At 38.7% G+C, this 510783-nt stretch overlaps 1 protein-coding gene across 6 annotated transcripts; it reads right to left on the bottom strand.

The window, feature by feature from the left end:
- Window positions 1-255994: 255994 nt before the first annotated feature.
- GALNT18 (polypeptide N-acetylgalactosaminyltransferase 18) lies at window positions 255995-497244 on the bottom strand. 6 transcript variants are annotated; one of them, XM_071808894.1, is made up of 13 exons: window positions 496917-497244; window positions 496507-496772; window positions 379427-379619; window positions 366929-367095; window positions 331853-332036; window positions 330810-331007; window positions 328248-328362; window positions 311927-312112; window positions 306409-306546; window positions 302160-302255; window positions 272890-273054; window positions 272125-272254; window positions 255995-256476 (listed from the first exon to the last, which is right to left on the bottom strand). In XM_071808894.1, the coding sequence occupies exons 2-13, from the start codon at window positions 496739-496741 to the stop codon at window positions 256418-256420; spliced, it is 1866 nt and encodes a 621-aa protein (XP_071664995.1). In that variant the 5' UTR covers window positions 496742-496772; window positions 496917-497244; the 3' UTR covers window positions 255995-256417. The 6 variants fall into 6 exon arrangements, with proteins under 6 accessions (XP_071664995.1, XP_071664996.1, XP_065694868.1 ...); XM_071808895.1 differs by having other exon boundaries at window positions 496507-497244; XM_065838796.2 differs by lacking the exon at window positions 272125-272254 and having other exon boundaries at window positions 496917-497239.
- Window positions 497245-510783: the final 13539 nt, after the last annotated feature.

The raw sequence follows: 510783 nt of genomic DNA, 5'->3' as shown, positions 1-510783 counted from the left end.
AGCTGTGTACAGGATCTAAAACTGCCCCTAACTTAAAGTAGGGAATGTTTGATAAGCAGGATGTATATGACTAGATAGAAGACAGGCAGCTTCTGATACTGAAAGTTGTTCCATTTGGTTTTGTAAAGCACTGTGTTGTGGAATGTGATTACACCTTTGGATTTGACTAGGAGAGTCTGTTCAAAGTAGTTTATTCTGTATTTAGAGTGGGAAAAGCTTTCTTTGCTTTTTTTGTGGTAAGAATGTTTATACTGGGAGTTAGTTCGGAGCGGTGCTGTGCTCTGACTTGAGGCTAGTTTTGCTTTATGTTTACTTCCTTGTGTAGACAAACCCTGAGTAAGTGCGTCACAGAGGACATCTGTGGAGTTCCTTTTGATTGATGCTGGTGTAACAGGACACGTGAGAGAAATTTTATGACTGCTTCTGTCCCAAGCGGACAGAATACTGTTAAGTGACAGCTCAAACAGGAGCAGATCTTTGGAAGTGCTGTTTTAAAGGCTTTGTGAAAGAAGAATGTTTTAAAGAAAGGTTGGAAATATTAAAAGAGGACTCGAATATCTTTGTTCAAGTTTAAATAATGGATAGATAGTTCATCACAAGTCCACACAGCTTATAATGCTGCAATACCCAGTGGCCTCTGTTTTCCCAGTTTAAATGTAAGCTAATCTATTTAAATTTAGATTATAAGGGAAAAAGATTAATGTTACTACTGCTCCATGAAGTAAGTACTTCCAATCTGTGCTGGACTTGTAGTATGCTACCTATCCTTGGCTTGTGACCTTCCTGTTCTACCTCTGGCATACTGCGAGCAAAACATTTGTGCTATTGAAAAAGCTGAGAGAAGAGACATTATAAATGTGCTAAAAGGCATCAGTTTTAACGTTCTTCATAACAAACAAAACACAAGTGTGGACTTTTACCTCTCCACTAGTGTAGTAAATGTCATCGAACTTTCTATTAGTATCATACTGTGTTTTCTGAGAAGAGAAATGCCATCATGTTCATCCAGTTTAAGCTCTTTCCAGCTCCCAAACACTGTTGAAGGGGCTGGACAAAGTTAAACAGAGCAATTCAAAAGCTGGATCCATTAGCCAAGATGGAATTAGACTTTCTGCTACAAGAAGAATTATGAAAAATATTGACAGAGTGAACAGACAGAGGCTTTCTTTAATGTAGATATTGTGGTTTTGTCGTATTACAAATTTCCTGAATAGATTTCACTGGATAGAATTTTTTTTGCGGGCTAGCATTTCCCTTTCTTCAGTAGCCTTACATTCGTTTTTGTGTGATACATTAGATACATTAAATAATTCTATTCCATTCTCTAATCAGCATTTGTTAGCTTCCAGGAGTCAGATCTTATTGCTAGGCAACTAAACAAGAAATCTCCATCTTTGTATTAAGCAGTTTGCTGTATCCATACCTGACCCTATGCTTATCTATACATGCGTCTATAAAATTAACTAAGTCAGGTGTTAACACTGAATGTAAATGTGCTGCATATATTACGCATATTGAATTTATCTTGAAACTGAGTTGTTAGTAGTCAGAACAGCTTGGAAAAAGACACAGATTTTTCCCTCCCTCTTTTTAGAAGTATTTCCCTCACATGCAACTGGCTTTAAGGGCAGCCTTGCTGCTGAAAATCGCTTATGTCTTTTGGACTATTAAAAGAAGAGCTATTTATATATCCACTAAAACCTGTATATTTTTAAATCAGGATACCTCTGAATTTTTATTGGTGTCTTTGTAGGATATTGATTACTGTAATTCTCTCTTTGCAAGTTTTCAAAAGGAATCACGAGATAGATGCAGTAGTTTGAAAAACCAGCAGCAGGGCTTCAGCAGATTGTACAGACAGCAGCCTTCCTGCAGTTTTAATAAAGCTTATACATTTAGTATTTTAATGAGTTCATATCTGCCATCTTGGTGCTTGATTGCATTTCCAGTGCCATCCAGCTTATTTTGTTGATCTTCTAATAATAGATGTCCTCAATAAGATCATAGTCTTATTACCAAGGATTTATTCCTTTCTTTAGTGTCATTTTTGTAACTGGAGTATCACGACTCTGCCACCCAGAAAAAGGCTTCTGATGCCACACATTGGCATGACTTTTTTTTTTTTTTTAAACGATTTTGTATTGATTTGTAACCAGTTCACGTCATGCTTTTAACATGTATAGTGATATGTGTGATGTGTAAGTCTCAGTTTCAGAATTGTAGAATTAAGGTCAGACGGGAGGTGTGGAGTCCATCCAGTTGACAGTCCTGCTCAAGGCATGGTTCGTATCAGAGCTTCAGGGCCTTGGCCTGTTCGGGTTTGTAAATCTCCACAGATGGATTTCATGCAGCCTCTTCAGGGCCTGGCTGGTTCAGCCACTCTCGTGGTGAAGTTTTCTTTCCTTGTGCACAGTCAGAATTGCCTTTTGTTCTTGCCCTGCGCATCTCTGGAATGACTCTGCTTTTGTCTTTACTGTACCTGCCCTCTAGGTGGTAGAAAACCACATTCAGGACCCTTGCAGCCTTTTTTTTGTTTACTTGCTAAACAAACCCATTTCTTTTAGTCTCAGCTCCTGTAATGTGCTGCAGTCCCCTGGCCATTGGGGAAGGCTGCCTCTGGACTCCTTCCAGTTTGTCTTTTTCTCTCCTATACTGAGTGCCAAAACTGGGTACAGTCTTCCAGTAAAGGGTGTTCTGGATATGGCCTCACAAGTGCTGAGCAAAGGGGAATAAGGGGAATAATAGCTTTCCCCACCACGCCAACTCTGCAGGTGCTAATGCAGTCGAGTGTGTGGTTTGCCTTCATCACCGCAGAAGTGTGTTGCTGGCTCCCATTCCGCCTGCTGCCCTGTTCTGTACCCGTGCTGAGCAGCTCCTGTCTCTGCCAGGGCCTCAGTGTGCTGGGATTCGCAGAAACACCACAACGAAACCCAAGTGACTGAGAGGTGAACCTTACAGGCACTGCTTAGGCATTCGACTGTCACCACCCCTTAGTAACCACTTCATTAGCTGGCTGAATTACTTAGCCAGTTTTCTAAGTAAAATCTCCAGAGAGAGCTGGTCCTTTCCAATTCCCAAGTCTGTGTTTTGAATTACATTTTAAACCAGCTTCTGATCCTCTCCATCTGCAGAGGAAGCTTATGGATACTCTTTTTTTTATTTTTTTTTTTTATTCTGACTAGTTCGTATAGGTACACCTAAAGTTGGTTAGTATAAATAAAGGAACTGAACTGATCCATTTTCTGTTCTAATTTTGGTTCAGCTGTGATTAAAGTTGTCCTTCCTGTTCAGATCAGAAATAGATTGGTAACTGACTCATGTTAGAAAATATAACATTTAAAAATAGAAATGATTGCATGCTGTGAGTGATGCCATGGAATGGGGCTTCAGGTGGAGGTAGGGTTTAAAACCTTTTTTCTGCTTTGCTGTCATAGCCCTGCTATTATTTGCGTTTCCCACACATCACCGCTGCTTTTCTCACCTCTTCAGCCTCATTTGCCGTATTCAGAAACCGAGGCAATCTGGCAAGTAACAGTGGAGGAGATAGAGAAAAGCCATAGGACTGCACTATTCGTAGTACGTTAGTGGTGCTGTCAGCTGTGCCAGGGATGTGGGAGCCTGGAAGGATGATGCCAGAGCCCTCTCAGTCTCACCCTCCTGGAATTACGCGCAGACAGGTGTTGGTGCTGTGACAGGTGTGATTATTTTTCTGGAGCGGAGGGAAAGACGGTGGTGGGCGAGCGGGCACTCACTGTGCTGGGGGCAGTGGTGGCCAGGATTGCTCAGATTCGCCCACAAGCCGGCTCGTGGTCCTGAGCTGTCAGTTGTCTGCGTGCGCAGGGAAGGCAGACTGCGCAGCAGAGAACACAGAACACGTGGTCATAGCACAGCCCTCCATTTCTGCCAATTTAAATTGAAGAGAGCACTTTTAAAGAGGAAATATAATAATATCTCCCTGTTACGTGCTTAGGCAGCAATTAGCCGCTCCTTGAGCTACAACAATAGGTAACAGATAGTGCTGGTTGTGGTGATGTACATCTCTGATGTAAACCAAACTAACAACACAGGTATATTCCATATAAGCCACCAAATAGCTTTCAGATTGAAGAGAAGCTTGCACACTCACTTTAGGAATCCGTTAAGCTGTCCAATAGCCACAAAATGGTAGTATTACATTTCATATTGTTTGTTCAGTTATACATTTCAGTTTAAATCCCAAGTTGCTACATCTGACCAAGCTGTATTTACTATAAAAATTATGCTTAATATAATATTATAGTGTACTTATCCACTGGCTATTTTTTCTTATTGATTCTAGCCAGTCTTTTTTTCTCTTTTAATATGACATTTCAGTTGCAGAGTAGCTAATTCTAAGATGTTACAGATGAAAGCATGGAAAATGTAAGTTATTACATAATTACAAATATCACCAGCGATGCTAGTGATATTTTTTGTATTTTATGCCATTAAAAAATCCTATATTTTTATGAATTTAGCTTGGTTTCATGAAAAAAACCCACCCTGTTGGTTTTGGTTTCTTATAGGACAATTTTCTTGACTTACATCACCCAATCTCTAGATTATAAAAATTTGTATCTATGGACTAAGATTATGTGAAGATACAGTTGAAACAGGCTTCCTAGAGAGGTGATCAATGCCCCAGGTATTTAAGAGATGTTTAGACAGTTCCCTTAAGAACATGCTTTACATTGGTCAGCACTGAAGTGGTCAGACTAGATGATCATTGTAGATCCCTCACAAGTGAAATTATTGTATTGTATTGTATTGTATTGTATTGTATTGTATTGTATTCTATTCTATTCTATTCTATTCTATTCTATTCTATTCTATTCTATTCTATTCTAAGTTTATCTTTTGTTTGACAGAAATATTTGGGTTATTTTTAAAAACAGTTTAATCCTCTAGTTCATCCATCCTCTTAAGCCTTTCCATGATGGTGCTTCAAAACCAGCAAAACTCATCTCAGTGGTGAGTTCATATCCGGACTAAATAAGTGCGTTTTATTCATCTATCCCATTTCTTAGTTCTCTCTCACTTATTTAGCTGTGATTTCTAAAGTTGCATTTTTCTACAGTGCTTCAATGGAGACATAAAAATGTTTGCCACAAAATATTCTGAAATAAGTACACATGATTTTAAACTTCAGGCAGAGTGTGTTGGAGTCACAGGATAGGCATGACAGCAGATTTTAAACATGATAAAAATAACTATGTAAAGCACACGTTCAGTATATTCATCTCTGTCCATGTAGATAACATGCACATACATGCATGTAACATGCCAGACTGTGATTGCTAGAACTTGGGGTTTTCATCTTGACCTTCTCGACATATATGAACCTTTTATCCATTCCTCCTATACAAACAAAAAGATCTATTTTAAAAATATAAGGTGTTTCAAAAAGATAGGTGCAATTTGAAATCACTGTGCTTTGAAATTGGGTCTGTCTTTTTGAAACACCCTGTAATTTAATCAAATAAAGTTGTAGTACGAGGACAGCCGAGATGGAAGAAGGAAATACAACCTCCTAGGCAAAATTTGACTACAGCCCCCACCTCATCCCAAGCTACTGTTGTCCATGTCTCCATTAGCAAGTAGGGTCATGCAGTAAGAACCGGTCTATAGTTGGTGCGGATAACACAACGTCCACATTATATGTGGGTGAGGGGAAAGGTGGGAATCTGCTTTGAACTAGCTCCAGTTTGCTCTTGTGAACTGAAAGTCCATGAATAGTTTGAGCAGATCAGATGCTCTGTAGAGTGCATCTTTCAGCTTTGTTTCATTTGAGGAACATCTAGCTGTGCACTCTGATGTGTGCTGTGTGAAAAAATGAACCATTTCAAACCATTGATTGCATGGTTTGAAAACAGATTCAGCCAGACCTTAGGGAATTAGTACCTTCTCCCCTTTGAAAAGAAATTAGATTAACTGATGCTTAAAGAAATTATACCAGTGTATATTCTCTATGCTAGGGTGAGAGAGAGGGAAATGTGATAGATTGTGGGGGTGTTCACAATGGAAGGTACTTGTTAGGTTAATAACAAAGGACTAACCTGGGAAGTGATGACATTCTGTTTCAGAACTAAAATGGAGAGTACATGGACAGAAATGTATCTTATATGTATTTGATTTTACTATTTGAAATCCTTCAATGTTTACCTTTTTATAAAGCTACAACTAAGAGAACTTTCCCTGATTTCAAATTTTTTGTTCTCCATAATCTGAAACCTGATAAATTTAAGACCTTGCATGAAATCCAGTTCACCACTTAATTCTATAGCATTAGTTGCAGACAATACAGTGAGACTATTGCTACCTTTATTCTTCCGAGTCATTACTGTAGGATACTACAGCAGTGAATACAGAGAAGTATGCTAATTCTATAATAATGATGGAACTGAAGAAGGTTATATAATTCAGACGCTTGTGAAATTAGTAGAATTATGGATTTCTTGCCAAGGCTTGTCTTCTGAGACTGCGGTTGTTTACAGGAGCTCTAGCGCAGAAGCCCATGAGGAAAGATGATATGAGGAGGCTGATTCTGCAGTCTTACTCAGATGAAGCAGGACTTGCTCTGAGCAATAAATGCATTCATTTTCGTGAGGTAGCCTAATATTGGAATATTAAAGCACGATGGAATAGAAACCTACATCTTAGTGTTCAAACTCTGTTTAAATAACTGCATGCACAATGCTTTATTGCACTTCTGTTTGGTATGGTTTGCAATGGAAACCAGTAACCTAGTAAGTATCACATAGATAAAAACAAAAAGAGGCCATTTCATTTTTTTACCTAGACTTTGCTAAAAATAGATAATTGATCAAGTGAACAGAGGTAATGACCAGAGCTTTTACGAGCCTCAGCACAATAGCTGCAGCATTTCAATAGCTTTAAACATGAGTGCTATTGGCTTTCTATAAAGGAAATCAATCCATAACTAAAAAATTGTATATTGAAAAATATGTGTAAAATGAGCATTTTTTAAACTCAAACTTTCTCTCTCCTTTTCTGAACCGCTATATCTTGGTATTCCACATGTGGTGCTTCCTTCACCAGTATGTCAGCATTTCTGCTGCTCAGTGGCAGTTTCACCAGAGTGCAGCCTACAGCAGGTTTTGGTGGCCCCTGATTACAGATTATGAAAGGCTGGCAGCTGAGTTAGCGTGGGCTTAGGAGCCACAGCATACTGAGGGAGCTGGCTAAGAGAACCAATATCTCCTTCAGAACCCAGCAGAAATCCCAGAGCTGGGAAGTCCTTCTTGAGATTTTAGGACCAGCTGGTGAGCAGCATTTCCTTTGTCTGAGTTTGTTTAAATTCTGCTAGGTTTCTGTGAGCATCCTCAGCCTCTCATTTGGGAAAGAAGAGTATAGTTTAGCACAACACATTTGAAAAGTCTCTGACCCCTGAGCATTTGAGCTTTGATATCTTACTGGTAACATCTACTTTTAAATCATATTTAGGATCTGAGTAATTCTAACAATGTCTTGATTTTTAAGTGCTACTTGGTTCTGCAGGGTTGGTTTTTTTTTGAAAAAAGGCTGTGACATATATAAGCATTAATTAATTCCCTGAAGGTCTTTGTGTTCTCTTTAACTCCCAGTCTGATTTTCTGGATCTTTCTTCATGTTCATCTGTATTCAGCAGCTAAGCAACTATGGTCAAGAAAAAAAAAAAAACACAAACAAACAACAAACCAAAAAGGCCACTGTAAAATACCAAAATAGCATTTCTCTCCTCCAGCCTTTCATAGGATAACTGCAACAGAGAGGGTCAGGAGTTTTACTGCCAGCTGATTTGAGACCTAGGAGAACAAATCACTTTGGAACATTTTTTTCCCCTGTAATCTTTGTTTGTTATTATTGATTGAAATGAAGCTTAGAAGTATATTTCTTATGAAGCCTTTTGAGAAATGGTGGCTCTCAATACACATTTCAGGCTGCAACCTCTATCAGCAGCACTGTGAAGATGGTGAATTAGTTCTGCTGAAGTACGTGTGACACCTGTGAGAGCTCCTCAGTTTGTCTGATGGTGAAATTAGAGGTTACTTTAACATTTCGGATACAGATGGAGGAGAAAAAAAATTTCTGTCTGATGTGGCAGTTTATGAGCAATGAGTAAGTGCAATATGCAGGTTAAAAGCACCTTATTTAAGAAAGCAGCAAAGAAGAAAGTGTAACATTATGTTGTAAGGTTTGACCCCACAAATACTCCCCTTTATGGAAATTACTCACTGAGCACTCCTGTAGAACTCAGAGAGACTTTCCTGGGAAGAATTATTTGGACTTGAGTATAACTTCACTGGTTCCACAGGGTTGTGATCTGATTATTTAGTTCCATGAATCTTATTCCGCTTTAAATACAACTGAAGTTAAGTTCCAATTGTAATTGGATAATTACAAGTAAAAGCAGAAATAATCAGAAAAGGTATATTTATATGTAAGAAAAAATGATCATATTAAGTCTGCAAACTAAAACATTTAAAGAATAGGAAATGACCTCAGAATTTAAATTGCCTGGGCTGAATTGTTTGATCTGAAAAGTAGGCAATATCAGTAAGTGAGATCCAGAAAAAAATTTCAATGCAAAAGATTTCTGTTTATTGAAATGTGTGTGCGTGTGAAAGCACATCAGTGGCTGCATCCTGGACAAGTGAAGTCTCATGACAGATGTGACGAATGTATCCAAGCAAAGGCAGAGTACAATTTTTGCAAACCGGAACACATTTGCTAATTGTTCTACTGTGTACTTTTGAACAAGTAAAAAAAAAAACCCACAAGCTTTTGAAAGTAATTACTAATTTGAGGGAGGTCTAAGGCAAATGTCATTGAAGTTTTCAGAAATACTGAACAGACAAGATCACTGAAACTGAGGATTTTGAATACTTAAGGAAACTGACTCGATATTTTTGAAAACCAGTTTTTCATATGAGCCTAGTACACTTAAAAATCCTAATTTCACTCCCCTCCGATTTTTGTTGACCCAAGCCTAAACAAAAACTGGCCATGGCCTATAGTCTCAAAAGAATATATTCTGATGATTGAAGAACTCATGTAGAAATTATTTTTTCTCAGTAGTAGAAGACAATATATTTTGTGCCTTTTTTTCTTCAAGGTGATATTTGACATCTGTCAAGTTGAAGGCCCTGTACAAGAGTGCAAGTTATTGTACCAAAAATTAAGTGTTACAGAAATAATTTGTTTCCAACTTCACAATCATATTTATGAAGTCTTGAGAAGAACATTTTCCTAAATTTCTATGCCAGAGGGCAACAGTACATAATTACATTTTAAAAAGAAGTGTGAAGAATAAAGTCAGGTATGTTCTGGTAATGTATACAGATTATACTTATTGATTGGGTTAATATATTATGTACAGGTAATCTGTTAACTCCCTTGAAGCAGAACATAAGCTTTAAAGATACTCTCTCAATCTAATTTATTATATCTATAAATGTTATCACTGAGGAAGTAGAGAGCAATTTTTCCTGAACTTTACCTCCATAAATAACTGTTAACAGAAGGCTTTTCAGGATGAAATGTCACACCTTTCTTTTTCCTGTGGCTTATGATAAGTCATACAATCAAAATGTTAGGGTGACTAATTTTTTGTTAGGAAACAGTTTATTATGTCTACGTGCCCAAAAGGTTTTTCAGTTCTCTGCGACTCTGAGGCCACAATACGTGATGGAAGTAAAGGAATTCGAGGTATTATAGTATTTGTACCTGCAAACACAGCTGTACCACCTCTTACTAGTTAGTTAAAAATTCTGTCTGCAAAGTTCAGATCTGGAACTAAATATCGAAGATAACCAATGTTAAATTTGTCTTTTAGTTTAGGTCCAGTGTTTGGTTGCTTTCCTACTATAGTTTTATGTGCTTACATTGGCTGTCCTCACTTGCATAAAAACAACTTAAACAGGTAACTTTTTGCCTCTCCAGCTTAATAAAATAAAGTCAATAGCAGTTTTCTCGGATACAGTTATGTCTTTATGGAGTGCATTGCTGCATACAAGTACTGACTAAAGTTGTGATTTTTTTTTGGTCATCACTTTAGCCAACCTCACTAGGGTGGCAAAAGCTTCTAATTGTAGATCAGGCCTTATTGAGGATTTTTGCGAAGATTGGATTAGTTTCTTACACTATGTAAAGCAAACTCAATTTTGACTCAATAGCTGTTGTAAGGTATTAGATTTTTCTCAATTACTCAGGTTACTTATATGTTTCTTAAGTGATAAACACTTTTTTTTTGCTTCTGATAAAGGACAAGGATGATTGATTCTGACATTTTCTTGGTTGTGTGCAATGACACTTTTGAAATAATAGCAGTCTACTGCCAACTATGGATGTTGACTCAGGCATGAGATTCTCAAAAGGCGTGCTTACTTTACAGACTACTTTATCATGTTTCCATCTGTTGGATAAATATTTTTTTTGACTAAACGTAAAACCCCGAATACATATCATCCCAGATACTCAGGAAATTTTTCATCTGCCTGCTGAAAGGCAACAAGATGAGATGGAAAATCCTGTCAAAACACCTGCCAAGCAAGACTGTACAATCCTCTCTCGAGCAACTAGAATCGCCTTCAGATTACATTTGGGAAGAGGGTAGTCACCTGAGATTTTGGACTTCAGTAATCCAGAGATTAAAAACAGCAGTCTATGCGACAGTGTGAACAAATCTTACTGATAAATAGCATATGATTACCCAGCAGGTGGGAGATGTAAATCAGTAGCCTGGAGAGAATCGGGAGATCCGAGAATGGCAGAGGGGTGTACGCTCAAGTGCCTGGCCTCTGCAGCAGAGTTCCAGGAAACCTGACCTTAGGTTATTTTGGATGCTGGCAGACAGAAGCCTTTTCTCTGCTGGCTGAGCACTGTGGCTGAAGAAATTTGCATTCCTACTTTTTGCATTTTATCCTACTGGCTTTATTAGACAGGATTGATGAGAGCAGGTGAGACTGAAATCCCATTGTGTAAGCTCCCTTGCTGGCATGCAGAGATTTCTCTGTCCCTCACAAGAAGTATTTGGTAGGTAGACCTTGGGAAGTGTTCCTTCAGGGTTCTAAAAACAGTTTGTTCTTTTGTAAATACACCTCTTTTCCCTTTCCCCCTTCACTGAGATAAAATAATGCTCTGGTTGTACATTCTCTCTAATCCTTCTGTGACTTCACTTGTATAGATATGGAGGGATCTGTAGCTTGAATCGAAGCATCCTCTGCAACACCAAAGTGCTTTTGTTGATACTGATTTTTTTTTTTTTCCTTTGCCTAGGAAAAAGCAAAAGCGCATAAAGTAGAAGAGATTAAGTGAGCACGACAGAAGAACAACTTTATGCTGTTGACTACTTAACAGAAGGTTTGATGAGAGCAGGTAAGGACGATTTTTTTTTTGAGTCAGTTATGAGTTTTACTTACTGTAGCCACTAGAAGACTTGATGACTCTATGACCCTTTTTATATGGTGTGATTTTAGCCATGCAGTTCTCCTTTCTTCTGTGAGGGTAACCTGAAAAGCAGGTTTCTTTTCTTTTGTCTTTAAGTTTGATTCTGACCAAGGCAGTGAACAACTGTGGTCTTGGTGTAATTTCCTGCTGTCACTTTCCCAATACTATCTTCATCTCAGCCTGCAGAATAGGAATGTGAGACTGGAAGTGACTCTTTGGATCATAGAATCCCCCTCTGTGCTGTAGCAGGTGTTACATCTCATAAGTCCCATGAAACCCAACCATACTCAGTCTTGGAACAACTTCTTCATCCACCTCACCTGCACTGAGATATGCTATTTTTAAAATGCTGTTCATGAACTTCAAAGGCCTCAGCTCTGCTCTCAGCCAGCAGAGAAGGCCTCTCTTTCCCTTCTCTAACAGTGCTACTGCTAAGTAACTTCTTTTTTTTTTAACTGATAAAATGCGTGATATACACATGAAAGTGTAGTATGTAGGTATTTGTTTCTTTCCAGTTACTCCTGCTAGAATGCTGTTCTGGGGACCCACAGATCAGAAACCCAGATTATTTGTCCAGCCTTCCTGGCTAGTCAGCCTGTGCTTGCAAAGTAGTTATCCAGTTCGCACACTTGATCATGCAGTTTCTTGAGTTGGCAAAACTCTTCTGGGGAGATTTGTTTAAAGCTTTTTTTAAGCTATGTCTAAGATTGCTCTCTTAGCTGAGTTATGGGAATGTAGAGACGATTATTTTGTCAATATGTATTCCATAAACAATGTAGGAATACGGTGGAAGTTCCCAATTGCTGAATGATACTATAGTAGGTGAAGAAATGCTTGTCTTTCCTGAGTATTACAGGCTGAGACTGATAACAAAAGCTTTGTAAAGAGAGATATTTAGGACATCTCAGTTGTGTGTTTAAAGTCAGCATTACAGAATTCTCCTCATCCATAGGGAGGATTTAGAATGCATTGAAAAGTAGTGTTAATGTCTCTGTGATAGCTTTTCTAATTTAGTGGGAAAATAAACCAAAACCAAAACCAAATTTCGAGAATGATTCTCTGATTTTGTTAAAGGAAACAACATGAGCCAAACCTATGTTTTCTGGCCAGAAACAGGAAAGAGAAAAATCTCCCTAGAATTCCTGTTTTCCAGCTTTTTTCTGTTTCAGATAGTCTTCAGTGTTTATCTGAAATGAAATTCTAAACATGTGGAGGTTTGTCCATCCTTAGCCATGCTATTACATTGTTGTCAGTTCTGTCTGATTTCCTGGAATGATATAACAATCTGAATTGATTCCATAATTTGTGACTAATATTATAACCAGAGTGGATTGCTTTCTTTTTAATTTTTAAAATTAATGTTTAAATAGATTCCATCTTCATCTGATATTCTAAGGATTTATTACGGGCCTCTGACAAGGGAAACGATGTGGATTTTTTAGAGAAATGCAACATAAACCACATATTTTCAGAAATACCTGTCTAGGACTATATTGTTTTGATTCATATGCTCATAATGATGGAGTTGCTCAGGGGAGATGTTACTGATGAGGTAGGATGGAGCCCTTTCATATGTTTCTTGGAGTTGCTTGTTGGTGCTTTCAGGTCACAGATGCACAAATTACTCCTTTTGGTAGGGCTCTGGCAAAGACAGTTTGGTCTAAGTGCATAGAAGGGTGATATTTAATCCTGTAAATGGGACTGTGTGCTTTGAAAATTATAAAATGGCTGCTTAGGGCTTGGGGACTGAGGAAACCTCCTCTGAGTCCAACCGTTCATCCACACCTTTGTAACAGAATTGCAGATCATCTTAATAATCCTCTCTTTTATCCTAATATCAAATATTGGACATTGCTTCTACTTTCAGTAGAAGCTTCTACATACAGTATTTAATATTTTTGGCTGCAAGGGGTAGCAGCTGTAGACGGGGTTTTCTGAGTGGGAGTTACAGAGTCTGTGCATGCGTTATTCCACCACATGATGTCCTCCTAACCTAGGTTAGAATCATCAAATGCATTCACTCCAATTTCAACGATAAAATTATGTAACATTCAAACATGTATTTTTATAAAATGTATCAACCTTGTAACAGACTGTTACTCTAATCAGAAGGATCTATGCTTTTTTTTTTTTTTTTTTGGTTGCTTTATATGAATTGTGAACAGTTCTGAGTCTGAGCATTATAAATACAGTCTTACAAATACCTGAAGCATTTTCATTTTCTTCTACTGTACTGAACATAGTCCAGTTTATTGTTATTGGTACTGCTCACTACTTTGTACAAATATTTCGTGCTAGTTGTGTATTTTTTGCACCAAGGCACGATTTGAATTTTGCACGCATTATGTGAGAGTTGTAATTAATCTTTTCATTAATAAATGGCTTTGAATAAAATTTCTAGTACTTGTATTTGAGGTACGGCACAAATACAGACTTCAAATTTAGATACAGCATACTACTTGTCCTTTAATTTGTGCCATGTTATTTTTTTTGCTGTAAGGAATTTTTTTGTCAAAACTGAGTCTGCTTTGTAATGCTAATGTAGCTTATTTTTTTGCACATAGGACTTCATGAATGCTAGCTTTCTGCTGGTTCATAAAAGTAGAGGGATAACCACCTCTGGTTCCAAATAAAGGAAAATATTTGAACTAAAGAAGAATCTCAGCAGCCTTAGGAATTCTGGTGATGGTGCGGACACCTGCACGCAGTGGGGGTCTGTGGTGCACAGCTGAGCGTTGACTCCCCAGCTGTGTCACAGGGGTCCAGTGCTTCAGAATATTAACCAAAAAGGGGTTTTCTAAAAAAACCAACAACCTGCTTTGTTTGCAGCAGTCTTAGCAGATCTGTTTTTTCTCCATACTTTATCAATGTGTACCTGTGTGTATGTGTCGGTTTGATTGAAAATGAGTTAATTTTCTTCATACCGTTAGAAATCTTTCTTTTTCGTAGCTAGCACCATCAGTGTTTGAATTTAGTTTGAGAACAAGAAGATAACAGCCCGGACAGAGTTAATATTTTTTAATTGTTGTTGTCTGCCAAGGACTTTTTCTGAGCGCTCTGCCCACAGGTGTGAGGCAGCTGTGAAGGGGAGCAGGGATGGAGCAGAGCTTGCCTGACATCCAGACTGATTGATAGGAATATTCCATCCCATTAGCATCATGCTTGGTATTTAAGGAGAGTCAGGATCTTCCGGTTAGCTCTTGGAGCCAGGATGGAGACCTGTTTGGAACAATTCTGTTCGGGACTTTCTTTAGTTTGGCCTTTTTTGCCATCCTGCTGTTTTGCAGAGGCCTCTGGTCCTTCCAGGCCTTTTTTTTTTTGCCTCTTTCTCTCCCTGGGATCGGCTGTTTGGGACCAGGAGCTGCTTCCTGGGGCTGGGTGCTCGGTGTGGACAGAGTTTGTGAGGAATTACATTGAGTATCTTTTATTTTATATTCTATTTCTATTCTATATATATTTATTCTTAGTAGTATATTAGTGTTATTTTTTATTTTATTAAACTGTGTTTATCTCAATCCACAAGTTTCTCCCTTCCCTTTCGAATCTCTCACCTATTTGGGGGTGTGAGTGAACAGCTCTCATGGTTTTATTGCTAGCTCGGGTTAAACCACGACAGTATATTAATGTATGTGCATAGATACCTATTTCTCACCATATAGAAACCAACAGAGATACAAGGAAAAGTTTACTTCTTCTTGCTTATCTGATCTTTTACTATGGTATGGATTTGCACTGAGCATAAACAATTTATTATAACACATGTTTTATAAGGTGGCTGGCTAGTAGCAAAAGGAACATTTTCAATACAAATATCTAAATTTTTGTAACTTTGCTATGTCCACTAAATAAGACACTGAGACATATGTGACATTGGAGGGCTTTCTTGAGATATGGAACTTAAGGCTGACCCGAACTTCAATTTAGGATTTTTAAATGAACCCATTCTTGAGTTGAAAAAGGAGGAAAATGGTTATACAGAATATTATTAGGGAAAAAAAAGGAACTATCTTCCATGGAATACTCAGTAATTGTTCCATCCCACTCTCCTAGATGCACCCAGTACTCTTTAAAGTAATTATACTAATCACCACAGTATTTAGGCACAGATTACATTAATGAAGTAAAATGAAAATGCTGTTTTAGCATGCTAGTGAAATCTGCTTTGACAAGTTAATCCAGTATTTATTTAATTAAACAATGGCGATAAAATATTTAATTGCACTTTAAGGTTTCTATTTCTTTTATCCAACTAGTCAAAAAATTCACAACTCCATGTATGTCAAGCAATGGAAATGCCTCAAGCACATCCAATATCACTGTGTTTCATTAATTGATGAAAGAAACGGAGCCACAATGTGCACAGGTATAAATAGTTAATTATTTAATTCCCTTTCTGCCATATGAGGCTGAAGCAAAAGGAAAATACCCTCTCCTTCTCTAACGTGGCCATGTTTGTTTCTGAGGAATGTTAATCAGCTTCCTAGTGCCAGTAGGCTACAATCACCAGCTACTAATTAGTTTTAGATAATGATATTGGTAATGAGCCTCCAGTTCCTCAGAGGCAGTAAACCGAGCTTGACTCAGATTTATTCAGTTATGTATTGAGAATGTTACTGTGACAAGCAACCTGAACAGTTTGAGCATGTTTAACACCAAATATTTTCCTTAAATTGAATGGTATCAGCATAGCATTTTTTAGAGGTTATGCTGAAATAACAGCTGGTTTTAAATTAGTTTTCCATTAAAAATGATAGTATTTATCTCCTTGTTAGTCCAGTTGTTTAATTATTCTCTTGGACATCATTACTACTCAGGCAGTTATCCCCTGAGGTAAGAACACTTAATTGGGGAAGATTTTAAAATGAGCTTCCTGTTGCTTTCGATGAGACACATACCTCCTAGAGAGATAATGTCAAAAAAATGATCTTACACTGTTATTTTTACAGGACATAAAATTATCTGGTTTGTAATCAGGTAGGTACTCCACAAGCAAGGTTGGAATGTGTTAGAGTTGCCAGCTGTGAGGTGTAGAGAGAGTAATTTGGTGTTCACTCCATGTAGAGCTGTCATTACAGTTGTTAGATGTGGGGTTATTTTGTATGTTCCAAAAACTTATCCTCAAAATACTTTTCATTGTTATGGCATAGAGAGAATATCATTATCCAGCAGGTGATAACAGGTGTTGTAGAATGATTTGAAGACTGGAGCTGCAGTAGTGAAGCAGAAGTGAGACATTTTTGCACTGGAGGATGTCAGTTTGGTGCCACCTTTCTCCCTGGTAAGTTTACCTTGGAGGAGAATTGTTTGATATGCTTAATTTAAATTGAAATTTTTAAAAAAATGGACGATTAATTTTGAATTTCTAACCTTTTGATGAGGAGGAGATTTAAATGAAGATTTCATAAATTAAGCATGAAATTGGAAGTGGTATTAACAGCACTCGGTACTGCTATTCGCTATATGGGAATTCTGTGGTAAGTGGCAGTGACATAGCTCTGCAAATGTTGGTACAGAAGAAATACAGCTTTTTCTGAGTATATGAAGTATCCAGCTTTTAAATTTCAGATTATACTATATCCTCTGTTTGGAAGAATTGCAAATGGAAAAAGCTTAGATATTTTTCTGTCCCTTTACTGAAAAGGAAAGTAGATGACCTAGTCAGCTGTCTGTATTGTTATTAATATCAGGCTACATACTACTGTACTCTCTGGCATGCTGGCAAATACACGTTTGTCTAAAGAACAGCTCTACTTCCAGATTAAAAAATATACATTATGAATGCTGCAGCATCATAATTGGCCCTGCTGAAGACTAAGGCTATCAGGGTATATCAGTTACAAAGAAAACACAGGTTCTATGCAAATGTCAGCCCAGGTTCTCATAGCACTTAGGTTCGCTATGTCCTTCTCTGCTCACAAGCTGTACACTGCTTGAAATTTGTTTTAAAATATGCATTCCTTCTATTAGGATTGTAGGAGGACAAATCTATTCAAATGACTATATTTTATAAAACCAAAGCTGTCTACAGTATAGGTGAAATTGTATTTGAGGAATAACCTTCTCCATAATTCTACCAGGCACTGAAGTGAGACTGACAGAGTGGTAATTACCAGCGTCTTCTTACCCTTCTTGAAAATCTGGACAACATTTGCCAGTTCCCAGTTGACCGGGACCTCTCCAGAGTCCCAAGACCATTGAAAAACAATGGAGAGAGGTCCTGCAGTAATCAGCCAGCTCTTTTGGTACCCTGGGATGAATCCAATTGGGCCCAGTAGACTTAGGTGCATCCAGCTGAAGCAGCAAGTCTCAAACAAGTTCCCAGTTGGCTGGGAGTTTATCATCCCTCCAGTCACAGTCTTCCAACACAAGGCTTCAGAGGTCCCAGGGCCCATCATCAGTGTTAAAGAGAAAGGCAAAAAAGGCTTTACATGTCTCTGCTTTGTCTACATCTCTATTTGTGAGGGGACTGACCTCAACAAGGAACAGACTAATGTTATCTCTGATCCTTCTTTTGAGGAAAGAAAAAATACTTAATATTGGGAAATCCAAGTATGGGGGTAAAATGAGAAGACAAAAGGAGATGACATCAAAATAAAGCAGTTTGATTCTACTCCCAAGGGTCCGCTAACTCTCCCTTTTTGGCTTATAAGCACATAATGCACATGGACATTTTTTCTCTTTACGCCACACCAATTTTCTGCTTCTTTTTATCATAGAAATGTGAAGTGATTGCAGCTTACCAAGGTCGCAATAAGTGTGTACTTGTTTGGTGAAAAGCTGATGTTTTATCATTCAGGCATGCTGTATCGTTGTGTGTCACACAACATCACCCACAAGGAGGTGATGATGTGCTTAAATGACAAATGCATCACTCTTTGCCAAACCCCTCACAACTTGTATTTCTATATTTGTTTGGCAAAACCCCTTAATGATAGTTATTTATATTTCAAGTCTTCTGTCATATTCAGTTCTTTTCAGCCTGTCTGGTGTATGACAAATATAGATCACAAACTTATCAATCAGGCAAAGAAAAGAGTGTTTTACAGCTCTTTAATTATTTGGAAAGAAGAAAAATGTTACTTTGCACACATTTGTCAGTGAACTTCTCAAGATAAAGTTGTCTTTGAAGTCTGAGAAGTATGACAGACCAATGTAGTAGCAAGTACTGCTACTTGGAGGAATTCTGCTGACATTTCTTGTAAAGAACCTATTTGACTCATAAACTTGCTTTGCTTTTTTATTAGCTACCTAGAGGTATGAGTCATTGCTTTTTTAAACCTTCTTGTTCTAGAGAACTGAATGAACCAGATTTACAAAGCTTGCAATAATTTGTCTTGTTCTTTTGTTATTTCAGTCAATGCATGAATTTTAGTAGAACTACTTAAGTCAGAGCTCTGCTTATGACATTTGTGTTTGTTTCAGTGGGAAATTTAAAAAAGTTAGTGTAGCCAGGAGCACATTTTATAAATATGAAAAGACAAAGGAATTAATAGATAGCTTGTCACATGAACAAACCATTCATCTTTGTATCCAAAGAACATTATGTAACATACGGAAAAGTAAGATTTCCATTAGAAGATTTTCTAATGATAAGAAATGAAACTATTATTGAGATTTTGAAACTGTTCATATGAATATAAAAAAAAAAAGGGAGGAAAGAATTTGAATTCCTTTAACAAAAAGTTGAGTAGTGCAGCAATTAGGTGAAACTTACACTCTTGCTGAAATTGCTGAAATGTCTTCAGTGACTTTAGTAAGACAAAAGGGAACACTTTGGTTTTGGAAACTGAAGGCTGGGATTTTAACAACAATTTTTTTCTAAAGATTTTCAATTTAACTATTGTTGGGATGAGCAGATCTTCAGTTACCACTGAATTGAACTCTGAATTTTATTTGAAAAATTTCCATGCGGATCTAAGTTTTGATACATCAATTGAAGCAACTGTTTTGCCAGAAAACTTGTTGTTTAGCCCTAGATTCCCAAATTTGATACCTATTTTCTGCAATCCTGTAACATAACCTTTTTATTTTGTTATTTTAGTTTGTTGAGTCTTATCTTCCTGATAAAGAAGTAACTTAGCTATTTACTACTGTTCCAAAATGTGGCTTAAAAACTTCTTTTATTTTATTTTGGTGTCCAAGAACCTTTATTTTATCTTATAGGAAACGAATGGAAAAAAAAAAGTCACTTCCTCATACATATTTTAAGTAAATTTCAGGTCTATTAGTCTTTTTATGTGAACATCCTGAATGGCAGATGTCATACAACATGAGATATTACACTTGTTTATATTAGAAAGGCACAATAAAAATGAATGAATTAATCCAAATTAAGGCCAAGATAGTAGAACTCAATGATTATCTGTAACTTTTTTGTAATATGTCCCGAAGTGCTGTGATAGCTAGGTGACATACTCTCAGTTAAGGGCAGTTTTCTGCAACGTTATTTAGAACATTTTGAAATAAAGTTTTAGAGTAGCTGAGATGTAGATGGGTAAATTTCATTTGACAGTTCAGTCTGGAAGATATATAAATGTTCAAGCTCAAACTCAAATGTACTTGTACTTTTGTCCAAGTTTATGCCATAGCACATATCCGAGTTTTTTATGGACCTGTGAAGGAAACTAATTTGTCAAAGCATCCGCTGTTCTTCAGCTCCTTCCCAGGCTTGTGAGGCAACTTTTCTTCTTTCTTCCCTCTGTCTTTTGTAGATTTTATTAGTAGTATTCTCTTGCCTCAATCTTTATACCCTAGGAGTTGCAGAGATTGGAATTAAGAGTTGTAAAAATAGCATTGCTTGACTACCCCTTAAAAAAGCAAAGCAAAACAAAAAAACCAACAAAACCACATTAAAAGAAAAGAAAAAATATGTATTTTCACCCTAGCAGTTAACTGAGTGGCTAACTAAATTGGGACTTTGGAAAGAATGGCTTGCTTGCCTCCTTTCTCAAGAAGATAAAATTAGGTTTTTTTGGAGTACAGCACTTGTACAAATTTACACTTCATACACCCATTACCCTTTATTTCAGGAACTCCTGATATTTCAAGTTGTTTTTCATGCCAGAAATGTTCTGAAATCTTCTGACCATTTTCCTGAAATTAGTTTGTCCAAGTCAGAATTTGAGCTTTTGGATTTTGGGAAGTATGTGGGTGTCTGTCACCAATATGCATATCATGCATAGAGCACTAGCATGAAATGTGGGAGATCTAGATTTAAATCTCTGTTCTTCTTGGTTCAGAGCAGTTTATCCTGCATTACCTGGAGTCAGGCAGAGCATGGACTTGAATTTGAATCATCTGTTTCAAACCATGCCATTAGACAGGTTTAGCAAGCTGGAGCACAAGCGTATGTGAATATAGGCATATGTATGCGTCTCCTATAGGATATCTCTGTGCAAAGAATGCAGTTTAAAACAACATCTTGGGCTAAAATTTAATTTAATCAAAAATACTCTGTCCATGTCTATGCATATAAATAGCAAATAATCAGTTATATTTAGAATAACTCATTAAAATTCCATTTGAAGCTATTAAGGGTAATCTGGGCATTTAAAAGGTCATTATCAAGCAATTAGTTTGCTTTCTATTGAATATGTATTTTTTTTTAAAATGCATCTAGAAGGGAAAGTGTCAGTGGAAAAAACTTTCAGACCAAGCAACAAAAATAAATACATAGACTTGGTGTCTAGTGAAAGAACCCTCCAGACAAGCAGATACTAATTTCTAAAAGTAGGCTTTCTTGCTAATAGTCTCTTCTTCCCCCACCCCCCACCCCTTAGCTCTGCGTAAAAGTTCTATTTCTGTCACTTTTACCACTTACACTGTGGTTGCATCACAGAAGAACAAATTATTTCCTGAGTGATGAAATGGGGAGGAAATTACTAATTACTTAAAAGATAAACTATTCAAATGCCAATTACCAATTCCAGCATTCTTTGCTGAAATGAAGGATTATGTCTGGAACTCCCTATTTCTCACCATCATAATCCTGTAGAGTAGTGTGTGCTTTGCAATGTCTGCACAGTAAAAGCCTCTCAAACAGTGGCTGATTTCCTTAACTTGATTTTTTTTTTTTTTTAGTAAAATAATTAGCAGGAAATATATTGATATTTTAATTGTATGAACCTTCAGAATTATGGCAATCAAAAGTCAGGGAGAGTACAATGTCAGAGGGATCAGCCATTTCAATGTCTCTGGAGTCTCAGTCCATGTATCCCTTTTCAGGAGTTACTTTTTCATGCTTGGGGATAATAGAAAAAATAAACCAATGCTTTAATTCAGGAACACATTTTGATGATAATTTGAGTAACAATAAGATGGTATTTAGCAAACATTATAATGTGGCTTGGGTACTAAATGTGGTAAGAAAAGAAATAGAAATTAAACAGTTAAATACTGATAGTGCTTTCATCTAGCCTTACTATTTTAAAGATGAGTTTGATCTTGTGCTAAAATCCTGGTCTCATTCTTCTCCAAATTTTGCTAATTAAAACACTTAAATTCTCTAAATGTTACTGCCTTGTAGTCTTCAGTTATATATGAATATTTTCACAGAACAGCACAGCATTCTATTCCATTGGAATTTCTAAGAGTTTTGGTCTGTAGAAATTGCTGGAAGTCCTTGTTGTGAGATAAAGAACACTCTACCTGACACTTGGACTGAATTTAACTAATCATTTGGATTTTCGGTCTTATTGTTTGTCATGAAATCGTTAAAGCATCAACATATTTCCCAGGTATTTTACTCTTCTTTAATTAGCCTTGTGCTGCCATGATGGCTGTGAGTGAAGGCCAGTGCTCCCTCTTGATGACATCTCATCATTGCCATGGCCAGCAGACACACTACAGTTTTCATCCTTGAGAACCGTCTGTCTGGCTCAGTGTTGTCTCTGGCAGCCCTCGGTCACTGATGGCGTTGTTTGCTTTTATTCCAGTTATTTCCAACTTGTCTTTAATGTTTAATCCTCATGGAGGATGAGAGAAGGAGCTGACAAGTTAGTTGGAAGGGGGAGGCAGACGTTTACATTTTTAATTCTGGGGGAAGGGAATTGCTGTATCTGTGAAGTAGGGAATCCTGTTAATAGCTTTTACTTGACATCTTGGCCACTGAGGTCAAATAGATGAGTAGTATACTACTTTTCCCTCTTCAGCCTTCCCAAGGAGGCAAGCTATGTTTCAGTGAACCTGTATCTGGGAGCAGGGAAGTGTGGGCTGTCCCACGAAGGAGGATGAGCCAGGAGCCAAGAGCAACCACGGCACAGCAGGACAGTGTCCTCAGTAACCACAGCACAGCACAGTCCCATGGCAAGGTCCCTGAGTACCTTGGGCAGCGGGTGTGGGGGTGCAGGTCCCAGGTCAGCCTCGTCAGGGCACCGAAGGGCTGTTGGTGCACTTGGGGCCCTGATGGGAGGTTTGTAAAGAACAGATGTCATTTTTATAACAGCTGACAATTTTATAAAAGTTTTTGTGCAGCTGGCCTCTGGCACAATTCAGAAAAAGCTAAATGGTTTAAAATCTCTCTAAGATAGGAGAACTATTACACACAGATTAATGGAATACACTTTTACCGTTTTCTGATACAACATAATGTGTATTCTCTCCAATAGGCAATGGCTGAGTTAATAGACTGAATATAAAGAATTTAATCTCACTATCAATATTCTTTAATATTATGTAAGTTGGTTCTATTCCCCTGAGCACTATGTTAATACAGTCAGATGAAAAAAATAGGCATACTATTTAGTCTTTGGAACTTTTGACCTGAGATTTTTTTGAATCACAAAACTTTCAATTGCAGTCTGGACCTTCCTTTTAAAAAAATTAGAATATTTTTATGCACTCATTTCAATGGTCAAATACAATAGAGTATTTCAATTCCTTACTATATAGGTTTCTCAAAATCTTGTAAGAAAAGTGTAATTAACATTTAGACTTCTAGTTGCATTCTCTAAAATCTTCAGGTCTGAATAAAGTTTTGGATCTAGATCTGATGTTCAGCCTCTGTTTTAGTAATGTGTGTCCTGTTGTACAAATCCACAATTATTAGTATGTTTGATTAGCTTGAGTAAAAGATTGAAGAATTGGGTTTCAAGTTAGAAATACACAGTCTTTGAGAGACTGTAAACTGGCAGTTTAAGGGAAACCTAAGCTGTAACGAGGTACAGATAGAAATATAAATGCCCCAAAAGATGATTAAATACCAACTTAATTGGTGCTTTCAATGGTTATGCTGTCAATTTCTGTGTGCCTCCCTAGTGTTTGTTCCATTTGCTAATTATATCTTGTGTTAAATGAGAGTGAATTTTTTGAGTAGTAATTAAGTGTAGACCTTAAAAAAAGAGAAGTATTTTCAGCATAATTAAAATGTTTTGCAGAAGTCTGTTCTGTCGTGTTTAGGCCAAAAATGGAACCTCTGATTTTTAAATGAAGATCTGAAATCTTTTGAAGACAAATTGTGAATATTTTTTGGGAACAGCTTTTATGACATTTTTCACAGGAGTTATCTCCACCCCTCCATTTAAATCAGCTCTGCATGGAACTATTTCTTTTAGAATGCTTTGCTCTGACAGCCTAATGGAGCTATAAGCTCTAATGATGCTTTGTTGTCATAGGAGAGTTGAAACAGATCATCCTGAGTACCATCATGTGGCACATACAAGACAACCAAGCGATCAGGCCGAGTCAGCATGGGTTTATGAAAGGCAGGTCCTGCTTGACCAACCTCATCTACTTCTGTGACAACTTAGTGGATGCAGGAAAGGCTGTGGATGTTGAGTACCTAGACTTTGGTGAAGCCTTTGACACCATTTCCCACAGCATTCTGCTGGAGAAGCTGGCAGCTTGTGACTTGGATGGTTGTGCTCTTTGGTGGGTAAAGAACTGTCTGGATGGCTGGGCCCAAAGAGTTGTGGTGAACAGAGCCAAATCCAGTTGGTGACTGGTCATGAGTGGTGTTCTCCAGGGCTCAGTATTGGGGCCAGTTCTGTTTTATCTCTTTTATCAGTGATCTGGATGAGGGGATTGAGTGCACTCTTAGTAAGTTTGTGTGGGAGTGTTGATCTGCTGGAGGGCAGGAAGCCTCTACAGGGGGATCTGAACCAGCTGCATCAATGGGCTGAGGCCAGTTGTATGAGGTTCAACAAGGCCAAGTGCTGGATCCTGCATTTGGGTCACAACAACCCCAGGCAGCACTACAGGCTTGGGGAGGAGTGACTGGAAAACTGCTCAGCAGAAAAAGACCTGGGGATGTTAGTCAATAGGTGACTGAACATGAGCCAGCAGTGTGCCCACTTTTTTGTTTGTAAGGCAAACACGGCAGATCAAGGCTGTTATTGCTGTTTGAAATAATTCAGGGTTTTTTCAGCACAAGCAATCTGCAATGACTGTTCCTGTAATGGTATTTTCCAGAGTGGCTCGGAGATGCTCACTTCGATTGGCACTGCCGTAGTACTGGGCACTTCTGGAGAATTTATGCCCACTATAGCAACCGCTCAGTGCGGTTACTTAATGTGCAGTATTCTATCAGGGCTATAATTTCCAGCAAATTGAACACATTTCCCACTCCATTTAAAGAGTCTTCCATTGTTAGAAGGCTCGTGTCCTCTTTTATGTTTTGTTATTATTTTTGTAATGTTTTTTGAGCTTTTCCTGGTCCCAGTAGCAGATTTATCTTGCGTCTTCTGTTTTTAATTATAGTTCCAGTGGAATTCTTGCTATAAAAGAAGATGTCTGATTTGCATTCCCTCTGAAGCTATTTTGACAAGTAAAACACAATGGCTTTCTCCATAGTGCTATTCACAGTGTTTCAGGCCACATTCCCGACACAGAGGAAATAATGAAGAGAAAGAATGGATACTTTAAAAGTTTTCCTTCCTCCTGTGTTTGTGGTATTTATAGGATCCCTGTACAGATTTGTGTGTCATACTGTGTGAGGTGCTGTGAAAACCTAGAGCTCTGAAGACTTCTTGTCCCTCAAAGCTTCAAAAGCTTGAGTAAGAATCCACAGATCATACTTAGAATTTGTTTTAGCAATAACATAAACCTGCCTTGAGAGTTGCATCATATTTTGTGACTTTTTCTGTGCGGGCAATGAATCTTTGTACCCATTTTTCCTTCTCATATTGTCAGTGTGGGCTGGTAACTTCACAGAATTGCCTTCAGGGAGCCTCATTTGTTCTTTTTACCAACTCTGCAGTACAGTTGTCTTATTTAATATATAGTTCCTTCTTTTGTTTTGTTGCTAGCTAGTGTACTTTACACTGTGAAATTAAATCACCTTTGTCTTCTAACATGACATTCTTTACATCTGGTTACGTAGCTCTTTACTTTTACCTTGCTGCCTTCTGCTTGTGTAGTTACTCTCTCAAATTTTTGTCAGCTTTTATTGACAAACTACTAGATACATAAAAGCTCAACCCAGGCTGATGAAGTTTGGTGCAGACACAGCGACCTTCCCTCCTTTTTGCTCATTGCAGAATTTGGACCAGAGGGAATCTTTTTATTCTTCTGTTGTAAAGAGAGAAATTCAAGGACCAGAAACATCCTTTTCTACCCCTTCACCTCTCTGATCTTATTCTTCAGTTAGAAGCAGAATCTAGTCCCTTGCTCTATGCTGCCTATGCAAGTCATTCCTAATGTCTTGTTGCTCTGGTCCTCCATTTCATTCACAACGTTGTGTTCATAGGGATGGCTGCTGACTCAGCATTGTAAATTCAAGAACTGTTTATTGTTGTTTATAGTGTGAAGCCTATTTAATGTGATATGGCTGCTCAGGTGGCATCAGCACCCCGTGTAATTTTTGTCAGTGTGGTAAGATAACACGTGCAAGCAGTAGTTTTGTAACCAACTGATGCACTATTCACAGCTTTACTAATTGAAACAGAACTATACTGCTTTAAACCAATGAAAGAACTATCTTGTGTTTTTAATATGTTTTTGTGATTCTTAAACTGTACTTGCTATGTTGTAGCGACTGAAGTAGCCACTCAAGAATGACTGGGGCTTTAGGTAGTGCCTGCAATTTAACATGTGCTCAATGTTTTCAGTGGTAGGTTCATGATCTCTTTTTACTTTTTTTGTAACAATTGTTTGTGAGAAGTAGGACTATCTTTTCACTTTGCAGACTGCTTTTAATGACAGTGAGAAAACAATAGGCTTTTGAAAAAGTCTATCAAAAAAGCAGCCTTATGCTTCTATCAACGAGAATATTTCTCGAGCTGTTGTTTAAATGTGCTAGATATTAAGGTTGATATATTTTCTACTGAAATGAAATCTCCCACTAAAATAAAGGTGTAATGCAAAAAGAATAAGTGGCTCTTCATGCGGCTCCAGCTACAGGACTGAGGTATAAATGGATGGAGGAAAAAAGTGACAATTTGCTTTCAAAGGATTCAGTAATCGACAATTGTTATTTTCTCTACTGAGGAAAATTCCACCCATAATTACAGCACACCCAGTGCATCAAGGCATGCCATTCTATTTTTGTCTAAGTTGTCATCCATGTTTCCCATCCAAAATGTCCTCGTAAGACTTATAAAAATTCTTGATTATTATCACTACTATTTCTGTCTCTGAAGAAAGATCTTTCTGATATTTCACATTTCCAGTCATGTTTCTGGTTTAACCGGTTCCATCTTCTCCGATGCAATAATTACAAGATGCACATGCTTTCTATTTGTTTCAGGTGGTATTTCAGTGTTTAGTTGATTTCTCGTGTATTTTTAAATACGTTCTATTGTGCAATATTACTCAACAAATATGGTGTCTGCACTGCTCATTTTTATCCTTGCTTATCACAAAACTTAGGTGTGCTGTGGTAATTTTCCATTTTTAACAGCCAATTACTTAGCTGCCTGCTTTAGGGAAATACACCGTTCTTCCTACTCTACACTGTTATGATGATGTAGAACTTTCCAAGCTGGTTCACTATTCATCTGCTATTGCTATTTTACTAAACGATGTGAAAGATTTCAGTAAAGTGTTTGACACAGTCTCCCACAGCATCCTTGCAACTAAACTGAGGAAATGTGGACCGGATGATCAGGTAGTGAGGTGGACTGTGAACCGTCTGAAGAAAAGAAGCCAGAGAGTCATGGTCAATGGGGTGGAGTCCAGTTGGAGGCCTGTATCTAGTGGAGTGCCTCCAGGGCCAGTACTGGGGCCTATATTGTTCAATATATTCATCAGTTATTTGGATGAGGGAATAGAGTGCACTGTCAGCAAGTTTGCTGATGACATGAAGCTGGGAGGAGTGGCTGACACGCCAGAAGGCTGTGCTGCCATCCAGAGAGACCTGGACGGGCTGGAGAGTTGGGCAGGGAAAAACTTAGTGAAATATAACAAGGGCAAGTGTAAAGTCTTGTATCTGGGCAGGAAGAACCCCACGTTCCAGTATAAGTTGGGGAATGACCTGTTGGAGAACAGTGTGGGGGAAAGGAACCTGGGGGTCCTGGTGGACAACAGGATGACCATGAGCCAGCACTGTGCCCTTGTGGCCAGGAAGGCCAATGGCATCCTGGGGTGTGGTTAGTAGGTCAGAGAGGTTCTCCTTCCCCTCTACTCTGCCCTGGTGAGACCACACCTGGAATATTGTGTCCAGTTCTGGGCCCCTCCTTTCAAGAAGGACAGGGAACTGCTGGAGAGAGTCCAGAACAGAGCCACAATGATGATTAAGGGAGTGGAGCCTCTCCCTTATGAGGAAAGGCTGAAGGAGCTGGGTCTCTGTAGCTTGGAGAAGAGGAGACTGAGGGGTGACCTCGTTAATGTTTACAGATATATAAAGGGTGAGTGTCACGAGGATGGAGCCAGGCTCTTCTCGGTGACAACTGACGGTAAGACAAGGGGTAATGGGTTCAAACTGGAACACAGGAGGTTCCACTTAAACTTGAGAAGAAAATTCACAACGAGGGTGACAGACACTGGACCAGGCTGCCCAAAGGGGTTGTGGAGTCTCCTACTGTGGAGACATTCAAAACCTGCCTGGACACCTTCCTGTGTAACCTCATCTGGGTGTTCCTGCTCCGGCGGGGTGATTGGACTGGATGATCTTTCGAGGTCCCTTCCAATCCCTAACGTTCTGTAATTCTGTGTGTGAAAGGCCCTGTTATTCTTCACCAAGAGCCTGGATCATGTGTTGTGATGGGTGTGCTTGACCTTCTTGACCAGACTGGCAGTGGTTTGGTACAGGCTCCAAACGAGGCAAAGGCCTAAGCTGGGCCGTGAACTCCTCTAGTTCACCCACAAAGGAGCAGAGTGATACAGTGAGCATCGGTGCTTACAAGCTTGGAACATCCATCTTTTCCAAAACTCATTTGTCAAAGAACAAAGAAAGTTGGGGGTACAAGGAATCTCATGCATACCTTTCCTGCCACGTATGATATGACTGCGAGTCCACCACTTTATTCCATAAATCTGAGAGCCTAGGTGAGCCTTCTTTGAGCTCTTCCTGCTGGGCAGTGTGGCTGCATGGCGGTGATCTCCCCTTGAGCTCAGATACTCCTCAAGGTTGCTTCTCAAGGCAGAGAGACCTTTTACCAACAGCAGATACTGCACACAGCCTTGTAGTGTGGTAACTTTGATTTTTGCCTTGATAACTTTAATTGCATGCTGAATGGGTACTAGTGAAATGTTACCAATCCACGTGGGTATTCAATATTAATCATTATAGCCTCTGTGTTCCTTACCCTTGCTCTGTGTATTTCTTCTCTACCTTTAGATGTAAACTATTGACCAAATCTGGGACTAAGGTTGGACCTAGCCACACTTTGGCTCTGTAAGGAGTTTAGAAAGCAAGGGGGTCCATTCTGAATCTTGTGACTCAACAGGAGGGTTTTCCTTAACCTTGGCATCTCTGATCTCTAGGTGAAACATTCTAACTAGAGGTTAACTCAATTTTCCTCTATATGTTTCCTCCATGCAGCAATTAATAAGGTGAACCTTGCCATGAGACCCGATGTGATAAGAACCAGTAGCTGAAGGGATATGGTGTAAAGGAAAATCACTATTTCCTCCCAGCCCTTTCTCTCAAGCCATATTGAATTTAAGATGAAGCAACAGGAGGCAGAGAGAGTGAAAATGGAGCCAGAGTAGCAGGAAGCTTTCTTCCCTGTCTGGTCAGACAATAGTGGAATGAGAACCAGTGTGTTGGAACCATTGGGAACTCCAGAGAGAAAGGGGGAGAATGGAAGAACAGGCATCATGAATGCCTATTCTTCCTTCAATGTGTATAGGAAACAAAGTAGGGAAAAGGATGCTGGTGACATGGAGACATGGAGCACATCTCCCTTTGCTTAAGTAGTCACATCTCCCTCAGCTCATAGGTGCAGGGAAATGCACCTGGGATTCTCTGGAGTGTAATTAGGTAATCAGGGAAATGGTCTTTTTCACATGAAAGGGATTTGCTTCCATCTTGTGCTTAAAAATTTCATCTCATCAGCCTTTGCCTAGCTTTTTCACAGTTCAGCTCTGTTAGATCAAAACATAACGGCTTCCATGTTTGTGTCTTTTTCCTCATAAAATTAATTGCTATTAGGAAGTTGGATAGAGTATTACCAAAGATAACTTAGTTATTTATGACAATAAATACCTGTGCAAATGTATTATCAAAAGCATGTTACTTTTTAATGCAGATAATTTGTTGCAGTGAAATGATAGGAAATTTGTCTCTTAGGCCATATGAATCAAGGTGTGGTACATCTTTCAGCTCTGTGGAAATCCAGTGTTATTTCCTATTCTCACACACCTCTGCTTTCCCAGTGACATGTATAATACAAGACAGACATGTCTTTCTGAATATTCATAACATAAATGTGTTATGATAGGTTTTATCTGAAGTAAAGCAGCCTCCGCAATAGCATGAAGAAAGAAGAGGATATGGACCATCTTTCCACTGGATGGCACTCTTAGATTAGATCTATGGTAGTTTAAGACATGGTCTACATAAACCTGATACCTGTTTGTTTTTTTATTTTAAGATGAAATTTTAAAGAGGTTTATTTAACCTCATGGCTTTAATTTTTTTCTTCTTTTTTTTTTTTTAAAGGAAAAGTACTTAAAATGTTAATGATGATATGTGGCGTTAGTTTTTACTTGTGTTATTCTAGCATATTTCTGAATAGTGGATGCATTTGTGAAACTCAGTTATAGAGAAGCACTTGGATAAGATTCTCAGGTAGTAAGAGAATGTATTAATGTCTGTTGGTTGCAATTTGCCTGTGCTTGGTAGACGTGATACTCCATAACAAATTTTCTCTTTCATCCGATATTTAACCTCTCCTTATGTAGTCTCTTTGCTTAAAATTGGATTTTTTCAATAGAGCTAGTGAATAAAGGATTCTGCTAAAAAAGATGTATGCTAAAACATCATAATTTAGGTATACAAATGTGGCTATCAATGGAAAACTTCATGTTGTCTTAAAGCTTTACAACACTCATTTCTGTTCTCATGAATTCCGTGTCCTTTAAGCCTCTAAATGTAGATTATGTGCTGCATTCATTAGTATTCATTCCTCTTTGTTTTTAGCAGTGGATAAAATAATGTATGAGAGAGAAAAATGTTACTTGCCAGACATGCCTTTCAGATGAAAAATCCAAATCCACTGAAGTTAAAGAAATTAAAGAATTACTTACCCCTGCTCCTCGCCCCCAAAAATTGAGGCAAGAAGTCCAGGAGTGAACTGGGTATCTACTTCTTGCTGCCCTTGGACCAGTAGGACCTCTGTGGATCATGGTGGGATGCTGTGGGACTGAGAGCATGCAAATGCAGTATTTGCATCTCCTAATCCTCAACAGAGCCTCTGCGCACACAAGTATGTGTTTGTCTGTTTCATTTGGAGCACCTGCAAATCAGCCTTTCCTTTCTCCAGTGTTGAAGTGACTTGTGGGAAATGGAGCTTTTCTACAGTCCTGAGACAGAAGTGACTGCAATGGAGAGGACAAAATTGCATTCCTTTCCATCATTTGCTGGCCATTGCATACATTCAGATTGCGAGGGAGATTTGACCCTAGACAATATGATCCTGAAAGTCATTTTAGGTTATGCCAATGAGCAAAACCGCTCATTAATTGATATTCTGTAACACTTGGTTAGAAGCAGGAGTTTAAAACACATCACGCATAGGTTTTGTTTGCCTGTGTTCCATTAAGTTGTCACAGGATGCTTCTGCTTTTGTGTTGTTTTATTTTGCAGTGCTCCTCAGGGTCAGGCAAAACCGCATGCAGCTGTCCCTCTATAATTACATTTCAGTGGCACAACTCAGATGTCTGGCTCTTTGGCTCGACACTAACGATGTCAGCATATATTGGCCACAAATTAAATTAGAAATTAACATTCCTTTAAGGTGATTTGTGAAGTTTATGTCTTTGATACTTGTCTCACATTATTTCCTTTCAAAGTCAGAGCAGAGGGGACAAAATTTATATGGCTGCAAGAACCTGCACTTACGTGGGCCGAAGGTGGAGCACCAAGGCTGAGTTTGGCATTTCAGGGCTTTTGCTCCCACAGCTGGTTTAATCAGCTGATCCAAGTGTGAACAGCTAGGAACAATCCAGGGATTAGGTATGCCAATCTGTTTTAACTTACAAAGTTTTTCAGTTGTTGGCAACATTTACTCCATGTGTGTCCCATAAATGCCAAATCAGGGTGTTTATATTCCAGTCTCATCTGTGAGTTATTGTCTGAACACAAGCAGGTCTAAACTATTGCAGTTTGTACATGGCCCTTGGCTGCCTTCCTTGCCGTGGTCTCTCAGGCACTGACAAGGCTGATTTCTTCACTGTCTGCTGGAGAGATGGACGACAGCTTGTGCATGGTGACCTGACCCACGCACAGCCTCTGCAGTGGGGACAAATGAAAGGATCATTGAAGAGCAAATGGGATATAGAACCTGTGCTTGTAGAGAATCTGCATGAACACCAAGAAACATCCCACACAGAGAGCAGCAACTTGGGTTGTTTGTTGCAGTATCTGCTCTAGTAAATGCAGTGAGCAATCTAGTATCTTTTTGTTCATGCCCAGTGAAGTGATTTGGTACTATGGTACTTTGGTTTCATGCTACTCGTACACAGGCTTTTTGTTCCTGCTTGGAAGAATATACTTTGAATTGCGTTTTGTTGTTTGTTTGTTTGTTTTTTACATTTCTGTTGAAGATATTGACAATGATAATGACATGTTAATTAGTATTTGAGTATTCAAGATTTACAAATAGGCTTCATGCCCAACAGTCAGATTGATTTTTGAGGGGCTAGTGGTAAAGGTTGCAGCAATGTTTTCATGCCTGGTCTCCTGCTAAAAAGGAGTTGTCCAATTTAGAGGTCAAAGACAGTACAAGGCAGCTTAAACATACAATTTCTCATGTCCTTGCATTCAAAAAATCGTTACATTATATTTTGTAAAAAGCATAGTCTTATGCATTCATTTGGTAAAAGTGATGTTTCCTAGAAGTTGCAGGATGAGTGACCTCCCAAATCCAGCTCTGCTCTCTCTTTCTTGGAAGAACTTTCAGCAAAACATTGGCTACCAGTAGCTGAGTCTTGCACTCGTTTGAATTCTTGGCATATCATATGAGCTGACTACAGATTATTTAGGAAGCAAGTTTAACTCTCTCATTCCTGCTTGTATTTTGAAATACAAAATAAAAGAAGTTATCTTGAAATAGTTATATTCTGAGCAGCTTAAGCCTTCAGAGTTGTGCTCAGAATGTACATTTGGGTCATTCACTAAAAATGAGAAGCCTACAAATGACCTCATCAAACAGGCATTTGCTGATGAGAAGAGGCATTTTTAATATTTAGGCCTTTATGTGGCCTAAATTTGGTAAACTTACTCTTTTTTTTTTTTTTTTTCCATCAGACATTTAATATGTATAACAGTAAACCCCTTCTCTCTATCCATCCATAATTGCTTAATTTTCAGGATGTATGGTTATTTCATCTTATCCCAAACATATGTTTGCATTAAGCATTGAAATGCAAATTGTTAATGGGCCTGATTGTATGATTGTCTCATAGTATCAGTTGTCGTGGTTTTCCTGTTGAAAGGCAGAAGTTTGTAAGCACGATCTTCCCTCCTCTTCTCACCTTCCCTCCGGCAAAATAGAGAGACATGAACTGAACAGCACATTATAGCTACACAGAACAGTTTTTGTATCAGATTTTGTAATGAGAAGCTCTTGAGGGGCTATTTCTGTATTCACAGCCTTTGCTACATTAATTTATATGTTTATTCAGACTTAAAAAAATATTGTCAATTTATTTCTTTGCATTTCTAATATTGAAGACAGAACTGCACACAAGTGAGGGTAGAGAAAAATGGCATGATTTGAGGATAATACCACATATTGTGCTTGGTACCTTACTTTTGTGCTGAAATAGCATCCCCTAATGTGCGAATATTGTCTGAACTTTGCCTGAGGGAAGCCTGAGGAGCTGATGGAGCCATGTGGGCCTGGAGCTCAGCTGGAGATACAGTGATGCTTTCCAGTGCCATCATGTAGATCACTTGTTCCATAAAATACTGCTCGTTTGTCTAGTCTGATTATTCTTCAGTAACAAAGTATTTAATATAAATGTGGGTATTCTTCAGTAACAAAGTACTGAGTATTATTATTTTAAACTGAAAGAAGTTGCACTCTGCATTCTTACATTAGGGAATATGTCTTGCAGTATTTTTGAGAGTGTGAATTCAGATGTAGTAGTAGCAACAGTGGACTGTGTCTAGGTATTGGAAAAAAGATATCCTTATTAATATTTATCTGATAGAGGTTCTGGAGAGTAGCTGCTTCATCTGAAACAAACAGATAAACTAAGACCTGGAAGGGAGAGAGGGCTTAAATACAGGCTTTAAAAGGTTTACAAATAGATACTTTAAGGAAGGGAAAACAATATCTGTGAAGGACTATGTCTTACCTCTCACTCCTATCAAAATTGATGGCAAGAATCTCCCTGAGCAGCAGTGAAAACTAGATATTTCCTTGAATCACATAACAATTCATAATCCGATACTGGAATGGCATTTAGATATTTTTACGCACTGGCAACATGTAAATTTTCCTTCCACAGGTAGTGATCCAAACACACGAATCAGTAGCACAATGAATCTCTCTGCTACTGCAGGAGTTTGCTTGGAGTCGGATTGAAGGAACTGGCCAGCATTCTGTCCCAATTCACTGTGGGAATCATTTTTTAGAATGAAATATACCAGTCTATGAGAAATTATTTACTTGATCTCAGAAGAAAATATTCATATGAGAAAATGCAGCCCAATGTTGATAACCACATCTGTACTTTCTAGATCATAAAAAGAAAGAAGACTGCTGCAGTAGTAACTGAAATATCAGATGATTTCCTGGACTGTAGGTAGGAAGAGATTAATAGTTAAACTATGTTCATGGTGCCGTTAATGGGAGCTCTAGGAAATGTGAAAGGTGCAAGAAGTGTGTGCATTTGACACCACATTTAGGGTATTTAGACACTGAATTTATTTGCAGGCACCTGTAATCCTCTTCTGATTAGCACTTAATGACTTCAAAACATAAGCTATTAAAATTAAACTGGGTATAGATGTCAACTTGGAAACGGTCTCCCTGGGCCAGGATTAAGATACATGGATTAGATTAAATTGCTGCTATTTAGCAGGTGCTTATTGTATGAAGAAAAGAAGAATTTTCATCTCCACGTTGGCAAATCTAGTATGATTCACAGGAATCAACTTTGCATTGTTTAGAATTGAAACAGAAAATATAGCAACAGAAATCAATGTGTTTCTGGTTTCATTGGAATGATCTGTGATATTAAATATAGGTAAGAGTCCAGGTATATATTACTTCTAAATAATGCAAGCCATTAGACACTTAAAGGAGGAAAAGATGGCAAAAACAAAAGAAAAAGAATGACTCCCAGTTCTGTTTGGGGGTTCCTGAAGAGGTGGAAGGATAGGACATGTTGCATTAAAAATGGCATCCTCAGCACCTTGATGTGTTTCCCTCCTGTGTGTAAAATCAGAGTCCATTCCATCTTAAGCACCTTAGAAAGAGTCTCTTCCTATTCCAACTTACCTGGGTTCTCCTTTGGCTGTTTTATCATATCAGGATTGTTACTAATCACGGACTCCATCTTTTTACTTGTTCTTGCATTGATAGCTGACATTTGGGTTGCTTTTGCATGCATTCTTGTAGAACTAGTCCCTCTTACTTGATATTTCGGTAGCAACAGGTTTGGTGTGTGTGGTGTTACCATTATTTGTGTGAGAGTTACAGCTACAATTTTGGGTTATGATTTCTGTCTTGGAAATGCCCTAGATATAGTACTGACTTATTTTTGCATTTTTTGCTTCATTAATTCACCTCTTAAGGTACTTTCAACGTCTTCTTGAGAGTCTTGAAAGTTTTCTTTTATAAGGTGTCATGATGAAAATAGTTGACAACCTTCTAATCATTTCATGCTCTGGGGATGTTGGCAGTGGAAAGAAGATGAAACAGGTTCTCTGTTTTCAAGTGGACTACAGAAAAAAACCAATGACCCTACTGTACCCACATTATTATTTTTCTGAAGATACGGACTTTTTTCCCCTTAGGCCTCCAATGGGTGTGGAATTAAGAATTAGTGGAATTAGTAAGAAAATGGCTGAAGGAATGCTACTGAATCAAGCTTTGTAAAATCAGTTTGCTTAATTTTCTGTCTATGTTGCGTTTCTATTGTTTTCTTCCCAAGGAGCTGTTAGCACTTTTGTTACTTTATTAAGTCATCTGTGTTGTTACTTTGTATTATATGGTCTGCAGCAAGTACCTCTGAACTTCTCTCTGTGGTTTTTCTCATTATCACAGTATCACAGTATGTTTGGGATTGGAAGGGACCTCAAAAGATCATCTAGTCCAATCCCCCTTAAACAGTGATCATCAAAGCAAGGCTGAGGAATTAGGGTGTAACTTCAGAGTTTTCTCTGTTTGGTCTTTTAGAAATGCAGAAATACTAACTGACATAAATTCAGAAGTTTCAGAATCCGTTTTGGGAAAGCTATCAACTTTCGACATTTCTAGTCACTTTTTTACAGCTCAAAAAGAGATTGAACTGCTCTTTTTGCAGCTCTCCTGTCAGGGTTCTTACAATATTCCCTTCATAGAGTTCTAGGGAATGACAATTTTGATTTGTTTGCTTTTACTTTTTTTTTTTTTGTTGTTTGTTTACATAAAATAATAGGCATATTCTCTTTCTAACTGACTTTGTGTGTAAAAAGAGATTGCCACTGTTCCTAGGCAAATGAGTCAAAGTCTGTACCACCCATCCAGTCTTCCTGGTAGAAGGATCTGTCAGCTCTCAAAGCACTTACATGGGACCTATAATTTATTTTTTGCTAGTCAGGCACAGGTGAAAACCTAGGTTCCTGTCTTGTGACTTTTTTTAAAGAATATTTGTTTCCTTATTCATGTACAGTTTGTCAACAGCTATTGTCATGTCCCTCCATCTTCCTCCCCTGAGTTTTTACAAATCAAACTGGAAATTCCCTGGAAAAAATCAATCACTGGTTGATATATGATGCACAGTGGGAGAGAGTGTTTGAGCATAAATCCTGTTTGGCATTTCTCTACATTTTGGGGAGGTGATTTAACCACTGAGCTCTTCTTTTCATACCTTCAGATCACGTATTTCGATTGCCTGGTTTGTAAAGTGACTTCCCACTTAATGACATCAACAGAGTGGAGGCTGGAGCGGGTGTGAATCAAAGGTTGATGCAGAGAGATAGGGTGAAATTTTTAAATGGTGGAGAGGAGAAGCCACAACCCATGTCCTCACATATATATGGGACCAAAATCCTTATACACAAGAAAGTTCTTTTTTGACAGAAGCTATATTAAAAGTATGGAAAAATATGTGTGTTTCCTGTTCACACTGCCTTCTCTATTTGATAGTGTGTGGGGAAAAAATGCAGGATATATTGCCTAATTTCCACTGACGGCAGCAGGAACACCAAGTTTCTATGATGCTGTGGTCCTAATCTGTAACTCTGGTTATAGAGTAGCATTTGTCAACAAGGTGTTTACAAAATGGACAGAACCTAATAGGATGTATAAGACTCCCTATGTATAGAGAGGAGGATATATACTAGCCTCCCTCTAGAAAAAGTGAGAAAGGGCCTCCATTCACTTGGCAAAGCTCACACTTGCTTCAGTGAACATGTGAAACTGGAATGATTGAAAAAATAGACTGTAAAAAGCTGGACCTTGATGCTGAAGTTGTGTTGGTTTTTGCACAGATAGGGAAGTTGAATAATCCAAAAGGTTTGCAAGGAGCTTCAAGAGAAATTTGCTATCATGAAAGTTTTGTGGATCTTCTTGTGCGCAGTGATGTGTGTCTGGATTACTGCTAATGCTGTAAGAAGTGCAATTGAGTCAACTTAAATTTTCCTAGCACGTTGAACCAAGGGATGTTAGCCAAGCTTGCCTGCTGACAATAGGATTACAAGCTCGTTTTTCTAGTTAAGATTTAACAGTATTTGTGTTTTTCGTGGCACTATATTAGTTAGACAACTGTGATGCTGCTCAAGCTGTAGATCAAGTCCAGCAAACGGGAAAGTAAGTGAAACATAACTAGGCTATTAACCGAAATGAGAGTAATAAGACATTTTAAGCCTATTTCCAATTTGAGTTCTGAGCTTTGAAATTCTTCTTGAATCAGAACAAGACTGAACTGTAATCACTGGTCTGTTTCAGTTAATTCTGATTCCAGTATAGAAGGTCCTAAATCAATCAATGTTAACACAGGTAGCTAAAACAGCCAGCTTGGATTATATTCTCCTTACATTTTCAGACATCGCTGAAGCTGTATTTAGAAACTGAAGAATTGCTTGGGCTATAGTAACTCAGAAATTGCAGGTGCTCAAGAAGCTGCTCATGACGTTTTAATCAGGTTGGAAGAGTGAGCACACAGCCAGGGAATTGTGAAAACCTTCCTTAAACTTGTGAGGTTCATTAACTTCAACGCTGTTCCGAGTGGTGCCGCTGACAGCAATGACACTGCTCAGATCACTTAATTTACCTTTATAAGAAATACTTTGCTGTACAGTTGCAAAGAGTTGTTAAAAGATCTTGGTCTCCTACTGGTTTGTAGTGTACATAGGTATAAAAAAAGGTAAGCTAAACTCTTATTTTTATAGTGCTTTATATGGGAGACCCTTGTGCTACTTTAATGGATGTGTACATGAACGTAAATCCTAGAGTGATCTGTTTCCACACATTTAGACCTGAAATACTTAAAGAAAAAAAATGTGGTAGTTGGTGTCATCTAAGGCACTAGGTATATTTGAAATAATTAACCCCAAATTCAGTTATTTTTTGATACTTTTATACACATACATTTAATTGCCATTTTTCGTTCTGCTGTTGAACAGTGTCTCTAGTCCTGTTGTCTTCACGATGCCCTTACTGGAGAATGAAGTCTGTGTGGGGATTGTGTAGTAGCTCATTTTGCATTCAGTCAGGTGTTCTTGATGTGACCAAGAAATGAAGGAAACACTGTGGAATGAGAGAATGGGCCCTGACACATTCAAGTATATATATTTGAGATAAAGGTTTGGGTTTTTAAATGTGGTAATTAAAACTAAATAACCTTTAGACCATACTTGAATCCAGTGAGATTTTATTTCAAAGTTACTTTAAAGGAAGTTCTGTAACTTCAAATATGTGTTCTGTTAATTTAATGGTTTAATACATTTCAATTAACTGAGTAATTTGAAAGAAAATTACTTTACAATCTCTTTGAAACTTGTTTCCATTGGTTTCTAATGGGACTTGAATTCTTTTCTAGATATAATCTGTTTCAAGAGGGAGGCTTCATGTTGCAATAATCCTTCTCATTACATTTCAAGGACTTAACTCCTTTTTTCCTTAATAACACAGTGTTGGCAGGCAGTACATAGCAGTTTCCTATTTCAATAGTACGCTGCTTTTAAAGATAAGACTGAAGCTCTGAAGTTTGCCTAAGGGCATCTCTTGATGACTAAACTGAGGATTATCGAATATCTGCAATGCTTCCAGCATGTAAAAGGGATCTCAAAATCTCTGGGTTTATTTGCATTTCCTGGACTGAAGAAAAATGTCTAGGGGGTGGAGATCAAGGATGAGAAAACAGATTATTATTATTTTTTTTTTTTTTTTACAGCAGTTGTTGCACAAAGCATTTAAGAAAAGGCTGAGTGAGGCTGCAGCACTGCTCACTTTGTCAAGAAGTCTGTATGCAGTGTTTCCACACCGATGGTTAAAAACCCTGCTCTACACCCGGAGAGAAATCCTGATGGTTTCTTGCTATGTGAAAAGATTGTTTCCAGTGCCTGATGCTGGTGCATAAATGTCTGGTTTATGGTGTATTTAGAATGACTCCTGCTCCTCAAACAGAGTGGAGATGGTATACCTTAGTGCTTTTCTATTTCAGTGCTATTTTAAAAATTGCATTTAAGTAGATGTAACTGATTCTGCAGTGTCTGAAAGGATTAAGCCTGCAGGGTGTCTCATTACACTGCTTATGTGGTTTTTTGTTTGGCTTGGAAAAGAAGTACAGGGAGGGGGAATGTGACAAACTTGCTGCCTTTCGTATAATAACTGGAAAGGCTGCCAATAAAATGACCATTCCACTTCAACTAAGCACTGTCAGAAAACAGTCTTGTCACATCAACCTTGAAATATTAATATTATTATGTTGCTTTTATTGATTTGGTCTGTGTTTTTATATATTGATTCATTTAAAGAACAAAGAATGACAGCCGTGTATGACAGGAAAAATGACTGCACAAGTTCTGAAGACAGTTACCATTCTTAGATGAACGTAAAGAGAAATATTTTTTCAGTATACAACTTTTTGATGAGTTACTCTGTATATTCCTCCATTAATTTAGGAATTTGCTTTACCTATGTTTTTTTCCTTCCCAGGTTTTCTCATATTTCCTCCATCCCCACCTCCCTGCCCCCCAACATGGGCTGGGCTGCCAGCCTTGAAGCTAAAGCATGATTCAGTCTTTTAATGTCTCCCTGTTTAGCTCAGGTCCAGCTGCTCAGCCAGGGCTGGATCCTCGGTGGAGGCTGTGATTGCTTTGATAACTGTGTGCACTGATTAGAGGAGAAGCAGCTGCATTTTGTGTGCTCTCTTCTGGTGGTGCTTTACAGATTGGCCCCGTGTCAGAGCCTGTTTGCATGTCATTGTTTAGGTAGCCTAAAATAGTTAGCTCCTGGCTCACTCAGTGGTTTACATTCTCCTTTATGTGTTCATATATAAAAAAATCTCTTCTTCCATTAACCCTATGTGCCTGCATGACAGATGTCTGTTGCTTATATTGCTGCATTGCATATGGTGTGAAAAGAGGCTATTGGACAATAACAGTCTGCATTATGGAAAGTGATCCTTTCTGAGCAGAGTGTGTAAATGTATCTTCCAAGTTGAAAGATATTTTCCCTGTTAGAATATAATACTTCTACAGTTACATGGCCTCTGATACTGATGCTCACCCAGGTATTTATACAAGCTCCATAAACCAGGATGCTTAGAAATGTAGAGGAAGGTGTGAAAGAACTATGAATATGCACAGACAGCCACTGACAGTTCTTCCTGCTTCTGAGAGTGAGAAGCAAAAGATGTTCTTACTACAAGTCCAAGTCAAGGAGTGTTAAAATTGGCATATATATACAGCCAACAACCATATGACAGGTAGAACTGGATGGCAGAACTCTAAAGTGAGCCGGTAGTTAAGCTCAGCGCTGTGATGAATAGAACATATTGAGTTAGTCATGTGCTTTGTCCATTGAAGCAAAATGCTAATCTTTAATCTGAATTGGTTCTAAGTGTCTCAAACGTAGCTTTAGGCTGCTTTGCAAATCATGCTGTAAGGACCTGGAGAGGTCCTCATCCTGGTTACAAGTGGGTCTTTATATGAATGGCATGCTCTTGACAGTAAGTGATGGTGGAACTCTCTAGTTGCAGTGCAGGAAATTCCAAACTCTGGATTGCATCTATGGTGAAATTTGTACAAACAAAGACTTTTTAATAAAATATGGGTATATGCTTGCACATCTTAGCTGGCATTTCAGACGTACTGGTCCAAAACCAAAACAAAACCAAACCCCAACATTAGTTGTTCTGGAAAGAGTTTTGAGTTCTAAATCTGGTAAATGCATTTTGCTGTCCTCTGTGGTTTTGGTCATTTTGTTTTGGGTAATAAGCTTTCACAGACTTCTGTTCATCTGGATAAAAGCATATTTTAGCTAGTTTCTGTACTGTAGCTGGATTTGGCAACATTAGAATAATTACCACTGTAGTGTTTAGTTAACTGGGAGTGTCAGGACTCAAGACGCTCAGTGGTGTCTGGGAGAAATGACACAATGAGGAGGCGGTGGGCAGAACGGTTGCTGAACAGGGGCTGTCACAGCGGTCCTGGCACACCTGATCTGCCCACACCTGTTCCCTTGCTTGCCAGGGCAACTGCTCCTTTCTTCCTGTGCCTCCAACCCCGGGAGTCGATTTGGGCTGTGTGGCATAGCCAGAACAACAGGTTTAGTTCTACTGTCTTGGTTTAGGCTGAGAAGATCAAACACAATGCTTCCCAGGAAGCACTCCAAAGCAGTGTCATTTTCATACCTAATTATTCCTTTTCCCATTTCCTAGCCCTTCTTTTTGCTGCCCACGTACCTTCCTTTCTCCACCCCAGTTTTTTTCCTTCCTTACACCCTCTTACTTTTCCCTTGTTGGTCCCAGTTTTGCTGCATATATACCCAGATTTGGCATTTCTGCTACCATTACTTAGATAATCTCAGCCTTTTGTGATGTTACTGATAGCTAAATGCTGCTGACTTAGCACAACTCTGCCATCCAGAAAGTCCCCAGAACTCTCCTTCACTTATCGATGGAATTAATTTGTTTTTGCTCTAATTTCCACATTACCAACTGTGAAGCCCAGTCATCACGGTACTGTCTGTAACTCTGTCACCTTCTCACCTTTGGCATTTCTGCGAGCCACATTCAGCAGCTTTCCACATCCTCTGCAGTTGGCTTAAGCTCAAACCAGGGCCTAGTCAGTGGCCTAGTCCTGTGCCTGCAGCCCTAGTGGGTATATAGGACAAACTCTGTGCTTGTGCCATGCCTTCTGCCAGCTCTAAGGGCTTCTCTGGGAAAAAGCTTATTTTTTGATCATGCAAGAGTCTACAAAAGGCTTTCTGTTTGCCCAACAACCTGAAAAAGTGAAATGAAACTGTCATGGCATGCCACTGAGCACAGAAACTCAGTGCAAACATCCAGTTTGATCTGTTCTACAGCAACTTCGAGTAGAAATATCAGTCCATTCTTTTGAACCTGCTGGGCATTTTATGGGAAAATCAGAATGAGTATTGGTCTAATACTGCTTCACATTTCTATTCTTGCTTCTCCTAAAAAAAAGTTGTAGGATCTCTGAGCACCTTTGTAAATCAGTTCTTTTAAGAATATAAGGGGTTTACATTACCAAACATGAACAGCTAACATTTGAAAAAATTACAATTTATATGCCTTTTCTTAAGGTCAGTGTGTCAGCAGTGACCTCTATTTGAGAGCAGTAAATAGGAAATCTGATTATTTAATGGGAATAAATGTTCCATAGATGGCTAAAACTGGCTGAAAACTATGCTCGTACTTTATCACTGCAGTTTATTTGTTTTTAAAGAAAAGCTTAAACATTCTGTGGCTCATGGGCTTCCTGTTGTTTGAAAAGTCATGCTATCATTTCTACAGAGACAGCAGTGCTTGTTGAAAGATAACATCAGTGTTCCAAAGGTTTGACAGGCTAACAACGATTCTGTTGGGTATTCATGAAGATCAAGAGAGGTCTTTCAGAACAATAGGCAAGAGCTGGATCAGTTATATTACTGATAAGATGATTTGGGTAGAATAAAGATACATTAATATTCATAAGAGAAGAAAATAAGTATTTGAAATAATTGTAATAGTTTTACTCAGACGGAACAGTGGGAAAAGACATTGTACAGTAGTATTTAGAAGATTTAAACATTCCAAAGTCCCTACACATTGGTGATGGTATATGGCCTTCTGCTTAGACAGTAAAACCACTAGAAGATCCTTTGAGAATAGAGCATACATTTTCACATGGTTTTATTATGTTTTGCTGCCTTTCCTGTGTCAAAGGACATGATGAAGAAGGAACCTTCTTAGAAAATCTATTTGCTTTAAATGGCTTAGCTTGCATATCAGCAAGCAGAATGCATGCTTTTTGGCATTTATTTCCTAATTATTTTTTAATCATTAGGAGGAGCTCTAGAAGTTTACTGCCTAGATACATAAAGAATACATGACTTGTAATGCATTCTGGTAACACTCAGCAAGCCCTGTAAGAGCCAGGGCCTGCTCTGTGTGGCTTTGTACATCTGGACTGATGGTGAGACTGTACCTGAAAGAGCATAAAGTCTAACTAGTCAGAATGGCTGAAAGAAAAAGATTGTTCTTGCACAGATGGAGAGAACAGAGTCACGGGGGAGACTTGGTGGCAAAGCTGGATTTGGATTAATATTTTTATAGTGTTAATTTTAGTACCTTTTCTGTCAGAACACTTTTCTACTGAAATTCATTTTAGCCAACTGTACGTCTTAACTGACTGTAGAAGTCAAAATGGAGTTCTGTGACTATCATTCTCTGATTTATTTTTTTTTAAATGTGTAAAATGTACTTTTAGAAATGGCTATAATTACTGAATGCATTGCAGTTACTAAGAATTAGAATTGGTTTGCGGCAAAAGAGCCAATTAGAGTTGGTTGCGTTGATGTATGTTTTCATTTGTAAAAATTCTTCATTTCAAGCTGAATAATCAGCTTTCCCAAGATTTTTATTCTTATGTGATGTCTTTCTTCTCTTAGAATTTACTACAGTCAATAAAGTTTGGGTTTTTTTTAATGGGCTGTGTACTCAACTTGTAAGGCTAGATACATAAAATTACTTAAGCCACAAATGGTTTCACAGTCATTAATAAGGGTTTTGTGCACTGCTAGATCACTTAACCACAAATTTGATCAGGATCAGGCATGAGGAGAGCATCTCATTTATGTTTAATTATTCAGAGCAGAAGACAGGTTATCTGCATCCACAGAAGTCTTTGTTTGGCACGTTGTCTCCTGTAAAGCATATGTGTCCTGTTTGCTTTTCTCTTCCCTGTATTATGCTTTCCCTCTTTTCCTAGAAGAATATTTTGAGGTTAGTCTTGGGGGAAAGACCCAGCTGGAGTTGCTAAACTATTTCATGCTGGGGCTAAAATTCAGGAATTGGAGTTGGTTAGGCAAAAAATGTAAAACCCAAACAAGCTGCCTACTTAGTCCATGACAGATTACAAGGTGAAAGAGAACTGTGTCAGGAGAGGGAAGTAGAATTGATAGATTCTGTAACAGGCATAGAAAGGACCAGAAGATGTATATTCCATTCATCCTGAAATACAATGGAAAAGCCCCTGTCTTCGTGCCTGCCAGTCTTCTGTGTGTGAAGCCTAATTTTTTCTTTTTTTCGTTAACCTCAAGCCTTGATGAATTTCAGATATGTTTCTCAAACTTCCAGAAAAGTCTCCTTACCAGGTAGTATGCCCTCCATGGGTGGGATTGGTATTTAGAGGGGTGGTAAGACTCGCTGATCCTGTTAAAGCTGTGTCTCTGTGCAAAATAAAGGGCAGAATTGTGTGGGCTGGAGACGAAGGATACCTGAGCCCATGTCCCAGGGATGAAAGCTCTTACCTGGAAGAGAACAGGCCTGGTTTCTAGTCCTTTCCCCAGAACTTGTTTACATATTTTACATTGAATATTCACTGGGTAAAATGCTTAGATATAGATATCAGTTTGTGATTCTGATGGAGTACCAGAGATCAAACAGAGTGCAGCTGAAAAGTTCAGAGCCTGAGGAGGAGGCTGCTCTTCCTTGGTACATCTGTAGAAGATCAGACAGTTTGGGTACTCTACTTGAAAAAAATCTACCAAAAACCCCACATTTTCAATAGCCATGAAGGGTTTTAAAAGGCTTGTAATTGTGCTTCCAGTGAGGATTATTAAGGATGTTTTATTTTAGATGGGTTCTTACATTGTAGTAATGATTTACATTTTGCAATAGGGACAATTAACTACCTATACATAATGACTTTGAGGGAGATTTTCCAAGACATATAGATGCCCTTCTCGTAATAGCTAAACAGTCTTACTAGGACATAACATTAGCCTCTCTTACAGTAAACAGAATCTTGTAACCGCAGAGCTTAAGGCTGCTTGAAGTGCAAAGCAGCTGCTATAGTACGGGATGTCATGTGCAACTCTACTGGGCACAGATGAGCAGCAGTGAGAACTGCACTTCTTTTGTAAGGGTATTCCTAGGAAGGCACTTCTCTTTTTCTCTCAGGCTACGAGGTTTTTATACAGACATTTCAACACAGTAAGTAATTTTCAAAATAAGATCTGAGAGAGTTATGAGAGGGCACCCAAATCTCTCTCTCTCTCAAGATGCTGCAAGAATTCCAGTCATGCTAAACACAAGAAAGATCGGGTCGTAGTTCTGCCGTTGATGTATTAGATTGCTGCATGCCAGAGTGTACAGGGTACCTGACTGTGTGTAACCAAATCGTGGCAGAAAAAAAGACAAAGTTCAGTGCACTTGGGGGATGAGGAGAATCTTCCTGACGAAGGACCATTACGCTTTATTTCTTAAATTATTCTAAGTTAGTTCAGTTTGTTTAACACTAATGCACAAGGCATACTTGAGATAATCATACCTCTTTTTTCAGGGCAAGGGAAGTTTGCTCAGGTTTTCCAGTCAATTTCAGATCACTTCAAGTCTGTCATCAAACTGGATTCATTACTGAAAGAGTTATTCAGCAGGGGATAGTAGAAATCGAATAGAATATCAATAGACGAGTTCATATAATAGCACAGAGAAAGCTGGTGTTCTCTAAGCTTTCAGGGGCTGCGGGAAAAGTTGAGAATATGGTTATTTTCTGGAAATTAGTTTGGCGAACAACTTATGAGTGTGTTCCTGTGCAATTCTTCTCACTGTGGTGGATAGCCTGTTGCCATGCTTTAGGTTGAGTTTTATAACCTGCTTGTAAACATTGACTTGGGTGTAATTCTACATGCAAGTTCTTGGGCTGCCAAAATGCTTCTTGCCCTTTAAAACTGCAGTTCTGTCAGGTGGCTACTTTTCCAGAGTTCCTTTTTGGAAAGGAGAATTTGGGGGTTTAGGATTCCACTTGGAATCATCTTTGTACCTATTACACTATTCTTGTAGAAGAAAACAGAAAACAGAACATGAAAGGCCCTGACCTTCTCACTGACCTCCTTTAGAACTGACAGAAAAGATAATGCCTATGCCCAGATTGTTCCTACACTGGCTGATGTTTTGTACCATTGAAGACATCAGATCATGGAGAAAAGTATGTACAACAGGTCTGTACTTGCATTCCTTTTTCAAAGCCTTTGTAATGGTTTCCTTGGGGACAAATTCTACAGTGTCTTGGCCTTAGGAGTTTTGGTGCAGGTGGCTTACTTGGAGTGTTCTTGGGTGTTCCTGGAGGCTGTCTGAACACCCTGGCCTCAGATTCACTCTTTGAGAGTTATTGTAGTTTATCAGGAAAGGTGATGTGGACTATGCTTCTGTGACCTTGCATGCCATAATCCAATGGTCTCAAGTACATCCTAATTGCTAAAAAATTCTGTGGTGCAGGCAGGGCTTCCAGCCTTCTCTGACAGACTGATCTGGCTGCTGCATCATCACCAGACTGCTGGGATAGTTATCGTTAATAGAGCTGGGAAATGTCAGATGAAACTTTTGGGGTCTTTTATGTACTGAGATCTGCCTCAATAATGGACCACCGGTACAGCTTAGTCCCCACCACTGTGTTCTCCCTGCTAACATAAGCAGTTCATACAGAGCCATTTCCCACTTGTATCAGCTGCTGAGTGGTGTCTTCTGTGGAGCTGCTGCATTGCTGAGGATGTGCCTTTTCCTTTTTGTAATCATACCTAAATGCTGTTCTGCTGAGGCCCAGCCGAGCCTTTCTATTTATGCCCGGATGCACAGTTCAGGGGCAGTGATGTAATGCAAACAGGTTGTACCTTGCCAGTTTTTCCACTTCTGTGCATTGTTTTCTGCAAAATGCTCTTACAGCACCTTCTCTGGACTAGCTCTGATCTTCTGGGGAAGGATGAAATTTTGCAGAGCCTTTGGAGCACGCTTGGTCTTTCCAGTACTGAGTTAGCATAGGGAATGTAGAAAATGCAGCATCAGTGTTGATGCTCTTTGCCACTCTTTGCATTAGCCTATCAAGGTATGTCTCTGATAATACTGGAAAGTAAAATAAAGGGAAGAAAGTTTCTCACAGAGCCAGTATTTTTCTAGCAGAAAACTTGGCCTTTGTAGAGTTTCCATCATCTTTTCTTCTGCTATTCTAAAGGTAGCAGTTTCCATGCCCAAACCTGTTTGCCATGGGACTTTTAAGAGTCTGTCATTCCTGTGCTCCGGTAAAGGAAAGAGATTGTTCTTGTCGAGACCTTACTAATAACGGCTTTTAGTGATCAGTTCATGGCCCTTCAGATAGAAGATGGATCTGTGATTTCCCTTTTCCTGAAAGCAGGATGTGAAGGATCTGGAGATAGAAAGTTATAACTTGTTTCTGTGGAGTATGAATGCAAAGAGTCACTGCAGTTCTGAGGCTCCGTTACTGGTACAGATTGTCAGAGCCGTTCTAACAAAGACATGGAATTGTACTTTTCTACCTGTGAGCCTAGAATGTTTTCTAACACAAAAAACCTGTCAGATTATGGTTCTGTCTGGACTTTGATAGAGCTTTGACACTAAGATAACTTTTAACGCAGATAAATTGTACATACAAAGAAAGTATTTGAACACTGCCTTTTAATGGAATGTATGTCTAATGGGCTGAGCTTTTATTCCAAAATTCCAACTTTAACTACAGATACTCTTCCTTGCAAGACACTACAGTGCAGTGGTGCATACTTGCAAAGAGATACATGAAGCAAAATGTTTTATATGGATTAACCCTGGCTTCACACTAAGTACCATCAATGCCTTATGACTAAACTGGCTGAGAGAAAACATACTTGATTTGCTTTATACTTCTTAAATGATTTTTAGAAAGTATGTTTTGCTTTATCAAAAGTTGCATTGTGTAGACAGGTAATACTTTCAAAGGTAATTGTTCAGGAACTTGAGTTTTCAGAGACATATTGGCAAGAAGGTGTTTACGCTGTGAAGAAGGAGACATTAACCAGCCAGTTTGCCCCGAGAGTGACACAAAGAAGCTTGGAGTCACCTTTCCTTGGGCTGCTGAGATATTCACCTAATTGAAGCCTGACTCTGTTTTGGCTCCCTTCTCCCTTGTGTTTAGCTTACACTTTCATTTTGTAGTGCTGGTTAGACATTGTGCTTTTGACCTTGTTTGCTTTTTTTCAGTGTAAACTAAAGTCATCATAAGAACAAAGTGCTGCAGCAGTTACAACACTAATTAGCTAGACAGGGTGGGAAAAGACTTGCTGTGTTGAGATCTAGAGTTGTTTAACTGTGAATGACTTCTGGATTCCTTTTTAAGTGAACTATCTCATAGATATTAATATGTGTTACTATCATACAACAGAGACACATGAGTATTCAGTATAGTTTTCATCTTCAGTCCCTTGTTGCTGAAAACTATATTTGCCTACTCCTCCAGAATTCAGACTTACGTTATATAACATCCTTGATGAGTGTTTTGGATACCCGTATGTTTTGGGATATATAAACTGATATTGGGACTTCAGTTTTTCCATCTTTGTAATGACACATTGTTAGTCTTGAAAAGTCATTGACATTGGAGTTTTGGATTGGAAGCGCTAGCAGTAAAGCTGTGAGCTACGTGAAAATCTTTATTTGGATGCTCTTATTAACTAGGAGCATATTTCTTGAAAGGTGTTGCTGCTGGGAGTTGCAATGGTTTACGGCAGAGCTTTGCACTGAAATAGTGGAGAAAAAAGAAAAAGAGAAGCCAACCAACCAAAAAAAGCCCTGGTTGAATGATTTTAGCAGTGTAAGATATGTGGTGAAACTGGTCTGTATGAAAGGGAACATCCTATTCCCAGCAAATGCACATGGGAGAAATCCAAAATATAACAGTGAATGTATTGTAGGTGGTATGACCTAATAAAATACAGCTGAATACTATAGAGCAGCCTGATGTCGCGCTGTTGCTAACAGTAGTGGAGTGAGGGCAGAGGGTCATAGGCTGTGACTGACAGAAAAGGTGGCCTGGAGATTCAGACAGCAGAGTCAAGGGAGCAGAGCGAAAAATAACCAAAAAGTCCATTTAGCAGCTGTTCTTCATTACACCCGTTGTGGCTTATTTTGGAAGAGGAGATGGGATGATGTGTCTCCCCTTGTATCTCTTTTTGGAATGGCTGTCACCTGCCACAGCTCTGGATGTTTTTTACCTTAAAGGTTAGAAAGTGCAAAAATGGGAGTGTCACTTCCTCTGTCTTGGTACAGATTTTATCTTAAATTGCCCATTTTTCTAGAAATCTCCATGCATCAGGATCTATGAAAAATTATATACTCTGTGTTGTAACAGTTTCAGATATATGCTCTGATACATGTAAATAGTAAATAGCATAACTCCTTTGTGTGCTGTAACGTTAGATCTACTGCCTACCAGTTTGTAGTCAGTAGAATCCAACTATTTGAACAAAGCAACTGATGGGAACTGCCCTGAAGAATGAAAATGTTTGCATACAGCGTATTCCAAAATATGAAATACACTGTAATTCCTTCTTTTAAGACTTCATCTTATATTGGATTTTTAATCTGGCTGTACTTTCTTTTTACATATACATGTGATGATCGAATAAGTGGATTTATCTTTTGGATAGTATACTAGGAGCACAATTGAAAATGTGATACAATGTCATTCATCACAAATGCTTTTACACATTGATGTGTGGCTGGGCCTGAGTAAAAATTTTCTTCTGTTGATAAGCAATAAGTGAAGTCACATGTGTTTATGTGCTGGTTTTGGCTAGGATAGAGTTTATTTCCTTCATAGTAGCTAATATGGGGCTATATTTTGGATTTGTGCTGAAAATAGTGTTGATATCACAGAGATGTTTTGGTTATCACTGAGCAGTGCTCACACAGAGTCAAGGTCTTTTCTGCTTCTCACACCTCCCCATCAGCCAGTGGCTGGGGATACTCAAGAATTTGGGAGAGGACAGAGCCAGAACATCTGACTCCAGCTGACCAAAGGGATATTCCACACCACATGATGTCATGCTCAGCATATAAAGCTGGGAGAAGAAAGGAGGGAGGGATGTTTGGAGTGATGGTGTTTGTCTTCCCAAGTCACCATTACACGTGATGGAGCCTGGTTTTCCTGGAGATGGCTGAACACCTGCCCGACAATGGGAGCTGGTGAATGAATCCCTTGCTTTGCTTTGCTTGGATGTGCTGCTTTTGCTTCACCTGTTGAACTGTCTTTATCTCAACTCATGAATTTTCTCAGTCTTACCCTCTGATTCTCTCCCTATCCCCCTGTGTGAGGATTAGCTGCTCACTGGGATTAGACACTGACATTTTATTGTCCTCATCTAGGAAAAAAATATCTTAACCCATAAATTCATGTAATTTCCTTTTTTTTTTTTTTTTTTTTTTTAAATATACTGGGAATTGCTTTTTGTTGCAAGTATTTCCTATATAATTTTGAACTAACCAAAATGTCATAATTGGGAAATCTGTCTTTTATTTCTGTCTTGCAAGATCAATATGAGTCTGTACTCACTCTTTAAACTGTTGGATGTAGTAGGAGGCCATTCGTTTGTGACTTTCGACATGTAGAAAGATAACACTAGGGTCTGTATGAGACTGTATGATAAGCTGTTATATTAATCAAAGAACAGATTTGCTTTTAGAAGATGTTTCTCAGGACATTGCCATAAGCAGGGAGTAAAACTTCTGTTCTCACCTTGTGTACCACGGTGGCTATTACAGGGCTTGCCATCTTATTCCTTAAATTTAAACTAGTATAGAAAACCAACTTAAAAACTGATTGATAAAACAGCAAGTTGAAGGGGAACGTATCTGTTCTCCTAATGTTTTCGTCTTCTGATTTGATTTCTGTAAGAACACTCTCCACTAGTTGCAGGTATATCCCCAAACTAATTTACTTACTTTGTCTTCAGCTGCTTCACTTAAAACTAATCTTGTTTGGGTTTCTATTTTTTGTTTGTTTTTCCCCCCTGAAGGAACTTGCACACACATAAACGTGACACTGGCGGTTTCAATCCTGACCCTTTGTAATAGGATGCAAGAAAACAGTTTCTTAACAAAAAAAAGTATTCCTTATGGCAATTCTACAGGCAAAATGCCTCATTTTACACATTGACAATTCAGTTGTTAGAAAAGAAAAAAGATATTTGTATTAATTGTGCTTTGGCTTTTTAACTAAACCAATCTGTAGTGTCTGATTGCAGAGTACTGCTGAAGGGAAAAGATACAAAAACATTTTGTGAAAGAGTGTAACTTCTGAATTTATTAAACTCTAGAGAAGGAGATAGCAATCAATTCTGAATATTTTAGGAAGTTTGCTTAACCGATAGGTGTGTTTTGAAAGTGAAGATGATTCTTTCCCTTTTATTTCTGTGCAGCTTCTCTTCCACAAAGGAAGAATTTAACTCAGGTTCAGCATGTTTTTGTGGTGAGTGTTTGGCTATTTTAGACAAAGAGACATTGGATAAAATTTGTCTCAGCATCTGAACTTGTAGCTGCTTTATTTGAACCTAGCTTAAGACTTTTTGAAAATCACCTACTAGTTCACAAATGCTTCTCTCTGAAGTCCTGGCTGTCAAATTCCTACCCATATTCTTATCTGTATTTATAAACTAGAACTAGTTGTGCATAAACAGTCCATTGGCATGAGATGTCTATGATCATATGATTACACTGACATATGATATGTGTACCTATTTCATGTTAAATACATTGATACTGAGGACTAGTAGAAGAACAGAACATTTCCTTCAAGTCCCATCTCTATGTATAGGCCTCTTTAGTATTCTAAAAGATCCTTTGAAGAAATTTAAAAATTTCTCCTTGAGTAGATTTTAAAATTAGCTTTTATTTTATAGGCTACAGATGCATAAATAAAAGGACATGCTGGGTGCAGAGGCAAAGCACTGATGGCATTTTAGGACTGTTATCAATTTGAGAACAACTATTAATTCTGCCCTCTTTTGTCTGCTAAAGTTATTCCATGCATGTATTATACAGAGCTTGCAATGTATTCATGCATTTATATCTGTCTCTGGACATGATAAGAGTTACTTAAACCCTGGAATTTTAATTAGTTGTGGGAAAAGAAAAAAACCACTTGTGTATCAGTTATCTCAGTTTCAGCAATGCAATCTCATTGAGATGCATCATTTGCATCAGTGTCATCTGTGTCAGAATTCAGAAAGGGTGGTAATGTGTCACAATGTTGTACATAAAGAAACAGGATAAGGGGGAAAAGGCACTAACCATGTGTATGGGAACATTAATAAAATTAGATAATCACTTATCTATGAAGCAGTTTTTGAATGAAAAATATCTCCCTCTGCTCTGGCTTCTGTTATCCTGGAAGGCCCTAAGTGATTTGACTTGCCTTTGGAGCACGGTGTGTGTGATGCTAGCTCATCTCTTGGCATTAGCATCCAGCTGTTTCTTGGGAAAACAGGTGACCTAAGCAGCAAGGAGACTGGAAGCCTCTGGCAGCAGTTCAGATAGCCTGCAGCTGAGCCATGAGACCTAGGATCAATATCAGATATTAAAGGGGAAATTATTCTGTACTCAAGGCACATCTTTCAGTATACAGGTCTGTACATTTTGAACTATTGTATCTTAAAATGCAAAGGTAAACTTTGGACTGAGGTGAATTACTTAAAACCATATATTTAAGATAGAGGCTGGAAGGACAAGACTGAACAGGCATAAATAGAAATAAGAGCAGTTCTGCCTGCTCATGAGGTTCACCAGGAGGAAAGCATTGGAGCAGGCTACCTAGTGTGGTCTCCACCATTAGAGTTTCTCAAGGCCTGACTGGACGAAGCCCTGAACAAGCTGGTCTGATCTCACTGCTGACCCTTCTGTGAGCTGTAGGCTGGGCTGTGAGAGCTCCCGAGATCCCTTCCACCCAAGTTGTTCTGTAATTATGTCAGAGCACCCCAAAGTTGACATAGCCTGACTCAATGCATCAGTGCAAAGTCTTCACTTCAAAAGGTGGGGACAGACTTTTTAACAGGGCCTGTTATGGTAGGACATGGGATGATGGTTTTAAACTAAAGGAGGGGAGATTCAGGCTGGACATGAGGAAGAAATTTTGTACAATGAGGGTGGCAAAACACTGGCCCAGGTTGCCCGAGAGGTGGTGGATGCCCCATCCCTGGAGACATCCCAGGCCAGGCTGGATGGGGCTCTGAGCAACCTGATCTGGGTGAATGTCCCTGCTCATTGCAGGGGTTGGACTGGATGACCTTTGAGGGTCCATTCCAATCCAATCTATTGTATGATTCTGTGAAATTCTGCAATGTTTTTGACATGTGTCTAATTCCGCTTGGGATGTATTAGTATCTTTAATACTTCATTGCTGTAACTGTCTGTGCATATGCTTATGGGAAATCAACCCAGTCTCTGAGGAACATACGGAGTTCCAAGCTGAACATGTGAATTTTAGATGGTTGATAATTGAGTCTTTCTGGGTTTTCAGCTTGGCTGTGAATGTGACATCAAAGGCTACAAAAACACCAGAACAGACTTATTTCTAGGTTTCTCAGTCCACAACCATTGATCTGACAAAATCTATAGGCAGGTTGCTGGAAGTCCTCAAGTGTGTGTTAGTCTCTTGCAGGAGATGTTTTTCTAGAGACAACTTTCCCATAAAAGACTTGCTTCATTGATCTTCCAACCTATACTCCGGATTTTGAATTTAAACCATTGGAGATTGTAAAAATGCATTACTTTTTTTACTTTTTTTTTTTTTTTTTTCCCCCATTTTGTGTCAATAAAAGCTTTTTACCTTTCGAGAAGATCCTCAGTCTTTTTGGAGGCAGTATATGCTTATCTCAAATTATTTTATTATTTTCTTCTTCAATACTGTTTTCATTACATGATATGACTTTTACTTGTCAGTATTATTTTATTAGTACTAAGTGTCTGTACTACTGTGTTTCAGATGAATCTATTACAGCCCATAACTGTGCATCAAAGAACTCACAGAATATGTCAAGGACAGATAGGAGGAAACTTTCAAATACCATATTAGCTCAGTTTGATCTTTCAAAGTATTCATGAGCATATTTGTATTTCTGTATGCAGGTATACTTGAAACAATGAGGCATGAAAATACAATTAAAAACAGTGAGAATGACAAGTTCAAGTAAAAATACTTAACAGGTGGTAACTTTTTCTTAAGAGTGTCCACTGAGTGGTAGATCTAGAGAACTAAAACATCTTAGAAACCTGGAAACCTTCATTTCTGTACTCCCAGTCCTTTCTAAAACAGTCCAGTTTAAGAATGTTATGTGAAGAAAGTGCTTCTGTATTAGAAACTAGTATCAATTTACCATGTATAGAGGAACTCTAATGCATTAGAAGGTCTCTTATAACTTAAATACCTTATCTCTTACAGACGGCTTTGATCACTTCCATGTGTGTTTTTGAAGGTGCTGCTTATAAAGTCAATATGTCTTCCATGAATAAAAGGTTGGGCAGTGTTGTTTTGCTAGATTTTTAATATATTTTTTTAACAGTACCTCTTTTCATTGCATTTCATACAAGAAAGATCTCGCTCCTGCTTACTGCTATCACACTATCACACATTTATAATCCACTAACAATGCACTTAACTCCTGAACTCTCTTTAGTACTTGTAGATGATGGAATTATTTTGTTTGCCTTTGTTAATCTGGAAACCTTATATGTGCACAGCTAGCAGAGGGATTACCTTCCTGCTCTTTTTGGTCCTCCATCTTCTCTGGTGGGATTGGTTTCACTGGATGTAATGCAAATAGACTGTGCATCACTGCACAGACCCTGACTACATAGATTTTCCCCAACTAGCTGTCAAACTTCACCTTAATTGTAGCATAGGCATTACTGCTGCAGGTTGCTTTGAGTTTCATTGTGTCTGTAGCTCATGTACTTGCTACTCATAATCATTACAGTGAAAACAATATGGAAAGTGACTAAAATAAAAAGCTCACCAAGCTGAAAGGGAGGAGGAACAAAAGAGACATAATGAAAAAATAGATATGTACCAGATAGATACATGTATATATCTGCCTTGTTTATTCAGGACTATTAATAAAATAATAGGACTTTAAGCTGTCTCTTGCTAAAAGGCTTGGTAGTTTGAGGTTTTTTTGTTGTTCTGTTTTTTAAATCAAAGTCGTCTTGTGGAAAAAATCCCTCTGTAGGGATGTGGTCAATTTAATGGTACAAGCAGCTGGTAAGAATTATTCACAAAAGATATTGTAGGTGAGTTACATTGGGTTTTAATTAGTTTCAAGTTAGCAAGAGAAGAACTGTGCCTGTATGCACAAGTCTGGAATATTAGCAGTGGTTATGGTACTAATAAAGCTTTACAAACTTGGAATCCTTCTGTACTACTCCCCAAAACTATACAACTGCAGAGCTATAAAAACCTGTTGAGGCAGATAGGAAATTGTGCATCATGTGTGCTACTTTGAAATAAAAGAAAAATCCTTTATATTTTGGCATAATTGCACTTTTATCAGATTTTCTCATTGGAGAGGGCAGGGAATGAGCAGAACCCTGATAACACTGTGCTGCCTGCCTGCTTCACCCTGTTTTTGCAGCAGCAGGTCAGACACCACACACCTGGGGAAGGGCTGCGACAGACGGGTTTGGTTTTTCACTGAGGAGAAAGAAGGTAATCTCAGATCATAATCTCCTCCCTCGTTGCTCCATGGGCAACAATAAAATGATTTTTGCTTCGGACCAGGTTATATACAGGCTTTTTAGCCCTTACGAAGTGATGTTAATTTATGTGATGGCTTTGTAGTTTTTGTAAATAAATGCTGCATTTTATTGTAGTTTTTTGTGCAACTCTTGGTGCATTAAAGTGCTTTCAAATCCCCTCTAAGTTAGGCAGTTATCAAACAAACAGAGCAGAAGTGTGTAGGTTCTCCCTGTGGCATATCAGGAGCTTATAGAACAGTTACATATTAAAGAGCTTTCATTTCTGTTTTCCATAAGTGTTTTCACACTGGAGAAAGGTATCCTAGAGCCTGTGTGCCGCTTTTAAGATGGAATTTTGGACAAGTTATATGCTGGAATAAGTTATTCTAGATCTTCCACATCAAAGGTCATTATAACTCTTCTCTCATTTCACTTGTACTTGCCATCTGGAGAGAGCAATACCATTTTCTTGTCTATTACATGTGAAAAGCAGAATTTCTGCTGCATAACATGCAGTACAATGCACAGCAAATATGCAGTCAGGGAGCTGGAAACCTCAGCTATTGCTGTTCCTCATAAACTGTTTCATCTTTATTTCACTGCACTAATTATTTTCTTATGATGATAGGATACCATTGTCAAATGAATCTGTGTCATAGAATATATTATATGTCAGATATCCTTTGGAAAACCAACTTTGCTCATACAACAGGATGCTCCATTTTGATGTGAAAAATAGACACTACCTTTTCCTCCGCTGTTATGGATCAGCAGAGGTCTCTAGCAGGTGAATTTTCTGGGAACTGATGAAGCGCAATGGAAAAATGTCTTGAGTGTGGTCGTATTTCTGTAGCCTTTCCCAGCCATGGCTAGAGAAGAAAGCTCTTAATTTCCTTCCTCACTGAAGTTCCTTGAGAGAGGAAAGTGGCCCTAAGTCTGGCTGTGTGGCTTTGAGGCTGGTATTTTAGAAATAAGTCAGGACAGGCCTGGGGTGGCGTGACATGTTTTTCTCAGAATACAGATGACTGTGTCCAAAACTTGAACAAGATTTCAGAAAATCTGTGTCTGTTTATTTTCAAACTCTGTTAAAGGTGACAGAGTGAGTGTAATGGGAGGAAGCTGAGGAGGAGAGATTATATTAAATGTCAGAAATAAACCGCTCTACTATTTTGGAGTAGTTTCCCAAGGGAAGTGTGGGATGCTTCATGTCTTTGAAGTAGTGTTTAAAATGAGACAGGGCTAGAAAACATAGTACAGTACAGTAAATGAGTAATGCATCCCACCCTAGGTGAGAAAAGGAAAATGCGCCTGCTTGGTGCTTTCCAAACCTGATTTCTCAGGCTTTATAAAATGAATTAAATAATTTGAGGGGGGAGGGGGAATAAAAATACTTTATCTGAAAACATATTCTGCATCCATTCACAGAATATATTTCAAAGTTCTCTTCTATGTACTTGTAATTAGTTAATCAGCCATTCTGTAAAAGCCAAATGTCATTAAATGTTGTTATAATGTCACTTGGGAGACTATCTGGCAAACAAGACTGTGTCTGTGACAAATCTGATCTTCAGTTTTCAGAAGAAATGGAACAAAATTTCATCAGATGTTCCTTTTCTTGATACTCCCAGATGAGTCAACAGGTTTTGGCAGTCGCTGCTGCCGGGATGTTGGCTCACGTGGATAAACAGGCTGGGCACTTACAGCAAATCTGCTCTGCCTGTTTGAAAGCCCTGGGCCCCCACTTTGCATTGTCCGTGGTTGTGTTTCTGCACTTACACTAACCCTTAACCATTTCAGCATAGCTTTGTGACTACCCACCTTCATCTTACAGCTTCGGGTAGGATTAGAGCTTTCGGAATTGCTGCATTGCTTAAAAACCCTTCAAACCACAGTCTTACTAGTATAAACTTTGCTTTCTACATTAGGCGGGGCAGGTTAGACTTTATTTATGGGAATCCTTTCTATTCTGTCCAGGCATTGAAAATACCATGCTACTTCACAGCGCTTTATAGAATCTTTGTTTTTTATGCCCTAAGATGTGTACTGGTTTCCTGCTAATTCACTGTCCTTTACCTCAAGAACAGGTATATTTTCAAGTATATTGAGTTTGTAAAGGTCATTCACATGTCTACATGCAAACATAAAATGTTATTTGCACTTCATGCTCCTATTAGACTTCCTAATTACATAAGGCAATCAAAACGAGTGGAAGCAGATATCCTGGCAATAAAAATGTATTGCATCAAACCTATTGAAAATAAATAGTAAAGGATAGCTGGTTGAATTTGGTATTGATAATATTAACTTAATCTAAACCAAGACTGCCATCACTAGATGAATAACTCTTCACAAAAATTGAGATGGGAATGGGCAATAGAATTAAGACCAAGTATAATTTGGCACCTGACTGAGTGTCACGTCCCACCCGGAGGGATGAGTGGGGGGAGAGGTGACTCAGGTTCCTGGGTCACCTTGATTGGAAAACAGTCCAAACAATACTTAGGGTGCGTAAACAAGAAAAGCAACACCTTCTGTTTTGCAGTGTGGCCCAATTAGCTGATGATTCAGCAGTAGAAAGATTTATGTTACTTAAGTGTAACTGGTGAACAGTTTAAGAGCATCAAGTCTCCTGCCACTAGGCCACAATGTTTGAGGCTGATTCTTTTCAGTCTCTGACATGGACCTGGATTCCTGTTATGCTCCTGGCTTTTACTTTAGCCTTATTTTCATAGTTTCTATCCAGAACTTTTGTTGTTTGTTTTGCTGGGTGAATGTGAATGCAGTTGTGGCTCAGTGAGTCTTCTCAAAGATTCCATGAAATCAACCTTTCCAGCTTTTGTCTGCTTTCCAAACATCCAAAATAGAACAGTTTTGTGAATACACCATGACTTTGTGGTGATATGTATTGGAAGCTTTACAATGAATGCCTTGCATTTCTTTTTTTTTTTTTTTTGGCACTTCTCACTGACATGGAACAACAGATGCCTTCAAGGTTGATAGAACTTGTATAGCAAACACCCCAGCACAGGGTGTTTCTGGAGTAATGGAAAGCCTAGTTCGTTTAGGGGAAAAAATGGTTGTAGATGTTCCACCTTACATTTGATTAAAAAAAAAAAAAAAAAAAATATATATATATATATATATATATATATATATATATATATAAATCCATCTTCTTTTTCTTACACCCTCTCTCTTGGAGACTCAGGCTTTTGACTCTCACACCCTAACATGTCCCACCCTAGCAGGTCCCACCACAGAGTGCTTGATGGTGACAATGGTGCAGAGAACAGCTGGAATGAATGGAGAGCAGAGGTGTCAGACTGGCAAATGTGCATTTTGCTGTAGTAAGTTACTTTATTTATAGCTGTGATAGCCTGTCATAAAAAGCAGTAAGGTTTCTGAGGGGAAGTTTGTTTTGTTTGCAAGGTAATATCAAATGACACACATTAAAATGTTCACATTTCACAAAGCAGTAGTTAATGTTAGTGCCAAGGACTGAGAGTATACAAATATATTGGCCTTTGTTATATGTTATATTATACAAATATACTTTGTGTTATGTGCTAACAATATCTGTTTGTGTATCACTGAATATAAAAGAAAGATGTCTTAATATAATTAATGTGCAAAATCTCTGTTTCATAGATCACTGTACATATTATGACTGTTGCTTAGAGGGCAAATTTATATACACTGTACAAAATCTAGCAATTAATAAACATTTTAAGGTTTTAGTCAGAATTAATTCAAGATTCAGAGACATCTGTAGCTTCCATTGACACAGGTAGTAGCTGAAGATGCTGTGAATTTTTTGAATCAAAAAGCTATTTTCTTAATTGCTAAAGTTAAAATATCCAAGAGGGAGAACTTGTGAACCCTCTGTAGTCAATATAAAGTCTTGGAATTAGCTTTCATAGCTTTAGTATGCTAAATGTTACAATGCTATATACCATTCGTCACAAAATCACAGTCACTTTAGTTTTGTATCTTTGCCTTGGGTCATAGATGTTTGGAACATATTATTTTCAGAATAAAAAAATTATCTTCTTTATTATGTTATGAAAGTTCCCCTGTGTATCTGAAAATATGATTAAACATCTTCAAAAGAGGAATTTAATCTTCTGAGCCACTGACATCATAAATTCTTGATGTTCTTTGAGTCACTCTAACTGTTCTTTTCCTTGACTGAGGACCGTACTATCAGGCAATATTCAGGCAAAACCCTCTGAACTTAATAGTATTAGAATTAGATACATCAATGGGATACTGTCTTTGCTGTTTTTTGAAGGCTCACAATTCGTTTTTCTGAACTCTGTCCTGTTTCTTTATGAACCCATGCTGTGATACCAAATAGATGGAAGACTCATTAATTTGTTTCATTAAAGACAGTAATTAAAGAAATTAAAATTCATAAAAGAAGTTAAAATTGAAGAAATTAGTGAAAATTCTGTAGTATGTTTCACTAAAGAAGACACTGTGTAGAATCTGTTTATATATAGAATGGAAGGAGAGGGAGTTAGTTTTGCAAACCCATAGCTTAATGTGGAATTTACTATTAAATTGTATTTAATGTTCTATTTTAAGACAGTTTCCTGTGACCTTCCAGGAAAAATTTCTTCCTGGCAGTAATATTTGGCCAAAACTTGAGCTGTTCCAATATTAACCTGCTTATCCAACACTGCTTTCTTGTTCAGCAACTAATTGAAGAGCTCTTGTGGAAAGATTTTGGTCAGCTAAACAGCAAATATAAACAATGCAGTTTATCATGAGGGACAGAGGGCTTGAATATTGCTTTATAATTATTGAATGCACTGAAGTATGTATGGTGTTTCAGATTAAAATAGATTCTATAGAGATTTATGTTAAATCTACCACTGGCCTAGCAGGGGCAGTTCAGGAACTAATCTATTATTCTGCATGAATACTTTTACCAAATGATGATACTTTTGAATACTGGCTCTTTGTTACAGCATAAATCTTATGAGAAAATGCCAAAATCAAAAATCAAAGATGATCTGATATTTTTCTTATGATTGACGTGGGGCTGATACAAGGGCTTGTTATGAGCTATAAAGATCTTTTTTGGTCCAGGATTAGGATTTGGGACAGCTTGGTCGTGAACTTTCAGTAATATCTGTGAAATGAATTTATTTCCTCAGTTGAAATTCTACTGAGCCAATAATTATGCTATTTGCAATATGACTGTGATGGGAACTGGAGATCTGCATAGCTATCAATTATGGTGGAAATATCTTTAGAAATACAGCTGATAATATTCTAGGAAAGACTTTTGATATCTTTTTGATATCTTAAAAAAATATTCCTAATATTTTATTTGCTTACTTATCAAATATCAGAAATGGGTTCTTTATCCTGCTTAAATTCTGTCACGAAATTAGTGCTTTCAGAAAACAACCTGAATAAAGTTATTCTTTTTGAGATCATTGTGGCTCAGTATAGAACATGGATGAGTAAAGTTGGTTGGAACATTAGTGATGCACAAGGGTTAAAGGTAAACACCCATTGCTACTGGATATTTTTTGATAGAAAAAGTGTTGCATAAATGCTGAACGCTTTTCTCTTAAACTGGAGATGCTTACCAACTGTGCTAACGTTGGTTCTTAACCATCGCGGTTATCGGTTGTGTTTGAAGATGGAAAGCTATTATGGAACATTGGACTTTGATAGGGTTAGCATGTGTCTGTTCACTGTGCTGTTTTTTCTTAAGGGTAACAATAATTGTCAGGTTAAAACACAGAATAGCCTCAGGGCTGTTACAAAATATAGTCAGGAGCTGTATAGATAGAATCAAGACTGGGAAAAGATCATAGGAACTAGATGAAGACAGAAGCAACTATATTTTTTTTAATTAACATGCTTTTACTTTACACTGAATATTTTGTGAGTATCAAGTGAGACAAAATATCTCATTTCTGAAGGTAGTTTGGCAATCAAGAAAAAAATGCTCAGTTGAAGTTGTCTTTATACCAAAAGGAACCATTTATGGTAACATTTTATGAAATGCTGAACTGACACAGTGGCCAATCCTGAGATGAAGAACTTATCCCTGTATTTGAGGTCGTTCTGAGCTGTGGGAGCTCATCAAGTGTTTTGAGCCAGTCTGGACTGGGTGTTTGAAAAGCAATGCCTATGTAAGGCCTTAATGGACTATTCTATAGTCTGTTTGTATGGCAGGTATGTCAGAAGGGGACAGAATTTTATTACATTCATGTACTAGCAAGTCATTCCCTTTGAGAGTCACATAATTTGATTGCAGAGCACATAAACATTAGGAATATTTCTTAGAATTGTTTGAAGGCAAAAAGTCCCTCTATTGTTACTCTAGAACAGTTACACCTACAGATTTTACCTAATATAATTCATATTTATTGCATACCATTTAACTTGATCATTGACCAACTGATTGAAATTGTAGGGGAAAGTTTGTGATCTATATCTAATGTAACTGTCAGCTGTTCTCATGTCTTTATATGGCTAAACCATTTTTTAAATGGTTTGTGCTTCTTGTACATTGGGGTGTGTTGGTTCATTAATAAGTCCTCTTGAGTTTTATCACTTATTTTAGTTACAGTCCTGGCTGTCCAGGCAGAGCTCTGACTTCAGAGAGCTCAACGTGGCTGTGCAAATTTTTGTGTCTCAAATCTTTTAAATCATTGTCCTTGGTACTGTGAACAGATCCATCCAGAAATGGTTTGAGATGTGTGCTGTTCTACTGCGGTTCTCAGCACACTGAGAAAAAGGAAAGTAGCACAGGGCTGGCTGGGGGACGCTGCTCCTCCTGTCCAACAAAACACAATAAATACAGGTAGTGAATATGTGAAACCGGTGAGCCTTGTAAGGGATGGGATTATTTGGTAGCTTGATATTGGATTTAGAGGATGAGAAGGTATTTGTATATTTGCATAAATACAAGCACTAGATGATCGGGGAAAAGTCACCCTAACACAAAACTACAGGAGAAGAGCACAGTGTTAGACAGCTCAGTTGCAGGAATGTAACAGATCAGAAGCATTAAGAGTGACAAAAATCAGAATGTCTTTCTGTACATTAGTGTGCCAAGTACTTGATGTTTGAATTCAGGCCATTTTTGACAAAAAGTACCTACATGTGGGATTTAATTAGAAGCAAATACAAAGTCAGCAAGTGACAATTGGGTTTGGTTACCAAAGTGATGTAGTTGCTGGGGGAGGGGAGGGAACTGCATCAACCCACTTTGATCAACCTGAGGACCGTGAAAGACATCAGCAGTGACTTTTCTTCCCCTACCCCCACCCTAGCTGAAAGGATTGTTTTGTCCTAATGGAGCAGTTCATTCCTACAGGTAAAAAGCATTCCTACCATCCTGTGTGCAGTATTGCAATTGAACTGTAAACTTCTAATTCCTGTCCAGGATGCTTATCTATCACCTCAAATAATATGGTATTTGTACATCCCAACAAGTGTTAGATCTACCAGTGCACAAGTCTTGTTATACTCAAATGAAGAAGCATATTGTTTTACAGACAATTGTTTACAGCAGTTGTGACTCAAAATATTGGAAACTCAGCATTTGTTACATTATCAGAATGTGTGTCTGATAAACAATAACTTCTGCTTCCTTTTGAATGGGAAATAATTGCCACGCTCTTGCACAATTTAAGGAATGCATCTCTGTATTAAACATGCATGGGATGGGAATGGGGCAAATGTACGTTATCGTAAGCTTCTTGTCCTGCTAACTTTACCCTGTGATCTAAAGCTTTTGCTAGGCTGGTTGTTTCCTCATGATCAGCATGGCTATGTCTTTTCCTAAAAGCAGTCACTCACAAAGAAAGCTCCAAGCTTTGACAGTCCCATTTGTGCCTGAATTCTGTAAATTTTCCAAGTTTAAGGAAATTATGGTTTCATTTTTTCAATTTAACTTGAACAAAAATAGTATGTTGATTTTTAAAATAATTATCTAATCTCTAGCCTACATACCTGATCCAAAATAAGAAATAATTGTTCAACAGAATAATATTTGCTCTCATATTACAATGAGTCTTGGCAGAGTTAATTATCTCAAGTGATGGTTACTAATGCTGTGAAACAGCCAAAAACACTGTATGATTCCTCTTTAGGTTTATAGTTATGATAAAAAATGTATAGTAAATTTCACAGCCACATAGGTTGCTGAATTTGAGTAGGCTTCGAACACAGAAAGAGCAAGCATTTGTAGTTTCCTTGTAAAGTAAAACTCATGTAAGTAGAACTGACAAAGTAATGAAAATTCTTTTTTTCACCTGTATGCATTACGGGATGATATTTTGTGCTCAAGTATAAGAAATACATTGATTAAAACCAGCCTGGGCATTTCAGTTCTAGTCCCTCTAGGTAGTTATTATTGCATTTTTTCATACTCACATCTTTAGTTACTGGAGTTTAAAATGCAGCACAAGTTTTTGGAAGAAAAGAAAGTACTGAGGGCTTACCCTTGCAAGAGATTAATTTATCCGTTTTTAATTCAGGGAGCTATTTCCCAATGTAGCTAAATAATGTTAGCCAACCTGGAAAAATGGTTATTTGTGGATATACAAATAGGTAAAGTACAAGGGGACAACTATTTTAAATCAGAGTATCTAAAGCGAAGAGGGGAATAATTTTTTTTTTAATTTAAAACTTGGCTTTTAAGTGATGAGATGTGAGTTTATCTGTAGTGCAAACTACACTGGGTCTGGAACAGGCCACGTAGCATCTCACGGAACCACTTATGGACCAGTTTTCCTATTCCCTTCCCTATAGTGTTCAGTTGTTCTTTGTGTCCTCTTCAGAGCTGCAGGCCACATGGAGGATGTCTGCCCTTTGGATGGGCAAATTTGCTGTCCTGTGGTTGGTGAGAGAATGGAGGGGCCTCAAAAAAGCTGAAAAGAGGCTGGACATGAGATTTAGTATTCCAAGGGACTGTGACTGGCTGAAAAGAGGCTGGATACGAGATTTAGTATTCCAAGGGACTGTGACTGGCTGAAAAGAGGCCGGATATGAGATTTAGTATTTCAAGGGACTGTGACTGGCCCATAGTGCACAGGTTTGACACCTTTTGTAAAAAGCAAGCAATCTCAAAAGCTGTGGATTCCACTGATAAATGAGATTCAACTACAAGGAACTAGAGGATAAATAGAGGGAAATCTACATAAGCATAATGACAATAATATCCATACCAAGTTTAGCTCAGATATAAAAGCAGAAATTGGGTATGTAGTTTGTCATGAGAACAAAGACTAGTTAACCAAGTCTGACATCCTATTTATAAAATAATATATTGTCAGAAGAAGACACAAAACCATTGTAAACTTGTGAGTTATGTATTTCCAGACTGTGAAAGACTTCTATCTGTTTGGAACCTATTCCCTGCTCCCTGGCAGGTTTCTAAGCCTGTACTGAAAAAACCCTGTGAAGCTAAAGATATCTAGAATATTGCAAACTGCTTTTAATTCAATGAAAACTCTGGAGTCTAAAATCTGGATTATAGACCTAGGTAGATGAGCTGCTGTACTCAATTAGGGGGCCATACTTCTTGGAATTTGAAAAAATAGTTTCCCCCTAGGACAATGAAATTGGATATTAAGAAGAATTTACAGGATCCAGTGCAATGCATAGTTACAGTTTTAAGAAAGGTAATTCTGATGGCTGTGTTAAGCCTGATGAACTTTAATGGTCCACTGTAGTGACAAGATAGAGCATATGTAAAGGAATAAAATCTGTAATTTTTTTTGTTAAGCAGTATTCAGTCTACCCCGAGTTGGTTGCTTAGCCTGCTTGTATTCTTCATTGCAAGAGGGACATTTGAACTCCTACAACTTTAGAGATTTATTTTTTTCCCTGCAGATCTGTATACTCAGATGCTGAATGTATTCCACAGAAAAAAATTATTTTTAAAAAGATATTTAATTAGTAAAGAGTACTCATTACAAAAGGAAGACTTCAGAATTTGGGCTGTTTTATTTTGGCCTGGACAGTGACCAGGGGAAACTGAAGGAGCAATATCTGCACTAAAATAAGTCAATTAAAACCATTATTAAGTGATCCGCTAGGTACCTATACCTCTTGTCTGCTTAAAATGTACATTGATGACTGACTATCGTTTTTCTTTCTCTTGATACCCTGAGATATTTACATTTGAAGAAGAAGTTAAGTGATTGATTATGGAGGCAGGACAATGAAACCAAGTGCAGGTTAAGTGTACAAAACAAAGTGCAAGAATGTGTATTGTAGGGAGAGAGAAAAAGCAGGGAGCATATATTTCATTGATTTTAGTGATGATGTTGCTAAGACATACCTGTTGTTCAAGTGCTGATAGTATTTTGTAATGCAGATATAACCTTCTGTTGATAGTGCTACATTTGGCTCTGAGTTTTTATATCCACTCCACACAAACACTATAAACACCAAGACATCTCATTTATTTTAAATGGGTTGTTGGAAAATGAACCTGAACTGCCCTCCATTTGAAGTGTCAGGTGGCTTTGGTAGCATCCATCTCAGAGTGACACTTCATTCAGTCTCGAACAAGTTGATCTGTCTGTGTAGAATTTTAGTGCAATGTTGTCTTTTGTCTAGTTTGACTAATGCTTTGAGAGAGGCACAAAAGTATTGAGCAGAAGGAGCCCTCCAAGGAGGAAGATAGAGATAAGGTGATGAAATCCAATGGGCATTGATATGCAAGGAGGAGGAGAGATAGTGGAGTCAAACAAAAAAGAAGAAATACCTGAACTCGAGGGGAATTCTGAAAATTCTTCAGCATATGCACCAAAAAGCATTTATCTTCTTAACTGGCATGAATGTGCAACAGATCTTTCCCAAGAGAGGAAGGCAGCATCATTTCCTTCTGTAGCATTCAGAATAGTCATAGTTAAATTCTTATAAAGCAAGTTCAACATGGGATGATATTGATATTAGGGAATCCCTGTCACCTGCTCATCATGCTGAAGGTGGACTTGAACTACTTTAAGCTGCTGAAGACTAAGCTAAGGGCAAGACACAAGTTCACCGTTGGATTCTGTCACATTTAATCATCATGGCATCATTGGCTTGGCAAAATTTAAATAATTCTGAAACTTTTATACGGAGAAGAGTAGCAGTCTGAACCACAGAAGTTACAGAGAAGTGAAAGAATGAGGAAATAGAATAACTGATATTACAAAGTAGATGGTGGAGTCAAGTGCCCATCTCTTACTGGCACCTGCACTGATAGGGCAAAACCAGTAACCTATGGACCGAACAAAGGAAACTCTGATCTGACTGTACATGCACGGAATGGATAGTTGAGTGAATCCATCCTGATTAGAAGGGGTATTTCTGAGATCTGATTTCTATTATATTACAAAATTAATTACAAAATTACAAATCTTCCTCTTACTTTAAAGAGGAAGAGGAAATATAATGTATCATGGAGAGTAACTAAAACCCATTACTTTAGAATAGTTCGAAACGTTAGTTTAATTCCGTTAGCATCTCTTATCTCTGAAATAGTATCTACTCATAATAATTAATGCAGTTCCTATCCAGCTTTTGGCCTGGGGAGTTCACAAGAAAAAAACTAAATTGAAATTCTTTTAGCAGTTCTGAGAAAACTGGATTCAGAATTTTACACATGATGTGGGAAACTTTAGTAATATGTACACTGAAAGACATCACGCTGTACCTGGTTTAGCGTTCAAGGTAAGCAGTATGAGGGAAATGTTCTTCACAACCCAAATCACAGTGATTAAATAGTATCATGTTTTCCGGTAGTTAAATAGACTTGACCTCGCCTGGTGATAATTAGCCATTTACATCTTATCTATATAATGGTGTAAATTGGCAAGATATGGTGATCAGAGGAGCCAAAATGCTGTAGAAATGCCAAAATATTGTAATGGTAATGCTTCATAGTGTCCTTGTTAGAACCATTTAGAATGTTACTTTTTGTTTTAATTAACTAATTAATTTTAAAATTTTTATGTCTGGTTTTCAATCTGTTTATAAATGTTTTCCACTTCTTTAATTACAGAAAAGCTTTGGTGGATAATAGAGTATTTGTAATACATTCTGAAGTTCTAGGTTAAATTTATCTTACTACCAAGTATACTTTTATGTAAGAAATATTAAATTTTCACATCAGGACTCATGATAATGAAGAGTGAATTAGGCACTGTTTACATACAGGAGAGGAAGGGGTGAAGAAATACATGAAACTCTCTAATTCCACCATTTCCATGTGAAGGGCTCATCCATCAGATGAAATACTCTGCATGATCATTTTGCAGCTGATGGGACTATATGCCAGATGCCAAACAAAAAAATTGAGTATATTGTATAAAGGCACCTATTGCTTTCCAGGCAAGTCATTTTATCTGGGAATCAGAACAGTGGTTACTAATTTCCATGGAGAATACTGTGAAGCTATAAATACGGCTACAAGAGACACAGCTGTGTGTCCCATTTTTGCTGTGTTATGCCACAGTGTGGTGAACAACAGTAGCTGAGGCTGCTTTGGGTTTGGTTCATCAAGTAGTTTAATTTCCATCTTCTCCCTAACCCTTTTTCAGCATAAACAGCATGTGTGAACCTATTAGGTCACTTATGTCCAGATTTGATTTTGGTGAGCTGGGGTTCGAGGTGTTTAGGAAACACTCACAAGACTCTAATTTTATTTCAGGTACCAGAATACTTAGTAAATACAATCCTTTATATTACTGCCTTCTCATTCTCCATTTCAGTGGGTCAGAGATGTAGTGAGGGTGTATAAATTTCAGGCTTGTGAGACACGTAGGTACTATGGTAAGAAAAAATTCGAACAAAAAACCCAAAGAAACAAAATCCAACGCCACTACTATCCCCAACAAACAGAAACTCACCCCCAGCCCCCAACAACACTTGGCTTGAAAACTTTTGGATGCTGGACTTGAATACGCTGTCCCACTCAGCAAACACTTGCATGTGGGTGAAACACTGCAGTACATTGTAGGATCTTAGACTAATTCAGGTTTGAAGGGACATCAGGAGGTCTCTAGTCCAACTTGCTGCTGGTCAGACATGGTCAGACCAGGTTGCTTAAATTTTTATCCAGATGGATTTAAAAACCTCTAAGGAGAGAGACTGTTAGGCAAACTGTTCCAATACTTGACTGCTCTTGTGATGAGCCTTTTTCATTTATCTAGTCAGAGTCTCGCTTGCTTTAGGTAATGCCTGTTGACTTGTACTGCTGCTATGCATCCCTTTGAAGAGCTTGGCTCCCTTCTTCTTGATGACCTCTTCATAGGTATGACTGATGTTGAGATGGTATGAACCATTTAACTTAATCAACAAGGGTAAAATTATAATTTTAGGAGATTCAATCTGGAGAGCATAGTGCTTGAGGGAGCAGAGGAAGGAAATAGTTCAAGTACCTGCTTTTGAACAGTTCTGCTACTGTCTTTGTCTTTCTAGTGGAAGGAGAAAGATCACACATCGAAAGAAATAAGTGGAAGCACGAGCTGGGAGAACACCGATCTTCTTTTACTACTTAAACTGAAAACAAACAAGCAAGAGAACAGCCAACACCAGTATTGCTGCTTACAGTTTTTCAGAAGTGGCTTGAGACCATTGCAGACTCACAGCAGGTGAGCATTAAAGAGCTGACAAATAAGCTTTTCTAGTGCCATTTTTTGCTTGTTGTTTCAATGTTCTCATTGTGGTGCAGTGTTTTACTGACTGCACGTTGCTCCCTGGGGTCCTGCCCACTGCTTTGGCCATGGTTTGTGTTCCTCCAAACAGGTCATGAGAAATTCAACTCTCAACTATAAAGGCATAAGATCAATGCTTTAGCACTAGTTTACTTAAGTTCTGACAATTTAATAGTGTACAGTCATTTGTACACTGAGTTAAATGGGTATAAATATACGAATATACTAATATATATGCTAATATATATATACACTATATATATACTAAGATGTGTACTTAATCCAGGGTTCAGTTGACTTCTGGCTGCAGTTGATAGGGACTCAACTTTTTTTCAGAAAAAATTGTTCAGATTCTAATTTGATGTTGGATCCAATAAATGAAACTGAGAGTTTATGGCTATAATCTCTAAGCATTAGTGGGCTGTTTTGTCTACTGAGTCCTGTGATTAGTATCTCTAGATTTCTGGCTTTCACGAACACACAGAGTATATGATCTGATAACAACCTTTGTTCTCCAAAGACAAAACTTGAGTTTTATTTATGGGCTATAATGTTTGGTACCTCTGCGTTTTGTTACCTAATAGAAGTACTTGTTATCCCGCCATTGAGGGTAGCATGAAAATTATCTACTTGTCATTGGATAAAAATAATTGTATGTTTTTATAACTGCAAACTACAGTGTTTTTTGTTTTGTTTTGGTTTAAATCCTCAATACTCCTTAAAATCTATAGTTTCCCTATTGGTGATGCATTCCAAAAACTTTTATCTAGTTAAATAAGGAAGTGTCATACGTGACATAAGAAAATTTTGTTGAGAAGGCTATTTTCTCTACAAATAATGCTTATTTCTAGTGGCTGAACTTGTCTTGGATGGGAATAAAATTTAACAGTCTATAACATGATCACATTGATTTCATAGAAACTCTGTTAGCTTTCAAAATAGAAAAACCTGTAGATTTCTATGTGCTGTTTCCTGAAAAACCCGTCTTTAATTCTGGAAAACTACATTACCATTTGAAACGTCTGGTGAAGGGGAGCTCATGGTGAATCCATTGCGCTGTGCTAGTGAGTTTACTGATGCCTGTATAATACGATGAGCAAAGTATTCAGAGAAAATAGGAGGTTGTTATGATTTAAGAGCTGGGCTCTGAGACGAGCCTTCCTTAATTGTTAAACACAGTCATGTTTCTCCCTCAGCCTCTGTGCTTTATGAAATTTCCTGCCACCTCCATATTGACAGTGTTGTTGAAGTGATCTCTACAATGAAGCCTTTTGCATGTGCGCTGCTCCGTACCCGACCAGACACCCTAATGATGCATGATCTATGCTCTTCAATGAGAAAAGCCGTTCATCATTCCTGAAAAGTCGTTCTCTTCTTCTTTGATTAATTCTCCTACTGAGCTTCATACTTTAGCTTACTTCAGTGTGTCATATATTCCAAAAATAGTGTAGGCATTGAAACAACTCTCATAATAAAGCATTTGCAAGTCCCTAAGAAAAGGTGGAGAGAAGAAATGCACTGCACTAAACCTATGGTGAGTGCACCATTGAGGCTGGAAAAAACAACAGTGTTAGGGCAGCAGCTGAACTTACAGGGCAAGGTCATTAGTATACAATCAGTATACAAGTTAATTAGTATACAATTAACTGTATGAAGATGCAAGAGGCAGTGGAACTAATTCAAAGAAATACATTCGAAGAAACTTTTTTAAAGCCTTCCATGCTCATTATGTAAAGTTGGTATAGATGGTTCCCTCTTTGATCAATGACATTTGCCAAAGTGGGAATGGAGTATGGGGGCAGTAAAAGGGACAGATACTGGTCTTGAGATTAAAAGATAATTATTAATTAGTTAGAAATCTTAAGGATTTTTAAAGAGGTATGAAGACTATTAGAAATATTAAATGGATTTTCAAGTGATGTGGTGAGCGATAAGTCAATCAAAGCCTAATGACAGATGTGACAGACTGACCAAAAAAAAAATCCTTAAAGTTTTATTTCATTTTTTTTTTCATTTTGTCTGGAAACTAAAAATTAATGATTAGAAAAGTGAGAAGCTGGTAAAACAATAGAAGGAAATCTATTGCAATACACTGTGACATACTACAGACATAGGGATTGCCTCAGGCTAATCTCTCTGTCAGACTAAATGCAAAAACACCTTCCACAAACCACCAAAACCACAAACATCATTCCCCTCCACACACCCTTCCCTGCCCCACTCTGCATTCCTAAAACACGTTTATGTTTGTTCTCTGGTGTTCTTCACATAACAGTTTTGGGGATACATGTAGCCTTGAGACATGGTGGGACTATGGAGGCTTGAGTACCCAGATCTGTAATGATCATTGACATTCAAAATTATTAGTATCCATTGTAGGACTATAAGGCTGTGGAATTCTGAATCTTTTCAGACAATGGTCCCAGTAGGTCCTAAAGACAGGAAAATATTTTGATCTGAAGCAATATTTAGTTATTCAGTGGAGAGGTTTGCTTGACCTGTAATGAAAGTATTATTTTTATTTAATAAGTGACAACCTAGATTCACTCTATGCAGAACCTTCCTAAAATTTGGTTGCTACATTTAGTACTGGTGATTTAAAACTATACTCACCATATTTCACAAATATGTCTTGACCATTGAAAAGACTGTAATCAGAACAATGGTATTTCATTCATATTTTGCAGACAAGTAAACAAAGTGGTCCTGATTTAATTTGCATAGAAAAGTAATGCAAAGTATAAATGAGATTGTACTAATGAAACACTAGCAATAGCCTTGGAAGACTGGTCTGGACTTTAACTGGACATTTGATCCCATGGATAAATCTTTGCTGCATGTTAGGGTTGGATACAAGTGGAGTGAATGAAAAATCGTATGATATGACTTCTAATTTGCACAAATGGGTTGTTGTTTCATCTTCTGAAGACAAATGTAGTGGTTATAAAAGAAGCTACTAGGGCAAGCAGCCAGCACTGAAGTATATTGATATGTATCTTATAAACTTTTGTGTCCTGTTTTACATGTGTGTTTTTTGTCACTGAGGCACAGCCAATATAATGAACTTGTGCTATTGAGGGAGCTTAAGCTCAGGGTCTAGAAGTTTGATCTTTGGTACTTGAAAATCTTGGTGAGCCTGCTCAATGGGCTTTCTCAGCTGCTTGTAAAACATGTGTTGAAAAAGCAAACAGTAACAAATAGGAGAATCTTTCTTGACAGCAACCAGGGATTACTAGGTCATCTTTGGAGAAAACATTGGAAAAAAGGTTTCTGGTTTGAGCGGTATACACTTCATTAGGCTGTTTTCAGGCTCACGAAGCAAGACTTGTTATAATTTACATAATCAGTGTACTTCTCTGCAGTTTCTTAGACTGCTGTGCTTGCTGCTTCGTAAGAAGTATATTCCTGATATGAATAGTTTCATACTTTCTGTGACAAGAAAGAAGCCAAATGAGTAAGCATTGATTTTCTTCCCCAGTGACTGAAAAAAGGCAGGTAGACTCTGTTAGTATCTTGTACTCACATCTTGGTTTCTGTGCTTGATCTCTTTCCTTTTTTTGTTAAATTCTTCATAGCCATGTGTAGAGCTTACAGGTTTACATGTGTGTATCTGTGTGTCCTGCTGTACCACTTCACCTTTTGTGAGGAGGAAGACCAAATCCTTTCTTTACCAAATTTCTTTTTTTACGCATCAAATCATATAAATATGGCCGACCTGCAAACACCTTGTGGGAATTTCAGGGTAGATTCTAGACTGATTTGTTGCTGCTGTTACGGTTTAACGCAAGGCAGCAATAAACCGTGGCAGATGCTCTCTGTTATCCCCTTTCCCTCCCGCCACCCCTTCCTTTAGTCAACCTGGTGTCCCCCAGCTCCCCGGGGGACATTCAGCATATGTGCTGAAACTATGTCATTATGTATTCCCTTCAAAAAGATCTTGCTTGCAGAGTGGGGTTTTTGTTTATTTTCTATGGGAAAAATCCTGACCTTTCTTATAGGAAGGATTTTAAATGCTTTAGGAAAACATTGAAATGTTCCAGAGAGGTATGAAACAGGCTTGAAAATGTTCTATATGTTCTATTCTTCTAAGGAGTGAACTGTCTAAAGAAAGAGATTTATGTATGTATAATTTTTTTTTTGTATAAGCCTAAAAAGAAATTTCTGGTGTTCCCTTAGGATGCAGAAGATGGTTGCCCAATGTGAATACTATTTATACCAAAATTAATCAAAACTGTAAATTTTCTAATTTTCCTAAGAGATGAAACCTTAATGTCTGTTAAGAGTGAAAGAAACTGAGAAGATTCTACACTTGCCTAAGAAAATATGTTTAGATTTTTCCCCTGTGGTAACCTAATACCATTGTTTTGCACCACTTGGAAGTGCTGTTTTGGCAACAATCATTGCCTTTGATCAATAATACATTGTTTTATACAACTAAGGAATCTGATAGGAACTTTTTGACATATAGGAGCAGTCTAATCATTGTTGCAGAGGACAACAGAAGCTTGATGAGGACCAGATGCCACTGGCCAGTGTTATTAGAATTTAATGTAAAGATCCCATAAAGCTTTCATGTTGTTCTAGAGTTCCCTGTGTCACCCAGTTCCTACTCAGGAGACTGTTCCATTTGCATTACAGAAACCGTAATGTTGTCATAGAAACCGAGGTCTCAGTCATCACCTGAAAAGGTGTGAGTAGTTTTATTTTACGTTAGCATTAAAAAACGAGGAAGTAAATTATCTGACTCTTCCATTAATTTCTTGCAAATGGTGTTTGCATTTATTTTAATGACACCAAAATACATTAAGTTTACTCTCAGGTTGACTAGTAACCATTATTCAATATTGTGTATTTCCCACTTAAGGAAGGAGGAAATGAGGAAAAGGTGTTGCACAACAGAAGAAATTTTAAATAAATTAAGCTAGAACTACAGTGAACCAATTTGCCGTGAGTCTCGTTTCTATCATACAAGAGGACTGGCAGTTTGCTGGTGCACTTGCTGGTATCACTTAAGTGTGAGCAGTTTAAGGTGATGATCAGTTTAAAGTTCAGACTATTTTGTGTGTGTTCTGGACCTCTAAAACCTGTCTGCAGTATCTGTGTGGACAGTGGCATAGAACTGAGGCTCGCACAGCTGGGCTGGGTATTATCTCACAATAAGGAACTTAATCTGGACCTACTCTGTCATTTATGGTGTTTTGCAGTTTGGATTTTGCACACCCAGTCTTTATCTCACATAGACAGCACAGAACCTCTGCGAACCTTGATGCGTCATCATTTTGGATCCACCTAGGACATCTAACGTTTTGTCTTAGAGTTCGTGATCTTAATTTGACTAATATGCTAGTAAATGCTCATGCAGTTTCCACAAACTTTTGTTTGAGGACTCGAGTATTTATACTTTGCCATAAAGTTCCAGGACAATGCTTGGAAACGGTTCAGCTCACTCTGAAAATCATTTAGCTGAGTTAGTTACTAAATAAATTAAAATGGGACCTAACTAAAATACTAAAATAAATGTTCACTGTGAGGATCAATAAATCATTTCAAGTACCTGCACTTTAGTTATTCAGGTAAAAAAAAAAATTGTTTGCTTGCTTTAAGGAGTCAAATCTTGAAATGTTTGTCTAAGACAAAACATTATGTGCTGATGGCACAGTTGAGACAAAGCCAAATTTCTGAAATTGTTGTAAATGTTTATTGAACAGTTTTAGCCCATCATATACTTTTACTATGGAAGGACTTCTAAATATACTAGTGTAAATAAATCTTCATTTTCTGTACCTCAGAGTGATTGCTGTGCCTTGTGTTCTAGCAGAAGGAATTTTGGAGACTTGCATCCTTTTATCAAAGAGAAACTGTGCTGTCCTGCCAGCCTTAGAACAGGAATACTGTCAGTGTTGTTCCCGAGTTCCTCTAGGACTGATGACCATATGCTTATTAAGATACCAGTGCTGTTTGTACTACCATTGTCAATCACACAGGTCATTTTTCTTATGACAGTCTGTTATAAGTCAATCTTTTAAACATATTAACCGGTGGAGGCAATATAGGATCATTAATTTTCTGGATAGATTTAGCTTAGTTCCCCAGCCGGACCCTGTGTTTCAACATCAAAAATGCGTGGCAAATTTTATCAAAAAGATGCATTTCCTCTAAGCTGTTTCTCTGTTTACAGATATTTTTAATATAATTAACACAGATTCATAATGCCTGTCAAAAATGACAAAAATAATTAATTCTGATATTTGGACTATGGGGCTTTATGTGGAATACTTACCTTCAGGAGATTATATCTCAAAACCATTTTGGGTCATCATTTATTGTGTCTGAGTCTAATAGTATGCCAGGTTTTGTAAGGTTTCAGTTATGATGTTGAATAATAGAGAAAGCAAAGAAAAAGTAACAGCTCCATGTTTATTGTATTAATTTCAGTCAACAGAGAAGGAACACTTTGCACTGGGGGCCACAAACATGTTCCCTGCAATATTCCATGAAGTCTGCAAATAAAAGTAGGTTACATTTTCAAAACTGGGTGAAAGTTGCTCATGCAAACAGGCATTAAGGGAAACCAATATGACTGGCATGCTGAAATACAATAAATGCGCCACCTACAAGTTCGGGTTTTTTCCCTCTAATTCTTACAGAATGTCTCCAAGACCATTTGTGTATCCAGTATGTGGATAATGCTTGAAATACATGGCCAAAAAGATGAACCCCTTCACAAGCAAAAATGTGAAGCTCTAATTTAAATTGCTCGCTTCAGAGCCTGCTCTCTGCCCTGAGCACATCTCAGGATGAAACAGAAAGCCTGTGCTGGTGTTCAGTAATTTTCCCTCTTGCACTCGAGGTTCCCAATTTTAGAAGTGGAACTGATGTTTTCTCCCTGTTTATGCTGGTGTTCAAATTACCTTGTTCAGTGATAGTGGTTTAGGACACTTCATTCTTTCCATTGGGAACACAAGTGTTGTTTGGGTGGGCTGCAAAGCAGCTGCAGCGCTCGTCTACCGTGGAGAGAGCGGCAGATGCTCCAGTCTGCTCTCACAAGCCTGGCTTAACAAGCAGCTTGATATTTAATCTTTTCTAAACAAATTTTCTTAGAGGGAACTGATGTATTTTTTTCAATCACCAAAGTGGTAAACTATACATGTATATGTGTGTGTCTGTGTGTGTTTCTTCGTGTTGCTGAAGAGGTGGAATAAAGTATGTTTGTATTTTCTGTCTGTGTTATGATGTATAATGTTGGAGATGTGGATGTTAGTCATCTTGGGAGGTTCTTGTAACTCTGCTTAAGAGTTTTGCTACTAGAATGGCAGGGAACTTTTCAAAAGCCTGGGGGTAGTATCTCCTCACTTAATAGCTAGTGGAAAAGATTTTATATTATAAGTTAGGAAGGCTTAGTCTAATATGACCAATTCATAGTCTGACTATTTGTGAGTTTGAATAATTCAGTGTTATGTGCTTTTCTTATGCCTTTTCCTTCCTTTTTATTCTAGACCTTCTGCATATTACCAATTTCTGTGCTTTTTATTTATTAATAACAGTTGGTTTTAAATTCTGATGGATTATAAAACCCGATTTATCATCTTCATGCAACAATAATTTAACATATATGCTCCTAAAAGTTACACCAAGTCATTAGATTGCAGAAATGGCTGCTTAAGGATAGAAACTTTGAGCTATGTTCTACTGCCTTAATAGACGACTTTAACCTGCTAATGACACCTTTTCTATTTTTACCACTTCTTGTACCAGTATTAGTAATAGTTGCCATCAGTACACTTGGTTAATTGCTGGCTGTAGGTGACTAAGAAACCATAGTTTTCAGTTTATGAACCGGTGATCACTTGTGAAGTAAACTACCAGTGTGCAGCTTCTAAATCTTTCAGAACAACCACGTGTGGAAATGTCTGGCTTTGGGTACTGCCTTTAGACTCTTAAATCTTGCTTGTCTGCAACATGTGGTGTTTAGGAAAACACTTTCAAATGAAGATGACAGAAAAACTCCACATTCATATTTTGAAAATGGTTATTCAAAAATAAATAAGTAACTGTGGGGTGAATTTGTTCGGTAATATGCTTGAACAAGTAAGAATGGGATTGCTTGTCCTTCTCAAAAGAACACACCAAAGTACCGTTTATTGTATCAAACTGCAGCCTGGTTCATGAGCTCCAGATCACAAATACTCTCATGTGAGAACATGCAAGTGACTTGGTGCAGCTTCCACTGTAGTATTGAAGTCAAAATATACTTTACAATCAGAAACGAAAGGAACTTTATTTAAATGGTTATAAAGATAACATAGTAAATGAAGGACAAGTTTACAGACACTAAGAAATGGTTTCTAGCTCTGCGGTAAATTAAGTGGACAAAGAGGAATTTATCATGGGTGGTTTGATGAGATGCTTTCTCTCAGGAGAGGAAAAAAAAATCAATGAAAAGACATTAGAGAGCATGCAACAACCACCCTATTGTTTGAGGATATAAGCTGTATGACCCAGAGGGCCCTTTCTTTTCCTGAAATGTATGATTCTGTCTTTCAGTGACTAAACCTATTTTCCTTATGTTTCTCTAACTCTATCCTGATGTTTTCTTTCCTGACACAGGAGCTTTGCAACTATTTCAGTTAAAAGCAAGCAGAGTTAGTGAGAGAAAATGTAATGACTTTTTTATTTATTTTAGATGGACAGATGATACTTTTTTTTGTTGTGAGTTTCATAGTAAATGTTTAGTTTAATTTAAAAAAAATGAAATGAACAGCAAGCCCTAGCTGTGGAACTTAAGTGTTAAATCCTGACAGCTTCATGTGAGGGATCCCACAGAATAATTGTATGCTGCTGATCATGGGGGGAATTTGCATTGTTAAGTGCTTTCTTAGGATCAAAAACTGACTCCACGCAAACCTACCTGAAGTTCCTTTTTTCTGAACAAGGTTATGCCCAGGATACGTACCTTAAGATAAGTAACTTTGGTCTGGGATGAGCAAGTGAGGGGCTAAGACAAAAAAAGCCTGACAATGGCAGCGTATTGAACTCAACGGGCTGACACCATAACTGTAGCCTCTGCGAGGAATTGTCCACATGCTACTTCTAAATCTTTCTGCACAGGGTAAATAAAAACACAATGCTAGCAAATATCTTGAACCTGTATCACTGTTTTCCTTTCAGTTAACAACTGAGCTAATGCAAGGCCTTGAACCACAGTGAAGGTGCAACTGCACCAGCTACCACCATCCTCAGCACTTTGTGAAGCTGAAACACCTTCTACAAAGATTAAAGAGAATCATGAGCTTATGCCTGAAGGCAAGTAGCAACTCACACTTTGGAGTATGTAAAAACATACCTGAGTATAAATTAGGTATTTTACCTTCCTTGGGGGTGTATGAATTGATTGTGGCTCTGTAAATTGGGTTTTCTTTTTTTGCTTTGGATGAGGTGGTGTGCCTATGTTAACTGCCTCACGTTTTTTAGGAACTCTCATGCTATCCTAACAGGTGGCCGTTTGAATGGAGGGATGCTTTCTAATGGAGTCACAGGAAAAGCAACATTTGCCACGCCATTCCCTTGCCTACTACATATACATATACATATATATATATATATATATATATATATATATATGTACTTAGCCTTGCTGAGCTAAGCACAGTCTATACCATGGAATCATGCGGTAAACTGAAAAATGACAGGAAGAAATCATTACTATGACAACCCCACAGTGAGCGTAGGGAACATATGACTCACTGCAGCTTTTTGAGTTCAGTGAGTGAAATCCATAAGCGACTGGCCTTTTTGTTTAGCTCTATGGGTGAAATGCAGTAACTGTCCATTTATGCTCTGGAGACTGCCTGGTGTTTTTATAGGAAAAAATATCCGGCATGTGTGCCTCTACATGACTTTTTCTTCTTTTAAGCATGTACAAGGAAAAGTGACAGAAACAAGTAATAGAATTTGTATATATTTTTTCCTTTTCTCCCCCCAAATGGTCCTTTTCTGTATTTTAGGACATCCAAAACTCTTTCTTTCTGTTGATGTGCCTATAATTTTTGTTTGTCCTATTTTATCCATAGCTCAAATGATGAAGGCCATTAACATTTGACAGTGAGTTGCAGATGATGCACACGAGGGCATCTGCAGACAGTTTACAATGGGAAGCTTTCCTCAGCCATCACCATTTCTTTGTTGTCTGTATGGCAGAATTTTGAAGCAGTCCATGATGCAGATGGAATACCAACTGCGAATGGGGTTGTGTACTGCCTGCCTTCTCCTGCCTGAAGAAGGTACCACTTGATACACAAGTGCTGGAAGCCTCCGTCAGTCTTTCCTGCCTACAACACTTTTGCATGGAAGAACATTAAGGGGATGAGAACCCTTAATCTTCATTCATTAAAGTGTTCTTTTTCTTTCAAGTGCCCTTATCCTCAGCCACAAGTCAGATTTTCTTCTGTTTGATTTTAAAACACGAATAGAAATGTTAAAAGTGCTGTTGATTACAATTAGGGACTTACCGTTCACCTGACTTAACCATTTGTCATAATGATCATTGTGGTCAATTTGCAACTAGCAAAATACTGACTTTGAGACAGTACCTGCAGATTTACATTCCCGAGTAGAATGGCTTTGTTCTGAATAAGGAAGCCCATGAATAGATTTTAGGTTTTGTTCCTTCTCAGCTGGAGGCCTGTGTTAAAAATACATTGATGAGATGCTTTCTCAGATGCACTCCTGTGAATTAAGTTTGTATATGACTTTTGTCTCCAGATGGGGATGATAACATTTATATCAAGCAGTCCTATAATTGGAAACTATTTCAGCTGTTTAATGACTCTGTATGTTCACATGAGCACAGATATTTGCAAAACAGATTAAAATCGTGATTGTGAAAACTTGAGTCTTGTCCAAAATCCAGATATTTTTAAATGCTGTAAAGAAAGAATTAAGCTGCAGTGACTGCAACCAAAGCAAGTAAGAATATGACTAAACTAATGCCTCACACCGCTGCTAAAATATATGCTATCTTGGATCCTGTGTGCATCCCAATGATACAGCAACAGGCATGAGGTTGTATGATGATTGGTAGGATGGTAAGAAAAGTTTAGGTTTCAGAGTTTTTAAGACTGATTCAGACTATTTGCAAACAGGATCATACTCATGAATACACTTGGAATTCACAGAAGTGACAAGACTCATCCTTTTGGAAGGAAGACTCTTTTTAGGGACAGAAATAAGGGCTGTTGGGCATGGCTAGAATCACCCGGTGTTGTAGACACGGAGAAGGTAAATCTCTGTTGTGACTAAGAGAAGGATGTGGGCTTAATCCTGAAGAAAACCTGAAAGGCTTTCTGTGGTGAGATCAGGATTAACTCCTTGAGACCACACCGATGGCACGTAGTGTTCTGCAGCCTCCTGTACTGATAGTTGCATCCACCTTTGCATAGCAGTTTGAGAGTTAAGGCTCATCACAGGATGCCTGTTTTCAATGTAAAATCCTGCAGAGATGTGAACTGAAGAATTCATCAGTGAAAATCCTGTATCCTGACTGGGCAGGCACCTGTGCTTGCCTCTGATGTCCCTGGCCAGACCTGCTGTCAGAGACAGGGTGTAGAGTAGGTCATTCTCAAACCTGGTCCAGTTTGGTCACTGCTGTAAAAGGGCACTAGGATGTGGTAGCAAGTTCTATGCTGCTTTCCTTGGTGTATGCTGTAAAGCTCTATTTCAGGACAATTTTAGAACTATGGTAATCATGTAGGATGCTCTTCCATTTTACTTTTTAGTAGCTGTTTGACAGTGAGTAAATGATTTAATAGAATTAGATTCAGGGAAAAAGGCATCAAAGACCTCATCACTCTATTCCTTTCTTCTCACTGGAGTTATATAAAGTGGTATTCAAATGTGATCTAATTATCCTGGTTTATCGTTTAATTTGTTCTGCTGTCTAATTTTTTACAGTCTTGTCTATGCAAGTACACTTACTTGATATAAAAAGCAAAATCAGAGATGAAGAAGGTGCTTAGTGATGTTCACACCTTCGGGGTCAGGGGCTGAGATGTTTATGTCAGTTAATCCTTCACTGAATGTTCAACAGGATGCAAAATAGGCGCATGGTGCGGTAGTCTAAAGGAAATGATTTTCTCCATTTACTATTCTGAAAGTAGATGAGTTGATTTTTCAGTGAATGTGGGATTCATCTGCAATTTACATGCAGAGCCCTTTTTTATAGAAAGCAAGTATAAACCTGAATTATTAATGGTTTTCTCATTTCTGTCAGTGGTTGCTTATCCTGGAAGGAAGAAAACCAGAGTTTATTCTACAGACACTCTCTCTTTATTGCTGTAATGGGAACATTGCACTGGTAATTATAGTTTTTCTAATTATACTTACTCATTTGTTTAATCCTCATAAGAAGAATATTATTTAAGTCTGGTTTGCTATTTGGCATTGTAACTAAATTATGAATTGTAAGCAGAAAAGAGGTCAAATCTGTTTGTGTGATCTTGTCCCCAATTCTCTATTAGGCTCTTGGGGCATTCCTTCTGAAAGAAGGCTCAGTCAATTTTGAATAATTCAAGCAGTCTACAGACCTTACACTTGTACAGTGCAGATACATATGCTACAGGAAAAAAATGCGGAAGGATTTCTAGCCCTATTACTGGTTGGATCTTGCTATCGCTGTTGTTTTGTTTTATTGGTTTGTTAATAAAATCGTTAATGTCTTTCTGTTGGGTTCATTTTTACTGGTACGTGTAGAGGACTGCTCTATTTTGTTCTGCTCTATCTTGTTCTGCTAAGAGACAGTGTTTTCTTTTTTAAAGTAAGAAATGGGCTTGTTCTTTCTTCACAGAGAATATAGAGCCACAACCAAAATGCTTCTAAAGGAAGAAGGCATTCTCTTCCTTGGCTAAGCTGACCTTGGATCAGGCTTGTTACTAACAAACCTCAGAATCTGAACACATCAGCAAAGTACTAATCCTAGTTCCAGATTGTTATCTGCCTCCTGTGGTTTTCCTAGGTGAGCTAACTTGTTTTACTCACAAAGTATCGAAGGTCAAACAAAATCCCTTTTGTTTTATGTATACACTTGCAATTTATTTGGATGTTTTAATGTGTGCAAATTCAGAATGGCTGACAAAGGGCAAATAATTAAACAATATCAGGACTAATTGTGTAAAGTTCATTGAATTCTAATAATTCTTAAACATGCAGACCTAGGTGTATCCAACAAAGAATCTGTTTCATAAAAATCACCATTTAGCACATACGTAAATGCAGGAAGGGTTCCATTCCTTTAACACTGTCCATTGAACTCAGATAACTGTTACTACATATGGCTGATGTTATTGTGTCTTTCATTAGTTGTGACAGAAATTGATGCTGAGGCTGCAAATAATTAACTTCTGAATATCTGCTGAGCATAATTTTCAAAGATGGTAACTACACATCATTTTTTGTGCTAACTTTATAACCTCAAAAGCTTCATTTTGGGCTTCATTAGGATGAGACTTCTATGATGCTGTCATTACTCTGTTTACTCCCTGTGGAAAAATAATGCTTTATTGGTAAGGGAAATTCTGACAAGAAAAATAACAACCCATGTCTCTTGATTGCTATGACTGGACAGTGTCAGTGGATGAACATCAATTTACTCATTTGATGGAAGAAGACAAGTGCACGGTTTGTTATTTAATAAAGCACAGTACTCTTTGTCAACAAGTTTTGAGGCCGTTTTCTCAAGGAGCTTAAATTCATGCACTGAGGTGTACCATGTTAGATACGTAGACTCCTGTTTTATCACTGATAAATTTGCCTTGAATGACCACTGGATTGCTTGCTTTCTGCCAGTCATAGTTTACATCTTCCCACTGTAGTGCGTGCTTGGCTATGGCAGTTATCTAATTGTCTGTTTTAAAACAGAGTGTGTTTATTCAGCTTTGTACCTTAGTGGAAATGCTTCTTGCACTGGCATTTGGGAATGTTCTCCCTTTACTTTTTTTCATAAATTATTTATCAACTCTGTTATTGCTTGCATGGTCTTTATTATGCCTCCCACAGGATTTTTCCAGAACCCTCTTTTGTGTAAGGACCAAAGGAAGAAGACAAATGAAGCTTAATATTAGACCAGGAATTAACTTTAAGTCTTTTAAGCAGCATTTTGTAGCCAGAGACATATCCTTAATAGTCCCAGAGGGAAAACAAAGAAGGCAGCTGATCCAAGTTGGATATGCATTTAGTATTTTGTAATATGCACTAAGAAGTAGAGACTCAGGAAACCAGCCAAATACTTTTCCTAGGTAATCTTCAGAATAGGTGACAGCAGAGCTAAGACTTGACAGTACTTTGCTCAACTTTGAGATTCACATGACCCTCAGAAGCTTCTAACTCTCACTGGCTTCTGTGTCTTTGGGTCCTAATTTGTTACAACTTCCATTTTTTATCTCACTTTAATGCCTTCATGGTTGCTGTACATGTGTTTTTGCCACTATAAGAAAACACTATAAGCAGTGATGCCCCTGGGTTCTTCTGCATACAGAGAGACTTCTGAATGTGTGAAGTATTATAAAAGTGCTCAGAAGAGAGTCAGTCACCATTTTCTCAAGATCAATCAAGTAACACAATTACTCCTGCATGCACTTCCTACTGCATGGACTCTCCTACTGGAGAACGCTGGAGCAGTTTTTTGTGAAACCTCATGGAAGGGTTTGGTGTCAGAGCAATGCTTAAAATTTTGGAAGGCTTGTCACTCAGATGGACAGGTGCCACCTCCTCACAGAAATCAGACTGGAAGTTTTGCTGAGCGTGCTGTCAAAATGGCACAGCCTCTATCTTTGATGGCACTGTCTGGGATGATGAAAGCTGGGATGAGACCTGCAGGTCTCTAGGGATGAGTGATGTGAGCTAGAGGGGTTCTTTTGGGTGCGAATTCGTGTTATGTCTGTACAGGACTTGCTGTATGCACTGTAATGCATCATGCTTTCCCTTCTGCTGGAACCAAGTCTCAATACTCTAAATGCACCCAGTATCCTGGAATTGCTAGAAGGTGCTAATTTCAGATTATGCATACGTGAACAAAAGTGTATTTGAAAATGAATTCTAACTTTTTGAAAAGTTCTTTCATTAAAATTACGTAGATACTTTGTTCTGTATTTCATGTTGCAACTAAATTACTTGAAGACTTTGAATGCTGTAAGTTTATGCAATTTTTTCAAGAACCTGAAGTGGAAGTAACTGAGACTGAGTTTTGAAATAGCTCTGATCAATATGCACAGTAATGTTCTTCAGAACAAATTAGGAAAAGAATCTCTTAGCTTTTCAACACTGTGGTAACAGTACTAATCAATACAACATGTATTGAGACACTTCACAGGACAAGCTTTGCTCTCCTAGATTAATGTACAGAGCTTTATTCCTCAGGTATGCTGATGTATATGCATCTAGTCCCAGACCACAGGACACAGATATGCATCTTTCCTCCATTCATTTTGATTTAAATACCCTTACTCTGTATTTTGATCTGTTCCATGCAATATTTAATAGACAAAAGAAAATTTTAAAAACATCTGTGGCAGGACAAACAGATATTTGCTTGCAGGCTTTGTAGCTTTTCTTACATCAGATCCATCTAAGAGTGACCTGTTATCTCTTGTTCAGTTTGTGCCTCTGCGTGACCATCACAAAGTGAAATAGTACTGCTCAGTATCAGGCACGTTTGTCTAAATTGCCATGTGGTGATTTGCCAGAGCATTTTCTTGTTCCAGGGCACTCAGCATAGTTTTCAGAATCACGGAATCACAGAATGTCAGGGATTGGTAGGGACCTCAAAAGATCATCCAGTCCAATCCCCTGCCGGAGCAGGAACACCCAGATGAGGCTACACAGGAACTATGAGAAAGGGAAGTGGCTTCAGAGAACTGAGATGTGATGTGGTGTGGGGAGGGTAACAGAATCTAATGGGAACTTTCCACTGTACAGTAGATGTGATTTCTGAAGGACAAGTGAGGAATGCCCCGAACTCCATCTTGTTTACAGAGTATCAATCAATCAATCAATCAGTCAGTCAAAAACTCACTACTTGCAACCAGTCAGCAATGTGAGGAAATATTGTTTAGCACTGTCTTGTGTTTCCACACTCCAATTTTTTCCTGATTTTTTTTTTGTCTTCAATGTCTTCCACAATCCTGCTGCGTTACATTACATTTTATTCTCATCATCTGTTCTCAGCTGATCTCCATTCAACTTGCTATTAAATCTCGTATGCTCCCTCCTCCTTGGTACTCTGCCTCTGATTTCTTCTGTTATCATTCTTTCTTAGTCTTCTACTTCTGGTTTTTTTATGCTTTAAGAAGAGATAAACTTGCACTTCCTGGATGTGGCTCAGTATGAATTTTAAGTTGATAGCATCCTTTTGAACACCGTTTTAGATCTAGATGTGCCGGCTTTTTTTCTTGTGGTAGGGATTGTGAGAGCTGCAGAAGCCTTAGAAGAAATTTCACACCCGAGCATTTGATGGCAGCAGCATTATTAAAAGTAACTCACCCAATGGATCACCTCTTAGGAGCGATGAGACTAAAAGTAATGCAGGAAGTAGTCCGTGCAAGAAAGGTAAAGGATCCAAGAGAATGAAATTAATAGCATCATTTAAAAAGAATCTGCTTCAGTGCCTTTAGAATTAATTTGTAAACAAAGCAGGTTAATGATTATGTAGACAAAGAATGAGATGATATTGGTTTCTCTAATTAAAATCCTTGCAGTGTGTACAAAGCCATAGAAGTATCCCAGATCAGAAAACCTCAGAATCTTCATTCTTTTTTTTACTCACAGAGCAAGAGCATCATGATAGAGCAGAAAACTGCTTCTTATCTCCTTGGTATTCCTTGACACAAGGCGCCAGCTTGTTTCCCATGTTTGCCCATGAACAAATTCTATCTATGAAAGAAGAGGGTGGAGAGGAGTAGTATTTCCAACCTATCTGCTTAGACCGCTAACAAGGCTGCTGATTTAGTTCTGGAGGGCAGGAATTACAATTCTCTCCTGGCCCCCGAACCTATGGGCTGTGGTGTAGTGGGCCAGGATTATTGAGAGATTGGAGACTTTGGGGTATCAAATATCTTGAGCATCATTTCTGAGAGCCCTGTAGAGGTCTAATTCTTAGAAAATACTGGATTGCTGCCTTTTCATGGCATCCTGTTCTGTGTACTTCAGCACATTTCTGGTGGCTTCACTGCTGGTAAATTCACCTTACACCTGGCTATCAGGCAGAGCTGGTTAGCAAAAGTAACGACAGGAGGACCTAGTGATGGTTCATCTTTAAGTCTCTTCATACAAATCTACACAATTTGAGATTTGCTGTGTTAAAGGATGATTTAAAAAAATAAAATAAACTCTACTTTGAATTTTTATAATACCCTCAAATAACAGCACATACTTTGACATATCAGAGATTTGGGATCTATTCAAAATAGCAACTTGATAAGTTTACACTCTTAAAAGAAAAAAAAATGTAAAGTGTTTGTGTTCTAGGAGACAGAACTTGTGTTTTAGTAGCATTTTAGAGCTCTCATGGCCTTGCTTATCTGCTGAGGTACATCCAGGAAAGAGAAGCAAACAGTACCTAGTCTAGAAAGCCTGCTGTATGAACAAATAGAGGAAGAAGAGATTAAATCTGCTTCTAATCTTTTACGTTGATTATGCTCTCTATCAAAGCTGTTGTAAGAGGCAATTCCTGATGATACTGATTTGGTTATCAGATATATAACTAGGATTAAATATGGTTCTCTGAGAGTCATCTGCGGCTACAGCAAGCTCAGCAGATGACTTGGCCTTTATAAAACATAAATGTTTGTGCCTGTGTGCATGCACATGGGTGGATGTATCAGAAAAAATACTCTTTCAAGTAAACACATTTCAAGTCTCCTCTGGTAATGCTGTCTTACCAAATATGTTTTTAATCCACAAGACTGAAACCAATACATTTTAATAATTAATTCTCCTGTAAATCTCTCATTTTAGGAATGGACATTGAGACTGTCAAGAAGGTTAAACATGTACAGTGAAACCCTATTGCAGCATGTGCTGTGCTTCCCTAAAAAAAAAGCTATTCTAAAATTGAATAACATTCTAAAAATTTTGTTTCACTTGACTACATGTAAAAATTGTTGCAGAAGGATTCATATTATTGTTTTCAGGATTTCGGAGAGGCTTTTAGGCATTTAGGTGTGTATCTGTCTTCTGCTTTTAGTTATATTTAGGGACTGACGGATATGAATGTGTATTTGTTTGTAAAGTTTGCTGTGGTACCAATGAACCGGGATTTTGGGTTTGAGTACTTTGCTGAAACAAGTCTTTTAAAATAGTTTATATTTTCTAAAATATTAGCCAATGCTAGCTTTATGCTAATGAAAGCTAGACGTGTGATTAACAGGTTTTCAATAAAGTGTTTCCAGGGCTTTATTCAGATATAAAGTCAGATCTAACATATTACAACTGCAGCATAAGATCAGAAAAAAGATTTTTAGCTGCATTATTTTTTTAGGTATTCTGATGATGATCTCTCTCTATCCAATAAAACTGGCTAGTATTGAGGAAGAAAAATAAATATCTGTAAGTATTTGGGCATATATGAGTGAGATTAATTATAGATTTTAGATACAGAACAACTGGTCTGAGTCCTCTTGTACTTTACTTGTCTTTAAAATGGCTTTTCCCACACTGACAGAGCATCAGGATCTCCGATATCCAGTTAGTGTTCTCCATCTTCTCTGCTTCTTCTTCTAGGCACTTGGCTACCTTTAAATATGATTTGGTTAAATGCAATTTTTAATGAGACTGCTAGGAGGCAGACCTGAGAAGTGGAACTGTTATACAGATGTCTATTTCAGAAACTCTCAGGAACTGAGTCTATTCTAAAAGCTTTTGTTATTGACATGGTTTAGTGTTGCATTTGAATATTTTAAGAAGTATTCTCTGCATTAGAGGTGTACTAGAGTAACACTGAAAAGATTTTATAGTAGCAATCATCTATAGAACATGTTCTAATTCTTAGTAAATACTCAGATTTTATTGCAGAATAAAAATGTCTTAATGGTGTAGATTGTCTGTACCTACTGTATCTGTGACAAAATCTGAAAAACCTTAAAAGGTTGTTTAGATCAGCATATTCTCCTAGCTTATAAAGGAACTGCCTGTACTGAAAGCTAAGCAGATTCCTATTGTTTGAAATATCTTTTTTTTCCTACTCTGCAGAACTTCAAAGGTTGTTTATGCAGACAGAGCCGTCATTTTGGGATGAGCCTGTCTCCTGAAATTTTTGGTATCTTTCCCTGTCCTACCAAAAAGGAAGTTTTCTCCTCTTTCACGTTACATCTACCAGCCTGCAGGCTGACGTGTTTCTTGAGCAGTGTAGTCAATGTTGCCTGTCCCGAAGGGCCTGTGAGGAGAGAGCGCTGAGGGCAGCTTAAAACTGGTGGAGAGACAGGAAAAAGAGGGCAACAATTTTTGTAGATCTCTTCCTCTCCATCCCTCCTTCCCCTGCCTCCACAGAGCACACAGGGACACTTCATTAAGAAATGTTGACAGCTGAAAGCTGTATTTCCTAGTACGCCAGGGCTATTTTATTTTCCCCAGAACACACAGTGATTTTAGGACCTTGCTGTGGTTTTCAGGTAGGCAGTTAGGAACTGAGGTCTCAGTGGCATTCAGGCTTTTTATTGCCCTGTCCTGAAAAGGCACCAGAGTTAGCTCAGCGCTGCCTTTTGTGCTGGTACCCATCAGCGCTTGAGCTGATGACTCCAAAGAGGAGATTTGGACTAGTGTTTTGGAGACATACCAGGTAATTTGGGGACTTCGACAGATGGACTTGGGTGATTTAGTGGGAAGCAGTTAGGAATTCTGCTGTCGCCCTTCTGCATTCCATTCCTTGCCAGAAGTTCCCGCCTCAGAAGAGTGAGCTGTGTGCCAGCGCTTTGGCCACTCTTGCTCCCAGCTTAGCATTTCAGTTCATGCTTGTCCTGGTTTTGTTAAAAACAAGTTTCTCTTTTAGCGAATTTTTGCCTGTCAGCTAAAGCCTTCATATTAGCTGCATTTTCCTGGAGAACCCGACACATGTTTTGGTTAAACCTAGTAATGGAATGCAAACTTATTGATAAGCACGGATGGACATCTCGCGAGAGGGGCAACGAGAAACTGGTGATCGAGAGACTGACCAACGGTGTATAACATTCCATTCACGTGAATACTTCATATAAAAGTGGGAGATCACGAGGATCTCGTCCCTTTTTCCCCTTTGCCTTTTCCCTTTTTTCCTCATGGCTGACATTAGGAGAGGACCTTGCTGGTCGTCCCTGCGAACTGAGGCCTAGTGAAGACTGAATCCAGCTCCGGTTGGCTACAGAGTCTAATCCAGGACTTTGGGTGCTGGCTCTGCAGTTGCTGAGACTTACAAGATTGGTTTTGTATATTTTGTATTATTTTCTCTATTCTTATTAGTAGCATTAGTAAAACATCTTTAACTTTTCCAACTCTCTTCTCTCTGTCCTTCTTTCCCTCCCGATCGCCTGTCCTGAGTGGGAAGGGGGGAGAGGGAGGGGCAAAAGGGGGAAGTGGGGGGGAGAGGAGGTTAACAATACATCTGCCAGGGTTTGATTGTCACCCCGCAATCTTAACCCTCGACAATGCTACTGAAATGCCAGTTTCCTCCAAAGGGGTGAACTTAATGTCTCCTGAGAACCTAATGTCTTTGAAAGTCGTACTTACTTCAGTTGCATAGCTGGAAAGCTCTTTGCAAAGTGTTTATCCAAGTGACAATATATCATAATGTTTCTTATGTGTTCACTATTGCTGGTTTGCAGGTTAATATGGAATAAGAGACAGAAAGTAGGGGCAGGGGGAAAGGATTGAGAAGGACAGAAAATGGAATGCTGATAAGGACAAAAGCTGATGTTGGCAAAGAGATGGTGTAGTTGCACTTTGATAAGTGACATTTATGGGTTATGAAATATCTGCAGAAAATCTCAGAGAAATAATTGAACCAGACATCTTTGAGTTCTGGTGATCTGTGAGCAAAAGATCCAATACTCTGTGGTTTATACAAAAATAAGTTTGTGCTTCATTGCATAATACAGATCTAATGATGAGCTTACTTTCAAATTATACAACATGCACTTTTGATGTATAGCTATACAGTCTGAGAGATTTTTATTCTGAATTTCAAATTTCTAGTAGCTTTAGATTTCTTCCTCTCCTTGTCTGTGTCTGATTCAATGTTGTTTCTTTCCCCCATGGAGACTTATTCGTTATTAAAGAAGATACAAGACCCAGAAAGATTCACATGTACCTACCTCCTTGGAGAGGATGAAATAAGAACAAGATAAGTGGAAAGACTTTTTTTTTTTTTTAATCAAACTAAGTAACAGCCAGACTCAAGTTAAGAATTGGATATTATTTTCTAGAAACTTGCCTCTGTGAGCTGTTGACAGTCTGGACCCACCAGCTCCCTGCTCATGGCCGGTAATGACAGCAGAAATTTTAAAATAATTGGCATGAATGAAATTAAGAAAGTTCTCAACCAATTACTGGAGAAAAATGTAAAAGCACACCTGCCTTTTCTATTTGCTTGATTTCAGACTTATTTCTTGGTATAACATTTCCATTTCATTTAATGGTAACATGAATTCTCCTTTCCTTCTCTCCTTACAATTTATAGTTAATCTCAAAGTTATAATTACACTTCTTTTAAATGCCTCTGGACAAATCTTCTAGATTTGGATGAGAATCAGATACAATTATTGTTGAATTCAGTCTGTGGCACAGATAAGATAAGGTTTTATAACACATACTTTACTGATGGCACAAACTTGAGTTTTTTCAGTACTTATTGTAGTTGACCACAGCTAGCTGGTTAAAAGGAGCACTATTTCTCACCATTTTCAACAATTGGAATCTATTCCTTATTTGTGAAAGGATAAATATTACAACAGAGTGATAAGTGTGGGATACTGTCCTATGTGCAGTAAATTTGTACCAGGGAACTATAGAGCTATGGAAAAGCTTTTATGAAAGCCCTGAATTTAGTTTCTGTGTTCTCGGCCACTCCAGGTGTAGCAGATGCACACCTCCCCTCTCTCCCCCTCCCTTCCTTCGATATGGAAGGTGCAGACACATCTCCCCCCCATCTCCTGCAATGGGGTTAACAGCTTCTTTTGTCTTAACCCCGGAACCCAACCGGTTGATCAGGGTCGTTAAGAGAGAGAAGGGGTGGGGGTGTAGAGGCGCCATGGAACCGCTGGGTGCACACAGCCAGAGTGGGGGTGCTTAGAAGTTTCAGTACACCCCGCAGCCAGAGTGGGGGTGCAGAGAAGCTTCTGGAATGCCTACAGTCATATCTGATCAGGGTATATAAAACGGCATTCTTATCAAGGCTCCACCCCTTGCGTGGACCTCTTGGAGCACGAGCCAGATGCTGCGGCCAAGAGCCCTCCGCCTTAGGCAGGATGGCCGCCTAAGGTGATCTCCTGGAACCGTGGTTCCCCTCCACTGAGCCATGTGGGTGAGTGTTAACATTTTCTTTAATTCCTCGCGGGATCGCGAGTGCTTACTCTGTGCTTCAATACAAGCACGTGTATTGTCTTTAATAATTCCTTGCCAGATTCAGGCATGTGTATACTTTTCCCGGAATCAGGGACGGCTCTGGCATTGTTCTTGGTGAGCCACGGGGATGCACACCGTGGATCCCCATTGTTATTATTTGCCGCACCTTTAATAATTACCTCGACTGATACTCAAACCTATATTTAAGTCACTATTGGAGAGCTAAAACCCTGTCTTCGACTGGTTAATCTGCTGCACTTTCTTTACCGAATAAAAGTTTGTTTTGGACCCTGTTGTCTGTCTAAACTAACTTTGGGGTGCCTCCGTGACACCAGGTTTCTGGGATACACGTAAAAACAGTGTATACCTTCACCCTTCTATTGGCTTAAGAAATCTGTCCTAAGGCCTGTATATAACATGGAAAGCATGCCTTTCCTTCACAACTCTAACAGCAGGAAGTAATTTACGTGGTTGTTCCTTCTGGGGTGCTCAGCATTGTCTTGGAAAAGTAAAGGAGTCATCTAGTTATGTGTGATTTTGTTGATACTGGTGCGACATGCCCTTGTCTGAGACAGATTATCCCTCCTTCCTTGTACACCTGTGAATGGCCCCTCAGCCTTCCCTTGGTGTAGTTTCGCTGTATTATGCTGATAAGGAGCCTTTCATTTTGCCCCTGGCAGTGCTGAGAAATGCAAATATTCAAATTTGATGTGATAGCTTACTTACCTGCATGTTGCTATTATAACATGTTAGGATCTAGCCCGAAGGCCTGCCTGAACACGGAGAAAAACTAGGGGTGTGGAGTGCACAACTGGAGAATTCTGGAAGTGTAAGTACTATTTTTTGGCACTGCTTGCTGTAACTCAGTGTATCATTCAAAGAAATATTATTTATGTTTAAACCTTGCTGAAGCCAGAAATGGGTTTGCTGTTTTACCCAAGAAAGAAGTTCAGCCATATACTGTTCTGACACTTTTCTTTTTCACAAACTGAAATTCCTAATAATTCTAGGATTTTTTTATGCTTTTCCCTAAGCTCTTTAGAATTGATTATATGATCAGTTCTATGATCTATAGATTCTATGATCTATGATCTGTGATCAGATCCATAGAATGGCATATAGCTGAAACTGAACTGGCTGTTCAGAACTGAACCATTTAATACATTTTTCAAAAGATGTATATATTTTCCACCTTCTTTTGACTTGTGATTCATTGGTCCTGACGCACTTCCGAGAAGCTGAACATCAGCTTCTTATTTCATACATATATCACTCTAGATCAATCTATATATGCTTATTTGTAGACAAAACCATGGGGTTTTAATTTAGTTCTGTGTTCAGTTTTCTTCAGTTACAATTTTAGAGGTATGTGGGACTGAGCAAACAAGCTCTGTTTCCAAATATGTTAGAAATTTACCAACGTGGGCAAAAATAAAGGATGAAGAACATAAGCTTTGTAACAATGGAAAGTATAATTTATTTGAATGTCACCAGATAGTAAGATACAAAACAAAGTGAATGCAAGGAGTTGTAATTCATTATATAACGATTGCACCAAGGTCACAATGGTAGAGGAACAATAAGGATTGAGGTAAATCATATCATTCATTTATTTATGTTCCTAGCGCATGTTCCAAAATACACCACCTTTGCTGTCCCATTGATGTGGCTGATCTGCAGTGGAAAGCTGTGCTCCTGTTGAGCAGAATGTCAGCTCATGTGGATGTTGCAGGGCAGTGGTACAGCAAAACAGGTTAGATAGTGTTCCTGCTGTTGATTTGCTTCAAAATAATATTCTGTATTTTGAGTGGCTGTTTTGAATTTCTTTGGCTCACATGCCCGTGCACTGATTACCAGTACTGTAAATGGGAAAACCAGGAAATGACCAGCAATTCAAGTTAAGGAACATACAAAAGGTTAAGTAATAAAGTTTGCTACCATCTTTCAGAGGCAAATGAGGCACTAAAATGCTGGCTCCTCTTTCTTGTGGCAAAGACAGAAACGAATGTAGGATGTGTCCTTTCTTGTTCTCATTTGTTTGATGTCAACAACACAAGCTGATTTCATTCTCACCTTCTAAACATGCGCTTATTGGTGGCTATTTTTAAAATTAAAAGAGTAGTTTTAAAATATTCAGCTGTCTGTCCTTCAAACTACTAAACTACTCAGTATAGACAAGAAGGACAAGGGAAATCTGCTTAGAATTAAATATATTCATGAAGGAAAAGCTAAGGAAGTCTGGGACTAGGAAGCTGACTAAAGGAGAATAGCACTTAGTTAAATACTCATATGGTTCCTACAGATTATTAAAAAGCACAGGGCTTTGTGAGCCAACAGGCTGAGTCCTGTGGGTTTGTGCTATTAAGCAAAAGTATCCTGGGAAAGAGAAGGGAAAATGAAGACTCTCTTCCCCAGAGTGCAACTGCCTGCCACTGAGCCAAGCTTGATTTTATTCAATCTGAGTATTGGCGTGGATTTCTGAATAGGAAATTCTGGAAGCCTCCCTCAGTCATCAAAAATAATTTAAGGTGCCACCACAGAGGCAAGAGGGCTTGTCATTATTGTTTCCTGTATTTTATGATGTTGGCACTCTTCCTGAAATAATTTGAGAATTGCAGATATAATAATGTTTTGGATTGTAGAAAAACAGATCTCGACAATCAAATTCATATTTACTGTTATCTAGGTTTTGGTAATGTGCCTCTTCCTCAGTAAATACAACTTTTTCTGGAAATAAAGTTCTTACTCTGAGCAAGAGCATCATCACGCCAAGCACTTCTACACAATAGTGAAGTATAGCAAATAACATGAAAAAAACAACATGAAAGCTCTTATAAACTTCTGTGAACTATCAGCAGAGGACTTTAAAAGCATAGACTATTAAACTGCGGAGTCTTAAAATAAGCAACTTGAACGTTTCTGTTTGACAAAAACCATTTTCTGTTCCCTGCAGACATTTTCCAATTGATCTTACGAGTAAGAACTAAAGGAAATATTTAGGAGATGGGCAGATGTACAATTGTAGAACCAATGAATCATTTTGTTTGGAGAAGACCTTTAAGATCACCGTAAACCTAATGCTGCCAAGCCCACCGCCAAATCATGTCCCTAAGTGCGACATCCACAGGTCTTTTAAACCCCTCCAAGAATGGTGACTCCACCATTTCCCTGGACGACCTGTTCCAGTGCCTGACAACCCTTTCTGTGCAGTCTTTGCAAGTGTTTCCTTTTCTGATTCTACAAATGTGACTCATGCTAAGAAACTTAATTAGAAATAAAGAATAAATCTTACTGCATACTTCGCACCTGCCAGTAGTCTGAGGGTAAAGCTATTTAATTTAATCAGAACAGGCCTGAATATTTTCATTACAAGCAGTCACCAGCTGAAAATAAAACATGGAAAAGATCAAGAAGGCCAGCTTTAAATACTTTAAGCTTAACTGGTAAAATTGTTTAGAATTTCTTTTCTCCTGTCTGAGACTGTCAACATTTTAAAAATTGAACTGAAACCAGAATTCTGGGAGATCTGGGAGTAAGACACTGAAGATCACTGGATCAGAGATTCAGTGAGGACTCCTGGAGTGGTAAAAAGGAACAGTGTTTTCGTTCCTACATTTTAATTCCTTCTCCTGTCATTTAAGAAAACAGGAATGACTCTGTTGTGCCAGACTGAAAGTTTGAAGGTTCACATACATGAGCATCTGTGACCAAAAGTGAAGACTGAAAGAAAAACCAAAAGCTGTAGTAAAACCTTCTCTGATTCCTTTCCCTGCCTTCAGCAATTTGCCTGATTTATGTAATTTCAGTAACTTTCAGTGGCTTTAAATTTCATTAATTTGTCCAATCTCACGCAGACCTGGTTTTGAACCTGTAATATGCAGTATGATTGCTAAAATTAACAACTTGCTAATTAGGTGGCCATTGAGACTGGTGGTGAAAATGAAGAAGATTCAATTGACATTTGGTTCTGTGCCCACTTACATAAAGAGAGAGATTTCCTTGGTGTTCTTAAAAAAGGCTAGGTAGAAACAGAGAGCATTCAAAATGCTTCTTTTGAGATGAGGACACCACTTCTGGTGTGTGAATCGTATGATCTTTCTATCAATTACACAACCTGGACCTGGTATGTTGCCAAGTATGATGGAACTCCTTTAATGATTAATAGTAGAAAATATAAAACAAAGTAAACTTCAGAAATTCCTCTGAGAGTAAAAATAATTGTCAAGGAATTGTGACAAACATCTGGTTTAGATCCATGAAGTTCTACTCTATTTTTAAGCACCACTTTTATTGAGAATGCAAATATGTTTTAAGTAACCCCCTGTAAGTCCTCAGTTAATGCATCACTGACAGTGGTCCCAGTTTCCTTTTTGGGTGAGGCAATTTGCTGTTCTGCCACCTGTAACAGAGCCAGAGACAAGGTGGTTTTCAAGAAGTGTTCATCTCTCTTGTACTCAGTGCTAAACTTCCTAAGGGGATAAGCTGGAATTTCTTGACTATAGTGTTACAAGAGAATCCCTTCTCTTGCTTTTTACTGCAGGTCTATTATTTACCACCTTATATGTTACAGGGCCTTTGGAACATCAAACTATTTCTTATCTGAATCAGTCTGACAAAGTTCAAACATCATTGTCATCTAGGATCCAAAGTGCTCCACAGCAGAAGCTGAATTCAAGGAAATACTAAGAAATGCCTGTAGAAGATGAGTAGTGGCTCAGCACTGAACAACAACAAGGAATATTTAAAATAACAGAGATTCAGGATCTCTTATTCCTTTGCTCAGTTTATCCAGCTTATTACACTCTATCAATATATAAATTAATGAAACAGAAATGGCTTTCGATGTTAAACCTACCTGATTATGCCTAGTTACATGTGGTCCACATGAGGAAAATTCTCTGGGAGCCCAGAAAATGCAAATTACTGAGTTCTTGTTGCATTTCTTGCAGATGAACCATAGGATTTTGGACAAAACCAGAAAGAAAACTCATGCACATTCTCAATTTAGGAAGAGCAGTGCATTTTTAAATATGCTTATTCGTGACAGAAGAAGACAGAAGACATTTAATTTGGTCCCATCTTCATTCTTATGGTTAGAAGATGTTGATTTGTGAAGTGTTTTGCGATTTGGAATAAGAAAAGTAGAAAAGACACATTCAGGACCAGTAATATAATCATAGTGTGAAATGGAAATGAAATTGAAAGCTAGCATTTTAACCCAAGTCGTATTTTGTTTTCTGTTTTCCTACCTGCAGTTTTCATCTTTATCATCAAAGGATCAAACGTGCTGTACTTCAGTCGCTCTGTAACTGTGACAGCTGAGGGAGGGTGTCTTTTAAACCGAAAATAGCAAACAGATTGATTTGTGTATCACTGGAGCTAAAATAGTTCATTAAAGAGTGAACCTGTTGGCCTCAAACAGTAAGTAATATGTGTGATTTGGTGACCATTCTATTCCATACCTCATGACGGTCAATAATACTGAATCATTCGCCTCCGAAAGCTATATATATGAAGGACACAGAGTTCAGTGTATAGACAATAGTACAAGCAGCAAGCATAATCTTAGCGTTAAAATGAACAGCATTAAAAGCTTGTAAGAGATTGTAACATAGCTGCTGAAACATCAACAATGACTTGCAAGAGACCTCCTTGTGCCTAGGTGTACTCAGTATGCAGAATTTAGGAGATTGCAGAAATCAGGTCAGATGTAGTAGCTGTAAAGTCTTGTGATTTTTAGATTTTGAAAGAGCCACCATCTTGTGTGTCCTAAATGGACTAACAATAACTATTCTCCAATGAAGTTGGGTAAATTCATGGATTCTCCCACCCAGTAATTCAGACCAGCATAACCCCACCACCATCCATCATTCATTGGTTACTTTTGCACACTGAACTATTCAGGCACAGTAGATGACAGCCTCTCTGTACTGATGAAATGCACTGTCATGTGGGAATGGGCCCTGTCAATACATCCTGTCGATTTCTGAATTTGCAGCACAAGATTAGAATACGTATTTTGGGTTTTCAAGGCCTTTCTGCTCTCTGTGCTACTTTATCCTGGGAGTTCCCTTAACCAGACATTCCTTTGCTCGTTTTCAAAGCAATATTTCAGCAGGACTAGATAAGCTGGATGGATTTGTCTGGAGCCATATTTGACGATGACACTCTAGGTAATATTATTTTTGTCCAATTTTTCTTTGCTAAGACATTTTTAAGTGAGTGTATTAAAACAGGCTTTCTCTGTGAGAAAAGAATAATAAAATTAGAAGGCTGTAATTCTGAGGATGCTTTGTGATTTCCTCTCTATCCCTTACATCCCATGACCTTGTATCCCATTATCCTTCACTGAGACTCAGAACTCATCTGTAGCTGTGTACATGGTGACAGAATAGCTAATTTACAAAGCTGTATGTGGTACAGTGTCTGCTTTTCATAAAATCTACAACAGTCACACTGCGGTATGGGGCTCTGTTAAATCCCCTTGTTGGTGCCTCTGTCAGAGAAGTGGGCCAAGAGGTGACAGAAGGAAGAATCCTGCATAATTGCAGGGTGCCAAGGTCTTGGGGTGCAATTGTTTCTGGTACCCACCTCACAGCCTATTGCAGGAAAAGTTGCATAATGCACATGTTTCCGCAGCAGTAGGAGTAGGGAGCACAGGATATTCACCCATGCTGCTGAGCTTTAGGTGAAGTTCTGCCATGTGGAAACAAAGATTCATGGGAAACACCTAATGCTCTTGAAATATATTTGGAATGATGTTTGCGACAAGTGAAGTAATCTGCCGCTTTGAGTCCACACTGAGCAGAATTGTTTAACCTAACATAAATCATTTCACTGATTAATTTCACAGCTGCTTTTACTGTTTCTTTCTTTACATTTTGTTTCTTTACCTCTCCTGGACAATCACAAGTTTCCCTGCCTATGAAATTCCAATATTAACTTTTTTTTTAGTGAAATGGGGAGAATTCTAAGGTTTTTGAGAGCAAAGCTTAACATGACCTTAAATAGATGCATCTCAAAAGCAAATTACATGGTTATTTTAAACTGTAATTAATGACATGTGCTTTTCACTTTAGCTTATTATTTAAATTTCTAAGTTTTATTTTTTAACTCCTGAGGGAGGCACTTTGCTGTGTAGCAACTTTTAATAGCTGTTACACAAACAAACCGCATGACATGCTTACAATATGCCATTATTGTCTGATAAGTTCTTGTAGTTCATATCTGTCAAGATTCCCACCTTCCTTTTCAGTTGGCAGCTTGTGGTACCATTGCAACGCTTAATGAAGTCTCTTCCATTTCTAGCCTAGAGCCATAATTACATGTAGGCCTTGAGCCAGAGAGATGCCTGAGCTAGCAAAACGCTTGCGTGTATCTTGGAAACATAATTATATCAGAAAGGTGTTAAGTGGGTTAATGTATTACATGTGATACAGACAAACCCAGCAGCCTCATTCTTCCCCAGGCCAAGCGGTTATCTTCATCTGATTCATTCTCCAAAGAATTGCCAGATTAAAGAGCTGTTTGATGACCAGGGACAGGGATATTGATGACAAAAGTAAGTTACAAGTCCAAGTTTCCAATCCAACAAAAGATGTTTAGCATATGCAACTATAAAATAAATGGATGATCCCTGTGTTGTAAACATGTGTTTGCGGCTCTGAGGCTCAAAAGCTTAAGCTAAATATTTTGAAAAGTGTGGATTTTACTCTGATTTGTATGAATTATATGAGGAAAAAGATTAATATTAAAGTTTTCATGACCATGTTAACTTGGTCATCGTGTGTGGCTATTAAACTTACATATTTTGATTGCAGTTGATAGCAGCATAACAATGTATTGCTACTTAATCTGTAAAAAAAGGGAAATTTTATTGCTTAAACTTTTCTTTCTGTTTCTTGTTAAAAAAATACTTCTATGTTTGTAGAGGTTGTGGTGAACTACACTGTGGTTACAAATGTCAATTTTAGAGTATTTTCTGAGGACTTACAGAAGTGGTAAGGTTGTATATGGACAATTCTTACCAAATATTGCCTTTCCATCTTAGTTGGAATAAGTCTGATGAATGGACGTAATAAAGTGAACACTGATTTCTCCCATGCACTCTCAAATTTTCTGTCCATCAGAGCAGACAGAGAAAAAAAGAGTTGAGGTGATCTTATCTCATCATCCCCCAAGTGCAAGGTGGCAAATGAGAGAAAAAAATGGACCACATTCATAAATCCTGCTTAGGTTTCTGGATACTAAATGATGGGAGATGAGAGAGGTAGAAGAATAGAAGGCACAGGAATTTATTTTTATCCTATGAAAAATAGATCAAATTTAGGCTGCTTGGTCTGTACTGTTTTCCATTAATACAGATGGAAGGCATAGGACTGGATGGGTATCACAGCATTCAGCTAGGAATTACATGAAGTATCTTATAGCATGTTAAATAAATTTTGTAGGCTAAGAGTAGCCTAGTGATCTAACTTAAACATACATATAAGTGCTTGTAAAAAATGTGGGGTTCCCCTCTCTTTTTTTCCTAACCAATGTGATGATTGTAATCTGTTCTTAAAATTTAGTAAATCTTTTTCTTTGCTTTTAGTGTTCCTGCTCCTGTGGTGTTTTCAGAACAACTGACTGAACCTGAAGTGTTCCGTTCTGTTGAGCAGTGAGTCTTACTGTGGTACGACTGTATTTTCCTGAGATGATTTGCCTTCATGTTTCTCTTCCTTAGGACAGCCAAAAGGTAAGAAAGACCATCTCCACACATCTACCCAATGGATGCATGACATTGATAGTTTAGGGGTTGATAAAGAATAAAATATCTTTCACTGTTAGCCAGGAAAGCTACGGAAAGTCTTAAGATATATATGGAAGTACATGGTCAGACTCTGAAGGCTACAGAATGATGTTTAATGTAGGGTGTTCACTGGAAGAAATGAAAACTTGGGAACATTCCTCCACTGTACCCTGGAAGATGTGTTCTGTATTTCCTGTTCCCTCCAAAGGGCTTTTTAAAGAAAAGCAGTAATTTGACACAAAGAAAAATGAGGATGAGACAATTACTATAGGAGAAAAGGATGGATTCACCGATGTTTTAATTTAAATCTCAAAATTAAATCCTAACTTATTTTCCAGTACTTAATTTTAAATCCAGTCATGATTTTTCTGGCAGAACAGCAGCGCCTTGAAAAATGTTGATTTAACAGACACGTATTTTATGTCAATTCATCAATATTTGAAGGCAAACTGGACAAGTGAGCCAGCTGGCATGAAACAAGGATGTCAGGCTAGTTGGCTGGGAAGCAAAGTGGTTTTCCATAACCCAGAGTTCCCTCCCTAGCAGCTGTGTGGGCTGTTCAGTGCTGCAAGTTGCCTGTTCTGGCTGGTCGGGGCTGTGTGGCTGCCCAGTTGCACAGCACTGAGGCTGATCAAAGGGGTAACTTTTTGTATCTAAAATTTTATTTGTCTGAGGGATTCTTTTGAGTATGAAACCAGTAGGTGCATGCTTAAAGTGCAGTAAAATTAGATGTATTTTTAAAAGCTGATAGATTAAAGCCAAGTAAAGATATAGGAGTAGCATAAACCCCCGCCCTGGTTTCTTCAACTAGAAATACCTTCAGTAGGTATGATGAATTTTGCTTATTCTGGCACTGTGCTTTTTTGCTGTCATTAGACTTCTTGTGGCTAAAACTATAAGGTATTTAAAGGTAATGGAGTTACCAAAAAAGACATTACACAAATATATGACTAATACAGAATCATGGAATCACAGAATGTCAGGGATTGGAAGGGACCTCAAAAGATCATCCAGTCCAATATCCCTGCTGGAGCAGGAACACCCAGATGAGGTTACACAGGAAGGCGTCCAGGCAGGTTTGAATGTCTCCAGAGTAGGAGACTCCACAACCTCCCTGGGCAGCCTGTTCCAGTGTCTGTCACCCTCGCTGAGAAGAAGTTTCTTCTCAAATTTAAGTGGAACCTTTTGTGTTCCAGTTTGAACCATCAATATCAAGTAATAATCTCAAAATATCTGCATATGTATTAGTGCTTCTGTGTGTTACATTCAGGGAACTCAAACTAAATAACAGGTGTGAGTGATACAAGAAAAAATAATCCAAAGCCTTGTAAACTGAAAGCATATAGGATACACTGGAGAGCCTTTGTGAAAGAAACACTGTATTTATGCTGTTCTTTTTATTGTATTATTTTGTCCCACTAAAAAAATTCACATGGCCTGTAGTGAACCTTTGTAAAAGGTGAAAGTATTATTCTTGCAATATTGGCTAAAATTTCTTAATATTACGTAAATAATATGTAGTTAAAATTGATTGTGCATTTCTGCTTTGATAAGTCTGAAATTTAATATATATGCCTGTGTTTTTGCATTAGAAAGGAGATATATATGTATATATATATATACACTCTTTGTGCTGGAATAGCTTTCAAAGAAAATTGTGCATGTTCTTGTTTAAATATACAAATTGGATTCTATTTCCTTTCAATTTGGAAAAAATTAGTGCTGCTCCAGTAGTCATAGAAACTGCAAATAGGAACAGGCTGTTGAATACAACCATCAGCAGAAATTCTGAATATTGAATACAGTTTTCTTAATTCCTTCCTACATAGGAAGCTAAAAGAACATTTCCGAAGAAAACTTTGTTAACAATCTATCAAATATAGCAGCAGCAACTTGATTGTTACTTAAGTCTTGATGATAGCAATGGTTAGGACTTCAGTAAAAGACTGTTCTGCATTTGCTGTCCACCCTCTCTCAAACAAATATTGAAATCTGACCTTAACAAAAATCCATCTGGTTTGTAGCACACTACCATTTATCCCTTACAAACCGAAGAAAGATAGAGGTAGCAAGTAGGTCTCTATAGTTAGATGAAAACTTTTGTTATGAGTGTATGACCTTATCCTAATATCTTATATTTATCACTATAGTGTAGAAAAATGGGGTATTACAACTCTATAGTACGTATCTACATAGACTCTTAAAATGATTTAACTGTCTGTAAAATGTGTAAACAAGAATATATTAAATTTGTACTTCTAAATACTGCAGCTACTGATACTGATGAAGTAATTGCATATGAAATTAGTAATCATATGATTACATGGAATTATCTGATCTGATTAGCATGCTTGAATGTGAAAATTTATGCACATGAATCAAGCTTAGTAAATAATTCATACCTTATCCTATAGCTAACTAATTTAACATAAGTTTTCTTTTTTGCAGTTTGTGTAGGAGTGCAGTATTCTCTTTAAATTAGCAGTCTTTCAATAATAATTACCAATATCTCGAAATAAGTTCTGGTTTGCAAACTTTTCAGTGCATATTGACTATTACTCATTCAATATTTGAATGGTGTTGTTTAGTTCTAATTGGTCACACCAACCTCCTCTTTCTGGTGTGGTTTTTTCCTCACCTGATTAAAATGCTTGAGTATAGAATACTGGTGTGAGTACACAATTTGAAAACAGGTTTTTGGCATATATTTGATATGCTTCCCTTGTATCTAAACTATACCCTTTGATGTCCTATAGAGTCAAAATAATTGTTAGTGGGGAGGGGAACTAAAGATCAGCAGCTGGGTTATTTGCCATAGCAAATACCTACAGTGAAAATTAGTACTGGAAAAGTGTTTTCATGGGTTTAACTGTAAATTTTGGCTTCAGGTAAATAATTAGATAGCAGTAATATTCACAGTATTTTAGGGTACCTACTGCTATAAATTGGGCAATTATTGGCATCTGATATTGCAGAAACTGCAGTGCATTTATTAATAGGGTAAAGGGTTGACTCCTGGGGCTTGTCAATACGAGACAAATCTCAATGAGACACTTCACTGGCAAAGTGAAGCAAAGTGTGTGAAAGTCACTTTCATGTCTACATGGTGAAACTAAAAGAATACTGATTCTTGGGCAGGATTACATTTCTGTTCCAGAAGGGCTTGAAATGTAAAACTTGGCCTTTGGAGAAACTCCTCACAACATAGTACTGAGTCCTTCAACTTTTGAAAGCAGATGCAGGTATTTGAATTTCTATCTGGATTATTTGCAACATTTGCATCACCAGGAAATAAGTCAAAATAGAATTCGGTGTTAGGGAATTAAGTAGCAGGATGTTAATTTCTCCCTTACTTTGAAATCCCATGAAATTAGAACTGTATAAACTTTTCATCTTGGAATTCTAGATGTATTTATTTCAGAACTTATCTAGCTAGAAGAAATGCATTCCTGGCAAACTTCTAAAACTCGTTCTGAACACAATCATCTTTTCATGGACTCAGACTCTCCTCATGGAATAAAGCTCTCAGTATCCCAAACCAGGGCTAATCCTGTGCTTACAAGATAATGTGTCATGCATACTTGAATTTCCCAGTGTAAATGCAGCCAGGATTCAGCTTCGTATGGTGGTGTGCAATTTGTCAGCGTTGTTCATTTTGGGTTTGACTCCTGTTTATGCAGGTTTGGGAGCAGAGTTCAGTCTGTACAGCTGGAAGGATAAAAAATGCTAAATGTTTATTGACAAAAACAGTCTTTAGTACTGAGGTATCTGTTTTCCTGGCTGGCAAAAAGGGATGCATAGACCTCTGTGACCTTAAGAGGGCTTGGATGGGATGACTTTCTAGTACTTTGAGTCCAGAATGTGTTGGGATATGCCAGAAAGGATAAGTATCTCTACAAGCTATAGATTTTTTTTTTTTTAATAAAACAGTTGATATAATTGCAGTAATTTCCCTAATTAATAATGAAAAAACAAACAAACCCCCAAAACAATGCAAACAAAAGACAATGGATCAACCAAAACCAACAAAAAACCCCACAAAACCATAAAATGTTCTTAGTATAGAATGACAGGAGAATACTGGGAGAGTTATTTCAAGTTGAATCAAAATTAACATTCTCTTAATGAAATGTATGTTAGCTTTGTGGAGGAATAAGGATTTTTGAAAAAAATATAAACAAGTTTAGAAATATCTTTCTAATCTCAAGAAAGAGGTGAGGAATAATCCCATCAAAATCTTCTATTTTGCTGTTGCAGTTCAAATAGTGAAGAGACTGAAGAGCTTTGTATTGTGTATCAAAGGATTGACAGCTTTGTGTTCAGAGCTCTAAATTCTAATCTAAAATTAATAAACATGCAAATGCTCAATCTTAAATAGAAAACTTATAAGAATCCCATCCTTAGCTCATGTATTATAATTGAATGTTTATTTGAAATGACTGGTCTATTCCAGCTGAAGTTGTCAAGTTGTAAAAGATATCAAATTGGGATCACTTATAGGCTGTTGCAATTGAAAGGTATTTCAGCAAACTACAAGTTACATAACCATGCTGTTTTTGAGACAAAGAGCCATTCTGAATATCAGGTGAAATACACAAGGTCATAAGGATGCTAAGTGCCGCTAATTTATGGCATACAATAGTTTTGAAACAGTGAGTGTCCACAGCTATGGCCTCCCAAATTTCTCTGCTCAAGTACTGCAGATCACTACATCATGGTGTGTACAAGAAAAGAATGAAACTGCATTCACTAGCGCTCTAGAACTACAAATGGCTTTCCAAATGCTACATTAAGTCAGACCAGTTCTCTGTGATGTTAAGTATTTATTTATTATAATCTTATTTTTGCAAGTAGGAAGGGTCAGTCACTCTTTGAGTGTGGAAAAAGCAAGGATGACTTGTCCAAAATCCGAGTGAGAACTAGGTCAGTGGACAGTCACACAGAGTGCCAGTTTTCAGTGCACTTTGTCTAGGGTGATGCTTAGAGCTTAGATGCTTAGAGAATATTGTGTCCAGTTCTGGGCTCCTCAGTTCAAGAAGGACAAGGAACTGCTGGAGAGAGTCCAGTGCAGAGCAACAAAGATGATGGAGTGGAGCATCTCCCATGTGAGGAAAGGCTAGGGAGCTGGATCTCTTTAGCTTGGAGGAGACTGAGGGGTGACTTTATTAATGTTTACAAATATACAGAAGGTGAGTGTCACAAGGATGGAGCCAGGCTCTTCTCGGTGACAACCAATGGTAGGACAAGGGGTAATGGGGTTAAGCTGGAACATAAGAGGTTCCACTTAAACTTCTTCACAGTGAGGGTGACCGACGCTGGAACAGGCTGCCCAGAGGGGTTGTGGAGTCTCCTTCTCTGGAGACATTCAAACCCGCCTGGACGCCTTCCTGTGTAACCTCATCTGGGTGTTCCTGCTCCGGCAGGGGGATTGGACTGGATGATCTTTCAAGGTCCCTTCCCATCCCTAACATTCTATGATTCTGTGATAAAATTGGGATGTCTGTTAACATCTTATGCATAATAACATAGATAATTAATTTGAATTTTAAATTTTCTTTAAAATACAGTATCTGATGCAAAGTCATCCGGTACTAGATTTTTTTTTTTTTTTTACTTTTGAGTATGAATAGATCTATTTGTGAAGAAAGATGTCATGTATATCGAAAGTATCCCCAAGCATTTTGTTGTCATGGCTGTTTAGCTTGAAAACAGGCATTTCGTTAACAGATTGTATCAACTCTCCAGGCTGCAGTCAGGAAGTTCAGGAGAACGCAACCGACAGTTATAGGTACTTCTTCTTGAGGGGATGTATTCTACCTGTGGGCTTCATTTCAAGATGTCATTTAAGAAATTTCTTTAAATGTATGGAATGTTTCAGTAGTTTTGAGTCCTGGTATCCTCTGAGATGGCACTCTTCCCTATGGTATAGTGACAGGATCAAATGTTTTAATTACGGAACATACATAGCACAAGCAGTTTTGTAAATATATTGCAATGTTAAGAATACCATAGCGAAATGTTTTGTTGTTTCGGATTCCCACACAACAAGAGAACTTCTTCCTTTAGTTTAAGAAGGATGAAATAAGTTTGATCTTCTCAGGTTTCCCAGTTTAGTAAAGTGTGTTGGTTTTTATTTTTTTAGGGTTTTTCTTTGAAATGTTATGAAACCCCCACCCACTGCTTCTGTGAGCTCTTCGAGTAGACTTTAATATTAATGCAAGGCTAATATGCTATTTATGTTGCCTTGTTATGAAACCACTTGAGGAAAAAGATGTGCATAAACTCAGTGACAGGCTGGCTTGGTTTTTTTAAATTTGTATCTTGAAAGGGAGGGTGAAGGGTGAAAAATCAATTTACAGACCTTTTCACTTAGAAAATACTGCAGATAAATTATTCCTCTGCAATCTACTGCTCATGAAGGGAAACAGTTTAGGGAAATCTTTACAACCAAGGGAACCTTAAACCCAATGAAGCAGAAGGCTATGAAATCATCCTTGGGTTAGAAAAGGAGGCTTATAAGACTGGAATTTCACTTAAGTTTGCTGTAAGTTAGCAGTTGAATGCTTTTTCTGACTCTATGCATTTTGAATGAAGAATGTAAAAAATTCTCCCTTCTCAGTCACATAACTGCTAATATTGTAGATTCAGGGTTTTTTCTGTGTTCCCACTTGGCATTTTTAGAAGTCTGCTGGGACCTGCTCTTCTTGCTGATCAGCACCCAGAACTTCTGACTAATATCAGTTCTGCCTGAAGATATCTGCAGAACTGATTGTTGGCCTAAAATAGAGATATCTCTCTAGCATATTTTATGTTTAAAAGGTGTGACATTACTGTAGCCCTTAGTCAGAGGTATGAAAATGATATTGCTATCAGAAAGAATACTAAAAATAGGATTGACTAGATTGACACTTGTCTAAGGATTTCCATTGTAGCTGTGTCAGAGCAGGTTTGGCTGTTCAGAATACAGAAGCGATCATCAGCTGAGTTAGTTTTCCTCCCTCTGTTTCATAGAAAGCTTTAGAGCTGGAGGGGAACTGTTAATACAACTGTGAGATTCAGAAATATTCTGACTGTGAGTTGTCCAGTTATCGTGTAGATTGGTAAAATTTCCAGCCAGACCTTGATGTTCCTTCTCCTACTTTTTCTTCCCCTTCCATTGCCATTAAAACTCGAAGGGCCTTTCAGACCTTTTCCAAACACAAATGAGGTTATATTCAGTCTGGATCATTTCAATCAACTGATTTACAGTGCAGCTTCAGAAATGGCTGCGTCACTGCAGCTCAGATAACTGAAATGCCACGGGAGGAACAAGTGCTCAGGTGCAGGAGTATCAGGGGCTTCTTAACCCAAACTCCAGACACTGGAATCAGTGTCTCAGGACACTGCAGCTGTCACATTTTGTTAAGTCACTTGATTTCACGTTACATCTGTTTTCCTTAATATATGGAAGTGAGGCAGGGTGATGATCCTGGCCCGTATCCTGCCCTCTCTCCTGCAGACAGTGGTGTCCTTACAGAAGGACTTTCTTTCACGGTGTGCCTGGAAGAAATTCGGAACCTAATCTTCTCTGGAGCCTCTATGAATTTTAGCAGATCAAGGAGAAAATTTATTTAAGATGATAGTTATTTGGGAAATGCTTACCATAATTTTAATAAACCTGCTTACATAAATATGTCGTGGTAGCTTTATCAGTTTTGTCTGTTTTGCTGTTTCTTTTTTTCCCTTGAAGGAAAACCCTTTATTTAAATTCTAATTTTATGGGAAAATCTCTCATAACTGCCTGATCATACTTCCTGGTTGATTTCTGCTACCATTTTCAACTTCTATTATTTTGCATGGTGTTTTGTTACCTCTATTCTTAGAAAATGACACAACGATTGAATATAAGCTTGTTTTAACAAATAGCGTTTCTGTTGATATCTCTACACCATTTTTCTTTTGGCTTTGCAAAAACACGCAGCAACGTTTTAGGAAATGGTAGGCTCCTTGTTACAAAATCTTCTGTCCATTGCAATCCAGAAGTGTTTATAAGGGTACCTAGCTATGTGCTCTGTAGAGAGATCATTTGAGTTCTGTTGGTTTGGGCATAATTTGTTAGCAACAAGGCTGGTTTTCTGCCTGTCTTTTCTTGATCTCTGAGGAGAAAATGATGTATGCAGAGAAGCATTTCCAATGATAAATTATTCCATGTTTTCAGCTGGCTGGTTTGAGGCTTGATATTCTGTCATGATTCAAATAGGAGAGGATTAGGTTAAACAAACCTTCTTTTAGCAGCAGGTAAGCAGATAAGCAGTACAGTACAGTAAAGGAAGACAGAGACTGCAAGTGGGATTTTGCATATGGTGAAATAATTTTTGACAGTTGCCTTGAATTTGAGGAGCAGGCAAGAGAAATAGTAGAAAAAATACTAAGCTTTTTAAAATGTACTTTTTTTACCTGTGCAGAAGCTGTTTCTTACAGTTCGGAAAAAAAATTCTCCACAAACTTACGCATTTGAAATCAAACATGAGTTTTTGATTAATAAACATGCAAATGCTTAATCTTAAATGGAAGATTTGTGAGAATACAATCTGTATGTAATTGAATGTTTGTTTGAAAAGACTAGTGTATTCCAACCTGTAAGATGAGTTTTGCTGTATTAAACAAGCAATGAAATAAGTGAGATGAAGTAATGCAGGACCACTGGTAAATGAAAAGCAGACAAATATTTTTCATATGCCTTGAATATTTTTAAGATGTTACAATATTTCTGACACTACATCAGGCTGAAATTTTCAGCAGCAGACAGGGGATAGCCAGAATATGGCGCAGTGAGGATTTGAGCACCACCGTTGGAGAAGGATTGCTCTAAGGTAGCCCAAGGCTTTTTAAGTACTTTTTTTCCTGGCTGTCCTGAGGGAAGCAGAGGACAAAGGGAAAGAGAGGGCCTGATGTATTCATGCAAGCACTGACGCATGGGAGGGCAATTTTTACTGGTGGAAGAACTCTTGTCTTTCAATCCCAACTCCTTGATGAGTTCCTATTTCACCCATTGGGGCTTTTCCCTCCCCAGTGGCAAGGGCAGGAGCAAGGAGGGAGCCAGCTTGGGCTGAACTGAAGCACTTAGGCCGTGAGCCCTGGGTGCTGTGTTGCTCCCATCACTCTGTAGCACCAGGGAAGTGCCTGTTCTTTCCCACCCTAGAACCAGCCTTGGTTGTACCAAGGAGGTGCTTTTCTCTTCTCCCCACTCCTGTGAATAGGTATCTTTCTATATGACCATACGCAGTTCATTCAGCACTTTGGCCTTTAGTAAACTGAATAAAAATCCCTTAAAGATCTTGATAATCAATTCTTTTCTAACAAATCAACCATCTCATTAAATGGTTCCTGAGTGATGCAGACATAATGTTATGTGAAAAGTGGGACCATATGAAACCAAAGCTATGGGGAGAAAAGGAGCTGCTTGTAAGAGCTCAGATGAATGGTATTTGGCCCGGATCTTATATGACTGTATTTTTAAATCGGCAGGACAGATTATGTATGCTAGTTTTGAAGCCTTAAATATATGCCTAGCTATCTTCATGATATCAGTGTAGCCTTCTTTCTGTTTGCTGATGAATACATGAATAATCAACGTAGCACCTATTTCTAAAACCATGCTCAAGTTTTATTTCATAAACTTGCCATTGGCTGTAGACCGTTTGTGAGCAGAAGAGAGTTCAGTGTTTTAACAGGATCTCATCAAAACTTAAGTTTAAATCTACATATTTGTGGTGTGGAGTTGCATATTAGTTTTTGTGAAAACTACATAAAATTGGTGTAACAGAGTGATTAGTCAGGTCTATTAACATCAGCCAGACATTTAATCTTTTCTTTTACAGAGATTTTCGTATGGAGATACAGGTTTTCACACTGCTCTCTAAATTTTGAGACAAATGACAGAAAGAAATGTAGTAATTCTTTTCAGTCAAAAGGATTTAGTAAGAGATCCACAGGAGTCATTTTCTGAATCCAGCTATTTCGTACTAACACCTAACCATGTAAAAAAATGTAACATTGCCCTGAAATTACAGCTATTAGTATGTAAATGAGAAAGAGGAAAAAGGACTGTATGTCTTCTTGCCACATAGCCTCGTTTGCACCCTGCTGTCTTGAGGTACCACACCTAGTTTATAATGTACATAGCTATGAACTAAATCTACAGCCAGGAGCAACTTACGTAGTCATTAGCAGTGATTTGCAGAATTGCCTGGAAATGGAATTTCTTAGGAGCTTTCTTTAATTTACTGATTCACATCAAGCAATTTCAACAACTGTTGCATTAAGGAAGTGGGATTTACCCCCCATCCTCTTCGGGCCGGATTATTGTGCAGTTTGACTAATCTTGTAATTCATGCCTCTCACACCCATCTTGTCTGGAGATCAGCAAATATTCTTTAGGAAGAACTCAGATGTGCTAAGAGCCAAAAAAGCTGAAAAGGATGGACTGTGAAATAGCTGTGTGATAAGTATCCTTAGTTTTCAACAGTTACTTATTATCCTATGGCTTTCCATAAATACTAATAGAGCTGATTATGAGTTTGTCACTTACTGGTTTGGATTCTAATTAATGTAAGCTAGTATATTCAGTGTGCTGACCTAAAGGATAATATAAGCAAGAACTGAAATAGTCACTAGAGCTGCAGGGTAGAGAGATTTCCCCCCCCATAGCCTTCTAGTAGTTTGCCCAGTTTCCAGAGGCTGTAGGATAAAGCCAAACCTCTTTAGGTCTTCTTCACAGAGGCTGTCTGTGAAGAGACTAAACCAATTACACTGGACTCTTTCCAATATGGTGAAAGAAATGAGAGATTAAGGAGGACTCAAATGGTGGAAGTGACACTATGACCATGAAAAAAATAAGAAAACAAAACCAGACTGAATGCATGGCAATTCACACCCCTCAAAAAGTTATTTGTGTAGAACAAGGTGCATTTCGGACTGAAAATGAATAACATGGACCTGAGTTGTAAAGAGAGTGAATCCTTGATTTGTTGTAGAGGTGATCACAGTCTTTCCTGTGAACATTCTTCTTATTTGCCAGTGGCCTTTTCATGAAAAATGTTAATATTTAACATTTTAATAATTTTCTTTCTTCATGTAATGTTGGTTGAAAATTCATAGTCATTACCCCAACAGTCAGGGACATTCTGTGATTCAATGACAGTCAAGGCTTTTCTTTTAATGTAATTTCTGACTTTAAAGTAATAATTTGGGACATAGCTATGATATGAATTTTCATTTAAACAGAAAATAATTTGATTACGGTGGCAATGTTTCAAAACATGTTTTCAAAATATCTCATTTAAAAAAAATTGTTTCTTTTGAAAAGAAACATCTTTTGTTCATTCGCTTGAAGCAATTTCAACAATACTTTCATTAAGGATGATTCCACTCCATTAAGGAAGACTCCCCTTCATTTTAATAAACATTTATTTTGAAAAGACAGTGGAAGACTGAGAACTGGCACAGGTTTCCCCAGGAGACTGTGGAGTCTCCATCTCTGGAAATATGAAACAAGCTGTCTGGATGTGGTCCTGGGCAACCTTTTCTAGGGGACCCTGGTCGAGCAAGTGAGTGCCAGGATGGCTTCCAGAGCTCACTCTCTACCTCAGCCATTCAGGGATTCTGTGCAAAGTCAATTAACTGCTCAGCATTGTTTCAGAGCAACGGTGTCTGAGTACATGCCAATGCTGGACGATAGTTCTTCCCTCTGCTTTTCACAGGCCACTTAAGGTTTTGCTTTTTTCTTTTTTAATATTTGTCCATCCCTTTTTGTCTCAATTTTTTCCTGTGTGCCCATCGTTTTCCTTTCTGTTTTCTGTTTTTCTTTTTTTTTCTTTGCTTTTATTGAAATGTATCTTCTGTTTTGTTCTGAATGTAGTAGGGCTTGCGGCACTCTGATCAAGAATTCAAAAGCTTCCTGCTGTGAAAGACCAGTCCCATCCTTGCAAATTTCATTCTTGACTGTGAAGAGCTTCAGGGTTTGTTGCTTTGGAAATTAAGGTTCTATCCCAAGCTCATTGTAAACTAGTGACAAGATTTAATGACTTTAAATGCAGGATCAATTCATCACAAAAGGCAGAAAGAGACTGATACAGTGTAAGTATCTCACCCCAAAAAGCAAAATTTGATTTACTGGAAATCCTTTTTTTTTTTTTTTATTCGAGGACATTCTTAAAATTAAAAAACAAGAGCCACACAGGGGTCAACATTCCAGAAAGCCTGATGGAGCTTACTACGGAATAATTAATGAAAATGACTGGTATCAAAGCATGTCAAAATTACAGCCCCCATTCCAGGCTTCTTATACCTTCAGATAATTTAAAACAATATCAGATTTTGCAACTATAATTTAATTATGATATTAATATTACCATAGCTATACTGCTTTATCAGTATAGACCTGTTGGTCTTAGAAGTAAAATTAATGTGTTTATACATTCCTTTTGTTTCTATTTGTTTGAAAAAAAATGCAAACTGTGAGCCTAATCAACCATCAGGCATTCAACTCAACTGCATTTAATTTCTTCAGTAGAGCAAGCACCCCATGATATCTGATGGGCCAAAATAGTCATCTTATTAGTTTACATTCTGAATGCACACAGGGTAAATATTATGATTAGAAACTCAGTACAGTGTGAAACATCTAATAAAAAGTGTTGTTTCCTAAGGAACATTGGAAGAGGCTAAGATTAGGGTTTTATTTAATTCTGGTTTGCATGTACTTGCTCTATGATACTTTTTTAGCTTACTGTTTCACTTAGCTACACGTGCTACTTGGTATTCTTAGCTAAGTATTACAAGAGTTCAGTGGGAAAAGAATTTTCAGTCTTATGAAGTCAAAACAATTTTTTTCTGAATGTTTGAAGGAACTCTTCTGATAAAGTAGTTTTCAGGCCAGATTTCTGCTTTACAGTTCTCTATCATTTTAGCTTCAGAGTCATCTGAAGTCATGGCCATAATGGATTTGTTTAAAAAACTATATAGTCGTATACACTCAAATTTTCTAAATCAATTAATTGTTGAAAATGTGCATGACTTTGTTCCTTACTTCTAGGAAATATGCTCAAGAATGTTTTAAGCAACATGTGGCAAAGGGTTAAGATTAAAAACGCATACTTAAATTTCCAATCGTACCGTAATAGCTGCTACATTCTGTGTATACTAATAGAAGCGTATGCTGTCCTGCAAGTCATTATGCACATATACAACTTAATACACGTAAGTAATTGTATTTACTACAGTGGGACCATTACGTGAGTCAGACTACTTGGCTTCTGTAAAAGTCTTTGGAGGACTTTGATCTCAATGAAGACTTTAAAATGTGGTTCTCATTGAAATTAGTAGACATCTTACTTTCAGCACAGATTAAAAGAAGAAAAAGAGATGAAATTTATTGGGATCCCAGGACATTATAATGGTCTGGAATCTGTTCTGCAGAAGAGTTATATTATCTACTAATTATCTACTCTGCCATAGACTACTGAGTAGAAGTATACATGCATAGAATTGCAGTGAGGAGGATGCAAAAACCTGAATTGCATCTAGAATAATGGAGGAGGTGGAGGGGAAGGGCAGATAAGGTGGTGGATTCAATAGTACTGATTCTGAACATGAACATCCATTAAACCAACCTTTAATCTCTCCAGGGTTCTCAGCTTTTTAGCTGCCACATTAATGGCTTATGTTGCCAGGCGCTGCAGTATAGTGACTTGTATTCCCCCTTCATTGCTGATACATTGCACTTGACCTGAATTAAATGATCCTGAATTTAACTGCATCAAAAATGTCAGTACACATGCCATAATAAAACCTGGTTTAACTAAGCTAGCTCAAATTTTTTATATTCTCAATGAAACAGCAGTATTGTTCTCTCTGTGTGTGACGTTTGTTGTGCACAAATGTTCATGCATTTTTAGGTAGATGAAATGAATTCCAAAGCCACAACAAAGACTGGGTTAACAACAAGCTTGAATCCCACTACTGTACACTGTGCTACTGAAGAAAGGTTTGTATAGGACCAGAGAGGAAGGACAGAATGAGCAGGATTAGGAAATTTCTTCTGACTGGATTGATAAGTAAGATCCTGTTCTGATGGGAAAACTAATATTCTAATGACAGACTCAAGAAACAAAGATTTATCAGTGGGATGTTTACCATGTGTTAGGAAGTCACTAGTCATAGTTTAGACACTTTTTTGCCCTAATAAAGGGTGATACTGGTGGGCACGGGAGATGGAGCTCGTACATTTGGTGCCATCTTAAGTGCATAAAACACGGGGCTACACTGAACTCCTAAACTCGCTCTATAAAGAAACCACTTTACAAAATTAACATAATGTAGAACAACTGGAAGTGTTCGTATTTTCTTAAGGATCTAAGGAGAGACTAGATTTTAGTCTGGCTGTTTTCTTGTTTTACAATTGCCTGAATCAAAAGGAAATAGTAAATATTTACTGCATGGGGGCATTGCCTTGACAGCACATGTTGTATTTTTGATGTTCCAAGAATGTTGTAGCCTAATCTATGCTTCAGAGGTTAACAGGAGGATTTTAGTGATCGTGTTCCTTACAGGGGGACTGGAAGTGGGGAGTTAAGTAATTTTGGATAGTTTAATATAAGCTTAATGCCAATCCCATCTCAGGGCCTATGCTGGCAGAATCTGTAAAACCCTGGCTTGTGACAGTTATGCAAAAGAGTAATAAAAGATGGTGAGATTCCCTGCATTGTACGGTCTTCGATGAAATATGTCTAAGAAAGACATCAAGAAATGAAACAGCATGTTCCTTTTCTCTGGAGCAACATGAACTATTCTTACAGCCTTTGTGACAGAAATCTGTGTAGTCTGCTCTGTAAAAACCTGTGGCTATGGAGAATCACAAGCTTGCTGGGCAGTATTGCCTTGTACTTTGCTGTTCTTTCTGTCACAAAGTTTTCTATATGGCCTGATTTTAAACACACCCCCTCCCCTTCTTGCATTTGAAACACATTCTTTCCTGTCTATCAAAGCAGGACGTGGAGATTTTTAAATTTCTTTTCATAAATTTGAAGACTCTTGTCTCATTCTTTCCTGTCTAGACTATAGAAAGCCCAGTGTATTCAGTCTTTCCATGTGTCACACGTTGTCCTCTTAGGATTCCAGTGCTCACATACTTTTTTTTTAAGTCTGGTTCTCCTAATGGGGTACGTTAACACCAAGAGCTGGCTGGAATTTGCTGGCTGTGTTTAGTGTTCCAATAAAGATCAACTTAAAACTACATTTAGTGGGGTATGATTATTGAAGAAAAATGTCTCTGAAGTGGCTGTATCCTTTACTGGATTCTTTTCCACAGTTTTAGACTATTTTGTTGTCTATTGTTTTGAAATGACCATTAAAAAAATTGAAGTGTGAATATTTTACTTTAGATATTTAAATTCACAGTGTTTTTAACAAAACATTTTGCTTTTATTTCTGTGTAAAAGTTCCTGTTGATGTAATACGCTAAATATTATGAACTTGTTGTTCTTTGTATTAAAAAACAAATCCCTTTTTAGTCCCTTTTAATCTCTCATAATCTCATCTCTTTTTTCCCAAATAGATGGAAGCATTTTTACTGTGTAAGGTCTCCTCAGACAGAATATTTGATATTAAAGATTGATTTGACAGGTCTTCCCAATGCTTCAGAGCCAATATGCCTTCACTTAGCTTGTGTACGTGTTTCATAAAATCTTCTTGTTGGAATATATTTGCCTTTTCACAGATTTGAGTTTAACAAGCCAGTATATGAGGTCACCCGGGGAAACAAAATACAAATGCGCTGAAGCGTTTGACAAATAATCACACATCAAAGAAGGTGAACCCTTTCCTTCTCCCCCAAATCTTTAAGATAGCTTGCAGATTGATATCACTGCAAAAATTCACATTTCTGTGAAGTTCGCAGTTGTGGATAGTGCTGACAACAGGCAGAAGCAATGAAACTGAGAGTGAATGTCCAGACGTCTGGTAACTTCAGATTTTAATTAAATGTGAAACTATTTTCTGAAGTGTCATAATCTGGGGTATATCTGTACCCTTCATCTTCATGGCAGTGCTATAACAGAGGCTTTTAAATTAATTCATAATAGAATCTATAAACCACATTCAGCCAGAACAAGAGCCAACAGTGCTGTTTGACCAGGAATGAATGCAGCCTGTTGCATCCATGGACCTGTTGGCATTACACTCTGCAGAGTGTTCAAAGGAGAGGTTTTCCCAAAGCCTCACTACAGTCCAGCTCTTTACTCTTTTCTTAAAACAAAACACTGAGAAAGAAATAAAACGTCCTTCACATTCAGAGCCCAGCAGGTCAGTATGTTTTGTTTTGGCGTTGTTTTTAACTGTTTCAAAGTAAGCCAAGCAGTCTGTGCTGATGCTTTCACCTCTGCATACTTTGCTTCTTCCAAAGGAAACTTTTACAAGTTAATAGTTCATGAAAAACAAACTTTGGGTGGAGGGGACAGTTGTTTTTGTGATGAACATCATTTCAGAAATTGCAAGTTTTTGGAAGGCAGAAATTACATTTTCTTCCCTCCTTGATTTTTAATCTTTGTTTCAGTCAACTGGAATTAAAGGAAAATTGGAAACGTTAACAGGCTGGAACAGGACTGATGAGAGCAGTGTACATTTCACTCCTTGTCTGTGTTATTTTACTCTTCAGTTTCCTTTGATTCTTCAGCAGATACTGATGGAAGTGTCAACTCCTTCTGGAATTTATGCGGATGACAGACTAACACAAGGGGCACCCAGTAGATAATACTCAAGAAATTCCTTCTCTTCTTCACACTAAAATAGTCTTATTTATCCTAATTGGTAGCATATTGTGAAGAGATATTTAATATTACTAAGTGATGTATTATATAATCAAAGTGACTTTGTGATTTAAAGCAAAAAAAAAATCATAGCAATAATTAACCATTTTATCATCAGACACTATAAGTTATGCTATGCTTGATGTTGGATCTATTTGATTTTGGTTTGTTGTTTTTACAATAGTTAATTCCATAAAACAGAGGTACTTCTGGACATGTGCTGATATAGTTGTTTATCCCTTTTGTTGATTTCCAAGAGTCAGGACTCTATTGATCAACAGAAAGAGTAGACTTTAAATTATAGTCAATTTTTTCCACCCAAGGCTTAATAAAATGCATTTTTTTTTTTGTTAACCCACAGCTCTGGGTAATTGAAAGTAACTTCCATTTAGAAGTGTGTATGTGTTCAGAGACTAAAACAACAGCCCAGTTTTTGCAAAGGTGATATATATTCTCTGGCCTACTTTAGAAAAGCATAATATGAGTCAACTCCTGATATCTTTCAGATGAGGAAGGGACACTGGTAATTTAATATTACGAGAAACACTGTAGAAATGGAGTCTATTTGATCTGATGGAGTGAAATTTGTCCATTGGATTTAGTAGCACTGATAGAAGCAGTCTGTCGCTAAATCTAAAATCTTCTTAGATAAACCAGATGACCATACATTTTCTTTTCCACATCTATGTTGACTTGTTTTTTGTAGCGTTTTGAATTTCTATGGCCATTGTGATAAGTATCATATTGAATGTTCCTGACAAATGCTATTGGCTTTCTAGTTACACAGCTTTTTACTTTTGCTGTATCTGCTGAACTTATTGGCTGCTTTGATCCGAAGTTTAAGAACTTCTTGATTCAAGATATTTGCAGCTCAAATTATTTTAATTTCTAAAAAGGTTAAAGCTTTAATAGGAATACTTTTAGAACTGAGAGAAGACAGTTGTTTTGAAAGGAGGCTGTGCGCTGGAGGGAAGGAGTGAAGAGTTGCACGTGCCAGTTGGTTTGAAGACTGAAGAGAGGCTGGAAGAAGGGGAGGCCACTTTAACCCTTTAACTGGTATTTTAACTTTATTAGCTGGATATCTTAGAACTCCATCCAGGTCAGGGGCCTGCATAGTTACACATTACACATAAATAGAGATTTCATTCTTCAACAGATACAATCTAAACTAGACAAAGCAGACAAATTGAAACCAACAGATGGAAGGAAGTGTAGGAAGAGAACAAGTAGCAGAAATAGCTGCATATTTTAACATAAACCAACTGGATTCACTGTTCGTGACATATCACTGTCTACGACTACAACACAGTGCTGTTGTAGTCGTAGACAGTGATATGTTCAACGCAGGTGATAAATTAGCATCTCTTCAGTCACTGAAACAAAGTTCACATGGCATCTTTCGCTGAATAGAATGGTTTAGTTTTACATTTTGAAATGCTGCTTTGGCCTCAGTGCCAACACAAGTTGCTGACTTTTGAATGTAAAAAGTAATGATTCTGGAAATCTTTAGCACTTGCTTTTGATTTACCTGAAAAATGTCAGCTTGTGTTCAGGAAGGGAGACTGACTCTCTGTTTCCAGCTGAATTTGCAGTTCTGCTTTAGTGTAGTAAGATATTGTCACAGGGTACTGGATTAATGCCAAAGTTTAAGGTAAGAAATAGCCTTGCCTATGAAGTCAATAGGACCATATGCATTTTCTAGGCTTAGTCCATCATATATTTTTAGCCATGTCCTCTTGGAACTTCTCTTCAACCTATTAGCCTTGCACCCTGTTTATAAAAGTTCTTACATTTCTTCCCATTTTAGTTAAGTATCCATGTTTGCATCCTGTATATAGAGCAAACTAATTGCCCATCTTGGTCTGAACCTTTGTGTTAGTTTCCTTTCCAAGCTGTTATGTTCCTTCTTGGTGTTTCCCAGAGTCTGTATAGAATTTCAGACTCCTGAAGCAGGCTGTTCATCAGCAAGTATTGGCTCAATCTACTTGAATTCACCCTGTTCTGAAAATGACATAGTTGAAAGCATTACTTTTTCCATGGTCATGTTAAAGAGTATCCAGGATAGGCAGTCTCTCCTCATTATTTTCATACTGGTAGTAAATGAAACAAATTTTTACTTTCTCACATACCAATTTTTATAAACAAGCAGTTGTGCTGTCTTAATATATAATAATGATTCTTTAATGCCCTGCTGTGATATAAGGACTATTTCACAACATAATTGGGCTTTTTCCTCCTGAAAAAAAGTGTATTCTGACACGTTCCTTTCCTTCCTTGAATCATCATGAATTTAAAACATTTTTTTTCCATAGAATTCCATAGATTAATATGTCTATAGTCCAGACAGAGGTTCTCTCTGTCTTTACTGCATACCCTATTTATTCAGTTAAGATTTTAAAAGCTTCTGTAAGGAGCAGATGCCTCTGTAGTTTTACATTAATTAGGCCTGATTTCTGAAGTTTAGGGAGCCAGAATTAATTTGTAAATATTTTTACCTCTTGCTACTCATTATTACTGCAATTATTTCTCCTTATTGTTGCTTTTAATAGTTCAGTGGAAACACTGTCAACAACGGATGCTTTTGTTATTTCTGATCACTCTGGAATCTCTTTGAAGCTGCATTTCCTGTAGATAATTAATTGATAAACAGCCATTTGTTCTTGTCCTGTGGCAATTTCAGCATTGAAGACCTCATTAAAGCACTAGATTGAACTTTCTAGGGATATCTTTTTTTGAAACGGCATTTTTCCTGCCATTCTCTACAAGTTGTCCTTTCAGTCAGTGTAATTTCTTCATGTTATTAGTACGTTATATGATGCTTTGCAGTATTTTTCCTTCTGTTATACTTCATTTTTTCAATGAGCCATGAAAATTCTGTATTTTCTGTGTTACTCTGCACTGTTGTCTCACGTAGCTTGATGCCTGCAACAGATGCGGCTCATTCTGTTTTGAGGGTGCCATGGCAGCCTGTGCGCTTACACTCAGTTCTCGTGTCAGTCTTAAAACGTACCCACTCTTTTTTTTTTCCTTGAAATTCTTGCAGTAGTCTCTTCTGTGGTCCTTCTGACTATCTCACTGATTATATTCCTGTAATTTCATTCTATTTTCCATGTTACCATGTTTCTTATCTTCAGAGCTGTGCTTTACTACTACCTGGAATTCCTATCTGTACATTGGCTTCCTCAGAAATTCACATCGTCTGTTTTTTTCCATTGTTCTTACAAGAGATGGCAGGAATCAAAGCTGCCTTTCTGTTCTTTTTCAAGATTCTGGGCAGTTCATTTGTATCCTGAATCAATAATTAATTACTGTGGGATTTTCTGGATACCTGTGCATGCTTGTGAAAGTTTGAATCAGGAATTATGATATTTTTCACGAGGGTAACTTCAGATACAGTAAAACTAATCTTTTTGTGTATTCCTTAAGTGCATTCTGAAGAACCTTATTTCCTAAAATTCATTTTCCCAAACAAACCTTTCTTTATTCATTTGCAATGTAGCCACTTGGAGTAATTCTTACAATGTTTCCTGGGCGCGTTCACTGCAGTCATTCAAGCTTTCCACAAACCATAATAATGTATGGAGAATATGTCATCTCATGTTTCTTCCCCTTAAACATACTGATGTCATCCCACATTAATGGGTAGCAAAATATCATTCACTATAGAGTTTTTGCACCCTAGTGCGCCCCAGTCTTTCCTCCCTAATAAAAGAGTCTGAATTTGCTAATTTTAAGAGGCTCACTTCTCCTTTCCTGCACCGAGATTCATGGAAGTCATTGAGACTCTGTGTGTATTGAACAGCAACAGTGTTGAGCTCTAGAGACTTCTTTGATTCTGAAGTTTAAAGAAAAATTATGTGTCTGTGCATTTCTTGTTCACTTGAGTTGGAAAACAACATAAAACCAATTCTTTCTAATTCTGATTCAAGTCAAGCGAAGCAAACTCACTTGAATTTTCCATATAACTGGCTTTATCTGTAAGTCTATAGTATAACACTACTCTTTGTTATACTTAACACTAAATTGTATCTACTTAATACACAGGAGTAGTTATGTGGTTTCAAAAAGAATAGAGATAACCTAATTTTACACAAGTCATGCTGTATTAGTTCTGTTTTGTGCAAGGTGGCAAACGGTAATGTTAATTAAAATGCATCTATGTCAAATAGTATTTCTGTTAAATTTTATGGAAATAATTTCTTCAAATACATTTGTAACTGAAATGTATGCAAGCTAACAACTATGATTTCCAAACTCTCCACTTTTCTGAAAGTGTCATAAACCTTACTGACAGGTTCTAAGCTTTATTAAAGTCATTGATGCTAAGCCATGAATTGCACTCAGCACAAGCATCTTTGAGCAATCCAGGCTTTTAACATTATTTGTATGTAGAAAACATAATGACTGACTGGAAGAGCCATTTTCTCTCAGGTTATAGTAGATGCTTGTGTTGCTGAGTGATGATTGTTGACTTCAGTGGGACACTCCGCGTGCTTCAGGTGGGACGTGGACTGGGACACAAACTCTAGTGTATCACTGGAAAATAAGAGGTGAATGACTATTCAAAGGTTAAAGGCTAATATAACGACTAAGCATACATCTCTGGATTGCTCTTTTTTAGGTGGGAGAAATATCTATATCTATATCTATATCTATATCTATATCTATATCTATATCTATATCTATATCTATATCTATATATCTATATCTATATCTATATCTATACCTGTATCTATATATCTATATCTATATCTATATCTATATCTATATTTATATCTATATACCTATATGTATATGTATATGTATATCTATATCTATATCTATATCTATCTATTTATGAAACATATTGTTCCTCTTAAACCTCACCAGTGACTTCATACCACTAGTAAATTATTTCAGAGGCTCAAATTTTTCACATTTACTTTAGGCCCAAATGTGCTATACAAAAAACTATTCTGTCTGTCCTGTATCCTTTCTTGCTGCATGAGTATTGAGACTAATGGACCCAACCCCTCGATCTGTTTGGCTTTCCTAGAAGCTTCCTCTGTTTTTCCAGATGCAATTTTTTTCCCAGATGTTGTATTTTTTTTTATATTCTTGTTGTTACTTTGTTGGAATTTATTTTCTATGCCAGCTTGCTATATGAATTTCTTCAGCAGGACACCTGGTTTGAGTCAAATTATACATAATCATGCAGTAGGCTTCTGATTTCCTGGAATAGCTCAAGGATGATTGCGCTAAACAATAAAATCTTTAGGTTGTGAATAATCTGAATTTTCTGCATTGGTTAGAGACAGCGATTATTTTAATCAGTGAATTGTAAGAAGCATTTGACTGAATTGATCTAAAAATACATTTAAGTATGTTCTGCAAGCATATCGGGACATATCTCAAGATTCCTTTTGATAGATTTATGTTTTTTGGAAGATGCAAGTAATAAGTGGTCATGGTTTTCATCAACATTTCAGTTATTTTTCTAGACATGAAAATAAAAATATGTAGATTAATAAAATTATCAGAGTGTAAAATAGTGAGGAAATGATAAAATATGGACAATTACACAAGTGTATACACTACATAAGGGGAGTGGGTAGCTTAAAGTGAATGAAGTATTCAGCATAAGGGCACTAAGCATTTGCTTCTGTGTAGTGGTAAATGTAGTTACAATATTGTTTGTGTAGCAGTGAAAGAATTTAACCTCAGGAGTCGTAAATGTATTCTATAAAAATAGAGTATCTCCTGTGTGTGCCGTCAAATTCTACAGCAAAAAGTAAGAGTCAAAATATGCCAAAAATAAATACCAGTCCTGAAGCACTTCGCTGCTGGATTTTGAGCTTTGCCTGCTCATGTATAGCAAAAGAATGGTGTGGTGATTAAACACCAAACTTAGGACTCAAGATATTTGAGGTTAAATTCTCAACCAGAGTAGAAATTTCTTACATGACCATGGGTGAGTCTTTTAGTCTCTGTGTCTCTCAATGTCTTTCCATGAAAGGGATACAGTGATTCTTTTACAATTTGACTGTTCTACATGTGTGCTTTATAATCTTTTCAGTGTAGGGTCTGCCTCCTTCAAATGTTCAGCATTTGGCAGAACAATACTCTGTTTTGGGGAACAGAAGGCCCCCGCGTGCACTCAAAGCCCAAAGACCATTCTCTAACGATGTTGTAGATGGAAAATCTTAATTGAACATAGTGATAATACTTCACAGAGTCTTACTAAGGATTGGTCTTCCATGCAGTTTTCCCTCTTCTCTGTTTTTCACATTCTTTTCATTGATCACAGCCTGGTTTGCTCACCAGGCTCTGGGCAAATAGGACACCGTATATCAGGCTTGTTGTTTTTGATGATAGCTGGGAGTCAAAAGTGCTTTTCTAAATGTCATGATGAAATGACAGATAGTGAGGAAGCAAATCTGAGAGAGGGTGTGTATCTGAAAATGTGATTGCTTTTTCCAAGGAGTCATCGATTGGTATAAGAAAAGATATTGCCTCTTCTAATGACTCTTGCCTAGCTATACAGGTGTTCTAATAAAAAAAAAAAAGGAACACCATGTTTTTGGCAAAGTTGTCACAAAAGCAGAAATATTGGTAGGCCAAAGATAGTTTGCAATGCCAGCAACGTGAATCATGTTAAGAAGAGAATGATAGGTCAGCAAAATATCTCTTTCCACTGAGATGATGTCATGCTGCCTCACTGACAGTATTGTTACCATTGACTCACCCGTTATTGGAGCCCATTACGAGTTACAAGGCGGATCAGAAATGGAGAACATCGACAACCTTGTTTCTCTGCTGTAATGGGAAGGAATAGCTTCTTTCATTATATTGTTCCGTTGTAGGTCAAATGTTCATGGAGTAGATGTTCGACAACCTGCAAAATTACAAGAAAAGTATTCTCAGGTACATTTCTTGTGGCAAAACTGAAGCATCACTTTAACAATGTAGAAGCCTTTTTTGACATGGGTCCCACTTTCTTTTTGTGATGTAGGTCCCATTCAGGTGATCATATTTCACAGCATCACAAGTTTGAAGCCAGATTTTGACTCCATATTTTGTTAGTTTACCCAGGATATTTCATCTACAAGGATATTGACTTTTAAAAGGCATCAACTGTTCCTCAATAGTAAAACCTTCCCAAAGGTATAAAATGTCCGAAATAGCAGCATAAAACTATGGCATGTGTTTTGAAAGGCAGATGACTACACTGGCACCGTGTGCCATCGGTTCTTAGGGGCTGGACAGCCTGAGTCACTCCTGAGTCATCATTGCCAGGGAGAAGGAATGTCCTGACAGAGAACTTGCAGTTCCTCTGATACATACTGCAAGAATTTAATCTAAATTTGGTGAAGTAAATTCCATTACTTAGTTTTGCTTATATATTAGTTATTCCATTCTCTGGGTATGCAATCTGCACTTACCTCCATTATCAGAACATGGAGAATGTCTACTAAAAGACTTGCTGTTTCTGCCTTTATAAGTTCTATTGTTCATTCCTAACTGTGAACACGTAACATCCTCACATAATATGTAACTAATTGTGCAAAAAAGACATGCACCATATTCTATTATTTTGTTTTAGCGATTAGTATATGTAAACTACATTATTCATAGGAATAAAAGACTTCTCTAGTGAGGCAAACATATTTATTACTCTTACAATAAAAATGTTATCACTAAAAATAAATATGTATATATGGAAGTAATAAAAATACAGCACAACGTAACATTTGTTGAGTACATTTGTACTTGTGTCCCTTTTTTGATACAGAAAACTTGTTTTTCATGCTAAGATTTGTCTTGTGTTATGGCAGTGTCCTAAACAGCATTGAAGGCCACTGGTTTGTAAGTTAGTGTAACAGGTTTGCTTCTGGCACACAAAACTATTCCACACAGTGGTGTAATCATCACTACCTGCTCATATAAATTGCTGTTGTCAGTCTAGCAGTGCAAACCAGCTGCACAGAGCAAAGACACTGCTACCAAGGCTGGCAGCATCGGGCCCTTTGCCCAAGAACCTGTTGCTCAGGTACACTGAAAGCAGAATGGTACTTCTTGCACTATGCTTAAACTAAAACCTCTGTTATTCAGAACTGTCATACCTTGTGATCACTAAATGATCTCTGAAAAAAAGAGATGAATATTACTTTGAAATATGCTCACCGAATTAACATTATAATTATACAATTTTACATTTACTGTTACATTAATAGTGCAGTGAAAATTACAAAATCATAAAGAACAAAAGTTTATAAACTGAGAGCCAGACAAATCCATGTGCTCTGAGTTAATTATTTTGGTTTTTGTAGAGACCAAATGGTGGCGTTTTTTTCTGATCTGAAAAAAAAAGTCACAGACAAAAATCAAACTCTGCTTACAAAGAACCTAAAAAATGTCATATATCTTATAGAACAGTAATGTGCAGTAGTATTTCCATTACTTTTCACTTTTTTTTGATGCAGCTGTTAAGGCTTATAGAACAGATCAGAGATTGTGTGAGTTCATTTTTCATGCTTTTTGTTTGACAGACTGATGTGCAGAATGAGAACATGTTGGGAAACCCGTGCTGTACGGTACACATACTAGTGGATTTGCCATTGCATTTTTAAATGGAGATATAACCCAAGCTGCAGGAATATGGCCTGGTCTTTAATAGCCAACATGTATCCTGAATAATCCTACTGGGGTTAATTTTGACTAAAATCACACTTTGGCCCACAAATCTGGCATGATGTTTTTAGTAGAGGTATTTGATTTCACTTTCAGTAATTGTTTATTTTGAAACTGAAAGGCAACTTGGTAAATATTTATGGTAAACATTAAGGTCTATATTCTTAATAGCTGGCGATGGATGTCAGCTGAAGTGCTTAAACCAGTAGCATTCAATACTGGTGTTCTAGTATGTCAGAAATGGCTTCTGCATCGCTCACCTTGCCTTTAGGCAACGTGATGGTCTAGATGACTTCTTGAAATTGGCTCCAGACCGTTTTTTTCATGATCCATTGCCTTCTTGTCTTCCCTCCAATGGCAGAAATGCGTATTTACTGCTACTTCCTACTAGGAGAACAGATGAACTATCATAGCAATTAAAAAAGCAGAGAGAGATATCTGAAAGACAAATAATAATTATCCTGATTCTTGCATCTTTGCTTCTAGATTTGAGGTGGCCTCAAGTAATACAAGCTTCCCATCACTGGATTTCAAAACTGATGTATTATGTTTTGAGTAATGTGATTGAACTCGGTATTAATACCATGAGCTGAAAACGAAGCCCTTTTCAAGTACCACAGGTGGGACACTCAGAAAACTTTTGAATAATTTTTCATAGGTGGTAAATGCATGCATTTGAAGTGCATACTATTTTTGAAAAATTATTTAGAGCTAGACTGAGGGAAAAATGAGTTTGTGCTTTGATGAACTTGGAAGCAGTTGTTGCTCTGATGTGTACTGTGAATGAGGATGTGGATTGACTGTGGCATGTCTGAAATTTTTTGTTTGTATTAGGTAGAAGACTATTACATTAAGCATTCTGTTGAGCGTGTTACAAGTTAAAATCCAGTGTGTTTTGAATTATTTACTAGTGAGCTTTCTAAGAACATATTTTGTATTTTGTCAGGGTTCTAACAGAACCCTGTCTGTGCTCCAACAGAAGTTCCTTGATGTATGACTGGGAAGAATGACAAACAGGAGTAAGAAAAGGTATGTGAGCTTTTACCATTTGCTTTTGAGATCCTGGTTTTCAGCTTTGCCTCATCTACTGAGCAGCCCCAGGAGAAAGCAGTTAGATGATGTTGCATGTAGCTCCCATATAGTTAGTGGCATATATGGAACACTTTGGAAAGCCCTGCACTACAGCAAACAGTGTTATGGCCGAAGGGTCAGCTTTTCAAAGGCTAAATATTAATCAGTCCATCTTTCACCATTTGCTGTTCTTATAAGGTACTCAGACTCTTGAGAGTGAATTTATGTGGCAATCTGCCTGCTTTTGCTTTGTTTCTTCGAGGGGAGCTTAGCTCTGCTGAAATTCTGCACCATGGATGTAAACATCTTTCTGAAGATCCTAGTTTAAGCCTTTTGACAAAGGATATCTCTTACTGTTCCAGGGTTTAAAAAAACAAAGGCAGAGGAAATAATTGAAGAGAACAGCAAATTAATTTGTACATCCAAATGGAAATATATATGGCACTTAAAGAAATTGCTAGTAGTAGATTAACTTTTTGTAACACTGTACACAAAACCTGATTTGTTTGTTTATGTGTTTATGTTTGGTTTTTTTGTTCTTTTTTTTTTTTTTTCCTGGTAGAGGGTAAAGAAAATATGATAGGTGCTCATGTGTGCATACACATATATATGCAAAATGCATCCTTTCTATTTTCTGAAAGTGAGTCAGAATGTCAGGTGAGTCAGCACAGACTGAAAGATTATGATTAATATACATCAGTGATATGTACCTTATAGATAAGGTAATGTTCCTAATGTACTAGACTCTTCCAGAATTCCTTACTGAATCCCAAATTGTGTATGTGTTGGTCCCAACGCTAGTCAGAAGGAAGGAAAAGCCAGTGCCCCACCTTCCCTCCTTAAGAAGCCTGTGATAATTTATTTACATTTTGGTCACATCACTGAAACATGTTTGTGTTCTGTTTTGAAGAAGTCAGGCAATCATGCAGAATTTTTGAGAGAGAATTTGTGAATAACCTCATTTAGTACCTCTTTTTTGCGATGTGGAACTAACAAATAATGCAATGATTCTATGTAGTCCACAGTTTTTAGAAGAAGGTTTTACACAGACCAAGCATACACCTGGGAGTACATGTGGTGTACATGTATTATACATCTACATTAGCAACTTGGGGTGAAGTAGGGATATTTTTTGGTACAGCTCTGCACTGTGTCAGTACTGGGATAAGCACCCAGCTGTGTCAGTGGTGTGATCTCAATGCTTGCCTTCCTGGTAGAACTAAGATGGAAATTGTGTATCTGGTTGCCACCTGGAGCACCCATTGAAATGTGGATATGGGGTTCTCCAGCAATTAGCTCTCACCATGGTGTGCGCGCAGGCAGCAGCATCCAGGTTAAACTCATCACTGGTAAAGGTGCTACGTGGATACTTTGTCCTGGAATCACCACAGATTGCAGCAAAATAAACTCTGATCCTTCCCTCTTCAGATACCTCACTCAGTTATGTGGATGCACCTTACATGATACTTAAGTCCCTCAATGGCCATTCCTGGCCATGCTAAAGCACTCTGCGGCTGATCAGAGGTGTTCATGTAGCAGCGTCCGAGATCAGGGAAGGATTAACAGCATAAACAAGTAGCCATTTTCTAAACATTATTCTGGTAAGCTTTTGAATTTAGTCCAATAAGCTTGTTAATGAAGACAGTAGCTTACAGCACTTTAGAATTAAGTAATAGGAAAAATCAAATTGAATCGATTAGAAGACTGCAGTAAACACAATAAGCTACTGTAGAGTTAATATACTTTTGAGGAAATTGCGAGGGAAGTTTCAGCTCTAATGTTCTTTTCAAATTTTCACGTATGGTCAGAGCTACTTGTTTGGGTACTTAGTAGGAGATAGTAGAGGTCTGTCCTCTCTTATTTTGAGTGGTGTTTTGGGTAATGGATTTGTCAAAAGTAAAGATGAAATGGTAATTACAGGATGAGAGATGGGAAAAGAGAGAAGGAGCAGGACAGCTAGGTGCCAATAGCACAAAGAAACACACAAAACCTGGTAACTGCGTAGTGTGGCTATTGTGACTGTAGCCCCTGCTAAATATTTTTAGCCCAGGGCTAAAAATATGTTGGGAACTAGTATTGTTTGTTTAAAAGAGGAAAATGCACAGTAAAGCTCACATTTAGTGAAAATACTTCTACTGATTTGTTTTCACTTCTGGAAAATGGGCAGTTAGATACCCTTTTGAGGGAAGGAAGATTCCTTAGCTCTAATAGTATGAGATAAATGACCTGCAAAGTCTTGTACCACCCTCAAAGGCTTTACTTCCCATCACCCTCACTGCACATGGTATAAAGGTTCTTTTTCCCAGCAGGTTTACTTCCATCCAGTCATTCAGGAAAGTGAACAAACCACTTTTCCTTTTTTTCCTTAAATCAGTGGAGCTACCTAAACATAGGGAGTTTACCTCTCCAACCCTGCTAATAACGGCTGTGTATGGCTACAGAAACCCTCCTTCTGGAATATGCTCCATCTGCAGACCAGCCCTGAAACCTCTGTTGGCTTCTACCTCTTTCTCCTTTTATCTGTCATAACCTCCTTCTTTCTTTTTTCTGTATTTGGCTTTTTATCTTTTTCTTGTAATTCCAAGACTTATTCCAACTGCCATTTTCTCTACGTTTTTGTTAGAAATCTTCCTCTCACATTTTTTTTCCTTCTTATATATGGATTTGCTTATAGGGATTTTTCACTAGCTTTATCACCATAAAAACCTGCTGCGATTGCAGCTGGTACACAGTAGTATCTCTCTCTCCATGTTATCTCAGATACTGCTGTGTGATAATTGAGGGTAGATGTTGAGATTTCAGAGATCATTGTACCTCATGACAGGCTACTAAACTGGTGTTTCAGAAAGGACTGATAGATGCTTTGCAACACATGGTTGTCAAAGCTGCACGACACTTGCTGGTATTCAAATGAGAATGAGTGCAGGAATCAAGCCCTTCCCTTTAAGTATATTGGGATGGTTTCAGAGGAATCCTACCAATTTTAAGGAAGGAAAACATATATCAAAGTTTGGTGGGGGTTTTTTTTGTTTGTTTTTTTGGTTTCTTTTTAAAATTTCTTCACTCTTATGATAACTGTAGCAGTTTATCTATTCAGGGAGGTTCAAAGAGAGGATCCGTGAAGTGTGTTCTTAGGATTCCATTAGCATTCAGAGTGATTACGTGTTAAAACTTCTGGCATCTCTACATTGTGGCATCATGGGACAGGTCCGCAAACTTCACTGTGTATTTATCCATTAATTACATTGTGATCTATCACTCTTATCAAAAGAAACAGGATGAGGACATGTCTGTTAACCAAACAAAAGCACAATATCAAACAGAACAGTTCCCTGAGAAGAAACGCGTTTGGCAATCCAAAGGACAGCGTGGAATTCATAGTAAACAGAGCACATATTTCTCAGCAATAAATTAGCCTAAATGTACACCGGCAATTCACATTTCACTTTGTAAGTGTTATTATAGCTGTGCAAACTATTACACAGAAAAAAAGCACCACAATCTTGCTGCGGATTGAACTAAATAAAGCATTTACTTTGGCTGCTTGTAAAGACATGTTGCTAGATTTCCCCAATGCATTTTCAGAGTTTATTTCTAGAAGGTTGTTGGATTTGTTTTTTTGCCATTTTTCTTTTCTTCACTGATTAGTGTTAGTACTGGGATGGGAAATGGTGGTTTGTTGTCACAGAAAAACACCTTGAGCACCTTGTAGTCTGGGGGCCACACTGATGAATTAGAGTGCAGAAGTCTTGGGATCTTTTTAATGAGTAAGTCACTTCTGTTTCCTACATTGTGCCTGCTTTTGCTAATTAAGGAGAGTGAGGACTGTCTGTTGCTAGGTGTTAGTGTACTACATGTCTTTTGTAGGGCATTGCTCATCTTGATTGTGACCTTAGTGCAATGAAATAAACAACAATCAATTAATCAGTCCATTTACTAATTAACTGAAGTAGAGGATTGCCAAATAATGCTGTTTTTTCTCATCATTATCATGCTGTAAAAATCGGTAGACCATGGTTGTTCTGACTAGCTAGATGCTGAAGGTATAGCAAGGCTGATAAGCACTGAAGTCTCAGTTATAACTTCATCTTGCAGATGTTGGACCATCCTGCCTTCTGCTGTTTAAAAGTTTATCATTCTAATGGCTTATGACATATATAATATAGATACTTGAATGTATCTTTACCTTAAAATAAACATGCAGGGAAGGAAAACGTGGAGACCAGGCGGGAGAATGTTATTTTACAAGTTGTGACTTGAGACAGAAAGCCCAGAGACCTTAGCTACTGCAGTAATTGAGTAAAAACGTTGAGGAATAGTCTAATATTGTGTCTTTTCATGCTGCATCTCTGTAAAAATATCATCATTATTATAGTAATCATGAAAATAAATGCAGTGTTGCTGCTGTTTAGTAGACTCTACTATCTGCAAGAACCAGGCAATACCACAAATTCAATCTGAGGTAGAATTCTTTGTACTGTGAATACAAGCATTTCCATTAAGGCTGAAGATGAGCTACTGTGAACTCCATTTTAAGGTATAGATAACAGTTTATGCTAAATTCTTCTGGTTTTTCAATGTATTGTTTTCCATTTCTCAGAATCTGACAGATGTGTGTCAGGGCAGAATGCCCTATGAAACTTCCTGCCTCAAGAATTCTAGATGGAATTGTTCCAGTTCTGCATGGGCAGTTTCAAATACATTTATTTTCTAGCTGATTTTAAGATCAGAGCACAAAGAGCTAAGCCACAAGGAGTAGAAAGCAGACTTAGAACCATATCCTACCTGGCTGGTGACTGGGTATCTAGCTGTACAAGAAAGTGAGAAATACTTTCTTAAAGCCTTAGGTTGCTGTTCTAATGTATTGATCAGTATGTATAATTTCTATATTGGGTAGACTCTGCAAGAATGTATTAGGATGTAAGGATGCCTTTGGAACACGCACAGCAGCTGGCCAGGAGAGTAGTGTGATACAAGTGGACTCAGTTTGAATCTGCTGAGGAGCAGCTCCGTGAAGAGATGTAAATGACCAACATGGAGCTCAAGGTACGCGTATCGCAAAATGCCGAAGGCAGAGAATATAAGAAACCTGTGATAGACACCCCCACAGTGTCCACAGTCTTCCATTCTCATTTGGAAGAAAGATTGAATAATCACTCTCTCGGGCCAGCATTGGATTACCAAGATGATGCTAGAGGCTCAAAAACAATACTGAAAATGCAGGCATGCCAAAGCAATTTTTAAGTGGTAGAGATCTACTTCATGCTTGAGTTTTAACTAACCAGTGCTGTGTATTCTGTGCAGTCTGTGCTGGTTGGTATGTGATGCAAAGCTCCTTTAGAAGGTACTGCCTCCCACTATTAAATAAAATACCATTCTTGTCAACTTAGGACACTTTCAAGATATTTTCCAACTCAGCTGTATGGTCAAGTAAGTGTTGGACCTTCCAGCTGTTCCTCTGATTCCATTATAGTATCATGTATTTAATTTTTCAGTGATCTATGGAATTGTATATGATATGTGGATATGCCATGCACTCTGAATGCATTGGGGTGGTAAAATACAGCAGGGAAAACAAGCAAACAAGAAAAATTTCAGTAACCTAACTTGGTATGAAAATAGTAAGACCTGATATATCTTAAAGATAGTGATTTGTACATCTAATGACATTATTTGACAAAAAGCTACCCTAACACAATAATTTCAGACTTTTTCAGTGTACATACCTCTAAACATTTTTCAGTGATAGTTTGGGTTCTAATTAGTTAAATGTTACTGGCATAAGCTTGTTTACTTTGGTGTTATGTCTTGTATACATGAAAAGTGGTCCATGGATCCACAAATATCTTTGGAATATAGGCTGAAAATCACTTTTCAACCTATTGGTGTTTTAAAAAAGCATTTGGAAATACATTTGTAATTGGATTAAGGACAAGGTTTACTGTGTGTTTCCCTTCAGTGACTGTTACTATTATCTCTGATCATCATAGGTGGAAGCAAGCCTGGACCTAACCTTCATGCTCGTGAAGGATCTTGCCTTCATGAGTGGGAAAAGAGTTTTTCTGTCTATAGTTAGATAACTAGAATGATTATTTCTTGTTAAAGTGAAAACCATGTAAGAGTGATCACACATTCATCTGTTTGGGGCAATATGATAAACTTCAATCGGTTTGATAAGCCCCCCAGGTGCCTGTCACAACCTGCTACTGAATGGGTGAGTGCCTGTGATGGAAGTTCTGACTGAGCATCTATACGCCCAAGGAAGGTAAATCTCAGCTCTTACTCATTTTTCCTGCTCTAAAGCAGAAGTTGTAGTTTAGGCAGGCAAAACTGGCTTTCACTCGGAACTTTTTTCCATCTATGCAAAGACTGTGGTCTAGGATAGAATAGTGAAAAATTATTCCCTTCTCCCTGTTCCCCTCCTTCCCTTACTACTGGCAGGCAAGATTTCACATGTGTGTGGTCATGATTGCTTTTTTCTGAATGGGAGATTAACATGATGGATTCTCAGAACTGTGAATTGCATACAGTTGTCTTCATTTTTTTATCTTTCAAAGTATTGCAGAAAGGAAGTATTTAAGGATTCTCAAAACTGATGCACTGTGAATTATTACAATGCATTTTGAATCTCTGTGAAAGGTGAGAAGGACTAGGACAAAGTACTTTATTGCAGGAAGCAGTATGTTGGGGCATCTTTATGGATATAATTTTCGGAGGTGAGCATGCCTCATTTCTTCTTTTACTTTTTGTTCTTGAGCTGCGATGGATTCCCTGTGTTCCTAGAGAAGGCACAGCTGAGTTTCTCTTTGATGTTCAGCCAGGCAACCTTTTTAAAAGATGCCAAAACAGAGCTGATGCTCCAAATGCTGCTCAGAGCCTCTTGTTTTATCTACCTACCTATTTATTACCATCAAGTGCACTGGGAAGAGAGAAAGAGTACGAACCCCATCTTTATACCAGTTGTACTGGCTCTTGGCAAAGTGAAGGAAAAAAGCAGAACTTTGAATGAAGCCAAATGTTCTCTAGCTCAAGAATGTGGGGGCAGCCTTAAAACATCTGAACTGTGCTCTTACATCTTCTCTGTGCTTCTGTTTCTGAAATGGTTTTAATTGGCAGATACTAATACTTTTCTGCCCACAGGAGGAATATGAAGATTATTCAATGTTTCTAAATTGCTTTGAAGAAGAACAAAGTTGCCCCTGAAGAGCTGTCTGTGATTTCATTAGGAAGGTGCAGCAGAGCTGAAAAACTTACTGGTTTATTTTGCTGCCAGTTAGAATAATTTTTGCTGCTCACTGGAGAAAAAGTTGTTTTTCCTCACTATTTGATGGGCTGATTGTCCTGTGAGGCTTGAACCAAAGCAGGAGGTATGTGATGCGTGAGCTGTGCCATACAGCATGTCTGCCAGACAAACTGCGTGTTCTCCGAAGAACCATTCCTGGCTCCCTATGTGACCTTTTCATTCCTGGCCTGTACCAGCAGCAAATTAGGACATTTCTGTGCAACGGGAAGATGAAGTTAAGGCCCTAGTCTTTTCCCTTTCCTGACCATTGATCATTTCTTGGGGGAGAGGTAAAGAGCAGTTCACATCTAAGGAATCTGTAGTCATGCACAAACTCCATGTGTTTGTCAAAAACGAACAAACAAAATCCCAAACCAAACAAAAATGCCCCAAACAAACAAAAAACAACCCACACCAAAGAAAAAAGCATTTTCTGCTTTTGTCCATCAAAAGATAGATCAGGTTATAATCAGAAACAAAGTGATTTGCAAATATCTGTCACTTCTTAGTGATGGAGAAAATTACCACCCAAGTGAAATATTGTGTCCCTAGAATTCCTGCTGTTTGCTGTGCTAGACAAGCTTGTAGTTATTCATTCTTTCATTTACAAAGCTCTTGTATGATCTTTGTGTGATGTTCCACATCATCACTAAGCCAGACTCAGATCTATATTACCTCAGCCAAATTAGCCACGCTAGCTGGAGTGGTGGACACTCAGAAGTACTTCTCATAATTACTCTGAGAGACACAAGTGTTGCTTGTTTTATATTTCAGGTAGTTGAAATGTATTACTTAGGTTTATGAAAGTGAAAAGTATGAAGTATTGGTGCAGATGAATATAGTGGAAAAAAATCATACTAGCACATCAAGCTGCAAGCAGCTCTTGGCTTATGGATATCGAAAAGAGACAGCATAATTACCAAAAAGAGTACTTCAAGGATAACACTGGAGGCAATTCTGATTTATAGAATCATATAGAATTTATAGAATCACATTGAATTTATAGAATCATTTAGGCTGGAAAAGACCTCTAAAATCACCAGCTCAAACCATAAACCTAGCACAGCCAAGCCCACCCCTAAAACATGTCCCAGAGTGCCACATCTACATGTCTTATATAAAGGGACAGTGATTCAACCATTTTCCTGTGAAACCTGTTCCAGTACTTGATAATCCGTTCGGTGAAGAATTTTTTCTTAATGTCCAATCTAAACCTCCCGTGGTGCAACTTGAGGCCATTTCCTCTTGTTCTCTCATTTGTTACTTGGGAGAAGATACCAACACCCTCCATGCTCCAACCTCCTTTCAGGTAGTTGCAGACAGCGATAAGGTCTCCCCTCAGCCTCCTGTTCTTCAGGCTGAACAGCCCCAGTTCCCTCAGCCGCTCCTCATCAGACTTGTGCTCCAGGCCCTTCACCAGCTCTGTTCCCTTCTCTGAACTCTCTCCAGCGCCTCAAGGTCTTTCCTGCAGTGAGGAGCCCAAAACTGAACACAGGATTTGAGGTGCAGCCTCAGCAGTGCTGAGTACAGGGGGACAATCACTGCCCTGGTCCTGCTGGTCCACACTGTTCCTGATACAAGCCAGGATGCTGCCGGCCTTTTTGGCCACCTGGGCACACTGCTGGCTCCTGTTCAGCTGGCTATCGACCAACACCCCCAGGCTGTTTTCTGCTGGGCAGCTTTCCAGCCACTCTTCCCTGAGCCCGTAGCGCTACCTGGGGTTGTCGTGACCCAAGTGCAGAACCCAGCACTTGGCCTTGTTGAACCTCCTACAACTGGCCTCAGCCCAACAATCCAGCTGGTCCAGATCCCTCTGTAGAGCTTTCCTGCCCTCCGGCAGATCAACACTCCCACCCAACTGGGTGTTGTCTGCAGACTTACTGAGGATACACTCAATCCCCTTGTCCAGATCACTGATTGAGATGTAAAGAGAACTGGCCCCAATGCCTGAGCCCTGTGGAACACCATTGGTGACCAGCCCCCAGCTGGGTTTCACTCTGTTCATCACAACTCTTTGGGCCCGGCCATCCAGTCAGTTTTTTACCCAGTGAAGAGACTGAGCACAAATATCTGGTTAACATTCTGTGCTCATAGCTACCAATAGGCAGCAGTGAAGTGCCAGTGTTAGAGGCAGCATAATAAACCTTTATCAATGGCAGTGGCGCAGCTTGTCCAAGAAAGAGGCTGCGGTGAAAAACAAAGTCACAGACCTGCTCAAGAGGTATCACTGTGCATCACTCATACCTATATGGACAATCTTGTATTCCTTGGTTAGGCTCTGCCTTGATTAGTGTAATGCCTTCACTATGGGCTACTGTACTTGGTGCTAAAGGACTTACTGTGACAATGGTGATTATTCCATCTCTTTTGAGCCTTTTTGTGTGGAAAACAGAACAAATAAACTATTGTTGCATGTTTTCTCATGTTTCTGCATTCAGTTACAGTATATATCTTAATTTAGAAATTCAGTATCCAAGAGATGCCAGCTTTTAACACAGCTATCTGCAGAACTGCAATGTTGCAATAGAATCATGTGTAGCGTTCATTCTACACTATAGTGTTTTTATTCAGCAAACTATCAGAACCTCCTTGTGAAGAGTAATGTAATATTTTGGAGTTTGAGTTGTGCTACCACATAAGAACATGCATTAACAATCAGCTTACAAGTGGTGAATAAAGTAGAGATCTATTAGTATATTAACTCATTGGCAGTAATAACAAATTATTGTTCATTATTGCAATCTCTTCTTGACATTTCTGCTGCTGAAATTTTTAGTGGAAGTACAAAATGTTCTCAGATATATTAGAAATCTATTGATGGATGTTCAGTTGGTATCAAGCTCTTAAGAGCAAGCTGCTCTTCTGGATTGCTGCCTAGTTAATCAGTGATTAATGAAAGCTTCCATTTTGTATATAAATTTGGAAGCCTGTGTTCTTGGCATTGTTGAAGTATGTAAATGTCTTCCTCAGATAAAACATGACAGACAACACCTAAAACACAAGTACTTTGTTCTGCTACCTGTCAGATCAAGGAAAAGGTCTGGATTCTTAAAGCTATGAATTTAATTGGGAGAGGAGATGAACTGGCAAACACTCTGCACTCAGTTCTTTTTGTGACATCCTCTTCAGTCATTTTGCATAATGAAGGGCAAATCCAGGAGATGAGCTATATTGATGTCATTGTCCAAAACTATAGGGCATTTGTAAATAAAGAACTGCAGGCTGTTTATAGTAAATATTTTTAAAAAGCAAATACACCTAAAAAAAAAAAAAAAGAGGGGAGGGGAGGAAGAAAAAAAGGCAAATGACTTTATCAGGTGCCCTGCCACAGGTATGGCTGGGTATTTGAAACTTCAGAAGAAAGTCTGAGTTTAAAAAGATCTAATTACTATTACTAGGTGAAATCCTAGGTAGTGATGAGTGCTGGCAAGGTCCTCTGAAACTAATTGGAATTGTGGGTACTTCACATTTCCTAGAATTTGACCCAGAGTCCATAGGAATAGCCTTTTTTAACTGTTGGTAATTAAATGGTTATGCTTGCACTGGAACTGCAAGCTGTGCAAACCGTAGTGCTGCAGTTGTTACCTTGCAATTAATTCTTCTTCAGGGCTTTCAGAAGTAGCTCTTGAAGCCGACAGCTGCAGCCTGCACATATCAAGTGCTTTATATAGCTACTTTAATGAAAACTCAGATGAGTGTAAGGTCAGTCTCTCCACAGTATGTTCTAATTAGATTTGTACTTTCCTTTAAAAAGCAGATCACATCTGGCCCAAAGACAGAAGCCCGTTGTGCCAGACATGTAATAGAATAGGTGTTGCTTTGTACTTCTCATCTCTGAAAGATAATGACATGGAAAATTCATTCTCTTCTACTCTTAGTAATCTTCCATCTGTTATTGTATTTGTCTGTGCAACTGGATACAAAAGCTGATCACAAACCTCTGCTTTAAAAGAGTTTTTTGTTAGCTCCCATGTCAACATCAGCTTTCGCAGATGAGGTTGTTGAAGCAGAAGTGTTGCAAAGCAGTGTGGAAGATTACTGAACTGTATATGCAAGACTGGATTATTGATGTCACCACATCCATGTAAAGTAGTTGCTTCAAATTTCCAGGACATTTTAATAGCTTATTGTCCACTTTGTTATGTTCTTAGTCCTTTAGTTCCTTGGAAAGGTGTCTTTCCACTTGGAACTCAGGGGGCTGAGACTGCTGTGCTGCTCTTTGAGGCCAACCAATTGCAGCAAAATATTAGTTTAATGACTTTTGTGAATAACTGATGCTCTGAAAGGCAGTGATTGCTTTGTGTAAACATAGTCTTATTCAGGAAGCCTAACTGAAACGTGAATCATTCAGTTGAAAGTAATAAGATTAATCATGCTGGAAACAAACCACATGGTTAAGTATCTTCTTAAACAGTGATTCCAGAATCTAGAACAACATTGACTCATGCTGCATTGGGGCCCTTTGGTTTTGCCATAGTACCTCCAGTGGAAAAACTAGGCACAGTTAATTATTAATCTGATAGATCTTGTTGAATCCGATGAATGCCATCGGTAAATCACCCTAAGCATCAAAACTTTGTTAGCCTTTTTGATTTTATTCCTCAGTACAGTAATCTCCTCCATTATTTTATCCATATTTTAAATTTATTGAGTTGGGAAGCTAAGTAAACCTTTTACTCATTTGATACTAAGTTTTATTTTCCATATCTTTTGTCCTAGAACGTATGTGAATATAACTTCAGGTGTCAGTGTGGATGGTTAGTATCCTTTGATAGAAGTCTCTTGTTATCCTTTTTAATCCATTAGCTACCTGCAGGACTGAGGAGATTGTTTGCTCTGTAAAGAGCAACTTCTTTGCAGAAACACCACAGAACCACTTGTGTTGAGGTGTTCCAGATGCAGGTAACAGGAAGAGTCATCAGGCTTAATGGGAGCTGGATACTTTGACTGTAGCCATCCCCCTTCAAATCTTAGTTTTGTTTTGTGAGTATATTCAGTGCATCTTTATTTTAACTTTGTGCCACGTACCTTGATCTGTTTCCTAATCTCAGATTCATTTCATTTGTGCAGTACTAATCATTTAATCAAGAGAACATTGTATTTGCACGTAAAGAATTCAGTTTTTTGCACGTAAAGTTTTCAGCACAGGCCTAAACACTTCTAACCACTGAACTCCTTGGGGTACGTGGTCTCCTTCATATGAACACCTTCCTATTAGTCATGGTAGCACTGGTGTTCGTGAATACTGTACATGCATTATACTTTAAGCAGATATAGCACATCTTTCAGCCCTTGCATATCCATTAGATTTTCAAAAGAAAATGTATACTTGCTAAAATCCAAGTCCCAGGTTTTAAAGGACCAGTGAGGTGCATCAGCTTCATTCTGTCTTTGAAGCCAATGAGGTGTGAGGATTTCTAGGCAGCATTTCTGGCCTGAGAGCTCCTAAGTCCCAAACTAGGGGTAGGGAAAGGGCATAAGGTATTGAAAAATGATACCCCGTGAAAAGATACCCCGCTGTTTCTGGCAGCTTTTATACATAAATATTTTCTGTCACAAAAATAACAGATTATTAAAAAGTTTGGCTTCTAAACAAGTAGTCAATCTGAAAACTGCAAACCAAGCCTAGCTGTACAATGCATGTGCTTTTTGGGTGTTTGGTTTTAAGCAAAAGGAAAACTGGGAGCCAATTTGGGATTTGGATGTTTGGCAGCTTCACACAAGAGTTGCAGTTCGTGGTCTGGGCTGAGCTCTGCAGAGGAGACAGACTGAAGACAGGGCCACAGTTTGTGATTTGTTTCATTTCATGGTGTTCTTTTAGCAACATGAAAAATTTACAGATGGTTGTTGTGCTTTCAGTGTTTCTGAATCTCAACAGTGAGATACATACAAGAACCTACTGCCCATATTAAGCACAGGATCTAGGTGACTCACAAGCAATGAATGAGCAATTCATTTTGAGTCAGAAGTAGTTATGGTGCAGGAGACAAAGAATGTAATTTGCAGTAAAGGTTTTAATGTAATCCTGAGAATATTAAGTATAAATTTTGTTTTATTTGGCGCTTTCAGCTGTCTCCCAGTGGAAGACTAATGTTCACAATTCAGCGAGGTTGTTGATCACCAGTGAGAAGAGCCAATGGAATAATTAAAGCACAGGAAAAAATGTATTAAAGAGGAAGAATTCCAGGAGCTCAATCTACTTAATCTATCGAATTTAAAGTTAAAGGGTGGTTGTAGTAGTCATTACATGAGAAATATAATTTATATGTTCTCATAATACATGAAAAATATAATTTTCCTACAGAGGGCTTTCTGAAATATATCAGATGAAAATAAAGCAAGTTCTGATGTTTGAAATTGACGAATTGAGAATCAGGAGATTAATTTTTTTTAGAAACAATTGGACTCCCATTTGTCAGGGAAGTCATGGATTAGGCTTTCCTGGACACATCTTAAATCAAGAATAGATATTGCTTTATAAAACATTAATTGTTGGATGAGTTTTATCTTTAACTCTCAAGTCTGTACCCCTGCTTTTTCAGTTTTGTTTTATTCTTTATGAGAAAGTAAGTGTTACAGGTTAGTCACTAATGATCTTCAACGCATGCTCATTTTTCCCTTAGGACCTACTAGAATTTTAAAGGTCTATTTATAGAAAAAAATAGCTAAAACATTTTCTTTTCCTACTTAGGTGCCAAAACACAATTGCACGGAGTTATCTGTATTCACCGAAGGTTATGCTAGATGTTTGACAATTTTAATTTGAAGTGGGTTAAACCTTTGCATATTGTTTACAAATCAGGTTCTCTAAAACATCCTGAATGCATGGAAATGACAGTGATTGATGTGAAGTAACACACACACAATTAATACTGACTGAATTGCTAATTACAGGACTGACATCTCATTTGCAATGAGATGCCACAGGTCTCTTACAATAAGAACTGGCAGTGTTGTCATGTTATTTCTCCATTTCCTTCAGCTTGTACTTTAATGCCCTGTAGTTAAAGTTCAAACTAAAGATTCATTCTCATCTTGTAAAAATCTCTTGCAATGTACGAAAAGCCTTAGGATGAAAAGCAAAATGGTCACCACTCCCCAAGAATTAAATATCTCCTGACACTTCCTCCTATCAAAGGAGATAAATTGTGCTACACTATTGATCCTTGTTTTATTAGTTATACCAGCTTTCCTACCCTTTCGGCTTTATTTCCCTGGCATGTAGAAAAAGTAAATAGTGCTGTTACAGAGGTAAGTTATCTGGTTTGAAAGTGAAGTGCCTTTGAAATGGTACATTTTATTAAGGAAAACCTTGTATCTGAAAAATGTAAAATACTGTATTTCAGAAGCTATGTTATGGAGTGCCCCTTAAAATGGTAATTACGCGTGACAAATGCTAGGGTTGGCAGAAATGGATTGAGCAGATACAGTCTCACAGCTTCAGCACAGCTGAGCATCTGCTGATTGAGGCAATCCAGTCACTTTGGCCACCTGTATACAAAGAACAGTGTAGCTGTTCAATGACCAGAGCGGGATTGTTACAAGGTGAGTAAGGTTTGAAAGGATTTTAAAATAAATGTTGTCCTCTGGCATGTGCTGATTAGTGGTGTCAGTAGAGAAGAGGGAACAGTAAGGATGCAGGAACACAGAACGACAGCGCTCACCCTGACAATGGAACCAGAAGCCGCAGGGTGAAAAAAAAAATGACTGTATGGGTTGTTCCCAATGCTACAGAGCTGCTGCTATTTCTTGACTGACTTAATGAATAAGGAAGCCAATGGGATGTATCCCCAGCAGTCTTGCAGGTTTTGCCTGAGGCTTTCTCAGAACCAGAGACCCTGTTTGTGTAAGGAAAGAGTCTTTTGGCTTAGGCCATTTCAGAGAGGTACATGCACACTTTTTGAAATGATTCCACCCTTCATCTGTTAACGTAATTAATTTACAAGACTGATGTATGAACTACGCTCCCTGTGGCCTGTAGTGAAGATCAAAAAGGGGCTCAGTCAAACCAAGCAGAGTCCAGAAATGCATAGGAATCTGAAATATGAGGAGATTGAAGCAGAAGCACAGAGAAGGCTGAGCTATGCATGGATATCCTAAGGCAGAAACATTTCTTTTACCTCCAGGAATAACAGTGTGCAGAGAAAACCTCTGCATTCCCCCAAGCTTTTTGCACATCTGCCCCGCCTGCAATGAAGAAAATTCAAGCATGTCTTTTCATCACAAGACCTGCAAAATAAAAATAGTCTTTTTTTTTGTTTTTTTTTCTTTTCAGGGGATGGAAAGAGGCAGCTGCATTATAATCTGCATGGCTTATCTGAGACATTTAGTTTCAATGAGAGCTGTACGTTTTCATGACCCAGTGGAACAGACTTGAAGATATGCTTTCTTTTGGCATTTTCAGTGCTTGTAGCATTGTAAACACATCTTGCATAAGATAGTCTAGCTTGGACTGCATGCTCAGCATGGGTTCGTAGTTAAATGATTAAAGTTAGTTGGGTGGCACAGATGAGTGGCCTCACAAGTAGGTAAAAAACCCCAACTCTTTACAAGATTTTGAGTGAGGTTTTTATAATTGAGGGAATAGAGTCAATAGGTGTTCAAGTTACTCCATGTCTTACTGAAGACTGGTGGGAACCATGGGGGACAGAAATGTTGTCTTCTAAGTAATTATTCGAGCAGTGGGTGATGTGGTAACAGCTTATCACCCTGATTGTGCTATTTGCATACAAAATTGATGGAAAATGGAACTGTTTTATGCAGGAATCATATCTGGTGTCAGCCTCCCATGTCCTGTAACCTTCTACCTTCCAGTTTCACTGGCAACAGGAATGCAAAAAACCAACTTCGGCTTCTCAGAAGCTGTTTCATTATTCTCTCTGACAGTATCTTAGTAACTCCAAAGTCTTTTGAGATAGGAAAGTAACTTTAAAATATTTTTAACAGCATAAGGTTTGAAATAAGAAGAGTGTCTAACAATTGTTATCCTTTACTGGTCTTCCTAATATGATATGACAAGTGCTAAGTGCCTTCAGCTTAGCAAATGGACCTGTAATTCCTTCTTCAAAAAGTATCTGATTTACTCATTCTAGCAGTTAAATGTGAAAATAGCTAGCAGGACATATACACATATAATTAAAAAATGTCTTTTCCTAATAGCCAGTATCTGCCAGAAGAATGTGCCATGTATACATCAATTCTTTTACTGTCCTTATTAATAGCATAAGTAATAGAAATACCATGGTGTTCAGTGAATTTTCTAGATGAAAATGTGCTTACATAGCTGACACAGTCAAGAGGGATTTATTAATGGTGGTGGAAAAAATATGACACACAGAGACTCAGAAGAGTTTTTGAGTACTTTTTTGCTTACTCAACTTTCTGTCCAGTCTTTCCCCAGATGAAGTCCAGTGGAATATGGCTTTAAGATCAGAAGCAGGAGCATAAGATGCTTATGTTTGCTGACTGAAGTCATGGATATTTTTAACATGATAGACTGACATGTTCTAGGCAAAGCAGAGCACAGAAGCTCTGTTTTCCACACGTTAATATTGCCGAACTCACAGAAGTCATCCAGGCTTGGCAGGGAAATCACCACTTTTCTTCTTCGTACTTTCACACCACCAGCGTGACATTCTTTTAATCCCTGCAGGGGGATAAGTATTTTATGGCAGATTAACTAACATGACATACCTAATAAATTACTGGAAAACTAGGTCTGTTGTTGGTGATATTTATGCTAAGCATACTAGGGGTTTATGATAATGAAAGTGCTCACTGGGTTTGGCCCACTGTGAGGAAAGTTACTCTAAGGCGAGCAGTGATGGATGGAGGTGGGAGAGATGATGTTTAAGGAGTAGAACTGATTGCTTGACCTGAAAATAAACATATCTGCATCCCACAGAAGTGAAATGTTTTTCTTCTAGGACCAGCAAACATAGTATGATAAAATTTTCTTGATAGCTGCAGTTTATTACGGTGAATAAAAGGGTCATAAGAATAACAGCAATAAGAACTTCACATGGGAAAATATAGGTGACTTGCAAATAACGGACATGTGTGATCATTCTTCTTGTTACTTCTGCAAAGTACTTGTATGCATTACAGGTAAGCATTAGATTACGAATGTATGCATTACGCATTACTTTTATCGGCTTGATTTTCCAAAGAGTCATGTGAAAATACCTACAATTTTAACTGGAGTAAACTGAATGGAGCTGAATGTGTTAGGAAGATGAGATAAAACAGTGAAGCAAGAGAACTAGTAGTTTTCTCTGTTTTGTTTGGAGAGGGCAAGAACCTGTTTTCTGCTACGTAGCTCATATTTGAAGAGAACGGAGGACACAAGTAGTTTTTACCTGAAGCTGTGCTTTGTTTGTGTGTGAGTATGTGTCTGTGTGCAGATACAGAGAGGAAAACCCTGTTTTAATTCAGTCCAGCTTAATAAATCACTGCCAGTGATGTCATTGGAGTAGTGATAGTCATGAGCTTGTCACAAAATTAGGTTGATAACTCCGGAGAACTTGGTGATGTTTTTGAACGCTAATACTTGCAAATATGTAGTATGATGAATTTATATGCGTAATTTTTAGCTAGTGATGGGTAAAGATGGTATCCCAACAATATATAAACTGGAGTCTTAATCATTAATTAGTTAATAATTCAACTCTGTCTTCAATCCTGACTCATTTGAGGAAGCAGGCATTCCAAGTCATCCAGTTTAAGTGGGGATATAGTGGAATTAGAGGGTTCAGATCTTGCAGTGCTACCCTGTCTCTAAGTCGCCTCCTAATAATTTATCTTGTGAATTTAGAAGATTCAATTTGTAGCTGTCTGTGTACCTAATTACTGGCAATATGCTCTTCTGGATGCAGAACCATAAAAGGCAATGAGGCCACCTTGTGCACACATTTAATAGAACACATCCTACATACAGCAAAGCAGCGTATGTACAGCGGGTGTAATGTATGGGGGAACCAGGATGTGACAGAACTTAGCTGTTTGGCATTGTGTTGAATCATAAAACTGCTTCAAACACACACTACACTTTACTAATTTAGTAAAAATAATTGCCTTTGAGGATCACACTTGTCCTTTCTTCCCTCATTCAAATTTAAGATGTAATTGTGAAGAGAGACTATGACCAAATCTATTCACATCCAAGAAGGAACCAACATATTTTCTGGAAATTAAAAATATATGAATACAATTTAAATTATTAAATTATTTAAAATTACTGGTATTAACATATCATTATTTATTTTTCATAATATTAAAATATAATTATAAAGTTATTACAGCTGTTTTATAGCATTTAGGTAATGACCTTATGGTCACATATAGCCTCTAACAAGATATTTCTGATTAGACTCTGGAAAAGGGCATTTCTAATAGCAGATTTTCGTGGGCAGCATAAGCTTGAAAAGTTACTGAACAAAAAGGTGGTAGGATGACGAAGAGGGCTGCCCTCTACCATCACTGGTACATTCTTCTCTGGGAACCAGATTAGGGACCAGGATGCAAGAATGATGGGGAAACTGCTTCTATGATAATGCGGGGTAAATAAAGCATTAGGTTCCAGTTCCAAACTTCTGTGAATAAAACAAGCTTCCTTCATACCAGAAGGATAGAGTGTTGAGATATATATATGCCAATGAAAAATGAACACACTGGTGAACGGATTTATTCCTGAAAATAATTTATTTATACATACTATGTAATGGAAGAAAAATGAGAGACAGCACACTTCGTCAAGCAGTATTAAAATATGTATTCATCTAGCTGAGAGTTTTAGGAATGCATTTTTTTAATAGTTTTTCCAGTACTTTATCATTTAACCACTGGCTGGTTTGATTTGCCTAACAGGTTTATTCTTTATCTGGTTCTCTTTTAACAGGTTTTCACTGTATAGCTTTGATCTGGAATAACTGGGACAGAGGAAAATTTTCAGTAGCTCTTTTCTTACATGGTAAATGGCATTTCTTCACACACATTACATTCATAGATCTATTAAGACACCATTTTTATTAGGTCTAGTCACATAACAAAACTGGAAGTGCAAGTACTCCAACTCTATAAATTATGTAGATACAAGGACCAACTTCTCTTTCAGTTTCCTGAGAATGGCTGTTTTGGATAGGAATGGCAAATGAGCCTGTGCAGCTTACAGGAAAATGTACTTAGCTACGTGCTATGAGTGGTTAAGTATTTCCATACCTATAATACTTCAGGTCTATGCTTGATTCCCATTGCTCTCAGTGAGCCCAAAATCCATTATTCAGTGTTTTGCTGAGCTAGGCCCAGCTTCATCGAAGGGCTGTGGCTCCAGGTTTCTGTGTTGGTTATAACTTAGTGTTGGTATCAAAAGGAGTAGAAGGCTAAATATTTTGTTGAATCTGAACTATAATGCATTTGATTATGAAAGTATTTCAGGGTCCTTTTCTTAGTAAAGCTACAGTGGAAAAGAACACAAGATATTCCCAGAAAAATGAAAGTAGGTCTTAAAGAACCAAGTACAATTTCTTGTTTATAAAGACTGACAACGTTTCAAAGTTTAAAAACTAATTCTATGGGCAGAAAATAAGTGTTTCCTAAAGTGGCAGTTCAGATATAGAGCAAAATTGCTGTGGGAGTAGAAAGAAACACTGCCTGCATAAAAAAGCAAATACCTTTGCAACCCTATAAACGGATTTTTGAGAAATGGCAAAACAGTCAGAGCATACGTTCTCTAACAATTCTCAGTTTGATGCTTAGCTGGGCCATTTAACTTCTTTAAAGAGCAATGATTACAATAATAACTGGAAAGGACTGAAAAGCAGAATCTTTCCTGAGGGAAATGCTATTTCAACATTGTTTTCAGCTTGATCTAATGAAAAAGTCCAAGTATCAAAACTTTTTGTTGAATGAAAGGCTCAGAAAAATCTCAAATTGACAGCATAACAACCTATAAATTGAAATGTTTTTATCTGTAAGTTGGTGTCTGCCCATGGCTGCATGGGACTTAGTTTTGGGCTTTAAGCCTGATTGCTTCAAGCGTCTAATGTTGACTGGTGGGTTGATTCTGACGGAGCCGGCGTGAGAGGTGAGCTGGGACAGGGGCTGAAGTGCTGGGGACAGGCTCAGTGCCAGGACGTCCTCAGCTGGCCCAGGAGGGCAGGCATGCACCCCATGGCTGAGCAGGTAATCCTTGCTAGGCCATGGTGAAATCAAATAGTTCCTGGGGTCAGGAAATGTTTTGGCCAGTTCATGCCCAAGAGGTGTCTGAAAGCCCTCAGGCAGGCAGGAGGTACTGCTCTGAATCCGAATATCCTCCTGTGCGGGGATCAAGAACGGTTCTCAAGAACATCAGAACTGTAGAGCCAACTAACAAAAGTTTTGCTCTACAGTGACTTTTTGCAAAGGGATTATTAACAGATTTAAATGTCTTTGCAAATAAGACTTCTTAGCTGTTATTCTGAATAAAACCGTGGAATTCATGAGGTGATAAATAATATTAAACAAAAACAGTGCTAACTGCTTAAACTCTTACCAAGGATCACTGGTAGTGGCACTGACTTTATAGAAAATATTTAATAAATGGGCACTGTTCGGACATAAAGGTTACCTAGATGTGCTTATTTTTGTCATGGTGGTTGGAGTTTAAACAAAAGATGGGGATTTAAAGCGGGATGCAGTGTCCATGTGTCCAGGGAAGGAGCTGCTGCCAGCACCCATCTTTGCTGATTTTGGGAGGAGACACAGGCCCAGAAAGGCAGCCCCAGCTCGCTGTGTCCTCCCTGCCAGGCCTGGTGTCCATAGCAGTGAGGAGCAGGCGGCTGCGCACTGAGCAGCTCTGGCAACACCGAGTGCCGCTGGTTCGTTTGCTGCTGGGCCCAGACGTGTTATTGTGAGCAATTTCGGTGTGTGCAGAGATAGGCTGCAGCTTTGTGTCGTTAGGCCTGTGGGGCTGATGGTCCCCTGTGCTGGAGAGCCCTGCGGAGCTGCTGCTGTTTGCGGGCTGGTTCCGAGAGCTGACGTTCCCTCAGGTGGCACCAGCCCGTCCTGTGCTGCTCAGCCTGGCGGCCTGAGCTGAGTGCTCAGTGTCCTGTGGCTCTTCAGCCTTTCCAAAGGCTGAGAGCAACCCAGGAAAGTGGGTTCAGGCCTGATGTTTTTAATCTGAGAGGCAAGCAAGCGTGCAGCCCAAGCTGGGATGTGAAGTAGGGGTTCGTACTAAGAGCACTTGGGAAATCGCTGTAGGATCCATTCCTTCATCAGTGTATTCAGCAAGGCAGCCTTCAGCGTGCCGTGAGGTGTGGTGAGTGTGTGATTACTGAGAGCACTTCAGGTGTGGGTACAAAGGGTTTCGTGGTAATAAATCTTCCATATAAAACGGGCACAGCGGGCCACCTCCTATGGTACTGCTACCTACCCTTGGTTACTGGAAGCTGGAGGTAGAGTGTAGTTCAAAATACATTTGTTGCAAATAGCCATTATCCTAAAAACTTTGGTGTTTGGTGTGACTGGAAGAGGTGACAGAAGTGTCCCCAGGGGCAATGGCAGCATTCCCACACAGAGCCCTTGGGGGTTTGGTCACAAACGTGATGCTGTACACGCTCCAAGTCCCACCGTGTGTTTTTCTTTGAAAAGGCCAATTCCTTTGGTAAGCGCAACCCTTTTTTTTTAATACTTCTTTAGATAGCAAAGGCTATTAGCCTGCATTCCTCTTTAGCCGCATATAGTGTAGTTATAGTTGCATGTATGTAGTAGATAGGTTACTTTACATGACATTAGATTTTATTGTAAGGAATGCCATTGGAGTTAAAGATATGAAATACAGAAGCGCTGCTTTGTTATTTGTGTGGAGCTATGTAGATGTCTTTGTGGAGTGACATAGTGGTGTCCTGGATGTAACCTGCTGCCATGCTGGGATTCCAGTTGAAGTTGTGGGAAAACAGAATCATCTGCAGTTGAATAGTATCTGAAGAGCAGGGGTGGTGTGAAGCCAAGCTGTCTCTAGAGATGTCTGTGGTAGTGAGAGAAGGACTTTTTTTTTTAACAAAGAACTAGAGCAATAACTAGCTTCCCAGTAACTATTGTAGAATTGTTCTCTATAGAGTTAGTGAAAACATTATTTCTATTCTGGAATAAATATTTCATTTTACCCTCAAATCCGAGATACAGTTTGAATGTATTTTTATTCACGGGAGCTGCTTCAGTTCTATCTGCAGCATTAAAGCAGAATAAAGATAGCAGCATCATGTTTTACTATAGCTGTGCAGAGAGACAGTCTCCCTGTAGACAGAGGTCTTCCTCTCTAACAATGGTGGTTCCTCTGACCTGCTTACCCAAACATGATGAAAAGCTGCAGAAAAAAATTGTATTTACTGCTTCTTGGATACATAGTGATTTGTTGCTAAGTAGGGATTTTATGGACACTGGGAAAAAGGTTCATGATGAAAATAGGGTATGCTGCAGGGCTGTGCTTTTCTCTCCACGTTTACAAAGAAATGTGTATTTTTTGTAGCATTTTGTGTCATTCCTTGTTTCTCTAGTCCATTTGTTTTTGTAGAAGTGCAAAGTGTTCAATTGTTACTCACATAGTTGTAGAATGAGTTATTTCAAATGGTTCTGCTGAATAAAGGAAACTGTAAGGTTTATCGGCACAGCCTCTAACAATTTGCTCTCTCCTGTAGTCGAAATAAAACTATAGTTTAATGTATTACGTCCCTTCTCCCAGTTTTTCCACTGAGGATGGGTTAGTGCTGGCATTCTGCAGCACTTTGTTGTGTCAGGACATCAGAAATGGAGCAGTGACTTCTCACAGAGAGGCTGGAAGCTCTTGTGGCTTCAGGAGCTGGGCAGGAGTACATTGCAGTAAGGCATTCTGATCGCAAATTAGGCTGCTGCTTTTGCTGTGGCTTTAGCTTGCAAGTGTTTATAAGCTGTAGATGGAAGTGATGAAGACTTGAGGCAAAGGCAGAAGTGAAGATGAAGCCCTGTTAAACTCAGCTGGAGTTTTGTCACAGGTTTTGTGGAAGGCCCTTTCAGAGTTAGGCTGAGCCTTGCTTTGTCAGGGTTATTTCTTCTTCAGCAATGACACTGCTTTTGGAGGAAGATACTAGATTTTTATGGGGACTTTTAGTAAAAGGCAAATAATCGGTTGCTTTATGTATATTTATGTTTCAGGGCCTTGGGTTGATTTTTCTTTAATGTGCATCAAACAACATTTTGATGCAATCACATATAGCCATTTCTGCACAAAATCACTCTGTATCCACTTTTTTTCTGATTCTCAAGTTACCTTAATGTTTGCTGCAGACAAATGTGTGTTCATATGACTTTAAAGATACTGGGACTTTGCTGATGTCAGCCTATATCCACATGTGCAAACCAGATACCTGCCTGTTTATGTGAACTCGTCTATGTCTATGTTGAGGCATTTAGTTTAGTCACTAGGATTCAGTCTGTTTTTCTTCTCTTTATGTTGCTGTAAAATCTGTTCTAAAATGTTTGGTATGTTCCCTTAAGCATTTTGCTGCAGAAATGTGTAAAATGATCACTGTGGCGTTTACACATTTTGCTAGTACAGCACAGGAAGGAACATGCCTTGGCTTTTGTCACTCTCTATTCTGTTGTTTGTACACCTCTTCCCTCAGAGGAGACAGAGGTTCATTATGGTAATATGTTCATGTGTCCAGAGCTACAACTATGTTTGAGAAGAAATTGGCTTTAATTAGAAGCTTTTGTTTCCAAAATGCATAGCAAGTTATTAGCACATAAAACAGACCTCAGGAGTAAAGTGAAGTATGGATTTTCTAGCATACTAATACTCTCTGGTAACTACCTCCATGCTTGGCTTCACCTCACGACTAGTGTGACATTTGTCACCATGTCTGTGAATAACTGGCTGAGGTGCTGTACATTCATACCTTTGCTTAGCTCGTGATAACTTTTTCAGGTGACCATATCCTCACTGAATCGTACAATTGTTATCGTACCAAACCTAAACCATTATTTAAATTATTTCATTTTCATTCTAGTTGTTCTTGGTTTGTGCCTTGTACTCCTGAATGCATTTAAGAAAACAGGCATTTATTTTGATAGATTGGGAGCTGACATTTTCTGTCCTAAAGACTATTCTATAATTCCCCAAGGCAATGAGCCATACTAGTTCTGGGTAATCTGTTTAGTTCTGTGCAGATTTTCTTCTACATTGCAGCACTTTCTGCAGATTCTGCACAAACATTGTTTGATTCATATGACCGGTTTCAACAAAAATGTTTGTGATGGACAGTGACTGTACATTTTTCAGCTCAAATAACTAATGAAAAAGCAAAACCCAAACAAAAAAAACCAACACCAAACAGATTTTAGGCTTGGGTGTTTAATAGACTCAGCATAAGAAATTATCACACTCACTGTTACATGTTTGAAACCAATATCTCATTTGAATTTGTCTTCAGTTATTGATATATTTTTCTTTATTTGATTTTTTTTTTTTTTAACTAAGGCAGGGTAACAAATGAATTCAGAGCAGGTTGCTCAGGGCTTTCTCTAGTCTGAATCTGAAAACCTCAAAGGACAGATATTCTATGAGCTCCTTGGGCAATGTGTTCCAGTGTTTCACTGTCCTCTGGCTGAATTTTTTTCCATGTGTCAAGTTATGACCATTGCCTTTCAGCTTCATGCCATGCACCTCGGTAAATCCTGCTTCTGTCTTCTTGATCACCTCCTCTTAGGTGTTGGAATATGGCAAAACTACTTGAACAGGAAATACAGTCATAAGTAACAAGTTCAGTAGTGACAAAAATCCCATTTTCTTTTTCCTGTTTTCTTGTCCCCTGTGCAGCTACAGCAGGAACATTTTGACAGAAAATGTGATTTAAAAAAAAAAAAAAAGGAGGTTACAGGTTTTTGAATATTGATGGATCAAGAATACTAGCATTTATCTGGTGTTACATTGACAGTGAACTATACTACAGACACAGACAAGAACCCCAGGCGAAGCCCATGTACACTGAAGTAGTCTAGAGACATGTAAGAAGGTTTTAAACTAACTAGTTCAGTTACCATTAATGATCATTCTATAGCAGTGTGGTCCTGCTGGCTACATTGCTCTGCTCAGAGCTCTACTATGTTACAGTTAATAGTGGGTTTTTGGAATGCTGTCTATCTAGGCAGATATTTTTGTACAGATGTCAGTTGTAAAAAACCCTCAGATGTTCTATCTATATGATGCTTGTGTATCACAAGATCCCAGTGAATTTCTAACACAGAATGTAAAGCATTTTATTGTGGTGCAACTGGTATAGATGAAATCTACTATGAAAAATGTAAAAGACCTGAAGGCTAATAGTGTAAAGTGTCATTTTCCCTAGACTAGTTCTGCCACAAAGGCAAACGTCCAAAAAGGGATTAAAAGTAAGACTGCTTGGTTTTAATTTTGAGATGAGTATGTCATAAATTCATTTGTTTGTTAGATTAATGATACTCATAGTTTCTTGTACATTCTTCAATAGATATTTTACACGATTGTTTGAAGGTCTTGTAAAAAAATCTGCATATATAAAGATATACTACAGCTGAGATTTCTGAGAGAAGTTCCAGACATTCTGAATGGAACTCTTTCTGGATGAATATGTATCTTTAAGGTATCACTTGTATTTTGAAAAAGTGTGTCATAAGGATAAGAATATAAACAGTGTAAGCATAAATGAATATTTATTATACAATCATAAAAAATTACAGTGTCTAAGACAAGAGCAAATAACAAGAAGACATTATAAATAGGTTACCATGTGGGTTTTTTTAATACTTAATAAAAGCTGTTTATGATAATGTTGAAATGGAAGTCTTGATAATTCAAGAAGGATTACAATGGTTTTGAATGGAAAAAAGTGTTCTGGGAGCACTTTGAAAAGTGATAAATGCCTTTAAAAAAAAAAAAAAAAGAAAAAATTCTCACTCCCAAAATATCTTTGGCAAGGTCCTGTCAAGTGTTCTTAAAGGGGTACTTGAGTACTGTTCTGCAGAAGTGGAAGCTCCTTTATGGACAACACTCAACTTTTTATCTGAAAGACACACACCAAAACTCTGGCTCTTAAGCTGAAGAATATAATAGCTCACATAGATTTTATGAGGATAGACAGCTGCTCTGTCAGCAGAGGAAAAAAGTTCCTCAAACCACTCAGTTTGCACTTGGCAGATATCCAGTTTGTGCTGTGTGGCACGAATGTAAGACTGTATTAGGGGTATTTGTTTTAAAAAATCTAGGTTGCTGCCAGGTAGAATAATGAATGGATCTGCAGTAAAATAAGCACAACATGCCTTTCATCTGATGATGTATGATGGGAAGACTGCTGTATCTGTAATGTTAGAAAATTTCTTTGTCTGGTTTTATCTCAACTGTGCAGAAGGAAATACTTAATAAAATGGAAGATGTAGCTTCATGGTTAGTCACCCATAAGTCTTATCTTAAGCTTGTGAATTTCACACATTCTGGATTTTTTTTTCTCCATCTTTTACAGGATGTTTTTGTTTCCACAAAAAGCATTACTCTTTGCAAAGTAGGCACTTTGGTGTTTTATTTTAATATAGCAGTACTTCTTGACTCTGATTCCGTGACTATTTTTGGAAGGCACAATCAATGGGGTATTGTGGATGATAATTAAGCAGTGAAAATTGAACTATTTTGCTCTGACTCCTTTGTTTTTAGTTTAGTTGCCTTCCATTTTGACTGTAAAGGAGGCAGAAGCTGAAGGGTGCTGGTGCTGTTGCATCAGACATCTGGTTCTTCATTTCAGCAGGGACCTGGACAGGCGATGCTGCACAGTCCTGTCTCTGCACTGCATCTCAGAACCTTGTAGGAGAGGTAGGGCAGAGTAGGTACCGATACTGTTCGGTACAAACATGTAAGTGATATGTACACCTTGTCATTATCCTTTGTCAGAGCCCAGAAAGTTGATTCATGGATGTTTCAAGTGCTGCCACAATTGGCGCCTTGAATGAAAGCCATCCTAGAGCAGGGAGGTTGTGTTAGTTGAAAACGTAATCGTGCATTGTGTCGGATTAGTATGTACCTGTCCTGCTAACGTGTTTAGCAATGTGTTAAAAAACATGTTTGTTAAATGACATCACAAAATACATCTGAAAATGTAGTTTTCTTAAAACCTCTATGCACTAGAAAATTTTACTGTACAAGAAGATTTTACAGTAATACTAACCACCCCGTTTTTGTCCTCTCCAACCAACCAGATACATTGGTGCACACACACTCATCCATGCTGCAAGTTAGTGTGGTTGTCATGAAAGTGCTCTATAGCAGTCAGACTTTGCTTGGGGAAGGAAATGTGTGGTACAAAGCATATTTTATACCTGCATAATTGTGGCCATTTTTTGATTTTTGAGTAGCATATCAGTGAAACATCAGTTTAATGACTAGAGAAGTCATACAAGTCCCAATCTGTACCTGTAGACTGATGTGTTTCCTAAAGAACTGCCCCTACCACTCCCGTTGCAATTTTCATTTAACGTTTCTCAGATAAAAAGTGCTTAATATGAGGATCTCAATTTTGTTGTCCCTGGTGCATGTCTTATTTATGTGTTGAAAATATGAGATTAGAGTTTGTCTTCTGAGAATTACAGTTCATTTCTTCAGCTGAGGAAATGAGTTATACTGCTCTGCTCCCTTGCATTATGTATTTATTTGTAGCTTCAGGTAGGTTAGGCAGTATTACTGTATTGTTATAACAGCTTTTAACACTTAAAAAAAAAATCTTTGGGTTCAATATTTCATTATTCAGAAAAAAAAAGGAAATATCTTCCTCTTTAGAGGGAGAGCCTAGGCAGATATAAAACATGACATTTGCATTTTGTAGTGTTGTGATATTAATGCTCTGAATGCCTTAATGTGTGTATTGTTGCTAGGGTGCTAGCTTTACTGCTTCTGTCACCCATTACCTTACAACTGAGAATCATTGTTTTATTTTTTTTGGCAAACGTATTATGAGCTTATATAATACTATGTTTTTAATCAGCAGTGCCTCAAATGATTCCCAAAGCATATATTAATGCATCTACTTAGTCAAAGTTGCTGTCGCACTAAGAAGCATAATTACATACTGCATGGAGACTCTTGATAAGAAAATGGGAAAAAATATATCAGCAAGATCAAAGAAGCACCTGAAGTTAATTATAAATTAGCACTGAAGTGTAGCCATCAAAATGCTTTAATTATTACTGGAGGTTAAAAGGAAAGAAGCAACAGTATGATCTTGCACGTTGGTTACCTTTAATTGTATTCATTTACACCTAAAATAACTGAAAGATCAATGACTTCCACCCTAGAAGTAATACTAGAGATGTCATTTGTCAAAGTTTTCTACTGTATCAGACAGTTATACATCTTTAGATTTTATTAATATCATTGGTGCCTCTGACAATGAGGGTGATTAGAGAAGCCCCATTGAAGTAGGATTTGTGGTCAGTGAGTAAAACTGAATTACACTTTTGAACTATTTTTGTCAACGTCGAGATCAGGAAGGTACATAAAACCTTATCAGGAGGTTTGTTTGGAAGCTGAAACCTACCAGAGAACAAGCGTCCGTGCTGGTCGTTCACGGTGTCTCATTACAGCCAAAGGTACGCGGTGATCACCAGACTCTGGAGAAGGTCCGAGACCTCCTCATGGGACACGCCTTAGCTCAAGGGTTACCATCTGCTGTCTGATGCCATGGGCACTTTGCTGGTGTAATTTGGACAGCTCAGAGATTAATAAGGATTGATGGCAATGGGGGAGAAAGCTAATATTTACAGTTTTGTTTTGTTTTTAAAGAGATTAATTCCTTGTCCATAAGTGATGCTGCTATCCACAAAGGTCCAGTAGAACGTTGAATAAATCCAAGTGTTCTGCTTTAGAATCTAACTTGTCAAGAAATATGGGTATTTATTTGATAACTTTTCATCACATACCTACTCTGAAACATGTTTTCTTTACATTTAAAAAGTAGGGTTTTATGCTCATGCTAAATTAATTATTCCCAGGGAATAGTTTAGTTGATGAATATGGACTTTTTTCTTGCTTATGAATCTGCAAACAGGGCATAATTAGAGCCAGTTGAAAAATGTTGAAGGAATCCAAAGGTCATTTACTCTGTTCTCTACCACTGGTTGTCCATAAGATTTAAGTGTAACTATCACATTTTTTTTTTAAAGCACAATTTTACACATTCATTGCACGTGGAAAAAAAAAGTTACTAAAATGTGTAAAAACATCTGGAGCCTGAACTTCATTTTGAAGAAAGTTATTGTGTCTGTCTTGTCAAAAATAGGTTGCAGATTACCATCCAGAGATGTTGATTTAGAAAAGCTCAAAACCATTGACTTAATCCAACAGCATTGGTGTCATTCCATACAGAAATTTATTGTTTTTCCAAGACATATTAGACACCTCATAGTTTCTGCAGGAAATACAGAGCACTGCTTCTTTGGCCTTACCATTAGAATTTTTTCCCCGATGTCCAATATCAATCTTTTATATAGATATTTTAGCTCATTGGTTTTTGTTATATCCTCTGTATCGCTGGAAACAATTTTTTGGGCAGTAATTTTTGATATATTTGAAGTTGTTTTCTTATATTCTCCAGGTCTCTTTTCTGTAGGCTAAATGATGATAGTTCTTTCAGGTGTTCCTCACAGAACCTTGTGTGTAGATGTCCATTCTTTGTGCTGCCAACTATTTTCTCTCTGATAGACCTACCTGAAAAGTGTTATTAATAAAGAGCAAATAATGGACTTAATACCTGCAAAATGAAAGAAATTGACAAGTTGACAATTTTCACGACTTTTTGTCTCACAATAATTTTTAAAATATGTTTTTTTATATTTTAAACTTAAAAAAATATATGTCTCTTGAAAAAAAATGTTGGTGTGAAAGGGGAAATAAACTCTTCATCAATGATTTGGACGAGGGAATAGAGTGCACCATCAGCAAGTTTGCTGATGACACCAAGCTGGGAGGAGTGGCTGACACACCAGAAGGCTGTGCTGCCATCCAGAGACCTGGACAGGCTGGAGAGTTGGGCAGGGAAAAATTTAATGAAATATAACAAGGGCAAGTGTAAAGTCTTACATCTGGGTAGGAACAACCCCAGGTTCCATTATAAGTTGGGGAATGACCTATTAGGGAGCAGTGTAGGGGAAAGGGACGTGGGGATCCTGGTGGACAGCAGGATGACCATGAGCCAGCACTGTGCCCTTGTGGCCAGGAAGGCCAATGGCATCCTGGGGTGTATTAGAAGGGGGTGGTTAGTAGGTCGAGAGAGGTTCTCCTGCCCCTCTACTCTGCCCTGGTGAGACCACATCTGGAATACTGTGTTCAGTTCTGGGCTCCCCAGTTCCAGAAGGACAGGGAACTGCTGGAGAGAGTCCAGCGCAGGGCAACAAAGATGATGAAGGGAGTGGAGCATCTCCCTTATGAGGAAAGGCTGAGGGAGCTGGGGCTCTTTAGCTTGGAGGAGACTGAGGGGTGACCCCATTAATGTTTACAGATATATAAAGGGTGAGTGTCATGAGGATGGAGCCAGGCTCTTCTCAGTGACAACCAATGATAGGACAAGGGGCAATGGGTACAAACTGGAACACAGGAGGTTCCACTTAAATATGAGAGGAAACTTCTTCAGAGTGAGGGTGACAGACACTGGACCAGGCTGCCCAGGGAGGTTGTGGAGTCTCCTTCTCTGGAGGCATTCAAGACCTGCCTGGACACCTTCCTGTGTAACCTCATCTGGGTGTTCCTGCTCCAACAGGGGGATTGGACTGGATGATCTTTTGAGGTCCCTTCCAGTCCCTGACATTCTGTGATTCTGTGTAATGTGTAATGGGCTCTTATAGTAATAATATAGGATCACTGTAAATAGATGTAGACTATTCAATGGATTAGAAACGTGAATATATATAAATAGATGTACTAGAATGTGATTATTTTTATGTATCTTTGATCTCTCATGGGCTGTCTTTGTATCAGCCCTATACTATCTGAATGCAGTAAAACTTGTTTGCTACTGTGGAAAAATGAGCTGTGGAAGCACTAGAATGTCACCCAGTATATCCTGATAAAAGGGAGAAGCTTGGCCAGTCTGACAGCTCATTGATCTTCAGTTGCAAGATGTGTTACTGCTGGAGCGTGTGTAGGAGTTTTCTAAGTGTCTATGGAAACACTGCATTTAAACTGGTCTATAATAAACAACGTTCCCATGTATCATTGATAATGAGCTACTTGCAAATGCATGTGTGCAGAGTACAACTGGCACCATAGCCTGCTGTAGGAGATAGCCAGACAGTCTAAAACACATTCTTTTTGGGGCTAATACTCCTGAGCTCCAACTTATTGCTGTCTCTTCAAGTTCTGATTTTATATTTACAACTCAAGCAGTTCCACATAGTGGTGTACAATGTTATTACATTGTGCCATAGTATTCACAGCAACCAACTGACACGGGATCGTGCATGAGATTGATCCAGACTGTTATAAAAATTGAGCAATATACAAAAATATTTCTAATAGCTGAGCTCAGTTTTTGTTTCATTTGGCCAATATTGATAATAGAGGAGAACATATTTTTATTTCTGTGGAACCAGATATACACATTTTTTAGAGTGTGATATCTCTGTTCCTTGCTAGTTGCTTTGATTTTTGTTTCTGGCCAGTGCTTGCAACAGCAGTGAGTATAAATCAGCCAAGTGCCCACCTGCTGGTTTCGTGGGTCATTTTCAGAGTTGTCACTAGCAGATATCAAACTAGTCAGCTGCAAAACTGCTACAAATAGGAAAGAGCTACCTCCTGCAAAAGAAGCTGGTTTGATTACACTAGATGTGAAAGCTGATATCTCCTAACGTATATGAACCTGAGTTATCTCTCATTTACACTAGCACAAAATAGAACTACTCCAGCAAAGTCAGTGGCAGTAGTCCAGTGTGAAATCAAAATGAATGCAATGGGAATCCCTCAACAATACTTTTTTTCCCTTTTTAAATCCCTGGTGGCCATCTGGAATAAAACTTTCAGTGGAAGCTGAGTTCATTAGTATATCAAGTAGAAAATGGACTGGCGTGTGCCTGATTTTCTAACCCAAACTAGGGTAGAAGGATGGAAAGTAATTGAATATGGCTGCATGTCAATTGATTCACAATAAATGCTCAAATTTATGGATTCTTGTATTTGAAAACTAAGCAAAAAAAACCCCCTAAGGAATGTTTTTAATCTTCTCAATGTGCCTCTTTAAATTCTCACCAAGTTTGATATTCTCTGGCTGTATTTGAGTCAGTGCTTGCTTTCTGCAGTTTTCGTCTGCATTGGTGTCTTATGATTATCTCAGCAATACAGGTGTGATCCTCAAATATTTCTAAAAAGATTTTGAAGTGTGTTTCTGAGGCACAAGATGGGCTGCTGATGGTATAAACAAGGCTACTGTATTGAGCTCATGGTAGCTACTGTTTCTGTCCTATTTGTAAATGCTGTGAATTTTCCATCTCTGAGTAGTGCTAACTGGAGGGATTATTTTAGTCAGATCCTTATGGAAGTTTCCCTGCCTACCCAGTGGCAAGATTTGTGTGCCAGATGCGTTGGCTTCATTCTCAACATGTTCCAAGTCTTTTTGTCTACTTTTCAGGATGATTTGCTGCATGAAGATTGCGTGCCTCTGTGATTAATACTGGAATTTGTTAGTGTTTTGTTTTTTTCTTTAAGTTATATTTAATTATTTATATGGCTATTTTTTCTTTAGCTTTTTGAAACCTGTCTGTAAACATGGTAGGGGTAGCAAATTTTAATGCAACTGGATTAAGAGACTTGGATATGGCTTCAAGTACATCACATATGAAATAAGAAATCTATTTTTTCATTTCCTTCCAAATATCAGTGACAAATGCACAGAGAAAGTAATTGTTTAGAATTTTAATGACTATCCCATTTATTTTTCAGTTTGGATAGAAGTTTTTTCAATTCAGAAATAATTTACCTTTTTATTAAAAAAACCCTTAATCATAGTATTCCAGGTTTGAAATAAATATGATTGAGTTTTAAGTAACATACCATATTTAATTATGCTTCTCTTAGGCAGTTATGTGCCCTAGTTTTTAGCTTTTAGCAGTAGCATAATGTACATTGTATGACATGTAAAAAGCATGTTGCAACTGTCTGAAAAACTTAAGGACCCGTATTGATAGTCATCCCATTTGAACATAAGCTGCCAAGTGCCATGTATGTGCAATATCTGCTCTGAAAATGAGCTGCTGCATTGTTTTCTGGTAATTCAGTCCATCCCTTATAATTAGACAGCTAAATTTAATTCTCCTTTTGTTGTACTGTACACGTGCTGAAAACTGATGAGCAACAATCAATAGCACTTTGTTTAGCATAAATGCTTTTAAGGTAATTGCTCTGGAATCTTAAAGGGTAGGGGTTGTGTTTTTTTAAAGCATAGTCTTTCATAGGAGGATGGTTTAAAAGAAACTGTGTATGTTCTAATAGACAGGTTTGATGACATTTGAGGCATGGTCAGGAGGTAGTGAGCTCTTCTCAGAAACAATTGACTTGTGTGAATCATCAAGACAAATGCGTTCATTCCCACTAGGCAACTTTTCTTTTTCTGTCCCAGCCCCATTAATTGCAGTGACCAGGGCATCCAGCTTTCATTACAACAATGCATCTTTGCCAGCTGGGAGAGAGGGACAAAAGAGCATCAGAAGCATCCATTCTTCTAGTGAAAAACAGAGGAAAACTTCCCTGTCCTTTGCATGGTATGGTGGATGGAGAAATTTCCTTTCCTTTTGCTCCCTCTTCAGTCCAGCAGACCTCCTCCTTCCTAGTCCAGGGCTACTGTGATAAAAAGCACCACGGAATTTTCAGACACTAACAATGAGAATGAGTGATTAGCAGTTTACACTAGAGAATCGTGCACAATGGAAGAGAAATAGTTTTAATGAGCCCCAGAAAATCCAGGAACTAGGAGAAACTGAGAAACCCCAAGATGATAATTTTGCAAGCTATTTATACATTTACTAGCATACAGCATCTGGAAAAAAGAATGCCATTAGATTTAGCCAGATTATAATTTCATCAGAAACTAAACCCCTGTCAGAGTTCCGTTATCAGAACATTAGCTTGTCACAGTTTCACAGATGTGAAACTGTGGTTCTTTGTTAGGATGCCCTTCCACTAGAACAGTTTGGCAGCCAAAGTGTTTGTCTACATGGAGAAAGTCCAGGGCTGGAGTATAACTGCAGAAATGAACAGTATTTATTACTTATACGTGGCTTTAGCATTGTACATAGAGGCTCTCAGATAGCGTGTAGGCCCAGATTCAGATCACTTTTTTGAGTATCTTACGGTGCTATGAGTCTTGGGGGATGGTGACATTGGCGGTAGTCCCTGGCTGAAGAAGGCTGCAATCTGAAAATTGATTTTATTTATTTGTTTTGAAAGGAAGCAGAGTCAAAGAATTAAAATGACTTGTGTGTGGCTGACTAAGAGATAAGTAGACTGACTCCTTGACCAGACTGTTTCAAAGCAGATTTGTCAGATAGGTATCAACCAGGTTTGTGAGCAGGCAGTTGTATGAATGGTACACGGTAAACTGCCAGCAGGACTCCAGATCAGACCTTTCTGTTTGCAGGAATTGATTCAGGCAACTTTTGATTGGAAAGCAAAGAGAAAAACCTGCAACTGTTCTTCCCCACTTCTATGCCAATTTAACAGACTCCCTCCTTTCCACTTCTTCATTTTCCATCCTACCACTCTGGCAGGTGCGAGTTAACTGGACAGAAGATGAAATGGCCCCATGACGCTGACCCGCTTTGGAGCACCCGAGTGAAGGGTGATGTGCGTGCTGTCCTCTGGTGCAAAGTGTGCGAACATTGTACTGCATGTGGGTCTCTGACTACTGGGCAAACTGATGAGGATCGGTGCAGATTTTAATTCTCAACAAGTTTCACGTATAAAAAAGAAAATATCTAGTTCGTTTTCTTAAAAATTGATGATACTGGATTTTTTTTCCTGTGAGGGATAAAATATGCCATGGTTTCTGGGGCCTTTTTTTTTTTTTTTTTAGCAGAGGGGAGTTTGCCATAAAAATGAAATTCAAACACAGCCCATTCTTTTGTTGTTGTTGTTTTGTTTGTCAGCATGTTTTCTACCCAGGTATTCAGCTGCACTAAGGGCTGTTCAATGTGACAGCCAATTATTAGACTGTACTAGGAACCAATTTACTGCTTGTACAGGACTCTTACACTCCTCTGTTCCAAGGATCAGAATTATTTGTTTATAAATACTTCCCTTAGAGGTTCAATTCAGAGTACAGGTGTGCTTCTACAGATAATCTCTTATTCTACAAGTAAGGGATGCTGAGTTTCGATCACAGCTCTGATGATGAAGAACTCTAATCCAGAGACTTTGCAAAATCCTACAGTAGGAAATACAGGCAATGGGAAAAGCCTGCAATAATGCTTGGTCTCTCTGTTCTTGCCTTGAAAAGCTGCATGTCAGATGTTGGGTGTGGCAGTGGAGTGAGCACTCTACATCAGTTTTACGTCCCCTGGAGAAGATTTTAAGCCATAGTTGGAGGCAGCCCGAAGAACTATGAATCAGTAATGAGAAACATCAAACCAGAATCCATTTAGACTAATCCACCTCCCAAATGAAAGTGAGAAGCTCTTTGCCAGAGCACTGGTGGGGGCACCTGCTGCCCCCTTTGTGGCTGCTGGTGCCTTTTTTGCAAAATTCATGGTCAGCAGAGCGGGAAACAAGAATACTGTTGGAACTCAAGCTCCAATTCTCTCATCACTCTGAGAACTAAATTATTTTGTTAATGTCCCTAATGTTTTATTTGTCTCACCCTGGATAAAATTTGACCCAGTGTAACAGAGGTTTATGCTTTTCCTAATGCTCTCTCACTATCCTGGAATCCAAATTCTAGTATAAACATTAGTGTAAGTATTTGATTGATGCCCATTTTTTAATAGAGGCATGAGAATCCCGGCTTGTCTGTTAGATTTTGGGTGTTCTGCAGCTGCAGTGAACTTTATCCGTGACAATTTTTTAACTCTATCATAGTCTATGATTTTAGGAACACCACTCATACATGGACATACTCCAGTTGAAAGCAATCTCTTTTAACACAGTAAGGCATGTTTTCACCCTGAAATCCTTAGAGCCTACTGTTTTTAAATACTTCAAAGTTCTTGTACTGTGGGTTTTGTTAATTTACTTTACAATTTCCTGTAGAAATCATAGGCAGTGATATCCACGTCAGTAGAATCCCAAAGACTTTCAAGACCTTTAAGACCTTTGCTATGACTTTCCTCAAATTGGTGAACACCGAGAAGCGTAGATTCATATTGCACTACACACTGGACTGCTACCTAAGGAATATTTATCAAATTCATTCCAAACTGTATGAACAAATATCACTGTTGAAATAATTTACAAGTTTGTATGCTTTATCTGCTTCTTCCTTGGATGTGGAAAACTGTTAGCTTTCCATAGTCTGGGTAGTTCATATAGCATTTGTAATATCAGACAATTAACCTTGTCTGGTATTACAGTTGTTCAGTCAACCTTTAATGCTAAGTACAGTTACATAGAAATTAGCCTTTGAATAATAATGTTCACAGCTGCTAGTGAGATATGTTAATGATTTCCAAAGCTAGCTGAAATTATTTAAATCTATCTATAACTGCTATAAATGAGATTCAGTTGACATATAAAATGAGAAATTTTTTTTGATTTTGAATTTCAAGTGATGGTATGGCTGAGATTGGTTCATAAACTGTGACTCCTCTGCTCCAATTATAACATCAAATAGGTAGGCTCTGCTTCTGCTCTGAATACACAGATGTTACTCCCATTAATGAGAATAAATCCCTGAATTGCTTTTAAACACTCCAGAAAGCAAAAACTACTTACTGCACAATTAGTGCATCCTCATCCTAAGCTAATGACACTTATCTGCCAGTACAAAGTCAATTAGCCAGCTTTCAAGATATCACAAGATGGCAGTAATTTCTGTCGCCATAGGAATATTAGTGTACTTCAAAACTGGAAGGGATCGGAATGAATGTGGTTATTAGTAAATAAATTTTTATGCATTCAAAACCAGTTTTACCTGAGTTTGTGCCACTGCAATGTTGTAGCGTTACATTAATAGTGAGTAGTGTGCACTGTTTTGTGACGGTGGAGCAAATCCAGGAAGACTGCAGTAAGGTGGTAAAAGAATCCACTGTTGACTGAAGTTTACTGGGACTTGGTTTTGAAGCATTTAAATGAAGAGGAGGTACTAGGGTCACAGCCTTCAGACAACTGGAAGATATATTAATGTTAACATAGTGGGATTACCAAATGCCAAGAGTGAAGCAACAGGATAATCGTGGTGCAGGGGGCTGGAGACAGGACTCAGCTTCTGCATTTCCCCAGCACACAAAGAAATTGGTAACTTGTTACAGGAGGTCCAGGTAAAATTATTGAGAAGGAAGAATATTAGAGGCTGGTGGAGAGTCAGTAGAAGTAGGCTAGGAGTTGAGACTCTCAAGGTCAGGTAAAGACATTGCTGATAATCATGATGTCTAGTTTGGGAGAAGTGGTACCTGACTGAAGTAAGTGCTAAATACGCTTTAATCCGGATAAAGACTGTGAAGTTCAAAGTCCTGTGAATGGCTCTGCTTTCAGCTGACTAAGTAATAGAGCTCACAGGCCTGTGCCTCTTTTGAGCAAGCAACTTGCTTGAGGCAGAAATGGGTGCTTCAAAAGACATATGCAAAAGTGAGGAACAAGAGTGGAAATTTCTTTAGGAACTACTGTGAGATCTTAGTCTTCTTACATGTGAATTTTAACTCTCTCATGAGACGACTGAAAGCAGCAGGATGCTAAATTGAAAAAACAGAATTTCCGATGTCATGAGGATTAATTGTGAGGAAACTTGACAGCCCAGTAGTCTCCTTTTCTCTTTTTCCCTCCAAACATGAGGTGTCCTTTCAGACATTATGAGAAGGGAGCATTGCGTTCTCCTGGTGCTTTCCGTTCAGACAGAATCGTATTAAGAGGTTTCTGACCAAGATGCAGCTGGTTGTATATATGTAGTCTCAGTCTGATAAAGCACATTTTCAGATTATATAGCTTATTGTATATGTGTGTGTGTGTCAACAGAAAGAAACGTAGGATATAACAATTTTTGCTTGCTTCAAATGGCATCTGTGTTTGCATTAATTTAAAAAAAAAAAACACTGACCCTTTTATTTTTCTCAGGTGCCATCTTTGCTTTCATTGCTAATGACACAACAAATCAATCCTAATTAGAAGCCTAATTGAACAGTCAAAAGAATAATCAATATTAAACCAAATGCTCTTAATGGTTATCTGTCAGTTTTCTTTTTAGGAAGCTGCTAAAGTAATATCTTTAAATGTTTATTTTAAATTGAGTTTTGCAAAGATCTTTCAGCTGAATTTAAATCAGCACCTACTGGAGTATCTGTGTCCTTCATCAGAAATTAGCAGCCTTATTAGTAATCTGAAACCCAAAATGACTAGGGTGACATCTAGCAAATAAATGAAAACTGCAAGGTTGAAAAATATTATTTAAATATTTTTAAAAACCCAACTCTCTCATCTCAGATAAATCCCAGACTCTATGGGAAAAGGTTTCAGCAGGTATATATCACCTGATTCATGACACCTAAGGATCTCATGCTCGCAGGAGGAGGCAAATTATGATTTTTCTTTTCTGATCTAGATAGTTCACACTAACATGTGAAGGAAAGAAAACATGATGAACACTGTAGTAATCAAGAACTGGGAGAATGATGCTGGAAAATCTCAACAGTCGTGTCAGCTAGCAATCAGTATAAAAAATCAAATGTATTGAAAGGCATGTATTGCCAGGATAAATCCTTTCATTTTGAAGGAAATAAAATGGAAAATTCCATAGGACTCTTAAATTGCCCTATGACAATTTAAATTCAAAACAGTTTTTTAAAAATGAGCATTCAGCTGAGTTTTTTTTTCTTAATTTCTTTGAAGCGAAATTTGTGGAAGATCCTAATATCCCTATTATAGATGGAAACAACGAACCAATGTGTTGCGAAGCAAAGAAACACCACCACCAGTCCCTCCACCCCAACCCAGAGAACAAGTTCTAAACTTTGGAAACATTCATATTTGTATCCAGTAACAGAATTGCGATCAATATCTACATAGTATTTTTGTTACAGCCATTTTATTTAAATATTTGTGTTATTAAAAATGCCTTTAAAAGCTTAAAAAAAGAACTATTCAATGGGAAATCATAATATAATATTTAAATTATAAAATAAAAGATGATAAAATAATTTGTTATTTTCTTATGTTGAACATTTTAAGAAGTGATTGAGTGGCAAATGAGGTTGAAATGTGAACAAGCATCATATACTGTTCTTTCATGGAATTACATTGTGTTCTTTCAAAGCTGCTGTTTTGAACTTCTTGTTAGAGCTGTGAGCCTTTCCTTGTTGCAGTCATAGTTCAAGTCATTTGAAAGTGGTTCTAGTTAGTCAGGTCTGATTTCTGTGTGTGTGTGCATCATAAATCTTTGCAGTTTTAAATGTTGTAAGAGAAGATTTTTATTGTTATACTGCCAAGATCTTGTTCCTGTCCTCTATTAAATGAATTAAATCAAGCCATCACATAAATCAAGTAAATATTCAATCAAGTAAATCAAGGTAATATTTGAAAGACCAGGTGTTTCTTTCGTTAAAATATGTCAAAGTATTAATCTTACTTAATTATGCAGGACCCTGAAGGTTAGTAATTGTAACTTCTGCCAACATTAAATCTGCAATATAAGCCAGTTTCCTTCATTCACTTATATTCTCATGAGGGCATGGAATAGGTTGTTCATAGCTGTTTGTATTATTTCCAAAGCGTCCTAACTCTGATTTTGAGATGATCCATAACATGCTGCTACTCTCCAAAACAGGCTTGAGAGAACGGTGACTCTCTCACTGAGATTTGTGTGCTATAGCGTGGTGTTTTATTCATGTGATACTTCTGTTCTTCAGTTAAAACCATGAAAAGAGACCTATTTATTGCTGGCTTTCTTTGTAGTATGATCTTAACCTAGAGGATTGTCAGTGAAGAGTGTGTTCTTTGGGACCTTAACTGATTAAATTGTTAAACTTTGCAAAAAATACAGTGTGTTTTATAAGGAGGATGTGAGGATGACAGCCTGTAAGATCTTTCAATATGCTTAGAGAAATTGGAAAAGAAAGATGATTTAATTCACATATGCTTCAAGTAATGGAGATGTGATAAACATCTGGAAAGAAAGAATAGCAAATACTCAAAATGCTGCTGCTACATCAAGCAAAACCTCTGTGCAGGGAAATTAGAAGGCGAATTGGTCTCCAAATGAAAAATATAAGTTGTGTTGTAGAAGTAATTTTGGAAAATGCCTTTGAATTCAGTTAATAACCCTGTAGATCATGCACGTAAACTGTGTACAGCAGTAATATCCAGGGAAACTATAATTATTCACCTGTCTACCTTAAGTGAGTCGCGCAATACTAGTAAAGGCCAGAGCAACAGCAAAAGTGAAATGGTGGTGAAGGAGGAGAAAACAGGTCATTCAAATTGACACTGAAATCCAGCCAGTCAGTTGCAGAGGAAAGATGTGTACAGCAGGTTAGGGTGGGATTCTGAGGCACCATGAAGGGAACACTTTGCTTTATTTTTCATCATAATCTGACAAACTTTCATCTGAGCAGACTGTGACATCTGGCAGAAGGTTGTATGTGGTGTGATACCTCACTCCAGTGCTACTGTCTTAATCACAATGAACAAAGGGATGGGGTAGGGGAGAACAAAACCTCTTGCTTTTGCTACTTCAGAGAAAAAAAAATGTGTAATTTATGAATTTAGTTGGGTAATTTTCTCAAATACAGGTAAAAATCAGAAGATGTAGGTTTTCAAGGAGGCTACATACTTCCTACTACCTCACACCTCATATGAAAGAGACAGCCTCGTCAGGTGGCATAATAGTGAACTGCGATGTCTGTCCAGCTGACTGTGTTTGGGGATGTAACTGAATTCTGAAGTTCCTGACTTCTGAAAGATTCCTCCTCTTGGGCCTAGAAGACTGATATTTTAAGCCATTCTAAGTAGAGGTTACGGAATATGGAAGATTGCATTAAAATGTAAAAATTTTGTTAAAAAAAAGTGTGTTGAAAGAAAGATTTTTTTTTAAGACAGTCTTGAACCTGTTGCTCAGGATTTGAGCATTTTAGTAACCTGACTGAAGTAGAACAAATGCATTACGAATCAAGGTTCTGGCCAGCACATCTGTAATCTGCCAGAATGTGACCACATAACATGAGGAACAGAAGCTACAGGTGCCAGTCTTTGTCTCGTCTTCCTCTCGTCACTGTATGTTTTTTCTTAAGAATATCATGTTACAAAATATCAGAATCTGACCTTGTTTTCCATCTTTGAAACTTGATGCCTGTCAGACTTTTTGTCAAGTGAAGAAAGAGGCAAGACAAGGATACCGGTCTGAGAAATAGGTGGTGTTCTTTCATAGGTTTAACTGTTTTCCCCACCGCCTTCTCTATACATTTCTGAACATGGCAAAGAATTTTAAAGCACAAGGGTGCTAACTCAGCTGCTCGGTGTCAATACAGCAGAAGGTGATGTTAACTGTTCCACTTCTTATCAAGGCATGCAAGAACATTCTTTCACTTCAATGTTAACATTTTCCAATGGGTATGTATCAGGAGACAGGAGGAAAGGACTGAAAGACATGCAGGTCTTTAAAAATGCATAGCATTAGGATGTTGAATGTCTCTGGGAATCTGAGGAAGAACAGGAGGCATAGCCCTGGTTCAGGAAGGTTGCTCTGGTGGCAGATGCAGACTGCTCTGATGTGGTGCTACAGACAACTGCCTGGTCTGTCTGCACTCCCCAGCACTGGGGCCATGGTTCAGCTGGCTCGCTAATTCCCTCACAAATCTTGGCTGAGGCAGGTGTGCATGTGCACCTTATCCTATGGTATAGATAAAGGTCTTCACTGTTTCTGTTGCCTCTTTGAGGGACAGGTGGCATAAGAAGCTCATGGGGATAGTAACTGATGGAATCTCAATTAACACTGGTTTTTGATGTTCTGGGCAGCTGATTTTGCACCAAATGGAGCAGAGCAGAAAGCCGTACTGAGCACCGTTCCCAAAGATAGCAAGCTATGTGCACTGAAATCTTGCCTGCAGGAGTAATTTATTTTCTGAGAGGCACACATATTCAATAAACTTATGCCTTTGGTTATGTCTTACAGCTGAAAACCTTTAAATCATTTGATATCAGCTAACTGTTCACTTTCAGTCAAACTCTACATATGCCTCATATTCTTACGATTTGTTTATTGCTTAGTCTGATGTGTTGCCTAACTGCAAATATACCTCTTGATTTGTCAAGTGTCTTGGCAGTTAATATGCTGCTATACCTATGAGAGACATTTTCATAAACAAATATTTACAGCAAATCTTATATTCTGCAATATCACGATGTACAAATATTTACTTTATTTGTTTAAATTCTGTTCAGAATACATTCACTGGGGCAGCAGTTGGAGATTGAAGAAAGGCATCTGGGGAAATAAAGAGCTAAAATCTACAAAGCTGTCAGTGGTACACACCTAATAGCTATTGCAGGTTTGACAATGGACAACAAAGTCACTAAGCAAGAGAAATTGTGTGTCTTTTGCTCTCCATTTATCCATTTGTTCTACTACTGTGTGTTCAGCTATGAAAATAAGGGATCTTTGTTTTCACTTGGGCTTTTAAGAGCCCTTCTGATACGTTAAAGCAAACTGTATTTAAGGTAAGAGTTATTGTATCATGTTATAATCCAGAACTCTTATAAAGTAGTCTGTCTTTATTATTGTATTTGTGAAGCCAGTTGTTTTAGCATGTGTTTGTTCTTCATGTATGGAAAAAGAGAAGGGTCTTGTAGTGAAACAGAATCAGGTAACATTATCAGTTTATGCCTGATCACCAACACAGGACTTGTTGGACTTTCTTCAAGACACAGACCCAAGCTTATCCATAGAATTTCAAAACCTTTACAGACCACACGCCTACCCATTGATCCTTGCTGAGTGTCTCCTCACCTTTATTCTCTCTTCTAAGCCGAGCAATCCCAGTCATGTGCTTGGTGTATCTTTAATGCCACTGTTGTACTGCCTTACCGAAGATGCAAAGAATTATCAGGAAACATAGTTGAAGGAGATATGAAAGCACCTGACTTATTTCCCTGCCCCTTCTTCCTGCCTAGTTTTTCCAGTGGGAGGTCAGTATCAAGGTTTTTGCATTTTGTGTTGCTGTGTCATTCAAGCTGACTCAGCACTGTAGTCGTATTAGTATCGTCTCAGGGGTAGTCACTTACCAAGGCGGCTAAGGAGCTGTTAATGCAGTCACAGTGGGAATAATAGTGTGGAGTGGGTCCGTGCCGCAGTTAGCAGTACGGTGTGCTTGTTGTGAATTGATTTCCCTTCAAATTATTGCAGTTAATTTTGTGACTAAAAAGCTATCTCAAGCAATATTCCTTAGTCATCTTTAGAGCAACTCTGAGATACATACAACAGATATCTACTCCTTCCACATGACCTTTAAAAGGATGAATTTTATGCTAATGAACCATCTTGGGAACAGGTTCCTAGAGGAGATCTTTTCACTGTGGAATTTGGGGCTGCAAAATGGTGTGAGGCATTAAGTGCCAAGAGCAGCTGCTGAACTGAGGCCAGAGCACAGTCTCTCCTCCACACATTCCTGCCTAAAGCCATGAAGTCCCAGGGGCAGCTGGAACTGCCTTTTCTTTCTATCCGGTAGGAGAGGGGCCAAAGGAACTGCAGTACTGACTTTTTCTCCTTGTCATGCATGCTGCAGACACCTTTAATTTTAAGGTATTTTTTGTGTTTATTCTCTGCATTAACAACAAAGTGAGGTGCGTGGCCGTCTGTCGCTGTCTTATTTTTTAATATATTTCTTACACACATCTATGCCAGCTTCAAGGAGATAATTTTGAAAAAGCTTTGTCTTCTAAGGCAAGTTTTTTCAAGCATAAATTGATGCCGGTTACACCCAGGTGAAACAGTCACAGATATTCATGAGGTAGCACTTTTTTGAAGGGATCAAGGCAGCTTTTAACCATCAGTGGAGGGGGTAGAGGTGGGGTTTTTTTAATAATCTTGAGCAGTGAAAGCTAATTTATCTTTTGAAAACTAAGTGACTGAAATAGATTGTGCTTCTGTGAGATGATTTATGATTTTTCAGGACTTCTATATTTAAAAAAACAAACCAAAACAAACAAAACAAACAAAAGCAAATAAACAAACAAGCCCACAACCAAACAACAAAACAAACAAAACCCCACCTTCTCTGTAATACTTGTTAATCAATAGTATTGAAGCATTGCTTGAACGAAATTTAAATGAGATCTGACCACCAACTAAATATATTAGATGTGTTAATTATTGATCTTCATCCTTTTTTATTCTATGGTGCTTTTATTTACTTATGTTGAAATTGATTATTTTTTAGCGTGAAGAATTTGTGTACCTGAAATATTTTTTTTCCAGCTGTATTGGTTGGTTTAATGAAAGATACTCTGTTCTTCCACATCCGTCAATTCTCTCTCTGAAGTTATTCGTCAAGTTTTGTTAGCTGAGAGGTGCCTAGAGAGAGTAATCTGTCCTAGCCTAAGAAAAGTCTGAATCTTTGGGGTGGATTCCTCTCTTAATTTACCGATCACTCCTCACTGACCGTAGAGGAAGTAATTATGGGTGACTGTGATTCCTGGAGTTAGGGCATGAGGATCCCCCCACAACTGTTATGTGGAAAAAGAGGCTGAGGAGAGACCTTCTTGCTGTCTACAACTACCTGAGAGGAGGTTGTAGCATGGAGGGTGTTGGTCTCTTCTCCCAAGTAGCAAGTGAGAGGATGAGGGGAACTGGCCTAAAGTTGCACCTTGTTTAGATTGGATATTAGGAAAAAATTCTTCACAGAAGGGGTTGTAGGCATTGGAACAGGCTGCCCAGGGAAGTGGTGGAGTCACCATCCCTGGAGGTGTTTGAAATCTGCTTAGATGAGGTTCCTGTGGACTTGGTTTAGTGGTAGACTTGCTAGTGCTAGATTAATGTTTGAACTTGATGATCTTAAAGGTCTTTTCCAACCAAAACTATTCTATGATTCTATAAATGAAGCCTCTCTACAAAGTGGTCATTTTCTAGAAAGAACAGCAGCACATTTTAAACAGTATGTTTCTGAAGCCTTTACAGTTTGTTCAAGACTTCCATTTTCAATAATTACTGTAATTACTGTTTTTTCCAGTATGTGATTCTTCATATTAAAAAATATGACAGAGACATGATTCTTATTAGAAAGTGTTAAGCACCTACTTTTGGAAATCAAGTCCCCTTAAGGGTATTTCAAATTAGTCATCCAAAATCATGAATTGTTGCTGACAAGGACACACTGCGTCACTATGTTTCATTTCATTTATTCAGTACTTTCAGATTTAAATCCCAGATATCCCAGAATGTACCCAGGAGTTGTTCTTGGTAGCTTCTATTTCTACATAATAGAAACAGAGAACAGAGGTCCTATTTTAAACTAGAAACACCTGAAAGTCATATAAATAAGGATGATGTTGTGAATACTAGGTTGGAGTAAAAGGTATTTAATGAACTCTGTCTTTCCAGAGCAGGCATCCAGTCACTTGCCACATAGTTCAAGAGCTTCTGTGTTGCCAGCAGTTTCTGTCTGGGCACATTTCTTTCAATATCATGTCACTGTCTTCATGTGCTACAGCATTTCAAACTTTGATTTGCTGGCCCTAAGTATAGAATTGTATTAAACTGCAATGTTTGAAGTACAGCTGACATCAAATGGTAACAGTCATCAAGAGTTCTCTCTGCCACTTGTCATATTTCAATGGTCACATCTAACTTCAAGCAATATTTAGGTAGATGTTACAGGAACTGAAGAAAATTAAAATATTGATTCATTCTTAGTATTTTCCCAATCTCTAGGTTTCCCCTAAATCAATATGACTCTTGAAGGAACTGTATTTAATATCTGAGAAGTATCTTGGCAATTGCTCATAGGTTTATATCACTGCGGGAACAGGCTTACTTTTCATAATTTGAGGAACCTCAGTGGGATATGATATCATATAGAATCTCATTCTGTATTCAAAGTATCTAAAGTTCTAAATACATCCATGCGCAGAGCAAAGGGCAATATGTACCACATGGAAGACTTCTTCAGGCAATTCTGCGTCAGCATTATACAAATCTTTCAAACATATTCACAAGGTCTGAATGCCTCAGTATTCTTATCTTATGATACTGCTTTCATAACAGTATTCTCTTTAAAAGTTAATTCTACTTTAAGGGTTTTTTTCAAATTAAATAAAGTTTGTCTCAAATCAGCCTGCAGGAATAATAGTGTACATGTATTTCTTGCATATTGTATTTGCATAGTAATAAAAGATGAGATAGAATTAACTGCTAGTTGCATATCTTCAGTATGATGGTTCATGCTACAGTTAAAGAGAAGAAATTGCTCTTCTGTTTTATTGCTACATGATTTATTCCTTCTAAGAGTGTTGGTTTTCTTTCTTGAAATCTATCCAAAGAGATAGGAAAAGGAGCTAGATGGGTAAAATCTGGAATGTAGTTACACAGATAATCAGTAAAGGGTAGACAGCTCTATCAGGGAGAACATATTTCACATATTTCAAATCTCAAACCTCCCATTTCTCAAATCTAAACCTCAGTCTTCAAGGGAGATCTACAAACTGCTTTTAAATTCTAGGAAGTAAAATCTGTAACTACTGCTTACTAAAAAAACAGGGCAACTACAGAAGCCTTTATGTTATGGCCCATTATAATCTCTCTCTGTTGCAAAAATGCTATTAATTCTTCTTTTGTTTCATGGGCCTATCAGATCTTCCCTTATCTAAGTACTGCTTTGAGCCCTGCCTATATTATTGCTTTCCTGGTCTTTTTGATTAACCCTAAGGTATCAGCATAATTCCACCCATTAGGCACACCAGTTCCACCAGTGTAACAGCTCATTCGCCTGAATAGCTTTTTCGTCCCTGCTATATTTTCCCTCCTTTCTTCCGTAATTCCTCACTTCAAACACACCTAATGTGCACTTTGTGTCAGCTCTGGAGTTCAGATACCCCTTCCTGGACAGATATAACTCACAACTGGTGATGTAGCTTTATTCCCTACAGAAGGAGAAAAGTAGCAGAGGAAAAAAGGAACAATTTCCTGCCATTTTAGTGAATTTAGTTGGTGCAGAGAAGGATGCTGGAAGCACAAGAGCCAAGTCAATGAGGGGAAATGGTATAGCAGTGAGGCAGATGAGTCGAAATGTGGGAGGAGAAAGAGGAATGAGCGAAAGCCTTGCTCATTTTATTGCAGCCATCCATCAGACCTGACATTCTATGACACCAGTTGCAGGGTTCTTTTACATCCAATAACTTCAGTCTGGTTCTAGTGGCTGAGTGCCCATTTACTACTATAAAAACTTTGATGACCTTCTCAAGCATATCTTCCAGTTTATTTTAATCTGAAAAAATCAACTTTATTAGCTCCAAAGACTGTTCTATGATTCAAATTAAAGCACCATAGGTGGCAACAATTGGGATATTTACTTCAAGAGTATGCTACTGATCCGTAGTAAAACGTTAATGTAGGTGCCCTGTTGTGGGCACATATACACCAAAATCCAGAGATCTTCCTGCTACTTGTAAAGATGTGTCTAATACTGCAAATTTCACTAGAGCACTAATAGTGCAGGTTTTGATCATTTCAGTTTGCAACGCCTACATAAAGGTTTTCTTTATTCCCTGTGGAAGACTGTGCTGCCACAGGGGTTCTTTTACCGTCACTTAATTGAGGTAGTTCGAAGAGATAACGGATACGTTTGCAAGAACTCCTGTTTCGCCTCTAAGTTGCAATGTAGACGAATCTGGAGTTAAACAGCCTCAAAGCTGGCTCATGCACCAGCCTTTGTTCAGGAGCTCAGAGCAGAGGTGCCTTAGAGGAACCATCAGGGAATGAATACCTGCAGTGCTGCTGCTCCTGCTGTGTCTGTTCAGTGGAGGATGGATTCAGGCTTCAGTGCTGCCCATCAGGAATCTCCTCAGAGCTCCGCTGACACTTTTTAGCCCTCTGGCCATACAGTAGCTAACCTTTCCTGCGACTGTCATTATACAGCAGATGTGCTGGCTCCCTATTCACACTCAGAATGTGTGTGTGTTGGACTCATTTATGGGATCAAGACCAGAGTTTTTAGCCCCCTTATGAGTGTTTGACAACAGCCCAGCATGGTGTACCCAGAAACATATTTTTTCAACCCAGCTGTAGCACATCCATCAGCCTCCTGCTTCTCTCCTGTCCTTCACCTCTCATTAGCCGCTTTAGGTCATGTAACTTGCTGCCTCCAGCTATAACTGGTTACATACCCAAAATTATCATTTCACTCCATTGCTGCAATTTCTAAATAACATGTCTGAACATTTGAAATGCTGTTTCTGCTTGCCATTTCTATGTAAAGGCGCCTATTCGGTTAATGTGCAGAGTATATATACAGAACCAAGCATATTAGGAGCTGATTCTAGTGAGGAAAGATTGAAGAGATTTGACACAGGATCACCAGCAGAAGTAGAAATTTTATGAGGGTCTTCATGTTTTGATGTAGGAGATACAGCTCCTGCCAGGCACACTGTGAGGATACATTTTTAAACTGAGTGTATTTTCCTGGAGGTATGTTTTTAAGGTTCTTCTTGTGGCAGAGAAAAATACAAAACTATTAGAAAACAGTAACCTGAGTTGGATTTCCAGTTAAAATATAAATAGCATCACAAAGTCATGACAGTATCATTAACTGGATTACTCTTTTTTTTCATAGGAGGGGAGACTTCAGGCTCACTGCCCTCGTAAGGATCCCCTAAAGAAATTATCCTTGTTGCATTTCTGCAGGCAATCAGCCTTACAGTATCCTTACAGTTTTTACTCACTGAAGATGTGTTCCGTAGGTAAGTATACTGGACAAAAGACCTTAATAATATGTTCATTCATAGGCACTGGATGAGTGATATCATACTCAATTCAGAGTGGCACTCAAGTGTGTGAATGATGCCGGGGACAAATCTAGAACTCAGTTGATGTGAAGGCTTCCTTATGGGTGTTGGGATGGGTGGCTTTTTGTCTGGATTGTGATTTCATAGATAGACAGACATCCTTAATTCTGCACAGTTATTCCTGAGGAGTCTCCATTATAGCAGCATTTAGAGGGCTTTCTCCAGAGGAAAACTATTTCTGCAAAGCAGCTCCGAGCTCCAGGGAGGGTTTTTTTAAATTCTAGAGTTTGCTCTTACTTGTTTATGGAGAGACGAGGGACGTTAGCAGGGCTGTGATGTAGCAGCAAGCTGATGAAAAAGGGGACAGATGTGATGTGCTAATGAACTACAACATTGAATAAGATGGGCTATCTAACATATAAACTGTGGAAATGAATTGTGGTTTGCATACAAGATCATTTTTTGAATAAAATCCTCATATTTCCCAATGCTAATTGCTAGGCATTCATTCATTTCTCAGACATTAATCAAAATAATAATCTGATTTGTAGCAGTCTTTCACTTTGAAATCTCAACTAATCTGAACAGTCTGCAGAGAAGGCCAGAAAAGAGGTGGAAGCTTCCAGAGAAATAAGAAATATAGGAAAATGGGGAAAAATAAAACTAAAACATTTCCTGTTCCACTCTATGACTTTATGAGCATTTCTATATCTTTCCTAGTCACATGTCTATTTACAAAGTGTATTAATGCTTAGGAGAAAAGGCAATACTTCACTAAAGCTGGTTATATATTAAAACACTTTAGATTACAACTTCTTTTATCCCCACATGAAAGAAACACAAAACCCCTGAGCAAAGAGATAGTAATTTCAAGTGCTAGCAAAATGCCAAAACTACAGGGAAAGCTATGGAAGTTGGTGGCCAGTGGAGCTGCAGTCACAAATTCTTTCTGATCCCCCCTCCCCCCCACCCCAACAAACAAACAAAACCAAACCCACAACAAACCCAAACAATACCTATACCAAAAAGCCCTTTTTCTCCCAATATAAATCCTTTGTCTCCCAGAGTAATATTTTTGTATATTCAGTGGCTTTAGGATGCATAAAGTGTTTGCATTTCTTTAAATAATTTTAATGATGACAAAAAGAATAATGAAAAAAATTGAGTCAATCTACTCTTCTGGCTGAACAATTAAGGAAAACCAGGGTGAGAACTGCACAAAGTACCATCAGTACATCAGGAGCTGAGCTTGGGATCTGAGCTCACAGTTTCATCTCAGGATACAATTCAGTGCTACACCACTCCTCAAATCATTGTTGCATTGTTTATGTGATTTTTAACATGCAGGAAGGGGATTGCTCAGACATGAAATTATGATTGAGTTTGCTTCTGCCCAGAGATACCATGCAGGCAGCAGAAAGATAGCTATGCTGTCTTCCATGGGCACAAGAGGACATAATCTTTAAGTAGTCTTTTAGAAAAATATCCTTTCAGCTCTGCACAGTTCTCCCTCCAGCTGTGAGCTAAATGTTTTATTATTGTCTACACATCCTGAATCTACAGCTCAAAAAACCCAGGGTACTACTGTCTTCTGTTAAGTGCGCGAGAATGAGGTTGGCATTGTCCTTTGAAATATTCTTGTTTTCTTGTTTTTAATCATTGTATTGCCATTAACCTTAATTGCTGGGCTTGAGGTGTAAGTTGACAGGTAAGATTTTTTGGGGAACTATCACAGTGAACAAAGTGTCTAGGGAAATATGTTGTTAAAGGTCAAAGATGGACGAGAGGGAAGAAACACAAAGGACACAAGAACAGAGAAAACTGGGAGAAGGTCAGAGCAGAATCTTATGGAATAGTGCAAGTCTATATGCTTGCTGCTCATAAAGTTCCAATATTTAAACTTCTAAAAAAGAGTTGAGTGCAAGCCATAGCTGCAGACCATCAAATCAAATTCTTGGCAAGTTCAGATCCATATTTGAGTTTGTATATATTTATCTCTATAAATTTCTCTATCTCTATCTATCTATCTATCTATATATCTATATATTTATATATTTATTGAGTCAGATATATTTATCTCTATAAAAAGCTTAAAAAGAAGCCTAGAATTTAATGTCCAAACTGGTTGTAAGTTTTCAGCCAGATCAAATTGTCAGGTTCTTTTCTCCTCCTGTGATTTTCAAGGTTCCTGAACCATTTATTGTACCTAAAATTTCCCCAACAGAAAGAGATTTTAAAATTTCTATTTGACAAATAAGTTTATACTTTAAATATTTTATCAGTAGAATGTAAGCAAAATTTAAGTGCATTCTAAAGCACATGAAATTAAGCCTGTAGTTATGTATAATGACTAGAAATGCTTTTCTAATCAAGGAATAAATACATAATGAAGGCATGAATAGTGCTCTGGGATTGGGCTTTGTTGTGTGAAGAACACCGCTACTACTATTAAAAATAGTAATAACACTAGTATTTGTTGAATAATATGGTATTCTGGATGGCATGAGTGCTATACTTCCAACATTTAGATTTTTCTAGGGAGACATAATTAGTTGTTCTGTCCCTATTCCTTTTCTTAGGGTGACATACTTTTACCTGCTAAATGACTACGAGAAATACGTAACTCCTATTTGTGATTATATTTTGCTAGTGTTTTGGTAAAATACAGAACACAGAGCAGAACTTTATTCATACAGACTTGAAGAAGCTTTCCAATGCCATTTCTTTTTTTTTTAGCATTTTAATATTTAGTATTTTACTTTCATTATTAAAATCTAGTAGCAAAGCAAGATTCACAAAGAAAGGCAATATGCTTTAAAACATAACTGTGAAGCAGGAATACAAGGTTCTGTAGTAGCTACTATGGAGTTTGATTTTATTTGATATGGCCTGATTATTTAATATATCAATGGAAATCTTCCACATGAATCTTTCTGGCTCTAAGTTTGAAGAAGTCAGCTGTCTACAGAAACTTGTATAGGCTCTTAAAAAGCCACAGCAAGAAGATATTTGTTTGGGACAAATGTACTTTCTCTTCACAAATATTGTACAGACTGTGACAGAAGTTGAATCTAATTACTGCAGCATACCACTGTCGAGCTATTTTGTCTGTATTTGTGGCTCTTTGTACTGTTCTGGTGATGATGAGAGTCCTTCAAAATACAACAGATGTACATTTTGTATAGTTTATAAGTTCACAGTAGCTGTTGAGACCAATTTGATTATTACAACATCAAATTATGATCTTTACAATATAGAAACAGGAAAATGGAGGCTAGTTATGGAAATTATACTATTACCTCTGTCAGCTAACTACTGACAGTTTTGAGTTGTATCTAATCTGTATGTGATAGTGTGGCAGAATGCAAACCCCCCTCTTTCCCCCTCCCTTCCTTCGATATGGAAGGTGTAGACACATCTCCCTCTCTCTCTGCTGCTTGAGGCTGACAGCTTCTTTTGTTTGACCTCAGAGCCCGCTGGCCAGGGTCGTTAAGAGAGAGAAGTGAGCGCAGAGGCGCCAAGGAGTTGCTGGGCACCCACGGCCAGTGTGGGGGTGCAGAGAAGCTTCTGGAAGGCCTACAGTCAGATCTGATCAGCCAATAGAAAACGGGATTCTGGTCGAGGCTCCGCCCCTTGCATTGACCTCTTGGAGCACGGGGCGGATGCTGCCGCCCAGAGCCCTGCGGGGACAGGGACAGGGACAGGGACAGGGACAGGGACAGGGACAGGGACAGGGACAGGGACAGGGACAGGGACGCTGTTTGCCTCGTCTCTACGTGTAGGTGAGTGTTTGTGTTTACTCCGTGCTCCAATATAACCACGTGTATTGTCGTTAATAATTCCTTGCCAGATTGAGGCCAGTGTATACTTTTCTCGTACTCAGGGACGGCTCTGGCATTGTTTTTGGTGAAGCCACGTGTATGCACACTGTGGATCTCTAGTGGTATTAGTTGCTGCACCTTTAATAATTACCTCAGCTGATATTTGAACCTGTATTTAAGTCACTATTGGAGAGCTAAAACCCCATCTTCCACCGGTCAATCTGCTGTACTATTTTTAACTGAATAAAAGTTTGTTTTGGACCCTGTTGTCCCCTAGCTAACGTCGGGGTGCCTCCGTGACAGATAGTTCAGTGAAATATTGTACTGTGATAAGCATCCAGGCAAGACAGACTTAAGACTCTGAATGCAGCTTTAGAATAATAGTGTCTTTTTGTTTCAGAGTTCAAGCATATGGCTTTAACATTCTCTGAAGATGTTTATGTATGGTACTGCTCTTGTGTAATACTGCATACAATAGAGTAGGACCTTCTAGTGTGTTCCAAGTTAGATTTTAGCATTTGTTTCCTTTTGATAGCTCATTATCTGTCATTATATTTAATTCAAAAGTGATGGAAATCTTTATATTTCAGTTTATTATATTTTGTTATGTTAAATACGTTATTATACTATTTTATTCTTGTTGTAGTAAGTTTCCTAGGTACGTTTCTTAGTGTGATAATAAATTACAGCATTGGGAAGATCTCTGGTGCTGTTAGTTTTGCCATGTCAAGGTTCTATACTACAGCATTGTTTTTGTGGAAATGGACTGTGCTAAAAGCCAGAAGACATTTTTGTTGAAATATCATTATGACAAATTCTAAGAGGTGTTTCTTGAGACTAGGTTTTGCAGGCAAAAGATATTTTAGAAAGGAGTCATGTTAGCATGAAGTCTTTCAGTCTGTAAAGTTTAGATATTTGAACATGAAAAATTCATAGATCTTATTAATTTCCTCAGTTGTACACATTAAAAATAATATTATGAATCCTTTAGACAATCTTGCATGGATTCTGTCTATCTGGGTATAAAACTGCTGTAGCGGTGCACTACATGGCAAGGATTGGTGCTTGTGTTTATTTTGTTACTATAGAAATTACATGAGGAGTTATTACAATTCCTTTACTACATCTACTGATGTTCCTGGTATTCTCCGCTTTACCTCTAGGGAATTGTCTGAATCTTTAGTTTTTATTTTTGGTTTTTAAACTGGAATTATCTTCCACTTCTTCACGTAAAAAAGTCTCTTTCTTCTTGTATTAGAAATAGAGAACTCTTCCTAAAAGATACAGCAAGCATATACACTTTAAAAAATAATTACAAACTAGCCTCTTTGTTAAAAGCTGTTCGTGAGTTCAGAAGCAGATTGGAAAAAAAAATTAAGTAAATGAGGTATAGGGAAGGTTGCTAAAATTAAACGTAGTTTTAAGATTGACACCTAAATTGCTTGAATATTCCTTTATTCATATTTGATATTAACATGATAATAATTTCCTTAGCAGAGTTGTAATGCAGTGCAATGTGCTTGTGAATTGCTGAAATAAATGACATTTACAGTCTCAGGGGCCTATCGGAAGTCATTAGATCTTTGATTTTTCAATAACCAAGAACATTGTTTTGTCAGATTATTTCACCTGAAAAAATGGTGAAGAAACCTAAAAGCCTCCAAATGGCTCTTCAAACTATTTTTGAACTATTCCAAAGTGACTTTTAAATTAAATTTTTTCAGTAGAATTGATAGTCAGCTGGAAATACCCTTGGAATCAGAATGCATTGTAAAATGGAGGGGCCATGAGTCTGTTTGCCACTACCCAGAAGAGCAGGGTATCAAACCTTGCTCACTGGCATTACCAATTCAACAGTGAGTTTCAACAGACACTCAGCAGTTTCTTTTTCCGAGTGACTAGTACACCTTGGTCTGTACGACTAAAGAAGTCGCATTTGGAACTGTTCATAACAGATAATTGTGCCTTCTGTAAATTGTATGTCAGGACAGAGCATTCTGACCATGTTTGATCAATATCTTACCTGGAATTTAACGGTAAATCTCCAGTCATTTTGAAGTTGGAAAAACGTAATAAAAGCAATGCATCTTTTCAGTAACTGAAGTTATTGAGGTCAGTATTCCCACCAGTGGTTCTGAGTGTCTCAGTGGCTGGACACAGAAGTTGGCATATCTTTGTTCTGATGTTCTTAGAATGACACCCATTACTGGGGTAGTTGGCAGCTGCAGTATTGGCCAGTTCACTTCTGAGATGGGTAAACAAGTGAACAGTTAACAAATGAGCATGAGGATCAGTTTAGACCACAAAGAACACACAAAAAAACCCGTGAAGGCTGAAAAGTCACGGTATTAACAGCATTATAAACTAAACACTAAATCTACAGAAAGTGTTTGTATTGAAAGAACTCAATAGCAGGCATTCATTATAACTGAAACTTTCTGCAATATCTGAACAGATATTTGAAATGTTTCAATGTTTTTATATTTTGTGACAATACTTGTAGTTCCCTTTTTATTCTGTATTTGCTTTAGTCATACTTGAAAACAGTAGGATCAAAGCCAATTTATATCAATGACTGCACACACATTTGATACACACATAGTCTTTACACAGAAGAGGTAATCATACAGGACAAATTAAGTTGAGAAAAAGGGAGAATTATTATTTCCATTTTAGAAAAGAAACAGAAATGGAAAAATAATCAGCACTTTAGTTACATGGAACTATGGAACTATCTCAGTGAGTTGCTTGTGATGAATATTAAGGGTTAACTGCCTTGCCCTGTAGATTTTTCAGTCACCCTGGACACCCATGACAGACTGGAGTGTAACTGAGATCTGTTACCTACTGGAGTGCTTCTCTGACAGTGAAATCAGCTGTGAGCGTACCTGCTATCTGTAAAGCCAGGCACAGCGTGGCATTGTTCGGGGCTCCACTGGCATGAAAACCCAACAAAGAATTACTGTGAGGGAGGGAAGAGCTGATCAGTTTCAGGAGGTAAATGTCTAGTTTCTGTGACTTCACAATACCTTTCTAAGAAAGGTGAAGATGGAGTCTAAGTCTGTTGTTTCAGAAGGAGAAAAGAAACTTCGGACCATGTGATTTTTTTCTTTTTTTCCCCCAGAGAAACATTCAAATTGGTGTTTTAACTTGGAGGAAATTAAAAGAAAAATGTAATGAAGGGATGTAGTTTTATACTTACTTTTTTTTGAGAGCTTTTTGCTTTTGATGTTTTTAATCAGTTTTCCAAGTAACAATAAACTGAGGTAAATTAAAAGATACATGGAACAAATTGTTAATTTGATTAACCAAGCTAACTGTGTGATTAACTTTTGTCCCTTTTTGTCATGCTCAACATTGATGTCCCTTAGGTACTTTGTGTTGCATAGTACATTCTCTAGTATTGCAAAATATGTTGTCTGCTTCAAAGGTACCTTAATATGTGGGGCCCATTATTTTTGACTCGCTGCTAACACAATAGAAATACTAGTATTTCCAGTGATCTGTCATTTGATCTTATTTATTGCTCCATATTTAAGTTATAAGCTCACATGGGAATGCAGAAGATCATTCAGAGCTTTTTTTTTGGCACTAAATAAGTAAAATGTCAACAATAAGTCACAAATATTTGCAAACCTTTCAAGGAATTCCAATAGCAAAAAACTGAACTGCAGCTTACAAAACGCAGTGCTAATAAATAACTGGTTCTTCAAAGCTGTTACGTGCATAATGAATATTTGCAATCTGCATTGCAGGCTTTTGAGAAAATTATTGTAACCTGACAGCAACAGTTACATACTGCAATTTGCATTTCAATGTTTGAATAATGGATTTTAAAAATCTGTAAGAAATCTTATATTTAAAAAAATTTGAGCAGTGCCTTTTTGAGTGGTGAGCAACAGCAGCATTTTAAGTAGCTTAGTCTCACCAGCTCTGAGACCTGTTGGTTTCTGTAACATTCCACTGATGGTGCGTTTATCTTACTACCTTCCTTAGCATTTAGATATTGCTGTATCCAAATGGCAATCTACATAATTAAATTCTGGTAATTTAAAAACAAATGTAAATATTATTTTTATGTTCAGAAAATGAAGAAGCACGTTTAGCTTGAGCTACTTTTATCTACACATTAAAATGATGCAGTTTTCTTAGTATAAAGAGAAAGTCTTGGACTAACACCTTTGAAAACTACAGTGGCATTCTGAAAAGATTTAAACTGAAAATTTTGCTGTTCTTAGCACAGCCTGAACATCTTCTTGAAAGTCTTCTGGACCAATTCTGTTTAGCAGAGTGGTTGTATGAGGAATGACGGTGTGAATAACAGCCATAGACCTGCAAACTGTAGTTTTGTTCATTTTCCATCAAACTGTGTGGTGCCCTCCAATGCATCTCTCATTAGCACACTGTATTTCTATTTGTTAAGGAGCAATGAACGGCACTCCTATCAGTTTATATCAGTTGTTCGATACGGTCTCATTTTTACTACCAATTCACTTGCCTATACTTCTAGTTTAAAATATAGATTTAAATCTCTGTGAAAGCTTTAAAGAGAACTTGGAGTCCTGTTTATTTTGCAGTCCCACCCAAGGCAGTACTGTACCTAATATGGCTCTGAGACTCACTTATTTCCTAGGCCTCATAGTGTCTCACTGTCCCAGCCAACTCGAAGAAGAAAGGAGATCCTTAGCGCTGGCAGAAAAGGGTCCTGCAAACCCAGTAGCTACAGGAGACTGATGTGGTTTGGGAGTTTCTGTTTTGTTGATGTGGATTTTATTTTTTCAGTCTCAGTGTGATGGGTTTACCCCCTCCAGCTCAGTACCACAGCTGGTCACTCACTTCCCCCGCAGTGAGAAAACCTGTGGATTGAGATAGTTTAATAAATTAAGGAAAGAGGAAGAAAAAAACCCCAAACTAACGATGTGAAGGCCATCACTAACGACCTCCTGCAAGTAGATTAGTAGGCCTAGCTGGTTCTCTGAGTAATGTTCACGTTCCCCATATCCCTTCCATTTGTTTTTTTTTTATTGCTGAGCATGCTGTGATATGGTGTGGAATATCCCGTTGGTCAGTTTGGGTCAGCTGTCCGGATTGTGTCCCTTCTCAACTTCTTGCCCACCTCCGGCTTACTCACTGAGGGCTTGGAGGAGGAGAAGGCCCTGGGGCTGTGCAAGTCCTGCTTAATAGTACAGCCATCCCAGCCAGACCCAGTACACCCACCCTCGTGATTTAGCACATATTCAAATGACATTCGCAGTCAGTCATTAACAGTGGTGTAATACATGATGGATGGAGGGTCAGTGATGACAGAGTCTAAAATGGAATGAAGCGTGTGTTCTGCAAGTTAAAGCATTTTCAGGACTTGCACCACATCTGTTCTTCCCAGTGTGCTTGTCAAGAAGATAATGTAATATTGATATTTTCTCTATTAAGCTGGTTGTTTTCTAGTAGAAACCAAGGAGAAAGGAAACTTCTGTGTCCATTTTTCATAATTTCATTTTATTGAACTAGAGTGTTTAAGGGAAGCTGTGGCTCATAGTCTAAAATCACTGACGCCAGCAGTTTCCAAATCATTGCTCTGATTATTTAGCTAAATATTTATGTTATTTGATTACACGTGGAAGAAATGTGACTTATTATCTCCTGTTCCTTTTTTGTATTTTGTTGTTAAAACACTAGAGCATGTTGGGAATATATTGCTACTAGATTATCCGTGCATGCATCCTTTGTTATTTAAAGGCTATGCACAGGTTTTGGAAGTTGTAGAGGACACATTCATGGGAGAGCACAAAGACTCCCAACCCTTTCAGTGTTTAACAGGAACGGAACACACAATGTTATAAGAGGAAAGTCCATAAAGAGACCAGTGACTGTGTGCAGGTGCAATGTGAATAGATGAAGGTATGGTAAAATTAATGGTTTCACTTGATTACATTTGCTGTAAAAAAGTAACTCCATAAAGCTCGCAGTTTGTGTTTCTCAAGTGCCTGAGTTGTGGCATTCACAGGTGATAAAACCTTTTAGGTGGGTAATTCAGTCATCAAATGGATGTTAGGATTCTCTGTCAGAATAGAGAACTCTGTTTCTCGCATTTGGTGGTTGATTCAAGGAGCGGTTTCTCTGGAGTGTGCGCTTAGTTGCTTTTGTGAATCAGGATCTGCGTGTAAGATTTGCTGCAAAGCTCCTTTGGCTCTGTGAGATTTTGCAGTTTATTTCAGTGAAATCTTGGTTAGGCCCATTTTGTGTCTGGGACAAATACTGTAAATACAGATCAAGAAGGTGCAGGTTTAATTCTGACCCATTCCTTCGACCTGCTAGAACAACTCACACTGCTTTGAAACTAGCTCTTACAGTTGTGTCTTTCTTTCTTTTTCTACCTCCAAGCGTAAATGATATCTGTCTTGTAAAGTGTTCTGAGGTTTACTGATGTGTTACTATTACTTATTATTATCTCTGAATTGTCCCTGATGAATTTACCCAAATGTTGTCATTAAGTCTTCCACAGAGTTTGGCTACTGCAGTCAGAGGGCCAGTGGGAGTGTTCTGAAGGATTTTGCTGCTGTTCACATAGCCGGTGCAACCAAATACCCTTTGCTTTTCCTCAGGAGTGGAGCGATGGATCTGGATCAGAAACATTAGTATTGTTGATGCATTCAGTTGTTAAGCTGTGATGGTGCAGCAGATTCACTGAACTATTGTCTGGGTTATATTAATACAGAAGTGCTGAAAGTGTTACACTTTGCTGAGATGACATATCTGACATAGGTTAGAATTAAAAGTTTCTGTTGCAGAGATCCACAGATGTTCTTTTGTTTACTTGTTCCAAATAATGGAAAGCTTCTGCTATTTTAGACTGGGAATAGAACAATAGGTCTGGAAATACAGCTACTGTAATAGTTTTTAATTTTTATTATTATGCTATTTAGGCTTAGGTTATCCTCAGAAAAGGGTTTAAGCTGAATTAACCTTCTCTACCAACAGTAACTCGAACAATTTGAATAATAGTATACATAGTTTTCACTGTCATCACAGCGAGATGACAAGATTCAGCCCTCTATGTCTGATTTCTGTATCAGCCATCTGATAGAGAAATGAGCCATTCTGAAGTATCCGGTATCTGTCTGAGTTTGCTGCCCTTGAAGAAAATGGGAATTTTTCATTTACGGCAGACATACTCTACAAAATTGAGAAAAAACAAACTGTATGTGTGCTGAACCAGCAGGGTAGAAACAGTAGGCGTTTGGTGGTAAGTACTGCTGAGGCAAGGCTTCTCTTCACTGCTGCTGCTGACCTTCTGTATAGAACCTTGTCCTTATAAGCTAGTTGTGTCAATTACCCACTCTAACTATCAATCTGAATGGCAGCCTAGAAAGTCCAGTTTTGTCTCTGTTTAGATACTCCTGCCAGACAGAAGAGCAGAAACCTATGTGTTCTCACTTCACTTGTACTTTTTATCTCCTCAAGATGCTTTTAGTATGGTATTAGGACAGCACAGGCTGTCCTGCCAACTGTAATGTGCAAAGTGAAAAGATGTTAATATTTTCAAAATGAAACCCTTCCTCTCTTCCTTTAAAAAAGCCAGCATAGTTGAAAGAAATAGCTCTTGTGGCTGCCTGTGATGGATTCAAAGTGTGATGAATATTGTATGAGCTGCCAAGCTCTGTACATCACTGAAGACTTGTCTTTGGTAGCTTGTTGGCTGGCAGACTAACCTTATTGCATTATTATCCCAAAAGGAATATGACTTGTTGCTTCAGTAAGCTATGATGTTGTAAAAGGTTCCAGAATATCATTGGAAAAGGCCTGGATGCTGTATTTGAGCTCACATAGAATGTACATGGATTGATGTTGAATCCAGATCCAATTTTCCTGACTGATGTGTTTGTAAAGGGTTGGTCCCAGAGAATTTTGTTTTGCATTTGCTTTGGAGATTTTATCTTATTTTTCTTTTTTCTTTCCTGCTTATCCTGGCAGTATTTCTGTGTTGTGTTTAGATGCTCACAGAGGCAGCACATCCCTCTTTGTGTTTTGTTTTGCAAACCATTCTTGCTGAAGCCTTTTGTTCATTTTCGTAGTTTCATCTGAGTCATTAGGCTTATCTTTATGTGTCAAATGATACACATAGTGATGACAAGGGGAAATAATTTAACACTTGTACTTGACATTTGTCATGTCAGGCAGTTCTGAGCATTTTATGTGAAAGTACGATGAGATTTTGCAAAAGCAGTCTGCATTTGCCTGAGTCTGTACTCTTTAAAATCAATTATACTTTAAATTCTTCCCACACCATAGAGGCCTTTATGTCGTATGTACTTCTTTATAAATAATTTATATTTAAATTTATGCACAAGAAACTTAGCGGGTTTTTGTGTCCAGTAGAGTATATATTTGAAGGGATAAAATATATTTCCTTGCCCTAGAACATTTTTTGTGTGTTTGTTAAGTGGAAAGCTATTTTGGAAAAACAAAAACAAACAAAAAACTACTTCCTGAATAGTTTTTTCTTTTTGCCGTGTTTATCCTGCAGAAATGTTATGCTGTGAAAGATGGCTTTTCATTATCTTGCTGGGTGGAAATTGCTTCTTGGAACTGGATGGCGCAGTAACTGCTAATATTTAATTTCTTGTGATCTGAGTTGAAATCTTGACTTAGGTAATAAGTAAAGGGAAGTTTGTTGACTGTGTAATAAATGAAAGGAGCTAATTGGTTGGAGGGGAGAACAATCTCTTGGAAGAGGCAATTACAAAGATAATGGGTAGGTGATAATTTAGAAAAATAGGTGTGTGCATTTGTTCTGATTGACTGAAGTGAGGAGAGAATCGTTCATGGCTAGAAGCTTTCCACATTTCTGTTTCTTTATTGTGAATTCAGACTTTACTTTGGTGTGGACCGTATTTGGCAGCCAGGAAAGCCAGTGATGCTGCTCAGGCACAAGGCTGTAAGAAAAAGGCAGCTCCTGTGTTCTCTTTCTCTGATTATCCCATTTGTAAAAGAAGATAGCAACACACCATTCGTGATGTGGCAAGCTCTTATTAATAGAAGGGACAGTCATTTACACTGTGTTTCTGCAGGTTTTTTCCTAACACTGATCTTCCACCACTTGGAAGAATCGTGGGTGCCCATATTCAGACAGCACTCTGTGTCCAGAGAAATGTGAATAACAAAAATAACTAAAGGGGAAAAGGAAACACTCTGCTTGAAGGCAACAGAATGCCAGTGAGTACTCTGAGTTAACTGACTCTGATAATCACAATGTTCTCTGTGAAAACTGGGATTTTTTTTTTCTTACTGGTAAACCTCAATATTACGTTTTGTAAAAGTGCCCTGAAATGTTTAGTCTCATATCCACTAAATAGGAGATGAATCAGGATTTCCCTTTCGGGGAAATTCAAGTTTACTTCTTTCAAATCTGAAATGTCTTGAGGATCCTCTGAATTTCTCTTTGTCCTTACTTTTTGAGGTCTGTCATAACATGTTTTAATCATAAGATTGGTAAACTGTCCATGGATCCTGGCCTATATAAGAAAAAGAACACAAGAAGTTTCCTAAATATGTATCCAGTTGTGACATATTGCATCTGGAAGGTGCATCTTAACAACTAATTGGATTGGAATAAAATAAGTAGATCCCTTGCTGAAAGTTTAATTTTCATTGAAAAGGTTGAAATAAAACTATTTAGTGTTTCCAAAGCAAAATTTTTCAAACTGTCATTCATTCACTGTTTTGAAGTTTCTGAGTGATGGGTGATGGAAGAAAAAACTGAGCTGGGCATAGGTGGTGGTCCTTTTGGGAGAGATCACATAGGATAAGTAAGTGTGCTGTATCTCATGATTTATTTTTTCCCAATGGTTACAAGTATCTCTGACTCACAGGAGGGCACTGTTCATCATTCAGTTCTGCAACATGAATTTGTATTGATGCATCTTGACTTCATGTTATTTGCATCTTTCCCCAAAATAATATTTTCATACTCTCACTGTAGGGGTTTTGAGCTGTTGTCTTTCTACACAGTTGCCTATGGTGTAGCTGTACTCTCTTTTCTTTTTCATCATAGCCTGATATCGCAATCTCTGTGTTAAAATATTTGAAATAACTGAAACCATGAGTGAAGGAGGAAACCTAAGTTCAATCATGCTTAAGATGAAGTAGCATGGATGTGTCTTCAAAACTGCCTTCATCTATTGACAGGAAATTGTGTTTATAATGGTAAATGAGTAATTGTGTACAGACCTAAGCAATTTCTTGACCTTCATATGACATTGTTCAGACATTGGAGGTGTTGCTGTTTTGTGAGAAGTGCTGTGGCACACTGCCAGGCTGTGAACTGTGTGAGTATCTAACAAGAAGTAGACCTGAGGGAGACAGTTTTAGGGCAGGCTTAGATTGAATCTTACCTCATCCCCTTGAGCCACCAGTACAACAGTTAAATAAAACACTTTCTCTGAGAGCCTTCCTTCCTCAGAAACACTGTGAGATGTGACTAGAATCTCTAATTTGGTACATCTACCTTTGCCATGTTTTTGATGATAAAACCTGTTTTCCCTTGTTGAAGATGGACTTCAGCTATTTCATTGTCTTGTGTGTGAAGCACCAAACGCTCTGTCACCTGAGGCTGCTCTGTAGGACCACGTGATGGCAAAAGGTCACAAAAAAAAGGCTGTGGTCCTGGGGGGAGACTGCTCTGAGGGGTCACTTCTCCCTTTTTGTGCTGAACTCCAAGCTCCAGATACGACTGACATACCAGAAATGTGTCAACTGATGGTGTCATGAGATAAAAATTAGACAAAGGACAAGTGCGTGGTTAATATTTTTTGTTTGTGAAGATGGGTACAAACTGGAACACAGGAGGTTCCATTTAAATATGAGAAGAAACTTCTTCACGGTGAGGGTGACATGATCTTTTGAGGTCCCTTCCAATCCTTAACATTCTGTGTGTTCTGTGTGTCTGTATGATTAAAATCCAAGTATGTTGCATCTTTGAACAGGTCAGTTTAAATGAATAGATTCCAAAAGATTCAAATACATTAGCAACAGTTTTCTTCTGGATGTTACTCCTGCTGCAGACTTCAGTTGTTGATAAAGAGGTTTTTATAAGGCACACATTTTATCTGCATTCTTGTGACTGCTTTTTTATTGAGACAGTGTAATTTCTGAGTATTTCCTTTTGTTAATTTTTAACATTCTTCTACTGATTAATCCCTTACTGGACCACTGGGCTGGACTAGATGATCTCCAGAGGTCCCTTCCAACCCCAACCATTCTGCGATTCTTTGATTCTGTGAAAAATTATTAACTTTGCTTACCTGGACTTCTTGAGTGCCATTGGAAAATATTAGTTCTTACTTCTTTGCTCAGGAATACAAGCATACGGTAAAAAAATGTCATAGAAGTCTGTTATCTGGCTACAGAAAGAAGGTGAAGAGGAAAACTAAAGGTTTGAGGGCCTAATCCATACTGTCAAGTGGTCCAGAACCACTCTGTCACCTTCACTCTGGTGGAGGTCTTGGGCAGCTCAGCTGCTTCTGAATGAATTCAAGAAATTTGACACTGTACAAAAGGTCTCTTAGAACCTGCAGTCATCAAAAACTACTCTGTCTGCACATCCTGATCACTAAGAGGTAAAGCCCAAAATCTCTTATGTATACAATAAAAGAGAAAGGGTAAATTATGTAGTAATTAAACTCTCATCACACCAGGGAGCACATAGTGTTTACTCGTACTGGAATAGCCCATTCTGATGGTTTACCAGACTACTTTTCATCAGGGTCATGTTCTCTATTCAACGGAAAAACAAATGGACATAAATTATTGAGAAGTACTCTCAGTCTAACAAATTCTAGAAGGAACCAAGTCATAAATGGACAGGCATACATGATTACTGGATGGAAAACTTTAACTAAAATAGGCTTTCAGTGAAGTACTTTAGACATCTTACATCTTATATGATCAAATATTTAATATAAAAGCTCAAATACTCTTGGCATAATAAAATGTAAACTTCCACCATCAAAAGCTTCTGTGAAGTTTCCATGCCAGTTGAATGGACTGGTACCTGTTTTCTCTGTGTGCAGGATTAGCTTGATGGAGAAAGATTTGTCAGCATGTTGCATAAGGTGCTACCACCTTTCAGTGTCAGGCAGAATTTGAGTTGTTATTTCACAAATCATTGATCCCCTGAACAAATCCGTGCAGCACAAAATACCCATTGTTATATGGATGCAGTTGTTTGTAAAGTCGCAAAGGCACTTAAGGCTTATCAGTCCAGTCATGGCCAGATTCTCAGAACTCATATAAAACCAGATATTTTTATTTTCAATACATTACTAATTCAAGATTTCAGACAGATAATCAGTGAAAAGAAAATGCTCATCTTACTACATTACTTTTGCAAACTGGAATGATCTGTTTTGGACTGTGTGTAATAACACATCATATGTATTTGTCCTTTTTTTCTGCTGTGTGGAGGTACTGATTGCCATTTTTAAATGGCTCTCAGTGTAATGCTTATTTTGATACTTTTCAGTTGGGTTGTCACAATAATGAAGGATTAGGTCCAAAGGCAGGAGAATCTAGGTCCTAAATTGGTATCCAGCCTTTTAATGATTACAGTTAATGAAAGAATTTTATTTAGTAAACACTTGTGTGCAAAGGTACCAGTAGTTAGTCTCTATGCTGAACAGGTTTTAGGCTCTTTTCCTTTTAATCTTTGGTTTGAATCTCAGAGTCTGCAGACTTAAATTTCTCTCTTGATCATCACTTGATGATTATATCACCTGAAGTAAATTCTTACTGTAGTGAGGAGGTAGGAAATAAGTAAGAAAGCTACTTGACTCTAAAGATCCATTTCATGCCAGGGCCAGATTCTGATGCACATATTTGTGTTATGCGTATCTTCATGAGTGAATTAAAACGTAGATTAAGGTTTAGATGAATATAAATTTAGCAGCCTTTAGCATTTAAGGTTTTTAAGGCAGAATATCCAGTGACCAGAAAATGATAGCCCTTCTTGAAAAATCTTAGATCAGATGACCTTGTGAAGTTACCATCCAGTGTCTCAATTGATTTGTACTTCTAGTTGTTCAGTAATATTTTGTTTTCTGTGCTAACGAGCTAACAACCATCTACACATTTTAAATTTGCATTCTAAATCCTTATATTGTACACATATGAACAGAATACCACTGGTATTTTCTGGGCATTACTTCTAGGTTTAGAAAAAGAATATCAGCTGTCACTGTAATGCTGTCGTCCCAAATACAGCTCCCTGAACACGCAGTTTGCAGCGCCTGTTCTTGTTTACCTGGGTGAGAAAGGTAAATATGAATCCCCTTCAACTGCTTTCTCTGTTGTTGTTGCTACACAGAAGGCAACCTTGGCAGCTGTGTGACCCAGATACCGAGCTCTGGGAGAATTTCCAATTGTAGAATCTGCATCTTGCTTGCTCATTGAAAAAAAAAAATAGCATTTTCTGTTGCCTAAATTTTGATTGTACTGTTCTGTGCAGGCTTGCAATTATTGTGATCTTCCGAAGTTTTTCTTTAGTAGTAAGTGCAGCCATAACATATTACGCTCAGTGAAATAGTTCATAATGACTCTAAAAACTACTCCATAAAAAGGTTATATTGTGGACTGATACTATGCAAGATGTTGTGCAGGATACTCTTTTGGCTTTGGCCAAAATATGTAAAGGGGTATGACGTTGAGACACTGGCTATTTTGAATGACATCTTGAATAGTCTTTGGCATCTTTGATGAAGGTTCTAGTACTGTGCAATGCACTGAAACTGAGTAGAGTCATTGGATGATCTGCAGATCTGATGTCACTCTTGAATCCCTAAATTTGAAATTATGCAGAGATAGTGAACTGAATTTTGTTTCTTGTTTAAATCTACACCTTATGTCAAACACCTTTCTTGCTGTTTACTTTCATGCCAGGAAGAATTTCCCCTTAAGTACATATAGAAACAAGTTATAGGAAGGTCACTGTTTTCATGAAATATTTGCTGGGGCAAACCTAGTGATTTAAAGCTGTGTAGTATTTTTACCAGCAGGTTTCTTGCATTGTTAAGCAGAAAAGAGGGAGGATAAAACATGATTGAATAGGTATAAATTGGTGGCTCACAGATACGCACTGCTGGCAGTTCTGACAGTAAGGCAGTAAGCATGTTACTTTTCATGTAGATAAATCCGGTTATTACGTGGTTAAATATTTATGCATATATTTTAATGGAGAGTGTTTGTTGAAAATTTAGTGTTTTATCTTGAAATTGCTTATTTTTTTTTCTAAAAATGTCAAATATTACTGAATTGTTGCTGGTAGGAAGTGGGAGAACTAGCTATTCGTAAACTCAGGGGGATTCTCATTCAGCCCAAATTACACTCTATATTTAAGTGAAGAGAGCAAGGGACTTTCTCATTAAGGTTGTACCTCTGTTGTATCTCCACAGTATTATTGAGATACTTTGTGCTTAATTTGATAAAAAAGCTCTTATTTATTAGTAATTCTGTTAAGCTGATGGTTCTTGTGGTGCAGGTGAATCCCATGAGATGCCCAAAGAAAAGAGCAGTTCCTGAGAAGCAGAAGAAATCTTTCTGTGAAGTAGGTCAGGCAAGAGCAACATGGAATCAGTGCAAAGTAAAAGGAGATTGAAGAACACTGTTTCAAAATAAAGAAGGGTTTCATATTATAGGCCTATTTGACATGACCAGACTGAAAGCTTAACTTAGATTCAAATATATAAAATATATATAAATATATATCAAACATATAAAATGTTCGTTATGGGTACATTGTGGCCAATGCTTTGTCTATTTCATTACTTTTTTACTTTAAAAGTTCTCTAAGAATAAAAGGAAGAGATGTTCTAGGTCATGTTTATAATCCTAAAAAGACAGGGAAAGCAGCTGTTATTCACGTGGACTTCATTAATAAACAACAACACCAGTATCTGATCTGTAACAAACAGTGAAATAAATCAGTGCACTGGGACTATAGCTCTAGACCTGAGCACTCAAAAACTAAAGTGTAGATATTTCTCTATGAGAACAGAAATTAGCTTGATAACTGATGGTGGAGGATGGAGAAAGGTTGAGAAACTCCCTTCTGCCGAACAACCTTGACATTTTCTGGACTGAGAACAGGTGAGAATAAGGATGAATGTGTGCAGCTCACATCCACCTTTGACAGAAAATCTCTGAGCCTGATAATGAACTTGAACATTTTAAGAATGCTGAGACAAGATGAAACTGTTGTACCAGTTCTGAGTGGAAAAAATGCCAAATGCTTTTTAACCAAGTTAAAAAAAATGGATTGGCTGTTGTATATCAGAGCCAATGGTTCTTATGCCTCCACATACATCACCTTTGTCACTGAAATTTAGATCCAGGCATTTCAGAAAACACCTCTATGCAATGACAGAAATATTCGAGGTGGACCTAACCCGCAGAAGTTTGGTTTTGATACTTCTTTATCCAGTGAGAGAAACAGACAAAGGTGGAAAACATCTGCTAGGTTATACATTCAGCTCTCTCAAGATGAAAAATTCATGAAAAATTGTTAGTTGTGTAAAATCATTTTGATTTTGCAGCAGAACTTGTCAGGACAATGAGATCTGTTCAGTAGGCTGCCCAATGCAAAGAAGCTGTGAAGTTTACAGTATTTCTGGGGCTCCTGTTTGCAACAGGAGACTGTAATTCAAAGTGCATGCTAGTAGGAGGGCATGGTAGGCTCGTCTTGACATAAGTTTGATGCCGGAACAGAGCCCGTGTAAGAACAGTTTCAACTTATTTTCTTTTGCACATTACTGCGTTTTACCAAGTGGCGCCTTCCAGGCCAAGAGCTTCGGCACACAGTGTGCTTACGTGGCATCTGGTGCACAAGAAAGACACTGAGCTCTATTCCTTTGTAAATATGTGAAGATCATAAATTTCAGGCTGAGTGGCTGGCATAGAGTAACTTGATTTTGTTTTGCTGCCTGAAAATTACAGACTATTGTTAATTTGGCTGGATTTCTACATGGCAACACAAGAGCTAGCCCTTCAAGGATATCAGTCTTTGGTGCTATTTGGAAATACTGTGCTTTCCTTAATAAATTGCAGGCAGAGAGAACTAGCTCCATTTGGCTGTCTGAAAAATGGTATTGGCCAAAGGCTTACTACAGTAAATGCGTGGAGGAGAAGACATTTTATGTCATTTTATCATTAGAAGGGCTTGGACATAAAGTCCTTGCCTTTTAAAGGGAAAAGCTAAGCCAGGCTAAGTTGCAAGCCATTTGCGTGTACTAGGCAATAACTGAGGTCTGCTAAGCGGGTCTAGTACAATCTGTATTTCAGGCTGCTTAGCATTAAATCACGTTAGTTTCTGACAGTGGAGGGACCACTTGAATGTTTTTCTAATATTTGCAACATAATTTCAAAGGTCAGTGGTAACATAGTTTGCACCAGTGTTCAGAGAGCTAAACCCTGAACTCTCCGTTCTCTAGAGACAATTACCTTCTGTAGCTTGGCATGTTCTCTAGGAGCAAGGACTCCTTCAAATATACTCTGTCTCCAGTAGGCCTTTCTCTGGCAGTTAATGAAATTTGGAGGAAATACCAAAACATCTTGGTTTCAAGGCTGGATTCTACCAAAGGGTTTTGACTTGTATTCCCAGAATAGAGCTGGATTTTTGTTTCATCTTTCTCATCCCTCCTCTTTCATTCTAACTCTCTTCCATTCCCCGGGAAGGAAAAGAAGTCATATAGCTCTGTTACCAAGTAAACGAATTTTCAGCCATCCAAGTACCAGCCTACGCTGCACTGTAATAGTTACATATCATTATAAACTGCTTTTACTGATGAAAGGGTAATATTACTTTGCTAACTAATTTATTGTGCTCCCTCAAGTGTTAATTTTTATAGCACTCAGAATTGTGCTAGATTCTTCACAGATATATATAGGATTAAATTATAATGTAGATAACCCAAAGCACTTGGTTATAAACAATTATGCTTCAGTGACCTAGTAGGTGACACCCTATGTTTAAATGTTTAAATGTTCCTGTGAAACAGTGTCCAGATAACTTGCAAAACAGACTTTTAATCAATTCTGATAAGCAGATCTCTGCTCAACAGAATTAAGGAATTTTGTATGCCTAGTTTTCCTTATGTTTCTTTGTTCTACACAGGAACAAAGCTATAGCTGCTCATTTCCAACTGAGCTGACAAGTGACACGACGCTTGTTTCAGTCAGTGTATAGTTTGTTTATTCTGTGAGAAGTTAAGTATTAGGCAAGATTTTTCTCTGTTACACTGTGTAAATTCAGAGTTTCTTAAACTTAACAAGACAGCATCGTTTTGCTCTCAGCTCAGTGCAGTCTTGCTTTGTTTCTGTGTTGAAGACATCTGAATTTCTTTTCTAGGAATACCAGGGTGCCTTTTGGTATTAACAAGGTTATAGTGTTTGGCGTCATTAACTGAGCTACATCACTGCTAGTAACTGGATATCATTCACACATATCTGAGATACTATGTTATTAGTAGGATGCATTAATTTGAGTATGCAATTTGTTTATAATTAACTGAAGAAATTTATGGTATTAGAAAAACTATTAGAGTAGCTGATATAAACACATTCGGTAATGATAGCAATGCCAAGTTTAAAGCTTCCAAGAAGAATTACTGATATTATTACTACAATGATCACTATTCCTCTTTGACAGCACTATGTAGATGTGGAAGTGATTGGTTTTATGCTCTTTTAAGTTTGCTTTGAATATCAATGTGCACACTCTTAGTATCTTTTTAAAAAATGTTGCAGAAGGCCATTCTAAGGCTATAAAGCTTTGTAGCATAAAATATACATGCTGTACAATAAAGAAAATCTCTGAAATCTCACCACACTTGTATCGAAGAGAAACACTTGGATTTATCTTCCCTGTGAACGTTCTGACATTATTATGCACTTAAAGATAAGGTGGAGAATTGTGCTTGTGAAATAACTCATCCTATGAAACACTCAAAACAGGATTAGAAGAGGAGATCTCAATTTAAAAAGTGTGAAAAATGGCTCTTGCGTTTGAATGTATAGGTTGAATTTTTTTACTAATTTGCTCATTAGGCATGTATATCTGTTTTATCTCAAAGCTAGCAAGAAAGTGATCTTTGCTTGTGCAGCTGCAAAAAAGTAGACATTTTAGAAAAGAGAATTACTCTTTTGCCTGTATTTATCTGTACTAGAAATGTGTTTTCCCCACCTTAATCTCAATTTACTAATAATCTTAAGTTTCTTACATCACCTCAGGAATTTCAAGGTATTCTTTGTCACGATTGGTACTTTTAATTATCTTCTGCAAGGACCACGATCTAGTTGATGATTTAAACTTTACAGGTCATAGATAACTATTAAAAAAACCCTCAAAACCAGGTAGAAATATAAATGAATAAGATGGGAGAGATTTCCTTTCCAGTGAATCAGTACTAAATAGAAAGCATATGTCTAAGCTTTCAGAGTGTATTTCTGTTTCTATAATTGCAGGGAAAAAACTAATTATACCTGTTATACTGAGACAAATATGCCTTCTATCTACATGCAACTTCAGTGCTTCAGCTTCTAGCTTGGAATTCTGTTCACACAAAATGAGAAAAGTAATTTCAAAGGCTTGCCTAAAAATATGTCAACAGTTACATCTGCTGTTCTCAAGGTTAAGTAAAAGCTCTTTCTCTCTCTGCTGTATGTGGAGACAGTGATGAAAAAGGGAATCTTCTCAGCATTGCTAGTACAGACCAATTTGGCTGTGGCATTTTTTTTCTGGATTAGAAAATGAAACCTATGTGGCATTCACTGCCTGGAAGAGTGGTTATTGGATGCAGTACTAACTGTGCTCAAGAGAAAGAAGGGGCTAAAAAAGAAAAGCAATAGCAATACCTAACAAGAACAACAGCTGTTTCTTAGAGGGACTCATTAAAGAACATAGCAAGGCAGAAAAATTATAAGAGGAAAAAAACTGTATGCATGAGAAAGATGTGTAAAAATGCATTGAATTGTTGTGAACTGGATAAGTGGATTACGTAAATGACAAACTTAGATTTCGATGATTTTCATTTCCTCATTGGCTTCATTGTTATAGAAGATTATCATTAGTTGTCCAGTTAAAAAAGTCAAAATCAATATTTTAGATGATCTCGGAAGGTTTGTTGTGGTTTTTAGCCATTGGCATCCTATCTTCTCTTCCCACACAAAGGGAAAGCTGTTGAAGATAAAATAATGGAAAATTCTTATGTCACAAGATATTTCTCATCTGCCTTGCCAAAGTGTGTAAGCAGTGGGAACTCAGAATTTAGGAGCTCAGCTGAGGAATCAGATTTAACTCACTGGAGAGGAGTTTGTGGGAAGTGTCTGATTAAACTACAGTGAATCATAGAGGTCACGGCATCTCTGTTCCTAGACCAGGGAATACCTGAACTGTAAAGCTTCGCAGAAATATGGCAAGAAATTAAAATATGGAAGAGAACAATGCTGCACCTCACTTAAACCAAGGAAGTCTTCAATCCTCATGGGTACTCAGTTTTCCTACTCAGAGCTCTGTAAGGGCTCTGACTGGTGCTGGATGTGGCCAGCTGAAGTGTTAGTCTTTGAAGACATTCAGAAGCCAATTACACTCAGTTGCTCTTGGAGAACATCTCACACTTTGTAGCCTCACACTCATGATGGAGCAGAGAACAGGTTTCGGTCTATGTTTTTTACCTTCTTTTGCATCTGTCTTCAGTGTTTCACTTTACCTGAGAAGACTTCTCTGATGGAATTTTCCAGTATCTTTGCAGTGATTCAGCAGCTCACAGAAAGCTGAAGAAAATGTAAGGATGTAACACACATCGTCTTTCAGGGTTGTCCCTTTAAATAACAAATTGAGAGTACACTGCGTCTGTGATCAGAACATCCTGTTGTGCCCCTATGCAAATTGAGAAGCTGCTTTATAGATGTACCTCTGTTTAGACTTGTGCTGCGTGGAAAAGGTAGTAGGCAGAAAGAGAAAGTAATTTTATTCTCTGGAGAGCAATTAGTGAATAGACTGTGATGAAAGACCTTGGACAGCTGCACAAAAAGCTTAAGAATAAATTTCATTTATGCATCCTCAATCCAATAACCCATACAGAGGGTATTTTTCAATGTTATGCTGTAGACAAGTGTCACACCAAGTTGCTGTGTTCCTTAATATTAAGAGTAAATCTGGTAGAACCAGAATCTTGTGCCCTTTCTTCTGAAAGTTAGTAAAACAAAAAGAGATTTATTTCCATGAAGAGAGCAAAAAGAGGAAGATGCAGTCTGGAACCACTGTGCAGCTCTATGCAAACTGATGTGAGATCTCACATTGCCTCTTCTCCAGATGCCTGATAGTCATATCTTGTTTACTTTGGTTTGTGAAGCAAGAAATTTCACCAGATGTTGTTAATTTCTGCTCTCCTAGTCTGCTATCCTACTGTTATTCCAGGGACTGAGTGTTGATATAGCAAATTGTCCTCTGGCTCCTAAGCACAAAGATCAACCAATCTACAATTAAAAACACACACAGCATCATGACAGATAATGGCCAGGATTTAATGTAGATCAGTATATTGATTCTGAGATATTACATATTTTAATATTTATTTGCAAGTAATATATAATGCCACATATATAGATAACTTACTAAGCAGGTTATTTCAAGGTCTGAAAGTTCAAGTTATTCCTCATCTTTGGAGCTGATTGTCATTGTTGCTATCCTTATGCAAAGCCTAATATCTGACATCACTTCTCATACCTAAATAAACTAATCATGAAGCAAGTTCAAGGAGGAAAATTAATATTAGACTCATAGAGAAGCTGAATATATACTGGAACAGTAATACATGATTCTTATTTATAGCACACTGCCAGTGGAGTTAAGCAAGTTGTGAATATATCCGTATATGCATAACAGATACAGGTATTTTATTGCTGCAGTCACAGGATATTGATATATAAGCACTGTAAAAGATTTCTGGCAGTGGAAATGAAATTAATTAGCATCAACTTCACTTTGCCAAACTGCTACTGAATTATTTTTATAGTGAAGCTATGTAAGTAGGGTCATTTAAACACATACATCCATTTTCTTTTCTCAGCTAAGTACTTCTGACTTAAAATCCTAAACCTACAGTCTTGGAAACATTTCTGTAACACTGATGGCTTTAGAAACTTTGATGCATGTTAGTGAGATATTCTTGTGAGTAAGTGAGTAAACTTGTTTACTAGACTTCTACAACTCTATAGAGTTGTAACCTTCTATAGAGCTAGAAGGTTAAAGCTTGGTTAAATTATTTCTAAAAAGACATTTCTTTTGGTTTCTGTGTATCTCTTCAGTAGTCTGTGACCAACCTCTGAAATTTAACAGGTGTATTTTACATAAGTTATTTAAGAAATTGTATGAGGGAGGACAAATAGAGTTGTAATGTGAACAGTGGGTAGTTGAGAAAGCTTTTAATATATAGGATAGCGAATGCAATCCTGTACCAATTAGGTTTCATAGATCAAGGGTAACCAGTAATCTAGCTTCTAATAAATAATGCATACATTGGCTACCATTTCATGACTTTGTTTCATGTAGACGTAGAATAATATTCTTTTAAAGATGCAGTCAGAGTGGTATTATGTTCATAGTTAGGCTTTACATATTGATGCATAATCAAGCAAAATGGTAATTTGGATATAGCATCCTTAATAGTAATTTCTGTGAAATGAGACACATTAACCAGCATTAAAATTTCCAAATAAAATCATAGTTGCGAGTGTGTAAAAGTAGACACCAAGCTGTTGGAGTAAAACATCCTGATTTCTCTTTGAAAACAGATAAAATATGTAAAAACTGCATTAAAAAAATTATGCTTGTGGCTTTTACACTACAAATAATAGAACACTGAGGAGTCCTATTAGTTTGAGGGTAAAATTAGCTACACAGGGTATCAGGCAGCTACCATTAACATTCAGGTTTGAAACAGTAACATGTTTTTAATACTTTGCTGTAAATTGCTTATATGAATACTGTTTTTCATAACATATCACAGTCTTAAAGTTCCTTGGCATTAAATAGCCATACACTTTGCAAATTTACTGAAAGGGGAATTAAGTTAAAGAGCTAATACACTATCATCTGTGTATTGTCTGCGTAATTTAATGCAATGGAATATTTTTTAGAGTTATCTTAATTATGAAAGTCAGGGAACTACTACCATGGTATTGGCAACATGTCCAATGAAGTTATGTTTTCAGTCCTGTATCTGAAGTTATCAGATAAAAATCACATCACACTTGATATACAAAGGATGTCCTGAAAAGTTTAAAGTTATGTCTCTGAGAAAGCAGGTCAATGTAGCCACAAAGACTCAATGATCACACACAAGAATATTCACATAGTTAAAAATAACTTACCACCATTTACACAGGCACATTTTGTACATCCAGCAAGTATTTTACATGTAGTATAGGGATATTTGTATTTTTATGTCCCTTATATACAAATTATAAGCTCTCACTTTATGTACACATAGCTCTCCATGCATGTGGAAGTTCAAGAAGCAGTTCTCTCATTTGAACCAGAACTGCTGCAGGTCCCACGTGTGCCTGAGTGTAATCCAGCAACTGTGCTCAAGTGTCTTCTCAGAGGGGATCACAGCATCGGGTTCTTCACAGGCTGCTGTGTTTTGGGGGAAGTTTCCAGAAGGGACTAACACCCAAATTGTTAGATCCTTGCCCAAGATGTAGAACATCTTGTGCTCACTCCCAATCAATGTGCTTTCCTTGTTGACATTGACTGTGCTCATTGTGAACCCAATGAAAAAGAAAGAAAGAAAAGAAAAGCACTCAAAATGAAAACTACTCCAGGCCTGAGAAAGAATAGTGTTCTTACAGTCTAAATACATTTTGGTTGGAATATGTTTTCTGGATTTGAAATTCATTTACTTTAAGCATTTAAAGCAAGCCATTCTACAGCTCTGTATTGCGGGTAGGTTGAAAAGCCATATAAATGCTATGAAGTATTTAATTTGTCAGAACATACAAGGAAAAGATTATATAATGGCAACAAAAGGTCAAACCACTATAAAACATTAAGATTTTCTAAGTTTTTATTGTAGCCTCAAAATGCTAGTGATATTGAATTTATTACCAAAATTGTCATTATATTCCCCACCCCTAGTTGTTCCTGCTTCCATGGTTCCTTGTGCTGTACTCAGTCTTGAGAGCAAGTAAAAAGCTGGTACAGGCCTCATGATTTTATATCAGCGGCAAGGCTTATCTAAACCGGTATTTACTATAGTCAAACACAATCATGGGGTGCATTTTTGCTTGTGGACAACTTCGTCTTCAGGAAAATGGCATAAGGAAGAAATTGGTTCATTGTAAACATCTTTTTGCAAGAGGAAAGAAAAAATGTGCATATATACATATAAAGATCTAATATGTAAACATCTTTCCCAAAGCCACCAGTGTTGTCTAACAAATGTATGTAACATCTCATGTGATCACTCGGAAAAAACATGGTAACAGCAAATAAACTAAAGAAATGACGAGGAACCGCAGTCTGCCTTCTTAGAAAGCAAGTACCATTTTCTGTAGAGCAACATGGTGAAGAACTATTAGGTAGCAAACTTAGCACTTGAGTAATTTCAGTAGTATCAACCAAGTTCTGTTTGCTTATAGCTGGGCTGATTTTGGCTCTGTAGTATTTAATATACACAGATTAACTGTCAGTGGAGAACTTACTGCTGCATGAAACACAAAGTGACTCAGGAGCTTACATTCAGCAAAATAATTCATGGTGGATAGCGAAGCTCTTCAGCTTCTACAATGAATGAACAGAAGTTATGCTAAATCAACACGTTCAGCACCCTCTTAATTTCTTGTGAAGAGATTAGTAGCAAAGAAGTATTAAGTGGGATTTTTTTTTTATTTGCATTTACAAAAAAATTGATAGAAGCAGTCTAGCAGGAGGACTGACACCGGATTCTACCTGCAAAACAGAGAACACGTCTTTAATATGGATGTAACAAACACTTCTGGTATTACAAATATCAGGCGTAATGGTTTTCCCAGAATATTGGAAGACCACAAATACAGAACAGTAATAGAACAAAATAAACTGAGCTGTAGTTTTTGCTCTTCAGGACTAGCCATCCCTCTTTCTCAGGGAATCTTACAGTTTAATGATATTTGACCCACTATCTACCCTCTCAGCATTTCTGTTCTATTAATGTTGATTTTTCAGGTAATGTTTTAGGCAACTTACAATGCACATTCCCACCTTGACTTGCTTTCCATACACCTGTTGAGTTAGGAAACATATGCACATAAACTTGGTGCCAGCACAACTGAGGAGGTCATGCAGAAGCTTTAGCCCCCTGGCTTAATTTATTTTTGTGTCACCAAAATGAACAATGAGAACATACATTGTTCAATCAGGAAATTGTGTCATTAGTGCTGAATGTATCTCCTCAGATTTATTGTATGAATAGATTTAAAAGTTAATCTCTGCGTTCCCTTATTTTTATTGATTTTTCAAAGTTTCTGTTCAACTCAGATTAAAATATACACATATGGAAACTTTCATCTTCTTTCAGGTCCACATGTAGTTGCTTTTCATCTTTTGAACTTCTTGAGATTTTGATAAAGATATATGACAGAAATAGAGTGTTTTTGTTTTGAAAATCATTGATCAGTCCTACAGGGACAAACAGCACATATCTGTCTAAATGTCACATAATAATCTTGCCTTAACCTTATATTCCACTTAATCTTTGTTGGCCTGCACAGTGAATTCACACCAATAGATCAGCATTTTTCCATTTTGTCAACCAAACAGTTCTTTGTCTTTTACTTCCTTGTCAGCCTGAGAGTTAATTACACTATTATACTGTGTTGTTACATTTTTGGTATTTGTGCCTCATGAAAATTTAGAGGCAAAAGCAAAGCAGCAGTTTCTGTTAAAAAAATGGAAGGAGGTACTTCACACATTTAACCATGCTCAAGTCAGTTGAGTTCTATGGGAATCCTGGCATGAGTAGCACTGGTAACAAGTGCAAGTACTTGGACAAAATATCACATATAAGCCAGTGCCTTCTCCTGATAGTTTTTTTAAAAATAATCTTGAAAAATATTTTCCAGAAAGATCAGCATATATAGACAAAGAAAAAATGCTCTGTACGGTTGTATTTTATAGTCAGCTTTGCCATTATTTTTCAACTGCAGTCCAAAATTAAAATTCTTTAATAAAGCCCCTGCATTTCAGTTGGAAGCAATTATTCAGGGGAAGCAATAGTAGTTAAGAGCCAAGACAACTTTATCCACATACAACACTTTCTTGCTTTACAGCCCCTTGGAGCTTTAGACTAATGAGTCTGAACTTCATGCTTATATTTTTTTCCTTTCCATAAACCCTAGCAAAAGTGAACATAAATCACTAATGGGTTTCTTACACTGACCTACCCACTTAAATTCAGAGGTTGTGAGAGTCTTAAAAGCAGCAAGCTCTTTGTTAGAGAAAAAACAAATGAACAAGCCACACCAAACCCAGTTAGAATCATAGAATAGAGCCATGGAATAGTTTGGGTTGGAAGGGACCTTTGTAGTTCTTAGTCTCCCCAAAGAATGAGGTTTCTAAGGTGTCTTGTAACTACTGTGTTTGAACACAGGGAAGCTTGCCCTACGCACCTCTTTAGTAATAGTGAAACAATTCAGATTGACAACACAGATTGCAAACTGCAGAGACCTCCAAAAGTAGGTTAGGAAGCAGGAGAAGGAGCTGAGTGTCCCAGGTGTAAAAGGTTAGGTCTGAGGGCACACAGCTGGGCCAAGGGCACCAGTGGGCACAGCTGCAGGAGCCAGGGTACCGGCCTGGGCCTGGAGAGCAGTGCTAGTGTGGTAGAACTTGAAAGGAAAAGGCATCGTATGAGAGGGAAAAGTAAAGTGTTGTTTGTCAAATGACTCATTTGTCATTGTCACTGCTAATGTGACATAGTAGCAGGTATCTTCTGATATCTGTCATTACTCTAAATCCAAGCTGTCCTGGAAAAAAGGTGAGGGCTGGGTCACTCTCTGTGCTGGTGACTGCAACTAAGCCCTCCTGCTCTGGGAGCCAGGCAGCAGAAACAGCTTAATCATAAATCCTCTCCAGTTCATCCTGCTCCTAGACTGAGACATATATAAAAGGTAAGTGGCGTTAGGGTGATGGGCTAGTTATTACTTAGGAGACCTTTTCTTAAGTTTCTTATAGTTGCGGGTACTTTTCTGCTTCTGTTTGTAATTTTCTTTCTCGCTCTCCTTGGTCTGGCCTTTAAAAGTAGTATTTTCACTGCGTATTGAGTGATGACCTTTTTGTTTTTAGGAGCTGTTGGTTGCATTGTTTATTTTCCTATTCTTGAAAGTCGAGACCCTGCTAAGTTACTGAGAAAGCCTTGCTTTGTGAGGAGATTGGAGAGAAAAAATGGTTTAGTGACTTTGATCGATGCCTGTTTTTCAGACATTGTCTGTATAATTCTAGGAGCTTCTGATTGCACAATGACTGAGGTTTGTTTATTAAGTAACATCACAACTGATATTATCTAAAAATATGCTAAGGTAGTTTAGAAAACCTGTGAGTACAGGACAAAGTAGCCATTAAATAAAATTAAAAAACCAAAACAAAACAACTTTGTTGATCCGTTATGTGCACAAAAAGACCAAAAAAAATTTGTGAGTTTCCACTTGGTGTTCTTTATTCTCATTTCTTTATACCTGGTAAACTTCTGAAGCTCTGACTTCCTGAATTACTGCCCTATGTGCAAGCTGTACAGAGCTGTGCTGCTGATCTTAATAGGGTGATGACTCCCTTATTTGTGGTTCTAGTTGTCTCATCCTAAGAGAAATAGGAGATGTTCGCCCACAGCCATTAAGAACTTTTCCTGAGTTTCTGATGAGTACGGAAGTACAAGATAAATATAAGTATTTAAGTACTTGAAGATAAATAAGTGTGTCCAATTTGCTACCCTATTGTGAGAGAGAACCTTACCTTTTCCTGCCCTTTTTTCCAGAAGGCTTCCTTTCTCTTTCTTTTTTTTAAGCTCTCTGAAGTAATTGTATTTGTCTTCAAAGTCTGTGATTATGACTACTTCCAAGGAAAAGGCTAAAGGAGGGCAAAGATTCTTTAATCTTGGCAGATGCACAGCTGCTTCTTGCTAGTGGGCTTACAGCGTTGGTACTGGGTTTTTGTGCTTGTCATGAAAGCTTAGTGTAGGATCTGTGACTTCCTGATTGGGCAATTAATTTAGAAGTAATGAAATACTGCTGTGGTACAACATAGAGTTTTAAGCTATATGAAATTTAATACGTGTATAAAACTGTGTCACAATTCTATACTGCTGCTTCTGCGTTATGGAATCAGAGCCATTATTCAGGTGAAATAAATAAGATAGGGACCTTTTCTTGGAAATAGTGACTTAACATTGCTGCTACGTGTTAAATTTACTAACATGTACTAACTTGCCTGAGGATGTCTGCTTCAGGTTTTCAAGTAACAAAAAGAAAGCGGAGATTATCTCAACCTGTGTTTTCATGGCCATGTATGTGACTTAATCAGCTGAGTCAAAATGTGAAAGAAAATAATTAAACATGTCACTACCGTATTTTGGGGTTTTTAACCTACTTCACATAACATATGGTAGTGCTGTGCTCTAACTCCTTTATTCTACATTTTGTCTCAGCTGAATAACAGTTGTGTGTATGGCAATGAAAACACGTGAGAAGGAACAGTTTTTGTAGGCTGCTCTGGAGATGGATTAAGAAATCACAATGATAGGTTTCCCTCAAATAGAAAAACACCAAACTTATTAGTCTGACTTCTTAGCCCTATGAGAGAAGCCTAAAAAATAATTCTTCAGTTTATGATAATCAGTGTATGGGAATTATATACAGGAGTTACTTGTTCGAAAATTACATTTTTGTGAAAGCGAAGAGGTAACAGAAACATAATGTTCCTTTGAAATAACCCAGCACAGTATCTGGACAAACAAGCATGCAAACTTTCAAAACTTCTGGCCTCGATAAAGCCATGGTGTTCTGGTGTGGTAGAATGGATCTGGTACCACAGGCACAGACATACCCGTGAAAACAGGTGTGATTTGGGCAAATATGCCACGGTCTCCTGATGCCATAGCTCATGAAGCTGCTCCTTGGGTTCTCATTGACCCTGGTCACGTATGAAGATGCAGGTTTCACTAGTGGGTTTTTTCTTATCAGGCAATCATTGCTTTCTGGACACAGAGACTCCGAACTGGCAGCCTCTCTGTAGGTGGCTCTTACAAGGTGTGTGATTTTCTGTTTATTGGTGGTTCAGCACATCCCTTCTATCTGCTTTGTTTTCCTTCACAGGCTTCCCTTGTCTCTTCTACACTAAACAAGACATCCTTTTCTGTATTTTCTGGGTAATATAAACTATGTAGGTGCATGATGAAATGAATGAATATTGAGTTGTGTGAGAACTTTGATTTCATTCTTGAGTATCTCGTTCACATGAACATAAAAACTTACTTGCTGTAATAATTAAAAGATGAAGTTAACAGCAGAATATCCTGGATGCTGAGTTTAGGGTCTGTAATTTTCTCCGTATCAGAATTAAATAATGTATGAACATTTTTCTAAACATCTAGGTTTCCCCAGGACACAGTGAAAGTGTCAAATAGTACGTAATTTAACCTTCTTGCAGTAAGAATTCAATGACCGGCCTCAACAATTCTGGGATTATTTCAGGAATATCGTGGGGTTCATTAAGACTGAGTCCTCTGCATAGATCTTTATAGTACCCTGCGGTTCTCATCTGGAGAACTGTTTATATGTTACAGATGGCAGCTGAGGTGATAATGGACCCCTAGAACTGACCTGCACAGCCACTGCCTTTTGTGGGGTCTGGCCTGTGAAACTGAGGAGTTTGGGATCTGATGAGAGCAAATCTAATACATACTCACAGAGTAACTGTCGAACAAGGGGTGGTATCTTGATAATTTTATGACCCTTGACTAGGGTGCACCTTAAACTATCATTCTGTGTGACTTTGGCATAGGAAAACATCTTTTTTTCACATAGAAAAGATGTTTCAATCCTGTAATGTGAAATGATTCATGAAATGATAGCATTATTCCATAATGATTAGAACGTGATTTCTCTGAGGGAGATGCACAAATGCATTTCTTAACTGTAATGCTGAACAGCTGTAGAACACACTTATTTGTCTGCTGGTTTCTGGGAAGTTTTGCCTGCCCAAGTAACACTGGACTTGGCCTAGAATCGCTGCCAAAGTAGAGCATCGAATACAAAGAACAGATGTAAAATTCCTGTCTTGGTGGTCTCACACTATCTGTAAGCCTCAAAGAAAAACATATTAATAGGTCTATTGAATTGTTCTAATGCCTCTTGTTTTTGTTATATGTATTGGTGTGTGAAATGGTTATGTCTACTTATCATAATTTTAAAAGCTGGACAATGAAGAGAGGTTTATGTGCTCCAGTTTGTAGAACTCCTTTGTCATTTCATGTATTTTTCCCTGTTTCTCTAATTGTATTCTGAGAGTGAATGTGTTTGTTTATTTTTTTAAAATCAATATTATGCTAAATGTTAACACTTGAACTTGGTGCAGTCTTTAAACGAATCAACATAAGAATCATAAGCAGTCTTCCAGGTTCATAAATCCTTTAGGTTAGTGTAAAAAAAACCCCACTCTTGCAATGTCAGATGAAACTGGTGTCGTTTTTAATTCATTGTTATCTCAGTAAAGTCTTTCAAAGCCTCATGGAGATGGACATGATAAGGGATCTCACTTCAACTTAAAAAAAAAAAAGATTAATTTCTGAGGTGAAAACTGTGTAATTTTCCTCATGAATGCAAAACATTTCTGCTAAAACTGGAATGCATTTTCTGAAACAAAGAATATGGCTAATCACTGTGGTGGCTCTCACTGTTGGAAGTACTGGAATTTATGCACTACTTAAGAGACATTGCAAAACTCAGTTTATTGAATATAAGTTACAGTTCTCATTGTAATTGCAAGAAAACTTCAATAATTACATCTCATGTGACTTCAGTTCTCCTCGCCTGGATAATGATATCTAGGATTCTTGTCTGGGATATTCACAAGGGATTTCCTTCAGGGGATTTCTCATTTTCCATGTATCTGAAAGCAAGTAGTTCTATAAATCTGCAGACCAGAGTTCAGGCAGACTGCCTGGAAAATATGCTGACTGAGTTTCTTTTAGATTCTTGATTTGTCTTTTCATGTGCCTGGAAAAATAATTCAGATGCAAAATCGGCTTCCCTTGAGGGATATATTTTTTGCTTGATTTTCAAGTGAAGTGGGTGAAGTAGGAAGGCAGAAAGTGACTGTTGTGCGCTCATGCAAGTCAGGAACTCATTGCAGATTGACATCGTGTTTTTTCTTAAGCATTAGAAAAATGCAATTTTCTGGAAGATATGCTTTTGTCTGCCTAGAAGTTATGCATTGGGTATGAGAATCATCTGGAGAAACACTGTAGTCTGCATCCTATTTAGCAGAACAGCTACTGAGGCCCTTTCTGGCATCAAAGTCTGAATTTGTGTTCCTGTGAAGAGGATGAAATTTTTCAATGGGGAAAACAAAATCTCAAAAAAGAAATACTGATGTATCAATTTAAAATAACTTCTAGGTATTTCTTTAGAAGCTCTATATAGTAGAGCGTAAGAATGTCATTAGCCATGGTATATAACTACAAATGGAAATAGTCCTGCAGTAGCACAGTAATAGGCGATGTAATAGGAATTAATGTGGATGAGGAAATGAGATTAGTCCTTGTGGAAGAGTAAGGAAAAAAATGGATTGATTCAAAGCTGTTAAGGGAATATGGAAAAGTACTGTGTTTCACCTGATGTGGTACTTCTGGAGAATGAGAAAAGTCTCGCGAAAGTGTGGTTTGGGCAGAACTCTTAGGCCTCTGGCTCACAGCACTGAGGCGCTCCCATGCTTGTAGAGCTCGGCAAATCTCTGGTCATGTATGCAAGTCTGAAGCTGTGAAATAGTTGGATAAAATGCACCTGCTAATGTCAGTAACTGGCAATGGAAAAGCCACCCACGAATGGTAACAAAAAATGAATATTTTAGTTGAATTACAGTCTGGATCTACATTTGGAGAATGGCTTGCTCATTTTAATGGAAATAGGAGCATTCAGCACCAAATTCCCCTGATTTTAGGGGAGTCCAGATTGTTCTCTCATTTTAAGTCATGAAGTTGTAAAATTTTATAAGTAGTAACATAAGAGGGATGAATAGTATAAGAATATGGAGCTTACAAGAATGATAAAAGGTATCATTCTTACCTCTTGGAGCCTGCAATCCAAATTAAACTGATATGATTCGTTGATAGAATTTTCAGTCTAGATCTGAGTAAAGAAGTGGTTGGTGGAGTTTGTGTGTTTGTTGGTTTGGGGTTTTGCTTTGGATTTGTGATTTTTAAAATTTGTTTTTAAATAGCTGAGGGGAAAGCAAAGGTAAAAAGGATGAAAGGAGAAACACTCTAGACTCACCAATTTAGTAAGTGCTTCAGGTAATAAGCCCAGCCATGGGTATTTTGACAGGATGACTTCCGTACACTTCCCGTTGTATCTAATGCTAGTGGTACAAAGATGCTGCGTTATGATGATGTAATTGCCACATAATCCTAGAAGGACGCAAATGTCAGTGCTAGTGAATTGTTAGAGTGAAAAGACTGAAATACCATTAGCAGCTGTTCCTTCAACTACTTCTCCTTCCACTCTGATATACTTCTAAGCTAAAGTTCTATATTGGTGAATAAATTTAATATCTGTTGTGCTGCTGAAACTAGAAAGCGCTCTATAAAATCTCCTTTAATGACTTATCTTATTCTTTCACACCAGCTGTATGGTACACCTGAAAAAAGAATTGCAACTGTGCATCCTTGTAATGGTTTCTCCGGTGGCTGTGGAGGAGGTAGCTAGTTGTCACCTTACTTTCCTGGGTTTTATCCTGGCTTTTAGCAAGGCAGAGCCTGTGCATTCCATTATTTTTTTTTGCCAAGTGTTCCAGGTAGCAAAAAAGCTCTAATGACCTGTATTTCTGGATTTTGGAGGACAAGAATTCCTCTTCTGGTGTTCTTACCATTGAACCAAGAACTCAATATTTCATCTCTTCTTTGTTGTTGTTTTTTGGGGGGGTGGGAGGGGTGAAAGGAGGGGGAGGTAAGCGGTGGTCTTTTGGGGAAGGAAAAAACTTAGGAGCAGAAGTATTGGGGAAAAAGAAGATTGTTGGCTTCCCACAGGGGTAAGTGCTCTGGAAACAGTTAAAAATGCAACATCTGTGCTTCAGCTTATTAGACAAATGGACCTCTTCATAAAAAATTCCACATGGAGGAACAAATAGTGAATCAGACTTCTTGTGCCTCTTTGCTGCTCAGCTCTAACTGTCCAACATTAATTTTGATTTAGACTATTTCTAATGATTGGAGGGGTAATTATAAGATGAACTTGAAGTTAAAATTTCGAGTGGAATATTTTCAGTGGTAAAATCAGAAAATGACCATTTGCAGATCTCTCATTCTTTCCAGAACTGTATATGGTTATTGAGGTAGTTCTCCATTAAAGATATGTAAAATGTCTGAGAATAAGGGTAGGTATGACCACACCATGAGGGCAGACAGATGAAGTACTGACAAAGCAGATATCAAGAACAGGTTTGTTTCACTGTCTTCATTTTTTTCCCTACTTTGAGATGGTGCTATCTCTCTAAATCAGATATGTCCACAGATTATGTGTCACACATTTCCCTAGAATACTGTAAAAGGCAATTGAGTAACAAAGGTGACCTGCTTACAGAATAATGACAAGAATTATAGCTCTCTACCAACAGCTAAAAAAAATGAAACATTTCATAGTGAAAAGCATCAGTAACAGTAGTTGATCTACACTTAAAGAACTACAGTTGTCTAGTGGAAATTTTTGAGGAACACTCAAATCTGTGTAAAAGGAAAATCTGCATTTCTGAATCAATGTCTTCCTTTTTCTTTTGAAATCCATATTATTTTGTTATATTTTGTTATTTTATATTTCAAGTGATTAAAAAATTATTTCAGATAGAAACATAACAGCCCAGTGTCTGAACGGTATCCCTTTCTTTTAATTCAGTGAGTGAGGCTGCAGAACAGCATCTCATGTTTTTGAACAAATGTGTCTATTGCAGGCCACTGTTTAGATCATAGCTTAAAATGTTTTACTTAATATGTGCAGGGACCACACAGTCTTACACAGACAAGACATACTGCTTTAATTTTGTACTCATGTTCTTGTTTTAAGGCCACTGAGAAGCTTGTATTTTCCTTTCTTTTATATTAGAAGCTTTTAGAGGTGATATGGTGGCAAGAGTCTAAGCTTCTCTTCACATTTTATAAATATGAACTTTCACAATTGAAATATGCTTAGTAATGGTCAAATATTTCTTTCTCTTACGTAATTTAGTTGTCAAATTGACTATTGAGGGGTCTATTGACTCTATAAACTGTAATTCTTGTGTTTAGTTGAAAAGATAGTGAAGCTAAAATAATCCTGTAATCAACTACATTATTTTTCTTCACCCAATTATTTCATTGCTTAGGTGCTTTAGTCTCATTGGTTTCAGTTTTAGGATGTTTATATTTGTCACTGCTTTTAGGAACAGTAGTATCCCATATCTGAGTTTTCTTCAGCATCATACTGGACAAATACTTTATGATGAATTCTACACTCAGCAGGAAAGTGTAATTTTTTTCTCCCACATGAATTATCCAATAGAGGGAAATTAGATAACTTTGCATCCCTCCATCTGATGGGGGTCAGGCAGTACCATTGACTCATATTATCAGTCTGTCTGGTTAATGTCTGGAGAACATTGTGCTTTGTCCTTGCCATTCCCAGAAAATAAGCCGTACAATTTGATTGCAAAAACATAGTTTGGAATAAAGGATACAAACAGGAAATGAATTAGGGAAAAATATATTCAAGTTCTATGAGAGAAGCTGGTAAGTGTTACTTACTCTGGCAGGAATCTTGGAATAAACTCTTCAGCTGTTAAGCCCTATTGATGGTAAAATGGATGGACTTGTAATCTTTTAAAAATACTGCTTGGATTATATGCTTAGAATTCTATACATCACAGAAACTTCTCTAAACAGATCAGAATTCTTAAATGGGCTGTAGTTATTAGAATGCTTTTAGATGCTGTTGTCTGAAGGCCAATTTTGCATGAGACATACAGTGACAAATCCAGTCTCTATATTTAAAGATAGAGGTAACCTTAATTAAATAACGACATACACTCAGTGCCTTCAGCTTTCTGATGTCATATTTCATTGAGGACTGGGATTCAAAGAGCAGAGCATGCTTTTGAACTGAAAGTGAATATGCTTTCATTTTTAAAAAGAATGCTCTGCTTTTCTGAGCTTAACTAGACCTGTTTTTAAACTCATGTCAAAGACATGAGGATTGTGAGGCCATTAGTGAAAGCCAGCCCAGCTTAACCCTTTGTGAGAATGTGCAGAGTAGGTAAGTGCAGGAGGAAGAGCTTAAGGGAATCATCTTTCTTTTCAATTTGATAACAGTGTAGATACTGGGACCTGACTTTGCTCAGTTTACTATTGAGACATTGTCAGAAAACTCTGACAATGCAACAACAGTAGAGGTTTTGCTCCAGGCAACTTGAAGATTGGTTGTGTCTGATGTGAGAACATAAGAAGGAAAGGCAGGGGATGGATCTGCTTCATCTCTCCCCATCCTCTTTTCTTTCACTAACTTCTAAATAATGCTTGTAGTGTAGTCTCTCTGTCACTTAAAAAGGTGCGGACTGAATTTTACTGAAAGTGGGTCCAGCGTTCCATCTTACCTCATTAGTTTCCCAGTGACATCAAGATGTGATTGACTTAGTCCTTAGATTTTAGTGCTGCCACATGGGTTTACTTTCTTTATGCTGGCTATAGCCAATTGAGCTGTTCTGTTGCTGTTTTGAATTTGACAGTATATTCAGGGGAGTAAATGACAGTCTCATTAGCAGCAGCTACAGGGTTTTTTAAGTGAGTAGGCAGAGGGAAAATAAAAGCTGCTAAAGATAATGTTAAACTTGAGGCTTTTCTCCCTGGAGCCTGTTTCTGCAATAGTGTAAGCCTACCAAATAGATGTAAATTGCCAAGCAAAGCTCAAGTGAGGCAGGCTGGAATATGACATAACTATTTCATTAAATATTTGAAGATGCCATAGAACAAAACCAAGACTTTCAGAATTCTGTGTCAAACAGAACATTGACTCTTCATATGTAAGTAGTTCTTTGATCTCACTTTGTCTCAAAATGCTAAGCTAGAGCTGAAATACTTTGTGTACAACAGTTTTCTTTAAATCTTCTAGAAATTTTATTTCAGCATTTGTATTTGTGGGGTGGGAGGCTAGAGAAAATGTCCTTCAATGCCTTTGAGCAGCTGTAGATTGACCCTTGTAAACTCCTTATCACTGAATCGTAATGACCTGACTAGGAAGAACTGGTCGGTCAAATCTGCAGCTCTCCTGACATCTACAGAAAGAGGAGGAAATAGATATATTAAATGAATAACTATTCCTTTCACAGCTGTCACAAAGGTAACAGAAAAACAGTAACTCTGAGTACTTTATGACACCTCTAAAACCACACGTTTGAGAGTCCAAGTGTAAGCAATTTTGTTTTCTCCATTATTTTCTGACTTCAGTTAAGTGTATGTTGGTGTTTGCAAGGACAGCATAAATCCTTTTCATTTCATCTCTTACCCTTGCAATGTCATACACTTAAGTCCAGTTCAGTTATGATCTTTCAGGGATGACAGCAAGAGATGTGATGCATCAGGCATTGCTAGGTATGTGGCTGGAGCTTCAGATCCAACTTGAAGAGTTAGAAGAAAGGGGAAGGAGCTGGATTCTCAAGGACAAGAACTCCAACTTCTGTTTCTAGCAAAAATGAAGCCCACACTCACCTTTCACCTCAGGGTTTTCTGATTACCATTTCACTTGGAGGAGTTAAGTTTTCACGCACTTGTAAACTCTGCATGCAGTCCAGCTGACTTGCTGACACGTGTAGTTGTAGCTGGGAAAGAAGCTACATGAGGTGAACCTGCAACAGACACAGTTTTTTATAACATAGGGCCCTGATAAGAGGAAAAGTCTGTCATAATTGTGATGGGTTGACCTTGGCTAGGCACCAGGTGCCCACCAAGTCACACTTACCACTCCACCTCCTAGGCTGGACAGGGGAGAGAAAATATTATCAAAGGCTTGTGGGTCGAGATAAGGACAGAGAGTTTGCTCACAGATTGCCATCACAGGCAACATAGACTTGACTTGAGGAGATCAATTTACAGGGGAATGGGGGTTGTGGTCAGTTCATCACATGTTGCCTTTGTTGCTCCTTCCTGCTCAAACTCTTCTGCTCCAGTGCAACATCTCACCCAGAGGAGACAGTCCTCCATGAACTTTCCCAGCATGGGCCCTTTCCATGGGGTGCAGTCCCGTAGGTTAAGTAGAAAAAGTAAATATTAGATTAGTGTTAGGGCTTGTTTCGTGGGTTATTACTGGCTTTGGTTTTTGATTGCTTTTCTTTTTTTAAGTGTGAGACATTCAGAATGCATGAAAATCGCAACTAAAGACTGACTTTGATTTGCAGAAGCCTTTACAATTTTTCCCCTTCCTAATACTCGTTTAAAATGAATGCCAAGATTGTATCATGTAGTCATACTGTGCTTACTGAAACTAGCACCTGTAATTGAAGTAGCAGGATAGCAGTTGGGCCAGAGTGAGGCAACAAAATACACAAAAATGTGGGGCAGAACCACATGGATCAAAAGGCTTGTTATAGCCTTTTCTCTCCCTTCTAGTTGTGAAGGTTTTTCTGATCTCTCTCTGTTATAGCTTCAGTAATGACATGTGGCTTGGTGGTTATTATTGATAACTATACAGAGATAGATTGTTGCTAGGTGCATTTTCAGAAGCACAGATGCAATCTATCTCTTCTTTTTTAATTTCATGTTTTGTAACTTTAGAAAGAAACCTAATTACATATGCATCATGATACCAATCAGAACTAATAAAAATGAGTTGTAAATACTATGCGAAGAGTTTGGGATCTGCCTTTTTTTAAAAATTAATCTGACCCCCAGAGTTGGTGTGGTCCAATAAGCTGCAAAAGTCAGAGTGAGAAGATGGCATTGGTGTCTGCTCACTAATTTGATAGGAAGTGTAACAGGACCTAGTAGTTAATGTACTGCATATGTCCGCTGTGCTCAGGTCCTTGGGTCCAGAGTTGTGCTCTGTTTTCTCTACTGTTGGCTGTACCATTTGTGTGATAGCTTTCTTGGTCTCTGAAATGAGGATAATTGTTACCCTTATGAAACATTATTTAGATTAATTTTGGAAAGTTTTAAGATAAGTGCTAAATTTTAGTAATATTTTAGTTTTCTTGTTTTAGTACACTGAATGCAGGCTGGTATTTCCCAAGTTCATCATATCCTTTCTCTGACTACCCTGCATGGCATTTCCAGACTAATTACTATTCTGCGTGTTTAACGGCAGCCAAACATTACTGAAATTACTTTACTCCACTTAAATAAATGGAAATAAACTGCTGCTATATATAGCACTTGGAATATTTTATAAAAGCATTTGGTACCTATACTTAGAAGTTTCATTTGAATTAATACACACTTAAAGTCAAGTGTAATGGGAATTCGAATGAAGGCTGAAAATCATATGTAGCTCAACAAGAGCATGTTCTTTTAACTTGAAAGTGTTTAATAGAAATACTAGGAGAGGAAAATTCTGTGTTGGATGTGGAATATTTCTTTGTTAAAATTCAGTTCTGTTAAAGAAAGTTGTCAGGATCGTGAAAAACCATAGTCTGTACAGTCCAGGGAGGTACATAACCAGGTGCAGTGAGAACATCTCTTTGTTGATAGTCTTAATCTCCAGTAGGAAGTAGCTGTCTGGACTGAGGAAGGATTTGCATGGAGATCAGCTTACTCTGGGGGTCTTCAGAACTGCAGTTTGGTAAAGGGAAGGCAGGGTCAACTGGATGCATGGAAGTCCTGGGGGGCCAAGAAAATGCTGTTGCTGTGTAGGCAGCGTTCGATGTTGATGTGCTCTGAATACGGAGGTTCTACAACAGGGGTGTCAAACGCATTTTCGCTGCGGGCCACATCAGCCTCACAGTTGCCATTAAAGGGCTGAATGTAGTTTTAGGACTGTATAAATGTAGGAGTTTGACAACCCTGCTCTACTATGTCAGCATTTCTGTACTTAACAAATAGAATTTTTTTTTCATTTTATTAAAAAAGGCAAACAAAACCGAACCCACAAAACCTCCTAAAATGTTTCATTAGTTCAAATACATTTTTGAGCTGTGATAGCAAACTTTAAGCTAATTATATTGATATTTGCATTGAGCTAAGTAAATAACTCCTGCAGAATTGAGTTACTCTCTCTTGAGATTGGCACATAAGTGGGATTAGAGTCCCTTTTCTTCTCCAACAGTGTCTTTTGCCTCAGGGTCCCCTGTCTGTAACTGCAAAGTTGTTGGGCCCAGCACTCACAGTAATGGATCAGTATGTGTAACTGATTTCTCAGAACCCTTGTCTGTTCAACTTATATGAGAAACTGGAATAATTAATGATACATCAACACCACTGAACTGCGGCCCTGTATAAGGTGGTGACAAGAGGCATCCATGAGTGTGCTCAGCATGTCCTGGGGACTAACTTGATTTGTGAAGTCTCAGTTTAGGCAGTGGAGGTCACTATTGTGATTTTTTGGATGATGTTGCTTTATTTGGGACCCACCAAACTTAACTTACACTTGTCTGAATCGCTCTCTCGCGTGTGATTGTGACTGATTTAGTTTTGTTTTATATTTCCAAAAGGATGGCAAGAGTCCTTGCAAGGTCAAAAACCTGTCCCAGACATGACCTGGGATGTTTAAATTATAATTTCCTCAGGCTGAAAAAGAGGAAAATTAAACTGTCAATTAAACCGAGATGCATTACTTACTTATTTTTTAGAGTGAAACTCCAGACGGATTGTGTCGTTGTATTTTATATCTGGTCTTCTCTTGCACTATGCAGAGTAAATAAAGGAAAAGCTATTATTGGGCTATGGGCTACCGCAGATTGCTCATGAATGGTGTTCATTGGGTCGTGTGTACTCACATAACTAGTTTTCTTGACTCCCTTGCCGGATCTACTTGTCCTTATTGACAGGAAGAGCTAAATCATTTCAGTCCAAGGTGTGCTTCTAAAATAAAGTGGATGGGTTCCCCTCTAAAAGTGCATGCAGAAAACTGAGTCCTATTTGTATATTGTTAAAATACACCTTGTTTTCATCCTTGCCAGTGAATGTTTTCTGCTTGTTAAACATCACTGTCAATTGCAGTATTTTGTTTTTCTTCACTGGAAGCATTATCAACTCAATAAAAGTAAGTGTGCAGATCTCGACCACTTTTAGTGAATTTTCATTCAAGTCCTATCTGAGTAGCAAATCTTTCCAATTCCTTAAAGACACGCAATGCTTGGCACATTCACACGGTTCTTCCTGCATCCAATCCTCTGCTGCACCCCAAAGTCAGTTTTAGACAGACAATAAGTTCCAGAACAAACTTCAATCTAGCTGGAAAAGTGTAGCAAAGAAACTGACTAGAAACAGGGTTTATGCAATTATTTAGCACTCAGACAACATAAAATACAGGTTTGTATGTCAGTTGAGGAGATTATTGGGGTATGACAACGTAAGAATAATGAGGATCCACAACATGCACGCATTCACTCAAAGAAACAAAAACAGAGGCTTCTCACTCCAGGATACCCAAAAGAAATAATCGCTTGCCCGGGTTGGGCAAGGGCTCATTCAAGGATATATCCAGTAAATAACCATTCAGCCCAACAAGGAGGTGAGGCACTCTCAATCCCAGGAAGTCTCCTTGGACGGCATCCAGTCTACGGGGAGGGCTCCAGTTCACAGACCCCCTCCTCTGAGAAGACCACTCCAAGGATGTCTTTGGCAGGGACCCTGTTTTATAGCTGAGTCAGATCTCGCTGTGGGCCTTGCAACATAGTCCAGAAGCTTCTCAGCTTCTCTGGGTACCTCCTTTGTTGAGGATCATGTCAATTGACTGAGTGTCCCACCCCTCCTGTCCCCCCAGCTGGTGGAGGTGAAGTCACCCTGCCCGAGGGCAGGGAGGATGTGACTGTCACCTTGGTACCAGCCTAGATGTGTACATGGGGGCAGGCACAATGGGGCACAAAAGATACTGAAGAGCCATCAATTGCCCTGTTGAAGGCTTCGGATCTCAGCGGGATGTACAGCTGCCACAGTCAGCAATGGCCTCTTTTGGCAACGGATCTGTTAACTTCAGGCATTTCTAGAGATTTCATTTACACATCCTTTTCTTTGTTGTTTAAATAACTAACATATTTTAGCACTCTTTGGGCAGCACAAAACATACAAGAGTGACTGCGGTGTTTGCAGCAGCCTTGTTTATTAAGCTTAATTGGTTGGGCTCTTAGTTTTATTTGACTCTTGCAGGAAGCCTGTGAGTATCGATTCCTGAAGCGTTAAATAAAAAATCAAAATCCAACTGACCAACTAAAATCCAGAAAACTCCCCACAACCAAAACAACGCAGTTCTGTTTGAAGATATTAGAATTCCAAGCTACTTCAGAAGGAAATGCTATTTTCATTCTGCGTTCTCGGTGGTATTAAGCACATTCAGTGGCAGAAGCAGCACAGATCTCTCCTGAAATCCTCAGCTTTGTGACATGGAGCTGTGTTGGTGATGGCAAAGATGAAACAAGTTGTGTGGGTTGTCATGTTCCAGTGGAAAGCAGCCTCCTGCCAAGCTGCCTCTCAATTACAGCTTGGGAAAACAGCTTGGTGCCTGTTCTGTTTTTACGGCTTTGAAGCTTGGCCTTGGTTTACATGGCAGTGTATGCTTGGTTGGTGTTTGCACCTTTTTGTTTGTTTGTTTTTGCCTATGTGTGTGCTTTGTTTTGTTTGTTTCTTTTAGGGTTTTTTGTTTGTGTGTTTTTTAAAGTCATAATGAGACATTGGAAAATATTCTTGAAATGCTTTTAGTTTGACTCCATACACTAATGTAACCTAATTTTAATAGGACAAAGCACTGTTTAGATATTGTTTAGATCTGTGAAGATATTTTAAAACTGGTACTGTCTAAATACTTTAAAAATTAAAAAGACAGATACAGCTATGATGGGAAGTATCAGAGAAATATGACTTACGTATTTGGCAAAGGGCTGTTTTTTCTGAAGCACAAATCAATTTCAAGAAATACAATAGGATTTACACCTTGATATGGCAGAAGTGATATCCTGCCACTTCATGACTTAAAATCAATCTTTCATATCCTATTATAAAACATGAACCATGTACGTGGGATTTATTAAAACAGGTATTCCTCTACATTCCCATTTCCATGCTGAAAGTGACTTCTTAGACATTTTGGAAAAGGCTGTATTTTATGAGTTTTGTAGTTTTCTGAGGAAACTGCTTCTAAGCTGCATTAGTGTTTGAGTCCAGAGATTTGTACTCAAGTGAATAGTTTGGTTTATATTCAAGGTTTTTATTCATTTTAACAGAGTAATAGGTTTCATATCCAGCAAGGCTAAAAATGAGGTCAAACAGCAAAAGCATTGAGCTGGGTGCAGTCACGGTAGAGGTGTATTCAGAAAACAGTATATGGATTCTGCGGTCTGACTTCATTTCTGTACATGAAGAATACACACTTCAGACAGAATGTAAACCTTGGCATTGCCAATATTCTTTTTTTTTTCTTGTAACATCACACATTATAAACTAAAATTCATGCCTCAGTCAACGTACTGGATTGAAGGTACTCTTTCACCTTTCTAATGTTAACATATTTCTCTTGGGAAGGTGTCCCATCCCGCTTCGCTGCAGCAGGAGGTGGCTTTCATTTATTTTTCTCTGGATCAGCTGCTCAGTTTTGTATCATTTGTTCTGCTTTTTCAACCATTTAGGCTCAAGAGTTACCCTCTCACTTTTCTCAGAAATCAGATTTGTCTTGGTTTCTGAAGTAGCTCAGGTAGTTTAATGGATGGAAGCCATGCAGCTGGAACTCGTTTTAATGAACAATTCGAAGCAAACACCTAGCCAAACCAGGAAAACATTGTACCAATATTTCTTTTTACTGATTTAAGGCAATTTAGATTTAACCACTGGCATGAGACTCCAGTGAAGCAAGCTAACAACATTTTGAAGAAGTCTGGGTAGAAATCTGGTAACACCATTGCAGATTCTTTTCTTAAGATCATATTTTCAGAAAATGTTAACCACTGAGCATTAGTACATCTGGTCAGCCTGAGGGACACAATCTGATGCCATGTATATACTTCCAGTTCCATGCAGTCTATAGTTCTTTGGGTGTGACAGAAAGCAGGCTCACTTTCTGTGGAGCATCTGAAGGAAGTAGATAAGATACTGAAATGGGTGATCTGTTGACTTATTCTCCTGCAGCACATCAGTAATGAATTTTGCTTCTTATAGCTGTAACAACTCCAGGCACCTACAACTGTGGGGTTTTTTTGGTTGTTGTTTTTAAAAATATACCTATATAAACATATAGGCATATGTTTTATATATTTCTATAAAAGTGCAAAAGACATTTATTCTTAACAGCTTAGTTATATTTATTGGAAAATAGAGGCCTATACACCAGTATATCTATATATTTGATACTTTAAGGACTTACTTGAGAGTCTTCACCTGTTTGGATTTGTACCATATCCATCTTCTAATGTTTATACATTGAGCAAATAAGCAGTGCCAACTATTCCAGACAGATGTAATGTTCCCTGGATCTAGCAAATACCTTCTCTGAACAGACACATTTTTAGACCAAGAAGATTCTTTACCAGAAGAACAGCAGTGATACTTTCTTCTCTACTACTGCAGTGTCAAAAACTCTTGTAAACTATAGCTCATATTTTATGGTCAAGAGTAAGTGTTAGGATTTATTGCAGGAGCAGATGTGCCCATCTCTCTTCAAGTAATTGCTTTGTATGCTCAGGTCACTGTGGGCTGTGGTCAAAATATTTACCTAAATAAACAAGCATAGGTATTTCATTTTCAGTTCTTGGAAAGCTTTTATTAGACGCTACCTATTTCTGGGCTAACAGCATCTTAGTGAAACCTTAGAGAGATTGTAAAGGCTATCTTAGATGTGGGATTACAATCTACTGTGATGAATATGAGGACCTGTATTTGGAGATGAGAGGTTGTTCTCTGTGAGCGGGCTGATGTTGAAGTCTTGCATTGTTAAGCTCTTACTGCTCTCCAGCTCTGACTCTTCTACAAGGAGCTGACTCTGTAGTCTAATAGTGGTTTGTGTGTGATGGTTGTTTTTGGTTTTGTGGTGTGGGTTTTTGGTGGTGTTTGGTTTGGGTTTTTTGTGCTGGTGTGTGTTTTTTTTGGGGGGTTTTTTGGTTGCTTAGGTTTTCTTTGTGTGTTGTGGTTTTTTTTGTTGTTGTTGCTGGTTAGGTTTGTTGGGGGTGGTTTTGTTGTTGTTGTTTTTAATCTGGAAGACGAGTCTATCCAGGCATGAATAAGGAAGAGTCGAGCAGTGTGATTTGTCACATGGAGACTTCACATTCTATTTTGATTGCAAATATCTACTTTTTTCAATGTTTCCCAGTCATTCTCTTAGTGATATAGAAGGGGTGCTACAGAACCCCCATATCCAGGAACTGTCTGACATCTGTTGTGATGCAAAAAACTCAGATTATAATTGTAATTATTGTGTGTAAACAAGGCAAAAGAATCACAAAAGTAGGCACGTGGTAGAATTAATTTTAATCTTTCTAAAGCAGAACAGTGGCCATTGATTTGTCTGATTTCCCCAATCAGTGTGACACTGTCTCATTATTTGATGGGTATGTCATGGAAATTGGAGCTAGATGACTTTTAATGGTGCTTCAGGGTAAAATAAAGCAGCTTAGGAATGGTGTCATTATTCTCCTCTGTCTCATGCTGCTGAAGCTCTAGTAGGACTATAACAACTGAACCTTGATTGAAGATTTTGACAGGCCCATCATCTGTAAGAGGAAAATGGACACACTTTAGATTTTGACAGTATAATAAATCTGCCAGCTTAAGTAATGAAGAGGGTCACGCCTTGTCAATATTGCAATAGCATTCACATTCTGTGGCAGTCAAATCAGTGTCTGTGGTAGCTTAGATAGTTTTCTTCTGGAGCTTTGGGTTATTATTATGTAATTTTATGACACTTGGAGGGAAATGAGGCAGGTAAGGACATCTTTCTGTATATAAGTAGTAGAGATGGTTTTACCTTGATTTTTCTTGGACCAATGCCTAATATCCAGAAGCTGCACTGAGGTGAAGAGCACAAAGCTTCTATAACCTACTTATGCCCTTGTACATATAGCTGGCAAGGAAATGCTCTTCTTATTTCAAGAGAGAAAAATAAGACTTCCCCCCCCTTAAACAGTGACAAAAGGTTGGAAGCTTGAAAATTCACACCTGAGACCCAGAGTATTTCTTCTCAAAATTGAAAGGCTTTTTTGTTAATGATTTCCATTGGACACTAAAAGCTGTACTGAGCTTGGCAACAATAAACAGAAGCTACTATAGTTTTGTACCTCCTTATCTCTGAAAAACGGTAGAATAAATGAACAGGTTCTTGTTATGATTAAGTTAAAACGGGACTTTTTGTACTGCTGTTGTTGTGGCAGCCGCAAAAATCTCTGTGTATGTGTTCTTTGAGACAGGGGTATCCACAGGTGATGCCTCTGACTGGGGAAAGTTTTAGGAAATGAGAAATTCTTCTCAGCCCCTTGCCTCTGAAATGAACTTATTTCTGTAGTTTCTCATTTTATCTAAGGAATTTAGAGTATTTAAAATAATAAAAATAAAAAAAATGCCTGGAGCCTTACAGAGTGCCCTGTTTTGTGAAGTCACAATGACTGCCTTTGGCTGTACACTTTGTGTGTTTTCTGTATATTTTGGTTTTGGTTGCAATATTGATCTCCATCTGATCAAAGCCTCGGTGACACTGTTAGTTAACCCCATCACCACTGAAACAGTAACTTAAACAAAAAATCTGCCAACGGCTTGCAAAAGCATTTTACCATTCCTGTTAAGAAGTGTATCTAAATGTGCAGCTAAATTTATCTGTTTATAGTTTATATTGAATTTGCTTATGTCATTCGCTGCATACTTGTAGTCCAAAGGTGAGGAATATTTTCCCCAAGTGGGTGTGAAGATGTGTTTTTTAGTTTAATCTTTATAGCATGTGGTTAGGCCTTTTTGTAAGAGCAAAGGGACTATCAGGAAAATTCGGTGATGGGATCTGTTTGATTTTCATCTGTTTCTGAAATTAACATAGATAATAATCTTCAGTGAATCACCTTGAATGTAATATCACTCTATAGATTTGTCTGAAACAGGATTTTGTCAAGGGACTGATGAAAGATGAAAAAGGGGAGGAGGAAAGAGTAACTGGCATGGCTGATCAAAGTGTATCAATTCATAAATAAGGAATGTAGCAGGTTTTGAAGATCTGAGCTTGTAGCTCGAACCCCCGGGAAGACCGGCTGCAACGGCTGGCACAACATCTCAGATAATAAGCTGTCATGGTAAAGACACTGGTTTATAACAAATGAAATACTCCATACTATTTTGTAGCAGAATGAACTTCTGCATTTTTGGGACTTCATTTCAAAAGATGCATTACGTGTCATTAGTCTCTGCCTATCAGCTCTCTGCCACACATACATGTTCATATTGTTTTCTCCTCTTCTAATACAGAAAGGCAAATTTGGAAGAAAATTGTGTACTTATTCACAGTGGTGAGCATCAGGCTTTATGTTGTGTATCTGTGTGTGTGTATTTTCTGTTGCAGTTAATACAGGAGTAGAGATGTTATGTTAGACTGTTAAGGCTATTGGGCAGCTACTGATATTCTTCCTAAAAACTACTGAGTGTTGGAAAAATATGTTTTCCTATCTGTCAGTGTTTGCACATCTCACTTAAATTTCCTGCCTCATTGCTGCAGCAGGGACACTAGATTAAAATGCCATAATTAACAATCCCAGTCTGTTGATCTGATGTCCCTGTGGTTTTCTATAAAGACCTGTCATCCCAACTTGGTTTTATTTGCTGTGCTTTGGAATCCTTTTCTTTAAATGATGTTGACAGGATTAAAGAAAGATAGTTTGCAACAAGAATGTCATAAAATTTTCTCAGTAAGTATGGGTTTAAAAAAAACCCCTTACTCTCAGCATTTATCCAAAGGTGTCTTTTATTTGCTTTAAGATACAGAGTAACAGAAAAGGAAATGGTGGTGAGCAGTTTTGGAGGCAAGGCTCTTAACCATTCTATATTTCTAATGCCTTCCTCGGTTTTAGAGTATAGCTGTAATTTATTTTGCTTTTACACATTCTGTGCTGCCACACAACATAGAAACAGAGCTAGTTTTGAACAACGCACCCAGGTACAAGAATAAGTCAAATTTGGTTTTGTGACGTCCTCAACAGAGTAAGCTAAACCTGTACAGCTGCTGTGTGCGCTGCTTCTTTTAATGTAGCTCAGATTTGAACGTCATCCCCCTTTTTCCCGCTTCTTTCTCCAGCCATATTGTGTGTTAAAACTCTTCCATTAGTCACCAATCATGGAGATTCAAAACTGGGTTTCTTTTGTTTGGTTTGCGTTGCTTTGGTTTTGTGTTCTTGGTATTAATGGCTTGTATTTTTTCTTTCAAATAAAATAAAAGTAGTGTATTACTTTTTGGGGCTTAAAGTCTGTGAACAAAATGGTTGCGTTCCTCTGCATACTGGAAGAGTGCTAAAATGCAGAATTGCCGAACACAGAAAATAAGAGGTTTAACATAATACTGATTCAGCTTGTATGTGTCCAGGAGTTTAGGGGGTGAGAGGGAGGATGAACAGCTGCATCTCTTAGCATTTTAGCAAATTGTAATTGAGTATCCTACATGTGCCGTTTATTTATTTGAAGGCTATGGTTATAAATTTTCAGTAATCACTGTTGACTTAAGGTTTTCTTTTGAAAATAGGTCACTTTGGTTGGTTGTAAATAGGTCACTTTGGGAGGTTGTAAATACTAAAGTTTTAGGGAAAGACTGTTCCTACCTGATTGAGCACGTGGGAAAACTTGGAAAGGTGGTCTCTAACAGCTTGGTGCAGACTGTTTTTACTGCAAAATAACTTAATTTACAGCACTGGAGGTGACATAAACCATTACTAGTATTTCTCTTAGTTGTGTAGCTTTTAAAATGAAACAATTTTGTACCCTTAACTTCACTTATCAAAAAAGAGCTACTAAAGAGCAAGCTTCCTCAGCCTGCTGTTTATCTGCAAGACTTCTGGAGCTGTTGGAAATGGTGCAGAACACCAGCCCCCAGCATTCTGTAGATACCATTAGTGCTTGCTGGAGTGGCAGTATTCTCATGGACTCTTCAAATGTCAGTGTTAATTTAGACCACAGAATCATCCTGAACAGTAGCTTTCCATTGAGATGAGTTTTCTCCTGATTTCTGCTTGAAGTTCCAAGGTTCAAACTGTTCTTTTCTCATTTCCTAAAGACTATGCGTGACTTAATTCAGCTATAGGATTTTGCAGTTCATCAGAAATAATAGTTGAATGGCTTTCAACTGAAGATCAAACAGAAGTTCTGCTTGAAAGATTGTGAGTTTTTTCCTTTATATTTTAGTATTCTGTAGAAAGTTCTTGTCTTCCACACACAGCATTGGAGATATTTCAGTACCCTAGTACTGATCACATCTCTGGCTGTGTGCTTTTCAGAATCTTTAGAATTTTCTGTGTAAAATTCTTTTACTTACCAAGTTTTGGTGTACAAGTATGACTGTTAATACGCTGAGAAATGTAAACATTAATAGGGCAGGCTGGCCTGTAGCAAGTAGGGTGTCTTGATTATTAATTGACAAGAAAAAACTATCAGCAGAATTCCTTGAGTATGCATTATGAAAAATTGCTCAGAGAATACACGGCCACTGGTGTGAAATCAGATTCTGAAAGTAACAGACACTTTATAGGTTCTAAGCATAAAAGAGGACAGATGAGTTTTGTGTCAGTAGCAAAAACATTCCTGTAAGATACAAGTTTTCTAAAACAAGCTTCAGTAAAGAAAGATTTCTGGTGGTGGTTTTTGTTTGTTTGTTTTTGTTGTTGTTTCCTTTCCCTTTCTTCATGTATTTGTTCATTCAGAGCCAGAAGAGATTGGCTGCGGTGCTGTGCATCTGTATCCCCCACTCAGACAGAGGTAGCATTGATTAGGGGCTCACAGAAAGGTGATGAGTATTTTCATTTGCTATATAGGTAGCACTGAACAGGGCTGAATGATGTGTTGGAGTCTAAAATAGATGGGGAAAGCAATAGGTTTTGAAGGTATTTCTGAATCTGAACTCTAAAGTTTGCACCTTGATTATTTTGCATCTACCGTACTGAGCCACCTGAAGCTGTTCCAAGTGGTGGTCTCCCATCTGTGCCACATCACAAACAGTAGCGCTAACTTCACAAACAGATTATATATCACTCAAACTAACCAACATTCAGGAGGAAAGGAGGTTTTGTGGCTATCTGGAGTTCAGATTGAGTCTGATCTCTGTTTCTGACAGACTTGATGGGTGACCATGGGCAAGTTATTTCCCCAGTCTATGATTTGTTGTTGCTGTTGGTCTTTTGTGGTGATGGTTGTTATTGGTTGGGTGTTTATCAACCTGATAATTGTCAGCCTGACAGGCATCTTGGAGGTCTTCCAGTGGAAAGCACCACAGGAGCACCGAACTAGATCCTCAAATTGAATGCTGCAGGATAGGGACCCTGGGTTTTTATCATCGTCATTCAAGGGTGTTTTTCTGAGGGCCTGGTACTCAGCGCAGTACACAGAGTATATGTAATTTTTCTGAACTGGGAGTCATGCACTGTTATCTTCTCAGCTTCCTAGAAGGTGCTTCTCTCTTCTGTCTTTCATAAGTTATCAAAAGAAAATGAAAGTAATACTCAGAAGAAACAGAAATGTTAAGAAAAAGCAATGTGTTTACTCTGGATATCAAACTGTTTCTTATCACAGGTAGGCTCAGTGCTGTCTGTACAACTGTCTGTGCCCATCAGAGGTCAAGTTCTTTTGCAGTGAACACTGGCAGATACCAAACTGATTGCTTTTGCTGCTGGAAAGAACACTCTTTCCATGGATCATGCTGGATGCCAAAGGCTTCATAGCTGAATGAGGAAGGAGGAACTGCTGTTGTGCAGCTGTTCAAGGGTGCATGAGATTCTCAAGACTTGTAGTTTAGAAGTCATGGTCTTTGTACATTTTGCATTATTTCTATTAAATCATCTCCCCAGATTATAATATAATGCATTTCCCCTGATGCTATTCCAGCATATTTATTTGTTTAACTTAAGTGCTTCTTGGATGAAGAAAGCTTTTCCCACAGTTTTCTTCTTTTTCCTTTCCCTTTTTTCATTCCTTCTTTAAATGTACAGTCTCTACTCATCTGGCTTAGAATTCATTTTTCAAATACATTTGTAAAAAATAATTTTCAAATTCTTTTGTTGCAACTGTACATTTCTTAACTTCTACAAGGACACTTCTTGGAATAAATGTGAAAATGCACATGAGGAACACGGGGCAAAAAAGCTGATACTTTCATAAGTTAGAGCATTTTAGAGTGTCGTATGGAGGGTGACTGTCATCAAATGTAATTTTTTTTCTTTTTTGGCCTCCTGTCAGCCTCTCTTCTGAGTGTTTCTCACTAAGAATATTAAAGTTGTATTTACATCTTGCTTTAATAACAAAGATGAGTAAAATCCTGCATTTCTAGCCTGCCCTGTTCAGATCCTGTTAATTTAAGGAATGAATTGCATTGGAAATCCAACATAAACTTCCAGGTATGAATACAATGATTTAAAAAAAAAAAAACCAGGGACACACACACATGACTATTTATTGAAAGAGTAGATTGAAGGGGAATAGGCTATTTGTTTTGTTCCATGTCTCAGATCAAAACAATTGGCTCATTAATCACAATATCAGCCTGGTCATTTTAGGAAGGTCAAGCTGAAGAATGAGTAGAAACAAGGCACATCATTTTCAAATTTTAAAAAGCAGACGTTAAGGATGTCAGTGAGAAAAACTTGAGTTAAAAAGCCTTTTACACCTTGTTACTTCACATAAGCAAAGCTTTAGGATTGATTATATATCATGTTTCCTCCTCACCGCTGCCCCCCCATCCATTTGGAGATATACGCTGAAACCATATATGTATATATATATAGTATGTATATATGAGTAAGTGTGCTTTTGGTTACCTTTCCATTCATCCACTGTTTCTTCCCCACGCTGTCTTCTATTACCCTTTGAATGCAAGTAGCTGTTGCTAACGCAGGGAGATGGCAGAACAGAAACCCTGAAACCTTTCCACTCTGCAGGTTTCCATTAATGCTTCAGATGTCATCATTTCCTGTGGTAAGAAAGGCTTTGTTTTAGTCCCAGCTCTGAAATCTCAAACTTTCATAAGAATAGTGTCATATTTATTATTTTTATATTATTATTAAATAAAAAATTAAGTACTTTGGAAAATCTCACCTGAATATATAGAAGGCAGAGAATTTATACAAGTGGATAGCTTTTCATATCATGTTTAAAATGAATGTAGTGATTTAGAAAGCTTTCAGATGAGGATGATAGTATCATCTTTCTGTCTCTCCTTTACTGGGTCTAATCTATCTGTGTTTTCTCCCCTGGATCTACACCACAGTATTATTCTCTGATATCTTAGTCTCTAGAGCAACATAAAGCCCAGAGCTGCAGCACCACAGATTTCTCACTCCACAGCATATCTCATGGTTGCTCATTTTTGCTCGCTGCTTTTTGAGCAAACTCAATACCTTTACATTCAGTGGCATTTAATTTCAAAGGATGGCTATAGACATACACAATACAGTAGCATGCAATAAGCCAGTATAAGGGATGCCAGAATGATATCCTAGTCCTTCTATAGCCAGCAGGATTTTTGGCAGACAGGATTTTCCAGCTGATCAGTACACAGTGGAAGAGATTTCTTTCCTTTTGTAATAACTTAATAGATACTCTGGAAACGCTTGTGCCACAGTCAGGTATTGTCTTGATGTATACAGAGAAAAGGGGTTTTCTCTTCAGTTACTGCATATATGCAATCATTTGTCATGAGAACAGATACGTATGATTAAAAACCTACAATGTTGACATTAATTGGATTATGAGTGCTTCTGAAAGGTTCTGGAACCAGCTCAGTTAAATCATCATTTCTTTCTTCTTAAGCTACATGTAGCTTCATGGATGAAGTCCTAACACTGAATTTTATCTGCATAAAAGATTACAACTACTGTTTTAAGGTAATTCCTTTGTCCCCAGTGCATGGATGCTTAAATACAGCCTGTAACTTTCAGTGAGGTACACCAGGGTGTGTTCTAAAGTCCAGTGCATGCTCACGTATTCACAGCTTTTTACTTGGCTGGGAATGAGCAGTATCTAAACTGTCTGTTTTTAACAGAGATTCCCTGAAAGGCCTGAGCTTTCAACAATAGAGAGTTTGTGCAGCGGCAATATCTATACACCACTGTAAAAATATTGTTCCTTAAGATTCCCCTAGCAAAATCTTAAATGAGGTCTAAGGCTGTCCTATTTGATATGTTCTTTTTAAATTGTTCATTTATAGGGGGCAAACTACAAAAAAGCTATGTATGCTCTACATGAAAAAGCATTGTTATTGATGAATCCTGTCAAATTTGTTTATGACACTCTGTTTTCTCTTTGGTTTTCTGATAAAGAAATTGATAACCTGTTTTTTTCATTTATCTGTGCAGAATAATTGTTTACTATGTGTTTGAAATCAATGAGTCCAGTCATGGGTTAAAGTGGCTAATTGATGCTGTATTTACAGTAACTGAGGAGCTAAGGATATGATATGGATTAGCAAAAATGAGGTATGATACTTTCGTATTATTAATCCTTATATATATTTTTTTTTTTTTTTTTAATTTTTTTAAAACCTGTCACTAGTCCAGCTGCAGGGTTTTAACATGTTAAAACAGCAAGTTGAAAATTAGGCTGATGTAGGAAAGGTCGACTTCTGTACTATGGGCAGAGAACATCAGTGTATGAATCAGGGTCTTTGTATTCTGAGGCTTCAAAAGGCTTTGCAGGTGAGCCATGTTTTGCAAAAGATAAAAGGCAGTTGTTAGTATTTGATTTATAGGCAAATCAAGAGAGAATCATGGAGTTAGATGAAAAGAAGAGATATGGGAATTTCACAAACAATAGCAATAATGATGTTAGAATTCCTCGGTGAAGCAGAAGAGAACATATAGAGCCTGTGATGAAGAGTTCAGCTTTAAGCTCTGCTAAATGGCAAGGGAAGAATGTTCACCTTTTGATATTCTCTTTTCTCAGAAGAAGGGAAGTGCCTAAAGTAGGACATATGGTATGAATTACCCTCTGCAATTGTGGGTATTGAGGTCTTTTTTGGGAAAGGACAAGAACTGGGCTGATTCTCTATCCGCTGCTGAGAGCAGCTCCAACAATTAGCTCACTTCTCTGGTGTGTGACACTTCCCTGCCTTCCTCCACCAGAGCCCAGAAGTTTGTTTCTGATGTGAGAATTGCTCTGCCCTTCACTGCTTGGAATGTCAGACTTCAGTTCTTCTCTGTTAATGAACCAAGCTTAATGTGTGATAGGGTGAATGAACAAGTAATATTTTTTCTACATCTGCAAGGGCGATAACTTGGTTTCATTATTCCTCTCTTCTTTTCATTTTTGTTCTGATGTTTTTCACTTTCTTATTGTCTCTCCTTTCAAACGTATCTCATAAAAACCTGAGAAAGGTCTTGCATGTCTGAAAGTTCATCCACTCTTGCCTATAGTATCATTTAGTCAAGAAGACATTATCTTTACTAACCTTGCTTGAAATGCAGTCATTGAGACAAAACTATGTTTAATGTAACCTTGATTTTACTCAGAAAAACAAACCAAAAAGCAGACAGGAGATGAGAGCCTAAAAATCAGAGCCATTTACCTTTTACTTGAGAAATCTAAGTTAGAAGCCCTTTTTTTTGAAGTTACTGACTACGTATTGCCTCTCACCTGGCAATTATTATGGCTTTAAAAGCTGCCTGGACTTCCTTGATATCAAGGAACTTTTTTTTAATGTAAATGTGAATTTCACCCCCAGAGAAATCATCCAGGCCTGGGGACAGATCTGGAAGTCACCGTGATGCCTCCTCCAGTGTGGAAAGGAGGAATACGTGGCCTTCTCAAGTAAAACACATGTGAAATCAACATCAGTTCTGCTAAAGCTGAGCTTGTAATAGGATTTGCCAGTATTTGGGTCAGGTCAAAGCTTTTATTGTATTATTAATTCTTCATGGTTTTGTTTGTTTGGTTTTTAAACACTTGCATCTCTCCTGTTTACCTAGCTTGGGAAACTTCTAGTGCATGGACCTTAATTAACTTCTGTCATCTAGCCTTCGATTTAGAACCTACACAAGGACAAAATCTTGCATAATGGAAAAGTACTATTTTTGTTTTCCTTCTCTCACTTCTTAAAAGCAACTTGTAAGTCTGGAAGTTTGAAGTATTCAGAGGATATGGATGAGGGCCAGAGAGTTTTGAGAGTTGCCTTTGCAGGTTCCCTGTCAGCACATCACATTTGACAAATTACTCCAAAATGAGACAGTATGTTCTTTCTTTTATCCTTTAGTTCACCACTGTACTGTAAATATAAACTAAGGAGTCCTCTCTTGAGAATTAGTTCTAACACATGCAAATAATAAATTGCTGCAATTTACTTTAAAACCTTCCCTATTGCATTCCTCATGTCTGGATAGAATATAAACCCATTGAAAATACCAAAATATAAGTAAGTCTTGAATAAGCTTTTTACAGTAAACTCTCTAGGGGCACCTTTCAGTTGTTTATTAATAATGGCTGTTACTCTTGGTGAAGGAAATTCTGTCTAATGACAGGAAGCTTCATATTAACCAACCAGTTCCTGCTTTCTGATTTTGACTCAAGAAGACAGTAGAGGAGAGGACTGTATTTAGCAGGAGATGTTTATGCACATAAATATTCTAATGAAACATCTGGAAATTTTAAGATCAAAGTGTTCCAGAAATTGTTTAACCACTTTCAATGTAAACATCTTATTAACACATTTTGCCATTGGTCATTATAATGAAATGGAGATTATTAGTTAAATGCTTCACTTTCTGAATTGTGTTTGTTGCTTCTCTGGATTGACTAAGCATTCAAAGTTGGGTCCTCAGAGTAGTTTTTCAGAGTCTCTGATTTGACAAACCTTATCTTTGGTGAGGATCATGAGAATACATTGCTGATTCTGTTTGTGTGCCTCATTTCTGAGACCAAGAGCCTGAGTATTTGGAAAACTTTATGTCAAGAGCATTCAGGTCAAATTCTTTAGCAACTTGGCACTTCTTCAGTAATAATATGGCTAAATTATATGGATTCTCCTTGAAGCCACAAAGTTAATGTTTTTACACTGGGATTTTGAAAGGACTTTGAGTATATCAGGTATTCAGACAGCAGCCCCAACATTTACATTACCTCGCTGCACTCAGACTGGCTCTGAGTTTGAACTTAAAAATTGACATCAACTAGTAGCTTATCTGCATCATTGTGTGTCATGTTGCCAACAGCTTCCCAAACACAAGGAAGATGAAGTAATCTATAATATTTAATCCCTAAATCAAGTTGTTTTATAATGAGGTTTGGTTTACATTTAGACATTTGAGTTGGTTAGTTTTGTATTGTCCCACTTCTAATGATTTTTTCATATTAGCAAAATTACCCAAATGGTTCCTGTCCACACTGAAATATATTTCTGGAGTGGAATTAGGAAGTTCCCTATTTCATGCTGCAAAGCTGTGTTCTACATTGTTCTCCTGTCAGTGCATCTCAAAAAGAAGCAAAATCTGATTATTTTCCTCCATAGAAAGAATCTTTCAAAGAACTGTTAGTGCTGATGAGTTCATCAAGCATTTGTCATAACCAAACCTTTCCTGTCTGAAACTTCAAAGAAGTTAAAAAAAAAAAAAAAGAAAGAAAGAAAATGAATCACTGATGTTTGTGTTTAAAAAAGCAAATAAAAGTGCCGCTGGAGCTTATACTTCAGGTGCACAGCTATAAATGGAGAAACTAGCTTTGAAGAATGATTTTCTGTAGTTGCTTCAAATAGAAGTGCTTTATGAGCTGATTACAATGGGAACCCCAGAACTGACACTTACCTTTCATCCTTTACCTGGATTTTCTCAGCTCTAGAATATTCAAACAACTGCTTGTGAACTCTGAAATATGCATATGGAGTTCTACAGCATTTCTAGTCCACAGCATTTAAAAATGTTGTGTGAAGAGTGAGTCTTTCTCGAGAGGAAGAAAATGATGGTGATGAGTCCTAGGGCAAAAAAGTGATGAGGCAAACCTGCGTCTTTGCAGATTTGTCCCTAGCTGGTGCCAAGCCAGACTGGCAGGAGCCCGCACAGATGCACTGCGTGGATCCTGGGCTTTGGTACGTAGATCAGTAATCATGTAGATATCAGTTAGATATATCCTGCTCCTCTTCTGTCTTGATGCCTTCTGGAGTTCCAGAGATGTTCCTTGACTGTAGTGTGCCAGATTTCCCTGCGTATAATAAATAAACTCTCAGAGGAGCTGTCTTGCTTGAAGTCTTAGCAGGCACAGGCATGATAGAACAGACAGCAGAAGACCTCCAGTTGATCTGTATTGCAACTAGCCGTTTCAGGGAAGTGAAATGAAAAGTTCGTATTTGTTGTGACTAGTTGTCTGAAGCAGAATATTTCCATGTATTTCAGTGAGGTTTCATTGATACACAAAATGAGAATGCACTTTTAAGGTGCTTTTCCTTTAGATGCACTGGATACTTACTGTTTAACAGCGGTTTGTGGTTTGTATAAATTCTCCTACCCTACTGGTATGTGTTCTAGATTTCACAAAAAACATAGCAAGTCGTTGCACGTAAAGGATAACATGGTAAAAGGTACATGTAAAAACTTGTCTGTGTTGAGAAACAGAAGTCTAAACAAAATAACCTAGCTCAGGACACTTGGATGAATATTGGGGTGCTTTATTCTTGCCTTATCAAAATATGACAGCTGGCATCTACAGCAATAGACTTTGCTGAATAGCTCTAAATACTCGGTTCCTGATCCATATTTGAACTTTGAGTTTTTAAGTGAGACAACTGTAAAATCTTTATTCACATGAGCATTTTCTATCTGAAATTATGTAAAGTAGGTATCCTCTATCTGTGCCAAATTTTTTTGAATCAACCTTGTTTACTCAAAATGTATAAATCTCTGTGTTTTGTGACAGAACTGGTGTATCCAGTGGACATTCTGATACTAGTGGTTTTCTGGGGTCTAAGTGCTCCATTTCTCAACCTTCGTTCTACCCTTTTTTACATTGACATTAAATAAGGTGTAGGTTTATATTCTCAAAAGGGCTGACTACTGATAGGAAACTGTTACTGAGCTAACAATAGAACATTCACTTCTAAGATTTTTTGTTTGTATATGTGGCTTGTTTAAGTGCAGGCAAGCTTTATCTTTATCCAGTCATATGCATTGTCCATATACTGCACTGTAGTTCACAGATGTTCATTTTTGATCCCTTTTAATCAGAGAATTTGATGGCTAGTGTAGTCTCTTTAGCTATATTTGTTTTTATATGGCTCAGCAAGTACTTTATGTGTGGCTATTGCAAGTACATCTACAGGAGGTATTATTTAACTAAAACTTGCATTTTACTTTCAAGTGTGTCTTGGCTTTAAATAGGCTGTTGGGTTTTTTCTCTTCAGAGTTATAGTTCGACTGTGTATTTTTGGATTCTGTTCTGTCTCCATTCCTGTTATATAATTACAATTCATAAGCAAAATAAGAGATTTCTGATGCCAGATTATTCACCCTACAAAAGCTGAGAGGGAAAACTTTCTGTCCCACCTTTGTTTGATTTGGAATTCCTTTTGGCTGAACTGTGTTAGCAGCTCGGTTCTGTTACGGGAGCATGGTCCAACATGCTGAGTGAGCTTCTGTTCTGGCATCGCACTAAAGAAACTCCAGGGTGACAATCTCCATCTGTGCCCTACTGACAAACTAATAGTTCTTCTTGAGCTGTTGTAAGCTGGACAAAGAAACTGGATGGAGTTCTCAAAGATGCTACCTATGCTTTGTTCTCCGTACTGTTACTTACCTGTTTTAGCTGGCAAAGCTTTGAATGGACTTACTCCTATTTTTTGTTTTGACTGCTTGCTTGTTTAGCGTAGTGAGCCGCTGGAAATAATTACGATTATTTATGTTGTATTATGGCTAGAGGCCAAATTGGAACTGTTCTAGATGTTTATAGGTTAACAAGACATCACAGATGGAGGAGGCATTTTGGCAACACATAGAGGTGGGGGTAGCAGGATGTTTAAGTGCTGGGCAAAGTTGTTTATGAACAGTCTCAGATTAAAACAAGACAATTCCATTATGTTGCATCTTTAAGTCATACACACTGTTTTCTTTGAGGGTTTGTAATGCTTTAGAGGTTTGTGTTAAGTTTGTGTTGTTGACACTTGTCCTAGTTAGGATTGCACTGAGTGATAGAAGTTGAGTTCTTCACAGGAGAAAAAACCCCTTTGGCTTATCTGCTGAGTCCAGGGAACTGTGAAAAGGTGCAGTTCAAAGATTAATAGCTCTAATTATGAATGAGGTTCCCATTTCCTTCAACAGTGGAGGGCAGCAAGAGTAAATAATTTCCTTGCAAAAAGTTCTCTGTAGAAGTAGAGAGATAAACTCCAGTTTGAATAGACTGAGTCAGACTGACAAGTGCTGATATCGACGATGCTTCTTCGAAGAGCTTAGATTTTACAGATAGAGGGAATGTGTATTTCTACACATAAAAAGAGTAGTTTGAAGAAGCCAGTAGTGGAGATAACTGGAAGATCATGCTACTTGGGAGATGGCACACACAGCTGAAGACAGAACTAATTCCACAGAGAGAATGTCATCATCCCATAACAATGAATAAAAAAATCAGTGTCCATTCACTGTCAGTTTTTCTGTTCCTGCCTTATTTATGTTCCTTTGCAGTTACTAGCCAGAATAAAGCATAAGAGCTGCAGTTTGTTGCGATACATAGGGTTTGGTCGTGGGTTATGTATCTGTTAAAGACCCTAGTGATAGAAAGCGTCCCTTAGTTCAGTCAGTAAACTCACATGCTGTTCTGAAGATCCCCTGTTTAATCCCTGCGGTGTTCAAAATAGTGGTGATCAGTCATCCACTAACTCTGTACGAATTTTGATCAATTGGTTTTCAAACACAATGAGAGAAATCTCTTTAATCTCTCTTTTTAAGATATGGGAGCCTAAGGGTAAGATAAGCCATGTACCTTGCTTGGGCTCACACACAGCCTTTAGCAGCAGCTTTGCCTAGATGTTTTCTCTTGCTCTTGGCATAAGATGCCAACTGTACTCGTGCTGCGGTGATAAGGCACTAGGCACACTCCAGAGTTTTCTTATGGTGGGGTATAAGCAATAAAATGTTCTGGCGAAAGTCTGTTAGTGTTTTAGACCAGGCTGAGAAATGACTGAATCTTCTGTTTATTTCTCCATACTGTCCCTTCCATCTGCTAATGGTTCCCATTTCTGATCCTGGAGGGCTTGGTGGACTTTTCCAAAAGAAAATGCAAAGGCAATTGATTGACAGGACAACTATTTGTGGAATCCCTGTCTTGTAGCTGTTTTGTGGCTGTGCAGAAGAGTATAACAAATGAGAATGTGTGGTACTTGTAAACTCTGCTTCACTGACTTCCTGGTATAGGCAACAACAGAAAACATAAAAAAAAAAAAAACTAAAATCCATTTGAGCTTTCTATTTTCTAATTATTAGTGCTGGGATTCAACATTTAGCTAATGGAAATTAAACTGCATGAAAACTGGTTTTTGTTACAGAGTTCAGACTGTGCACCCCACTCAGTATTATTTGAAACAACTAGAAAAACAAAATCCACCAGGAAAAAAGAAGAATCACTGTGGTGTTTGAACTAGTTCTCATTGGGCTCCTGATGTTATTGTATGATTTAAGGAAAATTGTAGTTTTATGTTTTTATCTCAGCAGATAGTGGATGGTGCTGAGGACGTGTTGTTACACCGTGCTACATTTGTGTCAGATCGTGCTGTTGCTTATTTGTACCTGATATGCCCTGCATGTTTTATTATTTAGGATGATACTGCCTTCATAGCACAGTAAGGTAGAACGTTTGAGTTTGTAGGCCAGTATTTCTTCAGATTCTGAATGCTTGGTGTTTTTGATAGTGATTATTAAGAAACCATGCATATGTTAAAATAAGAGCGAGTGGACTGTGGCACTCTGGATATGCTTTTTGCTTTATTTTCCCCTTCAATCTTATCATATCTTTGTGTGTCAGTGATGATGTACAGCTTTGGAAACACCAAGTTATGTATTCCATCTCTCACAACTGTATGAAGTGGCATAAAGTAGACTCTGAACTGTATGTTTTTTGTTAATTATTTTCTTAAGAGCATTTAAAAGTCTTGTTTATGACGTTCCCCATACCCAGGACAGCCATGCTCTCCCTCAGAACCTTGTTCTTGTTCCATAGGTCAACACCCTCAGCTCTTCCACTGCTCTTTGTGTCTGATCCCTCACCTCATCCTCCCGCACAGCTTGTTCTTCTGAACAAACAGTGCGTGTGTTCCTGTAGTTGCTCCACTGCTTTACTCGCTCTTCACTCGCCGTCACCTCCCCTCCCTTTTCTCTAGATTTTGTCAATTTATTTTGTGCATTCTTGGCCAGCATTTTTTTAAATGAGTTGTTCTATTCTGCAGCTGATTTGTGAGCCAAGTGTAAGTGCCAGTAGATGAACTGGGGCGAGAAGCACAGAACTGGGGTAGTCTTGGGGCAAGTTTGGGATTTCTGTACATAAAGGAACTTAAAGACATGTATTTAACCCGATGGAAATTGGAATATTTTGTTTTTAGAGCCAGTGACATCAGTTTTTCTGAAACAAACAAAACGCAAAAACAACCACCACCACCAAAACCTGTCTGGAACTAATGAATTTCTTCCTCTTTCAACTTTTTATTCCTCTTCCTCCTATACCCCTAGACACCAGAGAACTTTAATCTAAGTTCTCTTTTGCTTCATTATCTGTCCTGTCATCCTGTATCAGCAGATATAAACCACCTTTTCTTCAACTGGGGCAATAGCATTTGCTCTTGATCCCACAGGTGCCTGAATTGCTCATCCTGGTTTAACCCTTGGAAGTGTCTTTGTATTTGAGCCTAGGTGTCTCAGAATAAAGGTCCATACATTACATATCGTTCTAGACTCTGTCAGGCTGGTGCTGTCAGCTATTTCTGTTGCAAGTCCAGCTTGCGTTCACTAGAACCACTACTGTTTTCTTTTTGATAGAGGTCTCGACAGGTTGTTATGGTCATAATTTTCCTTCTTTTGAACCTGAAACATCTTCCCATTTCTATCTTTGTTACTGTCTTGGCTGGATATACTCTTCTGTTTTTATTTAATTGTCCAAATGATAACACTTATTTAGAAATGCGGAGATGGTTTTGTGGTTGTGCATGCAAAGAACACTGGAGACTGCTCGTGGCAGCCAGCACCCTTCAGTCTTCCAAACTGTAAATTCTGCAGAGCAAGGGTGGTAACTCCTCATGTATTTGTAGAGCAGTGGGCATTCTGAAAGTGCTATTGCAGTAACATATATTAGAAGCATTTCTTCTCAGGCTGCACATCCCAAGAGCAGGCAATTCAATGAAAAACACTTTATTTGTCATCCCTGGGAGGTACCAGAACTCTCCAGTTCTGGGTTTCTTGCAGAAATACCACTGGCAGCCCTTTCCCACCAGGCCGGTGCAGTCCATTACACGCAGTTGCTATGCGACAAAGCAGCACAGGTTTATATTCCCATAAATGCACTGGATAAGTATAGGAGCTTCAGAGAATTCAAGCTGTCTACAATGAAAATCCAGTACAAGTTTCCATGCACTTCTAACATAATCCTAAAAACTTTAATCTATGGTGTTAGCTCTTGAAGTGGGGGGAGAAAAAAAATCCAAAGTACCATCCAAGAATAGACAACTGCGTGACTTTGTAGCTTTCTTCGTTTTAATCCCTCACTCATAGGCCCACCCCTCACAAAATATATATATAAAAAAAAAAAAGAGGTGTAAAATTGCAGCTGTCTCCTGATGCATCAGGAGTGTGAAACTATTGCTTTTTGTTGCTGAGTTTATTTTCAAAGTCACTTACAAGTTTAGGGTACATATTTCTATGTTCTCAAAGAGGAACTTGCCAAATTTTATGCTGTGCTCCTGTCTCATTGTAATTCGCTTTAATAGTGAAGTATAAAATAATTCTGTACTGCTTCACTTACCTTTTTCCTAATGAAATATATTTGAATGAGCTTGCCTGTCTCATATCCTAGCAAAGTATAATTTTACTTATGTTTCTATCTGCAGAATACAGCATGCCTGTATTTCAGTAGCCAGATGCATTACCTGGTAAGGTTTTTCTTAAAATTCTGGTTCATTGCTTGTAGATGAAACTTAGCATCTATATGTTTGGAGGGAATATTAAAATATTAGAGTAGGGTCTATTTGGTGGCATGAACTGAATGTGCACTTCAAAAATCATGGTCTACTCATTTCTCACTCTGGATTAGTTCATAGATTGCTGAATGGTCTGGACAAAGTACTTAACTTCTCTATGACTCATTTTAACTTGTACAGTAGAGATAAATTAGTTACCTATTTCATGGGGATGTTATAAAGACTAATAAATTATTTAGGCAGAGCTCTAAAGCATCGGTATAAGTACGTGATGGGTATTAATGGTGAAGATATTCAGATGCACAAATGGCATTTGGACACTTATCAGCCATTTCTGCCTCTGAAAGTTTTCCCCTGGCTGTTGGCGGTAGTGATTTGCTATCGTGTGTGGCCTGGGGGAAGCTACTTCTCTGCCAAATGGGAAGACTAATGATGTACATCAAAGGTATTTAATCTGCAGAGAGCTTTGAAATCCTCAGACAAGAGGGGTACTATCAGTGAGCTTCTTAGAATTGTCCTAAGTCATCTGAGATTATTTGAAAATGTTTCAGCCTGCACTTCATCTTGTATGATAAGGATGCTTTCTATGCCAAATATCCATCTTATTAATTAATTAACATATCCTATGCTGTACTGCAAAGTTACTTGGCAGAGAACTGGACATATGCTGAGGATATTATTTACACTTGCCTTAAAAGTGACATTGACTTATTCCTCATGTTCTTCTTAAGTGACAGCTACAGTAAAGAAACTGCAGAATGAAGCATTCTGGTACTGTTGTTTCAAGATGGGTAGGTGAGAAAACCAAGCCAAACATTTTACTGGAATGTGAGAGAAAAATAATTTATTAAATGCTCATTTAAAACACATCTTACACACACCATAGTAGCCACTCAGATGTTAACTGGGCTGTCAACCATGACAAAATTTAAATACGATGGTTAATAAACACTGTGAAGTCAGTTGTTCAGAATGCTTTAGAAGATGTCTGGTTGATCAGAATTGAAAACATGTGGACTTAGGAGCAAGGGACCAAATTAGCAGCAGTGTTACTCAGAGAACAACTTCCCTCAGCATGGATTTTTGGTTTTTTTTGGCTGAAATTATACTTTGAAAAAAGATGATCAGGGAACTTTCCACATCAGTATCACAGAACTCCACACTCTGGCCCCACAGCATTGATTTGCTAGAAGGTTTGTTCACAAAATATCCAGAATGTTGATGAGAAGATGTTTTGGCATGATGACAACAGAAACCTGCTGCCAGTATTCTTAAAAAGTGCATCTCCTGAAACCTTGGGCTTGTGATAAAGAGCTGCACCAAGCATCCATGAGTTCGCAGAGCTGGTGGCGGCAATAGCTTTAATTTTTCTTTGTGAAGCATCGTTCCACTGCAATAACTTAGAAACAGTGTGGTAAAACACACTGAGAGGTGAAACCCCTTGCAAAACTGCTTTAAAAAGGTGGTGTTAGGAAAGTCACTCCCCTGAAAGTTGGGGAAAATGGGCTTTATTCCTCCAGAAAGAAGGATATTTAATGTAGCTGCCACTTCAGTGTGAATGACCTTAACTGCCGATAAAAAGGGAAAACAGGCACACCTTTTTCTCCTCCAGCTGTTTTTGAGTAGAGGGTTTATGAGGGTTTAGACAACATACCCAGTTGCATCTTCAGGAATTACATCCCATCGTTCTGTACCTAACAAATTTTTGGTGAAGCTGAAGCTTGAGAAAAGAACCAGGTACGGCAGAGACGTATCCCTCTGTAGAAAGATGAGCATGTACTAAGTAAAACCTGGGTCAGGGCAGGATTCACTGTTTAATCAATAATCACTGAAATGAAGCACTTAATTTCCTTTAACTAGCCAAACTATTCCTAATGTTGTAACATGAACTTTCACCGAGTTTTTCTTTACAAATTTCCCTTAAAGTCCTTGTAGATGAACAATTTCTGAACACCAAAACCGGCAGGTGTTCCAAGTTTGGTTTCACAGAAAGCCTGTGAAGCAAACTTGGCCAATAGACAACAGTGACTAAAATCTCAATGAGAAAACATTTCTCTCAGGCTTGAGCAGCTTTATGTGCCAAGGTCTTAGAAGGAATTCAGAATAATGAAGCTTGATATTCAGATGTATTTTATTTATTTACTTATTTTTAAACTGTGAGGCTTCTTTAGTACTTCTCCAGAGGTATTTTAAAATGTGTAATGTCTTATAATATTGCCATTTATCAACAGTCTGAATTTTGGAAAAAAAGATTAAAAGCTTTTTTCCCCCTTTTTTTTCCTAACTAATTATATTCAGTCTCTTGACTCCAAGGTTAAAACATTGCTGTGTGTCCTTTCTAGTGCTAATCTATTGTAAGTGTAAATACATCATTATAATAATATAAAATTAAGTTCATTATTTCTGTGGAATTGCTGGTGTACCAAAATGGTCAGCAATTAGAAGGTATTTCTGAAAAGGTGGATGATTGCTAAGTTCAAGTAGATACAGTGCTTGGTCTTAGAATTATATAACATCATTAGAGACACAATTATATAACATCATTAGTGACTGAATCGTCCTGCTCGACCTGGGTTCTTGCCCGATCTGTCTTTAGGAAAACTCTGAATGACTATTTGTGTATTGCTTATTTACAAAAATGTGTTGTCCTATTTCAACAGCAAATTACTGGAATTAGGTATGTTGGCTTAACTGATCCACATGCATCACTACAGAGTATTTAGAAGTAAGTAATTTTGGATGTTTAGTAGATAGAGCTCACAGAAGAGCATTTAAGAAGTGCTCTTGATGTAGAAGGCAGGAGCAGAGTGGGCAGCACAGGCTAAATATGGACAAACTAAGGAATCTTTTGTTGGATTATCAGTGTCCGTTAGATTGGCTACTGAGAAAAGGGGTTTGTAGAAAACAATGGTTTATGTACTTGCAAATGCTTCCCTGTATACAGCAGTTGCTAATTGCTATATGTAAATATATATAGTAATAAGATATATCCCATAAAACAATTCTTTGTGGTAATTTGGTGGGGAGTTTCTCCCAGGGGAAATCATATTTGAATGCAAAGTCTGTATTAAATTACCAGTTTGCAGAACACATTAAAAAAACTAGGAGGGTGTTCTCTTCTGCTGCATAGAAATGACAGCACTGTTGTGAAGGTGTCCGAGTACCTGCGGGAGTGAGGAGAGCGGGGCTGGCCCTGGATTGCCAAGTTGTCAGAACGGTTATGTGCAGAGCTGTGATGTTCGCTGCTTCTAGTAACAGCCCTAAAAGCCAACTGGATCCCCGCTGTGTGTAGCCAGTGGTTATGGTGCTTGCAGTTTCTAAGGGATGCAGAATTATTCATTTTCTAAGGAGCTGTGCGTAGACAGAGTGCAGCACTGAAAAGAATCTGCAAGATAATTACAGATAATTGCCTTTGGGAGTTTATATGAAAGAATAAATAACCAGAAGGCTGTGCTAGCTAGTTTTCTCAGTGACCAGCTATTAAACATTATATTCTCCCAAGATTTTGCAAAAATCTTTCTGCAGCCCCTCTTTCCACCAGAGACATACCCATATACTGGAATTTTTTAGTCACCGTAAAGTAGGCTTCATATCCCATTCACTTTGAATCCACTGCTTACCTAGCACTTCACCCTCTACACCCTGTTTGATGTGTGGCACAGCCTCTGGTAGGCAAGAGATAAGGCTGAACAATTTGAGAATCCCTCTCACCATTAAGAGCTGTGAATCACTGTGTGGTTTGTGAGCTGTGAAGCTGTCACTCCCTGTTTCTCCTGCAAGACGTTGCATTTCAGAGGACAGATTTTTTATGTTACGCCTGTGTGTCTCACACCCTTTGCCAACAAATCTGCTACTTCTCCTCTCAGCTCTTTCTCTGACCCTTTCTAAGTAGGAGGAATGAATGTCTGCAGCTATAATTGTACAAGATTCTCCCTTCCTGGTCTGCAGCAACTATTTCAGGCCAACCCAGCTGCTGTGGTAGCATTCCCTGGTTGTGTAGAGTAGATTTGGAACAACTGGATTTCTGAAAAGTGCAGTCTTCAAAAATGAAAAGATAAAGCAAAATTCATCCCCTGCTCCCTTTTTATAGTCTGGTGGATAAAGGAAAGTATTTTTATCTCCGTGATAGTTGATGTCACCTTGTGCTGTTACTGATCATTGGAACTTCTGTAGATGACAAAAAGGGACTCAGGCTACCTGTGAAGTACAAGCAATGTTTTCCTGCCAACACGCTGACTGATGTTATCTCTGTTTCAGTAGGGCCAGATTTAATTTGCTGAAAAATCCTCCAGTTTTATGGAGTTATGTGGGCTGGAAGTTGGAGAACCCTATACCAGAACCTAAGGTGTTAATTAGAATGGTTATCATAGAATCACCGAATGTCCTGAGTTGGAAGGGACCCACAAGGATCATGGAGTCCAACTCCTGTCCCTGCACAGGACAACCCCCCAGTTCACACCATGTGTCTGAGGGGGTTTTCCAGTCTCCTCTTGAACACTGTCAGGCTTGGGGCTGTGACACCTCCCTGGGGAGCCTGTTCCAGGGCTCCAGCACCCTCTGCGGGAAGAAGAAAAGAAGGCCACCCCCCCTTTTACTCTTGCAAATCTAAAATACATGTCAAGTGTAACACCTTTAAAAGAATTCAACTCTTTACAAAGGTCTCCTTAGCAATAATAAAGATATTGTTAGTCTGTGGACCAAAAAAAAAAAAAGAGATTGTATTCCATACTACAGTTGCAGTTAAAAGCAGTTGTTATGGCAACTGTTGCAGTATCTTTATCGGTGTTTCTACTGTACTGTTTGAGAGAGGTGAAAATCTCTTTTGTTCAACTGCATGTGACTGATAGAGCGAGACACTGAGATGTTGCCCTTTGCCAAATAGTAGGATGAGGATTCTGGTAATGTGTTTTAAGTTAAACTCCCCATTCCCCAGGGGATGGGGAAGCAAGGGCTTCCCGTAAATGCAGGCAGATTGCACACAGACAGACATAGCTTCGGAACACTCTTTCCAAATCTCTCTGTACCCAGAAGGCCTGGCTGAAAGTACAGCCAGATGGTTTCATGTGTCAGTCTTCGTAACCAAACCTCTGTGTGCTGCTCCCAGGGAAGTGCGGTGTGTTGTTACTGAGTGTCTAGAGGTCCTGCCAAATATCTGAGAAGAGTCAGACAGACACTGTTGCCTGTGTGCTTGCTCTGCAGCAACGCTTGTATTACCTCTGTGGATAGTCCCTCAAGTGTGATACCTTCCAGTTGTGAAATTAGGTTTGCATTTGGACATTTGTCTGCAGTTTACCTGCAAACTTGTGTGTGCTTGTTTGGTTTCAAGGCTTGACTTGGACTAATTTTTGTCCTCTTTTTTTTTTTTTTTTCTTTCAGTTGGTTTCCTTTTATACTTTGTGGTAGTTATTACTGTACCAGCAAAGCACCTGGAGAGGTCATAAAGGTTTTGTATAAACTATTGTTGTTCCACAGGCAACTGTTGGCGCATATCATGCCAGAGGGACTTCTGCTCAGTTGTTAAAAGCAAGGGTAACATGGGTGCTATTTCTGAATTAAACACTGGACACACGTAAGGTGCAATATGTGGAAAACTAGCTAGGGTCAGCACATGCATTGTGGTGGATTTCTGGCTTTAGCATCAGTTCAGCACTTGATGACTGGAGGAAGGACAGAAAATGTTTAAGTTGCAGAGGTACAACAGCTGGATGAAGATCTGCACAGACCTGTCTCACCATACCTGGGTTTGTGCTGTCTTTTATGGCAGGATAAACTAAATTTAGGCAAGTGTAAGTTGTCTGATTAGGCTTTTCTTCCTTTTCCGTATTGTTTTTCTGCATTCTAGCTGGATAACTGCCTCTCTGCTAGGATAGATATTAAGTCATCAATAGCTACAATTGTGCTTTGCTTCTTCAGCTCTGAGCTCCAAGGGACAGTGGTGATAGCAGAAGTATTGTTGTTTGCTCTCTGTCTCCCAAGTCTTATGTTCTATCTTCATGTAGATGAACAGTTCTAGACCACTCCAAAGACACATCCATCATGTTGGTACCACTTTTATAAGTATGATAAAACATTGACTCTGTGTTTCTTTTGCAATATGCTATGAACCACTCAAACTTTTCTGCTGGATCAAAGAACTAGAGAGGGGTCTCTGATAATATATGCTAGTTTGGGAGCTAAGTGCGAAGTCTTTCACAAATTAACACTCATGAAGCCCATTGTCTTGAACGTCTTGAGCTCTGAACTGCAAGCAAGCCTCCTTGTCCATAATACAGTAACAAAATCTCTTTAATGAAAAGGAGAAACACTATGGCCAGATAGATGGAATCCATAAGCAATGTACTGAGGAAGCTAGAGAACTTAAAACACTCACTTATGTACACCATGGCTTTTTGAGCATAGCAGGGGGAAAAGCAAAGTGCATTCTGTGCTGTAAGGTTTGGTTTTATGAATAGGCTGTAATTTTGAGCAGACTTTAATTCTCTTTTTCTTCTTGAGTAAAATAACGGTTAAGCACAAACCTATGTTCCTTTAGCACAAGAGGCACCGCAGTTAATTAAGGCTAGCGTGCTCCTACTTTGATCTGGAAAAAAATTGGAGAGCATAATGTGCAGCATTATATAGTCACACAAGGATGAAACTGTAGTTGCATCCAAGGATTCCTAGGAGTTGTACCATGGAGCAACCTGAGCCCGTGTCCCCGGACCCCGTCCTGTTCCCTCATGCAGCCCCAGCCATGCCTGGACACAGAGGGAGTTGCCCAGAGCGATTCCTTCCAGCAGTTGCACTATTGAAAAGGGAAATTGGCAGCCATGATTTTAAGAGCCTATTGAACTCTGACTCAGGTGATAATTTTTAAAATCTTCAGTCATATATGCGTATCAGGGAGTGCTCTGTGGGGCAGTGTGAATGTGACTTGTCAGCGAACCTGCTGGAAAATTCAGCTTTACAGTCTGTTGATTCTACAGTGCCCTTAGAAGTGCCAGACATTGTACTGAGGTAAAAGAAAGGTATGGATCAATAGGCCATAATTCAATTAATAATCAAGTATCAGGTTTTAATAACCATGTTCCCCCTAGAAAGCAAGTGGTTGCACAGAAACTGACATATAGAAAAGATGAGAGCTCTCCAGCTAATTTGATTATCAGATAGTTTTCATCTTTCATGAAAGGCATGAAAATGTTTTTCATAAAGTAGATGATCGCTTCTGCAGACAATCTAAAGCCTAAGTGAATAGACAGGCTTCTGAAACTTAATCAGTAAACCTTGACTCGTGTGAGCTTATGTGTGATACACAGTGTTCTTTTCAGATCTTTTCAGATGAAAGCTTCATGTGATTTAATCTCTCCCAGGAAACTTCAGTCAAGGATTTAATACTTGAAAGCATCACTTTTAAGAAGCTGAATTATTTAAATTTGCCATCCTTGACAGCAGTTATTGGTTGTGAGACCAAGTAGACAAAGTCATGCTATGGAACAATATAGTGGTTTAAATATGAACTGCTTTAAGTCTGAAGTGTCATCTTGAATCCTTCTGTCTCTGTGCTATCAAATTTGAGAGAAGAGAGGCTTTTTCTTTAACAGTTTTGCCTGCTAAATACACAGGAATCATAACAGTAAGATGATCCAATTTGCCTAGGTGCAATATACACAGATTGGATAAATGGAGGTGGCACACCTTGCATACAGCTGCAGGCAGAAAAGTTAGATATCTCATATACAGCCATCCAATGTGGCTTCAATTTAATTCTGTTTAAGTTTGGGCACTATGTTTTTACAACAGGAAAGTAAGACTGATTAGAAAAGCAACACCTGCCAGAAATCTAAAGTTCCTACTGATACTGGGTTTGTGGTTTGGATTTTTTTTCTTGTGTGGTGTGTACCCAGGTGAAATGTGCTCAAGAGCTAAGTATGTGAGGAACAGTAAAAATGCAGGCGATTCACTTCTCTAGCATGGTGATGATCTTTCTTTGTCTCTTAATGAACAAGCTCTCTCCAAATGGCTGCCGAATCTGACTGGGTATGCTCAGCATAAATACTTAGCACTAGATCTGGTTTGGGGACTTGCTGTCCATGGGATAAGTTAATTCCGGTCTTTGCAGTGCTTGTGTTTACTTTTTCAGCTGGTTAGAAAGGTATTCTCAGCATCCAGTTTGGCTGGTAAGATTTTTTTTTCTATAAGTTTGCAGTGCATGTGTGAGTCCTGAACAGTACTTACCCATGTGTACAGAGAGGGGTTATTTGTGGAGTTCAGCATGAGTCTTGCTTGAGGTGCACTTTGGGGATCCAGGCCACTTCCTCACCCTATGGAACATATGCTATTCCTCAGAGTCAGTGTATGTGGGCTGACTTATTCCAGGTGCAGGTGTTGCACAGCATTTCAGTGTTCTCACACTCATGTTTGGCTCTGGGTGTCAGGAAGAACTGCTCAGTGATCTTCAGACTGTGGGAAGTGGCAGGAGCTTTCAGTTTGAGATTTGTTGCTGGTTTTTCAATGTAATCTCCAGACACATTTGTGACAGAAGATTGTGGCATATTTTTAGTATCTCCCCTTTAATTGTGAGCATTTCAAATTCAAGTGGTAAAAGACTTACTCTTTGTTATATAGCTGAACAATGTCTAGGAGAATATAGAAAATTATAAAATAACAGTAAATAACAAAAAATATAACACAGAAAACCCTTATTAACATGAGACTGGAGATAAGAATATAGGTTTTAGCGGTTTGCTTTGAATTGGAATTTCATCTGCAGCAAAACTTTCACAACTGGTATGAGAATCATTGTCACATATGGGCACTTGAAATATAAGTATTTCGTTCACTATCTGGTTGTGGTTTTGGTTTTTTTTTTTCAATTTGTGTGTGTGTTTTGTTGTTTGTTTGTTTGTTTGTTTTCAGTTCTAGAGCAAGCAAAGATGAGGAATTAAGACACTGAGATACAAGTGATTTTAACAGTGAGAGAAGTGAAGGGAACTGTTTTAGCCCAAATGACAGGCAGAGGCTTATGGTGTTCTCTGCGTGCTGACGAGCTTTCTCTTCATTGTCCGTGCTGAGCGGTGACAAACCTCTGCAGCCAGCGTGCTCTGTGCTGTGCCTGCCCTTTGGGAACCAGATTTTCGCCACTGCACATTTACTGAGTTGCTGCCATTGGCCAAGGGGATGCATTTTTGTGTCCCACAGGCTGTGTGAATAGCCCCCTGGATTGAGCTGGGCAAGCTGCCTTCCCTTAGAATGAACCAGTTCATTGCATGCTGAAGCAACATTGTTGGTGAAGAAACCAGTTCCTGGCATAGCGCTATTTATAGTTACTTTTGCTTTCTCCAAGAGACTGCAAATAATAAGATGCAGACATTAACACCTTGTGAATACATTTAACTTCCCATTTAGCTATAGCTTTATTCAGCATGACTGTAGATAAGGGTAGCAGCAAACAATCATTGGAACTTAAAGAACATTTTAAAAATAAATACCAAGGCCTCATATTTGTTCTGAAACTGTTTGTTTTATTTTCAGGGAATACTGTTTAATTTAATTTTCTTGATAAATGAGTGGGCAAGAGATTGCTGGCTAGCCGTGCACTTGGCTTATGGGACACCCAGGTTTAGCTACCAGAAGAAGGATTTTGTTGAGCTTTCTAGTAGCAAGAAAGCATCAGTATTTTTAAAATCTTGTGTGCTGTTTAAAAAATTTCATACCGCCCATACAAACAACCACTGACCAAGGATGTCAGCAGAGTTTAAAGGATAAGCTTAACCTCCTAGTACTTTCTTTTAGATCTGAGCAGTTGTCGTCTGCTAAACTGTGGTTCAGAGTTTCCTTAGAATCTTTCTTCCTGTTAATAGCCAAATGAAAATTGCATTTATCTCTGGCCTTTTGCAAGTAATATTTGTTGGTTTTATATTGTAAGATGGAAATATATACATTATTTTAATCGGGAAATTCTGTCCTATCATAAATGCACTTCAAATGAGGCTACTTCATTGGAAATAATATATTATGATGAAATGTATATTTCTGTGGTGTTACAAGAAGTTTTATGATGCTTGTCACAAAGATCCCCCTTTGAGACTGTGCATAACAAGACTGAATTCAGGTAAAATAGTTACTTCCACCTGACAATGCAAAGCTAATTTTAGTTAATAAATAAAAATACATTGCTGTTTCAGAATGTAGCTGTGAATGATATTCCTGAGCATAATTTTCTGCACTTTTAAAGTATTTTCAAGCAAGGTGTGTGTGGGAGGGATTTAAGAAACACTATAGCAAATCAGCAAGAGAGTACGCTGTTATTCAGAAGTCTTAGTGAGTGTCTCCTGAGCCTCTGTATTAGCACAACTATTTTGTATTCTGGTTTTGAGAAGATATTCCGACTTAAACCTGTGGAAAACCTTTAACAGTAATTTGAGCAAAAATTTAAGTATGATGAAGTTATGCTCTCCATTTTTTGGCTGTGTTTAAAACAGATGAAGCGTTGAAGGTATTCTGGATAGCACAGTGATAAAATTGTGATCCAAACCTTTCATCTTGTTTCCATGTCTTTAAGACTGTGGTTGGATGGAGTACACTTTAATTTAATTGTACGTGAGTGTGTACATGAGTGCTTATGTTTTATATAGATAAATGTTTGGTGGTGTACATATATATGATTAAGGGAGTGGAGCATCTCCCTTATGAGGAGGAAAGGCGGAGGGAGCTGGGTCTCTTTAGCTTGGAGGAGACTGAGGGGTGACCTCATTAATGTTTACAGATATATAAAAGGGTGAGTGTCACAAGGATGGAGCCAGGCTCTTCTTGGTGACAACCAATGGTAGGACAAGGGGTAATGGGTTCAAACTGGAATGGTTCCACTTAAATTTGAGAAGAAACTTCTTCTCAGTGAGGGTGACAGACACTGGACCAGGCTGCCCAGGGATGTTGTGGAGTCTCCTACTCTGGAGACATTCAAAACCCACCTGGACACCTTCCTGTGTAACCTCATCTGGGTGTTCCTGCTCCGACAGGGGGAGTGGACTGGATCATCTTTTGAGGTCCCTTCCAATCCATAACATTCTGTGATTCTATGATACATGCACATATATACATAATTTAGGGTACAAACAGAATTGTGGTGCATTCTATTGATGTGTGACCTTGAAATCTCAGTGTTTCACTTTCTCTATAACTCCAGCTGAGCATTCAGTGCTACCCAGTATAGAATGATCTGTGACAGCTACTTGCTTAATTATCATTTTGCAACTGCCTCTTGATCAGTGTGTATAAAAATGGCTCAGTGAAGGGTGTTGACTGATGAACTTCTTATTAGCGAAGACATGAAAGGCAGAACAACTCAGGCCTAATGTCACTGGATTAAATGCCTCAGACTGAAATTTGGTCTTTCAAAGAAGAGGAAACCAGAAATAGTTCTTCTAGTGCTCATAAACACCCGGATAGTGACTGCTCAGAGGGCAGCAGGCCTGTCAGAACCAGAGGAGGCTGATTTGATCCATACTACTTATTTTTCCCTTGTGGCTGCATCTCCATGCACTGAAGTCTCCGTATCTTTGCTGAAAGGAAGCTTAGTTTATCTCACGTACTCTCTACAAGATCTGTGCTTGTTTCTCTGTCTGAAGGTGCGATTTCCTCCTCATTCATACAGAATGTCTGTGAAAAATCCAGTTGGTCAGTGGCAGAAGCTGGGAAAGCCCAGGGTGTCCCATTGGGATGCTGCATGTGCTCCAGTGCGTAGGACTGACCTGTATAGCAACCTCCTGTTCTCTCTACAAGATGGAATTAAAGCTGCTGCGGTACCCTGACACTCAGGTTATTATGTTCTAATTTTAATGGGAGTTACAGGCCTGAGTGGCCTCTGAAATCAGTCAAAGTTCAGGTGTTCAGCCCGTCTTTATTGTCTGTTACTGTTTTCCTGTTGTTTGCTCAGCATTTTCTTCTCTGAGCAGCAGATCTATGGTAACTATATATAGCAGAAGGAGGAACACATATAATTAACGTGCCACATGACTTATTAAACAGTCAGGAGGAACAGTACTGCTGTCTGGTCCTGAATGCAAAACCAGTCTGTAAAAGACAGTTTGGCACATAACCAGCTCCAAAAGAGGCTATGACTGTTACTTAAGGTAACAACAGAATAAAAAGAACAAATAGAGTAATAAAAGAGAGGGGATTTACATACAAATAAAAGCAACTGGAAATAAAGAGGCCAGTAATCCCAATGTTCTGGATTATCTCATCAGACTGTTTTGTCTTCTTATCCCAGTCTTATCTGAGATGAAGTGCAATGGCATTGCATTCACACCTCCTTGCAGGCGGGCAGAAAGGCAGAGTGAATTCAGACTTCTGTACTTTTTGCTGTTGCTGTTGGATGGATCCAAGTCTGTGGTAGCCAGAGAACAGTGCATTTTGGGGAAAAAGAAAATATATATATATAAGTTGTAAGAGCTACAAAGAATTGGAAGGGAAGTACAATTGTTGAAAAGGAGCCCAACCCACTGAGAAATGTCCAGGTTTTTTGTGTGTTTTTCTTTCAGTAGCTGCTGCTTTTCTCTTGTCACTTGGTCTCCTTCTTTTCAATTAATTCTCTTCCATGCCTCACTTGAGCCCTGGGGTTCTCTCTGTGGTTTTATTTAGTACTACTGGTGAGGAAAAGTGTGTGGGTTTCTATTATACACCTCCACACGTCCCACCCCTACATTTGCACAGCAGTGGCTACAGTGATGCAGAGAGGTCTCCCTGGAGGGAGGAATGAGAGGAATCCTCCCTCGCTGTAGCCGCTGTGAGCAGGTAGGACGATCAACCACAAGTCTGGAGAATACTGATTCTCAGCAGCTACTCGCCAAGATCAGGCCTTGGTTAATGAAAACAGTGAAACCACCACTTAACTTCCAAATGGATTTCCATGGAGACAGCTAGGCAGTAATAGTGTTTGGACTTTTTTATTCAATAAAAGTTTGAGTTATAAATATTCTCCGTTTGTTTCCTATTTACAGTTGTAAAATATTTTAGGATAGCCTACCCATCACCTGTCATTCAACGTCTCTATAAATGCCATGAAAACATCATTGTGAAATAAAAACGTCTTATTTTCAGCCCACAAACCCAATTTCCACACACTCACAAAATAAACTCAAAGGGACAAAAAGAGAAGGAACGGGGGGGGGTGGGTGGTGGGGAGCAAGAGGAATACAGTACAGCAGGCAACAATGCGATATTTGCTACACAGTAGCAAAAGAAACGGATAAAAAATTGAGTCTGCTATGATGACAAGCTTTTGAGGACATTTGTTATAGACCAGCGCTGTCCAGTGCATTTCTGAAGGACAAGTTGAAATCCAAATTCATTTTCATTGTTTTCCTGCAATTCCAGGCAACGCTTGGATTTTCGGTTCTGGATTGGACCTCCCTTTAAAGATAAGAAAAAAAAAAGTTTGGATTAAACAATGTGAACTTATTGCACTGGTATTGTGTGATAAAATAGATTGAGAACATTCCAATGTCCATCTACTGAAGTCCACTGCTACTGTGAAGAACGTTTCAGTTACTAAGCACTGGGTTGGACTTGGAGTGAAGGTTCCCTGTGTCACCAGCTGGTTTCATTTCTGATGGAATTTAGAACAGCCTCAACTGCCAGTTACCATTTCAGCAAATGGGGTTTCTAGAACTGAGTTGTGTTTCTGGCCGTGCTTTTTAACCATGAGCCAAAAGCTTTCCTCTTTGCTTCTGTTTCCTAGTTTAGTGACTCTGCTGCCCCTCTGAAATGCCAAAAAAAGGCAAAAGACAACAAGTGCCTTGGCCATGGGTGTCCTGTATGTTGGATAAAATGCAAAAAATTCTTTATTCCTTGAATTCTGAAATGAACTGTCTTTTATAATCTTTCTTACATTGCTAATCCTCAATATCAAGTCTGTTCCAGTCTCAGCTTAACAGTGCCATATTAAAGCCCTGTCTTCACTGTTGAACTGCAGCAAATCTTAAATGGCTGGGGCTAACACACAGTTAACTATAGACCTCAATTACAATTAAATCACCATGTAGGTGACTTAAGTGATATTTTTTCCTTTAATTCTGATTTCAGTTGGTTCTTTCACCCTCTCTCCTGTCTAATAAAGATAATAACTAACTTGTACACATTAGTGTCTGAGAAGATTCTTCCAACCTATACTGAGTAATTTGCATGTAAGTCTGAAAGTCTGTCTTTCTCTAGAGTATCTTGGACTTGTGCAGTAGAGGATTACTGGCTTTATGTGCAAATCAAAGAACAGAGTGTAAGTCAGTACAGATTAGTACAGCTGGAGAATGGAAAGAGCAGTCACATTTAAATTACTTACTTGTACAATGGGGAAAAAATAGTTGCTGTCAAAAAAACCCACCACCAACCCAACCCCATACAATAAAACTCCACCTCATCAGTTTTGTTCAAGACTCTGTTATACAGTCATAACTGTGATAGATTTCTATTATAATCACAAGGGTATTGGCATAAATCCCACAGAAATGCTGAGTTTGCTCTTTCTGAGAAGGCTGTTTGGGGTGCTTGTGCCATTCCGTACAGGTTCTGAGTCATTCACTGGGTGACTGTGGGGTCTCCTCTCCTCCGTTCCTACCTGTAATAGTAAGTACCTTCTCCAAGAAGCGACTTCTAAAAACATTTGTGGGACTGGCTAATGAACTGCAAAATTAGGTTTGAAAGCTCCAAGTTTGAAATATGGCTTTGGGTAAGAGTGAGAACATTTTTAGAATAATCCACAAAATTCAAAATATGAGGCTGCTATAAATCTTCCTTGGTAGGCCTGTGTGGAGCCTAGATACAATTTTCACTGATTACCTTACTAGACAGATGGGCATACAGTAGGCATTTTAATATACCTCTGTGATGAAATGCTGAGTGAATGCATTTCCCCACTGCTCTATAACTATTATTGACATTCATATCCATAATGGTAGTTAAATTTGGGTGTCTGGTGAGAGCATAAACTCTAAGCTATCTATAAGCAATAAAACCTGACACACAAGAAAATTGAAGAAACTGGGACAGGAAATTAGTCAAAGCTTTATTATATGCTGTTTGTTCCCTTATCTTAAACCCAGCATCCCCCAAGTTGCTTTGGCTTTCTAAAGCTCACTGTGGTGAGGTGGTGTTTTGTTGTTTCTTTGGGTGTTTTGTTTGGCATTTTTTGTGTGTATGTGTTTGTTTTCCCAAATGAATTCAATGAGCTTTGAATTAGGATATTTTCTAATTGCCAAAAGAAACATGTCAGGTTATGTGTATGTCTTGGGGTTTGTTTTGTTTTTTATGAAAATGTTCAGTTTGTATTCTTAATGAAAATTACAGGTTATGGTTTTTGTCTACACACAGTCAGTGTTGCATGGCACCCAGGTCAGCTCCCCATGTTTGAATTGGGAATTACAGTTTACCGCAAGTGTTTCTGCCTAAACCCAAAATTAAGATCAACTTTGGACTTTCACCTGATGCTGGATGTGCTTGTGTTGCTGTCATTTGAGTTAACTAGTTCTGTATCTCTCATTTATCAGTTAGCCCTTGTCTCAGTTTTGGTATCTAAGATCCCCAGCTCAGATCCTGCACCAAGGAAGCAGGAGAAGGAAGCTGTCCCACTTTCTGTCTTGTCAGAAAACTAACCAGTTATGGGAGACTCTAGTTCAGCTCCGTTACTTGCCTGATTATTTTGGACCTGGGATATGACTCTAGGTATGGTACTTCTAGACCTCTCCCGTCATTTCTAACTTATTAGCATAAGCAAAGAAACAGAATTAATTTTCTCCCTTCTCTGTAAAGGCATGACAGCTAAACCACAAGTGTTTCCCAGGGACAACTCTTGCCTCTCCTCTGTGCCCAGACCCTGTGAAATGAACTCTGTGGTGTCCACCTTGGGAGCAGTTTTTGTGCTTACAGAGAGGGATGAACTAGGGTGCTCAGGTCCAGCTGGTTCCAGCAGCTCCTTTGTTGGCTGCTCTTCCTGAATGTTATTCTTTGGTGTCTGTTTTTTCTCCCCAAAGACTCTGTGTGGGGCCTATTCACCTGACTTAGAGCTCTGTTGGGTAGGGGCCACAGCACAAAGTCTTAAACACTGCTCTGCTGAGCTGCAGTTTTTCTGCCCAACTCCCACTTTCTTTCAGTGGTCAAGGGTTTCTTTCACTTGAATGAGCCCAAATGCCTTCTGTTGCCATTGAGGATTTCAGAGTAGAGGAAGGAGGATGTTCACAGTGGAGACAACACTTTTCCTCTGTACTAAATCATCTAGAGCACACATAGGTATTACAGTCAAATGTATTTATGCAGAATAATATAGGCAGCTACATAAACAAAGCATAAACTATCCTCAGGAAAAACAAAACAAGCAACCAACCAAACAAAAACACACAAAAAGCCCACCCCAATCCTTCTCATTTTGATGTGCCCTCATGTGAAATCTGGTCTCTGTTTAACAGAAACAAGGGACTCAGGAGATAAGAAGCCAGGGAAGCTCTTTTCGATGTGCTGCAAAGCTCTCTGCAGTGGCTACTGAAAGTCACCCTGCTGTGTGCATTGGGGCCTGCTGTATGGAACATAAAAGAGACACTAAAGGTAAGTAGTGGCTAATATGTGTGAATTGAGTGTGGCAGAGAACACGGATGCTTTTAGCAGGATGATTTTTTTTCCCACAAAAGAGAAGTATAAAGGCTCAAGCGAGTCCTGTTGGAACAACTTAGCTCCTAAGAGAGGTGAGGTCTGTGCAGAACCATGGCTTAATCCCTCAGCGAGGATGCAGTGTGCACAGCTTTGGTTCCTTTTAGTCAGCATATAAATGATAGAGTTGCCCTGAAGTACAGGCACGAGGGTTTGGATAGTGCTTTCTTAAAATCTGTTGTTAGCCTACACAGCTGTGTTCATTGTTTTCCGCTACATAAGCCTAATGCAACCTGCAGTATAGTGGTGTTGGTCTGTGATCTCGGGGGGTGACAGTGCACCTACTATATGTTGCAAAACCTGAACTAGTGAGCTACTCTGTCATTAAAGCACATGAACTGAGTAACTCCAGTGAAAGCAAGTGAAAGGAGGATTGTCACACTAACACTACCATTTTGCCACTTTAACTGGCTTGGCCTGCAAATTACAGTATTCCTGAATGGTTTCTGCAGTCTGTCATCATCATAAGCATTTGGAACCCTAAAGCCAAATGCAAAGGTGTCCTTTCAGTTAATTCTTTTTTTATAACCATTTAGTAAAACTTGTTTAAAATTCTGGCAGTCATGTTTATCACTCCCTCAGCAAAATGCTTTATTTTAACACTACAGGCTAAATGAAAGGCAAGTTGCTTATCTGGTTACCTTTCCCTATCTTACGTAGACCTCTACTTGTCCAATTTAAATTGATAGCCTAGGGTAACATCTTTAATCATGATACATAAAATGTAACTCTAAAGGCTGAAACAAGTTACAGAGGAATTCTGCCACACTGAATGGAATTAGGATTAAGATCATTGATGATGAGAAGGCAGCTCAAAGGCAGTAGGAGTCTCAGGAGGATAAATAAATATCCAGGTCAACTATTTTATAAAAATAGCCTGAATGTGACAGCACTAACAAGTTTGACTGAAAACTTGATGGGTTTTGCAATGCAAATTGAAGCAATTCCTGTGAGAAGCACAAATGCTCTCAACTCCAGCTGGTAGCCTTGGACACACATAAAACTGATGGAATGCTTCCTAAGTGTACTTCTAATGTCAGCGCTGTCTCAAGTCACGCATCCTCTATGACCAATAGCTACTGCAATGTGCCATAACACCCAGTGCAAAGCAATGCTTTTGACTCTATTTAGATTTATTGTACTTTCTGCATAGCTGCCGTACTTAAGAGGTTTCCTTTCAAGTCTTTCATGAAAGCAGAATTTGTCCAATAATATGGCATCCAAGAACACCATTTGATGTGCTTGCAAACCCTTACAGTACAAGGATGGTCCAAGCGTGTTTGGTAGGCAGTCCCATGCCACAATGTAGCACATAAAGAACAACTTGCTTTTAGAAAGTTCAGCATGTCCCAAGTATATATTGCATACTCTAGGTTAGTGCTAATAAGCTGTGTAAAGTCTTTGCTGTGCTGTTCTGTGGTGTTTTGCCTCATTGGGTGCTGGTGGCCGCGCAGTTCCCAAACCTGCTCCTTCCTGTATTCATTCTGCAGGACAATAAAGTGAGAGGGGTCTTCTCTGGAATGTTGGTCCTTGCAGAACCAGCCTGAGTTGAAGACTGTCATAAAGTTTCTCTAATGTCTTCATGGCACAAGATGCCATAAGAAGTTTCATTAAACATATACTTAGCCAAAAATTTCTGAAGAGCTAATGAGTTTTCTTGCCAAAAATGTCACCTTATGGTTACTTATCCTTTGTGCTGACAGGCCTTTTAATCAGATGACATTTTACTGGTCACAGTGTAAAAGCTTTTTTATTTCTGGCTGTATTTAATAGCAAATGACCATTATCTTTACTTTCTAACTTTCTTCAGTAAGAATTCTCTTCAGCAAAAACCAAGTAATTTTCTCTTCTGTGTTCCTCTGCAGTCAGGTTGCCAAGGTTATGTTTTGATATATGAACAAAAAAGTGCAGGAAAAGAACAGAGATGCTATTTCACATAGTTTAGGTGTTTTAAAGGAAGGGCTCAAATGTGGATATGTGGCATCATTAAAGCTGAATAAATCATTCAAAATACCTATTTGACTCAGTCAATTTAGTCATCGTTTGTACTTGGCACACCTTCTAGATGTGATCCATGACATTCCAGTCCTTTAGGGTGGGCGTGATGGGTTCTGTGAGCCGCAAGTTGTCCTGGGTTTCCAAATTTCCCAGAAAAAGCAATGCAGGAAGGAAAAACAGGGAACTGAGGCTGTTGCTTTAGACTGATCCAGCGCTTCATAAGGCACTAAAAGCTCTTGGACATGAAACTTTAGTCAGGGTTTGATCACTTGTAAAAATAAGGGATATTAAATGAACGCTGGAGGTTGTTAGCATTACTGAAAATCGGACCAGTAGCTCTTTTTAACAGCTTACTATGAAGCATACGCTTGTACAGAGTTTTTGCACACCATATTAAAGCTCATGTTTTCCTGCCTAACAGAGAAGAAGAGATGTACCTCTTACCAGCTTGGCTAAACATGGCTATTTCGGAAAAAAGTCTTACAAGGTTAATAAGTATATCCAATCTCATATCACATATTCTATATAGGTCGTTGCATTCACTAGTGTGTAATTTTCTATTTGTACCTCAATCAGTGACCTCAAATATTTACGTGTTCCCTCTACCATTGAGGCAGAAACTGTGATCGTCACTATTGTGTTGATACATTTTAATCAAAGAATTATGCTGAGCTGTATGTAACATAGATAATGTCCTCTCAAAACAGAATGCGTGATCTTCTCATTCATTTTCCCAAAACGCCGGAGTAAATTTTCAGTGATGGTTAGTACACCAAATTTAGTCCTAAAAAAGTACTCTATTTTTACAAGTAATTTTATTTTCTATGTGGTCACTTTGGTATGGATGTTGCTGCAGTGAGAAAGTGTTCATAAAAAAAAGTGAATAATTTATCCCATACAGTAATTCATGTTGGAAATACTAAATGATGTGATTGAATTTACAGTTTGTACTTTATAACTGTATAAAGGACATAGGTATATATAGGTAATTGATTAATGCCTTCTCAGATCTAAAGCAGTACACAAATTGGTGCTCTGTAAGTGAAGGAAACTGGATCACGTACTATTTGTGGTTCAAATATTTCAAAAATTAATGTTAACTATTTGAAGTATTTCTTAGTGAAGTATATTGTTAGTTTTTGCTGTTCTTCAAAGGCACTTGGTTCCTCATGTATTTGATATGACTACTGTGAAAATAAGGTGCATTTAACTGCTATTGTGTGTATGAAATATTGTACACAGCAGTATTGTATATTTAAAAGGTATTGTCTGTCAGCCATTTAGATCACTATTTACAGCTGGATAGGCAAATGAGAATCTTTACCAGAGACTTCTTAAATATGCTCTGTACAACATAAACTTAGGTGGAGTTACAATAGTGATCAGCCACATGGTTTCTTAAAGCACTGCACTGCATTTGTGTTCTATTGCCAGGGAGCCATCCAGGCACAGGCCTGACATCACTTGCCGGTACCCAGTGAGTAAATACTGTGAAGTGTCCTCTGACAATGGACTTAGATGCATCATTCAACGGTTACAACAATTCCATGTCTACACCATATTTTGTCTCATTCTGCTACTGAGACCTCCGAGTGAGTGTTCAGATTTCAAATCATCATAAATGCTGAATTTTTATATTGCTGCAACAAATTTTTAACACTGCAGCTATGACAAATCATATAATGCAGTTTTATCTGTATGTCTAATCCAGGTTTTAGTAACTATTGTACTGTGCAATCATTTTCTGTATTGTTTAATCTAGATTGGCTACATGAATGCAGAGCAGTCTAGGTTCTGAGCACAGTCCTCTAAATGTGCAATAGTTAAACCTTCAGGATGTGGAAATAAAGTATTTAAATAAAAGCAATTAAACCTGGCAAAAGGCAATGCAGTGTCATATGGTGTATGTAATTGGAATAGAAAACAAATTCCAGAGAAACAGCATAAAAATCAGAAATGGAATGTATGGATTTATACCTATGAGTAATATTTTTCACATATATATATACATAATTTTATCACAGATTTAACAAATTACGAAGGCCCATTGTTAATAGCAAGATTAAGGAAACAGTAACTCACAAAAAATAAATTGAAGCCTTCAGTGAAAGACAAAGAAGCTCGTCAGGATATGATAGCAGAAAATGCATTTTACAAGAGAAAATGGTGATAAAACTAAGAAAATTGAAGGGGGCTTTGGAATGGAATGCATTAGGCAGACTAGAAAGTTCCTCAGGGATTTTTCAGAAAGTAAACACAAATCATTACTGTACCAGCAGTGGCCAGGAAATCTTTCTGATGTAGTAGGAAAACATCTGCAGAAACAAATATTCTAGGTATGGAATATGATTTTAAAAATTAATTATTGAACTCTGTTTCTAGGGGGGCTGGGGGAGTGGGAAGTAGTTTAAAAAGGGAATCTTGTATGCATACATAGCCCTGGTCATTATGGCTAAAGGCACAATTTACAGCTGAACAGTTTTGTTTTGGCAACGAATCCAGATGTTGATATATTAGGTTGATCTTCTGATAGCCAGGATTACCTAATCAGATCTTTGCAGAAAAGGAAAAACAAGCTTTATGCTGTGCAGCTGATAACGATGAGCATGGCTTTTCTGACTACAGCTGCTGTCCTGAGTAACAGGTTAACTGGATAATTCATTGAGAAATAAACTGAATGTCTTTTTGAGAACTGACAGTCAGAAATGAGTAAGCGCTAGAAATGCGTATCAGTGAGAGACGATTCACATGTTCACATTTCCTGATTTTTAAATTTTTTTAAATTTAATTTTATTTATTTTTTTTGTCCCCTCTTTATTTAAGGTGATGCTGTTGGGAAGTGTCTCTCCTGCATCCCCATTTTGCCACATCCTGCCTCCTGTCCTACCTGGTAGCATTCAGAACACCGTAAATGTAGAATCTGCTACACCAAGGAGTCACTGGCTGCTTATTGCTCTAATTTCTATACTCTGAAGTTCTGAATTATAACTTGAGGTATTTGTACACTTACATAATTAACAACAGCAACTCCTGTATTTTATACTTCCTTCTACTAGGCAAGTATGTTAGATATAGGAAATTCTTGTGTTTCTTAAACATCTCTGGAGCCTTGAATGAGACCTGGCCTACAGAATGGAATCCACAGATGATGCTCTGCACCAGTGTTTTCTGCAAGGTAGTTTTAGCTCGAACTAAATAGAATTCTTTTTCCTCATAAAATCTTTTTTTTCATGGATTGTACCATACAGTAACTGCCTGTGTAGAGAAATGATATTATGACATAACTAGGAAAAACATGGGAATGCTGGATACATTGGGCTTATTTGCTTGTTGTACAACTACATTTTGTGAAAAGGTTAGAAAAGTTACCTTTTTCTCTTTCATTCTGAGATTACATATAAATGACTTCTGCAAACAAGTCAGGCTTGATTTATCTGCCTTGATCTAGGCTTGCTTCCAGATGTCCAAAGTAGAAGACAGAGAAAGGCAACAAAGACACTTTAAAGTGTGATGGAATATTCAGATGGTGGGCAATTAGAAAATATACTGAAATTAAATAAAAATAGGACTTTCCTTAGGATGTAAATGAAAATTAGTGGGATCTGACTTCAGTGATCAAAAGTATGCATGCCTATGGGAAACTGGTAAATGAACTTTCTAAGGAAAGAAAGGAAGGTTAGTTAGAAATGTGCAACAACTACTGTGATTTATGTGGGTATAGGAAATGTTGAATTCACTGTCACGAGCATCAGTATTCAGTGAGTGACTTGATGTTTTTAATGGGCTGTATTAATTTTGAGAGTGCTGATAAAGGAACTTCTTATAGCTACGCTGAGAGGATCATTCAGACAGATCAAATCTTGGTCTTGGTGAAGAGAGCCCATTGGGGTCGGGAAGGGCATCCTCCTCCTGGCGTCACAGTGAACTGCTGGCTCAGAATAGAGCTCGTTTCTGTGAAACAGCAGCTGTCCCCTAGATGAGGTGATTGGTTAGTTAATTATCTGATCTGTGATGTGATGAATTGTGTATGCCTAGGTTTTGCATTTTTGTTTGGTTTTGAAGCAATCATCATTTCTGTGTAGGTTGCTTTCTAAGGCTCACTCTGCATTGCTTGTCTGTGCAGAACTCTGGATAACGCAATATGAGTTTGCTAATTAAGACCCATTCACAGCACGCAACTGAAGATCGTGCTGAAGAGCACCTACTGCCTTACTCTTGTTCTCCTGGGGATGAAAACACTGGTCTAACACAGCATACTCAGAAAACTAATGCAAAGAAGAAAAGTTCATATTATTATTATTACCAACCTTAGCATAGGGGCATACCTAGTTATTAATCTTCAGCCAAATAAGAAACTCCTTTCCACACAATTAGATAAGCCTAGTTGTTAATATTTTCCCTAAAAAAGATGATTTCCCTAGACAGTTTAGCAGATTCCCATTTATGGGGCTTTGGTGAGAGAAAATGTGCATTCCTATGTCTTTGTGAGATACAGTTCTTACTAAAATGTAACTCCTTTGGAAAACAAAATTACTGAATGACCTTTTTTTTTTTCTTTTGTGTGGGTGGGGTGTATTCTATTAGTCTAAGTTTTCTAATCAGAGTGCTGAATATGAAGGCTTTCTAACTCATTTTAACCCAGAAACTGAACTGTTTTCATTGTCATTATGTGCTTATAATTAAACCTATCTCTAGACACCAAAAAATAAATTAAGTACCAACTGAAGAAAAGTAAGAAATGGATTTGCACTAGTATTTCAATCAATCTGCATATTCTAACACGAGAGTTAAAGGTTGAGCTCTTTGGGACTTTGGTCACAGTATCTAGTTATTGAAAATGGCTTTTTCCCTAGTAACCACACAATCTGTTAGTTTATTATAATCTATATTGTGCAAGGAATGTCCTTGCAGCACGAACCTTGAAGTTTACTCAAACAGTAAAGGAAATCTATTTTTTGATCTCTTATACTGAGTTTTGTCACAGTCAGGTTCAGAATACCAGACTTGATGGCCTGATCATCTCACTAAATAACAAACTCTCTTGTCATGTATATAATTATTGCATCCTGATTTAATTGCCTTCCAAGTGAACTTTTTTCTCGTGTATTTGCATCTCGGATTGTAGGGTGTTACCTGGCAGCCAGACCTTGCTAACATGCATATTATTCTTGTCTCCATGGCCATTAAACATGCAGCTTCTACTGATTTGTTCAAGACAGAGTTTTATTATTTCTAACTGCCCAGACAAAACCCAAAAGATGTAGGCTAAAGGTAAAAATACTTCCATCCCTCTCTCAGCTGAGGAATGCGGAACCCAAGAAGTGATTGATCCAGTAATGCAAAGTAGGGACCAGGAACAGAGCTCAGTTATTGGTTATCAGTACAAAACTTTCTAGATTTGGCCATCGTTTTGCATATCTGTCATTATGATGCCATGCTGTATCTTGTTGGCAGCAGCTGTCATCTGCCATTTTTGGATGCAGCCTCTCTGGACATCTGAATTTAGGAATAGAACAGGTGCAATCAGAACAAATAATTTCTTTGTAAATAAATGTGGTGTTTAAAGTTATATGCTAAAATATGCAAATAGGGTATCTGTTTTGAAGGAAAAACCTGGGTATGTGTTAACTTCTAAATTAATTCAGCACAAGTGTCTTTGGAGCTTAAATGTAGTCCTCAGGAGAGTAAATACTGCATAATGTGATAGGCTGGAAAAGACTTGAAATGCACCCACTAAAAGCTCGTTTTACTGCTGTATTCACACACAAACTTTGTATCTGGCAAGTTCTGCACCTAATTTGCAAAAATTAAAAGTTGCTACTAGAAGAGTACTCCAAATAGAAGACTAAACTTATACAAGGAAGTTTTGGCTACCACTAACTGCAGCAATAACTACAAGCAAATTCAACAGCAGCTGTTAAAACACAATATTATACAGTAATATTTATATTTAATATTTTTCTGCATGTTTCGCGTATACATTTTTCATGTTGAAGTCAAGTGTACAAAAATGGAGAAAGACTGAATGATTTTTGTACTAATTCCGTTCTGTGTAAATGGGACTAGAGTTTGTAGGCTTATAGTAAGATACAGTTCAAGGCACCTGAAAAAAAAGTGTTTTATATAACAAAAATATTGGTTAAGTTGCATATGAATTAGAGACAAATTTACCAGAGCAAGAAGAAAATTCAAACATTAACTATCACTTTGTCTAAGCAGAAAAATGATTTGTGTTCCTTGTTCTCCAGCTGTAACAGCTCATGCAGTTATCCAGTTAGTTAAACTATTAAGTACAGGCAAACTAGGGTGGTATTTGATCAAAGATGGGCAAAGAGCATCTAAGTATAGAAAAAAGTGCTGCTGAGGTACTGGGCCCATACACCAGCACTACAGTTGTCAGGAACAAATTTAATTTACAGCATCTCAGGGCAGCATAGAGCACTCCCTCTGACCACTTCTGAACCCTGTGGAAACCTCCAGCACTGTCTAGAATCACAATTCTCCATAACATGTAAAAGCAACGTTGGCACGGCAGGTGGAGGTGAGTGCTGAGCACAGGGTGAGCCCCTGCCATGAGCTCAGCCATGATTCTCCCTCCCTCTAAATGCAGACTCTTCTTACCTTTGTATGGCAACCATACTGTTGACTTACTTGAAATAAGAACTTGCTATACTGAAAAGAATTCAACATGGACCAGCCTTAAAAGCATTAATCTCTTAGGTTTTTAGCTCTGCGTCGTGTTCTTTCTTACACCTGTTTTTATGCAGAGTTCTCACCTGTCAAGTTCCTCACAACAGCAGATGGTGACAGCACAGCTAGTCTGGGTTGAAACAGTCACACCTCTATCTGAGTATAAACATGGAGACACTTCAAGATAAAAAGTACAGAAAATCTTCCTCCTTTTACCTTTGTTCTGCTGCTAGAGGAGTCCTAACATGCTGGATGACCTGCTGTCACCCAGGTGACCTGCGTAGCGATGAACTGCACTCACAAGACAGGTGTTATGTCACAAGTGCCTTTCTATTAGCAATAAACCTGATAAATCAGCCAGGCAACTGAGAAACTTCTTTAAACAAAATAAAACTAACCCTAAATAAATGCACCATGACCCTGCACCCCCCAAAAAAACCCCAAGTGACTGCAACATTGAGAATGTAGCAGTTCTTAGCAGACAGAACAAACTGAATATCATCAGCTAGTCAGTTCAGATGAGCACACTTTTGGCCATCAGCAGTTTCTGCTGAAAGATGTCCCAGCGAGTTACCTGTCCAGGTGCACTGGCCTCCGTCTCCCACACCCTGGTGCCACTTCTCTGTCACACAACAGAGCAGGTAACACAATCACTGTGGCAGTGCCAGGGACAGTGACTGTCACATGTGCTGCTGACTCTTGCATCCCACAAGCATGAGGTGACGTGGGGACAACCTGTGGCTGCCCACACACTGCCTGTGCACCCACTCCTTGCCAGAGAGAGCTCAGAGGGTGCAAGCAGGATTAAGTCTTTTCTACTAAAAAAAAATGGGAACTCAGGGACAACTGAGCTTAGTTTTTGCTTTTCTCATGATTCATGACATGAGAGCAGCTTCCTTGATATCGTGTTTAAATTCGTAGTTCAGTAAAATTCTGACCATTTTACTACTTCTTGTCTCTATACTCCCTGCCTTGTGTAATTTCTGGTGAACACTTACTATAAGGTCTGTTTTTGTTCTGATTAAATGGGAAAGTGGCGAGACACACTAAACTAGGTGAACTGTGAAACACCTAGAAGCCTTTTCAGCATAAAAGTATTAAAAAAGATAAGCATTTCCCCAAGAGAGGACTTGACAACCAACCTTAACAATAAAATTCTTGAACACTACCCAGTTGATGGGAGTCTTTTCAGGCCTCATTTACATAATTTGACATAATTACAGTTATAAACACTTGAAGACGCCTTGGAAGAATGTCACTGAAGCCTACATTTTGTTAGGCCTCATTGCATTTGGCAGCTGTACAAAACCGTGAAGCATGGAAATTTGCTCAGATAGATCCTGCTTGCACAAACGCATGATACAAGCTTTGAATGCTCACTGCAAGTTTGTCCTGTACAGAAAGATACCGCAGTCTCCCCAGCCTCTGTCCAGTCAGCCAGCAAGATGTATAATGAAAGAAGTTTGAGATACTGGTGGTAGCAATCTGAGTGTCCATTAAAACTCTATTTTGTCCACCATGTAGCAGAGGACATCTGGGTGGCTGACTCCAGCTGCCTACCACTGAAGAGAGTCTTAAAATGTTAAAACTTAAAACGGTGTAAAAGATTAAATTTTTAAAAAAATAAATCAAGTTTGAGTATATATATATATATATATATATATATATATATATATATATATATACACACATGTGTATATATGTGTATACACACACGTCTAATCGTACAAAGATGCAAATTAAGAATTAAATGATTCTGTAGTCTACAGAAGCAAGGAGACCACTAGCTGAGGACGAGCCCTGTTTTCTGCTTTTGTCATAAGGATTTCTCATCATTACATTTCAGCAATGCAAGGGAGGAGGAGGATGGGAAAACAATGTTTTTTTCAAAAAGCTGTATAGTCTTCTATCAACTAGACTGAAGTCTTTGTCCCACCACAGACTATCACGGTGTGTCTCAGAATATACTGTGATTTGCAGAAGAATCAGAAAGTCTCCTCATTCAAATTTTCACATACATATCTGGAATGCAGGTAAAATACTGATTTTTGTGCTGGTCAGGGAAATCTAGTTCAATTGGTTTAGCCCCCTTTGGTTGGTAAGTCTGTTTCCCATTCCCTTTCTGAAACCATTCTCCACTTGCACTGCTATATTTTTAAGTATCTGTATCATCAACCATTCTTGTTAGATGGCTAGAGAATCCAGAGAAGTCCAAGCATAGTTGCAGCCAAAGGAAAGTGCTATAAAAAGCTATGGCCAGCACCTACATTTTAATTCATATTTCACCAACTTCAAGACTACATAAGCATCAATACTTACAGTTCTGCTTATTTGCAGTAGTTCTGCTCACTGCATAATATGGAGTAGAAATGTCAGAGCTTTACAAAAAGTAATAAAAAATACTCTTTCCACATAGCTTGCAGCATATTCCCTGGAACATCCTTTCACCAGACTAAATGGGAGCATTTCAAATAGAGTTCATCAGTTGATCTTGGCAAGCCGTGATTACCCTAATTAGCCTTCTTCTAGCCCACAGAACGTACACGGGGCTGTGTACCATGCTGTAGGTTGAGAAATAATGGCGTTTTAATTGCATTGCGTATTAACAAAATCCTTTTTGAACAGAAAGCTTTTAATGATTTCATTTGTCTCTTAATTTATCATAAGGAAACAACTAATTAGCTTTCACTTCTCCTGGGCTGAAATTTTCTTTGCAGAAGGCAAGTACAGTCCATAGAGTCTCATTTAAGAGCACTGCACCTTCAGTGGGAGATTGTATTTGGAACAGGGAATGGAAATACAGACAGAAAATAAACCTAATGTAGTTAAATACCATTTTCAAAGATTTAAGTGTTCAATTCTCAATGTATCCTTACTGCTGCCCCCCTAATCAGATCTAACATAATCAGTATTACAAAATAGCAGCAGCATCCTGGACTGGAAACCATTAATTGTCATCAAAGGGTCAGGTTATACAGAGCAATCACTGAATGGGGGACAGTACTAAAACATTACTGAAATACTATTATTTAAATAAATAAATTAATTATACTTCTTTTAAATCGTACCAAAATCTAGTACTGAGATGGCCACAGTGGGTCCCCTGCCCCCCTCATAACAAGATTATTGTTATAATTTGAGAGAAGATATAATTAAAACTCCGCCCTTGAGGAGACTAAAAGCAAAAGCTGGGATATCTTTCCAGGTTAAGGATTTAAGGTCTGCTGCTTGAGAGTTACCCTTCAAAGACAAAGATCTGGATTGCTTTCAAGGATAAATACAAATTATGTTAATAGCATACTTTACTGATCAGTGTCCAAATGGTCTCTGCACTAAGATTGATGCTAAACTGTTATTACCAATGCAATATACTGATCATGGCTGTTAAGTCAAAGAAAAAGAAACAAATGAGTTGGCAGAAAAGATGTTTGCAAACCCACATAGACATCAGTGGTTCTGCCCGTGGGCTGGAGCACACAGCTACATCTGTAGACTCAAAACTGCAGAGGAGCAACTGCGACCAGCCAAACCCGCACTAGCTATTGCATTTTTCCCAGAAGCTAAATCACATGCTTGTTGAGAAAATACTGTAATTTTATTTATCAAAAGCAACTGACATGTTGGTACCTGACATGGTGAACTTCTAATGTCTTAATTCTTACCTTAGGAAAATCTTACCTTCTTTTGAAAGACCAAGTTGGACAATCTTTATTTTCCAACCATTGGAATCTTTTTTGTCTTCAGGATAACCTATGTCCCTCTGTGGAAACACTGATCTGCTTTGAGTCACCTGGCCACTTCCTCCTAGCTGAACCAAACAGAGTGATCTCCAGAAGCATTAGATCAGTGAACATGTTTCCTAGGCCCAGAACTTCTCTGGCTTCTTTATAGTTCTCCCTCATATTTCTAAATCAGTTACGAAGTGTGGACACCAGGCCTGGACTCAGTGTCCTGTCAGCATTCTCATCACTGTGAAATCACTTTTCAGCCTTTGCACCTCTTCCTATATGTCTCTCACACTCACGCACACATAGAAGCATTGCCTTTTAAAGTAAGGAACTGCCAAAGTATCTCATTATGAGGCTGTTAAAATCACTGACCCACTATGCCCTTTTCTCAGTTGCTACTTCAAGACAAACAAAAAGCTTTCCATTTCTTGTTTCTAAATTGCTTACTTTGCATTTGACTCTACTAAAATAACTTTTCTTTTTTTGATTGAGGTAAATCTGTAACAGTACTCTGTCTTAGAAACAATTTATTTTGAACTCAGAAAATATAATACCAGTTTTATAACCTCTTGAGATAGCTGACATTGGGACCAAAGGCACAGTGTCCTGGCAAGGAAAAGTCTGATTCTGTTCTGTTAGTAAACAGATTACTCACACTTCAGATACAGAAAAAGAGCTTTTGAACTTTCTGTAATGTCTGCTGAGTAAGAATTACCTGAGTAAACTGCCAGTAAAGCTTCATTCTCTTGGCTTTGGCATAATTGCATTCAATGAGCCTGGGCCTGCTGTTCACATCCACCAGGCATCTGTTGTCATCATCGTCGATAGTGGGACTCAGAACACCCACATGGAGCTGCTGATTGCTTGTGTAATAAACATTCTGCAACAGGAAGCACAAACAAGATTTGTGGCCTCTAGACAGAAGCAGCACTTTTTCCAAAAAGCTAATGGCAAAGATAAATATGCTGAGTAGCAGCAGGCTGACCCCATAGTGACTTCTAAATTATTTCCTTTCATGCAGGAAACATCACATTTTAAAAGTTGTTCTAAATTAACCATGGATTGTTAATTGTTAACAACAAGTAAATGTTGGCTAACAATATAATAGGAAATATGCAAGCAAAACTGATTTTTGTCTCATCACGGGCCTTTTTACTTCAGTTTCCTATGGTCATGCCCCAAGGGTCTTCAAAGAGCAAGATACACACCCTCTAGCAAGAAGCTAGTTTGAGTATTGCCATCAACTCTGATTAGACTATTTCGTCTGAGGAAAATAGCTAACTGGAGAGGTAAGGAAAGAGAACAGCAGTTCAGCAGAAAGGATCTCAATCTTCTGTATGACAGAAAGATAAATGAAGGTTTTCTACAATCACATGTTAAATTTGAGGTAGCTAAGGGGAATCCAGTATATACAATAAAAAGTTACCAGCAGTTGGTATCAGACAGATACATGGCAGGAGAGAGAACAGAATGACTGTGTTTCGAGCTCTTTGTTCTCATTGTATTTTTTATATGCCAATACACACAGACGCAAGAGACTGGGAAAAGGAACCATATACTGGCTGCTCTGCATTTCTGGCAAAGGAGTACTTTTGTTTGCCTCAGTGTTTACACTTCTGACCAAAGGCATGAGACTACTACATTACACAAATTCTTTCCACCGTGTTTGTTTGACTACAAAGATATGTGGGAGGTTTCTCTAGAAGAAAGAAAAAGAAGGGGAAGGAAGGTGAACTTGCCAGACAGAGTGGATAGTGTCCTCCTGAAGATAACAGATTACATACAAGCCCAGAAAGGTAACACAAGACTATGCTGAGATTGTCAGTTTGCTAATCACAAACACTAATTATTTTGCGAAAATCAGACCTTTTTCTTGAGAGGACCATTGAAAAGATGAAATGGCAACATGATGCTTTAGAGCAGGTGTAAGGCTTGGACAACTCCCGTGGTGTTGGAGTCACAACAGACAAGAGCTGGATAGAAGCACCAAGTTAATGTCCCTGTCATTTACTGTATCCATTCTATGTGTCTGTAACAAAAGGGGAGCTAGAAATTATGTTGTGTGTATTTGGGAATCTTTTTTGTTCCTGGAGGTTGATGGTACTGTCTCCTGGTATCTGTTCATTGTTGATGTTGTAGCTTGTTTTATATGTGCACATTCTTATTTGTGAAAACTGTGATAAAATATTCATTGCAAATAGGACAGAAAGCAGAGAAACAAAAGGAACCAGGACTGATGACAGATTTGGGACCGTCATGTAAAAAAATACAAAATATAAACCAACAACAACAAAACAACCCAAACAACTTTGAATGCTGAAATCAGTCAATGCAGGGATAAAAACAGATCAAAACAAACAGTGTTTTGTTTCCATGCAAGATTGTGTCCCCCGTTTACCCTCCTGTAACACTTCCAGGGCAGATCTGTAGCAGATGCAAACTGACATAATTGCATAAAAGTTAATGAAGTTGCCATTAATGGTTTAAACTAATCAAAGGTTTGACCCTCTTCATCAAGTTTCATTCTGTTCGCCCCACAGAAATGATAACAGAAATCTGAGCTGGCTGAACCAAGGTGAGTCTGGGTTTTTAGCGCCTGAATAAAAAGTTGAGTAGTTCAGTCCTGCCTTACGGGAGAAAGGTAGATAAAGGACCTAAGAGAGCACATTTTCAAAATAGTCAGTTATTGCTGATTGAAGTAAACCCTAAGAACGGGGAAGGGCTAACCAGGCCACACCTCAACAGACTCCATCCACAAGTTAGATAATTAACGTTCCTGCAAACAGAACTGATGCTTTAGAAGAGAAATAAACACTTAAAATGCACTTTTTAGACAGACCAACAGCAACTATTTTAGATACGTTTAAGATCTAGCCAGATGCTTTTTCTGGAGAGAGACTGCGGTAGCGATACAGCAAGGCATTAAGATCAATGTGATCTTTAATGGGGGTTGTTAGGACACATTAACTCTAGAGATGAATATTTTGTTGCAGCTCATTTGCCTCTTACCTAAAACTGCTACTAGATAAATGAGAGGGAAACCACTGCTTACTTGCATTTTTTTACTAATAGGAAGTGATTTGTTAATTCCATTTTTTTCAGCACCTCGTCACCAGAGAAAACATGGCAGAATAAAATCAAAGGCTTTTGCATTTTTTTCCTTTTATTTTCTTGAAGATACACATCAGTCAATGAAAACAAAAGAGCAGGCTTGGCTGTGATGCTGAGAAGCGCACACTGTAGCTCAGGGTTGCCTGTGCAAAAGCAGCGCTGTACCTGCAAACCCGCGGGCTGAGCTGTTGGAATGAGCTCCCTCCCCAGCCTTTCCCAGGGTGGCTGAAGGCTCCAGGTGATCAGCTCATCCTCCTGGATTACACAAGCACAACTCATAGGGCAACTCCGCCAGCTTTTGTTTTAATGTTAAATCAGCAATGGTTCAGTCTGAGCATCCTTCTGGGCAGAAGCAGAATGATGGCTCTGGCTGGGGGAGGGAATGACTCAGTTCCGTTTGTTGGCAAAACTGTATGCAATTAGAATGATAAAATGCAATTATGCCTAATAGATTTAATTAGTAGGTTGTTGCTTATCTTGAGAGAGCTCACCCTACCTGCTAATACTACTTCAATTTTCATTGTGGACCAGTTTAGAAAAAGAGGTGTGAAATGTTGTATGCTAACCTAGTGCTGGGGGAGGCACCTGTCAGCTCGTAGGTGGCATCTAAAAATTGACTCAGACTGAAACAGACAGTGGTACAGTGGGAGTTAGTCTGGCTAACTGGGCTCTTTGAGGATGTTGCTTTGATTATCCAGTAATATGGATATTATTAAATTACCCTATATATTATTATAAATATTTTAGTGTCTTATCCTTTAATACCATATCTTATTTCAGAATTGAAAACATGGTACAACCTGGTAATTCGATTGCTGTGTTTTTCTGATGGACGGACCACATCAAAAGCACATACCCTCTACAAATTCTACTTGAGCAACATGCTGGCAAACAGCGAGGTATCGGTCTGGGTTGCACTTGACCACAAAACTTCTCTTAAAACTTACAGACAGTCCCTGGCTCCTTTCACCCAACCCGAGAATGAAACAGTCCCTGCGCTGCAGGAACTAACACGAACTATGCCAGGATGAGGGGAGGACATCCCTTTGGTAGAATTAACAGAATTAATTATTGGCACTACTGGTTAATGACTTTCTAGTCTGAAACCTAAAGATATTAAACATCAAACCATGGTAAAGCCCCTCTTTAAATAATTTCATATATTAAGGAAAATATTTTAATTGCTTTCACACGATATCTCCCTGTTTCTGTTTGATTATTTTTCCAGAATACCTTTTTAGGGTTTTTTTTGTGGTGTTTTTTTTTTTTTTCTTTGTTTGGTGTGTGTGTGTTTTGTGTTTTTAAGATGGTACTCAAATTACCTTTTTGGAGTGGGCTGTAGGAGATTAACCAGCTGAGTTACATGAACTGAGTTACCATCCCATAATGTACTTATGAGGTATGCACATATATATCTTTTTATTGATAATATTTTAACTGACCTTCAAGTAAGATAAGATCTTACAGATTAAAACTATGTTCATGCTTTATCATCTTATGTGTAGCCCTATAAAGCCCAGTTCGCACTTGTGATTTAAATAAGTTGTTAACTAGACAAATGGCCACAGCAGTCCTTCTTCAAGAGGATGCTTTAACAAGCATCAACAAGTACGCTTGCTGTTCTGCAGTGCACTTCAGCACTAAATGGACAACCGAGACACTTTTGTTTAAAACACTTCACAAGATACAGGCAAAGCACATTTTACCAGCACATTTGTTCCTACAATATTGCAACATCACCAGCAACTAACACAACAGGATAGACATTTTGCAGTAATCTAGGAAAGTAATTTTTGAACAGTCACTCCAGTGCTGTCTTGGAAGTTCAGATGACTGAATATTGAATATGGACTATTAAGTCATTAGCGTAACTTTGAAAATTTTACTCAGAAGTTGGGCCTTTCATATCTGCTACAACAGCAAATGTCCCAGCAGTCTGTGTGCAAGGGACTGCAGACTCAATAGCCAAAAATGTGCTTAGTTCTGCTGAAGCCAAGACAGGTGCTGTATGCTGATTTACAGCATTCATTCAAAGCCGCTTTGCACTTTCATGGAAGGTGCAGCCTCAGCAAAACACCACCACACATTTTCACATCACCATCGCACCCTGAGGAGCTACGGAATTTCCACAGAATCTTGCTTGGATGTTGCTACAAAAGCACATGATTGAAAAAACCTCAACAATTCCCTTATTCTGTAACAAAATAAACCTCCTTACATTTCATTAGTCTGTTCTAGCCCACAGCACTTTAACATTTATTTCTTTCACTGTAGCAGCACTGATGGATCACTCTGTCTCCTGGGCAACTGGCAGGGAGCACCTTTGTTGTGGGAAGCAGTCAGGTTCCACCAAAGGCACTTATCTTCTCAAAAAGTGAAACTACAAGGATTCAGCATTACTGCCAGTTAGAAACTCTGTAAATGGAGACAGGATTTGTCATCCACAGTGCCAGGGTCAAGATGGGACCTGAGCCTTAAGCATTTCCACACCTCCAGCCCCATTCCCAGCAGATGTTTCCCACACTGTCCTTGCCCTGGCCTCGGTCCAGCTGCATTCAGTCTCCCCTGGAAGCCTGGGGCTCCCAGCAGATTAAAGTCATGCAAAAGTTGTTCAAAGCAAAACCTGGTGTTAATAATCTAAAGATTTACAGCAAGCAAATGGTTAAAATAACAAAAGCTTCATACCTGAGTGTGAAGAAAAGCATATGGGTTGGCTTCAAAGCTTGACATAGGTCTCTGACACACACACTGTCTCTTGTGTTCTCCAAGAACAGCCTCATAATTAATCACCTTCATAACTAATCTTCCTCTGGACTGTAAAAGGTGGGGTTCTTGTTTGGTTTGGTTTTGTTTGTTTTTTGTAAACTGTTCACATATTTTTTAATACCTGCTGAGAAACTTGGCCTTCAAACAGCCTTGTGCCTGTAAAGTGACATCTTCCAACTGAATGGAAAATTATTCCATAGCTTTCTAGAATTTATTTTTATTTCCTAGAATTGTCCTAAGGCCATTGCTTCATTTCCTGTTTGCTCCACCTAATAACGTCTTTGATTATTCACATTAAGACAAAATAGAAGACGAACAAACTGAGATTGGTATCACATAAAACTAATAAAGTTATTCCCAAAATCTTCATAAGGGGAAGACTGAGACTTAAGGCCAACTTGTTATTTTTTTCTAAACAATTTTTTTAAAGAACAAAATATATTTGTCCCCAAAAGACAGAGAAAATTTGATGTCCTAATTGTTTTCCCCACCTGCATTTCAGAAGAAGTAATTTGCTGTATGTTATTTTTTCTATTTAATATTCTAAGCCTAACTTCCTCTGAAAAATTGCCTGAATATCCAGAAAACTTCCAACACAAAATCACAATGCAAACAGAAGTTGTACACAGCACTGCTACTCAGACCAACTCTAGAATAAAGGAGAAGCAGCTTCGCCTTTTATTTGCCATTGGACCAAGCCATACGCTTGCTCATTTTTGGGAAATGCAGAGGTTCCCCCCCGCTTCTTGATGCAATCTCACATAGTCAGTCCGTGTGGAAGAGAAAAAGGAGAGTTCATGCCTGGAGTCACAGTCTCCCCCAAATCTCCACTGTTACATTCAGAACAAAGGGTCCTTTTGCCCTTCTATCCCACCTGTCTCCTCTGAGACAAATTCTGTTTTCAGCTGTAATATTGAAATATCACTTGCATCACCAGCAGATCTGCGCAAGAACACTCAAAATCAGAAATAAGTTTGTGATTTATAAAAGGTTAAAGCTGAGATATTGCATACTGACTGTAGCACATGCACATAGCAGATAGTTCTTTCCTGGGGTTAGAGATCACCTGAGAAGATTTGGCCACCCCTGTTTACATGGGGAGTCACACAAGCACCATTCGCACAGTCCCCGGTTACTATTTCAGTCCCGTGGTGACGGCCTCTCCAGACGCGCCGGACCAAGAGCTCGGGTCAGACTTCACTGGTATTAACACAATCGCCCAGTCAGGGCCTGGCAGACTAAAGGTGTTGCTGTTCTTTACGGAAAATCACCAACTCGATGCCATGGCAGGCTTGCTGTAGGGCTAGAACTATAATTTTGGTGGGATGCTCACATCTTATATGCTGTGTTGCAGTACAGAACAAATCCTAAATCTGTCATGAGAGTAGTGAAGGCCCAGGTAATGCAACCAACTTCTTTGCCCAGTGAAAATATTTCAAACACCTACACGAAATAAAATCTGCACCAAAAAACCCCGTGATTCTGTGGAGTACAAGGGAAGATAAATAATCTCTGCTTGCTTGGAAACAAATATACAGCTTTGTCCTCACAGTGATGTGATGTAGAGTTTCTATTCACAAGAAGTTAGCCCGAAAAGCTCAAACTGTGATTCTCATTGCAATTAACACTGAAATTCCACTGACTTTAAGTGCAATGAGATTTTTGGCTCCAAGTTCATTATTAAACTTCGAAAAGCCACCAGAGCTGATAAAGACTTCAGAGCTGGAGTGGGTTGCCAGTTGCAGTGAATTATTCACAGGAGCTGGTTTATCATGTAGCAAAAAGTTACAGTAAGATGTTCAACTTAACACAAGATTATTATCTGAAGAATAAATAGCCAACTCCCCACTGGAAGTTTAAAGCAATACACACCAATTTTGCGGCTGAAAGCCATTTGTAACCCTTATGGCAACATTCCCAGATGAAATCAGGCTGGAGACTGGTACATGACTCTGCATTTATAATGAGCAAACTTAATGCTCAGCACCAGTGGTATTTATTTGCTACCCTGCTTTTGGCATAATAACTGCAAGGGATAAGAAGCCTGATTCACCACTACTTTATTCCATCTTTGAACCATATTTTTGTTCAGATGAGTCCCTGAAGTCATTTATTGTCAGGAGTATTAATAATATATTAGGTCAAAGTCTCACGGCAGATTCATATTTGATTACAACTCCAGCTAAAGAGCAGTGTGGTGGATTCCAGTAAATCCAGGCTTAGCTAACATTTCTGTTACTTGGCGATTTATATTGTTTCTGACTTCTATTTCAGCATTTCTTGTTATGTAAACACATCTGAATGAAAGAGCTTTCCAACCCTGATAAGAAAACTGTCATCAGAATCCAAGTTGGTTATGAATAACACAAACAAATAGATCACTAAGTGAGAAAACAAGTGTTTTCCCATTTACTATTCATGTAGGAAGTGCCAGGAGAGGCTGTGCTGTCCTGTTAACCACAGTCAGCAGCATCGCTGCTCCTTGTGCTGCCCTCACACTGGCTGCTGAAAGAACACAGACCTAAGGACACAGGCTGAGAGTTACCCCTAAACCACAGGTCAGCCTTCAGAAGATTCATGTCATTTTTTGGAGGTAGGTGTCCAGCTGTTGCAGCCTGATGATACAGCTTTAAAACAATTATAACCATATGTTATCCACATTAACGATCTATTCACTACAAAACTTGTCCTACTGATGAGGTGACAAACAGCTACTATACCAAGCACAGCAATGCCATAATTTAGACTTAAATTGTAAAGCACGTAAGATGGAAACTACTTGCTATTTCACTTCAGTGTTTAGATTTGTATCTACTAAATTAACCCACCAGCATACTGATTATCTGACCTACTTGCTCTTCTTCATGCCTGTGCACTAATTAACTTCTAAACTCTAAGCAACAATCAATATTTGATAGAAGTAAATCCAAGGTGCTCAGAAACTTTAAATAATATAGTGTGATGCTATAAATCAGGCTTGAAGACACAAAAATGTTAACATTATTTTAATAGAAATCAGACAGGAACTCAATGCTAGACTTTTTAATTTAAATTCATGAACCTATATTCCAATGGAATACCTAATTCCACTGTTTCTTACTTTGGTATTCTGCTTTGGTTCTATTTAAAACAACCAAATGAAAATCCTCTTTCTTAAGCTCCACTTCTGAAATGGAAAGGAACTGTCAATCTTTAGTTTTATATATGCTTTCAGTACTTACCTCCATATTTTTCCTGATGCTGGTAACTACAGAATTAACAAGGCCTGGATAAATTACAATTTTACTTTATTCACATCCTAAAGCTTCTCTTGGTTTTGCTCTCATCTCTACAACTCTTCCACAGAAAAAAAAAATAAAAGGCAGTAAAAAAATCAGAAGCATTCTAGCATAGACAACTGTGTCCTTTTGTAAAAAAACATGCTGTCTTATGGCTCCTGTGACTTTGTCCTATCTGAATTTTCCTTTTCCTTCTCCAACCAATCCCTCTTTGCTCTTCAAGTTTTTCCTGCAGAATCTTTTTTCTTTCTTACCGTGTTTTCTTCTCCAACACATATTCAGCTGCGAACAAACTCAGCCATCATCCCCATGTGCTGCTGCACCGGTCCATACCTTACACCAGAGCTGACTCCTTCTGGCCAGATGAAAATCTGAGCTAGTTCATTGCCATCAGTGTATGAGCATTTGGTAGCTCAGCATCAACAGGTATAAAGCAGATTTTTACCTTTTCACAGCTACCCCCAAGTGCTTCACATTACTATGGGCATAGTAACATCCAGGTAATCATGTGCTTATACAAGGCACAGCATCTTGAAGTCATCAGATCTCGTTATTCAGCCTTTTTTTTTTTTTTATCCCAGCAAAACATCTCTACAATACAGCTGCTCCACTCAAACCTGGCCCTTGCTGGCTTCCCTCACTGAAGTCGACACCCCTGCCCCCTTCAAATCCATTCTGAATGCTTCTGAAAACTTGGGTTTCAGGTTGCTTTCCAGGAGGGCAACATCCTTCCACTTTTTCCATGCTGCACAACCTGCTTGTCTTCATTTTCCAAGCCCTTCTTATCCCTGTCCTCCTTTTACTTATCAGCTTAGCAAGTATCACTAGGTTATCATCCAGCTCCTAGTTAGATCAGGATGCTTGGCCTTCACTGGTCATGTTTTTCAAGCAAATATTCTTGGAAGGCAGCAGAAGTAATGCTGGCATCTTCTTAGGAACCATCTTCCCCTGTACATCCCACAGAATCTCCCTTTTGCCCAGATGTAAAAAACAAAACGCCAACAAAACAAAACCAGCAACCGAACCCAAAACAAACCAACCCAAATAATTTTGGTGAGGTACCAAAAGCATTACTCTTGTGAGTACCTCACAGCATTCCCTTCTGTCTGTCACAATCTCCTGTTCCTAATACGCTATTTGTAAACTTCGGCTCTTCAAGTCAAGGGCATGCTTTTTATTATGAGGCTGTAGAGCACTTAATATAATACATTTCTAGGTCACTGGGATGCTTAGAACCACAATAATAAGCATAACAATTAAAAAATGTAGTGCCAGGGATGAGTTAGGTAGCTTACCACTTCCCAGAAAAAATGTGTTTCTCCTAGTGGTATAACCTGCTGAATGTTTGTTAAAACAAGTTGTGTTATTTCTACTATCATTACCTTTTTATAAACTGAATTTAATTTTGTGTCTGCAACTAGTAAGTCAGACAAATTACAAGCAAATGCCACACCAATCAAGATACTCTACTAACATTTTGATCTCAGCATTGGTTTTCCGGTGTTTTGTTTTGTTTCTTAATCCAGTCCTGTCATCTTTAATCCTGTATGGTAGTGAGCAATGCCTATGGATACAGAGGTCCCTCATTCCTCTTGGCTTCCACAAGTGCTGTGAACTTCTGGCATTTTGTGAAGGGGACAAAGTAAGGTAGTTACACATACAACTTGAGAAGAATTCCCAGCTCCCTGCAGATATTACTTAAGCCCTATGCCTGCTGGCTCTGCTGGCTCTGCTGTCAGCAATCACAAATCTCCTTCTCATTTCGGATGATCCAGATCTCACCCTTTCTTCTTAGGATCATGCACACATTTGATTTAAGGTTTCCAGAGGTACCACACTGACACCAGCAATATGCAAGTACAAGAAAAATTGTCTAAAAATTACTTATTTTGGTGCTGAAGATAATAAAATACAGACATTAAAATGTCTACACAAAAGTGAGGCATTGTGTACAACATAGAAAAATAAAAGGGCAGCACGTTTCAACCTAAGCTGGTTAGTGAAAGTCTGATTATCCTGTGTTTGTTTAGGCTACCAGCAGGGACACACTCACTTTTCCTCACAAATCAAAACACCCACAAGAGTTCATCAGTCAAACTGAAGTTTATGAAGTGACCTTCTTGCAAGCTCCTTGGAGAGAAGAACAAATTGAAATGCAAAAGCAAATAAAAAGTTTCAGGAAATGTAGTGGTTTTTTAGTCAGCTTCTATTATACAATGTGCAAAGGAGTAAATCCCATAGCAAGAAGAAAGAGGCTTGATTCATTCACAGCAAACCTAAAATAAGTCTGATGTAATTCCACTGAAATCAAATGAACTGTCAGGTCCAAGAGAGTCTTTCTCCCTATGTGACAAAGTTTAAAGATTATAAATAACAAGCAGCATCAATATCCTGACCTAAATGAAAACATATGCTGATTTTATTCTGCAAAGGCTTCAGTCGGAACACAAGTGGAACATGTTGTCAAGACTGAGGTGAAGCTGGAACCTAAAGATCCTGTAGGACTCGGAGAATGTAAACCAGTGAAAGGCGCTTCATGCTGAGGTTTTTAAAATTGCCCCAGATTTTATGGGAAGGTGGCTACGTGTCATTCCATTTTGTCTAAGCTAGCAGGCTAAGCTGTAAAGAACCCAACTAGAGACTAAGTTACAATGGACTGAATATGCTGAAATGAATGTACAAATGACATACACAATCCAGATAATGACAGATCAGGCAAATACTATATATGGCCTACTTTCATCCTCAGTAGCATGAAATCTCTGCCAGGTTTACTAGCCATACATTTAGTATTTTAAAACACCAGTGGCATTTTGTCATGGTATGAATAAAATTTCAGACATCTGATGTCTATGCTGTGATTTCCTTTTGTTTAAATGACTGATGTGACTTAACACCAGTATATTAATGGAGGAGGAGTTAGCCTGAACACTGATGATGCAGACATGACCGATAACCACCAAAGCAAACAAAGAGCAGAGAGCACCTGTACCATTTTTTGTTGGTTATTTCCGTCACCAACAGTTGAGTTTTTCTCTTTATAAAAGGTCAAAGTGTCATTTACACTTCAAGTTTGTGCTAATTGCTTGAACCAAAGGGGACCTTTGGTGTGGTTGTTCAGCGGACAGGGGTGAGAGGTGCAGATTGGTGCAGCTCTCAGTCCCCTGGAGAATGAAGCAAAGTTATTTGGTTCCCACCCTGGCAAGGTCAGTTGTATTTCCCCTCTTAAGCCAGCCCGTTAAGCTGGAGAATTTCTGGTATTTATAATAGCATCAAAATCAAAGCAAATCCTTAAATACACTAGCCTGCAAAAAGTAAAACCATTATTCTTTAGCTGTAGTGGATCTATTTCAAGTGACAAAGTCTGTCACTTCAACTGATTTCTGTCTTTATTGTTGGTCTCTATGTAGAGACTGACAGAAGCTCAAGAAATTTTGTCCAACCCAACTGTATCATAAAAGAAAATTTATCTCCTGAGACATTCTTAAGCCTTCCAAGGCATGTGGAGAAACATAGGTACCTTAATAGAAATGGCACTTTTCCTGGCCACCGAGTGTCTTGAAGTAGTGGCTCCACTGTTTGCAAGGTGACAGCAAATGACACTCAGAGCAAGAAGTCAGCATCTAGAATCTAAATGAAGAGTCTGCATACTATGGTCTCATGCAAAAACTGTAGCTTTAATCCTGCCTGTATTCATGAATTAATTGCAAATTTCACAAAGCTCTGCAAAGAATCAAAACATGTCTCAGGCTGGAATACTGTGCCCATGTCCCAGAGATTCCTCCTTTTCCTCTTCTGGTGTCCAAGAAAAAGGCAATGAAAAAACACCATCTGATACATTTTGATAACTGAATGTAATTTTTGTGCTAACAACATTTTTTAAAGGAAAGGTAGAAATGAGGAGGGTTATTAGAAGGAACCATACACAAAGATTTCTTACCATAAGTACTTAAGTTTTAAAAAAAGACTTTCCAAACTAGGCATAAAGAAATAAATAGAGCTGTTTAAAAAGCAGAAAATTGCTTTCATGTCAAACAGGACATTAATGCCAATCCAGCTGTCTCTGCTGTGTGGGAAGCCTTACTGTCCTTAGCCGAGTGAGCTGCATTTCTCCTATGACTAACACCACCGCCAGCTTCATATTGTGCCCCTTGCACAAACCAGGCTGTAAACCTTGGCAAGAAATGAAACGGTAGATACTGTGATCTGCAAAGGCACATTTGCTTAATTGCGCAAATAGTACGATGCCTCCCCCCTGTATTCATTCATTAGGGCTTGATTTCTGGGGCCTTCAATCACTCTGCGAAAATTCGTGTATATGCTGAGGTCTTACAAGTACCCACAGGCCAAGTAAAAGAGGCTCAGCTTTTCTGAGTAACAGCTTATCAGGTAGATGAGGCAGCAAAATAAAATCAACAGCTTCAAAAAAAGGTTGTTTAAATGACCTTCAAGGACAACAGTGAATAGCTAAAATAGCTACACTAAGCTTCAGGCTGCTGAGGTATCACTGGGCTGCGAGGATAAGCCACCTGCATCACGAAAGGCAGATTATGTCACAGCTTTTCCTTGCGTTTTCTGCCTTTCTTAGGAGCCTTTATTTTGCTATCTGAAGTAGATTATCCCATAATGGTACTGACATGATGAAAGAGGCAATTCCACACTCGCATCCTGTCCTTTCCACAACTGGGCTGTCATAACCACAAAGCAAGTGTGATCCCCTGAACCAGCAGCTCTGCCCCGAGATCTGCGGGTACCACACTGGATCGTGGGGTCTGCAGTCTCCTGCTGTGCGTTTTGGACACCTGGCCATCCTGTGGCTGACACCCGCGGGGCTCACGCTGCCTCAGGGCTCCTGGATTTCTCAGCAGAAGGGAGACTTCTCCTACAATGAACCTCTGCTTACATAATATTACTATTACTAAGTAACAGTAATAATAACAAATAATAATATTATATATTATTATACATATATAATGGACTATTATATACATTATATAATAATTATTATTAATAATGAGATCGTTACATGGCAATACCTACTTCACTGAGTGAGTTTCTCTGTATTGTACACATCATGTTGGCTTGTGACATGAATTAAGTGTAGCAAAACCACAAAAGAGCAGGGCTAAGTTTAACACAAAGTCGCATTAATTGTATGCAGTTTTCCCCTAAACAAAAGCAAATTGGAATAAAACGTCATATTTTCAGTCAAACTGCTGGTCCAGATCCTTCCTTGGTACGCATCTGGATGACAGAATTACAACCAACTACAAGATACTCGCTTTGGCATGCTCCTTTCCGAAAGCGCTGTTGTTATCCTCATAAGCAGAATCACAGGGGAGCAATTTGCCAAGAGAACTCCCAGTACAACTCACTCTGTGACTTATACTTGTCAGATTCACAGTAGGAAAGAAACTTGGAGAGCTAAAAATTATACTACCAACCTCTCAGAAATTCCAGAAGAAATCTCATGGTCTGCTTCAAGCCAACAAAGCCCTTTCCTTGTGCACTGAACCACATCGGCCTCAAAACCAGGTACCAGAATATTTTATTCCTGCAACATTCAAAGAACAACTTGGGAGATGAAGGGGAAGCAGAGGTGACAGGCTGCAGCCTCATCTGAGATGCTGCATCAGACTCATGTACCTGATCCCGATGTGGTGTTGAGCACAATCTGACCTGTTAAGATCTGACTGTAGAGATTTATTATAATTTTGTGCTCATAGTCATTGAAGGGAAGAAAAATGTTTTGATGACCAGGCAGAAATACAGCCTGAGTCCATGTGGACCCATCTGGTTTTGCATCAAAGAAAAGTGAAAGCAACATATTCCCATCACTGATCCAGCTTTCCAGCTTTTAGTTTACAAATCTGGAGAAAAAGTTCTTCCATTTTGTAAGATTAGAACTTCATGCATACAGAACTGTTCCTAAGCAGCCTTTTCACATGCATTAATGTAGGTTTTTCACTTAGCTGTTCTACATTTGAGGAGGAGAGGTCAAATTATGATGTCTCTCCCTAAGCATCTCTTCATAAGCATTCCTGAATCTCCTGCACATAGCCTGTTTTTGCAAGGGAATCCTTTTAACTAATTAGCATTTCTTACATGACTTACATCCATTTGCATTTGTGGTACAAAATGTTTCCTACTCACAGGGGTACTGCTCTTTATTTACATTATTTTGATGCTTGCTTCCCCCAACAATCAACTTCATACTGATGAAGTCAAACTTCCTCAGATTTCATTATCTTGAAATATATGCATGAAGTGATCTTCCCTCTCTTAATAGAAATGTTACTGACCTTATATTCTCTGTGGCACGTTGGGCACTGAATTTGGTCTCTTGGTTGCAAAAAATATCTTGACTTGTCTAAAGCTGCTCTGCATTTAAAGCCTAATCCACATTTCATGGATGTTGACCAGACAGTCTTTCATTAGGCATGACTGAAATCCTTGGGCCAGCCTTACTGAAATTAGAGCTCTAGTCGTTGTCCTGTTGTTAGCCTAAAGCACTCTGAATTTATCCTTCACTATCAGCAGGAAGGCCTCATCCCAACTGTTGTATTCACTATGGACTCACAGCTGCTACTGGTTTGCACTGAGCATGACACCATTTTTATGGGTCACTCCATGTGGTTAAAGTTACCTTATAACCTTAATGTTCAGTGTGCTCACTTGAAAGAGCTAAGAACAGGGGTCAGAAATATTAGAGTGTCTTTTACATAGCCCAATTCTTGGGGAACTCGATGATTATGTGAGACCATGGAACTTTTTTCCCCTATAGGAACTTTTCTTCAGCATTGGCCAGACACAGTCCTTGGCTTGGAGTTACCAAATTTGGGAAGAGACAGAATTATTTAAACACCACTTATATTTGCCCATACAGGGGACTCTTCCCTCACCTAAGATGAGCTGGGTTTCATTTGCTTTATATGGACAGAATAGGAGAAGAAAGTACCATGAGGTATCCTCCTTGGTGACTTGCTCAAGCTGACCCTGTTTGAGCAGGGGTGTTGGCCTAGATGCTCTCCAGAGGTGCCTTCACACCTCAACCATCCTGTCTCCCATTAGCACAAGACTGCAAATAGATGGATAGCAACAAAGCTGTAGGAACAGGAAGAATTACAGGAGGTAGTGTTTGCCTGATTGACAAAAGAGTTAATCAGCATTGATTTTTATAAGTTTGAAAAGCACCAAGGAAGTCAAAGAGAAACAAACATCAAACCTGCCACAGTTCTTGCAGGTGTTATTTTTTTCCTCTTAGTGACCATAACTACAGAGTTATCTCAGGTAGTATTTCTCAGGTGATGGTATTCCTTCAAATTATTTATGTGCAGTTATGAATGGAGTCTGCATTGGGCAGATTTAGCTTTATGTGAAAACCAGCTTTAGAGGGTATTGAAAATATATTTGGAAGCCAGAAACAGGCATTTTGCAGCAAACAGTTAATTCTTAATTATTCAGCATGGCTCCTGTTGAAAGTGGGAGATAAGGTACTTCAGAGTATTAACCACGTACGTCACACATCTGGCAGAGTAACATTTAGCTCACTTGATAGTTCATATTTAAATGTGTTTTGAGTGCTCAAGAAGGTCCCAATTCTCGCAGTCCATCATTCTGCAAACATTTACAATTGCTCCTGTTACTTATTATATTGAGTTAAAAAATGCAATCTGGGAAGAAAACAATCTGACTGCTCCAGAAATTCTTAAACCTCCCAGATTCATAGTTGCTAACAAGAAAGGTTAAACTTTATGAGATGTTTAAATCAATCCAGTAGGTGAAAGGACTGAGAGTCATGACTACATTGGACACAAATAAATGAAAACATGATTAGTAAGTCATTGTCATAGTTCTACCCAGCAAGACCAAGTAAGTATATGATGCTTAACATGGACATCACACAACATTTTGAAATCAGTTGGTACCCACTATATGCCCATTTAGTGAAAAAGTTGAGCAGGCACATTATAACAAACCTTTTCATCACATTGTGCTGCACTAACTCAACAGTACTTGATAATTTCTATTTGAACAACGGGAGATTTCCTCATTTAAACACATTTGAGGAAAAATGAAAAATTTAAGGATCTGGTTCTGTGTTAATATAAAACAGAAGACTAAAACCTCAAACCGAGCCGAAATTCACAGCTCTGATTGACCATCACTGGCACAATCTCCTCCTTACAGTTCTGTCCCTGCCCTTTACTCACAGACCTCCACATGAAATGCAAAGCAGCATGATCTGTACATTTTCAGGTTTAATGTGGTTTCCTCCCATTTTTTATTTAAATCTCATGTTATTTTAACAAAATTTGTGAATCCATAAGCTGCATGTACTGCTATTTTTTTCTTCCCAAACTGATGCCATTAGTGAGTCAGTGTGGACCTCACAGTTTTAGGGGTAATTTCAGAGTTGGAAAGCACTCAAATGCTGAAATGGAATACACATACTGAATAAATCACATCTTTAAGGTAGCAAGAGTAACAAAGCTCCAATGTTCACAATCAGTGCACTTCCCTGCTAAACAAACACAAAGTTAATATTGTAGTAACAATGACTTAAATGTATTCATCAGCTTTTCCACTTGATTGCTCTAAGCCTTTGCGGACAGCCAGCTGAGCAGAGGGGCTTGGCATAACAGAGCTATCCCTGAATAATTTGTTCAGTCACACTTCAAGAGAAAAAGAAGACAGCAAATGATTCAAGAAATTTAGCAACTATTTTTAAAGCTGTAAGATTCTTTACCTTACAAAAACACATTAAAAAATACCAATTTCTTTAAAGGCGTACCATTATTCTTCTACTGTAACAGTGTCATTCCTGCACATTCTAAACTGAATCAAAATTCAAAGAAGTACTAGCTGTGATTGCCGCTTGGCTGACACGTCAACAGATTTAAGAGCCAAAGAGGGCTGGTAGTTTTTTTACTTTGATCTTCCATATGCCATGGGCGATATACTTCCAGCTGCTCACCTCTAAGTCCAATAACTTCTATCTCATTAAATGAGAGTTTCAGAAATTGTATCAGCTTTGATGACTTCAGCAGTTACTGTCACTGCTGCTTATGATGGCTGGACATCTGCTCTGATATGGATATGCACCTTATTCCTTGTTTGGATCCAGCTGGCTTTTATTTCTAGCCATTGGTTCTTCAAACAATGCTAAAGTCTCTAGTATCCCATACTGTCTTTTGGGGAAAATACCTCTACTCTGGTTTAGACTGAACTCAACTCTTACTAAGAGCCGGCTTGATTGCTGATTTCAAATAAATTATCTGACAAAAATAGCTCGTTTCTTGGCTTACAAATCAATGCATTTTTTGTTTTCCAGAGCTACTCATAAATATTCAATCAAGACCTTATGTGAACAAATCATTTCAATATTCTCTCTGCTTCCTGATTGGACAAATGAGGGTTAATGAACAGGAGAAAAAAAATTCCCTTGTTCACAGCAACACACTCTGGACACGATCATCCCATAAACATTTCCGCATATAATCTTACGCTGCCAGTGGTGAACAATACTAGAGAGAAACCAACCTGAAACTGAATTGCTGATCAGAATCTGAATGAATGCTGTGAAATTAATATGGCCCGTGTAATTACAGAGGGAGTTAAATATGCTTTCATGGGTACTGAATTTGGTCTGTGAATTCTAAATGAAGCAGTGGATGACTTCAATTAATGGAATGACATAATAAAATTATCAATAAAACTAAAGAAATTATAAAGTGAATCCCCCATGTACTGTATTATCTACCCTCACTAACAGTTAATCACATACTGTCGAGAACTTGAGAAGCAAAAATCTGACCTTCAAAACTTTAACTCTGGGGAAGTAACAAATGAGACAGTATAACATCAGTCAAAAGAATGTTTGCATTGACAACCACCTGACAGTTACTACAACATCAACAGCCAAGTGCTATACATGTTTTCCAATAACTATGTTGGTTTTATGCTGCATTTATGTTGTAAGCAACAATTGGATTTAAAAACTGTGGATTGAAATGCCGATTTGCAATGAGAAGAGACATCTTTAAAATATGGTAACTCTAGTAATTGCTATATAATATGCAACTCCGATCTATTTCAAATTTATGTGCTTCCAAAATACGAAATGCTTAAATAATATTAGATTATGAGACACTGCAGGTACCCAACACAGCTGCTTTATTTCTCAAAAAGCATTAATTAAAAACATTTTCAACTTAGCAAAGGAAAGCCTTGTCCATCTTTTTTGATTGTACTATACATGTTTGAGATCAAACTCAGCTGAAGTATGGAAATTTTTATACCTGTTCCACCTGGTAGAGGGAGATTGTTAATAGAAAATGGGAAGTTAATTTCACTTTAAAAAAAACATTAATATTGGGGTACTGTAAGTGGCCTCAGGATAGACTCTTAATAGGTTTTTGTTAAGGAAAAATAAAAAAAATACAAGGATATTTGTGAAATGATGAAGACATAGTCGAATAAAGTGGAGCTCACTTTTCCCCGAGCCATCCTCCTTTCCAAAGCCACGTGGTCTCTGTGCGCAGCAGCTCCAGTACCCGGGTGAGGAACCAGAACCCATCGCTCCGTACCCGTAGTGCCCGGTTTGCAGTCGCTCGGTGAGATCCCCGAGTTGGCTCCCAGACCAGGGTACTGACCAACCGCTGCAGAAATCGGCGGCAGCCTCAGCACCACACCATATGGTGTGTTTTGGGGCTGTTCCCCCCCAGCCCTTTGGCACAGCTCCCTGGGTGTGTGTAACAGGCTGTTGTAAGCCCACGCTCCTAAACGGAACCAAATACGGAAGGCAGTGTTACCTTTAATCGGCTTAGTGTTCAATGCAAAAAGCACAGAGTCTGAATCCCAAATCTAGTGCCAGGCTTATTAGAAGCTCAGCAATATTTCACCTTTCAGTTTTCAAATATTTTGAGGTTTTGACTTGTTGAAATCCTTTTGGCCAAAACTATCCATACAAAAAATTACTTACTATAACACAACAAAAAAAATTGCCTGGAAATGTATGTGCATTTTTATTTCCCAGATTAGGACTGTTTTGAACTCTTGTATAATATTCAGGCTAACAACACTAATCTCTTCTAGACTGAAACACTACATGAGAGCTTGAAATGCTCTGATAATTTTAAATTCTTAGACGCTGCAGTTGCTCACAATGGTTTGTTTCAATTGCATTTTCAACACAGTTTTTTTACAATAGATATTCTGGGCACATTGCCTTAAAGATGTAAACTAGGGAGGAGAGTTTTTACAGTGACCATCACGAGCTCAGTAACCATGATTTGAATCTTACAAAATCGGGGAGAGGGGGAAAAAGTCAAAAGAAGACATGAACTTTAAATAGCCTGAAAACCAACTCCCTTGATGTGCCACTGAATGTCTTTTCTGGTATCAGCCTCACCTGTTTAACAAAATGCTGAATAAATGGTTTCCAGTCAAACTATAGAGACGGCAGGTATGTGTTCCTCTCCTCCTGTATCAATAACAGACATATCAACAGTGGACAAGATAACCAGGGGAAGATGAAAATGATCCTAGAATTGTTTTGGTTGGAAAAGACCTTGAAGATCATTGAGTCCAACTATATGATGCTAAAGTAGAACTTAGTCATCTAGAAAGGCAACAGAACTCAAGATGAAGAGGATAACCCAAGGGCTGAGAGATAAGTAAAAAAATTTAAGCAATAAAGAAAATATGCAAGTTAATGATAACACGATACACAAAACATGAAGTCGAAATATTAATACTTCGTAAATTATTAAAAACAATTCTGTGAAGAACTTTCTGTAATGTGCAGCAAAATCAAGTAACCAATTTTGCTTAAAAAAACCCAACCAACGACCCACCCACCTTAAAAAATCGCAGATGAAAGCTAAGTTTATCAGGTTTAGGTAACTTATATCAGAATTTCAGAATTGTTTCCAGCTGAAGTTTCTATTATGTCTGTGGAAATCCTGCTTTACTAGGCAAAAGCTTTCTAACTTAACGTTTTTGAAAGCACTTGCAGAGTGCCCTTCTGACATTACTTCTGATCAGCATTTGCAATCTTTGCTTCCATTAAAGGTCAACTTATGCTTCTGTATCTTTTCAGCACATCTTGTAATGTACATAAAATTCACTAGTACCTCTTCTATAAAATATTAAATAGTACAGCTATCTTAAAAGGACTCTTATCCATTCCCCTTTAATTTACAAGAATGGATGATTAGGCAGATACGACGTATTACAGACAACTGCTTTTATTGCTGTTTTGCGGTCAGGGGTTATATTTGCTTTTTTAAACGCACCTCACTGTGGCACTGGTCAAGTTACCTTTGATTCTTCCTCTGCATCTGGCTGCATAAAACAAGCAGTCATTTCTCAGTCAGAAAAATGCTTATCGATTAGCCAATATTAATTTTAAAAGACTTTTGTTTTCTTAGAGCCTTCTTGGCTCTAAGTTTTCAAGTAATTCAAGCTTTTAATGTTTTTCCTTCTTATGTCCTAAATATTCATAGCACTCAAACGAATTGAACTACTTTTTAAATTCTTGCTTTCTAACTTCAGCTCAGGTCCTGGAACCCAAACGTCAAAACTACTGCTTCAGCCAAATCACTGGTTTCAGCTTATAGTATTATTTTCCTCCTTCATTATTCACACTCAGTTTCAGCAGTGATCCTGTATACTAGGCAAGAATATAGATTTCAAGACCATCTATAACATTTGTAATCTTTTAATTCTAGGCCATCCTATTGAAACAAATAAAAAATTTACTCGAAACAAAACCATTTCTCCAAGAGTACATAAATGCTATATACTCCCAAATGAGAAAATCAATGTTACTCTTCGGAAAAAAATGATTGCTTTTCAACTATTTCATTTCACTGTGGTTGGAGTTTCAATTCCAAGTGATCAGTTCTCTCAGTTCTCACAGGCATACACGTTTTTACAATATGTAGTTTCAAACACAAAAATAAATAAGCAGCAATGCCCATTCCATTATTTCCAAACAGACGGATGCATTAAATATTTCCTCTGATCCAGAGCAGCACAGTTCTACAGCTTTTTTCTTTGCTTTAGTTTTTAACCAGTAAAGTAGATCGCACAGGTCTGAAACCTGAAGGAGGATCCCTTGTGCCCAATTCAATTCAATTGTCTTTTACCCTGTCAACAGAGAATGACGTTCATTACGTCTGATACTGTCAGAAAATGAAGAGACAGGTTAATCTCTGCTCCTACTGTCATAAACACCTGTGGGTAATTGAAAAATACAGTCTACAAATCAGTCCATGATCATAGGTCCATGATCAATGGACCTGCTGATCAGATCCACACTTGTAGTTCACAAGCTATAATAATAATAATTCAACACCATGGATCTTGACCTGTGAGTGAACACCTCTCTTCAGTTTAAGAGAATCTTTCCTACCAGGAAACAGATCCTGAATTTGAATGAGGTAAGCAATCCAGAAGAATGGGTAACTAGTCATATTATCTGTACCAACAAAAAGCTGCTTGAATCAAACCACTGCAAGTACAGAAACAATTTCATCACGGCAAATGGTTCAGTACAAAATTTGCTCCAAAACTAGACATCAGATTGACAGATTCTCTGAATCTTTGCACTAAAGTAAATAATGAGAATCTAGCCAGAATCAAACTTCTGGAAAAAGATTAGAAAAAGAATATAATATACAATGTGAAATGATATATTACTGCCTTCAACCACAACACATCTCCAAGAAGATAGTGTTGCAATGTCTGTGCTAGGCCAAGGAAGGACTGGTCATGTATTCTAAAGAGGTTGCAGCCTGGAAAAAGTGTTCACTGGTCTTAGCTTCTCAGACATAAATCAGAACAACTCTCTATTTTGAAACAGATAGCAAAAAGTTGACACCAGATTTTACTTCTATTGCAAATTAGGTCACAGTTTCTATTAACTTTACTATGATCAAAATCAGGATTTATACACTGAAATAAATGAATAGAAACATAAATAGCTTCAATAAACTACTCAGCAGGGATGTCTTACGTAAGACATTAATTGCCATAGCAAGCAGGCCCTTTAAAGAATATGTTCAAAATAAAAATTAGAATTCATTAACGCTAATAACCATCCTTCCTAGGCAGTTTCACTAACTCTCTGTTTTCTATTACCTGGACTTCTACTGAACTGAGCAACCTAGATTTAAAGAAAATAAAAAAAGGGCAGCTATTCTGGTTCCGGAAGCATTTACTGTGGAAATAAATACCCTTGTTCCCAGAAAGCGTGTTGTATGTACGTGAAGTTAGTGCTAGGCCCAGTGCTTAGATCACTCCACAAGCCTTAGTGAAAAAGGCCGAGGCAGCCGCTGAGCCTGACTGTGCTCTGGCAGACCCAGAGAAGCACGATGTGCTCGTCTTGGCTGTGCAAAGAGAGGAGTACTCCTCTCTCTGCTGTACGGTGTGGCTTTTCACTGCTAAGTATCTGGACCAAGACATAATTGGATATTTTGTACAGCTCAGTGTCTGTATAGCACTCTGTATATGTCTGCATACATCGTATAATTACCACAAAGCAGGTAATTGCTAACTTCACAGCAATGTGTTGCAGGTCCTCAGAAAGAAATAGTATTACACAGAGCAGATGTCAGATCACACTTATACACAGATGTCGAATGTGTCTGTTTACCTTGAAGACAAACATGAACCACAAGCCTGAGTTTGCATGACTGACAGCTGTTAAAACAGCTGCTGTGCTTCTTTTTCGTGCATAAAAAAGACAGCCTGAAAATGTTTACTGTAGATATCTCCAGGGCAGTGATTTTTCAAGTTTGAAGGGTCAATCACTGATCCACATCAGCAGGTTTCATTCTGGCTTTCCTTATTCCCTGACACCCACTGAAACACGCCAATATCAGCGGCTGCTGGGTGTGAGACCTTCTGTTCAACTATTTTCTTGTACAGAGCTTCAGTTTGCAAAGCTTATGTATTTTACACACACAGCTAAGAACAGGGTCCCACTTCTAAATTACAAAAGACGTCTTTTCTGAAATTTATGTATTTCATAGTAGTTTCCTAGAATGCTGTATTTTTGGCCTAGAATAATTACAGTTGCACTTTATTTTCAGCTGCAGGATAAGAAGAATGTGTATTCATCCACAAGCTGGCTCACGATCTGAGTTATCACAGCTATACGCTGCTCTTAAAATTCTGAAACTCCTTTACCTAAACCCTTTCAGGACAGTTGCATTGTGGTGCTATCAGCAGCGGTGTTAACACTGTCAAGAAAAAGCAGCTGCAGTATTCAGTATTTCTATTATTACCTTTTTTTTTTTAAAGCAAAAGGAAAGGTGCGATGGGAAGCCTGACCTGTAGTAAACATTACAATCACAATTTGTCTATTACTTTCTCCTTATAAAATAGTATATAATGGCTCTTGCTCAGCATACTTCACGTACACAGAAAGCCACTCCTAAGAGGACTCCTGTTCTGCTTCCATATTCCTTTAACGCTCATTCTGACAAAGCATGTGGTTCTTCTCCCAGCTTTCCTGGCACCAGTGTGAATTTCATCAGGCACAGGAATCTAAAGAAAACGTTTAGCATTGCAAGAGACTTATTAAAATCAAGGCTCTATTAAAACTCAGTTTGAGATGTTTGTATTTGTAATGTCTCAATAACCTGAGGATCACACTAACTTTACTCTAGAGATGTCTAAATTATTAATTTAAAATAAACTGACAAGTTTATTTTTTTAAATTTCCCTAAATTGCAAAGCAATTTTAATTCTTTTGATAATTATTTGCCGAATGTCTATGAATTGTTCCTTCTCCTGGGTTTTACAGATTGGACTAATAACTATATGGTGTTTGTGATCAACCCCGTACTTTTTTACTGGGATATAAATGCCTTCAGTGATATCCATTTTTAGTCATATATATTCTTGATTACAAATTAACAAATATATCTGTATGAACAACCACCACGCTAAAAAGTTTAATTGAAGAAAAAAATAGTTTTTACAAAAATATATATGAATAACTTTTAAAAAGGAGCACTCGTGAATCATACAAAGAGATTTTAGAAGTTCCTGGGAGTTTTTGTAACTGCTGTTTCCAGTACTTCACACACTACGCCTAGAATTCAAGCCAGCATTCGGGTCAGTGTCCCGCGGTGTGAAGCGGCACAGCCCTGCTTTGCTGCAATAATTCAGACCAGACAGGGCTGTAGTCATTGGTTTCCAGGTGTCAGTTCTGCAATCTCTTGCAAGAATATGAAAGGATATAAATTGGTGTCTCTTCTCACCTGCATTTATTTTCTAGTAATTCTCCCATCTAGTCTTCTTACCCTGGTCCTCAACTTGAATTCCTCAACATCTAACTGGTCTGTATTGACTTTCACATCCCTGGATAAGCTTTGTGGTTTAACTGCTTATAAATTGAGAATATATGAGCCAGAAGCTATTGAACAAGGGGACACAGAACTGTCCATTATCCCCTCAATCACAAGCACTTTTCGAGGTAAATCTGTACTTAAAATATCCCTTCATTGACTGATGGTACTTGTTTATTGTACAGTAGTAATAAATTCTCTAATAATGTGGTGTTTCATTCTCAGGAAATAATCTTCCAAATTATCACTCAGAAGTAGTTTTAAGGCAAGTGACACACTGTCATCAGTCTGCTTTCAAGATGACAGGCCCAGTCAAAGAGCAGCCTTAACCAACACCAAGCACCCAGGCTCAGGCAGTTCCCAGAATTAGGAACAGTCAGGCCTGGGCATGTACTTACTGCAACTAGAAGGAACCATCTGTTCCATGTGAAATGGGAGCACTGCTGGAAACGGATCTTCTAAAGCCTAAACACATGACTGAACTGTAACTTTTCTTCAACAAGTTCAAGAATTAAAATGAAACCTTTATCCTTTTCTGCATGAACCACTTAAAGTGAAAACCCCACCGCCAACTTTATGTTTTGGACTGTTTTGCCAACACTGTTCTTCTGTCTTCCCTTGTTTTCTTTACATTTATTTCTTCTCTGTCTCCCTCACTGCCAAAATTTTCCTGTTTCCCTCCATCACCACACTGAAGGGGCTGCTTCCCCACTCTGTCCTGTGCAGTCTCTTTGGCTGTTGTGCTTTGTCTCTCAGCTGTTCTCATGCAATTAAAGAAACATGATTTCTACCACCACTGAACAGTGTAGTACAAACCTATTTTAACTCCTGTTGTCCACTGTTTTACCATGTTGCATTTACTATGTTAGCTATTTTAATAGTTTCAGAAGTCAGTTTTGTTCAGCTGTTCTGAGAAGCAGCACAGCAGAAGAGCCTTGATATGACAGGCTAAGACCTACACTAGAAGCCTCTTACAAGCCGTTGACCATCAGCACACCAAGGGTACCAAAACCACCTTGTGGCCTTGCTTCCTGCACATTTAATAGCTGCCCCATACCCGTGGTGGCTACCACAAGTAGTAGCAGATGCTCAGGTGCGATAGTGATGTTCTTGCTGGCACCAACATAGTGTATGTTACAGTACAGATGGGAGTAGTAACAACAGCCTTGATCTTGGCCAGATAGTGACTGAAAGCAGAAATGGAAGGATGTGATGCTTTGGAAGCAACACAGTCTGGCAGCAGAATCAGGGGAGGATGAGCAACTTAGAAAGTTATGCTGTTCAATTGCTACCACTTAGAAACAAGAAGTAATTCTCAACAGAATCTATAATTATTTGGGCAACATTTTGTAATGAAATTATTCTTACTAAAGATAAAGAACAATTCTTCCATTAAATTCATGAGAATATATTGTAGGATGGCTACCATTTTTTTTTTCCCCGCTGGTTGAATATGCAATTTGCTCTCCTCAGGGGATGATATCCTAACTCTGAAGTGTCCAGCTCCTGAGGACCAGGACAAAATACAGTTACCTTGGGAAGCACTCACTGAAGACAGAAGGAGGGTATGAAACATACCTAATCATGGATTCTAGTTTCTCAAGTGCCCTCTGTCTTTTCAGGCCAAGCCAAACACCCTGCTGTGAGAAATTATTGCTCAGTAGTAGTATCAGAGGACTAAGGAAATGGACAGATTACGTTCTGATTTTCCACTCCATCCTTCTATTTAACCATATGTATCAGTTTCTGTATTTGTAGAACAGTACTACAAAATAAACGGTTCTAAAGCACTCAGAGATACTTGCAAGAATGAATATGCTAATGTTACTTACAGTAGACATATGGAGTGGATTGCTGAAAGGCTGGGGAATCTGAATCACCGAAATCTTATCATCACTATGTCTATTTAAAATGAAACTGAAGCACGGCAGGGAAAATTATTTCTGATCATTTCATTGCAACATTTGAGGATATTTCCTTGCCATTTTCTACTGCTTTTAATTATGAAGCTACACATGTTGTTCTTGATAGTTTCTGCAAAAAATGGCACGTGGATTTTTAATGTCAGGTAAACAGTTACCTTTCTGTTGACTTCAACGATTTCTTTCTTGTATAAAACATGCTAAAAGGAAACAATAGCCATATGTACAATTCTGAAACAATCATTTGATGTCAAACACCTCATCAAAGACATTTCCTGTGCAAAAAAAGGACAAAAATCCAAAAATATCTGAAGGAGTTTGGGATGGGGGAGGGGCGGGGGGGGGTGGAAAGAAGTTACCTAGGCTACAGCAGTAACTATGAACAGCAACTCAAACTGCCTAGGAGAGAATGGTTCCTGGCAGCCAGATATATTAACGCACATCTAGATGCAATTGTGTAAAGCCCCCCATGGTGGCAGCTCTAAATCTGTAAATTGCATAGCTAAACCAGTAAAGCTTTGCTCCAGAGCTAAGAATGGCATCACCAAACCCCTCAGTCTTACAAACAGTCCTGAATCAGGGGACTAATCTTTTTGACTAATCTGTTCTGATAAGGACAAAATAAACCCCTTTATATAGCATCTCTCCAATATCTTTTGTGTTTACTGGCAAGTTCACTAAGATTAAAAGCAATATTTATTCAAAGTTTCCAATACGCTAGAGGAAATGTAAATGGCTGCAGCTCTGCTTAAGCAAGAGATGCAATATGTGCAATGCAAATCTCATAGAAGTATGCCGAATAATGTTTGTTAGTGCTTTCCATGTTAACACCATAATCCCTAACACAGAAAGTCATCTCCTGTTTTAAAGAAAGTTCTCACTCACTACCAGGATCTTGCTCATATATGATGAGCCTTTTCGGAGGTTGTTCTTATCATCCTTAGTTACAAGATTAAATACATAGTAATGGGAAGGAGACACAACATTGTAATTATGAGAGGAGTTGAATCTTGTCAAGGAAAGTTTCCCTTGCCTCTTTTCCCTCTGTCATTTATTTTCTGTTATCTCATTTATACAGAACTTCAGCTGACATTCAAAGGTAGTTCTTGATCTGGCGAATACTAAACTGTGCTAATTGAAGTGACTTGTGTTGTTGTTTGCCTCCTAATGATAATTACAATTTCTAATTGGAAGGTACAGCCGTGCCTGTAGTGTGTTGTTATCACAGAAGATGTGCCAGAAGAGAGTTCCGGCGCCCTCCCAGAAGATGAAGAAGAAAAGCTCCTGCTCACGGGTGAACGACACAAACACCGAGGACAAGCTTAGAAACCTCCTGGAGGGAAACAGTGGTAACCACATAATTATGTGACAAATAAGCCACAGCCCATGCAGTGAGCGAGCCTGATGGATGGGATTTTCAGATATTTTTTGTCTTCATTATTCATAATTTACTCAAGCATGATGCCACGAGTGCTCAGTACGAAAATCCCTCAGCAAAGGAAGCCAGGGCAGAACTCGGTTGCAGCATGTGCAGCCTGGCAAGGAAGTACAGAACCTCATCTGCATTTCAACACTCATGTTTCCAGCTCACTATGGGATCCAGGTGCAGAGGACAAGACCACCTTGTTGCTCTGTTTATTTCTGAGGTATTAGGGGGACTCATTGGCTGTATAATCACATAACTGACAGTTCCATGGGTAAAACCACATTCTATAACTTAAGTGGAGCATAATAGGGTCCTTTTGAGAAAATAAATATAAAAGGTAGTCAGATAAAAAAAAAAAGATTCAGCCTGGAGGGATTTTTCAGTTGCTCCTATCACTCCCACAAATACATCCATTTCGTCATTTTTGCTTACGTTACTTTTCAGAGTTAGATAATTTGCACATACATCCTTGACCAGCATGTTCTAGATCATGTAATGTTATTTCCACTGTCAAGATTTGCCTAGAAACATTTTCATCTGTGCCCATATACTTTGCCACTTGGAAAGATATAATATCTTAACCCTCTTGTTTGCTAAGTTAATAAATCCAGGACAACAGTAAAGAAAGAAAAAAGGATGCTTTAGAAGAAGGGCTTTCACAAGAACAGGGTTAGGAATTTGACATAGCTGTGTATTTCATATTTGTGGAACGAGGCAGTAAATATATCAAGTAAAAAAGATGTTGCTTCGGATAATGTATAAATAAACTATGAGTATACATATGTATCTATGTAAAATGTTTTAAAATGCATTGTTTCATTCGTATGACATGAAGCTAAAGATCAGAAATGAAAGCTTTCATCAACAAATCTGGGTCAGTGCTGACTGTCATATTCCTTAAATTCTTTCAAATGAATAAACAAACTTCATTGTCGAAGCGCTAATATACCAGTGGTTCTCAGTTTACAGCAAAAATAATATTCTAGCTTTCTATAAAAGAGCCACTGAACAGCATACGGAGGTATTGTAGCAGGAAAACAATGACAGGTACAGGATGGTTCCTCCTACACAGTCTACTAAGCGCAGCTGCAATAAGAGAGCTCATTAGACAAACTCACCTGTGGTGTCATTCCATGGCAGATATACATGATTGGGATATTCTCTGTGTCTGGCCCTTGATCAAGGCACAAATCACTTTTCAGGGAGTTCTGCAGCTAAAATAAACAGAAAGAAAAAGAAATCAAGCAAGTCTTACATGAGAAAAAGATGGTGTCATTACTTTCACTTCTTTACAAAAAAATAATACGTACTTGAGCAAGGAAATATGCAAAATCAAAAATACTTATTGCAGTGAAGATATTGAAGAGACAGCACCTGGACTAAATTCTTGCTTGTAGATAATCTAACACTGCTGATTTCAGTAAGGTTTCAGAGAGGATAGATTTCAAAAAGCCTTCAGAGATAGCAATAATTTTTGATATACGTTTTTAAAATAGTAAGTCTAATGTGCCTCTGGTAAATGCTATATACAAAAGACATTTTTTCACTAGTGCAGCTAGCTGAGCACTATGGATGGAGTTTCAAACATAGGAGAAAGCCCTGTGACTGAACAGCTTTTCAGAATCACTCAGGAGAGTCTTCCGGTTTCTGGAAATAATTCAAAAAAATCCTTACTCTTGACACTTGGAGACTTGTGACCAGTTGGTATGGACTGACTCTTTGCATTAATCCGGGCTAACCCACATACAGCAACCTATGAACAGAGTGCAAAGCATTTGGCCCTGCTCATCACAAAGCCCTGTACATCACCTGTGTGATGCTGAGGCAGGATTTTCTGAAAGTGCTAAGTTAATGAGCACAGAGACTGGAAGGTCTTTTTGGAGTGGGAGGCCAAAGATGCGGATTGCAAACCCATGGTCATGTATAAAGGTGTTCAGTGGTGTCAGATCAGAGAACACAGCAGGATTGTCTGACGGAGTGAAGGGGTGATGTGGTTTGCAACCATCTGTGACTAACTGAGCAGCCCCATCAGCTCTGTACAGAGGCCTCCTTGGAGGAAAAGAAATGTCGTGCTTAGGAAGGAGGTCTAGAAGTGCGTTAGTATATAAGAAGTGTGGACAAGCCACAGACTGAAGACAGGTAGTGAATAAAATCAAAACCATGAAGTCTACCCTACAAGATTTCAAACTCCAAAACTAACTCTAAATTCAATAATAAACAGGACAAGTCTCAATATTAGAGAAAATCTACATTAGGTGTTAATACTGGCCTTACTCTTCTAGATGCAAGCTTGGATAATTAAATAGTTTCCTCTCTCAAAGCTTTTTATTTTGTAGACATAAATTAATCACAACCATGACTCTAACCATAATCAGGTGATAGATACCACTCTCTATCCAAACCAATGATAAATATCAGTCTTACTAATTCATACGTGGATCCATCACTACCCTTGTCTTTTCAAAACCTCTTCAACAAACTCAAATTCTAGTGCTTGTCCTCGCCCTCCTGTTATAACCTTTTCCACAACAATCCCCATAAAAAAAGGAAGCAAAAAAATCTGCCCAGATCAACATGAGCATGTAACTTAGCTGAGAGGGCTGACCCAGCAGTGAAAGATACAGAGACTCTGGAGTCCCAAGCTCCAAAAAGAAACATGACCTCAAGCCTAACAGCAGGTGTCCAGTGATCAGGCACTACAGAAAAAAAAACGAAATGCTAGATTCTTTTTAATGCCAGTTCCCTTCTTATAAACCTTGAAAACACAAAAATAAAATGAGCTCTTCAGATTGAATTTCTCAAACTCTTATCCCAATTATAATTCTATAATTAAGTTAAAATACCTGTAAAGAAAGAATCACTACAGAAAGCCAAAAATGTCACTGATCTGGTAACTAATTATGCTGTTTCAAAATGTGAGGCCCTGACTCTTGGGAATCATCCCTTTCCAAAATCTAGTGGCTTTGTGGCAACCAACAATTAATTTGGGTAATGTAGGTTTAGACTACCAAGACATAAGCTTTATTACAACCCAATATATAATCACGTCTCCAATCCCCACGCTGAAAAGTGAAATAATGAGTCAACACTGCCATTTGCTCCCTTTCAAACTTAACGCCTTACAGAACACAGAGATAAAGTAGACTGCAGAAATTTTGAATTTCAAAATTGTCCAAAACATGATACTGAAATGAGGGAGCCAGTCCTTACGCTAAATACAGCAGCTTTTGGCCCACTGACATCCCTTTCTTCTGACTCTAAGGGTACTGCAGAATTCAGAAAGAAATCTGGTTCCCAAACCCTTACTCTACCACCAACCCTAACCCTGTCTGTATGCCACAGCATAAGCTAGACATGGGTGATACAACTATTTTCCTAACTGTCACAGAAAAGGAGATTTAGGATTCAGGAAGTATGCATGTTGACAATGCAGATGGCTATCTCCTAACTCTCATCCCTATTCAGATGGCTCTTGTAATTTTTCAGTAATTTTTAAAATTACTGATAATGCTGTAGTACCAATATATCTATTTTCTACAAAAAAAAAAAAAAAAAAGGATAGTTGATGAATGCAAGCACTTGGAGAATCAGCAAGCAGCTGACTAGCTTTGAAATATCACAACTTTCTCCATTATAAGACATGCAAGCAGACATGAAGACCAGAGATCCAAGCAATGCTTTGACTAAAAAGATTGGGGCTCTTTATCTTTTTGTTTCATACAACAGTATTTCATAAAAGAGTAAGCTGTGTATTTTGTAAAACGCTGCCCCTTTACCTGTACGGATGCATTGCTACAGCTGTCCACTACTCTTTTTTTGTGATAGTACAAATAATGAATTAAAGCCAACTCCTCACATCTGTCTTAGCTGATGGGGCTACTCTCATACTGCAGACAAATCATGTGTGTTATTATGCAGTACCTAAATATGCACGTTCTGCTGACCAGTGAGGTCAGTATTTCTGTACCGAACCCTTTCTGATTCTTTTTAGTTTGTATTTTGCCTGCAAGGAACCTTCAAAGGCGATGAAAAAGTCTCAGCAGAATATAAAATCACAGGGTGCCTGCTTGCCAATTTTCACTTTGACTTACATGATGTGGAGTTAATCCTGAGACTACACAAGTACCTTTGCTATTCCACTGGTCTTCCTCTTTTATCTAGTATCACTTCTACCTGCAATCAAAGATTTCTTTTTAGCCAGAGGTCCCTACAAGCAGAACCGTGCATCTATTAGCTGCTATGCCTTCTTCTCAGGAAAACCCATGCCTGATCAGATCATGGCATCGCTGAGGGCAGTTACGCAGTCCGTGGAAGAGGGTCTTTGCACACACGTGTGATTTTGGCTTTGTTCTGAACTGTTTTGGAAAGTAAGTATTCTCTCATGTATTTAACATTTAAACCTTTGATGGAAGTGTTTTTCTTCTCTTTTTGGACTGTATGAAATGCCAGAACAATAATTGCAATTGATTATCAAAGGGGTCATGGAACTTCGTGGAGCATACAATCACTTCATTTGCCAGAACAGCAGCTGCTCTGTGGCACCCTCAAGGGTCTTCTCAGAGCCTCGCTGGCAAACCACACAACTCAGACTTCTTTTTGAGGAGGAATGTCTCAAACCAAGCCTTAACACTTGCATGATCTGCTCTTTCTATTATACTTACATTTTATGATTGGGACTTGCAAAAAGGAAAATTTAATTCACAGGAATCAATTTTTGTGAATATGACACCAGACAGAGAATGTGAAAAGGACATCCTAGCTCTACTAGCTTATTATGGGCCTGTATTAACTTACTGTGTTAATCTTCCATGTCATGCACACTTGCTCTCTCTGTTTAGATTGCCAGTTTTCTAGGGGCAAGAATTGTCTCTGCTTTAATTAGCACAGTACCACTCAAGTGAGATTTCAACATAGACAAGGGTACTACTGTCACAAGAGTCATGATGATGATTATACCAAAATACAGGCATTTGAGGATTTAAATTATGACTTGGCTATAATATTAAGAAGCTTGAAGTTGAAATACTGAGCATATTTTGTTAATTCACCTGCTGCCACAACCCTTCCAACTAACATCTCCAATGTGTCTAAAAAATTATATCTTGAGTGTCTCTGAGAGGAATGCAAGCCATGGAACAAACAAACAAAAAATCAGGGAGGAAGTTAATGTGCAGAATACCTCATCAAGAACTACAGCACAGCAGCTGTCTCTGTCAACTAACCAATCTATGAAGTATTTAAACTACTGACTTCAAGTTTCTCCGATTCTTCTACTTGGAGCCAGGCACTGTCTTCCTGAATTACTTCCACTATTATACCTTCCTTCCCCCACCCTTTTAAAGGAGGAAATACAACCAAGATCCTTACCACCCCATAGGCGACAGTATCTGAATACATTCTCATTTCTGGATAGACGCTGACAAGATACCACCTAAAGGTCTTGCACTGGAGCTTCTTCCTCAAGGCCTTCCTCTCAGAAATATCACCAATATCAATTCCAGAGTCCTGCACATAAAACAAGGGACAGAAAAAGCAGAAAAGAAATCATTAATACACTTCTGTGTAAACTGATCATCCAGACTCTCCCTCATTGCAAAGGGGATTATGACCTATGGTAATTATCAGCTCTGGGTCACAGAGTCTGTTACCACACACACTCCATAGGTGCCCCAGTTAAATATGATACAGGTCACCATGGCGAGGGATCTTTCAACGTCTTCTTGGGTCAATGGAAACACTCCTACTGACTCCACCAGGGTTTAAATATAGCTCCCAACGAATATCACTTTTTTTTCTCTAATTTCCCAGCATTTTCCAAATCCAAAAGTAACTGGCAGGAAGTAGCAAGTTGCCCTAGAAACTGCCTTATTGCTGGTGTCCCACTGTGCCCAGTCATGAGTATTATATATAACACGTTCTGGCCATTTCTGTAGTCTGAGTTTACTGTTTCACTGCAAAAAGCAGATGCTTTGCTCACCTTTCTGAAATATCACTTACTAAATTTTTCTTGCAATGTAAAAATAAATATTGCTAATTTTGTTAAAAGCAATTGCAGAATATTCTCTCCCCAATTTTTATTTCTGGATAACCTAATTTCTACTTATCACAACGCCAGATCATAAAACGTGAGTTTCATAAAGTTCCTGTATATAAAAAATCAATAATTTCTCACATTAAAATCACGCAACAGAAATTTTTATAGAGGGATCTAAGTGCAATTCCACAACTGCTCTTTGACAGGAAGTAAAATGAGACATTTTGCTCCACATTTTGGTCCACCACTTCAGCCTCAGAAAAAAAACACAGGATAAATTTTGATAGGGAAATCCTATAATCTGTCTACTTAAACAACAGCCTCTACTGGGTCATAAAGGCCTCAAAGATTTTGTCAGCCAGCAGCTATGATTCAAAAATAACATTGGAATTAGCTACACATCAAAAAGGTATCCTTACAAGTAACTGAGCTGCTGAAGCAACGGCTGCTTCTTACATCCCAAAGCACTGAATTAATATTAATCTGTACCAAGTATGTTTTATTATGGAAGCATTTTCTAACTACAGTAAAATTGACTTCTACTTTAGTAAAGTATACTATAAAGTAGGAAACTGGGTCTGGGGTAAACAGGTATAACTCAAGTTTGATGATTCCCCTCCCCTTTGGCCCTGCATTGTTCATAAAACTTTATGTAGAACTGCTCCTTTAGAGATCATGTTTTCCTGATTTTTCTAGCAAGTGACTAGATAAAGGAACATGCTGTAGGGAGCTGTAAGACAAACAACTGATCCCATGGACAAATCCCACTCATGCACTGCTCTGGCTGCACTTGCAGCTTGTGTGAAGGCAAAGGAGGATGCCAGCACAGACATTCAACTTCCAGCACATCCCAGGCTTCCTGGGATCAGGTACTAAATTGGTCCAGTGCATCCTGACTCCTTTCTCATTCAATCCTTCGGGCACCAATGCTTGTTTCCTCACAGTTTGTTGTATAAGGTAAGAAACAGCATCTGGGTCCTCAGTAATTGCATCCTCCCATGCAGCTGGAGAAGGCAAATAGCTCACACATAGCACACTGGCTTTATCACCAGCAACAACCCAGTGTCCCCAAAGATGAGAATATGATGGGAGGAGAAAAAGGAGAAAAATCAAAACAATAAAAAACAAAACAAACAACAAAACAAAACAAAAAACCAAACAAACAACAAACAAACCAAAAAAAAAACAAAACAAAAACAAAAAACAACACCCACAAACCAAAAACATAGGGGATGACAGAAGGAGAGCGTGGCTCTAGCTTCTGGGACTTGAAAAATCTTTCCTTTGTGTTTCAAGTGTTTTTCTGAATCTATTTTTCTAAGCAGTTACAACGCAGGAATCACCACAGTATCTGAGATCCACATTTGAAGCCCTCAGTACTTCAGAGCCACCTGCAGAGATCCCAAGAGGGCAGTCACAGCACACTGCCAAATGAGTCTAACTCCTTTTTATTATCATTAGCTTTCAAAGACTAAAACCTTTGGAAACACCTGACTATGGGGCTTCTCACAGATCTGGGAATTCTGCCATGGAAAAAACAGGTCCTGTGGTTAACATTTTGGAATAACATATTTCATGGAAAGTCCCTACTGCTATAATTGAATACATTTCTATTACCTCCACAGTCCATTACCAGTGTGCTATTTCATCAGCTTCCAGACAGAGAATTACTCCAGTAGTTACCCACTTGTGTAACAGTATTTGGCCATGCTAGCTGTCTGTCCTCTGTGTGTCTCTCACAATGACCTCTCAACATCTTTTTGCTTAAGCTGAAGCTAGGTTTGATTTGAAAATCGTCCCTCATTGGTATTTCACCTTTAATTTAATCTTGAGGGAAGCAAAGATAAAACAGAGAGATTGCTATCCAATCTGAGATCTAAATGTGACCTAATTCATCCCCAGCCTTTCTCATCCATCATCTCTTTGCCCCCTGCCTATTGGAATTCTTTATTACAAGTGTTTCGCAAGCCCAAAGTTTTTTTTTAGGTTGCTTCTTTACAATGAATATTCCTTCTTTCTACGGATGTTTCTATAACAATCAGACTGCATCACTCCTAACCTTTTGATGTATAGAAGAGGACTCCTGCTAATGATGTAGGTTTTCTTTATACTGACTGATTCAGTTGCAGTGCTTGAGAGTGTAATTTTGTGCTCTATTTTCATCTTCCCCTTAAAAGGCCTGAAGCTTTCCTTAAACATGTATTTGTTTCTGACTGCTCTAGAATCCATTCAGTACTCCCCAAGTTTAGCATGAGAAAGAAAAAGGAGGTCCCAGGTCTTTGGAGCAATTCCCCCAGTCCTTGGCACCTGGCCTTGCACTTGTTTAACATAGCTTCAAATTACACAGGTGAGTTGGGAAACTCAAGCAAATATCAGGTTGTTAGAACAAAACAGAGCCTCGATGCTCTTCTAACTCCTTAACTATTTTCCACCTGGTAAAAGACATAAGCTGGGTGAACACCACTGGAATGTGCCCAGTGCAAGTCCCAGAGCCCATCTGACAGGAAAACCTCCTGGTGGCCACAGGTGCCGTCCTGTCTCGGAACATCCCAGAGCAATTACCACGTAACGAGTAGATTCAGGGTTTACAGGCCTATTACAAATGTGAAAACTAAGCTGTTTCCCAGCATATTTTATGGGCACGTGCGTGATTATTTGGTTTTCTACAGCAGTGAGAAATACAAACAAAGGTTCTTCACGCGAGGTTCTGTACACACACACAGTAAATAGATTCCTCCCTTCAACAGAGGCACCTCATTATGTTGCAGAAGAGGCTACCACTATTAAAACCTGATTTAGTGCTTGCCATTTCCAGCTTTTAAGTCTGCAGTATGGTTTGACAGCAGTAGCCTTTGTGAAGATAAAGAGAGAATGTAATCTGCATTGCAATTTATTCCAGCAGTTCAGTGCAATGATTAGTACATTTGTGATGGGAAAATGACTGGAGATTGAAGTTATAAGAAAACTTGTTGTTCCCCTCCAAAACTATGAACCAAATCTGTTTTGGCAGTAGAAGATCTACTGTGCAAACATCTTGATGCGCTTTGTGACCTGAAAAAATCAGTCCCATCCACATATTGCATTTCTTTTTCCTTTGTTTAATGAAATATATTTGCTTCTTTTGTTTAATACATGAGTTTTAAAATGTATTAATATCAGGCTTATTCTTCTCATCTATTGGCACAGTCCAGACTGTTATTATTACTTGTTAAATTTTCATTTAACAAGTAATAATAACAACTTATCTTTGTATTCTTTATGAATTTGATTTCCAAAGTGTATTCAAATCTCAACTTTGCACAAGATTAAGCACTACCACCATCATATCCGGATGAATCTTATGCAAATATATGTACAATACTGTATATCCTGGTTAGCAAAAGGAATTTCTAAGTTTTGTGCTAATGCTACGTTTGCAAGTCAAAAAAATGAAACTTGATCAATCAGTGAAGATTAACCAATCTTAAGGAAAATAAGTAACAATATAAAATAGAAACTGAAACATAAATCTATCAAGTTAATGACAAAAAAATAATTTGAAATTGTTTAGATGCAAAATAAGTATCCCTGTCTACCAGAAAAGTCTTTATTCTCATACCCACTGCTCCAAACAGGGACACTTAGGCAGCAGCTTGGAGTTTGTGAACATGACACCAGCTTCCAGAAAGGTCCCTTCCCTATACCAGAACATAGAGGAATTTTTCCCAGTGCTTTCCTGATATATTATATGGTTAATTCTGCAAACTGAAAATAGCAAAATGACTTCCTCACTTCACCAAAATTATTTAATTTTAACCACAGGAAACAAGGGAAATTATTGAAAGCAGCTGAATCAACATCAGCATTTACATAATATCTAGCTGGTTTTTGGTTTCTAACCTTTTTTTCCTTATTAAACCAAAAATCCTGAACCAAAAATTGCAGCAAAACCACTTTATTCAAACAGTTGCAAAATCACTCTGAGAAATCCAAGTTCATTTATTAAGTCTAGAATATTTGCTTTTGCTGTAATGATGACAACTGCTCACTGTAAGTCAAACCTCAGATTAAACTAGACACCGTTTCCAACCTCTAGGTAGAAACAACTATTCCACGTGGATCCTGGATATTTTCCAGAATACATACAGGACAATAGTCAACTTTCTCAGAGCCACATAGCTCTTAACAGTTCATGGATTAAATTCCATCAACTACAGAAACGAAGACCATGTAAAACAATCAGATGTCACACAGAACTCTCAGGTTAGCCATCCAACAATATCTTTTCAATACAATGGACCAACCATTGGTCATCTATAGAAAAGAAATTGGTACAAACAGGCCAAAAGGGATTTGCAGCTAGATCCTGCAATGTCATGACATCAGCCAGCCACTCTTACTCTGATGTGAAATTACTCAAGAGTGATACATCCACACTTGAATGGATAGATTATAACCCCCCTACCCCTTAGCAGAATGGCCCTCACAAATCTGGTGGAATTATAGCTCTCTGTCATGGTAAATAAGAGACTTAAATACAAAATAAGATATGTAATTTAGATTTGATGACTTCCCCCCCTGCCATTTCTGCAACTACTAGATTAAAATGACCATGCAGATTCATCAGTGAGGATGATGAACTTGACAATAAATTAATTTTTAAGAAACCTGAAGACAAAGGAATTATTCTAGGAGAAGACAAACCTACATATATGTTTTTACATGTAAGTGTGTATGTGTAGGTATATCTTATGCCTATATGTAAGAAATAAATACATATGTGTATACAAATCACAAAATCCTAGCAGAAAAATAAAAATTCAGAATAGGAACCAAACCCAAAATGTTCTAAAGCCAAACCTTGCGGCTCACCTCTTGGGGTATGTTCCATGCCATATAGACATGGCTCTTAAACTCATCCATCCAGACTTCAGCCACTCTTAGTGCATTTCTCCGGACATGAGCAGTTAGATCTTCTGTGTATGGCTTATGTGCTCTTTCAATGTGGGCAATCCTGGAACAAGGTAGAACCTCCACACTTCCTCCACATTGCCATACCTAGGAGGAAAAAAGACATCCTGCTAGTGAAACCTCCCTAGTAAATACACTGACATTATTTTATTTCTATGCTTGCCACTCTTACAAAGGAGAATAACTACTCAAGACTTACTTGACTACACAGATTTTTTTTTGACAGTTGTGAGAGGAGAAAGTTATTACCTTACCTTACCATGAATCATTACTAGTACTTAATCTTATTGCAGAATTATTACATTACCAGTAGACTCTCATCACAGTCTTCCAGGATCAATTTAGTTATTCTCAAGATTATTAATAAAATAATGTATAGGGTGTCCAAAACAGTAGTTCAAGTTTGAACACTTTGCAGGCACTTCATAAGATTGTGCACAGTCCCTCTCAATGCATACGCACACTATTCAGAATCTGGAACTAGGTAGCCTTGTGTGGAAGGGAAACTAAGACAATCCCCTTTTTAAGATCACGAAGGCTCCAGGTTCTAGAAAGACTAGGAATATAAATGCATCTTAAGTTTTGCTTTAAACATAGCTCAGAAAGATTTATTTATTTTGAGAAAGAGTGACAAACCAATCCCTAACATTCTGTGATTGCCTAGTGACAATGGTCTATGAACAATTTCAAGACACACTACTCTTAGAATTATAGTCCTTGTATAATGTAGGTTACTGTTCTGCTCAAGTGTGTTTCAGTTTTGCCTTCTACCACAGCTGAACTAGCATTCATAATGTTAATCATAAGTATTGCATTCATTTCTGATTTTTTCTCTGCTTTCAGCAAAAGAGAAAACCCCCTTGGCAGCCTTAACAGTCAGTGAAGGACTTGAATTATTTTACGTAGAAGTTATTTTTCTGTGTACCTTGTATTACATAAACTTCCTAACAAGATCAAGGCACCCCATTCATAATGGTTGAGTGGATGCTGCTCAGTTCTTCAAACTATTTGATCCTGCTGAAGAAGTACTTCAGTGTCCCAGAGGCAGTTGTACTCACTGAGAAGTGACAGAGTTTGTCTCTGCCACTGCCAGGAGAGACTTCCAAGGCTCGGCATCCCATATCAAGAGAGCAAAAAAAAATGAAGGCAAGGGTGCTCCTTCCTCATACAGCTCATCCAGGAGAGAATATATTCCGGTCTCCCTCCTTGTGGCCAGGGATGTGGGTTGGCAGAACATCATGTTCTGGAGCTGATCTCAGACCCCTCAGGTCTGTCCATCCTATAGGCATATGCTCTACTAAGGAAGCACTTTGTTCAGTCATTCATTTTATATATTTAGACATCTGGCTTGAATGCAGCATTTAGGCATCTGGCAGCTCCTGAGACCAGAAAGTGTGGCATGGATTCAGAATGTTCACAAAGCCTTTTCTGAACTGGTGCCTAATTGAATTCAGCATATGCTGGGAGAAGAGATAGAGCCTTGGTTTTCAGAGCTCTCTGGAAGATGAGCTATCACATGAACCCACTGCACAGTCGAGAAGGGAGCTGAAAAGACTCCAGCATGTCTCCACATCCAGAACTTGAAAAACCGTAAGAGTAAATAAACATAACCATTACCATCATAAGGGCAAAACTGAGATGATCATAAATATATAAAAATAGATGGGCAATTGATCTGGTACAAGAATAAATAATCTGGAAACAACATTTGTGTCCTGTCTTTCTAAGTATCATATAAAGTGGGCAATCCAGGTTAACGATCTTACAAAAATAATAGTTCGTCAAACATTTAATTCTAAATGGTTCAGCTACATTTCGTCATAAAGATTAAATGTTAAGTATCATCAGGCTTTGCTCACACAATGCCTGCTTTCAGTCCAAGCCATTTCTCAGCTCGGCATTGACATTCAGCTATAAATTGTTTCAGAGTTACTCACTGTACGCTGTTTAAATGAGTACCATAAAAGACAAGGAAGATGTAGAGACAGTCATAACTTAGCCCAGGACAAGAGAATTCGCACACCGCATGCGCTGCCTCCTCTGCCCCACCTTTGCTCACTTTCACTAGGGATGGCCTCGATCCAACTCCGACAGTGAACACCAAATCTTTTGTGGGATTTTCAGAGTTAGGTCTATATGTCATCTTCACAACAAGCTGAGCCAAAAATTCACAGTCTATAATATGCTGAATTTCCAAGTAAATTTCCAGGATACAAAAATTGGAAGAGTGGACTCATCTTTAATTTTAGCACTGACTCAGTAAAAAGTAAAATCTAATTTGACTTTATAATGAAGTCATATGTGTTTTCAAAAAATATCCTGAGAGGACAAAGTCTTTAATGTAGTTTGTAAATAACAATTACCCACTATCTGAATAAACACCAATTAAGCATATCTGGTGGCCACTCCTTTCTGTCAGACACCAGCAGTCTTTGTTCTGTTTCCAAAGACTAATTAATTACTCTGCAAGAACCATGAATTCACTTAAAAACTTCAGGGTAAGAGGGAGCTGTCAGTACAGATGCTGAAAGAACCAGCAGGTTGTATTAAACAGCTTCAAAAACAAACTACTATTTCTAAGCAAAAATCTCCTGCAATCCATGAATATGTTATTAGCATGCACTGAAACTGGACTAGAGATATAAGATACCAAGATGAAAAAAAGTCCTTTAATTAATGACTTTTTAAAGGGGAAGATGCAAGAAACACATGTGATCTGAAGATATGGGAATCATAAGTTACAGTGTGTGCACAGCTTGCAGTTACAGCACTAAACAAGTAAAAAGGGAAACATTGCACCCCTTTTTAAAAGCAGTAGAAAGGAGGACCCTAGGAACTACTGACCTGTCAGCTTCATGTCTGTGCCTGGGAAGATCATGGCACAGATCCTCCCAGAAGCTACGCTACGGCATATGGAGGACAGGGAGGTGATTCGAGACAGCCAGCACGGCTTCACCAAGGGCAAGTCCTGCCCGACCAGCCTTGTGGTCTTCTACAATGGAACAACTACATCAGTGGACAAAGGAAGGACTATGGATGTCATCTATCTGGTCTTCTGTAAAGCCTTTGACACGGTTCTCCACAACATCCTTCTCTCTAAATGGGAGAGAGATGGATTTGATGGGTGGACCATTCAGTGGACAAGGAACTAGCTGGATGGTCACATCCAAAGGGTAGTGGTCAATGGCTCAATGTCTTGATGGACACTGATAACAAGTGGTGTCCCTCAGGGGTCCATACTGGGATCAGTAATGTTAATTATCTTCATCAGTGAAGTTTTAGCTAAACTAAATGGTTCGACATAAAATGTTATCTGTCAGCATCCTGTCACTGCAATCGGTAATACCTATTGACAAAGCCACTCATAAATATTGCAAGAAAGAAACTTTATTAATTTCCTAAACTGTGGTTAAAAGGAAATACAACACTTTTGCTGTTGCCCGTGAAGATGTTTTACCTGTTGCAGGAAGAGGAGGAAATTGCTAGCAATAGTCTCAATTACCTACCAAATCCCTAAACGTACATATAGACTTGTCAAAAATAACATATACTTCCATCATTGTGATACAATAAATAGCAATTCACATTTCACTCTGTAAAAGCAACAATTGCAGAACTGTACCAATGGGTCTCAGGCTTTGTCTTAAGGCAAAGACCTTAGAAAGTTTTCAAGTGTGAGGGACTGGGAGTACTTAGTGTGATTGCTGGAGCCCCAGCAATGCAGAAAGCTTGCTTTTCTTCGGAAGTGTTTCTTGAGTTTCTGGTCCTGCTGGTTTACTTTGCAGAAACAGTCTTTTAGAAAACAAACTCACTAACTGGAGCTTCCCTTCCAAAGAGCTCTCAGAATCCACTTCAGTGTATTTTCAACGCTCCCTTCCAAGAGGGTCTTAGAAAGGGCTCTTTATTCTTGAATTTCTTGAGGAGGTTCATATATTTGTTATAGCCTCAAGGAGGGCTTAGAGAGCTTCCTCTTCTTGAAAGGATTCCTTCATCACCAGCAAGAGGTAGTAAAGTTCCATTAAAAAATTCAAAGTATAACAGGACCATAGTAGTGCCAACGTGGTTTCTAACACTTATGAAGCCGAAACACTAAAATCAGCAAAGCCTGTGACCTAAACTAAGCAAAGCAAGTGAAGATGATAAAAACATCAAGTGAATACAGATTATCTATTTGAGGGAAAGAAAAAAAAGGGAGGGGGAGTGAGGGAGGGAGGAAATCTCTCTCCCTTTTATATATTCGGTTCTTAGGACATGAAGGATTTGTCCAGGCTCTAAGCACTTCTTACTGTTAATTCACTGAAGTTACATGTAAGTTATAATTAGGGACCTACATTTGTGTGTATTTATGTTCACCAAGATTAAAGCAGCCCCTCAGAGCAAACGGAAAACAGGTTCTTTGCATTGAAAATAGCCAGGAAAGCAGAGGACATGTAGAACTGCAGAGAGAGCACAGGCAGGGGCACAACAGACCAGCTGCAACTCCTGCTCTGGTACAGGAGCAAAGCACCCACACACCGGGCAGCCCGTGGGATGGCACAAGTGGGGCAGCAACAGTCACACACCAAACGGCTTCCTCAGGCATTCTGCAAAGGCACGAACCCAATGCCACTGTGCTGCCATCCCACGCTTGTCCCCACCAGAACCCAGGCAGCTGTCACTGGGCTGCAGAGACGGGGGACTCGCACATCCTTAGAAATGGCTAAATCAAGCTGGTCATCTATTTTTTCCTTTAGACCAAATTCCATTCTGTCCTGGCTTTGTTAAAAAACAAGTTTCTCTTTTAGTGAATTTGCCTGTCAGCTAAAGCCTTCATATTAGCTGCATTTTCCTGGAGAACCCGAGACATGTTTTGGTAAATATAGCAATGGAATGCGAAGTTATTGATAAGGACAGATTCACATCTTGCAAGAGGGGCAACAAGAAACTGGTGACCAAGAAACTGACCAACTGTGTATAACATTCCATTCATGTGAATACTTCATATAAAAGTGGGAGATCATGAGGATCTCGTCCCTTTTTTTTCCTTATGGTCGACATTAGGAGAGGACCTTGCTGGTCGTCCCTGTGAACTGAGGCCTAGTGAGAGACTGAATCCAGCTCCGGTTGGCTGCAGAGTCCAATCCAGGACTTTAGATGCTGGCTCTGCAGTTGCTGAGACTTTCAAGATTGGTTTTGTATATTTTGTATTATTTTCTCTATTCTTATTAGTAGCATTAGTAAAACATCTTTAATTTTTCCAGCTCTCTTCTCTCTGTCCTTTTCCTCCCGATCGCCTGTCCTTAGTGGGAAGGAGGGAGAGGGAGGGGCAAAAGGGGGAAGTGGGGGGAGAGTAGGTTAACAATACATCTGCCAGGGTTTTATTGTCACCCCGCAATCTAAACCCTTGACACATTCACATCTGGAAAATCTGTTTCACTAGACAGAGGGTCTTTATTTCTATTTAGTTTTATTTTTAAATCTACGTTCTTTAGTAAATCCTTTTCAATTGCATTTAAACATATTTGAATTTGCATATTTAATCAAAACAATTACAACTCTGAAGCTGAGCCCTCTCTTGAATGTTTAATTTGTACTTCATTATAAAATGATATAACACTTCTTCATTAAAAGTGTTTCTTTTTATCTCTTTAATCACTGAGTGTTCTTTTCATGTTGTGGAAGCTTTATCTAATAAAAAAATAAACCCTACACAATCCTGAGCAGTTTATTAACATGTACTGCATTCATTAAATTGACACGGATCATGCAGTTTCTCCAGAATTGCTGTGACCTTGTTTGAAACCGTAATTTCATTTGGACTACAAACAAAACTTTTAATAATTAAGTGATTTCTCAAAAAGCTGAAACAATTTCTAGCTGCTCTGAAGTCTGCAAATGACAAAATTAGAACTCGTTAAAGATGCCCTGAAGATTAACAAAAAAGCAGTCAGTGTGAATTAATTACTACTGCGGATACAAACAAATAGCCACCAATAGCTTTAAAATATATTTTGGGGAACAATTTAATGCAAAAATATTTGTGAATTGTGTTAACCTTTGTCATTACTGTTAATCGTTTACTGATAACCAGTTACGATCTTACTGTTTTACAAGCAAGTATGAATAAACTATTTTCATTCAATACCTTGAGCTACGTCTCTGATCATTTGGGGTCTGCATTTTTATTTTAGTATCTTGACAAACGACTGCACAAAGGCCTCAGTCACATTAACATTATTAGAATACAGTTGGAAACAAAGGAAAATAACACTTGTTACTGAAGCTATGATTCTCTTATGTTACTCCCTGCTTCTTGTGTGCAAGAATAGCTTTTCTCCATAACCAAGCTGATAATCCTAACATAAAACTGTAAGCAACGTGCAAAAACACACCCCTACAATCTAGAAGACTTTTTAAAGGGTTTTAAACATAACTAGAGCTGCTCTCATTTTTTAAAATGTAAATTATCCCTCAAATCTCACTTTTGAAGTAATCACTAATTGCCTCATAGGCCGTATTTTACATTAATTGTGCCGTTATGAAACACTCACTGAAAAAGTAATACACGTAAAGACTTCCCGTATTAAATTGTCAGTAGTTTCTTTCCTCTTTTAGCTAATTGCTTCATTACCTACTTTTTAAATGGTTTTGTTCTGCAGGGATTAATTTTGCACATATCTTCATGAGCTGTGAAACTTTTACGAAGTATTGTTACACAAAGTATGTTGTGTTGCTGGTTGACAATTGGAGGAACTACTCTATGCCTTGTGTTACTAAGAGATAACATGCTTCAAGGGTCACTGAAGACATACGGCTTTATTCAGTTCTTTTGCAAATGTGTCTATCTCGTTGCTAGAGACAGCAAATAACTGACACATAAATAGCTACATTGCCAAGTTTAAGTCACAAATAGCAAGTAAAATAAATCACTTTTCAGCTTAAAAGGCAAAAAAGGAGCAAACTGAATAATCAGATCACCACTGGTTTAGTATTCATGGAGCAACTTACTGCACTGCCCATCTTTCATGTTTTTACCTTTCTCTCCCTTACCACTTTGCTTGGTCAGTCTTGTTAATTTTGCACTAATCCTAAAGACTTCCTTAGTATCAGAAGACCAAGCTGAGAAGAGAGTATTTCAGCTGGAAGGGACCTACAGCGATCATCTAGTCCAACTGTCTGACCACGTCAGGGCTGACCAAAAGTTAAAGCGTGTTGTTAAGGGCATTGCCCAAATGCAACTTAAAACACTGACAGGCCCGAGGTATCAACGACCTCTCTAGGAAGCCTGTTACAGTGTCTGACCACCCTCTCAGTAAAGAAACGCTTCCTAATGTCCAGTCTAAACCTTCCCTAGTGCAGCTGTGAACTGTTCCCACGTGTCCTATCACTGGATCCCACGGAGAAGAGACCAGCACCTCCCTCTCCATGTCCCCTCTCTCTGTAGAGAGCCATGAGGTCACCCCTCAGCCTCTTTTTCTCCAAACCAGGCAAGCCAAAATTCCTCAGCTGCTCTTCACAGGACATTCCTTCCAGTCCTTCCACCAGCTTTCCTGCCCTCCTCTGGATGCTTTCAAGGACCTTCACATCCTCCTTAAATTGTGGGGCCCAGCACTGTGCACAGCGCTCAAGGTGAGGTTGCAAATCCAGCGGGACAATCACCTGTGGCTGGTCACATTGTGCTGATGCCTCCCGGTATGGGATTTACCCCCCAGCTGCCAGGACACACACCGCTGGCTCCTGTTGAGCTGCTGTGGACCAGCACCCCCAGATCCCATCCTGCAGGGCTGCTCTCCCGCCACTCCTCTCCCAGTTTATATTTGTGCCTGGTGTTACTGCGACCTAGGTGCAGAATCTAAGGTTAATTTTGGTTTGGAAAGTACCTCACTGTGTTAACAACCTGAATCCCAAGATTACACAGACTTGTGAACATTCAGCGGATAGATCTGGCCCCTTAAAATTTCAGTGTCCACCAATGGAAAGTAACTATTCTGTGGGGGACTACCGTGGGTCCATGGATTCCCTGGTGGAGGATATGGGAACAGAGATTGGCCTTGAAGATATTAAAGTATATCCGTGAGAATGTAGGGAGTAAAAGAGTAACGTTAACGATAGCAAAATGAGCCAATGATCTGTTACTATTGCAGCCTGTAAGTAATAGCAAAAAGACACTTGAGCTGGTAAAGACTTTATAAAAAGGCATCCGTGGTAATAAATGGAGACTGCTGTTTGTACTTAAGAGCTTGGTTTATGTCGTTTGTCCGTCTCAACAGCAACACTGTTCCCACACTCATGGTCCTCCGATTCAGGGGACTGGGCAGCCCAAGGTGCAGCAGTATTTTTAAAGACAGAGAAAAAAAGCATTTAGTGCCTCCATTTTTTTCTTCATTCCTACATGTCAGATGACAACTTTCAGCAAGTATTGGTCCAATGCTTTTTTTAGACCTCCTCTTGCTATTAACTTCCTTTAAAAAGCCCTTGTTACCTGACACAACAATCTACTTGAGCTTGGCCTTTTGTGTCTTCCCCTTGCATATACGCATTGCAGCTCTGTAATCTCCTTGTGAGGCCTGACCTTGCTTCCACGGGCCATATAATTTCTTTTTCCTCTCAAGTTCCACGACAGGTTCCCAGTTCAGCCAACCTGGTCTTCTGCCCCACTTGCTTGACTTAGGACACAAGGTGTCGTGACACATATAAAGGTATCAAAGCAATGGCAACAAAGATGACTAAGGGAGTGGAGCATCTCCCTTATGAGGAAAGGCTGAGGGAGCTGGGTCTCTTTAGCTTGGAAAAAAGGACACTGAGGGGTGACCTCACTAACGTTTACAGATATATAATGGGTGAGTGTCACGAGGATGGAGCCAGGCTCTTCTCAGTGACAACCAATGATAGGACAAGGGGTAATGGGTTCAAACTGGAACACAAGAGGTTCCACTTAAATTTGAGAAGGAACATCTTCTCAGTGAGGGTAACAGAACACTGGAACAGGCTACCCAGGGATGTTGTGGAGTCTCTTACTCTGGAGACATTCAAAACCCGCCTGGACGCCTTCCTGTGTAACCTCATCTGGGTGTTTCTGCTCCGGCAGGTGGATTGGACTGGATGATCTTTTGAGGTCCCTTCCAATCCCTAACATTCTGTGATTCTGTGATCTGGACTTTGCAGCTTTGACCCAGACATGCTGGATCCATCTGGTCACCTACTCAGCTTTGTTACAGCACAACAAGCCCTTGCTCTCCCACACTGGTCTTCCGCTAATCTTTGTTAGATTACTAAATCAGTCTTGCAGTACAAAAACCTCTCCATTAAATTAAATCCTAGAGAGATCTCCCCTCAGTATAACACTAAAACAAATAAAAGTATGGGATCTTTAGAGACTAGGCCATGAAGAATTGCAATACCAGAAGCTACAATAGCATTGTCACCATGCAGTGACTTAAAGTGCAGAAAGATATTAAACATTAGACTATCTTAAAATAACACACTAATTAATTGCATCTCACCTGAGTTCACTGATTTATAAGTGCATACTGAATTAAATGGTTTACTTCTTTCCATAGCACTATGAACAACAATTTCCTCTCATAAAACATCAAGATGTCTGTATCACTGCCCAGCTGGTGATGTGCAACCACACAAGCATAACTGGTGAAAAAACACCTGTGAGAAATCTCCAAGTGCCTCTTCCTCCTTCCTTGGAGGGTACAGTGATCTCATGCGGTAGCTGGTGCTGTATCAATTATTTGCTTTCCTGTGGGAGCAGCTGATAAAATGTTCTCCTTCCAGAAAGAGCAAAAACACAAAAATGATTCAGTGGTAGTGTTGTCTGTACGTATAATTACACATGCTGTAGCTGCAAGTTACCTGCTGAGGCATTAATGGGCAAAACGGGGGAAAAAACAATTATTCCACTGTAGGTTTGACACAAAACCATAAGAAGCCACAGAAAGTCAGTGTCTGTTGATGTCATTCATGACTGACACCAGTTTGGAGGCATGAAAATTTCTTATTTTATTCTCAGTAGAGGCTAGGCGGGGTTTGTTTTTTTGTTTCCTGTTGAAATTATGACCCTATAAATAGAGAAATTCAGTCTGTGTAATCTTGGGATTCAGGCTGTTAACACAGCAAGGTACTTCCCAAACCAAAATTAACCTTAGCAATAATTCCGGCCACACTCAGAAGCTGCTGCTGGTTACACAGGATGCTAGGCAAGTGCTTGCACTGCTCACGAATTATTTTTATCTTGGTGAAAGAGTAGGCTACAAAAAGCATAGGCTAGTTCTTGTAAGAAGTAACATTTGGTCAATCTTCAAAATATTTTCTTGCAGAGTTAGTTGAGAAATGATCTCTTCTTAATCCACAAAACGGATAAAAATAAAATAGACCTCTTCATTTAAAGTTTTAATGTAAAGTTAAAGAGAAAACATTACCTTAAAAAGCAGTATTTAAATGTTACCTAAAAGTAGGAACTAAGAATATTGTTATTCCTGTACTTCTCAGCCCTTCCCCTTCACACATGATCAACCTAATACTGTTGAACAGCACCTGTGAACATTCACTAAGGATTTTTTGTGTACAGCAATTCATCCCCAAGTGGGAAGGACTATGGCCTACTTACTAAAATCAAGTCAAAAACATGGCTCTAAGGCCACAGCAAGTGAGGGCAGCTGAAACTGCAAGAATGGGGGATGTCTAAATTCATTTTCCTGAAGGGAATTTAGGGAAGATCTGCATTGCTCAGCCAAGTGCCATGAAAGGGGACCCGGCAGCAAGGACACAAAGGGACGCGATGGACACATGACACATCCCACTGCTCACTCCCCATGCAAACTTCCACAATACGGCAGCTCGGTGAAAAATCTCACTTCTGCTGTTCCCTCCCAGTCATTTCTACTGCTTGGCACACTGGCCTCAGTTTTCCTAACACAACAATTCATGAGGCAGTGTGGTAAATCACAAACTGATGAACACTAAAATTAACCCTGCAGTTTGAAAAGAAGTTATATGTAGAGGTTTATCCCCGAACTGGAGGTGTTCAGAGACACTGGGTACCTGTGCTGGCCCGGCCAAAGCACCGGTGCGCTGCAACAGGGACAAAAAGAGGATGGCCAGGAAAAGGAGAAAATGTAAAACAGCATAGCTGTTCGAACCTATGTGTAGTGAAACTATGCCCTAACTTGTACACTATGCAAAGGCTTTGTCTAATAAAAGTAGATATCTATTTACATGCAATATATTCATTATTTCATATAATTCATGGCCTGTCTTAGAAACACTGACAAGTAAAATTGCTGGAAACGTCTAGTGAAAGAGGAAAAAGTCAAAAATGTTTTCAGATAAATATGGAGATTTGGGGGCAATTGTAAATATCTGCACTTGCTCGTGATTATCACAAAGAGCACTCTTGCAAGGGCATATTATAAGAGAGGGGTCCCAGGTGAGAAACAATTGGGATACACAAGCACTTTGGATTGGAAGTGACTGCAAATCTAAGGCAGCAATGGGCTTCTACACACCATGAGAGAGACTGGGTTAACTGGTCAGCAATGAAGAGTCATGATCACAGAAGTTGGGGTGGGAGAAAGTTAAAAAACAAGCAAACAAACAAACAAAAGACAGAGCCAAAAGCACCTTCAAAAAAACCCACCCCAAAACACACAAACCAACAAATAGAAATCAACTCTGGAATTCAAGGAGAAGATAGATCGGGGAGACACGTGGCAGACTTCACATCTGCTTGCCCTGCAACAGAGGGACCCTATGATAAAGAAAACACCCCAAAGAACACTGGGACTATTTTCTGGTCAAATAACTCACTTCTGCACCTCTGTTCATAAACTGCATTCCTCTAGCTCTCCACCAATAGAAAGAGCATCAGCTTCCCTTATGTTCTATAGACAAACTACCAGACTAACAAGAAATGAAGCAGATATATTTATTATCATCTTATTTTCTTGCATATGCAACTAATTTCACTATGTCAATATAGTGTATAAAAGTAGCGTGCCATACTCAGTCTGAACTATAAATGCAATTTTCCTCCTGGGTCAGCTGATGTAAAGTCTTGATATATCATTTAGTGGGAGCAAGATTCATTCCTTTTCCCTTAAAGAGCTATTACCTTCTAATAAAATTTCCTCTTACCCATTTAACAGGGCCATTATATCCCTGTGAACATGAATTCATCTGCAAGCATTAAGTCTTTGTGACATACATAATTACTCTAAGTCAAAGGCTGGGCTCATGTTCCCTTGACTCTGATGATGACTTAGTCTGTGACCAGAGGCAAATCATTGAACAGTTGTCCAAGTGTTCCTTAAAGTGGTACAAACAGCTTCATTGCAACAGATATTTGGAAGCTTTATCAAACATGTAAGCTGCTTAAAAACACAAAATTATTGCCATAGGTTTGGTCTTGATAAAAAATCTTCTGCTGACTTCAGCAGGAATTGGAATAGGCCTTTAAGAGGCCAGCTGAAAACTAGACTTGAACCATCTAATGCAGGATCTAATTTATTGTTTCACATTGATTGCAATGGATTTGCAAGGGCTTCCGTAACTACAGGTACTGCTTGTACCAGCACAACCAGAAGTAGAGCCCAAATAACAATGAGAAACACTGGCCTTACACTCACATTTTGTTTCCCCTGTAAGGCAGTTACCAACACAACTCCTATTTGGTCCTCTGCATAAGCAACGTGACTCCAGTTTGCCCTCCAAATGCAATCTGGTCCCTTAAAAGCACACTTAAGTCCAATCAGTTGGGAATGACTGAACACAAACTAAAAAGAAGCACTACTCATCCTAACATTAATTTAAGAATACAATTCTGGGGCACAGTAAATGAATCTTCCAAAAACCCAAAAGTGACTGAGCTGTTCAGAAAGAATGCTGTCAAGTCATGCATCAAACAGTCTGCCTTTATTTTCTTATGGGGCAAATAAATAGCTTTGCAAGAAAACGCTTGAGGAGAAAATACAGTGTTGTTTCTAAGATTCAAAATGCATTCATATTTTGAACTCATCTGTCAGCCTCTAGCTGAAGGCAACAGAACTCTATTAATATTTATTTAATAATATATGTTTAATGTTTTACAAATGCTATTACAAGCCGTAGACAAGGGTAAAAATCTTGGAAGTTAAAATAACACACCAAATTAGAGATTAATAGAGCTGAGTAGAGAAACTAATTCAACAGATTCAACAGAATAATCCTGCAACCAAAGCCCTGTCATCTGTGGCTTGTTATGGTTTACCAACAAGGAATGCTTCAGATACAGTTTCCAGTCATCGGGGATTTTCTTGCATTCATGTAACACAAATAACTAGATATTTGTTCAGATGATGAGGTGACAAAAATACTTCCTGGGAGAGGATACTGGTGTAAGTCTCCATTTTGTCAGGGTCTAATTCCTGTCCCTGCACACTGAAAACCCCATCAGTTCAGCTAAAAACAAACCATTTCTAGATCTAAAAAGACACAGTAAGTGGTTTCTCCCTTATAATGAAAAGAAATCCTAAATAAGTAGACGTTGCTTCTCAGAAGTATCTCAACTGGGAGATTAAATCTTATCTCACATCACTGAAGATGCAGCTGCTAACAAAGCAAATGGAGAATAAGGCTTTAACTCTGCGCACAACCACAGAGACAGCGAATTACCTGGTCCTGTCATCACACGGTGCTGCAGCTGGTCTGCATGTGAGTTTGGCTCACAGAAGTGTTACATCCTCTGGAAAAAATTAGTAATATAAGGACATGGGACCATGTTCTACTTAGCATGTTTGAGACAAACAGCTCAAATGATCCTAACTCTCGCTGCTCTTTCTGTAGTTGAAAGTAACCTCTCCTGTTCCTATAGACATCTGCTCTTACATGCTTATGCATAAAATTTCCCAATGAAAGAACTGACCTCCAGTGCATAAATACTGCAAAGAATGGAACAAGCTGTGTGAAATTTACTTAGAAACTCAAGCCATGAAAAAAAATGAAGGAAATTTCACTAGATATGAACTCCATCATATCAGAGAATGTGATACACAACACCAGGCCAGTTTGGGCACAGAGTCACTGCTTCTGACCCCCTACAAGATAATGCATATCACACAGCAGAATACTAGATGAAGACAGATACCCCTTAAAAAAGGAAAATGGCAACAAAAGATAAAGCACAGTGGGCAATCTGTAGTCAGGGACTGAAGAGCATAATTTAAAAATGGAAACAGTATTTATTGCTTTGATACTGTTACTATAATGTAGTTTCTGTAGAACAAATACTGTATTAGGTGATTCATCGTAGGCCTCACACCAGAAAGCAACACAAGTCATCTAGAAATGACTGTTTGGTGCTGCAGAGACAAAAATGTAGTTCAGCAGCAAAGACAGACCATCTGTCCTGAAATCACCTGCCGACTACAGTTTTCCATGTAGCCCTATCTCAGGGCAATGAAAGGCAGACCCTGGGAGCTGCACCTCAAGGGACAAGTCTTTAGGGCGCCCCCAAGTGACATGGCCACCCACCATAACATAATACGAGAGCATATTGGAAGCAGCCACCTGCATTTTGCCAGGACGCGGTGTTATGGCCCCAGCTGCGTGCCAGAAGCAGGTGGCCAAGGGAAGGAGTTTGCTTTTCAAGCTCAACATCTGTAGAAATAATGTCGTGCTTCCCAGAAGCTCTACTACTGCACTGTGCATTTGTATTCATCCTGGTATTATCTGAGATATGCTGAGAATTGTGAGAAGAGTTGGTAATAAACTGCTGAAAAATCTGTTCATTACAGCTCAGTAATTTGCCTTGATATAGCCAGGAACACAGATCCAAGTTGGGATAAAGTCATAGCATATGTTATGTTACCTTGCACACTACAATCTGTTACAGATGAAAGTATTTTATGTAGGTCAGGCACTGCTTCCCTGGAGACCGACAAAAAGCCATAAGGAAATGAGCACAGTGTTGGGCCTTACTCCAGTGATCCAGTCTACTGCAAAGTTTCAATTATGCAGAGATTTGTGTCTCTCTGGTCTATCAAAGTACTTTTCCCAATCAACTTCTGCAAGGCTAAATGTAGCAGACTGGACAGCATATCTCTCATGATGCAAAACTAGATAAAACTCTTTCCACTCACAAGGAGACAATAGTTTTGTCAGTCGAGAAAAGAAAAATCAAAGTGACACTAATTTTCAACTCATCACCAACACTGAGCTGGAAAATCAGGTTTCGTGAATGGAAGGTGGCTCTCTGGCCCTCGCAGTGAAGACAATGGTGTTATTAAAAGAAGCAGTCTTGCATTTCCCTTTCGCTCTCCTTAAAACCGTGCTCTTATGTAGCTGAGAGGGGACCTGCCCTTCAGTCTCGCTGCAGTAACACTTTATCTCTGACAGGTAGCAGAAAAAAGAATTTCAGGACCCCAGAAGCAAAAATTAGTACTTTTTTAATATATTTCACAGTCTCAGCAGAGATCTGTTTTTTTCCCCCCCCTTGTTGTATAACCGCATGCTTTTATTCTGGCAACCAAAATACAAGCTTCCACTAACACTTCACAGCAGAGTTCAGAGTTTAATTTTATAACACACATCAAACCATTTTTCCTTACCACCTAAGAACTTCTCTTTTATCAAAAACCTGAAAGATTCTCAAACAGAACAGCAATGTATTTTCAGAAAGCTATTTAGCTGTGAAGAGATATAGAAAGGAGTACAGAAATCACACACAATACTGTGTGTAGTAAACAGATGAAGACTGTATGATGGAATATGAAAATATGTGCTCTTATGCCCTTTATGAACATTTTAATTCCTCTCCAGAGAGAAGGCAGCATAAATGCCTATATATTCCAGTTTGCTCCGTGGTGATTTTTCTGATTTAAATGAACCAAGTAATCTAGAAAGACTTTTCCCATTATGCCTATGAGAAACTATCCTCCTCAGCAATCTGGGGTCACAGGTAAGCAAGGAATTTAGGTATCATCTCTGCAGAATTCTAGCATTGTTACTTGAATTAAAAAAATAATACTAAATTCTGTATTTCTATCCTTGTCCCAGGTAAACTCTTCAAAAAGATATAGGAACTTTTGATATTTTCCTCCTCTGCTCTGTCTTCAACAAAAATTTACACTACTACAGAGCTGCTGATTTCCTTCGTGTGCCATCATCCATACATTTTTGACTGTATTTTTCCCATGCAATAAAAAGCAAGCTGTATTTTAAACGCAAACCACCAGTGCTGGTTGGTTATGTCCCTTACCCTGATTCCCAGCTCCACGTTCTCGCCACCATATACTTCCATGCCTTCATCCAGTAAGCCAATCTCTTGGAAGTATTCTCGATCTACTATGAAGCATCCAATCAATGCAGGACTTCTGGAAGAATAAAACGGCATCAACCAAAATTAGCATATGAATATGAACATGAATATATGAATATGAACAATTTTATTATAACTACTGGGTCAAATGGTTTGCCAATACAGATTCTTAAGGAGATGTAACTCAAACTGATTTATACAGCTTTCTCTTCCAGTGTTCCTGATTCTACAGCAAAATAAGCACCACTGAAGGAAAACAGACTCAAAATGATTGGATGTACATTATCACCCAGGTAGGATTCCAGTGCTAACAATACCAGATGCAGGAACCCCAGCTTTGTTTCTGAGGCACCAGCCATTCTACTCTGTCCCTGCTAAGTCCTCAGGTGTCTTGTCTGTGATACTTAACAAGGATACCCAACAATGCCTAGGTCTGTGTGTTTAACCAGAAGATGGGTTGATCTACAGCTAAGAAAATGTGTCTCTCTAAGCTGATGTAAAAGAAGAGATTTTTTTCATTAATAGAACTTCTAGGTCAGGTTTTGCAATATAGAATCAAGAAACCAGCATACTGTAACACTAGTCTGTTGTCCTGAGCCAGATTTAAACCAGTCACATACCTTTACCGAATCAGTAAGTTCTATTATATTTCGACCTGAATTAGTCAACTTTTACTATGAAGAGCCAGTCATAAGAAGGCAAGAGCACAGGCACAGAGTGTACAATTTTAGCTTTATGAGATGCAGCGGAGGAGAATACAGAGTAATTTAGCCTTTTCATTTTTTTCCTACCTTATAATCCACAATGGCAAGAAATAAAAATGTCTTTTCTGATTACTATGCTGATATCAGGGACTCTGGTAACAACAGGATATTGATTAGCAGTACAGGGGAAATCATTCTACATGTACTGGGAACATAAAAGCTGTAATAGTACAGACATCTGCTTTTAAACAAATTATAGGATGTCTTCATCAAAAATTGTACAATTCTACAGAAATTACACAATTATGCCTTTAACTTGAAATGCTATAGTACCCACTTTGTAACAATGAAATAATGTTTCTGATGTATTTATTAATTATGAAAATAGCAGTTAACTTCATAACTTCAAAAGTTATGCTTCTTTCACGACAAAGTACTCTTGCTTTTGGTGTTGATTTAAAAGTATTTTTCAGAGTACCTGTTTCCCTTTGTTATAATTCTAGGAGCATATTAGAGGCTTGACAGAAGCCATCAATCAATACATGTGACTTTTGTTTGTTTGTTTAATTTATCCAGCACACATATGCAGTGTATTGCATTGAATAAAAGGTGCCAGGGAAATGGCTAGGGAACAAACCTAAACACACAATCCTCACATAGAACAGAGTTTTGAGGTAAAAATGGAAAAGCAGATTAGCTCTTTATTCTGAGTTCAAATACTTTTAAAATGAAAAGTCACTATAATTAACATAGAAGGTTTGCCTCTCTAGGACTTAGAATACTTCAAAGCATTTTCATAATGTTAACAGAGTTCATTAACACTGAGAACCATTTCTAATGATGTGGAAATTACCACCCCTTTTTACATATGTCCGTGGCAAACCTGCACATTTTCATCTCCTCCTTTCTAATTCTGAGTGACCAGCATGTGGGTCAGTGCGATTAAGAGTGTTTAAGCTGACAACTCTAGAAAAAAGCCATCTGCCTGAAAAGACAGAACTATTGGATGAAGGATATCCCTTGCGCTGACAGCATGGGAACTTAATGATAGTGATGACGCCCTCAGACTGCCATTGCTATTGCATTTAAGGTTCTGCTTTGCAGCTGGTGAAAACAGACCTCACACTCTCTTTCTGCAAAATAGATTATAGGTACCAATCACCTCCTTGGTATGAATGCATAGAAAGGCCTGGAATCTCAGCAGAGCTGCTGAGGGGATTCAGAGGCACCTACTCCTCTCCTAGAGAGAAGGGTATTGTTCTGTACCAGCCTAACGTGGTAAGAAAGTACAGAGCTAGATTGTACCAAAGAAAGAATCTCATACAGTCTTTGCTCACCCACTATCAGCGGACCAGCATTATCACCCAGGATATAACACAGCTGTAAAGCTATGTGACAGTATTATAAAGAATACGACGGTCAGATCAGTTCTGTTTGTATAATGCATTTGTAAATAAATAGCTGTTTCTGGCCCATTACCACTAAATTAGCAGACAAGGCATTCGGTAAAAGCAGTGCTGCTGAGAGTTCACGTCTACCATCTCACTTCAGCTGCATGTTTTGCTTCATGATAATAACAAGGAAACCTATTTTAAAAGATCCACTGAGAAAAAAAAGAGTTTTCCCGATGACTGTGTAGGGGCCAATGACAAAAGCTACAAGGACAGGTCAAGGACATTTAACTAATTTAACATTAAAGTCAGTAAAACCTATTACTTAGCTAAGACCACTCACCATCTGCCGTATCTAAAAGAGCATTGCCAGGAACACACTACTGGAAGTGGCAGTTGCATCTCACCTGATGGGAGCAGTTGTGTTCTCCAGTTTCCACCATGACTTTGGAGGGTTCAGATATCGGCACCACAGCTCCCAGTCAAACCCCTGTGCTGAGAGGGGATACTCCTCTATTTCAAAATTATCATACTTAATGTTATCAAATGATGGAGAAATGACTCTTTTTCTGTTTTCTTTTATCCTGGTAAGCACTGGTTCAGCCCTAAAAAAAAATGAAAATAACGTTAAGAGTACATCAGTAGAGGCAGAGCAGTAATGTAAATAGCAGCTTCTCTTCTGCTGCATGTTTCAGAAAGGGCAAAGCCTGTAGCTGTTGCCCATTCAGAGCTCACTTTGCTGGGAGATGGAGTTTTGACAGAGCAGGATCTGCCTCAAAATAACACATGGCAATATTTTATCTAGGATGCCCTGTTATTAACCTTGGTGTTAGCTGGTGAATGGAAGAAATTAGTATCTGCATACCATAGAGCAACCCTTGCTAGCAAATAATGATAACTTCAGGCTCTCAATATTATCAAGGACATCAAGATCAGAGATAATAATAGATCTGTCCTAAGGACGCAAGCTCCTGCCATTTTACCATCTTATTTTTTTTTACTCAAGAAGCAACAAAGATATTAAATCTAGATTGAACAAGCTAAAATACATGGTTTTAGTTATGTGCTACTTTTGCACAGAGCAGCAACCTCAGTGCCAAACTGGCACTTCTTTATTTACAGTGTAGAACATAAGGGAAACATCATAGGTTTAATTAAAAAAAAAATGTAATTTTGCATTATCAGAAGATGTTTTTAACATTAAGTTTTCCAATATATTTTAAACACATTGTAATTAGATGAGCAGATAACACACAGTATAAAAATGGATCTAAATTGTGTTACACAGAACAAATACATTTTTAATTCTTGTGTCCATACTTGTGTCTGAATCTTCATTAAAAAGATCAGAATGCTAATTCACCCTCTATGTGCAAGAGAAACACCACTCAGTAATTCATAAACAGTGCTTGGAAAATATCCTTTGCTTGGAGAAATTTGAGACACGTACCATCCCACATTGAATTCCACATGGGCATCAAAGAGAGCGACTACAGGTGCTGTGGCCACTCTCCATCCGCTAACTCGGGATCGAATCAGCCCCTCTTGCTTGCTGTGCCGAACAACCTTGATGAAGCCAGGCTTACGGGCATTCACTTCATCAACATACTTCTTCAGTTTCTCCTTGAGTTCTTCTGTGGAAAGGAAAAAATTAGATGTTAACAACAACTATCAGCTCGACAAGGTGTAAAAAACCTGTTATTTCAGCAAAACAGTAGCCTACACACATAGAAATCTCCCCTTTATTTAACCACTAACAATTCTCAAATAGTCAAGTCTAAAAGGAGGGAGACAAAAAGTAAAGAACCATAAATTATATATTAATAAGAATTCCAAGTGTGACTATTAGGCCTACATGACTGACATCAGAATACTGCCACTGATTAAGATTAACATGCCACAAAATAAAGCACTCAACCGTAAAGTACCATAGCTACATAGGTATGTATTAAGTTACTGTAGCAACAAACAAGATAATTAGCTTATATTTCCAGAAAAATATGCCCAAGATCATCAATGAACTTTCTTTACCAGTATTTCAAGAAAAAAAAAAAAAAAAGAATTATTTATTCTTTTTCCATTTTTCTTTCTAAACTTTGACAACTCTTTTCTATCTCTACTAAAGAGTTCCATGACTTCTGCTCTTTTCTCAGGAGAACAAAGACCAGTAGAAAGACTGGAGGAGAATAATTCCAAATTAAAATATGATAACATTTTCATCAACAGCTATCACATCTATGGTTTAAAGATCACTGCATGAGAAAATCCAAATGGTAGAGCTGAAATACGCTGTTCACTATTGTTATTAACTGAAAACACTGTTCACTATGATTCCTTATTAGCATTACTATGTTCTATTTATGCTATGGTACCACTCAGAATTGTCTTAGTGTTATTAATATTCCTTTTCTTCCAAATCTCTTCACAAATCCAGAAATGTCTTTGCTGTGATGCAGAATAATGCTCCTGTGGTTACAATGGTAAACTGGATATCATCAAATCTGCATTAAAAGCCCAAAGCTCTTTCTGTGAAATCTCAAGCAAGCCACTTCTCCATAATCAATTCCCCATCTGCAAAATGGGATCACCACACATTTCTATTTCAGTCTATTTAGACTTTAGAGAACAGCTGTTTTATTTGTTTCTGTGTGTGGCTGGTACGTAAGGCCCTGGGGCACTGAGCTGAGGGGAGGATCCATGGGAGAAGGGATGGCTTCAGAGCCCAGCACCATGGCAGGGAGGAAAACTTTGGCCACGTTGGCTGGCCCAGACTGGTTCCCAACAAAATACAGAAGGGTTTCTCTTTGTCCTGGTTTTGTTAAAAAACAAGTTTCTCTTCTAGTGAATTTTTGCCTGTCAGCTAAAGCCTTCATATTAGCTGCATTTTCCTGGAGAACCCAACACATGTTTTGGTTAAACCTAGCAATGGAATGCAAACTTATTGATAAGCACGGATGGACATCTCGCGAGAGGGGCAACGAGAAACTGGTGATCAAGAGACTGACCAATGGTGTATAACATTCCATTCACGTGAATACTTCATATAAAAGTGGGAGATCATGAGGATCTCATCCCTTTTCCTTCTCTTTTTCCTCATGGCTCACATTAGGAGAGGACCTTGCCAGTCGTCCCTGTGAACTGAGGCCTAGTGAGAGACTGAATCCAGCTCCGGTTGACTACAGAGCCTAATCCAGGACTTTGGGTGCTGGCTCTGCAGTTGCTAAGACTTTCAAGATTGGTTTTGTATATTTTGTATTATTTTATCTATTCTTATTAGTAGGATTAGTAAAACATCTTTAAATTTTCCAACTCTCTTCTCTCTGTCCTTCTTTTCCTCTCGATCACCTGTCCTGAGTGGGAAGGGGGGAGAGGGAGGGGCAAAGGGGGGAAGTGGAGGGGGGAGAGGAGGTTAACGATACATCTGCCAGGGTTTTATTGTCACCCCGCAATCTTAACCCTCAACACTCTTTTAAACCTCATCAAAGAGACTTCCGCTTCTATTGGTTTGCTGGCATTAGTGGTGCAATCTGCTCCTCGCTATGCACCAGGGCAACATTTCTGCATTGAGTCCAGGTAGATGCTCAACAGAAGCCAGCCATACTCTGGGAGCTGGTTGTCTCAAACAGGTCTGGACAACATGCACACTAGAATGGTTAATGCAACAGAAAATTAAAAGCAAGCACACTTCATTAGGCACATTAAATGTTCCTTCTTGGGAAGGAGGTGGATGTGTCCTCTCTTAGGCCGACAGAGGAACAGAGCAGTTTCATAACAGGTCCTCTAACCTGAAGACTGTTACAACCCAGATGACCTTAGTGGACCTGCTTCTCTGAGGATATGGAAGAAAGGACAGCACAGTTGAGCGCAAAGACTTTTCAAATTCACCCCTCTTTGTAAAGACTCTCAGCCACAAGGTGTGATGCTCTTTCAGCTGGTTCCACTGGAGCTGCAGGACAATGCATGCCCCATACCTTTGTGTAAATGAACTCTCTGCATGGAAGTGAGAGAATATCAAAGAGAGGTTACAATACTTACAGTTTTTAATAAAGAATGAGAATTAAAAATAAATTATCTGATGGCCATGTCCATCACAGTACTTAAACTGCAGCTATGTTTTAGGAATTGACTCAATATATTACTAGAATTTTCCCCATTGAAGTGTCAATATCTAATCTAATTGTTTACCTATGACTGCATCACCTTGAATAAACAGTACGAGACATTAACACAAAGCATAAAGCACTATTCTTTGCATTAATTTTTCTGTGTTGGATCAATACACTTTTTTTCCCACTATAAAGTCAAACGATCACATTCAGGCTTTCTGTCATTCTTGTGTAAAGCCACATGTTCTTACTGTTCATCCTCTAACACACAGAGATCCATAGCAAGCCCAAAACTAGCAAACCAGTCACTAGCTAGCAGCACTTTACATCCAAGAGAAGAAATTGGTGTTACTGAATTTATGCCTATCTGAAAACAGTGCACAACAGTCCTCTATTCCCAAAATGGAACATCATGGAGGATAAATAACCAAAACGTGAAGATCAGAGCTTTGCTTTCAGTCTAAGTGGCTGTTCACAGCTTTGCAATAACAGGAACCTTTATTTGCCACAACAATGCAGCATCACCACTGAGTATAAAATATATAAAAGGAAAGCAGAATCTAATCAAGGTCTTGAAAATCACTACCCTTGATAAAGTCATTGTTCTCTCAATCACCTTCATTTTTAGCAAGTGGGCTATTCTTACTCCTGTCATATACTCTTCCTAATGTGGACTGACTTTATAAGCTTGAGTAAACACAAGATCTTTTTCATAGCTAGGTGCAGTACAGAAATACATGGAAATGGAACAGAACCCAAATCTTGGCTTCCCACCAGCATGACTTCAGCTGCACGCTAGAGCTGTGACATTTACTAGGCAGTGCATACTTCTGATTTTCTGGTTACACTGCAGTCTTTTGCAAATGAAGAGAGTGTCTCAGGGGAACCCAAAAGGCTTTCCCATGGCCAGTCGGTATGGGGAAACCCTTCCCTGGACTTCCGGAGCTGGAAGGGAGTGCTGCATTTTACCTAATCTTCAATACTGGCCCACAAGCAGTGCCTCACTCTTTAGCATGTTCACAGGAGACAATGCAATATTTTGCAGTCAGGCATTTTCTGGCCTTTGTTATTTAAAACAGATTAGCCTTGCTTTGCAAAGGCAGCATGCTGAGCAGAGCATTATGTGCATCCTTTGTCTTACAAAACCTCTTGGGCAGAGTCTCACAGAAGAAAATATAAGTCTACTAAAAAAATGTATCATTTTTACTCAGCCAGAGGACAGAGCAGATATTAAATTAAGCTAAAAAAATCACTGTGTTGGGAAGACCATTAAAGATACCCTAGCAGGGTACTTCAGTCAGTTTTTTTTTTCATACATTCAACATTTTCCTGAGTTTTACAAGAGAAATCTGAGTTCAATTGTCTCTGACAGTTTTAGAGCACCCTGCCCAACTGGACTGAACGATGGGACTCTCCCCCTAGAACTGATCACACACTTTGTCATGGCACTGATGGTCTTCAGCAATACATTTTTAACCCATGCTCTGTGTTTTTTTCCACTTCAGATACATTGCCTGAATAATAAACAGTCTTTTTCATTAATTATTGTGCTTCACTGCTTTATGCCACCATAGGGAGAAGAAAGGGAATGAGCAAATGTGTCATCTTCAATACACTGTTGATTTGGCTTCTAATTATGGAAACAAACAGGCTTATGAAGATAGATGCATTTGCCTTTCAGCACAGAATCTCTCAAACAAGGACTCAGTTGGACTAGGTTGGATGAGTATCTGCAATGGGAGAGAAAAAGCAGCCGTATATGGAATGGGAAAACGGAGCCTATCTGGCACTTAAAAATGTTGCACTCTACCACCTGCCACTGTATGGCACAGATGTCTGGAAAGCACCACACAACTCCCCTCGTAAATGTAGAAAACTTAATTAATGTGCCATAATTATGTTTGATATTAACATAATTAAGTTCTAATAGTTGTAAGAGGTTGTTTATTTGTTTTTAACAAATACACAAATATTTTGTTTGTCAAGTTTCCCTATTCAGCATGAGAAAGCAGTGCTAAAGAATTCACACAACTTTGCCTTCTTAGGAAGGGGCAGAAGGAAGGCAGGATGAAGGACATGGTTTAGTGGTGGACTGGGCAGTGCTAGGTTAACAGCCGGACTCAATGATCTTAAAGGTCTTTTCCAACCTAAATGATTCTACAAGGAGTCAGAAGACATCAGCCACCCCACAGCTACACAGATTGCATTCAAAGGGATCACTTAGTTCATGAAAAACCCTTCAAAAGTCATGATCCTTTCAGGATATGGTCTGAGGGAATGGTGGGCTTGAGGGGTGCTGGCAAAGCAGCCACTCTCCTTGCAATTCTGCAGCTTACTTGGCTTGTGCAAGTGGCCAGTCCTGGCTCAGAGGGGCAACCTCGACCACAGTCCTGCCTCCTCTTCGAACACTGGTTGTGGCAGGCCATACAATACATGAAAGATTTCTCACATATGCCCCAGGAAGTTTCTCAGAAGGAAAATCATCTACAGATAATGCTCTTCATCCAGTCACATGCAAGTGGCCTGTGTTTTGTATGTCTTTATACTCCCTAAGTGGGGAAGTTATCAGGCCAGATGCTCAGTGACATAAGGTGCCTTAGCCCCATGGCCCTCCAGTGTCCTAAGGCAGCTATGGATCTGCCCACAGACTTCAAATCTTAAAGTTATTGATGCAGTGGTGTTATACATAATAAATTACTGCCTCACATTCATAGAGAACAGTCAATTAAGCCTCACTTTCAATAACTTTGATGCTTTAATGTACTAGCATTCTGAGTGGTTAAATGAGTCCTCACATCTCTCAGAACAATTACGTTTGTAAAGTCTGACACTCATGCTTTGCTGAGACAGATGCATTTTACTGACTTCTAAAAACTCTTCTTCTCAGCTGTAAGTTTGCCAACAGAGCTAAAATAATAAATAAATGTTCTCTCATAACTTTATGCATTTTCTAAAGCCTAAAATTCCCTGTTGATTTCGATGCAGCAGAATGCATGGCGGATGTTATTGCTATCTCCACAAGCCTTGTGCTTTTACCTTTAGGGAAGAAATTATTTCCATGTCAAAGGCCCAGGAGTCACCATGTCCCTCTTTAACCTTAGCACTTGGCACAAACATGGCTTCCTTCACTGTGAAGGGAAATAAATTATTCTTCAATACAGAATGGGGTTTAACGTAACAATTATCCACCCTGTGCCAGAAATCGTGGATTGACACATTATATGAAAGGGGCAAAATCCTGCCAATTCATTAGTTTTATGCTCTAGCTTTGTGCGTTCACTGAGCTGCCTAGAAGGCATACTCTGCTCCCAAGGTAAAGAACCATGTTCGATATTTTCTTGGACCATAAATGACACTTTTAAAGGCAAATCATTACAGCAGCTGCAGCGATACTGCAGAGCTGCTGCTTGTCTCTGACCCAAGGGACAGCGGGTCAGTTCGCTCCTGGCAGGATCCCAGGGATCCCGACCACCCGTGGGCAGGTCAGACTGAATCTGCCACCTGGCACCAAGGCACAACAGGCAGCTGGCCGAGCACGATGAGAGCTGCTGCCGCACCGGGAACATCTCATCAGCTACATCTTGCTTCTGCATGGAGGACAAATAAATAGGCAAAAAGACAGAACTCACACAAACCAATTCATTTTAAATCAAGATTTTTCCATCTTATCTGATTATTTGTGGCCCAAAGTCTCAGGAACAGGAAGAGTTACTTTTCCACTCTTCCAAATACGACTTCATAGCCTTTAGAAAAAAACAGAACGTACTAACATAGCTGACTTTCTTTCTGGCAAATAAAGAAAGCCTATTATACCAGGTTTCCTGCAAAAAAACCGCCTCTCTTCCCTCTCCCTCTGCAGGCATATAACCAGAATTCATGGCAGTGGCTAGGCATGTAAGAAAAACTATTCTTTATCTAATAACATTGGATTATGTCACTTATTTCGTATGCAGCTCGGTGCTCCATAATTTTTATTTTCCTTTCCCCTGGCCCCTTATCTTTCATGCTCAAGTGATCACCTCTCATCTCTGTAGCAGAAGTAGATAATTCCAAATGGAAAATATTTATAACCAGATAGGGGCATGTAATTTGTAATGCACATGTGTATATAGAATGTTTGCAACAGAGGGCAACAATGCACAAACAGATAACGAGGGCCTGCTGTGCACAAGTATTTAATAACCTCGTGTTATCTGGTAATAGATAAACAACCCAAGGGAAATTACCAACATGATGCAAGGAATTGATTTGGACAAAATCAAAACCAACGAAGCAGTACAGTCCTTTTCCTCCACTACTGTACCTAACTTGTATTGTTGACAGAGATGCATAATCTAATCTCAGAAGTCCAGGCTATCCACATGTAAAGCCAGATAGCGTAACAGTCACAACCTTTGCATTCAGCAATCCTAAGTCTCAGCTGCTGTCAAACCTTCCCAGGTCTATTAAGATAAACGAGGCCTACAACAATCCATTCCAGCTCACACCTCGGACTACAAACCAAGGATTTCTCTAGTCTAGCACATAACAACACCTTCTCCCACAATAAAGCAGAAAAAAATCTACATTTCCCCTCTCAGCCCCTACACACAAACACACACCCAGTTGCCCAGGAGAAGGCAGCACCGAGGAACAGGACACACACATTGCTTTCAGAGGGTTTGATGGGGGATCAATTCTCAGGTCCTCTCACAAGCATCATGTCTATGCATGGAAAGAGCTTAGGTGGACACTTCACTGAATCCTCTTGCTGGATGTAGGGTTCTGGGAGTCTGACAGCATAAGAACCATGTCCCAGTAAATAATTCCACTTCAAAACAGTAACCAGTCAAGTAGCACACCTCCCAACACAAAACCAATTTGCAGAAGAGACCCATGCCAGCAGCTGTTCCTTGAGTGATCTAACAGATATGTACACTATTTGAGTTCATTCTGTGTTTTTTCTAAATGATGCTAGCTCAAATCCCAACCATGAAGGTGGGATACCACCCTCCAGATCATAAAGTCCTACCTAGAAATATTGCTGCATCTTAATAAATCCCAATAGTGTGGGAAGAACAATGAAAATTGTATTTTATAAACTGTGGCAGCTGAACACTATGTTATGGAGGAGGGGGATACTGGAGAAAGAAATATTACACCTGTTACTTTTTGTTAGTATTATTCTTTTGTAGTAATGTCTTTATTGTAAGGGCTGTAAATCCTTTTTATTTCCCTTTTATTGTTTATTGAGTCCTGTTCAAAGATAGTACTCAATTTCTGTCCTAAGGCACATCCTGTCACACGTATCACGGAGCCCCCACTCTAGGAGCAGAGTGTCTTGCATCACTTCTCAAGAGAGAGAGATAATTTGAGATGCCAGATGAATCTGCAAGGTCACACCAGAAGTTGCGGCAGGGGGGGAACTGAGCCTGGGTCTCCCAAACCCCAGGGCAGCACATGAATGCTGTGTGATCTCCCTGAGGCTGCGGTTCTGCAGTTGGAGCCATGGCCCATACGGAGCCCGGAGAACTCTGTGCAGATGCAAGAGCTCATCCACATCACTGGGTCAGGATTAGGAGGCAGCTGATACTCAGAGCTCTTGTTAATGTCAACAGAAATGCGTTCCAACAAAGGAATTAACCACAGCCCTTCCATTCCCTTATCAAAGGGAGCGACTGACATAGTTACCTGTGTGTACACAGTAGAGCTTACTAAAGGTAAGCGTTAACATCAGGAGAGGAAAAGAAAATAAATCTGCTCACAGGTGAACATTCTTTCCAGCTCTTTAATGAATTTAAGTGCCTGTGGCAAGGCAGGACTAATAAAAAAGCACAAAGTGTCTCTTCTCACATTGCCACATTCCCAAATTAGAAAGTTCACGACTGACAATAAAAGCCAGTTGGGCGTGTGTGCTTATACCAGCAACCATGCAAACACCAGCTAAAAGTAGAACAGGGACTTTCCGTCACTGCCAATAGTCACCAACGGCCACACAAACAACAAAGCCAGGGTACAGGGCTGCTATGTATCTCGTCATGGCAATACCTGTCTAAATCTTAAAAAATATCTTTAAACACAGACCTGTAATCATATAACCTTAAATGAGTCACTCAACTTACTAATTGCCAGACGCTTTAATTAATCTCGGCAGGAACACTATCCCACTCCGGTTTACCGTGTATAACTGCTTCCTGTTCAGGGACCATTACTGGATATATCATGGCCACAATAAATGGATCACAACATGGTTAAACCTGGTGAGGAACAAGCACTGTGGCTGAAATCAGATATTTATATCACATCTGATGCAAGAACAACTTCTGATGTTTATTTGGATACAATAGTTTTAGGAAGGGGCCATAATGTGAGAAGTACACAAGCACTACGATCATGCACTAGAGGTGACACAGTGAATACAATACACTGCTAAAATAACCACTGCCAAAATCCTGAGTTCATCATTTCATTTCTTGGTGTTCCTGGATTCATTTGTAAAATGACCTTTAAATGTTAAAGAGAAGTGCCTGAGAAAGGCATTCTAGTCCCAGCTGAATGTTTCCAGTAATCTAAGTGGTTTCGGTTTTTTTTTTTCAATATACATTATTTAATTCTAATCTATTTCTTGGATGTGTATTGAACAGAAAAATCACTATTCAAAAAAAGAAACTAAATGCCCGAAGAGAGCCGAAGTAGTCTGTATAAATCTAGAAAAATACGATCTGAAGAGCACATTAGAAATAATCTGTATTTCTATAATCATAAGACACAGCAAGATGCTTGCTGTACTGTAAACTTGATAAATAATCATGAGTCCAAGAAACAGCCTAGCAACTCATGTTATGATAACAGATTCATAAGGAAAAGGAAACTGCCAATTAAAACACAATAGTCCAAGTGTAACTACTTTATTTCTTGAGTGGATTCAGAGAAAATCGGTCACATGAGTTGCATTAAAAATGGAATATGCAAATCTGCAGTTAGAAATGCATGGAAGAGAGCTGTTTATATTCCTCTCTGGCTCAAACTTCTCTCTAACAGCAAGGAAGTTGAGAACAGGACTATTAAAGGAAGATGAAACAGAAAGAAATCACAGAATACTTCTGGTTAGATGGGACCTCTGCAATCCAAGCCCCAAATAAACAATATCAAATATATAATTCACTAATAAAGAGTTATTTAAAAGAATGTTAGCATTAAAATAAGAGTTTGTTTTTTTTTTTTTTTTTCAATGAATGAGACTTAGCTTTCCATGCCACATTGTTTTTTAGGAAAATCTTACTTTATATCAGAAATTACAATCCAGCATATACCCATTGCACAGAATTACTTCCCTGAAAGCAGAATAGCAGGTACCAAACCTGATGATACTGTGAGAGCATCCTTGAGAGTCAGGACAGCAAGAGACTATTTCTCCTTTTGCGATCTCACTCTACCAATCAAACTGCAGCTAAGAAAAGAAAAATAACCAAAGAAACAAACAAGCAAACAAAACAAATGAAAAACCCAAACAAACAAAACCAAACCAACCAACCAAATACAACAACAACAAAGCCAACACCTTCTGTGGTGCATTTTTTTTAACCTGGTCTAAGTGTAAAGTTGCCAGCTCTTCCTTTGAATGAATGACTCTTACTTTACCAGAAAACTCTTACACAACAGATGCAAAATGTTCTGTCCATATTCCAGGTGAAAAAGACTGATTTCTTGTCTGCCTGTGACTGTGTTGTGTGTGATCCACTACCACTTTCTCCTTTCGGAGTTGGACTGCCACTTGCAGAAGAATGCAATTCACCACCACCACAGCAGTACAGCACCCAGGACACCAAGGAGAAATACAGCCTGTCTGGGCAGAAGGGTTCTTTTTGACAGATAGGATTAGTTCACAGAAATAACTTGTTTTTCAATCAGCAGAGCTGCATTCACACAAGATATTTCTGTCAAGGGACAGAGAGAGAAAAAAAAGGGGAAATTATACAAATATGAGCAATTTTTGTTCATTATTCTAATGGTTAATACATTGCTGGCATTGCAAACTAGAATAGACTGGATAATATCACTTGAAAGAAAAAAATTTACAGGTTGAAATACTGATATCACTGAAGCCAATGAGAGCTTTTCAGGAAAAAAATGTTACATGTCCAGGCCCTGAATGCAACATCACACATGACAGCAAGTTATAACTGCCTTTGTAAAAGCCAGCTCTCACGTGCCCTCATATTACACCACAGTCTTGAAAAAGTCTGATGAACAAAATGTATAATATTACATCTCATATCCATCAGAGTCTACTAACCTGCATAAAAAGAAGGAGCAGGACCTATCCCATCACGCAAGCAAAGGCATTCAGTGTGCAGTTCCACTGCAGTCCTAGGAGCAATGTCACCTCCCAGGCCACTGCCATGTTCATCTGGGACAACCTGGTGGGTATCTACTGCGCTGTTTTAGTCATGGGGTTTAAATCACAGCATTTGAATAACTTGGAAGTTCCAACTTCTCCTTTTTGAAACTTCCTAAAAATAAGGACAAAATCCAAATAGTTCTTACTCCTGTAAACCGTCCATTCAAATCAGAAATAATTTAGTCTGAAAACCATGCAAGCTGCAGGATTTGTTTGGTTTGTTTCAGAAGAATTCACTATGTACATTTTCAAATTTAAGCAACAAATTCTGGCTTGCTTCTTACCCAGCGTATTTGATTATTCCTTAGGAATAACACGGTGCAGGGACTGTGCCATTTGTAGCTGTGGAAAACCTCTAAATCCAGCATACACAATCTCCAGGTAAAGGAAGGACTGCATATTTTAACACTCTCTCATCCACTGCTTCCTAAAAATCCCAAACTCCAAGTATTAAAAGAACACAATAGCATACGATTTGTATCTTTAGATGAAATATATCAGCATCCAACAAATTCTTCCAAGCATTTCATCAGCTATTATAGAAAATTTCTCTGCAGACATCTAATCACTATCTATCCATTTGTTTGAAAGAAATGTTTGGGCTTTAATAATTATACTACAATTCTTGTTCACACCCTGCCTTTTTGCATCAGAAATACATGAGGGACAGTAGCAGCAACCCTTAAGCTTTCCAAAAAAAAAAAACCAAAAGCAAGGCATTAAAAATAACTCAGGTGGTGATTTGAAACTGGAATTCATACCTTTTCAATTCACAGCACAGGACCAGCATTGTTACTCGCATCCCACTGCAGTCTGGGAAAGATTTGGTTAAGTCCTGCTTAATTGGAAGCATGTTATTTTAAAACTAAAGAATGTTAATCTGGCTATTAGTATGCCTCCCAGCAGGGTGGAAGCCTCGCTTCCATTAAAAGCGCAGCGAGGAGCACACACCAGCCTTGCCTTTGCTGCTCCCCAGAAACAACCAGCAGGAGCGTCAACATTTTTTTTTGACATTATAAGCAGCAAAAGTGTCTTTTTGCTGTGCTGTGACAAGACCCCAGCAGTCCCTCCTGGAACTACCCTGAGCGAGCAGGCGCGGGTGAGCGGGCTGCTCCAGGCTTCTGCTGTAGGCTGCAGGTGGCTGGAAACACCAGAACCTGCTCCAGACCCAGGGCAGTAGGGGCTACCAGTGCAAGTTCTCATCTTGCCAGCAAAATCGGAGCTGGTTTGTGCCAGGTGAGAAACACAGCAGGCAAGTGTGGGAGCTGCTGGACCTGCTGCTGGGACGGAGCAGGTCACGGTCCTCTCTGTATCAGGCACGTGTCAACACCCGGCAATGCCCAGCGCAGAGAAGTATGAGATGCTGAGCATTATGGTCACAGAAAATGGACTGAAATCAAAAGCACAAGCTGGACACTGAAGTGACTCAGATCTTCAGAGAGCCCACTAAATAAAATTTCCATAGGTGAAGACAAAGCATAAATTTAACAAATACGTTTAAATAGCTTCTTTCTTACTTCTTTTTCCTTGAGTTTTAGGCAAACAAAGAGTTCAGGAGAATATTCTTGTATTACAGTTTTTCTTACTAATAGATATATTGCAACAGGTTTGTTCAACGCTTGTGTTCTGCTAAAGATTATATTTGTTTTAGTTTGTTTCCTTTCTAATTATTTTTGGTCACTTAATTTTAGCTCTTTAGTTCAAAATTTCCCTTCTAAAGCAGTATCTTAACACCTATGGTCAAAGCAGAGAAACTCTCGGGACCCATCAACCACTGCCCAGTGAGTGCAACTCAGGATGTGTCAGACTTACTGTTTCTGTGCAAAACTACACACACAGGCATTTGGGTCCAGGCCCTTCCCTACCACATTTTTCAGACAGCTTCATTTTCTCAATAAATGCAGCAAATATAAATGACTACATGAAGAGCACCCAGCATAGTTTTTACTGACATGATTATTTTTTATACACATTTTAATTCTGAATCATGACATTTATATAAAATATTGCTTGGGAGTTTTAGGGTCTTTTCCAGGAGATCTTTTTACATAGGACTGCTAGTCCTAGTACTGCCTGTATCCCACTTAGCTGTGATATGGTCTGTAGCACCGTAAGCCTACCAGACTTCACTCAGTACAGAGATTCAAAGGCTTGAAACTATCACCTCCTACCCAGTTCTTCCAGTGTACTGTTTGACCTTCCATTGTGAATAATTTTGCACAGACACAGGCTGATTTCCATGATTTGCAATTATTTGAAATTTGATTTTTTCAGAATAGTTGCTGTCTGACTTCTCAGATTTAAACCTTTTAGCATCTTCAAAAGAATGCTTCTTGCACAGCTAACTTTCATAATAAAATTCCATGATTAAATTTTCTCCAGCTATGAGCATTAAATTTCTACCTTGCCTGCATATTGCAATATGTTGTATTAAAAAACATTTGACAACCTCAGATTGGGTAATGCTCTCATTTTCCTATATGACATTCATCTTAGTTCACCTTAGAGGGTTATTATACAGCTATATTCTTATTATTATGTCGCAGGAAGAGATTGCTCCAGAAGGTAGTAAACTTAGAATTATAATTAATACCCGAATTTTTAAAATACTGAAGTGTATTTATTCCATAGAAATTTTCATCCTTCCAAAGCTCAAAAAGCCTCAGCCATGGGTGTCTCACAAAGCTGAACAGTGAAAAGCTCCTTCAAGTACGTGACTCTTCCATCTCCAAAGCCCTCACATTACCCCCCCATTCTAAATCTGCCCCCATGTGAGAAGTTACAAATGTGTAAATTGTACTCTGCATAGCCTATGTTGGAAAGAGTTAAGTGGGCTAAACAAACTGCAAGTTAACATGAAACTTCTGTGATGTTTTGTGAGTCAGACTAATAAATGTATATGAACATCACACAGCCAGCCAGCCTGATGCAGCTTCCCAAGTTCTCTCTCCCTGTCATCAGCACTGGAGATTAGAGTTATAGCCACCATACCATGCTGGGAGAAGGCAAGATAGATCAAAACAACATGGGCATTTTGGACTCCGCTTTGATCCCAAGACCATCACCTCATCCATGACACGATCCAGCAGAAGACATCTCATCTGACAACCCCAAAGGAGCACGCTGCCTTGATGTTCACTGCCCAGTACTAGCATTGCCACAGTGCTGGTAGCACTGGCTACCTGCTACTTCAATCTATAAAACACAAAAAAGTCTATATAACATCACATCTGCTTGCTAAAGTTGGGATGTCATTACACCTCATTTGTTGTCATACAGATCTTTGCCATTGGATAGCAAAGTGGTCCAGCTTCATGCAGACCTTGACCACCCGCATTCCGCACAGTATTTCCACTGAAGAAGTTTATATGCTTATCAGAAGAGCTACTTGCAAAGCTGTTGCCAGAGGAACAGGCAGGGTTTGCTACTGGAGCTACATTTGCAGCTCACATGAAGAATGGGAACGTGCTGCAATTTCAATGTCAGACTTCCTTTTTTTATTTGCTATGTGTGTGAATCTTCTCCATACCTAAAAAGTTAATGCTGTGGGTGCTAATTTGAAGTATTTGTGAAAACTCATTAAAATTGCAGTGCTGCAATTGTGCCTCAGAAAAGATTTTTTGTATCAAATCCTAATAAAGATTTGTTTGCCTTTAACACGCTTTGTTTAATCTCTTCAGGTAGATAATAAAGAACCCACCAGTCATACCTCAAGAAAGGCAGGGAGTGGCAATTCTCTTCTAATCAAATGAATTTATTTACAGTTAAATCTAAAGCCATTAACTAGAGGCCTTAATAAAAGTTATCACCACATATATACAACTCTTAAACAAAGGGATGTCAATATAAGCACTTGGAAAGCCTAGTCCTGAGGAAGGCAGTCACGCAACACCACTTTTTGAAAGGTATTGTCTGATTTCCACTTGAGATCAGCCAGCCCAGACATAGCTGGCAGGTTCTGAAATACTCCACCAATGTCAACTTTTGTTCCACATCTCCAAACAAATCTGTTTTGTGTATCCTTCCAATACCAACCCATGCGGCCACTGCTTCCATGTTGCCATTCCTTAATGAACTAGTCTTCCCTGTCCTTTTGCTCACATCAAAACTACACTTCCCTAATGACACGAAACGGATCTGATATTCGATATATACTATTATAGCACTCACAAATCACTCTGAAATTAGCTGGCATCAAACATGCATAAAATTTATGAGAAGTTGGATGAGCTATGTTTGTCTTTCCTCTTGTCCATATCTACACGTGATGTCTATACTCACCCAACAATGCTGTATTTTTCTCCACCCTTCTGCTACTTTTGTTTTGGAGCTCATTGATCTCTGCGGTTTGATTACAGTGTACTGAACAAGATCAGCAACAGTACAGGGGCATACCTCTTAAAAATTCTTCACTATTCACTAAAATCTAGTAGTTTCTTTCTTTTCATAAACACTTTATATTTCACTACTGCATGACCATTAAAACCTCCTTGTTTGAAAGCCTAAAATATCCACTAGCATAGTATTATCAAGTGCATGACTGGGATTTACCATTCAGCAAGTAAAGACTCTGTCCTGTAAGGACAGGACACCGTGGCACCCAAGGACAGGGCCATATGGTGCAGTTCCGAGTACGCGCAGCCACCTGAGCTGGCACTGGAACTGCTCTGGCTGTGCACAGAGCGCTGGGCAGATGTGTCACCTAAAGGGCTGGGGGCAGTGCGAATGATTTACTTGCAAGACTGAGTCTACAGTACAGGATCAGCGGGAGAGTTTCTAGGTGTTTAATTCTGAACGTGGCCATGACAAGGAAATGGTCTTTCTAGTATAACAGAACAGTGACATTTGTAATAGCAGTAGCTCACAGGCAAGTCCACCCTGCAGGTTTTGACTGCATTTCCCTTGGAAGATTTTACTCCGGCCAGACGTGTTAGAGCTCTGGCAGAGGGCTCTGTAATGCCAGAGGAAAGGACCTGTCAGCTACAGTCTCCTGCCTGGAATGTCAAACAAATATTCAGCTATCTTGAACCCAGGCCATGCAGCACACGTTCCAGATAAAGGCTGGACCTTAGATCCACTTCAAATTTTTAAGAGAAGCTCATGCAGAGCTTCTTCACAGGGAGGGTAACAAAGACTGGAACAGGCTACCCAGGGAGGTTGTGGAGTCTCCTTCTCTGGAGACATTAAAAAACCACCTGGACACCTTCCTGTGTAACCTCATCTGGGTGTTTCTGCTCCGGCAGGGGGATTGGACTGGATGATCTTTTGAGGTCCCTTCCAATCCCTAACATTCTGTAATTCTGTGATGAGACCGGCTGCCATGTGCAATGTAACACAGTTCTGTAGTTGAGGAAACATGCAGCAGCTCTCTGCTTTAGTGGCAGTGCCCATAGGTGCAACCTGTACCTATCCCACATCACAGCTGTCCAGCCAAGAAGTGACCAACAGCACTAGTGCCTCTGGACATGCTTCGGCTGACTTAACTTACCCATACCCCAAGGCAGGGTATAAAATCACCTGAGATAGTTCATACACACCGATCCCAGGTCCATTTACTCAACAGGTGCAGCATCATTTTAATTTTCCATGCCAATATGCCATTCCTAAAATACTACTAACCATTCTCTTTGAATCTGTATTTTTAATAACAACATTTTAGACACATGAGACATTGCTCTGAAGCTCTATCCTTTTAATTGTTGAAGGGGAGGCTCTTTTACAACTCCTTAGCATCTGGCCATCAGAAATACTTCTGTGAATTAAGATGACAAGAACAGCTTTGGCGAGAACTATCCAGTGTCTGAATTAAGCAAATACACTCAGTGAGGCTCTGCTGGGCTCACAGATCAAAAGAGGTTATATCCACATGCACAAATGCAGTCGTTTTCTTTTTAACTTTGTATTTCTGGCTTAAATTTCCAGTCACTTTAAATATTTTTTACTAGTGTTACAAAGATATTACTGATGTTGGTGATTTTGAAAACTTAACTGGACGTGGTCTTGGGCAACTTGCTCTGGCTGACTCAGCTTTGAGCAGAGGGGTGGGACTAGATGATCTTCAGAGGTTGTTCCTACCTCAGCCATCCCGTGACTCTGTGACAGAGTTCACATCTGCCTTGGAGAGAATGTATCAAGTACTTTTGATGCACATCTGCCTTCTCATAAAATAAACAAGCAGCCACAGAACAAATGACAACATTGAGTAGACGGTCTGAGAGCAATACAGGAATTGGGATATATATGATTTAGCCCTTGAACATTCTGTGAGCTAGCAATGTCCAGTCATAACGTCACAAAACTCAGTATTAGCAAAAATACATTTTCAATTTTGTAGACACAGTAAAACCTTGCCAAGAAACTAAGTGCACATTTCTAAAGCTGCAGGGTCAAGGTTTTACAAATATATACGTGAAGCTTGACTCCTAAGCCCATGTTTAGGTGATTGAAGTTTTCTGATCTCATAGATCTGCAGAGAGGGCAAACACCACAGCATTCCACTGAGTTCACCAGTAGCGAGATCATGGGAGTGAGTCTGTTTCACTAATGGTTATGCAACCCTGCATATGAGTGCCAAAGTAAAATTATAAAACTCCACCACTTTAAAACTATATACATCAGCTAATAAATACAAGTTGTTCTATGTCACGTCTTCCAACAGTAACAGTTTGCTAAAGAAATCAAGCTTTGCCATTACTTGTTTGCAGACGGTAGATAAGAAGACATTAATGCAAAGGAATACAGTGGTCTTACGCACCATAAGCTGTTATGCAAAGAACAAGCTGTGAACTCTTTTATGTATATGCGCCATGCACGATTCAAGTGGATTGCAGAGCCTGACCCATTTGTTTTTTCTTTCATATACAGCAATCTCTGTTTAAAAGCACATCTCAGAAAAGTTTGGTAGTGTGGACACAGTCAATGTTTACCAACTATTTTGAATATTACAGCATGAGAGATGCAAAGATGTCTCTAGTTCTGTTTATTGGCACAACAACATTCACAGGATTGTTAAGGCTTTCAGAGGATCTATTTTCTCCATATTTGTCTAAGCCTCACCAAATTTTGAGGTCAGAAATTATTTATAGAAGATTCAAAATAAATCCACCAAATACAAAGAGAACTTTCTACTACTGGTTGCAACTTTTCCACCTTCCTTTCAACAGGAAAAACAGTTCCTGAGATATTTTTGTGACAGTCATAAACTATACAAGCCTTGTTAGAATATGAAATCCCTGCCCTGAAAATCTACGTGCTGACAAAACACTGAGTGTTTATAAACTGCACCTTAGAGCTCTTGTATTTAAAGACCAAAAATACTCGATGGATAGAGAATCAAAGACTGCAGCACTCAATGGACTTTGAGAGATCATCTGGTCCTTCTTGCCCCAGCACAGAGGGACCTATGTTTGAATTAATCCTGACAGAAACTTGTCTCATCTCTTTTTGGGTTTACTTAGCAAATATTGTCCCATGCTCTTCACAGACGGATGAAATGAAGCATACAGTAAAGATACATATTAAGAGCACACGTTACTTTGTTGTCTGGCACACTTAAAATCACAATACCCCAAACCAAAGGTGATTAAATCTAGATATATGTGTTTGAAACCATAAAAATAACTTGCTTCGGGCTAACTACTTACAAGAACCATGAACCACAAAAGAAATGCAATAAAAGATGTAAAACTCTTTCCGTAACTCTTGACTGACAAGAACATTTTTTCCAACCAAGAGGAACTCTGAGCAACAAGCACTTTTGAACATCCATAAATATTAACATATATCAGATGAAGAGCTCTGTAGCAACTTTGCTTTTGGAGTTGGTATTTCAGGATCACCCCTTGATGGGGGCAGCGGAATGCCAAACAGCTGTATCTCCCATCGCCGTGCTGAAGGACCATTTTTTGAACAGAAGTTCACTGGAAAACGCGGTATCCTCCCACAAGTAATACTGAATAGTCACACCAGCAGCCTGTGGGGGGATGAGAGCTTTAACAATTTGGCAAGACAGAGAGCTGGCTCTAAACACTACATAGTCATCAGTAACATTTAAAAACCAGCTTTTATACAGAACACGGAAAAACTGTCCAAATTCGCTCACTGCCAAATCACTCGAACACAACCAAAAAAACCCCAAAGAACTAGTTAGACAAAGAAAACCTTCAAGTACTAAACTGCAATAGAAATATGGGGAAAGTGTTAAGATATAACACTATCGATTTCAATAAAAGGAGGAAAACAATAACGTTTCAAGACTTAAGCCAGAAAAAGATCAAAACCATCAAACCACACCAAGTCCATAAAATAATAAAAATCCACTAAAATCGGCTAACCAAGAATTAAATTGATCTACTACTTCAGACAAAAGATCTACAGCTGTTTCATGATCTGCGTTGATTTCCTTTTCAGGTAAAAAAAACCAATTATTTCAATTATTCTCAATTACGTTAAAAGAAATAGGGTGACAAGAACCTGCAACTTGTCTAATAAATATTGCAGGCAGTTGTCACAGTACCTACAGTCCCCTGGATTTTGTTTTTTTAAAGTGTATACCAAATCTGTGGTAAACTAGCACTGTGTTTATGGAAGTCAAGACATCGATGCTCCTATTTGGGACTTACAGTATATAAATACATAAATGTTTTAATTGAGTGTGATGGCATTAAGGAGAATGGGATCCATTATGAGTCTAACTGCTAACCAAGGAGTAACTCACTGTTCCCGTGTGATATCTCACAAAATAATATAATTCACGCAACTAAATCAAGCTTAGAGTCTACCATAAATGTACACAATTGGCTGTGAGGAATTAGGTTTTATGATCAGGGTGACACGGTGTTCAGTCCCTAAAGAACAAAACAGGACAGTTTAAAGGGTTAGATACCTTTCAAAAGGGGACTGAGTTTTAAGTGAGGTTGTACTGAGCAGACTTGTTCCCATTTTTGCATCTGTGCCAGGAATGGCACAATAGCAAATGAGTTTACTGTCAGAAATGCCAAATAAACACATTGAGGAGCCTGGAACCGACTCCAGGGACAGACCTGAGCAAGCAATGTAATTCCTCAAGCCTTCACGGAGACGAACTGTGATTTGACACATGTTGGAGAGGCGTTTGTTTCCTAGGGAGAAAGGAAGGACTGTCCTGCATGGCCACAGCAGCAATCTGCCATCTGCTCCCCTCTCCCAGGCGTGTCCATGGTGTAGATCCACCCCAGCACTCCTGGTCCTCCTGCCCTGGGGGCACATCCTGCACCTCCCAGGCACCTGCTCTGCTCAGCAGGCAGCTCACCCCAGAAGCAACACAAATGTTTATCTCCTGGGGGAGATGAACAGCTGGAATCAGAAGTGTATTAAAGTACACGTTGTAGAATATTTACAGAGAAATCTGGCCAATTTTTTTCCAAAAGAATACCAGACAGAGCATACATGGTGCCTCATAAGACCAAATAAATACAGAACTATTAGGTAGCTATACAGGTACTCTAAGGATTAATGTACAAAACCTACAGTGGAATTTTTAGAAACGAAGACACGCCAGGCCAAGAATCTGTCTAATACTCCATTCAAAACTGGCTATTTATTCTATATGATTTGCATGTTTCTCAGCTGTCACTAGTCAAGTCCCTTTTGGGATGCTACTGAGCTCTTGGCTGAAACTTACGTCAAGGGTTCTGCTGTTAATAGGATAATGCAGGCAGAGTTTACCCCTCCACTTCAACAATACTAAATTATCCAAAACTCACAAAGAATGCCCTTCCATTTCTAAAATAATCCCTTAAAAAACAGGAGCATATTTATTTTATGTTTACTGATATTTTTACAGGCCATTTTTAGTCAGGAAACTACTGAACATATAACTGATTACATAGGTAACTACATGATACTGAAAGGCATATCAAACTTCAAAAATATAATACAAAAGCAGAGAAAATACTTTTCCCCTATCACAGACATCTATATAAATCACAGAAATTTCTACTGTAGAGGGTACAAATAGCACAGACTTAAATGCAGTGTTTACACTGACAGGAGCCTCGAAAAATTGTCAGAATCAGAAATCAAATTATTTCAACTGGAGATGGATAGTTAGGCCAGCAGAAAACTTGACTCTGATAATAAAGTAATCTGGGGCGATTAAAAGTATCTGAGTGTGGACTGAAACTTATTTGAAATTAAGTCCATCTCCAGCATACAGATTTGCTAACTCAAGCTATATCTGGTATAAGTTAAGTGATCATTGTTGTGGATTAAATGAATCACCCCCATTACTACTCTAATAAAAAGAGGAAAAGTGAGCCAGAGTAGCAGTGTGTCAGGGGACGGTCCATTTGGAAAGCTTTGCATTTTTCAAGAAAATACCCTATGTGAACTCTAAACCAAAGTGTGCATAAAACACTGTGCAGTACCACAAAAATTAATACAATTGTGGAATATGTTTTGTCATATATCAGGGCTAAGATTCAGTAAATAATATCCCGTGTCAGAGACATGAATTGCACACTGCTGCTTTTCATGTTACTTTGATAACTTTGATAATTCAATCCCAGGAAGTCAAAAGAACTATTCAACATACATCTTCCTTTACATTTCTACTAAATAATTCCTCTATGTTTATTCTTTCTGACCTAAAGTTGATTGAGCTGTTGTGTGGTAATCCACAGTTGATTAAACTCAGTTTGACACATTCTGATGCAACAGTCATATTTTTCTAGGCCCTTTTCCATTTAAGAAAAGCTGATTAGCCCCTTTTTTCCATTTTACTGTAACTAAGTCATCTCTCTCAGTGTTTCTAGTTTAGGGCCATAAAATGAAGGTTAGTTTAACAGACCATTTTATTAAGTCATCTCCCCTGAGGTGTTTCTTTTCAGATGTTCTAAAAGACCCCCGATTTCCTAATTTTTGTGCCCTATTAAAAGAGTGCTAAAAAGAATAAATATTGGACACAGCTAACCTGCATTGAGCACGGAGCCAGAATTACGTATCTCCAAAAGTTACTGAGGTTCAGTTTTGCCTTGATCTTGCTGGTAGTCCCTGTAGGCCAGGCCCTCAGGTGGGAGATCCAAGGAGCTGAAACTTCTGATAACAACTGACAGGATCGCAGAGGTTCCAGTTACATCCACTTCAGAAGACAAATATTTATTTTAATTATGAACCATTTCTAATTTGAGGAGCTGGGATACATGAGCTTCTATACTGACTTAACATCACTGAAGAATTGGATTTCCTTCATTTTGTGGTAACGCTCTCTGGACTATTTATACGACTTCATGGATCATATTGTTCTATGTGACAAGAAAGAACCTACATTATGCTGGAGAACACAACCTATTAATGCAAAAGGAAGTCCTAGGAAGAAGTCAACAACTTTAAAGATAAGTCCCTAAACTAAAAGCAAAACCCAAAAGCTTTAAGCATTTGGTAAACGTGTAGTGCGATATAAGCAAACGGTAAAAAAGCTCTTGCTATAGAAAAAAAAAAAATTAAAACAAACCCCAAAACTTTCAAAGTAAGGGAATATGAAATAATTTTCAACTGAGAGCTTTCACGACTCTAATCTTGTTCTTCGGATTTGATAACATGCCTAGTTTAACCTTCAGCATCATTTTGAGAAAGACAGCACATCACAACCTCAAAAGAGCTGTTTGTGATGGGAACTTGAACACTACAATATTGTACCATTCTCACCTCAGGGACTATGAACATACATCTGCAAAACCAACAGAAAAATCCAGTATTGCAGTGTGCAGTAAAATAGTATTTTTGACTGCCTTAAACCGAATTTACTGATCTGTCTTCTGCAGAAGTGCTTGTGCCTGCATGACGCCTGAAGCTGGGTAAAGTATTCCAGGCTGTTGTAGGACCATCTAAGAGAGAAACACAGAGTACTTCACATGCTTGATATATTTTCAAGGATATGAACTACCAATATTTCCTGCCATCAATCTCTTTCTACTGGGGCACAAAATAATAGAGTCGCTCAGATTTCATATGTGAAGTCAAGAGAAGAGTGGATCAGTGAAAGTTTAGTCAGTTGCATAAAATATTGCTATACTTCAAAGCAACACAACATCAGGCCATGTGTAAAGTACTGCTATATCACTATATAACAACTCATCTTTTCAGGCTTGTGAGATAAAACTAAAGTACAAATTATCTTATTTCATCTGACATCCTTCTCTTCCTATGATCTAGGTGATCATTCTCCTGGAACGTCATCTATGTACACATGGGATGATGCTCTTTCTGCCAAGCCACTGAGGTTTCCTGTAACTTCATTATTTCCTGCTGCTATCATCTTTGGGAAGAAACGATTGCTGAAGCAGACAGACTATATGAAAATTTCAAGTCAGCCACTACTTACTTCAGATAGCTCTAGCAATGTGCAGATCTAGACTAAAAAACAAATGTTGACAATGTTTTTCTTGCCCTTATGTAGCCTTCATGCTCCCCAGGAGAAGGGAATTTTGGATAAGGATTTGTTTCTCAGTCATGAAATCTCCGTTTCTTTTAAACAGCCTACCTTTTTTCTTGGCTATATTATAGCTTAATCACTTCCCTCTGATACAAAAGCATGTTGCATTGCTTCTGCCTACTGCCTTCTTCCTTGTGTCTCTCAGTCTCTCCAGTTTGCTAGAGATGCTGGCAAACAACTGAATTCCTCTGCTCACTTTCTGGTGAGAAAGACTCAGTGTCTAGCAGTTCTCCAGCCTCCCACATCTTGGAAACAGTGTTCCCAGAAATGACTATTTGATGATCTCAGCAAGAATCCATATGGGACACATGACATTACAGAGGTTATCATGCTTCAATTCTTGACCTTCTATACAATGCTGTGCAGCACAGACAGCATTAATATCAATTAATGCTATTTGTGGAATATATTTGGTCTTACAACAGGGCTAGTCTTACTATGTAAGATCACAGAAAGTGCCGAGTTGGAATGGACCCACAAGGATCATGGAGTCCAACTCCTGTTCCTGCACATGAGAACCCCACAGTTCACACCATGTGTCTGAGGGGGTTTTCCAGTCTCTTCTTGAACACTGTCAGGCTTGGGGCCGTGACACCTCCCTGGGGAGCCTGTTCCAGTGTCCAGCACCCTCTGGGGTGAAGAACCTTTTCCTAACGTCCAACCTAAACCTCCTCTGCATGTCTTCCTGCCATTGGTTCTGTCATTGGTCACCAGAGAGAAGAGTTCAGTGCCTGCCCTCCCTTCTCCCCTTGTGAGGGACCTGTAGGCCATGATGAGGCCTCCCCTCAGTCTCCTCCAGGCTGATGATCCTGTGTGTAAGACACAGATCACACGTGTGAGACATAAACCACACACACAACTTTTGCAACAGCATTCCTTAAGCTTTATCTATTTCTATGTGTGGGAAAGGGGTAGAGAGAAGAAACATTTCTCTGGAAACAGTGAGATATCTGATGAGAGAACACAAAATCAGATCCGGTGCTACACAGTTTCACTTGCATGTTCAAAACTGATTGCAAAACACACAAAGAAGTTTCAAGGGCACAGATATAATGAAGAAGTAATCCTAGACATTTCATATAAGAAGCAGGCAACAGTGAAATAATTTAAATTGCTGCTCATACAGTAATAATACTACTACGAGGCAGGGAGACATAGTCCCTCGTGTGACAAGGGGATGTAAGTACGTTTTAGAGGTAATGACATTGCACTTCTTCATGGTAATAAAAAAAATTGAAATCATTGTTTATTTGCTGCCACAGAGTTGTCAACTTGTTTATTTGCTAGCAAATGAGTTGTCAACTTGTTTTCCATTTTAGAAGACCTTATTGTTTTCTTTCCACTTTGCGCACATGAGCAAGGATTGAGATTAGGGGCAATAGGTCAGGAGGAATAATCATTCCACAGCATGTAAACCTGACAGACCATGTACTTAGCCACAGAAATATCTTTAAGTTTCCTACAACTTCACCATGATTCAATTAGGTATGTGATAATTTTTTTGCAGCTTCATAAAGTATTAATACTGTTTACATCTCATTTTCTGGTTTTATTTTTGGATTTGTTGGGGTTTTGTTTTGTTTTGGTGGGGTTTTTTTTGGTGTTTTGGTTGGCTATACTTTTTTACTTTCCCCCTCCCCAACTATTTCTACTGTATGGAAATCTGCTGGTATTTGTACTGCTTGAAAAGACTGCCTCAAATAGAAGATGGCAGTTTTTGAAACATTAAGCAATGATCAAACAGGCATTGGGCCAAAGGAGCGTGTCAGGAGCAAAGGAACAATGCAGAGATGACAGTAAGCTATCTTGGGAGAAGTGAGAGCACTTTGCAATTCCATCAAGATTTTCTCTGCTGCCAAATGAAAACAACAATGATTCATGCTGCCATATTATTTAACATTCATCATGACTTTAAATCATTTATTGGAGAGTTTACACTGTAGTGCAGACAAACTCTGGTAAAATTAATGGAAGGCAAATTGTCCTTTGAATTGGCATCAAAAACATCTGTGAGAAAGTTTTGGAGCATCTACTATCCCTTTCAGATTGCACTTGAAGTGAAACCAATATTTAAAATTAAAAAATCATCAGTTTATTTGCAAATTCCATCACAAAATGCTGTAGACACATGGCAAGAGCCTCATGGGGAACACAGCTCCCCAGTCAGAAGTTCTTCACCTACCAGACTGCCAGGAGAGCAAGTTTTGGCCTGTCCTGTATGGAGTAGGTTGTGGCACAGACTGCCAGATATTTGTGAGGAACATAAAGAACATGAAGGGAGAGTTTTTAGTATATAACCTGTACCTCCTTCCTCATGAACTCGCATCTATATTTCTCTCTACCCAGACTCCCAAACCAGACTTCCAGTAAGCGGTGTTAACAAAGACTCAGGTTATGGAGGCCCAAGAAAAACAAAACATCTTTTCCAAATAAACTGGGTGAGGAAAATCAAGCAAAATTTTTACTGTCTCAAGCCTAACCTCCAAGTCTTCATTTTTTCCCATGCTAATTCCATCATTGTAAATGGAAATTTTAGCTTTTATGTCTAGTTTCATCACAGTTTCCATAAAGTTTTAAATGGAGCTCCCCAAAAGCTTCCCAGGCTGCTACTTGAAGCCTACTACTTAAAATGGTACTTTTCCAGTGCAAAAGGAAAGAAAACCTTTGATTAAAGGCCCCACAAACAACTAAATGAACAAGTGAAGCCAAGTAATTCAAAGTTTGGTCATGTAATGTACTTGAAGAACACTTTCAAAATCAACGGCCAAGCATATCTACAGAAAGAGTATGCTAAAAAAAGTCAACATGAATTCATTTTTTCATTCACAACAAGAACTCAAATATCCTTTGATAAGAGGTTCTGTACTTGAACTTTAGACTTACAGAAGGTTCCACGATGCCTTTAAAACATCTAACAATGCCTATACTATGCCTTTGTGCATGCCTACTGGGTGAACATAGAATGGTCTTTAATTTCTTCACATATTTTTGCTAACTGATATTTATCATTCGGTGATATAATGAAACACACTTAAATACTTCCTTAGGCAAATCTCTTATCATGTTTTGGACCCTTCAGCATATTAAGAATTTTCAGATTCTATCACAAAGAAGTTGAATGTTCTGAAATTATCAGTTCTAGCAGGAAGTTTTACCACCAGTTTAAATTAAGTACTCAGTATTAATTTTATGAAAAATATCTTTTTATCCATTTTTCTTTTTAAGAAAAGTATGCTTGTCTTAGGAAGAAAAGGAAAAATTTAATAAAGTTCACTTAAAAGGCAATTGTATTTCTTACTTTATATAGGACACAATCTTTTACCTCCTTTGTCTAACACTACAGAGTATTTTCTCCACCCCCTGTCAAACTCTTGCAATTATAAGCACCATTCTCTCGATAAGGCAAGAGACAGAAATCCTTTAAAAAGTCATTCAGCTGACATTACTAGAATATCTCAAATACAAATTCTACTGGATGCAAGGAGATCTCCAGATATTTTACAGGAAAATATGTCAAAAGGAAATAATCTCTGATCAAACCAGAGTTGCCTTTACTGACATTAACAGATATCGGCACTTCTCTCACAAGTTCCGCATGACTGTTTGTCACTGCACCAGATCTATACATTTGGCTGTCACCTAAATGCAGTGAGATGTGTTTGAGAACATTATCAAGCAAAACTGTTCAAGCATTCTTGAAGACAAAATAATCCCATAAATGTGAGAGAGGAAAAAAAATGAAAAAGAAAGAAAAAAGAAAGAAAAAAGAAAGAAGAAAAGTAATTTCAATCAAGTAATTTCTCAGAGATCTCTAGTAATCAATTTTAAGGCTAAAAGCACAGTGACAGTACTGAGAAGTGGACTGATACCACCAGCCCACAGCACTTCCAATGCACATGGGGTGAGGTCCACATTGCTATCAAAACAGTTTAAAATGAGCCTGTAGCCTTTAACACTGTGCAGTGTTTCTGAATCACACCTGACACACGTGATGCTATTTCCTATTAGTTGCCCTAAATAATTCTTCCAAAATATTCCGAAATGCCACTGTGCGGCTCTTTGTCATCACCTAAAAACTTCTGCTGTATTATCTGTATTGGGCTTTGATGCATTCAGTGAACTGAGAGCACGTATGACTGTGCTCACACTATGGATTGTTTCATTAGAGGATTGCAGAACAGACACAGGGACGAACAATAAGAAAATAACTCACCGTGCATTGCGCTGCTTGACATACATAGGGTACACAGCACATGTAAAATAGATACATAGTGGGAAATGGTTCACTGGGATTCAAGCTAAACCAAAACCACAACGAAAAAAATGCCAGTATAGCTTTCGGTTTCATTTACCATTTGGAAAAAAAGAAGATATAAGAAAGCTGTAAAACTGCAGCTGAAATGATAGATGGATTTTGTTCTAGTTCCAGTTTTTCAGCATTTCCTATACTGTACTTCAGATACTCCACTCTACTACCTTCCATTAGGATTAAATATGGCATGTACATACCACTGAGATGACACTTAAATTAGTTCCTCCCACGCTGAAATCAGATACATTGTTCTTCCAGTCTTAAAGCTTAGTTTAATAGCAATGGGCTTGTTTTATTGGAAAGTAAAAAAAAAAAAAAAAAAAGAGGATTAACTGGTAATAGGGTTTGAAGTTGCATAAAATAACTTTTTCTCTATTCTACATTAAACTGCAAGTATGGAAAATGCTGGCTTTGAAGTGGCTGTTCTGTCCTCTCAGACTTGCTGTACTGAATCTGACACAGAAGAAGGTATTTATTAGACTGCAGCACTACAAGCATATTAGGACTGGATGAGTTAAATTACTTGCTGGATGGAATAAAAGATGAGATGACCACATATTAACTTTCAACAACTGCTGGCTAAGGAGAATTCAGTTTATAGTATTATATGAACTTTTGAATGAGAAACTCTGATGTCAGGAAACTGCAATAAAAGCTCTGCTGCTCCCCTATGACCCCGATGTAGACAGAGGTTATGCCATCAGCTTGCACACACATGGAAATTTTGCTTTCCCAGCCATACAAACAGACTGAACTATACAAGACTATAGATAATTAAAACAACTATTCTTTTGAAAGGCCACTTTGTCACTCCAAACACCTGCTGAGCTCACACTTGCACAGGCAAATGGTCCAACAGTTGTGCGAGTTCTCTGGGCTGCACTGGTCCTGCAGCCCCACAGCACCGCAGCTTCCCCAGCCTGCCAGGAAACAAGGGCTGAGGACCTTCCACATCTGTTCTAAAGAACGGAGAATGTGGCAGTTGACATTATAAAACAAAGCAAACCGCATGCTGGTTATCAAACAGCTTTCATACAACTATAATTAAATGCTACAAAAATCAGAGTGTTGCCTTCAGCAAGGGATGCTGTCCCTGCCCCCACGTGTGATCGAATGCAAGGCAACATCCGAGTCTGACGCAGGATGGGCTTCAGATATGGGACAGTTGGAAACACTGATCTAAAAGAACAAAACGTCATTTTTAAATGAAAGCAAAAGGAAATGAAAAATCACATCTGAAAATGTGGTGTCAGAGAGAAAGAGAAGGAAAATGGGATAAAAACATGCCACAAAGGAAGGAGCAGAATACTGCTGGGGGGAGAAGGAAAGAAGGAAGGGATGGATGGATGGATGGACAGATGGATGAGCCAGGCAGGAGTTTAATTAGTGGGGCTAAAGGCAAGAGGGAGCTGCATGATGAAATTGGAAAAACAGAGGAGTGCAGTTTTTGAGAGAAAGCAGCAAATACTGGGGTGAAGGATACAGGGAGAGGATAAGAGGAGCAGATACACTGACATTTGAGAACCCAGAAAATGGAGACCCCAGCTGAAGGACATAAACTTACAGAAAGGAGGAGGAGGTGTACGGAGTGGGTGTGAGGCAGTGAACATCTGAAAATTGCTGAGTGGCAGGGTGGAATGAGGAAAAGCCAAGTGGACTGAGGGAATAAGGAATATGGATATACACCACCCCTGGATAAAAAAAAAAGGAGGAATGAATACAGGTTGAGAAAAAGGTGTGAAGAGTGATATATCAAAGCAAAAGACAGGCAGGAATAGTTGGGGCAGGTAGCATTCTTCATCAACAGTGTCCCTCTATTTTCTGCTCTGTTGCTCACATCCTTTTGATGTCCTGCTCCACAACCTCTGCCCTTTAAAGCAGGAATCAAATTCAGTGTCACAAGGACTGACAAGTAAGAGCAGAAAACAGCCTACAGCCACTCTAGGGCAGCATCTTCTACTGTCCTTATAAAAATCTCACAGTCCATTTGCATTAGTGGTTCTCAATTTTTTCCACAAGACTTCTGAGCTGCATGGCTACTCATTGTTGGGACATGAACCAACGTGTCCACATACTCCACTCTCCCACACCTTAGAATAAGAACAACATCCCTCCTGCTATCTTCTGTCAACACAGATGGCCAGTGGACGATGTTTTAGTCCTGCTTATTTTCTTCTTACATACTTTGAAGTGCCTCCACAGCAGCTGGCACACAAGCCAAGACACACACCTCACTGCAGTCCCCAGCACCAGCACAGAGTGTGCAGCACTGACCATATGCTCAAAGAACTGTCTTCATTTATTCAAGTTTCAGTGCTAAACGTTACCTTGCAAGTAAAATGCACAGTTTGTAACAGCAGCTAATGTTCTCACATCTACAGTGAAGACAGATTTCCTGCTCTATACACAAATACAGGCTTTTTAGCATCTGATCCCTAACTAGCCTCACACAGCCTCTTTCCTATAAATCCCTGCCAACACTGCTGAAAGTTTTCTTCTGTAAAGACTGCAAAAATAATTATTTCAGCATCAAGACCTTTAACTAATGGGCAGAATGAATCTTGGCAGATAAAGCAAAGTCTTCAAAATGCATTACCCGTGGCCCAAAAGTGAATGCGGGTTTGAATAAAGTTAGGCTTTTTCCTTGTTTTCAAATGTTTTTCTTTGCCTTTGAATTTTGCTGGCATTGAGGTAAGAGATGAATAAGAAGCCAAACAGAATGAACTTCCCTAGGAGATGGTGATTAATATGTTTTTAAAATCAACATTCATAGTTGTCTGGTCTACAGGTAAGACATCTTCGAATTACGCTGTAATATGAAATCTAGCATGCATTTGAATAGTACTTTTGAGGTTTATTCATCATTGCTATCGTAAAGAAAAAAAAATAAAAATCAAACAATATTCTGTTCCCAAATATCTCTTAAAAACAGCCAAAGAAGAAATGTACCTTTCTAATGAAAAGCTCCGGATGCTTTTTGAAAAGCTTCTTTTTATCCAATGTTTTGAGGACAATGTTGCAAATCTCTCAAAGGTGATACATCTGACCCACTTTCTACCAGCCTGTGCTAATTCTCTTCAACACTGCAAGTCATAGAATTAGCATCCTGTGATATCCAGCATTATTACTGCAATTCAATAGCTGTGTTCATGGAGATCTCAGGACAAAATGAGAATCGTTACACTGAACGCATTAAAATATTTAATTCCTAAGTAATGATCCAAAGAAAAAGGAAGAAACCTTACGAAATCTGAGCCTCTATTGCAACATCTATTATTAACTTCAATATGAAAAAATGTCATAGAGGATGATACTTAGTGCTCCAATATAAAATTTTGTAAGGCATAGTCTGGGCACATTAATGCATACTGCCTCCTCATGAAGCTGAACACATCATGGCTCACACAATGAGTGTTTTAGAGAGATTTCAAAGAATCTTAAAATAATCTCCAAGAGGTACTTCATGATGCAGCAGGATGCAATGCCAGCGGAAAGACTCAAAAGCCGAGACAGGACTCCAGTGGCACAGGAGGTCACCACCCTGTCCCCAGAGGGCAGGATGCAGCAAGCCCAGGAGTGAATAAAACACTATTCCAGTAGCCTCCAGCTCAGGCAATGTTTTTTCTAAACACATTTCTGAGGTCTAATTAACTATCAGCAGTCGTGGGCTTGGTCACTGAAAGTGTTTTTAAAGCCTCTTCTCTGTAAATCTCCCTCCTCAATTGCATTGAGCCAGCTGGAAAACTCTGCTGCTTCTGAAAGCAGAAATGAATAAATTATTTTATTGCCAAGTTATAAAATAGTGAGTATATTATCTCTGAAATACAAACAGCGTTCCTGAGAAGGATGGGGAAGATTCTGATCTGACAGACAGCACTTAACACCACACTAAAACAGCTGAAACCAGTGCATTTGCTCTATATCGCACCAATGCAAATGGGACCCAAATGATCTACAATGATATTTGGTTTGTTTTAATAAATCTTCTGTTCTTGTTATACAGCACACAGGCAGCCACTGAGATGCACTTTTTTTAACCTTCAATTAAATTTTACACTAATGTACCTAACAGAATATATGAAACATTTCAGTGTTATGCTTATCAGAATTCCACTAGAAAAGATGGTATGGTGAAATACACACATTAAGCCATGCAAATGGCTTTTTTTAAAATAAAGGATCAAAGTGTTGGGATCTGTTAAATGTAGCTTCTGCTTTTAAATGGCACACACTGGCATTTTTAGTTTCCTAACTTGAAACATTTACTTTAAAAAAGGGAAACTTCACTAGGAGATTTAGGTCTCCTGAAACATAACTGGAAACTTGAAAAACAGCACTGAGGTTCCAAGAAAGTCATAGATAATTTGCTTGACATACCCTGAAGTGCATGAAATAAATTCTATTGCTTATATTGCTCAAGACAAATGTGCAGACTTTGGCTGTACACTTGAATATATGGTTTCTGAAATCAGCCTTCTGTAATTTTAAAAAGAAATTAGTTCTTTCACTGCTCTTCTCTGAAATAGAAATCTACTGATCTACTGAAATCACAATGTGGGTGCTCATTAATAGATTCAGAATTTGGCCCACAGCAAGAATTTGCACCAGTTCACCAGCATATTGCTTCCCCTCAGAAGCAGGACATTTTGGTGCCCTCCTCTAGGGCCAATCATTGTATTTGCTTTTATTTTAAACCACTATGCTATGTGAATGCAATCACACAGTGGAAGAGAATCAAAATAAAAAACACGTTCATTTGCACTCCGCCTGATCTCTGTTCTCACTTGTTGTTTGTAGTCCCTCCCCACAGTACGATGTTTCTTGCCTGTGAAATCCACGGCTGTTACATCACAGGAAAAAAAAATCTTACATTGAGTTATAAAAGTTGCTATCCCCAGCAAAAGCCTGAGAGTAAAGATACAGCTTATAATTAGGATTCTGACAGGCCTCTGCGAGAGCAGAGTCTGGAGCCAGACGCAAGCACAAAAATTCTGCCCCTCAGGTAACATTACACAGGGAAACCCAGGGTAACCCACTTATCTTACAAGCAGCAACACTCGCAAGCTAAAGAGCTACTAACAGAAACACAGAATGACACTAAATATAAAGGATTAGTTTCAGCAATGCTAGAAGGGAGAAAAAAAACCTGAAAACAGAATATTGTAAGAGCAAAAGAAAATTGTAAAATAAATATTTCAGGATTTAAACTAATAATAGAAAAGCCCATACATCATCTTTACAATCTCTCCCTTTCCTACCAAACATCTATCCTTTCCAAATGGATGCCTATTACCAGGTCTTCAGCATACATTATGGGATAAAGAGGATGGTAGGAATCTAATTTACTTCTGCAGGGAAGAGATGCCAGAGAAAGGGTTAGAGGAGCAGCAGAAAATCCTGGAGAGAGCTGAAAATTTCTAGGAGGCTAAGGATCAGTCTGCACAGTGTGGTTTTGTATAGAATGATACGTAATACCAAGCCAAGACAGCCAAACCAAAGGTCACCTTCCTCTCAATTTCTGTCCTCCTGTTTAGGGCCAGGAACCTATGGATTTCAGGCACTGGAAGGTAAGTAAGGCAGGCCTAAATAAAGCCTGAAAAAAAGGCACAGCCAACTATAAAAATATTATACTGCACAGTACCAATACTGGTACTAACACAAAATGTGGCTGAATAGGTCTTCCTGAAAGAATATGTGATTCCTGTGATTTCTTATCTATTTCAGGTAAGAAATAATGACAAAGAATAATTTTGACAAGCCCACAGAGCACAGTGCAAAGTGTCTTTGTTAGTGAGCTCATCACAGTGATGACAGGCTCTCAGAATCACTGAAGTTTCTGACATTGCTCTACAATGTGCCCTCTAGAATAACTGCCTGTAACTTATAGAAAATCAGTCTCAAACTTTAGAAACCTCATTTCTGAGCCAGATTATTTTTCTTCTTGCACGGCTGCCTTGTGGCCAGTTCCTCCGTGTCCAGAGGCCTCAGGCCCTGCAGCACCAACAGCCATTCAGGTTCACTGAGCTCCTGGCATCACATTAACTCTGTTTGAAAGATGCAGGAATTAATTTCTACAAACACATTCCAAGACCAAGTCCACCAATCAAAGTTGTGAGGTTTATTTTTTCCTATCAAACTGCCATGTATTACATGAGGAAGTAGGCAAAAATTAAGGCCAGCAAGAGTGTGTCAGTAAAACCAGGCCAAATGACTGAACTACATGCTGAAGCAAATCAAAAGCCTACCTCGGTTCACAAGAAGTTTCTGAATCACATGTATGTGTATGTGTGTGCACACATGTAGATTTTAATTTTGGTTGGTTTGGGTTTTGTTTGTTTTCACTTTGTTCATAGTTTACTGTTTCATGTGATTGTTTTCATTGACTTCATCACATTGTTACATGATAAATTGTGCCATAAACTACAAATTACAACTATAAATCCTGCATGCCAATTTACCCACACTGTTCCATCAGCAGATGTTTCAAGAAAAGCTTGGTCAGCCTTAGGTAACTCTAAACGCAGTATTATTCACTGGGACTGGAATTAGATTTGATATAAGCTTAGATCAGGTTGCTGGGATTTGTATGTACTATAAAGAGTCAGAATTTTACTTTTTCCTTCATTGATAGTCAGCAAGAGAGGAGATAATGAAGTGCATAGCCTGGAGTGGGGAACTTATTCACTTGTTTTGCAAAAAAATTATTTTCTGTACCACTCTGAGATACATTTATGATCAACAGTGAGTCACAGGATCTAGCTACAGGGATCACATAACGACTGTAATGACGGAAAGGATGAGAGAAGCCCTGCCGATGAAAACCAGAGAGCAGAGGATCTGGAAATCCAGAGGAGACGTCTAAGAAACATGGAAAGATGTTTTATACAAAAGAGAAAGTGAGTACATACATGCAAATGTACAACTGAATCAGGAATCTATTGTTACACTCAAAATTCTGGTTAACAGACACCTTAAGCATATGGAAACAGCATTCTATCTCTGTACGTAATCTTTTTAACACACCCCATTTGTGTATACATGAAGACAGCCCAGAAAGACTGTGTCATGAAGAAGGGAGAAAATACACTGACGACATTTGAAATGCCAATAGGATGAGCAGGAGGCGGAATTCAAGGATTCTTGTGTATGATCCAACCTCTAGGGAAAACCAAACAAAACACCAAAAACCCACAACAAACCAAATAACCCCAAACAAACACAAAACCACAAAAAACCAACCAAACAAAACCTCTTACCATTATTACTGTTATCATCTACTAAAATAATCTCTTTGAGCAGGTGAGCAGGAGTCCGGTCAATGGCTGAATGAATGGAGCGCAGAATCACCGAGAGAGCTTCATTAACAAAGATAAACACAATGCTGACCTCAGGAAGCCTGTCAGGAAAGGTAAGGTTTCTGCACCTGAAGAAAAAGGTGAAAGAAAGAAAAAAATAGAAGAGTAAATTGTTGGAAGTCACAAAGTCAACACAAACTCTTTCAGTGAAATCTGTCATCAGTCATACAAAGGACAATAGAGCTTTTGTAGGCATGGTCCCCATACCTGTCCAGAGCAGGTACAGGCAAGAACAAGAAGGATTTGCTGAAACCAATCTCCTGAATCTGCCTGTGTAGCCAAGGGCTAGAATGAGCTCACTTTTCCACCCTAGGCCCAAATCACTGAAAATCAGTTTGCAAATCAAATGCAAACTCCCGTTTAAATGCAGCTTCCAGTAGCAGTTGTTCACAATGTCTTCCTGGACAGTGCAGACAGCAATGAACAGTTAGCTCCTTACTTTAGAAAGCATCTTCTTAATAGCCACATTAATTATTTTTGCGACAGAGTATATCATCTATCTGAAGTCAAAATCAGGGGCTTCTTCCTTAACTCAATAATAACATACTAAAAGATCCAGCTCCTAAGAACATCCTGCTGAAGAAACTAAGACTGAGAGTGTAGCCAGAAAAAGAGGAAAAAGGATGGAAAACTTATCTGTAACTCAGAATGAGGAATACTCTCGTAACCTGATGGATTTTCCTGTGGTTTTTAAAAATACATATATTTTAGCCACATTCCAATTTGCTTATGTGAACAGCAGTATGGAAGTGTTGCCCACAACTTAGAGTTTCTTAATATTTTATTGTGTTTTTCTGCTGCCCACAACTTTGGAGTTCCTTAATGTTTTATTGGGGTTTTTTTTCTACTTCATTTAAAAAACAATTAAAATTCTGTAATTTTATAAAGAATAGAAAGTCCTTTTACCAATTTTGATCTGTTAAACTGTCAGCAAAATATTTGCTTTTTTAAATAAAGCGACAAGTTCATTAAGTAAAAGTCATTTTCTCTGAAACTTTTAGTATTATAATGCAATGTTTCTGAACAACAATCAATTCTATTTTTTTTCTCAGATCTGAAACTATTTACTAGGATAAAATCGGGTTACAAGCTGACCCAGGTATCATCTCTACGTAGGCTCTGTAGAGGGAAATGATTGCTATTAACATTCTTCTCTGCCTCCTGACAACACCGGAGTGTCTGAGGTTCTCTGAGCATACCCAGGAACTCCGGGAAGCTGCGAACAGCAGTTCTAACATCTGCCGGTCAGCACACAGAAACAGCGATGGATTCAGAATTTTCAAACCATGCTGGAATATGACTCCTTAATTAAATTTGTTCTTCAGTTTGAAGAGAAAGCATAGTATTTTTTATTATTTTGTATATTAATCTGTATAGCAAATAAATGTGGGTAAGTATTGCAAAAGCATTCCCTCTTCACATGATGGGTGTTGCACAAAAATTAAGTTCAATCAAGATGATAAATTTACATGTATGTTTTAAAGTTTTTGAAAAGAGTCAGTGCACAGGACACATGATATTCAAAAACACTGAGATACACATAATATTCAAATTCAGCTGGTCAATCAGTTTTCTCAACTCAGTCACTAGTTTTAAGTTGATAGAAATCACATTACAGAAGTTATTTTACACTTTAAGTACTTTTCTCTCTGTCACCATGTGAAATTCTATAGACATGTAAAACAGAAAACTGAGTCTTGAAAATGTAATGACAACAGTTTCAGTCTTGAAAGGTGTGCGCTATATTTTTTTAATAAGCTGGTTCATTCACCTTTCAGAAACAAATAGGAAACTTGTTCACAAAGATCCACAGCTTTTTGTGTGGCATCAATACAACAGAGAAACAACTAAAATGGTGTTTGCATTTACTGATTCCCACTTCTAGCTTGATCTTTTGGCTGCATAACAAATCAAAACTTACTTTCCAAAATCAGTTTGTATTTCTATTGGTGTGTCACTCCCCTGTTCTGGCTGGTAGGAGAGCTTTCAGCTTTAAGCATCAGACTGAAAAGTTTTCTTTGAAGCTTTCATGTGACCTAAAAGCACAAAACTCCTTTTTTTTCTTTTTTGACAGCAGATCAAATGTAACAACAGCTTGTGAAAGTGTCATTGTATCATTGATAATAAATTGCTCCCATTTTTTTTCTTTAAAGTGAACACCAATTCATTAAAGATGTCTTGTAATAAAATTTCACTACTCTCCGAACATCAGATTCTCACAAATGCGGATGTCTTTTACACCCGGCCTTTAAAAGCAGGTGCACTCATGATTCTTACTGGTTTCGGGGAGATTTTCTGGGAATCAAGATTTTCTAAGAACGACTCATCAAGAGATTCACAAATCAAGTCTCAATGAAAATGTAAATATTGCATCTTTCAGTGGAGTGGTATGTGTGGGACTACGGTGGGTCCGTGGATTCCCTGACAGAGGGCATGGGAACAGAAATTAGCCTTGAAGATATCAAGGCCTACCCGTGAGAAAGATGGGAGTAAATGAGTACCCGGAGATGTTAAGGATGTACTCGTGACAGAGAAGGCAGTAGAAGAGTAACATTGATGATAGCAAAAATGGCCAATGAGATGTTACTGCTGTAACTTGTAACCAATAGTGAAGAGACACATGAATTGGTAAAACTGTATAAAAATGCACTTGTGACAATAAATGGCATCTACTACGTTCATCCTGGAAGAACTTGGTCTATGTTGTTTGTCCGTCTCAACCGCAACAGATATGTAACCTGTAAAGTTCATAGCTGTTGTGGAGCACATGTACCAGACAGGAAAGGACAAGATTTCCCCTTGAAGCACCAAAGGTGCTCTGAATTCATCAGAGTCATAGATGTAATACTTTCCTGGAGATAAGAACCTGAGTGCTTTTTATTCAAAATAAAACACTACAACAAGAGGCAGACAGGGCTGGATTTTCTGCCACAAGACCACCAGTGCAAGGTAGCACTAGTGTTCTTTTAGCCAGTAGTTCAGGAGTTAAAACCTTCAACCAGAACAGAACGAGCATGAGTTTGGTCTTCTCTGATCTAGCCAGAGAGCTTTCTGACTACTTGCCAGTGCAGTGTGATTATTTTCAGTCCCTCTTTTCAGAGTCGTTCCGCTTTCTATGGAGCAATTAAATGTACATTAAGTTGGAGTGATACCAAGTAAGTCTCTCAAGCTTTGCGTTTCGGGCAAATTCCCTGGAGGAAGGACCTGTACGGCAGTATCCGTTCCAATGGATGCTCGTGCATTTTAAACCCTGGACTTCACTCTTTCTGGCTATGTCCAGTTTTCTATATCATAATGCCACAATAACTGTTTTGATCACTTTTTTCTTTCTTTTGCAAACCAATATTTATTGTTTTCATCTAAGAAATGCTACTTGGGTTGAAGGAATAAAGGCACCTTAGAGAACCTGGGTCTCAGGTGTAAGGGCACTTTATTGGGAAGCAATACAGAGCCATTAAATGGTTGGAATGGACCTCTGGAGGTCATCCTGTCCAACACCCTGCTCAAGCAGGGTCACCTAGAGCCGGCTGCCCAGCATCCTATCCAGACAGCTTTTGGGTGTCTCCAAGGATGGAGACTCTACCACCTCCCTGGGCAACCTGTGCCACCGCTCAGTCACCCTCGCAGTAAAAAAAGTGCTTCAGTTTGTGCCCATGGCCTCTGGTCCTGCCACTGGGTACCACTGAAAAGAGCCTGGTTCCATCTTCTTTGCACTTTCCCTTCAGATATTTATAGATACTGATGACATCCACCCTGACCTTCCTGTTCTCTAGACTGAACAGTTTCAACTCTACATACACACATAAGGTTTCAAATCTTCTTAAGGAGAAAAGACTGTTCTCCACACCTGTTTCCTCTACCCTAGAGTGAGTATTTTAATTTCTGAAATCATTCATTAAAGAAAGGTCATCTTCTGTGGTGAACAATCTCTTAAAGCACTACTTTAAAATGCTGCCCAGATAGCTGAGTAGGTGCAACAGGCGCAAACTGGCTTGGGCTCAGCACGGGCAAACCTGAGGTGAACCTTGGACAAATGTGAATTTTAGGTGCCACCAGGGTTAGGTGGCATCTGAAAATAGGACATTCAAGGTATATATTATATTATATTCCAGGCTCACAGTGTCTGGGAGGCTTCTGTACTTATGAACACGCTACAGTTTTTAAATACTAACCCTCCCCATTTCCCAAGAGATGCTACAAGCATTACAGATCCAGCTCCTTGAAGAACAGACCTGGTACACAGTGTATGTGCATGCCATGCTGCATCGACCAAAAAAATTCCGTATGCAATCTAGATACGATTACTCGGTGGATGTCATCTCTTACATGCAAGTTATATGTAAAAATTTGCATGGCTATAGTGAGAAATCACTAACAAAATTCTAGTCTCTTGTACACCTTCTTAAAGCTAGCATATTTATGTTTGATGTAAAAATTGAAATATCATGCAAGCTTTCAAAGTTTGGCTTCAAACGAACTAAGAATGAGTTAACAGGCTTAAATATTAGCCTGTAAAGCCTGTTATTTTAGTGATACACTTGCAGCCAAAATGCAGAGAGATATAAAATGGTCCAGCAAACAAAAGTACAGCCAATCTCTCTTTTAGCTGTCTATCTTAGGCATAGTAATATTTGTTATCCTCAGACATAACAATGTACAAAGAAGGTAAACACAAAACTCTCCAAAAATGATAAGATATATCACCTATCAGATAAACAGTAACACAGTGATTTTGGAAAATATTTTAAACAGCGAAGAAAATACACTGAAAATAGCTAAAGGAAGTTGCTTCCTTAAAAAAATGTATTTTTTTATCCTCTGTTAATTAAACTAAGGTTGACACATATGTGAATTATACTTCTGCAAGAAATTAGTGACGAACTATATTGCAAAAGTGTTCCAGATGACCAAACCAGCCCCCAAAACACTGCTGCCCTACCAGAAACACATGCATAAACTGCAATGTTCCAACAGAATTTCTGTTTCTGGCATGTGTTCCATTCATTTAAAGGAAATTATTTGTATTGTTTGTTCTACCTGCATTCATTTACATCTCTTCAATTTAGATCACACTGAACGAGATTTGCCATTGTCTGGCACCTTGTGCAAGACAAGAGCAAAATGTTTAATGCTGCGAATGTCACTGGATTCCCTTTTTGCTACACCACACATTAAAAGATAACTACATACAAGAGAATAGAATTAAGCTCTTGTTGTGTCTCATTTCTTTAGTCTTTTCAAATGAATTCTTTTTCAATTAGGGTACGTTCCTAAATTGAGTTCAAGTTTTCTTTTTTCTATTCAGACTTGTTTATCGTCTATACTTCCAGCTTGAATTCATTTCCTTCTCAATGCATGTAGTGCTTTTAAAAAGTTAATTTTCCTGCCTACACTGTTTTTCATATCAGATGATAACAATAAAAATTACCTACTTTTCCTACTTTTTTTTTAATTCAAACAAATCAGAATTCAACCCACACACCTCAGACCATGCACAGAACGCAGAGCACTTGTGCAGTTTCACAAGTACATCTGTCTTCCTCTCTATGCCAAGTTTCACGAGGAATAAAATTCCATAATTCTAAGAATGAACAAGAAATAGCTACAGAGAAAGTGTGCGTGTGCACGTGTATGAGAGATACACTGAAGGGGGAAAAAGGGAGGAAACTGTATGGATCAAAATCTTAGATCCATTAAGCCCTAAGCCCTGGACCGTTGCGTGGCAACCAGCAATGCACAACTTTCAATGACAGCTCTGCCTTGGACACATCCAGGGGCCGTGGACAAGAGCCCCAACCTGCCCCTCTGCAAAGTGAAGCTCTCACTAAAAAAACAAATCCAAAGTATAGAGTATATTTCAGTATTATGACTAAGTGATTTTTGAATTTAAATTCTAAATATTATTTTGAATTGCAATAACGAGTATCATCCCAATGTAGCTAAAAAATTACCCTTAGCAACCTACTCCACCAAATTACATTGGGCTAATAACACTAAAGTAACGGTTGTCATGGTTACCAGAAATTTAGAGAAACTCCTGGTGTTCTATTTGAAGCACAACTATGGGAAATGGAGGACAGCATACATTATGAATCTTTCCAATATTTGTCCACAAGAAAATTATATTCCTCTAGAATATATGCATTGTGATAAGACAATTTAGTCAGTCACATTAAAATTAGCTCAGCGTAACTATGCAGTAAGAACAAAGAATGATTTCCTGTATTAATAACTTATCTGAGACCTTCTACAAATATATACATAAATTATTAAAAACAAATATTTTCTACAATTTATGAGAACCTTTCATGAAGAGTTGCATGGTATTGCAGCCAGCAATGGTAACAGAACAGATTTTTTCATTTTATTCACTAAATTACATCATCTATTCTACCATCTATTCATGTAGTATAGTATTCAAACATTTGGGGTTAAGGTTTTGTTTTAAGCGTGTAGGTGGGAAGGAGCTTTAGTTCTAAGAGAATAAAAATTTCTCAGAAGCATAAGCGGAACCAGAATTGAACTTTCTTCAAGATCTGGTAACATTTTGTCATCAGCCAAAATTGCAAATGGAAGTTCAAGATGTATGGGAGGAATAAATGAAATAAATAAGACTAAAACTGTTGCAAAAGAACTTAGTATTGTGATAATTTCAGCTCCACTATTTATGTTAAGAATTTCACTTTGTGATCATTCTTCATTTTTCCTTTCACTACTCTTAAGTGTCAACTGAACTATGCTAATAAGGTTGCCATTGAACAACATATAAAAAGGGCTTTTTTCCTGATCTCTGAGGGTTACGATCTATTGTTACAGAACTACAGTCAGCAAGACACTACTTCTGCTGCAAAATTAGAAATCTTTCTTTGTAGTCATCATCTTCTATTTCAAGGGAGTAAAGGTAGGCACACAATCATGTAAGGAATTGGAATACAGAGTTACCATATAAGTAAAAATGTTTGGGTTGTTTTTTTTATTCTGGCACCAATCCCTAAAAACAAACAAAAAATTCATAATGAAGAAAGATTAGATAGGAAAGGAACTTGATAAATATACAGATAAGTTCCAAAAAGTTCTTGGTCTGCTAAACATCTTACAACATAGATTTAATTGTAACAGATTGAATCCCCACTCTTCTTCATAAAAGTTATTCATGTCAGTAAAATTACACAATAAAAGTCTATTTTATTTTTGGTACTTAAAACTGAGACCTTTCTCTGAACAAAGCAATCAGAACAGTAAGCTGGGAGTTGATGATTTCAATAAAACTCATTTTCAGATGAACATGAGAAGAATTCTGTATAGCTATTTGGCCAAAAATTGTTAGCCTCTCACAGTATTATGCCATGGATTATTCTGAGTACGTTTTAGTGTAAATGTATGCCAAGTGAAAGAACATTCACATGTTATGACACATTAATAAGAGACTGAGAGAGAGAAAACGAGAGCGAGTGAGAGCACACACATTGCCGCATCGCAGCTTCTTTCCGTTAAAGGAGACAAGGGGGAAAATCAAAACCAACATGCATACATTGTTATTACCCTGGGTTATTATAGCAGCTTGGACTGCTGCTGATTTGGCATCACCGCTAGTGATGTTAAATACACCTAGAGCAGCCGTTTGAGGAGATACATTCAGACAGGACAAACTGCAGCACCCAGCAGAATCACAGAGGGCGACCACTCAGGCAGCACGCACCACAAGCAAAAGTGAGACAAGAGAATCAAAGGCAGAGAGACGATTACATGAGAGCAGGAAATGTGACAGAATTAAACATTAGATATTTTAAAAGGATGCAGAATAATTTGGTAATTTTAGGACTTCTGTCCAGAACAATACAATAGGTGAAGTACTATGCTTTTGTGCTCTTTTTAAAGGATTCCTTTGAAACATCAAATACAACATGCGATATTTATGCTATCTTTCACGAGCAGAAACAAAATAACTCTAACATGGAGCCACATCCATAGCTAACACAAGCCCAACAAAACAGAATGGTTTCACAGGTGCTTGTGGACACAAATGCTTATGGAATGCAAGTCTGTAGGACCTGGCTTTTGGGAACAAGCAGAGCTAATGTGCAAATGCCCAACCCGAACCTCACAACTTGAGATGACATTTTCCTTACATCAGTTTTAATAAAGTAAAACCTATAGGTTTATACAAGTCTGACATTTTGCACACTATATCCGGGACTGCATATACCACCATGACACTGATGGACATTTTGGACAGACATACATACATAAATAGCTTTTCTCCTAAAATGCATCACTCTCCTCAACCAGCCATTCTTAATTTTTCTTCCTTGTAGTTATATCTGCATTCAGTGGATATCCCATCTGTCCTGTTTGTGCCCACTTTTTCACAAACGTAATTTTGCTGCTCTTGAAGGCTTCTACCATTGTTCTTTGCTGAATTGAGCCTTGAAGTAATACAGTTTGGGACTGGTGAACTGTTTGAAAGAAGCAGGACTTACAAAACGGTCAAAGCTTTTCTCTGCACAGGAAACAGGACGTCTCCTCTGCACTTGTCTGGATGCCAAACAGCACTGACTCAGCTGGGAAAAGGGCAAACCTGCTACAAGCCAAATGCTATACCATACTATTTAACAATCTCCAAAGGAGGAAAAACATTTGAGCTTTAAATGCTTCTTTTTTCCCCTCCACCCTTCCTGCCTTTGCTTCTTCATACAAATGCTGTTTCTGTGAATGCAAGTTTGGCTGGTTGCAGTTATACTGACTGAAAAAGTTGTTTTATGCCTACTGGTCAGCTCCTTCATCTCACAGAGCCTACGCAGGAGCAAAGCACTGCAGAATCGTTCCTCTGCTGGGGTCCTGCTGCACATCTCTTTTCCCACTACCCCTCACTCTCTCATCACATAAAAAAAGAAGACTGTTATCTCTCTTTCCCACATGTCCTTCTGCACACTGGATCAGGCGACAAAAAATTTACCAGCAAACAAAGTAGAATTCTAAGTGCATCCACTCAAAAGGAGATTTGGTACCCTGCTTTGGGATCCCTAAACAACCTACATTTTAATAATGCCTTTCTGTGTGAGCTTGTTCAATGCTTCACTCACAACAAGCTTTGTGGGTACTGCTTGCCCTACTTAAAGTAATGAACACAACAGAATTACAAGTAACACAGAAGTATTATCCTGGTCCTTCACACAGTAAGGGCAACATTGGCTTCCTCAATGCTTCCAAGCTCATTGGAGCCAGTAGTTATCTGTTAGTCTGCGATGGAGATAGTTTACAGGCTAACAGATGCACATAAGGGTGGTAAACAGCAGAGCAACCAACTTCAGCAGCAGAAAATAAATGGAGGCCTTGGGAGAGACAGTATAAGCAATACTCCATAATACTACTCGTACTATCTACTATGTACTGCAAAAACAGAGCCTACTTCAGGATGTGATGATTACTTCAGGAGGCCAGGACATCCAGAGGAGTTATTTATTATAATTTGTATCATAACAGATTATTTTGGACTGAACTAGCACAAATATTCACAGGGAAAAGTAATCAAATTCCAAACATTCTGTCACAGGACATGAGGCTCATGGCTGTACAGAGCGTTATAAACTGCTCCGCAGCACCTAAAACACAAGAAGGTCCCACTCCAAAGTGTGACAACTGCCACAGCCTGAGCCAGCTGCAATCTGCTGGATGTTTCCACCTGACTCACGGTCACTTTTTCCAGAGAAGCCAGAGCTCAGGGGCTTGAGCAGAGTCCACTGCCCTAACTACTAAGGGTGGCCTCCTACCTCTGCACGCCACCCACACTGGAGGACTGGGCAAGGCCAAATATTTGCCTTCTCCTCCATGTGTGTTGCGGCTCAGCAGTCTCTAATTGTCCTCTGGTTTTCTCATGGCAGTAAGTGTTGGTAATATCAACCCTAGAAAATCCTCTATGCTATAACAGGGTTATTACATATGCGGAGTGGCCTTTCTCACTGCAGAATCTTGCAAAGAAATGCTGAGCTCCTCTGCTAAGTTATTTTGCGTGAATTCTCAGAGCACTGCAGGCACAAAGAAGGCCAAGTCCAAGTCATACCAGTATGATATAAAAGGGGCCACTAACACCACACACTCTTGGCAGTTCACTTCATTCTCCCAGTCTCAGCTGGGGCAAACCATGTATGGATTATATTAGACTTCAGTTATACATATATTTCTGCTGTCTTTCCAACTTCCTATACTTCAATATGATAGGTGATAGGTACAGGTAACAGGCCACAACTGAGCTCAGACATATCTATATGAACTCCGTTCCTTCAGCTTCCTGCTCACAAGCCTTTGCTCACACTGACTCTGGCAGAACCACTGCTAAATCTGGGCTCATGAGCTTGGTTAGGCCCAGGCTAACTCTGTCCAGAGCTGCTGTGGTACCTCTGCCTCTGCGCTTCTGCGCATTTGTAGTCAGAACAGGAACAGGAACACCACAGCCAACTAAGGTCCAGCAAAGTTGATTAACTCTGTCTCCATGGCACTTTCTGTGTGCTCTCTTCCAACCACTCCATCCTCAGCTTTCACGCTATGCTGCCTGAGCGCAGTATCTGCCCATGGATAATTTAAATACATCTATATAGACTCTGGAAGTGACAAATGCAATTTGCTTTAAAACTAGGTGGTACAAATCCTAAAAATTGATTATTGTAAGTGGAAAACATACTCTTGCAGGTTTTCTTCCCTACAATAGCCACGTGTGTCCTCTCACACAAATGAGAATTTGCGTATAAAGAGTAGGAATTTTTTTTTCAGCAATGTGACTTTGAGAATACCCTGCAGCTCTGTACTCCACAGGGTGCCATATATACAGCAGTGTACGTGCTACCTGACAACACACTTCATTTCCCTCAGTGTCAGAATTTACTGCATTTCAGTGTCAGGCTACCTACTTGCTCCTGAACCATGATAAAGGGGGGGGGGGGGGGGGGGCGGAAATATTGTCCTGAGCTGCTATTACTAAGCCTTTATTTTTTTACGCATGGATCCATAAACATATTATAATGTCTAATATGTTTTTGGCAGACAGTTAACTAAGGATCAAACATTTCACAGAAATCAGGATCACAATTTGTTTCTAACCGGAATTTCCCTTAAGATCCCAACTCTAATTTATTTCTTTCAGCTACAGTAACATTCATTTTCTCTGTCTTTTTAATTTTTAAAACCCATAGTTATAAAAAATTCAGATTGATATCATTCAGGAGAGTAATTTCAAAAGAGATATAAGAACAGACACATTTCTGTCACTGATGTCTTGTTAGTTACAGAAGATTTGTTTTTCCTCTAAATTGGTTTATAACTAAAAAAGATCATCCCTATAGAGAGCACTAAACCTATTTAACCAAATACAAATACAAATGTGTGTACCTTGATTTCCTCAAAGTCATTATTTCAGCAAATCCACAACATAAATATTTCTAAAATATGCTATATAATAATATATAGCATAAATATATTTAAAATTGCTAAACTGTTGCCTGGAATGGCATTCATATATTTTCACTAACATCAGACAACTTTATACAGGGCAAATTGTACTGCTTACAGCTTCAGCTATTAAAACATTTGGCTAAATAAGTTAATAAGATCACATCTGGATTGCTTTTGGAATTGGCAAGGAACTAAGAAGCCTTTCACATCTTGGTTACCGGTTCAGTTCAGGAAGTACCCATGATGTTTATTTAAAGATATATTTTTTTAATGACCTTCAAAAAAGCAGTTTTCTCTCCACCAGTTTCCTCATCCCCAGAGCTGTTCAAAGGATCAAATGAATAACCAAGGCTGAAGTAAAAGTTGAGCATTAACTGTCTCTGTGAATGGTCCTACCAGAACAGGCCTCAAGAGCACTAAAGGGAGGGCTGTTCATTCCCTTGAGCCCATCCATCTCATCAAGACATTGTGGAATAACACTGGACATATTTACCCTGCTGACATGAATGCTTCCCAGCAGAGAACAGCCCAGCCAATGAGGCTCCATGGGCTTTCAGCTGGTACACACTGCTTGACTAAATTACGTACTTCATCTGTTGACCGATCTTTATCAGCCAGTTCTGAGCTTTCAGAAAGAGCAACTATTCCTATCTTAGTCAGATCTTGTGATAAAACTGAAATTTAACATAAAAAGTTCCTTCTTTTGGTAATAAACCACTTGCTATGTAATGTAAATTGTAGGTGACATTAAAATTCCAAAAGATCTTGGGGAACATTTAACCGAAACTTAGTGGGATTTTAATAGGACTTAATCTGGGCACTGCAGTGTTTCAGGAGACATTTGAAACTTCCAGCCTTCGATGTGATCACGCAACACAAGACTTCCAGGTGAAGAACAGCTAACGGACTCCACAACTCAGGCCCAGCAATGCTGGGTTGAACCGCAGCACTCACCCGTTGGGCCTGAGGTCAGGCAGGGGCCGGTCCAGCGGCAAGCGATCGCTCAGGTAAGCATTGTAGCCGTAATACTGGAATTGTTTGAGGGCAATACGTCTGTTTTCAGGACTGAGATCCTGGCCCCAGTGAGCAAAGAGCGATGAGTCAGTGAACGCTTCTGCAGGATTTTCTTCAGGTTTTGGTGGAGCTTCTACAAAAGACAAAAAGAAACAAGTTTAGACTTTCATTCCAACAGGCACTAGGGTACGTTACTGTAAAAAGCGCAACTTTGGGGATGGCAGTTTGTAGGTCTTCACATAACATGCCCTCACATTCCTCTTCTGGCAGTGTAAATAGTAGCACTTAAGGTTCAAAATTTAATATTCAAAATACAGTTAGTTAAAAACAATTCTTTTTTGTCACAATCAGACCAAAGGCTGGGACTGATAAGTCTAAACTAATTAAATTTCAAAAGGATCCTTATCGGACAACAAGAATGTTATTTTGGTTTTATATACAAAGATGAATTATTTTATTTCAGCCTGAATTATCTTGCTAGAAAAATATTAAAGTTTTGAAGGGGGAAAAACAAAGACAAAGGACGAAGGAGTCTGTACTGAACACACAAAATGGCCACCAACATCTGTGTGCAGAATAAGTTCTGTGAAAGTATAGATTTAACATGGATAAAAAATTCACTGCACTTCACATCCATGTTTGAATAGCAAATCAGTTTCGGTCACACAGTATTTTTATGGTTCAGTTTCTGAATCCAGCTTATTTGAGTTTTTAGTCCATATGTAGGTGTGTGCAATGATGCTACCAGGATAGACATTTTGTAATATTTGTGTCATTACAAAATGCTTTTGTTCCACAAGGCCATATCTCTGGCTTCTGTCGCAAATAAAGAAGATGGGAACTTAGTTTAAGAAGAGCTCCAGTACAATGAAATCACAGCATTTGTCCTCAGTATTTAGTTGCCCAAGAGAGCTGTTCAAGGTGACTTGTAAGGTTCTCTGTTAACAGCCCCACCTCACCCCTCCAACCAGCTCTGCACTGACTACACAATCTAACCCAAACCTCTCATCCCTGTAAACACTTTCTGATATACAGTACTCTAATAAAGAAAGATCAAATGCCTTATTTGACCCTGATTTCTCATCATAAACTAGTGACTCACCAAGAAAAAAATATAATTTTCTAGAAGTTCTAATTATTTATGAACAGTCTCCATATCCATTAACAAGGAACCAACTAAATAAAGACTCGTTTCTGAAGAGCTGTACTCACAAACCTGTTTGGCCACAGACTTAAAAAAATAAAAGTGAATCTTTGGGAAATCTTGAAATCTGTCCAATAGGCAGAAACTGTAACTGTGTCCAAAGTCCTCCTGAGTGCCCACACAGCTACCTACAGACCTGAGAGATGCTTACATGGAAACATCTAAAGAGAACAATTTAGGTATTAGCAGTATGTACAACCAGAATCCTAACTCCCAAAGAATACCGGGAAACACATTCTTTGATCTTTTACTAAAAAGAACCCAAACATAAATTGAGATTAAGTTGTTTGATTCATTCAAGATGTTTTCCTTTCCCTCCGACAATACTGAAAGGAAACCAGCGACACTTCCCTGCAGTACGTTCCAACTTCTGTAAATACGTCATGTCTCTCGACTTGTCAAAGTACGGCCTCCCTGCCTGAACCCTGGAAACGGCTCCAGTTCTTCTCAGAAGAAAGACAGCCAAGCCCTCAAACAAGGAACCTACGCTGACAGGCCCTGCTACCACACAGATAAATGTGATAGAGTGGAGCTTGTGAGTTTACATACAACTCTGCAATGGAAAACAAGAAAGCTTGATAAATTCAGATCATTTTAGAAGGTCCTAACCTGAGAAAGTCAGAATAGGTTTTAAATACCGGTCCAAAAATCACAGCAATGGGAAACGTCACAGGTATCTCTATCTGTTGTCTGACAACTATGTGATCTCCACAAAAATGATGTGAATTTACTCAAAGAATCTCACAAACTTTTTTCCTATCATAAGAGATTATTTAGATCACATACGCTTCTGATCCCAGCCCATATAAACTGATGTTGCTCAGTACTTTTCAAGAACATGTACATTCATGCTGACTAAGAACACCATGCAGGTATTTGCTCAACCTGTTGTGTGTTACATTAATCTGGATTTCTCCAAATCAAGCACACTTTCCCTGAATGTTTTAACTTTTATATTTATTACAACACTTAGAGTAGAAGACTGTAGGGTCCACCCACATGCAAACAGCACATCAATGCATGAAGACATCTGAATAGAAATAAGACTCCCGGTGAGAACAGTGCATGTATATGTCTTTGTAACTACAGGCATCTCCAATGATAATTTTCCATGGATGAAAAGCTATCCCAGAAACAACTGCCTTCACAGAATCACACTCACACAGGTATCTATTGGATTTTATCTAATGATTGTGTGGGCAAGAGTATTTCCTGAAGTGATCTATGAATCTCTTGCTGTTTTGTGATTGAAAAAGCACTCAAAAATCCTGACTGTATCTGCAAGACTAAGATTTTCCAGCAACAGATATCTGTGAATTTAGTTTACAAGCTCTAATAAGCCACTTGCCAAATGCAGCCATTTTTTTTAATACTAAGCAAACACGTTATTTCAATACATTATTCTATGGGAAAAAGCATTAGCTAGAACTTTCAATTACAATTCCAATCAATGGAATTAAGCACACATCTCCAATGACAAACTCTTTCTTCCCTTTATTTGGCTGAAAACCCTTGGGGGAAAGAGTCTCTCACAAGAAACGAAAACAATTATTATAAGACCATCAGCTGCTGTTCAGCTAGTCAACAAGTGTATTTCATGCTTTAGTCTCTGAAAACAGATCTTGGCCTGAAGTCTCATAGCCTGTTCTTACCACGTGCTTCTACAACAGCAGAATGATCATGGGATACTAAGGCTCAAAGGTGAACCAGTAAGTAGTACTGCCTCAAGCAATACAAAGGTAAGCACATTTATCTGCTCAGTTATTACTAAAAAAGAAAGATCAGTTCCATTTTTCCTGTGGGAAGAAAGCTTACCGTCCACAGCACAGTGCTGCAAATGTTAATGTGGGGTCCTCTCTAGATCAACTTTACACACCACGCAAAGAGCAGCACTGTACATAGGCACAAGGCTGGTATTAACTCTTGGCAGACCGACACTCTGCCATTAAATCAACTGGTACTGGAGACGAATCACACAGATGCCAGCTGGTTGTCCACCTGGGCTGAGGAGGTCTCCTTTCAGAAGCCTGTCTGGCCATGGCAACAGTGTGGGCTCGGTCATGCAGTGCTTACTCGAGTCAAAAAACCTCACAGCTTGTTTTCCCTAAGCATCTACATGTCTTTAACTCATGCTTTCTGGATCATGTTTAATAGTTATGCAATTAACCTTAATCTATAACCTATCGCTTCAACTGATCTCACTGACTGCAGCCTCCAAGATCGAAATTCACTCTCCTCTTTCTATTGCTTGTTATATAGAATAAGTCAGAAGACACCGCTGAAATCCAGGTTGTACATGACATGAAACCAATTCTCTCATAGTAATAAAATATATTTTTATTAGTAACTGAAGCCTGAATGAACTTGCATTAACACCGACCTTGTAAGGAAACGCACACACAGAGGTTTCCATGGCCTTTTCTAGAGTATTGGGGACAAATAGCAATGTCTGGGTAGTAGAGGGACTGCAGAAGTGGCCTCTGGGGGACAAGGTCAACGTGCCGCCCTGTGCCAGACATGGTCACCTCCCAACGGACCCACTGCCGGCCAGAGCGCAGTCCATCAGCAAACTTGGTGGCACTTCCATGAAAAATATTTAAGAAAGGGCAGAAAATTATAAGAAAGAGGGAACAAGGGTACAAGGGAGTAGCAAAAAGAACAGAGGAAATAAGGTAATGAGAGAAGACAGGGGAAGAAGTCAGTAGAGCAGGAGGTGCCTCACGTTATCTTCATTTCCTAATATCCAATTTAGTAATTAAATGTTTGTGTTAACCAGCAATAAATTAAATACTTGCTTTTTTCAGAGGTTGTACAACCAAGAAGCAAATGGACAAACAACAAAACGTATATCTCCTATTATTAGTAAGGAACCACAGACAAGCAAGGCGTTAGAAGCAACAAGAACAGACAAGACAGTCCCCATCCCATCAAAAGTTGTGCATTTACTTTTACTGAACAGAGCTGCTGTAGAGTACCAGTGTATCCCTTTCCTTCCTCTCCCTTCCTTCCTTACCTATTCATAACTTAGCTTACTTTGTTCGTTTTTCTCAATACATATTTGTCTCTGTTGGTTTTCGTAAGGCAACTCATACGACTGCTACTCAAAGAACAACACGATAAAAAACCCTGATCAGACAACAGGGAATTCAGGAATGGATTTTCTTGATTACCAACAAGCATATTTATAGCATCAATTGATAACAGCTAATAATGGCACAGGAATCGTTCTGCCAACAAGAAAATACAACTATTTCCAGGGAAGTATAGAACAACCATGTATTTTACAATGGCATTCTTAAGTTGTGAGAGGAAGGAAGGGTAAATATTTAATTATACAGGTATTTTTTTCTGCCTAATAAATGCACATCTCCGTTTCAGAACCAGAAATGGCGCCTCTAGCAGCACAGAGGCATCACCTATGCAAAGGTTTAGCAGTGACCTTTCTTGAAAGACTGTTTTCAGTTTTGTCACCAGTATGGTTTTCTGTTGCATCAACCAATTTCTTGCGTACCTGTCGTTTAAGTGCTTATCCTGCCCATTCATATCTCCTTATCAAGATTTAAGAAAGATCACGACAACATCAGTGGCTGCTTTGAGTTTCCAATGGCCTTAAATAATAAGTTCTTGAACTCATGTAATAACACTAACAGCTAGCATTTAGCAGATTAAATGGGTAAGGAACATTGCCATATTTAATCTAATTTCAGTAGTACCTAAGGCATGATGATACTAAAGTATCTCTAAGGGATAATTTTTAAAGCAATTTAGCATCTAAATCTATAATTGGCACTGTGACTGTTTGTATTGTATCATGATCCATCTATGCAAGCCTTTAAGCTTTAAAGTAAATCAGTTATCCTCTCTTCCAATATACATCTGCAGTTAACAACTTCTTGGATTACAAAAAAAGGACATAAAGGCAGCTCTGAACAGTAAGAGTTCAGCACTTCACAGGTCAGTACACTGCACGTGCTTTATCCTCCTCTGTGCTGCTTAATTTGGATCATTAACTGCTACCAATAATACACTTTTTTCCCCTCTTTTATGTTTACCCTTTTTTATTTCCCTAAGCTCTACATTGCATAACTTATCTCAAGTTTGTGATCAATGCTAAATTGACTCTGTTGTGATGTTTTCCATTATTTCTCATGCCTGTCTCTCCTTGAAGTTTCATCACATAAGTATGGCCTCCTCAGCTATTATTAACCTTTTCTATAAGGTTTTCAGATCAAAAGGTTTTCTGGATCAAAATGTGCAACAGAAAATGGCAGCAGAAAGGCCCATCCCCAATGACAACTGGGAAATTGTGATAACATAGTTATACTATGCTAACTAAATGAATAGGGTTCTGCATAACAAAACAGCAAGTTTTGTAAAAAACTCAACTACATGTGTACTGAATACTTCAACAGGAAACTCTCTTCAGAACAACGTTGCTGAGAGCAATGGGACTTCGCCAGAAATATGCACTGACATCATTAGCTCTGTCTCCATAAAAACATTCAAGCTCATTAAGAAATACACATTTTGTTCAATTTCATTCAGATTTCAACTTTTCTTCATAAAAACCACTGCCATGAGCAGGTTTACAACTAAGGGAAAGGATCAAGCCAGAAAAGGGCTGCAAAAGCAGTTGCAGAGACAGATTCAGTTTGTTGTTACTAGTCCATAAGACTGCAACCCTCCAGCAGATCAACACTGCCACCCAACTTGGTGTCCTCTGCAAGCTCACTAAGGGTGCACTCAATCCCCGTGCCCAGATTATTGATAAAGACATGCAGAAGGCATCAATAAATTAGCAAAACCGCACATGCTCATGTTTAACAGGTTGCTCACAAAAGAAAAACAAGTTAGAAATGATGCCAGGATATGGGCAGAAAGGCTCTGATCATGTGCTCTTTTGAGTCCCCCAGTGCTCAACACTTTGATTTACCAGCCTGGGAAGGAAGAAGCGTGCAATGATTGAAGAGCTAACACAGTAACCATGCTTTACCGCACCACGTGGACTCATGATGCCAATCTAGGCAGATCACCATTAAAAGTAAAACAAACCTCAGCTCTCTTTGATGTTCAGGAGCCAGATTTTTGGGAGGTCAGGACAAACTAGCAAATGTTTTTATGGAGGAGTGCCACAGTTTGAAAAACTGAAGGAAGTGACTTTCTCACACAACCTCTGCAGCCTTCGGATTCTTGAGACAATCATGAAGAAGCTCACAGTAACTTCATGTTTCAGATTGTCTCTGCTGGTACACTGGGAATTGTTTCAAGATTTTAAGTACCAGCTTTTTCATAGGCCTAATGGTCTCAGACTCTGGCTCCCAGCACTCAAAAAAATCTATATTTGACTTCCTGCAGGCAGTAGCATTTCAGCTTTCTGCGGAAGGATCCTTTTATCCTTTTCCTCTACATGTGCCCTTCATCTGCTAGCCAATCTATACACTCTGTACCTTCTTGCCAGAGGCTTCTGTACGTGACAGGTAAAAAACCCAGAATTGCATAGAATCATACAGCCTCAATATAGATTTTAAAAGCATATAAACTACCAAAATTTTGTCACACAGGAAGACACAAAAAGGAAAATCCCACTTTCAAAGTCTATTGTAATTAATGCAAACACATTATCAGCATCCTTAATAATTACAGTTTGACAATTCTTGTCTTGGAAGGCTGATCCCATGCAGGACACCGCTATAAATCCTCTAGCAGATGAATGCACCTCTGCAATGAAAACGTTATCTCCTTGTCTGTACAGCCTGATGAAACACTGACAAGAAACGGCAGAAGCAGATCACCAAGATCACTGCAGCGGCCATGGAGATAAGTATATCCAGAAGACAAAAATCTAAAGTTACAGTAACAGAGCTTCCCTCAGAAAGTGTATTTTACATATTTTCTCACTCTCCCAAAAAATCACAATACTGCTGACAAGATGTCAACATTAATATTGGTTTTTAATGAAAAGAAAATTTTACTGGTTTGGATACGCGAGTTAAGTTAATTCCCCTTGTCGGAGTCTAGGTTTGTTCCTATAGAATTGACTGTAATTGAAGTGCACCTAAGCAAAAATGAAAATCTAAGTGGGTTAAATTCTGCTACCACTGCTTACTTATAGCTCAGTAAGTCATACTGAAGTTGCCAAGGTTCCTCGAGGAGACTGACAGAGCCTGTCAGAGTCTGTCTGTACAGAGTACCAAAAGCAGAGAAGCCCTAATCTTGAAAAACACAAACAACCAACCCACATCACAACATATCCAAACCACATACAAAACACACAACCACCCTGAGAGGATTCCACTCAACAGTCTTTGCATATTCCAGCACACTCTGTAGTTAAGTGTCAACACTGGACAGATCAGACAGGGAATGGGAAAAAAAACAACCCCCCAAAAAGGTGATCCCTTCCTGAAAAGATAACCATCAAGAAGCTGTGATAATACTACAAATAGTACACAATCAGTATGAAACTTTAAAGATTAAATTGTATATGACAGCACATATAGAAGGAAATGTCAAAAACTCTCTCAACAGATTTTTCACATTTGAGAACTTGAAACACAATTTATTATTATTATTAATTGATATTGCACTATTGCATTTTAGTGCAGCCAATACACATACACAATGATAAGCTACTAGAGTGCTGCTAACATTTTTCATTTGTTTCTAAAAAATAAAATGTCTTGGAATAATTTTGTTGTTGTTGTTGTTGTCTGGTAGGCTGGGTTTTTTGTTTGTTTGTTTTGGGGGTTTTGTTGTCATTGTTGTTTGTTTGTTTTCTGAGAAATAATCCCCTGCTTATAGTCTGTATTAAGGTGGAAATTCAGTAACAAAGCCCTTTCTTTCCCTGAAGTCACTTACAAGTTCTAGAAATATAAACATCAGACTGTGTTTTCCCTATGTGCATGACACATGTAGATATAAACTAAGACCCTGTTTGGAGTCTTTCCCAAATTCACACCCACACCAACGTGCTCTGTGTTTTGTTTCTTTTTTCTCATTCATATTTGGCCAAATTGGCCATCCTGGAGCCCCGCACCCTTGGGAAGCCTGGGACAGATCCCGCTGGGTGTCCCCCAGAGCCACACTGATACGGGCACAGAAGAACACAATGCAGAGAGCCCCAGCAGCTCTCAACTCATGAAAATGTCAGAAGGCAGCTCAGTTCTGCTAAGCAGTCACCTAAGACTCGGCTTCATTTGCTCAGGACCAAGGCACTTGCAAATGTAAGAGATGCAGATGCTTCTCCCAAGGAGCAGACATAGGGGAAACCACTGGTCCCAGAAGGCTGCAGCCCACTGATACAGAACACTATAAGACCTTCGACCTATCCAGGCTGTGTATCCTGATGTTCATTGTATTTGGCTGTTGACCGGTGGAGATGTCAGGCTGCAAACACAGGCAGCGTTTGAGTTTTGACAATGGGATGTTTGTCTCATTTGTACAAAACTCTGCCTGTTCTGCACAATATATATGCATGTTCACCTAAAAAAGGATGGATGTTCACGTAGAAAAGTTGAATGTTTCCTGCCTTGGCAGACTTTGATTATCAAAGAGTACCTAAGAAGTCATTGCACAAAGTTACTTTACAATGAAGATGTTTGCAGATGACTCTCAAAATGGGCTCAGCGCTAGAGGGCAGTGTAAGAAACAGGAAAATTTGTCTTCCAAGAGTAATCTGAAGTTATTAAGACTTCTTAAGAACTTGTTAAAGAGCTTTCAGAACTGCAAGTAACAAACTTATAAACTGCTAATTAACCAGCAAATTCTATTACAGTGGTTATTTCCTAAGGGTAAGAAAACATATAGGAGAAAAATACAATTGCTATGTTACCAAGCAAACGCTAAAATATATTGTGTGGGTGCATGCAAACAACATTTTATAGGAGCAAGGCCTTGGTAAGGGCTCCATATTTCTCTTATATACACTAGAACCAGCTTGTTCTGATCCAAAACCACTATAAATCCTGGCTGCTGTTGTTTCTACAAGATATCTTCTCACTACCAGCCTATTAAATTCCTCTCTCGCCATAACGGTGCCATGGATATGAATCAGGCTAGACAGGTCCCTGCATCATTCCACAAAGTTAACATAAAGTTACTACAAGCCTGGACATCCTGAAACTAGGGTAAAAGCTTTTAACTTACTGGAAAGACATAATCAAATGAAATACGTATTTCCAAGTACAATCAATTTCCTTTGATAATATTTACCAGATGAAGATACAGAGTGCTCTGACAGGTACCAATACTGCACTTTGAAGGCTTTCTGTGTACCTTGACACCAATATTTCACAAAGATCAATTCTGTCTTCTTAAATGGGTAAAAGGCTGATTTTCAACAAATATACTATAAGGATATTGAAGACTAAAGCGTATCAAATTACAAATCTTCAGGCTTTCTAAAACACATTTTTAAGATTGTCCAAAGCAATATCTCTGTGCATTCCTCATATTTGGAAACCAGATTAAAAAAAAAAAGGGGGGGGGGGGGCATTGATTAATTTAAAGTAACACATAATTGCTTAACTACAGGACTTCAAGATAAATGGTGGTCGCAATAATTATTTATTGACTATCACTTAAAGATGTCTGCTGGAAATACAGCAGAGAAAACAGTCTAGGAGGTTCCTGGAGTGTGTGGAAGAGAATTTACTGACACAGCTGGTGCAGAACAAACTAGGGAAGGTGCCTCACTGGACCTGTTTGTGAACAGGACTCATGGGTGATGTGATGGTTCAAGGCCATCTTGGGCATAGCAATCATGAAACAATCCAGTTTTTGATTCTTGGAGAAGTAAGGAGGGGTGCTCAGCAGAACTGATGTGTTGGACTTCCAGAGAGCAGAGTTCGGTCTGTTTAGGAGACTGGTTGACATTGTCCCTTGGGAGGCAGGCCTGAAGGGCAGAGGAGTCCAGAAAGTCCAGACATTCTTCAAGAAGGAAATCTTACAGGTGCAGGAGCCACCTGTCCCCATGTACTGAAAGATGAGCCGGAGGGGAAGAAGACCGGCCTGGCTGAACAGAGAGATTTGGCTGGAACTCGGGGAAGAAAAAAAGAATTTATGATCTTTGGAAGAAGGGGCAGGAAACTCAAGAGGACTACAAGGATGTTGTGAGGTTATGCGGAGAGAAAATTAGAAGGGCCAAAACACAACTAGAACTTCATCCGGCTACTGCCATAGAAGACAAATGTTTCTACAATTAGCAACAAAAGGACAGTTAAGGACAATATCCATCCTTTTTTGGATGTGGAGGGAAACATAGAGACAAAGGATGAGAAAAAGACTGAGGTACCAAATGCCTGCTTTGCTCCTTTAACAGCCAGACCAGTTGTTCTCTGGGTATCCAGCTGCCTCAGCTGGAAGAAAGGGATGGGGAGCAGAATGAAGGCCCCATAATCCAAGGGGAAATTGTTAGGGACCTGCTGCACCACCTAGACATGCACAGGTCTATGGGGTCAGATGGGATCCACCCAAAGGTTCTGAGGGAGCTGCCGGAGGTGCTCACCAAGCCACTGTCCATCATTTATCAGCCATCCTGGCTAAACAGGGAAGTGGCAGTTGACTAGAGGTTAGCAGATGTGATGTCCATCTACAAGAAGGGTCAGAAGGAAGATCCTGGGAGCTCCAGGCCTGTCAATCTGAACTCAGTGCCAGGGAAGGTTATGGAGCAGATCACCTTGAGTGCGGTCACAGAGCACATACAGGACAACCAGGCATTCAGGCCCAGTCAGGAGAGGTTTATGAAAGGCAGGTCCTGCTTGAGTAACCTGATCTAAGACGTGGTGACCCACTTAACAGATGAGGGAAAGGCTGTGGGCAACAGCATCCTGGCTTGCATCAGGAACAGTGTGGCCAGCAGGACCGGGGCAGTGATCATCCCCCTGTACTCAGCACTGCTGAGGCTGCACCTCAATTACCACTTTCAGCTTTGGGCCCCTCACTGCAGGAAAGACCTTGAGGTGCTGGAGAGAGTTCAGAGAAGGGAACAGAGCTGGTGAAGGGCCTGGAGCACAAGTCTGATGAGGAGCAGCTGAGGGAACTGGGGCTGTTCAGCCTGGAGAAAAGGAGGCTGAGGGGAGACCTTAGCACTGTCTGCAACTGCCTGAAAGGAGGTTGGAGCATGGAGGGTGTTGGTCTCTTCTCCCAAGTAACAAGTGAGAGAACAAGAGGCCTCAAGGAGGTGTTTAAAAGACAGGTAGATGAGGTTCTTATGGACATGGTTTAGTGGTGGACTTGGCAGTGTTAGGTTTACGGTTGGACTTGATGATCTTAAAGGTCTTTTCCAATCTAAACAATTCTATGATTCTACTTCAACTATTCAATAGGAAGGGGATGACTTTCTCCACCTGTGGCCCATTGTGTGGTGACAGGCTCCTGCGATTATCCCCTAGCTTCCTGGCCCTTTCTTCTCCCCCCCTCTTCCCAGCCAGATGAAAGTGTGAACAGAGTTTCTCTGAGGGAATGGAGAAGAACAGTGAATTTTGAAAAGGAGAAGCAGTAGTAAGCCCTCAGACCCTCCAGCTGGACACCAGGAATCAGTGTGCAGGGAGGCAGGGAAAGAAGTGGCCAGTCCAGGCTGATTTCCAGCCCCCTCCTGTCTTCTCTCCCCAACTAGTACTCAACCAACTCTCCCAGCATAGTTACTAAAATAACAAAAACAATAGTTCATTACATCCTCCTGCCATCACAGCTGAATATACTAGGTGGTTGGATTCTTTTTACGGAAAGGTTTACAGAGCAAACTTGAAGGGTACAGATATTTAGTCAATAAAATCTACAGATAAAGAGCACTCTGCAAAGGCAACGGAATAAACCAGATTCCACAGTAAGGCTTAGGGTCAGAGACCTCTCAAAGACATAGCACAGTGCGTTCCAGCACGGGAAAGGAGATAAAAAGATTCAGAATATTCCACTGATTGTAGCTGCACATGTTCCTAAATTTAGACATCTGCTTATGTGCGTACTAAAAAAGGAATCTCATCTGCATTTAATGAATAGCAGACCGCATTTTTCTTTGGGATTAGTGGAGTTTGCATCTGTGCAGTTGAGAGGATTTAAGAGCTCTGTGTGTTTTATATCATAAACCTAAATCTATGTCACCTGAAGTAACCACGAAAGCACTTAACTATTTTGAAAACTTAATTCTGCCAAGAGCTGTCAGGCTGTGACACTTGTTAGTCATATATACAGCTCCTACTTTTATACAAAAATGAGTAATCATACCAAAAGTAAAGTCCACCTGAAGAAAAAGAAACCAGCTCTCTTCTATACTCACCCATCTCAAAATACCAAAAATAGGCTTCCTCTTTCAGTAATGACATAAAATGGGATCTTCTCTGCTCACTGGGCTGTACTGAGCTTCCTGAGGTCAGTTCTCCTTCATCAATTTCCATTCAGTCCTCTGAGGAATTTTGTTTTGGCCCCTTTTTCACTACCGCAAGAATTTTAGAGAGCAGCAGCTCCCCCACTCAAGACAGCTGTTCCCCTTTTCAAAAATGCTTTCAACATTATGATGAATATTGCAAGCTGCTTCCCCACTTCCATCAAAGTCTATCACTGGCATCTCAGTAAACAGCCGTTTCCATACGTGGGCCTGTGCTTGACAGGGCTCCTATTTCCAAAGTACTTTTCAAACACTTGCAGATGTAATTGTACATACTTGGAGCTAGTTCACACTTTCCAGATTTTTCCTAATCTACCCCAAGAGAGAACTTCAAGTTCTAAATGAAACCTGAACCACAACAGGGCAGTTTTGAAGAGCCCGCATGTAACTCTGTAGAAGCATCTTCCATCCCCATTTTCCATTGCTCTTTTCATGCTTAAAGCACTAGATACACACAAATGCAGTAGCAGGGAATAAGTACATTTAAAGGTGTGCAAACTACACTGCAATAGAAGAAGAAAACTGAACATCGTATAGGCTGCTCTCTCTGCAGAAAAACATGAATGACAAATTAAAAGCACTCGCTCATCTTTGATACCAAGTAGATTATTTGTGCTAATGTTAACAACAATAATAAGCTGACACTGTCAAGATGTCATGAATTCTCCTTGAAATAGTAAGAAAAATAACAGAAAATGCAATCAAATTAGGTCCTTAGGTCTAATAGGTATTTAGTAAATGCTGTAAGACTTATCTTTTAACTTAGTTTTGGAAAAAATGATACTAGGTCAAAAAACATGCTAAAAGAAGACAATGAGTAAAGTAGACAACGAGCAGTCTGCGTAAACAGAAGGCAAAGAGGATTTTCTAGATTATACCCAGCACATTCTGTGGTTTGTTTACTGTTGTCAGCTGTAGGCACTGACTATCCTGTCACCAGGAACTTTGAGAAATACTTACTACCTACGGTTTTTTCCTCTCCTCTGTTATTTTAAGAGCTGCAGATAAAATGGCTTTCAAACTTCCAACATTTTTCATTTCCTTTGCAACTTTATAAACCAGAATCATTTTAATTTTTTTTTTTTAATTTGAACTTGCATTAACCCTGCTCTTCCTCTGCTTCAGTGCTATGAAGAATGAAAGTGTCTGACCAATGTCGGCTCCATGGGGTTCTGCTCCATTAGCAAGACAGTAATTTTTGCTGAGTTGGCACAAATATTTCCAAAATTTGCTAATTACATTAAAAAAGCCCCAGAGACTTTGATGAGCGTTACACTAGGCAAGAACTGGACACTGAGCGTCACTCCACGGCAAAGAGCATCATCTGCAGATCAAAGGAATACAGATCCAGTTTTTAAAAGCCCTGTCTTTGCATCCACAATTGGGTCTCTCTTTGGAAAATAAGGCAATAAAACTAATAAAACCTGCAGAACAGCAAGGCTCAATTATTTAATATTTGTTAAACAGTTTGAAGAGATAAAATTTTATCTGTTTTATTCTGGTCTTTACAACATACCACGCTTAGGAGAAATATTGTGCAGTTTTATGGATAGGGGTGTTACGAAGCCATGAATGATCATTAGAAGGTAAAAAAAAAAGGTGAAGTGACATGATCATTACTTTTCAAAGAGATCTAAAAGCTTGGAGCATATGAGGAGCTTCTTAAACAGGTGCTGACTGCTACAAAATGACAAATGAATTCCAGTATCATTTACACTAGAAATTAAAGCCATATAGAGGTGGTTGGTTATTTTTGTTTAGTTTTGGTTTTTAAACATCATCACAGCCCTATCAGAATTTTAACCAAAAAAATACAGCTAGATGAGAGAATCAAACTTATAGCTAGAAATTTAGTTTTAAAGTCAAATAAAAAGCGAGAGGAATAAAATGAGGAAGCCAGGAAAAACTGAAATAGGCATTAAATAAAAAAATAAAAAAGGAAACTAAGCAAAAATCAAGGAAAATTCAGTTAATTACGCAGGATACAATGGGGACTTTAGTTAGTAATTTCTCATCATAGGACTGCAGATTTCCCTGTGGATCTATCTACTATGATTTCAGTGTGAGAAACTTTACCGAAAAGAGCTGAAATTCACATATCCACCTCCTATAAATGTGCTAAATCCGCACAGAACAACATCAATAGAAACACCTTCTGAATTTTTTCATTTTTATTACCTTTCTTGCAACATAAAAACAAAGTTAGAATTTGCCAAAAATCAGCAACGTCTGTTTTCTTCCTGTCCTCATCCCACATCTGTAGATCAGCTTCTGGTAACCCCACAAAGCAAAAAGGATGAGGGGAAAAAACCTACCCTTTAGTGAGCAGATACTGTGAAATTATACAAGAATTTTCTGTTTCCTTCTAATATCCCTGTTTATCATACATCCTGAAGGGAAATACAATTGTTAATTAAAGATTAACAGGTGTGCATTTTGTCTAAGGAGAAAACCAAAACTCTTCGATAAGAATTGTTCTGGTCCTTTTAAGGTGCTCACCAGGACTGCATCTCAATTTAAACCAGAGCAAAGGAGCCCTGTGCTCGCTCCAAAAACATCAATGCCTTACTGAATCACCCAGAAATACTGAGTTAGCCACGGCACTTCTGCCAAAAGACTGTTCTTCAAGTTATGCTTATCACCAATATCGTCCAAAACTGTAGAAACGCCGACAAAAATCACAGCTGAATATGTTATTGAAGAAATGCACCTTTTTTATTATTACTGTAACTTAAATTAATCACGTTTGCAGTATGCTGTGAAGAGAAGACTGCAACCCAGCAGCAAACGTATTTTTATTCTCATGTTTTTGCTCCTCTGAAAGTCTTGAGTGCTTTGATAAACATCCCTATACTTTTCACGTTCTCTTGTGTTTTCCAGGAAAAAAATCCAACAGAAAATAGCTTGGAAAGGCATTACTAATAGTGGTTGTGAAACAGCTTAACTTGTAGGCACTCTATGATCTTCACACCCTCCAGGTGGGACATCCAGGTTTACCTCTCTCTCCTGTGAAAAGCGATCCGAATGTTCCTCAAGGCTATACTGGGGCCCACGACAAAGCTGCTTAAATGAATGAGAGGATGAGTCCTGCTACTGATTTGTACCAGGTAAAGATATAGAAAAATACATTTTAAATGGCCTACTATAGGATGAATTCTCATCTCAGCTACATTAAAATGGACATAAGGAGAATTTGCTTAAATTCAAAAAGTTGCTGAGGGATATCACAGTTATATTTCATGTAATTGCACAGAAGTATTTTCTACCAATTCTTCTGTTCTACTGTAAAAGAGAGCAGAATTGGATCCAGACCCTACACTCTGTACATTAAATAAAGAAATGCATTTAGCAGATATCTCACAGACATCTAATCCCAGACAGGCAGTTACTCACCATAGCTGTTCTAAACAGAAAGAGAATCACGCAGGCTGTTAGCAAACATCAACAAAATGCCTGAAAAACCAGGTAATGAAAATAGAATTCCACCAATTTTGTGGAATACCTTGAATAATAGAGGACCAGAAACTATGATGATATTATTTATTATCATTACTTTTAGCAGAGACTACTAGGATAGATAGCAAGACTCTTAGGGTAGATAGCAGAAGAATATACTCTCATAAAACACCAGAGAATTGTGAGACACTCAATTTTGAATTTACATAATACTTTTAGGAATTGTTATGCTGGATAACAGATTTCATTAATCCTGAGGTTATGTCCAAAATGAAACACAGTGGGTTTTTTTCATTTGCTCCACCTGCCCAGCAGGTGTTTGAAACCTGCAGGGCTTGCAAGTTAATTACTGATGAGTCACTAGGGTGGGATGGGCTAATTAAGCTCTATTTGAGAAAGAAAAGAATGAACAAATCATTTTACCAAAAGAGGGTATTAGCTGCAGAGTAGTGAAGGAAGAAATTCTAGAAGCAGCCAGCTCTGAAGAGAAGACCTGAAAGAAGCTGATATTACTTTGGAATAGCTACTAAGCAATGAAACCAAAGATTTTCTACATCTACAGTGGAAGTCATTTTCACTAACAGCAAATGAAGATTCTTAACAGTTTGTTTCCAGTTAATCTTCACTCCTGCAGAAAAGCTATCCTTTAATACTTCGAGGCTTAGACACAGTTGGCATAGATTGACAAACATCAGTAAAGGCTCCAGGAATTTTGCTAACAAATCCTAGCTTGAGGCAATGCCAGATAATTCAAATTTCCTACCCGGAAAATGGAATCTGCGATATTTTAATCCAATGTTTTGTTTTACCTAAGTTGTTTTCGAAGTGCAATCTCTGAAAAAAGAATCATTATGATAAATTGAAGCCAATTAGAAAGTGGAAGGTAATGTCCCTCATTGCATTAGTCCTAATCATAGTCTCCAAACCTTAGTTGGAAAAGTTTCCTAAAGGAACCCTGCACACAGTTTCGTTGTGTCCCTGGGCAAGAGTGGCTGGTCAGCCTGCTGAGGGGGCACGGCTTTCTCCATGAGCACAGCCACATTTTGGCTGGGAACATTTTAACCAATCTGCTTCTCTTTCCGCTTGACTGAAACACCCATCTCTCCATAATGTTAACTCAGCGTGATCTTGAGATCAAAAGTTCCATTAAGGTTGCTTCTCTGCCCCATGCTGATTTAGTCCATGGTCAATGTCTGAAAGAGGTCAGCAGGTGCACAAGGAAGCTGGAGATTTAACTCAGATGTTGCTTGTGCATTTTAAGGTAATTTATCAGAAAAATATGTCTCCTTTTTAAGAGCTTAATGCTCCCAGATAGCAGGTTTTTGGTATGCTACCCAGAGCCAGCAGGCTTGCCAATGCTTACGCAAACACTGCTAAAAGAAACAGAAACTGATACCAAGAAAACTCCTACACCAGTTCCACTCCATCCTAGTGTCAGGATAGCGGCCCACAACAAGGTTCAGTGAGGAGCGCGTCGGCTGCTCTTAGCGTCTCCGCAGCTGTACTTGTGCCAATGTAAGAGTTCAAAAACACACGCATGGAAATACTGGGGAGAACTTTTTCATCTCATATACTTTACATGAGAACAGGTTAATCAGAATCAGAGAACTGAGCACAATCTCATACGGTTTCTTCTCCAGTGAATGTTGTTACAGAAGGTTCTGTCCCTTCAGACACTTGCTCTGACAACACTTTCCTGTTTATGTACTTTCCTGCCAAAGACCTACCAAGTTGTGAAGGAACAGATGACTATTTTTCCATCACCACTTTTTTTGGTTTCATCTACCACCCAATACTCTCAGAAATCGAACCACAGATACCAGATTTACACTTATGTAGGCCCTCAGCTTCACCTTCAAGTTAATGGAAGATTTGCTATTATTTTCCTGTATACTCTCCAGTCTAATTTTCCACAGTTCTCATAATCAAAGCTTTCTATCTGTGTTCATGATACACTCCCCATGGTTTTTGTCTGTTCCTGCTGACATCTCCCCATCCTGACTTCGGCCTGCTTTCAAACCACTGCGAAGACTAACAACCTATAGGCAAAGTGCATAACACTGGGTAAGTTACCTAGATACTAAAGCATCTATACCTTCAAAACGTGCCTACCTTTCAATGCAAAGAGCTATTCCCAAGACAGCCTGTTGCCTTGGACCAGAAGAAAAAGGAGAAAATGCTGAAACTTAAGAGCCGAACAGCCCACAACAGCAAGCACATCCTTTGGCATCCTGTGGAGAATGGTGGTGGCCCTGGGAACTTACACTGAGGGCAATTTTTCTCCTGTTGCTGCTCATAGTATCCTAGTGGTAAAGAAAAAGAGGATTTAATTTTCTGCCTAACGTAATTCCTTAATTATCTGTGTTCAACTCAGCACTTACAGAAAAGCCAGAATGTTCTCCCCGTGGATCTCATCTTGCCATTGTAAAACAGGGATAGTTCTGCTTCCCTTGCCTTGCAGGAGTATTAAAATAAAGCTACACTTCCGAGCTACTTGGTACCAGCCATCACTGAAATGCCTATAAAAAACTATAAAAATCCTCTTTCCTCTCGTTAGCAAAGATGTTAAGAGCAGCCATTTTTCACAAATTCCTCTGCATCAGCAGAAAGTTTGCTTCACCAACAACCTTCAGTTACTTGCTGTCCCTGTCCCACCAGAAGCTGACATTGAAGATGTGGGTTCCACTGTTTCCAAGCCACCTGCCCCTAATACTCTCTATTGTGAGCAGGAGATGTTTGCTACAATTCCATTTCCTTAACTAGTGACACTGGATTTGTTTTGTGCATAAGGAGATTAACTAGATTTTCAGAACTCTTTGGAGTCTGGACTGTGAGGAATTTTTAATATTTCAGTAGAACTATTTTCCCTGCAAAGAGTCACATGGGCTCAGATACTCATTGTCTTATAGCCTGATAAAAATGTGGTTCTATATGCAACAAATGTTAAATTGTTACCAACCGCATATCTACTTCCAAATCGAGCAGCATGTAAATACACAAAAATGCTAATTTTCAGGTTAGAATATATTGCACTCAATTTTGTTCAGGCAAAATCCCTTCTCTAAATTACACCTTCTAACCCTAACAAAATGTGCACTTCTTTGCTTAATTATGCAGCCTGCTTTACCCCTCTCTTTCCCAATTTCCCCTGTTTTGTTTTTTCTTGCTCAGAGGTATGCAAACCATCTGTGCGGCTAACATGGTCTAATAACGCTCTGCAAATCTGTTTCCCTAAAGGTGACATTCCCCGAGCTGGGAGGGCAAAAGCACCAGCTGCGTGCAGGGCTGGCTGGCACTGCACAGGCTCTCTCTGGCTCCTCGCTCCCCGTCCTGCTCCACTGACAACACATGGAAATATAATATCTGATACTCCACAGGTCCCGTATTTCTGCTTGGGTCAAACATACCTGCACATGTTATGGTTTCATAACACCAGAGCACAGCATTTGAGTTTAAATGCCAGTATTTCAAACAGTTAACTGGATTTCATATCTCTCATTTCTTTGAGAGACCATGTCCAGACCGTACTGGGAGAACTTCTAAACAGTTTCTTTCCACTGACTTTAATCAAATCTATTTTAAATAGAAATATTGGCATTCTCAACATACTGCCCAGTACATACATTATCCATATATACTGTACTTTGCTAATATCTGTTGGTTTTGTTTGTTTGTTTTAAACTGTTTTTCTTCATTGACAAAGGGAAAAACCTTTATCTCAAAAGGGCCAATGGCAGTGTTGTGATTTGTTCTTATAATGCTAGACCACTAAAAACTTTTTCCGAAATTTACTGAAAATAAACTTAAAGTTTATTTTTATACCTTTTTAAAAAAAAATATTTAAGTATTCAGGATAATTAAAGAAACTCCAAGGAATTTACATTCTCCATCTCTGAAGAGGACAATTCCAGGGTCAAAAGAATACAACCTTGGCCCACAAAAAACCACAGCCTGTCTAGACAGCCTCTGAAAGTGTCTGTCTACATTTACATTTTCACACTGCTTTCTCTTAGATTATACTTTAGGAATCTGTTTCAGAGACTTACATTAATATTTCATGTTATTTTAAAAATTAAATTAGTATATATACAAATGATATATCTAAAGTGATGTTACTTACACAGTCATACAACCAGCCAGAACATCTCTTTAGTAAATAAGACTATTTCTACTGTAAGAGGAACACTGATAGATTACTGTGAATACTACCAGTGTACAGATGACTTGGGGCTTTACAACAAAGTGCTGCAACTGGAGCAAAGACAGACTTTTGACCAAAGCTAAAGCCTGTCTTGTAAAAACATCCCTTTTTCCATGTTTGAGGAAAAAAATAACGTAATTTAAATATACTCAGTAGACTCTGAGGAGCTTCTTATTAAAGGTATTTTCTTCTGGTAGTACTCACACATTAATGCTCACAGGTTCCAACCCTTAAGAAAAGCTAAGTTCTACAATAAATGATGGTAACGTCTTCTGAACTTGCATTTCCTATTAATAACATTAATTTCAGCTTAACCTTAAGTATTTGGATAACCTTAAGTATTTGAATATCTCTTAATCTACCTCACAATATATTGCTACCAGTGTACGGAATGCTAGAACCAGAGGACGGGTAAGCGCAAGAGAAAGCACTTCCATTACATTCCCTCCGATACACCAACCAGCAAAGCAGAGCTACTGCATGTAAGTAGTAAATTATGCAGGGAAGAAAGTCAATATAAATCCATTTTCTCTTGGACTAGAAGGATACTCTATATGCCACAGTGCTGTTCCTTCCTGAGTTTTCAGCAATGACTACTTGGATCCTCCTACCAGGGAAAAACACAGCCCTTACTAATTTTTACTTTAAATAAACACAAAATTTTAAAACACACCTGTCACGGAGGCACCCCGAGGTTAGTTTAAGGGACAACTTTTATTAAACCGGTGAGAAACAGGGTTTTAGCACTCCTAAAGTGACTTAAATACAGGTTCGGATATCACTTGAGGAAAATTATTAAGGGACAGCAACTAATAATTCAGGTGGTCCACAGAGTGCATGCACGTGGCATCACCAAAACAATGCCGGAGCTGCCCCCGAGTCAGGAGAAGTACACACTTGACTGAACACGGTGTGGGGTTATTTTAAAGAGATACACGTACTTGTATTGAGTACGGAAAGTGTACACTCGCAATCCTGCGAGGGTGAATTTATAATACACTCACAATCCTGCAAGGAGAAATACACGTGCAAACGTGCATGGAATATTACATGTGCTTATGTGGAAGCATGGGAGGAAAATACACCTGCGATTATGCGAGGATTAATTGTACACGTGCTCATATTGAGCACGGAAAGTTACACGTGCATATGTGCACGGAAAGTAAATGCACTCTCAATCCTGCGAGAAGTTTTACTCACACCCCTGGCAGTAAGGCAAGCGGAGTCTCCATCCCGGAGAGGGCTCTCAGCAGCAGCATCTCACTTGTGCTCCAAGAGACCCGCGACAAGGGGCGGAGTCTCGACGAGAGTCCCGTTTTCTATTGGCTGATCAGATCTGACTGTAGGCCTTCCAGAAGCTTCTCTGCACCCCCACACTGGCTGTGGGGTGCCCCTGAAGCCTCCAAACATCCCCCACACTGGCCGTGGGCGCCCAGCGGCTCACTGGTGCCTCAGCACTCCCTTCTCCTAACGGCCCTGCCAGGGTGCTCTGGGGACAAACAAAAGAAGCTCTTAGGCCCAAGTAGCAGAGAGAGGAGGAGATGTGTCTGCTCCTTCCATGATGAAGGAAGGAGAGGGAGAGAGGGGGGTTTGCATCGTGCCACAACACCTTTGAGGCAAACAGTCCTTCATGGAAAAGAAAAAACATAAAGGGATATTGGAACAGTAATTCCTCCATTGTTTTAACATTTCAGGAAAAGGAGTTATTCTTTCATGAATATCAGTTAAATGAACTCCTTTACATAAAGTATATTCAGAGTACAAAGCTTACAATAAGATACCATATATCTTCCCAAGTGGTAATAAGACATACTGACAGAAGAAAATAGTGCTAGAAACTATGGAATAACCCAAAACTCTGTTTCAGTTCTGACTGACTGATGGAAGATCGTGTCTTCCCAATGCTCAACTGGATTTCCAAGGTTTACCTTTTAACACCATCAGCTGTTTATCTTCCAGTCATACTTGATAAATAAAATTAAGTAGTTCAGATTGATGCTACCTTCCTCACAGAATTTCCATTTATAAACATAGAATTCAAATTTCTTATTTAATATTTCCCATTAGAAAAGAACAGGAGAATGAGGAATGAGATTTCGTCGTATTTGTCATATAATTCTATTTGATGTCATTCCTCTTTCAGTGATTTCTATCTGCATAATTTAATAGTTCATTATCATATTACAGCCACTGAATCTTAAATAGCTGGTAACGATCATATTTCAGAACCTGTTAGCATCCACTTGCCACAGCCCTGGTCTTCCCACCTTTCATCTGAGCCGCTTCCAGCTGGTCAGTGAGGGGAAAAAAGCATTAATAAAACAGTTTAAAAATCAGGATAGAAAATTTGCATCATAACATTCAACATCCTAAGTGGCTGGTGGCTGCTTCTAACCATCTGAAACATGTTTCTGTGCAGATTTTAGTAATACTTGATATAAGACTCCATGTGCATTATTTAAAACAGACAAACAAATGTATAGATTAAAGACTGGGGCTTTTTTTCTTTTCGTCTTTTCAAATATTTAAAAGAATGCCTTTCCCACTAAGGGAATTAGCTCTATATTTGGATCTAAAATCATTAGTATCTCTTTTATCTCAAATGCTGCCCAAATCAAACTCTATCAATTAAATAAAAACAGTCTCTATCCAAAGTCAAGAGTACAAGCACAGTGAACTGTACATGAAAACACATATGGATTCCTCAACTAGGCAACCAAACTGGATTTTCTGCCCCCAGCTCCTTTTTTCCCCCTCTTCTTCCTCATAGTAATAAGTGGAAATATTTCTCCTATGCTACTTTGAGGAAAAATAGCTCCAGAGGACTGAAGGCCCCACAAGGAGATTTGCTAATTCATCGTAATTGCTGTTGATTCTCCATGATAAATCCAGGCAAACTCGGGATTTCTTCCAAGGCCAGGGAGGCCAGCCTGCATTATTATTAAAGATTAACGCCTATTTACACAAAGTCATATCTACTAATTTATTCCCTCAGATCAAGAAAGGTAGCTGATTCTGTAGCTGGCAAAAAATCCCACAACTCTCCACAATTTCTCTGTTTTCACAATGACCAACCTGACACCCAATCTTCATCTTAACAGCAAAAATGAAATTGTGGGTCAGGGCCTGGTGAGCCTCCAGTTTCCATTCAGACAAATATTCTTCGATGCCCAGACTTACCCTTTTCCCAACTCATTTTATACTCAGTATTGAATGTAAAATTAGCTTGGATATGTTTTCCTATTGCAGTATTAGAAAATTTTTGTTAAAAACTATTTCATAGTATCACAGCATATCTTGAGTTCGAAGGGACACGTAAGGATGATCGAGTCCAACTCCCTGCTCCTCGCAGGACTCCTAAAACTAAATCACAAATAACAGCATCGTCCAGATGTTCCATGAACTCCGGTGCCACCATCACTCCCCTGGGGAGCCTGTTCCAGTGACAACCAAACCTCTATTTACCCTCTAGAAAGTGACTTTGCAAAAATGCAACTTGTAATTCTACATATGTCTGAATCTGTAATACGGAAAAAAACGTGGCTATCGGGTTGTCTTTACTACATCCTACAGACTGCCATGACCTACAATCTTGCTGAATGTTACGTGTCTTGGTGATGTGTGTTTCGATCTACACTGAAATGCAGTTACTTCTGAATGTGTGAAAAAAGGGGGATATCAGGTAAAGAAGTATCAGAGAGATTGTTCTAAGCAAAGAAACTACTGGAATCAAAGACACTGGGGAAAAAATAATTCGGTAAGAGATAAGAAAATATTAGAGTTTATTACTAAAAAAAAAAATCTCAATTTTTAAACCTACGGATATTTGGGGTCCACTATATACTGTATTAATTTATGCTTGACTGATTTGGTATATCATAATCCATTATGATATTCTAATATTTAAGAAAGTTTCATTACCTACATTTAAAAAATGTAATTTGGAAGAGTAAAGGGTAGGTACAACTGCAACATTCCTACAACTTCTATCAGAACCTTTTTCTAACCAGTTAAAATCCATCGAAGCAAATATATTCATGCAAGTGTTAATCTTATGCATAGATGGGATTAATTATTTGGATGAAAATTAAAAAACTTTTAGAAAGATCATTACTCTTTCTGTGAAATTAAATATCTGATTGTTCTCCTAATAAATTGAAGGCTTCACAAAAAGTGAGTGAGAAACCACTGAATGAGAATTTAGATTAGGCTTGAGAATTCTGTCTTCAAGTTAGGAAAGCCATTTGCATTCCTAACAGCCACCAGCATGATCAAGCTCATTACTTAACGAGGGCAATCCAGCCAGTAAAACCAACTGGCAACTCACAAGAAATTGCTTTTAAGTCAAGAATGCTCTCTGGTGACACACTAGTGATGATGAGTTTTATGTCAATGGCTACAAGAGATGCCAAACATACAAAACCCAGGGATTTTATCTGCAAGGTTGGACTATCAGATGTACAGAGTACTCCCCAGAATACAAAGGAAAAGATTGCTTGGTTTTAGTAGTTAGAGTGCTATTATCTATTCTGTACCTTGCAAAAAATAAAGTCATCTATTAAAAAAAAAAAGGATGAAAAGCATTTTCTGTGAGTTTGATGATGCTATTTATGCCTCTTTTTCGGAGACCATAAAGCAACTTGTGAAACTATGGTCTCCCATACTGAGCAACTTAGTGATAATGCTGACGCATCAGCTTACTAATCAGTACATACTCTGCAATTGCAATTATGCTTTCCTTCTTTTTAAGTGCCTTTATACAATGGAAATATCTCTATAACTCTCTGATGTTCTCAATACGTAGTTAAAACCTTTTATCACATTTATTAACTATCCCAAAGACAATTCATGATAACAGTCTTTCCAAAGAGTACTACTGCTAATTTACATTGCTCAAGACCAGATCTGACTTGAAAATTTTACTTTGTGGATGTTACATTTGGAAAGTTGATACCTTCTGGGGAAAAATTTCCTATCATCTTAAAGATTTGACATGGCAATAAGTAAGCAAAGCTCCACTAAACAACAAGGTATATTGATACTTTCCTGCTGAATTTGAAACAAATATTGTTTCTTCTCAAAAGCAGAAAAGCTACTTTTATTGTCCTTCAGACATTACAGTGAAAATTTCTCCTTTTTTCTGCCCAGCTCTGCATACGTTACTAGGATGCCAATTCTTCTACATGCACTACAGAAGCATCATCCCGCTGTCCTCCCAGCTACTCTTCCATTTGCAGATATACTTCACAGTCCTAATATTTGTTTATAAACTTCCAGATCCTCTCACCTGAACTTCTGTCCACCCTGACACTCATCTCTTCACAACTACGGCTCTCTCAATAGTCTCCTCGGATGCACACACCACCCTTAGGCTGCCTTTCTTACGGTTCTTTTCTTCGATTCTCTTGTCTGGTTTTCAGTCTCCTGTGGAATGATGCCTGTGCTCAGGACCATATTTTGGTACCTGTAGTTGCTTTTTACACCATTCAAAACCATAGTGGCTATAATGTATCTGAAAAGGGTTGGAGGAGATTTCTAGTGGCACAAAAGCAACACAGGATAGGATAAAGGATAAATCCTTTACTCCCAGTAAAAAGGGACTCTCAGAATAATCCAGCTTAAAGAAATCATTTTAGATTTAGAGAGAAGCCCAGACTCAGTGTGTAAATTAAGGGAGACAGGCACATTGGCTTCTCTTTCCCTTCAGGCTCTGTCTTCTGCAACTGCTGTATCTCCTAAAGGAGCCACCAGAGAATACAGCTCTTGGTTGGTTTTTTCAGCTCTTTTGCAGGTTCCTGCCATCTGCAGTTCCTCCTTCCATGGACAAAAGTGCCTTGATTTCCACCATACCATGTGGACAAGGACAGGTACAATGTGGTACCAGGTTACCAGTTCCATCCAACCTGCCAGAACATCTTGTCTTCACATACACAGAACTTCCAGGGTATCATTCTGAAAACTCAGCGCAGCTTGATAAAATGTTCTGCCAAACCCCACAAGACATGCTGAACGAGACCCAGTACTGAACAAAAACTAGTGTTTAGAGCATTGGGATGCCGTTCTTAGGTCCAACTATCAATTGTGTGCAAAAAGGGTTTTTTTTATTTATTACTTCTACTGGTTGAAAAGATGGAAAGTGATTCATAATTTATTATCTGCTTAAATTTTTGCAGAGCCATCACTCTTGCTAACAAACAAAATCTGTAACAAATACCTTGTAAGACAGTACTGACCAACTAAAAAATACTGACAACCTGAGAAAAAAGTGACAGCAGAACAAAGTTACTTTCCACAAGATACACCTGGCTTGTGAAGCTGTGCCACAACTACACATCAGTTTGGCAGGTGGGTGGAAGATGCAGCTGATACAGGCAGATAACCTATTAATAACTATTCCAAAGCATCTTGAAGGTCAACCAAATACCCATGGTGATTTTGAGGTGTTTGATAGCTTAGTAACCCTCCTACAGAGAGCAACAGCAGTGACCACATCAGCATCAGGTCTGGACACAAGCATTTAACAAGGAACTTTGTTTTCAGAAGAGAATACTGACTGATAGGAGTGCAACTTCTGTAAATCAAATTTGCTGGATTGGACTCAGTTTTGATCCTTTTAACCCATCATCCATCCATAATAATAAACGCAAAGTTAGTGCTATACCAAGACATTTCCACTTCCACCCAAAGCTGAATTCACTCATTAACTGTGGCATTATGAAATACTCACTGTTCAGTGACTTGATTAGGAGTGCATTTTGGCAAATGCTCAAAGGAACAACAGATTCCAATGTTCTCTTACAGTCTCAAGTATCGGGACAGATATTCTTCATTTCTCTTCATCAAACACACACGCTGGTCACCCCTATAGAGCTCCGCTGCATTGTGCTCCTAACGTCACCTGCTGGGAGCTGGAAACACGCAGCCTCATCCAGCACTCCCCACAGCAAAGCAGATAAAGATATTGATTTTCCAGTTCAAGCAATAACAGCGGGTTGCCTCAGTTTCCTGCCCAGTTTCATCTTGAGCAAAATGTTTGCATCTTTACAACTATTAACCTCATCACTCCACGCCATTAAATATTGCTTCATTTTTCCTTTTTAATAGGAAGATCTGTATTTCTCTAATACTTAGCTTGTTGTTCTTTAGTGGTAAAATACCATCTATCAGGTGCTCAGGTAAAGAAAAGAGCTCTTCTGCTAAAGATCTTTTTTCTAAATCCACAGGTATGTTTGGCACGTGATTCACACACGGTTAAGTGATCAAAACACAGAAATGTCTTCGGCCCCAAGCCGTAGAAAAAGCCTTCAAAAACGAAGCCTGCAGTTGCTGCTGAACTGACTAATAATTAGCATGTGGTATTGGAACTAATAAGGCAGTAAATTTAAACCCTTTAAATAAATAATATCTTTGTGGTCTAGAAGAGGGATTTTTCTAATTTAGCTTTTCTTGCTCCTGATATTTATGTTGAAAAACTAACCTGGGAACAGAAATAGAGAAGAAACGCTGACAGAGGAAATGAGATATAGCAATTGGCATGAAAAAGCCTCAAGCATAATGCAGCTGTACCTGCCTAACAGCTCTTTTCTCAATCTGTTGGAATCTACAAGGCTGTCAAATCAAAATTTAGCATCTTTTAAGAAAAATCCAAGGGTCCCTTCCATACTTGGAAATAAAATTTTTAGCTGAGCCAATATGCATATGTATGCATTTTTTCTAAATGCTGGGTTTGTCTAAAGCATTGTCATCTGCAGTTTTCAGAAGATCAAAAGGAATAACAAAACACTCAAGAAAGATTACCATCAGCCTGGAGAGTTTACAAAGTGGAAATTGAGTTGTGAGTAGGGAAGAGTATAAATTATACAGTGGGTTTTTTTTATTTCATGCACTGAAGAATAACCTAAATCAGATTCCTTGCCTGCTAGGAAAAGAAACTCTGACTCTGCTTCTTGGCGGCCACAGATGGCACTGGACAGCCTGATCCCAGTGAGCCTCTCTCCAGAGGGATTTCTCTAATATTGAACATCACCCAGCCATGGCATCTGCCAGCTCCATCCTGTCCTCAATTCTCTAAAGCAAAAGCCCTGGGAACAAAATAACTTCCCATCCCCAGGTGTACATGCAGAATTTTCTGGTGTGTTGGTTTTGGACTGTCATGGCAGTAGTGCTTTGAGCACACTGCAAACAAGGCAGTTTTACTTAATAAAGACCACACAATATAGAAAGCCTTGTATTCCACTCCAGCTGTACTTTATATCAACACCTCTCTCATCAAGAAAAGAAACATGACACATTTAAGATACACCCCTTCCCAAACCAGTAGATCATCAAAACAAATCAACACTCCACAGAAACAGATGGAGTTTGCCGGAATACCTCTGAAAGCTGAGCAGCTCAGAAGGTGCTTCCATTCTCTCCCTCTCTCTTTTTTTTTTTTTTTTAGTAACAACTCACAGACCGGTTGACAACTTACTGAAAATGGTTCTTGTTCAGAGAAGTGCTTATCACTTAGTGTGTACCATCTTTATTACGTTAGTACTAACATTTAACACTCAATAAACCTGCAGCCCTTCTGTAGAGCTCTGCCTTACAGTTAAAAGCAAGACTTCTTTTCTTTTGATACTTGTTGAGGTTTTCCAGGGACCAGGACTTGGTTCCACATCTGGCACTTCTTTATCATGCAAGCCACTTGCATACACTCCTTCCCACTGACATGAAGAAAGGGTGAAAAAAGTCCTAAGTATCTTTCACAAACTTTCACAGCCTTTCTCTCAACACAGAAAATCAAACTCTGTACCATTCCATCCAGCTGTAGCTTGTAACTTCCCCAATGCCAGTCGTTGGAAACTGGGTGAAGAAGACTGACAGTGCTCCGAGCTAGATCTTCTGGTGAGACCCAACAGGGAAGGGCCAGGGGACATCGCTGATTGACAGCCATCCATCTCAAAATAGAGTGATGCAATAACTTCTCAGGTAAGAATTCCTGCACAGAAGCAACCCTGTGAGGTGGGGAAGGCAGAGCATCAATGTGTAATGGGTGGGAAGGTTCTGAACAAGAGGACTTTTACGTGTCAACTCAGAACCCTGTTACCCCAGGGAATGTTCAGATGATCTTCACCTGGCAGCGGAACTCCCCAAAGCAGAGCACAACATGAGTTTCTAACAGGACTCAGCGCTAAGCACTTTGAATTCACCGGGATACAAGAAAAAGGAGAATTTAGTTGACTCACTTAAACTGGGAGCACACAAATGATTCCAGCAGATTTTTTTATTCAACACCTAATTAAGTTATTCATAACTGTCGACAGATTTAAGCCACAGAGGCAATTCCCTTCAATGATTTTTCATTTTCTTCTATATGTCAAAAAGGAAACTTCTTTTTAATAAAAACGTTAATAGACATTCTGCTGCTGATAGCTTGTTTTAAACAAGTTCCAACCTTTCATTTTCTGTCAGTGAGGCACTGGAAAGCCACACTTTCAGATTCTCAGCTGTTGGAAACTGGCGCTGCTCCAGCACCAGAAACAGCCTAATTCCCCCCAAGACTACAGAGAATGCGACCCTTCACATGGAGGACGACAGTGAATGAAGAGTGAAGTGTGACAGCCGATGAATTCCTTGGGGTTAGCTTCCCTTCCAAGGCAGAAATGAAGCATATGCAGGGCTTCACACGCACGCAATCTATGATATGTAGGAAACCAATTCTTGTTTTATTGTGAGCTTTCTTTTCCTTAGTAATGTTTCTTTTAGCCACGAACACCTACATTCATGATAACATCAGGTTTCCCTAAGAAAACAGAATTTCTAGCACTCTGAGTGCAGAGTAAATCTGCATGACCTAAAATGTGTAACAGAGAGAGAGAGCTCACAAACTGAAACATGTCACAGAAACTCAGTGTTTTAAAATCATACCTTCTGTGATCAATCTTCTGATTCAGGTATTTGACTTTAAAATACCTAGATTTGATAATGTTATTCTTATTAATCACAATATTGCATTTTTGGCATACAACATGTTTATACTTTTAACACCAAATTCAACTTTAGGTTGTAAAGAAATTAAACTTTACTCCATCCAGAAACCACTTTTAGCATTAATCTGCCATTACTGAGATGTGAAGCTGTCACTTTCTTTCTCTGAGAGACGCTGTAATTCACTTCCTGAAACAAGAGCATGAGTGTAACAGAGAAGTTTTGCATACTGGTATGTTGTCATCTTGACCATTTATTCATTTGCCCATGCAAGATTTCCTTCATATCCTTCATAGGAAGGTTCCCAGTGTTAGTGTGTCTCCATAAGTGCATTTGCTCCCCCCACAGCAGTCCCCAGCTGCCCCTGCCCTCTCCAGTCCCTCTTCAGCCACCCCTCTGACGGCGCGGGACAAACACCCTGTGCCAACATGCAGACTATCACGGTCCTTTTGTCCATCCCCATCTTGTTTTTGTCAATACCCATCTGTGCAGCTCACAAACCATTTGGCAAGAACACCCTGATTTTTCTGCCTGGTTCTTTGTTATTTCTGGTGCAGTAGGGCAAGCAGTTCTTCAAACACAGCTAAAGCCATCTCAAAATGTCCCCTGGGAGAGTGCCCGTAACCTCACCCCAGCCATGCAGCAACCCTTGTGTGGAGGTGTTTGAGAGACCTCTCATCCGACAAGCCTCCTACCTGTCTCAGCGGGCTCTCATCCACAGCAAGCACTCGGTGCTGTTCACATTTAAAATTGTATTTGCCCTAACAGGCCCTGAGGCAGGTTCGCTGGCTGTTTCACCATCTTTGTGTTGCAGCTTCAAATGTGTTCTTTCATTTCATTCTATTCAATTTCATAGCCTCCTTGGAAACACAACTGTATTTTCACTGCGTTAAGCAGCACTGAAAAGATAGAGATGATCTAACATATAAGGAATATGATTATGACATGATTTACACAACTGTGTAAAAGAAAAATAAAAATGCTATTGTGGGCAAGCAAGTTGTCATGCCACGATTACCAGAAAATTCATCAAATAAACCCTTCTCAAATTTGCATCAAGAAAAATCAATTTACAATAAAAATAATCTGAAAATTGTAGGGCCTGCTCTATTTGTAGTTACACTATGTGTAGCAGCACTCTGCACCATGCAACACAGCATTCATCTGATAACTACCTGGCTCTATAGCCCTACTTCCCAGTGATATAGAAAGCAAAATTATTGGTCAACAAAGTATCAGTGCCAAAAACTATTTTATTAACAGAACTGTTCTTGATTAAAACAGAAGGACAGACCTTCTCTAAGGAGATAATATTCTATTAGTGGCTCACAAAATACCTTGGGAAGTAAACCAAAGAAATCCCTTATTGTAGGTTTACGCCCTGTTCTCCACAAGTTCCTGGTTTAAACAGTTATTTGCGCTGGTGTATTGCAATGTGATGTACTGTCACCAGTGGCTGTGACTGAAGAATACCTGTCTGCTGGCCTTTCATACCCACTTCACTAATTCAAATGGCTACTTCGGATAGAAAGCAACAAAATAGCAGGCCTTTTCATAGTATTCCAATCCAAACAATACGAGCAATTCAGCACCTGTGAAGTGCAAGATTAAAGGCTACCTAGGCCTTTAATAATGTATTTTTTATAGCAGTACTAAAAGTATTGCACTAGGGACAGGGAGTCTGTAGACAATACATTTCACCTTTCGTTCTTCATATTCACGTGTGTACTCAATGCCTTCAGATTTTTCCCTAGGTTTCTACGCAATATGCTTTATTCTGGACTAGATGCGTCAGTAAAACAAAGTGGTGATTGCACGATTCATTCAGAATCACCTCCCATTACACAACTTCAAACACATAGCGCAAGACACAATACAATACTAGCACTCTGTTTATTTTCAAAGACAAAACTGACTTAAAACACAAAAGAAGACACCAAACTAGTATGATGGCATACTATTAATAAATTAAGTGTTGATTTTAATCACCTTCAATTTCACCTTATAAAAGAAACAATCTGCAGATATATCTGTCAGCAAAACAAAATAATTCTTCATTAAAAGAATCTAACATGGATTAATTTTTTTTCAATATGCATATCAAAGGCATTGTGCTAGATTTTTACTTTGAAGCATGCTAGTAATGGAGATGAAGCATACAAATGGATGCTTATTGACTCTCCTCGTGGATAAGAACACTACTTCTTTTAATGATTCACCTTGCTATCATTCAAGTAGATGTCTTAATGCTGAAATCCAACGTTTTATCAAAAGAGTATGATACTGGGTATATTCACATAATCAAAAAGATTCCTTACAAAAGTCTAGCACTGGAGTTTCCGCTACACATTTGGCAGTTCAGATTTCATTTTAACTCCATTTTTATGTGCTCCACAGGATCATAGTCAGGGGTTGAATTTCACATTGTACAACCAGTTTCCAAGGCAGACTCCATAAGAAAATACAGACTTCCTCTATTTTTTAATTTTATAAATTGCTACAGACATAGAGGTTGCACTGATTTTTCTGATTTGACCGTCTTCCCCATGGACTACATAAATGAGACAAACCTTCAAGTTACACATATATTGCCACTGTTTTCTTTTTCTAAATGCCAAGCCTTTGATGAATTTGATTCTAATTATCACACACAAACGGGTGCTCATCCAAAATGTGAATGTAAAATATAAAGACTGTTTCATCCACCACAAGAGGAAAAAAACCCACACAAAACGAATCCATTAATATTTCTGAATATTCCTAAATCTATGGAGTTGTTCTTTTGTTTGTTTGTTTGTTTGTTTCATGAAATACCTAAAGCAGTCTAACAAAATATAAGCTGCTATTTTATCTGTAAGTATATCCTACCTGGAAACTTTCAACAAAATATTTGTTGTAAGACAATAAGAAGTCACCAGAAAGAACTAAAACATTTGCTAGAATACATTCAAGTCATGATACTCCACTGAGAAAGATTTCTGAGCTCTAGAAGCTAAATTTTCATCAATGTCAGAAAGATGTTTAAACTTTAAACGGAAAGAAGAACAAAAGAAAGAGCAGAGATTCAAAGTCGCACCCCACACAACTGCCATGACTACAGGTGGGTTACTGCCCCAAGAATCAACCTGCTCTCAAGATCCTTTTTAAGGATAAATAGCAAAAACTCTTGAAAGTCACTACATGAAAATTTCTGCAATCCCTGAAAGCTTCTGCTAATGACAGAGCTGACTTCTTCACAGCTCTGCTCATACAGGGAAAAATACTAAGAGGGAAGCGTCTAGCACATGCCTCTACATCCATTTTGAAATAACAACGAACTCAGTGAAATAAATCTCTTCTTAATCAGGAATGCTTTAAAGGCTAAATTACATCTGGAGTATGTAATGAAGAGATAAAACTCTCTGAATAAGAATCAAAATTAATATAAAGAAATTAAGTTATAACTGCTTGAGGAGAGGGAACTATCTAACTTTATGAGATTGTTACAAAAGGCAAATCACAGTAGTTTCACAAAACTCTTGTTCAGTGCCTGCTTTTCTTCCAATCTCCAAATTTCCAAGGACCCAAGGCAGAATTTGGGTAAATTTTGAAATTATTACATGATTTTTAAAGCACTGAAAACACTGCTACAGGGTATGCATGAGTAGCACAAATCAATTTAAGAAGTCTGTTAAACAGCAGCATCTTTCCTGTTACCCAGGAGAAGCAGCAACACTCCATACTTTTATGTATGTTACTTTAAACATCCGACTTACCTATTTTAAGTATCTTTCAAGGTAATGAAACAAACAAAAATATCCTTTTTATTAACCAAACACATCTGCTTTTCATAAATGTCACTAACCACTAAAGAAATAAATAGAGCAAGATACGCAAGACAGATATGATTCTTGAGACTTTCATGTCATATATTTCTCAGTTACTGAAAGAACACATCCTCTGCCTCCAATTAAATCACGAACTCTCACACACACGAGCAGTAATGGAAAAGCAATTTGCAAATTTTCAGCTCACTACTCGGTGGCAGGCCAGCACCTGCCAGGGGGCTTTAGCATCAGACTCTGCGTATGCAATACAGAATATATTAATTGCATAATTTGAAATATATACTCCTTGAAAGGTAGACAAACATTCATCTAAACATACTACTACTACAGGTTTATTCTTTCTCTGTAACGCAGCTCTAAAGATGATGTATTTCCACAGATGACTGATTGAAATTTGTACTGGATATATACTGTTTTAGCCTTTGTCTTACTAAAAGGTTGCAGATGTCAGAAAGTCCCTGATCTGAACATCATTGCACTGAATCAAAGAGAACGACTGGATGCAAATCCCACTGACAGTAACAGAAAAATCCTTAGGAGTATCGAGGCCTGAGAGCAATGCAAGAAGTGAACACTTCAGCTCTCTGAAAATAAAAACCCACCAGAAGGGGCAACCGCTGAGGTTACGCAGCATCTTTGGATGCTCTGAATTACCAGCTAACGTCTTGCTGACACTTCAAGGCAGAATGAACTGAACTTATTACCAGTCATGCCCTACTAAGCCAGGTTCCTCAGGCAAATTTTGAGTTGCAGCTTGCAGTCCAACTGAGAGCCAGCACCCTGAAATACAAGATTCCATTCAAGTGCAGCTTTATTTCAGTCTTGAGAAATGTGTTACCGTTCGGGCAGCCCCATTGCTGCCTTTATTGACCAGCTTAATACAACAGCTCTTCTTCCACTTTATGAATTTTCTTCCAGCAGCTTCATTCTTGTACAAACAAAGAAATTAATCCAGACCATGTTGCCATTATTCAGAGCCACAATGAGTACAGTCTTCCTAACAGCAGGGCAATATTTCAATCTTGCAGCCATAACCATGACCACAAGAGATTCCCTCTCACCTGATACACTGTTTTACCAAAGCAAAATTCAATTGCACAGGGTTATATACCAAGCCCACAGTCTGCAGTCTGATAGAATATCTCCAGACAGAACCAAAATTAATCTTGCAGAGAACAGAAGCTGAGAAAGAACTAATGGAATTTCACTCTCATTGCAGAAACTTGTACAGACTGTGCTGAACCACAAGAACTAAGTGGATCTCAAATCCTAGCCAGCAAGATGGGAGAAAAGGAAGAAATTTGTAGGGGATATTCAAGTCAATCAAGTGTCTGCATGCAGTTCTTCTGATATTTGACTGTTTTGCCTCAAAGTGATCTGTAACCTCAGGAATCCTAATAGAATGTAGTTATTTAAATCTTTCAGACAAAACAAACAAACAAACTCATTTCTTTATTTTTCTTTTTGTTAGTATGAACACTATAACTATATTTGTATGCATTAAGCTGAAAGTATCTATAGAAGAAGAAGGGTACAGATTTTCAAAACACTGCTTCAGTGACAAAGTAGCTAGCTCTGCAGAGACAGCTATTTCCATAAGTCACTTCATTTTCTATAGCTTTTGTTTCTCTGCAGAACAAACGTTTCTTTCATTAGTGTTTTTTCTTTTCTCGTATTGCATTTTTTCACTCTCCTCCCAAAATGACTAGGCCGTCGTTTTCAAAACAAAACAGGGGAGCATCCCATCACATTAGAAAAAGAGACAATATCGGCATAAACCCATAACAACATTAATTAAACTTTCAGATTTTGACAGTTTTCCAGATGCAATGTTAAAAAAGAGGAGCACTGAAACAAAAGAAAAACCCTATAACTAAAATAAAAAGAAAACATGGTTACTTAATTTTATTTTCCCATAACCTCAGCAGACAATTGATAAGCCTGAAATTCTCCATTCTCTTTTGCGTATTGCCACAGTAATCCAATGGAAGAAGCCTGCCTAATTTTATATAAAACACATGAAGTCTTGCCTTGTTTTCATTTTCTGGCAGGAATTGGGAGGATCTATTTAAGTAGCTTGAGATGTCCATAAAGCTCTTTTTGCGACTCTGTCCATTCACCTGGAATGACAGGGGAGTGAGACAGCAGCAGCATTCAGATTGCAGATCAGAAACTGCCATTTAATTTCATGAGTACTGAGACAAGGCAACTGAAAGGATGCAATTTATGACTCAATATTAGGGCCAGTGCTCTTTAATGTTTTTATAAATGATCTGGATGCAGGAATCAAATGTACATTAAGGCTGATGATGACGCTAAACCAGGAGATGCTGTGGACTCCCTCGAGGGCAGAGAGGCCTTACATAGAGATCTGGAGAGACCAGAAAGCTGGGCAACCACCAGCTGCATGAAACTTAACAAGTGTCAGATTCACCACCTGGGATGGGGTCAACCTGGTTTATACATATAAGCTGGGGGACGAGAGGCTGGAAATCAGCCCTGTGCAAAGATACCTGGGGGTTTGGGTTGATAGCAAGTTGAACAGGAGCCAGCAGTGTCCCTGGCAGCCAAAAGGGTGAACTGTGTCCTGGGGTGCACCAAGCACAGCATTGCCAGCCAGGCAGGGAGGGGACTGTCCTGCTCTGCTCTGCACCTGGAGCACTGTGTGCAGGTCTGGGCACCTCAGTATAAGGAGGACATCAGACTACTAGAGTGTGCCCAGAGGAGAGTGACCAAGATGGTGAAAGGTCTCAAGGGCACAAATTACAAGGAGAACTAAGGTCACCTGGTTTGTTCATCTTGGAGAAGAGAAACGTGAGAGGGGACCTCATCACAGGCTACACCTTCGTCACAGGGGCATCCAACGGGAGGTGCTGATCTCCTCTCTCTGGTGACCCATGTTAGGACACAACGAAATGGAATGAAGCTGCATCAGTGGAAGTTCAGGCTGGACATTAGGAAAAGGTTCCTCACTCAGAGGGTGGTCAGTCACAGGAACAGGCTCGCCAGGGAAGGGGTCATGGCATCAAGCCTGTCAGAGTTCAAGGAGCATCTGGACAATGCTCTTAGTCAATGTGTTTTAAGTAGTCCTGCAAGGAGCAGGGAGTAGGACTCAATGATCCTTATGGGTCCCTTCCAATTTGAGATAACTCGATGATTCTGTGATTCCTATAAAAAGAACAAAAACTTATCTCACAAGACTTTTTCATCAAACTTAATAGTGGAATCTACACTTCTTTCTCTTCTAGGTGATATTCTTATTCCTTTTCACATAATGATGTTTCTGCCCACCATCTAACTTTATTTGAGAAAGGTCATAAGGTACTCTAAAGACTACCATGTATGTCACATGCAAATACACTTACTAGTACTTAGTGCGGTGTGACAGCGTACAGTAAAGCTTATTTATTTGTATTTCAAAACTGAAACTCAAAATTTGGCAAGGATGAGAAATCTTCCAAACTTTCTTTCCTTTTCTCTCTCTAATTCTGAAGAAATGAATAGGCATGAGCTTGAGATTCTTCACAATGGTGATTAAAATATTCCATGTGATATAAAGTATCAGTGTGATATGACAACATTGCCCTGTGGGGTCATTCTATAAGGAAACAGGTGTCTCAGCTTCACCTATTTATTGCTATTTTAGTGCCCACTTAACTATGTCAGTACTAGAAGAAGAGTGTAACCTGTGTCATACAGCTCTCATTATCACAGGCTGTTTCAGACAAATAGTATACATGACTTCACAAGCAGAACTGATACTTTCAGGTTCACTGAGTGGTTCTTTCCAGTGTGTGTGGTATCCACCTCAGCAATTCCCTAAAGTACTAATTGCTGAAAGCCAGAAGAATATTCCAGGGAAACTACCATTTAACACTTCTCTCCTCCATATGCATTGGCTGCTGCCAGAGACGGGGCAACAGACTAGAAAAAAACCTCGTATGATTAGCGTTACATTAATTATACAATTCATACTTTATACCATGCATTATGCAGTGCTCATTACACAACGCATACATTATATAACACGCTGGGGCAATTTCACAAGCAGGTAATGATGCAATGTAACTTATCAACCAAAATCCATGCAGCAAATTCTGATCTTGTGAAATACACGTGATTAGGTATTTTTAAAAAGTAACAGAGGGAAAAGAAAACTGGGGCTAGAGGCTTGATCTGCTTCTGCTTGGTAATCAACATTTTTTGACACAGAGTCAGATACGCAAAAAAAGCTGAGGCTGAAGTCTCAGAACTGTATTTTCATCAGGAGACGCTCTGACCAGAGAAATGCAAGCCCCGTTGTTCCTCATGCAATGCTAGTCATGCACAAACTAAATGCATATAACACATCAGTTGTAGGTATTCACAGAGACTTAATTCAGAAAAATAACATTCTGGTCTTGCGTACCGGCCTGAAAGAGGCTAAATAAAAATGCATATGCTTTCATTTTATTTTAAACGGGGGAGCTATTAGTGTGTTTTGTTACAGCAGTGAGGCATAATTTTGTTTTATTTCTGTTACTCTGCACTTCAGTGAGAGGGAAGGTATTAGATCTCCATAGGTCTCCATTCATTGATGAGAGTCTTAGTAGTGAAGCAAAATAAATGGAATACTTCATGATGTCTTTCCAGTTTTGCACAAGACACCCTTTTCAATCTCTGTACTGTACTTTCTTATTGTGCCAGAAGGTCAGGGTATTAAAGACGGTAATTAATAACACGCTCAGTTGTGCCTTACATTCTTTGCAAGGTAAAATGTAAAGGCATGTCGGGAAAAGAGGTCAGCTGTAATCAGCGAGTAAGGAACTAATCTGCACTACATGCCGCAGTGTTTCAGATCACCACAGATTACATTAATCTGTGTGACCTGCCTGCAGTGACTCCCCCCACGTGAGGCAGAGAACAGCACTGGGAGTCGCAAGAAGACGCCTCCAAGTTCCTGCAGATTAATGCTTTCACAGGAGGCGGGGGGAGAGGCGCTCAGCACAACTCATCACCTCATAAGAAGTGGAACTGACAGCATAAATAAGATAGATTTCCAAGCAAAGTACATCTTACTGAATTTATATGTCACTTGGGTATGCTCGCATTCAAATGCGAGCCAACAGTGACCTGCTTTTATGCTTTTCTGCATGTGACTTTCTGTGGTTCTAAAGACAAGTTCAGTAACAACCTCTTAAGGATGCTAATGTAAAACACCTCCTGTTTTCAAAGGGAACTCTCACCTCCTTCCTGAATAGAGACCCACTGAAGAACTGCCATGAATAAATTTCATTGTGGAAATGCCAAGGCTACTGCTGAATGAACAGCAAGCACCTTTCAGAGGTGGAACGTCAGTAAACCTCTCCTTGTCTCCACAAACAAGGAAACACAGCCAAAGAGCTGCAAGGGGGCTGTCACACACACGTGTGCTATTGGGTTTGGATAAAAAGCTTTCCATTAAGTGCCATTAAAAACAGTCATTAAAAGCCAGTTTATATTCCTGCAATGTGCTTTAATTCCCAGTTTAAGCTTCGTTTATACCTAAAAGGGTTTTTTTTTCTCTTGGGCAAACAGAGATGACTACCCATTTCTTCACGGAATTCCGCATGCCAAAGTCTTTATAACCCAGGGACTTCATCACAAGCACCTTCATGTCAGAATGTGAAATTACCGAGTTTTCATTTTTTCTGCACTCACTAACGTCCATCTGAAAGAGATCCAACTAAATGATGCTTTTCCATATTCATTTTTTTTAGGATCCAAGATTCTTGGATCCCATGTTCCAGCTGGCATTTATTTTTAGTCCAGATGACATTTGTGGTAAGAGTCACAATGTATGCAAAGAGACCTGGATCTAGTATTTACTATAGCTCCCATTTATTTCTCGGTCAGGCTTACAGTTAAGGAGGTGGTACAGAGCCATTTCTGTGGGTAATGTAGGATTGCTTCAGAAACAAAGGTATTTATCAGCCATCAACAAAAGCAGATTTCTTCACCATATTAAGCCTCTAACAGTATTTCCTAGAAACTACACAATGAGAATACAATAATTAAATTAATTAATGAGAACAGATACCTGATGAGTCAGTAGGGTTAAAAGGGTTGGAATTCCTGCCTATTCCATTCAGGTTCAAACCTGCTATTTCCACACTTTCCAGAAAAAGAAAATAGTGGAAAGTTTCCTGCTAGCCTAGATTCGCATGAATATAATTTTCCAAACTCATTCTTTATCTCTCACTGCACAGACAACCAGAAAGTTTTCTTCTGTGAAAAACGATCACGAATTTTCTTCTTCAAAATATAAAGCAACTGTAAAATAGAAGATGTAAATTGATAGAACTGTCAGCTTCAAAAGACAGATGAATTCTATATTGCCCTAAGGAAGACCATTTGGGGCCAAGACTCAGGCGATTTCACTTTAAAAATATTCTTAGGTCTGAATGAGTCTTTGAAAACATTTTGATACACAGAGCAGGGTGGGGATACAACAGATAAATTTCCTCTCCTGGGTTATGAGGGGTTTTCTTCCCTGCTGACATCTCAAGGAAACATCTTTTCAGCCTTAATTTTAACCATTACAGCGCAAAGTAGCTCAGGTGAGCACAAGGCAAACTTGCCTGATGGCTTCCAAAGCACGTAAAAATTGTTATTCCATTAGAAATCGCTAAAAACAAGTTAATCCTGGTGTTGTCACATAGGCTGCAAGACATACATAAGATATACCCATAATTCAGAGGAAGGCATCAAGGTCTGGAAAGTCCCAAGAACTTATCCAATAAACTGAATTATTTAAGAGCTGCTTATATTTCAAGGTACCATTTCTCCACAGCACAGTAGCAGACGAGCTCCGTTTCTCTTGGCGCTCTGGGAGGCTGGGATTCCTCAGGAAAAGCCCATCTCTCTGCAGTGACTGCTGCTCTGCTCTGTGTCTGGATCCTGCGCTGGCATAAAGCAGAATCATTCCCCCTCATTCTGTAAAACTACACAGAGGGCCTGATGAGAACCTGCTCTGTTTAAATAAGTAGTAAATGACTTACTGTGTAGCAGAGTATAAAGGGTTTATATGTATTTATTCTGATTGAGCTTTACTTCATAATTTCACAGAGTAGCATACTCATCAAAAATAGGTATTCATTAACATTTTTTTCCTTGAGAAATGTTTATGCTCTGCACAAAAATCGAAGTGAGAATAGCAAGATATACTGGATACAATTAGTGAGAAACAATACTGGTTGATTAGATTGCTACCTTTATCTGTGCAAGTTATGGATTGTTGTATCATCCATTTTCCTATGATCATCTGGATTTAACAAAGCTGTTGTTACAGGAGTTCGAATACCTTTCTCTCACCTTCTGCAGAAAATGTTTTTTATTAATAAATCAGACTCATGCATAAGAAGAGTACCCATGGAATAAAGTCTTTAGCATCCACGAAACTATCCTATGGCCACCTGTTCAGAACACTGATTTTGATTTAGAAAAAGAAATAGCCAATAAACTCGTATCTTTTTCAGTCTAAGCCTATATTAATTCTTCTCTTTAAAGAACACAAAGAAACCAGGTGAATATTTTGTGTCCAAATGGAGTAGGTCAGCTAAGTAGTGGGTTTTATCCAATTAAATGGTAAAGGAAACGAAGCATGAACAAGGAAATTGTAATGCAGCCATGGATCACTTCTGACACTTTCAATTAAGGTTTTGTTTAGTTAAGCACTCACGAATTTTAATGAACAGTTTTGAAAAAAAAATTAATTAAAATATTTCCGGTTTCCTTACGTTGTCTATCTACTCCAGTAAAATGTGTTGTGTTTGTATGCTGTTGTTTTCTCACATCTCAATCCCAGATAACTGCACCCAAGAGCAATACTAAATTCCGATTCTGAATTCCTGGCAAACTAAGTGCTCCACATGAAGTTTGCTCTTCTTTTCATTAGAGACATTTGCACTTCAAGATTCTTAAATTAAAACCCATGATGAATTTGCGTTAACACAATCATTGTTTAATAATTCTACTTCAAGAAGACAGGATTATACCATCTACATGAATACATCTAGGAAGAACTGAAAAGCAACTTTGCAACTGAATCTCTCCATAATTAAAGTAGAACCTAAATAAATGCCTACTGTGAACTTCAGCATAATACAAAGTGTTTCAAAAAGATCAACCCAATTTGAAAGCATTATATTCCTGGTTTTGGGTCCGTCTTTTTGAAACACCCTGTAATTTCATCTGGCAACACTTTCCTTCCTGGTATTTATTGAGAGTATGTGTCACTAGGATGCAAGAAAAATCTTCATAGTATTTGTTTGTCATTTTACAGTAGTACTTTAAAAAAACTACATCTCTGAACATGCTACTTTGAAAACTTCTGTTCTGTCTTTCCTTCCAAAATAATTTTCATTCCAGCTACTCTTGAATTTATCATTCCCGGACAGAAGGCAAACCCCACTGTCGGGGGGAGAGAGCGGAGAGGCCAAATGCAATTTTATTGTTATTTATTCTCCGATGCATCAGACATGTAGAATGCTTTCCCACACACAGCCTGGTTTGATGGCTGATAATGAGATCCACCAGGAATGAGAATCAGCACAAAACACACAGCTTGAGATAGCTTTGTTTCAGAAAAGGAAAACAAAGCAAACTGAGAAAACCCTGCAAAGAGCAGGCCTGACAATTCAATTCGTACCGCAGCATCTCGCCTTGCGTTTCCTTGTCCTGGAACCAACACAGCAGAACCAAACGGAATCCACACTTCACGGACCACATTAAACATATGACTACTCCGACAACAGACACGTATAAAAACACATACTTTCTTATTACAAAAGTAGTTCATGATTTCTTGAAGATGCTTGCACCTGATAACTACACCTCTCTAAAACACTGAAGGCACGAGTATTACACTACTGGAATAGGAGGCAATGTGGTGAGATACTCTATGACAGTGAACAGTCACTCTCTCCAGTCACATACAAGCCCTTCAAGCTTCTCCTAGACCTTGGTTTAAAGACTCAAAATCAATGCAGTTAGAAGCGTCAAATTAATTAATACTTTCTGAAAACTCACATCAAGATAAAGCTTTTGTGGTATGAAAGCCACTACACTGACAGATTAAGGCCTTGCTCTTACCGTGTCATTAACAATATCTAGATACTGTATCAAGTGTACGACTCTTGTGATCAGCTTTAAGTGCCACAGATGCATAAACGCCAAAGCCTCACCCCAGAGATTTTTACACCTTGCTCTATGTCTTTAGCACCATATGCTGTTATTTAATTCTGCCTGAGGAGATTGAATTATATGCACTAAGCCCATTAGAAAGTATTGGCAGCATTAGCTAAAATACAGGACTAACTCTACAATTAAAAATGTACAATTATTGTATTTCAATGGCAATTTTTCCTTGAAAGAAAACAACGTAAATTGTAGGTATCCACTCCTACGGCATTTCATAATTTCAACATTTACAAACATAATTTCTTTTAACAGGGCTTAATGTCCCTCTTGAAGTTCTTCAGGAAATTTGCCCAGGTTTCATTCACTGAAAACACGGGATTTGAGTCATAGCATAACTATTCCAACAGTTTGGCATTTCCTATTAAACAGCAATATATTTCTAGGCCATACAAAACAAGAATAACACAGTGCCTAACCTCATCAAAACAGAGTGTGCTCTTAAAAATGACAACAACTCCACTTTTATTTATTTCAATATAAACTTAAGAATAGTTTAATTAAATAGCGACCTACATTATTATACTTTCAAATTTACCTATTTCTAAATATTTCTCAAACACAGTCTGAAGAGTATGCTTGTTAAAAAAGCAGGAATGTGCAATTTGCAGGTTAAGTCCCATTGATAAATCACAGTCAAAGAGTGCTAAATTAATCTACAAAACTGGAGATGTTGTTATCTATAGGGCAATTAATCCAATTTCCAAAGCAGCATGTTCCCTGACTAAATTCATATGCATTTATGGGATGTCAGACACTATTCTGACCTATCCCCTAAATCATGATAGTTAAGATCCAAGGAAAAAATTGTCCTCTCCCTGTTTCATAGCTTGATGCTATCAATGGCACTGCAGCTATTATAGAACCAATAGCGTGTTTCATATTTCAGAATCTCTGTGTACATTTAGTGAAACAGAGACAGAAATTTGTCTCAGAAGGTTCAGAGCAGTGGGGGGGGGGGTCATGAGCAGTGACCAGCTCTGGGCCCTTTCCATGCCTTGTCCCAACTCCATTGAAGTGCAGCTGCTCTGTAAGGCGAGTGGTAACATTTCCTCCATGCAATATTCATATTTGTTATGTGGCTGTGTTACCAGGCTCATCACTAGTTACTTCCACTTAATATACTCAATATACTCAATGTCTCAATCGACTAAGGACGGGTTGAAGGCCAGCCACAGAAACTGCTGGTACTAGACTGCAACCAAGGGCACTGGAGGACATGGAGGTCTCCTGCTTTACATAAGGGATTTAAAACATATATAAATAAATTAAAAAAATATATATATATATATGTATATACACACACACTCAAAGATAAAGATACTTGCAGCTTTAGTTTTGGAAAACAAAAAGTTTTAACAGGAGATAGACCACTTTCTCTAGCTGTTATTTTATTTTTCAGGAGCACTAATATACCATACAAATATTACAAAATTAATTCCACTAGCAACTTCAAGCCTCCTGCTTTCAGCAGGGTTCATTACTAAAAGATATTTCTGCTTGCTTGGAAAGCAGTCAGACACAGTAGAAATGAGCTTTTAAGTCTATGGAGATTTCACCATCATATCCAAGAACTGGTACAGTTTGGTGTTCTCTTTACAAATCTTCCAGCAATATAAAACCCCCCAAACTGAAAACTCTTTCTTCTCACTTTGTGCTGTTTAGAGAATTATTTGACCTCTGTAATAAATGCCATCACTTGGCTTTGAAAGACCATTAATGAAGGCAGTTTGTGCAACGCTACTCTCAGAAATACCATTAAAGCATATCTGTACATTTATTAATGCATAAAGTTGCATTGCATTTTGATTACTAGAGTATGCTGGTTTGCTTCTCAAAATTTTTTCAAAGTGCTTGAAAACACACTTGCTTAACAGCTGCCTACAGAAAGAGTCCACAATCATTTTTTATTCACTTTTCATTAGAGTCCAAAATTCTAACTACATGGTATGTCCTTTTCTAACCATCTAAGATGGGTTGCCAGTCTGAACTACCATATATTAGGTTATCCTCTGTGTCTGGGATGTGTATTTTAAATAACTTATTCACTACCAGTGCCAATATGCTGACCCACCACAATATGTTTTGCATTAAAAACAGTACTTTGTCCTTTGTGTTTATGTAATTAGACAAGCTTTTTTGTTGAGTAGAGTATTTGTTACTTCCTATTTCTCACACAAATCTATTATGAAAGTTACCCAGCACAGCAATTCTATTTTAGTTGACGCTACTCAAGTAGAGACAACCAGACAAAGCGATGCCAGGCTCTGGGCAGCTGAAGAATAGCTAGCACTAGCAGTACAGGATGAATATCTTGTAGATTGGATAATACATTGCTTTTTAAAAATTTTATATGCATAAATACAGCCACACCTTAATAATCTCCACTCCACTTAAATGTAACTCGTAAGTGCTTCTTATATGCCTTTATGCTTGCTGAAATCAAGATTCTTTAAATACCCAGTATATCCATAACAGCAGCAAGCTACACATTGAGTAAGTTGGACTGCTCTTCATATTTGAAGACTGTTACTGGGTGACCATCAGAGATCAGTTTTCTTTGAAATGATCACTGGGGTTAAGGCAACTGAGCCACAACTTCACAGTCAGTGGAGCTCATCTCCCCCTTATCCCAGGCTGACCTTCTGATAGAGATTCAACTACGCTTCTTCCCTTAATCCTGAGCTACTGTAATCACATTACTGCGATGGAGTGCCTAATTAGTTCTGGAAATGGTACAGAACTCTGGGAAGAGCAGGTTAGTTTGTAATGTTCAAGACAGGTATTCTCTAAGCTGGCTTGCTGAGTGAAGGAACTCAAAAACAATCCATGGAAATTAATGTTCTGACAGCCTTAAGCTGTTTTCAGATTCACAACAGCTGTTCTGTAACAGCTGAATTATCATCCCAGAATCACTCGGTTGCAAGCGGCCTGAATAGTGCCCATCCCACACTAATTTTGTAGGAATGTGAATCCTACAGGCAAAGGGGACAGCAAGGCTCTGCGGCTGCCTGGCTGCTGGAAACAGGAGCCTCATTTAGCCCTCTCTTCACCCTCAGGGAGAAGCACCAGCATTTGCTTTGGAAGGTGAATAGTTCCATAGAAGTCACCAACACAGCTCAAATGCTCCATGGCTACTTTTTTCTTGTTTGTTTGTTTGTTTGTTTTCTTCTTTTTCCCTCACAAAAGTGACAAGAACAACATCTGGAAAACAAACAAACAAAAAACATGAAGCTGAAATGGGACAAAAAATTGCTTGTTATTGCAAAAATATTAAGAGAAAGTAAGTCCACTCAACCAGCTCTAAGTTACATATGGGTTCTGAGCTGATATAAATGGCAGCTGCCATTTGTTAATGACTTAAATAATCGCTATAAACTGACAGGGCTCTCACACAAGTGTCAAGACCATTATTCAATATTCTAAACAAAATCCAAAGGAGTTACCATATCGGACAAGACTTTTGGCCAATCGGCTCCATAATGCTGCTGCCAGCAATAGCAAAGAAGCTTATGCTTTAGAAGAAAAACTTTTGTCTGCAATGTACCTAATCAGCCTCCAGTTGAATTGCCACTCACTGTCTGTACCGCTTTGCACAAACAGACCCGCATTCCACTGTGAAACGCCTGCAATTGTGGTATATTGGAAAAGGACTATCCTGCAGGAACACAGAGTCTTCCCTCAGCTCAGGGACTGTGGTCCTGCGTGCTGCAGATGGGGCAGATTAAAATAAGAAGAAAGTGGCCAATGTAAATTTTATTGCTAAGAAGCCAACAGTGCATTCAAATAAATGGTATTCAGAGCAAAGCTCATAAATCAGCTCTTTTCAGATAAAACTTTCATATCTATTTCAGTTCGGCTCAGCAAGCACTGGCTGGTATGAAAAGCCAAGTAAGCATTGCAAAACTGTGAGGAAGAGTATCAGTACCCCCACTAACTGCAGAAAAAGGAGACATGACTTTCTAAAAATCATTTATTTTCTTTTTAATGAAGAATCAATTGAAGCAAGACTTTACAGTGTGATTAAAAGCATTCACCAGCTTTCTCTGAAACACAGACTTGGGCAAAACTTTTTTTCCCACTTATTAGATCAACCAAGTTTTAAGCACTTGTTATGTACGTTAGATTATGTCTAATCTCCTCCCTTGACTTGCATAGCTTAAGATATCTTTGAGGTCTACCCTCCGGAACATAATCTTCTATAGAACCATAAAAGAAGCACATAACAATTGACAGCTTTAACCTGAGACCGATGCGATGTATGATTCTGACTGGCACTGCCCTTTGGTCCTAATAAGATGTTCACGGCCCAGCACACAGGGTAAGATAAGCTGAGCAGCTGAACTCTCATCAGCAGCTTCACTGGCCCACGGAACAGCAGGTGACACCACAGCTTTGCCTGTACCACACATCTCTAGTTCCTCATATACTGGCAGCAATGTACCCATTTACCAGCACTGGGAACCTTCATTTGACACAGGCAATATAGCAAATGCCAGGAGAGATCTGAGACACAGATATATTCACAAAAATATTTTGTTCCAGTAGCTTTTTGATTAAGCAATAACGCAAAAATACAGCCATCAAATATGAATTAAGGCCTGCTGCAATTAAGAGGATGATATATTTAGATAGCAATTCATAATTTCACTCTTCTAGCTATGCCCAGACAGCCACGGCTGGCTGTCCCTTACAAAGCAGAATTAGGTAGTTAATCTAAAAGAGGAAATTAAAACTGGCCAGCAGGGTTGCTTCTGATGATTCCTCCTCAATTAGACATAACTATTGCAGATCCTAACACCATAGCTTGAAGATACAGATCTCAACTGAGCAATTCCCAACAGCTCACCAGTTTCCTTTGCTCTTCTGTTTTATGAGGCATGCAGGCTCTACGCACAAGTGTTTGGGTGTCTTAAGAAAAGTTTCTCTTGCAATGCACTGACTGCGGGAAGCTGGCTTTCACCCATGGATGGCAGATGGCATCATCAAAGCAGCACAGCTGTACTGTAAGTAACTCCTACACTAAATGAATTACTGCCTCTGCTAATGGCAGTCACTCTGTCTCGGAAATGAAAACGAAAGAATCCAAAGGAAGCGGAAAGGCAACTGGGCAGCAGTGGGGACTGGAGTACCTTATCCTCTCCATTACACATCCCTGGCAAACCTACTGTGTGGTCTGTGTCCCCAAACTGCACACAACCAGCTGGAGGAGACAGGGTGTTCAGTCACTTTTTGAACCCATGGACTGGAAGCCCTAAGCTGTCCAGTGCTGCTGGATTCTTCTAGCAACAGAAAAATGCTATGTCACTGCTAATAGAGAATGGGCTCCTTGTTATCCAATTTTGTTACTGCAATACCTGTCAACAGTTTTCTCAACCACTGCTCAAAACAGTGTTACTGCTGGTCTGCTCTCAAGGGTCAGCCTGGTGGCCACAGCGGCCACCTCAGTGCTGCCCAGCGTGCTGTGCCAGCTGCACTCCTACCAGCCTGTCCTGCCTCCTGGCCCAGCTCCCTGCAGAACAGCCAACACTGACATGGACCAACCTCTCTGTTGGCAGGTTTAAAGGGGCTCTGATGTTTCCAAAACATGGCAGAGAACTTTCTGCACACCAGCGTCAAAATCCTGTCTGTGCGTTCCTTGCAGTCTGCAAGGTAAAACAGCGATGCCACACCACCCATACTCAGTATTTTGTAGGTCCAAAACAGGCAGCTTCTCTGACACAGAGGAGAAGATTCCCTCAAGTTACCTATTCCAATGACCAAATGCAAAGACAGAGGGAGATTTCTGCATACTTTTGCCTGCAAAATAACAATGATGCTTTTAGGCACACGCGCTACACCTGGTTAAAACTGGTACAACACATTTACAAATGAGAAGGCTAAAAGCAAGCTTCTAGTGTAACAGAAAGAAATGCAAGCTTTTATTTTACACCACAAATATTTTAGTATATTTTGAGAGGATTCCACGTATTGCAAAGGGAAAGTCCTGCATCTCGCTCTTACATTACAATTTCACCCGAGTCACAGTATTTTCAAACAATAACTTGGCCAGAGTCCTGAAAATGCATTCTAGTCTTGGCACGCCTCAAGGATATTGGATGTTAAAACATCTCCATGGCAAATTTACAAAGATTTAAACTTGACATTAGAAGATAAACTGCCCTTTCAACTCTGGGAATAACATACTTTCGCCAAAGTTAAGCTATGGCACATATATTTTTATTAATTGTATTGTATCTCTCGTGGAAATGAACTGCTGAAGACTTCAAAGTAGGCTTGTCAAGAAATTAACTGATTTAGAAACCTCCATAATCATAATTGCTAAAAGTCTTAACATATGTAAAAACTTTAATATAGAACACCTTTGAACTGAGGTATTTAGATAGCTTATAAAATACATGAAAACATAAATTCTGTAGAACATGAACTAAGGGAATTACATCTTGAGATGTTTCCCAACAAAGTCAACTGAGCAGGCACAGAAATAGAGAGAGAAGACAGGCAGAAAACTTTTAGAAAATGGAACAGAAATTGTTCAAACTCCTCCCTCCCACGGCTCATTTCACAGAAGGGAACTGGGATTCAGTAAAGATATGAAACTATCTATAATAACATGGTTTCACAAACTAATATAAACCCAGAGTTACTTTGTCAATGTCATAAATTAATATAAATTATTATTACTGCAGCTGGGATCAGAATCTATCCCCTAGATGACAAAGAAGGTAAGCAAGTATTCAGCACTTACTAGTGCTAAAAAAGGGAGAGCAGTGCTTCTTGGCTTTGTTTTTCCCAGCTGCCTGACAGAGCAGGATAATCCATCAGTTCAGACTGGTGGAGGTCACCATTTAGAAACAGATTCTCGGTTGAAGTCAAGGACGCCCCAGAAAACATAGAAGATAGAAAGCATCTGGCTTCTTATCAACCCTTGGGTAAGACAACAAACATTGATGGTTCTCTCTTTGCAGATACAAGAGGCTGCTTCACAGTCTCTTGATGAAATAGAGTAAATCCCCCAAGGTCGCTTGCCACACGTTCAGCAAATATATTTGAAATCTTGCAGCCTTTTTTTTTTTTTTCTCTTCTTAATTTACACTACATTTTTATGTGGCTTTCCCCTCCTTTATGCCAAGAAACATTAAACTCATTAAGCACTTAATAACATTCACACAAGAGCAAGAACAGATCAAAGAACTAGCTGCCGTAATTTGAAAGTCTTGTCTTTATCTCAAATGCCAGCGGATCAGCAAATGCCCTCAGCCCGGTGCTGCCAGACACAGCGCGCCGTTCAGAGCAAGGTGTAAACTGCACAGTCCAAAGAAAGGTGGTGCGTAAAGCCCCTTGCACTCAGTCCCACACTTCTCCCTACGACACAAACCTGGGGCAAACCTGCAGAAAAGTCAGCATCGCTAAATTTAAGTTTGCCCATGATATGAAGGAATCATAACTCACTCTAACAGACACGTTAATGAACCAAAAGAACTATATCAAGGTCTTAAAGAGAATTGATTTTGTTTCCCAGCACCAATGGCCTGAGGAAGAGAAGAACAGAGAATGGCTGAAGAGCTTTACTACACATATTGCAGCTTGGTGATCATTTGTACCTGCTTGTGCATCCCACAGGAAGCTGGAATCTCATAAGGTGCTCCTATGGCTGCCCTACATAAATGTCATTTGAGCAATTTGCATACAGCTTTCTACAATTCTCTAAGCACCAAGATTTTGTACAGGGAGAGAGCATTTAATTTTCACAAAGAATGGAAATGTCCCAAAGAAAACTAAAAGTTTAAAGTGATCAGATACGTGGTTAACAACACTTACACTCCAACTTACATGTGTGCATGAAAGTAATTAATACACTGACTCTTTCCCTGGATTTCACCTCCAAATCTGAAGGTCTCTTTCCCATGCACACTGAAGAATGGATTAGAGAGATGCATATACATATTCATATAAATATCCATATTCATTCCTATAGTACATTCAGATAAACATTACAGTAGTCAACAGATAAATGGGTTGGTGTAGTGTGGCGTGGGGCAAATTCTCCACACTAACCTTTACAGTCTACTATCTGTTCCTGTTTGTCATTATAATATCCATGATTCCCTGTAACAAACACTGAATTTGCTGCTATAAAGAATACAAAGCATTTGCTAATAGCACACGCAGCAGATAAGACGCAAGTCAAAAGAAAGCAAAAACTGAAAAAAAAATCCAAAAACAAAGTAAAAGCTTTTTTTGGACTCATGTTCCATAACCAGTCATTTTTGAGGCTACAGGTTATGATACATTGCTGTCTTCATCATCCAGTTCTCCTGGAATAACTTATGCTGCAGTAAGGAACAATCGAACCCTAAAAATCATATCCTAAAAAGTCCTCTAACCTGTTCACTTCGAGATAGTTAAGCATAACTAATTTATATGGCGTGCCCTCTCTCCTAGATTCTTAGATTAAATAGCTGCTCTCTGAAAAATGAAGTATGGTCGTGACTTCGGACATCATCAGAGCTGTTTAAGATTGATATGTAAGTGTAGAAGCAGCACCCAGCCAAATCCTGCTCACTCACACTGACATCCAGGAGAAGGTATGACCCACGAACACACAAGGTTTTCTTTGTCAGCTGAGGTAACAGGATAACTTTCGAATACCATAGCTGGTGAGTGTTCTAGGCACCCCATCTTCCACAGGCACTTAACATGGCAGTTGTCTGGATAGTTTTGTCCCAAAAATAGAGGAAATAAATGATTCTGCTTCAGCAAGTAAGATTCAATGGGTAAGAAGAAAGCTGCAAGAACAAATGTGGGAAAGAGCAAAAGTGGCATGGAACAGCAAAGGGAAAACATGAGAAGGTGGTTAAGGAAAATGAGGCATAAAACATATTGCAGAAAGGAAAAGGCACACAGGAGAAAAAGCATTTGGAGAATACCTCAGGCACAGGCCTGCGGAACATCTTTTGCGACTATAGCACGCTGCATTCAATTCTATAAAGCAGTATTTGCTCCATTTGCCCCAGGTCACCAGCTGCAGTGGGGATAAAGCCACTAAGGATTCTGATGCATTTGGGAATGACAAGGGCAGGGCCCTTGAGCTAATTTAGCGGGTCATTGTCATCTTATTTAACTGCAGCTCTTCATATTATTCTAAATTTTAATTACAATTCAAATGCAATGTCAAGTAGAAAATGGCTCTTATTTATCCTCATCCTTTTCTTTTTTCTTGTTTTGTTTGTTATTATGTTTAAAAATGAAAATGTGAAGAAAAAATCTTTGAGGACACTCTCCTCCCCAAAATGGGAACATTCTGGCAGCAGTAACACTACAAACACCACCAGCGCTGTATGTACCCCCATGCTCTGGGGGTGAGGGTCTGCAAATTGCATCAAGGAATTCCCAGTTTACAACTCTGAACTTCTCCTGTCTATATAGGGTAAGGAAGGCCTTTTTGCACAGTCACTGCTTCTGTATGTCTCCTCATCAGAAAGCTTGGGTTAATGTACGCTTATCAACAGCCTCTGTCACTCTTATGTAACAAAGAGGTTTGCGGCACTTCACAAATTAAGAGATATCATTAGCATCACTTACAGGCTGAGAAATGGGGAAGGCAGTGGGGCAGAAACGGGCAGTGGCTTGTACAGAGTCACACAGCAAAACAAGGCATGGGGTGGTTCCCATTTCTCTGCTTTGAAAGCCAGAAAAGGCTGTCTCTATTTCCTCAGTCTTCTTTTGTGTTTTAGAATGTCTCTCTCTTACATATACACTGCAAAAAGGATTCACTCATCTGTTCTTAGGTGAAATGATCTGAAACTAGACAATAGTGCTTCAGATGTCTTATCAACAGCTGCTGCTGCTCTGACCGGAGGAACACTCATTCTCCATTTGCTGGATTCCAGGAGAAAAAAAACCCAAAACATTGCAGGAATAACTAACAGACCAGCTTAATTTTGTTGGATAAAAAAGAAATACGCACAGCTGGATGCAAAGGCATGCGTCTCAAAAACCATTATGTCTTCTGTAATTTGCTTAAAGGTTTTTGTTTGTATAAACTATTTACTTTTCAACACTATGATGTTCTGCAAAAGTAAGAGCACTAGAGCCCTTCTGATGGCTAGGTAGACATCACATTCACCACAGGGTGCAATTCACTCTGCTTCTTCATGGCAAGGACAACAAAAGCAGTGCTTTTGATATTTAACTCATTTGGAACAACATAACCAATGTCCTTATACTGACCCAAGAACCCCCATACCTGCAAGACATTATACTTCAATTTCGTGCACAAAGGAATTTTATAAGAGTTCTTTTTATTTACATGCGAAAGCCAGAAAGCCGGACTGCTCATTAAGTTCTACCTCCCACACAGCAGCTCTCAAACCTCACCCAGGTCTGTGCTGACCCCAGGAACTCACACCATACCTTAAACAGCCTTCCCAAAGCTGAATCCAGATCAGGTTTCACCCTGTAAATTCTGCACCAAACTCCATGTTTCAGTTATGGCAGTCTTTAATTAAAACAAAAAGCATTAATGACCACAGTTAAATTTTAAAAAATACTCCTGTCATTTACCTTGATCATTACAAGCTAGTCTCTAATCTGAATTTACTTAGTCTAAGGTTTAAGCCTTTGCATATTGTGATGCTTTTTATCTAATGAACATGCAATTACTCACTCACTTGTACACTCTGGTAAAGGATGATAAGGTCATCCTTTAACCTGTTTTTTAATTAAAAGCTGGACAACCTCAAGACTGACTTTGACAGTGCTAGTCAGAGTGCCTAGGCCTTCGGTAATCTGTAACATCAACACAGCAAACAATAACATTTGACACAAATCAACCTTGACATCATGGCTTCACCCTCAAGAAAAAAGCTTCACAAACAATACCTTGCATAGCAAATATCCGGCTATTCTTGTGCCACAGGCCTGACAGTGCGTATTAAGAGAAAACTAGAGTAGATGAAAATCTGAGTTTGATTTCTTTTTCCTTGGTAGCACTCCAAAGCCAATGCCCATTATGGAAAGAAAAAACAAACTGAATTCTCTACCGACCAATATTTCTTCAACACAATTGTTAACTAGATTAGATAGCTGAGCATTTATATTGGAGGACACACAAGCCAGAAATAAAGAACCACCTCACTTGGCAAATCAGATTGTTGGCCCTGTAGAATAATGACTGTCACAATAAAACACATCTCACACTTCTGAACCCCACAGATTTGGGTCTGGAAATGTCTGGGACAGACTGGGGAGAAGGAAAAGGGAAAATAAAAAAAAAAAGGAAAATTGGATTGACATGATGCCTTCTTTGGTTTTCATTCCAGAAACTTCCAGATGCAGATATAGCCACGGCAGACGGCTCCTCTCTTCCCTCAGGTACACAAGCAGAGCCTGTGCCAGACACATGGAGCCAGGAACACACCACTCAATCACAAACACTCGCTTGGGCTACCAGCAGTCTGCAGTGTCAAAGAACTCCTGCGTCTGCACTTTCTGCTTCAAAACCAGCAAAGTCACTGGAGCATGAACTCACCCTTCTGCAGAATGTGCACAGTATGGACAACCTGACAGACCCACTTGCCGATTCTGTAAGGAAAGAAGGAAGGTCTGGCAGAGATGGCTTTGTCTGCTGTCAGTGCACTGCTTATCAAGTCATATGCTCTTTTCCATGTTAAAGAAAAACCTTCAGACCTCTGTTTTCTCAGCATTAGAAGTAACCTTTGCAGGACCCATATTGCAGATAAGACACTTAAATATGTAGAGGCTGAGGCCTCCTGAGATTCTGTGGTTCAAAACTGCAATTCATGACTGAGAGTAAGCAAACACCTATTTAGAAGTATCAGATGTATCACTACCAGAAGTAATAAACATATATTAAAAAAAAGTAATAACTACTAGCCTTCAGGCCCCTCTTCGGTATTTCATGGCATCCTAAACAAGAACCCTCAAGATTTTTACTCAAGTAGTTCATAAGTGCACACACACACACACTCAAGTCATCTGCTGGTCAAAAGATTTCCTGCATTGTACCCTTCTCTCTAAATTGAAGAGAAATGGATTTGATGGGTGGACTGTTCAGTGGATGAGGAATTGGCTGGATGGTCACACCCAGAGGGTAGCAGTCAATGGCTCAATGTCTGGATGGGCACCAGTAATGAGTGGTGTCCCCTCAGAGGTCCATACTGGGACCAGTACTATTTAATATCTCCATCAACTACATAGACAGTGGGATCAAGTGCACCCTCAGCAAGTTCACAGGTGACACCAAGCTGATCAAGTTGAAGATGAGCTTTGAAGGTCCCTCCCAACCCAAACTCTTTATGTTTTCATGCTATGTGGTTGTTATCACAGGCCTTTTCCAATAGCTGCTTACTAATTTTACTAATTTTAAAGACATCAGTGTTAACAACTGATGCTTTCTCTTCCTACAAGAAGAAACAATTTGCAACATGTGCAAAGGTATTAATCCAGTGCTTGTTTTCAAGTCACAGATGTAACGATGCAGAAATAACTAGAGGAAAGAAAATTTGAAAAGGCAACCCAATATCATTAGTTTGCTGTTCAGTTTGGACAAATACAAGTATTGCCACAAAAAGCAACTTCACTTTCACTGTAAAGCTGTCCAAGAACAGCAATGAAACCCATCAAAGTGTCTTCCTAACAATTCAAAATTATTCCACTTTGCTTGTAGCATTCTGAGATTTTTCCCATTTTAAGTATGACAAAACTAAAATCAAAACCAAGGGAAAAATAGTAAAAGCACTGATTTGCTGTTTCTGTTTTTAATGCGACCTCAGAAACAAACTCTTTCTGCTCCTTAGGTTTGACTTTGCATATCTCTTATTTTCCCATAATTCCTTACCAGCAATTTTTCTTCCTATTTATTAGGGAACCCAACAGTGAGAACTAACTTTTCTACAGCTTCTGATGTTTTTTAAATGCCATGTTTATAAATGTAACTGCAGACACAAACAACTCTTGCCACCTGTCCCTTCAAATGCAAGGCTGCCCTTTAAATGTTTATTTTACCTGAAGTTCATCCATACTCTGCAAGTTAATGAGCCCCCTGAAACTCCTTCATATATACTTTCTGCAGCATTTCTTTTCTATAGAAAGTGTCTGGGGAACATCTCTAAAGATCAGTCATATGTAGTAAGAGCCATAACCTTTAACCAATTAGTGCATCTTGAAACTATTGTGAGATTCTTTGCAGCAATGGCATACAAGGTGAGAGAGCACACAGACTAATTATCAAGGGCCATTTCTTTCCCGTATTCAAAATATGAACTATAATAAGTACACAGAAGGGCGTTACCTTTACTTCCAGGGCATCTGTCTCTTGGCAGCAACCCCGGCTTGTACTCTCCTGGCCTGCTGAGGGCCGCAGCCAAAAGCACTTCAGCAGTGCCCCGGCTCCCGTTTAGATCTCACAAACAAACAAAAAACAGGAGGGGGGGAAATTGGAAACACTACTAATTGTTCTCAGTGGGAACAGCTTAGAGATGTTTGTTTCAGATCCGTTGTCATGCACTCTTTAAAAATACTGAGACGTAAATTTTTAATGTCTACTTTCTATACAGGCAGTATTCACTAGCATGAATGAGAACAGTAATTGTAAGCTATGCACAAACCCACAGTGGTCTAATGCATCTCAAAGAGCTGGAAATGACCCATGTTGTAGCTCAGGTCTACGTGTGTGTTTCTCCAGGAAGGAGGAACATGCTGTTTGTGAACCAATAATTATATTTCATTATGTCCTGTACAACCTTCTTTATTTTAACTATCAGAGATGCCTCAAAGCAGCAAAATAATCCAATCAGTGTTTTCTATGGCCCCTCCTTGACGTACCCAAGATCATTTGGCAGTGGTACCATGAGTCGGGTGGTAGGATGTCTAGAGTTACTAGTACTTAAAGTCTAATGCATCTTGAAAGGCTGCTCACCTCACTGCTTTCATCTTTGGATTTTACTTACTGAGCATGAGTGGAGGGGCAAAGAACAGCCCTAGCAGCATTCATGCTCGAACCTTAAGGATTCCAGTCTGCTCATTAGTCACGGCTGTAAATGAATTGGGTTTCAGAACTGTTTTGCAATGGGAAAGATGATGAGCATCACAAACCAGATGCAGGCTGTGTGTAAACTCTCCTTAAGTCAACTAAATTGCCCTCATTTTCCTCAGTTCTGGACCGAAAACATGGAGACAAGTTTTGCTTTTAAGTTTTATCTGTGCAGTCATATTCCTTAGAACGGTATCACATGGGAATAACTATACTAGAATTTGGTTCAGCGCACAGGGATCTGGCGATTTTTTTTTTTCATGTGAAAAGCTATCAAGAGAAACTGATTTTAAAGAACTATTTTGATAACAAGCTTTTAATGGGAATGATGTTACGATCTTAGACCTTTATTTTTTCCATTCCAATCTTGACAGACACCTTTCCGGGCTGTGGGCTCCTTGAAAATATGTGCATAATGCTCATCATGTGAGCAACCCCACTGACAGTAGAAACCTCAAAGAAGAGCACATGACTAAGCCATTGAACGGAGCGCTCACTAGCAACACATCTTTTGGAAAGCAAAATGAGAAGAGGGATATAAGCTAAGGAAAAGCTCTAGCATTTTGACTTAAGTTTTGAAATGAGAAACTTTAAGGGTCAATACAACCATTATGATTAGACTGTGTATCACAAAAATAATGATTATGATGCGCCTTCCCCTACACGTACCTGTCGTATAATGACGTAGGGTTTCTATTAAGTGTCCTCATTTATACAGCACTGGTAAGACTATACCTGTTACCCTGCATACCAAACTGAACATTTCAGTCACAGAGCTGACAATAGTTTATTGAGAACACGAAACAATGTAATGAAATTGGGAAGTCAATTTCTTCCCTTCTGTAAAGTACAAAAAGAAGCAAATAGATTTGCTAAAGACAAGTTACAAATAACTCAGAGGAACAGGAGAGTGATCCACCCACCAGTGATGTGAGTCTCTATTGACTTTAAAAAGGCCATTTGATACCAGCTTAAATTCAAAGTTGACAGTCTGTACAAGAGCAGTAGAGACTCCACTGTAGCCTCCATATTAATTAATTCCGTAATACATAGAAAATGAAAGAGAATGTGTGTATGTGTGCAGGGGTGTGTAAAAACGGAAAAAAAAATGCAGATAGTTTGATCTACCAGATGTGATCACTGTCTGTTTTTAAGAGCAGTTATGGAAGGGCCATTGAAGGTTCAATATTAAATGAGTAAACCTAGCTATGCATGTTAAATTAATCAGCCCTGCATGTACAATGGTGACTCTTGTACATACTTGGCACAACCCAAATTCCGGACTGTTTAAAATTTATTAGAGACTAAGTTGAAACAATAACAAAAAAAAAGAAAAGTGAGGAGATTTGCTGAAGAACAGTTTATTAAAATCTTCAGTAACCCAATCTCAGGCCTTTTGCTCTCTATAAGCTTCTACCTGCATAGTACTCTCCAGGAGATCTGTTCTCTCTCTGGGCTGCTGTGGTGCTGCCAGTGAAGACACGCTTGTGAAGGGCACTTCATGGAAAGGCCTGTTTGTTTCATGCCAAGAGCCAAAAATAAAACACAAACATGAGATACTAAATAACACACATAATCCGTAAGCCAAATCTAAGGTACCAGTTCCCTCTTCACTGCTCTCTTGGAAAGTGGACAGCATGATGTCAGCAGTTTAGAAGATGGGTCAAATAAAGGGCAAAAAGGAGGAAAAGGTAGTATAAATAAGTGGGTCCATAATGACCAGAGCTAATAGCACCTGGTTTCCCACCATCTTCTGTTTGGTATTTCAGTTCTCTAATGAGATACAAGCTCTAGCTAAGGCACTGACAGAGCATCTGTGTGTTCCAACTCCTGTTCCCAGTGTAAGCTCACACTGCAACTCTTTCTGCAACACGACAACATCACGAGGCCATTCTGCACCTGGCCAAATATTTTCCAAAAAGCAGTAAGAACTTAGCATCTTTGACATCTCCCCTTTGTAAAGTTTAGCCCAATATCAACCAGCCAGGTTCAAAATTTCCTGCATAGGAACAAGTGTTCTTATACCCATGGGCAACCTTACTGCTTCAGAACTGTGCTTTATCTACTTTTCTTAAACTGCAAAAATTTGAAAACTCTCTACCTTTTTTTTTTAATCCTCATTCCCATCATATCATGTGTTTTGCATCTAGAGCAATATCATTTTTACAGATTGACTTCATGAAAACAGCTAAGGTTGTCTGCACCTCTAACTCTGAAGTATAAATCAAGCCAAAGAGGGGGAAAATATCTCTGTCCTCTGCTTATATATTAAGCAGCCATCCTTGAAACAGGAAACCTTAATGTACTTGGTAATTGAATCTGAAGACGTGAAGAAAAGCTGAAGGTTAAGTAAATGTCTTCTCTCCCATATCTCATACCAGCTACATCAATAACATTTGCCTTTTCCCTAGTGCATATGATTGGTTAGAAAGGGACAAAAAGGTGATGAAGGTGAGAACAAGTCAAACCTGAAGGGAAAAAAAAAGAAAACAAAACAAACGACAAAAAACCACGAACAACAAAAAAGCCCACACGCTTCTCATTTTTAGTTAAATCTGTAGAAAATAATGAGCCATTTTGCAGAGAGATCTGATTCATGTTCAGACATCTTCAGTGTTGTAAGTAACAAGCTGTCCGTGTGTTGCTAGCTCTGGTTTCCAGGCTTCTCCCCACTGGCAACACGTGCATTCAACATTGCAGAAACAACTGCTGGAAGCTCAAGACTGTCAACTGCAAACACAGCAGGCACTGCAAGAACACTGCAAGCTCCTGAACATTTAGCCTTCCACTCTGCAAGAATGTAGCCCACATATTTCACCATCCCTCAGACTATGTTCTGTCAAGCAAACAGAAAACAGACTGAAGAAAAGATGATCCACAGTCAAAAATGCAGAACAAATCAGTTTTCTCTAAAGAAAAAACAAATGAAAGCAAATACTGAAAATGTAAAGACATCAAGTTTCTGTAACTGAAGATAGACAACATGTTCTGCTGCAACACTAACAGATTTTAAGAAACATCTCAGTACGTTTACAGTCTCATAGTATGCTCTTCAGTGTTGGTGTTCCAGATCAGCAACCCATTCTGTACACAGCAGTGATAGAAAATACCTTTTAATCTTATTAACAAAAGTATTGCAACAGCACTAATGCTGCATTATTATTAAACTCCTCCATGAAGGACAAAAGCTATTTAAACACTGACAAGGACATAGACTGGTATATGCTGGCAGAACTTACCAGCTCTCCAGCAGCCTGACCAACAGGGTCTCCCCACACCTGCACCACCAAGATCTGTGGAAACAGCTGAGAAAGGGGATGAGACACGGCCGGGCTGCGGGCTCAGGCTGAGCCACAGCACCATAGATTTATTGGCACTGCAGATCACTGATATCACACCAGAAGGCACAGTGCTATCATCCTAGTGGTATCACTAACTGCTCGCTTTCTGCCTCCAAGAGCCTACAAGTCACACAGAACAGAGCAGGACTTTATAAGCACATACCTGTAAAAGCTGGCCTTTCAATCATTGTAGCTGCCTCAAATGCCACCAGTTCCTCTGCTAAATGTGACCCCCTAGCAGCTTTAAAACAAAAGTCTAGTGTAGCAAGAGAAAAAGTTTTTAGCCCAGCAACAATTTCTAGTGCAACACACTGCCACCGCAGTTTGGTCCATGGCAACGCTTTGAGGCCAAAGAGAGACCAGATCATTCCTCACATCGATCTGATTTAAATAAGGGACTAACCCTTTCCAGAGAGTGCTGGGCAGAGTGGAAAATCAAGATTTAACTCACCATTACTCAGCCTTTGCGTTATCTAGCATACACTTTACTCAAACACAGTTTTCATTGCAAATGATTCAATGACCCTTACTCCACCAGTTCCATACCAAGTTCAGTGCAGTCACAAGGCAGCCTTCAGGAAATCACCTTACCAGAAGGCATTCAGTTATGACTGTGGTTTTTAAAGTTATTCTGAAGTATTATACACGTAGGGGTTTTTTAAATCAACTTATGAATAAAAGTAATAAGCAGCAAGAAACCTCAACCAGCTGGAGGACTGGTTGCAATATTAATTTTAGCCTCAAACTCCAAGAGGTTGACTAATTGCCTCTGTAAATGTCTCAACCCAAGCAAGGCTGGCACGGCTGCCTGATGAAAGTCACAAGGTCATTGTTTCTACCTACCAGAGATCCTCTTGAAAAAGAAACAGAAAAGAAACCAACACAGAACACCCAAATTGCCTTTTCTGTATCATTAACACACTGATTTAAATATTCCCAAAATATTAGTACAGTTGCATTAGTAGTCTGACTTGCCACCCTGCTGCTAGTTCATCATTTGCCTCTGAATTTCAACTCCTATTTCTCTTTGGTCTCTGTACGGCAGCCTACCTTGAAATATCATTGTAACATTTAGGCCTTATTGGCCAATTTTGGTAAGAATGGTATCTTCATGCAGGGGTACCTCAGTAACTGTTAATCACAGCAGAGCACCTCCTGGACATGCAACATAGCCAGGGAACTGCAAAAGGATTCCATTGAAAAGATGTGTAATTATTGCCACTTAAATTGTTCTTTTTCCTATTTAAGACTATACTGTGGTGCTGTTATGGGTGGAAAAATGGATTCTCCATTGCTCACATCCCCATCAAGTTTTTGGAGAGGGTCACCTCAGTGTGGTCAGTGATGCCAAGAAGAATACAGATGGCTACAATCAATGTTTTCAATCAAATGTTATCTACTCACAAGCTTTTAAATTATTAATAGCTGGTCACCTGAGGTAACCAAGATGCTATTCTGAGTAGTGACTGAATTTTCTATATTTTTAAGAAATGCTGAATATGAGTAGAAAACTGTTTTACAGATGCTTTTTAGCTTGGATGCTTTTGCTCTATGAATACCTCCAAACCCATTCTTTTAGTACTTCCATAAATCTCTTCTTTTGCCTTTTCTCATGATGTCCTCTATATTTAGAGCAGTTACTTACCACTTGTCCACAAACCATCATTCTTCCCTGCATATCCCTAGCACCATATATTCATAAATCCTTCTTAGGGTGCTGACATCTAGCACTGGTCTGGTCTCAGCCTGCCCAACATATTGTTCCTGTCTTTGTTGGCCTTAACATGTCTTACAGCAACACTAAGACTTCAGGAAGGATTCAGGTCCTTTTTATGCCAATACATCTTTCTTCATTTCTTCCAACAGGTCTCATGTAAACTTCTCCAGGAAGGTACCCACTAACACTAGCAATCAACAGGTCACGACTCAATTTGTCACCTAACAAAACAAACAGAAGCCCAAAACCAGACTGTGATCCAACAGAGTATTCTGTTACTTGTCAACATTTGACATTTCAGAAAAAGAATAAGGAGAAAAAGTGTACATTCAAGCTACAAAAATTCACTCTAATTAAGACTGGCTAATTTTTTTCTTGGTCCTTGAGATTAGTTTAAACCTTATTTTACCTTAGATCTTGGATATAAACAGTTAACACTAACAAAGAAATGATGCACCCTGCTCTTTCATAAGCTAAAAATAAGTTATACTGTAAAAGGCTTCATGAATAAATGCTGAAGACCCTCTTAGGCCCCCACTCAAGTACATTTTCTAGGACCTTAAAAAGGGCACGATGCAGAAACAATCTAGTCCATCAGCTTCTGCTGTGAGTAACACTTGAGTACTCCACCTTCTACCATTTTTGAGCATGTTACAAGGGCTCGCCCTCCCCAGTATGTCCTACTCACATACTTCACATGACTTGCTAATGATCTGTTCACTCTGCTTGCATTTCATGCAATATGTTAAGCTAGAAAAGTAAAAAAAAAAAATATGAAATATTAAAAAAATAATAATGGGAAGGTATTTTGAGTAGGCACCCCATGTAAGAAGCTGCTTTTGCTTAGTGACAATTGTTCTTCTTAGCTGATTTTTCCACTTATTATAAGGCGGCTGCCAAATCACTGCCAAGGAATAGCAGGAAAGGATAACTAAATGCAGCGACAGGAAAAGAAGAAAGGCATATCTTGAAATCATACCAGATCTTGCATTACTTTTGGCTTCGCATACTCAAGACAGATTTTAACAAACCATAATTGCTCTAATAATTCTGCATTACTAAAGCAAGCCAGCTTTTAAGTAACATGTGATATTGCATACACTGATGCAATTAGCATTGTTCAGAAAGTTTGTTCATAGAGCCATAGCTCTTTAGAATAGAGAAGGCAGGAAGCCAACTACATACTGCATAAGGGTACATTAGCAAAACCAAACAGCAGTAGTTACCCAGCTGAATGACATTTGTTCTCTGTCTTCCAGGCCTCAGTCCAGAAACCCTTCCAAAAGCAGCCTAACTTCATAGATACTCATACACTTAAAGTCAGAAAAAGCACTCAGCTATCTCAAGTGGAAATACTGAAATATTTTACTAGATCAAGGCAGGTCTAAATAAACAAATAATTATTCAAACACCTTCATTTCAATCATTTATGACAAGCTACTTTCTGCAGTGTTGCTAACTACAGGTTACATAGATCATCCTAGGAGAAGACCTGCAGATTTTGTTTAGCAGCGCGTTTGAAGGTCTTCAAAATGTGGTTTTGTATGCTTTCTAACATTACACGTTTCCCAGCATTTCATTTATCTCATCACAGATATCAAATGACAGGCATCAGAATGACATGATACTGCCTGCTTTTTTAAAGAATCGTGACATCCTCTCCACATAAGCTCACAAATCTACAGATCAAGTCAGCAGTGTCTTCCTTCACAGGATCCTATACTTAATAAAAACAGATCCCCAATATGCAGGATAGGAAAAAAATGGCAATGCGACCTGGGCAGCGAGACACTGTCTGTGAACGCAAAGCCTGCACTGCAACCTATCAGCCCCAAATTATACATTCAGTGCATTAAGGCTTTTACATTTCTTTATTCCAGGAACAAAGGGCAGCTCGTTATTAATACTGGCCTAAGGCAAAGGGAATGACATCACCAGCCTTCTCTTGCAGACATCATTGGCTTCTCCATCACACTACTTCTTACTTCTGCTTTTTTTAATATTTTGTAAAAGTTAATGTACATTTAGATAAAATATGTATGAGGGTATTAGACAGCAAAATCTCAAGCAGGCTATGTCTCCATGCAAGCATTCATCTCCTATACGGGAAACCTTTCAGGTGTATATGTAGCCTCAGGCGCATTTAAGCCTTATCTTCTCATCTGTAGTGAAATCTCACCAAAAAGAAAGCAAAGAGTTTTGTTAGTTTTCTGGCTGATCTTCTTTTTAGCAAATATATTTTCATCCTTTCTGGCAGAGAGCAGCTTATATGAAAAGAATTTGTTAAGAAATGCAATTTTGAGAAACAAAGAATAATAAAAAAAATCAAAGCCATAAAAAAGCCATTTCAAATAAACGTCTAACAACATCTAGGAGAGACTACAGCTTAACTTCATTTACTCTTTCCTCCAGTGCTTTGGAGATATTTGAGGCACAGTTCTGACTAAGAAAAATTCAGAGTACCTACTGATGTATATTCAAGGGTCACTGAGACAGTAATATCATTTTTACGTAATATAAAGCATCATCAAGGAAGCCACACTGAAGAGTGAGTCACCCTCTTTTGCATGCCATCCTTAGCTACCAATGCTAGCTTTAGCTATACAAAGAAAGAGGTAACATTTTAAAAGTCATTTAAATTAGAGTTTCTTTGAGCAAAATGTGAATAGGCACAGGTCAGATTTACACTACACAGGGATGGAACAGTGACCAAAAGAAACTCAAACAAAATCAGTAGTAGCTATTTTCACAAGTTCATCTGAACAAGATCGGTGAAGTGCATTTTTATCGTCTGTTAGCCAGACTATCACATTTGTACACAATATCACTGATTCCAAAAAGATGACCCAGCAGACGAAATGTTATGCTGTATAATAGCTTCACTTTGGAGGTGATTGCCCAGCGTGGTGAGAAGCAGAAGATTACACAGATCGAAGGGGAGGTTGGACAAGCTCAGAGGATGAAATACCACAGCTAGATATTAAACACAGAAACCACATTTATCTCAGTAAATCCATGGGCTGAAAATGGTTGAAGTCTCAGAAGGAGAATACATTATCATGAATGCTTGCCCTGTTCTTGTCCTTCCTTCTTGTTCATAGCTGCTGCTCAGGACAGGACATCTTTTGCCTGACCCATCACAGCCTTTCTTAGGTTCCCTTAGGTAATGAAAAGCAGTCTAAGAAGAAAACACTGGATGGAAATACTACAAAGAGTACCATACCGTGGTCTGCAAAAGATACAATCCAGATGGAAGTCTCAAAAAATTCCCAGAATCTGTCACCAAATAACATCTGATGTAAAATCACTTTCAAATCTAATGAAAGTTGGTGTCAGTGCGACAAAGCTCAACTGGCCTCAGCCTGAAGAGGCAGGTAAGGTGGCCTTCTGTGGGCTGACATCATTGTTCAAAGGAATTGTGCACCACATAGCAAGGTCAATGATAAAGTAGCCTCTAATTTTGTCCACGTTCTTTCCTGGTCTCTCCACTTGCTGGTTTCATTTGCAGCCTGTGATTTGTTTGTCGCAGTGTAAACTGTTCAGGGCAGGAGCTGTCACTGACATTTGTAGGCGGCTTCACAGTAGGGGACATTCAGTGGGAGCCTCTGGCCGCCACCAAAACAGCAACGATAGAAAATAAGACAGGATAGAATCAGGACAGCAGCTGAGGGTAATGGCATGTCGGTATGCTTAATGCTCTGAAAGCAGCATTAGCCTTAAATGAGTAGCAGAAAGACAAGTAATGCAGAAGGCATTTTACCTCTGACACATGGTTATATGCCTCACATTTTAGCCCTTTCTGAAAACTCCCTTTTTCTGAAAGGTAATTTGTTCATGCTCCACAGCTTCACTTATTCTATATTAACAAAAAACTGCATAATAAAGTCCAAGTTTAGCTTTTACTGTTAACTGAATGGTCGTGATCTCCAGCAACACTCAGATTTCTCTCCTGATTTCTTCTCTCTTCCCTGTCTCTTGTTGCTCCATTTTGTCTTCAGCCTAGCTGAATACAGTCAGTCCATCAGAAGGGCTCTATTTCTGTCTGTAAGGTAAACTGAAGACCTGAGACACTGTTAATTCACTTTAATTCACATTAATGCGGAGAAGGCTATAAAGTGGGCATAGTAACAGGGCATCACAGTAACACAAGGAGAGCTTTGCTGCCACTGACTCCAAATAAAGATTCTTTTTTGTAGCCTTGTGTTCATAGCATTTCTAACTTCAATATTCTACAGTTTTCATTAGTGCTCATAGAAAAGTCCAGGTTTAGTGTTTCCTCAGATCTCAGTTTGGTTTAGCATTCTTACATCTCGAGAAGCAGGTACAAAAATTCTCTGATCAGAATGTTCAAAGACAATTTACAGAAGAAACACTGTGGTCTCTCTTTAAAGCACATCACAGGAAAACTGTTTTCAGTGTCGAGATAAAAAAAATCTTACCATATGTCTTGGTTTCCACCATAATATACAAAAAAGTCAAAATAACAAACTCCTAAACTTAGCTACTTTGACAACACTGCTGACACAACATCTCTGCTTGTTCTGGTGATGTTCTTAGAAAGCTGTTAATTTGCTTAAATTGTCATATACCATTGCAGAAATTAAGGACTCATGTAACTTGATCCATCTTTGTGAGGTTACACCGATTCACATTAGCTCTGAATTTGGCTTACAACTGAACACTGGGCTCTCATATAGCTCTCACATTTCTGAACAGCTTTCCTTATGAATATTTTCAAAATTTCATGAAGTTGCTGGTCCTTATTATTCTTCGAATCCCATTTCTGTCATATCACTTACATGTTATCAAATAGAAGTAGATTCCAACAGCTTTATATTAATGTAACATCACAAAATGTTCTTGAAATTGGTGTTACTGACCCTGTTCTCTCGGTAAAATCAAACAAGAGGTGCATAGCGGAGGGGAATTAAGTTCTCAATCTCAGTTTGATAAAAACCAAATCATCTCCCCGTGCCTTTCTGAACTCCAAGATTTCGATACAAGTAAACTTTTGGAGAAGATCCCTCAGAAAATGATTCTCAAATGCTCTGGAATACAAGGTCTGAAAACAACATGGTTAAAAAGAACTTGTCTGATTTATCTCTCAAACACAACGTGCTATTGTTTGTCTTCACTCCTACTCTAGTTTCATACAAAGCTTTTTCTTTCCAGTGGCATACAAGTTAGCATATCTTCTTCTGTCATACATGGCATTTTTAGCATACTTTTAAATGAAAAAGCCGGCTGTTGGTTATTACACTGACTGTTGGTTATTAGCAGTTTTTAACTCTCTGTATATTCCTATTCTGAAGATGATCTGCACTCTCTGAAGTGCAAGCAACCACAGAAGTAAAAAAAATGATTAAGATCTCAAGTTTCTGCTATAGGAACGTTTTGTAACACTTGTGAGAAAAACGAAACAAACCAAACACTTTTATTTAAGAAATAAAAAGATATATTGTTTACCTTTGAAAAGCAACTAGACAGCAACAAGTAGCTGCTGCATGGTCAAGCTATGAAACATTAGTTTATGAACTAACTGCCTGATAAAATGAGCAGACTTGGTTGCCACATGAATGAAATGAGAAAGAGAAACCTTCCAAAGCAGTCTTACTAAAGCTCTAGAATACCTCATGCTATCAGAGGAAAAATTACAACAAGGACAAGATTAGAAACAAGAAAAGATGAGTACATTATATTTAACACTCACAACTTGATGGCTATCAACATTTCCAAAGTAAAATGTATTGTCTCTCTTGATTTGGTGACACCCATGACCAAAAGTAGTAAATAAACAACCCAAACTCTGCACTAAGCTTAATTCTTCCTCTCTCATCCTACCTTTTTCAAATGCAAAATTCTGGCTGCCTCCCCCAGCTCGCCAGGGTGGTGACTGAACCCGATTTCTGAAGCCTCCTGCAAAACACCTGCATGGATTTGTTTCCTGACGGTGGCAGAAACTTGGGATGGATGCCCTGGGTGAGCACAGGGTGCCAGACATGCAAACAGCCACGGAATCTGCACCTCTGTTTCACCCAGTAGTCTGGGGCAGTGGAGGTGACAACAGCTCGTTGTGTCTGCCGGGGAGGGACCAACAGGCACCATCTGTTCTGTGTCAGTCAGAACTGAAGCATCTGAGATGAAGGATCCAAGGAGAGCAGCATAAACCACTGCAGGTGGGAGATGACTCCCCCTGGATCAGCACAGTATCATGGTTCACCTCGTTCAGGTGCTCGCTATGGGCCTGAGCTCAGTTTGTGTTTCAGACCAGCAATCTCTGCGGTCCTCTCACCATGCAGGAGGCTTTGCAGTACCCACGTATCCTCAAAAGTCAGATGTCAAACTCTTGACAAAAATATATACAGAGAAATAAAAGAATAAATTAAAAAAAACCCCCACCTCTTGGTATTTACACATCACTTAAGTAAGCACTTTGATATACAGGAACTATACCCATTTTACAAAGTTTCAGATTTACAAACAGAATACATTTGCCCCATGGGTGGATCCATCAAGAGTGTATTTTTCATAGATTTCATGGTAACACAGAAGTCAAGAATTAATCCAGAGCATAATAAAGCCATAAGATAATTCAAAGATCACACTAACTGTGTTTACTTGTTACAGCTGCTGTCAAGCTCCTCAGATTAAATTTAAACTGATAATAAGAAATCATTATAAAACTCAGAAAATAAATGTTTATGTTAAAATAGGGTAATTTATGACTCACCTGTTGCCTACAGCATATTCTTAAGCAACATTAGTCAACATGTTTTGTAATTCAAAAAATATCAGAAGATAGTAACTTTCCTTAGCTTCGCACTTCATCACCAAGGTCTCCTACTGTAGTCCAGATATCTGTGTTGTAGCTTCTCCAAAGAAAACATTGCACACAGCCAAAATATTCAGTTTCTGGACACGGATCTAACTGTATCCCAGCTACCAAAGCCTCTGTGTCCAGCTGACTGCTGCTGAGGGATGAAACATCACACCTTATAACGACAACCCTGAAGGTTCTTTCAAACACAGAACTACCTCTGCAGGTTTTCTGCATCCCACAGCAAGTTCTTTATTTTATCTGCATGTGGGCATTCAGTACCGTAACTGAGATGAAGCAATGTGGTGTTTAGGACATATCTACCCAACCAAAGGACGGTAATTGGCTTTCATTTTTCGGTATGGAAGGAGAGGGCTAATAGGTGAGGGAAGAAGTTAATACTGACTCTGCCAGAACTTCTTTTGCAAACCAATGAAAAAATACATTCTTCCAGAAAAATATGGGGTTGAGCCAGCAAATTTAGCATTTGCATAATAAAGTCCCAGCAGGTTACACACTACCAAGGAAATTACTGTATGGAAATACTCTGTATCAAGGATAATTCTGCTGGAATACTCTCTACAGAACAATTCAAGAGTGAAGATACAGAAAAGATGTCATTATTCATAGAAATTAGGTGTGTGTATATATCTATCCATCTATCTCAAGAGATGAAAAGAAATGTGAGGAAATCAGACAAACTTACATTAGATAGAAAAATATGTCTATATAAATATTCTATGTTATTCACATATTATCAAATGTATAATACACGTAATACATTTTATAATAAATATATTTTTATATATACACATTATATGTGTGTTGTATATATAAAATGTGTGTGTAACATGAAGAAAAGCGATGGAAAATTGCAGTGCAACAAGCAGTCATTTTCTAGGCAAAAGCCCAGCAGGTAGAAGACATTAAGCCCCAAGAAATCTTAAAGAAAAGCTCCAGTATATTTTTTCACACCATCACATTAAATTAGCAGTGTGAACAACTGCAAACAGAGAAAACCTTGAATGTGGAAATCAATCTTCTCAGTCAAAACAATAAGGAGAGACTATCAGGCTTATGGAGTGCAGCTGCAGCTCTGTATATTAATTCAGACATGCTGCTGTCAGTGTCCAGTGACACTGAAAACAAGGATTGACTTGTTTTCCTCAGCACTGTCAAAGAATGGCTGTGAATCTTTGGGAAATATGCTTACAGCACCTCTTTTAGTAACTCAAAATCTGAGAAAGTAAGCTTTTCAGCAAGGGAAAAGGATGACAGAATGATTCATTAGAATATTTAATAAATAGCATGTAAAATTAAAAAACAAAAACAAAACAAACCTCAACAACCCACATCTGTCCTGTAAGTCTGTAATATGAATTTGCAAATATTTTGCTAATATTGATCACAAAAGCATCATCATCCTCAAACTACAGGTTCAGTGACCACATGGTGAACTTTCTCAAGATAGAGATGGAGTTTTCTGTTGTGTTTTCTTCCTGAGCAGTCTCTTGACACTGGGTGCTCCCTGGCACTGCCACTTTAACTCTCAGGAGAATCTCATTCAGCTCCACACATCTCCTCATAATTTCTGAGAAAATCTGTTACATATGTAAATCTTGAGGATTAGGTTAAAAACCGCTACAAATTTACAGCATCCTATCTGGAAAGAGTCTCATCTTTAAAAGTGTGGAAAGACCAAAAAGAAACCTTTACCCCTCCTGCCCCCCAAACCCAACAAACCCAACTTACCTTTTCCAATGAATCCTTCCTTTCTTCAGAAGCTGAAAACACACCAGTCATACACCAAAATGCAGTTTATTACTAGTCTTCAGAGCGGGGAAGGTTTGGGAGTTCTCCAACTATCAGAAATTTTTATGATGATTTATGACCATCAAGCATAGAGTCAAACAGTAAACAAGTGAAAAAGCAGGTTGATTTTCTTCTTACTAATTGCTTACAAAAAATTTTGTCCAAAACTAAATGCCACTGGATATATACTAGAATAGATATATACTGAATAGATCAATTATATTTTTTATTTATTCCTGAAATTTTCATGTTCAGGAATTGAAAAGAAGTTAAGCAGTAACGTCTGAAAAGGAAACATCCCCTTTTTTCCACAAAGTTCCTTTTTTCATGTAATGTCAGTTTTCACTTCATAATATTTCCAAATAAGTAGGGTAAGAAAGAATGCAGCACTCTAACTACAAATCCTTTGCAAAAGTTGAAAAATAAAAAATGGCCTGATCATTTAAAAAATATTTCCTTTTTATCAAAATTACACATGTCAATGCAGACCATTGGCATTTTCTTCATCAGAACTATTTGTTTTATTTTATTTTTAATATTCTTACCAAGAATGAAACTCAAATCATTTGTATAACAAGTGCTACTGGTTTTCGCTCCCATTGAGGTATCAGTATCATCAAACTGATTCCTCTTTTCTAATAACCAGTGTCAGGTATTTCACTTGCTGTGCAACTGACTGAGTAATTCTGTGGAGCCACAGTACACACCATTCCAATGGGGTTTTGGAAACAGAACCAAGGCTGAACCACAAAACAAGTTTAGAGCTTCAGTAAAGCCCAGATGCAGGTCTGGAGGCACTTCTTTCTTTCTTTGTGGTTTGGCTTTATTTTGAAACACTGGTTTACTAATGGTTTGCAGCATTCAACCTGGTTGTGTATTCACTCCTTACTACACCTTTGATAAAGGATAACACGTAAATTTTCATCTCTTCACCTACGCCACCGCTCTATTATTTTTCACCACCATTTTCCAAATAAAAGAGTCATGGAACAGAACAGTAAGAAGCTAAAGAGAGCAAAGTGTAGAAGGTCTTTGCTCCTCATGATCTGTCTGCTCACTGATGGGTGAGTCCTCCATCCCTCCTCATACAGCACCATAGGTGCTCTGGTAGCAGTCAGCCTGCTTTCTGATAAAAACCCATACGACAAGACTGTACTTTTCCTTGCCAGCTGAGCTCCATCCACACAGACCTTCCAAAAGCAGAGCAACAACACAGCTGCTCTAGCAGTCAACACCATAGGACTCTATCCTCCCTCCTCACCCTAAGCTGTTACACTTGGAAATGACTCCACACACAGGTACAACTGAGCCTTTTCTCCTTTTCCACCACCTGACACCGCCACAGGGAAATAACGCAGGGCAGAACCAAGCTGGTAAAAGCAGCCGGAACAATCCCAGACTCAGCCCGTTAGGCTGCACATTTCAGACACAAGGGATCAGTGCTCACTGTTCTGGATCGGTCTGCAAGGCTTAGCCAGGAATTGGGTTAGAGTTACATAAACCCTAATTCAAAAAGGATTTCGGCCTCATTGTCTGGTTCAGCTAACACAATTACAGAAGGAGCTTTGTCAATACACTGAAAAGGTTTATTCTTTGCAAATGTTCCTGTTGCATTTAGAGTCAGAAGGGAATTAGGACAGAGACAAACGATTCCCACTGTGTAGGCGAAGTTTCCAAAAAAGACGCAGAGATGCAGAGGAGTTTGGGTTCATGCTGACACCATGAATAATGAGGAAATGAACCCTACTAAATTTACAATGAGAAAAGAAAAAAATAAAAACGCTTTTTAGCCAAGAGCTGTCAGCATTTACTCTGTTGACTGAAATGCAGGGGTTATGAAACATGACCTTGAAAAGTTTTTATAGTTAAAGCTGCTATGAAAGCCTAGAGTAACTGGCCGTTTACCTTAAATCACAAAAGTGTTTTAAACAAACTCGGTTATTGATTTAAAAAGCACAAAGAACAACAGCAACACAAAAACTACAGCATTCCCAGCTTTCATTGGTTTGAATGCCTCAGGAGGTGTGCAACTAAGCAAAAGGCATCAAAGAAACAGCTATAGACTCTTTCACGGTATGATCTGCTAGCCAGCACGTTTTCCTTAAGATGCACATGCATACTGTCCCACAAAAAAAATCCTGTCTGACCACGTCTGAGTAAAGAAAGGACAGATCCCAATGTGAGCACACATTACTGGGCTTCGCCAGCCAAACCTTCATGTCTCCCACGTTTTCCATCTTTCACTTGTTCAAGGTGTCATCTATTCCACCACAAGAAGGAGCTGAACTCTGCCTGCCTCAGGCTACACAGACAAGAAAACAGGCAAGAGCTGTGGTTAAAACTTTCAGAATTAGATAAAATATTATACCAAGCCAAATAAATTTGGTGTTGAATGTATGTTAATATTCAAATCCATAATGCTGTCCTCTCTCACACATACTGTTTAAAAGCTATTTTGACTAGGAGAGGAGCAGTTGTACTGTTTTATGGATACATACAATTGATTCATACGTGCACAATCTGCTTGACGTAAGAGACTTACAGAGCACAATTTTGCAAGTAGCTTCTGTGCAAATAAAATATATATATATATATATAGATATATGTCTGAAAAATCACATATGTCAATTCCAATTATAAGGGCTGAGTCAGAATTCATCTATCTCCAACATTTGGCATATTTGAAACACACAGCGTCAGTATTTCTAGAGATAGCACCGTGTGCTAATGATGGTCTATGCATATTTACACACCTATGCAGACACAGGTGTTACTAACTAACACAGAGCACTAGTCAGAACAGAGAAATGGCTTCACAGCGGTATGCCTTTAAGTTTCACATCTGCTATATTCAAATAATTTTCATGCACACAAAAGTGCCCGGCACCCCTCTCATTTGGGGCCTGGAACGTGCTGCAGGAACACACTCAGCCCTACAAAATGCATTAGCCCATTCATGACAGGTCTCTTGAGTATTCTTTCTCAGAATGTAAAAGACACTTTTCAATTTTCTCATGCAATACTTTTATAATTATAAATTGATTAACATCCTTGCCCTCTAGTATTGGTTGTGGCACAGCTCTTGATGACTGCAAAGAGATTCACCTGTAGCATGCAGTGAATTCTATCTCCTGTTTAGTCATTACATTCCTACATTATTACTATAGTTTTCCAACCAGAACCGTATTTAATAGACTTCTAATCAGTTAGAAGACTTGGAGGGTCTGAATGACAAAGTGAAAACACAAAACTGAGAGAAGAGCCAGCATTTAACCACAGTAAAGGGACACCAGTGAGTCCTATTAGGATAGCATGTAAGAATTTAGCATCCTCACATGAAAACAAGCAAAGATTTTACATGTGGGGAGTTCAGGCAGAGAGATCAAGGACCTCAAATGTCTATGGCAGAACAGAGAACTGATGCAAACCTGAACACAGACTTTCTGTCATCACTTGAACCAACCTTTGGGTTTCTGGTTTTGGATCTTTAGAATTCTTCAGATAAAAGAAAAGAAAAACGGAATTGTCTGGATATATCTGAGAAAAGTAGAATGACATCTAAGGCAGCTGTGGGAGTATTAGCAGATCCTGAGAGTAAGATAAAAAAGGAAAAAGTATGCATTACTTTGAGCCTTAGACAAGCCTGGATTTAACTCAAAGGAAAGAAGGCTGAGGGTTCCTGGCCACTGTAAGGGAACACCACAGTAACTGAACTACAAAGCCATGAATCTTGGGTTCTGTTCACACCAAATCGCACTAAACATGCACTACACCATGGGATTAAATTCACCTGCTTAATCTACAAAGCAATTAGATTTTTTGGCATTATGTATGTACAGCCAAATACATTGTCTGCTTCATTTTAACACATTTTCAGCACCTCGAGAGCTAGCAGGAAAGGAGAGTATCGACTTGAAAAACTAATGTCCTCAAAACACTGAATAAAATTATCTTCAAGAAGAACAAAGCTCTGACTGCATTTTTAGTTTAAATATGCCTGTATTTGTTTCCAAAAATCCAGTTATTTCTCTACAGTGTGACATCCCATACCCTGCGGTTTCAGACACATAGATATCTTACAGGTATAGGATACAGCTAGTTAGTAGCAAACTACCTCAACACTACAAAGGAAAACAAGGAGATCTGATAATAGAAAGTAACTATGAGAGAAGAGTTGGTAGGAAATAAAAAAATAAAAATAAATAAAAAAAGAAGCACCTTCAGCTTCGAAAGATAAGAGAGTAAACTACTCTTTCAGAAATTAGAAAATGTTTCTCAGAACTGCAGCACCAGGATTCCTGTGGAAGAATCCTTAGAAATATGTGTGAGATGATCACTGAGCTATGGATGGAGTCTCAATTCGAGCAGACATCAAACTGGGACGTATTAGCCATTTACTAGGTAACCAGTTAATCTTCAGAAGCCAAGTTTTCCCTTGATATACCACAGCCTTTAAGATCAAGCTGTTTGAATTTACTCTCAGAATTTTTAGCCTGAGGGCTTACTGGTGTCACAGCCATTTTAAAATAGGTATCAGCACTGCACAGAGATAAGGCCACTGCAGCATAAACACCTGCCAGCTAAACTGACAGCTCTTCAAAGATGTCTCTGGACACCAAGCCCACAGAGCTAATAGCAGCTGAGTTAAGCTGGAGGTTCACAAATGGGCCACATGAAGAGCCTGATGCATATAGACAGCTCCCTCTCTCAGCCTAAAGTTTCACTAACAACAAGGTTCAGAAAAGCAAATTATAGACAATCGAATTCCACAGTTTGCAAATAATTTTTCATATAAACTGATAACTCAGTAAGAATCTACAAATCATGTCCTAAATTTAATTAATATACCCATCTTGATTTGTCAGTTGTATCAGTCTGCAAACACCAGTCAAGTATACATGTAACACAATATTATTGCTACATAAACAGCCTCAACAACCACCATGACTTCCCTGAGCTAAAGAGAGACACAAATGTAGTTGGTATCATTTGGTTGATACCAGTGGTGTGACATTACAGCTGAGTTGAGCAATGACAACTGTGCTTTTTCTGTCTTGATCTCAAAGCATACCAGACTATTAATCTACAGAGAAGTACAAAACCAAAATTAATAGTATCTTCTGGTTATACTGAGGAACTTGCTGCATAATGGTCACACTCCCCCTCGGTGAATCCTTAGCATTTTTAATTAAATAGTGACACCAAATTAAAAAAAAAAAAAAAAAAATTTTATCAATTGGAACTAAATCAGCAAGTCCTCCACATAACCATACAGGGGAATTATAGGATCAGTGTAGCCCTCTCTGCCTTCCCATGTTGTGAATCAGTTACCTCATCACATGTAAAATGAGGCCATACTTCTTCAGTCAACTCTTTCCTGAGAGACCACTCTCTACTAAAAAAAAAGCAAGACTATTAAGTTTTGCAATGGTTAAATGGTTAGATTGCAGCAGAGAAGTCAACTGCAAGACTCTTTGGGGCAAAAATCACATATTTCAGTTATCACTACCAAAATAAGCTAAATACCCATAGAAACAATTTCTTTAAGCCAAATACATACCATTGTGTGTACCTTTTAAAACAAATGGAGCCTTTAAATTACATACTGCCTCCTCTGTTTGTTTATTATTTTGCCATATCAACACAAAGAGATGCAAATCCAGTCAGAGCACTGATGCTGCATCTGCGACACTGTAGAAGTGTAAGACAGGAAACAAAGGATTGGGTAGCACAGCAACATTCAAGAGACAATCCAGAGCAGATACAAAATTTCTCAGGAAATATGTTTAAAAAATGATTTTCTTATGTTCCACCATGACACAGACATTTAAATACAGAAACTGGCGATTAATAATAATATAATTTAGCAGGGTAAATCACTAAAAAGAGAGGCTGAGTGGCATGAAACTGAAGACCCACCAGGCAAGCGACATAAATTTCTCTTCTTGCAACAGGAAACACAACCAACAGGGTCAGGAACAAGAAGGTCCTGGGGAGCAGCACTGTTTTGGTACTCTGCTTATGGAGCCAGATGCAATCTTGTTGCTCAGTTTTATTTAATCTGGCAACATACCAAAGAATTCCATGTGACTGGAAAAGTCCAGAGCCTTACTTGCTATTACTGCCCACTCATAATGATTTCTGCAGCAAATGACCTGGAACGCCATGAAAAATAAGACTAAACAGGGCTGCAACTACCACCTTATGTAACCAAAGGAGAATCTGAATATTTAGGCTCCCTCCATTATCCCGAGGTACTTTACCACAGGTACAGTGGCTGCACACCCACCCTTTAATGAAAATAAATGCTGAAGCTTTGGAAGACCAGGAGGAGCTCACCCAGCTGTTTGACCATACATGACGGTTAACATCCTTTTGTTTTGTCATCTTCTGCTCTGCATGTTTGATGATTCTGGTATATCAGGGCTCAAATGCAATGATGGATAGCACTTTAAAATTTACTGGATTAGAAACCTGAGTTAATTTCATTAATAACTGTTTACATCAATTTATAAAAAGTATATATGCAGTGCAAACTTCTAATTAAACAAACTAATGTAGCTGTGCTATCACTACTACTTTTTATGGGTCAGTTACAGCAGTCAAAAATCTCCACTGTAAGGATGTAACAACAACAACAACAACAACAACAAAAACCCTACATAGCAAAAACATTCTGTGCTTTTAATAGGTTGCTATGGAAATAATTTTCCTTCTGTAATATCAAAGTAGCTTCACACACCCAAGGAGATTGGTTGCTTAGTCATTAATTTGATTCACTTTCAGAAGCTTTCTCCATTTAGAGGATGGTAACAAGCTAAGACCCTCGTTAAACAACCACCAAAAAACCTGCTACAAGTTAGCATAAATAAATTTAAAAATCTAAATTGACAACTGGGAAGATAAAGCAGGTGAAGAAATAAGTTATATAGCAGGGAACAATGGAATTTCATCAGAGAAGTTCTGCAGGTTGATAGAAAACTACTAAGTTCACAAAAGATAATTTCTCAGCTCAGTGCAAAATGTGCATTTCAAGGTTAGGTTCTCAAAAATGTCCACGGGGGAAAAATGGAATATTAGATAGCATACCTCAGCATGAATCTTTTATTTGACTGTAAGTACTTCAGCAATGCTCAGGTACATGCAGAAGGTTTAGAAAGCAATAGAAAAACAGGGCCACTTTAGGATGATTACGGTTTCACAACACCACAGGATAGCTCAAAGGTGGACAGATGTGACAGCAATTAAATGTATCAACCTCAGATTCCAGAGACTCTGATTCAATTTGCAGGTCTTTTATAGACGTTCTCAGGCATATGATATCTGTAGCCATACATCTCTGCTCCCTATCAGAAAAATGTCAATGAACACCATCTTACTATTCCATGAGGAATGGTGTGAGGATAAGTACATTATGAACATGTGAGGCATTCAGAGATCATAACAGCAGGAGTAAACGTATCCCTAAAACAGGCAGAAGAGTTAGTGTTGTTCTCGTAAATACACAGCTCCTTTCTCTTCCTATGCCTCTAAACAGCTAAACATGTTTCAGAGAGACACTGCATTTCCGAAAAAAAGGGTACAATTCCATGTTGCCCAAGTTTCTAACATCACTTGAATTCTTTTGGGCAGTTTCACTACAGAATATAATCTAAACTCACAGACAGCTATTTCCGAGATGGCTGAAGTGGTTAGAGACCCAGCTGTTCTCATGTCCCTCTCTTTGCTGCCCCCAAAGAGCCCGTGGTTCCTATGGACTGGACATGTCTTCCACCATCCCTCCACAACAGGCAGGGACCATCACTGCTCCAGCTACTACACCCAAATATGCTCTTCAAAAATATAGGCCCTGTCTTCCTTGGGCTAACCTGGACATGATATAGCAAGCACAGCTGCTCTTACTGCTGACAGGTGCCAGGAAAACTTTGTCACCCAGAAGAGGTGCTAATCTTTATGTATTGTCCCTTCAGTCAATCGGCAAACTTAGGGAAGTGTATATTTAATACCTCTTAAAATCTTCAAAGAGTTACTCATTGGGAACAAGGTCAAATTCCTTTGCAAGGACTCACTCTATCTCACCTACTGGTGAAGGATATTTTGCTAATCACAGGAATAAATGCAGGTGGTTTTATGGAGTTGATTAATAAACTATATAATTCCATACCTTTTTTTTGTTATCACTTTCACGCAAGTACTTAAACTTTTTTTTTTTTTTTTGCTAATAATTAGTAAAACCAGCAGTCAGTGGCAGAAATGACATGTCTAAGATCTGGTTCACCACTCGCTAAATTACATGGAATTTTTTTATTCTTTCAGTAAGCTTTGGATTATGCACAAGGATGTGAGATAACAAGACACTGCGAGAACTGAACTCAGCAATAGTAATATGATCAAAGTTAATCACGTTTTTAAGAGGAGGCCCATGATTTAAATCTAAAGCATACAGTACCAGCTGTTACCTCAGCAAAAGACTAACCAAGATAGAGCAGGAAAGACCGGGAACTTACTTTAGGAGTCAACAACAAATACATAAAATGGTTGAAATGCCAATAGTTCTGAGGTGTGCTTGGCCAACAAACATAACCTACATGTTTCTTTTTAGAAAGGCCTTCCATGAATGAAAAATTGGAGATCTACAATCACACTACCAGTCTTACTCCAAAGTCCTCAAACAGCATTTTCAAAAAGGTCTCAAATCATCAAACCTACCAAATGATCCAGCCATCCCATGTTGACCGAGCCAAAGGCAGAATAACCTCTCTGCTTTTCCAGGCACAACACAGCAATGAATAGAGCTTAAGTAATTTTCCCACAAGAGATAGACACAGATTGCAAGAAAAGTCTAAGTGACTGTAGGTAATAACCTCACCTCTGTCCGCACTGACAGCAGAAAAGCACAGAGCATGCTGTATGTATCATAATCCTCCAATAAGCCTCTTCTATTCAATCTGTGTTCACATACATTTTGTTGAGTCATTTCTGTGCAAACTACTGATCAACTATTTAAAAGCAAGAGTGATTTAATATACTGATCTATTAATACTGCTATTGCTATTACCATCTTAAGTGTTTTTCTTTGTTATTAACTATTTGATGTCTCAACAAATGCTGTAACTGTGCCGTTGCTTAAAATGTTCTTCCTCTAGACTTCATCGAGTTTCTACTTCCAATACTATTTTGTGTAGCATTTAATGTTTAGTTTCAAATCTATGTATTTGTACTTTTAATACTGCAGATTTTCTTTCAGTTTCTCAAAGCCACCCCTAGGAAACAAGCAGCTTTGATGGTCTTGAAAACAAAAATTCTTAATGACTGAAATTCAATGTAAGTGAAAAACTTTGAAAGGAAATTGGAGCAGAGTAGAGAGATCAGGGAGCACAAAAACCTCTGCACAGAGACTATTCAGCAGTTCTGAACTGCAGTTCCTTTTCTAAAGTCCAAATGTGTTCATTTGTAAGTAGCAGAAATCTCGATGATTTAACAGGCACTATTCTAAGTCGCAATGCCCTGCAGAGAAGGTACATCTCTGCAGAGCTGGCTGAACAAATGAAGAGCCTTAAATGAATTCCAATTACATAAAATGAACCACACAGTCGTCTCAACCTTATTTTTCATCTGCCCTCAAGATGTGTGTCTAATATCTCAGTAAATTCAAAGACAGGCCTGAAGAAATGGTACAGTATACATTTTCATCAAATAACACTAAATTAACACTTTGTTTAGCCACCTGAATCTGTGAAATTAATTGCTGGATGAATACAAACTAAGTCAGTCTTCCTAGCACCAGCAAACTCTAATACTGCCTTGTAACTAATGAATACCAGATAAAGATATCATCTTTCATCTAAGACATCATGTTAAAGTTTTCTTGCAGGCCTCTGTGTTACTGCCTACAAAAGATGTTTTCATGAAACCTTTCTAGATGTCTCACAGCCAAAACTTTCATTTCATTAGTATGATCTACCAGAAGAAATCAAACCTCAAACCCCAGAATCTTGCAAGTTACATTTGTTCCAAACATCCAGCAGCTTTGTCAACTAAGCTGCATCTTTCTTCCTTTCATACAACGGGGCTGGTACCAAGAGCTGTACATGGTTCAGAGCATAATTGTTTACACTGCAAACACTGTTTATACTTGCAAAATTAACTGAAGACAATGGCACTACAGAATGCATTTGGTAAGACTACAGATACTATCATCTCTGTTAGACAACAAATGCTTTGATTTACGAGGTTTGTTTTCACCTCAGACTGATGGCTGAATTGCAAGGCTGAAATGGTATTTTTAACTGAATAGAAAATTCCAATAATCAGCAGCTATCCCCCCAATGGAGAGCAGCATTTAGTCCAAGGACAAACTGGCACTACACTGCAAAGTTTGTCTAGCCCTAGTTCTTCCATTTACTACCCTTATTTTGAAAAGATTATTCTGACCAAATTAAGGGAACTCTTAAAACAAAGTGTTGTTTCATATAAAAAATACCAAGTGCACATGCAGTAAGAGTGATGTGCTACACCTCCTGCTCACTGTACATTTTGTACAAATTAACATCCCAGTCTGCCCCTAAGACCAGGAGGATGTCTGCTCTACTTTTGAGCATCTTTTGCTGGGATTCAGAGTTCGCTTTGGTGTAGGAAGATCTGAAGCTAGACTGCAGCTGGGAAACACCTCCCACTGAGAGCTGGACGAGTCTTGAAGTTTGAATCATGACTCCCGAAGCCGTAAGCTTCAGCAGGGCCTCCATGCTCTCCACTGGAGAGCTGCACTGTGGAGACTCTCACATCCCAGACTCATTGTCCCACCCGCTGCCACCGCAGAGCTGGTGGCAGGAGCCACCCCCATCCCTCCATCCTAACCTCCCATCTAGCAACGTTAGTCAATCCAAAGTGCAGCCTTCAGTCATACACCTGTCACTCTGGGTATAATATTTTTAAAAAGATAATATTAAAATATGTGTCTGCCTATGTGCATAATATGCTTTGAATAACAAGTTTCAGCACCACACAGTAAAAATTAGAACAATTCCATGAGCTAATGTTACACAACACAGACAACGTAGCATTTTAATTTTCCCCTTTAATTTACTCTGCAGCTCCAAGTTGAAACAAAACTATTTCCTAAGCACTGAAATTTAAGAGCATTTCACTGTATTTCCTTTACAGTAGCGTTATGTGAAAATACAATTTTATGTGGCGGTGACCAGAAGAGGATTTGTAAGGAGACTGAGACGAAGCTGAATGTGCAGTGATAAATACAGAAAGAGATATTTCAATTTAGGGAACTCAAAACAGAAGCTCCATTGCACAATTCTTTTTTCAGCCCCATTAATTATTCAGAGACACCCGATAGAACAGTATAATGTCAGCATTAATTTACATGTGCGTGAATATGAGCATACGCTCCTGAATTCAATGTATGCACTTGAGAAGAAGGGATTTTCAACTCAAAATGGTACAAATGAACAGACATAATTCAAAACTCAATCTACCAATACAGTACACTGAAATACTAATAATTATGTTGACCAATTCTAGAATACCGCCACCCTTTCACAGCTGTTAAGCACTATGCAAATATTTTTGCTGTAAATTGACTTGCACACAGAATGATGAATTCCCTGTATGTCAAAACAGGAATGCTGGCAGAGTGCAGATGGCAGCTCAATATCTTAGGCAACCAACAACCAAACACATTGAGTACTTGCAACCAAACATGAACAGATGAGAGGTGATGAAGGAAATGCCGCTCTGCCACAGGAGAAAATGAACCAGAACCCAACTGCGGGCAATGAGAGGCTGAGCTTGGGCGACTTTGTTGATGCCTGAGACCCACATGGGATAATCTGGTCCCATGGAACATGCAGCAGCTGCAGAGTCTCACCTGCAGGTTCAAGACTGAACCTCTAACACATCTGAACAGAGCACACCGAGTTCAGCCAGTGCCTTTGTAACATTCAAACAACCTCCACCTGTAGTAGAAGCCATTTTTTTGAGATTACCTATGTTCTGATATTCACCACCTTTAATCAAACTCCGGTCCACCTTCAAGCTTTCTGTTTGGTCTTTAACATTCCATTCCTAGACAAACCAGGTCCTTTACAAACAGTCATAAATTACGTTGCAAAAGGTCTGTCTCAAGCAGATCACTACTAAAGCCCTGTATTATAAGCAGGAGATTATTTTGCAGCAGACTAAGTCACAGCAGTGAAATGATTCTGTCACACAGGAATATTAATAGAGTATAATAACTATAGGTAAATATTTACACATGTCATATATAGATCCATAGTGTACATCGTAAATATTTGTAGAATAAAGGCTATTACTAGAAGCTATTTTTCTGACAAAGTAGTTACATTACACATTCAACAAAAGATCTTATTGCCAATTTTGTTTCTATCCATAACATGGGAGGACCATACAAAGAGCTCAGGAAATCTTATGTCACAATAATATTAAGATTTCTAAAGGGAAATTCCGACTGATGGGCCAGATGTTACAAAAATATTCTGAATTTGAATTTGGCTCATAATTACTTTTCCAGTTAATTCTTATTGGCACTTTGCAGAGAACTGTTATGTCATTAGTGGTCAGTGTGCAAGAGCAGCTTCCACGATAATCTGAAGAAGGTTGCTAAAAGATTTTTTTTTAATTATAATAATAAGAAGATAACATTTTCAACCTTTATACCACCTTGAATTTCTCTCTTCTTCTATTTTACAATTCAATTCACTTCACCTGCATTTAATCTGAAATTCCACTTTTAAAAAAATTGTCGACTGCTCAATGAAATCAAGATCATTCTATCAGTTTTGAATGTTTGTGAATAAGATATTAATATATTGAACACAACAGAAAGCATTTGTCAGATTTATTGTTGCATAACATCCCAGCTATACAAAAAGCTCTTCATATTTATATGCTATTTTCTTTAATTTTATAGAAAGTGATTCAGACTGCTTTAAAACCTCAATTAAAAGATGGGTCTCTCATTTTGTGTGTGTACAACTTCCATTGCAGAGGACAGTGATACTTAAGCTGCAAGCTTTGCAAGGCCAGACACTAAGAAGACCATGTACAAAGACAAGGGAAATGCAAGGTTCTAATAGAACTGTCTTTGCTAAGTCCTTGCTGTAATTAAACTAAGAGCCTGGGGTTTTAGGTACTATCCTAGATTTTGCAGCATGTAGACATTTAACTGATTTGCACTCTAGAAAATACCAAAAATTGGAAGACGCTAAATGGGGACTTTTTTTATTACAAGCATTAAGAGAATTCAGGTTTTACTTTTGTGCAGACAGACTTTACTGCCAGAAGGATAGTGCCAAGTCTGTTAATAAGAATGATGGCAATGTTTTGCAAACAACCTGAACTTCCTTTAGAAGCCAAATACGTAGTCATACTTCCCCCCCTCCCCTTAACTTTATTAATAATCAATACCATAAAAATATTAACATCTCCCAGGCTTTGAATGATTTCCTTAGAGAGAAGCCACTTCCTTCCCAAGCCCATTCTGCAAATGAGAAAGATTTGATTTTTCAGTTTGCCAACACCGCAGCATCAAAATAAAATAATTTTCTTAGAGAATCCATACCTTCTTACAGGTGAAGGCAGATTGGTTGTTTAATGAAGTCAGAGGCTCAGAAATGGCAGGTGCTTCAAGCAAGAACTGCCCAGTTATCTAATGAAGGCCTGCAGCCGTGAGCTGAGTATTGACATACAGCCCTCAGGAGGAAAGCAAACAAAAGGAAACCCTACATCAACCATAGATTTTTATTTTTTTTAGTTTTTATTTTCCTTTAAGGGCATTCATTATATTTTACATCAATTTGAAACTCAGAATTTATACTTGTTTTTCATGTATTGCTGGGATAAAAGTCTCCCAGGCTTATCACCTCTGAGTATCTCTGTGCGCTGACAGTGAGCCAGCAGGACTTAGAGGAAGGCTGAATGACGAAAGGAGGAGAAAAAGTGCAGAAGACATTAATCTACCGAAAATCCCAAGAGACAAGGTCAGTATATCGGTCTTTGTCTGTCTGAGGTGAGAAATTCAATAATGTCAGAGGACAGCAAATCTCCTGATGAATCTTTGTAACATCTTTCATTTCAGTAACAACTTTTATGGCTGGCACAAGGTAAAACGCTTTGTGATAAGCAGTTCTTGGAAAGTCCCAGACAACTGGGAGTTACCTGCCTCAAAATAACCAGAGATAGCTTGTTACCTTAAAACACCGACCAACATTTGGCAATTCCCAAGATTTTCACAGGAAATCTCCAACTGTGCAGAATTAATTTCTTAACACAAATTGTTTATTTGTATCATGATACTCTCAGGAGTCCCCATCGCATTCAGAGACAATTTTATTCTGTCATGTGTGGTTACATAGGTGAAGAGCAGCTATTCTTAATGTCAGATGCAAAGAGCATAACCCATTTCTGAACTAACAACCATTTGCTGCCACCTTCTTCCACACAGAGCTCAGAAAAAGCCTACGTCTCTTGAGCCTCATCAAACCAAGAAGTTCAACAAACATTCCTTATTAAAAGCAGAATTTAAACAACATAGTTCATCCTAACCATCGTGATTCCTGAAATAGTATCCTGCTGTATCTTCTAGGAATGGGCACCCACTAAAAAAAAAAAATGAAAGATCTGGTGGCCTAAAATACAGATGCAGTTAGTGCACAAACTTTTCTCCCCTTCCTATTTCAAACTGGTGGGGCACAAAGCATCAATTAGGAAACAAATAAAAGGAACAAAATGTAATAATCTGACCCAATCAACAGAGCTGCTGAAATGAAGTCATAATGTCACCACCGCCCATGAAAAAACAGGCTATTTGTTTTTTATGGGACTGGTTACCAGTTTCTTGGATGGCCTTAATTTCACATCAGCAAACATCATCATGTACTTTTTTTCTATTGATGCATCTAATGCTGTTCAGAGTTCGGAACACCATGAACTGAACTAACGCTGTACTGAAGAAGTCCTGAAGAAAAAAAATATGCCAAAGGCTGCGTGCTCACAAAACCTTTAGATGAAAATGTCGGCAGCAACCTCTGGACAACCATCTGTGCAGTGGCCACATACAAAAAGCTCATAGAAGAGTCTTAAAATTAATTGGAATTAATTCATTCTGTGAGGTACTTAAATATTCTTATTAGATATTAAAGGAATCCTACGACCAGAAAGCTCCTTTCTGAGTTAACCTACCATATTTTGCTTCCCCCACAGTTTAAGCACCATTAATGAGTATATTACTTACAACAAGCAGCAACTGTTTAACTGTTTGTATACAGCCACAATTAAGTGGATGGAGCCAATCAGCTTTAATTTGCCTGATGCCTCAAGTTATGTGCCCATTTAACTTCAGGGTGCACAACCTGCAAGAATCTTGTTTCTCTCTGTGAGTTCACCTGCCTCTTTGTTTTCACCTTGAATCTTCCCATTTTATGTGGAGCCATTGCAGAATCAAATAAATATACTGAATAAAATTAATCTGACACAGGAAAATTTTAAAAGGGAACTTCAGGGAAATAACAACAACAACAAAAAAGATAAATATTTAATAGAAAGGCACTGAGGTGAAACTTGCATGACCTTCAGTCTCTCTCCTGTCATAAACACATCAAAAACTGTAATCTGACATTGGCAAGGCAGGTAACAAGTTGTGACAACCACCTGGCAACTATACATAATGTTATGCTATTCTGAAACACAGGCATATTCATCTTGTCGTTACCCAGTCTAGCTCATTAGATTGTTTTATCTGCAGATTAAAAAAAATATATATCTAGCTTTGGAATTTCATTAAATCCAGGCTTTCCGAACTGCAGGCTTGCATTGTAACTACTGTTGTTGCCATCACTTAAAAGAATGAATCCTGTCTGCAATTGCAAACCAAAAGATACGTAAATCCTTTCAGGTTTAGATCAGTTTGCTCATATAACAAAGAGTGACTTGCAAAACACCTTATCACTAACTACGGACGCTACTGACCTTGCAGCTTTAGCCCGCACGATTAGTTGAGTCTTGCTTTAACACATACCTCAAGACTGTTGGATGAAGTGTCCTTTAGCTGAATATTACTCATTATATGCTAAAAGGATTATGTAATGCAATACTCAAATGTGTAACCAATTGGCTCTTTAGGGTGTGAACACAGTGATCAGATTTTCTATATAATGCCTTTTACTTCTTTCTGGTATGCTGCCTTTATTCCAGCATGCAGACCTGCACAACTCTGTAATAAACAATATCTTGTCTCTCTGTGCTAAATTTGGCTCTTTTGTATGCACACAGGGTAAAGAATCCTGGTTTTGGCCTAAGACTGTAACCACCCTTCTTGGAGTATTAAAAACAGAGAAGCCCAAACCAGCTGTGAATGGCTGGTAAAGTACAGGGCAAGGCCTCTGGTAGCAAAGATGCCTGCTGAGGAGCAGGGCTGCTCAGTCCTGGCATTGAGCTCAAGAGAGCTGCTCTCCTGTGGTGTCAGAGCCAGCCCCGGTGTCCCACCACTGCTGCACCACATGCTGTGGGCAAAGCTGAATTTCTCTGGGAGCAGATCCATGTGGAATGACTTCTGAATGTTTGGAACAACGAGGCCTGACCCAGTTAAGTCTTCAATTTACCACCACTGAGATGGCTGTAAAATAAAATGCTGATAATTAAAAAGGCAGACTGATTTGCACTCAGTATAATGTATTCCTTTCTGTACAGACTAAAATTTATTTTTTACTTGATCTCAAGAGAGCGGGAGACTATTTAAAGAATTCTAAAATATGTTAATTACACCATATCAGCTGCTTCTAGTTCATCTTTGTTTTGTGGAGGGTTTATCCTCCTTAAAAACAACATGAACATTAAAATGCTAGCATATGGTATTTGCTTGAAGAAAAGCTGCCCTTTTGGATCTCTAATGGGTAAGAAATGACACAGGAAATACTAAAACAACCTTAAGAGAGGTCCAGGTTATCTGTGAAACAGCTCATACTTCAAGCTTTTTGTCCCATTCTGGACTTAAGATAAAGCCTTCAAAAAAACAAACAAACAAAAAAATCCATAATCTTTACATTAAAAATTCCTTCTCAATGGCAGCCTTTTCCTTCCATTCTTATTATTTTTCCTACTCTCATTTTTAATGGAATAAATAAATCATTTATTGTTTGTGAAGGACACCAGATCAATAGCCCCAGGGACTCAAGTCTAATTAAGTTGTTTTCAGAGTGCCTGACTTCCTTTTTCTGATACATAAACGCAGGATGGCAACCACCCAAATGGCACTGAGTATACCTCTGTAACAGCCAAAATCTGCTTCCCACTGAAGTCAAGGGTCCTGATCCTTTGTGCTTTGCATTTTCACTTTTTCCACACTATCAGAGAAGGGACAACATGGTAATTTCACACAGCCAGCCTTCCCCAGCAGAAACCATCACCTCGGTAAGGGAAGCGCACTTCAGCTCTAGGCTATAACACAAAACAGAACCCAGGCTGTGGCAGCACAGAGGGACACGCTGCCCCTGTCCTTGCTGTACCATAGACAAAAGACTTCCTCTTCCTAGTAACTTCCAAAATAAAGAACAAGACACAAGAAGACACAACAAATCCCTCTTGTTCATGACCAGTTCCTTATAATATTGGGATTTTTTTTTAAGCTAAGCTGTAACCTAACTGTAAGCTTGTAACAGAGGATGCTGAATCCAGTTCTGGGCTCCCCAGTTTAAGAAGGACAAGGAACTACTGGAGGGAGTCTAGAGGCAGGCTGCAAAGATGCGGAGGGATCTGGAGCATCTTTCTTATGAGGAGACACTGAGAGAGCTGGGTCTGTTCAGCCTGGAGAAGGCTGAGAGGGGATCTTAACAATGCTGATAAATACCTCAAGGAGGGATGTGAAGAGGATGGACCAGACTCTTTTCAGTGGTGCCCCACAACAGGATGAGGGGCAACAGGCACTGACTGAAGCACAGGAGGTTCCATCTGAATATGAGGAGAAATGTCTTTACTTTGAGGGTGCCAGAGCCCTGGAACAGGGTGCCCAGAGAGGCTGTGGAGTCTCCTTCTCTGGAGACATTCAGGACCCGCCTGGACACATTCCTGTGTGATCTGCTCTGGTGAAACCACTTTGGCAGGTGGGTTGGACTAGATGATCCCCAGAGATCCCTTCCAACCCCAGCCATTCTGTGAGCTGACCCTGGCACTACTGTAAAACTCCTGCTAACCCAGCACTGGGCTCCTTTCCATCTCACCTCTTGCATCAACTTGGGAGCAGTCACACTGTTGCTACTTCACCTCATAGCTCTTCAGGTTTCAAAGGACAGTACCCACCATGAAGCTCTGTCCACCTATTTATATATAAATCGGATGCAAAATAGCACCAAAACAGCTTCAGGGTTCAACAAAAAAAGTGAGAACTGTGCCACATGCATGACGTATCACCTCTGTGATGTTGCACTGAAATAAGCACAAAATAAATGAACCCAATTTAATATTCCTAGTACCCAGTGGACCTAGCAGCCTGAAGGAAAAGCTAGAACTGAAGCATTATTATAAATTGGTTTTTAGCACTCGTAACAACTTGTCACTCTAAATCCCAATGGCAAAAGAAATAATTTCCTGTAGTTCTTATATAATTTCCAATCTGCACAAAAAATATTTTGTTTGCTTACTAGCCTCCTGTCTTATGTATTATTTTCTGTTCAAATTCTACAGCATTACTACAACTGTGCATAACACATCCTAAGTTTAATGTTTAAGAGGGGTTGGTTTAATGAGCCTTAGTATCCCAAGTAAAAAGGCACAATACAATGAAGACAGTTAACTACCACTGAAATAGGAGATTTATCATAGATGCAACTAAAACAGAGAGACATTTACATATACTTTCACATGTACAACAGACAATAATATTCATGCTAAAATACTGAGATAGATATCTTCGGACTACATTTATTTCAACAATACAGCTTACGTATGGCTGGTTGAACCAACTTAATAAGGCTTCACCACCTCATAAGAAGAGCTAACATCTAACATAACATACAACAAAATATTGGGTAGCTCATACAGAGAAGAAAAAGCAAACTTCATTTAGTTGCTAGAAGACATAGCTTAAAACTGGCCTGCCTCACTCACATAATTTGCTTTACTGACTTCAAGAGATTTAGACTGACAAACCTTTGAAGTGGGTTTCATCTCATCTAACCATGAACACTTAACTAAGAGGATATCTACATGTGGGTTAGTCAGCTTGAGCTCTTTTTACAGCAGGCATCTACATGTGGGTTATGAATCCTTAGTTCCCTTCACAATTTGTGGAGAGAAGCAGGTGCTCTCATGGAGAAATCGAGATGCTTCCACACTAGGTTGAGTTGAGCCTCTTTCTTCACAGGGAGTCTTGACAAACTTTCAGTCAGTTAAATCCTTTTCCCACTCTCAATAATGCCCATACAAGGGGAATGGAAGTGAAAAACAGAGTGCTGTTCAGGGTTTAAGGCAAAACAACTCCAACCATTCCTTTTCCCTTTCTTTTCTGGTGTGAACAAGACATCTCTGAGTGGGAAGAGCAGAGTTCACACCAGACCTGCGAAGGCCCTTTTAAAAGTCCCCACTCTGGGCATGGTTCAGTTCCTTTACATTCTGCAGAATAACGACTGTTGCTGCTTTAGAAAAGCTCTTGTAAATCACTGATTTAAACCAGGAATTTTAATGTTCTTCTGCAAGATAATTAGTTACTCAAGATAAACAAAACAGTCACCCAAATGGCTAACCAAAACCATATTAGAATGAATCTGAAGCAGTTAAACATACTCCTCCTTTAAGAACTAAGCTCTTGGGTTGTGATTTCCGTGCTCTTTCTCATCCTCTATGCTTTCACACAAAATCCAGCAATGTAGGGTGGCATTCAGCAGGTGTGTACAAGGAATCAGCAAAGGACACAACCACATCCGATTGTCACTGGAGTCTTATTAAAAAACTTTGCACTGAAGTAGGTTTCAGTCTCATGGAAACCTTCAGGAAGACTACAGGAGAAACTACAGAGAAACAGAAGACCCCCTGCAACACTGGAACTCCCTTGTCTTCCTCTTACTCTACAACACCATACAACAAAGAAATGGAGAGAAATAGCCCACTTTCCTACTGATAATCCTAATTGAACACGTGCCTGGAACAGCAAAACCATGATGAACGTCATACATGCAAGCAATAAAAGTGAGAATCGTTAAATGCATGCCATGCCCAGAAAACTACTCTGCATACTGTTCCCAGGCTACACAATGACTCTATCGTGCTTTCAAGGCAGAAAAAATTAAATTTAAAAGTCAACTCCAAGCTAAGCACACCTTTTAAAATATACCCTGGCGTTCATCAAGGCAAAGAAAGGAGGGTACAGACTCTTGGCCAAGTCTGTGGATTTGGTGTGGGTTCTTTTTTTTTTTTTCCTTAAATTGTGATTGACTTAAAAACTTCAGGCAAAATTCTAAATGATATCACAGTGAAAATATTGACTTGATTAAGTAAATGTACTAGGAAGAAAGCAAGCACCTAGTATGTGGTTTTCTCCTTTTTGTTGTACAAATACATTTGGGTGCAGATATTTTTCTCTCCTTCCTCTCAGCTGCACAAGTAAATGAAGATTTAGAAACACTGAACTGGAATTCTCTCTCAAGATTATTATTTCATAAAAATGTTTTTCAAAGTTTACCTTGGACTTTTTTTTGTAAGGGAATAAATTTATTTTTCCCAAGGTGAATGACTAACATTTGCCATCTCCATATTAACTGGAAGACAGGGATAAGCTGAAGTCATCAGTTCCACTGTCATAATAAATTTTAATTATATTCTGCATCCACATTAATTTTCTCATTCTTACATGACAGAGAAAGGAAAACTTGTAAGAAGAAGGAAAATACAACATGTTCATAATAATGTGGAATATAAAAAATAAACCACCCAGACTTTTCTGTATTTATAAAAACTCAGCAGTTACTCCTCAAGCCATAGCTTTCCAAAAATTACTAAGGGAACAGTCTACAGATTGGTCTGGAAAACAACAGGGTCAGAGTGGAATTAATTTCTATTAAAATGCAGAGTGGAGCAGATTATACTGGTCTCATTCATGCTGACTACTGCTTTACTGACCAGGGCAGTAGGATTGCAAGAGTCACTAGGATTAAACAAAGAGAAAAGTACTACGCAATTCTGAAAATAAAACATTTTGTCTGGAAAACTTCCAGTTCCAATAAAAGGAAAACAAATTGAAATAAGTAACTTCTACTAGGGAATTGTGCATGGTAGGAGATTAATGCAGCATACATTTTCCAGACCTGAAAAATCAAACATGCAAATCTAGGATTCTGGAGTGTCATTATGGGAAACTATGTGTGGAAGAAGAAATTGATGTACCCAATGAATATTTCCATTAATTAAATTCCCTTATCAGTAAAGCCCATTTGTTAAACTTCCTAAGCACCTAAAACTCAGTGGAACTTGGTGGTAGACACCTCTGAGTTGGAATACTTATTCTGAACTGTACAGAACCACTTCTGGAGTAAATCCACAGAGCAAAGAGCTGACACCCCAACTTGGTTTCTATTATACCTTAAAGCACACAATAAAGTCAGACGAAGAATCAATAGCTTGGATCATTCCACTAGAATGAAAGCGTTCAAGGAACTGAGGCCATTTAGCACAAGCTTAATGGAATTAAGATATTAACAGAGTAAATAGCAACGCAGCTCTTCTATAAGTTATAATGCCTTTCTGAGTAAACACTATCTTAGTCAAATGAAGGCATAAGGGTCAGTGTATCAGGGATTTCAGAGGTGGGGCAGGGGAAAGGGAAGAGTTTTTGCATTTAAGCACACATTAGAAATGGGTGATTCCTGGAGAGAGATGTATTAATAATTAAACAGAGTTGCTGAGTTGAAAAACCAATCAATAACATCCATTAAGATCAGACATTCCTTGAAAAATTGGCAAATGTGGGTTTCAAAGGTTATGTATTCACACATCAGAATTTCTATCCTTCACATCTGTCATTACTATAGCAAATTAATGCTTATCTCAAGACATTTTAAATTGGAATTTCTTACAGGATTATGTTTAAAGCCTGCAGTCATTCACAAAATATTTCTAGTTACCTCCCAGAATTTTCTTTATTGTTCCTCTAGTCAAAGATTTAATAGTTTGTTAGTTGGTTTTTTTGTTTGTTTTTGCATGATCTACATGTAAAGAATTGAATGAAAGTGTAATCTTAAAAGAAAAACAATTGCCTTCTGCCAATAAGCTCTATGCAATTCTTACTAAGGCATAAATTAAATTGGATTTTATTGTGATAAGTATCAGCTTACCCTAAAGAGCAGGAATTCTTGTTCATGTATAGTACCACTACAGTTCTTAATGGCTTTGCTGCCTTTGCAGTCATTTTTCAGGCTTCATTTGAGGAAGTTCTCCTAACAAGATACAAAAATCTTTGCAACAGCACTAAATTGAATTACAGGAAATCATAGAAACTATTTGCTTTACAAAGCAACCATACTGTTGTCAGCAAATGAAATAAGATTTTTTAAGAAGTTTCAGTCATTGTCAAGACAATTTTTAACTCTACAAAAGCCCCCGGGCTGAAATGTTGCCAACATAATACAAAGTAGCAGAGTTGACAAAACCAGAAACTGACGAACTACCACAGTTTCCCTCCCCATGCCAGACTTCACAGTTCTCATTTCTTTCTGAACAGGATGAGTTAACACTATCCTGCAATCGTGCCTGCTTAGCCACCTTGAAATAGCTCACAAATTCTAGAAGGTGGAAAAAAACCTACCTCTGTACTATAAAAAGATGCCTTAGAAAAAATAAAAATAAAAATAAAGAAAGAAAATCACCACCACCACAATCCACACATTACCTTTATTGCAAGTTTTTTCTTATTTACTATTTTAAAATTTTAAGATAGCATTCCTTGTGCAATGCAAAGCATGAAAAGGGACTTTACCCAGCTTACTGACCGAAAAGCACAGAAGGGCCCCAGTGCCACTGGGTGGTCTCAGGGCCCATGTACAAAACTCTCCCAAGGTCAACTGACATTTTAGCAAAGTGGTCAGCATAGAATTTGACACTAAGCAAGAGGAGATAAGTATGTCCTTTGACAAGGTTCCTAACTGTCCTGGTTTTGTTAAAAAACAAGTTTCTCTTTTAGTGAATTTGCCTGTCAGCTAAAGCCTTCACATTAGCTGCATTTTCCTGGAGAACCAGATACATGTGTTGGTAAACATAGCAATGGAATGTGAAGTTATTGATAAGCACAGATTCACATCTTGCCAGAGGGACAATGAGAAACAGGTGGCCAAGAAACTGACCAACTGTGTATAACATTCCATTCACGTGAATACTTCATATAAAAGTGGGAGACCATGAGGATCTCATCCTTTTCCCTTTTCTTTTTTGCTTATGGCCGGCATTAGGAGAGGACCTTATTAGTCGTCCCTGCGAACTGAGGCCTAGTGAGAGACTGAATCCAGCTCCGGTTGGCTGCAGAGTCCAATCCAGGACTTTGGGTGCTGGCTCTGCAGTTGCTGAGACTTTCAAGATTGGTTTTGTATATTTTGTATTATTTTCTCTATTCTTATTAGTAGCATTAGTAAAACATTTTTAATTTTTCCAACTCTCTTCTCTCTGTCCTTCTTTCCCTCCCGATCGCCTGTCCTTAGTGGGAAGGGGGGAGAGGGAGAGGCTGAAGGGCTGAAGTCGGGGGGAGAGGTGGTTAACAATACATCTGCCAGGGTTTATTGTCACCCTGCAATCAAAACCCTCGACACTAACAAAAATAGGGAAAAAATTTCCATGACTGAAGCAAAAAAATGAACTTATTAAAAAATGTACCAACGCTTATTTTCCTGCTGCAAACATTCTTTCAGCAACTCCGTTCATTGCAGAGGGTCCCAAACAGTGTCAAGCTTCTGTGTTTTGTTTCATAAAAATATTCATACAGAGGCTGATTACAATGTATCCCAAACACAATTTGCCACATAAATATAATGACTGATTGGATTTGACAAGACTCCTCCTAGAGCAGTAAACACTGAAGCTTTTGTTTAGGGATATTAATCAGCTCAGCAAGACAAACGTGTCACCTGTGCCAGGATGAAAGAAAAATCATCCCACCTGCTGGTAGAACAACCACCAGTAATATCAAAAGGAGGCAGGACCATTAATTGAACAAATTAATCCAGACCCCAGCAATTCAAAATAGCAGGTTTTCACCAGACACTCATCTTCCCTGTAAGGTATTATTCTATCACCAATAATGATCCTGCTCTAATGGAAGTGGAGACCCAAACTGAAATCTGGAATAACTGTCTGCAAACTAAGAACTATAAACCCAGAGAGATGTTACAATTCCCCTCCAGACTGGTCCAGGGGCCTGCATTTGCACCTTAATACAGAGTGAAGACAGTGTTGACTACACTGAAAATATCTTTATGTAAAACCAACTGGCAAACTTAAGTGGTGAATTAGCACTCCTAAGTAAGCCAAAAATGCCGTCCTCAGCTGTAAAATGCTAATTCATCATAGGGGGGTTTCATACATCCTGACCAAACAGCAAAAAACTTCAGATAGTACAAGAAATTACTCTACATGAATTCAAACACTGAAACTTATATCAGTCCCACCCACCTAGGACCTCAATGTGAGGCTTTGCAAGCCACAAAGTAATTAATTGTGATAGTAGCTGTACTACCTTCCAATGTCATACATGTACACATTCCTCCAGCAAAACAAACCCTTTATGAAGTATTCTGCAAGATCACTGAACAACAGATATGAAGATCTTTTTTCCAGACTAGGTCTTCTGAATTTCACATCTGTTAAACATATGTTTTACATAGCTATTACATACATACAGAAACATTAATTTCATGAGGGCTTCACAATAATTTCTGCATAGAATGACTATCGTCATTTTCTACATCTTGCCTACTATTCAGAAAACCCACCTCCCTACAGACCAACACGAACGATAAAGATCTCCAGCATGGTTATCAAACACCAGCGAGATTCTGCAGCAATAAGTGTGTGTCAGCCTAAATCCAGCACAGCTACACAGAGAATCGTCATGTGAAAGCAATCAGTCCATAGGAACAATACATGTTTTGACATTTCCAAGGTTATAATAATTAAGCCCAAAACCTGTCAAAAGCACACCCCTTTCTACTGACTGATGCTCCAAATCTCTACAAGTATGCACACACAGCGTAGCAATTTCCCATCTAGTTTTCACTTATCTTTACATTCTCGTCCTTGTAAATGGGGCAGTCGGCTCCTGAGACTAAGACTAGAGTGCTGAAGAACCAGCTTAATATTTCACTGTCCCACTCCCAGAGACGCTGGTTTCCCAACAACCACTGTACTTGCTAGGGACGAGCTTTAAAAGCCCACATGATCCCTTCATTGGCAAAAGAAATCCTGAGGCTGAGGAAAAAGGATGATCAGCTCAGAGATATTCCGCACAATATATGAAAATAGCAAAGTACCCTTTCTGTTTCATTTATTAATACTGCTGCTAATTTTGCTGTGCCCCAGTTTTTCGGCCATCTGCAATCAGAATTCAGTTTAGCTGATAAAAAAGCAAATGTGCTGCAGCTCAACCTAGGAAGCTGCAGCCATATTAGGAGAATGAATAGTCCCTTTTCTGCACAGGAATTCTTTCCAAGAAAACTAGAAAGGACCTCGGACACAACTGAACAAATCACATCACTGAGCACAAGAAATGACAACATCAGTTTTCCTACAGGCTTACTTCTGGAGTTAGGTGAGCTCTTTGGAAAATTTTCCAATGTTTAGGAATTTATTGCGGGCAGGCAGGTGTTCTTTTCCATGCAAATTATCTAATGGTGAATATTAATAAATGCAGCTTTTCAACTGGCACAAGGAGAGCACCTACAGAGCCTGCCTCTGTTACCTGTGGGAGACTCATACAGATACAATTATTCCCAAGATTTTTAACCCCCAGTTCCTATCAGTTTGACTGAGATTCTAAAGTTATTAACACTAGAAAAGTAGACTGATGAACAACACATTGTTTTCTTATTAATTCAGAAGTAAAAAATAGAAAGATATTTGATACCTCCTTTAAACACCGATATTACTAGTAGTAATTTAAATCAGTTACACCTAAAGCACATTTTATTGTGTGAACTCCTCAGAATTTGTATTAGTCGGACTTTTACTTTGAGTTCTCTTAAGAGGGATAGATACATAGCATGGCAATATAGTACATTTACAACTTTCAAATGTGAGAGAAAAAGATTTTATCTGAAGTCAACAAATAAGCAGCAAATGTGAACTGACCATTGTCAGACACACCTCCAGTGACACACCAGAATTACAACACACTGCTGACACCAGCCTTGAATTCATCCTGGAAAGCAACAGTATTTAGTGCAAGTGTCAGCCCTTGTGCTCCAGAGAAACACAACGGTGTGGATTGAATCAGCACTGAGCTGCGGTTCAGGCGGCGGCTGAGGCCGGAGAACAGGGCCCGGCTACCTGTGTGCTGAGCGGCCGGCTGAGGGCCACCAGCTTCACTGACAAAAAGCCACCTTCTGTGACAGGGAAACCGCTCCTCTCCTATCGCAGTGACACCTCCACTCCTCAATGATTTAGCCCAGGACGACCCAAATACCTGTCTGTAAACAGAAAGTTTATGTTACTAAACAGTAGGACCGCACTGGAATCTAATATTCCATGATATCACAGTTGTCCACGAAAGCATCAACATCCTAATAGCAATCTTAAAATTTTCTGTATTTTTTTTTAACATTATGGACAATATGTAAGTATATTGATATACACAAGTATACCAAACACGTACATAAGATAGGAAAGAAAAGTACTGCAAACAGTATAACTATCAGGGTCTCTCTTGTCTGAATTGTACCACCAGTGACACGTGGGAAAATTCTGAGGGATGCCTTAAGCAATTTAGCAGATTAATTTATTTCTTTTTCCCTTGGAAAGATAACATGCATTAAAGGAGCTTATACAGTTGAAGCTTCAAAGTCACTTAAGGAAAAAATTTCAAAACGTATCTAAGAGACATTTAGAAATGGGACTGACAAGTTCTTAAGAAACATTGCAACTGAAAGCCTGCTCCTCTGACAGCCATGCGTTTTGTCATCATTTCTAATTTGAAGGTTTTTACTCACATTGTCCGCTGATTTGACTGCACTTTTTGTGTCAGGCAAAAGGCAGTGCTAAAACACGTCAAGATAATCAAAAGCCAATTTAAAACGTATATAGAAACAAATAAACACATTCAAGAATTTGGATAAAACAAACAACTGGGGAAAACAATCTGCATTCAAGACCTTGGAGTATTTGTTGCAAGAAGCCTATATGGGACTTGAAGACCAAGGCACACAGAGAATGGCATTCTCCAGGAAACAGAAAGGACGTGTGTTGGACAAACAGGCTGCTGCTAGACTTGTGAAGATGGGTTACAACAAGAACATAGGGAGACCAACCTTACCTTCAAACACACAAGAAACGGGAGTTCAAGCTTTTAATTAAAACCAGTAATAATGCAAATTCTGAGCTTAATCTGCACAACTGGAAAGAACCATATACACACCGGCCAGGTTAATTTGACAGTATCACAATAAAATAAATTTTCTGTTGATGCATGCATGAGTCCATCCTTCACAAAGGTACAGAGGGGAGCGGGGTGACTGCACTGCAAGGCTCCCAACGAGCCCATTCCCACCCTGTCCCCTTCTTCCTTTTTAGAACGTAAGAGAGTTTCCTGGTGTGGCAACATGCAGTTATTCTGCCTGGCAAAGAACAGCAGACTAAAGAAATGGGGGCAGACATTTATGTTACAAAAGCTTTATGGTATTTAGACATTTTGTTTGTGAGAGAACCCACCAAAAAAAGATGCTATCTGTACACATAGCCTGCTTGTTCTATACATAGACACTGTGAACTGAACAGCAACTTGGCTATCTTGGAAAAGGGAAAAATATGTTGAAGAAGCAGAATTAACTTAAAAACAAGTTTCACAGAAAGATATTCTATAAGAAGTGAACGCTGTAGCAAGATCATTGTCCCTTTGATGAGACTTCACAGAAGCCTGCAACACCACAGACAAAGTCTGCCACCACTTGCAAGGGTTAACCATTATTTCTGGAAGCGAATCAAGTTGATGGGGAAAGAAATGATTTTCCATTCCCACTTACACTATTTGACGTTATAAGTTCTCACTGAAATGTGACTTATTACATAGTTTAACTTTTAGCAGTCAGTTACTCTTTTTCCAAAAAATCTCTTTGTTTCATCATTTTCCAGTGAGACAGGCGGCATGGGAACTCCTGCACACGTGTAAGGGACATCCCATGACTGAACTTCTCTTTTCCTATCCACTTCCATCCATAGGTTTTTAAAGTCCATTAGCTGAAAACTCCTATCCTATTATGAGATAGGTCCACAAGGTTTGAAGAGTAGGATTAATAGAGTGGTAAAAATAACCCTCCTAGAAAAAAAGACATTCAGACAGTTTGGCAAAAAGTTTTAAAAAAGAAGAAGAAAAATCAAGTTACATGCTCTTCACTGGGCCACAAGCATAAGCACATCCTGCCACATGGCACTGCTGCAGTATTTTAAACTATACTTTTATCCAAATTCTAATTTATAATCAGCATTGTGCATATAAGCCCTAACAAGATAAAATGATTGAAAAAAAACCATGAAGCTTGACTGTAACCTTGTTATAACTCTAGTTAACTCATTTTAGTTGATATTTTGATTTTGGAGCTGCTAAGGCAAGTTGCAACAAAACCACTCCTAAACATGAGGTATCGTGAAACACAGATCCCACAGGGTGCTGGGAAAAGTTATGTGGCCAAAACACTCTGCTCAGGTCTCAGTTTACCCAAAGGTAAATACCACAACTGATAATTTCACTGTATTTATACAGGTGTGCAGTTCAGTAAGAAGAAACCCCCAGACAAAGAGGGAGCTTTTGTTTATCTTCATTCCTAAGAAGCAACATAAATTTAGGGCTTATCATGTTTAAATTTGAGTCTTGAGAAAATTATTGAGCTCCATACACTTCATATACTGAAGAACAGCGTGAGTATGACTTCATAAAATTGTTTTTCCCTTTTTTCTTTTTTTTTTAATTTAAAAGACACAGCTACTCATTCTGATGAAATGAATAGGATTTCTCTTGAGTTTATTTTAAATTCAGTGATAAGGCTATTTTTTTTTCCCCACTTCATGTTGAATTGGCCCTTGTAGGTAAAATTGCCTGAATAAGCTCTGCTTGTTGGATGATAATTGAATGAGCTTGGGGAATTTTGCCAGTTCCAGGTGTTAAGAAGTTTGGAGAACATAACATCTGCTCTCATCAAATACCAGAAAGGTAAATTCAAAGTCACTCTTAATTAATTTGGAGCACGAACGTTAAATAGAGACTAAAAGAAATACGCTAAAATTAGTTGGGTTTTTTTTTTCAAGTAAAAATATGCTTTTTTATTAGCTTAATATAGCAAAGCTAGGCTGTTAAATCCTACGCTGTTATTTTCTCATTTTTTTCTGTCATACTTTGCACTGTCACAATTTGTCACTGTGGCTAAAACTCATGTTTTCTGCACTACGTTAATTGTAAAAAGAACCAGACAATCATATGGCAACACACCAAGATGGCAGAAGAGCCTGGCTAGCTAGGTGCCTAAAAATAGACAGCACACTGCTAAGCACTTGCCTTTGCCTATAATTTGACACAGTATTTTACATAATCCCTTTAATAATTACATTCTCTTTATACTTGTGGATACTTTGACCTTTCTTTCCCAACCCCTTCTTTATGCTTTAGACCCAGTTTTTTACATAGTCATACAAGAAAGTGACCCCATAGACATGAGACAAGAAAGAGCCACCATTCCTGACCCTGACCTGTCCCCTGGGTACGCAGGGCAGAATTCTGAGGCAGCAGAGAGAGGGGGCAGAGAAAAAGAGCTATTGCTTTTCACACTGTCCTGCACAGGTCATCCCACTTGCTTCCCACAGTGCTTCAGATGTATGAAGGTTGGACATTAGGAAACATTTCTTCACAGAAAGGGTTGTCAGGCATTGGAACAGGCTGCCCAGGGAAGTAGTGGAGTCACCATCTCTGGAGGGGTTTAAAAGATGCATAGATGAGGTTCTTAGGGACATGGTTTAGTACTAGAGCTAGGTTAGGGTTGGACTCCATGATCCTAAGGGTCTCTTCCAATCAAAATGATTCTATGAATTACAACAATCCAGCAGAGGAAATATTTTAGAGCAAGAATTTCAGGTGCATTCACACTGACTGAGAACTCAGGGTAATTTTAAATGTTTAAAATAATTTTTTAAAATAATTGAGTACCCATAAATATCTTAAGGTTTTTAATGTAAAGGACAATCTCAAGACAGAACAGCCCCTGCCAGGATTTGCTTGTTCTCACCTTCACATAAAGACCTCATATTATTTTTAGTAGCAGAAAGGGTGTAAATGAACAGTACCTTTACTATTTAAAGTTTGTTTTGACTAGATAGTTTAAAATGATAATCCAGTTGCTGGAAAAGCAAACATCCAGAATTATCTTCCATTGAATCTGTGCCGACGCACACAGTATTGAGCAAACCTTCCTCCCTGTACCTTCTTTCCCTAAGGCAGCTAATCAATGTTTTATGGAAGTTACATGGCAAAACCAGCCACAAAAGCCAGGTTAAACACACAAGCACCTTGTCTAAACCTGTTAAGAGACTATTGTTGTCCCAACACTGCAAACACACTAGGAGTTCTTATTCGTATAAGCACATTCACAACTTCACCATAGCCGCTCACAGCCTAAGAGCTGCTCACACAATGATAATAACAAAGTATAACCAGAAAATAACAGGTGAGTATAAAAAAGTATAATGAATTACAATCAATCAATCAATCAATCACTCTCTGTGATCATGCCTGTTCTATATTTACCAACTCATTATATTAACAAAACCTGTAGGACAGGGATTGCTCTATAACCCACAGTTACATCCAGAGCTGAGGACCGCGATCAACACGTTTCCTGCTGGCAGCTGCACAAAGGGTAGTTTGGGCTGAATGGCTGATTATCCATCAATTCCTGTATAACTGATACAGGTGGTAAACACACAGCCATGTGTAAACCTTCCTCCCTGTACCTTCTTTCCCTAAGGCAGCTAATCAATGTTTTATGGAAGTTACATGGCAAAAACAGCCACAAAAGCCAGGTTAAATGCACAAGCACGTGTAATTTTACACTACATCCTCTGGTACCTGTGTGCTTTTATGGTCAACATCTCTTTCTCCACAGTATGAAGATGATACCTGTATTCGACCAGGTATTGCAACCTTTTGCCAGGCTGTAAGAGAACCTTTTGTTTGCCTCTTCACCTCAGAATACAAATAAGAACATTCTTTCAAATATATTTAGACTAAACTTCTTTTTTAATAAATGTTAATTTTCAGGAATGTTGTCAATCCACTTTTAGTAGATGGTTTGCTATTTAATGTTTGTAGGCAAGGCAAAAAAGCTTTAATCAAAAGAATCAAAAGAAATGCTGAGAAATTAAATGCAATTTTACAAAATCAAAGGCATTTCCTACATATTGTAAAAGCAGACAAAAACATATTGACACGTTGTTACTGCAAGGAGCCAAGGAATGTTTCACATGTTACGACATTAAATTTCCTTTTACGTGTTTTCAAGCCTCCAGGCTTCCTCATAACAAAGAATTTTACTCTTTCATAAATTTAAAAATTCTCCGACAGCATCTTATTTCTTAGTTACGAAAAAAGAATCCAGGGCTGAATGATTAAAAATCTACCCTTGAGAGCTAGAGGCTGCAGCATAAAAAGCTTTACCTTTGCTTACTTCTTCAAATGAGGAATCAATAGCGTGGCTCCCCTGTCCCCCTGTGACGCAGTATTCCACCTGCTTCTACAGCCCTCAATCAGCCCCAAAACAGTCTCCACTAATAAGTGGTAAAATGTGCAGGGTTCACTCGAACCATCAGCTATTATTCAGTTATTGCAGAGAGCACTAACAAGTGTCTGAAACCCGATTCTAACCCACTTTGGGCAATACTTCTGTCCTCGGTGTCTTGGTTCCTTTGCCACCACACTGAGATATTCTGCAAACACGCTCCCACTCACTCTCATCAAGTTCTTGCTTCAGTGCCTGTGTTACCGTTTACGAACTCTTCCGTGTCAGCTCGTATCATGCCATGGCGAAAACCCTTCCCACTTTCAAGACAAGACATATGGATCCTTAGTGTCACCATTAAAAACATATAGATACATTTACAGAGAGAGATACTTTTATTATAATCATATAGTAAATATTTTTATATACTAAATATTTGTATATATATTTCCATACTCATTTTCATGCAAAATTTTTCTCAGTACTTAAATGAAAACAGAGTAGTAGAATTAGTACTATGAAAGTGCTTTTAAACTACTTTCATGTAAGAAAGACAACAGCTGTGCTGAAAAACCCATATATGTTGACAGAATTGTATTTATGTGAAGTATAACAATAAATCAATGAGATTAAAAGGTTTCTATACCAAAACCTTCCTGTTACAATGCCTGCAGTTAGAGAAATTAAAGCTGCAAGTGGGAATGATCCAGCCAAACATAGGTCTTCTGTTATCACTTTGCTGCTCCTCTTTCTGGCCTTCCTTCTTTTAGTGCATAAACTCACCAGTCTTCTGGCATTCTGTATGGCTTTATACGACTCTTCGGAACTTGTGGGGTTTTTTATTGTTGGTTTGCTTGTTTTATGTCTAATAGTTTGAAATTAATTTTAAACTTACATGGCTTTACAACCATGTGAAAATATGAGCTAAATAGGAGCTTAAAATATCTCATTCAATTACATCCAAGTTTAGTGATGGCTGGCATCATGTTGTGAAGTCACAGAGTACTAACTCTACTGCCTTTCAAAGAGCCGGGACTGAAACAACACATGACTGTAACATTGGAGATCAACAGCAATACAAATTTGGTGCCAAGACCAGTATCTTGCTTATGATATTGGCACTATATGCAAGCCAAGTATTTCTTTCTTATTAAAGATACTGCATGTTTAAAAAAGGTCTATATAAACTAAATCAGAGATATTTAAGTCTTGCATTTTTAAATGCTAGATTTGGTTTTAATTAACAAAAGCAAATATTTGTAATAATCTACCAGATGTGAAACTGGTTTTGAGAGCGACAGGAAAGTAAAAGGCTTTCAGAATAGAACCAGAAATGGCATGTGGCTTCTTTCCACTTCATGGCAACTCAATAGCACCAGTTTCAATAACACTAGTGGAAACTCAATAGTTTCCACTAAATAACTGCAATTACATATTAACTAAAAAGTGATAAAACATTCAGATACTTGTATGCAGCCTTTAGCTTTTTCGATACTTCTCTCCTCTCTGACACTCCTCATCCTCCAAACTGTTACACATGAACACATCTTTGAATCACAAATACCATAGAGATTACAGAATACTACTCCTTCACACTTCGCTTGAGCAACTTAAAATATTCCTGTTAGCACAAGCAGAAGAGGGAAATGCTGGCATCACGTAATCATGCAATATACAGCTGGTAAAATTATAAATACCTCAGAGAAAAACAAACAAACAGAACAATGTTATTTTTAAAACTACGCTGTGCTCTCTTCTGCAAGGCCCATTTATTCTGTGCACAGAGAAATCCCAAAAGGTGTTTTCTCTAACCATAACTTTATTGCAATGATAATCCTGTAACGGATGGGCACAGACTCACTGAGTCTGCTGTGCTGGAAAAGTTTATCTGACAGTTTTTCTTTTACCTGTGGCAGCCAAATCTTCTCGCAAAGCCTTTGGCAAGTCATGACTCGATGCAGAAAGAAAAGCTTCAAAGGAATTTGAATCCACCATGAAAGCAGGGACAGGTAATTCGTTGCATTAGTTGGATGAGTCATGAAATAGATCCCTAGCTAGATCCAAATTACATACGGGGAAGTAACACAGCCTAAAAAACTAAATTATCTCCCTAAAATGAAGACTTGAATGACCGTTTATCTATGAAGAAAATAACTGAAGTACTATCTCTTTTTCTTATATTCTTCAGAAAGCTGCTTATAGAAATCCTCTTTCCTCAGAGATCACCTGTGACAGCTCTAATAAAAGGAAAATTCAAACATTCACATTTAAAATATGGGTTTTGATTTAGGTGGTAGGAAATGACAAAACCAAAACTACAGTAGGATTTCCACACCACCACCAACATTACTGACACAAGATCACTGAGGCCACAAATTTTCAAGATACAAGCAGCAAATTAGGCAATTATGTGGTATTTAAGATGCGCTAATTATAACATGCATGTCAGGAGAGATACCTTATACTGCAGAGTTCACGTCAGTCTCAAATTCACATCATTGAGGCCAAGATCTACAGTGGGAGAACAGACATGACCATGACACGGCACTGCAATATCCACCTGCTGCAGGATTCATACTTTCTGTGCAGTTCCTAACAGGAGAAGACTTTGTCCGATTCATCTGAGCAGCTCTGGCAGTGAGTCACACCTGCCACCAACAGGCTGCGTAAATCAGGCCACATCAATTCTCTATATTCACCTCCTCTGCCTGGCTCCTGCAGACCTTATCCAGGGAGACAGATACCCAAGTCAAGGGTTCCAACATGCATTTTTACAGTGCTGATCACAAGATAGTCGGGATTTCTGCTAAGCTGCCACAGTGTTATTGTCATATCTATATCTATCTATATTTTTTTTTAAATCATATAATTTAAGTAGAGAATATAGGAAGAATCCATTATGGACTTGAGAAGACAAATTCTGGCATCTTAAAAGCAGAGAATTTCAAGGTAGCAACTTGGACTTTACATCTCCATACTTAAGAAAAAAAAAAAATTAGAATATTCTCATTTGTTCATTTTCAAAGCCAAGTAGAGGAGGTGCTGGAGAGATGTAATAATTTGCCTCAGGAAACGCTGGATATCATGTTAAAAATAGCACCCTGGTTACAGAACACCAGTAGAGCAGAGAAAATTCATGAAGAAAACAGAAACAATGTTGTTCCACAGAGAACACATCTGCACTCCTCAACTGTAGCCAGAAGAGATTTAACGGTGATAGAGCATTAAGTTTCAGGTACCTGGCAATTTCAGAGTCTACTCAGAGTATCTGTCCACACTGTCCCACCAAGCAGCCTGTTCCAGAGCTATTATACTTCCCAAGTCACTAAACTAAAGACGGCCAGAAGTTTCTGAAGAGGCCACAGAGGTAGCACTGAAAGGCCAAGGGCAGCACAGGAAGATTCCTCCACAGATGATGGAAGTGCCATTGGACTCTGATCATAATATGGCTTAGTGAACAAAAGAAGGAAAACTAAAACATGCTTTACATACGAAAAACAAACAAACAAACAAAAAAATGGGGAATTAAAAGGAAAATAACACAGCAGACAGATAAAAAAAAGAATCTCAGAGGAGGCGTGACAAGATACAAAGTCAGTTTTCACTTTTGCATTAGACATTTAATTTCATTAAAGGAGTAGTTTTGCGAGTTGTGGACCAGTAAATTACTTCACTTGTTATCAGCAGGCACACAATGCCTGCTCGAGACTTGGGACAATCCCAGGACACCACAGCGCACTGTGCTGAGGCCAGTCTCCAATCTCTGGGCCAAGCACAGCTGACAACATCATCTTATGGCTGCAATAAATGAGGACAGCCGCTAACTAGATAAATATGATTCATGTCCCGTTACGTCCCTTGCCACACTCCACACATAAACAGCTGATGTGTTCTAGTTCCCAGGCTGTTCTAAAGGCAACCAAGGACTCCCCATCCTCCTCAGGAAGGCAGCTAAGCCATCTTCACAACTGTCACCGCTGCCTCCACATCCGAGCCCAATATTCACTTTTGTAAATCATCACAGATTTTCTTTACATACATTCAGAAAGATAATATTAGCTTATCCTATCATACTGCAGCTTATGCGTGCTGTGTAATGTTGATGACAAGACCTTACTGTTGAACACACATTTAAATTAAACTGCTTCTGTGGCTTGTTACAGGCAAGGGATCATCATTAGGTAGAGGCAGGCTACAACTTCAGACTTCTGGCCCTGCAGACGATAGAGACACCACACAGCCCATGCCATGCTCAGTCAAAAACAAGCGTTTGTCATCTATGTTTTTATAACATAATGGAAAGCTTCATGTTTTGCACAAATGCACTTGCAGATGCAGATCCAGATCCCGCACTACTGGATGCAGAGTACTTAGACTCTTCCATAAGCATTCAGCTCGTGCAAGAGAAAAAAAAACTACATCAGCCACAAACTATACACTGGGATATGACTCTGAAGTTTTGTCTGGCTCCTCAAACACAGAGAATAAGTACCATAAGCACACAAGGAGCCACCTCCCAACATATAGTCTTGAACTCAATGTACAATAACATACTTGCGTGTGTATCAGAAATACAGAGAGTGTACCCTGTGTACAGATACAGCCACCTTTTTCTGACCCAGTGAAGAAGAACACATGTACCACAACGTACGGCGGCCTCAGCACCAGGCTCCTCTGAGCCAAGGCTCTTTTGAGCTTGAGGTGCCCAAAGAAGTCCCACCTCCCCCTGCTCTTTTTGCCTGCCCTTCTGCACACAAGAGGTAGTTGGCAGATTTCAATCAGCCCCAGGCCACGGTACACCCAAGTGGAAGATCGTTTGTAACATCGGGCTGCTAAGGCTGACACTGCCACGAGAAAGCATAACACTGGGAACAAGCCGAACTCACCCATAACACACAACTGCCAGCAGCCATGCGTAGCAGAAAAAAGACATAAGTTTGAATCTCTGCACACAAGATGCAAGATGCTTGTGTCAACCTGAGCAACATTTTCTAAAGTGACACCCAGTCAGCACAAATGAAGCGCCGAGCTGAGTCCAGAACCTTCAGCAGAACAGCTATCACCATCTCTGCACAGCCCATAAATCACCTGCTCAAAGACTGCAGTTCACAATCTGCTCTTTTCCACTGAAGCTCTGCCATTATGCAGAGATAACAAACATCAACAAAAATGAACTTTTTCAAAGAGAAAAGGCAAAATTCTCCAGCTCAGCAATAAGAGAATATGCAGAGGGCAGAGAAGTCAGTTTCCAGCCTCTACTCCCAATTCATGTCTTAACCTTTGGTTGAAGATGTTGGGAACTACAAAAATTACCTAGATTGAAGGAAACGGAATCCAGGTCAATTCCATTCCAAATCACAAAACTACCATTCACTGTCACTTTGTAGCCAAAGAAAAGTTTCCTTGTTTCTAACTCAAAAGATACAATCTCAACAACAACAAAATATTTTAGCAACTGGCATGCTATTCCCATTGTATAAACCTGAAGAATTAGTACAGCAATCTTGCTGACAATCAAGGAATCATTCAAACTCCAGTAATAAAAATACATTCACGTTCATAAGGCTGGACTACCACTTCTTAGTTTTGGTCACTATGCCCTAACTGTGGCAAAATAAATCCTCAGTGGAAGAACCGCCAAGAAAGAACACAATCAGAAGAGAACTAAAGATATTAAAAGGACAACAAAGTTAACTTTAATAACAGTAATAATAAACTATAAAGTTGTAGTCAATATAACCAATATCATTAAGTCTTCAGTAGATGGTCCTTGAAATACCTGCATCTCCAGCAATGCTTGAAAATTTACAGCAATTTAAGAGAGAGTCTTCTAGTTGAAATGAGTCTCTTTAGTGCACCCGTTCCTAAGCGTGGAAGAACATGAAAGTTAAATTCAAATTAATCTGCACTGACATGCAGCAATCTAGAACGACTTGAGAAGTCACAGCCTAAAGAGAAAAAATAATGGGATTAATCCTGCATATCTGACATATCCAAGGAGTTCCTTCTTTTGCAATTAGTTACATTGGGAAAGTCAGTCTCTTTGTTTGTACAGAGACTGAATATAGAGCCCTTGGTAGTGGAGCAAGAGCTGTGTTTCCAGGGCTACTGTCTACTGCTGATTTGTTTCTCAACAGAATAAATACACTGCAGTGAATGATAAAAATGCTTAATTGCTTTTGAACTTGATGGAAATAAGCTGGGGGGATATGGCAATTAATTGTTCCCCAAAGGAAAGTACCACAAGAGTCAGAGACATGGTGCACTGGCCACGTGCATCCTAGTGAGTCCGACTGGGCAGCCAGTCTGCAAAGGACAGCTGGCACAAACCGGAGCTTTATATCCTGCATTCTTCCTCATGTTGGAGATCAAGAAATAAATCAAGGGTAGATAGCAAACATGGAATTTACTTATCCAAACCTTTAAATGGCTACAGTTAAGAATCTGGGTTGACCTAGTTCCCAAACTCAAAATATGCAATTTCTGAAAGCAAATCATCCACCCTAACACCCGTCCAACACACAGGGAACAATTCGCACACTGGAGATCTCCCCATCCCCCCATCTGACCCCTGGGGGTCATTAGGCATCCAGTTATGGGATAGCTAACATTACCTGAAGTAAGCCCACAGAGCAAATCATTCTAAGCAGCAGGTTGAGAGATAACACACACGCCTCCTCTCTTACAAACTTTCCCAAATAAGTCCACACAGAGCTTGACATTCCATTTATGACAACAGATGCAGCAGCTCGCAAAGATGAGGGACCGAAGTCCCACTACAACACAGATGTCTTAGTAATCATCCATTAATCTTAACTAAGAAATCACAGAATCACAGAATCACAGAATCACAGAATTGGCTAGGTTGGAAAAGACCTCAGAGATCATCAAGTCCAACCCTTGGTCCAACTTCAGCCCATTTACTAGATCATGGCACTAAGAGCCATGTCCAATCTCAGTTTAAAAACCTCCAGGGACGGTGAGTCCACCACCTCCCTAGGCAGGCCATTCCAATGCCTGATCACTCTTTCCGTAAAGAACTTCTTCCTAATATCCAGCCTAAACTTCCCCTGGCAGAGTTTAAGCCCATGTCCCCTTGTCCTATTGCTAACTGCCTGGGAGAAGAGACCAGTTCCCACCTGACTATAACTTCCCTTCAGGTAGTTATAGAGAGCAATGAGGTCACCTCTAAGCCTCCTCCTCTCCAGGCTGAACAACCCCAGCTCCCTCAGCCTCTCACCATAGGTCATGTGCTCAAGTCCCTTCACCAGTCTTGTTGCTCTTCTCTGGACCCGCTCCAGCACCTCAATATCCCTCCTGAACTGAGGGGCCCAGAACTGAACACAATACTCCAGGTGTGGCCTCACCAATGCAGAGTACAGGGGAAGGATCACTTCCCTTGTCCTGCTGACCACACTATTTTTGATACAGGCCAGGATACCATTGGCCTTCTTGGCCACCTGGGCACACTGTTGGCTCATGTTGAGCTTGCTGTCAATCAGTACCCCCAGGTCCCTTTCTGTCTGGCTGCTCTCCAGCCACTCTGTGCCCAGCCTGTAGCGCTGAAGGGGGTTGTTGTGGCCAAAGTGCAGGACCCGGCACTTGGCCTTGTTGAACTTCATCCCATTGGAATCAGCCCATTTTTCCAGTCTATCCAGATCTCTTTGCAGAGCCCTCCTGCCTTCCAGCAGGTCAACACTGCCCCCCAACTTGGTGTCATCAGCAAATTTGCTGATGGTGGTCTCAATCCCCTCATCTAAATCATCAATAAAGATGTTAAACAGGACTGGACCCAACACTGACCCCTGGGGGACACCACTAGTGACTGGCCGCCAGCTAGATGCAGCCCCATTTACCAGCACTCTCTGGGCCCGGCCCTCCAGCCAGTTCTTAACCCAGCAGAGAGTGCACTTGTCCAAGCCATGGGCTATCAGCTTTTGAAGGAGTATATTATGGGAGACAGTGTCAAAGGCTTTGCTGAAGTCTAGATAGATCACATCTACAGCTTTCCCCTCATCCACTAGGTGGGTCACCTGATCATAAAAGGAAATCAGGTTGGTCAGACAGGACCTGCCCCTCCTAAACCCATGCTGGCTGGGTCTGATCCCTGGTCCATCCTGGAGGTGCTGTGTGATTGCATTCAGGATGATCTGCTCCATCACCCTGCCAGGCACCGAGGTCAGGCTGACAGGCCTGTAGTTGCCAGGGTCAGCTTTGCAGCCCTTTTTGTGGATTGGGGTAACATTTGCCAGTTTCCAATCATTTGGGACCTCCCCAGTGAGCCAAGACTGTTGGAAGATGATGGAGAGCGGCTTGGCGAGCTCTTCTGCTAGCTCCCTCATCACCCTAGGATGGATCCCGTCTGGTCCCATAGACTTATGAGGATCCAGATGGCTCAGTAAGCCACCAACTATTTCCTCTTGGAATACAAGGGGACTATTTGGCTTCCTATTCCTGTCAACCATCTCCAGAGGCCAGTTATCCTGAGGGCCATCTGTTTGACTGGTAAATATTGAGGCAAAGTAGGTATTAAGTACCTCAGCTTTCTCCTCATCTTTGTTAACTATATTTCCCTCAAAGTCCAGTAGAGAATGGAGGTTTTCCTTGCCCCTCCTTTTGTTATTAACATATTTAAAGAAGGACTTTTTATTATCCCTAACAGAATTGGCCAAATTAACTTCAAACTGCACTTTTGTTTCCCTGATTTTTTTCCTGCACGATCTAGCTATTTTCCTAAATTCTTCATAGGTAGCCAGCCCTTTTTTCCACAGTCTGTAAACTCTCTTTTTATTTCTGATTTCCTTCAAAATCTCCCTGTTTAGCCAAGCCGGTTGTCTTCCCTGTCGGCTAGCCTTTCGGCGCACTGGTATAGCCTGATCCTGTGCCCTCAAAACCTCCCGCTTGAAGTATGTCCAACCCTCCTGGGCCCCCTTGTTTTTAAGCATTGTTTCCCAGGGTATGCTCTGAACTAGACTTCTGAATAGGCAAAAATCTGCCCTCCGGAAGTCCAGTGTAGAGGTTTTATTGGTCCAGAAATGAACTGTGTGCTTACAACTTTAACATAGACCTACTCTATGTATTAACTACATGTAATTTATTAATTCTGTTTAGGTCCCGGGGGCAGATGAGGAAGCAAGTTCATTTCATAGACTTCATAGTGCATAGTGTTTAAAAACAATGAGGAAATGCAAACATCATCTTATTAAAACTAGGAAGGCTGAAAAATATAAAATGGTATTGCATAATGTGATGAAGAGGACGGCATGTATGAAGTGTTTTAAGTGATGTCAGCTTAACCAACAGCACAGTTTTTCAATAAAAAGGCTCAACTCATCACCTATGACAGCCTAAAGCTAGGCTGCAGAAGAAAAAGAAAACTTCCGTTATTGCAAGCATTTTTCCTCGTCATGGTTACAAACTGAGAATCTGATGAAGAGCAGCCTGCCCGCTCACATGTCCTTCCAAATGCACACACAACTTAGAGCAGTTCTCCAGTGACAGAGCCAATCCATGAGGCATTATGAAGATGAACGATGTGTTGTGATCTGTCTGAAGCACTCTTGTATTGATTTTAATGAGAGCGCTTGCGGTTTTTTGAACTAGTATGTTTCTTGTGAACACAACAGAACATACTGTTTCCAAATAAAGTTGAGGAAGACTGATTTCAAATCCTAGGCTGGAGCCAAAGATATTTCATTTAACACAATATTCATTAACCTTAGCCCTTTAAAGTATACCTTCTGGCAACAAAGCTCAACAGCATTAGATTATACATGTCCCACACACCTTTGTTCGACAGAAAAAAGGACTGCGTTTTGCATAGAACTATTCAACTATTCCTTGTTGTTTTTTTTTTTTTTTTTTCACACTGTCCTGGTTTTGTTAAAAAACAAGTTTCTCTTTTAGTGAATTTGCCTGTCAGCTAAAGCCTTCATATTAGCTGCATTTTCCTGGAGAATCAGATACATGTGTTGGTAAACATAGCAATGGAATGCGAAGTTATTGATAAGCATGGATGGACATCTCGCGAGAGGGGCAACGAGAAACAGGTGACCAAGAAACTGACCAACTGTGCATAACATCCCATTCACATGAATACTTCATATAAAAGCGGGAGATCACAAGGATCTCATCCCTTTTTTCCCTTTTGCTTATGGCCGGCATTAGGAGAGGACCTTGCCAGTCGTCCCTGCGAACTGAGGCCCAGTGAGAGACTGAATCCAGCTCCGGTTGGCTGCAGAGTCCAATCCAGGACTTTGGGTGCCAGCTCTGCAGTTGCTGAGACTTTCAAGATTGGTTTTGTATATTTTGTATTATTTTCTCTATTCTTATTAGTAGCATTAGTAAAACATCTTTAATTTTTCCAGCTCTCTTCTCTCTGTCCTTCTTTCCCTCCCGATCACCTGTCCATAGTGGGAAGGGGGGAGAGGGAGGGGTAAAAGGGGGAAGTGGGGGGGAGAGGAGGTTAACAATATATCTGCCAGGGTTTTATTGTCACCCCACAATCAAAACCCTCAACACACACACACACAATTCATCTCAAGAAATACATCATCTTGTTTGCAAATGCAAAAGGATGTGGAAACTAAAAGTTTCCCTCAGTGAGCTGACTGCTAGCACGGAACACATGCCTCTTACTACAGACTGGGGGGGAAGGAAAATCTCTTTAGTACTAGCTGGGTGGCATTCAGATGTAATTACCACCGCAATCACCACAACACATGGCCACAGAAAAGCACGCAGGCCATCACCATTGTAAAAACATAAAGTGATTTGACCAAAAGCATCTTGTTAAACTGTGGCAAGCCACACGCCAAGAATTCATGATTCCCAGGCTTGAGCTCAAATTCCAGCATTGTGCTTCCACTCCACTAAACATGTATTTCTGTGGTCCCTACTGCCCAACTAGACTTCAGTCCTGCCAATCCCGCCCCAAACTGCCAACCACAGATGTCAGAATACAGGTGCATGACCCCTGCACAGCACACCCATAGGCTACACAACATCAATTATTAATAACACATAATGAGGAAAGAAAGAAGGAGAGCAGTACTACACAGGCAGAGCAGGCACACATGCTCTTATTCCATTTCCAGCACCCAGAAAATGTGTGCAGAGAAATGATTATCCTTCAACATTTGCAGATGTGTGAATACACAGCGGTGTAAGATGTGCAGTGTGGCAGGTACATACTTGCACATTCAAACTTTTCCATTTTTGGCCAATACCAATATTTCCCTTTCCATACTGTTCTTTCCAAACACGAGGCATGCATACTTTCATTCTCTCTGAAATTCTCATATTTGAAAATTTCTTTTCAGTCTGATACTTTTCTTGCCATGAACTTTTTTCAAATACATATTTAAAAAGTGGGTTTTATTATGGCACATGTTATTCCTTCTCATTTCCAGGACACTTGATAAAGTATTACGAGACTGCAATGTATATGCTAAAGGAATTCCCAGATGGCATCTAATTAAACAATTCAGTCAGAAAACAAATCAAAATGAAATAGTAGTGTAACCCCACGTGCAAAATGCAGCAGTCAGAGCTCTCTGGTATTTGCAGAATATCCCATGGAATGCAATTCTATTACCCATGCTAATTCCATGCCCATTCAGCACTGCAGAAATCTGAGCTACCAATACCCCTCTCCATCATAAAAAAGTAGTTGTCCAAGGAAAAGTTTAATGGCAAACTACAGCTAACCTTTATAACATAGTCCAGAACCATCATGGCAGCTGGTTTGTCCAATTTATGGCAATGAATCTGAAACTTAGAATACCTTAAAGCTGACCCAAATATCTTAAAGCTCATCCCAAACCCAGTCAAGCTTGGGATATTCCTTCCAGTGACTTCAGTGAGTTTTGCACCATGACCCAGAATTCAAAGCAGCTCACAATGCCAAGCAAAACCTGACTAAAATAACATCCTATTCTCCAATCTCTGCCACAGAAATTCCTTGGGAACGCCAGTTATTACAATTTAGCAAATAAAAGTACAGAGAATCCACTTAGAGATAGTGATCTGTGACTTATTTTTTTTTATTTATTTTAAATAATAAGTGGTTTCATAAGGTATGAGAACTTTGTAAACTTCGCATTTTTCCCCCAAACATGTTTTAGTACTTATTACCAAACAGTTCACTTAATTGTTTTCAGAAGACTCCGGTTTTCATAGAAACGTTATTTAAGGAAAATATATTCTGGTTTGGTTTATGCACAGTCACAGAGTCACAAAATAAATGTATGCTCTAATCCATACTATACTGTCCCCTGATTTAAGTATACCTTTCCTTATTACTCTAAGAACCACTGACCAGAGGAACATGCTGATATGGACATCGTTATTTTCATCGAAAAGAAATAAGAATATTGGAGTTTCACATCAGCAAAACTGAAGAAGTTGTGCTCCAACCTCATATGGAAAGTCAATTAATTTCATGTATCTAGCTCTTAACTGCGCCTTTCGAAAAATCCCTGCCTTCATACATGCTTCCACAGTGCACTCCACTGGCAAACAGACAAGAAATATGTTTCCTTTTTAAAATCCACTTCAGGAATCACGGCAAACTTAAGGATGGCATGTGAGAATCTAAAACCTGCAGGAGTTGCTATAACTCATCCTCCAGAAAAAGATTAGTATTTTACTAATTTACCCAAGAGTACAAGAACACCTGAGAAATGAAGGCACATGCAAACTGAATGGTGATGTGCCATATTTTTAAAAATATTAATACAAGACACAGCAAAGTAGCTGCGCTTTAACAGTGCCGCAAACTTAGAAGTAGGAACAAGCAAGGGAAGCCAGATTCATGCCGGGTCACCCACCCTGCCTGCTCTACCTTCCTTGATGTTCCCAGAAGAGTAGTTGGCCACAGCTGCCTGGAAGCAGGCAGGATTTTGTGCACTGGTGGTAGGTATCCCTTACCAGATGGTTTACTCTCCCTTTTTAGATTTAGGAGAAAACAGAATTGGGATTTGCACATTCAGCAGAAGTTATGCAGAAACAGAGAAAGATGGTCCCTCCACATTTTCTAAAAACTCTCACATACCCCCACCCTCAGCCTCCTTACTACCCAACCCACTTAGCAGACTGAGAGAAAGACTGTACAATGCCATGCAGATGATGAAAATATAAAGGAAGACACTAAAGATCACCCAGCAAAGTCACATAAAATCCCAAACTCCCAGGAAATAATCATATTCTCCCCCACTGCTTGTGCACTTCAACCCTTCTCCCAGAGCTCCCGTTAAAAGGAGATCAAATTAAAAAGGCATTACACACATGAGAGAGTGTCCCAGTTATAATCCCAAGTGGCTCCCAGCACTACAGCAGCACTAAGGGAAAACCTTGAGGACACCCGGACTCACAGCACGGATTAGCAGAGTCAGGCTTACAGAGGGACGACAACAAAAAATCCCCTCGCAGTAACCCATTTTGGAAAAGAAAAATAACAAACACGAGACAATGACGATAACAGCAAAATGGGAAGAGGCTCCCCTGCCCTTCCCGCCGAGCCCTCTCCGAGGACTCTCTACTTTAGCAAGACACAGACAGACACGCAGCTGAGGTCAGGTTTATTACAGCACCAACCAGGCCGAGCCCAGCCCCGCGGGGCTGCAGCCGCTGCCGAGCGCCCGGCTGCTCGGGCCGAGCCGCCCCGGAGCCTCGAGCCGCCCGGCTCGCCCGGCACCCAGCCCCGCCGCGCACGGCCGCCCCGGCACCCACGGCCCACCCGCCGCGGGGTGGAGGCGACTTCCCGCAGCCAGCGGCCCCGGCTCGCCCGCCCGGGAGGAGGGAAGGGAACGGGGCAGGTCCCCCCCCGCCGCGCCTCTCGCCGGGCTCCGGGAAGGACCGCCGGGGACTCCCACACGCACCGCAGCCGCCGCGCAGCCCTCGGCTCTTCCGGCTGAGGAATGGCTGTCGCCGATCGCGACAGAAATGTCACACGCACGCACGGCGGACGCGGCGCCGGGGGATGGAGACCGCACACGGAAAGCGGCGGGGTGGGGAGGGGAGGGAAAGCAAGCGGGGGGGTAAGGTGGTACCTTGGATGTGCTGCTTGATGACATTTTCCAAATGGTCCAGCCTTTCTATAATCCTTAAAGTGTCCCCTTTGTCTTCCTCTAACTTTTTTTCTGAGATCGGCTCCTGCACTTTCACATAAACACTGGCAATGTAGTTGGTGACCCAGCCCACGTACAGCAGGCAGACGATGTTAGTCATTCCACTCAAAATCACGCAAGTGGACACTAAAGTTTTGGTTTTCCTGGTGCACACCATCCTGAGATCCCTCCATATAGCTCCAAAAATCCTGTGATCCAGAAAACAAAAATAAACTGCGATGAAAATAAATCCTTTCCCCCCTTTCCCCGAAACGGAGACCACTCAGAAGTCAGTAAATTTCCATGCAAAAAGAAGTTCTCTAATCCACAGAATAAAAATATTTGTCGCCTACCTAGAAGGAGAGGTGGGGGTGGGGAGGGCTGATAATTAGAATCCTGGATTTGAGTACATTAAAATAGCTGAAAGTTTGCGATAGCAGTGCCGCCAGCAGACCCGAAGGCGTGCCAGCCGCCCGGCTGCCGGCTGCTCTCAGGCACCGGTTCCCGCCACGGGCATCACGGACGCGAGCGGCCAAGTGCCCAAGTGTTGCAAACTTTGTTCCCTCCGACGCCGCTTCCCATTGCAACCGGCCACAGCTCCGGAGTCAGACCCTGGGAGCAGCTCGCCGGAGAGCGGGGCTTGCTCGGCCGCGGATTGACAGCCCCCTCCTCCAATAAAGAGCCTGCTCTGGCACGGAGGTTGATGCCATCACCGTATGGCCGACGGGGACCCGCGCGGGGCGGGGTTACCGCGGGGCCCACCTGCTCCGCACACACACACACGCGGGGCGTGGGGCTCCACTGCTGCTGCAAGCCGGGGCGGGAGGGCGGGGACGGCGGCCTGGCTGCTATTTCTGCAGCTGGCTGCAAAGGATCGCCAGCCCGGAGAGGAAGAAGCGGCGGCCAGTTCCCGTTTGCTGCTAGGTGAACGCTCCGCCGCTCGGCTGGAGGGAGCAGCCGGTATGGTTAAGATGCAGGCTCACACAGTCATCCATTTGCCCGGAGGGTGAAACCTGAGACACGCCTGTGGCTCATCGGACGTATCGGTTCCACAGCTCCAGGCACCCAGCGACCACCCGCTGTTAGAATATCTTTGTCTTGTAGCCTGTTTGCGTGCACTCTTCCCGGGGTGGTTACATTATTAACAGCTAATTGCTGCTTGTATTCACCCCAGCGAGCCCCGGGATCCATCCGTCGCCTCCCCCACCAGAATCCATTCCATCAGAGTACATAACCTGGCCAGAATTTGCTTCAGTATCAGGGACACTATTAGTAACTCACAGTTCAGCATATTCATGCTGCTTTCCTCTCTTCACCACGTATTTTACATACACTTTTGGAAACACTGAGAAGGCAAATTCCTCTCAATATGAAATCACACCGATTTGAGAGCAGGTACACAACAGATGAATCTCTTCCATTCCTATTAGGCAGAAACTTTCACACTAAATGAGATCATTTTCTTTTGATAGTCTCAAGACAGAAATGTAACATTAGCACGACCAGTACTAGGAACAATGAGGCACCTGCTAGTTAACATACTAAAACTATTTTAAGTACTTCTTATCCAGTGAAAGCTGCAACAAATGCTGTGGATCATCCTGAAGCACGCAGCCACCCTCCACCACTGATCATTCCACGAGGGTTCTGTCTGTGCAGAAAGCACAGCTGACTCCAAGACTGCTGCTCTGAATCACACGTGTGAGCATTCAAACCCTGCAACATCTTGAATGTACACTTCAGTATCTTAATAGAAGTAAAAGGAGATGACTTGTCTTAGGGTTTGGGGTTATTTTTATATAAATTATAAGCAAGACCCAGTATTCAGGAGAGAAGACAGGCAACTGTAGAATGATTTCTTCCTTCCCATCAGTTAGTACTCCATAGAAACACAAAAAAATTAGAGATACTTAAACACATACAAAACCAGCACTAATAGAAGCTGCAGTAAACTCTGCCAATGAAGCTCAAAAATACAAACTGTTTCCTCAGCCTTCTAAGCCTCTCTGAACACTAACTGAAATTCTGGCCAATTTATAAGTACATCCCCGCTGATACACTATAAGAGGCTGCCCAACACAACTCATTTGTAAAACAAAATATAAAACAAGGTATATGAACGGGAAAAAGAGTGCACATTCCCATTTTAAGACAAAAAATATTTTAGTAATACAGGAAAGCCTGCTAGCCAAACCAGTCAATGAACAATTTCAAGTTTTATAAAAGACAAAATATTGACAGAATATACTAGTACAGCTCCGTCATGTAAGTCGATTCTCCTGCTTGATCTGCAATGAACATTTGTCTACAGCATCATTTATTTCCCTATTTCTTATCTTTGTACTTCAGTGTTACAGCTCCATGTCTGGTAGCAACCAACAGCACTAAGTGCGTATCACTGAGGTCTTTAATAATAGTGTTATCTAGACTTGCTTTAATCTTTGTAAACCATCACTGCAGTCACAAAATACAAATTCTACAGCCCTAGCAATTCAAGCAGAATCTAGGACTCAGCCTTGGACTTCTCAGCTTAAAGCAAAATTTAGCTGAAATCAATCCAGATAAGGGATAAGTAACAACCATTAATAAGTCATATTTTCCATGGAAGTTTATAAAATATTAACAAATAACTAATTGCTTTTATAAACAAATGTGAACAGTACTTGTTACTAATGACGGTTAGTACATCCACTAGTGATATAAAGGTTTGGAAAAAAGATGGGTAATGTGTTTCACAGGCCTAATAGGTTTCTTATAACAGCACATAATTGATTAACTTCTTTTTACAGTAACTATTAATAGTTCATTAGCCCTTTGCTCCCAACAGTTTTCTGAGCATGTTTTAAATATAATTTCATTTATAACTACATTCTCCAACTATCAAAGCTGCACTCCTCAACAGCAGAACAGTAATTCCTTGTCTACTCATTTGAGGCTTGATTTTTCTGAAGGTAGTCTTACAACTCTGTTTGACTTCACAGCAAAACCTCCAGGTACTTTAATACATGAAAAATACACATTTTCTTGTCTCTGGCAATACTGTTTTGGACCGGTCTCTTTAGAAGTCTTTTTTTAATCAGTTTATACAAAGTTAGAGGTATCCAAGTGTATGTCATTTGGAAATTGCTTTGGTTTGTCATTTTGATATATTGTATAGTACTACAATCCAGATGAGACCCCTTTGTGCAAGGTATTATACAAATACATAAACAGTCCACTTTTTGGAACAAAACCAGTAAAAGGAACAATAGGAGAAAAGAAACCCTGCCAGCCTCACATTATAACCGGGGAGAAAATTAGGTGATAAAAAGCTTAAATGGTTCTTTTTTTGAGCATTTAAATCATAGGGGAGCAAAAGGTCTATGAAATTTGCTCTCTTAAATTGCAGTGGTGTTTTTGAAAGTTCTACTGCAGGTGTTTAACCTTGGGGCGGTACAATCTACTGCGCAGGTCATTAAACTAGGTGTCTGATTTTATCCTTGTCCTGATACTGATCTGCTATGTCACGCTTTGTAAACTATTTCACTTCTGTTTCCATCTAGATAATGGGAAAAAATAATTCCTTAAAATTCATATTTATCACAGGCTTCAATAAGGATTGCCCCCAACTACCCTACCATCACAAGACACCATTTGAACCAGTGCTGATGAAACATTAACCTCATAAACTAGTAAATACAGCCACCACTTATCTTAGATTAGTGTTCTGTAGAGAAACTAATTCAATAAGTATTGCTTATTACAGTTTAGGGAAGGGAGATGATAGAAAGAAAGATACATTTAAAAACTACATTTTATTGGTGCATTTTGATGCGGGCTCAAACATTTTTAGTAGTAAGAGGATCCTTGAAGAAACCAGTAATGAAATATCAGAACCAGCAGGATTTCCATCCTATTTTACACAAACAGGTTTCTTACACCTTGTTAGAAATCAATGGAAAAGCTCAACTTTTAAACATGATTTTGATTGCCTTCTATTCAGATTCTTAGCTGCAATCCTATTAGCTTGTGGAGATAAAATCTTCATTATCATCTAGTCTGAGTAGATTTTCTTCTATTATTCCTTCCTTCTCACCCATGAGGATCACATCTTTTGTTTGGAAAGATGATAAAACATTCCAAAGGCACTCAAGAAACAACACTGCCTTTTACATTGTGGAGAGAGATGATCATATACATGTAGAAAAGTCTGAATTATGCTGAGTAGGTAGTTTTTCTTAAGCTCTGATGTCTGGGTCTGCACACACATGAATCAAAAACTATCTGTCTCTTGAGCAGAGATCACACCTTGTGCAGATGAGCTCTTCCCAACAGCTCAAGATGTGAAGCTGTTCTTTTAGCTCCCCCAAAGAGAGAGCTTTCTGTATTTTGAAGGTAAAGGTCACAGAGTTCAGTCCCCAGGGATTTTCTTAAATCATAAAAAGACATACGTGAGTATTGCAGAGAGGCCTTTGCATATTCTGGGTTCTGAAGAAATGGATGATGTTATATGGATGTTGTAGGTAATGAACATGAACTGAATGCAGAAAAAAAAAAAAAGGAGAGGAGGAAAATAAGATTAAAAAGCTGAATGGATGACAAGTGGGGTGGAGGAAGACAAGAGGAAAATAAAAATTGCTTTTTCCTTGTTATGTTGGGATACGTTATCATGATCTTTATTCCTCTGGCATTTTCTCTCTTCCTCACTACTCTTACAATCTCTTTTGCCTTCTTTGGGTCCATATCTTTTCTCTTTTCCATTATTGCCTGTCATCTTTCCCATCCCTCATTTAAAAATACCCACTTTTAAGTTTACACTAGTTCTCTTACACATCACCCTTTGTGACATCAGTTCATTTGGGTTACACAGGACTCCTCATTTCTCACTGCTTGGCAAAGACTTCAGCAAAGCATCAGCTAAAGTGAAATCCAGCCCCATATGGCCACACTGCACCTCCTAAGGAGGAAAGGTGACGTGCTGCACAACTCACAGACATTCAATGGCATTCGCAAAATGGTCATGGATGAAGCATCATTTCAAAATCACTCAAGGAGCACTGAAAGGAAGAAATGAAACAATACACAAGATAGAGAAACAAGATAGCATACACTATTTCAAGTTCAAACCTGAAGTGGATCTTGTGTTGTGGGTTGAGCTCTCACTGCACAAAGCAAGAAGAAAACATCTCACACAGAGTGAGCAGAACAGAGCTAACAACAAAATGTTTTTCTACCCAAACCATCAAAAGATTACTTTATATTTTAATTGATCTCTACTATGCTTCTCTATTAGTTACTTTTATGCATTGACATGATTTATTTTTTTCTGGCGGCATTACACCCTGCTATTTATTTGCCACAAAACTCTCAGTTAATCCATCTCAAGCGAGTTGTGTGACCAGCAATTCACCCGTATGAGTAAAAGATGCAACATATGGTCCTTTGCAAGCGGCCTGTCTACAGTTACTCAGAGAAGCATTATGTTCTGTTCTTTTCAAAGCTGTCATATGTCTGCCCCTCATCCCCCCGATGACAATCCTGTCCCTAAGCAACTCCAAGCATCTTCATTTTGGGGTGTTAAACCTCAGATACATTTGAAACAGATTTCCAGAGATTGCAGCCCACTCAATCTCTGAATCTTTTTATGTTGAGAAGAAAAAAACCCAAAAGACAGTAAACACAAAATCATTTGGTATCTAAAAATCATGGGTTTCTCAACTCAGTTTTCAGTGCTGGTTTCTTCTATCTTTAACTATAATAATACAAATCATTGTATTATGCCAACCAAAACCTGACATAGTGACTATCCTATTTCCAAATACCATCTAGCTCTGAACACTGAGGGACAAGAACAGTCCTTTTGCCTGGCCTGGCAAAGCTTCACCACATTGAATGACTTAAAGACTTTCTGTGCCGGAGGTTGCAACCAAGCAATTGCTTACACTAGCTATGCAAGCGATTACAAATTCACAAATTAATCACTTTTTGAACCTGTACTTTCTCATAGTCCGAAAAAACATGAACAATCACTTTGCAGTCACCTTTCCATCTGTGATTGTATAGGTTTATCATACACCTAGTTTGATGGCTCTTGGCCAACCTGAGTCTCATATATGCAGCTCCTTCTCACATGACAGAACTCCATACTTCAGTTACTTTTCGTCCTTTTTTACTTTCACTTAAAAAAAAAAAAAAAAAAAAAAAAAAAAGAGATTTGAGATGGAATGACAAGGCAGCCCAGATTGATGCATCATTTCAAACGCTCTCTTGTTCTCAGCCCCTTCCTTTGTAAATCCTGATGCTGTTAGCTGTCTCAGCTGTCACCAAGCCTGAAGTTAACCTCAGCAAGCAAACTAGTCACAAAGATCTCCTCCACAGTTATATAAAGCCCAGTAATAAATCAGACGTAGTTTTGTAGGTATTTTTATGTATAGGCTACCTCACATTTTGCTATCTCATCAACTTGTCATTCACAGTCATGGTTTCTCCAACCTTTTGCAGTTTGCTGTAGAAATTTCTAAGGTGAATATTGTATCTTATAGTGTCTACATACGCTGAAGAACACAGATTCCAACCTCCCCTACTCATGACTGTCTTCTTTTTGGAAATGAATTATTTCTTCCTATTCTTTGTTCTTTCTGTCTTCATCAGGTTTTAACACATGGAGTTTGTCCTTATGCATAATGGGCATCAAGAGCTTTTGGAGAGCAAACTCCTAGGAAGGCTTTGTACTCCACAGACTGCAAGTCCAAGTCCAACATCAACTGCATCACATTATCCGTATGTTCTCTGATGTCTCAAAAAAAATTCAATCAATAGGTGGAAAGTGACTTCAATTGCTCATAAAACCCCCTTTTTTATCTAGATAGAATCTGGAAGAAATAATTACCTTCTGTCTTACAAGAATAGGAGGAAAAGGAGTATTGCAGATTTTTAGGCTTCTTCTATGGATTTTTTTCTTTTTGGAGGCTTTGTGCCTCATTTTGTTCCAGAGGAATGGACACTGAGGCATTCAAGAGCATTATGTCAGAGTAAACATGGGTAATAAAAAACACTACAGAGTTAAGGGACAGAACTTCAGAAGTGACTGTAAAAGCAAAATAGATCAGAGAGAATGGAACATTGAAGTAATTGTCCTTTTTAATCTGAATTGATGGTTAGAAAAAAAATTGATTACTTCTGTAGGTTCAGTTTATTGTTCAATCAGAAATTACAAAGAATCTGGACGATTCAGCTTTACTGGTTTAATGCTAGGTAGGACAGACACCTTTGAAGGACAATGCTGGTGAAATCAGTTGGTTTAATTCTTCCATTTCCCAATCAATATTATTCCAGTCCTTTTAAAGAGGAGTTTTGGCCAGTTGTTCTTCAGTCAGTGGTTAGAATAAATGCACAAGACCCTCTGTTGATGTTCTTCTGCCAGATTCACATCCAAGCATGTAATTCAGCTGAAACACGGATTCTACAACTTGAGACTGTTAAAACCATTTTCTGGATAACACCTTCTTTCATCAAGCACTGCAGCCACAGCTTAGGCAAACCAACAATCTACATTAAAACACCTGTGTTAGCAATTCATTCACTTTTGTTTAGGTAGATGAAAAAGTCTTCAGTTTTGGGTGTATTACTGTTTGGGTTTTAATGGATTTGACGATGGCCAGGAGTACACTGATTCATTCACTGCATAAAAAACACAGTAACAACCACCCTTAAACAAACAAAAAAAGTCCTTGTGCCACTTTAAACAAAGCTGATTCCACAACAAGAAAGCTTTTGGACCAGCTTGATATTACAACAACTCTCACAATATGAGAAGAGATGGAAGTTTTTATTTGGATGAGCCTGGAATATCACATTGGTCTCTGTTACAACAATGTCTAACAAAAGGAAGCAACATCTTAATACTTCCAAAAGACTTCTTTTTGTTTAAAGAAAGAGACCCAAAAGTTATCTAAGCAATCCAAAAGGAAGCCTGCAGTGGAAACGATGGATTAGAGCCAAGAGTTATTTCAACAGCCAGTTCAGTACCAGCCCATACAGCTCCCCCAGTATATGATTTAGAAACTTATAGGTAAGTCTTTAGTCCTTCATGTAGCACTCCTGAGTTTAGAACTACTGAAAAAATATTTCAAAGAATAAACTTCAGATGACTTATATATAGCCCTTTTTTTTTTTTTTCTTTTTAAATAAAGGAAAGGTTGGTACTCACAAAAGTAGTTCTAAGAATCCCACATGCAGTTCCAACCAGATTCTTTCCTTACTAAACTACAGTATTCCAGATGGTATACATTTGAGTCATATGCACATACTCTTCTGACATGTAGTTACATTCCTTACATTTTGTTGAGTGAAATATATATGCTCTACAGTCTTTGGCATAACAAATTAAGGTCTCCCCCTTCCACCTTAGAGCTGTTCAAAACTGTAGAAGTATTGAGTTACAACATGGCTGTAAAGTCCATTTTTAATGCAGTCCCTTGTCTCAGCCCAGCATCCTGGGGTAGGCTTGTATCAGTTGCATCTTCCAAAAGAAGGTCAGAAGAGGATTTCTGATTAGATGCAACAGGCTTCCATAACAATTGGCTTCAGTATGCTTGAAATGGTTAAAATTCAGAATCCCTGGCTCTCAAAAGCAGTTAAACATACCATTAATTAAAACTTGCATTCCCCTAGGAACAGACATGAAATATTTTTTCTGTCATACGTTTGTGAAGCCACAAATCAAAAGATCTCAATATTAGCCACAGACAGGCATTAAAAGTTCAACACAGGTTATGAACACTCTTCAACACATTGAGATCAAGCACAAATAAGTTCATGTTTCAATCATGAAGATCAAGCATGAAGCATGAATCATTCATGAATGTGAATTATCCAGATTCAACAGATCTGAGTTGCTACTTGAATCAGACCTAAACCACCAAAATCTTAGCATTTACTTCTCAAAATGAAGTAGTTTTGTCTTCCTGAAAAAATCAGCTCCTCCATTCTACATTGTATCTGGCACAATTAGCAGCAGGGAGCCCCGAAGTACCAAGGGAACAACAGCCTTTGAACACCGGTTGAAAAGAAAGTAACTACCTACTGGAAAGTTTCCTCCAGTCTGCAATGCAGTTTGGAGATCTTACATAAAAAGTGACCATAGCCCCGTCAGACACTGGTTTCCAAAATGAAAAACACTGCATAAATGAGAGTTATTTGTATAAATGAAGAAAGACCTCAGGGAACTAGGCTTGACGCAGTCTCTGAATGGTCCATATAAACCAAGAAATTCTCAGTTCTTTACATAATCAAAACTAAACAGGAACTATCAAAGGGATTTAACAAATCAAAGCAAGCTCAAAGCTTAAAGTAGTATTAACTTTTATACATATTTATTGTATTTCTTTGAGCCTAAAGAATTACAAGTTGGTCAAAAGAAAAAAAGCCAAGGAAAATACTTTGGTACTTGAAACATGAAGAAATGGAGCACACGTTTCACTGAGATTTTGCTTACATTTAAAGAACTGGGCCGCTGAAGGTGGAACCATGAAATGCTGGAGTGAAACAACATGAGGAAAAACTCTGGATGACAGCTTGAGGTGATTGTGAGTTATTTGAAGCGAAAAAGAATGTTGCTTAATTATACTTCTGTGGGTTGATGGTACAACAGGTAGAAATAAAACAATGTTACATAATATGGAAGATATGCACTCCAGAAGCTGGCTTCAGACACAGTCAATTCTAGGCTCCAGTTGTAACATTATTTACAGCTTGATTTTTTTATCACCACAACACACACACACACACAATCTACAGCTTCTTTAGGCCAAATAGAAGCTACAAAATGTATCTTTTAACAGGTATCCAGCAGTTCACTAACTCACAGCTTTTACTCTAATGAACAGCATTACAAAGATAGCCAGGCTTTTTTGACTGGAAGATTGCAAGTGAGAACATAATTTTTTTTAATGTGCTTGAGTGGTTTCACCCTTCCTTGTATTGTCTTTTCTTGTCAAGTTCAGAACTAAACAGGACTCACATTGTCATTATAACCACTGTTTTGTTCTTTGCCAAATTCCTACCGGATGTCAGAAAAATATCTATTTATTCCTTTGTTGGTCTTAAATAGCCTATTTTCTTTTATAAAATCACCTATTCAAGACAGGAAAGGGCATGAATTTCTATTTGCCTCTGCTAATGCCAGCTCACAGTATGTCCAATCACAGAATAAGTTACCACCAATTGGCAATACTACAAGACCTTCTAAAGAAATAAGCAGCTGAATTTCCCTATGCAGACATCCCAGTTTATCTTCCTGTTCATTATACTATTTGCTTCATGCATGCTGGAACAGTCTCTTCCAAATTCCCTTCTGCCCTACAGAGAACTTCCATAAAAACATTACTGCCTCCTGAGGTCTAAAACAGAAAGTGAGAGCTCAAGAAACTATTTGAATCCTTCCTGTTATTGAAATACCAAACACCATGTGTTTAAAGTCAACTGCAGAATGACTTTACTATGGGAATTTCATGAGCAAAAGATATTTACAGGTATCTAGACCTATAGTACTAATCAGGAGACAGGATCAGAAAGCATCAGTCCACAACAGAATAGGGCATAAGTTTCAGGTTTTTTTTTTTTTTAAATTCTATATTTTTTTAGTTACCTCAAAGCAGTCCACATAAGGGGCATTGGTTCAGTTCCTTAGGTTGCCACAGCTCTAACAAATTAAATGGCAATTTTTGAAATCCAACAACCTGGCCAACTACTTATTATGAAGTCTCAGAGGATATCTAAGTAATTATTTTTCAGCTACTGAGATGCCATCCAGACACTTCAAAGGCTGCTGTTGCTTGTGTTTGCCAACTACGCAGTTTCAAAAAAAGCTATGAGACAATATGGCTTTAAGATTAAGATGCAATCCATTGAAATCATACCATGTCTCTTCCTCCTTAGCACCTCTTAGTTGTGCATTTTCAGCTACCCAGTTTTATGGTGTTGATTTCATTAGACAATTTCCTGTATAGGATTACATTCCATCAGCGTCTTGCCAAAAAACATTCAGACCAGAAGAGCTGAAATTTTCAACCGTCAACTAAAATACTGTAGCTGCCATATATCTTCAGGCAACTGCAGTGTGACATCTCCAAAGAGCACTGTGCTGAAACACAAATTTCACTAACCTTAAACATCACTTTACACTGAGACTTAGATATCATTATACCAGCAATGAACGTGGGTCAGAACTGTTATGTTCAATGTCATCTTCACAGCAGGAAATCAGGTTAACCTCAGCCACAAAACAGTGCGAACCACAACAGCCTTTTTCTACACAATGGGGACAAGGGCAGAGAACTTCAGCTGAAATACATCAGCAGAGATCTGTTGAAACCATAAAAGAGCATGAGTTTCTATCAGCTAACAGTTCAAGTTCCTTTATTTAATGTCCTGTTCATTAAAATACCTTCTAATTTGTTGTAGCTATTGCTATAGGATGCAATTTGTTGCTTTATGGTTTAGACAACTCTCTAATGAATGAAAGGTGTCCAAGCTGGCTGGGTTTCCAACTGGCAAGACAGCCCTAAGATACTCCAAAGTCAGTTGCACAGGAATCGTAGAAACCAAGTCCCAGTTTAGAGCCAAGAATGTTCCATCTGCTCCTGAAGAAAACAAGACAAAGTTGAATCCTGTCATCAGCCTCTTAGTTAGTGCTAGCTAACTAAAGAAGTGCAACATAGACCATAGATCGTAATGTGGAAATCACAGCAGACACTGCTTCTCTGTAGTCTGTAAATAATACACTTATTTTAGTGTCAGAAATTCTGCTTTAGGCTCATGTACTATTTACAACAGCCTCATGCTTTCCCCTCCAGGGGCCTGCCTCAGTAAACTTCTGTTTCTTTCACCAGGGTGTTAGAAAGATTCCACTGCAAGTGCTTCAGAAATAAAGTTTTCAGCTCTGAGAATTAATGTCAATTCTTGGTGGGTCACTAACACCACAGAGAAGTAGTGTAAAGCATCACTACTAGTAATTTCCTAACGGAAGACAGGCCTTACTCCTACTGCATCTGGACTTCTCAACAAGTCCCTTAGGAACAAGGTCATATAGCATCAAGGTTGACATACTGATTGGCATGATAAACAATCCATAGAAAGAATATTTAAGCTCTTGCAGTGGAAATTAAATAGTCAAGGACAGACAGAAGGTAGAAGTTCATGAGGAAAAGATAGGAAAACAACTCAACCTGTAAGCAAAGGGGAAAAAATGAAGGTGCAAGAAAAATTTTACATTCAGGATTAAGTGTTCGCCAGTGACACAAGATACAACTCTGTGGTTGTATGTGGTTTCTTTTTGTTTGTTCTCTGTGTGTATGCTTGGCTTTTGTCTCAAGGGAAGGACCACTGGAAGGACTAAAGAGAAGCATCTAATCTGCTATTTTTGGGTGAGGCTCATTTATTTTACTTCCTACTGTAAAAGACTTGGGGAAAAATTCCCAACCATGTTTCAATGTAATTCTTCCCCCAGCTCAGGCAATTTCCACCAGTTTTAACTTAGATTTATCTATCACACGCCAAGCATTACTTCATTAAAATGCTGTGTTCTGAGGATGACTCATCAGTCAAATAATTTTTCTGTAAAATATCTGCAGTAGTCAGTGACGCCAGGCTGCAGAATACACCGCTACCTGTTAAGAGCAGTAATAATTCTAGTTGCCATTTTTCATGATAGGAAAACAGGCAGCCAGAATTTGGGAGTTATTATCATTGGGGTTTTTGTTAAGCAGGACCTCCTGTTTCCTACACAGAAGCTGAACACACGTTCAGCATTACACATTTCTCTCAGCAGATCTGTTTCCACGCTTTTAAGTGCATTCCGATCCATCCTGATAACTAAATGGCATTTAAAACCCTCAGTGCACAGCAGTAAGGTGCCTGGTGTTTTGCAGTAGGACATGTATTGGCAACATGTTTTAAAGCCCACTTGTGGCAAAGGGAAGAAAGAAGTGGTGAGACAGACAAGAGTTCTATGCTAGCAGCTTAGATTGGTTGCATTTTCCAGAAGAATCAGACTGGTATCATCCTACAGCACCTCTGCCATCTTCAAAGTCCAGCTGCAAGGTCATTTTAACAAGGCCTGAACATAGAAGTTAAATGTCCTGAAATCTTCAAGGACAACACAAATACCAAACTCCTCAGAAAACTTTGGAAAATGTGAGCCAGTCCTCCTGGACCAGTTTTGTTTGCTTATTTTTGTTGTTGTTGGATGGTGGGTGGTTTTGTTTGTTTGTTTCTTGTTATTTTCTGCTATTAGGAAAGAACTTTCCTTCTGGGTTTTTTGTTGTTGTTATTTTCCTTAAAGCAAAACAACTCAATAGCTGTGACGAACATAAAAGGATGAGTAAAAAGTGCTGGAAGTTTCCTTCATTAAAGCATGTTTTCCAGTTCTCTGTGTCTGGCTAAAGAGCCCAGGAGTATCTCTTCAATGGTAACAGTGCTTCATTATTTTTGTTCTGTTTAAATGAGGCAACATACATCAATCCAGCAGCAAGAAAACAAGAATCTTCTTTCTTCTCTGACATGTTGGTACATGCAAAGAAATAGCTTACATTTTGGGTAACAGATCACAATTTTATCATTAGAACTGTCATAGTGAGACAAAATATCACTTTGTTGATCAAATGCTAGAGAATATTACTACTTTGGACAACAGGGAGCAGAAAATATTTCAAACTAATTCATGTCTGCTGTTAAGAAGATACTAATTTATTCAAATCAGTTTTTAAAAATATGAGAAAGGAGACCCAAATATGACTGAAACAACTACATTATTTATTTAAAGCCATTAACTGTAGGCAACATGCGGCAAAGATACAATGCACAGCTCACTGACAAATTCTCATTTCTTCTCTGGGACGATCTCAAAGATGAAAAGCATTAGTCTCAAAACTAATTTTAAAGCCTTTGCCTAAGAACTATGTGTGGGTTGGGTTTTGGGTTGTTTTTTGTTTGTCCCCCAAGCTTTTCCACAGAAAGCATCCTTTTTTTTTTTGGTGGGAAAAGGCATTTCAGTTCAAAAATAAGTAATTAAAACAAAAAATGTTATTTGATTACCAGCATGCTAACTTACATTTTTCTCCAATTAGGTGGCACTTTCAACACTGTATCACTTCTAAACTGCTCGACATTCTTACAGTGAAATAAAAATGAATCAGTCAGTTAAAGGACATACTTGTTTGCAATAAAGAAGAAAAAGACCTG

Source organism: Patagioenas fasciata, chromosome 5, assembly GCF_037038585.1.
Source record: "Patagioenas fasciata isolate bPatFas1 chromosome 5, bPatFas1.hap1, whole genome shotgun sequence".
In the NCBI taxonomy this organism is placed as follows: Eukaryota; Metazoa; Chordata; class Aves; order Columbiformes; family Columbidae; genus Patagioenas; species Patagioenas fasciata.
Note: the sequence above shows the minus strand (reverse complement) of the source record. Positions and strands in the feature narration are given on the sequence as shown.

Excerpts from the sequence above, each read along its gene's own strand:
- GALNT18 (XM_071808895.1), bottom strand. The coding sequence starts at position 496,741 with ATGGTGTGCACCAGGAAAACCAAAACTTTAGTGTCCACTTGCGTGATT. Across the intron at positions 379,620-496,506 it reads CATCAAGCAGCACATCCAAG|AAGCTCCACCAAAACCTGAA; the intron begins GTACCACCTTAC and ends TGTCTTTTGTAG. Across the intron at positions 331,008-331,852 it reads GTGGAATTCAATGTGGGATG|GGCTGAACCAGTGCTTACCA; the intron begins GTACGTGTCTCA and ends ATTTTTTTTTAG.